General features: G+C 35.3%; 4 long non-coding RNA genes and 1 pseudogene across 8 annotated transcripts, besides 9 other annotated features; 2 read left to right on the top strand and 3 right to left on the bottom strand.

Moving 5' to 3' along the window:
• Positions 71,792-71,961: an enhancer, noted in NCBI's record as "experimental_52999 CRE fragment used in MPRA reporter constructs". NCBI's record gives its function as "activates a minimal promoter by MPRAs in K562 erythroleukemia cells, with activity observed for the introgressed 2:14163050 variant allele {active_cell/tissue: K562}" and the evidence as "EXISTENCE:reporter gene assay evidence [ECO:0000049][PMID:34662402]".
• Positions 76,710-76,879: an enhancer, noted in NCBI's record as "experimental_52989 CRE fragment used in MPRA reporter constructs". NCBI's record gives its function as "activates a minimal promoter by MPRAs in K562 erythroleukemia cells, with activity observed for both the introgressed and non-introgressed 2:14158132 variant alleles {active_cell/tissue: K562}" and the evidence as "EXISTENCE:reporter gene assay evidence [ECO:0000049][PMID:34662402]".
• Positions 108,624-108,793: an enhancer, noted in NCBI's record as "experimental_52953 CRE fragment used in MPRA reporter constructs". NCBI's record gives its function as "activates a minimal promoter by MPRAs in K562 erythroleukemia cells, with activity observed for both the introgressed and non-introgressed 2:14126218 variant alleles {active_cell/tissue: K562}" and the evidence as "EXISTENCE:reporter gene assay evidence [ECO:0000049][PMID:34662402]".
• Positions 127,426-127,595: an enhancer, noted in NCBI's record as "experimental_52900 CRE fragment used in MPRA reporter constructs". NCBI's record gives its function as "activates a minimal promoter by MPRAs in K562 erythroleukemia cells, with activity observed for both the introgressed and non-introgressed 2:14107416 variant alleles {active_cell/tissue: K562}" and the evidence as "EXISTENCE:reporter gene assay evidence [ECO:0000049][PMID:34662402]".
• Positions 185,100-256,939, bottom strand: LOC107985854 (uncharacterized). The gene is made up of 3 exons (XR_001739296.1): positions 256,845-256,939; positions 202,454-202,534; positions 185,100-186,565 (listed from the first exon to the last, which is right to left on the bottom strand). It is a non-coding gene; the product is annotated as an uncharacterized LOC107985854 (long non-coding RNA).
• Positions 271,687-272,569: an enhancer, noted in NCBI's record as "OCT4-NANOG hESC enhancer chr2:13962357-13963239 (GRCh37/hg19 assembly coordinates)". NCBI's record gives its function as "activates a minimal SCP1, AML or CMV promoter by ChIP-STARR-seq in naive H9 embryonic stem cells {active_cell/tissue: H9 hESC(naive)}" and the evidence as "EXISTENCE:reporter gene assay evidence [ECO:0000049][PMID:30033119]".
• On the bottom strand, positions 336,405-556,887 carry LOC105373438 (uncharacterized). 5 transcript variants are annotated; one of them, NR_188380.1, is made up of 5 exons: positions 556,788-556,887; positions 485,640-485,745; positions 371,609-371,751; positions 367,875-367,967; positions 336,405-337,242 (listed from the first exon to the last, which is right to left on the bottom strand). It is a non-coding gene; the product is annotated as an uncharacterized LOC105373438 (long non-coding RNA). The 5 variants fall into 5 exon arrangements; NR_188383.1 differs by having other exon boundaries at positions 371,609-371,699; NR_188384.1 differs by lacking the exon at positions 367,875-367,967.
• Positions 417,719-418,627: an enhancer, noted in NCBI's record as "OCT4-NANOG hESC enhancer chr2:13816299-13817207 (GRCh37/hg19 assembly coordinates)". NCBI's record gives its function as "activates a minimal SCP1, AML or CMV promoter by ChIP-STARR-seq in naive H9 embryonic stem cells {active_cell/tissue: H9 hESC(naive)}" and the evidence as "EXISTENCE:reporter gene assay evidence [ECO:0000049][PMID:30033119]".
• LOC124907736 (uncharacterized) lies at positions 448,918-453,459 on the top strand. The gene is made up of 2 exons (XR_007086223.1): positions 448,918-449,038; positions 451,494-453,459. It is a non-coding gene; the product is annotated as an uncharacterized LOC124907736 (long non-coding RNA).
• Positions 510,507-511,113, bottom strand: NACAP9 (NACA pseudogene 9; annotated as a pseudogene).
• Positions 555,155-555,656: an enhancer, noted in NCBI's record as "NANOG hESC enhancer chr2:13679270-13679771 (GRCh37/hg19 assembly coordinates)". NCBI's record gives its function as "activates a minimal SCP1, AML or CMV promoter by ChIP-STARR-seq in primed H9 embryonic stem cells {active_cell/tissue: H9 hESC(primed)}" and the evidence as "EXISTENCE:reporter gene assay evidence [ECO:0000049][PMID:30033119]".
• A 4,707-nt stretch (positions 556,888-561,594) lies between the features above and the next one.
• LOC105373485 (uncharacterized) lies at positions 561,595-575,304 on the top strand. Its single transcript, XR_922814.3, has 2 exons — positions 561,595-561,970; positions 571,446-575,304. It is a non-coding gene; the product is annotated as an uncharacterized LOC105373485 (long non-coding RNA).
• Positions 571,019-572,218: an enhancer, noted in NCBI's record as "CDK7 strongly-dependent group 2 enhancer chr2:13662708-13663907 (GRCh37/hg19 assembly coordinates)". NCBI's record gives its function as "activates an origin of replication core promoter dependent on BRD2, BRD4, P300/CBP, MED14 and CDK7 cofactors, with strong dependence on CDK7, by STARR-seq in HCT116 cells {active_cell/tissue: HCT116}" and the evidence as "EXISTENCE:reporter gene assay evidence [ECO:0000049][PMID:35650434]".
• Positions 571,270-571,639: an enhancer, noted in NCBI's record as "active region_15343". NCBI's record gives its function as "activates an Ori minimal core promoter by ATAC-STARR-seq in GM12878 lymphoblastoid cells {active_cell/tissue: GM12878}" and the evidence as "EXISTENCE:reporter gene assay evidence [ECO:0000049][PMID:35858748]".
• Positions 575,305-576,716: the final 1,412 nt, after the last annotated feature.

Here is a 576,716-nt window from a genome sequence, read left to right as displayed (position 1 = left end):
TTTTTATTTTTATTTGTTTGCTGTAGCTACAGCAACATCTTAAACAGGAAAGTGACTCAATCAGATTCAATTTCATACTTTGCTATCTGAGAGGGAATGAAATTCAGTTGTGCAGTTTAAGAAAAGGAGACATTTAAAAATATGAAAATGTCTAGACCAGATGATGAACGCATGTTTTAGAGCAATGTTAATAGAAAAGGAAAGGATGAATTTCTTTTTTAAATATTGAAGATTCAGAAATTGGCAAAAGTTAATGATTCTTTGAATGGGAATGTGAGAAGGTAGTTTCTACTGTTATTCTCATGTTTGTTTGAAGCTCAGGGGAGAGGTCTGGAGTGAAAATATGCAATAATGAGTTAACAGTTAATGTCAGGGATATATGTGATTTTAGACGATGCATAATCAGATAAAATGGGTTATAAGGATCACAGCAATTCATGTGATGGACAAAGGAAGAGTATCTTTCAAAGATGCACAAATAGTGTGAGATAGGTAGGGAGAACTAAAAGTGTGTTATGCTATAATCTAACAGAGTTAGCAATTTAAGTAAAAAGAGAGTGGCCGGCCGGGAGCGATGGCTGACGCCTGTAATCCCAGCACTTTGGGAGGCTGAGGTGGGCGGATCACGAGGTCAGGAGTTCAAGACCATCCCGGCTAACACGGTGAAACCCCATCTCTACTAAAAATACAAAAAAATCAGCTGGGCATGGTGGTGGGCTCCTGTAGTCCCAGCTACTCGGGAGGCTGAGGCAGGAGAATGGTGTGAACCGGGGAGGCGGAGCTTGCAGTGAGCCAAGATAGCGCCACTGCACTCCGGCCTGGGCGGAAAAGCAAGACTCCGTCTCAAAAAATAAATAAATAAATAAATAAATAAATAAATAAAGTGGCCACATTGTCAAAAGCTACAGAGAGCTATGAAAAATGAAAACATAAATTAAGCATTAACTGGTATCTTTAGTGAACGTAGCTTAAATAAGGTGCTGAAGGTAAGTCAGATGGCAGAGAATTTCATCAGAATGTGAGTTGAGACAGTGCAAACATTGCTGAAGAATACACAGGTAGGAAGGTTGAACAAAAAGAGAAAGTTAATTTCACTGGTGGCTAGAATTCGACTTTTGAATGAAAGATATTGAGCAAATTTAGGGTAACTTCAAGAAATTTGAAGACAAAAATAAGTTCTAGTGAAAAATATTTATTGATTTTATTATGTAATAAATATTTTTCTAAACACTTTAAATGAATGGATTCTATTGTCTCTATTTTTCAGATGAAAAAATTGAGGCATTGAAGGAAAAATAATTTTCCCCAGGTTACTCTTTTAATACATGGTAGAGTGAGGGTTTGAACACAAGCAGTTGGGCCTCCTCAGTCAATAGTACTTTAAAGTACTAAACTAAGGAGGCCATGGAAGTGATAGTGTTGGAAATAAAGGGGAAAATAAAGAAGTAAGACTGAGAAATGATGGGGTGAAGTATGCAAACAAAGTTTTTGCTTGTGTGGATGAGGAGAAATAATTCAACTGAGCCTTGAAGGAAAATAAAAATGGGTGAGATTCAAGAAACATTTATGCTAGAAACTGGAAGTTAAGCCATATGAAGCTTGAAGGCCTCATACTTTTGGAGAAAAAAGAAGTTGATTTAATGTACCCTTATCTATTCATTGCATTCTAAAAATGAACAAACAAACAAAAAACAAAAATAAATAACAGAAATAAACCCTTCCTTCCACCTTTAGCTAAAACTTCTTATTCCTTAAATTTAATTAACTTCCATTCTTTCAGAGACTTGAACTCCTACTCCTATATCTTCAACTTCTCCTAAAAGATTTGAAACTTGTTTTCCATGAAGCTTCCAGTTAATATTCTTTCATGTCAGTATTTTTGGGGATAAGTATTCATCCGTGGAACCATCAACGCAATGTATGCCATAAACCTATTCATCACCTCCAAGATTTTTACCGCCCCCTCTCTTCTATTCCTCCCTTCCTCCCTCCCTCCCTTCCTTCCTTTCTTCTTTCTTCTCTTTTCCTTCCTTCTTTCTCCCTCCATCTCTCTTTCTCTCCTTCCTTCCTTCTTTCCTTCTTTTTTCCTTCCTTCTTTCTCCAACCATTTCTCTCTTTCTCCCCTTCCTTCCTTCTTTCCTTTCTTCCTTCTGTCCTTCCTGTCTTTCTTCCTTCCCTCCCTCTTTTCCTTTTTTCTTTTTCCTTCCATTTCTTCTTCTCCTTTTTCTTCCGTCTCCCTAATCCCTTCCTTCTTTTTTCTTCTTCTTCCATCTTCCCTCTTTTCTTCCCGTATTTTTTTAAGTCAGGAACTTGCTTGGTCACCCAGACTGGAATGCATTGGCATGATCATAGTTCATGCCAGCCTCCAATTACTGGGCTAAAGCTATCCTCCAATTTCAGCCTCCTGAGTAGCTACAACTACAGGTATGTGCCATTATGCCTAGCTAATTTTTTTGTAGCCATGGGGTCTCAATATTTTGGCTTCTTATTCTTGTTTGTAATAAGAATACAATATAATATCCACTCTCTTAGCAAACATGTATACCGTATAATATTGTTAACTATAGGCACTATACCATGTATGTGATCTCTAGGACTTATTCATCTCATGAAACTAAAACTTTTTACCCCCTAACTAATGTTTCTTTATTTTCTCCTCTCCCCCAGGCCCTGACAACCACTATTCCTCTGTCTGCTTCTATGAGTCCGTCTGTTTTAAATTTGTCAAATAAGTGTTAATAGTGTCGTGTAGTATGTGTCCTTCTGTATCTAGCTTATTTCTCTTAGTATAATGTCTTCCAGGCTTATTCATGCAGTCACATATAGCAGGATTTACCTCTTTTTAAAAGATGAATAATATTCCATTTTATGTGCATACCATATTTTCTTTACATATTTGTCTATCAATGGACATTTAATTGCTTCCATATCTTGACTATTGTAAATAATGATGCAATGCACATGGGAGTGCAGATGTGTCTTTGAAATCCTGATTCTAGTTCCTGTGGATGTATCCCCAAAAGTAGAAAGCCAGAAAAAACTAATGATAAATAAGAAGAATGGATCAGTAATCAAAAATCTTCTAACAAAGAAAAGTCCAAGACCAGATGGCTTCACAGGCGAATTCTCCCAAAGATTGAAAGAACGAATACCAATGCAAAATATACTCTTCAAAAAAATATAAGCGGGAACACTTCTGAACTCTTTTTATGAGGCCAGCATCACCCTGATACCAAAGCCATACAAAGACACCATAAGAAAAGAAAAACACAGATCAATATCCCTGATAATCATAGCTGCAATAATTCTTCAGAAAATATTAGCAAACTGAATTCAACAGCATATTAAAAGATCATAATCATAACGAAGTAGGGTCTATCCATATGATTCAAGGATGTTTCAACCTACACACATCAATCAGTGTCATACACAACGTTAGGAAAATGCAAGGCAAAAACCATAAGATCATATTAATTGATGTAGGAGAAAGCATTTGAGAAATTCAGCATCCTGTAGTAGTAACATCTTCAAGGAAATTTTTTTTCAAACACTTCTGTGGCAAGACAAAATATTTCTTTAATTTTCAGTTGAATTATTACTGGTTCATGAGAATCATCATGTTTTGTTTTCCTGTATCATCCACTATTTCTCCGTTGTAACACATTTTATATTTTAATTACACATTGAGTATATTTTTTCTCCCATATTATGTACATTTCTTGAAAGGATCATTTCTTTTAAATCAGGGTATTGAGCACAGACTTGAGTATCTAATGGAGACTCAATAAATTTTGTTTTATGAACACATGATAAATTAATGAATGAAAGGTTGAAGGTGTGACTGCTTTGTACTGAATCTATATGTTATTTTCACGATTGTTGCTTAAGTAATTTAATGTTAGAAAAATGTCTTAAAAAACTTGAATATAAAATCTTTTTAAGGGATTTTTTTAGTGTGAATCCCATATCTAATGTCATTTTTATCAATAGATTATGTCACAACTCCTATTACATTTATATCAAAGTTTAAAATTTTTGTATGGGTGATAAGGCCCTCATAGTTTATCCTTAGCCTACTTCTGCAACTCCATCTCCTAATATTCTTCCCTGTAGTCACCTTGCTCTAGGCATACTGGCTTGATTCTTGCTTCTTAAACATACCAAAATCTTTTCTGTTTCTGGCCTTTTGCACTTCACATTCAATTTTACTGTATCCTACTTTTATTTAGAAGATCACTTGATATGCTCCTTTATATCAGTTCAGTCTCTTTCTAATTCCTTAGGGTAAAAGATAGAGTTCTTGGATGGGTGCTGTGGCTCATGCCTGTAATTCCAGCACTTTGGGAGGCTGAGGTGGGTGGATCATGAGGTCAGGAGATCGAGACCATCCTGGCCTACATGGTGAAACCTTGTCTCTACTGAAAATACAAAAATTTGCTGGGCGTGGTGGAGTGCGCCTGTAGTCCAAGCTACTCAGGAGGCTGAGGCAGGAGAATCGCTTGAACCCAGGAGGTGGAGGTTGCAGTGGGTGGATATCGTGCCACTGCACTCCAGCCTGAGCAAAAGAGTGAAACCCTGTCTCAATTAAAAAAAAAAAAAAAAAAAAAAAGATTGAGTTCGAGATTTTAGGATCTTCCTCAATTTTTGTATGTAGGTATATGCAGCTACAAATATCCCTCTAAGGAGTATTTTCATAGCATCTTATAATTTTTGGTATTTTTCTAATCTATTCTTATTTATCTCAAAGTATTTTCTAATTTTTCTTGTGATTTCTTCTTTGAGCCATTGGATGTTTAAAAAGTATCATTTAATTTCCACATATTGTTAAAATTTTCCAAATGTGCTTCTTTTTTTTCTAATTTATTTCTATTATTTCCCGGAAATATACCTTATATGAATTCAGTATTTTTAAATATATTGAATTTTTTTATGGCATAACATGTGATCTATTCTGGAGCATGTTCCATGTGCTCTTGAGAAAGGATCCTCATTCTGCTGTTGTTTTTATAGTTTTCATATATCTCTGTCTATCTATCTGTCTATCATTTATTTATCTATATATCTATCTGTCTAGACATACACACACACATACACACACAGAATATTTGGCTTATGTTATTGTGAAGCCTTTTATTTTTTGCTAATATTCTATCCAGTTATTTTATTATTGGAAGTGGGGTTTCACATTTTTAAACTTTTCTTTTTGAATTATCTATTTTTCCCTTCGCTTCTGCCCACTTTCTCTTATATATGTAGTGACACTCTTGTTGGGTTAATATATGTTTATAATTGTTCTATCTTTTTGAAGAATTTACCTTTTACCATTATATGTGATCTGTTTTTGTCTCATTTAAAAATTTTGTTTTAAAATTTATTTGCTCTGTTATTAGTATAGCTACTTCAGTTCTTTTCGGTGGCCGTTTGCAATAATTGCATTTTCAACCATTCAATCTATTTGTGTGTTTGGATTTTAAATGAGCCTCTTAAAGACAGTGTGTGAAATCATTTAAAAAATACATTCTGCTCATCTCTGCATTTTAATTGGAGAATTTAATCTGTTACAATATAGTGTTATTGCTGGTAAAAGAGAATTGATTTTGGTCATTCTATTACTTTTATATATATATATATTATGGGTTTTTCTTCTTTCTTAACTCCATTCTGCATCCTCTTTTTAAAAAATGGCAAATAATTTATTTCTAAATATTTTTGACATATATTTCCCCAACTTTTTGAGGAATAATGGGCAAATAAAAATCATATATATTTAAGGTGTACAACATGATAATTTGATAAATGTTTTATAAAATGTATCATTGTGAAATGTACATGTATTGTGAAATGAAACTATTGTGAAATGGTTACTATTATCAAGCTAATTAACCTATCCACCACCTCACATAGTTACCTTTTTTGTACGTGGTGAGAACATTTAAATCTATTCTTGTAGAAAATTTCAAGTATATAATACATATTATTAGTTATAGTCACCCTACTATACATTCAATATGTGGAGCTTATTTATCCTTCATGATAGCCTTCCTTATCAGGCCTGCTGTTGAACCCCTCCAGTAATTTTTAAATTTCAGGTATTGTGCTCTTCAACCTCAGAACTTCTATTTGTTTATTTTTGTAATTTCTATCTCTTTACGGACGTTTTTTATTAGGTGAAGTACTGTTCTGCTTTCCTTTAGTTGTTTGAACATAGATAAAGTAGTTGATTTTAAGTCTTTCTAGTAAATCACAATTCATTCTCTGGGACAGTTTCTATCTATTTTATATTTCCCTTTTTCTGGGACTTGCTTTCTTGTTTCTTTATATTCCTCATGTTTTTTGTTGAAACCTGGAAATTTTGAAAGGTATAATGTGGCTGTCTCAGAGATTAGATTATCTCTATTCCCAAATAATTTTACTTTTCTTGTTATTGTTATTGTTTAGTGACTTTTCTAAAATAATTTTGTAAAGTCTGTATTCTTTGTCATATATGGCCACTGATACCTTTGTTCCCTTAGCTTGGTGGTCAGCTGGTGATATGAGAAGAATTCCTAAATTCCATCCTATCAGATTTTGTTTCATGTATTTTGGGGCTCTGTTTTTAGGTGAATATATATTTATAATTGTTATATTATATTGATGATTTGATCCCTTTGCCATCATATAATGTTCTTCTTGGTATCTTCTAACAATTTTTGCTTAACAATTTCAGTATTTTTTGATACTGCTATAGCCACTTCAATTTTTATCTGGTTACTGCATGCATAGAACACATTTATCCATCTTTTCACCTTTAATCTATTTTTGTCTTTGGATCTCAAGTGAATCTCCTATAGACAGTATATAGTTGGATTATTATTTTTAAATTCATTCTGCAAATCTCTGCCATTTAATTAAAGAGTACAACTCACTTAATTTTATAAAATAATCTAACTATCCAGTCTTTCCTCCCAAATGTTTTCGTTAGTCTACTGTCTGTTATAACTACTATTTCCTACTCTACAGGGTAACAACTAATACATTTGCCTTTGAATATTTTATTTTTTATTTAATAATTTTTTCTTTATTATACTTTAAATACTGGGACACATGTGCAGAACGTGCGGGTTTTTTACATAGGTATACACTTGCCATGGTGGTTTGCTGCGCCCATCAACCCATCACCTGCATTAGGTATTGCTCCTAATGGTATGCCTCCCCTAGCCGTCCATCCCTGACAGGTCCCGGTGTGTGATGTTTCCCTCCCTGTGTCCATGTGTTCTCATTGTTCACCTCCCACTTATGAGTGAGAACATGCGATGTCTGGTTTTCTGTTCCTGTGTTAGTTTGCTGAGAATGATGGTTTCCAGCTTCATCCATGTCCCTGCAAAGGACATGAACCCATCCTTTTTATGGCTGCATAGTATTCCATGGTGTATACGTGCCACATTTTCTTTATCCAGTCTATCATTGATGGGCATTTGGGTTGGTTCCAAGTCTTTGTTATTGTGAATAGTGTTGGAATAAACATACATGTGCATGTGTCTTTATAGTAGCATGATTCATAATCCTTTGGGTATATACCCAGTAATGGGATTGCTGGGTCAAATGGTATTTCTGGTTCTAGATCCCTGAGGAATCGCCACACTGTCTTCCACAATGGTTGAACTAATTTACACTCCCATCAAAAGTGTAAAGGCATTCGTATTTCTCCACATTCTCTCCAGCATCTGTTGTTTCCTGACTTTTTAATGTTCACCATTCTAACTGTGAGGAGATGGTATCTCATTGAGGTTTGATTTGCATTTCTCTAATGACCAGTAATTATGAGCTTTTTTCATATGCTTGTTGGCCACATAAATGTCTTCTTTTGAGAAGTGTCTGTTCATATCCTTTGCCCACTTTTTGATGGGGTTGTTTGTTCTTTTCTTGTAAATTTGTTTAAGTTCCTTTTAGATTCTGGATATTAACCCTTTGTCAGATGGATAGATTGCAAAAATATTCTCCTATTGTGTAGGTTCCCTGTTCACTCTGATGATAGTTTCTTTTGCTGTGCAGAAGCTCTTTAGTTTAATTAGATCCCATTTGTCAATTGTGGCTTTTGTTGCCATTGCTTTTGGTGTTTTAGTCATGAAGTCATTTCCCATGCCTATGTCCTGAATGGTATTGCCTAGGTTTTCTTCTAGGGCTTTTATGGTTTTAAGTCTTAACGTTTAAGTCTTTAATGTATCTTGAGTTAACTTTTGTATAAAGTGTAAGGAAGGGGTTCAGTTTCAACTTTCTGCATATAGCTAGCCAGTTTTCCCAACACTATTTATTAAATAGGCAATCCTTTCCCCATTGCTTGTTTTTGTCAGGTTTGTAAAAGATCAGATGGTTGTAGATGTGTGGTGTTATTTCTGAGGCCTCTGTTTTGTTACATTGGTCTATATATCTATTTTGTTACCAGTAACATGCTGTTTTGGTTACTGTAGCCTTGTAGCATAGTTTAAGTTCAGGTGGCATGATGCCTCTACCTTTGTTCCTTTTGCTTAGGATTGTCTTGGCTATATGGGCTCTTTTTTTGGTTCCATATGAAATTTAAAGTAATTTTTTTCAATTCTGTGAAGAAAGTCAGTGGTAGCTTGCTGGGGTTACCATTGAATCTATAAATTACTTTGGGCAGTATGGCCACTTTCACGATATTGATTCTTCCTATCCATTAGCATGGAATGTTTTTCCATTTGTTTGTGTCCTCTCTTATTTCCTTGAGCAGTGGTTTGTAGTTTTCCTTGAAGTGGTCCTTCACATCCCTTGTAAGTTGTATTCGTAGGTGTTTTATTCTCTTTGTAGCAATTGTGAATGGGAGTTCACTCATGATTTGGCTCTCTGTTTGTCTATTATTGGTATATAAGAATGCTTATGATTTTTGTACGTTAGTTTTGTATCCTGAGACTTTGCTGAAGTTGCTTATCAGCTTAAGGAGATTTGGGACTGAGACAATGGGGTTTTCTAAATATACAATCATGTCATCTCCAAACAGATAATTTGCCTTCCTCTCTTCCTATTTGAATACCTTTATTTCATTCTCTTGCTTGATTACCCTAGCCAGAACTTTTAATACTATGTTGAATAGGAATGTTAAGAGAAGACATCCTTGTTTGCCCATTCGGTATGATATTGGTTGTAGGTTTGTCATAAATAGCTCTTATTATTTTGAGATAAGTTCCATCAATACCTAGTTTATTGAGAGTTTTTAGCATGAAAGGATGTTGAATTTTATCAAAGGCCTTTTCTGCATCTATTGAGATAATCATGTGGTTTTTGTCATTGGTTCTGTTTATGTGATGGATTACGTTTATTGATTTGCATATGTTGAACCAGACTTGCATCCCAGGGATGTAGCCAACTTGATCATAGTGGATAAGCTTTTTGATGTGCTGCTGGATTCGGTTTGCCAGCATTTTATTGAGGATTTTCACATTGATGTTCTTCAGGGATATTGGCCTGAATTTGTGTGTGTGTGTGTGTGTGTGTGTGTGTGTGTGTGTGTCTGTCAGGTTTTGGTATCAGGATGATGCTTGCCTCATAAAATGAGTTAGGAAGGAGTCTCTCTTTTTCTTGTCTTCTGTTAGCTTTTGAAATTGTTTACTCTTGCTTCTCTAGTTCTTTTAATAGTGATGTTAGGGTGTCAATTTTAGATATTTCATGCTTTCTCTTGTGGGCATTTAGTGCAATAAATTTCCCTCTAAACACTGCTTTAAATGTGTCTCAGAGATTATGGTACGCTGTGCCTTTGTTCTTATTGGTTTAAAAGTACTTATTTGTTTCTGCCTTAATTTATTTATTTACCCAGTAGTCATTCAGGAACAGGTTGTTCAGTTTCTATGTAGTTGTGTGGTTTTGAGTGAGTTTCTTAATCCTGAGTTCTAATTTGATTGCACCATGGTCTGAGAGACTGTTTGTTATGACTTCTGTTCTTTTGCATTTGCTAAGGAGGGTTTAACTTTTATACAATTATGTGGTCAATTTTAGAATAAGTGTGATATATTGCTGAGAAGAATGTATATTCTGTTGATTTTGGGGGTAGAGTTCTGTAGATGTCTATTAGGTCCACTTGGTCAAGAGCTGAGTTCAAGTCCGGAATATCCTTTTTAGTTTTCTGTCTCATTGATCTGTCTAATATTGACAGTGGGGTGTTAAAGTCTACCACTATTATTGTGTGGGAGTCTAAGTCTTTTTGTAGGTCTATAAGAACTTGCTTTATGAAACTGGGTGCTCCTGTATTGGGTGCATATCTATTTAGGATAGTTAGCTCTTCTTGTTGCATTGATCCCTTCACCATTATGTAATGCCCTTCTGTGTCTCTTTTGATCTTTCTTGGTTTAAAGTCTGTTTTATCAGAGATAAGGATTGCAACCCCTGCTTTTTTTTTTTTCTTTTTTTGCTTTCCATTTGTTGGTAAATATTCCTCCATCCCTTTATTTTAAGCCTATATGTCTTTGCACATGAGATGGATCTGCTGAATACAGCACATTGAAGGATCTTGACTCTATCCAATTTGCCAGTCTGTGTCTTTTAATTGGGACATTTAGCCCATTTGCATTTAAGGTTAATGTTGTTATGTGTGAATTTGATCCTGTCATTATGATGCTAGCTGGTTATTTTGGCCGTTAGTTAATGCAGTTTCTTCATGTCAATGGTCTTTACAATTTGGTATGTTTTTGCAGTGGCTGGTATTGGTTGTTCCTTTCCATGTTTAGTACTTCCTTTAGGAACTCTTGTAAGGCAGGCCTAGTGGTAACAAAATCGCTCAGCATTTGCTTGTCTGTAAAAAAATTTTATTTTTCCTTCACTTATGAAGCTTAGTTTGGCTGGATTTGAAATTCTGGGTTGAAAATTATTTTCTTTAAGAATGTTGAATATTGGCCTCCACTCTCTTCTGGCTTGTAAGGTTTCTGCCAAGAGATCCGCTGATAGTCTGATGGGCTTCCCTTTGTAAGTAACCCAACCTTTCTTGCTGCCCTTAACATTTTTTCCATCATTTCAACCTTGGTGAATCTGACGTTTATGTGTCTTGGGGTTACTCTTCTTGAGGAGTATCTTTGTGGTGTTCTCTGTATTTTCTGAATTTGAATGTTGGCCTATCTTGCTAGGTTGGAAAAGTTCTCCTGGATAATATCCTGAAGAGTGTTTTCTAACTTGGTTCTAATCTCCCTGTCACTTTCAGGTACACCAAACAAATATAGGTTTGGTCTCTTTGCATAGTCCCATATTTCTTGGAAGCTTTGTTCATTCCTTTTCCTTTTTTTCTCTCTAATCTTGTCTTCACGCTTTACTGCAGTAAGTTGATCTTCAATCTCTGATATCCTTTCTTCTGCTTGATTGATTCAGCTATTGATACTTGTGTATGCTTCACGAAGTTCTCGTGCTGTGTTTTTATCCCATCATGTCATTTATGTTCTTCTCTAAACTGCCTTATTCTAGTTACCAATTCCTCTAACCTTTTTTCAAGGTTCTTAGCTTCCTTGCATTGGGTTAGAACATACTCCTTTAGCTCTAAGGAGTTTGTTATTACCTACCTTCTGAAGCCTACTTCTGTCAATGAATCAAACTCATTCTCCATCCAGTTTTGTTCCCTTGCTGGCGAGGAGTTGTGATCCTTTGGAAGAGAAGAGGCATTCTGGCTTTTGAAATTTTCAGCCTTTTTTGCACTGGTTTTTCCTCATCTTCATGGATTTATCTATCTTTGGTCTTTGATGCTGATGACCTTTGGATGGGGTTTCTGTGTGGACTTCCTTTTTGTTGATGTTGATGGTATTCCTCTCTGTTTGTTAGTTTTCCTCCTAACAGTCAGGCCTCTCTGCTGCAGGTCTGCTGGAGTTTGCTGGAGGTCCACTCCAGACCGTGTTTGCCTGGCTATCACCAGTGGAGGCTGCCGAACAGCAAAGATTGCTGCCTGTTCCTCCTTTGGAAGCTTCGTCCCAGAGGGGAACCAGCAGATGGCAGCCAGAGCTCTCCTGTATGAGGTGTCTGTCAACACCTGCTAGGAGTTGTCTTCCAGTCAGGAGGCACAGGGGTCATGGACCCACTTGAGGAGGCAGTCTATCCCTTAGCAGAGCTTGAGCTCTGTGCCGGGAGATCCGCTGCTCTCTTCAGAGCTGGCAGGCTGCCCCTTCCCCAAGGTGCTTTGTCCCAGGTAGATGAGAGTTTTATCTATAAGCCCCTGACGGGGGCTGCTACCTTTCTTTCAGAGATGCTCTGCCCAGAGAGGAAGAATCTAGACAGGCAGTCTGGCTACCACAGCTTTGCTGAGCTGCAGTGGGCATTGCCCAGTTGGAACTTCCTGGTGGCTTTGTTTGCACTGTGAGGGGAAAACTGGCTGCTCAAGCCTCAGTAATAGTGGATGCCCCTCCCCACACCAAGCTCAAATGTCCCAGGTCAACTTCAGACTGCTGCCCTGGCAGCGAGAATTTCAAGCCAGTGGATCTTTGCTTGCTGGGCTCTGTGGGGGTGGGATCTGCTGAGCTGGACCACTTGACTCCCTGGCTTCAGCCCCCTTTCCCAGGGAGTGAATGGTTCTGTCTAGTTGCCATTCCAGGCACCACCGGGGTATGAAAAAAACTCCTACAGCTAGCTCGGTGTCTGCCCTAAAGGCTGCCCAGTTTTCTGCTTGAAACCCAGGGCTCTGGTGGTGTAGGCACCCAAGGGAATCTCCTGGTCTGTAGGTTGTGGTTGTGAAGACCGTGGGAAAAGTGTAGTATCTAGGCCAGAGTGCACAGTTCCTCAGGCAGTCCCTCATGGCTTCCCTTGGCTAGGGGAGGGGGTTCCCCAACCCCTTGTGCTTCCTGGGTAAGGCAACTTCCCACTCTGCTTTGGCTCGCCCTCCATGGGCTGCACCCACTGTCTAACCAGTCCCAATGAGATGAGCCTAGTACTTCAATTGGAAATGCAGAAATCACCCACCTTCTGCGTTGACCTTGCTGGGAGCTGCAGACTGGAGCTGTTCTTACTTGGCCATCTTGCCCACCCTGCTGCCTTTGAATATTTTAAACAAATCCTTCTTGGAAAGCTGCCTCAACCCTGGGAGAATCCTGAGGTATGGAAGAAAATGGCAAGGCTTTTGTATGAGTCATTCAGAAATCTACCAAACAGGAAAAACAAAAAAACTCAATTTTTTTAAAGTAAGCTGTGTCTTGCTCACTCTAGTATCAGGTACCTTTACTGGGTGTATGGACTATTGTCTTCAAGTCCTCTTCAGAGGGATTCAGAAAAGGTATGAGGATAAGTTAAAATGCTACACAGCTATTTTACCAATTGTTTTTCTATATTAAGTATTCCCTTGGTTTGCTGAAGCTTTTCATTAGTTTTCAGAGTTCTGAAAAAGTTGATTCTAATAGTTTTTACCACTTTATTTATTGTTTTCTTAGGAAAAATATATGTTCAATGTTCGCTATACTGCCATAGTCACTGGGTGTGGCCTCTTAAAAAGAATTGTAAACAAATTATAAACCACTGGGATAAAATTGTTTGCTAATGTCAAATGGCAAGTTAAAGTCAAAGCTAAAACTAAAACTCAGCTTCTTAGTCTATTGCCCTTCAGCCACAGTCAGCTGCCTTTCAAAGAATGATCCCTAAATAAATGACCTTAATAATCATCATAATTACACTCTATGGAAATTCAACAATCCATAAAATCACTCCCATCTAAAACTTTACTGGCCAATAGAGTTGCAACTAATCACATGTGGATATGTAAATTTATATTAGTTTAATTTAAAAGAAATTTAAAATACAAGCCTTCACTTATACTAACCACATTACAAATGCTCAAGGGCTATCTAAGATAGTGAATATCTTACTGGACAGCCCAGATATTGAACATTTACTTTATTACAAAAATTTATTTTAGAGAGCACTAATCTAGAATATTTATTTCTAAGTCACTGTTCTGCTTCACAGGTTGAGAAATATAAAGTAAGAAGACACTTAGAGGTCAATTCTTTCATTTTAAAAAGGTAAAACCGGAGTGAATAAAATGACTTCCCCAGACCACATAGTATTTCAGTGCTAGAGCCAGGATAGAATATATTTCTTCAGGAAGTATGCATTGCATGTCAACTTCTGAAGATTCTTTGTCTGCATAAACAATTGTATTGTTTCTTTGCAAAAATATAATAGTATTTTGCTTAATGCCTTTTTTTGGCCTTGCCAGTTAGCTTTTCCTGTGATTTAGGAGATGATGAAATGAATAGACTGCTAAATCAATATTAGTCACATTCTGATATATTAATAGGAGTAGTATGTTTCCTGCTGCATGTAGGACTGCCCATTGGTGAAGAGTCACAGAAGCGAGAACAGCTCTTTTGATTGATGAAAAGTTTGAGATCTCTAAGTCAGTTACTTATTATTTTATATTTAGTTACCCTCTAGGAATTCAAAAATTCTTACTGACAACATGAACACTGATGTTTCAAACATTATTTTACAACTTCCAGGAGCAGGTTTTAATTTATCAAGATGTGATCATTTAATACTATATAGAAACAACAAATAACAATAATACACTTCACTATGATGCCTGTGGAGACTTCTGCATTTGTGTATTCAGATAAAGCTATAAATGTAATTGAATTGAAGAGATAAAGCAATACTCATCAGAGGTTGGTAGCAGATTTGTCTCCTTCCTATAAGTGATTAGGAGGGGAAATATTTTCCCCCAGTGGGGAAGCTTGTTAATTTGTATAACAAAGGATAGCCTTTGGAATCAGATACTGGCTTAAATCTTTGCTTTGCCTTTTACCATCAGCCTAACCTAGAACAAGCTAGCTGTTTTCTCTGTGTATTAAATGAGATAATGTTTTTTAAAGTTTATCAGAACAAGTTAGGACATTAGAATTTTCAAGAGTGTATGCAAAGGACATATAATTTTTAGGACATTCTTTTTCTACAGAATTATTTAAATTGTGGACACTTTTATTTTCTGGAATTCTTATCTAATTTCTGATACATATTTAAGTGTATTTGATAATATGCTTCCTATTTACACGAAAAGAGGAACTGGGTAGTCAGAGAGCTACAGAAAGATGGGTGATATTATGTTTACTTATTTCTACCCTGAATTTATCAACCATCACTAAACCACATGAAGATTTCCTAATATGCTGGAATTCTGAATTGATTCATTCACACATATCTAATTCTATTTTTACCCACGCATTCATTCATTCATTGATAATGGGCACTTCATTTCCTTCCCTCCTCGATTGACACTGGTAATGTTACTATTCCATTTCTTCCTCCACATCTTTAAGTCAGACATAAGAATTTTGATAAATTGTATATTAAATGCACTATTTTTAAAAGAAGATATGTTATGCTACTAGTTGAAATTTAAAGAATATATGACTTGGCTCCTACAAACGTGAAATATATGACAACAGGAAGGAAACAATGCTAAAAGGAATCTCATAGATCAGTTTTGCTCTTGACAATCAGTTAAAAATGATGATAATCCACTAATCTTCACACTGGTTGTCATAAGAACTTGTGACATATTTAACACATATCACAAAGATGGTACATAATGTACTAGAATGTAAAGTCTTAATGATATGCATTCACTTTCTTTCTGGAATAAACTCATATATATTCCAAAGTTACTGGTAGACAAAAATTATAAAAAGACACAGAGAGGGCTTCTATTTCTGGTTTCATAGATCAAGAACTACAGACCTGGAATAACCCTGAAAGTGTAGTTGCTTTAAGAAAGATTTTGGCTGCGAGTTAAGAAGAAATAGGCATGTATCATAGGTTTTATTGGAAAATTAATTAATTTGCCTTTTCAGTAATTTTAAAACTATTATTAATCATGAGGTTCTTCATTGTCTCAGGATTATCTCAGAGAAGAATTTACTCAAAAATAGTGAAGGAAATATCAAGTAGTATTATTTAAATTTTCACTTCTTGGATCTGTTTTTAAGAGTTCTTCCCCCCAACCCTTTTTGCTTGTTTTTCTTTGATTAGGAAAAGTAAGTCAGAATCCAGAACCATAACTCATCAGTCAAAATAGCGATTTACTCCAATATTTCTTTACATTGTAGCTTCAGTCTTGAAATTTCCTTTATTAATCGTCTCAGCATCTCTAAATTCAAATTTTTAAGGCCCAGTACAAAAGCCACATATTTCATTGACCTGAAAACATTTTACCTAAGCACATCAAAATAATTCCTTCCTTTAAAGCTCCCCCCACCACACACACACACACACACACACATTCACACACACATACATATGTTTATATTAATATCTCAATCATGTTTTCACCATTATTATACTCACCTCCGTCTTATATAGATTGAATCATTCTTGAAGAAAAGTAGTAGCATTTTTTTCTTTATCTCTGAATAATTTTCTAGGACCTTGCAACTGGAAAATGCTCAATAATTATTTATTGATTGAAATATTTGAATTGGAAGGACCATGTTGCTTTTTTGGATTTGTAGCAATTAAACTAGTTTGTCTCAATTAACTTCATGGTTATCCTGCTCACTAGTGACTCTTTTTCATCAGATATATGAAGACATTCTTCTCCAAAAATGTATGTAGATAGCTAAAGCACAGAACTAAAAATGTCCCTGGGAAAGTTATTAGCCAGCCTAAGCATTTAATATATTTGCAGTGATTATTAGGCATGGAATTATTGTGAATCAGTAATTGATTAGACTTTGATGAAAGTTGTCCATCAGCTGTAAAATTATTTGGCAACCAGAAGCTTTCGTATTCATCTGTTTAACAAGTATTTGTTGTACAAATATTATGTGGCAGATTCTCTGCTAAATCTTTGATATACAAAGGTGAGCAAGCATGCCAGCCTAGGTGACATAATGAGACCCCATTTCTACAAAAGTTTAAAAAAGTAGCCAGGTGCAGTGGCACATGCCTGTAGTCCCAGCTACTCAGGAGGCTGAGGTGGGTGGATTGCTTGAGTCTGGGGGGTTGAGGCTGCAGTGAGCTATGATCGTACCACTGCACTCCCAGCCTGGGCAACATAGCCAGACCCTGACTCAAAAAAAAAAAAACAAAAACAAAAACAAGGTGAATCAGGGTGTAGTGTGTGTTTTGTGCCTTCATGAGCCTACATTCAAGTGAAGTGACAGACCATAAGTAAGTAAAACAAATCAACAACCGAATTATATATATTTTCATGAAGATAGGATTGTGCTACAGATAAACAAGTGAAGGGATGAAATAGGTGGGTTGATCCAGGGCCAAACTAGTATATTTCTGAGGGGTGGAAAGGCAGCTACCATTGCATCTGAATATACATGGAAAAGTCTCTGGGGTCTGAGAGTCCAAAAGGAATTCAGGAAAGCTAGAGGGTGGTGAACAAGAGAGAGAATTAACCTCCATTATGTGAGTGGGCCTCATATCATCATCTGAAGGCCTGAATAAAACAAAAGGTGAACCCTCCCCGGAATAAAATAGCATTCTCCTGGAGGATGGCTTTTGAACTTGAACTTTGACTCTCCTTTGTTATCTAGCCTTCAGACTCAAGCTGGGACACCAGCTCCTCTTTGTTCTATAAGTGCCTGACAGCCTTTGAATTCTAACTGGTAAATACAATGCAGATACTGGACTTGCCAGAGTCCATAATTGTGTGAAAGAGATAGAAAATATTTATATACATACTTTTTATATATATCTTTCATAATGTGTGTGTGTGTACACACATATATGTGTTATTGGTTCTGTTTCTCTGAAGAACCTTGACTTATTCATCCATCAACACTTCTCCACACCAAAGTACAGCTTATTTGGTGGTTTGTTTGGTTAAACCACCATCTGGGCCCATTCAAAGGCAATTTCTATTGTCTATTTAATTTACTCTGTGTATGGGTTGCAGTTGCCTGTCTGTTTTGTTTACTCTCTCATTTTTTAAAAACTGGACATTTTAGATACTGAATTATCCTTTTATTTCTGTCTTGTTCTCTGTCTTTAGTTTCCATTCCTGAAACATACTCTCTGCCTGATATATTATCTTGTGACAAGAATGTTAAAATTAACAAAAAAGTGTCCCTAATTTCATTATACATGTATTGAATAACAATGTTATAATTATTTCTGTGTATTTTGTGTAAAATACTCTGATATAGATGCATAATGTATATATTGTATGAGATCAAGCATACCAGTTAGGTACTAAAATATCCCCTGAAGGATATGGCACATATAAATATATATATATAATATGTATATAAAATCTATATAAAATATGACTTACTACAAATATTTACCATATATATATTTGGTAATTTTATACATATGTATTTGGTAAATGTAAATATATATAAATATATACTTTATATTAAATATATAATATATGATATTAAATATATGTTATATAATATATGATATAAATATACCAAATATATAAATAAGTATATATAGTTGATAAGTATATATGATAAATGTAATAAGTCATATTTAAATATAGATATATAGATAGATATAAATATATATGTATTTGATACATATTTGTAGTAATATTTATATATGTAGATTTTGAAACAACAGTTTACTGAACCACAGCTATTAATCAATGAGAATTATATTCAACTTCATATTTCTTGATTTTTGAAAAAATCTAATTCACTCCATCAGCAGTTTATACTTTAAGAAATAGAATAATAAAATAGTTACATTAATGCCCTTCTATGTCTTTTTTCTAAATTTCTGCTTTTCTTGAGAAGGATCTAAATCTGAAAGTCCAACATTCCAGTATTTTTATTATACAATATTTTCATATGGCCAAGAAAAGTGACCATGTGGTACAAGGCATAAAATGCAATAAAATGAAATAGGGGCCCTAAATAATTGAGATCAGAACTACATAAACAGCCTTTCTATTAGAAACTAGAGATTTTCATATGGTTTTCCCAAAAGAAGGTCAACAACAGACTCAGAAAGTACAATTATTCTCTGTTACTCAGTTTTTCTAAGCTAAACACTTATTCTCACAGATAAATTTAACACCTTTTTACGGTATAAAATGTGACATTCTTTTAATGCACTAGCTATGCGTGGCTCTTCCAAATTTAAATAATGTTTTGCTTTGGACTAAGGAACTGATTAAACTAGCAGTTAGTTGGTGACATAAATACAGCCTTACTTTCTTATCTTTTCATATATGCGACTTAAATTTTCATCCAATCAAAATAATTGTGCTTCTCTACTCTCATCCTGCCGCTTCTGTATCTAGGTCTACATATGATTTCACTATCAACCTATAATGTTTTGCTATTACTCTATTGTTATTTTTATAAATATCTTCATCTTTTCTGAAGGTCGATATAAAATGGGATTTCTGCTAAGTCTTCCCTGGCCTACTCCTTGACAAAGTTTATTTTCCCAATTGTAGCCCTCTTACGGTACTTTGTAACACTTCAGGTTAGTAAGAATGGAGCTATTGGTGTCAAGAAAGACCTGGCTGACTTATTAGTCTGTATTTCAAAGAAGATCTCTTGGAGAGGTCATTTTATGGAAGAAAATGTTTGATATATTTGTCCTGAAGTAAACAGGCTCAGAATGCTTTAAGAAAATGAAATGCTATCACTAAAAAATAATTTATTAGTATAGAGTGGAAGTTAAACATTTTTGGCCAACAGAACTCTAACTTTGCCTCTGAAAAGCATTCAGAATTAGCATCCAAGAATGGTTTGGTAAAAGCTAACTAGCAATACTATCTAGAAGCATGCAATTAGAAGAAGGAAAGTAGCAAAGATGAAAAGCAAAAACAAAATTAAATTTTTCAAGAAAGCTCTTGATATGAATTAAAGACCACATGAGTTCACCACACTAGAGACAGGGCTTTTAGACATGAGGAAACATGATTACAAACGAAGCTGAATGGAAACAAAGACCTTCTTTCATTTGATTTGCTGTCATTTGACTACTTTATCTCTCTTTGTCTCTTACTTTTTTTTCCTGAAAAATATGGCTGATACAGTACAAGTAGGTCAATGACATGTTGTCAAAAGAAAACACCCTTGTTTGTTGAAGAAACTAGGGATTCAATGATTGAAAGAGTAACAAGAGGAGAGTGAACTAAACAATCTTTATTATTATGCTGCAGGTGGAAGGGTATCTTTCATTTTCTGTTTAACTTATTTCTCTTATCTTTGAAGACGGAAGACAGAAAGTTAAGAATCAGCCTTTAGGGAAAGGGAAAGTTTTCCAAAAACCAATGACTTAACTCTCCTCATTAGGCCAAAAGCTTCTTGGCCAACGCATGACAGAAATAGACCAGGTCAGGATTAGTAGCTACAGCACATTTAATAAAGAAATTTATATTAACAACAACAACAACAAAAATCTGTGCCTTGGTCATAGGAATCACTTAATAAATATTTGTGAAAGTTAATCTGTCTGAATTTTCATTTTCATAAAACATGGCAATCTAGTGCGACAATCAGCTGTGTAATTATTTGGATATTTGAGATATTTCCAGTGGAAAATATTATTAATATAGGAAGTCTTCATATAAATTTGTAGTGATACTTTTATAAGATAATTTATGTAACTGTATTGAATACAGAATCAAAGGTCCCAGAAAGTAGAAATTCAGGTAGCAGAATGGCCAATCTTATACCACAGATATTCACAGAAGCTGCTATCCATATAATAGAGTTAAGGATGAAGAAGCCAGGACGAATTTTGAATCTTTCAGAGGGTCCTATTATGTATCTGCCATTATAGAACTCTCCTAATCTTCTTATACACATCTACGAGTACATAGCATGTGGCTGTTCTAATGCCACATTTAAAGAAATAATATTTACAGTAAGCTAAAGAGTGGAAAAGACCGAGCATCAAAAGAAAAAGGGTTTTGTTTTGTTTTGTTTTGTTTTCAGACAATTTACAAACTATTTTCAAGTATTGATTGGATCAACTGAGGTCAGGAGTTCAAGACCAGCCTGGCCAATATGGCAAAACTCCATCTATACTAAAAATACAAAAATTAGCCGGGCGTCATGGCAGACGCCTGTAATCCCAGCTACTCGGGAGGCTGAGGCAGGAGAATCGCTTGAACCTTGGAGGCAGAGGTGGCAGTGAGCCGAGATCACGCCATTGCACTCCTGCCTGGATGACAGAGGGAGAATCCATCTCAAAAAAAAAAAAAAAGAAGAAAAAAAGAAAAAAAAGCACAAATATATAACATAAACACAAAAATACATATAAATGCATCCTTGAATGAAAAATAATTTAAAAAATAAACCCTTTCTATCACCTAAAATACAATTAAATGATAAATTGTAGCAGCAGATACATCTTTAAGTAACTCACAAATAATAAGATATTCACTAAAGAAAACCAGCAAGTAAGGTATACATTGAAATATGGGAGGAAGATTAAAACTATGCAAGTAACTTTAAAAAGATAATATAAAAATTATAAAAGTTGACAATGTGAAGTGAAAATGATGAAAAAGCATTTATATGAACTTTTGAAATTCCTTCCATTATATTTTAGTTTTTCTTCTTATGGGTAAATTCAAATAAATTCAAAACGTAATTATTTTAATTAAAATAGTATATATAATAAAATGCAATTTAAAATATCTTCAATTTCTTCATTTTTTCTTTCTATCAATTACTTCATTTTTATATTTCTACATTTAATTATACATAGTGAGTGCTTGGTATAAAATTATAAAATTCACCAAATGTTAATGATAGTTGCTCCTTCCTGGTGTAAGGTTATCTGTTACATTTTCCTTTTTCTTTTTATGAACATGTTTCATTTGAACAGCAGATATATCTATTTCTCTATTTCCCATTAAATAAATGTTTTTAAAGTGAAAGTTTACTGTTTTTTTGATATGACATTGAAACTTGTTTTAGGTAATTCCTCTACTTCATATTAGACTAATTGATCTTCTTAATTAATTCTCCTATTAATAGAATTTGAAACATGTTCAAAACCATTTTATAAGACATTGTAAAGTCACTAACTTATGAAACACTTACGATGCCAAGTTCCTGGAGAGAATAGAAGCCTCAAGAAATAAGAATTACTTTTGCCATCACTTTTATTCTAGAGGCATTTGCCAACTAAAAAGGAGTTAGTCAAACAGAATATAATATCCATACTGAAGCATAGAGTCATTACTGTTGCAAAGGCAGAAAAAATTATTAAGATATTTGTGAAACAACTGAAAGGTGAAGTTTGTACATATTGCATTTCCTGGACGGAAAGGGGAGAGGAGAATGAGGAAGAAATATTTGATGACATAATGCCTGAGAATTCCCTCATGCTTATGAAAGTCATAAAATTACAGTTGCAAATGATGCAATGAACCACAAGCCACATAAATGCAAATAAAAACATACTAAGACAGACATAGAATGGGAAAACAGCTGAAAAAAAGAGAGCACATCTTAAAATATATTTAAATATCCTATTTTTTCTACAAAGAATAAATTGCTTGGCAACTGACTTCTCAGTAGAATCAATGGGATCCTTTTAAAAAAATTCCAGGAAGTTATAGGAGAATACTTTTCAACCAATGATTTTATAGAAAGTTAAATTATACTGCAGGAATGAATACATTTTCAGAAACCAAAGAAACACACCTCAAACAGACTTTATCACCAATAAACTATCACTGAAGTATGATCTCAGACAGAAAGTTAATGCCAAAAGGAAGAGAGGCATGTAAGAAAAATTGAAGAGCAAAAGAAGGATGAATAAATGCGCTGGCTTCTCCCAAATATTGATTTTTAAGAGACAAGAACAGAAGCTGTACAGCTTTGATATCCTAGATTCTGAAGTATCTTCTGCCACTTTCTGTTAATTAAACAAGTCAGTAAGGCCAGCCCAGATTCAAGAAGAGAAGAAAAACTCTACCTGTCAGTGAGGGAATGGCATCGATATATTGGCAGGAAAAACATTAAAAAGATGGCTGTCATCTTTCAGAGGAGTTGTCACATGCTCTGTAGCCAAACTTATTCATTTCCAAGTCTTCAGTTATCAGTGAAAGTATCACCATTTCCTTATTTGAATATCATTGTAAGCAAATTAAGTATTATTATATCTCCAAGACTTAATGCTGCCTTGATCCTAGCACTGGAGATTAAGATTTGCCATTATAAGGGCTGGGCGCGGTGGCTCACGCCTGTAATCCCAGCACTTTGGGAGGCTGAGGTAGGCAGATCACCAGGTCAGGAGATCAAGACCATCCTGGATAACATGGTGAAACCCCGTCTCTACTAAAATTACAAAAAATTAGCCGGGCATGGTGGTGCACGCCTGTAGTCCCAGCTACTCGGGACGCTGAGGCAGGAGAATGGCGTGAACGTGGGAGGCGGATCTTGCAGTGAGCTGACATCGCGCCACTGCACTCCAGCCTGGGCGACAGAGCGAGACTCCGTCTCAAAAAAAAAAAAAAAAAAAAAAAACAGATTTGCCATTATGGACATGAGAAGTGTCTTTAGTTTATAAAATCTTACTAACATCCATATATCCAACTGAAGTAAAAAACCAGTATGTACATTTGTCTGTTGGAAATTGTCTACTGAAAGTCAACAACCCCTGAATCAGTATAATATGTAGCACAGGTTCTAAAGTTATACTGTGTTTCAATTCCTGTTCTGCCGCTTACTAACTCTTGATATTGGGTGAATTAGTAAACCCCTAAGTGCTCAATTTCTTTACTGATATCCTAGAAATATAGTACATAGTATTATACATAGTACTTACATCATAGGACAGATATAGGTCGTTTAATACATGTTAAGAGCTTAGAAAGGTAATAAGTATACAATAAACCCCTCCATAAATGTTAATAACTATTATTATGCACAAAACTGAAATTTTCATCTTTCATTTTCCTCAATGTCATTACCATTAATTCTTTTGCTCCTGCTAAAGACTTGAAATCTCTTGTGTGATCCCTGAAATCCAAATTGTCCATATTAGTGATTCCTTTTCAGAATTGCTTCTGAAATCTGCTGTTTTTTTTTCAGCTCCTTCAGACTCAATTCTGGTCCAAAAGTGGTTCATAGTATACAAAGATTATTACAATACATCTCCCTTCCTATCTTGTTATTACCATAACAGTCATTCCAGAGAACAAATATAATCACACCATGCCTTGATTAAACCATGTTTTTGAAAAAAAAATTTACTGAATACGTTTCATGCTTTATGATAACTAAGACTCTTCGTTGATTTGAGCCCAACCAGCTGCAGAATCTGATTACATGTCACTCTTTCCCATACAATTTTCAACTGAGATTACTAGCTCAAAATATGACTATGACTAATGATTAGAATCCAGTGCTCAGGATCGTTTCTTTAATCCCTTCTCTTCTCATATTATTTATTTTCTTTTCATTATTATTATTGTTGTTAATATTATTTTTGAGATGGAGTTTCACTCTTGTCACCCAGGCTAGAGTGCAGTGATGCGATCTCAGCTCACTGCAACCTCTGCCTTCTGGATTCAAGCAATCCTCCTGTCTCATCCTCCCGGGTAGCTGGGATTACAGGCGTTCCTACCAAAAACATACTGAATCACTGAATTAGGATCTCCAGAAAGAGTCTGAAAAATACCTTGGCATTTCTAATGGTCAACCAGTTTGGGGAACAACAATTCCTATGTACTAGTTCCTAAAACATACCTAAGAACTCTTCTTTTGTCAGGTATTAACAGAGACAATGAGGTAAAACAATGCTGTTGCTAAGTAAGTCTGGGAACTCCTCTTCCAGCCACATAGAATTACAGGGCATCTGTCTTCCCATTTCTCAATAGCAGAATACAGTCTTTAATTTTCTTTGTTCTTAGACTATCATGTGTATGCCCTTATACTTTCAAGTCAGTTTCCGTTATATGTAGTTTTTCCACGGTGAGCAGACATACACAACACTACCCTCAAAGGCTGAGAGAGTTGAGAGGCCTAAGAAAGAGGCTGACAAATCCCGTTTCTCAGAAAGAAACATTTAATAGAGATTTAGGAACAGAAGCTATGTCCTGGCAGCCTCGAGAGGAGGTGGTGGATCCTAGCACTGTTATCCTCCAGACCCAAAGCTTATTCCTTCCACAGGGAAGGAATGTGTGGGACAGTCGACTCTTCAGGGAAAGGCAAGGATTTACCTACAGACGGGATTTATGGTAAGTACAGGAAAGTAGAAATCTTAAAGCCATTCCCGAAGCTGAGGTTAATCAGAAGTCAACATGGCAGATAGGCATCCAAGATAGAGGTGCTTTCTCCTCTACAGTAGTTATTTATTATAACTCCCTGTTATTCCTGGTATACTGTGAGCATGAGGGGAAAAAACCGCATGCAGCAATACTTGTCCACCACCCACATCCACAGCATTTCCTAGTATGATGCTGTTGAATAAATGCTCAGGAAGTGAATTTTTTGAAAATTTGTAGTCAAGACTCTTAAGGAGCGGAAGAAACTGAAGATCATTCTCTATGGCAGAGATACAACTTCCAGTGAGTCTCCATTTGTCCCTGTTAAAATCTTGAAGTATTACTCCTTTCTGTTGAACCTCCATTTGGTTTAAAGACAAAACATCTTAATGGGTATTAATGGCATCTGCACCTCACCCTGGTCTGCATGTTCATGAATACACCTAACGAGTACATTTGATATCTGAAATGTATCATCTGGATACAACACCTTCAATTAAATAAATTAATCCGATCTCCTTATGTCAGAATTTCTAACTCATTTCAGTGGGGACTTGGAGATTTTCATACTTTAATTTTTACTGTTTTCCCTTCTTTTTAAAGGAAAAACTAGCATTATATTAAATTTAATTTAAACTTACTGTAGGAGAGGTGGAATAAATATAAATTAATAAAAAAAATTTTAGGAAACTTTCTTCAAGATTAAAGTTTTGTATTGAGTGTAAATTTTTTAGTTATATGAGGCAAGATTTTCTCCAACATTTAATTTTAAAAACATTTCAATTAAAAAATAATCTTAAACATCATCTGAACTTTATATAAGAATAATTTTTTGTGGGGGTTGTGATAAATTTAAGGAATCATTTTAATATTGTAATACTGCTCTCTTTCTCCTGTTTTCCAAGTTGTTTTTTTCGTTTGCAACATTATCTGTAAAATTTCCATTAGTCTTGAGAGTCTTATGACTCATCTTAATATAGTTTAATGACTATGTACTTTGTAGCAAATTAAACCTGATTAAATGAGAATTTTAGGATGAAAATAATACTTCCATTTAAATTTAGCACATCTGATTTTTACATATCCTTTAATTTCATTTTAAAAGCTTCATATTTTAGTTCATTGTATCCCATTTAAATGTGGAACTGTGCATATTAAAAATAGAAGTATCATTTCAGAAACTAAAAAAATAGATATGTGAATTTAGCAGGCACAAATATTTTTGGCATTTATTGTGCACTGTTGGACTGCATCAATGACTCATTAAAGTTCATTAAAATAATGCTGGATGTGTAATGGACTATTTGAATGTTCCTATTTGAGACAGAATAAAAATATACAAATTTTCTTCTCTTCTTTCTGAGAAATTATGTACAAGTGAGATTTTTTCCTTGACATTTATAAGTCTTTATTAGTTAGTAATAAAATCTCAGTTTTTGCTTATGCTGATTAATCAAATAAACGGAAAAAATATTTTAGAATCCGCTATAAATATCTAACTGTTTAAAACTCAAAATGCAGGAGTTTTGTACTACTTTAATCTATAGAATTCTTATTTTTGTTGATTGATAAATAGAAACAGAATTTTTAATAAAGGAAATATGAAATGTATTCTATAATTTCCAAATCTCTTGTATATTTTAAAACATATTTTACAAAATAACTTTGAAAAATGCATTAATATAGAATGACTTTTTAAAAATTATAAAATAGAGAAAATTATAATAAACTAAAAATTGCTCATGTTGGAACTGAAATCTAATATAAAAGATGGAGATACTTTATAGATTTATTTTGAATTACTTCTATGTGTTTTTTATGTCTTCATTTATTATGTCTACTTTTTATTTAGCAATTTACTTATTAATGCTTTGTTTATGTTTTATGGAGTATTCTTCATTTTTTTGTTTGAAAAGATTGGTTGCATTGGTATTGATTAACATAGTGCCAAAATGATTTCCATACTTTTTATACATAGTACTTAGGTATAACAAAGTATACATAATCTATACAGATTAGACTTGTATTTGTCTTCTCCTTACTTTGGGATCATAAGAATCATCAGGTACTGAGGACAGGTTCTATACAAAGAACAGATGCGGTTATGATGCATTTTACACTGATGAGTATACATGTACTTAACAAATTATTATATTTTGAAATGAAACACATTGGTTCTTATTTCATTCTGAAGTTTACTTAAAGCAGATTGCATCTTGATTCCTGGTATCATTGCTTGAGGAAGAGGCCTATACAATTTCTTATTTGTCTTTTTAATAAAAATTTCTTCCTTTAGATAACTGCTTCTAATAAAACAAATTGTAACATCAGGAATTGTCTAGGATTGTCTGTATATTCACTATGTAATTAAATAGTGAAGAAGAGGGAGAGGAAAAGGAGGAGGAAGAAGAGAACGAGGAAAAGAGGAGAAGTCAGTCTTGATGCTTAATCCCACTTGTGAAATGAAGGTGAAGAGAGTGAGAGGTCCACCTCTAATGCAAACGTCTTCGTATTTATTTATTTATTTATTTATTTATTTATTTATTTTTTGAGACGTAGCCTCGCCCTGTTGCCCAGGCTGGAGTGCAGTGGTGCAATCTGAGCTCACTGCAACTTCCACCTCCTGGGTTCAAGCGATTCTCCCGCCTCAGCCTCCCAAGTAGCTGGGACTACAGGCACCCACCACTATGCTCGGCCAATTTTTGTACTTTTAGTGGAGATGGGGTTTCACTGTGTTAGCCAGGATGGTCTCGAACTCCTGACCTTGTGACCCACCCACCTTGTCCTCCCTAAGTGCTGGGATTACAAGCGTGAGCCACCGCTCCCGGACAGTATTTTTTTTCTTTTTTCAGATTGTGTTTCCTTGTTGACATGGATTCTTCACCAGAGCTCCTTGACTGCAGTCAGAGGCTGGAGATCTTGCTAGGATGAACAATGATCAAAAGTGGAAGTAACTAAGCTATGTATTAATTAAAATATAAGAGCCTTGAAACATAATGAGATAGCTACTGCTGATTGTTTTCCAGGAGACACAGGACATTCTGTAATGGGGGTGCTGGTTGTGTCTTACTCTTCAGAAGCCAGCTCAGAAACATAAAGGAATCATTTGCAGTTTCTTTTATATGGTTTCAGGATAGATCTGAGAAGTCAGGGGAGTAAAGCTGAAGTTACAACTGCCTGGCCACTGGCTTCAAAGTCACCCAGTGCTATTTTTCACTCCAGTTGTGTCACTTACTAGTTGGGTGAATTTAGGCCATCTGCTTCGTACTTATAATTGAGTTTAATTTTCTTCATCTGTGAAATGCAGATTGAATTCTTCATATCAGATGTTGTTTCAAGCCACTTTATATATTATCACATTTAAGCAACCTAATGAGATAAATAGACTTGCCCAATTTTATAGTCAGAATATAATTTGGACCTAATTAAATGTTTTCAGAGCCTCGATATTTAGATACTAAGTTACATTAAATTTTAAATGATGACTTACACAAATGCCCTGGTATATCATACTCGTTCCTTAGAGTAGGATTTTTTTGGGAGGGGAAAAATTACCATGACCATTTAAGAATAAAATCCCATTTTCAAGTTATTTCATCAAAAATAAAACATATGAAATGTGTTTTCACCAACTATCTAACCTCTGCTTAACATGAAAGCCTTTTTTCCTGATAAATCAGGAAAATTAAATTTATTTTCACAACTACAGAATACATGAGAACTGAGCTGAAAGAAGTATTTAGGCCTAAGTACTCTAACAAATGGAACTAACATGAAAACATTTTCTATTTCCTCTTTCTGTCATTTTTATGGACATTTGACATCTTTCCTAAGTAAGGGAAAGGTCTGAATTATTGTCAAAATAAGTCAAGTCTTTTCTACTAATCTTTCAAATTATACAGTAAAATTGACTTTCAGTGTACAGTTCTATGAATTCTAACACATGTAGAGATTTATAAAACCACCACCATCATCATGGTCCAGAAAAATTCCATCACACCAAAAACTCTCCTATGCTTTTATATTTTTGTTGGCTTTTCGTCTTCTGCACATACACAACCACACAAATACACACAGCTACATACAGGCATATGTACACTCATACCTATTCATATGCATACACAAAACATCCCTATAGCTTTCTTATTCTTATAGATTTAGCATTTTTAAAATATCATATAAACAAAATGGAATAGTACGTAATTCAATAAATTTTTTAGAAGAATAATTTAAAAATTTTTAAAAATAGCTCCTGATTCAGTATCCGTACACATATGTAACTAAAATAATGGAATATTTTATCTACCCTTCTAATTGCTTCTATATCACTAGGAAAATTTTCTTAAGAAAACAAGCAGTTGTCATGACCTTCGAAATTGAATTTGTTACCCACTAATGAATCAAAGTCTGACAATTAATAATACTATTTTCAAAGTTTTCTGATATTTCGTATATCCTCTGATGGGAAATTGAAGAGACCTTGACTCTCACCCAATGTAAAATCAAATACTAGAATATTTTTCTGAATCTGGTAACAGAAAACTTTGGCTATTGTGAATCATAACATGTTTGATATCACAATACATCAAGGGCTTGTTTTTGTTGATGAAATATATTGTTTCAATACATATGGTCTATTAAGTGCTGTGTGAATTGGGTCTCATTCTGGCAATCACAAAGGCAAGTCAAGTAGTCTAAGTATTATGATGTAGAAGAAAACCATGGAGCCCAGAATCTGAGAATCAAAACATATGAGTTTTACTCTAGATTTGACATTGTCAGGAACTAGAGACTCCTCTTAATGTAAGTGAAAGAAAACAAAGAGAAAGTTCCTTAGACAACATGGAAGAAATTAATAGTTCTCACATTTGATATTTACAGTCTAATGATAGACTGGCTCCCTGCAAAGTTTATTGAGGTGCTCAAGTAATGCCACAGGATTTACTTGGGCCAACTTTTTCTGGTTTGGCTTCGTTCTCAGGCAGGCTCTGCCTATGTTGTGACAGAAATGACCACTAACATTGTTAGTCTTATAAAATCTTAGCAGCTTAGAAAACATTATGTAAACATGTATTAGGTTGGTGGGAAAGTAATGGCAAAACCGCAATTACTTTTGCACCAATCTAGTATCCATTTCCTTAAAAAGTGCAACAAGTTTCTGAGCATGGCATTGGTATAATAATTTGACCATTTGAATGTTTTTGATGTATTCACTATGAATCTAATTAGCCATACCTGGGTTCAGCAGCTGACATTATCTCAAGCAGAAATACATAGAGAGAAATTTGTGGTTCCTCAAAGAAAAATCAGAGTGCTCTGATTAAAAGGATTAATAAATGATGGGCAGGAAAAAAACAACAGATACCCTTTGTAGATGCAAACTAGATATGTAAATTTAGGTTATTCACCTTCTACTATTTAGAGTAAAAGTGTATCTTTTCTAAAGAAAGTTAAAGATCTAAAATTCGAAGTCCAAATTAGTAAAATTATTTAGACATTATTAGGGCAGTATTTTAGCTCTCAATGGCTTTGTGACACATTCTATAATATGCATGATCAGTTTGGCCTATTTTAGTTAAAAAAAATCACTAATATACTGAATACTTATTTTATTACTTACATAGTATTTTGATGGGGCTTCCAGAAGACCCGTTTGCTATTCTTACTGAAACTTGCAACACACATGCCGTCTGACTTAAGTAAAATATTTTAATAAATAATTGCATTACTTTAAGATTTTCTTTATTTAGAAAAAATATAGAACTGTATCACTCTAGAGTTAACAGAAACCCTGAAATCCTGCTGTCCACATTCTTAAAAGGTTAATAGCAATGTTCCACATTGCGTAAGTATTATATCTGCAGTTAGTTTGATTTTTACTTTATAGCCAAAAAAGTATGACCAACACAAATGTCCATCAGATGATGAATGGATAAATAATGCATGATATATCTATCTGATAGAACATAATTTGCCAGTGAAAAGATATAAAGTGATACACAGTACAATATAGATTAAACTTGAACATGTTATGGTAAATGAAAAAATCCAGACACAAAAGACTATGTATTGTATGATACTATTTATATGAAATGTCCAGAATAGGCAAATCTATAAAGCCAAAATTAGATCAGGTTTTACTGTGGCTTTGGTTTTTGAATGATTGTAAATCAATATAACTATAAAGCTATAAGTAATATGGATCTTAGGGAATAATGTAAAACCAAGACAATTTGGGGGAGAAGTTGACTGTAAGAGAAAATCATTTGGGCATGAGGGTCTAAAGTCACTTAATATCTCTCAGAATAAGAATATGAAGACTGAAAAGGTGCAGGGAAGAAAATTTTGGTTATATTCTTCAATTAGGCATAGACCATCTTTTCTTATATATGTCAATGTTCTTTTTCCTCCATTTTAATTTGGAAAGCCAATTTGAAATATTCTGCTCATTTTCACATGAACAACTAGCACATACAAATACTTAAAGGAAATCTTTCATTCACATCCAAACATTTAAGGGAAAAGGTATAGATTTTCTTGTATTTTAAACCACTTCCTCCTATTAATAGTATTCACTTCACATCCAGAAAACTGAGGATTCCATGTGTATAAGACTTATGTATTCAGCTCTAATTTTCTCCAAGTTTAAAATGAATGTTATTAACAGATCCAATTAAAAATGATAAAGTTCACCAATGTTTAAATTAGAGCTAGCTGAATAAATATTCCCTTCAGCATTTCATCAAAGTTTCAGGTAAACAGGCAGACTCCAAGGAGAGATTATAATTAAAATATCTATTTTTCCTACATGGATATATATTAGGTTTCTTTTTCTGTAATACATGTTTAAACATACTGATATTTTTTAAAACATTATGGTAGCATGTAGCATAAACCCCACCTAAAGGACACTGAAAGTGATGTGGCATCAGAATGAGGTTCACTGTCTACTTTCAGGAAGAGATAAACTCTGCTTCTTCATCTAGACTTCTACAGCAACAGTGTGTAAAACACTACTTGAATCCTTTAACTGGATTGTCATCCTTTTTCTTTAAGCTAATGGAAACATAAACTTTTGGATTCTTATGCCTTAAGATTAAATTTTATTACTAAACTCTTTACTCTCTTTTTAAAAACTTTCTTCTTATTTAAACCCTTTAGTCAACTCCCCAGAACTTATAATACTTTTATCTTTATACACACCACTGTAACTTTTGGGGTTTCCCCGTGACTCAATGTCACCATTAATTGGGAACCAGTATACCCAACTACTTCACAGATTCTTTGCATATAAGGGGATTTATTGGATTTATTAATCAATTTCATAGGGAATGGAATAAACTAGAAAACACATGTACATTTTTAGCATTTGCAAATGGGAAAATGTTTCAGAATGCACTACTTTAGATTACGGTGTCCGCTGTGTAGTTCTGACTTCCTACGAGAGACTGAGGTTTCAGTGAGCTTCTACCAACCTATTTCACTGCTAAGAAAAGGACACGTTGATCCTTTGTCCACCTGGATCCACGGCTAGAAGCTAACCTAATGACATGTCTTCTATCGTTAAGTTTCCTTCCCCCAGATAGGAAACCTAGCAAACCAGAGCAGAGCAATTAGTGGTCCTTTATCTCAAAAGGATAGCATGAATATTCAGGAATCGTGATATACAGTGAATCTGATGAGGCTTCTCTGCATAAATATGCTTCCATTAGGTAATAATTTATCTTTTCCTGTGAATATACCAGCCACACTGATTTTTAAAGATTATTATTTGTGTTACTTTCTTCATGCTTTTTGCCTTTTGTATACTTATTTCTATCTAGTTATTTTCCAACACAAGAGTCTCATAAAATTTTCCCATTCAATGTGATTAGAAATTAATCTTCTTTCTTCTGAGCTATTTGTTTATTCTTTGCACAGCAATTGTTGAACATAATTTATTTTGTCCCATTTGCTTTGTTGTCTATTCTTTTAGAAAACGATATGTTCCTTGGAAACAGGAACTACATGTTATTTATTTTTATATCTCAAAAAGCTAGCAAAGTTCCTAGAATACAATAGATGGTTTAAAAATGATTGCTGAATCAATATAACTGCTAACTCAAGTAAATACATGAGAAACTGACGAACATCTTACTCATTTTTGGAGCAGATTTCCATCATTGAAAAAAAAACCCTGAAAAAACAAACCAAAAAAAAAAACTAAAATGGATTAAAGTGTGGCTAAGATTGTAAATGGAAACTTTACACATTGCTGTGTGAAACACAAATGGTAAAATTACATGGAGAAGCAGCCTAGGTTCTTATAAAGTTAAACAACACTATCTATACAACCCAAATATCTAACTCAGATATTTATATAGGAGAAATGAAAACAAATACCCACACAACAACCTTTACATGAATGTTCATGAAATATTTTTATAAGAGCTGTATTGAGATGGAAATATCTCGTACATATGAGATATGCTGGGATTACAGGCATGAGCCACCATGCCTGGCTCTGTTTCAAATGTTTTATTGTGATAAATAATGTAACTCTGAATATTCATATACAAGTTTTTGCGTGTGAAAATATTTTATCTTGAATATAAATTTAGGAGTGGAATTGCTGGATATATATATATATATATAACAACACAACTCACCTATTACACAATTCAATGATATTATATTCACAGTTATGCAACCACCACCACAATAAATTTTAGTTCATTTTTACTTCCCCAAAAAGGAGCTCTGTACACTTTAGAAGTCACCCTCTACCTCTCAATACTTCCCTCCCTACCACCCAAGCTGTGGATAACAGTTAATATATTTTCTGTGTCAATAGATGTGGCTACACTGGACATTTCATGTGAATGGAACAATATCATATATGGTTCTTTGTGATGGTTATGTTGCACATAGCATATTTTCAAGGTTCACGCATACTGTCACACGTATCAGTATCTTATTCATTTCAGAATAATATTCCACTTTGCTGATATAACACACTTCACTTCTGTTCTTCAGTTGATGAATATTTGGGTTGTTTCATTTATTTATTTATGTATTTATGTATGTATGTATTTATTTATTTAGTGAGACAAGGTCTTGCCTAGTCACCCAGGCTGGAATGCAGTGGCTGGATCAAGGCTCACTGCAGCCTCCACCTCCCAGTGCAAGTGATCCTCCTGCCTCAGCCCCCACCAAGGAGCTGGGGACATAGGCACGAGCCACCACGCCCTGCTAATTTTTCTATCTTTAGTAGAGATGGGGTTTTGCCATGTTGCCCAGGTTGGTTTTGAAATCCTGAGCTCGAGCAATCTGCCCACCTCGGCCACTGTAAGTGCTGGGATTACAGGCATGAGCCACCATGTCTGACTCTTTTTCAAATGTTTTAATGTGGTAATGTCACTCTGAATATTCATGTACAAGTTTTTGTGTGTGCAAGTGTTTTATCTTGAATATAAATTTAGGAGTGGAATTGCTGGATCATATGGTAACTATTTGCTTAAACTTTTGAGAGATTTTCAGACGTTTTCTCAATGTAGCTGCACAATTTTACATTTACACCAGAAATGTATGAGGGCTCTAATTTCTCGGAACTATTGCAAATTCATGTTATTGTCTATAATTTTTATCATAACCGTCCTATAGGTATAAAGTAGAATCTCATTGTAGTTTTGACTTATATTCTGCAATGGATAACGATTATCTTTTCATTTGCTTATTGGTCATTTGCATATCTTGTTGGGAGAAATGCCTATTCAGATCTTTTGCCTATTTTTTAATTGTGTTATCTGACCTCTATTATTGAGTCATAAGAGATGTTTTTAATATCCTAGACAAGTCTTTTATGAAACATAGGATTTGAAAACAATTTCTTCCTTTCAGTGACTTCCTTTTTCATTGTCTTGATTGTGTCCTTTGAGGCAGAAAATCTTTAAATGTTGATGAAGTCCAATTAATCTTTTCTCATATATATGTGTGTATATGACCAAAAATATTAGCCACATGTATGGCTTTATAGATATATAGATATATAGATATAGATCAATTGGACTTATATAAGCCATATATGGGGCTTGTTTTTATATATAAACCATATATAAATACATACAGTATTCAGATATATAGTATATATAGTATACAGTATAAAAACTATAGTAATAAATATATATTTATACATATACCAGCCTATTCCAAGTCATAAATATTTATTACTAAGAATTGTATAGCTTTAGCTCTAACGAGGTATTTGACTATTTGAGCTAATTTTTTACATGATGTAAGGTAGGCATTCCACTTCACTCTTTGCATGTAGATATCAAGCTGCCACAGAACAATTTTTTGAGAAGGGTTTTGTTTCCCTATCGAATTTTCTTGGCACATTTGTTGAAGTCAGTTGGCCACTGATGTATGGGACCATTTCTGTACTATCAACTCTATCCCATTGATCTATATAAATATAATTATGTAACTACCACGTTGTATTTATCACTGTGTATTTGTAGCAAGTTTTTAGAATGGGGCAATATGAGTCCTCCAACTGTTCTCTTTAAAGATAGTTTTGTTTACTCTGAGTCCCTGAGTTTCCATATGAATTTTAAGATCAGTGTGTTAATTTCTGCAGTACTTGATTTAGGATTTTGACAGAGATTTCATTAAGCCCATAGATCTATTTTAGGAGTATTGCCATCTTAATAAATTAAGTCCTCTAATTGATGATCATGGATGTCTTTCAACTTATTTATGTTTATTAAAATTGCTTTTGAGACGGTTTTTCTACTGTGAACTGCATGGAGTTGGCTTTTGTTTATTACTTCAGTGTGAAAATCTCTGTTTTTCATTGTTAAATCAAGTCGCATTCTATGCTATTTTCCATATTGTTGGGTGTGTGTGTGTATATGTGTGTATGTGTGTGTGTATACATATATATATATATATATGTATACACACACTTTTGTTTTCTTTGTGTCTCATGTCCTTTTGCTCCTCTATGCCTCCTTCCCTGATTTCTTCCACAATAAGTAAATATTTTCTAATGTAACATATTTTTTTTTATTTTTTCACACAATTGCTGGGTTTTTTTTTTATAGTTGTTTTAGGGCTTACCCTATATAAATTAACTTATCCAGAATGCCCTTTAAATGTACAGATTTATTTCCAGTGAAATGTAAACACCTATTTCTGTATAGTTGTGGTTCCTTCCTCCCTATTTTTTTGCTATAATTTAAAAATATACTTTATACATATTAAATTTAAAAATATACTTTATACATATTAAATCTAATACCTTATAATAAATATATAGTTTTATATCTTTTAAAGAAGTTGAGAGAAAATCAAAGATATATTTCCTATTTATAAAATTTGTTATATTAATTATATTCACATTTCTGGTTCTTCATTTATTTCTGTTAGTTTGAGTTACCATCACTTCCTTGCTCCACTGCGTTTCCTTTTATTTTTCCAATGACATTTTTCGTCTTCACTGTAGCTCTACTTCCATTCACTTCCCTGTGCTGTTGCTGTCAAATTTATTACATTTCTATATGTTATAGTCACAACAATAAATTGTGCACATATTATTTTACATCGTTACTTTTTAAATCAGTTAAAAAGGGAGAGGAAATATGCATTTAGACTGTCATTTCTAATTACATCATTAACATTATCAGTGTTTTGTGTTTTTTCATGTGTGTTGACTTGCCGTAATTACTGTTTGAGGTCATAAGCTTTCTCCTTAAAGAGATTCTTCAGTATTTCTTTTAAGAGTGGTCCACTAGCAATGGATTATCTCATTTTCATTTGTGAATTAAAATTTTTATTTGGTCTTCTTTTGGGAAGTTAGTTTTGCTGGATATGAGAATACTTGGCTGACAATTCTGACAGTTTTTATTTTTTATTTTTTCCAGCACTTTGAATATGTCATACTAGTGTTTTCTGGCCTGCATTTGTTTCTTTCTTTTCTTTTTTCAATTCCAGGGTACATGTGAAGGATATGCAGGTATGTTACAAAGGTAAATATGTGCCCTGGGAGTTTGCTGCACCTATCAACCCATCACCTAGGTATTAAACCCGGTATGCATTAGCTCTTTTCCCTAATGCTCTCTCCAACCCCGTCCTCCCCTGACAGGCCCCAATGTGTGTTGTTCCCTTCCCTGTGTCCATGTGTTCTCATTGTTTCTCACTTATAAGTGAGGTCATGTGGTATTTGGTTTTCTGTTTCTACATTAGGTTGGTGAGGGTAATGGCTTCCAGCTCCATCCATGACCCTGCAAAGGACGTGATCTAATTCCTTTCTGTTGCTGCATAGTATTCCATGGTGTATATGTACCACATTTTCTTTATCTAGTCTATCATTGATGGGTATTTGGGTTGATTCCATGCCTTTGCTATTGTGAATAGTGCTTCAATGAACATACACATGCATGTGTCTTTATAATAGAATGATTTATATTCCTTTGGGTATATACCCAGTAATGCTATTACTGGGTCAAATGGTATTTCCAGTTCTAAATCTTTGAGGAATCACCATGCCGTCTTCCACAATGGTTGAACTAATTTGCATTCCCACCAACAGTATAAAAGTATTTCTGTTTTTCCACAACCTCTCATTTCTCTAACGACAAGTGATGTTGAGCTTTTTTTTCATACGTTTGTTGGTTGCATAAATGTCTTCTTTCGAGAAGTGTCTGTTCATGTCCTTTGCTCACTTTTTAATTAGGTTGTTTGTTTTTTTTCTTGTAAATTTGCTTGTTTCTTATAGATTCTGGATATTAGATCTTTGTCAGATAGACAGATTGCAAAAAAATTCTCCCATTCTGTAGGTTGTCTGTTTGCTTTGATGATAGTTTCTTTTGCTGTGCAGAAGCTGTTTAGCTTAATTAGATCCTATTTTTCAATATTTGCTTTTGTTGCATTTGCTTTAGGCGATTTCATCACAATATCTTTGCCCATGACTATGTCCTGAATGGTATTGCCTAGATTTTCTTCTAGGGTTTTTATAGTTTTGGGTTTTAAATTTAAGTCTTTAATCATCTTGAGTTAATTTCTGTATAAGTTGTAAGGAAGCGTTCTAGTTTCAACTTTCTGCATATTGTTAGCCAGTTCTCTCAGCACAATTTGTTAAACAGGGAATCCTTTCCCCATTGCTTGTTTTTGTCAGGTTGTCAAAGATCAGATGGTTGTAGATGTGCAGTTTTATTTCTGAGCTCTCTACTTTGTTCCATTGGTCCATGTGCCTGTTTTTGTACCAGTACCATGCTGTTTTGGTTACTGTAGCCTTGTAGTACCATTTGAAGTATCAGTTTCCCACACGAGGTGCACAAGTGAGTGTTAAGTACAGACATATACACACACATATACACATGCACATACTCCTTTGAAAACGTGATCAAATAACTGATACTCCTATTACATTTTAAGGAGACTGCTAGACACTTCTGACACAAATGAAATATGAATTAGGTCTGACATTTTAGATGTATTAAAATAACATCTTCATAGGATAGAAAATGGATTTTATTCACCTTGTCTCTAGGAAATTTATCACAAATAATTCCTAGGGTTTTTTGCAAAAATACAATAATTATTTCTTTTTGTTTCTTACATATACTAGTTGAATACAAAAATATGCAATTTTTCAGATACATAATTTCAGGATGATTTATAAATCTCTTTTTCTCAACTTTCTTTTTCCTGGGCTCTAATATTTTCTGCATTTTTAGTGACCAAAATTCTGATCACTCAACCCAAGTTAGGTGACAATAGCCATAAGCTAGGTTTTCTGTCAGGGTATTTTTCCAAAGTAGCTGGAAATGAATTCTAAAGTTGAGGATAAAGCTATGTCAGGCTAGACCAGACTGAAGACAATAAACTAAGTTTGATACAGATCAGATTATAACATGTCGATTAGAGGTCACACATTCAGCCAACGTGAACAAGCATACAATATAATGCTTATTCTACTCAGCTTTTTAGTTTGTGCTTTGTTATCAACTCCTCTGGGAAATCTTACCGAACACTTCCTAGACTAGCCTGATTTATACTCTTACTTTCTGTTATATGTGCTGTGGTTTGGTTGTTTGTCCTCTTCAAACCTTAAGTTGAAATTCAGTCTCTAGTGTAGCAGTGGAAAGTGGAGGCTGGTGGGAGGTGTTTGGGTCCTTGGGGCAAATCCCTCATAAATAGGTGAAAGCCCTCCATCAGGGGGAGTTCTCACTCTATTAGTTTGACACCCCACCCCCTCAAGTGTAATTTCCGCACACAGTGCTGCCTCTTTTTCCACTTTCCACCATCAATTGGAGCAGCCCCGGAGGTCCTCACCAGATGGAGATGCACAGTTTTTAACTTTACAGCACCAGAATTGTGAACCTTATAAACCTGTTTTCTTTATAAACTACCCCATCTCAGGTATTCTGTTATAGCAACACTAAATGGAGTAAGATACTGTGCTGGCTTCTGACATTTCTTCTATCACAACCTTTATCATTGTGTATATATATAGTATATATATAATATATATATAATATATATTTAATATATTATATATTATATATAATATATTTTATATAATATATAATATATTTCATATATTATATATTATATATATTTTATATAATATATAATATATTTTATATATAATATATAATATATATTTTATATATAATATATATTATATATATAATATATATTATATATTATATATATTATATATTATATAATATATATAATATATAATATATATTATATATATAATATATATTATAATATATATAATATATATTATATATTATATATATATTTAGTATTTTCTTTTAAATATTATCTCTGTGAGGTGTGACCAGTGCATTTTCCAAAGATAGATTAGTGTTTGCCACCTAGAGAGCATTTATTAATGCATTGTAGTCAACAGATTTTTATTGAATACTTGCTCTATGTTAGTCACTTTCTTAGGCATTGTGGAAACAAAATTCAATAAAACTTTCTCTTAAGGATGTGACAGAAAGGTGTGTGTGAGTATTTGTGTGTTTTTAAAAATAGACTCTTGAGTGTGTTATCATAATAACTCTTGGAAAATTTAGTTAAATTGAGTACAATTGTGAAGTGAGCTATGGCTGATTGTCTGCAAAGGTGGAAGCCAACAATTCCCCTCATCCCTCTAACTCTTCTCCTAAAAAGTTGAATCTATTCCTCCACCACTTTGATCTGGTCTTACAGTGTATAACCAATAGAATGAGGCAGACTAGACTTAGTATAAGTTCTAGGCCTAGCCTGGCAGAATCCTGGAGACTTCCACTTTTGTTCCTTACCTAAATCACCAAAGAAAATCTGACTACGTGGAGAGAGAGGTCTAGCCACTCTGAGGCATTTACTTCACCCGAGCTGAGGGGCCAATGAAGGGAGTAACGACATGTTGGATCCTTTAGCTATAGCCAGACTTCCCTAAGTAACACTGGGGAATTGACCAGAAATAATTTTTCCCCTTTGAGACTGGCCCAATATGCTATCATGAGTAAATAAGTGGTTATTGTTTTATATCTGTAAGTTTTGTAGTGATTTCTTACACAGCAATAGGTTTCTGAACCAGAAACTCAGAGAAAGGAGGGATTAGTCCTGTGGGGAGGTGTAAATGCAGAGAAAAGAAGGCAGGATTAAGAGAAGTGTAGAAGATAAAATCAACAATGAGGTGACAAAAATGACAAAAATGGGAAAATCCAATAACTTACTGATTTCACATAATTAAATGAATGGTAATTGCATTAGCTGAGATGTAAAAGAAGTGTTTAAAATCATTTAATTATCAACAATATACTTTCCAAACAGGTTTGTTAAAATGTACTTCATTTAAAATGAATTTCATTCATTTAAATTGTACAATACCGTTTTTCTACTATATTCGCAGAGTTGTGCAACTATCACCATAATCAAAGTTTATAACATTTTCATCACCCCCAGGAGAAACCCTGTACCATTTGTAGTCACCTTCTAATCACACACATCAAATCTCATGCAGCCAATAATCTGTTTCTATCAATTTTCCTATTCTGAGCATTTCATATAAATGAAATTATACAATATGTGCTTTTCTGCAAGTGGTCCCTTTCATTAGCCTAGTGTTTAGGAGGCTGATCCATGTTGTAGCATCAATTAGTACTACATTCATTTTCATCGCTGAATAATATATGATTGTTTGGATGTACTACATTTTATTTGTCCATCTATCAGGTGATAGATCATTAGGTTGAGTTTTTGGCTGTTATAAGTAATGCTGCTAGGAACATTATTGTTTATGTCTTCGTGGGTATATATGTTTCTCTTGGGTATATACCTAAGAGTGGATTTGCTGATACAGCATAAAGTTTTACTGTTATCACTATTTAATTAGAACATTTGAATGGAATAATATCCACCAATCTTGAAATGCCACAAACAAATTCAGATAAAGTCAATTAGACATTTACATGCTAGATACGTAAACGCTGGATCCAAAGACTTGATGCAACTCTTGTATACAAAAGAAAAACAAAGGAACAACATCAAATTTTTCATGGAAATTTTACATCATTTTATCAGCTATATTGTAATCTATTTCTGCAAAGTAATTATAATATTAGTATCCAATTATAAGTGAGATATTGAAAACATATTTTGTAGTATTTCTATTTAAACAAAAATACATCTCAATTAAGGCATATTATATTTGATACATACATGACAGATATCATGGTGAGGAGGGATTGACTCATATGAAAAATAATGCATTTATGCATTTTTAATATAAAAGGTGCTCTGGATCACCAAAATTATGGACTCTAATGGTAACAAATAATACAATGACACCTTTTCAACAAAAAGATAAAATATGTTAATATCACTCTCTGCATTTCACACATGGCTGATGTGTTTTGAACGTTCATGTTTACCAAGTCATTTCAATACCTATCGTACAGCAACAGTATGATATCTGTGCTATTATTACTATGACCATTTTACAGATTAAAAACATAAAAACATGAGATTAAATAATTTGTTCAACATACTGTTATTAACTACTAGAAACCAAATTCAAACCCAGGACGCAGAGCTTCAGAACCTGCACTGTTTATCCCTGTGTGATACTGCATATTTCTCATAGAATCAGGTCTCAGCTATCGGTTAATTTCTTTCTTTGTACTGCCTTTCTCGGGGCATTGTCCAGATATAAGCTTTTTACATTCTGTTAAGAATGATTGGAAATTCCCGCCTGCTGTCATGTCACCGTCATTGATATATATGTTTTTATTTCTATATTTTTTCTGACTCATTTCAATACACCAGATGCTTTTGCATATATTGAATGGAGGTGCTCAAAGATTGGTGTAAGTTGGAGAACTTGTTGCCTCTCCAGGTGATTCCACTACACAGCCACGGTTGAGGCATAATAGTCTAGAAGAGAGGAGAATATTGCTTTGCAAAATGATGTAAAACACAAACCTCTGAAACTGTATTAACTTTGAAATTTACAATCTGAAAAGCGCTATTGTTTCATAAACAACTGAAATATACCATAAATAAACATAAGTATTAGACCGTATCACCAGGTATTAACTCACTTGAATTGCATGAAACAGTAAAATTTCATGTGAAAAATTCTAAGATACATGATATTTTCTTTTTATTATTAAATTATTTATTTATTTATTTATTTTGAGACAGTCTCTCTCTGTCACCCAGGCTGGAGTGCAGTGGTGCTATTTCGACTGATTGCAACCTCTACCTCCCGGGTTCAAGCATTTCTATTACCTCAACCTCCCAAGTTTCTGGGATTACATGTGTGCAGCATCACACCTGGCTAATTTTCGTGTTTTTTGTAGAGACAGGGTTTCACCATGTTGGCCAGGCTGATCTCGAACTCCTTACCTCAAGTGATCCACCTGCCTCAGCCTCTCAAAGTGCTGTGATTACAGGTGTGAGCCACTGCACCTGGCATTTTTCTTTTTAGTGTTTCAGACCTCTTCTCTGATGACTGATCCCTTTGATGTCTGGACTTCTGCCCCACTTACAGGAGAGAGGGCCTTTTTTATTAATGCCAGGACCCAAATCAGTAGGCTGAAGATGTGTCAGATGTAATAGATCAAAGCGGAGAAAAGATCATCAGGCTTCATCACTAAAGAAACACTGAGTATTAGAATGAGTACTGAGGGTTAAATATTAAACCAATGTTTTTAAATTTTCAGGTATGTAAGACTCTGCTGATTCCTTTTTAAAAATTTATTTTTTGGAAGTATATCCTTATTAATAATGGCCAGGGTTGAGACATTTCCCAGGTTAATAGTCTCTTCCTGGGCTCAAAGGTTTAAGTGACCTTAAAAAGTATAATTCAATGGATTGACTAGTAGGTGAGAGTGTTTTGTCAGGCAAGGGAAACTATTCATCTCTTCTAAAATATCAGCAGGTAGGCAGTATTCTACTGTATCTGTGTATGAGGCAGTCCTTGAAAACAATCCCAATTACTGTAATAACATGTTTTTCCACCCATGTACTCACCCTTTTCCTTAAAGCAGAGTTCTATTTGGATAAACATATTAGAAAAACAACTGTTTGAAAAAGTCAGGCGAGACTGTGTTTATTTCAGTCCAAATATTTTATCATAAAACTTTGTTGACATTGCATAGTAAGTAAACTTGTTGTGCTGAAGACAACAAGGATGTTATTAGGTTTGTGGACAACTCATGGCTCAGTCCTCTAGATTCTACTGACAGTGACAGCCTTGGGGAAAGAAGATCAGGGAACTACTTGGCTTGCTAGAGAGAGAGTGATCCTCTTCTCTGTCCAACACTGTAGATGGATGGAGAAAAAATAGGTATCAAAAATTCGTAATGCCAATATTTCCATATGATTATATATTGTTTTTCTTTTTAAAATTAATATCTTAATTAAATCATAATTATATACATTTATGGGTATAATGTGATGTTTTGACATATGTATACAATGTGGAATGATTTTAATCTAATTAATATATCCATAATTTCATCTACTTATCATTTTTTTCTGGTAAGACATTAAGGAATCTAAAAATGTAGAACTCATGTAAGTAGAGAGTAGAATGATGATTATCAGGGGTTGGGTGTTGGAGGAGAGAGAATGGGGGGATGTGGTCAAAGGGTACAAGTATCAGTTAGACAGGAAGAATACATTTTTGAGATCGATTATACAACATGGAGAATATTGCTAATAAAAATATACCATATATTATTCTTTGTATATGTACAGATCATGTAGTTTTGTGATACTGTATGAAGGGACTTCAAAAACTTCATAGAAAATTGATTTTGAAAATATAAATATTATTTCTCAATATAAGCTCCATCAAGTTCAAGACACTTGTAAATGATGATGCCAGCCATTTAGTCCGTTGCTAAAGAACTTAGGGTTCTGGGAATTAAACCAAGTCAATGCAATCTGTTTTACATTGTTAATTAAAGAAAAATCGCTTCCCTTTAACAAATTTTTTAAGATTAGGAAACAAAAATAAGTCACAAGGAGCCAAATCAAGATTGTAAGCTGGATGTCTAATGATTTCTCATCAAAACTCTCACAAAACTGCTTTTGTTTGATGAGAGGAATGAGCAAAAGCACTGTCGTGGTGGAGAAAGACTATATAGTGAAGCATTCCTGGGTGTTTTTCTGCTAAAGCTGGGGCTAACTTTCTCAACACACTCTCATAATAATCAGATGTTAACATTATTTGGCCCACCAGCTGCTCAACACCCAAACGCCTGGGACATCCCAAAAAACTGTTGCTATGCCCTGTGCTCTTGGCTGGTCTGCTTTTGCTTTGATTGGACAACCTTCGCCACTTGGTAGCCATTGCTTCGCCTGTGCATTGTTTTCAGGGTCCTGCTGGTAGAGCCACATTTCACCTCCTGTTATAATTCTTTGAAGACATGCGTTAGGACACAAGGAAGGGAACAATAGACATGGGCCTTGAGGGCAGAGGGTGGGAGGAGGGTGAAGACAAAAAAACTACCTCTCTGGTACCATGCTTATTACCTGGGTGACAAAATAATCTGTACACCAAACCCCTGCAACATGAAATTTACCCTTGTAACAAACCTGCTCATGTACCCCTTGAACCTAAAATTAAGTTGGAAATTTAAAAAAAAAAGCTTCAGGATCTTGATTTCACTTATCTAAAATTTTCACTAAAAGCTCTACTCTCATCTGAAGCTAATCTGGACGCAATAGTTTTGGAACCCATTGAATGGGAAGTGTGCTCCACTTCAATTTTGTAGTCAGAACTGTGTAAGCTGAACCAATTCAGATGTCTACAGTGTTGGCCATTGTTTCTGCTATTAATTGTCAATCCTCTTCATTTGGGGCACACACAAGATTAATTTTTTCTTTGCAAATCGATGTGAATGATCTGTCATTTCAGGCTTTATCTTTAAAATTGTCTTGTTCCTTATTAGAACAAGTTATCCATGTAACAAAACTGCTGATTTATTTGGGGCATCAGCCTCATAAACTTTTCATAGAGCATCAATAATTTTAACCCTCTTTCACCCACGTCTGCCCACGAATTTGATATTTGTTCTCATGTCAATGTTAGCAGAATTCATGTTGGTTTTTTAGGGGCTCTTTTCAAACTTATATCTTATCCTTCTTAATGCCTCAAACTAGATCCTTCAGACATGTTTTAACAAGTCAGTATGAGTTTATAATGGTGCAAAAATATTAAAATCCATGCATAGTTGTTATGATAATATGTGTTTCCCACGAACTTTTTGAAGATCCCTCCTTTGTATTTATATGTATGTACAAATGTGAGAATAAACTATCCAGGGCCAGAAGATAAACCACAGCAGAGGAATAGGTCGAAAAATTTAAAATTCCTGGAACTTAAGCAAGGCTGGAATATTTTACCAAGGGAAGAAAATGCTCTCTATCGGCCGGGGTAGAAAGATCTTGAAATCTTCAAAACATTGAGTGGAATCCTCAGAGACTGCCTATGTTAGTAGGTCAGCACTAAAGGTCACTCTGGACCAGCCAAGAGAAAGCTTAAAAGCAGACTTCAAAAGGAGCCAATTGGTTAAAAGTAATTTATTTGTGCATCCAAACAAAATACAAATTTATTTTTTAAAAAAACACAACAATACTTAACGTCCATAAATAAATACAATACACACAATTAAAAGAGATGGCATGCAATAAATGATCAGATATGCAAAGTAGCAGGAGAATATGCCCCATATCCAGAACAAAATAACAACCAACAGAAAAGTCACTGGAATAACAGAGTTTATAGAACTAGTAGATAGGAACTTTAAGAACAGTCATTATGAAGATACTTCACATGTTTAAGACTATAGGAAAAAATTAAGCACATTGAAGAAAGGAAATAAAGACATTAACAATAAAACAGAACTTTGCGATATAAAAATACATTATCTAAAATGGAAAATATACTGGATGAAATTAGTAGCAAATTGCACATTGCAGAAGAAAGTATTCAGCACACTTGAAGGCAGAAATAGTACTATTAAAAATGAATCATAGAGAGACAAATGACCTAAAATAAATGAACATAACATCAGTGAGCTTTGGGACAGTACCTAACAATCTAAATTGTGAAACTGTAGTCTGAGAATGAATGGAGAGATGAAGATAAGGTAAGACAATAAAAACAGTTAAAGAAGTAATAGTGGAGACTTTTCAGAATTTGATGGCAAACATAAACCAACATATCCAAGAAGGTCCATAAAACATGAGTACAATTAAATTAAAGAAAACCATGCTAAGGCACATTAAAATCAAATTGCTAAAATCGGTGATTTAAAAAAAAGGGGGGGGTGGTAAAAGCAGCCAGCAATGGAAAGAATAATTACATAGAAAGGAACAAGATTCAAGTTAGAGCAGTATTTAAGTCAAAAATGATGAAAGCCAGAAGAAAATAGAGTACTAAAAGGCACCAGAGTGGGGGGTGGGCAATGGAAATTATCAACCTAAACACAAATAGGTTAAAAGTAAAGATGGATGGAAAAAGCTATACTCTGCAAACGCTACTGAAATGAACAGTAGACTGGCTATGTTGATAACAGAGAAAGTGCATTTTAGAACCTGAGATAAAATTTCATAATGAAAAGGCATGAGTTCATTGAGAGGACATAACAACATTAAATGTGAAAGAATAAATGTTTTTTCTAAGATTGAAAACAGGACAAATATGTTCATGCCCACAAGTTTTGTGCAATATTTTTCTGGAGATTCAACTCAGCACAATAAGGTAATAAAAAAAGTACACATTAGGGAAACAAGGCATGAAACTGAATTTATTTTCAGATGACATGGCTATGTTTCCAGAAAATCTGAAGGTATCATCTAATAAATGAGTTTAGTAATGTTGCAGAATACAAGCTCAATATACAAAAATCTGTTGTGCTACTACATATAACAACAAACAGTTGAAAATTGAAATTAAAATGAAAACAATGCCTTTTTCAGTAGTAACAAGATATTTTTGAGTAAAACTTACGGCATGCTGACTAAAGAGTAATTCCCAAATAGATATCAACCCTATAAAATTCAAACGTTAAATGAAAGGTAACCACTTGAAGTCACTTGGAGAAAACAGAAGGTGTCAGATTCCAGTGAGATGAGGGATATGGGAATAAAATACTTCCCCAGCTGCACAGATTTAGGCCAGAGGATAAGTGCCAGCCACATGCCCTGCCCAGAAATGTAGGAGGCATCAGTGTGAAAAGGCACAATCTTTTGGATGAGAAGAATTAGAAACCTAAGGCCAGGGGGAACCATTAGTAACATGAATGGGGGAATCTTAAAAAGGAAAGAGCCAGTGAAAATTCTTCCATGCTGTCTACTGACATTTCTGACTAATCTTTGAACCATGTGTTTGCAGAATGGACTTATTCTGCTAAATAACACATATCAAAGATGAGAGTTGCTGCCTATGCTGTAAGGTTTGCATTTTAAATACAGCAAGAAAATTACCTGCTAAAAAAATACTCATCAGAGAAAAAAAAATGAGCATCATTCTAAATATTTACAATATAACTTATATACTGTCAAACATAAAATCAAAATTCATCAAAACACAAAACATTAAAAAAACTCAAGGGGAAATAAAATCAAGTCACTCTGACCCTGAGATGAATGAAACATAAAAACTACCAGACAAGAATTTTAAAATGGCTGTTAAAATTACCTTTAAAAAAGGAAAGCAAAATATGTTTTTAATGTAATAAAAGTTAGAAAATATCAGCATATAAATAGAAAAAGGGACAAAACAGAAATTCTAGAATTGGAAAACACTGTGGCTAAAATTCAAACAATAATAATATAATGGATTTTTCATTTGACTGGAGATGATGGAAAAAAGATTAAATAAACTTGATGTTGTCAATAAGAAATTTTCCAAAATAAAGAATAGACAAAAAAGACTGAAAAATAAAATAAAATAAAGAACAAACCCTCAAATGCCTATTATATCATTTCAAATGGCCCTACATACATATATGTGAAACTCCAAAGCAGCAGTTAGGAAGAATTGGGTTTAAAAATTATTTTTAAAAAAAGTAAAAAAAAATTCTATATTTTAAGAGAGACATTTTAAGAGTCATTTATAGATATAATACATGCTTAATGGATACTAAGAAAAATAAATATAAATAATCATACAACATACAAATAAAAATTTAGTTAATCACAGAAAATAAAAACGTAACAGCATAGTTAAATTTTTGAGAGTAAAATATAAAGAGCAAATGTTGAAAGCAGCAAGAAAAAAATTATGTATGAAACAGAAAGGAACGACAATATATTTATATGCTGGCATCTCGGTAGAAATCATGAAAATTAAAAGAGAATGTAACTGCACTTTAAAAGGGCTAAAAGATGAAAATATAAACTATTAATTCAGAATTCTACATCTAGTAAAAATATTCTTTAGAAATGAGAAAAACAGATATACAAAATAAAATGAAATGAATTTCTACTAAGTGGTCATGCATTATAAAAAATTGTAAAGAAAATTCTTTAGCTTTAAGGATTAGTGTATCAGATGGAATCTCAGACCATACAAAGAAAAAAGAGTATCAAAAATGGTAAATATCTCAGTAAATGCAAACAGTTATTTTTTCTTTATATTTTGTTTTTATATTAATTTCTTCTTAAGCAAACTGCTTGTAGCAAAAATGACAACATTATTCTGAAGGATTTAAAAGACATGTTTATTAAGTATTAACTAGTATGATCAAAAGGTTCCACAATAGGCCTTCTGTAGGCTGAGGAGCAAGGAGAGCCAGTCCAAGTTCCAAAATCTGAAGAACCTGGAGTCTGATATTCGAGGGCAGGAAGCAACCAGCACGGGAGAAAGATGTTGGCTGGGAGGCTAGGCAGTCTCTCTTTTCATATTTTTCTGCCTGCTTATATTCTAGCCCTGCTGGCAGCTGATTAGATGGTGCTCACCCAGATTAAGTGTGGGTCTGCCTTTCCTAGTCCACTGACTCAAATGTTAATCTCCTCTGGCAACACCCTCACAGACACACCCAGGATCAGTACTTTGTATCCTTCAATTCAATCAAGTTGACACTCAGTATTAACCATTATAAAATACAAACCTAAATGAATCAGTATAATACTAATTCTAAGGAGGTAGTGGAAAATTAATAACATTGTAATCTTTACGATAACCATTAAAATCATGGCTAGAAAATCAAATTGAGATGGATTCTGGGAAAGAAAGTTAAACATTTAAAAGCCAATTAATGCAGTTTGCGATATTAAGAGAATAAAGAAGCAAAAGTGGATGATCATTTCCGTAAGTGTAGAAAATCTTTGAAAAAAATCTATCACCCATTTAGGCTTAAAAAAAGAAAATAAATACTATCAACAAACTAGGGATAGGATAGATACTTCTTGTCCTGATAAAGGGCAAACATCTACATTAATACACTTATTTTTTTAAAGGCTGAATGATTTCTCCCTGAGATTGGAGAACCATGATGTCCACTATCAGTGCTTCTATTTAACATTGTACGATCATTAAAAAGTCAGGAAACAACAGGTGCTGGAGAGGATGTGGAGAAATAGGAACACTTTTACACTGTTGGTGGGACTGTAAATTAGTTAAACCATTGTGGAAGTCAGTGTGGTGATTCCTCGGGGATCTAGAACTAGAAATACCATTTGACCCATCCATCCCATTACTGGGTATATACCCAAAGGACTATAAATCATGCTGCTATAAAGACACATGCACACGTATGTTTATTGCAGCACTATTCACAATAGCAAAGACTTGGAACCAACCCAAATGTCCAACAATGATGGACTGGGTTAAGAAAATGTGGCACATATACACCATGGAATACTATGCAGCCATAAAAAATGATGAGTTCATATCCTTTGTAGGGACATGGATGAAATTGGAAATCATCATTCTCAGTAAACTATCACAAGGACAAAAAACCAAACACCACATGTTCTCACTCATAGGTGGGAATTGAACGATGAGAACACATGGACACAGGAAGGGGAACATCACACTCTGGGGACTGTTGTGGGGTGGGGGGAGGGGGGAGGGATAGCATTAGGAGATATACCTAATGCTAAATGACGAGTTAATGGGTGCAGCACACGAGCATGCCACATGTATACATATGTAACTAACCTGCACATTGTGCACATGTACCCTAAAACTTAAAGTATAATAAAAATAAAATATTAAAAAATTAAAAAAAGAAGAAAATATGCAACAAATTTTTAAGAACTTAAAAGCAAAGAAAAAATTGTATTGGAGCTTCTAACTCTTGCAATAAAACAAGAAAAAGAAGTATAATGCATAAACATTCGAAAGAAATAAATGAAACCATATTTCCTTGCATAAGATATGATTGTGTATGAATAGCAACAAAAGGAATCTATAGAATATTTACTAATTGCATATTAAAAATCAATATTAAATTGACATTCTATATCTAAAATGAACAATTGGAAAAATAAACTTTAGAAAAATTAAAATAGCATTTAAAACACTTAAGAAACACTTTAAAAATAGATGTGCAAATGTAATGGATGTGCTAATTAGTTTGACAATGAAAATCATTTTCCAATGTATATAAATATCAAAACAAATTGTACACCTTGAATATATGCAGTATTACTTGTCAAATTAAAAAATATATATACAAGACTTTTCACTTAAAAGTCCAAAATATTGCAAAGGAAAATTAAAGAGTTCAAAATAAATTGAGAGTTACGTCTTGTTGAATTGCAGGACTAAATATTGATAATATAGTATTCTTTCCAAATGTATCTATAGATTTGATGCAATCTTCCCCCAATCCCAGGAAACTTAAGCAACCTTTCTTTAAAAAATTAGCAAGCTGGCGGACGGGCACAGTGGCTCACGCCTGTAATCCCAGCACTTTGGGAGGCCGAGGCAGGCAGATCACCTGAGGTCAGAAGTTCGAAACCAGCCTGGCCAACGTGGTGAAACCCCATCTCTACTAAAAATACAAAAGTTAGGTGGGCAGGGTGGCGGGCAACTGTAATCCCAGCTACCTAGGGACGCTGAGGCATGAGAATCTCTTGAACCCGGGAAGGAGGGGTTGCAGTGAGCTGAGATTGCACCACTGCGCTCCAGCCTGGGCGACAGAGGGAGACTTCATCTCAAAAAATAAATAAATAATAAAAAAATTGCAAGCTGGTTTCAAACTTAACTATAATAAAAACATATCTAAAATAGCAGAAACAATCTTTAAAAAAGAACAGTGAGGATTTGTATTATTTGATTTTAAGATATGTTCTAATACTCTAATATTTCAAAGGTTTAAATCTAAGAGCTAAGACCAAAGCATTTCTAGAAGAAAATCTAGGAGTAAAGCTTTGTGACATTGTGTTCAGCAATAGTTTGCTAAAATACACAAATATGATAAAGTATAAAAGAAACAATTAGGCACATTGAACTTTACCAAATTTTTTTTTAAATCATCGAAATCAATACTAAAAAATTAAAAGGAAAACAGCAAACATGGAGAAAATATTTTCAAAATATTTATCTGACAAAGGCTTATAACTAGATTATTTGAAGGACTTTAGCAATTTAAAATCAAGCAGTAAAAACTAACTAAATAAATAAATGATAGAAGGAGCAAAATACTTGAACATTTATTTCACCAAAGAAAATATATAAATGAAAATATTCACATAAAATAGATGCTTAATATTATTCATCGTTATACATAAATTAAAACCAAAATAACATACCAATACACACCCACAGGAATTGCTATAATTAAAGACTGCCAATTTCAAGTGCTGACAAGAATAAGTAGCAACTGAAACCATCATGCAGGAATGGTACCATCCCTTTGAAAAACAGTTGAGCCATTTTGAGAAGTTAAGTATATCATCACTGTACATCCCAGAAATATTACTTCTAGGTTTTTGCCAAAAGAATTAAAGAGATATATATTCATAAAGACATGTATTTGAATTTGCATATGAACTTTTTTTCATAAAAGTGAAAAATTTGAATCAACCCAAACTTCTAGTATGTAATGGATGAAGAAACAAACTGTGGTATACTCTAACTCTATCATATTAGTCAGCAATAAAAATTAACAAAACTTATGTGTCCAAGAACGATGTCCCAGTGAGGGACATTTTAATAAAAACTTGAAAAATCACTAGAGGTTTGGTTGGCAAATAGACGGAAATACTTTTCTAGAGTGACTAAGGAGGAAAATGGTATGGTTTGGAATGGGTTTGGAAGCATGACAAAGAACAGTAATTTTATTTTGAGTGCTGTTAGGAAGTCACTGGAATGAGGGAAAATGACATTATTATATCAACTAAGATAGAGTGAGACTATGGGGTTTTTGCCATATTGTCGAGATGAAGAAAATAATATTTCAAAATAGAATGGCTATGGAATATTAGTGAAAGAACAATCATCAAAAGTCTGGGGCTTGAGCAAAGGGAAGCGTGCTGGTGCCACTGGCAAGGCTGGAGAAGGAACACATTTCAGGTGGAGAGAATTGAGAGCTCTGGTTTAGACATGTTAACTGAGAGGTTCTGAAACACCTAGATACGCAGTGTGACAAGTCAACTGGAGAAAAGGGAAAGTTTAAGGCTTGAGATATAATTTGTGTCACAGGTCTTAATTAACTGACCTAGCGAGAGTACATATAATAAGAGAAGGGGAAGGGATTGTTCCTCTACTGAATTCTTGGAGACTGGATGGAACAGCTTGAAAAGATTATAATACAATTAAAAAATGGTAGCATCATACAAGCTGGGAAAATAAAATAAAATCCAGAAGAAATTGGTCTTCAGTTTGAATGCTGCAAGATCTTTATGAGAACGGAGAAGCTATCATTGAATTTGGAGAGCTGGAATGATGAGTGACCTTGCCAGCAAACATTTCAGTGACGGAATAGAAGTCCAATTACAGGATATTGAGAAAGAATGGGAGTAGGGAAGTGGAAACAATACCTGGAGGCAATGCCTCCGGTAAATTATAAAAGGACCTATGTTTCAGGAGGATTTCTATTTTCCTCACTAATGGGAGGGATATCTGTGGGCCTTGGTAGTAGATTCCCTCTCACTCAAAGCTCCCTAATTTGGAGTGCACGGATTGTATCCCAATCAGCCTGCCACTCACCTGTTCCATCCCTGAAGAGCCTGTCCTCCTACCCCAGACACTAAGTGGACTCTAGGGCCCTCACAGGTTTAGCTTGGTGTTCCTCAGAGGCCACTGCCATAAATTCTTTGTGAGGACCTAAGATCCTGTACAAGGCACAGTTCCTCAAGCTGTACAAGGCACTGTTTCTCAGGAGCTACCTCTACAAGTATTAAGTGCCACAGCTCCTTTAGTAAAAGCTTTCTGTGGAATTGTGGCTCCAACCTGTCCTCGTACTTGGGAAATACTTTTAAGTTGTAATTATATAAAACGGAGGGGACTTTTATTTCTTCCATCAACTGAATGCTAGGGTCCTTTGTGCCAGATAGGTTCAATGGAAACAAAAACAAATTTCCAAAGTCAAAATACTGAGTCCTCATTTCCACACCCTATGTTAAATATCTCCCCGTTTTTTTCTAAATACCACAAAGTTACTTAATCTGACAACTACTCCAACACGCGGTAGTCAAAACCACATTGCCATAACAATCCCCTTTGTTCTTTTAGCCCTTCATCCCAATATCTTAATCCTACTGTTCCTCTGGACACCTTTTGCTCCTTTATGATAGTCACTGGAATCGTGATCTGCATTTCACTTAGCCAGATTCTCCTGTTTTCAATCAATCCAACTCACGTCCTTGTACAGAGGGCAGCACTGAAAGCTGCAGCCGTCAATTTCCACCCTTGTCATTTGGAAGCAAAGAGTGGGCTTATGGGAAATACTCCCTAAGCGTCTTCTATCATCATCAAAGCCATACATTGATGGCTAGGATCACAGTGGTTATCCACAAGTAGCGTCCAAGAGTCTAGATATACAAAATCTCATTTTCCTCGTACAACCTAGTGAGGAAAATGTGAACATTCTTATTTAGAGATAAGAGAATTGACTCAATTATTTTATCTAATAAGACCAAAGTTAACAAGCTTGTAAGTGGTAGGACAAGAGTTGAAATTCATGTTCATCTGACTATATACACTGTTGAAGTTCCACTACTGAAATACTGCTTTTCGGAAATAGTCACCAGAATGTTACTTTATGTAGGTAGCTTAGTCAATTGTTCTTTTCACCTGTCTGGGTCTTGGCATTTGCTGTTGTTTCTCTCACTTCTGTACATTTCTTAACCTTCAGTTCAGGCAAATTTCCTCCTCTAAACATTTTCTGACACCCACCCCCTAGGCTACAACTCATATGTGTTCCCTCAACAGCGTATCTATTCTTACTGAGATGTACAGTATTTGTCTGTCTTCCATAACAGTGTCACAGCATATGTTTATGAATGAATGGATTAATACCTAAACAAATGAATACATTAATACCTAAACAAATGAATACATACGTGGATCTGTTTTTAAAATCTCAGCATGGATCATGCATATCAATTCTGGAATCTCCACACATTTGGCAAAGGCATACTCTACTAAAGATCCTTAATAGAGGCATTTTTCTCTAACCCTGAACCAGAGGTAGCAGCTGTCCTCTAGCCTGGGATATTTTTACATTACACTGTGCCTGTCAAACGGGAGCGAGTGGAATTTTCCTCCTAGTGTTTTCCACCTGCAACCCCTCCTCTGAGCTGTGCCATTTCTGCCTGTTTGGTCCCATCCCTACCTCTCCACTAGCAATTGAGAAATCTTTCTGTCTCTTAAAATGAGTACTGTCAATTTTTCTCAGATGCCATTTGCTCCTTGTCTCAAGACCTCTGCTCTCTTATTAACCACTCTTTTCTTTGATGCTTGAAGCTCCCTGGCTTCTTAATATCTGCCACTTTCCCCTTTTAAAGAAACATCTCAGCCCTGTCACTTGCACTAAGTACCAGCTCATCTTTAGCCTTCTTTTCTTCAGGACTTGAAACTCTCTGAGTGCCTCTCTCATAACAGTATCTGTAATTGATTTCAGTCTGGGCCTGGCTCTGGTGAAGCTGGGTCAGTCCAGGCTAGAAAACAACTGTCTGGAGGTTGATAGCCAGGCATCTTCCTGTCACAATTTACTCCTGACTTGAGGCAAAAGGTCACTTTTATAGTTAAGGAAGTTACAGTTCTGAGTTGCACTTAAAGAAGTTACAGTTCTGAGTTCTTTGCACTTTGCTTTTGCCAAATCACTCACTAATTGGCAAGTAGTAATAGGGTCAAAAATTTCCTGCAGTGTGCAGAAGCCTAGGCTTGGGTTTCAGACAGTTGTGGAACTTCCACCCTACCCTTTGGTTTTTGCCATTACTCTGAGAAACATGGCTTCTATTGGTATACTGTAAGCATTTCTGTTTTAAGAGTATCACATTGTATAAGGATCATCTATAATCAAGTGAGATAGTACATTCTTGGATTGTTTCTAGATTTGTAAACCTTATCTACTTTTAAATGTCTCAGTGACTCTGTGGATGTGAACATCCAACACTTAATAATTGTAATCCCTCTCCTTATCCTTGTTAAGTTTGCTCATCGTAACCTCGGCCTCCAGGGTTGAAGAGTGTCTCCTGCCTCAGCCTCCCGAGTAGCTGGGATTATAGGTGTCAGCCACCACACCCGGCTAATTTTTGCATATTTAGTAGAGAAGGGGTTCCACCATATTGGCCAGGCTGGTCTCGAACTCCTGAGCTCAGACGATCCACCTGCCTTGGCTTCCTGAAGTGCTGGGATGACAGGCATGAGCCACTGCGCCCAGCCTCTGAACTGTATTTTTACCTGCAAATAACCCTTTCATATTTTTGTAATGCACCTTATCCAATCAAATGGACTGTCCTATGGTTTTGTCTGCTAAATATCTTCTTAAAATTTATCCACTTTTCTCTATGTTCACTTCCATTATTTCAGTTTTTCTCTTCTATTAGTGCAACCTCATCCTGATTGCTCTCCTAGATTCTAGGGTTTTTTCTTCCAGTCTGTTTCTTTCATTGTACATAAAGAAATCCATCCATAATAAAAATATAGTTTTGACTACTGCAGCCTGTCTTTATCTCTGAATAAAGACAACTAGAGGAACAGTTTTAATAAAAAGAACATTATGGTGGCCCATAAGAAGCCAGTCTTTTCCTTTGGACCCAGTGTTTCTAGTCTGAATATGAGGGTCATTCCTGAACTGACCCTATCCTCCAGTTTTGACTGCTCATATCTTGAAAAATAAAACTCCTCATTATTCTAAGAATAAGGGACATAATTTTTAATGTAGACAAAAGCATTTGTATGCTAGACCCTTGCCTTCTTCCATAGTAATTCTCACAATTTTGTTTTCAGATCTCTAGTTTTCCTGGAATTTAATTTATTGGAAAGCTCAATGTACTCTTCCACATCAGAGTGTTTGTACATCCCCTTTCTGCCTGCAATGCTATTTCCTTCTCAAATTGCCTCCTTCAAACCTCAGCTCAATTGTTAATATCTCAGAGTGATATTCAGAGCTAGCAATGTTGCATCTCTTTGACCCTTCTTCTGCCTTTAAATGTCTCTCTGATTGCAACCAAGAAAAGTTCTGTGCATGTAAGGATTTTGTAATTACAGTGGGCATTGGGGTCATGTAAAATCCAGTGAAATCTTCCCATTTTGAGATCTATAATCTTAATATATCTGAGTATATATACATATATATATCATATATATACACATATATACACAATACATATACATATATATGTATAATATATACACATATATACACTATATATCATATATATCATATATATGATATATATATCATATATATCATATATATGATATATATATCATATATATCATATATATGATATATATATCATATATATATGATATATATATACATATATATTATAAGGGATATATATATATCCCTTATGTCCTTTAAGGTAATATATTCACAGATTCCAGTGATTAGAGAATAGGCATCTTGACACAGGAAGAGGTGATTCTATTCTGCTTATCACATTCTTCTCTGCTTTCCTACAACACTTCATCTGAACTATTCTGTTTGTGTGAGACAGGGTCTTGCTATGTTGCTCAGGCTAGCCTCAAACTCCTAGGCCCAAATGATTCTTCTGCCTCAGCTTCCTGAGTAGCTGGGACCACAGGCATGTGTCACTGAGCTCAGCTCATCTGAACTATTCTTTTTACACTTAAATCTATCTATCTATATACCTACCTACCTACTTATCATCTATATCAAAGCATATTTCTTCCCTGTTGTATTAAACTGAAAACTATTTGAAAACAAAATGTGCATGTAATTTACTTTTCTTTCTCTATACCATCCCAATCATATCTGCATGGACTTAGAAAAAATATCTAATAAATAGCAGGCTTCATTTCACATTTACTAAAATATTAAATACATATGAAGTCTTTTCCAACACCTGAAATAGAAAAATGTGTCTTTCCCTAAGGACATATTTTCCTGACAAAATATTAACAGATCTGTTTTGACAGGCATCATTGCTCCTACAGAGCAAGACCAAAAAAAAAGATATCAATTTAAGTTCAGAAGGGTTTTTAAATGTCCTCAGAGAATGACTAAGAGTCTACTAAAATGACCCCTCTGCAGATCTTGAAATACAGAAAGCAGCTACCTGAATAATAAAGAGAAGCAGTTATAATCTGACACAGAGTCCTCTTGTGAGCAGAAATACTTTCAGGACTAAGTTGTCTGTTTTTGTCTCTTCCATTTGGGAGACAGAATAAGTTACCACTCACGGAACCATGGGGTTTCCTCATGAAGAATGTGTTCTTCAGGGAAGTTATGGAAGTTTTGAAAGAGATGGGGGATTTCAGAAGTAAATTAGCCAGAGAGGGATTCCCCAAATTCTGTCTTTCACATTCCTGACTGATGTCAGATCAAGGCACATATGGAGCAGACCCAGCTGCTCAGTTAAAGACAAAAGATTGAACTGTGTTTGCCACCCAAGAAATAGTTTGTAGTCTGGGTCCAACCAAGCCAATTATTTATAAAACAAAAGCAGCATACTCACAACAGAAAAATAACAGAATCTACATTTTTGATTTCCAGGATACAATCCAAAATTATCTGATATGTGAAGTAAAAGGAAAACATGAACCTCTCAAAATAAAAGATAAGAAACTGAGACCAATCCAGATGACCCAGCTGTTACAGTTGGCAAACAAGAATGTTAAGTCAGCTCTCATACTTTCCCTGAATTATGTAAGGTGTACGTCCCCTGCATAAACATCAACATAGGAAACTGAGGCAGAGAACATAAGATTATTATTGCTATTTAGGGTCCTTTGCAGTTCCATATGAGTTTTAGAATTGTTTTCTCCTATTTCTGAAAAAAAAATGGCACTGGGACTTTGATAGGGCTTGCATTGAATCTGTAGGCCACTTTTGGTAGCTTAATACATTTTAAAGCACTGAAACTCCTATCTCAACTAGTCCGTTCTGTTCATGAATCCATAAATTCATCTTCCTTTAGGAAATCTAGATCTCTCTCTCAACAGAAACTACAGTTTTTCTCATCAGGATTAAGTGGGAAAGGTATACTACTATATAAAGCTGCTATTTGCTTTGAAAAAGATAAGTGAATAAAGAGTACTTTTCTTCATAGAAATAAGTGTAATCTCAGGCTTGAATAAAAGGAGTAGGAAGGAAGGTCTAGGGAATACAAAATTTCATTCATAGTAAAGCAAGCATGAATAAAAAGACTCAAATTATTAAATAAGATGAGAATTTCAGTGTCAGGGTTGAGATAATTTCACACACTGATGGTGCTAAGATGGAGTTGGACATGAGACAGGAATGGAGAAGCCTGCTTTCAAGTATAGACTATAAAAGAAGCAATTCACAAAACAGCAACAATTATTTTCTGTTTTCTGTAATTTAGGTTCAAATGTCTATTTTTCTATGCGATTTCACTTGACTATTGATGTATGCTATTCCTGCATTCTGTAGCATTTCGCTTTTTCCTTTATGTATCTCTTATTCCATTCGGTTTTATCCTTAATTATTTTCATGCCTACCTCTAACTGGATTACAGGTGCCTTGGGGACAGCAGATAATCAAATTCATATCTATATCTCTGTTTCCTCATATTGTATATAAAGGATATTTTCAAGAGGCATCTGTGAAATACATGTTAACTTCCTGTTGAGCATCCTAAAAAAAGATCACATCTTCAAAACTTTGAAATATTTTCTTGTGAACAAAAATTGTTTAAATATGTATTTTGTTCCTGTGACAATCACAGAATTTTGCCTGTCTTTTTGGTTTTAAACTTTGTTTGGTAGACACACTTTTCAAAATTCCATTGTTAAATTCACATGTTTAATGCTTGCTTATCCTCATAAATATTTATCTGACATAATAATGAAATAACAATATTCTATCAATTCTAGCAAGGTCTCCTTCATAAATGCCCAAGAGATTTCCTATTTCTCATATCCATATGGTTAAGGTTTTCAAGATTAATTCATTATTCCCATATTGACAACAAATATAACCGTATCATAAATATTAATTACAAGGATCAGTGTCATTCCTTTCACCTCATCCCTTATAATGTCATTACATTGTTTATGAAACTAATTTCTCACCTTCTTTTTCTCAGTGCTACAATTTTAGAACATATAAACACTTTGAGTTTCAACTTTTCAATAGGTGTTCATTTTTGGAAGGCAACGACTATCAGAATTTATTTTAGAATTTACAAAAACAAGTATGCATAAAAACTCTTGTTTGCCCTTCACCTCCATTTTTAATTTACATAGTGGTTATTTTAATTAAGGTTTAGAATTTTGGGAGTATTAATTTACCAAGCTTTCCATCATATTGATTTTGATGTTCAGAGTTATCTTCAGAAGTCTGTGAAGAATGCTTACTGTGCAAGAATAAAGGGGCGTTTTATTAAACCCAACTGGCTAAAAAAGATAAAGGGGCTTAAACATGAAGTCAAATCACGATATATCTTACATTGTTAAAAATTAAAGGAACACTTAAAAAATTAAATAAAGCACAGGAGGTAAAGTAAGTGTTCACTGTTAGGTACATCCCAGTGAAGAGGCATGGCACGGTCAGTGGCTTCCATTCCACCATCTCCACTCTACCTCTTTCCCTCTCCAGGATGTTACACTCTAATTCCCAAATACTTTTGCAGGAAGCTGGTCTTAGAGGCAAAAGTGCAGATTAGAAAAAAATGCTGCTGCGTTTTCTCTAATATTCTCTTTTACTCCAGCCTGAAAAATATATCCTTTTCATAGCACAGATTAAACTACCCTGATCTGGAAGAGCTTACTATAAGTACTTAATACATTGCAATATTTGGTATCATCTTGCCTTTGCTTATGAGAGGAAATGAAGGGAACAACAAATTTGTTTATTGTCAGTAACTATTCTTTAAAAAAAAAAAGTAAATATAATTGTCTTGATCTGCTCAGCCAAAACTGACTATAAGATTGCTTTAGTTTGTAGATTTTGTCAACTGCATTTAACCAAGGGTAAGAAAACAGAAATCTAAAGAATTCTCATCACCCACTTTATAAAATTAACTTGAATACCCTTCCCTCCCCCTTCCCTTTCCTGGTTTTCCATAATAATCTATGCAAGATGTAATATTTTTCAAAGATTTTAGAAACTGGTTAATTCTTTTTATTCCATTTTTTCCTTGTAATCATAATATACAACCACAATATTTACATGAATGCTGCATTCATTTTCTATTCTTGTATAACAACAATAGAAATTGTTTCTATTGTTGTTCCAAAATTTTGTGGCATAATATGACAATAAACATACATTATCTCTTACATTCCCTGTGGGTCAGAAATTAGGGAGGAACTTGGTTGTGTGGTTCTGGCTTGAGGGCTCTCATCAATTTCAGTCAGATGTCAATTGGGTCTGCAGTCATTTGAAGGCTTGACAGGGGCTGGAGGAATCTACTTCCAAAGGGGCTCTCTCATATGACTGGCAAGTTCCTTCCTGCGTTTGTCAGGAGATGTCAGTTTCTCACCACAGACCTCTCCAGGGAGCTGCTGGATTGTTTACATGGCAAGTGGCTAACTTAAGTTAGTCAAAATAAATTATAAAAAATAGGCAAAACCTGAAAAATCACACACTATCACTTCCTCAATATTCACTTGGTCATGCAGATAGGCCATGATTCAATATGGGAGGTGTATTAATCTTTTTGCATGCCTGTCTTCTTCTGAGCCCTCCAAACTGTTCCAAAGTCACTGCCACATTTTCAGGCATCTTTTCAGCAGCACCTAACTCTACTGATGCCAATTTACTGTATTACTGTATTGTTGTTAGTTTTCATGCTGCTGATAAAGACATACCTGAGACTGGGCAATTTACAAAAGAAAGAGGTTTAATTGGACTTACAGTTCCATGCAGCTGGGGAGGCCTCACAGTCACCGCAGAAGGCAAGGAGAGCAAGTCACATCTTACGTGTATGGCGGCAGGCCAAAAAAGGAGCACTTGTTCAGGGAAACTCCCCTTTCTATAACCATCAGATATTGTGAGACTTGCTCACTATTATGAGAACAGCACGGGAAAGACCTGCCCCCATGATGCAATTACCTCCTACCAGGTCCCTCCCACAATATGTGGGAATTCAAGATGAGATTTGAGCGGGGACACAGCCAAACCATATGAGGAGGAAAGTACACAAGGTTGTAAAAACCAGAAATCAAGAATCATCAGGATCCATCGTCATGGCTGTTTATCTACTACAAATAATTCTTCCAATTTCCTGGCCATCTTCAGTGGATTTCTTTACTTCAAGTTAGCACCCACTCGCAGGTTACATTCTAAAAATCTGAAAAAACTCCAACTATAAGATCACCAATTCACTTAATCAGCTGTCTAATTCAACCAGTTCTCCTTAAATTTTACTTAATCAACTCCTCATATTAAGAAGTGTACATTTGCTCAATCAAAATCACAATGAGATACCATCTCACACCAGTTAGAATGGCGATCATTAAAAAGTCAGGAAACAGCAGATGCTGGAGAGGATGTGGAGAAATAGGAACACTTTTACACTATTGGGAGTGTAAATTAGTTCAACCATTGTGGAAGACAGTGTGGCAATTCCTCAAGGATCTAGAACTAGAAATACCATTTGGCCCAGCAATCCCATTACTGGGTATATAACCAAAGGATTATAAATCATTCTACTATAAAGGCACGTGCACACATATGTTTATTGCAGCACTGTTCACAATAGCAAAGTCTTGGAACCAAACCCAGATGCCCATCAATGATAGACTGGATAAAGAAAATGTGCCACATATACACCATGGAATACTATGCAGCCATAAAAAAGGATGAGTTCATGTCCCTTGCAGGGACATGGATAAAACTGGAAACCATCGTTCTTAGCAAAGTAACACAAGAAGGGAAAACCAAACACTGCATGTTCTCACTCATAAGTGGGAGTTGAACAATGAGAACACATGGAAACAGGGAGTTGAGCATCACACACAGGGGCCTGTCAGAGGGTGGGCGCTGGGGGAGGGATAGCATTAGGAGAAATACCTGATGTAAATGATGAGTTGATGGGTGCAGCAAACCAACACGGCACATGTATACCTATGTAACGAAGCTGCACCTTGTGCACGTGTACCCCAGAAATTATAATAAAAAAAGAAATGTACATTTGCTCAATTTCCAGCACTATTTACTTTTAATTATTTTCTTATTCAACTTAAATTTTAGAGTCTATCATTCCACTATTGCTCTTGGACATACCTTCTTATCATTGACATTTGAATTTTACAGTAACAGATAATAGTGTCTATTTTCCCATTTTCAAATTAACTTCTTAACAGTACTGGAAAAGTTCACACACACAACAGTGTATCACTATTATTTAATGATTGCAAACCTCAAACAGGACCTCAGTTTCCCAGGAAACTATAATAGTTGAGTCAACTCATTCTCTGAATGAAACATTTTTTTTCCTCCTTGAAATGTGACCAACTCATTTCCTCTTTCAATATTACTGATATTTCCTTCTTAACTAAGAACATGTAAGCTGTCAGATGGGAAATCTCTTTACTTCCATTCAGCAAACACATAAACCTTGGTTACGTCACACTCATCCTTTCATTTTTCTGTTTTGTTGCAATAGATCAGTAAGTCTCAAACTTTAGCATGTATCAGAATTACCTGGAGAGTTTGTTAAATTATTGATTTTTGGTCCCTACTTTGACTTTTAAGGCATTCCAAAGTGATGCTGTTGTTGCTGGTCTGAAAACTATTTTGAGGATTACTGTGATACAGAACATATTACTGATTGGTGTAGTAAAAATCCCTCCCCTTGTGCCCTGGACTCCAACCCTTTCCCATTATTAGGATTATCAGGATATTTATTACTCTTCTTTTTTCCAACCCCATAAACATACATATATATGGACATTTGAAACAAACTTTTCTGTGAACCAATACCCTTCATAAATCTCCCTTTGACAAGTAATTTTTTTGAAATAATTTTCCAATTTATTGTCCACATTCATTCATTTCCCTCTAACCCCTCATCTCTTTCCAGTGTGGCTATTTCCCTGATCCACCCAACTGAAACACATTTTGATAAATTCTTGAAATACCTCCAGCTTGCTAAATCCAAAGGACATCTTTTTTATTCCACATATTGATTTTTCTATTTCGTCTTTCTCTAAACACACCTGGTTTCAATTACACCATGCACTCCAGGCTTAACCAGAATGAAAATGTCACTGTTTTATCCATCTCTGTTGGTTCCCATTTTATGATTATCTTTATAGGCTTCTCCAACATTTAGCCATTAGATTTTAGAGTCCCTTAACATTTTTCCCCAGACCTTCAACTTTCCTTCTCTATAATCTGTTTCCAGACAATTTTATGCTTTCCCAACATTTTAATCACCACCTTGATGCTGATTACTCTCAAATATAAATCCACACTTAAGAGCTTCCTTTGATTATCCCTTACCTGTCTAGCTACCTGACTGCTTGATTTCTCAATTTGAATAAACATAAGTACCTCAAAGACAACATTTCTCGACCCCTATTTATTTGCTTTCTTCTCCTGCTTTGCATGCCAGATTGGATTCCTTCCCATTGTTTCTCATGTCATAGCGTAGCTTCCACATCCAGTAGGTGAAGCAAGTTACAAACCTAACTGCCACCATTGGTACCTCAGTCTTTCTAACACTCCATGTTCAAATCATCATATAGTCAGGTGCACTTCACATTTTAAAATAGCTCTAAAATTCATGCATTTTCAATGTCTATACTGATAGAATTTTAGTTGCTATTCCTCCAAGGTTTATTTTCTTATGTTCTATAGCCTGAGAGTAAACTTCTTATTTATGAATTTCTTTCTATTTATCTTGTTAAAGTTGACTAAACTGTGAATTTCAGGGTTGCTTATTATTATCAATTCTGGAATATAGTCAATTTCTATTTATTGCCTCTGTATTTGCTTTCTCTCTGGATTCTACTTAATTATATCCTGAAGACTCTTACTTAATTGTCCATTTGTTTGATGTTTTTCATAATTTCTGTTTATTGCTTCTTTCTGCTACATTCTAAAATACTTTTTCTGCTCTAATCTATTTTTCATATATGTTTAATTTGCTCATTTAATGAATCCAATGACTGTATTATGTCAAATATTAAATTTTTAATTTCTAGAAATTCTTTTTAACTTTTAAAATATACCTGAACTCTTCTGATAATTCTCTGCTCTATCATCATCCTTTTATTGCTTATGTAATTTTAAACATATTTTGAAATATTAATATTTTATGTCTGAGAACTCTGATAAGTACAGGCTTTTGAGATTTATCTTGCAGTTTGTTTGTTTACTATCATTCATGGGATTGAGGAAATTCTACCTTGAGAGCCTACCTAGCATTTTTTAAAATTATGAAATTATGAGCTTATATTTAATAGAACTTTATTTTTAGACCCAGTATTCAATGTTTGCCTTTAGATAAAAAATGCACTTGATTACTTTGATACAACTAGTTTGAGACTTTTTCTAAACTTAATTTTCCATTTTTATGCATGAGAGTAAGAGCATATGGGTAATGTGAATTCAATCATAAAACTCAACTTGAGGCCGGGTGCGGTGGCTTGCACCTGTAACCCCAGCACTTTCGGAGGCCAAGGCGGGTGAATCACGAGGTCAGGAGTTCGAGACCAGACTGGCCAACATGGTGAAACCCCGTCTCTACTAAAAATACAAAAAATCAGCTGGGCGTAGTGGCAGGTGCCTGTAATCCCAGCTACTCGGGAGGCTGAGGCAGGAGAATCACCTGAACCCGGGAGGCAGAGGTTGCAGTGAGCTGGGATTGCACCACTGCATTCCAGCCCTGGCGACAGAGTAAGACTGTGTCTCAGAAAAAAAAAAAAAAAAGAAAACTCAACTTGAGTACGTGTTTAAGAATTCTCAGGGTGGACATTTTTTTCTTCCTCTTTATAGATATTGAGACCTGTGCATATCTCCTCTGTCTGTGCCTGAGGTATAGAAATTTTTAAGGTATTTTTCTTATTGATGTATTCCCAATGTGTAAGACAATCTTTGACACTGATTAAGTATTTATTAAATACTTGAGGAATGAATGTTTAATATTGAGTAGTTACAATTGATACAAAGAAATCATGTCCTGATGTCCATGCAGAAAAATGTACTGATGCAAGGGACACAGAGACCTCATGAAACATCTATGAGAGCAGTTTTGCAGGCATCAAATAACTTACAGGCTTTTTACCATCTTAAACATGTGTGAATGAATTTTACAGAATATAAGCTTACAGAGAAAAGCTATTATAAATAAAAAAGAACAAATATGCATTTTAACTAGAAGAAATTAATACATCTATTTCAATCTTTCTGAGGTTAAAAATGATCAATATTAGGATATCTACTAATAGAAATTATCAAGTTATATAGGTAGAAGTCAAACATGAAGAGGGTAACTTTTTGTCTACCAAGTGCTTCATAAATAAGGTGCCCAAACTGACACTCATATTTATGCATCTTTGACTCCAAACCTATATTCTTAAACTATAATTTATGTTGAAAATTGGCAGGTGGGTGGCAGGACAGAAATTTTTCAGAATCCTAGAGTATAAAATAAAACTTTATTGCAAAAGAGTAAGTTGTTTGACATACATAATCAAAAGAAATCGGTTTCTATTATATATATAAATATATATATAATACACATATTTCTCATATATATATATATATATATATATATATATATATATATAAGGATATACAACAATAAGGAAAATGCTTTAAAAAAATTTCTGTATCTCAGACATAGACAGATGAGATGTGGACCTGTCTCAATAGTCTATCCAGAGGAAGAAAAATAAGTCTACTCTGAGAATTCTGAACACACACACACATATGTATATATAATAGCTAGTTATAACAGCTAATGAGAAGACAACCATCTACAATAACCATATATACACAGAGATGAGAACAACATGCAGTTCTGATGGAAGAAATACTCCAAAATCTTATTGAGAAACAATGGATTGTTAAATATAATAGTGTCTTTAATGACGCCATTTTTGAACTTATATCAGTAAACAGATCACCCCAAATTAACAAGTGTAATTTTGTTTCTATATAAGCAGGGGCACAATCAAACAGAATTAACTCTGAGTATTTAAAAAGGAGGAATTCAATGCACTGGATGAATTACACAGAAGTTGAAAGAGTTTGAAACAGCAGATCTTAAGCTAACAAGAGATTAACAATAGCAGAAGACAGTATTACCCTTAGATTGGAGGGATATAGGGAAGGGGGAGATTTTATTGGAGCCCAGAACCCTGGCATAACCAGAATTTGAAGAGGAGATTTACTGGCAACTTGAGATGCTGTGCAAGACAGAAAAGGAAGGGAAGAAATAACTTTGGCCTTACCTCCCTTCCCACCTTCCAATTTCCCACCAGTACATCCCATTGGCCAAACCCATTTGGAAGCCTTTAAAATTAATCTGTAATGACAGACTCCCTCCCCCAGTACACTGAGGTATAAGCAAACCAGGAAGGGTTGACAAGCTGATAGGTGGGCAAAACCTTACTTTTCTTCTATGTGCTTAATATGAATATGCGAACATTTTTCATTGTAAGCATTTAGTGTATATACTTGAAGGCTCTTTGTATCTTAAAATTGTTGAAAGCATTCTTCTCTACCATAATTTCTGGGTTTTTTTGAAAAAAATATTTTAATGACTGTCTTTTCTCAATGTATTACCTTAAAAATCAAATTTTTTTGAGATTATATTATTTCTAATTGTTAAGGTGGTAGAAATCGTATATGAGCATGTACTTTATACTTATATTTTATTTTTCCTTAGAATAAATTCCTGTAAACTGACTTGATGGGTCAAAATTAGTAAAGTTATTAAGTTTCTTGACTAACAAAATCCTATTTGTATGTTTATATATATGAAAAATTTACAACTATTCATAATCCTATAGTATAGATTTTAACTAAAATTATATTCCTGCATTTGTGTATATATATATATGAGAGAGAGAGTATGTATATATATATATTGAGAGAGAGAGTGTATATATATATAGAGAGTGTATATATATATATATATATAGTGTATCTATATATATGTGAAAATTTAAAATTATTCATAATCCTATAGTACAGATTTATCACTCTTAAACATTTGGAAGACAAATATTTTTTCTACTAGCGAACAGACTATATTATTTATAATTCAATTTTTCTAGCTTTTATTTTTTAATAACCTTTATTATTATAGGACAGTTTTAGATTCACAGAATTCTTGTGAAGATAGTACAGAATTTCCATATATGCAGTTTCTCCTATTAGTAACTTCTGATACTATTAAGGTACATATGTCACATTTAGTTAACCAATATTGAATTATTATTACTATTAACCAACATCCATTTTTTATTTTAACTTCCTTAAACCTTACTTCATGTCTTTTTATTGTTCTATGACCTCATCTAGAATGCTACATTACATTTAGTATGTAATGTTTTATATAGTATTTAGTATTTAGGCTCTTATTCGGAGCCTAAACAGACTCTAATTAATTAGAGCCTAACAGTCCTCTGATTAAAAGGACTAATAATTGTGACCGTTTCTCAGACTTTCCATGTTTTTGATGAACTTGACAATGTTGAGCAGCACTAGTCAGATATTTTGTAAAATGTCCCTGAATTGAAATGAGTCTGATAATTTTCTTATTATTAGACTTGAGTAATGGGCTTTTGGGAGGAAGACCACAGAGGTAAAGTGTCATTCCATCACATCATATCAAGGGTCTATACTATTACCATGACTTGTCACTGACGATGCTAACTTTGATCATTGCTCCCAAGATAGTTTCTGAGGTAAAAAATTATTTGGAATGATTCTACATGGGAAATTTGTTTATCCTCCCCTATGTATATGTTTATTCAAGTATTTATTTATCTCAGTTTAAATGTACGGATATTTATGTTACACTCTAAGTTATAACATTTATATTTTAAATTTTATAATAATTTTATTTAGTTACATTGAAGTGAATCTGTGCATAAAACCTTGATTATTTTCTTAGTGATTGACAAAATTTTCTTGGGTTAAAGGTAATACATTCTTGAAGGCTTCTGATATAATTTGCCATAATGCCTGTCCTAAATGTTATAAAAATGTCCACTTTACTTTGCCTCCTAACTACTTTATAAAGGGCAAAGAAAGTACCTACTCTTTCTATATCCCCCAACAGACATATTGTAGAGCTTTTTACATCAAGGAGGCATGGCTTGTGAATTACTCTCTCATCCACTGCATCTACTGTATGTTTTGTTTTTGTCTTCAGCAAGACCTCTAACTACACCTGTTTCAGGAATGACATGTAAACCTCATCATTTGGAGACAACACTTAATGAAAATAATCCCCTCTGGGTTAAATTAATATTTTGCTCTCCTTTTTCACTTCCTTATAAAAGATATGTGGGTTGGATAGAGACAGTCATGGGCGTTTGTGTCAATTTTACACTTAGTTCATGAGAGTGCTGGTTATGTTGCATTTGTCACGACAACACTCTACGCGTAAATGGGACTGTTTATGTTTAGAAGGTGAGGAAACAGATTCCAAAAGGTCAAGGTGCCCAAGATTGTATACGCAGTACAGTGTTAATATTAATGTTGTGTGAATACTTTATACCAAGCATGTTTAATCTTCCACAACACTGCAGAATGTTATTCTCATTTTACAGACATTAAAACAGGAGTTTAAAGATGTTGAGCCTGAGGTAAGCAAAGCAAAAAAGCAGTAAGGTGTTTTCCCCATTTGCATCATTTTTCTTCAAATCCATGCTGCTTCATGTAGTGTGGATAATAGTCACAGATAAAGGTGGATTTGCATATAAAATTTATGATATTTATATTTGGTTGCTACACTGTGCAATCCTGTTTGGAGGAAAAGATATAGTAGGAAGCAGAGAAGAGTACTATAAAATAAATAAGTAGATAAGCTAGAGTTCAAAGTAAGAAATTTTAAATTTGATGTCACTGTGTTACCAGCATTACTTTAATTCTAAATATTTTCTTCTTAATCTTATTAAGCTTGAAATTTAAGTCCCACCATGAATGCAAGTTTAGAGATGCTGAGCTAGACGGCATTATCTGTGAGGTTAGGACATTTCCCATTGCCAATGTTCATGCCAAAAAGTTTAGTAAGAACCCTAGTCTTGTCACATGCTGGTATATAAGATTTTTTCCCTTGGCGAAAGACTGGGTTATTTTCTTTCTAATAAAAAATATTATGGATCCAGACAGACAAGTTTTTAATTCTCAGCTGCTGTGTGCATTTAGTCAAACTATTTAATCTCACTAAGCCTCTGTTCTTATTTAAAATATCATGTAGTTAAAGCCAGCAGAATAAATCCACTATTACCCTATATAGTTAAAACACACAGAAAACAGAACTAGAGAAAAAATAGAATAATTTAAAAGAAAATTTCTTAAACGCATTCCACAAATCATGAGTAACACCTGCATATTCTTATAATGATTTCAACATGAGAAGCCTGCTGAGAAACAACGAACAATTCTCAGACCTCCAATAGAATACGGATGTTGTCAAAGTATCTCCAACAGGAAATTTGCTTCAGTAATACTGAGACTAGAACAAGAATTTCCGAGACTCAACAAAACACGCAAAAACAGCAGAATACGGCTAAAGCAATCCAGTGGCAGAAGTGGGATAGTGTGATTGAAACAATGGAAGCAATGTTGCCATTCAATCTGGGTTTCATTCAAGCTGCTTCCATAAACTTTGAATCCCAACACTCTGGTTACTGTGATGCTAATCCAACCTTACATTCTTCTCGCCTTCATCAAATGCCTTTGGAGTCCATTCTAATACATATTTCCCAGTTTTCTACATATGTGAGTTGGTAAATTTTGCAATATTTTTGTATGTATGGCAACGCTTCTCAGACTTTGTGTTTATACTCTTCGGTATCTACTCAGATTTGGATCTCAACATAGGTTTTGAAAAGTGAGAGGGATACAGTGAGTGTTAAGGAGATTCAACTTGCCTGTGCAAGGCAGCTGCCTCTGGGAGATTTATTATTAAGCTTTTTGGTCTTGGGGAAGCAAATCTCCTCCTATGGGGAGAAAAGATTTCTTCCTTCACCACTGGGATTTTGGGATTTAAGATCTCAATACCAATTATTAGAGTCACATTTATTTCTGATCTGAACATAAGAGACCTAAAGAGGCTATAAATTCAATTAACATTGTAATTCAGACACTTGATGAGTACAACTTAGAATTTGGTTTCATGAAATCCTATGTCGATATAACAGAGCTGTCATAGAAAATGTCTATTTTCTATATATGTCTTGGACTGAAACTATAAACACCCAAGTTTGCCATTTTTGTTCTCCAAGATCTTCAGCATATTCACAAGCAGCTACCTATCTCAGAAAACCAGTACAATGTATTTCTGCCATAACTCTCTACTGCCAAAGCTACGTGGTATCCCCAAACATCATATTTTGTAGACATTCAACTCTAGGCAGCTTGAAATAACATGTTAAGAATTTTTAACTGATGATTCTCTCTGAATGGAAGGCCCTTAAATGGTTCTTAAGCTTTTCCCTAGTCCTATAATAGAAAAAACAAATATTCCTTTTATACAACAGAATTTTAAAAAACTTAGCAAAGTATGCATTTAAATTCATGCTTAACGAACAGGAATGATCACAGAACTATCTCCTGTCCCAACCTCACTCTGCCCAATAAATGTCATCTAGCAAATAAGTGGCACTACTTTTTCAAATGACTGTGTGTTTATATTCTGTGCCATCACAGCAGAGAAATATTATCTATAAGGGAAGGGAGTTAATTTGCCTTGTTTACTAAGATGCTTTTCTTATTCTTTGTGGAATGAATGAATATTATTTCTGTATTATTTCTCTACCACAACAGAGCTAATTTTTTATGTTTCTTAAATAATTTTCTTAATATTGGGCAAGTTATTCTATTTTCTCTTGCTTAGACTCCTTGTCCATGAAATGGAAATTTTAATATATGACACTTAACAGATATAACTGATAAAGAATTACTGTGTGAACATGAAGAAATATACATGTTGTTCATTTCATCTTCACTCATAGTTGGTTGTTCCCTCTAAGCCTTGAGGCCTGAAGCTGGCTTCTTGGGTCATATTATAATCATTCCAATCTGGTCCAATTATGTACTGGCCCAGTTCTATACCTTCATTTGTTTGTGGCCTGTTATTTTCAGTTATTTCCAGGCTGCCATCTGTTCTACTTTGACCTCTTTAAAAGTTTTGAGCATGTATAACTCAGCAGCTGAGAGAACCATGGACACATCTCTTTCTGCATTTTGCATTTATTAAGTATTTACTATGAGTCAGAACTATTTAAAAATGGGGAAATATATATATAATATATATTATTATAGATATACGTATATATCTATAATAACAGAGTTCCATGGGTAAGTGTTCAGTATGCAGAAAAGTTGAAGAGCTGGATTTTGAACTCACAAAAGTTGAAGGGCTGGATTTTGAACTCACAGTTATTTTTCTGCCTATTTTCTTAACCACTGTGTATACTTTTCTTTTTCATATATTAAACTAGAAATTTTCTCTGCACAATTTGATTTAAACAACTTTTATCTTTATACAAAGGCTACTCCTCTTCACTTGGTCTTATTTTTAGAGGTAATTTTTTTACTCATTTCCCTGATTCTGACCTTGAATTTGCCCAGAATGTTGTTTTCCTAAATCCCCATCTGCTCCACAAGTTTAAATCATAGACAAGAGGCACATTTTTCAGTGACCCAGTCCACCTCTTGTCCTTGCTGGTCAGAGGAGGAATCTCAGACTTCATTCTCAGGCCCTCCTAGGCTGTCTTAGAATCCTCACAGTAGGGTCTTGGTGTTCTCTGGCCTGGTCTAATGCCCTTGTTCTCTGACACACTCAGCTATTCCAACATATCTAGTCACCTACTTCTCTCAGTAAATAAATTTAAGGAGATCGATTCCTAGTAAAACAGGTTAATAATTTATTTATCCAGGTGATCATTATTACTTCTCATCGAGAAAACAATTGCCATTTGAAACAGGCCTCACAATGTAGAAAAGCTGTACAGGATGCCTAACGATGATCAAATGGTTATTGGATGATCCCTGAAATGAATCAAGAAGTGTCAAATGGAAGAGATGAATAGCTAGTGACATACCAGTAAAATAACCTGATGCATCTATGCCTAGAATCAAAATCAACAACCATATAAAACAAATAACAAAAGTAAGAGCTGTTCCATTAACAGTCCAGCATGCCTAACACTACTGCTTTTTATGTTATGTGCTGAAAGATCTCTCTTTTTTAGATATATTATCTGTATAGTTGTCTCAAAACTGATTTACGATATACATAAGGTTTTGTGTTCCTACCTTTGCTTTGGGATTGCGATAATGTGTATCTCTAAGAGAGCTTTTGTAGCTCTAGGGTCTCATTCACCATGTCGTGGATGAATCCATTGGCACATTAACTCTCAGAGTTCTGGTAGTGCTTCATTGTCACTTACAAAATGCCACTTACATATCTACTTGTACATTTGGTCATTCTTTTCATATCACACAATCTGAAAAGAAAAGATACATTGAAACACAACAAAATCCGTGCAACGTTGCTTTGGCTTGGGTAAGCATATTGATTTTCGAGCCTTCGCTTTGGCCCCAGTTTGATGAGAGCCTTCTGACTAACTACAGCTATTTCTGGGGTTTAGTTTTCTCCATGGGGGAAAGGAAAGCTCAACGAAATAACTACTAATTTTATTTTCATATTGACTTGTATAACTCAGCTTGATATCTTTGACCCTTTAAGGCACCAGATTCAACATGACAATTTAATAATAATTTTAAAAAGAATTGCTAATAATGTGCCTGTTAGCCAGGCAGCCTACATGTAGAATCTTTATTAAATAAATAAGGAAACCAATGCTAATGTAGAGCAAGTGATTTTCCGAACGTGACGTTGTTTTCTTTTTCCTTTTTCTTTTCCTTTTTTTTTTTTGAGACAAGAGTCTCCCTCTGTTGCCCATCCTGGAGTGCAGTGGTGTGATCTCAGCTCACTGCAAACTCTGCCTCCCAGGTTCAAGAGATTCCCTCTGCCTCAGCCTCCTGTTACAAGCATGTGCCATCATGTCTGGCTAATTTTTTTTGTATTTTTAGTACAGAAAGGGTTTCACCATGTTGACTAGGCTGGTCTCAAACTGACCTCAGGTGATTCACCCACCTCAGCCTCCCAAAGTGCTGGGATTACAGGTGTGAGCCACTGCACCTGGGGCTATTTTCAAGAGGGGCAGCCAGAATACAAATTGTCTGAACATAAGGCCCTTGTTCTCACCATCACATGCTAAACAGTTTCTCCTTCTATCAAATGGACTACTTTAGATACACAGATGACTGCAGCACTGGCCTTATCTACCTGCTTACATCAATAATTGATATTTAAGTAGGGCAATTTCTTTCAAAGGAGAATACAATTTGAATGCTCCAAAACAAAAACAAAGGAAGAAAAAAAAACTTACAAAGAAACAAAACAAAAAATATTTAACTCCCCCATAAAGGTTTGAAAGAATATGTGTTTTTGCTGGAAAGAAATTCAGTGAATTCAAAGAAGTTCCTATTAAGTCTGTTCTTAGAGAAAGGCGCTGTCCATTGACAAGGTGAGACCAATCAGACAGTATCCGTCAGAACAGTGTCAGAGGACAAATTGATTTTGCTGTCTTAAGGGCGTGTAATCAAATAATTTGTAGAAATAGAGAAGTCACCATTCAACTGTTGATGTCAATAATTCAGTTACTTTGAATGTTAACAATTTGAAGAGAGTCAAATTACATGTATTCCAGGTTTTAGAGACTGGCAAATCTTTTTTTTATTTAAATATTAATATTTTTCAAAATTAGATTCAAAGTAAATCAGATACTGACTGTTGTCACTTACTTTTTTTTTTAATAAAAATGCATCCCTAAAAGTTTGTAGTTGTATTTTACAGAAATAAAAGGTCAGATTTTGTGTTTCCAACTACAAATTGTTTGCCTGCAAACGAGCACATTTTTGGGAAAAAAAAAAAAAAGATGTGCTAATAATGCTACATAAAGTTTATAAAAGTGCTCAACATGCTTTGTTTACATTCTAATAATTGGTCTTGGAGTAAATATATTAGGTAGGTAAGAAAAAGAAAAATATTTTCATTACAGATTAAAGGAAGTTTTCTGTGTTGTTCTGCACTGTGACTTTGCCCTTAAATCAGAGACATCCTCAGCCCCCAGTCAGCCCACTAAATTCTTAGTTACAATTCCAGGTCCAAATTGTAGTTAAACCTTTGTCAAGTCGTCTTTAGAGTCACCAGAAAATTCATTACATCCATCTTCTTCATCTATTTGTCATCCATTATCATTTATGAACATTTAGTTTACTGTTAATATATTACACTGTAATCATTATAGTCATACTAGTATCTATTCATTGATCACACCTCTTCTCCACAAAATAATTGTCAGCTTATGAAAATACATTAAATATAAAAAAAATCTCAAATCCGTAAAAAATTGAAGCGGCAAAAAGAAAGGGGGAGTGATGGAAAATAAGTCACAAAAATAAAAATAGAAACCTTGGTGTAATGATCTAATATATTTGCTGACATGGCATCACGAACCATGCTCAAGCAATCACTGAGAGGAATTTTTAAAGTCAATTTAATAATTCACGATGTTCAAAATTACAGGAAAAAAAATGCTCAGAAAAAAATCAAAATAGTTTTTGTAGGAGTTTGACACCAAAATTTCTCCCAAATCTCTGGTAACTTGTTTTGGTTTTATGTCTCACTCACACCAGACTAGACCATGAGTTCCTTGAGGGCTGGGGTGACTCCCATTCACCTGTCAGAGGGAGATTTGTGTCATAGTGTCCTCCTTCATGCAGTCAAGGCAATAGGTACCCTATGAGAAGCCCACAGCTAAATGTTAGCTAAGCTGGAAGTCTCCTCAGGCTCTCTGGAGTCATGCCTGGCTCATAACATGAGTTAAATAAATTACTCTCAATTTTTATTGTCCATAACACATTGCATAAAACAAAGGAAATCTGCTTTTTAAATAATTATTTAAACTCACCTTCAAAAAAAGAGCATTTAAAATAGGTTAAAATCAAGGTACATGAATTTGCATTGATCTAAATAAATAAATAATTGGGTAAATAAATAAATGAGTCGGAAAAATCAGTTCATCCTTAAAAAATGAAAGAGGAGGATTAAAAATCAACACTAGAACATTACAGTAGCAATTGTTTCAAGACGGATCCACCGATGAAACCTATAATTAGTGGGTATAATTTTGAGGTGTAACTCCTGTTGTAGTCTGCAATTACCCATGATATTTATTAATTACAAAGGAAAAATAATAACTCTACATCAGAGAAAACCAACATTCCCAGCCTTAGATAAGTGATCAAGCTTAATATCACCAGCATTAAGCTGGGTTGCCACCACATACCTCCTTACATGAGCCACTGAGAAAAGTACATCACTCTTTGGGTATTCCTTGCCACAACTGCATGAGTCCAGCCTAATTGTGAGAAACAGCAAATAAATCGAAGCTGAGGGATATTTTTTTTAAAGACCCGACCAGTATTCTTCAAAAGTGTCGAGGTCAGGAAAAACACAGAATAACTGAGGAATGTTTATAGATTAGAGGACAGTAAGAAGGCATAATAAATGTGGGATACAAAAGTAGTTTGGTGAGGACCAGGCGCAGTGGCTCACTCCTGTAATCCCAGCATTTTGGGAGGCTGAGGCAGGCGGATCACCTGAGGTCAGGAGTTCAAGACCAGCCTGGCTAACATGGTGAAACCCCATCTGTACTACAAATACAAAAAAAAAAAAAGAAATTAGCTGAGTGTGGCAGCAGGCACCTGTAATCCCAGCTTCTTGGGAGGCTGAGGTGGGAGAATTGCTTGAACCCGGGAGGCGGAGATTGCAGTGAGCCGAGATCACGCCACTCACTGCACTTCAGCCTGGGGGACAGAGTGGGACTCTGTCTCCAAAAAAAAGGAGAAAAAAAAAAAAGTAGATTGGTGGAAAACCCAGCAAAATTGATCTGAATAAAATCTGCTGGTGTGTTAGTAGTGTTGTCCTAGTATTAACACCTTGTGACAAGTACATATGATTATGCAAGATGTGAGTAGTAGAGCAAGCAGAGAAAATATACACATAAACTCTGTATTATTTTTGCAACTTTCCTGTAAATTTGAATTATTTTAAATGGAAACTTTTTTTTTTCCTAGCGTCTTTGGGAAGGAAGAATTTTAGTTACCAGTACAACTTCTTTTGTTTTTGTTTTTTTTTAAACTTCTTTTGTTAACATGATTTTATTTAGAGGTAATTTCAATCTTACAGAAGATTGCAAGAATAGTACAAAGAACCTCCGCATATCCTTTGTCCAGATTCACCACCTGTAATTTGTTGCATTTATATTTCCTTGTTATCTGTCTGTCTCTCTCTCTCTCTCCCTCTCTCTCATTAATATTAATGACTAGTTTCCTTCTTTAATGTATCACTTCCTTTATAGAGGGCTCTTAAAAATCTCCCATTATCTTTATATAATTGCTTAAATAAATGTATTAAGTATGCTTAAATCTTTGCCAGAACTCAGTCTCATGGCCACACTTCTCTGGAAGAGAGCCTGGAAAATGTGGTTTACTTTATGGGTGGCAAAGTGCCCAGCTAAACTTGTGATTGTGGAAGGAGAAAGGAGGTGTAGAGTGGGTGGGTAGCCTGCTCTGGAATACAGGTCTGCTGTAAGAAGCTTCTCCTACTTTGATTCATCTTCATTTTCCCTATTCCCACCTCCCTCTAAGTTAACTTCCCTTCCCATGTTTGCAGTTGCCACTACCTGATCCCTTATGATCTCAAAGCAGAAGAAAGTCACACAAAATGTTCTTCCAGTGCTCCTGGGTTCAGCAAATTTGAAACTTGCCCAGATCTAATCAGCAAACAACAGGGATGTTTGATTCAATTTCTGGTCACTGTGTGACTTTTAACATGGCTATTATACTATCAGAAAAGCTAAATACATTGTGAGGACTGCTAAGTTTAATTTTGTTTTGTGCTGGAACCAGCTGCCTAAAATAAGCCCAAATTTAACATAACCATGTCTTTAACATAACCATTTTTTAGTACTTATGACTAAGAAATATAATCTTTTGTGTTTATCTAATGTCATCAGCTAAACATAGCAATAAATAAATATTAATTTATAATTATTAAATATGATGTATGCATTAAAATATTTATTTTAATACAAGTAGAATTCAGAATCCTGATCATGTTAACAAGTTACAAACATAATTTTGGCATTTTTAAAATATTTTAACCAGTTATCTTTAATATATTTAGTATATATCTGTAAATATTCTCCTTTAATAAATTAGTTCCTTCTATTTATTCAAGATTGCATGATATTTAACAAGAGTACAAAGCCAGTTCCCTAAGGAAAAAATAATCTTTTCAACAAACAGTCCTGAGACAACTAGATATTCACATGTGAAAGAATAAAGTCAAAATACCTTTCCCATACTATACACAAAAAGTAATTCAAAATACATAATAGACTTAAATGTAAGAGCTAAAACAACTAAAAATTCACAATAACAAGCCGTAATAGTAAATACTTGTGACTTCAGGTTAGCCAAAGCTTTCTTAGATATGCTACCAAAAGTGAAATTGAGAAAATAAAAAAAGAATAAAGTGTGCTTTATCTAAATTAAAAACCATCATGCTATAAATAGTACCATTGAGAAAGTAGAAACAGTGCAGCGAAAGAATGAGACAAAATATTTGCAAATCATATATCTGTTAAGGTACTTAGATTCAGGATATATAAAGAACTCTACTCTTAGAACTCAACTCAAGAAAAGACGAATAACCCAATTTAAAAATGGGCAAAGGAGCAGAATAAACATTTTTCCATAAAAGGTATACAAATGGCCATTAGGCAAATTAACATATGCTCAGCATCATCAGCCAAGAAAGAAATGCAAAGCAAAATCACATGAAATACTACTGCACTCACACTAGAACTGTTGTAACAAACGGAACAGAGTATCAATTACTGGGAAGGATGTGGAGAAACTGAAACCCTCATAAATTTTTGATTGGAATGTAAAGTGCTGCTTTGCAAAACAGTCTGTCGTTCCTCAAATGTTTAAACATAGAGTTACCATATGACAGCAATTCAACTCCTAGGTATATATCCAAGAAAAACAAAAAACTATCCACCGCAAACTTGTGCATAAATGTCTATAACATTATTCATAATAGTCAAAAAGTGAAAAACTACCCAAATGTCTATAAACAGAAAAATAAAATTGGGTACATCCATATAATAGAATATTATTCTGCAATAATAAAGTACTGATTCATGGTACAATATGAATGAAACTTGAAAACATTATGCTAACTGAAAGAAATAACTCACAAAAGAAAACATATTATATGATTTATTTTGCATGAAATATCCCGAATAGGCAGATTTGTAGAAAAGTAAGTAGATTAGTGCTTACTTAGGGCCAGGTAGGTAGGAGGAGTAATAGGAGTGACTGCTAATGTATAAAGAGTTTTTTGGGGGGTGATAAAAATGTTCCAAAATTGATTGTGGTTATGACTGCATAACTCAATGTATATACTAAAAACCATTGAATTGTACACTTTAAATAGACGTATTTTATGGGATGTATATAATATTTCAATAAATCTGTTGTGCATAGATTTAGATACATATCTATTTCTTTCTCTCTCATCTCTTCAGAGTGTACGTTAGAGGAAATGAACGATTTTTGGTCAGAAAAAAAAAACATGTTTCACAAGAAACAGTATTAATCACATTATTGACATTCTCTTAGCATCATCTTGTTACCTGCTTTAAGTCTTTCTTGAACTCTTAACTGTTGTTGATTCTTATTATTTTTCAGCAAACATTGCAAAATCATATAATTGTCATTTATGGGAGGAAAAAGTTGAGATAAACAGCTTGCCCTGTAAGGACATGTATCTTCAGTTGTCTAAGTATTGACTTAAGAATCATAATCTTAACATAAAAACTTCAAAAAAGGAAAAGAAAACCCACAAAATCATGAAATAATTTGATGAGTCAAGGTCAAAGCTGAGGAAAAAATACATTAGAGAAACTTATCTAAATTATATTTGGACAATGGGTCAAGAAAGTTCAATATCTATGTATTGCATATTACACACTACTTATTACATAACAGTAGATAGCAGCTGATTGGAGCTAGGTATGAGACATATGATGTCTAAAATTCAGTACTGAATTGCACAAAAAAGGCTAGTCAAAACAAGTGAACCATTTGAGATGAAACTTACAGTTTGGGGGAAACAAAAGATTACAACCTAAAGTGTTTTTTAGAGACAGGTAGAATTGGTTTCAACTACTTGATCTTCTCCTACTTAGCTCTGTAAAAATTGTCAATATATTAACCTGAGTCAGTCTCTGTTCTATAAAATTAGTCAGTAAAAATAAATTATCTCTAACATTCTACTATTTTGTGCTAGAGGTAGAGCCTCAAGATAAATATATCTGGGGAAAACCCCCAACTTGTCAGTATGAATTTAACTCGGTAAATATCTACCACCCCATCACTGAAGATACATTATTGGTGTCCTGCATACATATAATGCTCCCTAGGTATAGACAAAACACAAAACCCCTATGTGGTATGATTTCTTCTCACTTAAACACCATTTGATGTATTGCAATGCAATTTAACAAATGTTGGTTGAGTATATCCATTCCCACTGTTCTAGATAATTAGGATAAAACAACCCAGTCCCAAGGGATCTCACATTCTGTTATTTACAAACTGGATCACCTACAAATAACTCACAATACAAATTAATAAATTAAAGTTAGTGGTATGCCCCTGGTGCAGGGCACACGATGGAGGGAATGATATACTACATCTAAGGAGATCGGAGGTGATTTCCAAGAATAGTTTACTCGTGAACTGGAGCTTGAGGGGTAAATGGGTTTGTCAGATAAAAGCCAAAGAAGGTGAGGAATACAGGCTGTTCTGATTAGAGAGGAGGCAAGTAACAATGTCCAAAGACATGGTATCATCATGGGCTATCAAGGGAAATTCTTATGAAGAGTTTCATATGAAATGGTTTTATATAAAGTTGGTTTGGGTTTGTTTTGTTCTATTTCTCTCCCTTCACCACCCCCCACTCCCCAACTATCCATGTATCATAGGTAGGAGCTTAATAGGGATGAAGAGTGAGGCCAGCATTTTGTGCTGCTGTCTTCTTTTTCATTATGTCCTTCAAATAGATCTATTATCTTTCCAAAAGCTTGGTAATTAAATGAATATTCTGGTATTGAACACTCAATTCAATTGAATCATATGGCTAAATTTCAGAAAGTATTTAACAATATCTTACCTCCAATTTTAAATGATCAAACCAAATAAGAAAAGGCTATTCACAATGATGATAATAAAACTAAAAACAAAATAATGACTTACATTTACATAACTTAGTATGTGCTAAGGTTTGTTTCAAGTCCATTTGCCTAGGTTGATTAATCTTCACAAAACTTATAAGCATATTTAAACCACAACAGATATAGTGCTTCCAGCCCAAGCACTCTATCTGGCTCTAGAGCCTGAGCTCTGAACCATTAAGCAACACAGCCACAGAAAGTCAGTGTGGAAGGGTTGGCCAGGATATCAGATTGAGGGTAGACAGGGGCCAGATTATAATGAGTCTTTATATTCCACTGAGCTTCTTTTTTATTTTCTTGAGATTGAGAGTCAATAAAGGGTTTATTTTCAAGACATTTTGTGATACATTCTGCGTTAGTGAAGAATCACAGTACTGGGGATAACTGAGATGGGAGAGTCTCCTTGACCCTTTTGTAGGCAAGAACTGAAGTGCACCAGCTCTGGGTCCAGCCAGCCATTTCAACACTGGCGGGGACAAACTTCACTCACTCAAACCCACTGTGCTCAACCCCTCACGGGAGGCAGCACACAGTTGAGTGGGTGCCGGGGCGGGGTGAGCTTTTTTGGCCTCCAGTCCCATGGCAGTGTGTAGGGATGTGTTACAATTAATGCTCTTTTAGCTTTGCTCTCAGCTGATGGCTTCAGTGTTAAACAGCTCAGTGAAGAATCAGTGTGACAGCCTTCTGCACCTGCCCTTTTGACACCTGAGTTCTTGCTCGGCATTCAGGAAGAATCAGGTCTCATGAACGATTCGAAAGGTGATGAATGCAGAGGATTTTATTAAACAGTGGAAATGGCTCTCAGCCGAAGGGGAGCTGGAAAGGAGATGGTGCAGGAAGAAGGGGATCTTCCTCTAAAGCCCGGCCAGCTCCAGCTGGGCTCCACTCTGAAGTCATGTCCTCTGAAGTTGAGCCGCATCTCTCTGTAGTCTCTGACACTCAGTTGCTCCTTCCCCTCTCGACATTCAGCCACTTATCTCTCTGCCAGCTGAGGTCTGGGGCTTATATGGGCACAGAATACAGGAGTGGGGTGGGTCAAAAAGGCAACATTTGGGTGGGAAAACAGGGATAACTGTTCTTACTTAGGGCTGTGGTTTCCAGGCTTGAGAGTGGGACCTTTGCTGGGGAACCACCCTCTTTTACCCAGTGTTTTCCTGCCTCCTGTCCATATCATAACCACATGGACGTTGACACATTAAACTTGACATTTCATGATATTTTAATTTTTATTGTCAAACAAAAATGAATCCGAAAAAATAATGGTTCTGGCAGAAGTGTGGAGCACAGACAGAAACAGAGGAAGACTAACTTCAGTTGTATCAACAGTCCAGACAAGAAATCAATGGAGAAAAATTTTCTAGTCAAGTGGGAAAGAGCTCAGGGAGTATAAATGACAAAAGTAAATCAGGAAGTGGTGGCAAATTGAAAGACTGCATAAATGTTAAGTAATCTGCTCTAGGTCATACACAATAGTGTGCTGGTAAGCCAGCTCTCTGAAGGCAGTGGGGGAACCATGATTTGTAGTCTTTGTGGACTGCCGTAGTGTAAATACCCTCACCGTGGCTAATTTAAAGATAACAACCTGATGTAATAGATGCACAAAATGGGATCTCAGGAGAGAGCTGGCTGGGGTTGAATGCAAGCTGTTTGCAAGCCACGGTAATAGTGAAGATGCAATGCTCTTCAGCACTATAGTACATGCACGGCATTTCATGCAGACCTGGATTTGAAATAAATTGCTGCCACATTTAGTAGCTGTATGAGTGAGCTCAAGTTCTCATCCTTTCTAAGCTTCAATTTCTTCATTTTAAACTGGGACTAATACTACTTAAGAGAGTTGTTTTGAAAACTAAAAGATAAAATATGAAAAGCATGTTCCATTGCTTTTTGCATAATGACCCCTCCATGAATAAATAAATAGTATTAATGTTACTCTTTATAAATCTGCAAGAAATTTTCCTGTGCTAAAGAACATTGTTCTAGTGGTCTGGCTTGTAAATTAGAGTTAGGAATTTGACCCATAGCTCCTATTGTTAGGAAGTTCAGAAAGAATGTGTTTTTTTCTTGTAGCCTTAGGAATTTAGGAAGCTACCATACCAGCCAGGCCCCAAACCCTGAACCCTTAGGCTACTTTTGTTTCCTTATCTTAGGGACTATCTTAGTTGATGAAGGGGGCATATGTTTTGGTCTCTCATGTTGCGGGACATCAGGGACCCCAAATGGAGGGACCGGCTGAGGCCGTGGCAGAAGAACATAAATTGTGAAGATTTCATGGAAATTTATTAGTTCCCAAAATTAATACTTTTATAATTTCTTACGCCTGTCTTAACCGCAATCTCTGAACATAAATTGTGAAGATTTCATGGACATTTATCACTTCCCCAGTAAATACTCTTATAATTTCCTTTGCCTGTTTTTACTTTAATCTCTTAATCCTGTCACATTTGTAAGCTGAGGATGTATGTCTCCTCAGGACCCTGTCATGATTGTGTTAACTGTACAAATTGTTTGTAAAACATGTGTGCTTGAACAATATGAAATCAGTGCAACCTGAAAAAGGAAAGAATAACAGCAATTTTCAGGGAACAAGGGAGATAACCATAAGGTTTGACTGCCTGCGGGGTCGGGCAGAATAGAGCCATATTTTTCTTCTTGCAGGGAGCATATAGATGGATGTGTGAGTAGGCAAAATATTGCTGAATTCTTTTCCCAGCAAGGAATATTAATAATTGATAACTCTGGGGAAGGAATGCATTACCAGGGGTAGGTCTATACATGGCTGCTCTGGGAATGTCTGTCTTATGTGGTTGAGATAAGGGATGAAATAAGCCCTGGTCTCCTGCAGTGCCCTCAGGCTTACTAGGCTTGGGAAGTTCCAGCCTGGTAAATTCTAGTCAGACTGGTTGTCTGCTCTCAAACCCTGTTTCCTGTTAAGATGTTTATCAAGACAATGAGTGCCCAGTGAGACATGGACCTTCATCAATAATTCTAATTTCGCCCTTGCCTTGTGATCTTGCTCTACCCTCTGCTTTGTGATCTTTTATTGCCCTTTGAAGCATGTGATCCTTGTGACCTACTCCCTGTTCATACATACCCTCCCCTTCTAAAATCCCTAATAAAAACTTGCTGGTTTTGCAGCTCAAGTGGGCATCATGGAACCTGCTGATATGTGATGTCATCCCCAGCAGCCCAGCTGTAAAATTCTTCTCTTTGTACTCTTTCTCTTTATTTCTGAGACTGGCTGACACTTAGGGAAAATAGAAAAGAACCTACATTGAAATATTGGGGGCTGGTTCCCCCGATACTCTCAGATCAAATAAATAAACATTTTTTAGAAAGAGAAACATTTTTAGTACCTTCAACTAGTAGTGTACCCAGGTAAACAAGGGCCTGGATTCTGGAGCTAAAGCGTTTGGGTTTAAATTCTGGTTAGACCACTTGCTAATCTGGTAAAATGGCAATTTATTAACCTCTATCTCACTCAAATTCATCTACAAGATGGAGTTAATAATCATACTCACCTCATCAAATCATCGTGAAGTTAAAATGAGTTAAGGTATGTAATGCACTTAAAATGGTGCTTGTTATTATTGTTACTTTTCATACAACAGAGTTTCCCTTTAAGAAACAATTCCAGGTCTATAGAACACTATAATTTATTCCTCCTACCTGGCTATAATTTTGTCTGATGGATATGCATGTTTACATGTATCCAGATATCACTCTGTATCCCATAAATATGTGTAATTATTACATTTCAACTAAAAATTAAAGGGAAAAAATAAAATTATAATTTTAGCTCAGCAGCTTTAAAGCATTTTTATTGTTACTTAAAATATGAAAATGCACAGCATTAGGACTTCATGAGTGGTTACTATGTTAATTTTAATTAGAAATCAACGACAAACATTGATTTTCCTTAACATAACCTTCTCAAGACAGGGCTTCAACCTCCAGCTCACCAACAGTAACTAAAAACATAACAACGGCATCCCCAGATGTAGAGCTAAGCTAAAAAATGAGACGTGTTAAAGACAGAAAAAAATAATACTTTCACATTTTTTAACAGAATGTAAAAAATGGAAATTTGAACAAGAGATCAAATAGAATAGATGTGAAGTTTGTAAACCAAAATACATTTTAGAAGTAATTCCACAACTCTTGTACCTCAAGACAGATTAAGGATATTAAAAAAAAAAAGGGTGAAGAGAAAAAAGTATTTAGACTCATATAAGAATCTTTTTGGAGAAGGCTGTAGCCAGACTGTGTGGCTCTTTCACTGCCCAAAAGGAAGGAGTGGGTGGGTACAGGGTTAGCTACGTAATTCTCAGGGCCTAATACAAAATGAATATGCAGGGATCTTGTTTAAGAAGCAAAAAAAAAAAAAGTGGTTTTGTTCTTTTTACTTTCTTCTTTTTGATGCATCATAGAGTATTTTATCTGCTGTTTAATATTGCATTCTCTCAGGTATAGCAATATCACTGAGTAAGAACAGGTGATGACTGTTCTTGGGATGCCTGTGTCAACCTGACCCTCCCTGTACCTGTTCAGGCCCCTGCTGGAGTTGAAGGACCCATGCCAAGGAGGTCGGAAGGTGGAGGAGGCAGGGACATAGGAACTTACTTGAGGCTCCAATCTCTTCGTATAAATGCACCTACGAAAAAGTCAGTTTCCAACATCTGCCTTCAATCTCCCAGCACATATTCTATTGTCCCATTTGACTTCACTTGCAAAACACAAATTACAAACAAAACTATCAAACATTTCAAATGGTGAACATAGAGAATTAAATCCTGGTTTGAAACCCTTCCTGAGCATTGTGTCCTGTACAACTGCACTGGCCACAGCCCATTAAGCTGACCTCAGGGGTGGAAGGGTGTGGGGGTGAGAGGAGAGGTCTACCTTCTTCAGATCAAGCCTCGTATGCACAAATGTGCATGCTTGGTGGGGGTGGAGGGGCTGAAATCTACCTACCTCACAGAAAATCTTGTGAGGAGGCTTTATTGGGATCATTCAGAATTTAAATATGCCTCCTTCTTTGAAAAAAACGGAGAGCTAGCACTGACTCCTGACTAATAATGCTAAAACAGACTGTGGAAGCAGGGGATGGGGGCTCCCCTAGAGCAGGTCAGGGCATGAGGGGCAGAGATGCATGCATGTTTCACAGGATCATCCTGTCTCAGAGAGGCAGAGGTAGCAGTCATCCAGAAACTTAGCGAGAATGCCCTAGGAGATGAAAAGTCATTTCGAGCAGATTTCTGGGAAATGGATAAGTGAAAATCTGCAAATGGAAACTTCAAAATTATGGAAAAGCACCTACAAGAAAGTCAGTTTTCAACATCTGCTAGCATTAGCAAACCTAAAGCTCTGCAGTGTATGACGCACAGCAAAAGCATGGACTCCTGGGTCAGATTCTCTGGGATCAAATACTGGCTATTTGATTTTGTTCAAAAACCAAGGAAAAGCTGAGTGACTCTTGAAAATGATTTAATCTGTAATCCTTTATGCCTTCAGTTTCTCCTTCCAAGAAATGGTTATAATAAAAGTTCCAGTGATTAATACATGGTAAGAAATCAATAATATCATCATAATATCAGTCCAATTCAGACTTTTCTAAGCCCCAAACTCCTACCTAACCTATTTCTGAAAGCTTTGAAAATATTTTAATAGGAATTATCTCTCAGAATTACTATGAAGATACTAGTTCAGTTAAGAAGTTTAACATATATTCTTCTTTCACTTTTTTTTTAAAATCTGGAGGATGTAATTTCCCGGGCAGAAGAAAAGGAATAATTCAACCATATCTCTATGTTCTATGCTCAAATTCTAACTATGATAAGGGGATGGGAGAGAGGGTAAATATTTTACTTTAAATCGAGTTCAGAACATTGATGGGTGTCTTTGATTGACACAGTCATTTCTCAACCATGTTTTTGTGTGTGTATGTGTGTAAGTCAAGTTTAGTGATAGTTTACATATAGGAAAATTAAAATTTTTAGGTGTATAGTTCTATAAATGTTGTAAAATGCATACATTCCTGTACCACAAACAAAATCGGAATAAGAACATTTTCATCTCCTTGAAAGTTTTCTCCCGCCCCTTTATGGCAATCCCCCATCTCCCCATCACCTGGCCACTGGAAACTACTGATCTTATTTCTGTTTCCCCTTCATTTTCTTTTTCCAGAAGGTAGTATAAATGAACTGTCTTAGTCCACTTAGGCTTCTATAACAAAATCTAACCCACTGGGTAGCTTATAAGCAACCAAAATGTATTTATCATAGTTTTGGAGGCTGGGAAGTCCAAGATCAAGCCACTGACAGATTCAAAGTCTATTGAGTGTCCCACTTCCTGGTTCATAGATGGCACCCTCTGACTTTGCTCTCACATAGTGAAAGGGGCTGTCTATCTACCTTGGATCTCTTTAATAAAAGCACTAATTCCATTCATTAGGGGGGTGCCCTTAGGACCTAATTACTTCTCAAAGGCCCTATCTTCTAATGCTGTCCCACAATGTATACCTTTGGTGGGGAACATACAGATTCAATAAGTAGCCTTTTTGTATCTGGCTTCCTTCCCATAATGTGAGATGCATCCGTATTGTTGCACATATCACCAGTCTGTTTCTTTATATTACTGAGCAATATTCCATCATATGGACCATCTCTCTGTAAGTTCTATGATAATGTGGTCACAAGACTCTCTATTATCTAACATTGTGCAGAACATTTATAGTGTCTACCTACCTTTCTATCTAGGGGCAAGGTGAAATGACCTCTATTGAAAGCAGAGAGATAAAAAAAAAAAAAGACTTGCTTTATGATATTCTGAGGGTCATGCTCATTCTGTGTTATTTTAAGATCATATGATATAATATTCTATGATTATACCATTTGCATAACATCGTTTCATATTATACTACTTTCTGTGTTCCTTTCTAAGTCATGTCCATTGGGAATTATAAATTATGAAAGGAAAAGCACAGGTTGACAACCACATTTACAAAGATGAAGACTGTAAAACTGAAAGAGGTGAAGACATTCTGGAATTTATGCTTTTAAAAATAATTAAAATAACAATGATAATAGCGTACCTTTAATGAGTGTCTATTGCGTGGCACATATTTTTCAAAGGCTTTTTTCCTGTTTTGTACCATTTAATTCTTATACAAATATTATTCATAGACTTGTTTAATATATTATCATTTTACAGATGGAAAAATTGAGAGGTGGAAGGTTAAAGTTGCATTGCTAATATGGCCTGGATTTCAACAAGAATCTTTTTCACTCAGAACATTAACCCTAAAGCCCTTTTCCAATCTACCATTCGATTGTTAAATAAAGACTGGGACTGAACTTTCATATCATTGCTTTTTCCATAGTGTCCTTTTGCTTTATATGGCAAATGGTAAGGCCCAGCCTGTGCTGCAGAAGAAACCAAAGAGAGAAGCATGCAGTGGCTATACACACACAAACATACACATGCATATACATATGTACATATGTATATACAAATAAGTACATATGTATATGCATATGTATGTTCATGTATGATCATACATATATATGTGTATGATCATATGATTTGTATTCTATATATTTTACTTTTGTATCAAAATATTTTTTCTAAGAATTAGAGACAAATACTTAGTATATTTATAATTGGGTATACATAAAAGAATTAAAAACTCTCAATCTTTCACGGGAACTGACAGAATATCTAGAATGGTTCATTTCACACCCTTCCTCTCGCTGGCTATGTTACTATTTATTCTAACAATAAGAAATTTGTCTTAAAGTCGTAATAAATAGACAGTGTTCACCATCCTGTGACCTGAACATTAATTGGAATGCTACCTTTAACTTTGTGTCTTGTACAATACTAAAAACTTCAGATGGCAGTGGGATTTTTGTGTATTTCCAACTTGTTCTCACTTACAACACCCATTATTCCTTGAAGGAGCCAAGTTTCCTTTCTAAGAGAATTTAACACCATTTTAAAATTGTTAACACTGGTTTGTGGTCTGCAGTGTTTGATCACGTTTTTATTTTTATTAGGTTACTCCAATTCAATACCTCCTTCCAAATATTTATGTTCCCTATACAGCATAGAGATGAAAAGGAATATTTTCTTTTATTAAACACATTATTTGTGAATATCCTTGCTACAATTCATGGAGGATAAGTCATAAAGTATAAACAACACGCTCTGTGGAATTTATACTGTTTTCACTATATTTGTCTACCGGTAGGTTTTGTGCACATTTAAAATATAAAATAAAAGGTATATACTGACACAAAGATTCCTATTTGCCTTCTTAAGAGCCGTTAGGATAGTTTAAATTATGTGACAAATTTTCCTGTTTATTTTCTGATTCCAAATACTCACAGAGACTGAAAGCTCCTAGTTCTCTAAGTTTAATTCCTTAAGTATTCATTTGTATCATGTTAGAAATTTTCTAAATGGAAAATGTGTACAAATTACACTTCACTTTCAATAGAGTTAAGTCATTTATTTAAAATGCTAGGCAAGATTTAGCAAAAGCTTCTCCTAAAGATGTAGCTCAAGGAAGTTAGAGAGACAGAAAAGTTGCCTTTAAATGTATTTCTTGTCTTTGAAGAAAAAAAAAAAAAAACCTTGATTCAGCTAGCTCTGTGTAAGGTGACTGATACCCAATTTGTAGGGGACAAAATAACTTGACCAGGAGCTCAAGTTCCTGCTCCAGCACTTACTCGTAAATTTGAGTTTGGGGAACATCTCTAACTACTGAAAGGTAGTTTGTTGATCTGAATTGTAAGTATGATTTTCCTCCTGTGTCATGTATAGGGAAGGTTTGAGGCCACCTTTTTAAGAATTAAGAACTCTAAGAAATTTTTAAAAAACTATAAGAGAATGTTAATATTAACGAATGGGTTAATGGCATTATTATTTTACTGGTTTTTGTTTTGCATTTAATCAGGAGGCATGGGGAGTTTTTCCTGTTCAGGTGTATTTTTAAACTTTGTCTGGGTGGAGTGTCTATGAAAAAGAATTGGTATCTCCATTGGGAAAACATTCTTTGATCTTCACTGGTTGGTTTCACATCCTTGTGAAAATCTCTTCACCACCTAAACCCCACATTTCTTCTCCAGTAAAGCACAGGGTTGCATTATACACTTGGGTCTGTCTCATCTGCATTGAAGAGTCTTTGACTCTATTCATGAACAATGCCACCATCCCTTTAAATTAGTTGGTATTCACAAGTGGAAAGTTGTAATAATGTCTTGGGCTAAATTTAGTGGGGAAGAGTGGTGGAGAATTGGAATAGGACCTAATGTTTTTTTAATTGTGATACTGATGCTTTATTCAGATCGCTTATTCAATCTGACAATTCATAACAGGTGTTATCTCAACTTAGGAAAAAACTAAGACTCAAGTTGTTGAAGGACCTTGTTCGAGGTCACACTGCTAGGGAGTAAGTGGTAGGGAGTGAATTAAAACCAATGACTCTGGTTCACAGTTTATCATTTTCCTCTTTTGTCTTGTTCCATCTGGCTGCTTCTTTGCCACCCTCTGTTGTAGATCCTCATCCTTTTTGGAATTTACCACTACTTGCAGATAGTAATTTGCTTTTTCTACTTGCATACCTTATATAAACATTGTTTCTAATTATCCTAACAATTCTGCAAGACAAATATGCCATTTTCCAGCTTTACTGAGGTATAATTGATTGATACAAATTGTATACATCTAAAGTATGCAACATGATGTCTTCATGTATCTATACATTTTGAGAATTTTATCAAAATCAAGCTAATTTACATAAGTATCACCTCACATACTTTTATTTTTGTGGTGAGAATACTTAATACCTACCCTTTAACAAACCTGAAATATATATATATGTATATATATATATACACATACATATGTATATATACACATATATATGTGTGTATATATACATATGTATGTGTATATATATATATACATATATATATATATAATACATTACTAACTATCATGACCATACTGTTCATTTGGTTGCCAGAACTTACTCATCTTATAACTAAAAGTTTGTATCCTTTAACCAAATTCTCCCCATTTTCCCCACCATTTGAGCCCTGGTAACCGCCCTCTGCCTTCTACTCTATACTATGAGTCTGACTTATTAAATTTTACTGTGAATGAGATCATTGAATATTTGTCTTTGTGTGTCTCTATTTCACTTAGCATGATGTTCTCCAAGATTATCTACATTGTGGCAAATGGCAGGATTTTCTTCTTTCTTAAGGCTAAATAACATTCCACTCTGTGTATGTACACATATGTTTAATATTTGCTATATTGATTTCATTTCCTTTGCATATATACCAAAAAAGACAATTGGTAGATTATACGGTAGTTCTCTTTTTAATTTTATAAGGAATCTTCACACTGTTTCTCATGTTTGTACCAATTTACATTCCACCAACAATGTATAAGGGTCCCTTCTCCCCACATCCTCTCCAACACTTGATATCTTTTGACAATAGCCATCCTAGTAGTTGTAAGGTTATACATCATAGGGGCTTTGATTTGCATTTCCTTGATGATTAGCAATATTGAGCACCTTTGCATATACCTGTTGGCTATTTTTATGTCTTCTTAGAAAAAAATCAATTTACATCCTTGCCCACTTTTTAATTGGGTTTTTTGTTTTATTGCTATTGAGTTTATGAGTCATTTAAATATTGTGGCTATTAAAACCATAATGGAGTATATGGTTTGCAAATATTTTCCCCCATTTCATAGGTTGTGCTTGTACTCTGTTGTTTCCCTTGCTGCTGCAAAGCTTTGCAGTTTAATATAGTCCCACTTGTTTATTTTTGCTTTTATTGCTTGTGTTATATTCAAAAAACAATTGCCAGGACCATTGTCATAGAGCTCTTACCCTAAGTTTACTTCAAGAAGTATTATGAATTCAGAAATTACATTTAAGTCATTAACCCATCTTGAGTTCATTTTCTTGTATAGTGTGAGATAAGAATGCAATTTTCTTTTTATGTGAATATCTAGATTTCTAACACCATTTATTAAAGAAACTGTTTTTCCCCATTGTGTTTTCTGAGTGCCCCTGTTGACAATTTATTGGCCATATATGCTTGGGTTTATCTATGAGTTTTCCGTTCTGTTCCATTGGATTATATCTCTGTTTTTATGACAGTACTGTACTCTTTTAATTATTGTAGCTTTGTAATATAATTTAAAATCAATACATTTTATTTTCCCAACTTTGTTCTTCTTGCTCAAGATTGCTTTAGCTGTGCAAGATCTTTTCTGGTTCCATAGCAATTTTAGAATTTTTTTTTCCTAGTTCTGTGTAAAATACCATTGAAATATTGTAAGGGTTTTATTGCATCTGTAGATTGCTTTCATTAATGTTTACATATTAACAATAAAGAAACATAGAGTATCTTTCCATTTACTTAAATCTTCTTTAATTTCTTTCACCAATGTTTTATAGGTTTCAGTGTATAGATTTTTTCACCAGTGTTTTATAGTTTTCAGTGTATAGATTTTTCACCAATGTTTTATATTGTTTAGGGTATAGATTTTTCACCTATTTGAGTTATTCTTAAGTAGTTCAAGTATTTTGATGCAATTGTGAATGGAGTTGTTTTCTTAATTTCTTTTCCAGATAGTTAATTGATAGTGTATGGAAACTCTACTAATTTTTGTATGTTAAATTTGTATCTTGCAACTTTACTTAATTTGTTTATTAATTCTAACTGTTTTTGGTGGAGTCTTTAGAATATTCTACACACAGAGTTCCATCATCTATAGACATAACTTTTTATTTTCTCATTTTAATGCTTTTCTTTTTCCTGCCTAATCATTAGGCTAGGACTGCCTGCACTATGTTGAATGTAAGTGGGGAGAGTGGATAACTTTGTCTTGTTCTTGATATTAAAGGAAAAGCTTTCAGCTTTCACCATTGAGTAAAATGTTAGCTGTGGGCTTGTCATATATGACCTTTATTGTGTGGAGGTACATTTCCTCTATAATTAATTTTTGGAGTATTTATCATATAAAGATGTTAAGTTTTGTCAAATGATTTTTCTGTATCTTTTGACATCATCATGTGATTTCATTCCATTAATGTACTTTATTACATTTATCACTTTGTATATTTTGAGCCATCCTTGCATCCCTAAAACAAATCCCATTTGATCATAGTGTATGAACCTAATTACTTTCCAAAGGCCTTATCTTGTAATGCAATCACACAGGGGATAACATTAGATCACACTAAGGATAACATTAATTTGTTATTGAATGTGTTTTGCTAGTATCTTGTTGAGTATTAAGCATCTATGTTCATTAGGTATATTGGCTTGTAGTTTTCTTTTCTTATAACATCTTTGTCTAGCTTTGGTATTTGTGTAATGCTAACTTTCTACAATAAGTTTAAAAGGGTTTTCTTCTCTTCCTTTTTTGGAAAAGTTTGAGAGAGTAATATTATTTCTTATTTCAATATTTGTTAGAATTCACTAGGGAAGTCATTAGTTCCTAATCTTTTTTCATGGGGGATGTTTTATTACTGATTCAATCTGATATTTGTTATTAGCCTGTCCATATTTCATATTTCTATATTATTCAGTTGTGATAAGTTTTATATTTCTAGAAGTTTATCAGCTTTTTCCAAGTTAACCCACTTTTTGGCATAAAATTGTTTATACCAATCTCTCATGATCCCTTATATTTCTGTGGTATCAGTTGTAATGTCTCCTATTTTGTGTCTCTTATTTATTTGAGTTTTCTTTCTTTTTTAGTGGAGAAAAAAAGGTTTGCCAAAGCTATAGGTTTGTCAACTTCATCTTTTCAAGAAAAACAACTCTTAGTTTCATTGATCTTTCCTATTATTATTTTTTAGTCTCTATTTCATTTATTTTTGCTCTGATCTTTATTTCCTTCCTCCTACCTACAAATTTTGGGCTTATTTTTTAAAGTTCTTTGAAGAGTAAATTGTTTATTGGTGATTCTCCCTTTTTATTAAAGTAGGCATTAATTGATATAAAATTCCTTATTAGAACTGCTTTGGTTTCAACCCATAGGTTTTGGTATGTTGGGTTTCTATTTTCATTTGTTTTAATATGTTTTTTTATTTCCCTCATTATTTCTTCTTTGACTAATTGGTTGAGAGTATGTTGTTTAATTTTCTAGTGTTTTTGAATTTTCCAACTTTCCACCTGTTATTGATTTCTAGTTTCATACCTCTGTGGTCAGAGAATACACTTCATGCAATTTCAATATTTTAAAATTTGTTAAAACTTATTTTGTGACCAAACACGATTTATCTTGGGGAATGTTCTCTGTGTACTTAAGAATCACATGTATTCTGCTGGTATTGGATGGTATATTCTGTATATGCCTATTATGTTTATTTGGTCTAGAGTGTAGTTCAAATCCAATATTTCCTTAGTAATATTGTCTGGGTGATCAATCTATTTTTAAAAGTGAGGTCTGGGTGATCAATCTATTTTTAAAAGTGAGGTACTGAATTTCCCTATTATTATTGTATTTTTGTCTATTTCTCCCATCAGATTTGTTTATAGTTGCTTTATATCTTAGCTACTCTTATGTTAGGTGCATGTATATATATAATGACTATATATTCTTTTTTTCATTTAAGAATTAATAACCATTTTTATTAAGGGGTCAAATTTAATGATAAACCCAGAGGCATAGAATTCTCTGATTGCCTTGGGAACTCTATGTATTTTAGGGGGAGGCATTGTTCTGTCTGCTTACTCTATTTTTCAACAATCTTCTTTCAGCTCCCAAAAGTGACCCATGAAAACTTCAAGTGTACAATGCAACATCTAACAGCTTGACTGTTAAGTGGGATCCTGCTAGTGGTCATGTGCGGAAATATAGGATCGCTTATCAGCCTTCCACTGGGGAAGGCAATGAGCAAATGGCAACTTTTAAATAAAAATTATAACTTGAATAAATTCTACCCATTTCTCTTCAAACTCTTTTTCCCCTCAGTGTTTAGTTAGTCATAATTACTTTTTATTTATTATTATACTTTAAGTTCTGGGATACATGTGTAGAATGTGCAGGTTTGTTACATAGGTATATACGTGCCATGGTGATTTGTTGCACCCATCAACCCATCATCTACATTAGGTATTTCTCCTAATGCTATCTCCCCCCAGCCCCCCACTCCCCGACAGGCCCCGGTGTGTGATGTTCCCCTGCTTATGTCCATGTGTTCTCATTGTTCAACTCCCACTTATAAATGAGAATATGCAGTGTTTGGTTTTCTCTTCCAGTGTTAGTTTGCTGAGAATGATGGCTTCCATCTCCATTCATGTTCCTGCAAAGGACATGAGCTCATCTTTTTTATGGCTGCATAGTATTCCATGGTGTATATGTGCCACATTTTCTTTATCCAGTCTATCATTGATGGGCATTTGGGTTGGTTTGAAGTCTTTGCTATTGTGAATAGTGCTGCAATACATGTGCATGTGTCTTTATAGTAGAATGATTTATAATCCTTTTGGTATATTCTCAGTAATAGGGTTGCTGGGTCAAATGGTATTTCTGTTTCTATATCCTTGAGGAATTGCCACACTGTCTTCCACAATGGTTGAACTAATTTACAGAGATATTCTTAATGAGTTGATTTTTATCCTTATATAATGACTTTATTTGACTCTTACAATATTTTACCTAGAGTCTAGTGTATCTTACATAAGTGTAGCTAACTCTGCACCATTTGTTTCTATTAGCATAGGTAATCTCTTCCCAATCCCTTCATTTTCAACGTGTGTTCTTAAAGCTGAAATGTGTCTCTTGTAAGCAGCATATAGTTGGTTTTTTAAAAAATTCATTCACCCAGTCTTTTGGTGAATTTAATTACTATACATTTAAAGTAATTATCGATAGGTAAAGACTTACTGTTGTCATTTTGGTTATTGTTTTCTCTCTGTTTTGTAGATTATTTGTTCCTTTCTCCCTCCATTTTCCCTTGTGCTTTCATAATTTTCTGTTGTGGTATACTTTATTTCCTTTTAAAAGAAATTGTATATATACTATAAACTTTTGCTTTGTGGTTACCATGGGAGTTACACAAAACATTTTATAGTTATAACAATCTATTTAAGCTGATAACAATTTATTTTCAATTGCCCATAAAAATCCTACACTTTTACTTACCTCAGCCTCCATATTTTGTTTTAGTTTACACAATTTACATTTTATATATAGTTTGTCCCATTACAAATTATTGTAGCTGTAGTTATTTTACTGTTTTTGTCTTTAATATTTTGCTGAAGTTGTGATTTATGCACCACCGTTATAGAATTATAGTGTTCTGAATTTGATTATGTTCTTGTCTTTGCCAGTGAGTTTTATATTTTCATATGATTTTGTGTTACTAATTAACATCTTTTTGCTTCTGCTTGAATGATTCCCTTTAGCATTTTTTTGTTCAGCAGATATAATGATAATAAACTCCTAAGCTTTTCTTTTTCTGTAAAATCAAGAAGTCTTTATCTCTCTGTCATTGCTTATTGATATATAATAGCTGCATATATTTATGGGGCACATGAGTTTTTTTTATATATGCATGCAATGTGTAATTATCCAATCAAGATAAATGGAATATCCATCACCCCAAATATTCATCACATCTTTGTGTTTCAAACATTCATAATCCTCTCTCTAGCTTTTTCAAAATATATAATGAATTCATATTAACTATAGTTGCCCTATTGTCCTGTCTCTTCATTTTTGAAGAAAAGCTTTTCCAGGTAAAATTTGTTTGACAGGCATTTTTTTTTTTTTTGTCACAGCACTTTCAATATGTCACCCTACTCTCTCCTGACTTGCAAGGCTTCTGCTAAAATATCTAATAACCTATGGCCATTTTTGTATTTCTTGTATTCCTTTTTGCCTTGCTGGATTTAAATATCTCTCTTTGTCTTTGATATTTGAAAGTTTGATTTTTTGTATGGACATCACTAGTTTATTACTGATTTATAAAGTAATATTTATATTCTTTTTTTCTAAATTTTTTTATTTCAGTAGGTTTTAGGGGAATAGGTCATGTTTGGTTACAAGAATAAGTTCTTTACTGGTGATTTCTGAGACTTTGATGCACTCATCACTCCAGCAGTGTACACTGTATGCAATGTGTAGTCTCTTATTCCTCACCACACCCAGCTCTTTACCCCTGAGCACCCAAAGTCCAATTTGCCATTGCATCCTCATAGCTTAGCTCCCAGATATGAGTCAGAATATACAATGTTTGGTGTTTCATTCCAGAGTTATTTCACTTAGAATAATAGTCTCCAGTTTCATCCAGGTTGCTGGAAATGCCATTATTTCAATTATTTTTTGGCTGAGTAGTATTCCATGGTGTATGTGTATATATATCTCACATTTTTCTTTATCCATTTGTTGATTGATGGGCATTTGGGCTGGTTCCATAATTTTGCAATTGCAAATTGTGCTGCTATAAACATGCATGTGCAAGTATCTTTTTCATGTAATGGCTTTTTTTCATCATGTAGGGATTGGGATTGCTGGATCAAATATATGTACTTTTAGTTTTTAAAGGAATCTCCACATTGTTTTCCATAGTGGTTGCACTAGTTTATATTTCCACCAACGATGTAAAATTATTCCCTTTTCACTACATGTCGGTCAACATCTATTTTTTTTATTATGGCCATTCTAGCAGGAGTGAGGTAGTGTTGCATTGTGGTTTTGATATCCATTTCCCTGATAATTAGTGATGTTGAGCGTTTTTTTTCCATATGCTTGTTGGCCATTTATATATCTCCTTTTAAGAATTGCCTATTCATGTCTTTAGCTCACTTTTTGATGGGTTAGTTTGTTTTTCTATCACTGATTTGTTTGAGTTCTTTGTAGATTTTGGATATTAGTCCTTTGTCAGATGTATAGATTGTGAAGATTTTTTTCCCACTCTGTGGGTTATCTGTTAACTCTGCTGGTTATTTCTTTTGCTGTGCAGAAGGTTTTAGTTTAATTAAGTCCCATCTATTTATTTTTTTGTTGTTGCTTTTGCTTTTGGGTTCTTGGTCTTGAAGTCTTTGCCTAACCCAATGTGTAGGAGGGTTTTTCTAATGGCATCCTCCAGAATCTTTACGGTTTCAGATTTTAGATTTAAGTTTTTGATCCATCATAAGTTGATTTTGGTATAAGGTGAGAGATGAAGATCCAGTTTTATTTTTCTACAGTGGCTTGCCAGTCATTCCAGTACCATTTGTTGAATAGGGTGTTCTTTCCCCACTTGAAGTTTTTGTTTGCTTTGTCAAAAATCAGTTGGCTGTAAGTATTTGGTTTTATTTCTGGGTTCTTGATTCTGTTCCATTGGTCTGTGTGCCTATTTTTATACCAGTACCATGCTGTTTTTGTTGTTATGGCCTTATAGTATAGGTTTGAAGTCAGGTAATGTAATGCCTCCAGAATTGTTCTTTTTGTTTAGCCTTGCTTTGGCTATGTGGGCTCTTTTTTGGTTCCATATGAATTTTAGGATTTTTTTTCTAGTTCTGTAAAGAATGATGGTGGTATTTTGATGGGAATTGCATCAAATATATATATTTCTTTTGGCAGTATGGTCAATTTTACAATATCAATTCTACCCATCTGTGAGCATGGGAGGCATTTCTGTATTAGTCCGTTCTCATTCTGCTATGAAGAAATACCTGAGATTGGGTTAATTATAAAGAAAAGAGCTTTAATTGACTCACAGTTCCACATGGCTGGGGAGGCTTCAGGAAACTTGGCAGAAGGCACCTCTTCTTGGGGTAGCAGGAGAGAAAATAAGTGCCACCAGGGGAAATGCCAGAAGCTTATAAAACCATCAGCTCTCATGAGAGAACTCACTCACTATCATGAGAACAGCATGGGGAAGGCCACTCCCATGATTCAATTACCTACCACTAATTCCCTCTTATGACACGTGGGATTATGGGGATTGCAATTCAAGATGAAGTTTGGGTGGGGACACAGCCAAACTATATCACTTTCTATTTATTTTTTGTCATCTATGATTTCAGCAGTTTTAGTATTCCTTGTAGAGGTCTTTTCTTGTAGCGGTCTTTCAGTAGTTTTAGTTTTTCTTGTAGAGGTCTTTCATGTCCTTGGTTAGGTATATTCCTATGTGGTTTTTTTATGGCAGCTATTAAAAAAGGGGTTGAGATATCAATTTGATTCTTAGCTTGGTCGCTCTTGGTATATAGCAGAGTGACTGATTTGTGTACATTAATTTTGTATCCTGAGGTCACACCTTAGGAAACTGGAAAAACAGGAACAATGAAAACCCAAACACAGTGGAAAAAAAGAAATAACAAAGATCAGAACAGAACTAAATGAAATTGAAAGAAAATAGACAATTCAAAATATAAATGAAACAAAACGCTGGTTCCTTCAAAAGATAAATAAAATTGATAGATCATTAAGAAAATTAACCAAGAAAAGAAGACAGAAGATCCAAATAAGCTCAATTAGAAACAAAACAGGAGATAATACTACAGATACCACAGAAATACAAAAGTTTATTCAGGACCACTGTGAACACCTTTATGTGCATAAACTAGAAAACCTAGAGGAGATGGATAAATTCCTGGAAACATACAAACCTCCTATATTAAACCAGGAAGATATGGAATGTCTGAACAGACCAATAACAAGCAGCGAGATTGAAATGATAATAAAAAATTATCAACAAAACAAGTCTAGTAACGGACTGATTCACGGCTGAATTCTATCAGATATTCAAAGAAGAATTAGTACCAATCCTATTGGCACTATTTCAAAAGATAGAGAAAGAAGGAATCCTCCCTGAATCATTCTATGAAGCCAATATCACCCTAATATCAATACAATGATATAACAACAAACAAACAACAACAAAAACTACAGACCATTATCTCTGATGAACATAGATGCTAAAATCCTCAACAAAATACTAGCAAATTGAATCCAACAGCATTTAAGAAAAAGATAATCCACCATGATCAAGTGGGTTTCATATAAGGGACACAGGGATGGTTTAACACACTCAATAAATGTAATATACCACATAAACAGAATTAAAAACAAAAATCTCATGATTATCTCAAAGATGGAGAAAAAGCATTTGACAAAATCCAGCAGCACTTTATGGTTAAAACCCTCAGCAAAATCAACATAGAAGGGACATACCTTAAGATAATAAGAGCCATCTATGACAAACCCACAGTAAACATTAAACTGAATGAGAAAAAGTTGAAAGCATTCCCCCTGAGAACTAGAACAAGACAAAGATGCTCACTTTCACCACTTCTATTTAACACAGAACTGGAAGTCCTATCCAGAGCAGTCAGACAAGAGAAAGAAATAAAGGGCATCCAAATAGGTAAACAGGAAGTCAAACTGTCACTGTTTGCTGATGATATGATTGTATACCTAGAAAACTCTAAAGACTCATCCAAAAAGGTCCTAGAATGGACAGTTGGATTATAATATGTCTTGGTAAAGTCTTCTTTGGATTGAATCTGTTTGGAAACTTTTCAGCTTCATGTACCTAAATGTCCATATCTCTTCCAGGAAGAGAAGGAAGTTTTCGGCCATTAAAATAAGCTTGCTGCTCCTTAAAATAAACTTATTCTCCTTTTTTCTTTTCTTTTTTCTTAATTTCCTAATTCAGATGTGATATGGTTTCACTGTGTCTCCACCCAAATCTCATCTTGAATTATAGCTCCCATAATTCCCATGTGTTGTGGGAGGAACCTGGTGGAAGGTAATTGAATCATGAGGGCAGGTCTTTTCCTGCTGTCCTCTTGGTAGTGTGTGAGTCTCATGAGCTGATAATTTTATAATGGGGAGTTCCCCTACACACACTGTCTTTTGCCTGCCGCCATGTAAGATGTCCTGTTGCTCGGTCTTCTGCCATGATTGTGAGGCTTCCCTAGCCATGTGGAACTGTAAGTCAATTAAACCTCTTTCCTATATAAATCGCCCAGTCTCAGGTATGCCTTTATTAGCAGCATGAGAACAGATTAATAAAGTAAATTGGTACTGGGTAGTAGGTGCTGATGTAAACATACCAAAAATGTGGAAGTGACTTTGGAACTGGGTAATAGTTTAGAGGTTGGAACAGTTTGGAGGGCTCAGAAAAATACGGGAAAATATGGGAACGTTTGGAGTTTCCTGGAGCCTTGTTGAATGGTTTTGACCAAAATGCTGATAGTGATATGGACAATGAAGTCCAGGTGGAGGTGGTCTCAGATGGAGAAGAGGAACTTGTTGGGAACTGGAGTAAAGGTTACACTCACTATGCAAAGGGACTGGTGGCATTTTACCCCTGCCCTAGAGGTCTGTGGAACTTTGAACTTGTGAGAGGTAATATAGGGTATCTGGCAGAAGAAATTTCTAAGCTGCAAAGTGTTCAAGAGGAAGTAGAGCATAAAAGTTCAGAGAATGTGCAGCCTGATGATGCGATAGAAAAGAAAACCCCATTTTCTGGGAAGAAATTCAAACTGGCTGCAGAAAGTTGCATAAGTAAAGAGGAACCAAATGTTAATCACCGAGACAATGGGGAAAATGTCTCCAGGGCATGCCAGAGACCTTCACAGCAGCCCCTCTCACCACAGGCCCAGAGGCCTAAAAGCAAAAAATGGTTTAGTTGACCAGGTCCAGGCCCCCCCTCTGCTTTGTGCAGCATAGGGACTTGATATCCTGCATCTCAGCTGCTTCAACTCTAGCCATGGCTAAAACAGGCCAATGTATGGCTCAGGCTGTTGCTTCAGAGGGTGCACAGAAGTCAAGAATTGAGGTTTGGGAACCTCTGCCTAGATTTCAGAGGATGTATGGAAATGGCTGGATGTCCAGGCAGAGTTGTGCTGCAGGGTCAGAGCCCTCATGGTGAACCTCTGCTAGGGCAGTGAGGAAGGGAAATGTGAGGTCAGAGCCCCCACACAGAGTCTCCGCTGGGGCACTGCCTGTTGGAGCTGTGAGAAGAGGGCCACAATCCTCCAGGTCCCAGAATGGTAGATCCACTGACAGCTTGAACTGTGCACTGGGAAAAGCCACAGACACTCAGTGCCAGCCTATGAAAGCAGCTGGGGGTCGGAGGGACATACCCTGCAGACCCACAGGGGCAGAGCTCCCCAAGGCCATGGGAGCCCACCTCTTGCATCAGCATGACCTGGATGTGAGACATGGAGTCAAGGGAGATTATTTTGGAACTTTAAGGTTTTATGACTGCCCTATTGGATTTTGGAATTTCCTGGGGCCTGTAGCCCTTTTGTTTTGAACAATTTCTCTGATTTGGAATGAGTGTATTTACTCAATGCCTGTACCCCCATTGTATCTAGGAAGTAACTAACTTGCTTTTGATTTTACAGGCTCGTAGCTGGAAAGGAATTACCTTGTGTCAGATGAGACGTTGAATTGTGGACTTTGAGTTAATGCTGAAATGAATTAAGACTTTGGGGGGCTGTTGGGAGGGCATGATTGGTATTGAAATGTGAGAACATGATATTTGTGAAGGACCAGGGGCAGAATATTGTGGTTTGGATGTGTCTCCACCCAAATTTATCTTGAATTTTAGCTCCCATAATTTCTACATGTTGTAGGAGAGACCTGATGGGAGGTAACTGAATCAGGGGGCAGGTCTTCCTGTGCTGTTCTCATGAGAGTGAATAAGTCTCATGAGATCTGATGGTTTTATAAATGGGAGTTCCCCTGCACACATTCTCTTTTCCTGCCATGTAAGATGTCATCTTGTTCTTACTTCGTCCCCCACCACGATTGTGAGGCCTCCCCAGCCATGTGGAACTGTAAGTCAATTAAACCTTTTTCCTTTATAAATTACCCAATCTCAGGTATGTTTTTATGAGCAGTGTGAGAGAAGACTAATACAAGATATTAGCTCTTTAGATGGTGTTCTGTAAATCCCATGGGTGGTCTTCATTTCTTTTTATATTTGTATTCTTTTTCTGCTCTGACTGAATATTATAAAATGACCTTTGTTTACTCCACATGTTGTGTTTTGTTATTGCTCCCCAGAGTGAAGTAGAGTGGCACAGGAATCATCATAATACGCTTCAGCTTTTAACTCCTGGCCTCCTCCCGTTTCAACCTCCCAAGTAATTTGGATTACAGTTACAGATTACCACTGCATCCAGCTTAAATTGACATATTTTTTCATCTGCTTAATCAAGTCTACTGTTGATGCTCCCTGTGACATTTTTCATTTCACTCATTGTATTCTTCCACTCCAGAGTTCTATTTTGTACTTTTTAAAAAATTTCTTCCTTTTAATAAACTTCTAGTTTTGATCATGCAATTTTTATGTCACTTTGTTGCATGATATCTGTGTTTTCTTGTAGCTTGCAGAGCTTCCTTACAACAATTATTTTAAATTCTGTTTTGGCAATTAGTCGATCTGCATTTCTGTGAGGTCAGTTACTAGAATGTTTTTGTGTCCCCTTGGTGGTGTCATGCTTCCTTTATGTTCTTCATTTTCTTGAACTCTTGCATTGTTGTCTTCACATTTGAAGAATCACTTGCCGCTTCCACTCTTTACTGACTGGGTTTGAGAGAGACATGCCTTTACTACTCAGTCCAATTTTGGAAACTGAGGCTATAGGAGACCTTTCCTTTGAATGTTCTCACACCTGGTACTCCTTGGAAGTAACAATAATAATTATTATTATTATTGAGAGAAGAGCCTTTGTCTTCTCTTAATCTTAGAAATTCAGGACAGATGCTAAGAGCCTCCCGCTTGTTTTTCCTAAAGCAGTGCTCTGAAGTGCTGAAATTTCTGTGCCTTCTCCCAATCCTGCAGAGTCAAGCCAGCCATCCACTTGGGAGGCTTGCACTCTCTGCAAAAATGCATTTGAAGAGCTTGCCTGTGGGATGAGGAGTGAGACACAGTGAGCATTTGGGGTGCCTGTGATCCAGCTGTGGGAAGGTCCACAGGTGAAGTATCCCAAAATTTCTGATTAAGTCCATGGAGTAGGTAATAGGGTCCATTTCCTCTCTCTCTCTCTCTCTCTCTCTGTTTTTATTTTTTTCTCCCAGCCTTTCTCAACCTCTCAGCTGTGCTAATTATCTCAATATTCTGGATGGATTAAGAAATACATGAACCTTTTGGAAAGTTACCTTATGGCTAGGGGTCTGGGCATTTATTCAACACAATCTCATTTATTATTTTCTGTAGAAGAATCATTGAGTGAGGGTTTTCTCTGTGTAGTGAACTGTGCCACCTTAGAGGAAGAGTGGCATGGGTAAAGTTAAGGTTGTTCTTTTACTCTCTTCAGTGTATCTATTTTTATAATTTCCCCCTATTTGTGAGCTAGAATTTCTCAGCTGGATTTCCACACTCCTACAAAAGTATTCTTGTCTGTGAGTGGTTGTCAAAATTAATGCTTCTGCATGGGAATAAAAATAAAAAGCTGCTTTTTCTGCCATCTTTCTGATATCTTATAACCCATCTTTAATATGAAGTCCCTAAAATTCTGCTAAATTAAGAAATTGCTCCAAATCACAGAATAATTAAGTGGTGAGTCAAAATTTTAGCACAGATTTATCTGACTAGAAAGCCCCTGTTTATCAGCCAAGCCATGCTGTCCTTCACAAACCTGGTTGCTGTGCCCATTGGCCAGTTGTCCTGCATTCACATGAGCCTCCTCTGCTTTGCTGTCACACAACTTGGCTCCATTACATTTCCTCATCTTTAGTATCAGGAAAATAATAGCATCTGTGGGATTTCTGAGAGGATTAAATGAGTTAAATACTTGTACAACCTTAGATCAGTGTCTGTCACATAGTAGGCACTCAATAAATGATAGTTGTTGTTATTGCTATTTTTATTAATTTTTTTGCAGAACAAGTGGCAATGGTAATGGCATATGTGCATTTAGAGATAGTTGTCTGTTCTTTGATTATATCTACAAATTAAGAACTGTAGTAGTTATTTTCTATTATAAACATTTTTTAAAAGTTTGCTCTTTTTATAATTTCTTGCATTTCAAACTGGATTATATTTCCAATTTGAACAGTTACCTTCACTGATACCATTAAAAATTAAATATATTTTGCAAACAAATATGTGCCTTTGTACAATATTCTTGATCATAAAACATTCATTTTGTAAAAAATAACATTAAGAATTAACATTTTCAGTAGTCAATATTTAATATATGTGCATACTACCTAAACATGAGATGATATTTTTGAAATATTTATGACATCTTTAACCTGTTCTGTGTAAACTACACTAGAGTCCTGGAAATTCAAGTTGTCATCTATTTCCACAATGCTTGTGTAGGCATAATATAATTATATCACAATCATTCTGCACTCCAATTTATTCAAATTCCACTATGTGGCTGTAAACATTACTGATTCTTTACCCTTGTAGAGGTTTCTTGTATTCATCTAGCGAAATTAGCATGCACTTTTTTTAACATTTTAACTTCTCTAAACTTGGGATGTGTCTTTTAGACAATGTCATCTTATAGTTGCTGTAAATTAGACATCAGCCATAATATAGGCGTTATGGCATATGCGTGCACAAACATTAAATGCAGCAATATAAGAATTCAAAAGAAATTTCCAGAAACAAAGGGGGAAAATACTTTTAATTCCTACTATCAAATTGACTGCAGAGGGGATAAGGGAGATGACAAATCAGAAGTTGTGGGCAACATTCAAAAAACAAGAACACACTACAAATTTTCCTGAATAGCTATTATTTTTTGTGATTTTAAAAAAGCAAATTTAGCAACATCAATAACTCTGTTGAGCACAAATAATTATATTTCATGGATAAAACGTAAGACTGACAACTCTGAGTTGAAAAGTGTTCAAAAGAAGCAAACTTCAAGTGTGCAGAAATTTTAAGAATAATCTTACCAGTTTATTTTTTTTACTAAGTCTCAAAGAGCTTTTTCTGCAACGTATCAGGCTGAGTTTATTGCATCTTTTTTTTTATGTTTGGGCTTATTCACGATATGAATGGACAGTGTGAACAGAACTTCAGAGGCATTCTCTTTAGAAACTGTAAGACTTCCTGGGAAGGTTGACTGAGAAAGTGAATAAGAATTCTATATCATAAGAATAATATGTCAGAGTTGCATTTGCAGTACTCCATATTTCTTAGCAGCATATAATATAATGGTACATTTTACAATCAATGATGTTCTAGATACACTGAAGTAAGGTCTTTAAATGTCTGCTACCCCATAGGAGCATGACTTCCTCCAGGTCACGCACCAGGTGCTACTCATTTTTGCATATTTTTATAAAGTGCAACATTTGGTATAAAGAGAAAGAGAGTAAATAAATATGTGAATAAATAAATTAAAGATTCATTTTTGTATGTATACTTTATGTCTTTCAATTATGAGAAAAACTCTTGATTTATCCTTTGATTTATACATTGGGGAACTATTGAGTTGCTATTATATAAGGCAGGGGTTCCCAAACCCTAGGCCAGTCCTGGTCCCTGGCCTGTTAGGAATTCGACTGTACAACAGGAGGTGAGCATGAGGAGGGCATTAGCACCTAAGCTCTGCCTCCTGTTAGATCAGTGGTGGCATTAGATTCTCATAGGAACCAGAACCATTACTGTTAACTGCACATACAAGGGATGTGGATTGCACGCTCCTTATGAGAATCTAGCTAATTACTGATGATCTGAGGTGGAAGAGTTTCATCCCAAAACCATCACCTGCCCCCTCACCCCTCGTTCATGGAAAAATTGTCTTCCATGAAACTGGTCCCTGGTGCCAAAAAGGTTGGGAACATTAGGAATTGGGGATTGCCAAAAAGGTCGGGGACATTAGGGATTGGTTGGGTCTAAAATGTAGAAAAAAATTCACATTTCCTGCTTTCAAGGAGCTCATGGTGTAGTGAATAAATACTTATATAGAGAGAAGCTACATATAGCCTGGCTTGAATGTTGTAATAGAAGTGTGTTTGAGATGAAATGCAAACAAAAATGATGCAATAAATTCAGCCTGGTATTTTGTGAAATATTTTCTAGGAAAAGAGGATATTAAACTGAGACTTGTATGGAAAGATGAGTTTTCAAGATAAATTGAGTGGCTTTTCTAGGTACAGAGATAAGTCTCTATAAAGCAAGTGGAGGAAGGAACAGTCCAGAGTCCAGCATGACAAAGAATCAAGTACATTTGTATAGGAAATAAGAGGTAGTGGGGCATGTAGTGAAAAAAAAAAGTGCTAGCTTGTAGAGACTTTTAAGCCATGATAAATCTGATAAATTTGCAATTCATAAAAAATACCCTATAAAAGCAAAAACTTGCACAACGTGACTCCCAATGAATCATGGAAGGATCCCACAGACTTATTCATGGTACAAGCGGACAGTGGGAAGTAAACTTCAAAGGCATTCTCTTACTGTAAGACTTCCTAGGAAGGTTGAGAAGATGAGAAGGGAGAAAAATCGAGTCTATCTCTAATCAGCACTAATGCATTGTACATTTCCCCAGAGCCCATTTCAATTTACTAGTTTATCCATTTGTTATTTTCAGTAAATTAATATCATTGCTCATCTCAAAGACATGAGTGTTTGACCCTGGAAAGAACAGGTAATTTATTTGAATAGAAGATTACGGAAGGGATTTTGTAATGTTGACATGTGTGTGCTGATAAACGTGTCGGTAAACGGAGAAGTTCATTACCAGAATATGACCCTTGAAAGTGTCACATTGACAATGCCAAAGATAATTGCCGCCATAAGCATGGACCAGGAGACAATCAAGCTAGGCTATTTAAATCCCAGAAGAAGTCACAGGTCTTTCCACATTCATTTTCATTTATCCTCCCTGTGTTATTTCCTTCGGAATTCATAATGCAGCCTGTTCTTTACCCGTTAGTTTCCACATTAGAAAACAAGTCCCCTGAGCTGTGCCTCAGTTGTTAATCATTTGTGTACTTATCCTCCACGTCCATGTAGACAATACTAAGGTAATAACTTTTGAAATTAATTGAATTTGTTATAGTCTTCTTGTAGTTTTACCACTTTAAATTTTCTAAGTATAAAAACCGAAATATGCAGTGAGCCAAGATAGGGCCACTGCACTCCAGCCGGGGTTACAGAGCAAAAGCCTATCTCAAAATAAATAAACAAATAAAATACCCAGATAAAAGATTATTATGCTTGGTGTTTTTTTTTAACCTGTCCCTTGTTCTAAAAGGACTTTTTAAGCTACTTTAATTATCTGCCACGATTTACAGATAATTTAAAGTACTTTATTATTTTAATGTCATGTAATGTGCCATACATATTCTTATAGTGTTTTTTGTATTTTATCATGTGCCAGACAGAGGCCACTTGCTGTTCAACAATTCCTGTTGAGGGGATGGTGAAGGGAGGGTTGTTATTGTTAGTTTGTTTTTTTTTTGTTTTGTTTTCTTTTGTTATGTTTTGTTTCATTTTCTGGTCACTCACAGAGCCTACATTTGCCAGCTTCTTTAACCATGAGGGGTTGTTATAGACAATTTAATATAGGTACACACAACTTCCAGGCTTTGCCTATTAAAATTTTCCTGACGTATTTTGATGCAGACGAGTAGAGTGACCTTAGAAGCCAGATTCTGAAGAAGATAGTTTGGCTGTCTCAATGTGTTATGGGAAGCAGTGCACTGTGTACACACACCTGCTGACCAGGAACACACACATTAGACTGTTATGTATGAGAATCTTACGTATATTATCTGAAATCACTTAAATGATGGGCATGGTTTGTTAGAGTAATAAGGGTGTGCTTAACACATCTTAAAGGCATGTTAGGAGATCATGATGGATATTAAAAGGCCAAAGAGACCCACAAGAATAATCACGAAACTTCCCAGGAAGACAGATCAGCCCATCAAATGAGGAGGCACAAGTTTAAATCACAAATGCACAGCCTATAGGCAAGTTTGATGCCTATAACCTGCTGTGTTGATAATGGTGTAGGATTAAGAGGATACATAGTTCCAGGGCATCTAGAAAGCAACTGCTTCTTTCCATTGGTGGCTAATTCCTAGTTCAAGCCCAGCAATGTGGAACAATTTGCAATTATAAAAACAAATCCCAGTTTAAACCTTGGGACGAGGGAATGTTTAACAGTAATTTAGGGAATCAAGTATCCAATACACTGATCTGGGACTTACAATGGCATCCAGTTCCAATGAGAAATTGTAACAAAACCTGAAATTAGGAGAGAAGCCCAAGCAGGCTACATTGCTGGAATACAAGATGGAGAGGGAAGCATGATGCATGAGGCTCTCGGGGTTCTGGTAGCTTCATGCACACTGGCCTTGGGAATGTGGTAAGAGACCATTTCTAGACCTCACCAAGGCATAGTGACCACTGAGTTCTTGCTAGCCATAAACTGGAAAGATCAGAGCCCAGAAGCACTGGCCTTTAAAAACCCTCGGATGGGCAAGACCAAATAGACAGGGACTGACATTGTCACAGCACACGGTTGGAATTTTATTCAATAAAGTAGGAAATATCCCCAACTTTTGTATTGATGAACCTTATAGTATTTGTGATATACCATTACACTAATCATTTGAAGATTAACTTGTAACGTTACACATATTTAAATAAAATCAAAACCTGTCAGATAGTAAAGTCACATAATGCACCATTCTATTAATCAAAGATTACAAGGCAATTACTTTTATAACATTGGCAACATTAGGACAATGGGAGAGAAATAGACGATAATGTGAAAGTCACTGCTAAATTAAAGATTTAGAAATGCAATCATAAGAATGCTAAATGAAGTGAGGACAAAACAGACCAGGAACAAAATTAGTTTCTTGTTTGTTAGAAATGAAGGGGTAACATAAAGTCACTGTAGTAAGTGTAAAGCCAAACATCTTCATGTCGGCAGAGGAAGGCATTACAGGAAACCCCTTCCTAATATATTTAACTTTTCTCTTTAATATTGCTGAGTTGAGTACTGTAAAATGATATGTTCATTATTGAATAACTTTGACTTCTAAAAATTAAAAAGTAACTTTTTAGAAAAATAAGATTATGAATGAACTGCCCCAAACCAATACATCTTTATGAAAAACATCCAGTAATACAATATAATATCAATACCAGCGTGGTTAAAAAAAAAAAAAAAAAGTCTGTTACCTGCCAAATGAAAAACAAATTACTAGGTAATATATTGGACTTCACCACTAAAATCAAAGTTAATGTTCTCAATGCCAGAGGATACAAGCAAGTTTGAAGCTACTAAGTTACAGAGACAAGGACAAAATGCAAAATGCTCATAGATTAAGGGGAACCATGCAGAAAGCACTTTCAAGACAGGAAAGGGGACATGTCCACACTGTGCCAAGACAAATAAAGAAATGAGGTAGATAAACATCATGTACTTTAATCCATATCTCTATGACATGTGTTCAGCTGTCTTAGTAAACTTTGCATTCAATTGCTCTTACTTGAATGGCATGAAAGTGTTAGTGTAATAAAAAAATATAAATGAACCAACTAGACTTTTGTGTTACATTGATATCAACCCCTTCCATACTAATTAAATATGAGTTAATTTGAATCATGTATTGGAGAAGAACAGACTTTACTAAAGGCCATTATTAAATGCCTACGCATTGCAAGTACCTAGCATTTTTACATTTTAGAGAGTAGTTCATATGCACTCATGCACATATATATGAACTATAATTTTCAAATATTTTAAATACATTGAAATCCACTACAACATAAACTACACATATGAGTAGTCTAGGCTGACAGAATAGCATACGCAATCACATGAAAGCTGAAAAACCAAGGCATAGTTGACACTACTGAGTTCAAATTTACAATATGGGATGTAGTGGGAACGGAAATGGGAAGATTTGGGTCCATACAAAATTGGTACAGGTACATTCTATAGCCACCACAAAGTCTCGGGAAATTCCTGCAATATGAAATGATGTAATTGTCCCAGTGAAGCTAATTTAGGAAGCTAATTGTCATGGCAGAGTAGATTTCTTACAGGCGTAAGAACAGTTAGGCAGTTATTGCTATTGTTTAGAGAAATAGTTATAATGAGTGTAAAACAGAGCAGTCTCAGGAGAGATGGAAAGTTAGGAACAGACAGGAAAGATATTGTAGAAACTAGAAATTACAATTTAGGTTGCGTTCTTTGGAGCTTCCTGATCTATTCATGATGACACAAAAATTCTGTGTTTTTTGAAGTAGAAATCTGGCTGGAGAAAGGAACAAAACACAGATCAACTATGCAGAGATATTTGAACAACCACCACAGCAAACTCCTAGAAAGTACTCTGGATTCACAACGCCGAGTTCCAATTTCCTCAGTTATTAACACTATAATCCTAGAATACATATACATTACAAATATGCAGAAAACTCTTAATTTTCTCCAGAATGTTTTGGAAAGGTAGCAGCCATTGATTAATGCTTGGCCCATTGCAGGTAGCTAGATGGTGATATGCCATCATTCCTTCTTCACTTAGCTACAATAGAAGAAACTTCCTGTTATCAATTATACGGTTACTCTCTTGTACAGTTTATATAGCAAAGGCATTATATATTATTTTTTCTGTTCCTTTATCGTTTTAAAAATGCTGAATTCAATTTTAGCATGCTTAGAAGTTGACCAATTATATTTTTACTATTATTACAGATTTGTCTAAAATTATGTATTATATTTTATTTTTAAAAACATTTTAAGAGAGTTTCGCTCTTGTTGCCCAGGCTGGATTGCAATGGCAGGAACTCGGCTCACTGCAACTTCCGCCTCCCAGATTCAAACGATTCTCCGGCCTCAGCCTCCCAAGTAGCTGGGATTACAGGCACCCACCACCACTCCCAGCGAATGTTTTTTTGTGTATTTTTAGTACAGACGGGGTTTCACCATGTTGGTCAGGGTCGTCTCGAACTCCTGACCTCAGGTGATCTACCTGCCTCGGCTTCCCAAAGTGCTGGGGTTACAGGCGCAAGTCACCATGCCCGGCCAGCTCCTAAGTTCTTCTGACACGACCTTTTTACTCTTGGATAGCTCCCTTTCCTTCTAGAATGAAAAGATGTTTTAGGCTTATCCTATGTTTAGCTCACTCTAAGCAGGAGTCCTTGTTTCTTTTAGAGGAAAATGGCATTTTAGAGTCCACGATATAGGCACTAGTAGATAAAGTCCTAATTAAAATTAAATAAATAAAAACCTCATTTGAATGGTTTTTTAGCTCTGTCGAAGTTTCCTGACTTATACAAATTTATATTCGGAATCTTTTGTTTGATCATGATGCAAGAACAATTGGTAGGACAGTATTTCTTGGAAAAAAAGGTGAATTGAGTTATGGAATTGTGCTTTAATTTTTTTATTATTTTGGGGGCCAAATCTCACTTCATTATTGAGAAATAATGAGTTACAATTACCGTTACCACCTTCCTCCCTAGCACTTTTGATCCAACATTTGTTTATAATGGTAGACTCAATACCAAATATGAGGAAAATAAGAAAGTTTCAATTTTTTTTCTTTCAAAAAATATTATTTAAAAGCTAAAATATTTTTGGTAGCACATTTCCCCTGTAACTGGTAATTTATCCATGTAAAGACATCCCTAGAGAAAGAGCATATACTTGCTGAGTAAAAGTATTATGGGATGGGTCTATGCAGTTATTTTTTATTAAATTTCCATTAGTGTTAAAACGGATGATAATAAGATACTAATATGCTTATATTTCAATTCACCAAACTAAGAAATTATCAAGTTTCTTTTAGCCTCTGCTAATTGTACAAATATAATGCAGATAGATTTTTGTGAAATAATATTTGTGTTCTGTTATGAAACCCAATTATAAATGTGGACATATGAACAAGTAATTACGCTCCCTTGTTATGAATGGGAATAATTTGTCATGGAACTTAGTATTCCTCCAGGCATTCTCAGAATATATTTCCAGGTAATAAAAATAGTGCAAGAATATACAGAAGTGAAAATTAGTCTCAAGTGAAGGCCTCCCCAGAGAAGCAGTGGGGTCTTTCCTAGCTCAAGTGCATGGCCAGAGGCTAGTAGTACACAAATAATGGACAGTAACCAGTTGGATTTTTCAAAAGGAAATATTTTTCTGGGATGGCACAGTAGATAGGCGTGTTTTATGATTGAGGCATGAATAGAATAGGCTTGAGATCCAGCTTGTGGGTTGTTACATTGAGACTCTACAGGTAGCTGTAGGATATTAATGTGAAACCTTAAGATAATGAAGGAAAAATCATGGAGTATTTAGAATTCAATTATCATAAACTCAGAATCTCAATTTCTACCCCTTTTCTAAAATGAGAAGTGATTTTTAATATTACCAAATTTGCATGTGATTCCGCACTAAGAATGAAAACCCATATAAGAGTGTCAGACCATCAATAATTCAAGCAGCATTTTATCGGGTAGAAATTTTCATTTTTTTTCTTGCATTCCCTAAACACATATTAAGGGAAGTGACTTTATTCTGGCTTAGCTATTTAGGAACCTGGCAGTGTTCTCAAAATGACTTTTGGATTAAAATGCTCTAGCTATTCTGGTTAAAAGACAAGTTTCTTCCTCCTAACTAAACTCACTGTAGCATTTATTTAAAATAAAATTGAGTTGAGTTCATTTTACTTGCTCCTCCATTACCAGTTGTAAAGAGTGTGCATTCAAAACAAATCGAGGCATTTTAGTTGAGTGGGCAGAGAAAAGCTCAGCGTCTGCTTTTGCAGGTGCACTGATTTAATAGTCCCGGCAAGGCACAGCTTATTGTTAGTAGGTAACAGGAAATGGAGGGAGCAGGCAGCCCTATTTAGAGTTATAGATGCAAAAGTGGCATCAAAACTTTTACCTTTGATTTCCATTTGTACTTTTTGCTAGATTGGTTTTCTGGGAAAGTTTAACTTCTTTGAGTCTGTTGCCTCATCTTTGAAACATGCATAAAAGTATTTCCCATTTGAAATGTTGGTGGCTTTTAAACATTGGACTGACTAGCAATGCACTTTACAAAGAGACTCCTTTCATCTTCTTTCTGCATTCTTTTAGGATTCAGATCAAGCATTCATCTCCTTCCAAAATGTTTCCCTGGCCAATAAAAGTAATAATAATAATAACAGTTAACATTCCTCAAATATTTACTCTGTGCCCAACAGATTCAAGAGTTTTGCACAAATTATCTCATACATTCATCACAAACCACTCTCTGTGGTTGTATTACTGTCTTCATTTTACAGATTTTACAGATCAAAAAAGCTGAGACATAGGAGGTGTAAGTAACATGTTCAAGATTCCATTGTGGTAAATGGGAGAGCAGAGGCTTGGACCTTAAGAGTCTGAGACAGAGCCCTTGCTGTCAACTATTGCAGAGTTCTGCTCACACTGTGTGGTGTTTATGGCCCCCTACCCTAGACTCTTTCACAGTATTTACTGCACTTCATTGTAGTTTTCAGTTGGTGTGTTTTCACCTCTAGATCATCAGCTTCTCGAGAGAATTAACTCCTTCATACTCAAGTACAAGATGTAGCATACAGAGTATTTAAGAAAATAAATAGTGCATATGAACATTTAGCATAAAACGTAATTTGATGAGAAAGAGTTGAACAGAAACATCCAGTAGATTGTCTCATGGGTGGGAGGGTGGCTGTGATACTTGCTGTGGGGAATAATTGACAATACTACTCAGAAAGTAACCACTAAGAAATGCTTTCAGAGCAATCAACCTTTTATGTTTCTGTGTCTTCATTAGATTAAAACCTTAAGAGAGCAGGGAGGTTTTCTTATTTAATTTATTTTTTAGCCTTCATTCCTAATATAGTACTTGGTACAAAGTAGTAATTTAGGTAATGCTTGTTGGATTCATCTCAAATTTTAATTAGTTCTTTCTTTTTGCCAAAAATGGAATCAGCCTGTTATGCTACCCATTCTACTCAGAAATTCAAATATGTGTAGATCTTGAGAAGGTGATCTTAAAATGCACATGAAATCATAAGTGTTCAAGAGGAGTCAGGGTAATTTTGAGAAAGAAGAATAGACAGTAGGCTTGTCTTATTAATTATAGATTATATATTAAAATGCTATGAATTTGATTGTAATATGGTACAGATTTTAATAAAAAATTTGGGATAAAAATTTTAATTAAAAAATTGAGAATTAGGCTCATGCATGTATAAAATTCATATATAGTATGTATGTAGTAAGTAATATGTATGAAATAAGCAATATTTCAACTAAGCAGAAAAAGATCGATTATGGAATCAATGACGTTGGGTTAGTTAAGTATCCATTAAGGAGGGGAGAAAAATCAAGTCAGACTGTTTCTATCAGTTCTAGATAGATGACAAATAAAGTTTTCAAAACAAGACTAAACAACAACAAAAAAAACAATAAATATAAACCTGGAAAATGTGAGAATACATTAATGCGGTCATGACTTTAGACTTATCATACTATCACAAGTAAGCTTCTGAATTGTATGCATTCTATTATTGTTGTATGCCTCACATAGCACGTGGCACACTAAACTGAACATCAAAGAGATCTCCTTAAGTCATTATTAATTTTAGTATTCTCTGCGTGAAGTAGGTTGGAAAAAAGCATAGTTTCTTGAAACTTCTATTTTTAAAGGAGCTAATCCAAATTTATATTTGGCTATGAATTTTACAGCTCTATCTAGATCTGATGAAGATAGATCTGTTAGCTTCTGGGGGCCTGTTTTAAGGTCTTAGATGTTCTTGTCTCATCTTATTTTGACCTTGGTGATGGGGCAGTGTACTTTAGGATATTAGCACAAATTAAGAAAAGATAAGCATTTGAGGCTATGGATAGCCTAATAACCCCAATTTGATCCCATTGATCATTACACATTTTATACAGGTACCCCAAACATATGTACAACTAAGATATATCAATAAAAATACAAAAAATGGTGGAGTTTATGTTTCCAACAGCCTAAGAGGGCATAGAAAAGTTCAGTTTCAGTGTTGATTTTTCTATCAACTGGTGACTAAAATACTAGTAGTAATTTCATCTTCTATGAAAGAGAGTAGAATGTAGTCAAATCTTGTAACAGAATGACACATAAAATATTTTCTTTTACTTCTTCAATTAACTTGAATAGGATGGAAAGGTCAACATGCTTATTCCTATGTATGACATGAATATATGGCATTATTTAAAAAACATGGACATTTCACAACAAAAAATTAAGCAGCATTTAATTAAACATAAATAAAAATCATCTTGCATTTTGAAGGATAAGAAGCAAGAAGCATTTGGATCAGGTTTTTTTTTTTTTTTTTTTTTTTTTTTTTTAGACTGAGTTTCACTCTTGTTGCCCAGGCTGGAGTGCAGTGGCACGATCTCGGCTCACTGCAACCTCTGCCTCCTGGGTTCAAGTGATTCTCCTGCTTCAGCCTTCCTGAGTAGCTGGCATTACAGGCATGCACCACCACGCCTGGCTAATTTTGTATTTTTAGTAGAGAAGGGCTTTCCCCATGTTGGTCTGGCTGGTCTCGAACTCCCGACCTCAGATGATCCACCCGCCTCCGTCTCCCAAAGTGCTGGGATTACAGGCATGAGCCACCATGCCCAGCCGCATCTATGTCAGTTTTAAAGTAAAGACATTGATGGATATACTGATCTGGAATGTCTGGAATACAGTTTTATAGTCTGAATTTTAAATTGAAGTTTTGCATGCCATATTATCTCTGCTTCCCTAAAGGTCTGGATGATATCTATTTATTTCTGAAGATTTTCCTCAGACATCCAGCGTTCGTCTTCACTGAGTAACTACAATACCCCTGCAATTATTCCATCTCTCTCATGCATCATCAATTTATTTTTCTGTATAGGATCTGTCCTAACAGCTTATAAACACATGTAAATATATTCCTTAGTTGACTTCAGATGCACATTTTTTTTACTTGTTTACATGGAAAAATAATGAATAAAGTGCTTCTAAATGTCCTCATTTTCTAATGTCTAAAGTTCTCTTCTCCACTGGGTCCCCACGACTATACAGCTATTGTTCACAGCATTGTTATCAATAACCTACTCCTTGATATATCAAATAGCCACTTACTTTACTTGGCTTCTCAGAAAAAAATGGACAAATATTGTCTACTTGCGGTTGGCTTCTGGATTACATAATTGCCCTAGCGTCTCATTAGTTTCCTGGCAATTTCTCACGAGATTTTTTTTCTGGCTTTGCCTCCTTGCTTAACATCTATTGAAATATCTGAGGACATAGTAGGGATCCTTCTTCCTTATTTATCTACATAAGTAACCTCATTCAGTCTGTGGCTCTAAGATATTTATTTCCAGTCCCACTCTTTACTTGTAGGTCCAGACTTACATTTGTGCATCTCCCTGTGGATCTTTTTTCCTTTCTTCAAAAGCTTCTTCAAATCAGTTGCTGAAGTGAAAAACTAGGTGTCTTTCTTTTCTTCTTCCTACACCCAGTCCATTAGGAATTGCTATGAACTTTATCTTGAAATATATGCAGAAGTAAACCCCTTCACTCCAATTCCACTGCACACATGCTGGTCAAAGCAGCCACCATTTTTCATCAGGACTCATTCAATAGTCTCCTGATCTTGTTTTGGCCTCATCCTTACAATTCACTTTTCACTCAGCAACCAGATTTCTAATTATTTTTTTATAAAGATTATAACACTCATTCTTTAATGTCTCTAATGGCTTCAAATTTTAGTAAAAATCCTGACACTTTATTTTTTGGGGAGTAAAAAGCCTTTTATAATTCAGCCCTTGACTATCTCTTCAATTTCTCTTTATGTAACTCTCCTCTTCATCTTTTATTCCCTATATTCTTGACTCACTAGTATTTTTCCTGTTTCTCAAAAATTCTAAGCTTATTTGAACATTAAGCCTTGCTCTAATGTTATATATTTCCCTGAAGTGTTCTTACCTTTCAACTTTATCACCAGATCTCAGTTTGAGTACCATATTCTCACAGGGGCTTCTGTTGTCAATCTAATGTCTGACTTGTTCACTTGCTATTGCTCTATCCTATTTTAATTCCCTAAGAACATTCTTTACTTTTTGTTTGTTTGCTTGCTTGTTGCTCACTTGTTCTCTCTTCTCACACAGGCATGCAATTCCATAAGAGCAAAACCTTTCCTCTCTTGTTCTCCTTGTATTTCCATTGGCCAGAAAGGCATATGATATATAACAGTTGCTCAAAAAATATCACTTGAAAGAATCGGTAAATTGATAATTTACTATTTATTTGTCATCTGTCTGAGACTCATGACTGGCATGATTCATTCTTTGTATCTTCAGTAACCCCATGATAGCAAGAAAATCTATATATGAAAAAATGCCGAAATAAATGTAAGATTCATTAACAATGCTCCCATCATTGGATCTCTCAAAAGTCCTAAATAGTAATCTTCAATTGCAAAGTAACCTAGTTTTATTGTACATGATTGAAAGAAAAAGAGAATTCAGAACTTGTAGAAAAGGTGACTCTATGACCTTCCCAGACCTGTAAGAGGGTGCACCTGAAGGTGATGCAAACCTCAGACACTGTGTCACCCCTGCCACCCCAGAGAAAGACAGGTGCTATAAAGCCCAGCCCAGCCACCCTAGCTATGCCCTTTCCAAATGGCTGATTGGAAAATCTTTGAGCGTAATAAAATTATTTTTGTTTTTTATGCCACTAAGTTGGCAGTGGTTTATCACACAACCATAGCATGGATGAAAGTCATTAGTAAAAGCATCTGTGTTTTGTGGATCAAGAGGGTATGTGGAGCTACAGGGTCCCCAGGTACCTAGACCATCTCAGACCAGGTGGGAACGAAAGCTGTTCGCAGACACTAATATCTCTATGTGGAATCCTTATGTTGTCCTCCTTCTAGAGATCATACAGTCTTGGGATTTATTCTGGCCATTGGATGACAGAAAGTACAGAACTCATACTCACTGCGGATGTGAATTAGCACAGGTCAGGCCCTGCCGTGGAAAAATTTTGAATACAGTATGAGAAAAAAGTCAATTGCATGGAGGCCAAAATGTTACATCAAACACAAAATAAGAAACTTAAATATAGTATATGATTTTAAATCAATTGTTATAAAATACTTTCAGCTTTAGAGAGTTTCTCAGGGAATGTCTGAAAGAGGGCTGTTACAAACACATCTAGAAAACTAACTAGTACATTTTCTAATGAATATTATCTATAGATGACATTACCAATTAAAAAAATACTTTATCCAGTGAGCTGTAACTTGTAGTCCTAGAAAAATGTATTCTTTGATGAAAAACAAAAAATCTTTCTGATTTTTTTTTTCACTTACGAAATAGATTCAAGAGGAGGAGGTGAGGACAAACCAATGAAATTCCTCATTGCCCACAGGAAACTTTCCCAAACCAACTTAGCCCAAGTTATCTGCTTGTCCATGTTTTCATTGTGAGGTCAGTGGCCTCCCCTGATATTTAGCAGGCATACACTTTCATTCCCTGCCTTTTGATATTTCCATCTTCTCCTCTACTGCACTGTCAATGCAAATTATTTAGCTCACTGCTCAATGCTGAGTTGACAGGATTGGTTCAGCTGTGGTAGTCTTGGTAGGAGTCCTGTGAGGGTCTCTGGTTATCCCAGAGTAAATGGGTAGAAAGTAATATATAATTCAAAATGTTAGGAAAGCATCATCACATAGGAGAGAGCTAGTTCCCAGGTGAGGGATTTCCGTTTGGCCAAATTGTAGCCACGTTAGAATTTAGTGGAGGTTCCTTGAAACAACATTGTAAGGATATGTGGAAATAGGGCATTTTTAAAATAAACAACAGCACATATTGGATGAAAAATGTATTAAATGGACAATTAAAATAGTTTCTTGACACCTCCCTGCTTCCACCCTGTTCACGGATTGTACACAGTCTATTCTGTACATAACAGAGTGATTTTTTAAAAATACATCAGATGATGCTAGCCATCTGCTCAGAACCTTCCTGCAGTTGCTATTTCATGAAGGATAAAGTACAAAGTCAATGGCCTACAAGGCTGAATACATCATGGCCTGGGCTTATTTCCTGCTGTATCTCCTAACACTCTGTTTTGTTTATCCCAGCCTGGCCACATTCGTGTTCTCTTCCTCAGGACCTTTGCATGTCCCATTCATGGTGCCTGGAGTATTCTTTTCCCCAGCACTCCCTGGAGCTCCCTCTATCCTTTCACTTAGGTTGCTTCTAATTTCTCACTTTTTTGGGCTGCAGGCTATGGCTCACGCCCAGCACTTTGGGAGGCCGAGGCAGGCGGATCACCTGAGGTCAGGAGTATCCAGACCAACCTGGCCAACACGGCGAAACCCCGTCTCTACTAAAAATACAAAAATTAGTCGGGCGTGGTGGCGGGTACGGGTAATTCCAGCTAATCAGGAGGCTGAGGCAGGAGAATGGCGTGAACCTGGGAGGCGGAAGTCGTAGTGGGTAGAGATTGCGCCACTGCACTCCAGCCTGAGCGACAGAGCCAGACTCCATCTCAAAAAAAAAAAAATTTTTTTGCTTTCTTAGATATTTCCTTTGACTTCCCTACATAAAACTCTCTCCAAGTATGTCAGTCACTCACTAGCCACACGCTATTTCATTTAGTTCACAGTATTTATCACTATGTGATATACATATGTGTATATATATGTATATATGTGTATATATATGTGTATATATGTATATATGTGTATATATGTATATATATGTATATATATGTGTATATATGTATATATATGTGTGTATATATGTATATATATGTGTATATATATATGTGTATATATTTATGTGTATATATATTTTCTTTTTATTATCTGTTTTTCTTATTAGGATTCAGGTTTCTTTAGGGCAGGTGTTTTGTTGGGTTCCCCACCTAACCTCCAGGTTGTAGTATGTAGTAAGTGTTCAATAAATACTTGTTGAATTATATTTACTATTGCATTATATAAATATTTGTTGAATTTGAATATCAAATGATATTGGACAAATTAAATGCAGTATTTACATGTACCCGAAAATTCACCTGTATATGCTCACCAAACAATTCTTAATTAGCTTAATTGGACCTGGAGTTATGAGTACTTTAGAGACCATTTAGCCCAATATCACCACATTAATGCACTAAGAACAGGGAAGTAAATAAGGTAATCACATCAATATTATCATTTAGTTGGTAAGCATAATACTATGTGTGTATAATACACATTTTTAGTAACTATAATATTCTTAATAATCTTTTTTTTTTTTTTTTGAGACGGAGTCTCGCTCTGTCACCCAGGCTGGAGTGCAGTGGCGCCATCTCGGCTCACTGCAAGCTCCACCTCCCAGGTTCACGCCATTCTCCTGCCTCAGCCTCCCGAGTAGCTGGGACTACAGGCGCCCGCCACCACACCCGGCTAATTTTTTGTATTTTTAGTAGAGATGGGGTTTCACCGTGTTAGCCAGGATTGTCTCGATCTCCTGACCTCGTGATCTGCCAGCCTCGGCCTCCCAAAGTGCTGGGATTACAGGCGTGAGCCACCGCGCCCAGCCAATAATCTTACAAATTTCTCATATTTACACTTATTGAGTGATGATGTGAAAACTTATCATCTGAGAGCTGAGTAAATAGAGGAACCTAGAATTAGAACTCAGGTCTGTCTGATTTTCGAGCATGTGTTCCTTCCATTCTACTGCCTAACCTCTTTCAGTTTCCCCCTAGTAATTTCACTTACCGGGAATTAGGTTGGTCTTGGTGCAGTCCTGTTTTATTACTGGTCTCTAGGAGTGGGCAGTGACCCTGGTTTTGAGTCCGGAACCCATTCTAATTGCTTTTTATTTTGACAGTCATTTGCCATCATAAGTTCTCAGTTCTTTTTTTTTTTTTCCTACTCTAAAGTAGTCATAATACTATCCATTTTATCTACCATCTTCAAAAGGCTCGAGTACATGTGAAATTATTTTGCTAATTTTTAATTGGGTTATGCAAATAAGAGGAATTCTTACAGCTGTCAATAACAAATATTTAGCAGCTTTCATAGACGGTTTCGATTATAGTAGTGCCAAGTTTTGCAGCTTGCTTCTATTATTGCTAATTCTTTCGGATTCCAACCTCACATTATCACATACATTTGTAGATATCAGACTCAAAACAAAGGCAAAGTTAAGAAAATCTAAAAGAATACACAATTTTCATATCTTCCAAATTTTCAAGACCATTCTCTGGCTAGGACTGACTCAAATGTGCTTTATAGTTTTGGAGACCCATTTTTTTTTTCCTGTGGGAAGAAATAATTTATCTAAGAATATACAGGGGGCGTATTTGGAAGATATTTTATGTTGCTGGATTTTGTAAGATTTGGGCTATGCTCTTATCTGAATACATGCATAATACCCGTTTGTTGAGCCCGTTTTGGTAAAATGACTGAGTTAGATAACATCAAGTTAAGAAATGGGTAAGGGGCCGGGCGCGGTGGCTCACGCCTGTAATCCCAGCACTTTGGGAGGCCGAGACGGGCCGATCATGAAGTCAGGAGATCGAGACCATCCTGGCTAACACAGTGAAACCCTGTCTCTACTAAATATCCAAAAAAATAGCCAGGCACGGTGGCCAGCACCTGTAGTACCAGCTACTCGGGAGGCTGAGGCAGGAGAATGGCGTGAACCCGGGAGGCGGAGCTTGCAGTGAGCCGAGATCGCACCACTGCACTCCAGCCTGGGCGACAGAGCAAGACTCCGTCTCAAAAACAAACAAACAAAAAAAGAAATGGGTAAGAAGAAGAGTCCTTATCTCAGTGTATAAGGTGGCTTTGGGGAAACTGTAATTGAAGTAATATGTTGAGATGATTTTTGGAGGTAACATTAAATATAAATTTACAGGAAGTCATGAGCTTTAGTCTGTCATTAGTCTCAAGAAGTTACCAAAGGCTAACTGCAATTCTGAAAATGTGAACCTTAAAAGGTAAATTTTTTAAATCTCTACTGAAGTTCTCCTACCAGAGTTTTATTTATAGTTCTCACTGACAGTGGAACTGACTGTTCAACTCTTTAAATCAGCAAAAGAACAAAATATAAGGAATTGTAACAATTGACACAGACAGGAAACGTCCAGGAATCTCCCCTCCATTATTACAACTCCCCCAAGAAGAGCTTCTCTTTTGGCCAAAGACTGACTTGGGCCATAGTATTAGGAGTTGGAGCTTTCAGATGAGTGATAAAAGGTTCAAAAGCTTCCTTTGTCTTGAGACTTTCTCCATTTTTCCTTTGTTTTTGGGTTGATGTCAACCTGCTCCTCTCTTTCATTTTCTGTCTTTGGGAATGCTTAGCTAAAAAGCTAGTGAAAATTAAAGTAAGGTTGAGAAAACACAAAGTTTGAAGGGTTATGTCAAAGTAGCTCTAAGAGTCTGGGGCCTATACCTCAGCAGGCAATAATGTATTCCAATATCTCCTTTCATACTTTTCCCAAGTAGAGGACTGTGAAGTCAAGCATAGAGAATGGTACTGCAATATTAAACAGATAATTTTGTATTTATGTTTCTACTTCACTCATTTTTGAGAAGATGGTTAATTAAAGTAAATATATAAATATTACCAATACCTAATATATACTATTCTTATCTTTTATAAAATGCTTCCTCATTTATTTTTTATAGCTGATATAGGCAAATCCTATGAGTTATGCTATTTTCATTTTACAGTTGAGAAGAATGTATTGAGAAAATTTAATAAACATGGCCAAGGTCAGTAAATTGAGCCCGGTCACAAATCTAGCTTTTAACTCCTTTATTTTGTATGCTTTGCTTCTTGGAGAAGTGAAAGGCCAACGTGGAAAATATACAAAAATGTCAAATATGATAGTTTATATTTAAAATAGAGAGTTGATAAAAATTACTTTTCTGGCAAACTGATAACTAATACCTTGGAAGACAACCCTGTATTTTAAACCAACCAACTATTAGAATTCCTAAAACAGAAATAAGTTTCCTTACATAGGCTCTGTCTCATAAAAAGGCTGATTGTGTTTTATTAATGAGGTTTCCTAGGTTAAGCTAATCATATTTATGTATTAAAATTTTCAAAGTTCTCAAATTGCCCACAAGTAATTTAAAACATCTGACTCAAATGACTGTAAGCAGTGCCAACATTCATTTATGAACTTGCATTATCATCTAGAATATAATGTTGCATAGAACTAATATAAATGTTGACTTTTTTCTTTTTAACCTTCCTTCTGAATGTCAAGCAGATGGTTTGATTTAGGTATCAATAAAGGCCCTTAAAGTGTGAGTGAACAATACCCTAAAGGGCTTCTAGTAACTGCTGCTTCAAAGCATAGAACATAATAAAAATAAATAAATAAAAATAATCAGTTTTATTAAAGAAGAAGGGATAGAGTGAAGAATCAGAAAATAAAAAAGAAAAATTTTATGATTTCAAGTTCTCCTGAGTAGACAATCTATTCCAGTTTTGCAGTTTATCAATTATAAATTTAAAACTCAATTAACAAATACTCTTTTTAAAGTTTAATCATGACACTGATGTCTGTACCTACCCCTTTGCTTTGAGACATTTTTAACTTCCTAGCAAAGAAGAGGTATCCAGAGTCCCACAGTTTTGCTAAATTAAGGAGCAAGAGATAAGAATTTATAGAAATTAAGAGTGTTAGAATTTATGGATCCCAGGAATGGAAAGGAGAAAATTATTCAGAGAAAGAATAAAAGAAATCTACAAAATGGTTTCCTTGGGTCTTTGATTGAAATTCCCCAAGGATGATCACAGCACAATTGCAGAAAACAAAAACAAAAAAAACATTGTATGGCAACATAAAGGTGAAAAATTTCTAGAGTTCACACAGAAAAGGGGATTGTTTCAGTTTCTAGCAGTCAGTGTGCAGAGACTTTATTGGATGCTTGTGCCCTCAGTAGAGGCCCAAGGAAAGCCTTAGAAGTGAAACTAAACTACCCTGGAGTAAGACTGCTCTCGACTTGCCCTAAGAAACTTTAGAAACAAGTCTCAGAGACTGCTAGAACACACACCAACACCCTCCGACTATTACAACCAACTATAACACTCAAAAATACAGAATTCCAAAAATCTGGAATTCAATAAAATATGATGCATATGCATGAGAAAACCCAGTCAGCTGAAACAGACCAAAATAACAGAGATGATGAAATTAACAAGTACTTTAAAACAGATAAAAAATAGGTCCAAGGATGTAAAGAAAATCCTAAGCAAATTGAGAAGAAAAATAAAATACATAAAAGGAGCAAATACAATTTCTAGATTTGAAAATATAATATCTAATATGAAAATTTTACTGGCCCGGCGCTGTGGCTCACGCCTGTAATCCCAGCACTTTGGGAGATGGAAGCGGGCAGATCACCTGAGGTAAGGAGTTCGAGACCAGCGTGGCCAACGTGGTGAAATCCCGTCTATACTAAAAATACAAAAATTAGCCGGGCGTGGTGGTGGGCGCCTGTAATCCCAATTACTCGGGAGGCTGAGGCAGGAGAATCACTTGAACCCAGGTGGCAGAGATTGCAGTGAGCCAAGATTGTGCCATTGCACTCCATCCTGGGCGACAGAATAAGACTCTGTCTCAAAAAAAAAAAAAGAAAGAAAAATTTACTGACAGTTTGAATAAGGTAATCACTGAAGAAGAGTAATTAATTTGAAAGCAAAGCAATACAAGTTAATAACTGAAGAACAACAGGAAAAGAATGAATGGGAGATAAGTGGAGCTTCAGTGACCTGGGAAATAATGTTAGATGGTCTCATATTTGAGCAATTTTGAGCCACAAGGGGAAAAAGGAAGCGCAGAAAACATTTTCAAGAATAATGGCTACAACATTTTTTAAAAAATGATAAAACTATAAATGCACACATACATAATGTTAAATAAAATGAAAAGAATAAACTCCAAAAAAGTCACAAAACACCCACTTCATATTAAAAATGTTTAAACAATAGAGATGAAGGTTAAAATCTGAAAAGCAGCCTGATTTTTAAAAGACAAATTATTTAGAGAGGAAGAAAATTGCAAATTTCCACAGATTTCTTGTCAAAAATTCTGCAAGCCAGAAGACAAAGACATATTTAAAGTGCTGGGGGAAGGGGGAAACTCTGCCAAACTAGAATTTCTCACCAGTGAAAACTTATACTAAAACTGAAGAAAAATGAGCATTTTTTTTCAGACACATGAATTCACTGTTGATAGACCCGCTATATTAAAAAAAATGTTAAAGATAGTTCAGGTAGAACATTGGAACTAAACAGGGAAATAACTACAGGAAAGAATGAGGAGCACTGGAAATGGCAAATATATGATAGAAATTAATTTTTTTAATCTTTTAATTAAAAAATTGACTTTTGTCCAGTTTTATTGAAGTGCAGTTGACAACTAAAAATTATATATATTTAAGGTTCACAATTTGGTGACTTGATGTATCTTTACGTTGGGAAATGTTTACCACAATCAAGCTAATTAACATATCTGTAATTTCATGTCTCACATAGTTACTATATTCTGTGCATGTTTGTGTGAATGTGTGTGTTATGAACACATAAGATGTACTGGCTTAGCAAATTTCAAATATACAATACAATATCGTTAACTGTAGTAATATTGTTTTACAATTAGATATCTAGAACTTCTTCATTTTGCAAAACCGAAACTTTGTACACCTCACCTTGACCAACATCTTTGTCCCACCTTGAAGCGACCATTTGTCCCTTCCTTCAGCTTCTGGTAACCGCCATTCTACTATGTTTCTATGAATTTAATTATTTTAGATTGCACATATAAGTGAGATCATGCAGTATTTGTCTTTCTACATTTATCTTATTTCACTTAGCATAATGTCTGCCAGCTCAGAAGACTTACCATAACATCTTCCACAAGGATTTATTGTGCAGATGGGATGATTTCCTTCATTTTTTAAAGGCCCATTAATCTTATTTCATGTGTCTGTGTGTGTGTGTGTGTGTGTGTGTGTGTGTGTATACACAATGGAATGCTAATATATATGCCCAGTTTTCTTCATATATTTATTTATCCATTGTTGAGCATTTAGGTTTTTTAATTTCTTGGCTACTATGAATAATACTAAAATGAACATGAGGATGTGGATGTCTCTTACATCTTGATCATATTTTCTTTGGAAATATACCCTAATTATAGTTGTTAGATTATAACGTGTTTCTATTTTAAATTTTTTTAGAAACTTCCATACTGTTTTGTATACTGGCTGAACCATTTTGAATGCCCAGCAATAGTGTACAAGGATTCCTCTTACTGCATATCCTTGCCAACACTTATCTTTCATCTTTCTGTTAGTAGCCACTCGAACAGGTGTGAATTGATATTTCATTGTGATTTTGATTTGCAGTTCCTTGATGATTAGTGATAGCGAGCACCTTTCATCTACCTGTTGGTCATAAATATTTCTTCTAAAAATTTCTATCTAGACATTTGCCTATTTTACAACCAGACTATTATTATCATTCTGTTGATATTTAGTTGTAGGAGTTCCTTACATATTTTGAATAGTAACCCCTTATGAGATATGTGGCTTGCAAATATTTTCTCTCATTCTGCAGGTTGACTCTCTTTATTTTTTCCTTTGATGCGCAGAAACTTTTTAGCTTGATCCAATCCAGTGTCCATTTTTGCCTTTGTTTCCTGAGTGTTTGGTGTACTATATAGAAATTATTGCCCAGATCAATGCTAGGAAATTTCTTCTTTATGTTTTTTCCCACAGATTTTACAGTTTCAGGTCTTACATTTATATCTTGAATTCATCTTGAATTCATTTTTGTATAAAATGTGAAATAAGCGTTTGATTTCGTTTTTACATGCAAATGTTTGTTTTCCCAGCACCACTTACTGACGACACTATTTTTTCCCATTGTGTTTTTTCCCTTCTAAAGTTTAACAAATAAAAATGGAAACATAGCATACCCAAATGTTAGTGATTCAGCAAAAGCAATATGAAGAGTAAAAGTTGTAGTGAGAAATGCCTCCTTAAAAAAAAATCTCAAATAAGCAATCTAACTTTATAGCTCACGGAACTAGAAAAAGAAGGACAAATGAAGCCTGAAGTGAGGATAAGGAAGGGAATTATAAATACTAGAGGAGAAGTAAATAAAATAAAGAATAAAGTGTTAAAAAAACAAGTAAATTAATAGTTTATTTAATAAACAAAATAAGTCAACACTTAGGCTAAATAAGAAAAAAACATAGAAGACTCAAATAAATAAAATTCTAAATAAAAGAAGCAAAGAGGAGGCATTACAATGTATCCCTTGAAAATAAAAAAGGATCATATGGGACTATTATGAAAAAAGAAAATATTTGAAGGTATAAAGCCTACTGGTAAACTTAAGAACACAGGAAAACCCAGAATACTCTAGTAGTATAATTGTGGCCTGCAATCTGCTCATAACTCTGGAAATAAGCCCACAAGACAAGTCTATCAAAAACAACAATAGCTACAGCAATCAGTTAAGAGATAGGCAATATACAAATACATAAAATTAGGCAACATAAAAAGTCTAAATGTGAGGGGATATGAGTTACAGTGCAGATTTTTTTCTTCAATTTGTCCATTGTTTTTATCCTTTTCTTGGTAATCTAAGTTTTCATTTCTTTAATATAATGTGTTATAGCTATAAGATGAATTTTATAAGCCTCATGGTAACAACAACGCAAAAACTATAGTAGATTCACTGAAAATAAAAAGCGACAAAATAAAATGTACTACCAGAGAAATCACCTAACCACAAAGGATGAATAATCGAGTAGAGAAGAGTTACAAACAACCAGAAAACAAGAAACAAAAAAGCAGTAGAAAGTCCTCATTTATTAATAATAACACTGAATATAAATTGACTCAGTTCTCTAATTAAAAGGCATAGAGTGGCCAAATAAAGAAACAGGATCCAACTATATGCTACCTATAAGGAGCTTATTTCACCTGTAGTGACACACAGAGACTGAAAATGCAGGGGTGAGAAAAAATGCTTTATGCAACTGGAAACCAAAAAAGAGAAGGAGTAGCTGTACTTATAACAGATAAAATGGGACACAAATCAAATACTGTAAAAAGAGACAAAGAATATCAGTATATTATAATAATAAAGGAGTCAATATTTGGTAGATAAGCTAAGAAAAAAAAAAGAGAGAAAACCAAAATAAATAACATCAGATTGAAAAAGGAGACACAGAAAACAAGACGACAAAAATACAAAGAATCACTAGAGACTATTAAAAACAACTGTATATCAACAAATTTGAAAACCTAGGAGAAATTTATGAAATCCTAAACACATACAACTTACCAAGATTAAACTGTAAAGAAATAGAAGACCTAAACAAACCTCAAAAATAATGAGTAACAAGATCAAAACTGTAATAAAATGTCTCCCAGCAAGGAAAAGCTCACAATCTAATGTCTTCACTGCTGAATTCTACTATATATTAAAATAACGAATACAAATTCAACTCAAACTCTTCAAGAAAACAATGAGGAGGAGGGAATACTTCCAAACTTGTTTTAGTAGGTCAGTATTACCCTGATACCAAAACCAAATAAGGATACAACAAAAAATGAAAACTACAAGTCAATATCACTGATTGAACATAGATGTAAATATCCTCAACAAAATACTATCAAACTGAATTCAACAAAACACTAAAAAAATCACTTACCATGATCAAATCGAATTCATCTTAGGGATGCAAGGATGGTGCATATGCAGACTAATAAACTTGATACATTATGGTAACAAAACCAATAACAAACCCATATGTTTATTTCAATAGATGCTGAAAAAGCATTCAATAAAATTCAACATCACTTAATGATAAAAATCCTCAACAAACAGGGTAGAGAAGGAACAAATCTCAAAATAATAAATAACATATTGACAAACTCGCAACTATACCAACATGTCAGGTGGGGTAAAATTGAAAGCCTTTCTTCTAAGATCTGGAACAAGACAAGGATGCTCACTTTCACCACTTTTATTTAACATATTACTAGAAGTCTGGCCAGAGCGATTAGAAAAGAGAAAGAAATAAAGAGCATCCAAATTGTAAAGGAAAAAGTCAAATTAGCCTTGTTTGGATGACATGATCTTATACTTAGAAAAAGCTCCAGCAAAAACTCTTAGAAATGATATAGAAATTCAATAAAGTTACAGAATTAAAAATCAACGTACAAAAATCAATACCATTTATATACATCAACAGCAAACAATCTGAAAAAGAAATCATAAAAACAATCTTATTTACAACAGCTACAAATAGTATAAAATACCTAGGGATCAATTTAATCAAAGAAGTGAAATGTCTGTACAAGCAAAACTATAAAACATCAACGAAAGAAATTAAGCAGGACATGCAAAAAATGATAAGATATTCTATGTTCATGAATTAGAAGAATTAATACAGTTATTATGATAACACAATTCAAAGCAACTTACAGATTCCATGAAATTTCTATCAAAATACCAATGACTTTCTTCACAGAAATAGGAAAAACAATTTTTAAATTTATATGGAAAAGAACCCATAATAGCCAAATCAGCATGGTACTGGACTAAGCACAGATACATAGGCCGCAGGAAAATAATAAAAAGTTCAGAAACAAATCCACAAACTTACAGCCAACTGATATTTGACAAAGGCATCACAAACATACAATAGAATGGAAATATCTCTTTAATAAATGGTACTGCGAAACTGGATAACTATATGCAGAAGACTGAAACTAGACTCTTATATCTCACTATATGCAAAAATCAAACCACAATGGATTAAATAACTTAATGTTACACCCCTATTTATGAAACTTCTAGAAGAAAACATAGGGGAAACACTTCAGGCCACTGGTCTAGGCAAAGATTTTATGGATAAACTGCAAAAGCACAGTCAACAAAAATAAATATAGGCAAATGAAATTATATCCCAAAAAATTTTGCACAGCAAAGGAAACAATCATCAGATGAAGAAACATCCTACAAAATGGGAGAAAATATTTGCAAACTATTCATCTGACAAGGGATTAATAACCAAAATATGTAAGGAACTCAGACAACTCAATAGCAAAACCCAAATAATTTGATAACTTAATGAAAAAATGATCTGAATAAATATTTTGCAAAAGAAGACATATAAATAGCTGATAGGTATATGAAAAATGCTCAACATCACTAATCATCAGAGAAATGTAAATCAAAACCACAATGAGATATCATCTCATCTCAGTTAAAATGGTTTCTATTAAAAAGACAGGAGCTAGCAGATGCTGGCGAGGATGTGATAAAAGGGGAACACTCATACACTTTTGGTGGAAATGTAAATTATTATGGCCACTGTGGAAAACTGTATGGAGCTTTCTTTAAATATTAAGAATAAAGCTACCATATGATCCAGCAATTCCACTATTACATAAGTATCTAAAAGGAACAAAATCAATATGTTGAAGAAATTATCTGCACTCCCATGTTTATTGCAGCACTATTCACAATAACCAAAATATGAAATCAGCCTACATGTTCATCAATGGGTGAATGCATAAAAAATATGTAATATATATATATACACACACATATATACAAAATATATATAAATATATATACATATATATGTATATATATATACAAAATATTATTCAGTCATAAAAAGAATGAAATCCTATCATTTTCAGCAATATAAAAGAACTAGAAGTTGTTATAAATAAACTAAGCAAAGAAAGAAACATTGCATGCTCTCACTCATATGTGGGAGCTAAAAAAGTGGATCTCATGAAGGTAGAGAGTAGACTGGTAGTTACTAGAGGTTAGAAAGATTGGGGGGAGACGCAGATGAAGAGAGGTTGTCTAATGGGTAAACAAATATAGTTTGACAGAAAAAATAAGACCTAGTATTGGATAAATCAGTAGGGTGACTATATTTTACAATAATCTATTGCATATTTTAGAATAGCTAGAAGAGAATAATTTGAAGGTTTCTAGCATAAAGAAAATACAAATATTTATAATTATATGAATGCATTCAATTATCACATGTATCCCCAAATATGTAACATCTATTATATGTCAATAAAAATGAGGTAAAATTTTAAGTTGCCAGCATATGTATCCATGTCACATACTGAAGACATATAATACCCAAAATTTCAAGTTATTTAAATTTAAGTACCTTTCATATTTACTTCTTATGACTAATTACCTCAATCAAGTAATACTACCAACAAAAAGCTACCTTTGCCAATGATGGTTTAGATTAGACCCTATTTTGGCATAACTATTCATTTTCACTATGGCCAGTTTCTTGGTATTTGGCTTTAATGAAGAATTACAGGTGAAATCCAACTCCATGACTTAGTAGATGTGGAAATTGAAACCTATGAGTAGAGTTAAGTAAACTAGTCAAGGTCACATAACTGAAAAATGGCAAATCAAGCTTTTCTTTGTCCAATATAGTATATTTTTATTATATCACATAAAATTATGAATCAACTATACGTATAGAAAGTAATACCATAAAAGCTAGTCTCTTTGCTTTAAGTGAACTGTGCACTGGTGTAGTGTTTTCAGTTTATACATAGAGTCATCATTAATGTTGCTGATTGTAACGATACTGCAGTGACACTGTTGAGGACATTGCTAATTACATAACAGTAGCAAAATGAAACCCTTAGAAAAACACATTTTCTATGTGTTGCTTTATAATGTGATAGATTGCATACAGTAAATATTTACATTCAATCCAATAAACACTAATTTTACATATAACACAGAGTCTCCCATAAAGAGGAAATTGCTCTTATCCTGCTTTACCTTCTCCTTCTTTGCCTCTCCTAATGTTAAGTAAAGTGGTAAACTAGAAGGTAAGTTTATTATCAAAGGATATATGGTTTTTAGCTTAATGTCAAGTAAGATCTTTGAATCAAAATACAATTTTTTGGTACATTTGGAGAGGCAAAATAAAATAGTTTGTTATATTACTTATAAAATTAGTTTTATTAACTTAATAAAATGTATAAATTATGAAAACAATGAAACAATTTAAAAAGCCCATAAATCATGAGATTCCATTACTTATAAGGACAGCTGTATGCCAAAAGTTTTAATCAGTTAACAAATGTTATGAACCTATAAAACTCACAGCACATAAAACTTGCTAAACTTAGATTTGACTACAGAATCTCTTTCAGAGAAAGCCTCACCAGGGACTGGTGTTTCCAGAAAAACACTTTGAGAAATACGTTATTAGATATCATTCAGAGGATTATAGCTATGCAAAGTAAGATTACAATCAATTTGTATTTGAACTCAATAACTAGATACAGAGACAAGATATATACACATTAAATAAAATAATATTAGACAATCATACAAAATATGTCAAGGCATTTATACTATATTTCATATAAATCATAAAATTAAAAATGCTAGGAGCTCAAAACTGAGAAAAAGTAGTCAAAGAAAATTTTGTGATAGTCTTAATAATAGTTTAGAAACTAAAATGATGAGCATTTTATTTTAGGCATTGTGTCTATAATTTTAGTACCTGTCATTGGGTGAATAAAAATCATACCAGCTTAATAAAATGCTTAAAAAAATTAGCTGGCCATGATGGCAAGCTCCTGTACTCCCAGCTATTCGGGAGGCTGAGGCAGGAGAATCACTTGAACCCAGGAGGCAGAGGTTGCAGGGAGCCGAGATTGTGCCATTGCACTCCAACCCAGGTGACAAGAGTGAAACTCTATCTCAAAATAATAATAATAACAATAATAATAATAAATAAAATGCTAAAGATTTGACATATTTTCTTTTTATTCTCCCACAACTCTATGATACATATGTTGTTTTCTCCATTTTATAAACTTAAGTCCCAGCAGTTAAAACATTCCTACCTATGTACTTAATACCACTGAACTACAAACTTGAAAATAGTTAAGACAGTAAATATGATGTGTATTTCCCCACAATAAAGAAATGAAAGGAACAAACAATGCTTTTTCAAGCAAAATCAATTACAATGCACTGTAGCTTTTATATAATATATAGAAGTAAAATAAATGTATCAATGACTCAAACAAGGTGAAAGAGGTTGTAATAATAGCGTTGTAAGTTTTTCTATTATGCCTGAAATCCTAAAGTTACATAATGTTATTTAAGTTAAACTATGATAAGACATAATATATTAAATGCTAGAAAAATATAAAATTATAGTTAATAAGATAATATACAAAATGAAATATAGATATATACTCAGCCCCAAAGAAAGCAATACGAGAAGGGTAAAGGAACAAAATGAGATTGGGCCCAAAAAATAAATAAATAAATAAATAATAATGGAAAGATGGTAAATTTATGCTCAATAAATAAGTAATGAAATAATTTAAGCTTTCTATTATAAAGCAGAGATTGTCAGACTGTATTATCCGTAAAATAATTCTACTTTATACATAAAGGTGTAGATAGATTATAAATGAAAATATGAAAATAAAACCACTATAGAAACACTAATCAAACTACATTGGGATGGCTATATTAAGATTAGAAGAAAATATATTTCAGAAAAGGAAATATCACCAATGATTAAAAGAACATTTTACAATGACAAAGTAAAGGTATAATCATTCTAACTCTACATGTACTTACTGACATAGATTTAAAATACTTGAAGCAAGAAATGATGCAAATAAAAGGAAAAAATAAGGAAACCCAGAATTATAGTTGAAGGTTTCAAGATTCCTTGACAGGACAATAGACAAAATCAATAACAATAGCAAAGACATAAGCCATAGTATCAATCAACTTAAAATAATTGACATTTATAAATATTTCACTTAACAACAAAGAATATACATTTTTACATGCATATAGAATATACAAAAATACAGATAACTTGTTGGTCTGTAAAACAAAATACATTTAACATAATTGGTATTATTTTCAGTATGTTCTCTGAATACACTTAAACTATCAGTTAGTAAGAGAAAGAAAATTCTGTAACATGAAATAAAACCATATATTTTAAACAACTCATGTTGAAAATAAATCACAAGGGAAATAAGAAAATAAGATCAGCTATAATAAATAAAAATGCAACAAAACAAAAATTGTTAAATGAAGCTAAAACAGTTCATTGAGATATATTTATAGCATTATAAATATTATTTAAGTGTTTTTTTTTTGAGACAGAGTCTCATTCTGTCACCCAGGCTAGAGTGCAGTGGTGCTATCTCGGCTCACTGCAACCTCTGTCTCCTGGATTCAGGCGATTTTCCTGCGTCAGCCTCCGTAGAAGCTGGGATTACAGGTGTGCACCACCATGCCCAGCTCATTTTTGTATTTTTAGTGGAGATGGGGTTTCACCGTGTTGGCCAGGCTGATCTTTAACTCCTGACCTCAGGTGATCCGCCCGACTTGGCCTCTCAAAGTGCTGGGATTACAGGCGTGAGCCACCACGACCGGCCCTATTTAATTTTGTATTTGTTGAAATTAAAGGGGCCAAGGGCAATTTTCTTACATGGATATAGTGCATAGTGGTGAAGTCCAGGCTTTAGCCTAATGTTATTTGAATAAAGTACACTGTACCCATTAAATAATTTTCCATCCCCTCCCACTCTTCCACCCTTCTGAGTCTCCAGTGTCTATTATTCCACTCTCTGTGTCCATGTGTACACATTATTTATCTCCTACTTACAAGTGTGAGAAAACATCTTATTTGACGTTCTGTTTTTGAGTTGTTACACTTAAGATAATGGCCTCCATTTCCATCCATATTGCAGCAAAATATATGTTTTTATTCTTTTTTATGGCTGAATAGTATTCCATTGTACACATATATACATGTATATCATTTTCTTTATACAGTCATACATTGATGGACATTTAGATTGATTCCCCATCTTGTTATTGTGGATTATGCTGTGATAAACATGCAAGTGCAGTTATTTTTATTTTTATTTTTTCTTCAGACGGAGTCTCACTCTGTCACCCAGGCTGGAGTGCAGTGATGCCACCTTGGCTCACTGCAACCTCCGCCTCCCGGGTTCAAGCGATTCTCCTACCTCAGCCTTCTGAGTAGCCGGGATTATTGGCGCGCCCCACCACGCCCGGCTAATCTTTTTATTTTTAGTAGAGACTTGGTTTCACCATGTTGGTCAGGCTGGTCTCATACTCCTGACCTCGTGATCCACCTGCTTCAGCCTCCCAAAGTGCTGGGATTACGGGCATAAGCTCCGCGCCCGGCCACAGTTATCTTCTTGATATAATGATTTCTTTTCCTTTGGATAGATACCCAGTGATGGGATTGCTGAATCAAATGGTGGTTCAATTTTTAGTTCTTTGAGAAATATTCACACTGTTTTCCACAGAGGTTGTACTATTTTACATTCCCAATGTTTACGATGTATAAACATTCTCTTTTCTCTGCACCCTCACCAACACGTATTACTTTTTGACCTTTGAAAAATGGCCAGTCTGACTGCTATAAGATGATATCTCATTGTGGTTTTAATTTGCATTTTTTCTTATGATTACTGATGTTAAGTATTTTTTCATATGCTTCTTGGCCATTAGTAAACGAGATAGCATAAAATATTACTCTTAGAAAGAGAGATGATACAGATAAAGATGGAGATAAAGATGTGTGGGTGGGGGGGACAGAGAGAGAGAGAGAGAATAGAGATATTGATCTCTAATAGATAGAGATGTGTGTGTGTGAGAGAAGCACAGGCAGAGAGAGGAGAGATTGGTCTGGATTAAGATCCTACACTCTCTACCTCTGCGTGATCTTATATAAATCAAATCCCCTCTCCGAGCATGTTTGCTTGTTAATGACAATGACCTCACATATTTATCAGGACAAATTAATGAAAATGTAATTATGCTTTGTAAAGTTCTAGGTACATGCAGATTATTACTATCATGAGCACGTATTGATCAGAACAGTAATTTTATAATGATAGGGAAGTATGCTGCTCATTTACGAGTTTGCTCACAGATCTATTTTTTGCCTTTCCTTTCTCCATTCCGCTCCATTCTGCTCTTCAGGGGACTGCTGACCCCTAAAACTTATTTTTTTCCAAATTTATTTGCCAGCTGCACTGGTATGGGACTAGAGATCAATAGGAATGAAGACCTTCACCACCCCCTGGCGTGCTTTCTTTCTTTCAAGTGGCTTCTCTAGAGTTGCTGCATCTCACCTGTGTGTACAGCATGGTCCAGCAGGTTCGCAGGTGAAGGCTGGGCTTTGACTGACACAGCCAGAGAATATATGGCCACAAGAAGACTAAGAAAAAATTTATTTTTCCAAAAATAAAGTAAACCCAGTAAGGCTTTTAACTGGAATTTTATTCTTGTTACATATTATTTTGTATTATTTTAAACGTATTATTTCTTTTTACATATTACTTTCAAATGTGATTTTAGTGCAGAGACTTTCAAAGAAAAATGCAAATATAATCAAAGCTTTCATATTATCTCCACCATTAATGTTTAAGCTTGAAAACTTTGCCTTCCCCAGTATGTTTTATTAAAATTATTATTATACAGAAAAATTATTTCCACTCTAGGTAATCCCCAACAGGCATGTTGTTTAGATGCTGAATTTATAATTTGTTTTAATCTCATCAAAGTTTGAAATGCGGTTCCCATTGTTTTTAATATCTTAAGCATATTATTCTGAAGCTTTATAAAATGCTTGGTTTTCACTTTTTCTTCTGTAAGCAATAATTCCACAGTTTTTAAAAAAAAAATGTTTTTGTGCCTAATGTAGTTTTGCCCTTCTGGAAAATAAAAAAAGCCAGAATGGCTCTTAATTTGGATTGTTTCTGAAAAAAAAAAGAAAAAACATAGCAAATGCAAATAAATTACTTTAAAATGCAAAGACACACTGGAAACTGTTAAAATATGAGATGCAACATGAAAATAAACAAAAACAACCTCTATATCAAATGGAACAGGATCTAAAACAATAGCAACCAATTCCAGTCTCCCCAATTAAAAGTTGGTGACTTTGAGTAATTCCTGAGTTTCTCTGCCTCTCTTTAGGTCACCTGTTCTTTATAGTGGTCAGTCTTGAGTCCCTCATAGAGTTGTTAATTACCTTATGAGATGAGCTGTACCTAAGCCAACGTTGGCTCACATAAGAGCTTAGAATCTATCAGTCTAATTTTCTTTCTTAACTAAAAACTTAAAGGCAACTTAATTGGTCTTTTCTTTACATTAATAAAGAAAAATTTTTGGTGTGACTTTTACACATTAATGTGGGTAATATGAAACAATTATAACATACTTAAACAGATGTAGAAATTAATGAGGACAGGCACAGTGGTGCATGCCTGTAATCCCAGTACTTTAGAAAGCAGAGGTGGGAGGGTTGCTTAAGTCCAGGAGTTTGAGACCAGCCTGGGCAATATAGCAAGACCCTATATCTACAAAATAATCATAAAATTAGCTGGGCATTGTGGTGTGTGCTTGTAGTCTCAGCTACTAGCTAGGCCAAGGTGGGAGGATTGCTTGAGATCAGGAAGTTGAATCTACAGTGAGCTGTAATTGCATCACTGTACTCCATCCTAGGTGAAAGAGGGAGACCCTGTATCAAAAAAAAAAAAGTGTAAGGAAATTAAACATGTTCACTACTGTAAGCCTTATCTAGCCTTTTATGTACTAATGGACACATCTGAAGAGACATAGGACATACAGTGTGTAATCTTCTTCAACATTACTTGATTTTGCTAAACCCAATTCTTTGCAGGATGGGTAAGAAACAATTCACTATACTACACTAACCTTTTTATCATCCTAGTAATGTAGTTACTTAGAATGTTATCACTTAAAAGGGACTCAGTATTTTCTAAAGAAATTATCATTCCATGGCATATAAAAATGAGACACGAATAAGGGAAAACTGCTTAATTAATTAGTTAATTTGTTCACTTTTTATATACTTACGTATAGCTACTGAGGATGGATGATATTTCAAGCACAGTATTAATCTGTCCAGAGAAAAAAGATGAATGATAAAGGCCTATACCAAGTTCTATATTACAGGAGAAAAATGATAAAATTTGCCCAGAGAAATCTTTAGGAAAAAAAGGGACACTTAAGTTTGACCTTTAAGAATAGAAAAAGTTTCCCAAATAATGAAAAATATCTTGGGCACAGGAAGAAGGCAGAGAAGCGTAGAAATAGGTTAAATATTTTGAGAATGGCAAGTTCTATGGATGATAAACAAAGGATTTAAAATATCCTTTACCCACTCGGTAACATTGAGAATATTGAAGCAAGAGAGAATTGCAGAAATAATTATAGAAAGAACATGCTGATAGCCAAATAGAAGACACAGTTAAAGAGAGAATCATGGGACACAACTATAATACAGGTTGAGTATCTCTTATCTGAAAAAGCTTAGGAACAGAACTGTTTTGGATTTTATATTTCTTTGAATGTTTGGAATGTTTGGATATATGTAATGAAATATCTTGGGGGTGGGACCCAAGTTTAAATACAAAACTTATTTATGTTTCAGATACACCTTATACACGTAGCTTGAAGGTAATTCTAAATAATATGTTTAATAATTTTGTTCATGAAACAAAGATTTGGCTGCATTTTGACTAAGACCTGTCACATGAGGTCAGATGTGGAATTTTCCACTTGTGTTGCCATGTCAGCACTCAAAAATTTTCGGATTGTGGAGCATTTTGGATTTCAGATTTGTGGATTAGACACTCAACCTATAGCATAAGGCAGAGATTAAACATACTTTAAATCTTTGCATATGTATATGGATATTGATATATGCCCAAAGTAGAGATAAGTAAGGGAGCAAACCCTCACTGAACTTTAAAACATGCTGGTGTCCACGCCCCTGTTAAGCATTTGAATCAGAATAGATTTAAATTGTATACCTTTCCCTCATAGTTCTCTATCACGTTTTGCTCTCTGTTTTAACAATCAAAGAATGACTATTTATTCAGTACCTTTTTCTTATCAGATTTTGTTAGCTGTTTGGAAATATGGCATAACCTAGGGATTTGTTATCTAGATGGAGAAAAGATATATATACAAAACATAATTAAAGCTAAGAAACAATATTTGGAACAGAACTAAATTTTCTTTTTAAAATTGTTTGTTCAGATATTCAATGAAGTATTGTGATCTGGGACTTTGGTTTGAACATCCTGATGGAGATGAGATGAAAAAGAACCTTGAAGGCTAAATAGACACAAGTAGCACAGCATATGTAACCCAATGTTACACTCCATGAGCTTTTGTCTCTTTATTTATAAAGAAGATAATACTTACCTTCCCTACAATACCTATAGCATAGCATACAGCATAGTGTTGCTATATTGCTTAAAATTAAATCTGGTAATTGACATACAAAGGGTTTTTAAAAGATCTTTTTACACAGATGTTATTTTGGGATATTTCTGATATTACAAGCAGAAAGGAAAGAGAAATTTGGGGAAAACAAATGGCAATTTGGGCATCAAAACTAAAGTATTTTCTTCTTAAATTTCTTCTTTCCTCTCTCCATATTCTCATTTTTGCATTTTTCTCTTACTTTCTTTTCTTCTTCTCACTCTCCTTTTTCTCTATTCATTGTGCACTATTTTATGCCAGGCCTGAAGTTAAGTGGTTCCTACCATTGAGAAGACCACAGAATGTGTACTAGAAAATAAAGCCAGTTGAACATATATAAGTACTTCAGTAGGGTAACTGAGGGAGAATTTACTTTTCCGAAGGGAGGATTTGAAAGACCTCAAACATGCTTTCTCCATGAGAACAAGAATATTTTCTTGGTCTGCAGGGGCATTTCCCACTACCAAGCAGGTGTTTGTGATTCTGTGGCTCTTAATCTGCTTGGCATCTTGAGAATGGGATAACAGGCAGAGCAGAGAGCCCTGCTGTTGGGGAATGACATGAAACTAACATGGGTTTACTACAGAGTTATAAAAGCTATTGGTACTGCAGGACTTTAGAATTCGCTGAATGCATTTTTTCATGTGTTTTTTGGCTGCATAAATGTCTTCTTTTGAGAAGTGTCTGTTCATATCCTTCGCCCACTTTTTGATGGGGTTGTTTGTTTTTTTTCTTGTAAATTTGTTGGAGTTCATTGTAGATTCTGGATATTAGCCCTTTGTCAGATGAGTAGATTGCAAAAATTTTCTCCCATTCTGTAGGTTGCCTGTTCACTCTGATGGTAGTTTCTTTTGCTGTGCAGAAGCTCTTTAGTTTAATTAGATCCCATTTGTCAATGTTGGCTTTTGTTGCCATTGCTTTTGGTGTTTTAGACATGAAGTCCTTGCCCAGGCCTATGTCCTGAATGGTATTGCCTAGGTTTTCTTCTAGGATTTTTATGGTTTTAGGTCTAACATGTAAGTCTTTAATCCATCTTGAATTAATTTTTGTATAAGATGTAAGGAAGGGATCCAGCTTCAGCTTTCTACATATGGCTAGCCAGTTTTCCCAGCACCGTTTATTAAATAGGGAATCCTTTCCCCATTGCTTGTTTTTCTCAGGTTTGTCAAAGATCAGATAGTTGTAGATATGCGGCATTATTTCTGAGGGCTCTGTTCTGTTCCACTGGTCTATACCTCTGGTTTGGTACCAGTACCATGCTGTTTTGGTTACTGTAGCCTTGCAGTATAGTTGGAAGTCAGGTAGCGTGATGCCTCCAGCTTTGAAAAAATGCTCATCATCACTGGCCATCAGAGAAATGCAAATCAAAACCACAATGAGATACCATCTCACACCAGTTAGAATGGCGATCATTAAAAAGTCAGGAAACAACAGGTGCTGGAGAGGATGTGGAGAAATAGGAACACTTTTACACTGTTAGTGGGACTGTAAACTAGTTCAACCATTGTGGAAGTCAGTGTGGCGATTCCTCAGGGATCTAGAACTAGAAATACCATTTGACCGAGCCATCTCATTACTGGGTATGTACCCAAAGGATTATAAACCATGCTGCTATAAAGACACATGCACACGTATGTTTATTGCGGCACTATTCACAATAGCAAAGACTTGGAACCAACCCAAATGTCCAACAATGATAGACTGGATTAAGAAAATGTGGCACATATACACCATGGAATACTATGCAGCCATAAAAAAGGATGAGTTCACGTCCTTTGTAGGGACATGGATGAAGCTGGAAACCATCATTCTCAGCAAACTATCACAAGGACAAAAAACCAAACACCACATGTTCTCACTCGTAGGTGGGAATTGAACAATGAGAACACATGGACACAGGAAGGGGAACATCACACACCGGGGTCTGTTGTGGGGTGGGGGGAGGGGGGAGGGATAGCATTAGGAGATATACCTAATGTTAAATGACGAGTTAATGGGTGCAGCACACCAACATGGCACATGTATACCTATGTAACAAACCTGCACGTTGTACACATGTACCCTAAAACTTAAAGTATAATAATAATAACATAAAATATATTTAAAAAAGAATTCGCTGAATGCTGTCTTCCTACCTATTGTTCCTAGGTTGCAAATGCCCAGGTATAACAACCTAGTTACAGTACTGATTACAGCGCATTCTCAGAGCCAACCATGTAAGACAGAGCGAATGTTGAATCTAGGGTGACTTGGCCTACTTACTGATAGAGTTGTTAAGTGTTTTGCACAAAGTCACAGGTGATAAAGGATCATATTTGCCACCCACTCCTCTCCTGGTTTACTTCCCTTGCAGCCAAGCTGTCCAACTAGAATATTGCCTTGTACAACCATCTTCATTAGAACATCCAATTTCCATACAAATTTGCAATAAAAATTTCAAAATATATTCTCTGTTTATATCTCATCTATAAACTGGGAACTGTGGTTGTTAATTCAGTCTTACAAAGGGTATTTTTAGTAAAAATCATTTTAGAATATGTTATTGGTACACACTCATCACACTTCTATCTGCGCCATCTGATTCCAACACTGGCAATCAGTGCGTCTTGAATGAAGGCAGGTTTTAAGTGTGGTAACACCTCCAAAATTAGCAGGGAGAAGAAACTCACAATATTCAGGAGGAATTTTCTCTTCACATGTCACTTTATATTTTTAGAGGTACATATTTCCTTTTTGACACAAACTAGACATCATGTTTCTTTATAATCCATATTGCATTATAAATGATTTAGCTGTTCTCAAAAGATACAAAAATATTCATTGCTTTGTTTTGGGGAAGGGTATTTAATCACATCTTATTTTGGGTATAGGAAAGGAGTGGATGAGTTTAAGAATTAATTTGTAATGATAACAGTAAGAACACACACAGCTTTAATATTCGAAGGAACATTTTATCATCTCGATTTCTAACTTCCAAATACTTATTATCTTCAAGCTTTTCTTTTCTCTTGATTTTTATGTTTTGAGACAGGGTCATGCTCTGTCATCTGGGCTAGAGTACAGTGGTGCCATCGTGGCTTACTGCAGCCTTGACCTCCGGGGCTTAAGCAATTCCCCGAACTCAGCTACCTGAGTAGCTGGGACAGGTGCATACCATCATGCCCAGATAATGTTTTTATTTTTTGTAGAGCCAGGGTTTCACCATGTTGCCCTGGTGGGTCTTCAACTCCTGGGCTCAAGCGATCCACCCTCCTTGGTCTCCCAAAGTGCTGGGATTACAGGCATAAGTGACCATGCCCGGCTAGTTCGTTTTTTGGTGTGTGTGTGTGTGTGTGTGTGTGTGTGTGTGTGTGTGTGTGTTTAATACAAGAGTAATATCATTTCAATTATAGTCTTTAAGAGAAGGAGGTGATCTTCCAGATTATGATTTAAAGCTCAGAAAGCTTAAATAACTGCTCAAGATCACACCATCAGTTTCTAAAGCCAATGACTCTCAATACAATGATGATTCTGTCCACGCTACATCAACAACTTTGCAATATATTTCAGAAAACTTTTTAATTCTTGGAAATCTCAAGTACCAAAATATTTCATCTTTCACAAACATGCCATTTCTGTTACAAACCACAGTGGTCTTACAATTATACATAGCTGTCACTAAGACAACTGTCTAGCAACAATGCTTAAGGGTGGTCAGGATCACTTGCCTGGAATGGGAAGATCAGTGTGTCTGTTTCTTCCTGTTCCTTTGTTGTTTTAATGCGACTAGACCCAGGTTTGTCTTAAGCCAAATTTGATTCCTGCAGGTCCCAATCCCTGGTTTGTAGGCTAATTTTAAGCAATGGATTTAAGGTCCTTAAATGAGTTGGCAGTTCTTTAGAGAAAATATTACATCCTCCACAAGTAAATAAATAATGAGCTTGAGACTTGATGCTTGCAGGGATTTTCTCGCATAATAAAATTGTTTTCGTCTCTGTGATTTTTATACAATGACATCTAGAAAACCCTAGATGACAATTCTAAGAAAAAAGCATAGTTAATAATAGAGTACAAATTAACCAAAGTTCACATTCAGTTGGGAACATATTTTAAATAAATAAAAAAAATTTATTGAAGCATTTAAACCTTTACATAAATGCTTCAATTACCTTCCCCATTGGTATTTATACCTGCAGTGACTGGCTCATCCATTCACACTGAGTAAGCATTCAATGGATTGTTGTGGTTTTCAGCTATTATGTATTTTTGTCATGTATCCATTTGTTCAGTTAGCAAGTATTGAATGTTTACTGTGTGTCAGATCCCTTGCTAATCTGAGAAACAAACGAATAAAGTAATCTTAGCCTTTTTAGCACTCAGATATTATTGAAAGAAACAGAAACCTAAGCAGATACAACTCAGTATAATTTAGCAAATACAGTAACAAAATTATTCACGGAATGTGTTTAAAGAGCTAACATGAGGATGCAAAATCTGGAGTAAAGGAAGAGTTTAAAGAGGTCACCTATCTTAAGACCCTTGAAAAATGAGTTTATTTGATTGGGTGTAGAGAGATGATGGACAAGGAAATACATCTGAGGCAAATACTCTTCAAAGAGTGGTATTGAATTAGTGCAAGGAGAAAAAAGTCAAGAAGGGAAGTTGAAGAGAAAAGTAGGTATCAGATCATGAAAAGCCACCTAAGACAAGATAAAGAGTGTGTGTGTGTATGTGTGTGTGTGTGTGTGTTTGTGTGGTATGTATGTGTGTGTTTGTGTGTCTGTGTGTGTGTATATATGTGCGTGTGTATACATATGTGTGCATATATTTAATTTGCAGAAGTGAGTGCAAAATCAAACTTTTTATAAGAAAGACAAATGTGGTACCACTTTGCAGAATACCTAGGAAGTGATAATACTGGAAGCAGGTAGGTCAGTTTGGAAAAATTTTAATGTAGGTTATATATCATAAACTGATGACTAACCTAATATGCACCAAGGAAAAGTTGAAAGCTGTCCTTCTAAGATCTGGAACAAGACAAGGAAGTCTCCTCTTGCTATTTCTGTTAAACACATTCTGGAAGTCTTAGAGCAATTAGGCAAGAGGAAAATAAAAGGCATCCAAATTGGAAAGGAAAAAGTTGAATTTAACTGTCTGAAGACCACATTATCTTAAATATAGACAGTCCACTCCACCAAAAAACTATACAAAGCAATACACGAATACAGTCAAGTTATAGGATACAAATTCAAGATACAAAAGTCAGCAGCATTTCTATGTGTTAACAGCAAACGATCTGAAAAACAAAGAAAATTATTTCATTTAAAATAGCTATGAAAAATGCTTTAAAATAAATTCAACCATGAAATGAAACACTGTATACTGAAAACTATAAAACATCAATGAAATAAATTGAGGAAGATGGATTGGATGTGGTGGGTCACACCTGTTATCCCAGCATTTTGTGAGACTGAGGCGGACAGATGACTTGAAGCCAGGAGGTCAAGACCAGCCTAGCCAACATGGCAAACCCCCATCTCTACTAAAAATACAAAAAGTTAGCTGGGCGTGGTGGTGCACGCCTGTAATCACAGCTACTTGGGATGCTGAAGCGTAAGAATGGCTTGAACCCTGGAGGTGGAGGTTGCAGTGAGCAGAGATCATGCCATTGCAATACAGCCTGGGCTACAGAGCAAGACTCTGTCAAAAAAAAAAAAAAAAAGAAAGAAAAAGAAAGAAAGAGAGAAAGGGAGAAAAGAAAACATCTTGAGGAAGATGAAATAAATGGGAATATATCTCATGTTCATGGTTTGGAAGAATTAATGTAATTAAAATTTCTATACTATGCAAGTGATATACACATTTGATAATATTCTATCAAAATTTAGATAGCATTTTTAATAGAAAGAATAAACAATTCTAAAGTTCATTTGGAATCACAAAATTATACCAATTAGCCAAAGCAATCTTGAACATAAAAAATAAAGTTGGAGGCATTACACTACCTCACTTTAAAATATACTGCAAAACTGTCTAAAACACCAAAAGCAATGGCAACAAAAGCCAAAATTGACAAATGGGATCTAATTACACTAACGAGCTTCTGCACAGCAAAAGAAACTACCATCAGAGTGAACAGGCAACCTACATAATGGGAGAAAATTTTTGCAACCCACTCATCTGACAAAGGGCTAATATCTAGAATCTACAATGAACTCAAACAAATTTAGAAGAAAAAAACAAACAACCCCATCAAAAAGTGGGCGAAGGATATGAACAGACACTTCTCAAAAGAAGACATTTATGCAGCCAAAAGACACATGAAAAAATGCTCATCATCACTGGCCATCACAGAAATGCAAATCAAAACCACAATGAGATACCATCTCACACCAGTTAGAATGGCAATCATTAAAAAGTCAGGAAACAACAGATGCTGGAGAGGATGTGGAGAAATAGGAACACTTTTACACTGTTGGTGGGACTGTAAACTAGTTCAACCATTGTGGAATTCAGTGTGGCGATTCCTCAGGGATCTAGAACTAGAAATACCATTTGACCCAGCCATCCCATTACTGGGTATATACCCAAAGGACTATAAATCATGCTGCTATAAAGACACATGCACACGTATGTTTATTGCGGCACTATTCACAATAGCAAAGACTTGGAACCAACCCAAATGTCCAACAATGATAGACTGGATTAAGAAAATGTGGCACATATACACCATGGAATACTATGCAGCCATAAAAAATGATGAGTTCATGTCCTTTGTAGGGACATGGATGAAACTGGAAATCATCATTCTCAGTAAACTATCGCAAGGACAAAAACCCAAACACCGCATGTTCTCACTCATAGGTGGGAATTGAACGATGAGAACACATGGGCACAGGAAGGGGAACATCACACTCTGGGGACTGTTGTGGGGTTGGGGGAGGGTGGAGGGATAGCATTAGGAGATATACCTAATGCGAAATGACGAGTTAATGGGTGTGGCACACCAGCTTGGCACATGTATACATATGTAACTATCCTGCACATTGTGCACATGTAACCTAAAACTTAAAGTATAATAATAATAAAATAAAATAAAATAAAAATTAATCAACATAATAAAAAAAAAACTATAGTAACCAAAGCAAAACAACATGGTAATGGCATTAAAACAGACACATAAACTAATGGAACAGGATAGAGAGTTCAGAAATAAATCCACAAATTGGCAGCCAATTGATTTTCAACAAAAGAACCAAGAACACACTATTAGAAAAAGATATTCTATTTTAGAAAAAGATATTCTATTTAATAAATTATGTTAGTAAAACTGGATATACACATACAAAAGAATGAAATTAACCCCTATCTCACACCTTAACTAAAAATGGATTAAAAATTTAAATATAAGACCAAATTTTATGAAACTTCTAGAACAAAATATAGGAAAAAATCTCTATGATATTGGTCTGGGCAGTTATTTTATCTTTTTTTTTTGATATGACTCCATTATTGAATGCATATTCTTATCCACAAAGTCTTCAGGCCACTTACTTTTCATGGTTTCTAACTGAAAGAGTTCCATCTTTCTGATGTCACAAGTCTTATTCTTTGTGCAATTTCACTTAAAGTAACTCCATGAATAAGCTTTTTCTTTTGTATATCTGAGATCTTTGTCAAGATGCTTCTTCAAATGAATGTATTTCTTTCTAGGATGATATAAATCTTCTTTATGCCTGCACTTTTTGCTCCCTAATTATATCTGTAGTTCACCTGAAATAATTACTTGGCTTTTCAGCAGTTTGAAACCCTCAGGAGGTAGGAGTTGGCCTGTGTATGCAGTCCACTTTGTCAGCTCCTGCTGCCATAGCTCCCTGCCTAAGGCAGTCACTTGTGCAGCACTTAGTCAATGCCAAACCCATTTTGTCCTTAGAGTGATCTCTTTAGATCAGCCATTCTAGTTTGTGAGCCAGGTTGTCTTATGCCTTTACTTTAATGTTTTCCAAGAGGACTGATCCAAGTGATCACATTAGGAAGTATGAGGGGACAATTTTCATGAAGACTGTGGGGTGTGAGAGGAGTTACCAGTTGTGTCTACGGACCTCCAGGAGCTGGGTGCCGGCTCTGCAGCCGCCTAGATGCCAGCGCTTAGATGAGCATGTATCCTTTCTTGCCTCCATTTCCACATTCATTAATGGAGATAATAAAATCTCTGAAGAGCCCAATGTCATGTTGTTTTCATTCAGTTTTTATCTTCAATAAAGTGGAAAGACCATATATATATATGTGTGTGTGTGTGTGTGTGTGCATATATACATATACATATACATATTTAAATGTATATATGTATATGTGTGTGTAACCTCAAAAATTTACAATGTAAACTAAATTCATATGCATGAATAAATGTGTATTTATATTTATATATAAATTTGGCACAGCACATAGCACAGGATAGCCATTTTAATTATAATTATATTAATAGTAGTGATTTTCATGTTATACTGGCATTTAAATGACATATTTAAATGCCATTAAGACAGAAAGAGATGTCTGTTAATTCTGGTTATTATTAATGATTTTCACTGTTCCAAAAATGCACACTTCAAACTGATTTTTAAAATTAGTTATATTGCCAGGGAATTTTATCACCATACCTCGCTCCTAAGAGCACTAGGACCAAGGGGTCATGCGGAGTGACAGTGGTGCTGCAACTTGACATCCAGACCACGCATTTCCAAATATAAATAGTGCAGAAAATTCTGTTGCTTTTTGGCCACATTTTGCTGTTGCACCTTTTCCTTGGAAAGGTTTTTGAATGTATTGCACATATTTATGTTTTTAAATGTGCAAAGGTAATCCAAAAGGATGGGGAGTTTATAAAATGAAGTGCCCAAATGGCAATCCCTTTTTTTCTGGCTTCTTGGTAGGTGGATGCACAGGTGGAAGGAGAAACATGACCACTTAGACCCTTGAAGAAGAGCATGACATGTGAAATCAGGTGCATGTGAAATCAGGTACTGCACCATTTCTCGTGTGAAAGCTCTAGGTTGGCAGCATATTAGCTGCAAATTATAATTAATCTCTTATGAATAGTTGGCCATGAAGTTAGTCCATTTGTAACACGTATTTGATGCCTCTACCCTTTTTAAAAGTAGTTAAAATTCAACTCAGTAGCCTCACAAGTAAAATTTGTAGAACTAGTTTCCACTGGCTTTGTAGTGACCTGGAAATTCTAAACCAAATAAAGCAAAGTGGAGCATGAAGAATGGGTCTGACATGTTGATATGAATTTTCAGTTCTAGCAAATTTAAGCAAAGTCTTAAAAAATACTTTCCATGAAGTAATTCTACAAGCCTTTTAACTGCATGACAGTGAGAAACACTTAGAAAATACATCTCTCAAAAAATAAAACAAATATGGATATTTATTTTGCCTGTTTGAGTCATTAGCACAAAAGGCAGCTATGTTGGAATCTGACAAGGAAACAATTATTCACAGCAGAACAAGGGAAAAAAAGCACTATTTATAAACACATAGAATACATGTTATATAAATAGATGTAAGCAGTCAAGTATCTTCGCTTCAAAAGGTACACGTGCAAATATATATTTGTGTGTCTTAAAATTTCATGTACAGTTACAAAAGAACAGCGAACACAGCCATGAACTCCAAATCCATCTGCACCTCCTTGGAGCTGCAGGGCTCTTGAGCAGTGACTGACAGTTCCTGTCAAGATTATCCTACTTAGGACAGAGAGCACAATATGCAAACTAGATGAAAAGGAAGTGCAAGCTGAAGACGATAGCACATAAAGACCTGATGAAGAAGAGAGAGAAGAAACAGAGAACAACCTGAGGGGGAAGATACATTTTCATAAAGGAGGTCTTGACATGTCACAAAAGCGTAATGGTCAGCAGATCCTTCATCTGTTGCTCCCTCTGGAAGGTTAGCCAACAGGAAAGCCAACACTCCACCACGCTGGACCCCAGTGATACCAGTGATCCCCAGTGATCTATACTGGGGCAACTGGCTTTGCCTTCTAATCCTATCATTATGTGCAGAAGCAATACATGAATACGTATTTCTAGCCTATTGGGCTGTTTTGAAATATAGGTGGGCTACCTTTGTTTTCAGTCAAAACTCACATTTGTATTTTTACATGTTATGCTTAGAAATCGCAGTGAGCAGGCTGGGCGTGGTGGCTCACGCCTATAATCCCAGCACTTTGGGAGGCCGAGGCGGGCGGATCACGAGGTCAGGAGATCGAGACCATCCTGGCTAACACGGTGACACCCTGTCTCTACTAAAAATGCAAAAAAAAAAAAAAAAAAAAAAAATTAGCCGGACGTGGTGGCGGGTGCCTGTAGTCCCAGCTACTCGGCAGGCTGAGGCAGGAGAATGGCGTGAACCTGGGAGGCAGAGCTTGCAGTGAGCTGAGATTGCGCCACTGTACTCCAGCCTGGGCGACAGAGGGAGACTCTGTCTCAAAAAAAAAAAAAAGAAAGAAAGAAATCTTAGTGAGCAAAGGGCTGGTGGGATTCATACCACAGTCTGGACTACCTGATCTTGATTCTATATGATTAAGTCAGGTATGGAAACTAGAGGTCTTCATCTTTTGGGGGTGGCGGGGTGGATAGCCACTTATCAGGAATCAGGACCAGAGGAGAGCATTTCCTTCTCCTCCTGTCTTCCCAGGAAAGAGCATTTTACAAATCCGTTACCAGTAATTCCTCTTCTACAACTAGTCTATTCTCCCAAATACGTACAATAATCTAACACAGTAGCCCAATTTTTGTGTTTGTAAAACATTATAATAATAATTATAGCCGATAAAAAGACCCAGCAAGAAACTTCTGTCTCAGTATGTTTAAGAGTTCTCCAACATTCAGAGCAATTAAAAGCTGGAAATGATTTGGTTGGACAGATATCACCACTACATAATTAAAGGTATTTGTGAAGAAGCCTGATTGGCAGGAGTTAATTAATTAATTAGGAAAATATTATCTTCATTGTTCTTATTTCTATTAGCATTCTGAATTATTCTAACTACACTGTTAATGTTAACCCTTGCAAAAAACTTTTTTTCAGCTGTTTGAACTGAGTGTAATGACTTTTCTCCAGTCTCCATTCCATTCATGCAATCCCAGGGAGCCCTCCCACCTATATGGTGACAGGTGAACACAATTAGGCTGAAAGATGTGCTTGTCATCTTCTGAAGATTAGAGCAGATGAATTTAGATGACAAGCTCCCATGTGTTTTTGACAATAAAAGTATACCATGTTCTTGTCGGTTGACAGCTCTTCCCATTTCTAGCCTGAACTCCATGGAACATTCTCTCACCTACTTGGTTTCTGTTCCTCTCTTCGATAGCACCTTTCCCATTGTCTCTCTCTTCTCTAGCTCTGGATAGACTCTCTGCTCTTAAATTCAGGAAACTGGATACACTGTAAAGATATCCAATAAAGCATTTGAAATTTGGCTATGAACAAAAGTCTCTAGGGAAGTTTTTCTAAAGAAGAAATGAGCTAATGCCATCTGCTTATGCCCTCACGGCGACTACTCTGACATCCCAAGATGCTTCCCTGTGGCACCTTTTCTCTTCCTGAAGTTAGAATTTTGTCTGAGTCTTTATCTTATTGACCTGGGAACTGAAATCTAAGTTTCCAAGCTCTTCTTACCTTTCCTATCACTAAAGTCATAAGCCAGAAAGAGGCCTGATGGTCCACCAGATGGTCCTCAATATTTGGGGTGAGACTCTACATTAAAGCATTCCCATGACATTGCTATAACTTCCCCTTGTTCAATTGTATAACTTCCACTTGTAAAGATAATCTCATCAATTTTTTCTTTCCTAAACTTTGCTCAGTACCATGCCTCAGTGCATTCGTGACTCTTCGTTCCAGCTTCCCAATCTTCAAACTATGTTTTATGTGAGTGCATTTCCATATCGTACATTCAGAAAAAAATATTTAAATTGCCTTGGACTGTCAGAAAAATTAAATATTGATTTTTCTACTTATCTGTTAACCTTCTATTAGAAAATGTGCCCCCAAAATAACAGCTGACCATTAACTTTGTAATGTCTTTCATTACAAAAACCTTTGGTCTGGGTGAATTCAAATAGGAGATTAAGTTTAATGTCATTATAGTAGAATGAATCTCTTATTTCAATATTGGTCTCATTTTCAAAATGGTCAGTGGTTTTATCTATGAACACTTTAGAAAAATTCTCCTAGTTTCATGAGAAAGACTAAAGAACTTATGTTTATTCTTAGTTTTATCAACAGTATGGATTTAATATGAGAGGCTGATTTAATGAGAACGTCCCCAAAACTGAGAGTAAAAGAGCCTAAGAAACACAGATATGGATATATCTAATAAAATGAAAGATAAAAGCATTGATGCATTCTGATCGTCTAGTATTGTAAAAAAAAAATACTTTAAGGGGCACATTTATTTATTTTTGAAAAATACATATATTAGAACTTCAGACACATTAAAGTAAACTTACAAAGGCCAGTGAGTAAATGCATTAGGTGGCATTACTAGATTACATTATTAGATTTGTATATCTAGCTATTATTTAATTTATATTCTTATTAATTCCATTACATAGTATTGTGGAGATAAACTCTGAAATACTAAATCCATAAGAGGTTATTCAAAATAAATTCTATTAATAAATATACTTTTGAGGAAAGTTTTTTGATTAGTAAATATTCTTTTAATTTTTATCTAAACATACAATTAGATATTATAAATTAGAAAATATCTTTTAAAATAAGAAACAAAGTTCAGGTGGTAATTGTGCATAAGGGAGAAAGGATGTTGCTGTTCACCTATCAGAATACTTACAAAAATATTAGAAATTATAGTAGCAAAGGCTTTTATTTCAGTGTATTTAATATGATAAAACTTAACTTTAACAGAAAATAAAGAAAATTGTTATGTATTTTAAATAAGGCAGATATATTAGCTATATAAGTCTCTCAACTTTATATATAAACAAGAGCTGTGTATAAGATTATGTGAAATACAGAACATGCAAGTTCTCAAGGTCACTGGAGTAATTCAGTGCTATATGGGATTTGTCTTTTTAAGAAGGCATTTTACAGCTCCTAAGAGCCTCAGAGCTCACTAATCCCAACTTTGAATGCTCTCATTTCACTTGTTTTCAGACATAATAATAGACTCTAAGTTGGAAATAGGCTGTTTACAGTAAAATATCAATACAAAAGTGTACCAATGTGTTGTAAATTATGAATGTATTGTACAGGCATAAATTGCTTTAAGTTTTGATAAGGAACATAATGTAAAGCAGTATTTGTATATGGTTATCCAAAAAGAAGTCATTTTATGGAAAGGAAGAGAAGTTATTTTCTAAACAAAGGTCAATTATGAGTCTATTCTTCTTTGGTTAGGCAATAAATATACCTGTCACTCCTTTGCCTGAATAAAAAGCTGCTCTGAGTCGAAGTTAGTTTTAGTCATTTTTATCTGATTTCCCATCTTGGTTGGCAGACGTTGAAGAAAGCTAAATCAAGACTTTGGGAAGAATTTCCAACTTCTTATTACCAATAAATTTCTTCATTCTTATTTCCTCCAACTCTGCTTTCCTTTATATATACCATACTTGTAAGGCTCTCTGTATAGCAAACATCTGTGGGGAGCTAATGGCATGCTGTTATGGAATTAGTCTGGCCTTTAAAATGTGTTGGAGGTGAACTTGACTTCTCGCTTGAACTTTTGATGGCTTGGTGACTTTAATCAATTTAATTAATCTAATGAATCTTCAGATCCATCCACTGCTGCTTTGTAAGCTTATGGTGAGAAATGTAGTAGAGGAAATGATGGTCTCAAAATTAGATAGGAGATGGCTGCTATAGTGAGCTGCCAACTTTTATTGTTTGCTTTCCTCCTTTAAATTTACATATTTAAGCAAACCTAAAATTCTATTTAGTATATTTCTAGTGTTAATGGTAATTTTATTCCATTCCGGAAACAGCAAAGAAGTTGCATATATTAATTACATCTGGTTGTCTTACCACAGAAAAACCTTCCTATTTCAGTTGTTTGTAAATTATTGTTACAAATGTTTCAAATACAAATTTTTTATAAATACAAGTTTTGCTAGTAGTAGTTAAAAAACTCCTATACATATATAATGTTCACTCACATGCCAGGTTCAAGGTAAGCCTTCAGGAAGTGCATGGCCATTTTCTCGCTACCTTTAACAAATCTATAGAACCTAAATTGGAGACTCATATCCTAGACGAAATGACATCTTTTAGTGCATGTAGTACATATATGTAGTCTCTTTGCTGGTTATCTGAGCTTTGTATTTTCCTCAGAATCTAAGTATGAGAAGAGTTCTGACCACCTTCATTTTCACCCTACTCTCTTCAGAAAGGACAGTAAATGAAAAAGGAAGAAAAAGGGAAAAAAGCAGGCAAACAGAAACAAAAAAAAGAAGAAAGGTGTTATTCTCTTGATGTAGAAAGTAGAAGAAAAAATGAAAACAGCCTCAGAGACCCTCTGTTATTACTGCATTTAATTCCAAAGAGAGATTGGTATTTGCTTTGAAAACATACTTATTTTACTTACAGGTATTAATGATGCAGAAGTCATAGCATCAAAATATATTAAAATTATTGGATTCTGTATAAATATTAACCAAATTATACTGCTATGACAACCAAAAATATAGCATTGCCTAATGTATCTTAATATTATTGCTTATATAATGCTGAAGTATTCATCTGGTTTTATACTACAACATATAACAGCATTTTAGATAAGTGCACAGCTATCCTTTAGTGTCAATTATTAGATATTATATTTGATTGAGAATTCAACTTTTATTTCATGCATTAAGTAAACTCTAATAAAATACATACAAAATTTATATTCCATAAACTACAAAACACTGATGGAAAAAAATCAAAGGTACTTAAATTGCTAGACATATTATATTTATATTCATGATTGGTAGATATAGTAATTATGCCAATTCTCCCCAACATGATCTATAGACATAATGCAAAATAATCAAGACTTTTTTTTAGATAGAAGCAAGCTGATTCTAAAATTTGTATATGTGGTAGGCTAAAAAATGGTCCCTCAGCAAATATCCACAGCCTAATTTCTGGAATGTAGAAATGTTACCATATGTAGAAAAAAAATGGAGGAATGTCATCCTACAAATGAAATTAAATTAAGAATTTTGAGATGGAGAGATTATTCTGGATTACCCAGGTGGTTCCTAAATGCAATCATAGGTGTCCTGATAAATGGGAACAAACAGATATTTGACACTGACCTACAGAGAAAAAGATGATGTCAGAGAGATTTGATGGTGTTGGCCTTCAACATGGCAGTGATACAGCCAACCAAAGAAGGACAGCATCCACCAGCAGCTGGAGGAAGGGAAGAGTTGATTCTCCTCTACAGCCCTGGATGGAGTATAACCCTGCCCACAACTTGATTTTGGACAACAATTCTGATTTCAGATTTCTGGCTTCCAGAATTGTAGAATAAATTTAAGCTATTTTAAGCCACTCAATTTGTGATATTTTGTATGACAGTCCCAGAAAACTAATAGAATATATAAATGCAAAGGAACTGGATAGCCAACACAAGTATGAAAAAGAAGAAAAATGTTGTATGTTTAATAACTTCTCTTCTTTAAATAACATTGCTAAAATAGGAGCTATTATGAAAAAATATTTACAAAACACATACTTGACACAGCACTTGTATCCAGATTGTGTGAAAAACTTTCAAAACTAAATAATGAGAAGATAACCCCTTTGAATGGTAAAAATATATAAATAGACAGTCTACCAAAGAATTATGTAGATTTTGTATAAGCACAGCAAAAACATGCTCAATTTCTCAGGGTTGTGACATAAATTAGTCTTGATTCTAGTTTATGAAAAATATCTTCTTGCTTCATTTTTATTATATAATAATGCTATTTGATATGGAATAATTATCCATTATAAGATCATTAGGCATCATAACTATGATGAGATATCAGACCCAAACCATAGTACAGCTAAAATACTGACAGTACTAAGTGGAGATGAGGATACAGAGAAACTGAATCTCTCATTCACTGGTTCTCGGAATGGGAAATAATACAACCACGTTAGAAAGTGTTTGGATAGATTCTAATAAAGTTAAACATGTACCATAAAACTCAGTCCCACTTATATATATTTATGCAAGAGAATGAAAAATATATGTCCATAAAAAGATCTCTACGTGAATATTGACAGGGGCTTTAGTTAGTGTCACACAAACACCCCCCAACCCCTACTACACACACACACACACACACACACACACCACGAACTGGAAACTATCTTCATATCTATCATGGTTTGAAGGAAGTAATTCAACGCCTCCATACTTACTTGGCAATGAAAAGAGGTTTATTACTGACACATGTACAACATTAATTTTCAAGACCTGGATACTAAGTGAAAGAAGCCAGAAACAAAATATAAAAAATGACAAACTCTGTGATTCAATGTATATGGAATTCTGGAATAGGCATAACTGTTAGGATCAAAATCAGTTTAGCTATACTCAGGGAATGGGAGATGATGTAATGGTTGTCTATAAAGGAACAAAAGGGAAGTTTTTGAGGTACTAATAAAAATACTCAATTTCTTGATTGTGAGGGTGTTTTCATTGCTATATACATTTGTCACAATTCATAGAACTAACCCTAAAAGAATGCATTTTTGTGTATGTAAATCTTATAAACCTGACAAAAAATACCTTGAAATTCACACAAATATTTACATAATAAGGGACAAATACCGGGTTTTAAAAGATGTGTACATTAATAGGTGTATTCATGTGTTTGATGTCTATCTGACTGACAGTAATATATTTTCTATTTGTAAACACAAACAAGGTAGAGAAAAAGTGCCTTATTTTAGGCAATATGCTAAGCTGGTATTTGGCAGCAGTACCACACAAAGTTGGCATGCCTTTGCCTAGGCATTTCACATTGTGAATATTTAGTACCTTAGTTGTTATTGATGTTTTCTTAATACCTAAATTATTTCATGGCATAAACTGAATGTATATTTGAAAGAAGACTTCATCTTCTAAGAATTCTAGTTGCCTCCTGATCCCAATCCACTAGGATTTATTGAGGTTTAGTAACTTGGACAACATCATAGAACTTCAAATAGGTGGTACAAGGAATCAAACTAACTACTTTGCTCTTAAGTCTGGAGCTGTTATGATTATGTCAGGACTTCCTCTTGCCTATATTGTATGGTCTGATGTTGGCTGTCTGTAGTAAGTTGATTTAGGATGACTGGGGCTAAAATTTCTCAGGCTTGTGACACAAATAAGTCTCAATTCTAGTTTATGAACAATATCTTCTTGCTTAATTTTTATTATATAATAATGCTAATTGATATGGAATAATTATCAATTATAATGAAGCTCAAAGAAAAATGCAGCTCATATCCCACTCTCCAAAAGTTCATTTATTAATGATTTGGAGTTCATTTGTTCGTACTCTTAAATTTGTATGTTTTTAGAAATTGGAAGTTTATTAAAGCTGTTTATTACTATTTTTATTGAACAATTACCATGACCTTACTTTCCACGTTAATAAATATGGATTTTTAAAATAAATTTAGGGGGTACAAGTGCAGATTTGTTACATGGACATATTTCAGAAGTCTGGGTTTTTGACAATACATGCTTGCCAAATGTAGTGTGTCCATGAGGAAATGTATGATTCCATAAATATTTTCAGAGGGCAGATAGATTTTTCCTTAACATCATAAACAATTCAATGAACAACTAGAATTCAAAATAGTAATAAATCACATATGCTAGAATAAAAAACAATGAAGTACAATGTAAATGACATATCTGTGGAAAGCTAGAATAAAACATAATGAAGTACAATGTAAATGACATATCTGTGGAAAGCTAGAATAAAACATAATGAAGTACAATGTAAATGACATATCTGTGGAAAACTGATGGAAGAAATCAAATACCTAAATTATAAGAGAGATGCTCCATACTCATATGTTAGAAGGCTCAGCATTATTTAAACTTCACTTTTTTACAACTTGAGGTGTTTGTTGAATGTAATCCCCATTAAAGTCCAATTTATGTTGTAGTTATCAATAAACTGAATCTAAAATTAAATGGAGCAACAAGAACTTAAAAATATTTGACATAATATTGAAGAAGAACCAAGCAAAAGGATTCACATGATCTTATTTTAAGATTTGCTGTAAAACTATTGTAATCAAGACAGCATAGTGTTGCAGAAATAATACATACACAAATAATGAACACATAAATGGACCAGAATAGACAGCCCAGAAATAGACCCACACAAATATAGTCAACTATCTTAGACCAAGAACCAAGGCAATTCAATGGAAAAATGAGAATCTTTTTAACAAATGAAGATGGAATGATTGGAGGTCTGCTTGCTTAAGAATGCAAAAAAAAAAACACTCTCAAACCAGACATCATAGATTTCTCAAAATTGCCTCAAAATGAATCATCTTACAGTGGAAAAATACTACTACCTAATCTACATTATCGAGATCAATATCAATAGCGATAAATCATGTTGATAATACATATGTATCTAATAACAATCTAAATCATGAGGAAAACATCAGACAAATCCAAATTTAGATAAATTGTACAAAATACTTGACTTGGCACTCTTCAAAACCATCAGGTTCATGTAAACAAGGAAATATAGGAAACTCTTACAGCTAAGGAACTCCTAAGGACATGATGACTAAATGTAATATGGTATATTGGATGGAATCCTGTAAGAAAAAGAAAAATTAGATAAAACCCAAGAGAATCTGAATAAAGTATGGATTTCAGTTAATAATAATGTATCAATATTTGTTCCTTAATTGAGACAAATATACCATACCAATGCGAGATGTTAAGCCTTGCAACAGATGTTAGGAAAGCAGATGTCAAATGTATGCAAACCCTTTACAATATCTTCACAATTTTCTTGCAAATCTAATAGCATCCCCAAATAAAATAAGTAATGCAAAACAAGGCAGGAATGAAACAATAAAGGAATAAGGCACACATGGCACAAATAGAAAACAAATAGTAAAATATGAGAATAAAACTGACTCAATCTTTAATTACATTTAATTTAAATTACATCTTGGCTTAATCCATACCATTCTTCTAAAACTGTTTTTGTCTGTATTTTGCAATTGTCAACTAAAATTGTCATCTAAGAATCCAGTGGGCTATTCTGTGTTTATATTATTGAGTGTGTTTTAACAATATTTGACTGAGTTGACCTTCTTCTCCTTGAAAAACACATCTTTATTAATTTTTGTAACTCTGCTTTCTTTTTTATTATTATTATTATACTTTAAGTTTTAGGGTACATGTGCACAATGTGCAGGTTAGTTACATATGTATACATGTGCCATGCTGGTGTGCTGCACCCATTAACTCGTCATTTAGCATTAGGTATATCTCCTAATGCTATCCCTCCCCCCCTCCCCCCACCCCACAACAGTCCCCAGAGTGTGATGTTCCCCTTCCTGTGTCCATGTGTTCTCATTGTTCAATTCCCATCTATGAGTGAGAACACGTGGTGTTTGGTTTTTTGTCCTTGGCGATAGTTTACTGAGAATGATGATTTCCAATTTCATCCATGTCCCTGCAAAGGACATGAACTCATCATTTTTTATGGCTGCATAGTATTCCATGGTGTATATGTGCCACATTTTCTTAATCCAGTCTATCATTGTTGGACATTTGGGTTGGTTCCAAGTCTCTGCTATTGTGAATAGTGCCGCAATAAACATACATGTGCATGTGTCTTTATAGCAGCATGATTTCTAGTCCTTTGGGTATATACCCAGTAATGGGATGGCTGGGTCAAATGGTATTTCTAGTTCTAGATCCCTGAGGAATCGCCACACTGACTTCCTATTTAGGGATCATTTTCCTTTTTTATTACTCCTTTACCCACGGTGCAATTATTGAATAGTCCAGGCTGGCCTGAGCTTTATCCTCTTCTTACAAGATAATGTCCATTCCTATAACTTTCAATGTCATGCAAAATATACTCAAATTTATGCCACAAATGCACATTTCAGCTCTGAGCTAACTTATCTAGTTGTTTAGTTGATATCTCCATTTGAATGTCATCCACATATTTCTGGCTTCACATAGATAAAATCGACATTCTTATCCACTCCATTAGTCCTCAATCATGTTATTCCCTCAGATTCTTCTATCTTGGTAAATACAATCAACATTAATTCAGCTATGCCAGGCAGAAATCTAGATGTTATTCTTAATCCCTCTTTCTTTTTTTACTTTTCATTTACAACTTATAAATAAGTCTTTAATTTTGCCAGACACACAAAAAAAGCTCACACCATTTTCTTTTTGTTTCTGCACTAATATCATGCTAAATCAAGTCACTGTCATCCTCCCATGGACCACCACAGTAACCTCTTAACTGTTCCAATTTTTTCCACTTTTGTTCACATCATCTTAATTATTTAAAGACAAGCCAAAAGTATCTCTTTAAATATAAATCAGATTATGTTAATCTCCTGCTTAAATCCCTTCATTGACTTCCCATTCATTCAAATAAAGTTCAAACTTGACAAGGCCCTATATTATCTAGATAATTCTGTATTATCATATATCTACTTTTTTTCTTCCTACTGTTCCTCTTTCATTCACTTATTTTCCCACAAAATAAATATTAACTACAGGGCCTTGGAATTCATCAGTACACCAAATAGATGGTCATAGTTTTCTTTTCGTACCTTACTTACATTATAGAGAGACAAAAGGCACAACAAAAGAACAAGAAAAACACAAGTATACTATAGGCAGAATTGCTTTTCCTGATAGTGCCAACTCCCCTTCCTCCTTACAAGAAAAAAGCCCCAATAATTAATATAAAAAATATTATTATTCAGTTACCTTTAAAAATTTTGTCTAAACATTAAAAACTGTCTTACTGCCCACCTTAAATGTGTAGGAAAATAAAAAGTATAAAATGTAACACCTAGTATGCTATAAAATATTAAAAACATTGAGAATTAATGTGTTTTGCTTTTTAAAAAACTTACCAGAATTAGTTTTGAACAGTGTTCTTTTCTTCAAGTTGTATAATTTACAAAATGGAGTGAACATGTTTCTACACCTTGAAAAATTACCATGTTTCTTTCTAAGTTTGCATCATTTTCCATCAAGCTATCCTTTGTGTTTTCCATAATGTGAAGTGTCTCTGAAATTCCTTTAATGCAAAGTTTCAACTTTTTTTTCTTTTCCTGGCACCACTTCCTTTGGGACATCTTTATTCTTTTTGTCATAGCCACTTTTCTCACTTATGCCAATAAATTTGCCTTCACTAGATTCCTCTCGCTGTGTGTTTAGGGTCCCTGAAACAACTCAGTATCAATATTTCCATGGTCAGCTATTTCTTCTACAAATCTGTTTTATTCTATTTCAATGTCACTGATTTTGTGATTTATGCAATGAAGAGGTAGTGGTGAAGTTTTTATTTACGTAATTATTCTCAGTGACTATCCCATGAAAACTGAAATTTGGTCAATGTAGTTGGGGGACTCCTGCTATCTAACTAAACTGTAGTAAGAAAAATCCATGCATATGAGAGCCACACGAAGTGAAGCCTATCTTATTATAATGCTATTAGTCTATGAGTACTAGGAAGAAAACAGTGGAGCAAAGCAAGAAGAAAGGAAGAAAAGAGGTGCTACTTTTGATAGAGAATCAAGCAATTTCTTTGTTAGCAGGTGACATTTGAGTGAAGCGTGGTTATTCTGGAAAAGCGCATTTAATTATATTTAATCATCCTGCCTTCTATGAACTTCCTTGGCGTTTCCAAGCCTTTTTTCTACTGGTGAGGATTCGTGCTTATTTTGTCTTTGAAAGAATTCTTTTTCAGCTGATTTCTTCTCACCTGCAATTTTTGGAGAAATGACATTTAAGTCCAAAGAGTGTGATTCTAGGACTAGTTTTGTTGTTGTGGTCGTGGTGTTTTGTTTTGTTTTGTTTTGTTTGAGACAGAGTCTCTGTTGCCCAGGCTAGAGTGCAGTGGCGCGATCTCGGCTCACTGCAAGCTCCACCTCCCGGGTTCACGCCATTCTGCCTCAGCCTCCGGAGGAGCTGGGATTACAGGCGCCTGCCACCATGCCCGGCTAATTTTTTTTTTTTTTTTTTTTTTTTTTTTTTTTTTTTTTGTATTTTTAGTAGAGACGGGGTTTCCCCGTGTTAGCCAGGACGGTCTAGATCTCCTGACCTCGGGATCCGCCCGCCTCGGCCTCCCAAAGTGCTGGGATTACAGGCGTGAGCCACCGTGCCTGGCCGATTCTAGGACTATTAAGTCTTGGATATAATATTTGTATCAAACATATCACTAAAGTGTGTAATATGTGCATAAATAATAAAAGTACATTAAGTCAACAAATCCGTGTAACACCACAAATGAAGTAGGAAATTATCAGCACCCCAGAGGCTGTCTTCAATCCCCACCTATACTACTCCTTTCTGTCAAAAGAAAACCACCACCTTGACTTCTAACATCATAGTGTAGTTTTGGATTTTTAAATTTTCTATGTGGTAAATTGCATAGAATGTTTTTCTTCTAGAAGATTTCTTTTATTCATTCTATACTGTTGTGTGCATTAATAGTTTGTTCATCTCCATGGCTGTAGAATATTCCATCATATATATATTCCACAATCTATTCATTCCACTCCCTATTGATTGATATGTGAGTTGAGACTATTATCATTAATAGTGTTAGAAACATCCTTTTACACACTTTTGGAATATATATACACTCATTGTGGGGAGTATATATGTAGGACTAAAGTTTCTGGATGAATTATATGTATGTGGACATGCAAAATGGTAGACAACACCAACATTTCAAAGTGGTACAAATATACACTCTCAACAGTAGTATATTACACTTTCAAAGGTTCTCCATCCTCACAATCACATGATATTGCCAGACTATTTTTAATTTTAGAAAATTTGATGGATATGTAGTGGTATTTTATTGTAGTTTTAATTTACATTTTCTTGTTGACTAATACGATTAAGCATCTTCTTGTATACTTATTGGCAATTTGATGTTACTTCTTTGTGTGACATGAGGGGATGTTTTTGTTTAAATTTTGGTTGGACTCTTTTCTTTATTATATTTTAAAAATTCTCTAAATATTCTGAATATGAGTTTTCACGTGTTATAAATATTATAAATATATTTCACAAAGTTTTCTTTCACCCTCTTAAGGTTGTTTTTTGGTAAATAAAATCTTTTAATGTTAACATAGTCCAGTCAACCAGTATTTTTCTCTATGATTAGCATTCTTTGTAGCTGAGAAATCTTTGCCTACCCAAATATCATTAATTTCCATTATAAGTCCCATAAGTTTCTTGGTTTACCTTTCACAGTTAAAATAAATAATCACCTTTCCCTGTGTTTCTGAAAAGCTCTCCGTATGTTATCTTTCTGAGTTAAAGTGGCCGAAGAGTTGTTTATGAGATTTGGAAGGTGTAAATAGAGTATCAGTCATCACGCTCAGAGAAACATAATTCATTAGAGATAGTAAGAAAGGGACAAAGATCCTCTGCCTGGCCCCTGTATGTTTGCTCCATTGGCTACATATCGAGCTCTCTGTCTGAGGGCTGATATTCCTAAGCAGGTGTCTCCAGGCCCGCCCTGATTTTTCACCCTGAACGTCAGCCACAAAGAGCCATTCCATCAGCTCCCCGTGATGATGCTGACCTGGTGGCTGGAACTGCCTATCTTCCAGATTTCTCTGTCATCTCCAACTCGTTCATATGAGGGAATGAATTTTCTATGGCCCTTCAATTCTCCTTTCATACCTAACTTCCCCACTTCCTCCTACGTAGTGAGAGGTTTATAGTAGTTTAGCTTTCCTAATCTGAGACTGGTAAACCAAAAAAGTGATTTTTATGTGCAGTTTCAAACTGGGATTACTGTTGTGCACAACCATGCCCAGCTCATTGTTTTATTTTACTTTTGTAGAAGCACGGTATCTCTATGTTGCCCTGGCTGGTCTTGTACTCCTGGCCTTAATGACTCTCCCTTCTCAGCCTCCCAAAGTGCTGGGATTACAAGTGTGAGCTACGACACCCATCCTATTTTAACTTTAATTTTTATTTTTAAAAATTGTTTATTTTTTAAAGGAACAAATATATATCATTAAAAAAAAGAAACTAGCCATTAAGTTATTAAAAGAAAAAATCCTCTCAGTTCGAGTCATATATTCTTGGTGACCTCTCCCTTTACTATCCTAACAAGGAAACTAAGCTCTCTATTTTTTCCTGAAGCTCTTGATGAAAGAAAAACTTCAGCCAAATTAAATTTAAAGGAGCTTAATTGAGCAATGAACGATTCATGAATCGGCAACCCCCAGAATCACAGCAGATTCACAGAGACTCCAGCGCAGCCACATGGTGGAAGAAGATTTATAGACAAAACAAAAAGCGGGGGAGGAAATGACAAACAGAAATTGGAAGTGAGGTACAGAATGGCTGGATTGGTTACAGCTCAGTGTATGCCTTATTTGGACACAGTTTGAACATTCAGCAGTGTATGAATGGTTGAAGTATGGCCGCTGGGATTGGCCAAGGCTTAGCTGTTGCTACAGGTGCATACAGGTTAGGTTTTCAATTTTGTCTGCCTATTAAGCTAGGTTTACAGTTCATCCACAAGGACTCAAAAATAGGAGTACGGAATCCTTCTCAGGCCATATTTAGTTTGCTTTAACAATTCCCCACTTTTGGTCATTTTCTCAATTTTCAGAGATTGACCAAAACCTTAGTCATTGATGTCACTAACTCCATCGCAAATGTACTTACATGGTCTTGAAACCCACTGGGACTCAGTAGAACAGTGGGTTTTGTAAGGAGGGAAAAAGGACTAAGTAGAGGATATCTCTTCATGCTGGAATGTTCTGTTTATGGGAGAAAACCAAAACCTGATCTGTCCCAGAATCTATGTGTTTCCTTAAAGTCTTAGTTTGATTATGTCACATTTAGCACAAGTGACTCCATTTTGTTTGGTTTGATCTGTTGGAGCCTAGGGTATGAACTCAGTCCAAAACAATGGCCTCCCAGAATTTTGTTTTTAAAAAATCCTTCCTTTTCGGCAAGGGTCATACTTAGGTGAGAATGTGACCTTAGGGCCTTAGCGCTACCCTGAGTTACCATCATTTTGGGTTTCCAGTCTCAGCATGTCATTCATATGTTATGGTGTCCTCATGGTCACAAATTTCTTTTAGCTTTTGTCATTCCAGTTGAAGAGAGACCATTTGACATTTTAGAGAGGGCTGCATGCAAACATTTAAAACCTTTGAGAGAATACAGCATGCAAGGGAGACTATTATTATGACTATGGGGAGGAAAATACCAAGAGTTTGGAGTATGCTCCTTACACAGGGCCCCCGTAAACCAAACCACCCAAAAATAAATAGATTAAAGAATGAGCTGGATGAAGAGTTTACTCGCTTGACTAAGTAGTGTTTTCATTAATCACCTACAACTGAATTTTTATAATTTACATTTGATGTATTTCTTCATAGGCCACAAGGGCCAGCGGCTGTTCAGGTACTTTTCTGTTTAGCTAATTCTATTATTCAGCATAACTTTCACGAGGGAATTTAAAGTCTGTTGTATAACCGTAGGCTTTATAGTAGAATTTGCTATAGAGCCTATTATGAGGGATTCATTTCTAATTATTGTCTCTTTTATTCTAAACGATGGAAAAAGGACCTAACAAATGATGTCCATCTAGAAGAGTGAAGGCCACCTGGCAATGTTCTCTTTAACCCATGATGTGGGTTAAGAGGAGTTTTGACTGATTATGAGGCAACATAAGTACCACTAAAGTTTCTCACTTACATTGGGCCTTCATCTTTTATCTATTAAAGTATAAGTTCATTCATGTTTAAGGCTGGCTGCAAATTCCTTTACAAATAAAAGTGTGTCCCATAAGTGTTCCATTTCTATTGTTCGTAGGGGAATAAGGAAGAAAAAAATATTCAAAGTTAAGAGGTCTCATAGTAATAGAAAAGTCTTGATCCGTGATCTTGGGAAAAGCTGTTCACATCAAGGATGCCATCTTCTCCTGGGGAAGTTTTACCTTCCCTGGTTAGTTTTAGCTTAAGGTTCCAATGGGTGTAGAGTTCCAAGAGTGTGGAGGGACCCTTCTTCGTTGTGAGATTATGAACCCAAAGTTCAAGTTTCCAAAGTTGTGCTGCAATGTGGATGGTGAGGACAGTCTCTCTCTGACGTTCTCAGAAGATACGATCTTCAGCTTCCAGACTGTGAAGGGGTTGTCCTCAGTAAACCATAGAAAGCTTTATTTACCTGGTGAAAATACACTGTAGCATAATAATCTACTGTTACAACATCAGCCCTCTTGCATAGGAGAGCTTTTATACAACCAGAAAACATGCAATGAAAATGAAAATCGAATGAAATCCCTTTATAAATGTTTAAATGGCCCATTCAGTAGCCAAATGTACCTGAAGCTTTGATTGTCTTCCCAGGAATATGGAATCAAACGTTGCTTTTAGACTATTTCTGCAATGTATAAGTCACTACATCAATATATTTAATTTGGATTATTTTATCTTTTCCATGATGACTCATGGAATGCAGACCTTTAATAACAAAAGCTTTAAGAACTCAAGAAGGACAAGGTGGCCGCCCTGGTTCTCCATGAGTCCATACTTAACATCGGACTTACGTCCTCTTGAGCGACAGTTGTTTCTCCAATTTAGGTGCATAGCACTAATAACTGATGTATTATCATAGGTAATTTGACTTAGACCTTGGAGTTTAATCAAATTGTATATCTAAACAATTTTAGTATTGGCTAATTTAACATGATAATCTGGCAAAGTATTTTCTTGGTACATAATTAATTTTGTTTCTCTTGGGTTAGCAGTTTTATAAACCAGTCAGTATTCTTATTAAAATTTCAGGAATTCTTACCCAGTCCAATTCTAGAGGAATTGGGGAATTCATGGGGAATTCTTACCCATAATAGGATAAGAGTGCTTTTCAGGTTCCTTTACATCCTTTCATGAACGTTCTTTGTTTATCTTTTGTTTTTTTGTTTTGTTTGTTTGTTTTTGTCCCAGATGGAGCATCGCTCTGTCACCCAGGCTGGAGTACAGTGGCGCGATCTCAGCTCGCTGCAACCTCTGCCTCCCGGGTTCAAGCGATTCTCCTGCCTCAGCCCCCCAAGTAGCTGGGACTACAGGCGCCCGCCACTGTGCTCGGCTAATTTTTGTATTTTTAGTAGAGATGGGTTTTCACCATGTTGGCCAGGCTGGTCTCGAACTCCTGACCTCGTGATCTGCCCACCTTGGCCTCCCAAAGTGCTGGGATTACAGGCATGAGCCCAGCCTCGTGAACCTTTTAAAAGACGCCATATTCTAGGATTTTGTTTGCTTGTGAAGTTTTCAGAAACTGCATCAGCATTAAGCAATTAACTGTGGAAATCACTTTAAATAATTATAGTTAAAAACACAATAAACTAGGAAATTTGATTATTTCTATGGTCTAAAATAACTTAACATAATAAAATAATTATAGTTAAAAACACAATAAACTAGGAAATTTGATTATTTCTATGGTCTAAAATAACTTAACATAATAATCTTACTTATGACCGATAGCACATACTCAGACATATTAGAATTTTAGAAATCTCATATAATTTGGAACATATATTAATATCATTCACTAAAATATAACCTGAATATTGAACATTATTTTTATTTTGACAATGCTTCTCACGATTTTTATACCAAATAAGCCAATGTCACTGTTGCATTAGTGCATTATTGATGTTAAACCCAATTCTTAATGAAACATTACAGACGAATGTATTCAATCTTAATCAGTTTGACCATAAGGTAAGAATTTTATAAACCTTTTATAACTCCTTACAATTTTTGTTAAAGAACAGAATAGTGCTTTAAGAAAATCTGCTGTGCTTTTATTTCAATGCTCAATTTACAGAGAAACCAAATAATACCCCCTTAAATTAGTCAATATTTTCACACATAGAATTTTTTACAAGGTTAATTTTTATAAATTCTTCCACAACTTGTTTAAACTTTAGCTTTATTTAATTTAATACAATCCTTTAACCTTTTAATCTAGGCAGAAAAAAAAATTCACATTCCCATGATTTCTTATAATGTTTACCAAAAACACATTTCACTTTTCTTACACACCTTGCATGTAAAACCGTTTCTTCGGTAGTCTCGATTACATGTTACAATGCTAACTTTTAGCAACTTTTGGTGAAAACCTTGGGAAGTTCAGAATTTTAACTGTGTACTAGTGTGGAGCCTAGGACCCAGACACAAATGCAGATTAGGTCTGACCCTTTCCGGCATCTCACTCCACGTGTCTCAGGCCTTACCTAACTTTGTAAAGCAGGCACATTGTACAGTTAAGAGTCACAGTGGCATTTTATGAAGCATTTAGGAGGCCTAATCACCTTTAAGTTATTCAACATTTTTTGCATAAATTTCCTTTCATAAATTCTTTCTTGACTATACAGATCATCTAAGACACTCTTGGACTTTCTGACTTGCCCTAAATATCCCTCTTTTTAAACAATCAGTCATTTTACTTTAGGACAAGAATTAACCATACAAGATTCTTTCTTATGTACAATTTCTTTCTTTCTAGCCTTCTTTGTATAGCTAGGGGACATGGCTAATTCCACATGTCCCCAGGTCTTATCTAGAATCTAATGGCTCTGTGAGACCAGATGTCTAAATTTTGAAGACTTTTTAAAAATGTTACCAACAGTTTTTAAAACTATCTTTATTTGCAAAAAATTGCTAGCGTCACGTGAACTGAAAGGCATTCGGGTTTTTTTTTTGACAAAATAATTTGATTTAAGTGCTTATTTTTATTTAAGCCAATTAGAGCTCGTTTATATAAACATTACACGCAACACATATGTATAATTACACAGACAGATGGAAGATTAGTACAGTAGTTGTAAGAGTTTTCATTTGCCAATTTTTAAGTTTCCTAATTGGTTATTGGTTTTAGGGTGGAGTCCTTGGAATAACAGGGGCAGGGAAAGTTCTCTGGTGCCTCTTGTTTTTCCCAAGGAGTACAGGCTGTTAGAGCTTGAATATCCACTTTTAATTAAGCTGATTTTTAACCATAGCACTCTTTAATAAAGTCCTTTTAAAATTTCTTATTACCTGACTTTAGCCAGGCCAAATGGCCAATATTTCTGGCTTTTGAAATTTACTGAAGGTAACCTCCCAGGTGCAGAGAACGAAAAATTTAAGATAGTCTGCTGAGGAGAAGAGAATAGAAAAGGTTATCCAGATATTAAACCAAAAAAGTCTTACTTCCTGTGCCGGGAATCGAACCCAGACTGCCCCTGTGATACGGCAAAAACCGTAACTACTGAGCCATAGCATAGGGCAATTGCCATCATACTTCCCAGAAGGAGTCTAGAATAGTTAATTTTGAGCATTCAAAGACTTTTAACTACTCAAGATAATTTTTAGAGATAACTAATACCTGAATCCTAAAATTCCTGTTCCCTGGAAGGCAGAGACCAACAGAAAGTATCTCCACATGGTTATAAGGTCGGACTCCCAAGGACATAAAACAAGATGGAGACATCATTCAGTTTTTTGTTTGTTTCAGGGACCTGCAGCAAAGTTTGTTACTGACCAGATTGCTGGACCATCTTGAGCAGAGATCTTATGGGGCCCTAAGTGCATGTTTTATCGTAAGGGCATGTTTTATCCTAAGGTATCCCTCCACACAGAAAAACAAATTCATAGCACAAAATACACCAGATTCACAAAAGCTTGAGACTAGCCTCAGAATTCTTTTTCACATTAACTAAAACTTTACAGAGAAAGTACACAGTGACTTTTGCCATTTATTCAATGAGTTTGCACAGAGAGAGAGAATCCAGAAATCTGACTGGTAAGAAATTCTTACCCTTTTGCCTGCATGCTACCTGGAACTTCCAGGTTCCCTTTCCCTGAGCGGCCTGGTGACCCAGCTTGCTGCATCATCGCCCTGGGGTCACACTGCATCATAAAGGAAAGGATCTTTTTTTGTTCTGGCCAAAGCAAAATACATGCAATAAAGCATAGACATTAGCCACTCTGCTTAGCACTCAATATCAAACTGGCAAGGTTTAGATTTACCCTCAGATGGGCCCTGTCATCTTTAACCCAACCTCTGACTAGGAGTTTTAACACATGGCTTTTGGGCAAGATGGCCACCCTGAGTAACAGAAAAGATAGAAAAGGAAAAGAAGAAAAAGGAAAGTATTGCCTGTGGCAGGATGCAGAAGGTGAAGAGCTCAGGGAGATCAAAGCAAGATCCATTCATTTCAGCAACACTGAAAAGTTCAGGTGGCCACTTGTTACTAGTGAAGGGATCCTTTCCTGCAGTCCCATCAGCTCTCAAGTTTTCCCACTTAGGGAGAAAAAATCTCCCCATGTCCCACGATCCTATATATGTCTAATTCTGTCACCCACAGCTGTCAGCAAAGAGTGCAAGGCAGATTATTTCAAAGAGAATAGCAGTTAACATCCCATAGTACCAAATCCCTTTTTAGCCAAAAAGGTCTTTACTGAGAGTCTTCATTTAAAAATGTACTTCAGTGGTGCATTGTTCATTTGGAACACTCCACTGTGAGTTATTTTTAGTAAGATGTCGCCATTTCTTTAGACATCACTGCCTCCCAGGTCTAATGTATAAGCTGGAAAGAGCTCAGTTTTCCAGAAATTAAGGATCCTATTTTTACCTAAAATATTGGCTTTACTCTTAGATTCTCTTAATTAACTTAGCCAGTGATTTTTTTTTCCTACCTAGCTGCACAATAAAATGAAACAAAGGGGTAGAACACAAAAATCCCTGTGAATTTTCAAAAGCCAAATTTTATAACCCCTGCCATATTACTGCTTACTACCAGTTCCTTTCTGACCCAGTCAGATGTAAGAGGCCTCTAACTGGATCCAAGCCAGTTAATTCCCAAAACAAATCCATTCCTAGACCCTGTCCAGTTTCTGTCATGACTCCAAACCCAGTTTGGATCAGAAATTTGCTCAAAGAAACTTGGAGAGCTCAAAACACAAATCTGTGGAACTCTGAAATCCAAGAGGGAGCTTACCCACAATCCCCAGCAGCTCTGAAATCAATGGACCTAAGTGGGTCCTGCAGCTACCTTGCATGTTCACTCTGCACACCTGGGGGTTGCTGGAAGCTCCACTTTGGATCCCACTTCTGACACCATCTAATAAAAGAAAAACTTCAGCCAAATTAAATTTAAGGAGTTTAATTGAGCAATGAATGATTCATAAATCAGGCAGCCTCAGAATCAGAGCAGATTCGCAGAGACTCCAGCACAGCTACATAGTGGAAGAAGATTTATAGACAAAAAAAAACAAAAAGGGAAATGATTTACAGAAATTGGAAGCAAGGTACAGAATGGCTGGATTGGTTACAGCTTGTCATATGCCTTATTTGAACACAGTTTGAACACTCAGTAGTGTATGAATGGTTGAAGTATGGCTGCTTGGATTGGCCGAGACCTAGCTATTGTTACGGGTGCATACTACTAAGTTAGGTTTTCAATCTTGTCTGCCTATTAAGCTAGGTTACTTACAGTTCATCCACAAGGGCTCAAAAATAGGAGTATGCAATCCTTCTTAGGCCATATTTAGTTTGCTTTAACACTCTCTATACATACATTTATTGGCATATGCATGAAAATATTTAGTGCTTGATTTCCGTATGCTTTCTCCCCAACTATATGATGAAGCTGTCCATAAATAAATAAAGTGACATTTCAGAGTGTGAAGACTTAGGGATTTTCAGAATCCCGAATATTTTAACACTTGTTGAAATGGCATGCAACTTAAAGGGGGAGGCTGATGCTTTCAAAATTGGGTACAGCTTAAAATCAGCTAAAAAAGTATTAAACAGCCCAATGTCCAGGACATGTACTAGGCTGACAGAACAAGAAATTCTGGATGATGAAAAAACAACATCAGCATTTTTGAAGCTGTCAAAGTGAATCCAATGTGAAAGCAAGGATGAAAACCACTGAAGAAGACAGAATCTCTACTAAAATATATGGTACAATATTTATCTAGAGTTGTTCTCTCTTCCAGAAACTTCTGTTAACGTTTTGAAAAATGATAATTTTTTGGTCTGTAAATCACCTCTTGCCCCATACATAATACAAAGTAGACACAAATAACCTTTTTAACATAAAATTTTACATGTTATTTACTTTTACAGGAACAATGTAATAGACTCAGGAAGTGAACAAAAGATTTAAGTTTTTGAAAGTTATTGCCATGCTTGCAGAAGTTATTTGAACTTGGCCTAGGTCAGTTCCTTGTTAATGCCTTGTTTTCAGAATTTAGGAAATAAATCCATGCTAACTAAAATTTGTATAAATCTAAGTAAATACCTTAATACTACTTCAAAAATGTACCTTAAGGATATTTAGAAGGAATGGAAAGAACAATAATAACAGGCATGTACTAAAGATAAAAGGCATGTACAAAAACAATAGCAGGTGTATTCTAAAGAAGAGGAAGCAGGTCCAGACAAAATATTGTGTCATATATCAACTAAAAGATTTAAACACAATTTAATTCTTACAAAGCCATTTTTGTCCATATTTATGAAGTACATGTGATATTTTGATACAAGCGTACGATGTGTAATGATCAAATCGAAGCAACTGGGGTATCCATCACCTGAAACATTTATCATTTATTTGTGTTAGGAGCATTCTAATAACACTCTTTAGTTGTTTTGAAATATACAATAAGTTATCGTTAACTATAGTCTCCTTATTGTACTACCAAGTGCTAGATCTCATTCTTTCCGCCAAACTCTATTTTTGTACCATTAACCATTTCTTATTTCCTCCCTTCCCACTACCCTTCCAGCTTCTGGTAACCATCATTCTACTCTCTATCTCAATGAGTTCAAATTTTTTTTTTTTGCCACTTACAAAACCTTTTGAAGCAAATAATATGTTGTTGTTTTTACAGAAAATCAAATTGAAGTTCATCATGTTTAAGTAACTTAGGATTATGCAACTTGTAGTTGTTAAAGAAAGAATTTGAACATTCATCTGTCTGTGATTAGAGTTTATCTTAAATCACTGCATTCCTTTCCCTCTGAAGTCACTTGTGATGGTGCATTATAACACAAATGAATGGATGATTCATTTATCTTGACAAAGCAATTTAATAAATAAAATACATACTTTTCTCCTATGAGCCCTTGTATGAGGAACTAGATTCGAATCACAGGGTAAGATTAAACTCTTACACGTGTGAATCCCAAATATCTGAGACAGGTCTCCATCAGTTTACGACGGTTTATTTTGCCATGGTTGAGGACACATTTATGACACAGCCTGAGTAAGTTCTGAGACATGTGCCCAAGGTGATCAGGGGGTGGAGTTTGCTTTTATACATTTTAGAGAGATATGAGACATCCATCAACATGTGTAAGATGTACATTGGTTCAGTCTGGTAAGACCAGGACAACTGGAAGTAGGGGCTTCCAGTTTAGAAGTAGAGACAAAAGGAGATAAGTAGATAAGAGACAAAACATTTCATTCTTTGGTTGCATTCTTTGGTAGATTCCTTCGTCAGCCTTGCACTGAATACACAATTTAGCCTGGCTCAATGAATCTGTATTTTTAAATAAACAACAGGAGAGAGGAAGCAATCAGATATGCATTTGTCTCAGGTGAACCTCAGAAGGGTGACTTTGAATAGAAAGGGAGGCAAGTTTGCCCTAAGCCGTTCCCAGCTTGACTTTTCCCTTTAGCTTAGCGATTTTGAGGTCCCAAGATTTATTTTCCTTTCACACAAGCATGTTAGAAGAATAATTAAATATATTTAAATTATTGTTGATTTTTTAAAGGTGTCTCTTTCAGCAAAGCTATAGAGCTTATAGAGCCATGTGCAGCTTAAATAGTAAAAAATTCCACAAGGCTCACTGAGAAAAACAGCCATTCTTTCCACCATTCCACTTCCCTCTTGATTCCTACTAGAAAGGACTTGGGGAACCCTTTGGTTGTACAGAAGTATGCCTCAGGCAGGCTTAAATCTTGAGTCTGATATGAGATGAGTTCTGAGAAACTGGTCAATGGTTCATCACGTCTTGCCACAAATCTTAGAATTGGGTAGTGGCTATTTATGCAAGTGTTACTTGTGGCTGCCGGTGAAGGAAGGGGCCTGGCCAGAGACTCTATCTAGTATAGTCAGACAAGAAGACAATACATACAGCTGTAAAATCTTCCTTGAGAAGGTTAAAAGAAGCTTCTCATGAGTGATAGAACTCCCATTTACACGGTTGATGTCATTCAGAGGTGCATTTCTTTCAGTTTTTAGTCTGAACAAAACAATTAATATTGACATTAAGTCTATAACAATTATTTTCCTAAGTTTTGATAGTTTTCCAATATCTTTTCATCTGAATATAAAAATATATTTTAATTAGTCAGGAAGCATGTCTTATTTATTTTTGGCATTATCACCGTGTTTGTTCATAGTAAGAACTCAATAAATATTATATTTACTGGAATTTTATTGCTTAAAATTAATTTTCTTAGTTTGCATTAAAGCCTGGAGCTGTTTCATTTGTTAATAATTTTATGTGTGGATTGATTAATAAGAGGAAATGTACAAAGACCATGCTTAATGAATGGAATATAATAACTATCACTTTTTTTTTTAAGTTTCTGTTCTTTGGCTCTACTTTCCAAAATAAAATATGTTGGTAAAATAATTACACATATGAGTAGTTCATAAATGAAAAAAGACATTTTATATATTTGGGTTTTTTTTTTAATGTTTCCTGGATTACTTTAAATGTTTAGGGATACTTCTACATAATTTCCTTTGGTATTTTTACTTCAAATATACGATTTACTGAAAAATACAGTATAATAATGGAGTGGGATTTCATAATCATCAGAGAGGCACTTTTTTCATTTAAATAAATTATACAATAAAGAAGAAAATTTAATTAAATATTATCAATAATAACCATTTATTATGAACACTGTCAGATATTTCATCTCTAGTGAACTTGCATAGAGAAGCATCTATGCAAATTTCTTTGAGACAACGTAGTAAATACCTAGCCTCACCTAAACAGACTCAGAGGCATGAATTAAGACAGAGATTATAATGGTGGCTATGATTTTCAGTGGGGTGAGATTTTGCCTCTTAAGGAGTGTTGGAAGCTTTACAAGCTTATCTGAGTTTTTCAGAGCAGTGGGAGGAGACTGCCAATTAGAATGCAGAGCATAGATAGCCATAGCTCCCTCCTCTGTGTACTCTCTCAAGTCTCTTGTCTCTAGCCTTGGACTGTTCTGCCTTCAAAACTTATACTTCAGTGGAAATTTTAGCTTATTGTTTTGTTGTTGTTATAAATTAGTAGTCCTTTCTATCTGAAGATCACTTTGTTTATTTACTTACTTGTTTTGGGGCTTGAGCGGGTGAGCATTTTACCAGATCCTTGAGGGATATTATTAGGTTTCGCCAATCGTAGTGACTCATCACCAAATCAACACTGGTAAACTCTTGTAAGGATTATGTGTCTCTAAAATCAGACTTTAAGTTACAGAATATGCGAATGGAGACTGCCAGTTTACTCAATTCGCATAGATGGTTCAGAAGTGACACAAATCCAAGTCAATATTTCTATCATTTGCAGTTCATATAAATATAACTCTTGGATCTAGAAGTTTTGTATCTTTGTACCAGGTTTGAGACACAGGATATATAAAAAATATTTTTCTAATCATTATTCTTATTTTTGGCTATCAGAATGTAGTCAGTAGGATTGAAATGTCTGAAAGTTTTTATATTAAAGTTATTGATTGCTTTGCCATTAAATACATTTCCTGCATTATCATAAAGGTTGTTTAAACAAAATAGTGCCCATCTGATTATCACAAAATTTCACTTCTTTGCATAATAAGCTTCCTCTTTGGAGCTCAAAATACAAAACAAATGCATTGTATATTTGGAGTGAGGGTGAAGAGAGGGAGAGAAGTGAATAAATTAGGAAAAATATGAATCGAGTGACTATAATTTACCAGGTGCTTTGCGTAAACCGTAACATTTTTCTACGTTGGAAATGATTATCTTCATTTCCAAAGATATACTTCAAAAAATGTAAAAGTACATATTAATGAGCAGAGAAAGTATGCAATTTACTCAGGGTCATATGATGAATAAACTAGTGTTTTAACAGGTAACTGTTCAGTTTAAATCCCTGATTGGAAACATAAAGATAAATAATTTACTTAGTGTTGGGCATAAATGCCATCATGATCAAGTTAGATATGGGATATAGAACTGATAAATACTAAAATAAAACAAAGGGGTTTTATTTTTGTTATTTTTCCTTTTCGACAGTGCAATCTTGTTTAGATCATTCATATGTTAAATATTCTTTCTTCAAGTGAAAATTGATTTTTCTTTTATAAAGTATGTCTTCTCTCGTAGATAAAGCACAGATCTATTTCATAGAAATACAATATTCTAATACTATATAAACGTAATGTTATATTTGACATCTTTTGTAAGTAATTGCTATTTTTAAACAATAAAGGGAAATGAGTTTTGTCCACCTCACTGATTTGTTGGGAGGGGCTCACTAGATAGTGCATGTAAGAGATGATATTTAATGCAATTTAATGGATTATTAAACTGTAAGTCTCGTCAAAGAAAGAGATATAGTATTTAAGTTTGTTTATTTATTTATTTTCAGGGCTGTTCACTACACTGAAATTGACTAGTAAAGTTAGTTCAGACGAATTTACTAAATGAATTCTGAGGTAACAAATATAAGCACTGTATCATTTCAGGAAGAATGTAACATTCAGAATCTAATTTATCTATAATCCTCATCATTACCTTATGAGGTAGTTATTATCCATTCACTAAAATATGTATGAAGAAAGTCACTGAAGAATCCAGTATCAATATTAATATTTAAGCAACAATCCAAAGTACAAAAATGCAGTAATTGTCTCACAAAAGAGAGGAAAGAACAAACACTTCTGTATGCAATAAAACTTTACAGAAAAGAATATCGATTCTGTAGCCAACCAATATGAGACCTGCCAGGATGTCTTCTTGCATCTGGTCTCTCGGCTGTAGCAGAATCCAGCTGCAGAGTAGTCTTTGGCAAAATCAGAGATTAAGTTCTGAGATTTGCAAGAGCCAAAATGACAAAGAGGATTGTAAGCCAAGATTAGGAAATGTCACTTTAGATGGTGTTGGAATGATATTAAAGCTTAGAAGCTCTTTAAATCACTGAAGTGAAGGAATTTGGTAGAAAGATTCCTCAGGCAATTTTCATTTTAAGTATTTCTGCTTAGCATATCATATAAAATGGTCTATTATTGTGTCTTTTACTGTGCTGTAGTCTAGTGGAAGTAAAGATGAGTGGGAAACATTCAGGGTTTTTTATCTGTTTATATTCTAATTGGTTTATACCATAATTCAAAAATAGTACAGCCTAGTTAGGTGAAATCTGGATATTAGGAGAGATACCTATACTAACACTAAAATTTGGAGGTGGACAGTCTAAACCTGATATTTACTGACATGAGACTAGGTGAAATCACCCAGGGAGAAAATATTTCACTCAACTCAGTGACATCTACCCATTTGGAATGAGTAGTCCAATAACTTTCATTTGTAACTTTTAGTTTGAGATTTTAATGTTATAAATGACATTGATTTGGAAAAGTTGGAGTCCCAATGAAGATTGCAAGTTTCAACCATTAAAACTCTTAAAATCCTGAAAAGATACCCTTTGTTATTTAGAAAGTTTCTGAATACATGCCAGTCATGAGTCCAAAGGTAAATAAATATTTCTTCAGAAGAAAAAATACTGGGAAATCATAGAAATCAACGAAGGAATATTGTCTCCTATAAATTCTTTATTTTAAAATAACTTTGTACACTTCTCAATGTCTCTTCTGCAGGAAGACTTAAGTGTGCACATATATAGAAAGATGTCTACATATATTATAACTGCAAAAATTGGAGGTGTATATAAAAAAAGTATTATATTTTAGAGTGAATTTGGCCAGAGCGGGGTGATTGGATCAGAAGATAAATAATCTGTTATTATTTTTTGATAACAATTTTATTGATATACAATTTACATACCATAAAATTCACTGTTATGATTGAGAATGTATTGGGTATAACTATATTCACAGAATTATGCCAACCTCACTGATATTTAAATTGAGAATGTTTTCATTACTTCGAACGGATACCCCATACCCATTAGCAGTAACTCCCCATTCCCTCTTCCCCATGGCCCTTGGAAACCACTAATATATTTTCAGTCATTATGAATTTTCCTATTCTGGACATTTTATATAAATGGACTCATACAATGAGTGGCCTTTTGTGACTGGCTTCTTTCATGTAGTATAATGTTTTTATATGTGTTGTAATTGTATCAGTACTTCATTTTTATGCTTAATCTTATTAAATTAATAAACCCAATTTTGTTTAGTTTAAATTTATAAATTTGGGTTGTTGGCACTTTTTGGCTTTTATGAATAATGTTGCTGTGCACATTTGTGTAGAAAAACTTTGTGGGCATAAAGTTGACTTCCTTTAGGGGCTATACTGAGATATGAAACTGATTTATTATATGACAACTCTGTTTATTCTAATGAGGAATTGCCAAACTGTGTTTCAAAGTGACTGTTCCATTTTACATTCAGACCAGCAGCATATGGGGAATTTACTTTTTAACATTCTTCCCAGGACTTGTTAATGCTTTCTTTTTAATTACTTAGTGGTGTGTGAAGTAGTAATTTATAGTAGTTTTGATTTGAGTTTTTAATAGCTAATAATGTTGAGCATCTTTTCATGTGCATATTGGCCATTTGTGTATCTTTTTTGGTGAATTATCTCTTCAAAGTATTTGCTCATTTTTTGATTGAGTTTTTTTCTTATTGTTTAATGGAAGAGTTTTTTATATATTCTGGATACTAAATTTTACTATCAAATATATGATTTTTAAATTTAATTTTTAAATTAAATTTAAAACTTTTAAATTTAATTTTTAAATTAAATTTAAAACTTTTAAATTTAATTTTTAAATTAAATTTAAAACTTTTAAATTTAATTTAAAATTAATTTGCTTCTAAATTAAAGTTAATTTTTGTCTGAGGAATGAAGTGAGGGGTCCAACTTAATTAATTTATTTTTTTATATGTGGATATCCAGATATACCTGCAACAGTTGTTGAGATGATTTTTCTTCCCCCATTGAATGGTCTTGGAACCCTTGTTATAAATTAATTTATCAAAAATGTAAAGATTTTTATCTGACTACTTAATTCTATTTCTTTATTCTGTATTTTTATCCATATGCCAATATGTCACTATCTTAATTGCCACAGCTTTGTAGTAAGTTTTGAAACTTGGAGATATGACTTCTCCAACTCTATCCTTTGTCAAAATTACTTTGGCCATTCTGTGCTCCTTAAGTTTTGACATGAATTTTAGAGACAGCTATCAAATTTCTGCAAAAATTTCACCTGGGATTTTATCAGAGATTGTGATGAATTTGTATTAACTTTGGCAGTATTGTTATCTTAATAATATTTGTTTCTGAATAATGAAAATGGGATGCCTTTCTATTTCATAGGTTCTTAATTTATTTTGATGATTATTATAGTTTTCTATGCACAAGAACTAAACTTATTTTGTTAAGATTATTCACAAATATGTAAATCTCTTGAAGGCATTAAAAGGAAATTGTTTTCTTAATTTTATCTTAAGTTGTTAATTGATTAATATATAGAAACACAATTGATGTTTGTATATGTATCTTGTATATTACAATTTTGTGGACATAATTTATTCTAATATGTCTAATAGTATTACTTCTAAAACTCTTTTTGTGGGTTTTTTAGGATTTTCTATGTATAAAATCATGTCATCTGCAAACAGTTTTACTTCTTCCATTCCAATATAGACGTATTTTATTTCCTTTTTTTTCTAATTGTTATATTAGTTGTCATATAATGGTTAGACAATAACGTTTTTAAATTTCTTGACCGAGTAAGTCACTAGCCCTTGTTAAGGGGCTCTGTGTGGATGCTGGGGCATGCCTTCAGTGCTCCAGCAGTTTGCAATTCTTTAACCTTAATTTCTTGTGTGAAACTCCTCAAGTCAGCCCATGGTGAGAGATTACAGCCTCCTAAGGTCTTTCCAGGACACGCATACACCTGTGCACTTGTGAGTAGTCTTCTATAGTCTCGGGAATATGTCAGAGTTATCCAAAGCCCTCCGTGGACACCTCATTCTTCAAGTTTGAGTTTGAAGTTTTATGGCCAATGTTTCATCTGCCCCAAGTGGTTGCCATTTCATTAAGTTACAGTATTAAACAATTGCCACTGATTTTTTTCAACAAATTTCCTGGGAATAAGACTGTTTGCACTGGGCAAGCACAGAGTTAAGATAAATAGAGACAAGTCTTATGAATGTCATTGTTACAGGAAGACTCCAGAAAGGATTAATAATCACTATTCGTTAGTGTTTTGGCTTTTGGAGAAGGTTCATATGAATTCTAGTTCCTCCTCTGGCTTCTAGTTTGCTCTTTTTGCAAGCACTATGGTTGCAAAGTTGTTGGCTTCCAAAACTACCCCAAAGCTGAGGAGAAGGAGCTGGCATCAGGACAAGTTAAAACACTAAAAAGCAAACTGTTTCGACTGAAGTTCAGCCATCTTTCTTAAATGAAGGCTCACCAGACTATTGCAAATCTTTGTTAATTTACAGAGTTCTGAAGGTTAATTTTGACAATTTTTGCTAGTGTTCTCATTGCTTGTAAGTCAATTGCCCTTACTATATTATTCTGGAAGTGCTTCTAATCCATTACTTTTAAGATAAGCATGCATCACAACCTTAATTAACTTTATTTTTAAATGTTAAAGTATATGGAGAGCATAATTATAGCATTAAGTAGTATTACTAGAATGTTTAGGTGTTTGGAAGCAGAAAAAAAATATCAGCTTGAAATGTAGAGGAGGCATAAAGATTACTTGGATGTGAAAGTAACTGAAGGGTGTGAGATGCAATGTGCATATTTGGGGTTGAAGAAATTATATGAACAATTGCAAATAGATGAGCTACTATAAGATATGTTAAGAAAAGTAATGTGAGAACAAATATGTAGTGGGATCAATTATTTTTACTTTGCCAGAGTATTAGTCCATTCTTACTTTGCCAGTGTATTAATCCATTCTTGCTTTGCTATAAAGAATTACCTGAGACTGGATAATTTATTAAAAAAAGGTATAACTGGCTCATAGCTCTGCAGGCTGTACAGGAAGCATAGCTGGGGATGCCTCAGGAAACTTACACCATGGCAGAAGGTGAAGGGAAGCAGGCATGTCTTTTTTTTTCTTTTTCTTTTTTCTATTTTATTTTATTATTATTACATTTTAAGTTTTAGGGTACATGTGCACAATGTGCAGGTTAGTTACATATGTATACATGTGCCATGCTGGTGTGCTGCACCCATTAACTCATCATTTACCTCCCCCCACTCCACAACAGACCCCAGAGTGTGATGTTCCCCTTCCTGTGTCCATGTGTTCTCATTCTTCAATTCCCACCTATGAGTGAGAACATGCAGTGTTTGGTTTTTTTGTCCTTGTGATAGTTTACTGAGAATGATGATTTCCAATTTCATCCATGTCCCTACAAAGGACATGAACTCATCATTTTTTATGGCTGCATAGTATTCCATGGTGTATATGGGCCACATTTTCTTAATCCAGACTATCATTGTTGGACATTTGGGTTGGTTCCAAGTCTTTGCTATTGTGAATAGTGCCGCAATAACCATACGTGTGCATGTGTCTTTATAGCAGCATGATTTCTAGTCCTTTGGGTATATACCCAGTAATGGGATGGCTGGGTCAAATGGTATTTCTAGTTCTAGATCCCTGAGGAATCGCCACACTGACTTCCAAAATGGTTGAACTAGTTTACAGTCCCACCAACAGTGTGAAAGTGTTCCTATTTCTCCACATCCTCTCCAGCACCTGTTGTTTCCTGACTTTTTAATGATTGCCATTCTAACTGGTGTGAGATGGTATCTTATTGTGGTTTTGATTTGCATTTTTCTGATGGCCAGTGATGGTGAGCATTTTTTCATGTGTTTTTTGGCTGCATAAATGCCTTCTTTTGAGAAGTGTCTGTTCATGTCCTTGGCCCACTTTTTGATGGGGTTGTTTGTTTTTTTCTTGTAAATTTGCTTGTGTTCATTGTGGATTCTGGATATTATCCCTTTGTCAGATGAGTAGGTTGCGAAAATTTTCTCCCATTTTGTAGGTTGCCTGTTCACTCTGATGGTAGTTTCTTTTGCTGTGCAGAAGCTCTTTAATTAGATCCCATTTGTCAATTTTGGCTTTTGTTGCCATTGCTTTTGGTGTTTTAGACATGAAGTCCTTGTCCATGCCTATGTACTGAATGGTAATGCCTAGGTTTTCTTCTAGGGTTTTTATGGTTTTAGGTCTAATGTTTAAGTCTTTAATCCATCTTGAATTAATTTTTGTATAAGGTGTAAGGAGGGGATCCAGTTTCAGCTTTCTACATATGGCTAGCCAGTTTTCCCAGCACCATTTATTAAATAGGGAATCCTTTCCCCATTGCTTGTTTTTCTCAGGTTTGTCAAAGATCAGATAGTTGTAGATATGTGGCGTTATTTCTGAGGACTCTGTTCTGTTCCATTGATGTATATCTCTGTTTTGGTACCAGTACCATGCTGTTTTGGTTACTGTAGCCTTGTAGTATAGTTTGAAGTCAGGTAGTGTGATGCCTCCAGCTTTGTTCTTTTGGCTTAGGATTGACTTGGCGGTGCGGGCTCTTTTTTGGTTCCATATGAACTTTAAAGTAGTTTTTTCCAATTCTGTGAAGAAAGTCATTGGTAGTTTGATGGGGATGGCATTGAATCTATAAATTACCTTGGGCAGTATGGCCATTTTCACGATATTGATTCTTCCCACCCATGAGCATGGAATGTTCTTCCATTTCTTTGTATTCTCTTTTATTTCATTGAGCAGTGGTTTGTAGTTCTCCTTGAAGAGGTCCTTTACGTCCCTTGTAAGTTGGATTCCTAAGTATTTTATTCTCTTTGAAGCAATTGTGAATGGGAGTTCACTCATGATTTGGCTCTCTGTTTGTCTGTTATTGGTGTATAAGAATGCTTGTAATTTTTGTACATTGATTTTGTATCCTGAGACTTTGCCGAAGTTGCTTATCAGCTTAAGGAGATTTTGGGCTGAGACAATGGGGTTTTCTAGATATACAATCATGTCATCTGCAAACAGGGACAATTTGACTTCCTCTTTTCCTAATTGAATACCCTTTCTTTCCTTCTCCTGCCTAATTGCCCTGGCCAGAACTTCCAACACTATGTTGAATAGGAGTGGTGAGAGAGGGCATAGCAGGCATGTCTTACATGACTGGAGATAGAGGAAGAGAGAAAAAGGGGAGGTGCTATGTACTTTTAAACAACTAGATGTCATGAGAACTCACTCACTGTCATGAGAAGAGCAAGGGGGAAATCCTCCTCCATGATCCAATCACTTCCCACCAGGTACCTCTCTAAAACTGGGGATCACAATTCAACATGAGATTTGGGCAGGGACACAAATCCAATCCATATTAGCAAGACATTTTTGTTTTAACATTATCATTATAAAATATATTTTTCTTCTTGCTATAACAGAAAACAAGCTCAGAGAAGCTTACTATTGTCCATGGTCACAAAGCTATTCATAGACCCAGTACTCAATCCCAGGATTGTCTACCTATTTGAGGGCTCATGTCACAATGCTACCTACGATGTTAACTGTACTAGATTGGTATATATTGAATGCAGTGGTATATATAATAGAGTTGGGAAGTTGATATTAATATTCTTGTTTAGAATCTAAAATTCAGATCCAATGCTGTACTAGGTAGTCCTAATTATGTCAGATAAATATAATCCCTCTTTTTACTCAACGGGATTAAAATCTAACTAGGGAGGAGTTGGTATAAAACTTAAGTCATGAAATAAGTAAATGAAGACATAAGATGGAATGTACTTATGTAACTAAGTGTTCGTAACAGGCTGTGATATAGTTGGGAAATCCAAAACAAAATACATTTGAGACAGTCAGTATGTTGGGATGACTTTCTATATCCTGTATAACATAAGCAGAACCTTAAAGGACTCAAGTGATTATAATTGAAGCAGCCTTACCCACACATTTTCTTAATGCATGTTTGTTAAATCATAGGATGATAAAAAGTATGGCTGGTAAAACACATTAACAATTATAAAATGTATTTAGTTCTTACTACATGACAAACACTTTGCATTCATTTTCACTAATACTCAAATCTACCCTGTTGGAAACTGCAAAAAAAAAAAAAAAAAAAGTGAAGAGTTTGTGACCACAAACTTTTTGAGGCTGCTCCTGTGAAGAAAATGAGTTTATTTTCCCACCTCATTTCTGCTTGGTCCTATGACTTACTTCAGCCTACGGGATTTTAGCAACCCTAATGGAAGCAGGTTGCTAAGAAGTGCTTGCACATTAAGGCTGACTCGCTTTTGCTTCTGGGAACTTTTCTATCATAAGTATAACCTTAAGCTAACTCCCGGAGTGACAGCCCATGAAAACAAGGAGTTCAGCTTTCCCAGACACCCCAGCAGAGGCCAGAGATGTGTGACTGAGAACATTCTAAGTCATCCAAGCCCAAACTAACTAACCCAGACTAGAGAAACCACACGGTTTACCCACAGAGAAAAAGTGTATTAAATAATCGTTGTTTTAAGCCATTAACTTATAGAATGATTTTCTTTGCAGCAATATTAACTGATAAATTAATTGTAATCCTAGTTGTACACTATGAATTATCCTAATTCACCAGATAAAGCAGCTGGATTCCATGTTATTGCAGTGACTTGCTCAATGTTTCTCAGCTAGAAAGAAGAAACCACTGAATTTCAAAATCACAGTTGTTTCCAGAGAAAAGTTTTTCTCAGTTGTTTACACATCGTTGACTACACTCTGGTCCTTCTAGTGATCCAAAGTGTAGCATAGAAGATTCAGCCTTTGTGACATCTTCAGTTAGTCAGTTGCATCTGGAGCTCTCCCATTCTACTCGGGGGCCTACCAAACAATGAAGGGAAGGGTATTTAGATTAAAAATTACCGTAATAGATTTATTTAGTGTGTTGGTTTTCTCAAATGCTGGTTATGCTAGCAGTGAAGTTGTCAAAAAATACACAATAATGTAAGTGCTTTAATATAATCATTCACAATGTGCTTTGTTAAAATCTAGTGAAATTCAATAAATAATTTTAAAGCCCAGTAGAAATTATTTCATCTAAAATGCTTTTATTAACACACAAAATTGATCTTTGAATGATGCATTGTAAGAAAATAGAAAAGAAAAAAAATTGACTCCTAGAGATGTTTAAAAGCAGAGTAAAGACAGCACTTTAGCATTTTTAAATATTGATGTAAACAGTCAGTGGTTATATTCCCCTTCTTTCCTACTGAGTAGTAAGTAAAGCTCAAACTTAGAATTGACAGAGATTTGTTGTTCTTATTGATGGAAGGTCCAATGTTAGATTTATTAATTTATAAGTTCAAAACACACCAGAGATCTAAACTTCAGTAATTTCGATAAAAATATATGGCTATGGATAAGAGTACTGTGAGCCTTCTTAATGGGCCCACCACTACTAAATCTGTATGCTTTCTTAGACTGTCATTACATTTTCTGAACATCAGTTTCTTTTTTTTTGTATTTAATACATTGTCAATAAGTCTTAAAAAAGCTGTAAGTGCAAACATTTGTACTTTTCCATTAAAATATAATAGATTAATATTTAAATGTTGTTTTGCTTCTAAACGCCACTGTCCTTGTGTGGTCACAGTTCTGCATCCCGCAGACACTTCCTGTGAAATGGCCACTGCTAACACATCTGCATGACTCAGAGGGGGAAAACTGCATTCTCTAATAGTCAAAAGTTTGAATGAAAATATGATGTAGGCATACAAATCTAATAAATGCTTTCATATACTCCTAGAAATGGTCACTCTTGAAGCCCGTTTGTGTAATTTGTGATCTGGAGATCACAGAATCTCTAGCTCCTTCTCTGTCTCTTGATGTTACCAATTTGAAAAGACCTACCTCCAGGCATACTCCTGACATCTCCATATTGCTAGGAAGGAGTCTAAGCCTTATAGATGTATAGTTGACAGGGAGAGAAAAATAAATCTTTTTCTTCTTTTGCCCTACCTCACTATGAACTTCTTCACAGAGTGATTGCTAGTTGAAGTCTTGTTGCTAGGAAAAACCTTATCATGTCTTAGGGTGCATGTGCCAGCCTCACAGATACTAAGACAATTTCAACATGTGACAGTACACTTTCCGTGGCTGGTCTTCAATTTAAGGCACTACCCCATGTTTAGTAGCAAAACTTGTTTAACGTTATGCTGCATAAGGGAGAGTACTTTTTTTATAGTCTGTCTTTCAGTATATGTACGGAAAGGCCCTCCTGTCAAAATCCGATAACCTGAGAGCAACAGCTTGAGCAAAACACAAACACATAGACACGAACACACACACACACACACACCATATGATCACAATACATATACCAAGTTTCCCAATGTAAACAGTAATCTTCAGGATTAGAAATATTGTCATCATTTTCATTTAGCAATGTATCTGCTTCTCTAGGGCATTATTCTCTTTGTATCTCCTTTTCATATGGAGACAGTAAGTGAAGACAGTAAGTGCCATATTGCCCAGGAAGAAATCTTTATTCTATGATTTATTCATTATATGAATTTGGATGTATTACTTAAACTTTTGTGCCTCATTATATAACTTATAGTTTTGTAATGAGGACTAAATGAAATAAGGCACACGGAAAATGAAATGTCAATGCCTCACAGAGTGACTGTTAACTTTTAAACAAATTAAGTAAAATAAATATTAATTCACATTTGTTTAAATTAATGATTACCTATGTAAAAGACAGCATTAGTTTGTGCTCATTAAATAAATTTATGCATGTTTATTCAACATTTACTATGAGACAGAGTTGCTTCTTTTATTTTTGATGACATTTGAAATTTGAGTATGAGAATGCACAGTAATGTTTTCCTCTCACATTTGTAATTCTTCAAGATGAATTCGAGGGACAAAAATACTTACTTAAATTTTACTTCTCTGTTCAGTAACTGAATAATTTAGTTTCTGATGTGTCTTGCACTTTAGTCACATCTGATCACTTTCCTCAAAAATATGTTCTTACTGTTGTTGGCTGCAGATTCTAAGACAGCTGTGGCCAACTCACTTGTCAACACAATTTTAAGCTAAGTTTATATTTCAAGTGTTTAATTGCTTATGATGTTAGGAGGTGCCAAGAGAACACTATTGATTTCCAGATTGCAGACTGTAAGTGATAAAATTTGCGCCTCAAAAAAAAAATCATCTGACTCTAAATTATGTAAATGTAGTAGGAAACCTGTAACAGAAAATCAGAATTTTAAAAATATCATTATCATTATACTTGTAATCTTCACTATATTTTCAAAGCATATTTAAAATAAAATTTCATGAATATTCTGTGGTACTGTGCCCACATCTTTATTAAACTCAGGGTGCTCACTGTGTGTCACACATTCTTATGTTATAAATTGACAGTTAGTTACACAACAGATATTAGACATGGAGTTATGGCAATGGAGACCTCTACCTCAGTGACTTCAGGTGTCATTGGATCTGAATAATCACTTAAGAAGGTTATTATAACAAATTTTACCAAGTCTTATCCAAATACACTTGATGTGTATTTCAAAATTCATATTGTGACAAGATAAATCTATTGGGACTTTGGAGAAAAAAGGCATGACTAAAGTGTATTAACTTTCTTGATTTGCAAATTATATAACACAATTCACATTTGGTAGTTACTGGTCACTTAGTATAAATGTAGGGAACAAAATTTTTCATAAATAAATAAACTAACATTTAAAGAAATAATCTTTATGCATCATCTTGTTAATTTTCACAACAGTTCTATTTGGTTTATATTGCTATCTCAATATTACAGATTGAGAAACAGTGGCTCAAAATAAAAACTAACTTTCCTAATATCTCTCACACACAGAATTTCTATGTCTGGCAAAATCATTGACAAAATAACTTGAAAACCCCTGCTGCAAATACCTAGAAACACTAGATAAAATGCAAAGAACAATCTTTTAAAAATATAGATAATTTCACAACAATTTCACAAAAGGGTGTGAAACAAAGAGAATGTTGTAATTTTTAAAAAAGATACCACAGCTTTCCAAGGAGAGCAAAACACATATGTATATTTCCAGGTTGCAGATTGGAAGTGATGCATACACACACACACACATACACACAAACATATAGCTGGGACTATAGCTGAGGTGCATAAGGTCTCCTCCGCATGGTTTCTCTTTATAAATAGCTTGAGTATTCTTACAAACTGGCAGTCTCAAGGCAATGGTCCTAAAGTAAGCATTTGAAGACCATCAACATGCATTCAAAAATCTTTTAAAACATACCTTCAAAAGCCTGAAATTATGAATTCTGCCAATTTCAGTAGTCAAACCAAGTCACAGATCCAATTCAAACATAAGCAGATGAAAAATAGGATCTACTTTTTAATGGGAAAAGTAATAAGGCTTTATTTTTAAACAATTACAGTTAAGCTCTCAATACATTACACTCTTCTGATTTCTCTCCTTCATTGGCCGTTCATTCTTAGACATTTTTGCTGGTTCATTTGACCTCCTTGACATTTTAATGTTGATTTGTTATAGGAATGAATGCTTGAAAAAATTTCTTTTCTGTCTACACGTACTATTTTAAAATCATATTTATTCTATTGACTTTAATTAATATTTTATGCTGGTGACTTTCAAATTTATATCTCAGTTAAGACAGCTCATGTACACAATAAATTTATGAACCTAGCTTTTCACCTGATATCTTACTTGGATTTTCAGTAGCAAAATAAACAAATTAGATACTAATATAGCAAATTAAAATTTGTGGCATGAAGCTAAGAAAGTGTTTAGCAGGAAATCTGTAGCCTTGAATAATACAGACTAAAAATCAATTACTTAACTATATGTCGAAAATCTAAAAAAAACCAACAATAAATCAAATGTTAAGACTAGAAAGAAACAATAAATCAGATGATAGTAGAAATCAATAAAATAGAAAACCAAAATTTAACTGAGGAAGCAACACAGTCAAAAGTTAATTATTTGAAAAATTAATAAAAGTATAACCCTCAAGCAACACTAATGGATAAAAAGGAAAAAAAGAAAAAAGAGAGAAAAAAGAAAAAGAAAAAAGTTTCTATAAGAAAAGAAAAAGTGACATTATTACAAATCATACAGACGTGAGAAAGAGGATACTGTAAAACAAACAAGGTAGCTAAAAGTATCTAAACAATTTAGGTGTGTTTAGCAAGGTCACAGAAAATAAAGTCAATATACAAAATCCAGCTATATCCTTATATGCCAGAAATAAAAATAGATAATTAAAAATAATATACCATTTACAATGACATTAAAACCTATGGAATACTTTATTTGTATAATGCTAACAAAATATGTCTAAACATTTTTGGCATAAAGTAACATAACATTAATAAAAGAAATCAGTGAAGATCTAAATAAATGGAGATACATATCATGTTCATGGATTGGAAGACAACATAGTATGTCAGTTTTTCTCATTTATTCTATAGATTCTGTGAAATCATATTCAAAATTACAGAACACTTTTTTTTAGTTATAAAAATTTTGATTTTAAAATGTACATGGAATAGCATCAGTAGTGGAATAGCCAAAATAATTCTTAGGAGTAAGATTTTAGAGACTCACATTATCTGATTTAATAAATGACTGCAAAGCTAAAACAGTCAAGACAGTGATATTGGACAAATGAGAGACATATAGAGCAAAGAATAGTGATAGAGAACCCAGAAATAGGTAAACAAACAAGACAAAGAATTTTCCAAATGTATAAGAGCAATTGAATAGAGGAAGAATTCTTTCAGCAAGAGGTATAGAAACAATTTGATAATTTTTTTTTAAAAAAGGGAAACAAAGAAACTCCACACATAACCTACATCTTAGTGTTGAAAAAAAGTGATTCATAAAACTAAGTATAATTGATGCTGGTGTAAAAGGGTGAGTTCTGCCTCTCTTACCTTCTCCAGTCCTTTTGCTGTCTGGCACGTGAGGGACTGTGTTCTCCCTGCTGAAGGATGCAGTGCTCAAGGCACCATCTCAGAAGTTGGAACAAGCCGTTACCAGACACCAAACCTGTCGGTGCCTTAATATTGGTTTTTGAAGCCAACAAAACTATAGGAAATAAATCTGTTCTTTATAAACTACCCAAATGTTCAGTATTCTATTATAGCAGCACAAAAATGAAGACACCCACTGAGACAAAGGCAGAAAGTTTATGCTTCATAGAAAATTGTTCAAAGTTGCCAAGTTTAGGGAGAGGGTACTATTTCAATACTGAAGATTAAGTAAAAGTGAATATACTGTGCAAAGAGCTTGAGATCCCCAGAAACAGACACTGGAATGAGAGTAACATCAGAGTTTCGGTGAGTAAAACTTTAAGGAGATCACCTATTAGCAGAGACCAGAGGGAAGACAAAGACACACCAGAACTTCCATTTAACTTTCAGAAATCCCGCCTTGCATATGAGGAAATAGCGAAAGATTATCAAGTTCTAATAAAAAATGACATAAAACACACCCAAACCACAATAAAATAAAAAATAAAATCTCATTGAAATAATGAGTTACCATTAAAAAACACAATTTAAAAATATGCAGTTTACATAGAGCAAAGGGTTTAAGTAAAAAATAACGAGAAAGAATTATTTTAATTTAAGAATGTATAACAGACAGGAAAAATTCAAGAACAGCCAGTTTTGACTAAAGACAATGAGAAGGCTCTAGTCGGAAGATAAAATTAATAGAACACGTAATGGGATTGGAAGAGTAGAGAGAGATTTACATAATTGGAGTTCAATTTAAAGTAAATATAGGATGACTGCTAAAGCTAAGAAAATAAAAAAACAATATCAGCAAAAGCTATCACAACTAAGAATCAGCATAAAATTGTGGTTAAGCACACAAGTGGATTCTGGAGCTGAATTCTTGTGTTCCAATACCGTTATACCATTTTCTAGCTGTGTGATTTTGGACAATTAATAAAGACTTATTTTCTTCATCTATGAGGTACACATAAAAATATAACAATACCACCTCATATAATTGTTATGAGGGTTAAATGAATAATTATATATTCAGCTACTAAAAGTGCTAGGGGAAAACTAAAAGTTTGAAAAAATAGTAAGCAAAATACAATGTACCTAATAGAGTAATAAGAATTCAATATAGTTTTAAATATATGTTATAACTACATTTGAAAGTTGAACTGGAGTGTCTGTTTGTCTGTGTAATTGTCTGAGACAGAGAATAACATTAGGTAAGAAAACATAAGTTCAGTTATCATCTTCTATGCTACAAAGTTCATAGATAAGGGCTAAAACTGAAAAATCAATAAGTGGTTATATAAGCACGCCATTTATCAAGATGGAGGTAACACTAACAGAATGAGTTCAAACAGTCAAATATATTTGATTCTGTACAGAGTTCAATGGTTAGGATCTGCAGTATTGTATTAGCTTTGCAGGATGAAATGACTCTTTAAACTTATGTGTTACTTTGATGGAAAGTTAAACCATATTTAAAAATTAGTATTGCCATGAATGTATGCATACATTCACATGCTTGCTAATGTTTTTATGTCTTTGCCTATTGCTTTTTCTCTACCTGTAATGTCCAATATCTGCTATGTTTTATCTGGCTTTTTTCATCAGTAAACATGGGTCAACTAATATTCTGGGGTAGGAGATCATTACTGACCTACTCACGTAGATTCGATCGCTCATTTATCTGTGTCTTCACTGAAGTGTGAGCATTCCTCCCTAGTACACTGCATTGAATATCAATTATGTGCCTGCTTTCATTTCTAGGCTGGATGCTCACAATAAGAACTGTTTTTTAATTGGCTCTGTATTTTAGACTTCAATACAAAACATAGCAAGTACCGAACAATTAGTTTTCAACCAAACTGAAGTGAGTTAATACCGTGGACTGAGGTCCTTGGAGAGGTATGGTGTCCAATGAAGGGTACGCCATACTATTTCCTGGTTCATTCCTTATAATGGATGTCTTAGTCTCCTCAGGCTGCTATGACAAAACACCACAAACTGGGCAGCTTAAGGCCTTACCTTAAAAAACCCTCACATTGGGGGCCATGGCTTCAGTGGATGCATTTGCAGGAGATACACAGATTCAGCCCTTAATGGGAAAAGGCGTTAACTTTGAATTAAAAGTCTGTATGTTATTAATTGGTTATGGGTATCTGGCGTACCCAATATGCCAGCATCTGCCACTAGTCATAGAATTCCTGAAAACTGCTCCACATTTTCCTGAGAGGTGAAATCTTTCTCCTCACTCTCATCTGCCTTTACAAGGGCACACACACACACAAGCGCACACAGACACACACACACACACACACACACACTATCTACATGGTTACCGTGAATGTTAGCGTGTTAAATTATGATAACTCATGTTCATGGCACAATATTGCCTTAGTTGAATGGTTCATAGACATAATTCTGACACAATAGGTATTCCTCCTTTGGAATTTTGGAACTTAAACTGAGGGAGGAGATTAGTTTTTCTAGGACTGCCTGAAGGTTATATTGCCTGAAATTCAGAAGTTTCTATCAGTCATGTTCCATACTGCCAGAGATAGAGAAGTGTAGAAAGTCCATTTTAAGATGGAGAATAAAGAACAAAACAGATGCATGAAGCAGAAAAATAAGGAGAACAGAGAAAAATTTCCGTTTCCATTTATTCCTAGAACTGTGTTCTCAGTCCTAGGTTTCTTCACACACCTTAGTGTGATTCCTTTTTTGATTTAAGTTGTTTTAAATTCGATTTATGGTATTTGTAACCAAAATACTACTAACAAATGCAAAATTACTGAAGAAAGAATTACACATGATAATTTGGAAAAGTATAACCAGATAAGTTATGTTAGAGATAAGGAATTTAGGAGCTGGCTTTTTAAAATAATTATATATTGCTTCTGAAGAACATTTGTATGCTAGTCTCTGTTGTTGTTGTTTTTTTTTTGCATCCATTTTCTGAAATTCATCAGAATACTTTTAACATATATTAACTTGGCCTAAGTTATAATAAAAGTTATTATGGATTAATCAGCTCTAAAATTTGGATTGAGTGGCAAAGGAAACATTTGAATGAGACACCAGAGTGTGTTGGCAGTGGTGATAAATAGTAGAAAAAATTATGATCAACTGTGGAACAATCACAAATAGATACCACCAGCTAAAGCATAATAAAATGGCCCGATGGGGAAGTTGTACCAGTGGATATTGAGGGACCTGAATATTCTTAAAAATATCTGAGGGAAAGTTTGGAATAAGCAAATGTCTGAGATTTGTCAGCTGAAATTATAGCTTTAAAATATGATTATTTTAGCCTTAGTATGGTACAGACTAATTTACTTCTAAGTATCTAAAATTATATATAAAATTTATTTGGGCAGGGTAGACACGAATATGTGCTCAGAATATGGTAACTAGCAGTAATTAAAGAGTGTAAACTGAAATAATATTGATGAGGAGATTTAAAGAAAACTGAGAAAAGTCAGCTGACTTGAATTAGTTTTCTATTGCTACTTAATAAATTACCATCAACTTATTGGTATAAAAGAGTAATTTATTATCTCACAGTTTCTGTTGGTCAGGATTCCAGGCATCGTTTGACTGGGTTCTCAGTGCAGATCTCCTAAAGTTGAAATCCAGGTGATAGTCACGGCTGTGGTTCTCATTTGGAACTTGAAGTCCTCATTAAAGTTCATTGTGGTTGTTGGCTGCATTCAGTTCCTTGTGCCTGTTTTTGTAGGACTAAGGTGGGTTTTGTTGTTGTTGTTATTCTTTTTTATTTTTAATGCCAGCTCTCAGTCATAGACTGCTCTCAGCTCCTTGAGTCCTCATAGTTTAAAACAGCATAGTTTGTTTCTTCATGGAGAATGGTCAGAGTGTGTTTCCCTGATGCTTCAACATTGTGATGCTCTTCACGTCCTTTGAACATTTATCATGTCACAAACAATGCTTACTTCCACTAATTGGCTAACAGGTTTCCGATAGAATGTAGTTTTGGCAGTAATAGTGTATGATTTATCTTTGTGTGTGCTTTGTTCATGAATATCTTAGACTTTAAGGACATTAATTAATATTTAGAAGAAAGGAGAGAAGGAATAAAAAAATTAAAGAAGGAGAGCCAGGATTTATTATGACATTAATAGTAATGTATTGAAGTTAATTATATATCTACACTAAATAACAAAGTAAGATATTCTTAGTGTTGTCCATAAGTAGTTATAGTACTGTATTAGTCTGTTCTCAAGCTGCTATAAAGAACTGCCCAAGACTGGATAGTTTATAAAGGGAAGAGGTTTAATTGACTCAGTTTCCCATGGCTGGAGAGGCCTCAGGAAACTTACAGTCATGGTGGAAGGGGAAGCAGTCACCTTCTTCACAAGGCAGCAGGAGAGAGTGTCAGCGTGGGAAGGAGGAACTTTCAAACATTTATAAAAACCATCAGATATCATAAGAACTCACTCACTATCAAGAGAACAGCACTGAGTAAACTATCCCTATGATACAATCACCTTTCTCCTTCAACACGTAGGGATTAAAGGTTCTCCCTCAACATGTGGAAATTACAATTAGAGATGAGATTTCAGTGGGACACAGAGCCAAACCATATCATTCCACCCCGGCCCCTCCCAAATCTTATCTTTTTACATTTCAAAACCAATCATGATATCCCAACAGTCCTCCAAAGTCTTAACTCATTTCAGCATTAGCTCAAAAGTCCACAGTGCAAAGACTCATTTGAGACAGTGCAAGTCGCTTCTGCCTATGAGCCTGTAAAATCAAAAGCAAGTTAGTTACTTCCTAGATACAATGGGGGTATAGGCATTGGGTAAATACAGCCAAGTGGGAGAAATTGGCCAAAACAAAGGGGATACAGACCCACACAGGCCTGAAATCCAGCAGGGCAGTCAAATCTTAAAGCTCCAAAATGATTTCCTTTGACTCCAGGTCTCACATCCATGTCACACTGATGCAAGAGGTGAGCTCCTATAGTCTTGGGCAGCTTTGCCCATGTGGCTTTTCAGGGTACAGCTTCCTCCCAGCTGTTTTCACAGGCTAGCATTGAGTGTCTGTGACTTTTCCAGGTGCATGGTGCAAGCTGTTGGTGGATCTGCCATTCTGGCATCTGCAGGAGGGTGGCCCTCTTCTCACAGCTCCACTGGGCAGGGCCTCAGTGGGGACTCTGTGTAGGGGCTCCAATCCTACATTTCCTTTCCACACTGCCCTAGCAGAGGTACTCCATGAAGGCCCCACCCCTGCAGCAGAATTCTGCCTGGACATCCAAGATGTTTCCATACATCCTCTGAAATCTAGGTGGAGGTTCCAAACCTTAATTCTTGAGTTCTGTGCACCCACAGGCCCAATACCACATGTAAGTTGCCAAAGCTTAGATCTTGCACCCTCTGAAGCAACGGCCTGAGCTGTACTTGGTCCCTTTTGGTATAGCTGGAGCAGCTGGGATACAGGGCACCAAGTCCCAAGGCTGCACACAGCAGGGAGGCCCTGGACCTCCAGTCCATAAAACCATTTTCCCTCCTAGGCTTCTGGAATTGTGATGGGAGGGGCTGCCTTGAATTTCTCTGACATGCCCTGGGGATATTTTCCCCATTGTCTTGGTGATTAACCTTTGGCTCCTAGTTACTTATGCAAATTTATTCAGCTGGCTTGAATTTCTCTCCAGAAAATGGGTTTTTCTTTTTTTTTGAGTTGGAGTCTCACTCTGTTGCCCAGGCTGGAGTGCAGTGGCATGATCTCAGCTCATTGCAACCTCCACCTCCTAGGTTCAAGCAATTTCCTGCCTCAGCCTCCCAAGTAGCTGGGATTACAGGTGCCTGCCACCACGCTTCGCTAATGTTTGTATTTTTAGTGGAGATAGGGTTTCACCGTCTTTGCCAGGCTGGTCTTGAACTCCTGACCCTGTGATCTGCCCTCCTCGGCTTCCCAAAGTGCTGGAATTACAGGCATGATCCACTGAGTCCGGCCGGGTTTTTCTTTTTTATCGTATGGTCAGGCTGGAAATTTTCCAAACTTTTATTTTCTGTCACCTCTTGAATGCTTTGCTGCTTAGAAATTTCTTCTGCCAGATACCCTTAATAATCTCTCTCATGTTCAAAGTTCCACAGATCTCTAGTGCAGGGGCAAAAAGCCACCAGTCTCTTTGCTAAAGCACAGCATGAGTGACATTTACTCCAGTTCGCAATTAGTTCCTCATCTCCATCTGGGACCATCTCCGCCTGGACATCATTATTCACATGGCTATCAGCATTTTGTTCAAAAACATCCAACAAGTGTCTAGGAAGCTCCAAATTTTCCCACATCTTCCTGTCTTCCTCTGAGCTTTTCAAACTATTCCAACCTCTGCCAGTTACCCAGTTCCAAAGCTGCTCCCACATTTTCAAGTAGCTTTATAGCAGTACTACACTGTCTGCAGTACCAATTTATTTGGAGTACCTACTATTTTTTCAGGTTTTAAGAATATTTGGTTGAACAAGACATATGTGGCACCTATACTGAAGCTTATATTTTTGATGAAACAAAATAAGCAAGTGCACAAATAAATTAACAATGTCCTTTTAGATATTTATTAATATCCTAAATAAACATAACAGAAAATATGATAAACAGTAATATGGCAGATGGTGGTGATGACTACTGTATTTAGCAGGAGAAGCATAAGAAGTTTTTTCTCAAAGTTTGTTATTCAATCTGAGACCTGGAGTGCAAGAAGTAATAACTATGAGAAGGTTTGAAAGAAGTGGGAAAAAGAAGTGCTAACAAGGTTGTTACATCTGAAAAATCTGGAGAAAGTGAAGTGTGGCTATATCTTATTAAGTAAGAAAAGAGTGGCAAGAAATTAGATGTGAAAGAAAGATAGAAACCAGATTCTGTGGGAAACTATAGGACACGGTAAGGAGGTATTTGTTATTGTGGGTGTTTATTCATTTGAGTGCTTATGATTTGAGGGGAGAGTCTAATGGGAAACTACGGATTGGAGAGAGGTAATTTATGTGATATAATTTACACATGAAAAAGGACAAGTTGTAGGAGAATTCCAATTAGAAGAATATTGGAGTGTTCCAAGTGGTATATAATGATGGCCTTAGTATAATAGAAGTAGTGGCAGTGACAATAAACAAACATGGAAAGAGAAGTAAGATACATGACTGTAGGAAAGTAAAGAAAAATAACAGTGACATCAGCAAGATGTCTGACTACAGGTGCTGGGTGCTTGCCCCACCCTTCACAGAAAAGGACAAAACAAAAATAAACTAAAACTTTACCAGATTGTTTGAGGAAGAGCACTGGAGTGCAACAAAGGAGTAGCAAGATTCCTATAAAACATGGATGCCCAGTACATCCCGGGCATCTGCCTCTTCATGTTTTCGCTGCACCCCATCTTCGCTGCTGAGACTGGCTCAGAGCTGGGAGACACTTCTTTTTGCAGGGAATAGGTAATCCGAAGGCCTCCAACAGCCTCCATTATTACCACAGATATTTGCAGTCCTTACCCCAAGAAAATCCCACCATCCTCACAAGTTATGAGCTGAGTTTGGGAGCCGCCTGGAATTTACGTTGCTGTGCCACTACAGAGTAGTAGCACATAATGGACACTCTCCAATGTCCACGGCTCAAGCTGCTGCAGCATGGTGCTATCTTAAAGCTGCAGCCACTGCTGGCGTGTACCCTTCTCTGAAAGCCAGGAGCCGCTGTGCCTCTTCAGCCTTGAGGATTTGCTGCTATACCACCACTCTCACAGGGGCAGCTATAATACCACAACCCTGGCTTCTCAGAGCCTAGGCCCAAGAACAGCCATGACCCTGGTATAGGTACTCCTATACACTCCTACACAGTGGAGTGTATAGGAGTATACCTATAGGTACTCCTATACATTTCTACACAGTGGAGAAGCCAACTCTGGGTGAGGTGAACTACTGCATGCCCATGTATCCGGCTAGAGAACCAACTTGGAAATTATATCCTCAGTGTATCCACCCTCCAACCACCATATACATATACAATTAGCTGAGGAAACAGCTTGGTGGACCAGTTCCCAGAAATGTCACACCACCATTGCCAAAAACTCCCACAGCTTAGGCCACCAAGGCACTCATACCTATCTCTAATTTGGAGTATGTCTGATGAATCAGCACAAAAATTAAATTACTGGGTCCACCCAGAACCAAAGCAAATGCACTCCACTCAACCAACACCATGGGACCCATTTATGGTAATAAGCCTCTCTTTTTAGGAAAGCTGCTCTTGTGTTTCTACATTTGCCCCCTGCACATGTGGTAGAAAAATTGCTTCTTCCAGTTTTAACACATGTGCAGGGGTAAATGTAGCAACAGAAAAAAACGTGGCAAAGGAAGAAAACATGACACTTCCAACAGAACGCAATAATTCTTCAGTAACAAACCACAAAGAAAAGAAATATATGAAATGCCAGAGAAGAAAGACAACAACTTAAGGAAACTCAACACAATTTAAGAAAATAAAAAGACAATTCAATAAAATCAAGAAAACAATTCCTGATAAGTGAAAAATTCAACAGAGATAAGTGATATAAAAAATAACCAAAGAGAGATCTTAGAATGGAGAATGAAGTGAAATAAAAACTACAGTTGAGAGCCTCAGTAGCAGACTAGAGAAAGCAGAATAATTTCTGAACTTGAAGGTAGGTTCTTGAAATGATCGAGGTAGCCAAAAAAAAAAAAAAAAAAGAATAAAGAATAAAAAAGGAAAAATAAATTCTTCTGGACTTATGGGAAACAAACAAACAAATTTTTGCATTATAGATGTTTCTGAAGGAGAAGAGATGAAAAATGCAGATTTCTAACCACAGATTTCTCATCAGAAATCTTACAGTCCAGGAGGGAATGGAAAGGTATATTTAAAATGCTAAAAGAAAAATCTGCTAGCCATGAACACTATACTCAGGAAAGCTATTCTTCAAAACTGAAAGAGAAATAAAGCCTTCCCAAGATAAGTAAAAACTGAGCAAATTCATCACCACTACACTGGCCTTACAATAAATGCTTAAGGCAGTCCTATATCTGGAAGTAGAAAGATAATAACTACCATCATAAAATTACACAAAAATATAAAACTCACTGGTAGAGCAGATACACAAATGAGAAAAGAATCAATCTTTATCACTAAAGAAATGCAACTAACCGCAAAGATAAAAAAAAAGAAAGAAAAAGCAAGATAAGAAGAAAACAGCAAAATGACAGGAGTGATTTTTCATCTATCAATAATAACCTTGAATGTGAAATCCCCAAAAAAAGAAAAAAAAGAAAACACTAAATGCTGCTACAAGTAATTTACTTCACCTGTAAAGAAACAAATAGGACTAAAAGTGAATTGATAAAAAAATATATTCTATGCAAACAGAAACCAAAAGTGAGCATAAATCAGCTAGCTATACTTATATAAAACAGAGTTTGAGTCAATAACTATAGGAAAAGACACAGAAGGTCACTATATAATAATGAAACCATTAGTTCAGTAAGAAAATTTAAAATTGTAAATAAACATGCACCCAAAACAGAAGCACCCAGATATATAAAGCAAATATTATTAGATCTAAAGGGAGAGATAGAGTCTAGTATAATAGTGGTTGATGACTTCAATAATCCACTCTTAGTAGTGTAGAAATCATTTAGACAGAAAATCAACAAATAATATTGGATTCAAACTGCACTGACCAAATAGATCTAACAGACTTTCACAGAATATTTTATCCAAAAGCTGCAATAATATACAATTTTTTATCATAAGCACATGAAACATTCTCCAGGATTAACCACGTTAAGCCATAAAACGAGTCTCAATAAATTTAAAAATTCAAAATTTTATCAAATTTTTTTCTGACCACATAAAACTATAAATAAATAACAACAGAAACTTTGGAAACTGTACAAATACATAACAATTAAACAATGTAATCCTGAATGACCAATGAGCAAAAAAAAATTTTTTTTAATTAAAAATAGTTATTGAAACAAAAGGAAATAGAAACACAACATACTGAAACCTATGGGATACAGCAAAATAAGTAATAAGAGAGTTCATAACAATAAACACATACATCAAAACATAGAAATACTTGAAATAATAATCTAGTGATACGCTTCAAAAAAGAAGAAAGGCAAAAAAAAAATAGAAGGCAATAACTAAGAAACATCAAAGCAGATGTTTAGTTATTTATTGCCTTCCTCTAATTTTCTACTAAAACAATATCACAGAAGAGCAATGAAACAGAAAGTTGGTTCTTTGAAAAGATAAACTTGATTAACTATTGGCTAGACTAACAAAAAATGATATAAAATAAAAGCCCCAAATAAATAAAATCAGCAATGAACAGGAGACATTAAAACTGATACCACAGGAATAAAAAGGATCATTAGTATCTATTGTGAAAAACTATATACCAACAAATTAGAAAACTTGAAGGGAATTAATAAATTCCTGGACACATACAACCTACCAAGACTGAACGAAGAAAAACTGAAAGGCTAACAGATCAATAATGTGTAACAGGAGTAAAGTTTCCCATCAGTAAAAAAGAAACCAAAAAAATGTCCAGGACTAGATGGATTCACTGATGAATTCTACCAACTTTTTAAAAAGTACTAATACCAATTCTTATCAAATTATTCAAAAAACTGAAGTGAACGAAACTCATTTTATGAAGGCATCCTTACCCTGAATGAGCGAGTGAGGCTGTATCAAACTGAAAAGCTTCTGAACAGCAAAATACACAATCAGCAGAGTGAAGAGACAACCTGTAGAATGGGAGAAAATATTTGCAAACTATTCATCTGACAAAGGACTAATTAATATGCAGAATACACAAAGAGGGTAGAAGAGTGGTTACTAGAGGCTAGGAAGGGTAGGATGGAGGGAGGATAGGAAGAGGTTGGTTAACAGGTACCATAGTATAACTAGACAGGAGGATTAAATTCTAGTGTCCTAGAGCACTGTATAGTGACTATAGTTAAAAACAACTTACTGTATGTTTTCAAATAGCTAGAAGAGCAGTTTTTGAATGCTCCCATCACAAATAAATGGTAAATGTTTGAGGTTATATATATTCTAGTTACCCTGATTTGATAATGACACATTGTATACGTGTATCTAAATATCACACTGTACCCCATAAATAAGTACAATTATTTCACATCAATTAAAAATAATAATAATACTTTGGGAGACTGAGGTTGGCAGATCACTTGATGCCAGGAGTTTGAGACGAGCCTGGCCAACACAGTAAAACCCCGTCTCTACCAAAAAAATGCAAAAATTAGCTGAGCATGGTGGTGTGCACCTGTAGTCCCAGCTACTCAGGAGGCTAAGGCAGGAGAATCTCTTGAACCCGGGAAGCAGAGGTTGCAGTGAGTCGAGGTCATGCACCGCCCTCCAGCCTGGGTGACAGAGGGAGACCCTGTCGCAAAAAAAAAAAAAAAAAAAAAAAAGAGAGAGAGAGAGAGAGGTAATAATAATTTTTAAAAGACTCCTTGGTTTTTGGCTTAGGCAACTAAGTAAATATAGACGTCATTTACTGAGATGAAAAAATGTTGATTTTTGAGGGTGATAATTAATCAGAGCTCCTCAATGTCCTAAAAGTTCAAGACAAACTGATAAATAAACAGGTGTCAGACAGGCGGAAAGCATTATTACTGATAAGCTGAATTACAGAATAGAGCTTGGATCACAACTGATTTGTTAACACCACCATGAATTAAATACATTAATTGGATAAGGGCTATAAAATTTAACTGTAGAGTAGTTCCATTGGAGCAGGCCATTTGCCATGTTTCAGAGTGAAAAAGAAAAAACATCTATATGCTGACATTGTGATAATCAAAAATAACAAGGGAGGGAGGGAAAGACAGAGAGAGAAAGAGAGAGAATGCAAGAGAGAAATTGATTAGATTTATAATTCACCAAATATAAGATTTATCTTCTTTTACTGGGGAGGAGTGCATAAGTGGTGGAATCATTGTTCAGAAACATTATTTGGCAAAATAATATATACGGTAACTTGAAGAATAAAGAAAAATAATAATTTGGGGTGGAGTTAGATGCCTCCACAACACACACACAAAAGTTCTGCTTTTGTTAAGTTTGAAATGGGTATGACACATCCAAAAAGAAATGTCAAATAGTCAAATACACAAGTTTAAAGAGTGGATATATCACATATATAGATAGGAAAGCAGATGTCAATGGTGTGCGAAACTATGTGGATATGCAAAGAGCAGTTTAGAAAAAGGAGATAATATAGAGCCAAATAGAGAATTGTAGGGCCCTACAATATTTAGATGTTGAACAGAAGATGGATCTAGAACAAAGGGGACTGAGAAGATAGAACTAAAACCAAGAAATTGTGATATCATGGAATCTGAGAAAAATCATTACAGAAAAGAGATGTACATGCACAGAATGTTCCTGAGAAGTGACTACAGAATGTAATAACATGCAGGCCTTGATATGTCTTTGATAAGTTTCAACACAGCAATAGTGATGGAACATGCTTCAAGGTGGATGAATATAAAATGAGAGGTGAAGATATAGAAACAAAGTGTAAGCGACTCTTTCAAAAATGTGTAAATGTGTATGTGTGAGTGTGTAGATTCCTAACACTTTAACTGCAGGGGGATATGAGTAATGGAGGCTAATTTTATTAGTAGTTTGTTGGTTTGTTTTTCAGAGGGACTTGGAATGTAGTGGCCATATTCTGCTACATCACCTACTGATTTTTTTAATTTTTAATTTTGATGGGTAGATAGTAGGTGTATATTGATTGGATACAAACATATTTTGATACAGGCGTACAACGTGTGATAATAGTATCAAGGTAAATGGGGTATCCATCACCTCAAGCATTCATCACTTCTCCATGTTACGAACATTTCAATTTTACTGGCTCATTGACTTGAAATTGTACAACAAATTGTTGCTGACCACAGTCACGTTGATGTGCTATAAAATACTGGATCTTAGTCATTGTATCTAACTATACATTTGTACCCACTAAAACCATGTCCCTCCCCTCCACCATCCAACTACCCTTCCCAGCCTCTGGCAACGATCATTATACTCTCTGTGTCCATGAGTTCAGTTATTTTAATTTTTAGCTCAAACAAGTGAGAGCATGTGAAGTCTGTCTTTCTGTGCCAGGCTTATTTCACTTAAGGTATATAATATCCTCCAATTTTATCAACGTTGTTGCAAAGAACAGGATCTCCTTCTTTTTATGACTGAATAAACTCTATTGTGTATATATTCCACATTTATTTTATCTATTTGTCTGATAATGGAAACCTAGGTTGATTTCAGATATTGGGTAATAAACATGGAAGTGAGGGTATTTCTTCAATATACTGATTTCCTTTCTTTTGGTTATTTATCTAGCAGTGAGATTGGTGGTTTATATGGAAATTCTACTTTTAGTTTTTGAGGAAATTCCACACCATTCTCCCTAGGGGTTGTACTAATTTATATTCCCATCAAGAATGTATGAAAGTTCCCCTTTCTCCACTTCTTCACCAGCATTGGTTATTGCCTGTCTTTTGGAGAAAAACCATTTTAATTGGGGTGAGATTATATCTCATTGTAGTTTTAATTAGCATCTCTCTGATGATCAATGATGTTGAGCACTTTTTCATATACCTGTTTGCTGTTTGTATGTTTTGAGAAATGTCTATTCAGATCTTTTGCCCACTTTTTAATCAGATTATTGGATTTTTTCATACTGTTTGAGCTCCCTATATATTCTGGTTATTAATCCTTGCCAGGTGGAGAGTTTGCAAATATTGTATTCTATTCTGTGTGTTGTCTCTTCACTTTGTTGATTGTTTCCTTTGCTGTGCAGAAACTTTTATTAATAACTTGATGTGATTCAATTTATCCATTTTTGCTTCAGTAGCCTAAGCTTTTGGGGTGTTACTAAAGAAATCTAGAGTCAGACAATGATCTACAGAGTTTCCCCAAAGTTTTCTTTTAGTAGTTCCATAGTTTGAGGTCTTAGATTTAAATATTTAATCCACTTTGATTTGATTTTTGTATATAGCAAGAGATAAGGGTCTAGTTTCATCCTTCTGCATATGGATATCTAGTTTTCACAACACCAGGTATTGAAGAAACTGTCCTTACCCCCAGTGTGTGTTCTTGGTACCTTTGCTGAAACTGAATTCATTGTAGATGTATGAATTTATTTTTAGGTTCTTTATTCTGTTACATTGATCTATGTGTCTTTTATGCAAATACCATGCTGTTTTTGTTACTGTAGTTCTGCAGAATAAATCGAAATAAGGTAATGTGATTCCTCCAAATGTGATTTATTTTGTTCATTTTGCTCAGGATAGATTTGACTATTCTAGGTCTTTTGGGGTTAGGTATAAGTTGTAGAATATTTATTTTCTTTTCTGTGAAGAATGTCATTGATATTTTCATAGGAATTGCATTGAACTTGTAGATTGCTTTGGCTAGTAAGAACATTTTGATATTGATTCTTACTATCCATGAACATGGAATATCTTTCTATTTTTTGTGTCCTCTTCAATTTCTTGCATCATTGTGAAGATCTTTCACTTCTTTCATTAAGTTAATTTATTGGTATTTTATTTTATTTGTAGCTATGGTAAATGGGGTTACTTTCTTGATTTCTTTTTTACATTGTTCACTGTTGGCATACAGAAATACAACTGATTGTTTATGTTGATTTTGTATCCTGCAACTTTACTGAATTTATCAGTTTGAATAGTTTTCTTGTGGAGTCTTCAGGTTTTTCCAAATATAAGATCATATCATCTGCAAACAAGGATAATTTAACTTATTCATTTTTAATTTGAATAGCTTTTATATCTTCCTATCATTTGATGCTGTAGCTAGGACTTCCAGGGCTATGTTAAATAACAGTGATGAAAGTGGGCATCCTGTCTGATTCCAGATCTTAGAGGAAAGTCTTTCAGTTTTTCCCTGCTCAGTGTGATACTAGCTGTGAGACTGTCATATATGGCTTTTATTGTATTGAGGTATGTTGCTTCTATACCCATTTTTTAAATCATGAAATGATGTTGAATTTTATCAAATGTTTTTTCAGCATCAATTGAAATGACTGTATGGTTTTTGACCTTCATTCTGTTGATGTGATGTATCACATTGATTAATTTGCCTATGTTGAAACATACTTGCATCCCAGGGATGAATTCCACTTTTTTATGATAAATGAACTTTTTAATGTATTGTTGAATTTGGTTTGCTAGTACTGTGTTAAGCATTTTCACATCAGAGTTCATTGGAAATATTGGCCTGTAGTTTTCTTTTTTTGACGTGTCTTCATCTGGTTTTGGTATCACAGTAATACTACCTTCTTAAATGAGTTTGGAATTATTCCTTCCTCTATTTTTTTCAAATAGTTTGAGACAGATTGGTATTCGTTCTTTTTAAATAAAACTAATTGGTAATTGGTTGGTAAAATTCAGCAGTGAAGCTTTTGGGTCCCAGGCTTTTCTTTGCTGGGAGACTTTTTATTACAGCTTTGCTCTCATTAGTTGTTATTAGTCTATTCAAGTTTTGGATTCCTTAATGGTTTAATCTTGGCAGGTTGTATATGTCTACAAATTTATCCATTTTTTGTAGGTTTTCCAATTTATTGGCATATAGTTGCTCATAGTAGACTCTAATGATCCTTTGAATTTCTGTGAAATCAATTGTAATCTCCCCTTTACCATTTTTGATTTTATTTATTTGGGTTTCCTCTATTTTATTCCTTAGTTAGCCTGGCTAAAGGTTTGTCAATTTTGTTTATCTTTCCAAAAAAACTTTTAATTTAGTTAATATTTTGTATTTTTATTTCAATTTTGATCATTATTGTTTCTTTTTTCCTACTAATATTGTGTTTAGTTTGCACTTGCTTTTCTAGCTCTTTAAGATATATCATTAGGTGGTTTATTTGAACTTTTTGTACTTTTTTGCTATGGGCACTACTGCTGTAGACATTTCTCTTATTACTATTTTTGCTGTATTCTGTAAGTTTTGGTATGCTGTGCATCCCTTTTCATTTGTTTCCCTAAATTTTTAAATTTTCCTCTTAATTTTTTCATTGACCAACTGGTCATTTTGGAGCATATTTTTAAATTTCCATGTATTTGTATGGTGTCCAAAATTCATCTTGTGATAGATTTCTAGTTTTCTTTCATTGTGGTCAGAGAAGATACATGATATAATTTCCACTTTTTTGAAATTTTTAGGACTTATTCTGTGGCCTGACATATGACCTATCTTTGAGAATAATTCCTGTTCTAAGGGGAAAGCTGTTGGATGACATGTTCTATAACATTGTTACATTCTCTTGCTGAATTGATAGCTTTATCATCATATAATGACTTTATTTGTCTCTTTTTCTAGTTTTTATGTTGAAATCTATTTTTTCCTGGAACAAGTATAGCTCCTCCATCTCCTTTTTGGCTTCCATTTGTGTGGAATATCTTTTTCCAAGCCTTTATTTTCAGTGTGTGTATCTTTATAAGTGAATTGTGTTTATTATAGGAAACAGATCATTGGGTTTTGTTTTTTAAAATCTATTCAGCCACTCTATGTCTTTTGATTGGAAAGTTTAGTCCATTTACATTCAATATCATTATTGCTAAGTAATAACCTACTCCTGCCATTTTGTTATTGTTTTCTAGTTGTTTCATGGTCTTCTCTTCCTGCCTTCCTTCCTGTCTTTCTTTTAGAGAAGATGATTTTCTATGGTGGTAGATATTAATTACTTGATTGTTACTTCTTATGTATCTTTTGTACTTTTGCTAAGATTACCATGGGGCTTTGAAATAACATCTTATAAAAATCCATTACAACTTAATTCTTATTGCAAAAACAATCTAAAAAGCAAAGAAAAAGCTATTACAAACTCTACACTTTAACTTCGTTCTCTTCACTTTTTGCTATTTTGTTGTTTCTATATACTTCCTATTATACTGCCTATGTCATAAAACATTGTTGTAGCTATTATTTTGATAAGTTCATCTTTCAGTCTTCCTACTGAAGAAGTTATTAGTATATATATATATAATACATATACTATATATTAGTAGTTTACATACAGCTATGACAGTATTAGAATTTTGTTTATTTTTCTGTGTACTTATTGTTACCAATGAATTTTATATTTTCTGATGATTTCTTATTGCTCATTAACATCCTTTTCTTTCAGAATGAAGAACTCCCTTTAGCATTTTTTTGTAGGACAGGTCTGGTATTGACGAAATCTCTTAGCTTTTGGGGGGTGAGGGTGGACTAGGGTCTGGAAAAGTCATTTCTCCTTAGTGTTTGAAGGATAATTTCACTAGATATATTATTCTAAGATAAAAGTTTTTTCCTTCAGCACTTAAATATATCATGCCACCCTCTCCTGCCTGTAATATTTCCACTGGAACTTTGCTGCCAGACATTTTGGAGCTCCTTTATATGTTATTTGGTTCTTTTATCTTGCTGCTTTTAGTATCCATTTTTTTATCCTTGGCCATTGGGAGTTTGATTATTATAGGTCTTGAGGTAGTTTTGTTTGTGTTAAATCTTCTTGGTGTTCTATACCTTTCTTATACTTGAATACTGATATCATTCTGTGGGGTTGGAAAATTCTCCGTTATTATCGCTTCAAATAAACTTTCTACCTTGATTTCTCTAACTCCTCTTTAAGGCCGATATCTTCTAGAGTTACATTTTTGAGGTTACTTTCTGGATCCTTTTTTGTGTTCTGTTCTTCTTTATTCTTTTGACTTCTCTGTCTATTTTCAAATAGTCTGCTGTTAAACTCACTTATTTTTTTTCTGCTTGATAAATTCTGCTGTTAAGAGACTCTGATGCATTCTTCAGTTTGATTCTTTTTAATTATTTCAATCTTTTTGTTAAATTTATCTGATAGGATTCTGGATTCCTTCTCTGTATTGTCTTGGATTTTGTTGAGCATGATTAAAAGAGCTATTTTTAATTGTCTGTCTGAAAATCCACATATATCTGTCACTCTGGAATTGCTCACTGGTGCCCTATTTTGTTGTTGGTGAAGTCATGTTTTCCTGGATGGTCTTGATTATTGTGGCTATTCATCAGTCTGGGCATTGAAGAGTTAGTATTTACTTTAATCTTCTTAGTCTGGGCTTGTTTGTATCCACCCCTCTTGAGAAGGCTTTCCAAGTATTTGAAGGAAATTGAATTTTGTGATCTAAGTCTTTGGTCAATGCAGCTATATGTGCATTAGGGGTCACCCCAATCTCAGTAATGTTGTGACTTTTGTAGATTCATAGAGGTACCACCTTGGTAGTCTTGGGAAAAATCTGGGAAATTTCGCTGGATTACCAGTAGTGTCTCTTGTTCCTTTCCCATACTTTTCCCCAGACAAGCGGAGTCTCTCTCTATCCTTGCTGAGCTCCCTGGAGTTGGGGGATAGGTGATACAAGCACTGCTGTGGCCACCACTGCCGTGACTATGCTGGGTCACACCCTAAGTGAACAAAGTATTTGGTCTTGCCCAAGGCCTGTGGAAACTATTTTCTGGTGACTGCTGATGTTTATTCAAAGCCCAAGGATTCTTTAGTCAGTAGGTTATGAATCCTGCTAGGACTGGATCTTTCCCTTCAGTACAACAGTTTCCATTCTGGCCCAGGGTGAGTCTATAAATGCTGTCCAGGAACTGGGGCCTAGGATTGGCAGCTTTAGGAATCTGCATGGTGCTTTATTTTACTGGGGCTGAGCTAGTAACCAGATTGCAAGACAAAGTCCTCTTTATTTTTCCTCTCCTTTCCTCAAGCAGAAGAAGTCTCTGTCCATGGCTAACACCAACCCAGGCACATGGTGACTAGAGACCACAGCCTGGCTACTGCTCATGTTTATTCAAGGCCCACAAGCTCTTTAGTTAGCACGCTGTGAGTCTGGTCAGGCCTGGGTCTCTCCCTTCAGGGCAGTAGTTTCTCTCCTGGCTTAGGGTGGATCTAGAAATGCCCTCCAGCATCTAAGATCTGGAATCAGGGACTTTAGTAGTGGGCTTGATGCTTTATTTTATTTTGGCTGGCCTGGTAACCAAGTTGCAAGACAAAGTCCCTTTTGCTCTTTATCCTCCTTTCCTCAAGTAGAAAAAGTCTCTCCCCAAAGCCACCACAATTTGAAATGTACTGGGTCACACCTGGAGCCAGCACAATATTGGGTGATGACTGCTGCCTGGCCACCACTGATGTTTATTCAAGGCCCAAGGGCTCTTTAGTCAGCAAGTCGTGAATTCTGCCAGGAATGGCTACTTCCCTTCAGGTGCCCCAGCTGGTGTCTCACCAGGTCATGTGTACCCCAAGTCCACTGGCTCCAACTCCAGCACAGCACCAGGGCTTGCCCAGTGATTGCAGTTCTTCTGTCCTAGAACACCTTTCAAATTAATTTAGAACCCCAGAGCGCTTTATCCTGTGGTGGTAGGGTTAGCATGAATTCAGGTTCTGACCACATAGATGGAGGATTCCCCTAGGGCTAGGGCCGGTCTAAAAGCTACCATCATGGGTTCCAGCTGAAATCTGCCTTGTATTGCTTTCTGCTGTGACAGGGGAGCACTGAGTTCCAATGCAAAGACCCGCAATCACTGTGCTCTCCCTCCCACTGTGCACAGATTCTCTCTCTGTGCCACACTGCACTACCAGGGAATTGGGAAGGGGGTGTCAGTGAATCAAGACTATTTTTCTTACCTTATTTGGTGCCTCTTTCCTTGACATGATCTTTTTCTTTTTTTTTTCACTTTGATTCTTTTTTTTTTAATTTATTTTTTTATTATTATACTTTAAGTTTTAGGGTACATGTGCACATTGTGCAGGTTAGTTACATACGTATACATGTGCCATGCTGGTGTGCTGCACCCACTAACTCGTCATCTAGCATTAGGTATATCTCCCAATGCTATCCCTCCCCACTCCCCCCACCCCACAACAGTCCCCAGAGTGTGATGTTCCCCTTCCTGTGTCCATGTGATCTCATTGTTCAATTCCCACCTATGAGTGAGAATATGCGGTGTTTGGTTTTTTGTTCTTGCGATAGTTTACTGAGAATGATGGTTTCCAGTTTCATCCATGTCCCTATAAAGGACATGAACTCATCATTTTTTATGGCTGCATAGTATTCCATGGTGTATATGTGCCACATTTTCTTAATCCAGTCTATCATTGTTGGACATTTGGGTTGGTTCCAAGTCTTTGCTATTGTGAATAGTGCCGCAATAAACATACGTGTGCATGTGTCTTTATAGCAGCATGATTTCTAGTCCTTTGGGTATATACCCAGTAATGGGATGGCTGGGTCAAATGGTATTTCTAGTTCTAGATCCCTGAGGAATCACCACACTGACTTCCACAATGGTTGAACTAGTTTACAGTCCCACCAACAGTGTAAAAGTGTTCCTATTTCTCCACATCCTCTCCAGCACCTGTTGGTTCCTGACATGGTCTTAAAACCAGGTACTGTCATCGCTCACCTGATTTTTGGTTCTTATGAAGATGTTTTTTGTGCGGATAGATGTTCAATTTGGTATTTTTGCTGGGGGATGATCGCTGGTGGGCTCTATTTGGCCAGCTTGCTCTGTCTTGCCACATTACTCATTAATTGAGAATACATACACGTTTTTCTAATGCTCTGTGACCAGTTTGTTCAGACATAAAATAGAAATATTACAACTATCATGGCTTGTTGTGAGAAGTAAAAGTATTAACACATATAAATCACTTAGAATTTCTAAGATATTAAAAGGACCCATTTATTCTTAACTACTGTTATTTTTATTGATTACTATTATCTTAATATGCCTTTACACATTTCAGTATCAACAGGAAATAGATCCTCTAAAAGTACTGTTAATTAATAAGTAAATGACTGATGGAGTATTTTTCTGCCTCTAGAGCCAGTTTACAAAAGGTCAGAGGAATCAGCTTGATCTAAATTCAAAGCTATGGTACTCTGGAAATTTACTAGATATCATTCAATTGTAGACATAAAAGAAATTATTTATGGTACGTAAAATATACTTAAATTAAGCTGTTAAAAATCAGCTTAAATGAGCAAGACCTATTTCCTATGCAGCTATAACTCTAATCACGGAGCTAGTAAAGCAGAGTAAGGGGTGTCCTTGTTTCCAGATTCCAAGCAAGCAATACTGTTGGAAGATAAATGATTCTTAAAACACTTATTTGCCTGGCATACAATTCAGTATTTTAAAAGGTTCTTCTTCTTCTTCTTCTTTTTATTTATTTATTTATTTTGAGACAGAGTCTCGCTCAGTCGCTCAGGCTGGAGTGCAATGGCGCAATCTCCACTCGCTGCAACCTCCGCCCCCCGGGTTCAAGCAATTTTCCTTCCTTAGACTCCCACATAGCTGGAATTACAGGCGCCTGCCACCATGCCTAGCTAATTTTTCGTACTTTTTTTAAGTAGAGATGGGGTTTCACCATGTTGGCCAGACTGGTATCAAACTCCTGACCTCAGGTGATCCACCTGCCTCGGCCTCCCAAAGTGCTGGGATTACAGGCTTGAGCCACTGCATCCAGCCCTGAGTAGAATCATTAATGGTTGGTAGTTCTTATAGATTACTGATGTCTACATTTCAGTAAGTAGATTCTATAAATTTATGAAATCACAAAATGTTATTTAAGATATAGTATAATATGCCCAAGCTCAACTCATTCATAATTTTAAAATAAAATATAATGAAAAATATCAAACTTACATGTATAAATAATAATTGTGATAATATTTTTATAGGCTTATGTGGTCTTAAAATTGGCAAAGTCCTTCATGTTAGTCTGGGAAGCTTAGAGGTTTTACAGTTTTCTTTTTATATCATTTTTACTTAACCCTATCGTTGATGAAATTCTCTGGGCTACATATCAAGTAAAGATTTATTTGGAGCTCACTTGATTCCAAGAAGGATATAAAATGGTTTCACCTGAATTATTGAGCCATAAATTCTGTTTCTAAATGACATGTTATTGAACCATTCTATACGAATGCCATTTCTGAATGAAATTTCAATCATATCAAAAGCTTAAAATAATTTCTGAAGGAATGTACTTATTTGACAGAGTAAACTTTTTTTGGCTATAGTAGACATTCCTGATGTATAATTTTATAACCTTTTCTGTAAAAAAAAAAGCCAGATTCCATACAGTTACAGCTAGACAGGAGAAATATTAATAGTTCTTATGATCTATACAACTGTAGGATGACCATAATTAACAATATTATGTTATATCATTTCACATGGCAAGAAGGAGGATATTGAACCTTCCCAACATAAAGAATGATAAATATTTGAGATGATGAATATAGTAATTACTCTGATCTGATCACTATACATATGTGTATTGAAACATCACTATGTACCCCAAGGATAGGTACAATTATTTGTCAGTTAAAAAAAATGAAAAGACAAACTCCAGCCATTTATTTCTCAAAAATTACATGACACATGTGTTTTGTTCAAAAGTAGGAGATACAGAATAGTAAATTAGCATGGGAAGCTACACTTTAGATATCCAGTTTTGAGATCAGAGCCAATTCCATTTACAAGCTCCAGTGCACCATTAATTAGCTCTGTAAGGCTGGACAAGTTATTGATTTTTTTTTTAGTCTCTTTGTACTATGCTGCTTTTAGGGCCTATAAAACCTAAATCATATGATTATAATAAAGATTAATTGAGAAGCATACTATAACACACTATACAGAGTAAAGTACAAAATAAGTGCTCAAGATTATTTTTGATAATGATGACAACGATTAAGAAATGAGTAAAACAACACTGTTTTCAACCTAGTAATGTGGAAAAATTATATTCAAGTGATTACAGAATTAATTATCTATTTCTGTATAAGCTCATCGGTAATTAAAATTTCAACAGAAATAACTTGAGTATTTGGTAACATTCTGAATATTGAAAAGACATGGAAGACTAATCCCAGACCTATTACAGAATTTACACTGGGCATTTTCACCAGATGATATCTTTCAATTTCTCAGTCAAAGCTTTTCATATAAGAAGATAAAAAGACCAATAGGGTAACAGCAGTGGTCTACAGAATAATACACTGTTACTCTGTTTTTTGTCATAATATGGCAATAAAAGAGAGAAATGGAGGAGAATAATGGGATAAGGTGGCATGTTATCATCATCTTTAATCTTTTGTCCGCTCCAACCCATTCAGTTGTAATGTTCCAATTTGCATGTTAAGAGACAACCAATTTAATTTGTGGTATTATCAAACCAATTATAAACTATCAGATTAATCTTTTTCTTGGATTTGAAAATTAATTTAATTTAGCATGATCTTTATGACTGGTATAAAAAAATAAATCTGAGGACAAAAATAATATTTGCCACATGAAAATCATAAACACATATGCACAAACAGATCCAACTATGCTGTAGTGATTAGATAAATTTAGCTACATGGGGAAAAGTTTGGGGCTTTTTAATTTGTGAAAGAATTATCTGCTCTAGCTTTTCTACATGCATGTGAGGTGATCAAGTAAAAATAGAACTAAATTCACATTCCTTTTTAAAGTCATATTAGAATTAATTATTTCTTTCTTCCTTGATTATGCCAGTCAAGTGTGCTATTTTTATTCTAACAAGAGAAAGAGTAAGAACCTTGAGAATATGAGAAGGTATGGGATCCAATTAATAAGTAGAGTTATGGGCCATTGATAGAGGAGAGAGACAGACTTCACTTAGAGGAGACGAAAATTTGAGTCAAAAATAGAAACATTAGTATATTTGGTGGTTAGGAACTTCTTACCTGATCTTTTTTTTTCCCGCTGAAATTGTATCTTAGTATCATGACATCACAAAATCATATATCTAAAGAAAATTTATTTTTGATTTGTTACATTTGCTTACTCATTCTGCAAATATTTATTAAGTTTTACTAGTATATGCCAGGTGCCATGGAAATTGCTGGAGTTAGGGGAATGTAAAATAGGAACTTACAGCCTAATAGGGTATACTGACATTAAATAAACCATCAAACAAATAAATGCATAATTAAAATTTTATCTCTTTAAAATAGGGCCCTTGCAAGAATTATTTGAGCAAGTAGAACTTCAGATGACACATAAAAATTTTAGGTGTAGTCACCAGTCAAAAAGTAGGCAAACAGTGGTCTAGCCAAGGCAATCACATGTGAAGATTTTAGGTGCAACAGTTTATGACGAACTTAATGCAGGGAAAGACACCAACCTGAGAGGTGACCGGAGCATGTTTAGTGGATAAAGGCCCAGATGGTGTTTCTAGACCAGGGATAGACCTCAAAGCAATATTAGAGGTTTGAATTTTATACCAAGGGCATGGGAAGCAATTTAGGGATTTATTTGTTTAACATAACATTAAGTGGTAGACATGGGTAGTAGCAACACAATAATGACATTAATGATCCAGTCTTTTTTGTTTTCCATTCAGCCATCTTGAGTATATGTATTTTGCCTTCACATCTCATGGTTGAGTTTGGGTTCTCCACTTCAGTACTTACACCTTCCATCCAGGCAGCTCAAAGACAGGGGGGAATTGGTCAAAGGAACCCTGAGGTTCTCTCATGAACTCAAGAAAAAATCCTTTCTCAGTAATTTCATTTTCAACACATTAATCAGAAATGGTGACAAGAGAGGTTGGGAAATTAATAATTGATGACTTTAGCCTTTCTGGTAGGACAGACCAAGGGATAAGAATATATATGAGAGGCTTTGTATAGCAGATCACATTATCTGCCACTATCATTCCTTTAACTACCCAATATTCCTTCTTTCAAAGGTAACAATTTATGTGGAATGCCATCATCACCTCACTAAGAGAAGTAGCTCCAAGTTCTCAGGATCGCATTCAGCTCAAAATCTAGGATTCTTTTATATGATGTATGGTTTTCTATTTCGTGGTAAGACCCTGATCAAAAAGGATCCCTTGGTCTTTTAAGTTCAATAAACTCATCAGATAATTGAGGCTACGCAGGTCAAGTTGTTTTCAGGATGACCACCTGTGGAGAGATGGCAAGATGATGATCTCTTAGAAAGAGTCTGTTCTTGCATGATAGTATTCCTTCGGACCAGTGATTTACAGCATCCACCTACAGCAGTATTTTATCAATCTGCCTTCTGAAACCAGAAATGATTTTAGAAACCATTTCCATATCATACTTTTCATACCTCCTCCTCCCTATGTAGACAGCTCAAATGGCATTCAGTTACTCGCCTTCCATATGTCTATGATTTAATTATAATTCACACTGCCAGAGAGGGATGCTAAATCACAGAAATCTGCCAGAGCATGCTGGCACAGCATGGGCATTTTCCATGTGCATCTTTTTTCTGACTTAAAATTTATACTAATAGCCATCATTCTTCAGGAAGCTCTTCTAAGAAGTACTGACCACCAAGAAGGAAAGAGAAATAAACTATATATTGCCTCAAGCAGAAAAGGACGGCTGCTAAACGGCCTGAATACAAACTTAAGATGCTCAGTTAAAGCCTCATATGACAAGATCTTTTCCATTTCATCAATGAATCACATATGTCTTGTCCAACTTATCCTGTGTGGTAAGAAGGTGTTAGCTATTCAAACACAAAGGAAAAAAAAATCAGAACTAAAACAAATTCATGTGAGACAAATTAACTAAGAATAAATGGATAAAGCCACCAAGAATAGACATTTTAAGGTCTAGAGATTTCTTTGAGGTGAATTATATGGAATAGACCATAAGATAAGGTACTCGTTTAGGTAAAATAGAAGGTGTAGCACATTTAAATAGAAAAAAAAAATTCTCAACACAGCATTCTCTAAGAGGTTTCAGTTACATGATTTCTCTGACTTTCAAAATAAGATTCTTGATCTAATCCAAATAATCAGGTTTAATCTACTTGTTCAGGATTTCAGGAATAGATTAAAGAGATTAGCTAGATGGAAATAAATTCAGACCATATAATGGGGATGATATAAAGATTTATATTTATCCATCCATGTTTACACATACAAACACATTGAACCATTAGACTCTACACGAACTCTAAAGTCACTAGACGAGCTGTGAGATCTTCTGTTCAATATGACCATAAGAACATCCTTGATTATTTTCTGGCCCGGATTTCTTTTCCTCCATATTCTACTGACCCTATTGTGACCCTACTGATTTCCGCCCTAAAAAATCAACTCCATTGTTGTTTGTGTGTTTCCTGTCCCTAAATGTCAGTTTGTACGTAAGAATGTTCTCAAGTTTTACCAACACTGTTTTGTTATAAGAGGTTATTTGCCGGCAGCACTTCATAATCTGACAGTTTCTTCCGAGCACTGCAGGTTTCTCTCTCACCCGCCCCCATCCCACCCACCCCCTCCAAACAGCCTGTCTATTTCTGTGTAGTGAGTTTTCTGCTGTGCTATGATAAGGGAAGGAACTTAATTCCTTTAGTGGGAAAGAACAGTTCTAATTCGGATCAAATTCGAAAGTGGTTTTCCCATTAAACAGACAGGTATATTATGAATCTTTCTGTGAAAAGCCCATTAAACATCTATACCCACGATTTTGGAACGTTTTTAGAAATGTTTTCTTTTTATTTTTAAATCACCAAATGTTTCTTAACAATTGTTCTCAGGTACTAAGACAAAGATGCATTACACGTTACTCATGAGCAGAGTCACTAAAATATTTATCATATGCCACTTCTAGAGCCTTATTTGGGCCTTGTCACTAATGTTTATTAACTTGAATTAAGAAAATATGACAAATTGGTTTGACATAAAAATAAAAGAATGTGCATTCAATTTCCTTTACAGCATGAAAGTTGAATTTTGTGGGGAGAAGCCTAAATATTCCAAATAATTGACACATGGCTTAAGTTAAATTAGGTTTCTCATATTCCCAGTAACAACAACAAAATTGGGGTTTTAAATATATATGTTTATTCTTAAAATATAGGGTTTTTTTGTTTGTTGTTGTTGTTTTGAGACAGTCTTACTCTGTCACCCAGGCTGGAGTGCAGTGGTGTGATCTCAGCTCCCTGCAACTTCCGCCTCCCTGATTCAAGAGATTTTCCTGCCTCAGCTTCCCGAGTAGCTGGGATTACAGGTATGCACCACCACACCAAGCTAATTTTTGTATTTTTAGTAAAGGCGGGGTTTTGCCATGTTGGCCAGGCTGGTCTCGAACTCCTGACCTCAAGTGATCCTCTCACTTCAGCCTCCCAGTGCTGGGATTACAAGTGTGAGCCACTGTGCCTTACCTAAAATATAGATTTTATAATCAGGGATTTTTGATCACTTATATTCCAAATAGAGACACAATTATTAGCTAAGTTTAAATAGCAAATATTGAAATTTCTGGGACTTAATGATCTAGAATAACAATTCTAAAGTTTCTCTATTGAGTTATTTGTGAAGATAATAAAACCATACCCCGTAGCTTCTTGGTCACAGCCAGTCACTGGCATCACTTGTGTTTACTACTTCAATTGTGTGTTAAAATTTCATAAACATTTGGATTTTTCAATGTTATATTTATATTTGTTTTAATAGCTAAATTATTTTATATCAGGCAAAGCTAAGAACAAACAAACAAAAAACTAAATAAAATTTATATTTGCCATGTTAATTAATGGGCGACCTCTTTGTATACCTAATCTATCAATTTCAGAAGACTTCAAGTACATGTTTTGGGTGGGAGACATCTGGCATGACACATAAACTTCAGGTTCCAAGTAGTTTTCTTCATTTATCTGTAACATACTTTTATATAATCTCAAGAGTTCCTAAATGAGGAACTAGATTGGAATTGGAAATAGAGAGAAATGTTTCATCTAGCTGACTTTCCAACTAATGTCTGAGGAAGAGTTGATCAGAAATATTAGTGAGAGAAAGGCATTCTGGGTTGTGAAAACACTGAGATGTGTGACAACAGGGTGGAAATCACATATTGACTAGAAAGAGACAAGACGACTACTTGGGTGGAAGCCACATTATAGGAGGATTCATGCACCCCACATAAGTCTTTAGGTTTTATGATTTAGACTGTGCAGAGGCATTGAAAATTTCAAGAAGAGATGTCCATGATATTATTACAGTTTGGGATCATCTCTCTGGTAGCAGTATACATGGTGTATTTGAGGCAGTTGAGCCTGGGATAGGCAAATAGGTACAGAGACAATTGAAACATCAAATGAGAAGTAATAGCACAGTGACAAGTTATAGAATTCACGATTATTTCAGAATATGGACTTAACAGTTGGGTGGATTTTCTTGAGTATTTGAATGAGAGAGAGAATGGAATCTAGGATGATTGCTATATTTTTGCTTGGTGTACAGTATAATTACTAAGGAGGGTAAGACATTTTGGGACTGGGATAGAAGGCAAATTCAACAAGGCTATACACTCCAAGTGTTCTGAAACCAAATAACCACTCTGAGTTAGTGGCACAGGTCTGAGGATGTAAAATGTCTTACTACATTGGTAAACATCTTTTCTCTTATACTATGTTATGCTTATGAGACAGCAGTGGATAATAATGAATTAAAGAATAATCGTGAGATGATGTTATATTGAAAAAAAATGACTGGTCTTCATATTTGAATCTTAAACGCATAACCTACTCTGCAACTCTGGAAAAGAGGTATACAGCTCAATCAGAATTTAATTTCCTGGTTTTGAAAATGTCAATAAAATAATAGCAATCTTATGACACTGATGTAAATATGAAGTAGGAAAATATAAGTGAAATTGCACAAACCAGTATTGTCCACAAACATCAATTAACCTTAATTTGCCTAATTAAACATAGGAATACATATATGAGGGATGTTAGCCTTTCTTTTCCATGAGTTTTAGTATAGGTAGAAATAATCAGAACAATTTCCATTTATTGGATGTGATGGTTAATACTGTCAACTTAATTGGGTTGAAAGATACAAAGTGTTGATCCTGGGTGTGTCTATGAGGGTCTTGCCAAAGGAGATTAACGTTTGAGTCAGTGGGCTGGCAAAGTCAGTCCCACCCTTAATCTGGGTGGGCACAATTTAATCAGCTGCCAGCAGGACTAGACTAGAATATAAACAGGCAGAAAAATGTGAAAAAAGAGACTGGCCTAGCCTCCCAGCCTACATCTTTCTCCCGTGCTGGATGCTTCCTGCCCTCAAACATAGGACTCCAAGTTCTTCAGTTTTTTGAAATCAGACGGGCTCTCCTTGCTCCTCAGCCTACAGACGGCCTATTTTAGGACCTTGCGATTCTGTGAGTTAATATTTAATAAACTCCCATATATATTCATATATATATATATATATATATATTCCATTAGTTCTGTCCCTCTGGAGAACTCTGACTAATACACTGGGTGATTAGAGTAGGCCAGTAATTCTAATGAATTATGGGTATTTTAGACCTTAATTCATATAATCCTCACAAAGACCCTGTTGAGATAAATACCATCACTCCCATTTTGCTAATTATTCAGATTATGAATACATTAAATACTAGCACCAGGAAAATAACCCAGACGTGCCTGACTCTAGACGTAACCTGCTAATTATGTCTTGTCGAAAGTAAGGTTATGACTTTTATATCCTGAGTATCTATGCTGAGAAAAAAAGAACCAACAATCCTGGGTATAGAACCATGGAAACTGCAAAATATCTTTACATCAAAAGCCCTATGCTACTAATGTCACTTTATTTTTGAAGTCACCAGCTGTAAATGGCATCCAAAAATAAACAAACCAAAACAAGCAAAAAACTCTTATTTTTTTTGTCACTATGTAACAGACTTCTAAAACTTAACATTTACTTGGATATCTTTTGAATTTTACTAAATGCCACCTCTTTTTTCCCCCTTCACTACTGTGTCCCTCTCATCTATGTTTCATCATTAATAGCATCATTTTCAATGATACTTATTATATGTGCTTACTATATTTAATATTTTTTTATTCTCTGCTATACCATATAATTATTTTTGATACCATACAGAAGCCATTGAAATGATATTTTCAATGATATTTATTATATGTGCTTACTGTATTTAATCTTTTTTTATTCTCTGCTATACCATATAATTATTTTTGATACCATACAGAAGCCATTGAAAGTATATGAGACAGAAAGAATCTAAGAAACTCCAGGTTGTTTTCTGTGGTGCCTTTCTATACAGATAAAACCAAAGAACTGAATAGAATTCACAGAAAACTCACATAGGAAAGATAAGAAGCATCTGCTTTTAGGTGAAAATGTGTAAAGATAACAGCTCAGTATCAGCACCATAATCCAATGTTGAAAGGACATTGGATTTGGTGTTCTATATGTACGATTTACTGTGTGTAGTATTTTGGGTTATTTACCTAGTCTCTTCAAGTGTTATCTTCCTCACCTGCAAAATAAAACACCTCAAAACAAAACAACAACAGCAAAAGGATCTGAAGTACTATCTCAAAAGATCACTGTGATTATTACATGAGATAATGTATACAAATCCCTTGACATAGCCATTGAAGTTCTTTCCATTGAAAATTAATTCTTTTATTTAAATGAAAGAAGTAAAACATTTTTTATATGTGCTGACTTAAATGAAGAAAGCATCTTTGTTTCCCTAAGGTAATTAAAATATATCGTCATTGTGATAGAATTTAAATTGTACCGTAGTCTCTCTCTCAGGCTGCATCACAATAAAATATAAATAAGTTGTTAAAATATGCCTGATTTAGTTGAATTGATCGCTGGATTTCTATGCAAAAAAGGTTTATTTATTTTGTTGAATTCAGTTGGTGTGGGTTTAGAGTCTGGTTCTTAGACCCGTATAGACAAAAGCTTAATCAGTAAAGCTCATTCATCTATCCCCTCTTCTTGGAAGCAAAATATCCAAGCTGATACACTCATTTCAGGCAGGTGCCATATATCCAGCTACAAAAGGTTGACTCCTCCAACAGTTCCAAGAAGGCCAAAGTACTTATGATCAGAAAGTCTCTGCAGCCTGGCCTCTGCCTCGCTACTCAGCATGATAACTATGGGCTTCCCTTCCCACCACTTTCCTCAGATACCCCGTGTTCTAACACCACTAAAGTACTTCGTACTTCCAAATGATTCTTTCCCTTGTCTTTCCTCTCATTGAGAAGTCCAGTTCTAGGCCAAAATCCTTCTTTTGACCCTTCAGGCCCGACTGTAGGAAATTACAAGGCTTGCCCTGGCAGGCATCATAGGAAAAGTTGTTCTCCCACCCTAGACGTGGTGTGCATTGCAGTTCCTGGAGAAAGTTTCAGACAAGGACCCACTTTCTCTGGGCCGGTTCATGCACATATCTGTATTCCTAGCCCAAGTGTCTCCATTCTGGAGGAGACGCTTGGCTGAGGTACTTTGCAGGCACCTCTGTTAGAGTCTCTTTCTAAGGGAGTCCTGACTAAAGCACTCTTCTCCTCTCCAAGTCAGTATTTTTGTACTCTTAGTTTTTTGACGGACCCACGGAACCTTTTTTTTACTGCTCCTCAGGGGTGAAATAATTACCTCGCCTGCACTGCTGTATCATCTGAGTGAACCTCATCAGATGTGCTGTTCTGTGGGGGAAAAATGGAACACTAGGGTTTCTGCCTCTTGCGTATAATTTTTCAGTACCTGAATAAAGGCTTGATTGTTATTTATTTAACTTCATTGACTTAATTGACCGACTTGGCAATGAAGTTGATCAATTAAGTCAATGAAGTTAAATAAACAAAGGACTTTTCTAGACATACGAGGAGTGCCATAACTGGCAGCTATGATACTCTTCATATGTCTAGAAAAGTCCTTTACATGCTGCCAGGCACAGCAAAATATTCTCAGAATCTTCTGTTCTCTGACCCATAAGAGGTTGAACTAATCTCTATAAATGGTTTATCTTCAGCCTACGTATACCTCTACACTTATATTACTCTCATTTTTATGTGGCTTTACATTTTTCTGCTCTGTTCGCTTTTGTTCCTAAGAGACCATGAGGCTTTTGAGGAGACACTGTGGCATATTCATTTTTTCCCTATATGAACTATGACAATATGTGACACATCCCAGGTGCATATTAAAAATGTTCAATGAATCAATCTTATCAAAATTTAGCGACTGTTTCAACATTAGCTTCTCATAAAGACATATATAGTTTTTTGGCTTTATACAATCTTCAAAAGAGATTTACAATATAAAAACAACATAATGTAAAACCTAATATCTTCCATTGTCAGAAAATGAGATGTTAAAATAATTTCCCAAGTATCTAAGGCCTGCATCATTAAATGCCATTTCCCTTTATTAGTTGTAAGCATTTTTGCAGTGAGTGCCATTCACATTGTATTCCCTAATTCCCCATTTTTTACCTCACTGCTATATATGTAGATAACTATCAATTTACATTCACATTTACCTTCTCACATAATTACAGTGAAATAATGTTCTGTAGAGTTTAAAATATCTCCAATTCTGAACTGTTCATAAATATTCCAATTGCTGCTATGGTTATAAAAGACTGGTTATTAAAATTAAAATATAATCTTTAAGCTATGAGGATACAAAATGAAATGGAAATAATTTACTCATTATAGTCATATAAGAATACTGTTTGAAAACATTCTTCCAAGTATTAAAATACTGCACTTAAATTTTTGCAAATCTATAGTCACATAAAAGCACTACTTTAATCTAATAAAGGTAGTTAAAAAATATTTTAAGGCATACCAAAATTGGCTCAAAATTCTTGGTGTGACTGGATATTCAGCAAAATCCCTTTTTTATTGTTGAATTACTTCTAAAGACTCTTCCCTTCTATTCTTAGTATGTGGACAACTGGATAATTATCCAAGCCTGGAAGAGTAAAACCCTTGGTAAATAGGTAAAAAGTGGTAGGCTAAGTAACCCCCCAGATGGACTCTCTGAAGAATGTGCATCTACACCAGGTTCCTGGAAGAAGTTCTTTTCACAAACAGTCCCCTTGTAGTCATTGTAAGTGAAGGAGCTCAGATTGAATAATAATAATAAAAAAGAAATGAAATATTGTAGCACTGGCTACAATATTAATCCAGAGGAAACGTAAGTTCTTTTTTAGAGGTGACTAACCCATTGGCAAGGGAATATGTGGGAAGCCCTTGAGCAAATGGTCTGCTGTAAAAACCATCTTATTTGATGGATTGGTTTATTCTTCTAATGACTGTATTCTTCATATGTTGTTATCCATCAACTTGTTTTGAGCACTTTCCTTCTTTAGTTTATATTGTATTGCGTTGTCTTTTAAAATAAAGTTTACAGATTACGGTCATTGTTTTTATTTTGGTGACAAAATAATTACAGGGATATTTTAGTGTAATCTAAAAATTTAAAAATGCCTGGTCTCAGTTGCTTCTGAGTAGGATGTAGTAGGATTTAGTGGATGCAAGCTACTATCTACTAAAAACGGGCAATGTGAAATATTTAAATGGAAAGAATATTGTGACCTATTGTTTAAAAACATTAAATGGCTACAAAGAAGTAATGGATACAAAGAAGTGTAGACAAGTTAAAAATTTTGCAGAGTGAAGAGCATTTTCTAGGTGAGGTGAAATGGTTAGCGATTTCTTTCCTTGGACACCTTCTCTAAGTCTGTTACTGGTGGATAACTTGTCTCTCTTGCCATTGTCAGAAGTTTCTAATACAGAAAATAGAAAAGAGTGGAGTTTGGGGTATAGCTTAAGGAGTTGTAACCAGAAGAACACAGAAATTACAGCTAGTTTTCCCCACTAACCTTTACCAAATGTTAGAGGCGTGCATGAATATGGGAAATTGAAACAGCAGAATAAAATATTCTACAGTGTTGTGATGCTTAAGAAGCAAAGCTCCACTAACAAAATGTTTACTGCTCATATCATGTATGATATTTTAACCTGAATAAGTTAAAGAGATAAGCTAAGTTCAAAACATCTGAAAGGACAAATTTTCAGGCTTGCCATATGAGAAAGAAACACACACACAGAGAAATGCTTCAAGAGGGAACTATATATGAGAGAGAGAGAGAGAGATAAAGACAGAGATTGATATACAGTCTCACAGAGACAGAGAGAGAGAGAGAGAGAGAGAGAAAGAGATCGACCTAGGTTCTCAGAGTACTAGAAATAATGCTTTTGTTTCCTTAGGTTTCCATTAAATTGGAAACTTTTTCAGCCATTATTTATTCAAATGATTTTATGTCCACCTCCATTTGCAGGTTTCCGTTATGTATGGTAGATAAAGTGATATTTTTCACATGCCACTATCTCTCTATTTTCTTTTCAGTTTTCTATTTTTCTGTGCTTCAGTTGCCAGTTTCTACTGTTATGAATTCAAGCATACTGTTTACATTTGTTGTTTTCTGTAGCATCAAATCAATTCTTGAGCCTATCTGTAGAATTTAGGTCAGAGGTTTTATTTTTTAACTCAAAATGTTCTATTTCATTATTTCATATATCTTCTATTGCTTTACCTATGTATATTCATATGAGTTCACATGCATATATAATGTTATTTAATAAATTTTTGATAGATTAAAATTCTTTATTTATTTTTTTATTTTTATTTATTTTTTTATTTAAATTTTTTTATTATTATTATACTTTAAGTTTTAGGGTACATGTGCACAATGTGCAGGTTTGTTACATATGTATACATGTGCCATGCTGGTGTGCTGCACCCATTAACTCATCATTTAGCATTAGGTATATCTCCTAATGCTATCCCTCCCCCCTCCCCCCACCCCACAACAGTTCCCAGAGTGTGATGTTCCCCTTCTTGCATCCATGTGTTCTCATTGTTCAATTCCCATCTATGAGTGAGAACACGTGGTGTTTGGTTTTTTGTCCTTGCGATAGTTTACTGAGAATGATGATTTCCAATTTCATCCATGTCCCTACAAAGGACATGAACTCATCATTTTTTATGGCTGCATAGTATTCCATGGTGTATATGTGCCACATTTTCTTAATCCAGTCTATCATTGTTGGACATTTGGGTGGGTTCCAAGTCTTTGCTATTGTGAATAGTGCCGCAATGAACATACGTGTGCATGTGTCTTTATAGCAGCATGATTTCTAGTCCTTTGGGTATATACCCAGTAATGGGATGTCTGGGTCAAATGGTATTTCTAGTTCTAGATCCCTGAGGAATCGCCACACTGACTTCCACAATGGTTGAACTAGTTTACAGTCCCACCAACAGTGTAAAAGTGTTCCTATTTCTCCACATCCTCTCCAGCACCTGTTGTTTCCTGACTTTTTAATGATTGCCATTCTAACTGGTGTGAGATGGTATCTCATTGTGGTTTTGATTTGCATTTCTCTGATGGCCAGTGATGATCAGCATTTTTTCATGTGTCTTTTGGCTGTATAAATGTCTTCTTTTGAGAAGGGTCTGTTCATATCCTTTGCCCACTTTTTGATGGGGTTGTTTGTTTTTTTCTTCTAAATTTGTTTGAGTTCATTGTAGATTCTGGATATTAGCCCTTTGTCAGATAAGTAGGTTGCAAAAATGTTCTCCCATTTAGTAGGTTGCCTGTTCACTCTGATGGTAGTTTCTTCTGCTGTGCAGAAGCTCTCTAGTTTAATTAGATCCCATTTGTCAATTTTGGCTTTTGTTGCCATTGCTTTTGGTGTTTTAGACATGAAGTCCTTGCCCATGCCTATGTCCTGAATGGTAATGCCTAGGTTTTCCTCTAGGGTTTTTATGGTTTTAGGTCTAACACTTAAGTCTTTAATCCATCTTGAATTAATTTTTGTATAAGGTGTAAGGAAGGGATCCAGTTTCAGCTTTCTACATATGGCTAACCAGTTTTCCCAGCACCATTTATTAAATAGGGAATCCTTTCCCCATTGCTTGTTTAAAAAAAAATAGATTAAAATTCTTACCTGCTAATCCCAATATCTCCTTTAATTATGGGCCCACTTCTTTTGTCTGACATTTCTTATCTGCTATTGAATCATAACTTTTTGCTTCACCATAGTTCTACTAATTTTTGATTAAATGCTTGACATTGTGACTCTGAGTTGTTCAGTGATAATTTTTGTGTTTTTTTTTCTTTGAATATTGCCACACTTGGTTTGCCAGCAGTTAATTATTTGTAGGTGGCTTGATTATCATAGCTCTCTTAAAGCTTTGTAGAACTCTTTCCTGAGCCACTGTAGCCCTACTATTAAGGCAGGGTTCTTCTGGAGGAATCTCATGACTCAACCTGGTATTTAATAAAACCTCTTTACTCTTCCCATTTAGAACACAATTATTTTTTAGTAGTGTGCCAACTTCTAAAGATGGTTTAGTTTACAATTCACCAGTACTTCTTTGTCTGGTCTTGTGGAATTGCAGCTTTTATATAAGCAGTTTGGTGTTCAACAATAGCATCAAGGAACCTAAATAATATGTATAATTTTTTCTCATACAGCTCCATTATCTCTTCATTTTACTCCACAGAATCAAGTTACTTCTTCCTTCACCAAATCCAACCTCTTTTGTCCTCCACCAAAATGTGTTTCTATATTTTCAATTAAAAATGTATGCTTTTTAACTGAGCTTGTAGCAGCATTGACAATAAAGTCAACTATTTTGTTTTAGAAAGACAAAAATTCTAAAAGTGATAGTTGGATTCCATGAGTCATTAGGAAAAAAAAATTATTAGAATTAACTATTTACTTTATTTGAACCATTCAATGACAATGGTATTATTTAGCTGTTTGTAAAGTTCCTCTTCTGCTAAAAGATGCAAAATTTAACACTTATGATATCTACTTGAGACAGCTTGAAATTTAAAATGAAAAAAAGCTTAAAAATGCATATACTTGATTTAAATGAAAAGACATGCTTCATAGAATAAAATGTCAATGCGCTTCTGAAGTACTTACATGTTAAATCATCATTTTTCATATAATCTTGCTAAAACTACTAATTTTGAAGTAGATGCTAATGCTTTTTCAGCAGAGCTGTGTCTGAGGAGATTCATTTGATCCATTTTGTTATTGTAACCCCACGATGGAAAGTACACATTTTGTGCAAATTATATATTCATTATCTGCTTTCTTGAGGAATGAACATTTATATGTAATTTTCATTAAACATTAACTGTTCTGATCATTGCTGCTGAAAGTGTTCATTGCAAAATACATAGGCAACTCATAAACGAATAAAAATATACTGCCAAATAAAATGTATTACATAAACTTCCAGACTACTCTGTGTAGGTTATGGCTGTATTGCTCAGAATACTTGCCGCACATTTCCTATATTTGAAATCTCTAATTTTCTACATTTCCCACTGAGCCCACTGACTTGAAGTCTTAGCTTTGCATGAAGGCTGTGCCATAAGCTATGGTAAACTTAGCTGATACATCTAGTGTCTGGTAGGCAGGCAGTGCTATTGAATACTTCCTTGTATTACTTCCCAAGACTAGAAGGAATAGCTGTCTGTAATAATGAGTGTCTAAGCACTCTTCACATGTTTTTGCTTTAAATTCTGCATGCCGTCTAGAAGAAAATGTATAGTAGGTTATATTTCATATGAAAGTGTTAATGAAAACAGAGATCAGTTACCACTGGTCATAATTCAGATTAAACCATGTGTTACAAAGAGTCAACCTGCTTTAATGAACAAGGATTTCATAAGTAAATATATGACAGAAACTACAAGTACAAAGGGAACCCTCCAAATCGACCTGCCTTACTTGAATGAAACTTTTAATTATAATGTGTTATTGTTAACATTACAACTCTGGAACAAATTTCAGCACAGATGGAATTCCAGTACAACATGCCTATCTTGGGACTTCCTTAAGCAAAGAAGACACATAGTCACCCTGTCTTACAGAGGTGCCCCTCTCTAATAATAGAACTCCCTAGTTCTAGCATTTAATTTTTGTATACCTTCTCCACCAGACAATGAAAGCAGAGACTGTTATTCATTGTGTATTGCTAACAATGGACAGTATACTGAGTTACTCTAAAATTTTAATAAATATTTGTTGAATGGGGGACACTTCCAATAAAATTTACATAGTCTCATGATTTATGAGAACTATATGAAGTTCTGGAAAATTATTTGGTTAGCAGTATCAACCTTACAGTACAATTTACAGTTCAAACAAATTCTGAAGAATACAAAGGCAAATTAAAAAATTAATACAACGAAGTAGTTGTGTGTATATAGATTTGTATTAGGTGAAATGGGAATAAAATATGATAAAATATACAGCTCTTAACAGTAAGGATTGTATGATGAAACATATTTTGATTAACATCAAGTGGCATGCAAATAGGAGTCATGTATTTGTAAAAAAGGATTCACAGTGGACACTAGAGATGCATTAAAGTGATTTTATAAAGACATTAGTGAGATCTTCCTACATGGAAACGTGTGCTAGAATTTGAAAGAAGAAACTCTTTTAAGGAGATATTTTATATAAGAAGATCATGTACAAAATGTTGAGATGGGACTATGTCTGACATACATGGAGACTGTTAGGAACAGTTGAGATGAGGCAATTTTTTTTCTTTGAGACCGGGTCTTGTTCTGTTGCCCAGCTGGAATGCAGTGACGTGATCTTGGCTCACTTCAACCCCCACCTCCCAGGTTCAAGCCATTCTCCTGCCTCAGCCTCCAGAGTAGCTGGGATTACAGGTGCCCGCCACCATGCCTGACTAATTTTTGTATTTTTAGTAGAGACAGGGTTTCACCGTGTTGGCCAGGCTGGTCTCTGACTCCTGACCTCAGGTGATCTGCCCACCTCGGCCTCCCAAAATGCTGGGATTACAGGCATGAGCCACCACACCTGGCCGAGACAAATCTTTTCTATAAAAGAGCAGGGGATGGATAACTAACTAGAGTCAAGTTGTAAGTTGTCTTATAAACGTTCTTGGAAGGAAAGTTTCTAATTCTATACCCCAATTTCGTTGAAAGCCATGAAAATAATAGAAAAAGACAATTTAGAAAATCCTTAAAGGGCTTTCAAAATAAATTTTTGGAGAGGGTTATTTATCAAATTTGAGCTGGGTCAAGCCACTAGAATTCTTTCAGTTGCAAATGTCAGAAAATCAAAATCAAACTGGATTAAAGAATAAGTTGATTTATTACATTATTGTAAACAAAAAGTCCAGAGGCAAGACTTCCTTCAGGCATGGCTTCATAAAGAAATTAACTCCAATTTTGTAATATTCTATGTCCTGTTGCCTTGGCTTGATCTTTTAATGTGTGTAGCTTTCTTGATGGTTATAGCACAGCTACTGTTAGCAACTGGGGACATGCAGTTCCTTGTTTATATTCAAATATTAAACTTTGCACTAATTGGTCTAACCTGGACCAGTAGCTATAGAAAGAAATTCTATGATTAGCTTAATATTAAGTTATTGGCTGTCCTTAAACACATTTTTGGCTAAAGGATGTGATTTCAATTGTGAGCTTACAAAAATCAGAATCCCCTTACATACCACAAAACTATACTCTAAAAGTAAACCTGGGTATCAATATTAAAAATACACTAGAAAAATGTGGGCAATTACTGACATCCATCCTTTGAGTATGTAGTGAGAAGCAGGATAAATTCTATTTTTTTCTATATTTTCTTGTGCTAGCAATTAAAGTTTAACAGTCACATACAGTCAGCCCTCTGTATCCATGGGTTGTGCGTCATGGATTCAATCAACTGTGGATTTTAAATGTTTGGGGGAAAAAAAAAGGATCATTGCCTTCAGTACTGAGCACATACAAATTTTGTTTCCTGTTATTATTCCCTAAACAATGTAATGTAACAATTATTCACATAGCATTTATATACTATTAGATATTATAATTAATCTAGAGATGATTTAATGTATATGGGAGGATATCTGTATGTAAAATACAATTACTACATCATTTTATGTAAGGGATTTGAGGATTTGTGAATTTTGGTAGCAGTGGGGTTGGGGCAGTCCTGGAACTGATTCTCCATGGATACTGAGAAACAATTTACATTAAGTTGTTAAAATTCCTAGAAATAAATGTACTCATAACTACCTTTTAGTTTTATAACTATAATATAAGACTTCATGATAAAGATGAACAAAAACAAAATTAATCTTAGTTTCTGGACTTTTGTACCTATGTATAAGATTAGCTATTTTCTGACCTAAGACCACAAATTTTGATTAAATTACAGTAAAATAAACAGACAAATGAAATCTTTGGCATATGCACTAAAACACTAAAGTGTGCCTTTCCCCAGGATGACCAAGAGTGCACTAGCAGGGCATTGCTTTCTAGTAGCAGAAGAGCAGATCTCTTAAAACTTCTTTGCTCATTTGCTTTATTCATTTATATACAAAAAATAAAATGATAAAGAACTATGGAAGTAGTGACCACTATTTGATAGGCATGCTCATGTGTGATCTCATTTAATTCACCAAACAAGCATGCAGGTTGTTACAAAGGGGATAACTAAAGCTCAAAGAGAAGCTAAATACTTTGTCACATTTGCACAAATTAGCAAGTAGAAGAGCCTGGATATTAGGTCAAATGGGATACTTGAGAAGGCAATTCCTACCTTACTTTTTACTTTGACATATTAACTTCTAGGATTTTCCAGCAGATATATTCAAAGTTAATTGAATTTAGCCTAGTTAATTTCCTAATGAAGGAAGTCCAGATGATTGCCTTTCAGATCTACTTCTTTGTACATGTCTTCCCGTAAATAGAATTGATATGTATTGCCTGCATTCTCTTTACAGTAGTGTGACCAAATCTCTGTCTTTGTTGACCAGATCTGCTTTTCCCATTTAAAAAAAAAAAAAACTGTCTTAAAATTATTATATCTAGGAATTGATATTTTCACACTATCTCGCCATTCTTCTAATGGATTCTAGTGGTCAATTGAGTTCTTTATTCCACAATTAAGAAATATTAAAATGTCAACATTTGCTAAGAGCAATGAGAGCTTGGTTTATATTCATAATAAGGATTGCTATATTTTTTTCCTGAAACACTATTTAGACAGGTTGTGTGAATCAAAGAGTGGTAGTAAATTAGGGGAAAAAAATATGAGAATGATAAAGTTTACTACAGAAGAAGGAAATTCTCAAAGAAAGACAGGAAATAGTAAGATATTCTTCCCTCTTGCCTCTAATTATCCTTTATGCTGGAAGCACAATTGGGAGGAAAATGCCAGGATTCTCTGCTTCTTATATCTAATTGCCAAAGTCATACTACAGGAATTACGTTCTTAATTCAGGGTTTTGTCTCCCTTTCTATTATGTATATATCGTTTAAACCTATAAAGTCTATTTGTCATGCCTCTTTTTTAAAAATAAATTTTCATACAATGCTATTTCATAATAATTTCTGTTTCAAAATTATTGGTTTTAGTATTTTTCAAGAAATTATGAGTTTAAATAAATTATTTTTTTCTTTTCTTAAATACCTGTTTTTGGGGAATGCAGAGCTATGTGTGCCCAAGTGTTTCTCTTTAGAGAATATAGTGCCCATGACTGTTATGTTTTCAGTTGTGAAGAAAAAATGCTAAAAGTTTCTCTGACTAACAAGGTCACCTAATCATCCCTAGGAATCAAAGTATCTGTAAATGTCACCTCACTTGTTCACAAATTTCCAGCTGCTAAGACAACTATGAAGACTTTGCTGGAGTGTTCTGTTTTTCTTTTGTCTGACCTCTAATACGTGTTTGAAGGCCACTAGACAACTAAAAGCTGAAATTTTCACCAGGAAAGTGGCCTAATCAAACTCATTCAATCTGTTCATATCTATATAAACAGTTGAATGTCATGCTGTGTTACTTTTAAAATACATTTTTCTTAAAGTATTTTATTTTTCTTTGAAGTTGGTTGAGTTCTTGCCAACTGGAGTAGGAAATCACAGGATCTGCTTCCTAATTACACGACAACATTCAAGTAAGGTTTTTTCCAGCAAGGATATATTAAATTCAACACTTTCGATATACCACATTGGCCTAACATATGTGGTTTTTCAGGTATCTTGAGGCATCCACACTTAGGTTAATCAGATTTCTATTGTCGCAAAGACCTCATGAGTCTCATGAAAGGCACAAGATAGGCACAGCCTGATATGTTTGACCAAGCATACAAATAGTTTGTATACAATGGTCAGCCACAAGCTTTCATACCGTGGTGTTAGATGTGCAAATAAGTCATATTAAGAGAAAAGAGACTCAAGAAACACAACTTTGGTTTGTTCGGTGAAGAGAAATAATCTTGGTGTCTTATTATGTGATGTCGCTAAAGTTGACCTTTGTCTTAGTTTCTGGGAAACCTACACTAGTGTCACATAGTGAACTAAAAAAATTAATGATTGAGTAAAATGTTTAGACTTACATTGGTATGTAATCATAGTGATGGTGACCTTATAAGGTTTCATTCAACTGAAAGCATACATGATAGGAAAAGAAGGCCATATTAAAAAATACTATTTGGAAAACAGGCATAAAACAGAATATTCTAATCTATCCGAGTTAGATTCACCCTAAAATAGGTAAGATTAACAGAGATGAGAAAAGATTCAGTTTATGCTGAGCATCATTCTTAGAATAAATCTCCTTCCACACACCTACACACTTGAAGGTGACTACTTAGAAGCACATATATGCATACAGCAATTGGAGAACAAGCAACTAGAAAGTCCCATATAGAGTGACAACACTAACTGAAGGAATCTGATCCCACATTGCAGAAAGAGAGAACACACTGGGTAATTTATAAACAATTGTTTATTCAGGCATGGTTTATTTCTTATTTATATTTGAATTAGTACGGCACCTGGTGTAAACTTTGGTCATGTTGGACTCAAAGTGCACGTTCATTTTAAAAGTGTATATTATCTAAATATCCACATTAGCTCTTGGGGGAAAAGTGATAAAGACTACTTGACGTGAGGGACAGTGGGTCATTGGCTACATTGGTTATGGAGACTTAAGTGAGGAAAAACAAACTGATGCTATTTGTTAATTTGATTCTATTATGTTATCTTCTCCTTTTACTTTGTGTCATGGGTGGCAGTTTCAAAGGTAGTAATGTTTGTTCTTGTGCAATATAAGTGACACCATTATTATTGCAACCAAACCATCGTACTTACATCCACCCTGCACCCTAAGAACTGAAACCACATTTCACTGTCTACTTTAACATGATTTCTCTATTCCTCTGATTTCATTAGCATGACTTCATTGTTCTGGCAGTTTAGATCAGTACGAAAACTTCCCAGAAGATCAATCAACTTTGCAATGAAAAACTTCATTAGTTTGCTGTGCTATAAGATTCACTGAATCCTTTGTGTCAAAATCCTTACCTTAGTGTTCCCAACAATTGTGTACTATTGTGTCTTGATTTGAATCCACCTTAAATCAAACTTCCAATATCTCCATCTGATCTACTGCCAGATGAAACACCAACCTTATATCAAACTTCCAATATCTCCATCTGATATACTGCCAAACTTTATGAGGTAACGTTCCCCATGACCTAGGTCTATAATACATGCAACTTTGACTTTTCAACAGATTGTGTTGGTAACATTTGGGGAGTCAATTTCTGACAAATTTTGAGGCCAATTTTTTTACAATTATTTACCACAACAAGCAATTCCACTTGTGTTTCTTATTAACAATGTCACCTTTCCTTATCTTACCTGGAAACACTTGGCATTATTCTCTTTCATAGGACTAAAGTTTCCTGGTTCATATCATGTAGAGGAGACACCTTTTCTTTTTTTTTTCTCTCGGGAAAGAAGACAAACTTTTGAAAACGTAAATTTTGACAGTTAATCTTTTTTTCTCATGAGTTACAAAGGAGATATTACTGTTTGTCTGAAAAGTTAATTTCAGAACTTCTGGTTCCAAAATGGCAAAGTCCCTCTTGGATCTTCCCTCCCAGAGAGAAATATTGTAAACTTTGGGGAAAAATAAAAGAATGCAAGTAAATCTGGAAGGAAACAAGCATTTATAAGAAGGGAAAGGCACAAGGTGAGTTTCTAGAACTAATAGCTTAAGACTTAGAAGTGACCAAATTTAGTGCCACACTGCGTGGTTAGAATTTGAAAGAAAACACACAGTCTTTCTACCATGAAGAAATATAAGTGTTTCAGGCAACCAACACCACTTAAAAGTGAAAGGGAATCTAGTAAAGGAGAAATCCAGAGCAGAAAGCACCACATGCTGCGTATGTAGATTCTCTGCCAACACCTCTGACTGGCTCCTGAATCACTGCATACGTGCGTGGTCCAGATTTTAAGAAATGTGCTGAAACTCGAACTGCTCTCCAAGAGAAAGGGCTTACATTTGAGTCGATCTAAGTTAATTGCCTACTAAAACAAATAAACAAACAACAATACAAATACTTTTCAGAGGACTACAACATAACCTGACTTCCATAACAAAATTTTCACAATCAACTGGATAAAATTCACAATTATCCAACAATAAAAAACGAAACAGAAAAACATGAACCATTTTCAAAAGAAAGTAAATGGGAAGTTTGTAAATTTATGACTATTTGAGGCTTAAAATATCTTTAAACTCTCAAAATTCTACAGGGATGAGAAGACTGAAGAAGCCACTCTGACACCAAAAAAGGGCAAATTATTTAATAGCCACATGTGATGAAACCAAGGAGGTAAAAACCTTACAAAGACACAGAGCTTTGTGTTTGATATTATAACTGGCTAGGAATTTTGAGTCCTTACTCTTGTGGAATGACATATACTCTATTTTTATTTAGAAAAACAAGTGAGCTAAATATTAGTAACCGAAAGAGTGAAATACAGTTTACTAATTATTTCCAGCTCTCTATTTTCTGAAGACATAATACAATTTCACCTCCTGGAACATTTTGTGGTTGGGTGGGACCATACGCTGAATTAGTAAATGAGTGGTAGACAAATTAGTAGCATGTCACTGAAGAGACATATTATTCACATATATATTGGCTAGCCCATTTAAATGCAACGTGAGATTAACCAAGCAGATTTTTAGTTTTCTCTCTAGCATAGAAACTAGGAGCATCAAAATGAGTGGTTACTGTTTACTAGGTTTCTAAAGGATTACAACAGAGCAGAAGCCTTCCTGTAAACCAAATGGCTAAGAATTTATAGTGAGAAATGAATCTTTGTTGCTTAAGAATATAAAGTTTTTATAAAAATATCACACAGTATGTTTTTGAGGTTGCTGGTTATTTTAGAGAAACATGGATGGCCTATGCTGACCACTGAGGAAAGTCAACTAACTACTTTAGTTTTCCCTGTTGGCTATGATGAGTCATTCAGCCAGGAGGCCTCTGGTGGGTGTGATGTACTTGATCTTCCATAGCTTTTACTACAACTTTGAACATCCTGCCAGTTCTCTGTCCTGCCTCATTTGCTACAGATAACCCCATCTCTATCATGACTGTCTATCAGATTTTCTTTTCCACTTTTAGTTTTTCTCATTCTAAATTTAAGAATCTACTGTCTAGATTTTCTCTCAGTATTTCTAGCTGTGACAAATTTTCTTCATCTCTAAATAAGGGTAATAACCGGTCATACATTAGGGAGTTGTTAGAGGGATTTAAAAAATAGATGTTAAGAATGTAGACATCTCTGTTGGCATTATGATCACCATCATCATCCCGTCACTACCAGCATCTTTATCTCTGTGATCTTACGGCAGACATGGGGATGGTTAAAATGATTTCCTATATAATGTTAAGAACCGTTGAATCACCTCAGCATTATTTCCTTAAGTATCTCGCTCAGATATTGGGATTACTCTACCCTAATTTTATCAATTTTTCATTATCTGCAGGTCTTACATTATAAACAAGGCACAAACCTTATCTGTTCAAAGATACCTTCATACTTACCTATGCATTTTCATTCACACTCCTGCTGATCTTTCTTTGTATTTGACCCAAATGAATCAAAGTAGGAAATTGTAACTGTAGAGACTCAACATTTCTACATTTTAGTCAAGGCCCATTTGAATTTTACTCCTGTGATACATGCTTGGTGATAAAACTCTTTTCTCCTTTGGATGAGAAGAAGATATTTAGCATTATCATGCATTCTCAGATTTACAGTTTGAGGACTGTAAACTCTGAGGCCTTCTGACTTTCATTCTAATAAGTGATGCTCTGCTTTTTGAACTAAAATAAAATATCAGTTATCCACCATAAATAAAGTTCTAGAGATCTGCTATACAACACTGTACCTATAGATGTTAATACTTTATTGTACACTTAAAAATTTGTTAAGAATGCACTTATCTCATGTTGAGTGTTCTTACCACAATAACAATACTTTATCATAAATTTAAAAATCTGTAGAGGATAGATTCTCATGCTAAGCGTTCTTACTACAATAAAATTTTAAAAATGCAACAAATAACAACAGCATTTTAACAATACTCCTGCAAAAGGCTTAAAAATATGCATTGAGATTCACAACTCATTTTTTGTTTTAATCTGACTAGATTGTCTCTTTCTCTGGGGCAGTAGATGTACTGGTTTGTTAGGAGAGAGACCATGGAAAAGGAAGGATCAGTGTGAACAAGCAAAATTTCAGTTTCAAATCTTCACGTTATGTTTTGCAACACTAACAATATAATAAGGCTGAAATTTTTGGCTAAATAAAATATTCAGTAATTTCAATTAACACTGCATTTGACATTGCTAATTGGAAAACTTATGTGCTGATAAAAGCACTCTGTCCCCTACTCTTTGTATTTCTAACACACAGTGGTTCTATCACTTAAGCTCCACACATATCAGCTACAGACCAAATCATTTTTTCTTTTTTGAGACAGAGTCTTGCTCTGTCGCCCAGGCTGGAGTGCAGTGGCATGATCTCCGCTCACTGCAAGCTCCGCCTCCTGGGTTCACACCATTCTCCTGACTCAGCCTCCCGAGTAGCTGGGACTACAGGCGCCCACCACCACGCAGGCTAATTTTTTTTTTTTTTTTTTAAGTAGATATGGGGTTTCACCATGTTAGCCAGGATGGTCTCAATCTCCTGACCTCGTGATCGGCCTTCCTCGGCCTCCCAAAATGCTGGGATTACAGACGTGAGCCACTGCACCCGGCCAGGCCAAAGCATTTCTGACACGCATAGACTCCCTTCCTTGTATTCCAGCCCCTTTCTCCCTTTTCTGAAAGAGAAAGGACATGCAGTTCTAAAGCTTCAAGTTTTGTTTTTCTTTCTTTGTCTCAATTTACCTTTTTGGTTTTTTAATGACTACTGATATACTCTGGCTATGACCAACAATATTCTTCACCTCTGCTGTGTTTTTTTGCACTGATGTATGATTATTCTTTTTTTCTTTTTTCACATTTAAAATAACCTATATTTTAAATGTGATTCAAGTTATATACCTTAAATATCATATTTATCAGTAAATTACTTATGGAACTCTTTACTTAGTATCCTTGAATGTAGAGATGGTGTCATGTAAGTTGGTAGCCCAAAAAGTGCCCAGATTCCTAAATTGACATAAAAGTGTTCAAAAACATTTATCATAAGAATTTTTCAATCAACTTTAGTGAAAATGTTTAGAATATGTTAAATACCAATAGAAAGCTACTAACAAGAAGACTTCTTCTTCCTCACTCCTTTATGGTATAATATGAATATATTTTAAAAAACATATAAAAAATTCACACTTTTGTGTTTATCCTTTTGAGAATTTACAATTTTCATATTATGGGTTTTCAAATTTCTTGATTCCCTTCAGCCAGTCCTCATACGTAAATGCAGGATTTCCATAGATAGCTCCTATTACAACTAATGATAGCTATATAAATTAATCTGGAAACTGCTTCTGTTGGCCTATCTATTACAAGCCTTCCTTTTTAATGATAACACATTTTTTTCCTAATGGGAAACATGACAACAAAATGGCTTTGACAATATACCTGTAGATTTTCCCCTCCAATGGCAATTTGTATAGTTTTAAGATTATAAGCAGAAGTAAGAGAAAAAAAATGGTATGCCAATGACTCAGTAGCTTTTTGTTTCATAAAAATGGATTGTGTGTGCTTCAGTATACATTAAAACAATAGCCCAGCTGTTATTTACACACATTTCAAAAATGGTGACAGGAAGTTTTAAAAATGTATAATTACCTGAGAGTTAAGAACAACCTTGTGAATCGACGATGAATAACAAGAAGTGTTTGGCAGGCCATCTAGAGTTTGCAAGAGTCATTCAACCAAGATAAAAAATGTACATCTATTATGGGGAAAAAATACAAGCTGATGAAAACAGCTTGTGTATTTTTTTGCTAATAAACTAAATATTGCTTTAAGGAAAAAAGTGATCTTGTTCTTTATTTTGTGATAGATATTCCAAAAAGTGGTCATTTCTTACTTATTTAAGATATCCTTTTTTTGTTTTTGTTGTTGTTGTTTTGAGATGGCGTCTCCTCTGCTGCACAGGCTGGAGTGCAAGTGGTGCAATCTTGGCTCACTGTAACCTCTGCCTCCTGGGTTCAAACAATTCTCTTGCCTTAGTCTCCCGAGTAGCTGAGATTGCAGGTGCACACAACCACCCCTGGTTATTTTTTGTATTTTTAGTAAAGACAGGTTTGTGCCATGTTTGTCAGGCTGGAATCGAACTCGTGACCTCAAGTGATCTGCCTGCCTCAGCCTCCCAAAGTGCAGGGATTACAGGTGTGAGCCACCGCACCTGGCCATATGAATGATACCCTTTGATCAGCCTTCTCATAGAGCTCTTAGCAGGTCATGGACATGGATCAGAATCCCTGGTTATGGGAACATATTTTGATGTCTCTTCAGCTAAACAGAGAAGCCACCTTTACATAGAACATGAATCTTTTATTTAGAGATCACCATGAAACTCTTAATTCCACAAACACACAATTAATTATTTCTAGTCTCCTCTTATTTGCATTAGTGTTTCAGAGTTGCCACTTGGAGCAAGTGAGGCAGAGTGGTAGGCTATGGGTCACACACCTGTTCCCTATTGAAGAGAACATTGGAAAAGCAAGAACAAGCTTTCTCATTTTCTATCAAGGATGAAAAGGGAAAGGGTCTACTTCCACCAAAGTCTGTAATAATGTAGATTTTCCATATATCAAGAGTTCAGATAGTCAATATAGCCCTTTACCAAAATGTCAAATATCAAGTATAGACATTAAGAAAATAAACAATGAATTTAATTAAACTTGGTTTCAAATCCCAGCTATGCCACCACTTCTGTGTTATTCTGGGAAGATTATGTGCCTTCCATGAGCATCTGTTTCAACTGTAAATATGGAGAAAAACATCTGCCCTAACTTATGAAATTATTTTTGAGATTAAAATAATGTAAATAAGGTGCATAACACAGTATCTGACACAATTCATACTCAAATGTTAATGTTAATTATGATACGTGAGGCTGTACGTTTCTCTGAAGATTTGAGGGAGGATATTGGGTATTGTGATGAAGGGTAACAGAACACTTGGTGGCCAAGTTGCTAAAAGAAGCACAAGTCATACCTTCAGATTTCATATGACCCAGCAATCTCACTTCCGGGTACATATCTGATATGGTTTGACTGTGTCTCCACGCAAATATCATCTTGAATTATAGCTCCCATAATTCCAGTGTGTTGTGGGAGGGAACTGGTGGGAGATAATTGAATCATGGAGGTGGTTTCCCCCCTACTGTTCTCTTGGTAGTGAATGTATCTCAAGAGGTCTGATGATTTTATAAGGGGAAACCTCTTTCCCTTGGTTCTCATTCTGTCTTTGTCTGATGCCATGTAAGGCATGCCTTTGTTCTTCCCTCACCTTCCACCATGATTGTGAGGCCTCCCCAGCCACGTGAACCTGTGAGTCCACTAAGCCTCTTTTTCTTTATAAATTACCCAGTCTCGGGTATGTCTTTATTAGCTGCATGAAAATGGACTAATACAATATCAAAAAAAAAAAAAAAACAGAAAATCAATATATCAAAGAGATATTTGCACTCCCATATTTATTATGACACTATTCACAATAACTAAGATATGAAATCAACATAAGTGTCCATCAATGGATGAATGGATTAAAAAATGTGGTACATATACACCACAGAATATTATTAACCCATGTGTTTGCAAGTGACAGGATCACAATCATTTTTATGGGCAAATAGTACTCAATTGTGTATATGTACCACATTTCCTTTAATACATTCATCTGCTGATGGACACTTAGGTAGCTTCCAAATCTTGGCTACTGTGAAGAGTGCCATAATAAACATGGGAGTGTAGATATCTCTTTGATATACTGATTTCCCTTTTTTAGGGTATATATCTTGCAGTGGGATTGCTGAATCATGTGAAAGTTCTATTTTTAGTTTTTGAGGAACATCTAAACAGTTCTCTACACTGGCTGTAATAATTTACATTATCACCAACAGTGTACTTGGGTTCCCTATTCTCCATATCCTCACCAACATTTATTTTTTCCTCCAGCAAATTAAATAGGTCATGCCACTCTCTCCTGGCCTATAAGGTTTCCACAGAGAATGCTGCCAGATATATTAGAGACTAATTGTTATATAACATATTGTACTTATATTTTTCCTGATGCTTTTAAAATATTTTCCTTATCCTTGACCTTTGGGAGTTGATTATTAAATGTCTTCTGGTATTCTTACTTGGGCAAAATCTCCTTAGTGTTATACGACTTTTTGGAACTTGAATATTGATACCATTGTCTTGCTTTGGGATGTTCTCTGTTACAATCCCTTTTAATAAAATTTCTATCCCTCTCTCTCTACTTCTTCTTTAAGACCAATAACTCTTAGATTTGCCCTTTTGAGGCTGTGTTCTAGATTTTGTAGGCATGCTTCTTTCTCTTTTATTTCTTTTTCTTTTGTCTCATTTGTGTATTTTCAAATAGCCTGTCTTCAAGCTCAATAATTATTTCTTCTGCCTGATGAATCTGCGGTTAAGAAACTCTTATACATTCTTCAGTATTTTAGTTGTGTTTTCAACTCCGGAATTTCTTTTTAATTATTTTAATCTCTTTGTTAAATTTCTCTGATAAGATTCTGAATGCCTTCTCTGTATCATCTTGAATTCTTTTGAGATTCCTCAAAATAGCTCTTTTGAATTTTCTGTCCAAGAAGTCACATATCTCTGTCTCTCCAATTGGTCACTCCAATCTTGGACACTCTTGAACAACCGCAAGCATCAAGACTATCCAGGAAAACATGGCTTCACCAAATGGACTAGTTTTCCTGGATGGTCTTGATGCTTGTGGATGTTCAAGAGTGTCTGGGCATTTAAGAGTTTGGTATTATTTTAGTCTTTGCTGCCTGGCCTTGGTTGTACCCATCCTTCTTGGGAAAGCTTTCCAGGTCTTCAAAAGGAATTGGGTGTTGTAATCTACATCTTTGGTCACTGCAGCCATATCTACTGCTACACAGCCAGTAGTGTTGTGGCTATTGCATATTTGTAGAGGTACCACCTTGGTGATCTTGAATAAGATCCAGGAGAATTCTCTGGATTACCAGGCAGAGACTCTTGTTCTCTTCCCTTACTTTCTCCCAAACCAACTCTCTCTCTGTCTCTGTCTCTGTCTCTCTCTCTCTCTCTCTCTCTTTCCTGATCTTGCTGGAGCTGGGGGATGAGTGACAGAAGCACCCTTGTGGCCACCACCCCTGCGACTGTGCTGGGTCAGATCTAAACCATCACAGCACTCGGTCTCACCCAAGGCTTGTGATAACCACTGCTTTGGTACTGCCTGTGTTCACTCAAGGCCTCAGAGCCCTACAATCAGCAGTTGGCAAAGCCAGCCAGGATCATGTCCTTTTCTTCAGGGCAATGAGTTCTCTCCAGTTCCTGGTGGTCTCCAAGATGCCATCCGGAGCCAGGGCCTGAAGTCACAAACCTTAGGAATCTACCTGATGCTCTGTTTTACTGTGGCTGAGCTGGCACCCAAACCATGAGACAAAATCCTTCCCACTCTTCCTTCCCCTTTATACAAGTAGAATAGTCTCTCCCTGTGGCCACCACCACCCCAGGCTCATGGTGACTACTTCCTGCCTACAACTTGTATTCATTCCCTGGACCTTCCCAGTTGGTGTCTCACTGGATTGCATGCCCCACAAGTCCATGGGTCCAAGCCCAGAACAACTCCAGGCCTTGTCTGAGATTGCAATTCTGTGGCCTAGACTGCCTCTCAAGTTTATTCAGGAACCCAGAGCCCTTTATCTCATGGTAGTGGGGCTAGCTAGAACTCAGGTCCCAACTGCTGAGATGAGTGATTGCCCCGTGGATAGGGCTGGTCTAATTCTCCCTCTGTGGGTGTCAGCTGAGTTCTGCTTGGTGTTGCTTTCCCCTGTTACAGGGCAACACGGGGTTCCAATGCAAAGTCCCACAATTACTGTGCTCTCTCTTCTCAAAGCACTTAGATTCTCTCTCTGAGTAGCGTGGCCACTGCAAAAAGATGAGGGTGGAGTGATGCCAGCAATTCACACTGTCTTTTCTACCCTCTTCAGTGCCTTTCCTTGATATGATATTAAAACCAGGTACTATGATAGCTAACCTGATTTTTGGTTATTATGAAGGTGCTTTGTTGTGTGGATTGTAGTTCAGTTTGGTATTCCTGCCAGGAGGACAATCTGTGGAGGCTTTTATTCACTCATGCTCTGCCTCCTCCGGGATTTTATTTTTTTTAATTTTACTTTAAGTTCTGGGATACATGTGCAGAATGTGCAGGTTAGTTACATAGGTATACATGTGCCATGGTGGTTTGCTTCAACCCATCATCTAGGTTTTAAGCCCCGCATACATTAGGTATTTGTCCTAATGCTCTCCCTCCTCTTGCCCCTAACCCCCAAACAGGCCCTGATGTGTGATGTTCCCCTCCCTGCGTCCATGTGTTCTCGTTGTTCAACTCCCACATGCGAGCGAGAACATGCGGTGTTTGGCTTTCTGCTCCTTTGTTAGTTTGCTGAGAATGATGGTTTCCAGCGTCATCCATGTCCCTGCAAAGGACATGAACTCATCCTTTTTCATGGCTGCATAGTATTGCATGGTGTATATGTGCCACATTTTCTTTATCCAGTCTATCATTAATGGGCATTGGGTTGGTTCCAAGACTTTGCTATTGTAAATAGTGCTGCAATAAACATATGTGTGCATGTGTCTTTATAGTAGAATGATTTATAATCCTTTGGGTATATACCCAGTAATGGGATTGCTGGGTCAAATGGTATTTCTGTTTCTACATCCTTGAGGAATCGCCACATTGTCTTCCACAATGGTTGAACTAATTTACACTCACACCAACAGTGTAAAAGCGTTCCTATTTCTCCACAGCCTTGCAATCTACCCATCTGACAAAAGTCTAATATCCAGAATCTACAAGGAACTTGAACAAATTTACAAGAAAAAAACCAAACAACCCCATCAAAAAGTGAGAAAAGAATATGAACAGACACTTCTCAAAAGAAGACATTTATGCTGCCAACAAACATATGAAAAAAAGCCCATCATCACTGGTCATTAGAGAAATGCAAATCAAAACCAAAATGGGAATATTCTTAACACGAAGAAATGATAAATGTTTAAGGTGATGCCTGCCCCAATTACCCTGATTTGATCATTATACATTGCATGCTTGCATCAAAATATCATATGTATCCCATTAATATGTATCACTATTATGCAGCCATAATAATTAAAATTAAAAATTAAAAAATGCTCATAATTTGGGAAAATCTTTCTCTAAACCAGGTTCCTTTCTCAATAATCATACTGTAATGAAACAAAAAGGCTATTCTATGCAAAGAGTTAGAAAATCCCTTAGAGTTAAGAATAATTTTATCACATTCCCACAAGATAAGTTCCAGCCCTTAAACTGAGAGCAAAACCAACTCCCCTGGTGCTGGAATGGTTTGTATTGTACCATAGCATATTATGTGGCTTATTTCTAAAATAGTTAGAATTTAAATGAATCATGAAAATGCAATTAAAACACACTATGGTTACAAAGATTTTTTTAAATCTAAAACTTGGATCTTATATTTAATTGATGATTTGTCATTCTGTAATTTTTATATTCCTTGGCAAATTATTATAGATTTTCAAAAATTTAAGTTATCCACAATTTGAAATTTAGGAAATACATTTTATTATAAAGATATATTTTCTTAGGTTGCCAGTGTTTTAAAAAACTGTCACATGTTTACCATAATTGTAGCTCAATTATACATCTCTAATGACCAATATTGAGCCCGCAGCGCCCATGACTTTCTCAATAGGCACTACCATTTAACTTTAGTTTGAAAGCCAAGAATGTTGTCTGCATGCTATTAGTTTCAAATTTTACAGGACAAAATGCAATATCGGCTGTCTCACTGAGATTAGTTTGCACATCTCATTAGCATTGTATCTCCACAGTATACACTCTTAGTAAGGTGTAAAACAATGTATTCTATTATTTTCATTAAGTTATTAGTATTATGTCAATTTTATTCAACTTTATTTGGCAAAGTTTGCTCTGACCTGGCAAAAGCAAATTTTGTCAGTATCTTCAAATACTTCATAAACTTCATGATTTCCAAATAGCTGTAATTTGAATTATTAGAGTCAGTTTATTTTCAGCAGGGAGATAATAGTATCACTAAATCCATTAATCAATACAAATCAAAATCTGTTTCACTTCATTGTTTTCAGAGCCTTTATTTGCACTTTCCATATTTGTTTCTCTGTCCTTTCTCTCTACCCATATACATATTAAGTGTGTATATAACTACATCTGTGCAGGTATGCCATACCTATTTATATACTAAAACACACACACACACAACTATGTGTAGGTGCACACAACTTACACATTATATACATGCACACGCTTACAATCGTGATCATCATTATCAGATGGGAATTGCAAATTGTTCAATAGGTATAGCTTTGTTATCTTAAAAGCAACACATCCTCTTGAACATTTTTGTTGTAACTGTTAGTCTCTAAGCTACGTACGATGCATTTCAGCTTCATGTGAATTCAGATAAGTTCCTTAACCTCTCATGACCTCAGTTTGATCATCTGTAAAAAGGCCATAATTAAAATTTATGCCTCACATTCTTGTGAAAATTAAGGTAATTATCTTGCATAAACTACTTAGTTCCTTACTTGCCCCTTGCTTGGCAAATAACATGTACTCAGTAAATACTATCAGTCATTTTCAAACTCTATGTTTCATAAATTTTATGACAGCAAATTCTTCATTTTCTCTCTGATTTATGTATCAATTCTTAATTATTTTTCCCCATGGATAGCAGCCTCAAAAATAACAGGCCCCCCTGCCACTCCATCTACCAAGGTAGTAGTTATCATATTTTTAGATTCCATGAACAGTAAGTTAAAAATGAGAACTGTGGCATATTTTCCATATCTATGACTTTTTCAATTAGCATATTTTCCACATGTGCACATAAATGTACATATTTAAACTCCTGCTTCATCCCTGATGTTGAAAATAAGGATCAAGGAATAAAGGAAATCAATTTAATTTCTGTCCATGTATGCAGCATATGTTGTAGGTACATATAAAATGTTTTATGTTTCCAGTTCTCTGGAGTGAAACTATCATTTTTATAAATATAATGGTGGGTTCAATGCAAAAGAGACAATGGGTAGAATAGAGTACGGTGTCCTTGAATTAACTGGAAAAAATAACAAATTAGTGATAGACATTCATATTGAAGATGGTCTGTCATACTCAAGATTTGTTGAGTTTCATCCAGAAGGACTGCATGGTTACCCAGATGATAGCAGTCTTGTAGGAAGAAAAAGCACACAGCCTGCTTATTTGACTTTCTTTGTTTTCTTTTTTACAAAATTAAATTCAAAGTTCTGATTGGCAAACCTCTGAAAAAATGAAAATAAAAAAAGAAATAAATAAGAGTAAAGAAAAGAGCACCTGAAATTTTAGTAAATGCATTACATTTTGTGTCACTGGAAAATAAGTCAATATAGCTTCTCAATAAAATAACTGAAAATTGTCTGTAAACACTCTGGAAATCCATTAAAAATTTTATTGTTAAACAAAGTCTACTTATACTGGTAAAATAATATTAAAAACACCCCCTAAAATATTAAATTCTGGTATGACCACATAAGGAACTCTGCATACCCATTCCCCAGTGAAACTGGCAAAAACTATCCATATTTCTTTATAGAGTCTCTTAAAATCTTTGCCCATTTTGTATATTGTTTTTATGTTATCATATTAAAAGAGGGCTTTATATATTTAGGATACAAGTCCTCTTAAATAGGTGTTGCAAATATTTTATCCAAGTCTCTAGCTTGCCTTTTCATTTTTAATAGTGATTTTCAAAGAGCAAATCTTTTTCATTTGAAAAAATTTCAATGCATCTTTTTTATTTCAATATAAGCTTATTTTTGCGAAAACTTTTTTTATACTTTACAACTGCAATAATTTTCACTGCATTTCCTTCTAGTCTATTAGTTTTTCTTTTACATTTGTTGATGTGGTCACAACTGTAGCCACTAAATATAAATAATAGTAATTGTTACTATTGACTATTTGTCTGCTAGATACTAGCACTGTGCGAAAGTACGTAAGGTGCTAAAATACTATAGAGAAACCAATAAAATACATTTAAATGCTCAGAGATTTCTTCACTAGAAGGTAACATCTAAGCTGAGTAATTAGGGAAGAATGAAATTTAACCAGGCAAAAATGAATAGGAGAAGTTTAAATATTCAGCATAGCAAATGCCAAATGCATAAGCCAAGAGGTAACAGAGGATGATAAGTGTTGGGAAGAGCAGGTTTAGCTTGATTGAAACTTTGCATGTGAGGGAATACAAGCTGACGGACAGATCTGAAATAATTAGGAAAGGTTAGATCATAAATGTCTTACACATCCTGTGCTATGGAGTAGAATTCACAATGAACACAATGGGAAACTACTGAAACGTTTTAATCAAGACAGGGATCTAACACATTTTAACTTTGGGGGGAAAAATGCAACACAAGCTGTCATGTTCCAAATGGACTTGAGACAGAATAATATAAAGAGTTATTTTAATATTCAATTATAGAAAACATGGGAGTCTATAGATAATTTGAGGAGATGGGGTATTGAGATAATTGGGAGAGATATTTGAGAACACCAAATTAACTGGATTTGGTCACTGACTCATTATTAGGCAAAGGGATGAATAAAGGTTGACCTGAGCAAATGTGTGAATACTTCTAACATTCACCAATATAAAAAATACATAATGAAACACAGATTTGAGAGGAAAAACATCATTGATTTATCATGTCTGAGCTAACCAATAAAATATCTTCATGGTGGTGTATTCAGCAGGTAGCTGATAGCATAGGTATGAATCATACAGTAATACACTTATGTGTACATATAAATTTAGGAAGTATCAAACGTATCAATGGTGTTTGATTATTTGGGAGAAGACTATCAGTATCCCTTTTCTTGAGTGCCAGAAAAATCTGCACTTACATGGATTACATTAATACGGTGATAAGTACATGTCTGTTCAGAGCTATTTTAACTGCATCAGGCCAATCTGCTACAACTTTTACATTACAAAGTTATGAGTTGTTTTATAGTTGCCATGGACTCTCAGGTTGAAAGTCATGCAACCTGAGCACGCCCAGATGTAGCAAGTGTACAGCCACAGGGGGACCCTAAGTGCTCAGTCTGAGGAGCGCGGACTGAATTTAGAAATGGACACCCCATGGGAGCATCCAGGATTCAGTCAGATCAAGCTCTGGTGTAATCTCATGGCAGGACCAGTCAGATCATGCCCCTCAGCACCACCTCATTATAAGATCCAATCAGATTACATTTCACTATCCTATGTTTATAAAAGCTGACCCAAACTCGAGCTTAGGGAGACAGATTTGAGCATATCCTCTTGTCTGCTTGCCAGTTGACTAGAAATAAAGCTTTTCCTTGGTTGAAAGCCCATACCATGGTATTCGCCTCTATGCACATCAGGCAAAGAGCGTGTTGATTGCTTGGTAATATTACGGCTCTTTCAACATCACAAAATGTAACAGATATTTGTTTGTGTTTGCTGCACAAATAAATTAGTGAGTGAATGAATACATAAATAAATGAGACATAAAGAGTCAAAATGCCCGTTTTATGATATAGCCTCAAAGTCTCACAGCATGACTTTAACTGCAATCTATAAGTTCCTAACAGCCCAAATTCAAGGGGAGAATTAGACTCCACATTTTTATTCGAAGAGCCACGTATATGTACATGGAAGGACAGCTGATATCAACCAACTATGATATAATATATTATACTAGTTTACTGTGGGTCCACAAAATATAGGTCTTAAATAAATAGAAAAAAGGAAAAGACACTTGTTGATATGCATTTCAGTAATCACTGAAAGTTGGTTCCTGGTCTCCTTGGCAGCTGATTCAGGAAGATAAGTATGCTCGGCCATTATTCAACAATGCACACTTTCAAAGTGATTACTTCAACTGAAGAGAAATACTACAATGCATTTTTAAAATTCACTGTATCTTTGATCATTGATTTTATGTTACATGATAAATATACAATGTGGAGAGGTCTGAGGTCAATTGCTTTAGAATTAAATTTATACGCTAAAAATAAGTCTACAAAAGAAGATACTTCATTCAGAATTGATGCCTAAGAAAAGGATCCAGTACAGAGAATGTATTATAATTAGAGGTTAATACATTTCTTTAAAATTAATAAACGAAAAATAAAAAAATTGCATGTTTGAAGAAATCACATATATAATAGCTGGGACAGATCAGACCATACCAATAAAATAGTGGATAACTCTCCTTTAAATATTTTGTATGCAAGTAACAAAAACGTGTATACTAAGCTTATAAGATTTTTAACAATTCAATTTAATGTATGGTCTAACTTTCACTACCAATCATGCCTAAAATTACTTACGGTAGTTTGCGGAAAGTCTTAATCTATGCTACTTGAAGGGCAGTTGATGGGCTATGCCAGCCTAGGAAAGGGTAGTTTTCAGTCTACAGAGATGTTTAGAAACTTTTATAGCAATTGACATTCTCATGGTAATAAAAGATGTAATCAGTTATTCATTTTAATCAAATTTTATAAAAGGGCTGGCCTGCCAACTTTTAAAATTAAAAAATAAAATATGTGTCTTCATTAAAGACTATTTTGAAAAGCATTACATCTTGTCTACATTTTATACATTAAATACACTCATACCTTTTTACTTTACATTAGTGGAACTTACTGTATTTATTGCTATGAAACAACTCCTACACTCAATAATTAACCTTTTTATTCCATAAGTTATTGGGCTTCAGGTGGTATTTGGCTACATGAGTAAGTTCTTTAGTGGTGATTTGTGAGATTTTTGTGCACCCATCACCCAAGTAGGATACACTGCACCATATTTGTAGTCTTTTATCTCTCACCTCCCTACTCTTACCCCAAGTCCCCACAGTCCATTGTATTATTCTGATGCCTTTGCGTCCTCATAGCTGAGCTCCGACATATCAATGAGAACATACTAAGTTTGGTTTTCATTCCTGAGTTACTTCACTTAGGATAATAGTCTCCAATCTCATCCAGGTCACTGAAAATGCCTTTAATTCATTCCTTTTTATGGCTGAGTAATATTCCATCATATCAATATACTGCAGTTTCTTTATCCGCTCATTGATTAATGGGCATTTTGGTTGGTTCCATGATTTTGTAATTGCAAATTGTGCTACTGTACACATGCGTGTTCAAATATCTTTTTGGTATAATGACTTTTTTTTTCCTCTGGCTAGATACCCAGAAGTGGAATTGCTGAATCAAATGGTAGTTTTACTTTTAGTTCTTCAAGGAAACTCCACGCTGTTTTCCATTGTGGTTGTACTAGTTTACATCCCCACCAGCAGTGTAGAAGCATTCCCTGATCACCATATCCACGCCAACATCTAGTGTTTTTTGAGTTTTCAATTATTGCCATTCTTGTAGAAGTAAGGTGGTATCACATTGTGATTTTGATTTGTATTTCCCTGATCATCAGTGATGTTGAGCATTTTTTCATGTTTGTTGGCCATTTGTATATCTTCTTTCGAGAATTGTCTTTTCAGGTCCTTAACCCACTTTTTGGTGGGATTGTTTGTTTTTTTCTTACTGATTTGCTTGAGTTTGTTATAGATTTTGGATATTAGTCCTTCGTCAGATGTATAGCTTGTGACGATTTTCTTCCACTCTGTGGGTTGTCCCTGTACTCTGCTGACTGTTCCTTTTGCCGTGCAAAAGCTCTTGAGTTTAATTAAGTCCCAACTATTTATCTTTGTTTTTGTTGCATTTCCTTTTGGCTTCTTGGTCATGTAATTCTTGCCTAAGCCAATGTTTAGAATGGTTTTTCCAATGTTATCTTCTAGAATTTTTATAGTTTCAGTTCTTAGATTTAAGTCTTTAACCCATCTTGAGTTGATTTTCATATAAGGTAAGAAATAAGGATCCCTTTATGATTTGTCAATGTTAATATAATGTAATTTTATTTCCATTCTTTATAATTGATGCATAATATTCCATTGAATAAATATACTATCATGTATATAATACAACTCTTCTATTGAAATAATTTAAATATTTTCTAATTTTTTTATTGTGGAAAAATACAGTAAAACCTTTCCACATATGTTTTCATACATATATGTGACTTGTGTTTAGGACAAATTTTAGAAGTGTATGTACTAGCTTAATATATGCACATAATTAAAAGTCAGTCAGATAATGACCAATTTCCTTCTAAAAATTGTTTATCTTTCAATTCTGACTATGATTAACTAGTTTGCAGCACAGCAAACTTCACATCAGGAAGAACTAGAAAACTAGATACGATTTTAAAAATCTATTTAAAGGCATTGGAGAGAAGTCAAGGTGGCCAGAGAATGTGGCAGTTTCTTCCTCCCTCTGGGAACACCCAGAGGATAGAATATTCATTGAAGTGATTTCCTGAATTCTACAATTGTGTTTTCTTTTGAAGCATTATCTTATTCATAAACAAAAGCAAGTATAATATAATGTACTTTACTCTTATTCTTTTCTATTGATTATTATTTTAAGTCAAAATAAGGGCCATGTCTACTCATAGCCCATTAGAGAAGAGAATGTTGTGTGACTCCAGGGTCTGACACTTATTAGTTCTTGAAAAATTGGTCAATTTCCTTCAACTCCAGGAGCCTCGCCTTTTTCACTTGTAAAATGAGGATAATAAAATGTAACTCACAAAATTGTTAGGAGGAAATGCAGTATGAAATGTAAAGTTATAGAAGTTCTTAACTCACGAATAAGGGTCACTCAGATAACATTAACTTACTTCCTTGTCAATTTTTGGATTTCCTTTGACTTTGTTCAAACTGATTTTAGGTCTTCTTCCTCTCTGCAGGACAGTGAGCTGGACAACATTGCTTCATTATTTCAGCTGCTTGTGAAGGAGGTAAGTTAAAAGCCTTCCAGGCTTGGTTGCTTTCTCTACAAGGAGCCTGCTTACTCCTTCTTAGTGGGAAGTCTGTTTCGTGGGTCAATAATGGATTCTGTTTTCCTGGAGTTTAGTCAATTGCCACAGGTGCGGGCAGTTTGGACCTTGATGTCAGTGCTTTTATGCTCTGATTCTAGCTGGTGAGCTTGCCTGTTTCTTACTTTGTAATCTTAGATTGTGGAGTTAAGAGATACACATATATCTAGGAGGCTCATGAAAACACTCATGCTTATTTGTGACCAGTTGGTAGTACACGACAGACATTTCTCCAGCCCCCACAAGTATCAAGACACTAGGGAGCTGCATGGGTCCTTACAAAATCTTCTTACCCAGCTCGACCCAGAAAAGCATGTTGCTTACTTGTCTTGCCGCTCTACGTCTTCTGCTAAACCCTCTAAGTAGCCAGTGGTTTGCTAGTTTCATGCAGCAGCGTTCATGTGTTCTCAAGGAATCTGAGAGTCCACGATCAATGCCACTAGCCCAACCCCAGGTAAGATATTGTCTATTGACTTTCCAGTCCCATTTCAAAAAACACATGTATGGTTGTCCTTTGTGCAGAACCTTGTTGGGGAGTACTGGAATTATTCACTAATTGGAAGAGTCAATGAAATTGTCCCAAGGAATGAAATTAATTAGGGTCATTTTTAGTTACTGCATTTCTGAAGTATATCATCTTCTTTAATATGAAGGAGGTGAAATGTGATATGATGTCACATTCTTTAATATATCCCCATGACATAATTTCTCCAAGCCTTAATTCTGCACTGTCAGCTGGCTCTTGCAATGTGTGTGGCTTTTCCAGCATTCACCTCCTGCAGCACCCATGGCTTCCTCAGTGCCCAGTGTCTGCAACATGGGCAAAGTTCTAGTGCCAGGCTCTCGTAGTGTGTGCAGTTTCTCCAGTGCTCAGCATCTGCAGTGCTCAGCAGCCACAAGCTCCTAGTGGCCAGAAGCTGTTATCAGAAATCCAGATGACCAACCATACTGGTTTGCTCAAGACTGCGGGTGTTTGTGGCATATGGGACTTTATACTTTAAAAATAGGCATTTTTGGACAAGCCAGGACAAGTTAGTCACCCTATGGAAAACACTCCTGCCCTTGGTAGTTTAGTAGCTTGTGGTGAGACAGGGATACCCCGTCCCCCACACCATGAAACCTTCCCTAGAACCCTAGAAAACATGTTTAATTTCTGCTAGCACAGTGACTTTTCTACTATATAGTGGGCCTTGTTTATGACCTCCAGACTTTGGGGTTGGGGGCGCAGCCTCCTCCTTGGGCACACTATCTCAGCCCAAGATATAGTGATGGCTTCTTATGTCTGCTAGCCCCACACTGCTTAGGGTTCTCCTTACTTCTTCTAGCCAATACCTCATTACTCCAGTTTCCTATTACGGTTAAAAACACTTTGTATGAAATCTTCTCTGTTCAAACTTCTGTTTCGTTTCTGTTCACTGTTTGTGCCCTGACTGATACAGATAGTATATTCATTTTTCCCTTGCTGTATTGAAGAATACTTGGCAAATAAAAATTGTATATATTTAATGTATACAATGTTTTGCTATTTTATATATAAATATATTATTAAATGATTATAACAATCAAGCTAATTAACATATTCATTCACCTCATATAGTTAGGAATTTGGGTGCATCAAAATCACTTTTTAACTAGCACTGAGAACATTTCCTGGCACATAAGAGGTGCCAAATACACATTTCTAACTAAATATATTAACCTGTATAAGATGTTTGTATCAAGTTTACCCATACATCTCACATAATTGGACAATAAGAATACATTTAAAAAATTGCATGAAAATACAGAACTTTTTGTAATCAGATGATATTACACTAAACAGAAGAATATAAAAAAACAAGAATCGTGCATTATTTTTTTCCATCTTGTTACATTTCAGGTGATAAAATTTTTGTCAGAATCTGAGACAATAAAATATCCTGCTTAAATATTGCGGGGTGGGGGGGAATAAAGACTTTTAAAAATGTACAGTTGTTGACCTAATACGTTGGGCGATAAAATGAAGTATAAGTTTCCTAACTGTTAGACCTTATAGCCTTCTTGATGTAGATCAGGTTCACAAGAGCTTAAATAGGACTTGGCATTTATCAAACCTTAAGACTTAAATTTAGGACTTGGAGCATCATCAGAGTGAGGACTAATAACAATATCACCTCATGGTCGTCAGAATAGGAAACATCGCTCTAACAGTTTAAGTCTTAGAATATTGTCACAGAAATAGGTTATACTGCTCAAGGAAATTTAATGTTCCCATTGAAGTATTAAGTTGGTGCAAAAGTTATTGTGGTTCTTGCCATTAAAAGTAATGTCAAAAATCACAATTATGTTTGCACCAACCTAATATTTGCTACATGGAGAATACAGTAACTCCTTCAGCACTCATATAGACCTTGCATTCCTTAACAGGGTAATACATTGATTTGTCCTCAGGATTTATGATAGAGGATACCCTTTTTTAAGATATTGTAAAAGTGTGCTGTTTATTTGAGAACCTCTTTTGGTTTACAACCATATTCATGTTCTCTCTTCTTGTATTTTAGTCTGTGCTTCTTTTCTCATCATCTATTTCCTGTCTCAGATGTTGCCATCTTTTGTTGCCTGATGGCTTGAAACCATTGTTTCCTTAGTTTTGTCCAGTTTTTTTTTTCTTTTTTGTATCAAGTAGGAAGGTAAATCTGATCTCTGTTCTTCAACCTTATCCAGAAGCTACTCAAAACTTTGTTTATTATTATATTATTGGGGGAACTGAACTAGGGGTGTGATTTTTAATTTATTAAAATGTGTTCATTTTAAGCCACACTTTCACAGATATGTAGCAATGCAGTACAACACACATGGCTAGTGACCCAGGATGCAAATCAGTTACAAGGTTTGGTTAGTGAAAGATTTTTCCAAGTTAGTTTAAAAAGACTGTACTGGTGCTAAATATGTGCGTAGTTAAATATGCACTGAAGTTTCGAATGCCCAGCTCAAGAGGGCCTTGCAGTCCCTATTAGATGAGTAAACAACTCAGCTCAGCCTTGAGACTTGTGAAGCTCAGCATCATGTTTTCAGAAGTTTCTTGTTTGGTATGAATCAGACTTTCTTGTCCTATCTTAGAAATCAAAGAAAGTCGGGTGTTGCGGGGAGGAACCTGCTTGTCTTCCTGTGTTCTTTATTTGTCAGGAATTGTATGGACAGTGTAATGTTGATAGAAAATTAGTTATAGCGACAGTATTGAGATAAGACTAAACAGCTAAAAAAAAAAACAGCAAGCTCTCTAGTGGCTTGAAAGATTTAAAGAAGTTTTGCTTTATTATTTTAATATTGAGGACTCACTGAAATCATCTGAAGACAGTAATTAAAACATCTGACTTGTATTTTGAAAGATAAATTTGGCAACAATCTTTTTAAGCATAGCACTTTTCCAAGAGAAAATGAAACATGTTGAAGTTACTTTTATTCTGTGTATTAGTCCGTTTTCACACTGCTAATAAAGACATACCAGAGACTGGGCAATTTACAAAAGAAAGAAGTTTATTGGACTTACTGTTCCACGTTGCTGGGGAAGCTTCACAATCACGGCAGAAGGCAATGAGCAGCAAGTCACGTCTTACATGGGTGGCAGCAGGCAAAGAGAGCTTGTGCAGGAAAATTCCCCCTTGTAAAAACCATCAGATTTCTTGAGACTTACTCACTATCATGAGCACAGGAAAGACCTGCCCCCATGATTCAGTTACCTCCCATCAGGTCCCTTTCACAGCACATAGGAACTCAAGGTGAGATTTAGGTGGGGACACAGCCAAACCGTATCATTCTGGAAAAAAAAAACAAAAAACAAAAATAAAAACATCATAAGTCTTAGCAAACCAATCTTTGTAAAGAAAGACATTTGAGGTTAGGTGCAGTGGCTCACGTCTGCAATCCCAGTGTTTTGGGAGGCCAAGGTGGGATGGGAAGATCATTTGAGGCCAGGAGTTCAAGACCAGCCTGGCAGTAAAGTGAGACCTTCATCTATTAAAAAAAAAAAAGCATTTGATAAATACTTCCGCTCATGTGTTTAGAAATGTTTTTCACTGTATAGGTATGTTTTTTTAGAAATGTCACAAATGGCACGCACTGCAAGACAGTATTCTCCTTCTGGCCTGAATTCTTCCCAAGTTCACAGCTATAGTATGGCATTTGATTTGCAGCGTTTTCAAATGTGCTTTCCTAAGTGTGGCTAATTTTCAAGTGGCAAACAAACATGAGTGAAGCAACAGCAATAATAATAATAACAACAACAATAGATTTTGAGAATTCAAAGTTGTATTTTTTAAATTTCGCTATGAAAAAATGAATTGGTAGAAGGTTATTAGGGAGTGAGTACTAAGAACTATATTATCGAGGCCTAAGTTAATTCCATTTAAAATGTTATACTTTCTAAGAGACAGGATGTTTCTGAGAAATAATTTGTATGTATATAAATGGTGTTGAACTCATAAATCATTTGACTTTAATTTCAGTTCATGAAATGTGATAGAATCCTTAGTCTACCCGGTATATGGCTGTGCTTATCGTATCCATATGTTTGGGGAACATTCTGTATTCATCATATATTACCACACAGGATTCTTCCAGGGAAGATTGATTCATGCATAAGAAATAATGTTATAGCTATTTCCACAGGGGAAGGGAAAATTTGGCAAACTAAACCAAGATACTGCATTCAGACTTATATTCTTTCTAATCAACTTTGAAACAGGAAATTTTATTCTTTTACTTTTTCACCTTTACTTTCTGGATCTCCTTTAGGAAAGATGAAAGTGGACATACAGGACTTAGCATCTGATAATTTTGGAATTAGATTTCTACTCTGTAACCTTGACAAGTCACTTAATCTAATTTTATATAATCATTTTTGTACAAATTAAGAATCATAATTATCAGCAATAGCTGTTTTGTGAAGTAAAGCAGATAATAATATAACAATTGCCTAACATGTCTTATAATAGATTTTAAAATATGTGGTTGGATTATATTCCTCTTGAATCTTAGATATAATTAGGTCTAAAATATTAGTTTTACAAACTGTTAATTTTTTAAATTTAGATTTCTGAGGTATTTTGCTCCTCAGTAACAATAGGACAGAATAATGGGTGTGAAAATGATTTGAGGAAACCTATACATAACATATATCGTACATACCACATTATACTAGGTGTGTTTTAAGCTCCACACTTATAATTACTAAAATAAAATGATAAGAAAAACTATAACAATATAGTAATAATTGTTTTACAAGAATTTAGGGAGAGAATTCAGGCATGAATGCACACATTTTTATACCAGTTTTCCTAGGAGGAAATATGGGTTGGTTCTTTGGCAAATAATAGTAATAATGCTTTACATTCTTAGAGCTCCCACTGTCTTAAGAGCTTCCTGCACTGTGCTGAAGAAAGATCAAGAGATGTCATCTGAGGTGAAGTTTTTGAAGGAAGAATGGTTTTTCAATTATGAAAGGGGAGAGCTACAAAAGGTCACAGAACACAACAAGCAAGGATAGATGTAAAGCTGTGAGAGATAATGACATTTTAGGAAAACTGTAATCAGTTTTACAGCATTGTTTTCATTCAAAAAATACTCTTCAAATTATTCTATAATCTAGGCATTCCAGTAGGCAACATCATAGGACGTCATAGTTAATGCGTGGTTAAGAACTAAAGCATAAAAGTTGTTACCCACCCCCTAACAAACTGAAGTGTCTGTAACTGTATCTATATTGATCCAGATATTTTAAAATTAATTTCACTTCATCTTTCTTTCTCTAGTAATTGCAACTATTTGTAAAAATTGCTACTTTGATAAAGGATGTGGTCACAGGTATTTTTCTTATTAAAATGAGACCTTTTTTTGTCAGTTCTCACAATGGAAGTAGTATGCACGTATAATCCACAAGTTTTCGTGTAATATTTTTATTATTGTTCAGTTCAAAACATTTTTCAATTTACATTTTGATTTCTTATTTTACCAATCAGAAGTTCATTCCCTTATTTCCCAGTGGCTAGACATTTTATAGTTATCTTTGTATTATTGATTTCTAGTTTATTTTGGACTGATCAGAAAATACATTTTCCTGGATAAAAATATATGGTATTTATCGTTTAAAATAGGTTAAGTCTTTATAGCCTGGCATATAGTTAATTTTGGTAAATTTTAATGAATGTCTTTAAATAATAAGCATTCTATAGTTATTGGGTACAGTGTTCTCTATGTGGCAATTAGGATAAGTATCTTAATCTTTTATTGTTCAGATAATATATAACTTTTTTAATTCATATCTTAAATCTTTTACTGTTCAGATAATATATAACTTTTTTTTAATTCAATATGCCCAGAAGTTCTTTTGCATGCCATCTTTCCTTTATTTCCTAAAGGACTTGAAAGAAATTTTGTAACCATTTACCTATATTAAAATTCTTTTTTCTAATACTTAGCATTACTTCAGTTGTCAGACTAGCCCTGACTGGTATGACAATAAGGTAATAACAGTGGAACATTTCTATATGTGTTCAAGAGTAGATGTAAACTGAAGGAAGTTTGTCAGGACAGAAAGAGATTTATGCTGAATACCCCTTTCATAATTTTATTATCTTTTTAAATATAAATAAATTACAATTTTGAATACAGTAAGCCTAAATTATAATATCTATATATTTAATAAAACCACCTTAGTTAAAATGAAAAACTAGGTTGTAAGAAAAAGATAGATTTCTGGCAATGTGAGTTATTATTAGCATTTATCATAATTTCTAATAAGATGGCAAACTGCTTTCAATAAATAAAGTAAGAGATAAATTTCTATAGAAATGTATATGTCCAACAACATTACACACAATGTTACAGGCTGTTGAAATTGCATGAATGTAATCATTCTGACAAATTTTTAGTTGAATATTACACTATCAAATGTAGTACTGTGATATTTTTATGTATTTGTTCACAAACTATTTACTTTGTGATTTGCCTGAGCATATACATTATAGTAAAGTAAAAATTCAATATTTGCCTTTCAGATTATATATTATTTAAGGGTAAAATTATATGATGTCTGTATGTTATGCATTTTAGCGAATTAAAAATAGGTAAAGCAAATATTTTTTAAAATATTAATTGGCCAATCTAAGTGACAAGCATATGAGTATGCAAAACACTACTCTTTTATTTCTACATGATAAACATTTTTCAAAATACAAAGAAAGAAAAAAGTAATTAATTTTATTTTAAAGTACCCATCACAATTATCACAATTTTTAAATTGCAATTCCTCATTAGATATTTTAAAACGTGTAAAATCATTCATGTTTACTCTTCAAGTGATGTAGAAAGTTGCAATAATTTATCTTGAGATTTTGAAAACAAAGACAATAAAACCCGAGAGTCTTGTTGGGGTTTTATAAAACCAGGTGTTTTAATTGATTATTTTATTACTAGTCAAAGACCTGACTACATATATATAGAACACTGTAACTAGTCATATGAGCTACCATTTATTAGTAATTTTTCTGTGCCAAACACTATTCTTAGGTATACTACAAGTATCAAATTGTTTAGTATTCACAGCTAGGTCTTGAGGAAAAACGGTATCATTACCTCCGTCTTACAGATGACACAACTGAGGATCAGAGAGTTTAGGCTGTTTCTTGGAGATTGTGTGCACAATAACGGCAGAGTACCCTTACCTGCCACACTGCTACCAAAACAGTAAACAAAATATTATTCTAATATGCACATCCTTGCTAACAATATGGAACAATGTGAGAAAACTCTGTCTAAATATAATAATTATTGGTCCCATTTTAATTGTACCTTGATATAATTATGTATTCAATGACTCAAATATACATTTCAGACATATTTAAATAAATTGTTTTACTTTTTGCTACAAATACAGCAGTAATATTGTAAATGAAGATTTTTCCAAATGATGCTTTAGTTAAAACCCTGTTGCCAATGCATCTTTCAAAAATGGAGCATAGAAACAATACTGACCATCACAGAAATATTCCATTAACCATATAGGATTAAGGAATCTATAAAGAACTTCTTTTTAAATGACAAATAACACTAGAATTTTACTTTAGTTATAGCTGTACTCGTAAATGCTATCTCTAATAAAATTTGTTTTAGTTAACCATTTAATAAAATTTATGTCATTTATTTTGGATTTATTTTCAGTTCTTCACAATTGATATTTTAATACCTTAAACATCCTATTAAAGAAATTTATAAATAACAGATTACAAATTTATGGTCTTAATGCAGAATCTGTCGAGCAGATACGTAGTATTGGCCTATATAGGTTTTTTATTTTTTTTTACTTCAACTTTTATTTTAAATTCCAGAGTACATGTGCAGGAAGCGCAGGTTTGTTACACAGGTGAAGGTGTACCCTGGTGGTTTGCTGCACAGATCAACCCATCACCTGGGTATTAAGCCCAGCATCCATCAGCTATTCTTCCTCATTCTCTCCCTCCCCCCACCCCTGCCCCAGCAGGCCCCACTGTGTGTTTTTCCCTGCCATGTGTCCAAGTGTTCTCATGGTTCAACTCCCACTTATAAGTAAGAACATATGGTGTTTGGTTTTCTGTTCTTGCATTAGTTTGCTGAGGATAATGGCTTCCAGCTCCATCCATATCCCTGCCAAAAACATGATCTCATTCCTTTTCATGGCTGCATAGTATTCCATGGTGCATATGTAACATATTTTCTTTATCTATTCTATCATTGATGTGCATTTGGGTTGATTCCGTGTCTTAGCTATTGTAAATAGTGCTGCAATGAACATATATGTGCATGTATCTTTGTAATAGAATGATTTATATTCGTTTGGGTATATACCCAATAATGGGATTACTGGTTCAAATGGTATTTCTTTTTCTAGGTCTTTGAGGAATCGCCACACTGTCTTCCACAATGGTTGAACTAATTTATGCTCCCATCAACAGTGTAAAAGCGTTCCTTTTTCTCCACAACCTTGCCAGCATCTGTTGTTTCTAGAATTTTTAGTAATCACCATTCTGACCGGCATGAGATGGTATCTCATTAGTGGTTTTGATTTGCATTTCCCTAATGATTAGTGATGTTTAGCTTTTGAGAAGTATCTGTTCATGTCCTTTGCTGACTTTTTAATGGGGTTGTGTGTTTTTTTCCTGTAAATTTGTTTAAGTATACTCTGAATATTAGATCTTTGTCAGATGAATAGATTGCTAAAATTTTCCCTCATTCTGTAGGTTGTCCGTTCACTCTGAGGATAGCTTATTTTGCTGTGCAGAAGCTCTTTTGTTTAATTAGATCCCATTTGTCAATTTTTTCTTTTGTCACAATTACTTTTGATGTTTTTGTTATGAAATCTTTGCCCATGTCTATGTCCTGAATAATATTGCCTAGATTTTCTTATAGGGTTTTTATAGTTTTGGGTTTTACATTTAAGTCTTTAATCTATCTTGAGTTAATTTCTGTATAAGGTGTAAGGAAGAGTTCTAGTTTCATTGTTCTGCATATGACTAGCCAGTTATCCCAACACTGTTTATTAAATAGGGAATCCTTTTCCCACTGCTTGTTTTTGTCAGTTTTGTTGAAAATCAGATTGTTGTAGGTGTGCAGTCTTATTTCTGAGTTCTTATTCTGTTCCATTGGTCTATGTGTCTGTTTTTGTACCAGTACCATGCTGTTTTGGTTACTGTATCCTTGTAGCATAGTTTGAAGTCAGGTAGCATGATACCTCCAGCTTTGTACTTTTGCTTAGCATTTTCTTGGCTATTCTGGCTCTTTTTGGGTTCCATATGAATTTTAAAATAATTTCTTCTAGTTCTGCAAAAATGTCAATGGTAGTTTAATGGAAAAAGCAATGAATCTATAAATTACTTTGGGTAGTATGGCCATTTCCACAATATTGATGCTTCCTATCCATGAGCATGGAATATTTTTCCATTTTTTGTGTCCTCTCTGACTTCCTTGAGCAGTAGCTTGTAATTCTCTTTGAAGAGTTTCTTCACTTCCCTTGTTGGCCATATTTTTAAGTATTTTATTCTTTTTGTAGCAATGGGAGCTCATTCATGATTTGGCTCTCTGCCTGCCTGTTGTTGGTGTATAGAAATGCTGGAGATTTTTGCACATTGATTTTGTATCCTGAGACTGCTGAAGTTGCTTATTAGCTTAAGAAGCTTTTGGGCTGAGACAATGGGGTTTTCTAGATACAGGATCATGTCACCTGCTAACAAAGATATTTTGTCTTCCTTTCTCTGTATTTGAATATCCTTTATTTATTTATCTTGTCTGATTGCCCTGGCCAGAAGTTGCAATATTGTGTTGAGCAGGAGTGCTGAGAGAGGGCATCCTTGTCTTGTGTCAGTTTTCAAAGGGACTCCTTCCAGCTTTTGCCCATTCAGTATGATATTGGCTGTGGGTTTGTCATACATGGCTCTTACTATTTTGAGGTATGTTCCTCCAGTACCTAGTTTACTGAGAGTTTTTAACATGAGGCAATGTTGAATTTTATCCAAGGCATTTTCTACATCTATTGAGATAATTATGTGGTTTTTATCTTTAGTTCTGTTTATGTGATGACTTGCGTTTATTGATTTGCATATGTTGAACCAACCTTGCATCCTGGGGATGAAGCCAACTCAATCATGACGGATAAGCTTTTTGATGTGCTGCTGGATTCGGTTTGCCGGTATTTTATTGAGGATTTCTGCACTGAAGTTCATTGGGGATATTGGCCTGAAGTTTTCTTTTTGTTGTATGTCTGCCAGGTTTTGGTATCAGGGCGATGCTGGCCTAATACAGTGAGTTAGCAAAGAGATCTTCCTTTTCCATTTTTTGGAGCAGTTTCAGTAGAAATGGTAACAGCTCTTCTTCATACCTCTGGTAGAATTGAGCTGTACATCTATCTAGTCCTGGGCTTTTTTTCAGTTGGTAGGCTATTCATTATTACCTCAGTTTCCTAACTCATTATTGGTCCATTTGGAGATTCAATTTCTTCCTGGTTAAGTCTTGGGAAGGTGTATGTGTCCAGGAATTTACAAACAACCATCAGAGAATACTATAAACACCTTATGCGTATAAACTAGAAAATCTAGAAGAAATGGCCTGCATAGTTTTTATACTTGCTTGAGTTTTGTTGGAGTTTTAAAATAGAAAGATATTCCATCAAAATAAAAATGTCTTCATCTCTATGAGAAAAATAAAATGTAAGGACTGATAATGATGCAACAGAGCTTTAGACAGAAGCCGATTGGTGTCGTCTGCACAGAAAATATAAAATTTCCAGTTGTCACTAATTTCCAATATCACTTTTCCAAAACCAGGCTCAATATTTTTCCTCATTTTACTATTGGGTTTTCTGTGTTTTATGTATATGGATTATTTATATATTTTTGTATGTACATAACTTTATATAAATTTGTATGAAATATATATGTAATATACTTTTTGCAAATATTATCTATACAGGACTGCCTTTTCATTATTCTTATTTTTATAAACTAAAGATTATCATTTTAATGTATTCTAATTTATCAATGAGATATATTCCTATTTAGAGATGTCAAGAAATATTTGCTTTAAGAAAATGTAATTAAAATATAACACAAATAGAGACTTACGCACACATCGCAAATGAAGTTCAATGGCTCTTCACCAGGTGAGCAATGTGGAATGGCCAGTACCAAGGTCAAGGACTAGGACATTACCTGTACCCATGAGCCCCTTGTGCCTTTTTGTCATTACCTCTTGTTCCCCAAACTAGCACTATCCTGACCTGTAACACCAGAAATTAGTTTTATTATGTTTTTGAACTATATATATAGATATATGTACTCACACAAATGTATATATAACTATATATACATATATATGTAATAAATATTTTGCAAATATTTTCCTTACTGGATTTCCTGTTCATTCTCATTTTTGTGAAAAAATATCGTTTTAATATATTCCAATTTACCCATATTTTCCTTTATTGTTAGTGCTTTCTATGTTCTATATAAAAATTTTACTTACACCAAGTTATAAAGATATTCTTCATGGTATTTTCAAAAGTTAATTATCTTGTTTTTTAAAATTGAATAAAAAATCTTTTGGATTTGATTCTGTGTAATATGTCAGGTATAAATCCAAGTAATTTTTTATTTTTTGCTAGTGGGTGTTATCTAATTGTTTCCATACATTATACTTTAATATGAAATATTTTATTCCACTTATTTCTCACCATGATCCTATATAAGAATGTTCTAGTTTCTATTATGTTGGTGCAAAATTTATTGCCGTTTTGGCAAAAACGGCAATAAATTTTGCACCAACCTATTTATTGGATATACAAGGACTCAATGGATAAGTGCAGCTTAATGTTATACCCATCTAAAGTTAAATGACGAGTAAGTGAATTTGTTAAAATTTCATTGGTGTGTGCATTTCTTCATAGTTATAAATATTCAGAAAGAAATCATGTAGTAATCATGAAGAAAATAGAACACGAAGAAAAATTCTCCCATGATAATTCTAAATAGCCAACTGACTCTCACATGTGTTTGAGACCAGAATGTATAAAATCTGCTTGGAATTAATTACACTTAAGAATAATCTTCTAGCAGAATCTAGCTAAACTCATGTTGAAGGATTCTGGCAAGTAAATCTCCAAGAATTATGAACTATAAATGGATGAACAGTACAATAAAAACCTCCATAAAATGACAGGTAGGCCCACCCATATAGCAGATATGGGAATTACTAAATAAAATATTAAAATTTATTAGGTTGCTATTATTTAATGAAATAAAATAGAGTATTAAAATGTAAAACCAAGGAATGAGAGTCCACCAAGAAAGATCAGAGAGACTGGTAAATAAATATTAAGGTAGCAAGTAACACTCTAAGAAAAAATATATATATATATACTTGTGTATGTATGAGTATGTGTGTGTGTGTATATATGTATTTAATCATTGACATAAATATAATAAAATTACTCAGAATAAAAAATAGAGGGAAAAGAGATTAATAATAAGGAAAGGCAGCACAATTAATAGAATGAGTTGTCATTAAATATCTAAATAAAATAATAAATGAACAGTGCAGAAAAATTGGATTGAAAAATATTTAAAGATATATTGACACAATATTTTCTAGCATTAATAGATAACATATATCTTCAGATTCTAAAATTTCAAGGACCCACAAATTACATAATTCGTAAACAAAGATCCCTGAATGCTTAATAATAAAAAATGCGAAGTACCAAAGCAAATAGATTTTTAAAATACAGATAAAGAACAATAAGCTAGCTACCAAAAAAACAATAATAAGACTGACAGAATAGGTCTCATAATTAACAATATAAAACAGCTTACACTGGTATAATATGTTCAAAGGGATGATCAAAAATGTATCATCCTAAAATTCCATACTGCATGATGGTAAAAACAAATCAATGTCCAAAAAATATAAAACTTAAGAGAGGCCGGGTGCTATGGCTCACACCTGTAATCCCAGACCTTTAGGAAGCTGAGACAGGAGAATCGCTTGAAGCCAAGAGTTTGAGACCAGTCTGGACAAAAGAGACCCTGTCTCTACAAAAAATAAAATACGTATGTAAAACATATTAGATGAGGAATGACAGGGTGCACCTTTAGTCCTAGCTACTCAGGAAGCTCAGGTGGGAAGATTGCTTGAGCCAGGAGTTTGAGGCTGCAGTGAGCTATGGTTGTGCCACTGCACTCCAGCCTGGGCATCAGATTGAGACCTTGTCTCTTAATTAAAACAAAAACAAAAACAAGGTTAAGAGAATATTTTATCAATAAACACTCATAAAATAACTCCTAAAGGATTTAATTCAAGAAAGAGTTGAAAAGATTCCAAAAATAAATAGTACTACTATTAATAAATAATATCAGTTACAAATGGGTAATTGAAATTAAAGATGCTTAAATTCCTTAAATTGAAATGCAGAGGATTTATAATATTGATTAGTTTAGGTATTATTATTTATTATGTAAGTATTATGTGAACACATGCAAATGTTAGAATATTTGTGCTAAGCACTGAAATACCAGATATGAGTGTACAATTTTCTATCTAGTACAAAGAAAAATGTAATAAATACACTAAAAAGTAAAAATTAAAATAATAAAAAATACAAAACGCAAGAACTAGCCAAATATTAAACACATCAAAATTATTCTTGAGTTAAACATGCCTATTTCAGAGGAAGTGTTGTAATATTGACTTCATTTAATCTAGTTGCTGAGTTTATAAAATTTTGGAAAATATTAAAAATAGTCCTAGTAGTTCGGAGAATTATTTGTCTTTAAAATTTCACACTCAAGTTAAAATTTTCCCTTTACCTTAGTAATTAGGCATGCACACAATAATTACTCCAAGTCTGCTCAGGGAAATCTATCTATCTCTTTTTGTATATTCTATGTATTTATTACATAGCAGGAAATAGATATTCTCTCAGATTTCCCTTTACCTAAAATCTTGAATGAAATATTTATTTCATAAGATTACTCAGTTCTACTTTTTAACCCAGTTATTTTTTATTTTATATCTCTCCTTTTATTTTGGGGAAGAGACATCTTGATATTGGTTGCTTTCAATCTGTATTAACACAAGGTCAAATAAAATGCACAAGATGGCATTTAGTGCCTTGAATTTATAGTAAAATCCAACAAGAATCCATCACTTAAAGCCTAAGAGAGTGACAAAATTTATTATCACTCTCTCTCAAACTCCAGCCTTATTTATTTTGTGAGCAGTCTAAAGAAAATAGCACAGTTAATGGGCAATTCGGTGAAGAATCACTTTTCAATTATTCAGGAAACAATTTGTTAGTGTCAGAATCTGGAAGTAGAGCAAGTGCGGTCTGTTCTAAACAATCACTTTCAAAAATTAGATGATGAAAAATTATCGTGGTTGCTATTTTAAAATCTTAGCTTACCATATGCCCATTGAGGCTGCACTAGTTTCAGAAGCCAGGGGTGCTGGTTCACGTAACAGAATATAGTCACAAAGAAACACGATGTACCAGATACAACAATCATTCCACTAATAGGTGCTTCACATGCATTCTATCATTTAATCTTCATTTTGAAGATGAAATATTCACAATTGCACCCATTTTTATATACACAGGGAGTAGGAGTCCAAATCAACTTTCATAGTCGAAAAAAACTCAAGTGATGGAGCTAGAATTCAGAAAATCTTTACCTGACTCACAGATTATACCAATGATAGTAAATCATCCTGAGTCTCTGTCTTCAAGGAAGTTGCAATTTAACAGAAGAGATAAAATGAAGATAAGAAGCTTTGCCTAACACAGCTATTGTATTATATACAAATTCAGAAACCATTAAAATATTTTGAATTAACCAGTGAGTTTTTAAAATTTCTTTATTAGGTACAGGAGTACATGTGCCGGTTTATTATATAGGTAATCTCATATCATGGGGAATTGTACAGATTGTCACCTGGGTACTAAACTTAGTACCCAGCAGTTATTTTTTCCGATTGTCTCCCACCTCCCACCTTCCACCCTCCAGTAGGCCTCAGTGTCTGTTGTTCCCCTTTCTGTGTCCATATGTTCTCATCATTTAGCTCTCATTTATAAATAAGAACATGCAGTATTTAGTTTTCCGTTCATGTGTTAGTTTGCTAAGGATAATGGCCACCATCTCCATTCATTTTCCTGAAAAAGATGTGATCTCATTCTTTTTTATGGCTGCATAGTATACCATGGTGTTTGTGTACCACATTTTCTTTATCCATTCTACCATTAATATGCATTTAGATTGATTCCATGTCTTTGCCATAGTGACTAGTGCTGCAATGAACACACATGTGCATATGTCTTTATGGTAGCACAATTTATATTCCTTTGGGTACATACCCAGTAATGGATTGTTGAGTGGCACGGTATTTTTGTCTTTAGCTGTATGAAGAATCGTCACACTGCTTTCCACAATGGTTGAACTAATTTACACTTACACCAGAAGTGCTCCCTTTTCTCTAACCAGTGAATTTTTGTACAGATGGATTTGGGAATCTGATGTATTTGTTTTCTATTGTTGCCGTAACAAATCTCCACAAATTCAGTTGTTTAAAACAACACAAGTTTATTATATGACAATTCTGCAAGTTGAAATTCAAATATGCACAAGATGGCATTTAGTGCCTTGAATTTATAGTAAAATCCAACAAGAATCCATCACCTAAATCATTGAGCCTTAACTTCCTCATCTGTGAAATGAGAATAACACAGTTGCTCAACTACATTGCCATGTGAGTTAAATAAAATCATGTATGTGAAATCATCTGGCACAAAACACTACCAGGGGCTTACCAGGTTAAAATCAAGGTGTTAGCAGAACTTGTTACTAATGGGAGGCTCTGGGGGAATAACCTGCTTCTAAGATCATTCAGATTGTTGGCATTTGTAGGACAGAGTTTTCTCACTGGCTGTCAACCAGAAATCCCTCTTTGCTTCTAAAAACTGCATGCATTTCTTCTCATATTGTGCATTAGCTCCAATAGGCTTCTCTCTGATCTTTATACAGTGACCCTAAATCTCAAAGCAGTAACAGTTTGTCCAACCCACTACATGCTTGAAATCCCTCTGACTTCCTTTCCTCTATCATCTCTCTTGCCATTCTCTTTTGCAGCGTCTTTCTCCAGGCAGCCTGAGAAAATATACTTTAAGTGGCTCATGTAATTAGATCAGGTGTGCCTAGATAAGCTAGGGTTATCTTATTTTAAGGTCTGTCACCTTAGTTACATCTGCAAAGTCCCTCTTGCCATGTAACATAACACATTCACATGTTCCAAGATTGGGACTGAGGGACTGAGAATTTGAGGAATAATCAGCCACATGTGCTTAAGACAGCAAATATATATATATATATATATATATATATATATATATATATATATATATATATATATATGGCAGTGAGCATTGGACGATGTAGGTGATCAAAGACAACTTCTCAGAAAGAATGCCCACTGGATGACATGACTTTGAAATCCAGCCAGTGTACTCATCAACCTCTTTTGTTTACTAATCTTCCTGTTTTTGAAGATGTTTTTCATGACGTAGTGGGCTGGCTGACGATACCTTGGAATTCATCTGGTTTGGGCCCCTTTGTTTTTGAAGGAGAAAACTTTTCACAGAAGAGTAATGAGTTATTCAAGTTTAAACAAACACTGAATAACTGGCAGATGACTTAATTAAAAAGATTAAAAAATAATACAAAAATTAACGGACACAACATTACAAAAAGGACAGCTGAGCTTCTCTTTGGTCTAGTGTGTTCTAGGAAAGGCCTACACTCTTCCTGAGTCCTCCCTCTTCCTCACATGGTATGGGAGCCTGAGACTTTACAAATTCCTACTGTTGAATCTCTTCTCCCTCCATTTCTCCAAGATGTGAACTTTCCCCCAACTGAGTCCCAAATTGCCTATTGTCTAATCCAATACTGTAGCATCCTTTACTTGGTTACTTCATGGTGATCTTGATGTTTGTTTGTTTGTTTGTTTTAGAATTATACTACTTGTTTCAAAATGGAATGGCAAACAATTTCAGGGCCTAGGAAATGGTCTTTCTATATTTTGTCATCTGTTTCCTTTACAGAAATGTAAATACCTCCTAACTCCCACAAACAAAGATTATATTACCTTTTTCAGTGAGATTCCTGACCCATCAGATGAGGAGATATTTATTTTGATTTTTATGTGGAATTTTATGGTCCATTTTTTAACTATTGTCTATGTCAAGTAGAAATGTATTAAATATGATTTTCCAAAATTAATCACAAAGCACCCTTCCAAGCCTATCTTTTATTGACAAGGATAAATACATGAAAGTTACAGCCACAGCCCAGAGGCAGGAATTTAATTCTTTGTTCATTCACTAGATCAGTGAATTTGGTTAGGTTATTTAATATCATTGAGCCTTAACTTCCTCATCTGTGAAATGAGAATAGCACAGTTACTCAACTACATTGCCATGTGAATTAAATAAAATCATGTATGTGAAAGCATCTGGCACAAAACACTAGCTCAGAGTTCTGGTTCTCTATCCCAGTGCTTCTATTTTAATTCTGTTATGTGTTTTCTAGGAATCTCTGTTGCTGAATTTAAAAGACAAAATGGAAGGCAAACTCTAGATTCTAATTCACAGAGAAAGTGTTAAGAACAATTTATTAATGAAGTTTTGAGAACAATGGTGTAAAGAAAATATTAGGGTAAATTTCAAAACCTTCTTGCAATTTCCCATGTTGTCTTTGTAATTAGATGTGTTCTCAGAATGCAGTTATACATTTTGTAAATGACTTGTGAATGTCAGCTAATCTTGTTTTAATTAGAGCAAATAAGCCTGATGTGAAGGAAAGTTTTAAACTTTAATGTTGAATTCCTTTCAAGTGTAAAGTGCAGTGAAAAAGTTCCTTTTTTACGTGAGAAAGAAGACAGTATAATGAATCACGGACCTCAAGAGGAAAAAAGCATTTCTTTTATGAAGCAGAAGAAAAATAAATATTTTAAATAGTAAAAAAATTTTTCTTTGAGAAACTGTATAAAGCCAAATTCCAAATTTAAAAGCTTGATGTACAAATCATGATGATTACACTAATTATAAGAGCTAAAATGTACTGAAGATGTTCTGTGTTCTTGACATTGACCAAGAAGGCCTTAATGTTTTCCCTCAGCTTGGACTAAACTTCAGACAGGATTGTAAGCCCTAACCTTTCTTTCCTTAGAGCATTTACTTTAGAAAACCTGTAATTGCAAATTCCTTCTCTGCCCCTTTGAGATGTAAATCTTTTTTTTAAAAGCCTCTTCCCAGTTTTACAATTCAGCACTGCCTTTCTCAAGGACCTAGGAGCCTTACCTTTGAAATGCAACTGTCAAGGAAGATAACATAACACCCCTATCTCCTCTTCCTATGGCAGCGTAGGAACCTAACTTCAGCTGGCACCTTGTTTCAAGTTGGATAATCACCTCCTTTCACAAAGACTTGAGAAAGTTCACTTCTTTTCCTTTTAGTAAGGACAATTAGCAAGGGTAGATGGTCTGTATCCTCCAATCCAAGCTCTTAAAACGCTCCCGCCTTTTGTTTCAGCAGAGGTGAGCTCAGACTGAATTCTGGAGTCTCTTCCTTACGTGTTGAACTATGTCCAGTTCAACTTTTGCTTTGAAAAGATCTATTCTTTGTAATTGGCTAAGGGGGCATATAGCACATTCTCTCCCTCAAAAATGTAATAGTAATAACAGTAATATACCTATACCTGGTGCAGGCAGCATTGTATGTGAGAACTGCAATATAATAATAATAATAATAATAATAATAATAATAATACATATACCTGGTGCAGGCAGCATTTTATATGAGAACTGCTCTGGACCCTGATCACTAGAATCCTGGCTTGTATAATCAGGTGGTGCCATGTGATCCATCAATTTAGCCTCAACAATCTAAGAGAACCTTAGACTCAGTATTTTGTGATGATGAAAAATAAATGTGTTGACAATGACTGAAACCTCTTCTTGAAAAAAAAAATACAATTAAACATACACATGCATATAAAAATAAACATTAAGGATTTGTAGCGGGTAAGAATGACTCCTCAGACTTTCCTCTGAATTGCTCTCTTGAAGCACCTGGTCAGATGTCTCTGTTTAGTCCAAAGAGTCCCTGTGGGTGCCCAGCTGTCCATCTTGTTCAAGCCTATCACAATCAGAGAAAATCTTGGATTTCACAACTTCTGAAAGAATTGTCCTGAAGGGCAACGTTCTATCAAATGATTTCTAGGATGTGATGGTCATCATCCAAATAAGCCTTCAGTGTGTGGGCCAGCCTGTGAAGGGCAGCACCTCTCTGTGTCACCCACCTGGATGTGTTACGTGCATATATGCCTGCTCTTGGTGTATGTACTCTGTGAGAGCCCTTCACTCTTAAGATGATGTGAGGAATACTTTGAACTCTTTCGTAAAAAGACTCATTTCCTGCTTAGCACAGACTTGGAAAACAACCCACATTTCTTGCACAGAGTTGTCATGACATTTTCTAGATAGTGATATGAGGTATCCCTCATGAATGTGAAGTGACTCAAGAGTGGTTCAGATGTGTTTGTGATTATCCCAGGCCAAGCTGCCTGCAGAACCACACTTTATTGGCAAAATAAAACAGTGAGGCTAAAGAATTTATAAATAAATGTTTTTTTATAGATGAGAAAAGTAATAGGTAAAAAACTGATTAGAGACACATGACCGATAAATTAACAACCCTGAATTCAAACTATGTTTTTGAATCTAAATCATGCCTTTCTTCCACTTAAATTTGCTCTTTCATAGCTGTAAGAGATGTCAATTCCCCACAGCACATAAATTACAGATGAGCTGCTTCCTCACTTTACCGCTGAGAGCCAAAGAGGTTGATGGATTTTGCCCAAGGTCTTCCAGTTACTGAATGGCAGAACTTAAACAAGAACCCAGGTCTTCTGACTCTAAGCTGGGATTTACATCATAATTAATAGAGGGATCGAAATGTATAAAAATAGAGGTGTTCCTAGGGAGGGCAGGGGTTGGGGTGTCATTAGGGGGTTAATTGCTTTCTTTGAAAAAGTAATTCCTAATAAAAAGTACCCTATACTAACCATCAGCACTTCTATGAGTGTAACTTGTGACGCTTACTTAGTTATACATAGACTTTATATATGGACAAAAGAAGGACAGCCAAAGGAAAAAAATCTATCATTTAAAAAAATATATTAATTTAGCATTGTATTAATCACGGTTATTCAGAGAAAAAGAACCAACAGGATGAGTGTGTCTGTGTCTGTGTGTGTGAGATTAAGATTAAGATTTTAAATTATTGGCTTAAGCAATTGTGGAGACTGACAAGTTCAAAATTTATAAGATAGATAGGCAATAGGCCATCAGGCTGGAGACCAATGGTTAGCTGATATTGCAGTTTGAGTCCACTGCAGTCTGTTGGCAGAATTATTTCTTCTTTGGGCAGATCCATCTATTTTTTTTCTTCAATTGATTGGACGAAACTGGCCCACATTTTGTAAGAAAATCTGCTTTTCTCAAAGTCTACTGATTTAAATCTTAACCTTATCTCTAAAATACATACAAAGAAACATCTAAAAATATGTTTGGGAAAAAGCTAGTACTGTGTCCCAGTCAAGTTGACCATACAATTAACAATCACAAACATGTGTCATGAGTCACTCTTTGCATTGTTGCTGAATATTTAAAGATGAAAATAATAAAACAAAACATAGGCTTACATAGCCTAGTATAGAAACAAACAACAAATGATTTCAACATACAATTTTTGTGCTAATGGAGATATTTGCAAGGAAGAGAGCAGGAAAGGGATTCACTTAATTGTTACTTAGGAGATAAGCAGGGAAGCTTTCCTAATAGGCAGAGAGTTTAGCTTGGAACTTCAAAGATGGGTGGGGACTTCCCAAGCAAACAAACAGAAAACAGGACTTCCCAGTCAGAGGAAATGTTTGTGGAGAAAAAGAGATTTGACGGAATGCTTCCTACTGGGGAAGCTACGGATAATTTTATATATATATATATAATATATATATAATATATATTATATATATAATATATATAATATATATTATATATATAATATATATTAAATATATAATATATATAATATTTATAATATATAATATACAATATAATATATATGATATATATAATATAATATATAATATATTATATATAATATAATATATTATATATTTAATAAATGGCTCTGGGAAGCCTGGAAGGAACTTAACATGGAAGGCTTCCTGGAAGACGTAACACTTCCCCTAAGAGTTTACTGATAGGAAGACTTAACCCACCAGTCTTCACTTCCCCATAGCTATATATTTATATATATATATATATATTTATATTCTCTGAGAATGTAAAGTACTTTGTTGACCTTGAAGAATATGAAGGGCTTCTGTGACTAGGAGAATAGTGGTGGGAAAGTAGCCAAATTTCTTCCACCCTGTGAGAGTGTGTGAGTGGGACATGAGGACCGATTCACACAGTACTCAGGAGAGAGAGACAGCACCCTGACAAGTCTGAAGAAAGAGATGCTTTATATATATATATAAATATATATATGAATATATATATAAATATATATATATAAATATATATATAAATATATATATATAAATATATATATAAATATATATATATAAATATATATATAAATATATATATATAAATATATATATAAATATATATATAAATATATATAAATATATATAAATATATATATAAATATATATATAAATATATATGAATATATATATAAATATATATGAATATATATATAAATATATATGAATATATATATAAATATATATATAAATATATATATAAATATATATAAATATATATAAATATATATATATAAATATATATAAATATATATATATAAATATATATAAATATATATAAATATATATATAAATATAAATATATATAAATATATAAATATATATATAAATATATAAAAATATATATATATAAATATATAAATATATATATAAATATATATATAAATATATATATAAATATATATAAATATATATATAAATATATATATAAATATATATAAATATATATATAAATATATATATATAAATATATATATAGTGGAGAGGGCAAAAGACAGGAGATGGAGATCAAAGGCCAGGTGGGACCTAGATTGTGGAGGGCTTTGTGAGCCATGCAGTAGCTTCTGCACCATATCCTGTAGTCCCTGGGAGAAATGGAAGAATTTGATGCAAGTCTTCTCATGGCCAGATATTTGTTTTAGAATTCACAAGATGGGAAAACCAAAGACAAGTGAAAAACCTGGATACACATAGCCATTAGAATCAGACTGGTATGATGGGATTATTACAGACACAGCACAACTTCATTAGGTAATTGTCCAACATTTGCCAGCCACACAGATATTTTCTAATATTAAAGATCTCAATAGCAGGCTGATCCCCAAAATATTCTTCTCTTCTTTCTTTGAAGTTAGCGTTGTTCAGATACTTCTCTCTCCTTTGGACCTGACTGTTTTCCTGAAGTTCTTATGAGCTGAGGTCAAATGACCAAAACTAACAGTGCCAAGGAATTCAGATAACCCTCAGGGGCTGTTGGGGTGAGGTGGGACAGGTTTTCGTCTCAACGTGTCCCGGTTCCTTTCAGGGTCAGAAGCCATTTAGAAATCATATTGGACTGTATAGGTTTGAGTTGCTTTGACACTTCAGAACCTTGAGCAAGTCACTTTAGATCTTAGGTTTCAGTTTTCTCACCTTTAACGTGGAGATAGAACTCTCCACCTGGTATATTACTGTGGGAAATAAAAAGAATTTATAAAAAGTGCTTAGCCTTGTGTTTGTTGAATAATACTTGACCTAAAAGTTCCTCCTGTTTGGCCAGGTTTCTGACAGCCTGTCTATGCTTACCCTCTCTGACCCGAGAGAGTGTTTCCTTCCTAAATATTGAACTATTTGCTACTCTGAGTTCAGCCTAATATTTTATCCTTTAATTCTTCTGCCTGGAATATCTATCTGTTTTCTGCTGTCTGGTGGGTTAAGTCTTCCTATCAGTAAACTCTTAGGGGAAGTGTTACGTCTTCCAGGAAGCCTTCCATGTTAAGTTCCTTCCAGGCTTCCCAGAGCCACTTCTTCACTTCCCCATAGCTATTAGCCCTACACCAGTGGGGGCTGTGAGCTTTAAAACTATGTATTCACTTTTATTTCCCCAGAAATTTCTGAAGAACAGCACAAGTAGTGGAAAATAAATATTTATATTAAAAGAAACAAAACAAAGAGCTGAAATAGCAAATCAAATATCCACCCACTGCATGAGGGAAATATTTCCTACAAAAATTATGTTTCATGTTGCTTAAATATGCTTTCCCCTTCCACATTTTTCAGTGAATTTTGGCACAATGTTTCTCTTTCCTGGTGTCCATGTCCTTGTCTGTAGCAAAAGACTGAAGTTTCTGAATTACTGGATAAGGCTCCCTGTAGTTTGGAATCTGTGTTTCTTCAAAACAACCCAATAGTAACAAGTAAATATTTTCTTATAAAAAAATGCCTGGCATTTTAAAGGAGTCAGAAAACAACTGTACACATTGAAATCCAAGTCCTAGCTAGATCACACTCATGTGTACTTGTGCTTCTGGCTGTGACAATTTTACAGAGCATCTCTTTCTTCAAACTTCTCAGGGTGCTGTCTCCCTCTCCTGAGTACTGTGTGAATCAGTCCTCATGTCCCACTCACACACTCTCAGAGGGTGGCAGCAATTTGGCTGTTTTCCCACCACTATTCTCCTAGTCCCAGGAGCCCTTCATATTCTTCAAGGGCAGCAAAGTACTTTATATTCTTAGAGAAAAAGAGCTATTATAATGCAGTATGCTATCTTTTTTTCAAAATAGAGGAAATCTCTGACTTTAAAAATGTTCTCTTATATAGGATCTGCACATTTAGACAACATATACATGATTAACCTGATGTATTTTATATCAATCTTTAATAGCTGCATATTTAATAATTCTTCATAGCAATATAACCTCATATTCCCACCACCAAAAAAATGACTAATTTAGTTTGCCTAAACTATCCAAAGTTTATGTTTTCCACACACACTTGGTATCCATATAGGCATCAATGTGTTTGATTTTGAGTATAGTAAACATAATTTTGCATAGTTTTTTTAACTAATAACAATCCATTTTTCTCATAGATTTTCCAAATTGTTTACGTTTTAACTGATTGCGTCAATGGCCTCTTAAACTTCTTTTGTGATTTAGTGTAAAAAATTTTTTTGTGATTTAGTGTAAAAAGCAAAATGTTTGTAATTACACAGATGTGAATTAGAATTCAAGCTCTGATACCAGCATGTTGGGTTTCCTCAGACACCTTTTTATTTATTTATTTATTTATTTATTTGAGATGGAGTCTCTCTGTGTCACCCAGGCTGAAGTGCAATGGCGCGATCTTGGCTCGCTGCAACCTCTGCCTCCCAAATTCAAGCAATTCTCCTGCCTCAGCCTCCTGAGTAGCTGGGATTACCTGGTGAGACACCATGCCTGAGTAATTTTTGTATTTTTAGTAGAAACGCGGTTTCATCATGTCGACCAGGGTGGTCTTGAACTCCTGACCTTGTGATCTGCCCATCTTGGCCTCCCAACGTGCTGGGATTACAGGGTGAGCCACCGTGCCTGGCCCGACACCTTATTATTAATAATAATGGTGAGCCATGTTTATCTTAATTATAAAATAGAGAAAATAATTCATCAATGTTAGGGTGCTTATGAAAATTAAATGTGTTAACACACGTGAGAATGTCAAATATGTTGTCGAGCACATACTGAATGTTTGAGATATTGTTTTCTTTCCTTCTTTTAGAAAGTTGAAATTATTTTTTTCTTTTTGTTAGTGCTCATGCTGTTACAAATAATGCTGTAAATATAAGGTTATCCTCTATTCTCATACAGATATGGGCATAGAAAATTACACATAAAATGTTTCTAATTATATGTATTCCTAGGTAAACGTATGTGTAGTGCAAGAATTGTCTAATTAATCCCTGTATATCTGAAGTCAATGGTTCCCACCTGGGGATAATTTTGTCCCCCTGGGGACATGTGACAATGTTTGCAGACATTTTTGATTGTCACAACTGGAGGATAGGGTGAAACTGCCATTACCCATTTAGTGGGTAAAGATCATGGATGATGATAGACATTCTACAATGGACGGGACAACCACCCATAACCAAGAACTACTTGGCCCAAAATTCTAATAGTGCTAAGGTTGAGAAAACACACCCTAAATCTACCATAGTACCTGGCATATCATACATGGCTAATAAATATTTCCTGACTGTATGGGAAATTCTCGGGTCCTCGCTGAAAGTAAACAGCTGGGTGCGTGAATTCACAATGTCTAGTATGCTATTTTTCATATTATAAAGAAAGAGCAATGGATGCCAAAAATATTACAATGTCAAGAGGATTTATTCTGAAAACATGTTTACTTATGTGAAAATAAAGTGGTTTCTCCAAATAGCACATTGTCCTCACGAAGGCACTTTTTTTTAGATACAAAATAGATAAGCATCCACTCTTGCCCACTTTATCAAAAGCTGTAAAGCAGTTAAAATTAATAGAAGGGAATGACCTCCATTATAAATGTCGCTCATTACCTGTCAGATCAATGAGTATTTAGATAGGCTGAACAAAATAACACTCTCAGATCAAAAGCCCACTAACGGCTGAAATATACTTCAGATTAAGTTAATTGCAACCCAAGAGGGATAACGTTAGCCAGTATTGTTCTGTGCAGTCTAATTAAAGAAAGCCAGGTAAAATCAAGAGCTTTTGGGGAGCTTTATCAGGTTTTACCAAGTCACAGACTCAACATATTTGATGACAGAATGTGTTTACAAAGAACGATAGCAGTAACAAAAAAGCCGTATGAAATAAAATGAAGGAAACGTGTATCTTCCTAGAGAGATAGGATATAAAGACCTGAATTGCAATCCTGGATTTATTATCATGTTCGTCAAAGAAACTATTAATTTCTCTGTGCTTTTATTTTCTACACCTATGCAATAAAGATTGTTGAAAGATTTTATTACTATTATTTCTTGGAAAAATAATTAAATAAAATGAAATAAGATGAATAAAAGAAGGAACAGTAACGATATGGTATGTCTTATTCTAATAAATAAAATGTATAGCTAAACTTTCACATACCAAGTACAGATTGTGTTAAAACTCGATTTTCATCTTCTCATTCAACTGTTGGAACATATGATGAGGGACATATTATTATTAGAATTTTATAGATAAAGAAACCAAGGAACATACAGGTTAACTGGATGGGCTAAGATCATGCAGATGGTAACAGAGATGAGATTCAGGTTTCTAAACCCCACATTATACAACTTCTCAAAGCTGGTAAGGAGAATAACTGTGTTTAACACCAAATCTTCTGATACCAAAGGCCTTTTCTTTGTACCCCAGTTAGTTGAAGCCTGGAGATTAAACAATGATAACAAGTTCAAAAACTTCTCAGAAAGGAAAGTACTGCCTAACTTTAGTAGGAATCTGATATTAGCACCTGTGTCTTTAGTCAAATTTCCTTGAAATATTATGAGATATTTAATCATGTGTAGAAAAAGTTCATGAGTAAGTTTACATCATGGAAATACGGTAGTTGGAATTTGGGTGCTCATGGAGAGTAAAGAAGGTGTAGAGTATCATTACGAATAGTGCTTTTGGGTGCAAGCTTTGCTTTATTGACTCTGAGAAATCATATAGCCTGCTCTCATGGCCTTTTGAGGTCAAATGGCAAAAAACAAAACAAAACAAAACAAAACTCTGAATTGATATACCACTTCTTTAAGGTAACATCTTCACTCTGTTAGCCCAAGTAGTCATACAGGTAGAATAAAACTTACTTTTTATTTATTTATTTGACAAATACTTACTAGTCTATTTCTATGTTCGAGGAAAAATATGCTAGTGGGTGAAGATAAGATTAAACATGCAGATAAAATTCTTGCTCTCATTAAGCTTCTATTAAAGTCAGAGAGACAGAAAATAGATAGATAAACAATAAATTAGTAGCATAACTGGAGATAGTGGCAGGTACAAGTTGGGGAATAAAATAGAGTAATGGATGAGAGAATGAACTGGAAGAAGCTGCTTTCATCCAGAAAGTCCCATCTGTGGGGTAAGGATTAAATTAAATTAAAATATATCTTCTATGATAACTAGCACATGGTAGGGACTTAGAGCAGGGAATAAATTATTAACATTTACTTTAAAATCGTTAAAAGTCTTCAGGAAACATTCCTTCAACTTTGGTAGATGAGACTGACCATGTGTAATAATTAATTAAAACCACAAAATTCAAAGGTGGTAGTTACACATACAGTCATCCAACTCTATTCCCTATGGTAATAAGCTGGAGAAGAATGTGGGAGGGGTTAAAACTTGGGAACCGGCCAGTTCTGAGTTTGAATCTAGCATGTTATTTACCGGCTGTAAAGTCATGAATAATTTAAATAAATTCTGAGTTTCTGCTTCTTTGTTGAAATGATTGGCAAGCACTACATAGTCATCAGTTTCCTTTCCATTCTACCCATTTAAATACGAAGAAATTGACTGGAAGAGAAAGGAAGGGGCTTGCCCATGATGACATAGCTATTTGACATAGTTATTTATTAGGTAAACCTGAAGAAATACCTACTATATTAGTCTGTTTTCACACTGTTATAAAGAACTACCTGAGACTGGGTAATGTATAAAGAAAAGAGGTTTAATTGACTCACAGGTCCACATGTTGTTAAAAAAAAATGGTTGGGAGGCCTCAGGAAACTTGCAATTATGGCAGAAGGTAAAGGGGAAGCAAGCACGTCTTACCATGGTGGAACAAGAGAGAGAAAGAAGGGGGAAGTGTTATACACTTTTAGACCATGGGATCTCATGAGAACGCACCCACAATCACGAGAGCAGCAAGGAGGTAATCCGTCCCATGATCCAGTCGTCTCTCACCAGGCCCCTCCTCCAATTTGACGTGAAATTTGGGTGGGGACATAAATCCAAACCATATCACCTACTCTCCATTTTATAGTCTTTCCTGAACTCCATTTTGCTATTCCCATGCTAAATTTAATTGGTAATGTGCAAAATGACATCAAAGAAGGGAGATATTTAGAAGGACAGGAAAAAATAATGAGAAAAATATCTTTGTGAAAAAAGTGGGTTAGAGGGTCTTGAGAGTGGTCCCAGGAACAGCAGCAATATCATCTCTTGGGAACTTGTTAGAAATGCAAATTATTGAGCCCCACCCTAGACCTACTAAGTTAAAAACTCTGGGGGAGGTCCTAGAAATCTGTGCTTTAACAAGCTTTTTAAGTGATTCTTATGCACATCACAGTTTGAGAGCCAGCCACTGTTTTAGATCAGTTTTAGGAAAAGGAAAGGTATCTACTATAAAGGAAGTGAGCTTCTTTGCAACATAATACTGCAAGAATGAAATTGCCACCTTAACTGATGTTTTGTGAATGGAAAATTAAGTATAAATTGATAGATTAGATAGATTAGATAAACAGAAAGATAGGTGGATAGATATGACAGATATGCATATAAATATAGATTTTATTCATCCTACTGTATCACCAATCACTTTCACATTCTACCTGACTCTGCCTGAATCTACTCATTTGGCAATATTCTATTTAGTAAAGAATTGGTAATACTAATCATATTGGTTTTTTATTCACTTTCAATTTACCTAATTGCAGAAAAATAAACTAACAGATTTTATCTATAGCATAATTTATAGATGTTAATGCAATGCCCTCAGACCTTGCCCAAAGTTATTGCATTATGCTGAGTGATGTTATCCAAGGTCTGAAGTTTCCCTGGTGGGTGATACCTTAATTTTGGCTCAGCTATCATCAACTTCCACCCATTTGGATTCTTTGTAAAATGTAAAATACTTCTCAAATATTGATTATTGATCTTTTGGCAGGAGACTCTTACATGTGCTCAAATTATTTCAGATAGATTCTTAGGTCTAATTTACATTACAATGATTTTACGCTACATTTGTACGTAAAATATGTGCTATTTTGCTCAGAATTGGAGTAGTATCCCAGAGAGTCAGCATTACAGGTCAATAAGAAAAGGGATAGAATGTGCCTCAAGTGGTGGATCAGTCAAGAATAAAAAGAACCGTTTACTGAATTCCATATGTGGATATTGCTGTTGTGGATTTACAGACATTCTATGGACTCCTCACAACTTTAAGGCTAGTATCATTTTGCCATTTTAGGTAAAAAAAAAATTGAGGCTTCAGGTTAGATTAAGTTCAATCTAAATCTAAATTTCTTAAAATTAAGAAACCAGTGATTGAGACCCAAATTCTGGTTGACTAACAGCTCTTATTTTCAACTCTCAATTGCGGACCAGTCAAGCATAAAAAAGGACCATTTACTGAGTTCCATATGTGGATATTGCTGTTGTGGATTTACACACATTCTATGGACTCCTCACAACTCTAAGACTCATATCATTATGCCATTTTATATCAAAGAAATTGAGGTCTGAGCTTAAATTAAATACAATACATTAAAATTAAGAAACCAGTGATTGAGACCCAAATTCTAGTTGACTAAAAGGTTTTATTTTCAACTCTCTGGGGCCACATTTCCGGAACCATGAAAACAGTTTAGCATTAACTTATCAAACACTCGCTGCGCACCTACCATGCCATACAATGCTTTGTAGAGGATTAGAATGAACAATGGGCATGTCTATCCTACTTGCCAACCTGTTGCAGCTTCCATGTCACCTTAGAGAAGCCTAAGTTCACCCATTCCATGGGGTGAACCCATTCTTGTTTCTTTTCTCATCTATAAAACAGAGTGAAAGTGCATAATTTCTAAAGATTAAAATGTATTCAAAGAAAGATCTAATTAGTAAAACAATAGGTGATTTTTAAAGGCCCGGTCATGTCCCAATGTTTCTTAATGAGTATATATTATTTAAATCCTGGTAAGTAAATTTATTGTCTAAAGAGAGGTATTTCCACTACTGTTCTGGAAAATGTATTCAGTGCCTACTGATCTAAAGAATTCCTATTTTGCTCCCCACTGAAATTGTAGGTTGCTGTTCTATACTGGATCAGACAGAGGCAGGAATGAAACGGCAGGGAATAAATATTTTGTTTCTCAAGTCTTAAAATGACTAAAACATTAGAGAGAGAAAAAAAAGTATATGCAAATGAACCTTCCCTATCAAGTTTGGAATCTGAGTCCCTTGACAGGTTTCTTTGACAAATTTTTATAGAACACTGACTTGGAATTTTGTATATACCTATATTGTCAATCCCTGTAGAAATATTCTCAAACTATCAACACCTATGCATATGCAAATCTCACCTTTCCTTCAAACTACAGCATAAAAGCCATTAAGCCTCCCTTTGTTCTTTGAAGCTGGAAATTCTAAATAACTTGTCTAAACTCAGTGGGTTCTTCATCTGTGTGTCTCCCAGGAGCACATGCCTAAGAAAATGTTGGCAAGAAGAAAAGAGACATTATTATACCATTAAAACAGAGTATAGGGAAGAAAGATAAAATTACCTATATGCTTGTCCTAAAACATTAGCTGTTAATATTTTGGTTTATTCTCTTCACTATGTTTTCAATGTTTCAAAGATATATATTATTTTACACAATTAAAATTAACTTGTAAAAATATAAGATCAATTTTTTAAAAATCATATAATTTTTCATATTAAATGTGACATTACAGTATCAGAGTTTACCTAGCTGCTAAAGATTTTATTATTATTATTATTATTATAATACTTTAAGTTTTAGGGTACATGTGCACAATGTGCAGGTTAGTTACATATGTATACATGTGCCATGCTGGTGTGCTGCACCCATTAACTCCTCATTTAGCATTAGGTATATCTCCTAATGTCATCCCTCCCCCTTCCCCCCACCCCACAACAGTCCCCAGAGTGTGATGTTCCCCTTCCTGTGTCCATGTGTTCCCATTGTTCAATTCCCACCTATGAGTGAGAACATGCAGTGTTTGGATTTTTGTCCTTGTGATAGTTTACTGAGAATGATGATTTCCAATTTCATCCATGTCCCTACAAAGAACATGAACTCATCATTTTTTATGGCTGCATAGTATTCCATGGTGTATATGGGCCACATTTTCTTAATCCAGTCTATCATTGTTGGACATTTGGATTGGTTCCAAGTCTTTGCTATTGTGAATAGTGCTGCAATAAACATACGTGTGCATGTGTCTTTATAGCAGCATGATTTCTAGTCCTTTGGTTATATACCCAGTAATGGGATGGCTGGGTCAGATGGTATTTCTAGTTCTAGATCCCTGAGGAATCGCCACATTGACTTCCACAATGGTTGAACTAGTTTACAGTCCCACCAACCGTGTAAAAGTGTTCCTATTTCTCCACATCCTCTCCAGCACCTGTTGTTTCCTGACTTTTTAATGATTGCCATTCTAACTGGTGTGAGATGGTATCTCATTGTGGTTTTGATTTGCATTTCTCTGATAGCCAGTGATGGTGATCATTTTTTCATGTGTTTTTTGGCTGCATAAATGTCTTCTTGTGAGAAGTGTCTGTTCATGTCCTTGGCCCACTTTTTGATGGGGTTGTTTGTTTTTTTCTTGTAAATTTGTTTGAATTCATTGTAGATTCTGGATATTAGCCCTTTGTCAGATGAGTAAGTTGCGAAAATTTTCTCCCATTTTGTAGGTTGCCTGTTCACTCTGATGGTAGTTTCTTTTGCTGTGCAGAAGCTCTTTAGTTTAATTAGATCCCATTTGTCAATTTTGGCTTCTGTTGCCATTGCTTTTGGTGTTTTAGACATGAAGTCCTTGCCCATGCCTATGTCCTGAATGGTATTGCCTAGGTTTTCTTCTAGGGTTTTTATGGTTTTAGGTCTAACGTTTAAGTCTTTAATCCATCTTGAATTGATTTTTGTATAAGGTGTAAGAAAGGGATCCAGTTTCAGCTTTCTACATATGGCTAGCCAGTTTTCCCAGCACCATTTATTAAATAGGGAATCCTTTCCCCATTGCTTGTTTTTCTCAGGTTTGTCAAAGATCAGATAGTTGTAGATATGTGGCGTTATTTCTGAGGGCTCTGTTCTGTTCCATTGATCTATATCTCTGTTTTGGTACCAGTACCATGCTGTTTTGGTTACTGTAGCCTTGTAGTATAGTTTGAAGTCAGGTAGTGTGATGCCTCCAGCTTTGTTCTTTTGGCTTAGGATTGACTTGACGATGCGGGCTCTTTTTTGGTTCCATATGAACTTTAAAGTAGTTTTTTTCCAATTCTGTGAAGAAAGTCATTGGTAGCTTGATGGGGATGGTACTGAATCTATAAATTACCTTGGGCAGTATGGCCATTTTCACGATATTGATTCTTCCTACCCATGAGCATGGAATGTTCTTCCATTTCTTTGTATCCTCTTTTATTTCATTGAGCAATGGTTTGTAGTTCTCCCTGAAGAGGTCCTTCACATCCATTGTAAGTTGGATTCCTAGGTATTTTATTCTCTTTGAAGCAATTGTGAATGGGAGTTCACTCATGATTTGGCTGTTTGTCTGTTATTGGTGTATAAGAATGCTTGTAATTTTTGTACATTGATTTTGTATCCTGAGACTTTGCTGAAGTTGCTTATCAGCTTAAGGAGATTTTGGGCTGAGACAATGGGGTTTTCTAGACATACAAAATCAGAGCAGAACTGAAGGAAATAGAGACACAAAAAACCCTTCAAAAAATTAATGAATCCAGGAGCTGGTTTTTTGAAAGGATCAACAAAATTGATAGACCACTAGCAAGACTAATAAAGAAAAAAAGAGAGAAGAATCAAATAGACGCAATAAAAAATGATAAAGGGGATATCACCACTGATCCCACAGAAATACAAACTACCATCAGAGAATACTACAAACACCTCTACGCAAATAAACTAGAAAATCTAGAAGAAATGGATAAATTCCTCGACACATGCACTCTCCCAAGACTAAACCAGGAAGAAGTTGACTCTCTGAATAGACCAATAACAGACTCTGAAATTGTGGCAATAATCAATAGCTTACCAACCAAAAAGAGTCCAGGACCAGATGGATTCACAGCCAAATTCTACCAGAGGTACAAGGAGGAACTGATACCATTCCTTCTGAAACTATTCCAATCAATAGAAAAAGAGGGAATCCTCCCTAACTCATTTTATGAGGCCAGCATCATCCTGATACCAAAGCCTGGCAGAGACACAACCAAAAAAGAAAATTTTAGACCAATATCCTTGATGAACATTGATGCAAAAATCCTCAATAAAATACTGGCAAACTGAATCCAGCAGCACATCAAAAAGCTTATCCACCATGATCAAGTGGGCTTCATCCCTGGGATGCAAGGCTGGTTCAATATATGCAAATCAATAAATGTAATCCAGCATATAAACAGAACCAAAGACAAAAACCACATGATTATCTCAATAGATGCAGAAAAGGCCTTTAACAAAATTCAACAACCTTCATGCTAAAAACTCTCAATAAATTAGGTATTGATGGGACATATCTCAAAATAATAAGAGCTATCTATGACAAACCCACAGCCAATATCATGCTGAATGGGCAAAAACTGGAAGCATTCCCTTTGAAAACCGGCACAAGACAGGGATGCCCTCTCTCACCACTCCCATTCAACATAGTGTTGGAAGTTCTGGCCAGGGCAATTAGGCAGGAGAAGGAAATAAAGGGTATTCAGTTAGGAAAAGAGGAAGTCGAATTGTCCCTGTTTGCAGATGACATGATTGTATATGCTAAAGATTTTTTAGGATATATTGCTTTCTAACATGAAGTCTAAGTTTTCATTGACTATTTCCTATTACACTAGACTGCAAACTGGATGACACTATAAATTGTATCTGAATTGTGTGTTTCCCCCAGGGTCTTACTCAGAGTAGATACGCAACAAATATTTGTATACTGAATAGCTTTCGCTGTATTGCATTTGGAATCCATGAAATACATTTTATCATTTAACAATGTCTGCTCCTCAGGAAAGACTAGACCTTTTTACTTATTTCATGGGTAATTTAACTCCGAGGAGTGAGAGGTCAAATAGACGTGACCATCCATCCTGAGCCTTTTGTCTCAGGGCTGGTGTTCCTTCTACCATAGCCAGCTGCCTTAAGTTTAAAAAATGAATGGATTCTAGGATGATCTTTTAACTTGAATTTATACGATGGGCAACAAACTCTTCCCAGTAATATTCAGGATATGAATACTCAGACAGATTTGAGGTATTTCTAATAAATTGGTCTTCAAATCTTCAGAGCACATATAATGCCAAAAACATTATTTTGATGAATAGGCCCTAAACTTTTAAAAAATGATGCTGTGATGGCAAATATCAAATCTTTTAAACAAAATCAAATTCAGGAGTTCAGTTTAAATCTTGGCAAAGCCCCAGCACATTAAAAGAGAATTAAGTCAGTTTTAGGAAGCAGAACATTCATATTTTACCTTTATTTTTAAACAACTGTTAAAACCTCTACCTTTTTATTTCTTTACCTCAGAGAAAGAATGGCCCTGAAGCAGCAACAACTTGTCTAACCCTGGATACCATAATTGAAATAAATGGAGGAAAAAGATGTTTTTATTTTAAAAGCTCTTTCAGTATTACTGTGAAGAAGCAATTAGAACAATTTACAATTGTATTTTTTAATGTATTTTCATTTTTATAAATTTAGCCATGTACAATCCTACTCCAAACAGGAATTTAAAGAATAATAATGTCTACTATTTTTAAGCACCTACTATGTGACAGGTATTGTCCTAGGCTTTTTACTACATTACATCACCAATCTTTCAAGACAGTTGTTAGTATGTCTGTTATTACAGATGGGAACATTGTTCCTGAAACTGTAAGAAATCTTTCCATATTTGCATGCCTATTATCTGATGGATTGAGGTTGTTGACTTCAAAATTCCTTTTCTCTGCGTACTACCCAGCTATTACAAAAATCCATAAGCCATTGTGCTTAAAGATGAATAAAACATTTTTGAACATGCCTAATAGATTTGTACCATGTTCTTTATCTGCTAAGCAAGGCACTAGAGCCTTTTGCTGACGTGGAATTTATATAATTATTTAAAATTTCATGTAGGTAGAATTTGTGAATACAAATTTAATATAAACCAGTAACAATTCTGATAATTTTGCAAAAGGAATTTGGAATGGCAGAAGACAGAAAATAATAGCGGTTAGTAGTAAGAGTACCTAAAAATGGTTGGGCTGGGGTCAAGCACCACCCAAGGAAGCCTAGACAGATAGAAGCAGAAAAGTTCTTTAAAATCTAATAGTTACATGTATATAATTATATATGTATGTGATTTTATGTATTTATATATAATTTCTGCTATAGTATACAATGTGGCCATTTATTTTAATGTAAAGGTAATATTGTATATTGCCTACTTTGAAGAAAAATTGAAACTCTAAGAAGAAATGACATATTTTCCCTTGAGCATTCTATGCACCAGATATACAACTGTGGACCCCAGGAGTACATGCACCAAGTTTGAGAAGAATTATTAAATGTTTTACCATGTATTTGACGTTTATTGTAAGAAATGATTATATATACATGATTTTTAAGGACTTTAAGTATAAGATTTTATTTAATCCTCACCAAAATCACTGAGACATAATTCTTTAGTTTGTATTTATATAAAATATCCTATGGCTTATCATTTAACATCATCATCAGTTCCCCTTCAACTGAAGTGTTTGATAAGTCACATCAAGTTTGAAATGTTCAAAGCTACAGATAGTGTTTAATTGATTTCTTTGTTTTCCTAAATTTTAGAAGTAGTGGCAGAGGGAAAAATAAGGGATGAGTAGTTACAGGCAATGGGTGGGAGCCCAGAACTTTTTTGAGGAAGATCATGCTTTTACGTGATTCTGTAAACACTATGTTCATCAGATTAAATTACTTTTCATAGAACTTGTAAACTTCCTGCTAGGTTAAATTTTTGTGAAACCCATCCTATCATTAAACAGTTAACTCAAGTAATAGGCTAAATTTATACATGGGAGTATCTGCAAAAAATTAATGGGAACACTGTGTAGTTAACTGGCTGTATTAGCTTAGAAAAAAATACAATGTTTTTCCATTTAGGCCACATTTTTTTTTTCACTATCCTTAAGTGAAAGGTGTCCCACACCTTAAGATTTCTTTGCAATTATTAAATACACAGATTCCATTCTGTTTACACAGAAAAACACCTGGAAGGTGCTTCTTACTACCAAGGGATGTGCACAGCAATCCTGGGAGAAAGGGAGGTCAGTTCTTAGCATCTCCATCCTCCCAAGGTAAACACTGTGGTCCTGAGGGCTTTAAGGCTATTTTTTAGGTCAAAAATTAAATGGCAGACATTGTGCTTAAATAATTTGACCTTTAAGGATTTCAGTTCCCTAAGGAACTTAGAAGTCTCCGTTTCAAAATTAACACAACAGATGTGTTAATTTTATAAGTGGGCATAGATTAAGGCATTCAGGAACACATTGCAATTGTAGCTGGAAAAAAGACACAGATGCGATCAGGGAAACTAGTCTCTAACGACTATTATTATTCTGAGGCTAATTGGTGAACTTCTGGACCTTGTATAGCTATGCCTTGTTTCAGGGAAGCTTGACTGTAAATAGGGACAAGTTACAGGAAATGAAGATCATTTTTGTTCAAAAGTATTCTACATAACATTGCCTTCTACAGCCAGCTTCCTAGTAATGTTTTCAAATCTATTTTTAAATGGCTTAATTTATTTTTGTTTATTACTCAGTTGATCAAAGACTATTTTCCAGGTGCTGTGCTAGGTGCTTGTCTCATGGGGTCACAGTTTCTTTCTTCATCAAACAAATATATTAATGAAAAAATATTCAAATGATAGATCAATGTTTGATTACAAAATAAGTTCCTCTATCAAAACAGTTAAGAAAGTAATCTAGATCTTTCTGAAGAGGTGACATTGAAGGTGACATCTGCTGGAGTCCAAGAGTGAGAGAGGAGCATGTGGGATAGAGTGGGCAGCCAAAGTATCCTGAGGTGGACAATGGCCTCAAATAAAGCCACCATAGCTAAAGCCAATGGAGAGAAGGAGAGGAATGCAAGGTAAGGTTTGAAAAGGAAGGCTGAAACTCAGTTTTGAAGAATCCTAAGCCATTGTATAGTATTAGCTTTCCTGGATTTCCCATAAAAAAACTGGATGGTTTTTGAGAATTATTTTCTTATAATCCTGGAGGCCAGAAGTCCAAAATCAGGGTGTCATCGGTGGTGGTCCCTTCTGAAGGCTCTGAGGGAGAATCTGTTCCTTAACTTTCTCCAGCTGTCAATACTGGGTATTCCTTGGCTTGCAGATATAATCGACCTTCTATATCCAAGGGTTCCGCATCTTCAGAGACATTATTTCCTTAGCATTTATACTGTATTGGGTATTATTTGTCATCTAGAGATGATTTTAAATATATAGCAGGGCCAGGCGCAGTGGCTCAGGGCCATAATCCTAGAATTTGGGAGGTCAAGGCAGGCGGATAACCTGAGCTCAGGAGTTTGAGACCAGCTGGGGCAACATGGTGAAACCCTGTCTCTACTAAAAATACAAAAAATTAGCAGGGCGTGGTGGCACGTGCCTGTAATCCAAGCTACTCCGGAGGCTGAGGCACACGAATTGCTTAAGCCTGGGAGGTGGAGGTTGCAGTGAGCCGATATTGCATCACTGCACACTGCACTCCAGCCTGGGTGACAGAGTGAGAATCTGTCTCAAAAAACAAAAAAATTAATAAATAAATAATAAATAAATATATATATGTAAATTGTATGCAAATACTATGCCGTTTTATATAAGGAACTTGAGCAGATTTTGGTACCACGAGAGGTCCTGAAATGAATCCTCTGAGGATACTGAGGGTAAACAGTACATTTTTACAAGCTCTGTGCATGGCATTCTCCTCTGTGTGATTTTGTCTCTTCACATGGCCATCTTTTCATAAAGACATCAGTCATATTGGATTAGGAGCCCATCCTACTCCAGTCTGACCTCAACTAATTACATTTGTAATGATTCTATTTCTAAATATGGTTACACTTTTAGGTACTGAGGATTTGGACTTTAACATATCTTCTTTTGGGGGACACAATGCAAACCTTAAGTCATATTAAGAGATTTTTATTTCTCTTAAGATCAAACAGAAATCACTGAACAAGTTTATACCTCCTTCTGACAGTTCTTTGAAGAAAATAAAAGGGCAGGAGGAGAAAAAGCTAGTGAATTAGCCAGCTCCTGCAAATGCATTAGGATGGTAAGAAGTAATCGTGGCTTAAACTAAGATGCCAGCACTAAAGGTAGAGAGAAATGACACATTTGGCAAAATGTCATAAGAAGAAGTTGATTTGAGAATACCAGCAAATCAATAAATCATTATGGACTTGTTGAGTTTGGCATGCCACCGAGACACTAAGGAAAAATGAAAGGAGGAAATTGGCCACATAGGAGTACCATTCAAAAGAGAGGCTGGAGTTACAATTTTAGGACTCATAAACACACAGATGGCTCTAAAGACAGGAGTGTGGATGTCTCATAGAAAGAACATAAGGAGAATAGAATAGGAGAATAGGGCTCTGGACTAAGCCCGGTCCAGGTAGAGAGTAAGAAAAGAAGACTGAGCAGTATGGGCCTGAGAGGCAAAAAGAAAAACAAACAGACAGATAATAACAAAAGGCCATAAATAAAGCCTTTAGAATGAGCCTGAAGAATGAGGTCACATAAATCAAGAGAAGAAAATGTTTCCAGAAAGGAGAATTGAATAGTATTCAGTGCTGCTGAGTTTAATGAAAAATGAAGGACCCAAATAGCAAAAAGGGATAATACAAATGCCATTTTTGATTACATAAGAGAAAGTCACATTTCCCAGAATGATTTTGAGAGGTGAGGCCAGCTGGACTTCCTGGGTCAAGTGAGGACTTGAGGAACTTTCCTGTCTTACAAGAGGATTGCAAAATGCACCAATCAGTGCTCTGTAAAACACACCTATCAGCACTCTGTAAAATGCACCAATCAGCAGGATTCTAAAAGTAGCCAATCGTGGGTAGGATTGAAAAAAGGGCCCTCTGATAGGACAGAAATGGAACATGCGCAGGGACAATAAGGGAATAAAAGCTGGCCACCCCAGCCAGCAGTGGCAACCCACTTGGGTCCCCTTCCACATTATGGAAGCTTTGTCCATTAGCTCTTCACAATAAACCTTGCTACCTCTCACTCTCTGGGTCTGTGCCATCTTTAAGAGCTGTAACACTCAGCGTGAAGGTCTGTGGCTTCATTCTTGAAGTCAGCAAGACCATGAACCCACTGGTAGGAACCAACTCCAGACACAATTTTAAATATAAGATATAGTATACCTGTGTAGGGGAAGTTTTACAACGTTGACCGACAACCTTTGACTTATTCTATTCTTGGCACAAACAACTGTCAAAATCATAAATTGATAGGGTAAAAATAATATAGACTTGAATAGATTCCAATCTCTTTTTAAAAACTTTTTTGAATGATATTAAATCAATGAGTCCTGAAAATTTACAATCATGTTTTACAGAATAATTGAGGTCAGTTACTTTGTATACTTTTGGACAGAAACTACTGATATGTTTCCCAATTTTAGGAATCATCAGGTAATCCTTACATAGTGCCACCTTTAAATTTTAATAACGCAGTCTCCATATTGTAATATTCAAATTATATTACAGGGACTTTTTATTACTTTATTTATCATACAATTCCCCCTCCTCTTCCTCTCTTAGTGGAGACTCTACAAAAGAGTCAAGAAGGCTAGGTGTAAAAAAGTAGTCAATCATGTGACTATAACCAGCAACAAAGTGCCATACCTGAAAATCATTTATGTTCATTTTCTGAAACAGTTTGGAGACCCTCAAACCAAAACAAAACAAACAAGAAATGCTTCCCCAATGTCTTGGTGTTATATCTTTATAATTTGAAGTTATATTTTCAAAACAGCAGGCATATAAAAGTCTAAAAAATGCAAGAAACTTGAATGAGCTTTTGAGTATTCCATAGAGTCTTAATTCTTTCTACACTTCAATTTATTGAATTAACCTGGCAGTACAACATTTTCCCCTCCTTCCATAGACTTGTCTACCTGCTGATAAGAATTGGACAAGATTTACTGATCTGGCTACCTACTGGTGTGGTATCTTTAAGTGGTGAATATAAATCTTTAAATCACAGTGCTTACAATGACTTCACTTCCTCCTAGTATTTCATCCACAAATAAGAAAAAAAAAAGCAATGGAGAACATATTACTGACATTTGCAACACCATTTTTTCCTCTTTAAATTTATTTTTAACACCTCCGGGGAAGATGTAACTTTTTTTTCTATTAGACCTTAAGAAGAAAATATCTACTCTGCAATATGTACATAAATGCTAAAGGGAATGCTAAAATACAAGGATGAAAAGTTTGGGACAGGACATCTGGCAACCCAGACTCTCTTTCAATCCCTGGTAAACAGACGTAATTTAAATCAGTGTTTTTTTTTGTTTGTTTTTGTTTGTTTAACCTAACTTCATTGTTCAGGTTTGTTACTGTGTGAAATGAGTCACTAAGAGTTTGGTATTGCTAAAGCTTCTGAAAAATTACTCGAATAGCTATCCTAAAGACTAACTTTTTAAAATACACTTAATTTTTCCCGCCTTAAACGTACCACCCCACTTCCCTCTCCCAACTCCTCTACTCTCCAATCACACTTACTCTTTGACTCTGCTATAAATTTTTTGATGAGGATAATTTATCATAACTTAATTTGTGGTTGAACATGTATCACTTTTGCCTGATTATGAAGTATATATTGCTTAGTTTTAGTGTTATTTTTTCAGATTCAATGATTTCAAAAATACTAAGAAAAAATAAATGTCATATCTCTCTCTTTGTGTCTTATTTATTTATTTATTTTTTTGAGACAGAGTCTTGCTTTGTCGCCTAGGCTGGAGTGCAGTGGCACGATCTCAGCTCACTGCAACCTCCACCTCCCAGGTTCAAGCAATTCTCCTGCCCCAGTGTCTCGAGTAGCAATAAATCTCTCTCTCTTCCTTTTTTTTTGAGATGCAGTTTTGCTCTTTTTGCCCAGGCTGGAGTGCAATGGCGTGATCTGGGCTCACCACAAGCTCCACCTCCCAGGTTCAAGCGATTCTCAGGCCTCAGCCTCCCAAGCAGCTGGGATTACAGGCGCATGCCACCACACTCAGCTAATTTTTTATATTTGTAGTAGACGCAGGGTTTCACCATGTTTGCTAGGCTGGTCTTGAACTTCTGACTTTAGGTGATCCACCGGCCTCTGCCTCCCAAAGTGCTGGAATCACAGTTGTGAGCCACTGTGACCAGCAATATCTCTTTTTAATAGTGGAGTATCAATGGGTACTAAGAGTGTGGTGGAGTACTGGAGATACTGAGTTATAAGAGCTTGGGTATACAAATTTGGAAATTGAATCCTGTTTTTGCCTTTTACTAGCTTTATGTTTATGAAGTCAATAACCTATTTTCTCAGAATGTCATTTTACCTACCTATAAAAATAGACACTTAGAGCTTTCAAAACTCTGTCAACAGTAGTTGGAAGAATTAAAAGAAATAGTGTGGGTGTGGGTGAGTGTGCCTAGAAATTAGTAAGTGGTTACTTAACTTTAGGTCTTCCCCTTCTATATCAAAAAAGATCTTCAGTAAGACCTAACGCTATTATAATAATTTTATGCAACAAAAACCCTTCTTGAGAAGAAAATAAACCTCTCATTCATAAATAATGTAATTATTATACTGTTGCTGATTTCTTTTGTTATGTTAATGTCATTGCATCATTAGTGAAAATTCTGCCCAATGCTAGGATAACTCTGTTATTCTTGAGACAGTTTGGAAATTTGCTTTCCAGAGGATTGCATTAACTGAAAATGCCACCAGTAAGCAGATTAGCAAACCCATGCACTATCTTTTTGCTATTATTTACTTATTGCTATTTTACCATTTTAAATGAAATATAATATTTATAACTTTAAAATTAAAAAAAGGACACAAGGTTGCCATCAGAGCAAATGCTATATTCATTTACCTCATTTTTTTTTGTATACACATAGAAAAGGTTGTTTTCCCGCATAAATCTTCCATGAAATCTAGGGGAAGATACAGTCGTAATGGTGGCAGCCACAGGGGTCCTTGTGTCATTTCACCCCCAGCTTTAGATGTTTCAGAATGGAGAGAGATTTTGTTTGTTTGGGAGAAAGTAAGATAATAGAATAAGAGTCTCTGCCTGATAATCCAGAGAATTCCCCTGGAGCATGTCCAAAACCATCGAGGCAGTACCGCTGAGTCTGCAAGAACCATGGCATTACTGGGTTTGAGATTCCCCCTACTAGAGTTACAGTTTAGAGCACAGAAACAAGTCTTTTCAAATATCTGGAAAGCTGTTCCAAGAAGGATGGCTACAAATAATCCCAGACAGTGAAGACTAAAATAAATACCTAATTCTAAATTCCCAGACACCAAAGAGTATCTATTAGCATCAACACCATCCAGGAAAACATGACCTCACCAAATGAACTAAATAAGCCCCCAAGGATCAATCCTGGAGAAACAGAGCTGTGTGACCTTTCAGACAGAGAATTCAAAATAACTGTGGGAAAAAAAAACTCAGAATTTCAAGACAACAGAGAGAAAGAATTCAGACTTCTATCAGAGAAATTTAACAAAGAGATTGAAGTAATTAAAAAGAATCAAGAAGAAATTCTGGAGCTGAAAAATGCAATTGGCATACTGAAGAATGCAGCAGAGTTCTTTAACAGCATAATCAAGCAGAATAAAGAATTAGTGAGTTTGATGATAGGTTAGTTGAAAATACACAGTCTGTGGGCAGAAAAAAAAGAATAAAAAAATGAAATACACCTACAGGATCTAAAAAATAGCCTCACAAGGGCAAATCTAAGCATTATTGGCTTTAAAGAGGAGGTAGAAAAAGAGGTAGGGTTAGAAAGCATATTTAAAGGGATAATAACAGACAATTTTCCAAACCAAGAGAAAGATATCAATATCCAAGTACAAGAAGGTTATACAACACCAAGCAGATTTAACCCAAAGAAAGGCATTGAATAATCGGACTCCCCAAGTCAAGGATAAAGAAAGGATCCCAAAAGCAGCAAGAGAAAAGAAACAAATAACATACAATGGAGCTCCAATATGGTCAATGGCAGACTTTTTAGTGGAAATCTTATAGGTCAGGAGAAAGTGGCATGACATACTTAAAGTGCTGAAGGGAAAAAACATTCACCCTAGAATAGTATGTCCAGTGAAAATATCCTTCAAACTGGAGGGAGAAATAAAGACTTTCCTAAGACAAACAAAAGCTGAGAAATTTCATCAACACCAGGCCTGTCCTACAAGAAATGCTAAAGGGAGTACTTCAGTCAGAAAGAAAAGGACATTAATGAGCAAAAAGTAATTGCCTGAAGGTAGAAAACTCACTAATAATAGTAAGTATACAAACTAACTCAGAATCTTATAATACTGAAACTGTGGTGTGTAAGCTACTCTTGTCCTGACTAGAAAGACTAAATGATGACCAATCAAAAGTAATAACTACAACAATTTTTCAAGACATAGTCAGTGCAGTAAGATATAAATTGAAACAACAAAAAGTTAAAAAGAATGAAGTTAAGACATAGAGTTTTTACTAGTTTTCTTTGTGCTTCTTTGTTTATGAGAACAGTGCTAAGTTTTTATCCAGTGAAAATAATGGGTTACAAGATAGTATTTGTAAGCCTTATGGTAACCTCAAACCAAAAAACATACAAGGGATACACAAAAAAATAAAAAGCAGAAAGCTAAATCATATCACCAGAGAAAATCACCTTTACTAAAGAAAGACAAGAAGAAAAGAAAGAAGTGAAGACCACGAAACAACCAGAATACAAATAACAAAATGGCAGAAGTAAGCACTTACTTATTAATTAACATTAAATATAAGTGGACTGACCTCTCCAATCAAAAGACATGGACTGACTGAATGGATGAAAAAACAAGACCCTTTGATCTGTTGCCCAGAAGAAACACACTTCACTTATAAAGACACACATAGACTGAAAATGAAGGAATGAAAAAAAAATACTCTATACCAATGGAAACAAAAAAAGAGCAGGAGTCATTATACTTACAACAGACAAATAGATTTTATGACAAAAACTAATAAGAAGAGACTAAGAATGTCAGTATAAAATGATAAAGGTGTCAATTAAGCAAGAGACATAACAATTTTAAATGTATATGCATCCAACATTGGAGCACCCAGATATATAAAGCAATTATTATTTGAGCTAAAGAGAGAGATATGTCCTAACACAATAATAACTGAAAACTTCAACACCCCACTTTCAGCATTAGACAGATCTTCCAGATAGAAAATCAACAAAGAATCATCAGACTTAATCTACACTGTAGAACAAATGGATCTAATACATATTTACAGAAAATTTTATCCCATGGCTGCAGAATATTAATTGTTTTCCTCAGCACATGGATCATTCTCAAGGATAGACCATATGTTTGTTCACAAAACAAATCTTAAAACGTTAAAAAATGTAAAGTAATATCAAGCATCTTGTCTGACCATGATGAAATAGAAATTAATAACAAAAGGAATTTTGGAAACTATACAAATATATGGAAATTAAGCAATATGCTCCTGAATGACCAATATAGGTCAATGAAGAAATTAAGAAGGAAACTGAAAAATTGGTTTCATTATATTGAAACAAATGATAATGGAAACACAACATACAAAGACCTGTAAGATACAGCAAATCATTACTAAGAGGGAAGATTATAGCTGTAAGTGCCTGTATCAAAAGAAGAGGAAAAATTTCAAATAAACCATCTAGTGATGCATCTTAAAGAACTAGAAAAGCAAGAGCAAATCAAACCCCCAATTAGTAGAAGAAAAGAAATAATAAAGATCAGACAAGAAATAAATAAAACTATATTTTATTTATATAAAAAATAAAGAAATACAAAATATAAATGAAGCAAAAGTGCTTTTCTTAAAAAAAAAAAGATAAATGAAATTGACAAACCTTTAGCCACACTAAGGAAAAAAGAGAGAGGCTGGGGGCTGTGGCTCACACCTGTAACCCCAGAACTTTGGGAGGCCAAGGCAGGTGGACCATGAGGTCAAGAGATTGAGACCATCCTGGCCAACATGGTGAAACCCCGCCTCAACTAAAAATACAAAAATTAGCTGGGCATGGTGGTGTGCGCCTGTAGTCCCAGCTACCCTGGAGGCTGAGGCAGGAGAATGGATTGAACCTGGAAGGCAGAGGTTGCAGTGAGCCAAGATTGCACCACTGCACTCCAGCCTGGCAACAGAGCGAGACTCTGAATCCAAAAAAATAAATAAGTAAATGAAATAAAGAATAATGAATAAGGAAAAAAGAGAGAAGATCCAAGTACATAAAATCAAAAATGAAAAAGTAGACATTATTACAACTGATACTGCAGAAATTCAAAGGATCATTAGCAGCTACCATGAGCAACTATATGCCAATAAATTGGAAATTCTAGAAGAAATGGACAAATTCCTAGACACATACAACCTACCAAGATTGAACCATGAAGAAATCCAAAACCTGAATTGACCAATAACAAGGAATGAGGATTGAAGCTGTAATAAAAAGTCTCAAAAGTGACCAAAGTGTTTGAAGATACTTAACCATGTTCATTTATTGGAAGTCTCAACATAGTGAAGATGGCAAGTAGTTATGGATAGCTAATAGGGATCGGCGGAGGGGGTAGCATGCGAATGTGGCTATACATGGGTGACAAGAGAGAGCCTTGAAGTGATGGCACAGTTCTGTATGTCAATTGTGGTTGTTGTCATTACATGAAGCTGCATATGTGATAGAACTTTATAGAATTATACACACACATAAAGAGGTGCTTGTGAAAATGGTAAGATCTGAATAAACTTTGTGAATTGTACTATGTCAATTTCCTGGCATTAATATTTTACGATCATTATACAAGATGTTACCATTGTGAGTGCTGTTGAAGGGTGATTGTGGAATCTCCTTGCAACTTCCTACAATGTTCTTATTATCTGAAAATAAGCTTAAAATTGTAATTAATTCTATCACACTTTTACAATAACAAATAAATAATTTCATATTACACATAAAACTAATTCTTAGCAGTTTTCTCAAAAGTTACTCCAGTTATCTATCTCATTTACTTTTAAATATTTTATGGTGTCATAAGTCTAGCTATTATCACCAGCTGTCTGATGGCTTCCCCAAACTCACAGATGGATAAAGTTACTAGTGAACCCTGAATAGGACATAAGAGAAACAATTAATGCATGTGGAAGTGTTGTTGTAAACCTTGAACTATAGTAAAATGACTAAATATCACTTAACTTATGCTTTCTGATTTCTATCCTGATATTCTATTATATTTTTGATGGTGGCCTTAACTTTAACTTTCAGACAAAGAGAATTATTATCTGTCCTGTCATTGAACCTACATACTTAATCTCGAAAAACCTTCACCCAAGGGATTTTTTTTAAATTCAATATGGAAGCTTAACTATCGCCTAACATAACCTTTCTGAAGAAAGATTTTTCTCCGCAATTTGTTCCTTTTAATATTTTCAAACCTTCCTTTAGGTTCATTTTACATTATTTTCTGTAAGTTAAAGAGAAATTTTGTTTCATTTGGTCCCAGAAAAATGTGCCTTCAATCTTATTTTCATAAATAAGCTCTTATCTCTCCATTTAAATTACTCTGAGGTACATGAAGAGTTTCAGTCTTGCAAGAGTAGCATAGTTGCTGAAAGTAACCATGTTGTCATAAAATACATTCACCGTGCTTTAGTGAACTTGAAAGTATTATATTGTTAGATGACAAAAATGATGAAAGAACATGTAGAGAGTTCATGCAGAAAATAATCTTTGCTGATAAAATAAACATGAAGCAAATCTAACATGCTAGGTAAATACCTAACCATGGCTGAGTAAGCCTGGCTCTGGGAGTGGGCATAGTGCGGCAAATTAATTTTGCTGATTCAGTGGACAAATGTGAGCCAGGGCCAAATGAGAGTCACTTAGTGTAGATCTATGATTGTTTTCCAGGCAAAAGTTACCGAAGATTTTTAATTTTCTCTTTCTACTTACTCCAGAACAAAGCAAAACAAAACAAACAAAAAAATTTCAAAGACAAATTTTATAAAGCCTCTAATATATAGAAAAAATAGTTTATTTTTACAAAATTAGAGTTGAGTTGAAAATTTTAAATTTAAAGATATAGAAGTCAAATATCTAGGGTCTTAAAGGCATCTTGATCTTTTACATCTATCTAAAGAGAGTTATAGTAACAGTATGGCTTATGGAAAATAAATGTTAGTTTTGACTATCTCATTGGAGATCCCCATGGTTTACAAAGAGGGTAACCTTTAATATTTTATCTCTCTTCTGTATAATTTTTACTTCTCAGGATTTTGGTTTTAAAAAAATTGAATGGTATCCAAATAAATAATTGTGTGATTTCCAATTTACACAATGTAAAATTACACCTACTTTATTATTTTGTCTTAATCTGAGGTAGGTGTTCTATGAGACCATTATTCTCATCACCATTTCAAAAATAGTAAAATTAAGAGCCACCAAAAGAAATATGTCCTATGTCCCTTCACTAATATAGGACAGAGTTGAAGTTCTAACTCTTAGACTTGTCTGAAACCATAGCCCATGCTGTTTCTCTTCTATTCTGCTGCATAAATGAACACTGTATTCCTTGTAACAGAAATGTCTCTGAGTACACCAGGGAGAAGTTTCTCTCTACCTAGAAGCCCTAAAAAGTCCTTGAAAGCCGTTTTTTCCTTTATCTAATTAATCTCAGTAGTCTAGGAAGAGGACTAAATATAAAAAGAAGAATTGGAAATTAAATAAATCTTTCAAAATCTAGGAATGCAGTGTATTGCTTCTCCTCTACCACTGATACTTACTTTAAACAGCGTTGTTATGCCATACTAAGTAGGTATAAAAAATCAGAAGGCTTATTAAAAAGTAAACCAGGGATTTCTGTCATGGATTTTACATGACATAAAGTATCACTGTATTGGAAGGGAGGATAGAAGCTTGATTCATCTGGCTTAGCTTCTCAGTCAATACTTGCCCTTAATAACAACACTGACTTCCAATGAAGTGCATGATATTTAGCTTTTACATTATTTAATTTTTGGAAACAAAATAAATAATATAGTTTGGTTATTATCCATACTTTAAGAGGTATCATTATCCATACTTTTAGATAAGGACCCTCAAACTCTGAAAGGTTAAGCAATTTAACCAACAGCATCAGCTTGGAGTTGATAATGCTAAGATTTATATTCAGGTTTCTCTAATTCTAAGCCTAGGTTCTAAAAAATCATGCTTAGATGCCCAGTTTACCTCTTGGGTGGTGGTTTAAGGTTTTAACTCAAGGAGTTAAGGCTCAGAGGGCACAAACCAGTGGGTGAGACCGCCTCCTCCTTATTCCAGTGAGCTAGGCTCAAGGCCAAGGGTTCAGGGTGCCCTGGGTTGAGGAAATGGGCTTCTACCACGGTCTGCCTGGAAGGCAGGGCTACCACCCTGGTGAATGTGAAGGACAGATAATCCAGCCAAAGGGGGATTGTTCTCGAGCTTTAAAATATAATGGAATTTGACCTGCTAGGTTTTGGACTTGTTGGGAACCTTGACCCCTTTCTTAGTCCTCATTTCTCTCTTTTGGAATGGCAATGATTATGTCTATCCTATGCCTGTCCCACCATTGCATGAAACAGATAACTTGTCTGCTTTTATAGATTCACAGCTGAAGGGGCCTTTTGCCTCAGTATGACTCATACCTCCAGCTCCACCCATATTGCATTAGATGATATTTAGGTGACATTTTGGACTTAGAGTTTGTATGGGAACGGGTTAAGACTTTGGGGACAGTTGGGATGGGGTTAATGTATTTTTTATATGAGAAAGACAGGAATTTGGGAGAACCAGACAGTGGAGTGTTATGGGCTGAATTGTGTTCCCCTGTAAATTTGTATGTTGAAGTCTTATCCTCCCAGTGTTTCATAATGTGGCCGCATTTAAAGATAGAGTCTTTATAAAGACAACTGAATTAAAATGAGGTGATATAGGTGGGCCCTGATCCAATACTACTGGTGTCCTTGTAAGAAAAAGAAATTTGGACACAGATACAGAGAGGACTCATGGAGAATAACACCATCTAGAAGCCAAAATAAGAAGACTGGAACAAATCTTTTCTTTGTGGCTCTCAGAAACAACCAACTCCGCTGACAACTTGATCTTGCACTCCCAGCTTCCAACACTGTGAGACCACAAATTTCTATTGTTTAAGCCACCCAGTCTGTGGTACTTTGTCACGACAGCCCTAACTAACTAACACACCACTCAAAATGATAAATCTTCTCTGCACCTGATTTCACACAAGATGCATGAGGTTAAAAATAGTCTCAAACACGTGATTATCTGTCCATTTCTGAGAACATGCAGTTATGTTAGTGTTCCTTTTCAAAGCCAATAAAATGTCAAAATGACTTTAGTTGTATACTTTTCTTTTTTAGAGTGTCTCTGAAAGTTAAGCAGAAACAATTATAAAGGCATGCATAATATGGGTAATGAAAAAAAAACTATCTGCCTTTGAAGCTGGTGGATCAGAATTATAGATTTTTAGATCTAGAAAACATTTGAGAATTTCATTCCAAGCTGATATTATACAATGTTCTTGGCTCAAACCTTTACTTTAGTAACAAGTAAATGTTAATTTCTGCTATTATAAAAATAAAATACTACTTATAACTTTATTCCATTTTTCATCATTAAAAACCCTCTTCCTAAATTCCATTCAGTAAATGCTTCTTGTTCATCAATAAGATAGAAATAAATCTCTTCAAAATACAATACGCTAAACATGAGTGCATCATGAGGAAGCTTTTTTGGGTGAAAGGGTAGGTAGCCACAAAAGAGTTCATAATTCCAGAACTTTATGAGGGAACCAAACTACTTTTTAAAGGATAACTCACCATATAGAAAAAATTTCTACACTTTCTATTATTTGGTTATTTGAAGCATAATCATTTATGGTAAACTCAATTGGTACAAAGTGTTTTAACTTTAAAAATAATACAACTTTTTTAACTAAGGAACTGAAAAACATCTTTAGGATGGACAAGTTAACAGAATAGTTTCTGTACAGAATAAGCTACACTTGAAAATGAAAAATCCTCCACCTTGGTGCAGTATGTCCTGCAGGCACACTTCTGGAGGGTGGAACGTTACAGGGCTCCTAAGCATACTCACTCTGCACCCAGAACCTTTGGTGATGTGAAAAATCTGCCTACTGTGGATAGCGGCCCTCTTTTTGAATTGCTTAATTCTAGATTCCTGTACATTTTGAAATGTACAAGATCTGTTGCTCCCAAATTGTGCATCTTGTGGTACTTTTTCTCCACACTGTCTACTTTTAAATTTAGAGTAGTTATCATGAGTCGGCTCTCTCTAAAACTCTGCCCTAGCCCTCTCCCTTGGTTTCTATACCCATGTGTTCTGTAACCCACTTGATATTTCTATTTGAGTATGTAATATATAGCTATGTTAATGCAATATGTCAAAAATTGAACTTTACTATTCCCCCATAACTCCTGTTTCCCTATTCAAAAAAAAATATTCTACTCCTACTCCCCTAGTGTTTTATATACCAGGGAATATCATTGTAACTCAGGAAGCTTTTCATACTGTAAACATGTATATCACCTAATTTCCCCTGCTCTCTACTCCCATATCCATCCATCTCCATTTTTATTATATTACCAAAATATTGAAGAGGATTTTTTTCCTTTTTTTTCCTTCTCAAATTCCACCTCCACAGTTTCGGTCATTAGCATCTATTCCCAGAATTATTGTGATATCTTTGAAAGTGTGTTCTAGCTTTTCATTTTGGTTTCCTTCCTTCTATTTTTCATATCGAATTCATGCTGATATTCCCAAATAGAAAATCTGCTTTGTAAAAATGTCTTTGCTTCAAGTCCTTGAACTTGCTATCCTCAACATGAGTTCCAATGCTCTGAATGAACACAACACAGTCATTCATTATTTGCCCCTACCCTTTCTTTCATTTTTTACTACTTCCTGTCAAGTAAAGGTAACTGAAGCTATTAGATTTTTGTACACACTTGTGTATCTTTAAAAGACTTCATGTTTTCTCTCTCCTCAATACTTACTACTTCTCTAGAACATTTTCCTCTCTTCTCCCTCATCAGCAGCAACTTAATCTGAATAACTTTTACATAGCCTTTGGAAATCATATTTGAAGTGTGATTAGAAATAAAATTTTTCCTGATTCTCTAACTCAGAATTTAGTATACCAGCAAGGTGCTCCACTAAGGACCTTGTAGTTACTTCAAATACAACACTTGTGAAATATATTGCTATTTTTGGTTTACTTCTATAAGGTCTTGGCTGGAAAAGAATATTATTTTGCTTAATTCATATATTCAGAAACTGTTGTGCTCCTTGGCACCTAGTAGATACTCAAAAATATTTGTTAAAAGCTTAGAAAATAATTGTCCTTTATCTAGCTTAAATCCCTTCCAGTTCACTTGACCTTAATCTAGTCTTCAGCATTAGATAAAATATTTTCTTGGAGCTTTTGGAATTGTTTGCTAATATATTACAACAAACATGAATGCCTGAAAAGCTGTGACCTAGGAATTCAGATATCCTAGTATTCACAGTGTATATGTATTTATTCATTCAATTGTCAGATATCATTGAACTTTAATATGTACAAAATCTAAGTTGGGAGTAGACATACAGGGTAATACAGATAAAACTGGATCAATTATCAAAGTGTATATAGCAGCTTCAGTCTAGATATTAATGTAGATGACTCAATTAATAAATACTGAAAAATATTTGATATATTTATCTGAATTATATTGTTGATGGTTGCTAAAATTGCTGATTACTTTTTGTTCTAAACATAATACTTTTAATGGTTTCAAGCTAATGTAGTGCCTGTAAATTTGAGAACTGTTATAAAATATTTGTCTACATATGTTCCTCTGTAAATAAATTTCAGAATATATGTTAGCATAAGTAGAAGTAAGGAATCATAATTTTCCCTCAGGTTATTATCATATATATATACATATGCAAGTAAGTGAACATTTATCACATAACATGTGCTTGCCACATAGATAAAATACATGAATTTATGAATTTCACCTGTCATCTTCAGTGCAAATATATTTATGAAAATATACAAACTCAAACAACATGCTTGTATTTGTACTTTATTTTAGTCACAGATTAGCTGTATTATTTTGGATAGTAACCTTAAAAGCTTATTTCAAATACTCAATTCATGCACACATAGAAATTCCTTTCATCCATCACTCAACCAGGATCTGCAGGACAGACCCAGCACTGTCATTACATTCTTCTTGCATGACATATTTGTCCCACTCTTTGCCCCAGCATAGGTAAAACTTTGTAACCAGGGCATTGAAAATTTTTCTCAGTCCAAATCAATATTGAGATGTTATCTCAGAAAATAATTTAAAAACGAATTACTTCCTTAAAAACTATGTTATTTTATAAACTCAATTCCAGATGCCATGCTCATTTCGCAGCGGCTCATCTCAGACTCTGATGCCTGAGCTTCAAGTAATGGTCAATTCCATTTTCTCCTTATTTTTTGCTAGTAACTGGAGGAGCACATTTCACACAACTTATGACAAGCAAGTCATCAAATGGCAACTTTCCTGTTCCAGAGGAACAATACAACTGATCTAAATAGAGAGGCTAGAGCTGTCCTGGACTACAGCGCTGGGGTTCACCTCACTATCACAACATACAGAACAGGATGCCAGGCCTCAAATACCTATGCAATAATTTAAGCAGGAGAGGGCTTTAATGAGACCCAATAATTCATCACAACCTTCAGATGTACAAACCAGCATCCAGACATATAGACTATGGCCGTCCTATGTTCACAATTGTCATTGTAATTAGAAGTAGTACAATTTGGCCAGGCGCGGTGGCTCACGCCTGTAATCTCAGCACTTTGGGAGTCCGAGGCAGGCGAATCAAGAGGTCAGGAGATCGAGACCATCCTGGTTAACATGGTGAAACCCTGTCTCTACTAAAAATACAAAAAAAAAAAAAAATTAGCCGGGTGTGGTGGCAGGCGCCTGTAGTCCCACCTACTCGGGAGGCTGAGGCAGGAGAATGGCGTGAACCCCGGAGGCAGAGCTTGCAGTGAGCTGAGATGGCGCCACTGCACTCCAGCCAGGGCGACAGAGCGAGACTCCTTCCCCCCCCCAAAAAAAAGAAGTAGTACAATTTGTTTTGTGAAAGTGAAAAATGGTTCCAATTTTCACCACTGTTTTGCCAAACCTTTAATGTATAAATCATCTGAAGCGTCAAACATATACATATTGGAAAATCTCTTTAAAAACCAGAAGACTTTTTATATTTAAAAAGAAGATCAAGATATATACCAAGTTGCAAGGATTAGATACAATATATAAAAAGTGTTCAGCACTGTCCAGATTAATGGTAGATTGGTTTCCTATGTTGCATTGAATGTGTAAAAACAAAACAGAACAAAACAAGAAAGTGTTTTTCTGATACACTTTTATTGATTTTTCTCTTAGTGTGCTATTTGTATTGCCTATTCCTTTCCTTTTCTGTGTATATTTTTTAGTTATCTTCTTTGTGGCCACCATGGAGTTTATGGTCATAATAAATTTAGAACAACCATGCATAAATTGATACCGATTTAGCCTCAATAGCATACATTAATTCTGCTCATTATAAAAGCATCTTCCTCCCTCTTTATGGTTGTTATTTTTCAAACAAAATATTTATATATTGTATGCCTGTCAACATAGATTATAATTATTTATGAATCAGTTGTTAAAAATATGTAGGAAACAAAATGAAGAATAATAGACAAAAAGAAGAAGAATAATAGTTTTTATATTTATCTAGGTTGTTACACTTACCAGTGATCTTTATCTCTTTGTATGGCTTTGAGTCAATGTTTGGTGTCATATTTTTTCAGACTGACAGATTCCCTTTAGCTGTTATTATAGGGCGGGTCAATTAGTTAGGCACATCTTTAACTTTTGTTTATCTGGGTATGTCTCAGTATCTTCTTCATTCTTGAAATAGAGTTTTTCCAAACATAGAATTTTTGGATAAATTTCATTTACCTTTCAGCACTTTAGAAGCATCATCTCACTGCTTTCTTGTCCACGTGGTTTGTAATGTTTCTTAGTGTAGATATTGTTTTTAGTTTATCCTATGTGAGATTTATTGAGCTTCTTGAATGTCTAGAGTCATATTTTTTATCAAAGTTTTATCAAGATATTTTTGGAATTATTTATTCAATTATTTTTTTCTGTCCCTTTCTTTTTTGCTCTTCTTCTGGAACTCCATTAATATTAGTACTAATTTAGTATGCTGGATGATGCATCATAGGTCCCTTAGGCTCTCTTCATGTCGTGTATCTTTATTGTTTTTCATCCTGCTTCTCAGACTGATAATATAAATTGCACTAATTTCAAGTTTGCTGATTCTTTCTTTGCCTGCTCAAATCTGTCATTGAAACTCTCTAATGGTTTTCCTTTTTGATTTCAGCTAACTTACTTTCAACTCCTAAATTTCTCTTTTGTTCACTTTATAATTTCTGTCTCTTTTTTTTTGGTATTCTATGTTCATACGTTTTTCTGCTGATATTCTTTAATTCTTTGTGCATTACTTCTTTCACCTGTTTGAACATTTTTAAGACAGCTTTCAAGTTTTAAGAAAACTTACAGTTTTCATCTAGTAGGTTCAAGGTATGGGCTTCTTAAAGGATGGTTTCTATCAAATTCTTGTTTTCCTTAAAATGAGCCATTATATACTCTTTTTTTGTATTATTTATAAATTTTTGTAAAGAACTGAAAATTTTGGGTATTGTAATTGTTAACTCTGGAAATCATATATTCTCCTTTCCTCAAGGACTGTTATTGTTTCCTGATTAATATTACAGTTGTCTGTTGAATGTCTTTACAAAATGATTTTTGCAAAGACTATATTTCTTGCTATGTGTGGTTACCGAAGTCTCTGTTCCATTTCTCCATGGTCAGGCCAGTGACTTGGCTGAGATTTACTTAAATTCATAAACTCAATTAAAAAAAAAAAGAAAAAGAAAGAAAAACAAATAAGAGCATTCTGTCTTTTAAATTCCTTTAATCAATCCTGCAAGGAAAGTCACTTTCTGATAGTTGAATCAATGATCAGCTTCTATGTCATCCCCTCAGCAAAGCACCATATCCATCAAAACTCAAAACCCCAGTTTATGGAGGGCAAGCTCCCCATTGTTCACTCTGGTACAAGCGAGCCTCACCAAGAATGTAGGGTACCATTCCTTTATATTTCTACTGTAGAGTTGGGAGCTAGGAAACTGTACCTACTACACAAAATGCTAAAATTCACAATTTTTTTTCTTCTTTTCTTCATCAAGCAGACATTTTGATGTTACAAGTGTTCAACAAGACTTCAGAGGCCTCAAAATAGTTGATTCAGACAATTGTTGTGCTAAATAGTTGCTTTAGGAGAGGGATGGATTCCTAGAACTTCCTACTCTATCTTCTGCAAAGTCAAAGATGCGAATTTTTATGCCTCTTATTTTCTTTTATTCTTCGCATTATTTATTTATTTGTTTTGATAAGCTTTCTTTTTAGGGTAGTATTAGCTTCATAACATACAGAGAATTTCCATACCTCCTTCCCCCATAAATGCATACCTTCACCACTACTGACGTTCTACACTGCAGTAGTACACTGGTTACAACTGGAGAAACTACACTAACACATCATCACCCCAAATCCATTGTATTAGGGTTCATTCTTGGTATTCTACATTCTATGAGTTTTGACAACTGTACAATTATGTGACTCACACATAATAGTTTTCACTGTCCTAAAAATCCTCAGCGTTCTGCCTATTATCCTTCCCTCTTTCCAAATGCCTGGCAAACACTAATCTTTTTACTGTGCTCATAGTAAGCCATGCCCATGGCTTAATAGCATATTTTTTTTAGTGTTGAATAATATTCCACTGTCTGGATGCACCAGTTTCTTTATTCATTCACTTAATGAAGAACATAGTGATTACTTTCATGTTTTGAAAGTTATGAACAAAGCTGCCATGAACATCTGTGAGCAGTTTTTGTGTGGATATTACTTTTTAATTCATTTGGGTAAATACCAATGAGCAGAATTGCTATATGTAGGGTAAAAGTCTATTTAATTTCATGAGAAACTGACAAACTGCCTTCCAAAAGGCCACACCATATGCCTTCACACCAGCAATGAATGAGAGGCCCTATTGCTCCACATGCACATCAATATTTGGTGTTGTCAAGGTTTTGGGTTTTGGCCATTCTCATGAGTGTATAGTGGTGTCTCGTTGTTTTAATTTGTATTTACCTGCAGCATATGATGTTAAACATCTTTTGTATGTTTATTCACCCTCTGTCTACCTTCTTTGATGAAGTTTTGCTCATTGGATTGTTGGCTTTCTAGTTAACAAATTTTAATATTTCTTTGTATGTTTTGGATGGCAGTCCTGTATCAGATGTGTCTTTTGCAAAATTGTTCTCCTAGTCTGTGGCTTATTCTCTTGACAGTGCCTCTCAAAGGGGAGAAGCTTTTTTTTAATGTAGTTTTGCTTATTATATCTAAAAATTGATTGCCATATCAAAAATTAGGTAGATATTTTCTTATGTTATCTTCTAGGAGTCTTATCATTTTGCATTTTTCTTGTTTTTTTTTGAGATGAAGTCTCACTCTGTCCCCCAGGCTGGAGTGCAGTGGCGCGAACTCGGCTCACTGCAAACTCTGACACCCGGGTTCATGCCATTCTCTTGCCTTAGCCTCCGGAGTAGCTGGGACTACAGGGGCCCACCACCACGCCCAGATAATTTTTTGTATTTTTATTAGAGACGGGTTTTCACCATGTTAGCTAGGATGGTCTCGATCTCCTGACCTCGTGATCCGCCCACCTCGGCCTGCCAAAGTGTTGGGATTACAGGCGTGAGCCACAACGCCTGGCCCCATTTTGCATTTTTCAATATGGCCTATGTTCTATTTTGAGTTAATTTGTGTGACCTTATTCATTTTTTATGTGGATTCGCAGGTTTTCCAGTATTATTTGTTGAAAAGACAATTTTTTCTCCATTATATTATTTTTGCTCCTTTGCCAAACATAATTTAATTGTATTTATGTAGATCTGTCTTGGGATCTCTATTCTGTTCCATTAATCTATTTGTCTGTTAATTCACCAATACCACACTCTCTTCATTCCTGAAGCTTTATAGTCAGCTCTTGAAGTCTGGTGTTGTCTGGCCTCCAGCTCTGTTGTTCTCAACACACAACAATGTTGTGTTGGTTATGCTGGATATTTTGCCTCTTTATATAAATTTTAGGATCTTTTTTTGATATTCATAAAATTACTCAATGAAAGTTTTATTGGAATAAATTGAATCACTAGATTCATTTGGGGAAAACTATTTCTTGACAATATTGAGTCTTCATATCCATGAACACAACTACCTCTTCAGGCTTTTAGTTTTTCTTTTATTACTTTTTCAACTTTTATTACTTTTTAAACACATTTTGTGCATTTTAGAAATTGGTCTGTGAGTTCATGTTTTTAATACCTGAATCTCCTTCCTGTGGATCATGAGCCGCCTTTGCCAAGTCTCCTATAAATAGTAGCTAAAAATTGCATTGATTTTTTTTAAGTATATGTTATGTTTGAATTTATCTCACTTTTATTTATAATTACTTGTATTTTAGGAATTACGAAACTATTTTTGTACTGTCTTATACTTTTTCATCCTAGTTGTTCCTTTCTTATATTTAATGACAGATACATATTTATATTTCCTAACTTCAAATGACACTGCTTAGGTGATTAAAATAAACATATATTTATAACATAATGTGGGAGAATTACAAAAACCAACAAAGGAGAATTAAAAAACAAATTCCCATATATAGATATACTATATATGGTATTTTAATATTTATAATATCATACATTTTTATAAAAATAAAATTTGTATAGATATGCATAGATTTTATTTTTATGTTAATTTACTGAAGTTTTTTTCTATGCACACAATTCTTTCTCCTGTATGTTCTCTACGTAAATAAACCCTTATGTATTTGTTCCCATAACAATATATATCATTTTTTTCCTGAATTTCGTCTCATTATTTCATGAGCATTTCCACATTATTTGAAAATTCTTTCAGAATATATAATCCCCTTAAATAATCTCATAGATAATTACGGCTTTGACAGTAATATATGTGTAGATACTTAACAAATGCTCACCTTTCTTGAAACTCTAAACCTATGTATCACACTCCCTACTCAAACTATACTTGGATTCTCAAAAGTTTTCTAAAACCCTTAAGTAAAAATTCTAACTTATTAAGCTATGATCGTGCCACTCTACTCTAGTCTGAGTGACAGAATGAGACCCTGTTTCAAATTTTAAAAAAATCTAACTTATACTGTGTTATTCCAAATGTATTCATATTGAAGTTTCCCATGTATCTTTGTTTGATGTAACCATCATTCATTATCTGAGCCATAGACTTTGAAATAATCTTTATAAACTCAAACTTATAACATTATAATCTATTGAGAATATATTTCATTCTTTGAAAACATATTTTAAATCAAAAACATGCTGTTAAATAAATTCTAATAGGCTTTCATGAATAACCAATATGAAGTGTAGATATTTCTACACAAATAGTATTTATAATTATGAAAAATAGAAACTGTATAAATATCCAATCATAGGAAACATGGCTAAGCAAATTAGAGTGAAATTATAATTTAAGTGATTTATTGCAACATTTCCATGGGCAGAGGATAATGATAAACTGAATTAAAGTGGTATAAATTAAAATAGGAAATAGAGGTATAAGAGAGTCTTAAAGTGGCAAATTCTAGGTCTCAGAAATAAGTTGAATGCATAAATACTTGAATGGGGTGAAAGTGGTATTTGAAAGAGAATCAAGATGATCCCTAGACTTACAAATTGGGTAACAGTAATGAGGTATCTCACACATATACATACACAGGGAGAGAAAGGGGAGGCAGGGAGATTTAGTCATGCTTAAGGGAAAGCTGATGAAGTAAGAACTGAAAATTTTGCATATGACAAGATTTATGAGACATCTAGGAAGAAAGATAGAGATAATCATTGCAACTACAGTTTGTCATCAAGTGAGACATTGTGGTATCTAGGAAACTATCTTTAGGTACTCCTAAGCATAATGACTTATAAAAAGCTCAATTAATACCTCAAATACAGAAATTGGAAAGATATGTATGGAGATTATGAAGACAGTGGCAATATTAATAAGAAAATAACATTATGCCTAAAAACTTTCGTTTCCTTGATTTCTTTTCCAGACTTTTCTTGGTATTCAGAGCTTGGAACATATACATACATTTCAGCATGTAGGGAAAAAATGACTTCATAGACATGCTTTTACTAATTAATATTAGAAACAGAAGCGACCTGGCACAGTAGTTTTTAAAACTGTGTTCTCTAGAATCTCAAGGGCCACCAAAGGAACAAGAAAGAGCCAGGATATAAGATTTGAGTAAATTTTCTTCACACCACCAGAGCAATTTGTCCTTATTTCTTTTGCCTGTTGACATCTTGCATATCTTTTATTCTACACAGATAAAGAATTAAACTACTAAAATAGATTTGAAAGTTTTCCATTTACTCAATTTCACTTTTTTCAGACAAGAAAATGGCGTATGAATAGAAAGTGAATTGTTCATCATCATACTTAAAGTAAGTCACTAATAGACAAATAACTAATGTTTTCTAATTTTCAAACTAGGGTTCTTTACATATGACCTAAAATAGTTTTTTCTTAAATGTGTAAATTTACTGTTATTACATTAAATTGTTATTATCATTTTCATCATGTTTTTCCAAACAAAATGAGTCATCCAGTAAAGATAGTGTAAACAAAATGCCACAAATTATAAGTAAAATGTATCTTGGAGAATTATTAAAACATTGATTGGGTTTCGTGTTGTCAAATACTTTCCATAATAAACCAGTGAACTGCTGATTTAGTCATGTCATAAGTATTAGCTTACACTCTTCTAGCCAAGGAACTAATTACTATAATTTTATTTAATTTCCTCAATTTATTCCAAAACTTGCAGTTCTCTATTAGACCTAGCTTGCATACTGTCTTCATCACAATGTCTGTCACTCTTTTTCATTTAAAGCTGGTATTTTTTGAGTTGGCATTTAAAACTAGCTCTCAACAATGGAAATAGGGAGAAAATAATATCCAAGCCAACTTGCAAATACAGTATGACTGGGAATATGAAAACTATGAAATTCCCTACATGGTGGGATGATCACATTAGAAGTCTCAGTGCCAGGACGGTCAGGTTATAATCCTGGTATTTATAATCACCAGCTGAGCAAACATAAAGAAAACAATTAACCTCACTGGTTGCCAGAACCCCATTCTCAGTGTAACAGGATGATCACTCTCTAAAATTATATTTTGCTCAAAATGAACCAGTCTGTGCCTAGACACTTTCATTCTAGATTTCTCTTTAGTACTTAGTTTGCATGACTGTTAAGGACCTCTAGCATTCCAGGCCATTTTAGCTCATCAAGTATTTATGAATTTCCTAAGACTAACACAACTCTTCCAGTATATAATATCCCCACATTTTTCGTTCTGTAAGCATGGATTATTTGGCAAAACAAAATAAAACAACAAAAGCAGACTGTCTGTCTATGGTTCAATGCCATGTACTGTTTGGCATGGCACAGGTTTCTGTGGATCAAACTCCTTTCATGAGACTTTATTTAATCTCATTTATTTAAATATCAACTTGAATTTTATTATTTATTCCACACCATGGAAATACATTGTTTGAGTTAAAATGTTAGATTTTTTTAATACAAAACTTTTAAATTTATTTTACCACAGAACAAAATTAGATTAGATAGCCTAATAAAAAATTATTATAGAAATAATATTGCTCACTGTATACTCTTTCTATAAAATATTCATAGTTATGTGTTTGGTTGTGTCATACACAAGGTTAGAGGTCATAGATTTAAATAGATAACACAGTCATGTGGTGCCTAATATTTTAGTCAATGACAGACAAATTATGCAATGGTGGTCCCATAAGACTAAAACAGAGCTAAAAAATTTCTGTTACCTAGTGACATCATAGATTTCCCAGTGGGACAAGATGTGGAGGTAGAAAAGAATAGGATTGATAATGTTGATCTCATGTAGGCCTAAGATAATGTGCATATTTAGGTCTTAGTTTTCAACAAAAAATTTTGAATCGTAGAGAAAAATTAAAAATAGAAAAAAGTTTAAATAATAAGGGTATAATGAAAGAAAATAATTTTTACAGCTGTACCACGTGTTTTTTGTTTTAAGCTAAGTGTTATGAGTCGTAAAGTTTTTTAAAAGTTCATAAAATAAAAATGTTACAGTAAGCTAAGGTTAATTTATTATTAAAGAAAGAAAAATATTATTAATTTAATATAGCTTAAGATGCCAGTGTTTATAAAGTCCTTAGTTGTGTACATCATACCCTAGGCCTTCACATTCACTCACCACTCACTCATTTATTCACTCAGAGCAATTTCCAGTACTACAAGCTCCATTCATGGTAAATGCCCTATAAAGGTGTACCATTTTTTCATTCATACCATATTTTTACTGTGCTTTTTCCATGTTTAGATATGTTTAAATGCACAAATGCTAACCACATGTTACAGTTGCCTACAGTATTTAGTACAGTGACATACTGTACAGGTTTTCAGCCTAGGAACAACACACCACACCACATAGCCTAGGTGCATAGTAGGCTATACCATCTAGGATGTTTATGTAAGCACATTCTGTGATGTTCAGACAACAAAGAAATCTTTTATTGATGCATTTCTCAGAATGTATACTCTTCATTAAGTGATAAATGACTGCATTTTAGAACCTGTGAACCTCGGGGTGCATATCTGCCTTAATATCTGGGAAATTAAAGTTTACTGCTTAATTTAGTCAATCTCAAAAAAACATTAAAGCAGCAATTATTTTACACAAGTTGTCATTTTCTGTTCTAACACTCTAACATGATATATTTTGACCAACCTATCTTCTAGAAAGAATGTGAGTATAAAACCTGGTTATTCAATGAAAGTGCCGATAATTTTCACAAATCATTCTGTTGAGACATTACATTGCTCAATTATGAACTTACTATGGGCACTTACTACATGAACATTCTTTCTAATTCAATGCATTATGCAATTTATACAATATAAGAAGAGTAAGATTAACAGCACAAGAAAGAAAATAGTCATTCAATAAAATAAAATAATTTGGAATCAGAACTGAGACTATTCAAGGAACTCCTACTGACCAAATATTGATGATAGTAAGCACTACTTTTAAAATTATGGTTTGTCCTAGGGTCATTTGGACAAAATTAAAATATTAAGAACACTTTGCAACATTTTAATCACATAATCCTGTCAATAAATAAGCACCCACACACTTCTATTTACCAACTCATACTGGCCCCATTAGAAACACTTTTCAGTAGAAGATTTAGGACCAGGTTAAAATTATAAATTAAAATAGCACAGGGAATGGAAATAGATTGTGCAGCCAAACATAAAGATAAATTTTCTCATTATTTGCTTCCCAATGTACATGTGCATGCATTCCTTTAAGAGTCTGAATAGCTTGTAATTTAACATCTATGAACATTTATAAATGCTGTTAGACTATAATGACACCTTTCACTCTGAATTATAGCCAATTTATGTATCTGAAATTAAAGAAGCTCAGCTTAAAAAAGAAATAATCTCTTGAGTGTTGCAGAGTATATAATAGCTTTTCCAAACATAAAATGAAACAAAGCAAACACACTTACTACAGGAAAATATAATCAAAACTGTTACATGACATCCAGAATTTTGATTCTATGGCTATTGATCATTGAAAAGCCTGGAATATAACCTTTTTTGGCAACAAAATTTAACTAATTTGTTTTCCAGAAATATCACAAGTTTGAAACCCCACGGTTTAATAATTTAATAGTATTTTGTTTGTTTGTTTGTCTGTTTTTGTTTTGTCTCAGCAAAGATAGCCTTCAGGCCACCAGATGGTATTCAATTAAAATAAATTGTTTCTTAGCTTTTATTTTAATTAACTTCAATTAATATTATTGAGCACATTTTTTGAATACTCACCAAATCCAGGAGTTTCAAAGAAGAGTTTTGTATGATCTTTTCCCTTTGTGATATAAAGCAGAACATTTCCATACAATATGGTAAATGCCATGATGAATGTATGCACAAGGAGAAAACACCAAGGAGGGATTGCTTCACCGAATTAGGAGGTTTAGGAAACAATTTTTGGAAAGGATATTTAGTTGAATCTTGAGAAATGACTAGGCTTCCCATGTTAAAAAAGAGATCGGGTCCAGCCCGGTGGCTCACACCTGTAATCGCAGCACTTTGAGAGGCCGAGGCGGGGATATTACTTGAGGTCAGGAGTTCGAGATGAGCCTGACCAACATGGAGAAATCCCGTTTGTACTAATAATACAAAAATTAGCCGGGCGTGACGGCATATGCCTGTAATCCCAGCTACTCGGGAGGCTGAGGCAGGAGAATCGCTTGAACCTGGGAGACGGAGGTTGCGGTGATCCAAGATCCCGCCATTGCACTCCAGCGTGGGCAATAAGAAGGAAACTCTGTCTCAAAAAAAAAAAAAAAAAAATAGAGAGATAAGAGAGATAGAGATCGGAAAAGTAGAGCATTTCAGAAAAGGAGAACTGAACAGTTAGAGACTCTCATACATTGAGTAGGACTGCAAAATGTTTTGGTTTACTGGAGAATAAAGTTGAAAATGCAGATTGTTGAGAGACAAAACCGGATAGAAAGGTAGAAGCCAGACTGTGAAAGCCTTGCACGCCATGTTTAAGCTTGGGCTTTATCTTGAAGTGAATGGAAGATATAAAAGAAATTAAACCCTGGCGATACTAGGAAGATTGTCCTTGAAGCAAGGCAGTTCTATGATAAAGAAGTGGTTTGGGGACAAAAATCAACAGTAAAGAAAATTAGTTTCTGTCAAGCATGTGGTTAAAAAATCTATTAATTCTATAAATCTACTGATGCTAAAATTAAAAAGTCTGAAAACTAATTGTAGTGGCCATACGATCTAATTCTACTTGTTATATAATGATAAAGTTTGCCTCTGTGGTTCACATTCATATAGAATGGCATTTTGACTTCACCGAACCCACTTGAATAGTTCACCAATGACGGCCAAGATTTAGCATGAATAGACCTTGTATAAAGAGGTTCATCATTATACTCTGCAGGCTAAAATGAGAGGCCCTTATTCTAAAATTTATGGCTGGCTCATATATTTTATGGAGTTAGTCTTGCTCAGCCTCATGAAATCTGGGCTGTGTTTGAACACTACAGATTCTTAGCAGTGAAACTGTTTTCTGAAAAGTTCAAATTATTGCTAGGCTAGCTGTGTCATCTTGCATAAAGAGAAATCATCAGGAACAGTTCTCTAAATAGCAAAGTGTCTCAGGTGTTTGAGTGTTTTCTTGTTCTCACTGAATCTGGAGGCTTAAAATGATTACAATAATTTAGTCTTTCATTTATTTAATCATCCATCCATTAATTAATTTATTCATTTCACAAATGTAGAACCTTTCTCTGTTAGACATTTTTCTAGGCACCTAGAATGTAGAGTTGAAAATTCAAAACTATCTTTAAAGTTTCAGCAACTCATTAATAAAATTCTGAACTTTCTTTGCCATTGTTGATGCTCAAAGCAGAAAAAAAAACTGAAAAATTTCCCAAATATACACAACACGTGGCTATAAGAAAAATCATTAAATTTATAATCTCTCCTTAATAATTTTTAGTGATCCTCCTTTTTATTGTCTTTTCTTGACTCTATATTCCAATCTTGCTAGCCCTGCAAAAATGAGCCACTGTTACGGTGTCCAGGTTTTAGCCACTAGTTTAATACTTCTATTCTGGTACACTGAGATCTCATTTTTGATTCACACTGTGAGTGAAGAAGGTTGAAAAACATCTACATAAGCAGAAGATAGAAAAATGCCTGCTATATGCTCAGTATATTACAAAATATATTCACCTATGATATTAAGCTTTATATCCATAATCTAATGGGTGTGGATTATCATCCAAGCTGATAGATGAAAACAATGAATTTATCTAAGATTAAACCTAAGATTTGTCTAAGATCACCCATATTGAAAATGTCAGACCTTGTATTAAACATGGGTCTTTGTGTTATGGAAGTTTGCTGCTGATGTCAATGACTTCAGTTATTCATTCAAGTTTTTTACAGTTTTTAATTTTGATTTGTACACAAATTCCTGAATCCCGATTTGTCATTCCGTTAATGTTCACCCCATAGGCACTGAAAATGGACACTGACCTGAAGTTTTTCTAATTATGTTCAGCAGTTATCTGGAGCCATACAAGTATAAAAGATTGGGGCTTGATAGAACCTGTTGTCAAAATAGTGATATTATGGTTGGAAAATGTAAATTTTTAGGAAGCATGTGGAAGAATTGCAATGCAAACTTACTTTTTTATTAAATACACATGCATATAAAGGATAACTGCATGAAATACTATACAACTAAGAATACAAACAGAATTTGTATTCTGTGGAAGGTATCAGACAGGTACATTTATAATTATATATTTGATAAACATTATCCTCAATCTTCATTTCAGTGCTCTTTCCAGGCTGCCACTGCAATATTCATTTTATCGTCCAATTTTTCTTTGTTTATTTATTCATTTGAGACAGGGCCTTGCTCTGTTGCCTAGGCTGGAGTGCAGTGGTGTGATCTTTGCTCACTGCAGCCTCGACCTCCTGGGCTCAAGAAATCCTGCCATTTCAGCCTCCCCAGTAGCTGGGACTACAGGCGTATGCCACTATGCCTGTCTAATTTTCTCTTTGTTTTTTTTTTGTTGTTGTTTGTTTTTTTTTTGGTAGAGACGGGGTTTTGCCATATGGCCCAGACTGGTCTCTAACTCCTGAACCCATGAAATCTGCCTGCCTCGGCCTCCCAAAGTGCTGGGATTACAGGTGTGAGCCACCACGCCTGGCTCTTTCAATGTACAGAGAATAAGAAAGAAGTTGGCTGGGCACAGTGGCTCACACCTGTAATCCCAGCACTTTGGGAGGATGAGACAGGCAGATCATGAGGTCAGGAGTTCGAGACCAGCCTGGCCAACACAGTGAAACCCCGTATCTACTAAAAATACAAAAATTAGCTGGGCCTGGTGGCAGGCACCTATAATCCCAGCTACTTGGGAGGATGAGGCAGGAGAATTGCTTGAACCCAGGAGGCAGAGGTTGCAGTGAGCCAAGATCACACCACTGCACTCTACAGCCTGGGTGACAGAGTAGACTCCACATCAAAAAAAAAAAAAAAAAAAAAAAGGTTAAGATGTCTAGTCTGAGTTGAGATGTTTCCATGCATTCCAGGAAAATACTTCTTAAAAAGAGTAAAGCTCCAAATTCTGGAAAAATGGCAAAGTAGAAAGCACCAGTAATCTGTTGCTCCATCTAGAACACAATTATATGGCTGAATTTGTCTGATGTAACTAATTTTGGAACTCTAGAGTCTGTTGAAGGTTGCAAATTCCTGGGGAAGACGTATCCAATCAATTGTGGTTAATTTTGGTCAATTTCAGATCTTGCACAGTAGCAGTTACTCATTCCTCATACCCAGGCCCTGGGCAGTCAGTCATGCACTCGTTCTAGGATCAGCTTGTATGCAACCACAGGATCCACAGTAAGCAAAAACAACCCTGTCCTCCAAATACAGGGGATCTGTGCTCTAACCTCTAATTGCCACTTCTAGTCACAGAGATGCAGACAAAAAGCTGGACATTGTTGAAACTCCTTTTTTCTTGGAGGCCTTTCCCTTGACTGAAGTGGCGGCTTCCTTTGGATTTAAAAGGACAACATGTATTTCCCTTCTTTTTTTACCCTTCCTGGAGCCAGACATTAAAGACAAGAATATTCAAAAACAACAGCATATATGGGAGAAATTAGAAAGTGATCACTTATACCCAGGGTCAGAAAAAGTGCTGGCTCAGAAAAGAAGATCTGAGAAGATGTGAAAAGACCTTAAGTTTACACTTCAGCTTGATTCTTAGCACAGAGATAACCTACAACAATTAAAAAAGCAATAAACAATTAAAAAAAAAAAAACAGAAAACCTGGGGAAAGTGGAAAAATCTGATTTCAAGATTTGCCACCCATTAGACTCAAATGCACAGTTTTTTAAAAGAAAAACAAAAGGCGTGAAAGAAACAGGAAAGTAGGGCTCATAAAAGGAAAAAATCAATAAAAACTATTTCTGGAAAAAGATCTGATGACAGGCCTACTAGAGAAAGACTTTCAACAACTTTCTAAAAGATGCTGAAATAACTAAAGAAAGATGTGGAGACAGTCAAGAAAATGATATACGAATAAAATGGAAATTCTAATAAAAAGATAGAAAACCTAAAAAAATGAAAACAGAAACTCTGGAGCTAAAAATCACAATAAATGAAATAAAATGAAAAAATGTACTAGGCATATTTGAGCAGGCAGAAGAGAGAATCGATTAACCTGAAGGTTGATAATATATTATTTAATATAATATTGAAATCCAAGGAACAGAAGGGGAAAAAATGAAGGAAAGTGAGCAGAGCCTAAGAAACCTATGGAATACGATCGTGAGAACCAACATACTCATTGTCTCATTGTAGGAATTTCAGAAGAGAGAAAAAAAGAGAAAAATTAATAGCTGAAAATCTTCCAAATTTCACTATAAATATCCAAAGAGCTCAATGAACTTCCAATAAGGTGAATTTTCAAAGACACAAACTGAGATACAGTGTAATCAAGCTTTCGAAAGACAAAGAGAATCTTGAAAGCAGCAATAGAAAAGTGATTCATCACATACAAAAGATCATTAGTAACATTATTATTGATTAGTCGATCTCCTAATAGAAAATTTGGAGGTTAGGAGGCAGTGGGCCAATGTGATCAAAGTGCTAAAAGAAAAAATTCACCCAAGATTCTTATATGTAAAAAAACTGTCCTTCAAAAGTAAGAGAAAACTTAAGACCATTTTAAAAGGTGAGTAAGTTTGTTATCCCAAGAAAGGTTCAAAGATGTTCTCTGCAAGGTAAAATGAGAAGACATTAGACATAGTGTTATAATAACCCTCGGCCACGTGAAAAAATAAAGATCTTAATAATGATAAATACATGGGCAATTATAAAAGGTAGCATTATTACAACAATACTTTGTAACTCTATTTTTTGTTTTCTACATGATTTAAAGGACTAATTCATTAAAAAATCTAAAAGCGAGTATTATTATAACTTTAATTTGTAACTCTATTTTGTTTGTTACATAATTGAAGAGGCTAATGAATTTAAAATCGTTATTGGGGTTATTTTGGCACATAATTTACAAAGATATAAATTTGTGATATTAGCAACCAAAAAGAGTAGAAATAGAGCTGTAAAGGAGAATTTTGTATTTTATTAGAGTTAAGCTTTTATAAACTTAAAGTGTTATAACTTTAGGGTATCAAATGTAAGCTCCATGATAAACACAAGAAAATAATTGTAAAATAAGTACAAATGAAATTAAGAAATGAATTTATACATTTCACTACAAAAAAAAATCAACTAAACACACACATACACACAAAAACAATGCAGAAAATGAGGGACAAAAAGAGCTATGAAGGCCGGGCGTGGTGGCTCATGCCTGTAATCTCAGCACTTTGGGAGGCCGCTCACACCTGTAATCTCAGCACTTTGGGAGGCCAAGGTGGGCCGATCACGTGAGGTCAGGAGTTTGAGACCAGCCTGGCCAACATGGTGAAACCCCATCTCTACTAAAAATGCAAAAATTAGCTGAGTGTGGTGGCAGGTGCCTGTACTCCCAGCTACTTGGGAGGCTGAGGCAGGCAGAGGTTGCAGTGAGCTGAGATCGGACAACTGCTCTTCAGACTGGGCAACAGAGGGAAACTCCGTCTCAGAAAAAAAAAAAAAAAGTATGAGTCATATAGGAAACTAGTAGCAAAATTAAAAATGTAAGTAAGTCCCTCCTTGTCAATAATTACTTCAAATGCAAATGAATTAAACTCTCTAGTTAAAAAACAGAAATTCGTAGAAAGGGTTAACAAAACAAAAACAAAAACATGATCCAACTATATGGTATGTATAGCAGGTTTTACTTTAGTTATGTAGTTAGATAGTTAAGGTGTTACTATTTTTTCAATTCTTTTTATTTGCTTTTCCTTCTTTTCTTTTCTTTCTACCTCTTTCTACCTTTGTTTTCTTTTGGATGTCTGTTGTTAGTGTTTTGGAATTACTGACTTCTTCAGCTTCAAGTTTAGGTATATAAATTAGAAAGAAAACCTGGAGAACTCACCATTTTATTCCTTGGGTAACCCTGCAATCCCTAGCTAATTTACTTTCTTCTCTCCACATTTCAAAAATCCTGTGTTTGCTTTATGTATGATGCTCAGGTCTTTAGTTGTAAAATTTGTTTGGAAAATATTTTGGATAGATTTACTTTTGCCATTATTTGACTTATAATTAAATTTGTAGATATGTTATTAGAAATTACCACTGGACTGGTTTTCATATTTTTAAATATTATACAGTGGACATACTCAGATAAATTTCAATTCCAAGATCATATACAATCAACATTTTGTGGGGGAACGTCATCAGAATGGGCCTGCAGATTAGTACATGCATTCAATAGTTCATTCAACACAAAAGTGCTGAGCACCCCTTCTGTTCTGGAAGAGGAAAGGATGAAGGTTCAGAGATAAAAGAAAACACTGGAAGTGTAGGCGTGTAGACATGGATATTTTCAATGCAATGCATTCATTGGTATCATAGGGGTAAATACAAGGTATTCTTAGAGTTTGTAGGTTCTGTACATAACTATGATGTAGAAGTGACAGTTATTGAGAAAGAAAAGAGTATGTTTCTTCCAAACAAGGCATCTAAACTCAACTTGAAACGTGAATTATTGAAGCATAAAGGAGAATTCAAGTGAGGAGACCACAGAAACAAAGAAGTAACATGAGCATAGGTATGAAATATCAATTAATCTAGAAATTGAAGCTGTTTGGCAGGAATGAAACTTAGGTTGGAAGTGGTAAGTAAAAAATGAATGCTATTATATACAATGTTAACAAATTAAGATCAATAATTAAAAGCAATAGGTAGACTTTTGAAATTATTCTGTTCAAAACCATTTCTACCCATATTTTCATAGAATAGTTCATACTATGAAACGATTCATAAAATGGTTCATACATATTATAGCTCATAATTACTAGGAGATTACTAAGTCAATTTAATGAGCCTAAATCAGTATCAGTATGTACGGGAATACTGGAAATCCACATGCAAAAAAAAAAAAAGAAGAAGAAAGAAGAAAGAAGGGGAAGGAGGAGAAGGAGAAGGAGGAGGGGGAGGAGGAGGAGGAGGAGGAGGAGGAGAAGAAGAAGAAACCTTACACACATACAAAAATTAACTCAAAATCAAATACCTACATGCAAATGCTAAAATTATAAAACTCTTAGAAGAAAATATGGGGTAAAATATTCCTGGCATTGGAGTTAGCAATGATTCCTTAGATATGACAACAAATGCAGAGGCAACAGAACTTATTATCTCTGGCTCTAAGAAGATGAAAGAAGAAAAAAAGAAAAAAATAGATTAGGTAGACTATGTCAAAATATAAAACTTCTGTGCCTCAAAGATTACAGAGTGAAAAAGCAACTCAGGAAACAAAAGAAAATAATTGCCAATTACATAAGTGGAAAGGGTTTAATATTCTATATAAAGAAATATATATATGTGAATTTTTCTTTTATCGACAATCCTGTCCTTTTTAGAACAACAATTCGACTTTGCATTGGGAAAACTACACACCCTATTAATTGTGTTCTTATTGGGAATATTAAATGTGGTGCTCCAACTTGTAATTAAGAGGTTAAAGCCTATGTGTCAGTGATCTCCGTCACCACCCTCAGGTTGGATGATTTTCTAGAAAGACTCACAGAACTCAGTAAAGCTTTTATACACATAGATATGATTTATCACAGTGAAAGGATATAGATTAAATGAGAGAAGGTAATAGGTGCATAAAACAGTACAAGAAGGTCCAAGCACAGGGTTATAATTGAGGGTCAATCACATAGGCATGGGGCATCTTGTGTAACCGACCTTAGCTATTAAGTCTACAGCCATCCTCCAGAGGTCAAAATGATGTAGCATGGTCCAGGAGCCCCAGATGAATATCTGAATAGATATTCAGCATGTGTGACATTGTTAGCACAAACTATCTGGTGTGACCCAATGTCTTATGTATACAAAAACACTTTTATCAAATAGGCCATTCATTCCAAGGGCTCAATGTTTATCTAAAAGGAGCTAGTTGAGAGGAAGACCTTTCTTTCAAATGCACAAAATTTGAACACTTCATGTTTGCTGATGTAAAATTGTACTACATAGCTAGCTACATATATTGCAGGACTCAATGCAAAGTGAAAATGTGGGACCCCTTCATCAAGAAGCAGGAAATCATTGCCATTAAAGGAAGTAAATATAAATCTTTTTCTTTTCTCTACTGTCTCACATAATGTTATGGTGTCTCATATTTGCTATATGACATCATTCCAATTAAAGAAGAATTAAAACTTTTATTAGCAAAAATGTCACTATTTATCTTTATATAATAGAATTCTAGTTTTAAATGCAAATGCAATGTCATTTAACTTACATGTTGAATAATCAAACTGCACAATTTGTATTTTATAGCACGTAAGTGCATATGCATTTTGTTCTTATAAGAATTGTGAAAAAATACACAAAACTAACTCAAATGTTTTACACTACGTGCCATGCACATCTTCTACCAACATGCTCTGCCTATTCATCAGTATACAGAAGGACTGAAACAAAGAATTCTCTTTGTTTATCTTTGTGGTCCTAACTTTCTGTTTCTTTTACATCATAATTTTCAATGTTGAACATTACAGTGAAATAGCATGAATTAGAAAACATATGACTGGTTTCTTTGGTTATTCGTCTTTTTGAGAGCACCACAGTCTTCTTTTTGAAGAGTGTGGACTCTCAGCAGCACCCCTGCCTCCACACTCCCCTTGAACTTGCCTTGAGTGTCACTGAACTCTCATGTATTGTTCATGCACAGGAGTTTTATGTGCATGTGGTATTAAAAACACTATGCAATTAAGCCAGCAAGAAACTGTGTCAAATAAACCTGATGGGCATATTTCATCTGCTCTCTTTTATACTTCATTGTCTCATTGACTTCACTTATAAAAAACAAGTTCAAAGGAAATTTTTAAAAATTTTAGATGGTAACAGCAAGGCACTTAACTAAGTCTGAGGCTTTTCTGACTACATGGTTTTGTTCAATTTTTAACATCAAAAAATTGGAATGAGCTACATGTTAATATAGGGTCTATTAACTAGGGATAGAATGATAAATATATCACATTATTTTCAGTGAACTTGAAATTCATTTGAGGGTCTAGGCAATTAAGCTATCATTAGAATATAACATGAAAAATATCAATACTGGAATTGTTCAGGGTGAATTAGTTGTGGACAACTAATTCAATTTGAGTTTCAGGAAAGATTTTTTTTGAAACAAGTAATATTTAAATGACAGTCAAGGCTTGAGTAGAAATAAATTTAAAGAACATGGGTAAGGGAAAAAGAATATTTTGGGGGAGAGTGAATAGCATGGATGAATGATCTCCTCCTATTATCCTTTCCTCATACACAATCAATAGATTTCCCTCTTAAAAAAATAAAAGATACTTTACTTTTTCCAGGCTTTTAAAGATGTCTCTAGATTTGTTCATTAGTAATTAGGGTGCCATAAAACCAAGGGAAAGACATACATAGTTTGAATGGAATTTCAGAGTAAGGACTGACAGACAAACATGTTAGTTGCAATTTCAAAGCAAAACACTTTTGAATGGACCTGCTTAAAGTTTCTGAGCTTCACTCAGAAATTACTCTACTTATATATCAGACAGAAATGGAAGCTGATTTTATTCTTTTCCATATAAGTTTTTCAAAAGGAAATGGACCATAGGATTAGCCAATTTATATCTTAAGGATAATGATACCCACATATGCTGTTTATCTGGGCTCTTGGGAAAATTGTGGGTTTATTCATTTTTTAGATCTCTTTCTCACTTTTAGAAATTATTAACATTAAAGAGTTAACAGAGTTGAACACATAGACATGAATTTTTATTTATCTTTGTACATATATGTCTTAGACCCTAAAGAAAAATAAGTAAGCAAGTAGGTGACACATCTCTATTAAATACACCCTTCATTCATAAATCTAATATTACCCTTGCCAGTTGTTTTCAGCATAATTGTTGCTAGTATTAGGAAGTAAAAAATTCTAGACATTGACGTGGAACTAAGTTGAGGCCTAGTGCTTCTGTTCTGTCATCTTGGTCCTTTATATACACCCCAAAAGATATACTTCACGCAAATCACAATCTTACTGCCATTTATCTTAGAGCTGGAGATAACAAGTTAATCCATTATGAATCTCAACTGAGTTGAAAGCTTGAGAAAACAACCTAATAGGTGCTATAACAAGTACACCACAGTTTCTGAAATGAAAAATTGTATAAAGTAATCCGGCGGTGATGAAATGACCAGACAAACAGAATTGAGGTGCTGGGTTAGGGCCTAGAGTGATTAATTAAGTGCCATCACTTGAGGAAAATCACTGTTGCTTGCAGCAGTGTTATTTGCCTTTGCAGTAAATTGTGGAAAGTTGAGGTACGCTGAGAGGAAGGATCATGGGCCAATGCCTATTTTAAGTAGAGGATCTGTAGACACATAAACACTATGTGATATCATCATGGGGAGATTCAAAAATGAGAATCATGACTGTCAAATAATAATTTGGAAACAGGGAAATGTGACCAGAGAGAAAGTTTAATAATCCACCAGCTACCTTGGGAACAGAATCTAAGTTTCTCTACTCTCTGCCATCTATGACCCCCTTACATTATTCTCTCTGGCCTGTATTCTCTTTGAATTCATTTTTCCCAGTTCTCGATATGCTCAGGGACCACAAATTTGTTTTTCAAAAGGAAATGGACCATAGGATTAGCCAATTTATATCTTATAGATAATCATATCTAGAGCAATATCAAATTTGTCTTACCTGTGTGGCATTCTCCTAGGACACTGACCTACCTTTATAAACTAATAGAAGCAATTTAACTTTGACATTCACTCCTTTAATCAATCATCCACTTCCAAAATATTTACTAAACACCTTCTTTATGTAAAATCTATTTTAAAAACTGGAAACATGGAAGAGATAACACAGATTTAGATACTTGTTGTAGAGATTTCATGTGTACATAGACAAGTATCTGTAATCCCAGTTAAACATAATATATGCTTTATGAAAGTATTATAATGGGAAAGTGGAAAGGTTTCCCAGAAAAGATCATATTTAAATTAGTTCATGAGAATGTGTATAATTTGAATACATAAAACTGTGGGAAATTTTTTTAAAACCGTTGAAGAATATGAGCAAGGAATGCTAAGGACGTATGGGTGTTTGGATAAGTAAAGAATAGTTTGCATCAGGGAAATGTGACATACCAGATACATTAATGGAGAGTTTATTATTTTTGGAAAGACTTGGTTCTCAAAAGAGTTGAGTATTAGAATTTAAGACCAGAATGTCTTGGACTAAAAATGTGGATAAAAGAATTTAGGGAGGTAATGATAATTTGAGGAGTACTAAAAGTCACTTTTTCATTCATTCCTGTTTTTATCAACTGAGGAATTATTTATATACAGCAAAATCCACCACCAATTTTAAGTGTACAGTTTGATGAATTAAGTAACTCTATACAATCATTAAGAAATAACAGAAATCAGATTAGAAAACAGGTTTCTCACCTTTAAATGATTGCTTCTCTGGAATCAAGCCCCACACCTTATGCCAGCTCAAGGAAACCACTGTTCTGATCTGTCATTAGAGTTTTGCAGTTTCTAGGTATTCTAATAAATTGTATCATAAAATATGTAGGGTTTTGTGTTTGACTTACTTTACTTTGCTTAATATGTTTGCGATTCATTCGTATGTGTTATTGTGCACCAAAATTGTGGTCTTTTTTAAATTGCTGAGTAGTATTTAATAGTACAGATATACCGCAAGTTGTTCATACACTTATCAGTTGATATGAATTGGACTTGCTCCCTGGTTTTGGTGTTTTACAAACAATGCTGTCATGTGTATTTAGTTGCACATCTTTGAGTGGACATACTTTTCCATTTTTGTCAAGAAAACACTCAGGGATGAATTACTGAGTCAGACTATTTACCATTACAAGAAGTGGTGGGGCTACTTTTGCCTGCTTACCAGAAATATATGAAAGGTTGCTCTGCCCTTCAACCAAGCCAATCGTTTGTATCTCAGATACAATGCTGAACAAGAGTGGTGAGAGCAGACATTCTTACATTGCTTTTCATTTTATGGGAAAAGCATTCAGTTTTCCATCATTTAAACTAGACATTTTATATAGATGTCCCTTACTAGATGGAAGAAATTCCCTTCTATTCCCAGTTTGCTAAGATGTTACAAGTGGGCATTTCATTTTTCTACATTTATTGAAATGATTATATGGCTTCTCTTTCTTTAGCCTGTTCATATGGTGAATTACACTGATTTAACTTTGAGTGCTGAATCAACCTTGCTTAACTAGACACAGCTTAGTCATGGAATATTATTGTCTTTATATATGTTATTCTCTTCTCCATTATACTCTCAAAGAGTTTCTGTAGAATTGATATAACTTTTGTCTTATTTGCTAAAATTAACCATTGAAGCCTTTGGAATTAGAGATCTCATTAAGGAATTAAAAAATAATAATCAAATTTCTGTAATAAATAGAGACTTCAGATATTGCAGTTTTCTCTAAGTGAGGTTTCGTAGTTTGTGTCTTTTCAAGAATTTTTTTTCAACACTATCTAAGATGTCAAAAGTACACGTACAGCTAAGAGTACTTTAATTTCTTTTTCCTATTTGTGGAATCTATAGTAGTCTCCCCTCTTTTATTTCTAATACATGTAACTCTTCTCTTTTCCTTGGCAGCCATGCTAGAGGTTTATTGTTGGTGGTGGTGTCATTGTTATTGTTATCTTCTAATTTTTTCAGAGAAAAAGCTTTATATTTATTAATTTACATTTTTTTCATTTTTAATTTTATTAATTTTGGTACTTATATTCACTATTTTCTTCTTTTGGATTGCTTCATGTTTATTTTGTTATTCCTTTACTAGTTTCTTAAGGTAGAAGTTGAGATCATTCACTTGAGACCATCCTGCTTTTCTAATGTAACTATTTAATAGCATAGGTTCTTTTCAAAGCAAAGCTTAAGCAGCCTCCAGAATTTTTGATATATTTAAAAATTTTTCACTTAATTAAAAACATTTTTTTTCTCTTGTGACTTCCTCCTGGACCATGCAACATTTAGAAGTGTATAATTTAATATACAAATATTCCTCTGTTATTATGTGTGTTTTATTGTTTAACAATTACTCCTAGTTAGTGTTTTATCAGGATTTTTAATCTTTTCAAATAAGTTTTTGACTTATTGATTTTTTGTCTTTATTTTTGTTTTTCTATTTTAATAATTTCCCATCTTTATTACTTTCTAATGTTTACTTTGCTTTTAATTTACTCAATTTCTAGTTTATTAAGGTGAAAGAAAACCTATGAAATTGATTTTTTTCCTTTTATATGTGTTTATTGATATCAGCTTATTCTAAGCAATGCTTTAGCTTTGGTTCACATTTTAAATCAAAATACTTTCTACTTTTATTTTCATTTTTTGTTGATTTCTTGATTTTATTTAGAAGTGCATTAGTTGGATTTCAAATATTGGAAGATTTTCCAGGTATATATCTACTGATTTCTAAGTTAGTAATTGTATTTAGAAAACATATATTGAATGGTTTGAATATTTTTAATTTATTGAGACTTGTTTTATAACATAATTGATCTCAGTATATATTTCATGTGCACTTAAAAATAGTGTGTATTTTTCTGTTTACCAATGATGTGTTCTCTAAATGTCAGTTAGTTCAAGTTGGCCATTTATTTACTTTATTTTGTGAAGTGTTTGTATGCTTTTGCTCTTTAAATTGGGGATGTTGTATTACTTCAATACACCTTGCTTTCCCAGCATAAACTCCACTTGGTCTTTGTGCATTACCATTTGTGTATATTGTTGACTTAATTTTTTAATATATTACTAAGAATTTTTGCCTCATAGCTCATAAGGGGTATTGGTCTGCTATTTTCTTTTTTTTATTATGACTTTATCCAGTTTTAGATTGATATTAATGCTAGTTGCATAAAATGAAATGGGAAGTATTTTCCCCCTATTTGGTGAAAGAGCTTGTAGAGAATTTGTTTCCTCTTTTTCTTAAACGTAGATGGCATTCAACAGTGAAGCCATTTGAGACTGGAGTTTTCTTTGTAGAAAGATTTTAAATTATGGATTCAATTTTTTAAATTGATACATAGGTATTCAGGCTTTCCACTTCTTCTTAAATCAGTTTTGGTAACTTGTTTCTTTCAATAAATTATCTGTTTCATCTAGTTGTCAGTTTCATTTGCATGAACTCGTGCATGTATTTCACATATTATCTTCTATGATACCTTTTTTATTTCAGATAGATATAATTTGGTCTTCTCTTTTTATTGTCATATTCATCTCTCTGGCTGGGTAGTTATTAAATTTCATGTTTTCCACTGTATTCTTCTTATGTTTACTTATTTCATGGATATCTTACTCTATCAATTTGCTTTCCAGTTATTATTCTCAATATTAAAGTACATTTCTTATTAACAGTAACTTTCTGTGAATTCTGACAATCTCTGTTTACATATTTGGGTTTGGCTACAGCTTTTTTTTATTTTTTTATATTTTATTTTATTTATTTATTTATTTTGAGACAGAGTCTCACTCTGTCGCCCAGGCTGGAGTGCAATGGCGCGATCTCGCCTCACTGCAACCTCCTTCTCCTGGGTTCAAGTGATTCTCCAGCCTCAGTCTCCAGAGTAGCTGGGATTACAGGCGTGTGCCATTGCGTCCAACTAATTTTTGTATTTTTAGTAGAGGCCGGGTTTCACCATGTTGGCCAGGCTGGTCTCTGAGGTCAGGAGACCTCAGGTGATCCGCCTGCCTCTGTCTCTCAAAGTGCTGGGATTACAGGCGTGAGCCACCATGCCTGGCCACTGATTATAGCATTTTTAAAATCTTGATTCCCAGGGTTTCTGTATTTTGTACTTTTGATTCATCTCCACAACTTTCTGAATCTCCTCTTTCATTTTTTTTCTCATGATTTACTGTTTCCTTAATTTTATCAGATGGTGATAATGATGACGATAATGATGATGATGATTTGGGAGTACGTGCACTGGAAACTCTGCTTCATAAGCAGAATTCCTTTCATGAGGTCATATGTTTCGATCAACTGCTTTGAGTTTTTTCCGTATATATGTGGCTCAGGAATCAGTCAGAAATATCAGCAAACCAGTTTCGGGAATCCCTTCTCTGGTTCTTTCTATTCTGCTATTCTTTCACTCTCTGTAGTGTTCAGAGCTTCCTGCCTTCCCACTTCTGCCTCCTTTGATCAGAAAGATTACAGATTTTTCCATCTGCAATACAGCCATTATTGTGCAAGCTACATGCACTGCCATTAGCCCAAGATTATAAGCGGTGGAGATGAGATTTTACAGGTATAGCTCCTTGTCTCACTTTTTCCAAGAGAGGTTGTGATGCTTTCTCCACCCGAATTTGCCTATTTTGTCCATTCTCATGTGCTTTCAGCATTTAGTTTTTGTAGTATGTCATATGTTATATTTGTTTTCTGCAGAGGGTAGACATCCAGTATAGTTTTATTCTCTCATATCTCTTAGTTGTCTTAATTAAGACTAATTTGGGACAACAGTATTAAAACTTTGGCTGGGCAGGGTGGCTCACACCAGTAATCCCAACACTTTGGGAGGCCGAGGTGGGCAGATCACGAGGTCAGGAGATCGAGACCATCCTGCCTAACACCGTGAAACCCTGTCGTCTCTACTGAAAATACAAAAAATTAGCCCGGTGAGGTGGTGGGTGCCTGTAGTCCCAGCTACTCGGGAGGCTGAGACAGGAGAATGGCGTGAACCCGGGCGACGGAGCTTGTGGTGAGCCGAGATCGCGCCACTGCACTCCAGCCTGGGCGACAGAGCGAGACTCCGTCTCAAAAATAAAGCAAAAACAAAAACAAAACAAAAAACTTCAAAATGTTCATTTGTTCAGATTATTTTATCTCTTTCCATTTGGCTTGCAGGGGGTGGGGTACATCTTCAATGTGGTTAGGAAGAAGTAACAAAACTAAATGGCTTTTAACACCCCCTCTTGGGCCCAGAATTTCTAAAATGACTTCCCAAAGATGCTCTACACAATCACTAGAATCTGTGAATATGAAGAGGTATATTCATATATATGATACTACATGACAAAAGGGATTTTAAAAGGAGAGAGGGAAAAGAAAGGAGAGGTAAGTAAGTGAGTCTTGTATACTGTGTAACAGAGGGCAATGCCGTTCTTTCTTTGACAGATGAACCAAGGAGGAAAACATCCTTCACACTAAACATGCTCTTCTCTCTCTAATGAGCTGATATTTTCTCTTTAATGAGTTCAGTGTTTTCTATCTCACGGCATCTCTGATTCTCTCTGTATCTGCTCTCATCTTTCTATTTTACTTCTACTTGGTGGCTTTCTCATAATTTCTGCTCCCTCACTACTTTTCTTGCCAAATGTTCGACTTACAATGATACCCTTTACCCAGAATCTGCTTCAAGATATTCCTGAAAATAATTTGATCTCACTTCCAAACATGCTTTTCAGTTTCCTCATTTTAAATTCCAGAGCAATAAAACTATTTAGCTCTCCTTTAAGCATCAGGCCATAAATCACAAATTGCAAGTGTGGCGTGGCTGTCTGTCTCTGGTCCTGGCCAATTACTGTTTCAACCAATTATGAACAGGGAAGACATGTCTGAGGTAACATAGTGACACCCCGTGCTTCCTCAGGAGGTCTGAAACCACATCCATGTCTCTTAAAGGCTCAAGGAAACCTAAAGGAATCACCTGGATTTCTCTAATACAACCCTTTCTGACTGTACTCACTAGGAACTGAAGCCACACAGCTTAGTAATCAAGCTTGGCTATAAGAAAAGAAAGAAAAAGAAAACAAAAACAAAAATTAATTTACAGCTGTTTTTGCATGAGTATGACATTACTATTCTAGGAAATTCTTTCTCGGGAAGATGATGTTGGAAGTAACTTTATTATTTGTTTCAGAGGCTTCTTTTCAGAAAAACAGATTACTAAACTGGATTTATAAAATGACTATTTATTATAAAATATTCATTTTCAAATCATGCCTCATTGTATGCATTCATCCTAAATTATTATATCACAAACTTTACTTAATTATAATCAGGCCCTCCTATTAAAACCTTACTTTCAAAACAAATGTCCTATCCTTGACTTTTCTTTCCCAACAAAGGTCTTTCCCAAGTGGGCTCTTCACTGTGTTAAGCAGAAACTTTGGTTTGTGTGCTCAGCAGGTGATATTGGTTTTGTTTTATGGGATCATCAGTCAAAATCCCATTTTGATCCTGACTGCCACCCTATGAGGAAGACAAGGCAGGCAGAATTTTTAGAATGAGGAAACTAAGATGAGTATGGTGACATCACTTCCAGTCATTTGATTTTATTCTAGGAAAGTTTCCACTATATAAATCTACTGCCTCAACAATATTAAACATGTCAGGTTAAGTATGAATAATTTGTCACTGAAAGATCTGAAATTAACTATTATACATCCTCATGTATCAAGTACATACTTTAGAATTTAATCTTCTTTAACCTTTTTTAATCTTTCTAATATTACTTGTATGAGGCCACATTTCTGCTCAAACCTTCTCTAGTCCTGAAGTTCTCCTCAAGATAAATTGCATATTCTTATTTGACATTAAGAACTCTTCCTAATATGACCCCAAACTACCCTTTTGGCTTAGCACCAATGAGCCTTTCTTAGTCTTAACAACGCTTGCCCTCACCCATCTCTCAGTGCCAGCTACTTTTGGATTTCTATGCTTCTGTTCTCTTCTCTTTTTTAACGCATGACAAGGAAAATAATTTCTGCTTATGTTTCATCTCTAGCCTAGGCCTATTCACCCATATGAAACTAAGTACGGCCCTTTCAAAAATATATCTGATAAATCATAATTGTTCAATGAATGCATTATCAACTGCATATTGCTTCAGACTAATAAATTGCTCACTCCAATCCCAATGAAGAGGGTAAGGAGAGGAGGGTCAAGGGAAGCATAAAGCTATAACTATATGCCTTAATATGTTATTTCCAGGGAATTCATAAAGGTTAATTCTTCATATAGTCCTTGTGCTTAACACAATGGTAAAGTCAGGCTTCTAAAATAATGCAGCAGTAAATTCTGATGAAGTAAATCATTTTGTAGCAAAATCTAAACAATGGTGTTAGAAGACCAAACGGATTGTGCATAAGGAAAACCAACTCTCCTATTACTTTAATTATTCAGCCTATTAACTGTGACAGTATGGCTTTAAAATCTCTTCATTATTCACTGTAATTAAGTGGCACAGCAACCCACAGGATGTCAGAACTCACATTCAGAGAAGACAAGCTGTGAGTGATGGTGTACACACTATATACAGACAAAACATTTTAAAAAGAATAATTGCTCTCACATCACTTCCCAAGATGTCTCACCTGTCTTCTTTTGCATCTTTTTTTCAACGTGAATGCTTGCAAATGTACAACATCAATTTAGCACTTTCTAGTTTGCAACTTTGTAAACAGCAGCTTTCCCACTTGAGTAAGTGTGAAGAGGAAGTTCAGAATGGTTTGTGCCTAATTGTTGATGGCCAATCATAGAAAGTAAAACTAAACATAGGCAAAGTCAAGGGGAAGTAAGAAAGCAGATAATTGCTTTGAAATTTTTTATTATAAAAAAGAAGAAGAAATAAGATTGGGAAAACAAAAGAAGTAACAGTGTGCAAATTGGCAGGGGGTAGTTGTTTTATTTTGTCTTGTTTTAGTTGTTTAATGGGCTCTTGTGAGCTGCATTTCTTTCCCCTTCGGAGAAGGGTCTGTTGAGATGGACTAAAGAGGGCCCTTAAATAAAAGACTAGGATTATTTTTCTTGTTTATTACAGTTGATATTTTGACATTCTATAATAGCAGAATACCCGTTTTTCAAGCACCCCCCATCCCCCCCACAGAATACACACCAAGACAGATGACATACTAAGTCATAAAATCTCAACAAATTTAAAATAATTGAAATCACATAAGGAGTGTTCTCTGAGCACAATGGGGTCTATCTAGAAATCAGTAAGTTAAAGATAACAGAAAAAAAAAATCTTCAAACACTTGGAACTGAACAAGCCACTTTTAAAATAACCTATGGGTCCTAGAAGAAGACTCAAGAAATGTTATGGACTGAATGTGTTCCCCCCAAAATCATGTGTTAAAATCTATCCCCTAATGTGATTGATAATATTTGGAGGTAGAGTCTTTGGGAGACAATTATGTCATGAGAGTGAAGCCTCTGTATTGGGATTGGTGCCCTTATAAGAAAGGATCCAAGAGCTAGCTCAATCTCTTTCTGCCATGTGAACACATACAGAAAAGTTAGCAATCTACACCCAAAAGAGGGCCCTCACCACAACCTGACAACATGACACTTTGATTGTGGACTTCCAGCCTCCAGAACCGTAGGAAATAGAGTTGTTTGAAAGTTTATGGTGTTGTTACAGCATCCTGGATTAAGACAAAAGAAAAGGTTTTTAAAAATACATTGAACGTAATGAAATTAAAAATATAACATATCAAAAGTTGTGGGACTCAGCTAAAGCAGTGCTAACAGGAAAATGTAAAGAAATATATCTAGCATGAAGGAGTTCTTTGTGGTGATGAAATATCCCTGTATTTTGATTGCAATGCTGATATCATAGAATTAGACATGTGATTAAAAAACATATAATTACATACACACGCATGGTTCTGAGATCAAATTCCTGGTGACCATCATTATGTAAAATGTAACCACTGGGAGAAACTGGGTAAAAGACACATGTGATCTCATTATTCTTTTTAAGAGTTATCTTAGCAATTATTGTCGCTTTTTCTTCTACACATAGTTGTATGGAATGTTCTTTTTCCCTTTAAGATTTTCATTACATGGAAAAGTGACCTGTTTATGATAATGTTAACATATTTAAATGAGTAGAATAAAATATTTGAAAATACTTGATTCATTTAGGCCTCATGAATGTTTCTGTTTTAACTTTTATTTATTTGTTTCATATTTTGTGCTTAAAAAAAGATGTCCAATTAAAAAAAGGCTGTTGGAATCTTCTAAAAAGTATATCCAATGAAACCGCAAAATATATCTTAAAATTAACTATTTGGCTGATATCTGATGTTACCACCTTTGTCTAATCCATCCATGCTTCTATAATTGCCTCCCTATAATTTCCACATAAAAACTCAGGTAATTTTTATATATGACATCAGTTCATAGCCTCATATTTCTTTCTCTTCCTTCAACCTTAAACCCTGCCAAGTCTTCCCATTTATACAGAATAGTATTTAAACTCCTTACACTGGCATTATTGTCATTAAAATTTTAGCTTAATTGTCCCCTGCCCAGAGAAGCCTCCTCTAGTAAGAGTCAAAAATATATGACCATTCCCTCCCTACTACATGGCTGTGTAATTCTTAGCACAGCAGTTATTACTATTGCAAATGTTCTATTTGTTTACTTCATTACTCTTTCTCTTCTGTAGAGTGTAAGCTCCCTGAAAATAGATGTCTTTATTTTTCTTCACTACTGAACCATAATAATAAAAAATGCATTTATAAACACAAATTTACATTAACTAATTCAGCTCTCATAACAACAATATAAATACATATTATCACCATCATCACTATTTTACGGTTGAGAAACTGGACAGATAAGTTAGGTAAATTCCTCAAGATCTCACAATCTGGTACATTTAGGATACATAATTCAAACTCAGGCAGTCTGCCTCTAGTGTCTTTATTCTTAATCACTAAGTTACAATGCCTATAATTGTTTCCAGACCTTAGCAGGTTTTTAATTAATGTTCCTTGATCAGTGAAAATATTAAGTTGGTTCTCTGGAAGAGGTGGTTGTGCTTTGAGTTTATTATAGAGCTTGTTTTACTAGGTTAAACATTTTATATCTAGAAATAATTTTACATGTGAACTATTTTGGGGACTATAATCTACAAATTAAGACTATCATTTACTAATAGATGTTAATAGATTTGCTTAAATCATTCTTATGGAAAATGTATGAAATTATATCCTGAGCATAAGGAAAAGGAATTTTCCTAATCAGAGTACAAGTTAACTATCTATCATATCAGTGGTGTTTATTAAAACACATCAGTATTCATTTGTTTTAGATATTATACAAGTGATATACAAATATATTATTATTATTATAGAGTAGCTGAAAAAATGTCTACGGCAATTTACAGCGTCATAATTTAGCATATTCTTAATCTCTTTTTTAAAAACATATTTAATGCTGTGTTCAGCTCTTAGGGAAATCTAAAGATTAGGCAAAGCCAGGGCTCTGGAGCGCCTAGAGCCTGGGCTCGCTTTAAGGTACATCCTATAACCAGGACAGCTTAATGGCAAGTTATCTTCATTTTTTGAAACATCTTGGATATTGCTAATAGGTGCTATTCAGAATATATAATTGCCCTTTAAAAAGGATAACACTTTGGCATAAAGTAAATGCGTGCCCCCGAAATTCATATATTGAACCATACCCCACCATGTAATGTTATTAGAAAAGGCTTTTGGTATGTAATTAGGTTTAAACAGGTCATGAAGGTGGAAACTTTATATGACAAATAAGAGAGCAGAGCTCTCTTTCTATGCCATGTGAAGATATAACAAGGAGGCGGTCTTCTACAAACCAGAAAGAGTCTCTCACAAAGAGCCAAGTCTCCTGGCATTTTGATTTTGGACTTTTTATCATCTACAACTGTGAGAAATAAGTATCTGTTGCTTAATCCATCCAGTCTCTGGTAATTTGTTATAGCAGTCCTAGCTAACTAAGTCAGTCTTCTTTCATGAAAGTAATGTTAGCAACTAAAGAAAAATAGAATTGCTCTTGTTTTATTCAATTGAGTCTTTTAGGTGTTTGGATCTGCAAAGTGGCCTAGAGCTTTAATTAGAAATATGACCATGAGAAAGGTACATTATTCTGCATTAGTAAGTAGAAAAAAAATGTTATTCCTAGAAGAGAAATGAAAATATTGACATGGATGAGGGAAGAGGGTGAGAGTTAAGGACAAATATAAAAATTACCAGAGGACTGAGCTTTCAATGGAGATGACTTAACAAAGAATTCCTGACTGTGGCCATAACAACCCTTGGAAATAGATATTTTATCATCTTAGGGGCTCATAGTAAACCTTGCTAATGCTTATACATACAGAAAGACCCTATCATGAAGAATGTTTTGTTTGTTCCCTATAAATTGTAAAGGTAGCTGCTTTTATTACTGTATCATAATGGTAAAGAATGCAGACAGAATGCAGGCGAGCAAGGAATCCTCTTAGTCAGAGTAGGAGTCTAATGCCAGAGATGAAAATGAGAATGCTAGCTACATAGGAATGTGCATGTACGTTGAGTAGATTACATATGGATAATGAGGTTTGAATATAGCTGATAGTGTTGATGATGATGATTATAATAGTAACTTATATTTAGTAATCACTTACTATGTATCAGGCCTGCATGAAGCCTAACATGGATTATTGTCTTACATTTCCTGAGAAATTCCATTCTATTTTCCCCTGCTTATTAATATGTATTTGGGATTCAGTGGGACTAAGTAACCTGTGCACATTCACATTTTTAGTAACTGATGATGATGGGACCGAATTATCAAATTACTGAACATGTTAAATGTGAATTAAGGTAATCATTATCTTACTTCACATCTTATTGCACTTGATGCTAAAGAATATGAGCGATGCTTCTTTCATGTCTCTGAGATTTTGTAGATATTACTGCTGTCTTGAATATACTTTCTTCCTTTTCTTTTGGGTTTGCAAGTTTCTAAATGTGATTGAACACAGATTTGAGAGAATAAAAGAACAGTTTAAACAAGATTTTTTGACACTTTACCTACAAAATAGTAATTTTTTCTCTATACCTTTATACATCTTTTTTGTGAATACTTCTTTTACTTATTGAAGCTAATCACAAGTGTCACCCTGACTTGTTTACTTGACTGAGCCCAATTTTGAACCATGAGTTCCTACAAGAATAAAGACTGAGTCATAATTTGAAGCACTAATTAGATATTTGTCAAGATAAAATTCAATTAGAGTGAGAAGGTGACCCTCAGATTCTATTCTAGTTTTATTTGTTAATTATGACCATGATAAAGTCTATCAACAAAAAGAGTAATCAACTCTGCTGCTAACTCCTTGCTACAAGTTCTAAGAAGAGATATATTATTTGGTGACTATTAAAGAGCTTTGAAACAGAAAGGAATTTACTTATTTGTAAAATCTCAGACTTTTTATTTTAGGAGATGCTGATGTTATAAACACTTGTATAAGCTATCAGTTGTCAAGACTGCTATAGTTTGTTGTCCAAGGTCATGGTTAAGATATCAAGACAATAAGGTTAAGAGAAGTATTTGCAAGTGTAAAGGAAAAGCATAATAATATTGTCTGGGATAGTCTTTCTTTCCTTCTTTCAGTAAGTAAGTTGGAAAATTTTTGAAGACTCAACTCAGTCAACATTTTTAAGAAGCTTTCACTGAATATCCAAGTGTGACACAACTTGACACTGAGAATCCAGAAAATCTGAGACAGGTCTCAGTTAATTTAGAAAGTTTATTTTGCCAAGGTTGAGGATGAACCTGTGACACAACCTCAGGATGTCCTGACAACATGTGCGCAAGGTGGTCAGGGCACAGCTTGGTTTTATACATTTTAAGGGAAACATGAGACATCAATTAATATGTAAGAAGTACATTGGTGCAGTCTGGAAAGGTGGGAAAACTTGAAGTAAAGTCAGGAAAACTGGAAACAGGAGGGAGCTTCCAGGTGGCAGATAGGTGAGACATTCTTTTGAGTTTCTGATTAGCCTTTCCAATGGAGGCAATCAGATATGCATCCATCTCAGTGAGGAGAGGGTTAACTTTGAATAGAATAGGAGTCAGGATTGCCTTAAGCAGTTTCTAGCTTGAGTTTTCCTTAGGGATTTTGAGGGCCCAAAATATTTTCTTTTCACATTTCCCCCCTTTTCTTTTTAAAAGTCTTTTGGAGAAAGCATTTTACAAAAAAATGAGTCTCTGGTCTCTGATCGCTCATGGCTAGGATGGCTTATTCCTAGATGGGTAGGTCCTGAAAGTTCATTTTTAGCAGGTTGTGAAGACTCACGTCCTGTGAAGAGAAAATAGTGGGGAGGAAGAGAGAAAGAAAAAAAAAAACAAAAACAAAAGAACAATCCTAGAAAAATCAATACAGGCCACATTACTCTGAAGCCTACACATTAGTTGGCAGTGATGAAAGTGGCTTAAATATGTAAATATGTTGCTGTTATTTTATTCTGAAGTTTAAGTTGTCTGGCTTCAGTTCATAAGGTTTAGGAAAGCACATCTTAGTTTTCAGTGATTCCAAATTAGGAAAAAGTGGGGGAAAAAAGAAGGAAAAAAAAATGGGAACATTATTTTGAAAACTTGTAGCCAAGAAAAATTAGAATTCAGTCCAAACTGTAGAAAATAAAAATTGAAGAAAAAAAAACATTAGGCAAGATTAGAATATAACAACAGGTTTACTATCATTTTGAAACAATATTTTTTTTTTACTCTCTCCAGTTTACCATTTTACTAAAGACAAATTATGATAGAATTGGTTTGCTTATTATACTTGGCCTAATTATTTGTGTACAGTGCAACAAGTATAATTATTTTTTTACATAGGCTTTAAAATGAGATTTTATGGAACTTTGTTCCATAGGAGGAATCTCAGATAAGACTTTTTTAAAGCAAATCCAGGCCATGGATTTGTGCCATGAAATACCTATGAGTTGGGTGAATTTCTTCTCCCCTTGAGGTTCCGAGATAAACCTGGGACTTCTGCACCTGTCAGAAAGTGGCATTTTTTACTTACCACAGGTCAGAAAACTTGTGTAGGAATGTGTACACAAAATATGAGGCCAGTTTTATCAAGAGCTTTATTGGCTTCATAAGCCAAGTTTGATTCCTTAAAGGAAAGCACACCATTCCAGTCAAAGCCTTGGTAAAATAAGGCACCCATAGTCAAAAGACACAATTGTCAAGGAAATTTGTTAACTCTGTGGCACGCAATAATTTTAACATAACAATTATCATTATTACTGATAGCGTACACTAAGTTATATCAGAATTACGTGAGTTTCCCAGAATTTTGGAACACATACCAATAATATATTTCTACAAATACGGTCCAAAGAAAACCAAACACAATTCCATATTTGACAGTACTTCCTGTGTAATTTTTATACCAAATTAGCCAAATTATGTTATTTTTGGACATTGGGGAAGCTACTGTCTTAAAGGATTAATTAGGTTAGAAAAGACATAGTTATTTGATTTTGGAAATTTTGTCAACTATAAAAGGTTTAAAACATTTGATGTTACAAAATAGGATTACAGTTCATTGTAAAGTCATTTATTTAACCAGAGTGATAATTCAAGGATTTGAATAAAAAGCAAAAATCTTTGTTCTTTGAGAGAGGAGACTTAATTAATTTTCTAAACAAGAAGCCCTAATAAAAACAGCATGAACCCAGTTACATTTGTTTTTCAGAATTTTGTAAACAATCTATACAATTTCATCTTGATTATAAAATATAACTTCCATAAGCCTTTTATAACCTTTATAGCCTTTATTAAGGAATTGGTTAATGATGCAAGAAAGCTTTGTTAATCTGACACAGGGGTTTATATACTGGTTTTGCATCAGTGTGCCTTTGACACTAATGATTAATTTATAGGGAAACCGAATTTATTTTATCTTTCAAAATTGGGCCTTACAATCTTTTGCATTCACCTCTTCCACAAGATTCCTAGGGCCTTGAAGAGCTGAATAGCTTTAATTTCTTGCCCTGTGTCTCAGGAATGCAGTTTATTTGTCTGGCATCTCTATGGGGCCTGAATATGATGATTTAATTGCTGTAAGTGTTTAAGATTTAGCAGGGCTTTGTATTCATTTTAGACCCAGGAGTTAAAGCCCTCTAACTAAATGTTACAAGGACTTTAAAAGCACATACAGGGAGGTACATGGATGTAATCAGCTTAATTTAAAAAATTATCAGTTTTTTTCCTAAGCAAACCACAACTTAATAATATGACAAATTGATTATATAAAAGTTTTTGTCATATATATGTCATATATATATACATATATATATAAAATCATCTTATTGAGACTTACACTGACCATTCATGACATGCCAAGACTTTCTGGTTTGTCCTGAACATCTGTCCTTTTTATTTTTTATTTATTTTGTATTTATTTATTTTAATTATTATTATGCTTTAAGTTTTAAGGTACATGTGCACAATGTGCAGGTTAGTTACATATGTAGACATGTGCCATGCTGGTGTGCTGCACCCATTAACTCGTCATTTAGCATTAGGTATATCTCCTAATGCTATCCCTCCCCCCTCCCCCACACCACAACAGTCCCCAGAGTGTGATGTTCCCCTTCCTGTGTCCATGTGTTCTCATTGTTCCGTTCCCATCTATGAGTGAGAACATGCGGTGTTTGGTTTTTTGTCCTTGAGATAGTTTACTGAGAATGATGATTTCCAATTTCATCCATGTGCCTACAAAGGACATGAACTCATCATTTTTTATGGCTGCATAGTATTCCATGGTGTATATGTGCCACATTTTCTTAATCCAGTCTATCGTTGTTGGACATTTGGGTTGGTTCCAAGTCTTTGCTATTGTGAATAGTGCCGCAATAAACATACGTGTGCATGTGTCTTTATAGCAGCATGATTTCTAGTCCTTTGGGTATATACCCAGTAATGGGATGGCTGGGTCAAATGGTATTTCCAGTTCTAGATCCCTGAGGAATCGCCACACTGACTTCCACAATGGTTGAACTAGTTTACAGTCCCACCAACAGTGTAAAAGTGTTCCTATTTCTCCACATCCTCTCCAGCACCTGTTGTTTCCTGACTTTTTAATGATTGCCATTCTAACTGGTGTGAGATGGTATCTCATTGTGGTTTTGATTTGCATTTCTCTGATGGCCAGTGATGATGAGCATTTTTTCATGTGTCTTTTGGCTGCATAAATGTCTTGTTTTGAGAAGTGTCTGTTCATATCCTTTGCCCACTTTTTGATGGGGTTGTTTGTTTTCTTCTTGTAAATTTGTAGCATGATGCCTCCAGCTTTGTTCTTTTTGCTTAGGATGGTCTTGGCTATGTGGGCTCTTTTTTGGTTCCATATGAAATTTAAAGTAGTTGTTTTTCTAATTCTGTGAAGAAAGTCAACAGCAGCTTCATGGGGATAGCATTAAATCTATAAATTCCTTTGGGAACTATGGCCATTTTCACAACATTGATTCTTCCTCTCCATGAGCATGGAATGTTTTTGCATTAGTGTGTGTCCTCTCTTATTTTTTGAGCAGGGTTTTGTAGTTCTCCTTGAAGAGGTCCTTCACATCTGTTATAAGTTGTATCCTAGGTATTGTATTCTCTTTGTAGTAATTGTGAATGGGAGTTCACTCATGATTTTGCTCTCTGTTTGTCTATTATTGGTGTATAGGAATGCCTGTGATTTTTGGACATTGATTTTGTATCCTGAGACTTTGCTGAAGTTGCTTATCAGCTTAAGGAGATTTTGGGCTGAGACAATTGAGATTTCTAAATATACAATCATTTCATATGCAAACAGAGATAATTTGACTTCCTGTCTTCCTATTTTAATACCTTTATTTTTTTCTTTTGCTGATTGTCCTCACCAGAACTTCCAATAGTATGTTGAATCAAAGTGGTAACATAGGGCATCCTTGTCTTATGCCAGTTTTCAAAGGGCATGCTTCCAGTTTTGGCTTATTCAGTATGATATTGGATGTGTGTTTTTCATAAGTAGCTCTTATTATTTTGAGACATGTTCCCTCAATACATAGTTTACTAAGAGTTTTTAGCATAAAGGGGTGTTGAATTTTATCGAAGGCATTTTCTGCATCTATTGAGATAATCACATGACTTTTGTCATTGGTTCTGTTTATGTGATGGATTGTGTTTACTGATTTGCATATGTTGAACCATCCTTGCATCCTAGGGATGAAGCCGACTTGATCATGGTGGATAAGCTTTTTGATGTGCTGCTGGATTCGGTTTGCCAGTATTTTATTGAGAATTTTCATACTGATGTTCACCAGGCATATTGGCCTGAAATTTTCTTTTTTTGTTGTGTCTCTGCCAGGTTTGGTATCAGGATGATGCTGTCCTCATAAAATAAGTTAGGGAGGAGTCCCTCTTTTTCTATTGTTTGGAATAGTTTCAGAAGGAATGGTACCAACTCCTCTTTGTATATCTGGCAGAATTTGGCTGTGAATCCATCCAGTCCTGGACTTTGGTTGGTAGGCTATTAATTACTGCCTCAATTATACATCTTGTTATTAGTCTATTCAGGGATTTGACTTCTTTCTGGTTTAATCTTGGGAGGGTGTATGTGTCCAGGAATTTATCCATTTCTTCTACATTTTCTAGTTTATTTGCATAGAGGGTTTTATAGTATTGTCTCATGGTAGTTTGTATTTCTGTGGGATCAGTGGTGATATTCCCTTTATCAATCATTTTTATTGCATCTATTTGATTCTTCTCTCTTTTCTTCTTTATTAGTCTGGCTAGAGGTCTATCCATTTTGTTGATCTTTAAAAAAAACCAGCTCCTCACTTCATTGATTTTTTGAAGGGGTTTTTATGTCTCTATTTCCTTCAGTTCTGCTCTGATCTTAGTTAGTTCTTGTCTTCTGCTATCTTTTGAATTTGTTTGCTCTTGCTTCTCTAGTTCTTTTAATTGTGATGTTAAGGTGTCGATTTTAGACCTTTCCTGTTTTGTCTTGTTGGCACTTAGTACTATAACTTTCCCTCTAAACACTGCTTTAGCTGTGTCCCAGAGATTCTGATATGTGGTGTCTTTGTTCTCATTGGTTTTAAAGAACTTATTTATTTCTTCCTTCATTTTGTTAATCCCCCAGTAGTCATTCAGGAGCAGGTTGTTCTGTTTCCATGTAGTTGTGCAGTTTTGCATGAGTTTCTTAATCCTCAGTTCTAATTTGATCACAGTGTGGTCTGAGAGACTGTTTGTTATTATTTCAGTTCTTTTGCAGTTGCTGAGGAGTGCTTTACTTCCTTAGAATAAGTGTGATGTGGTGCTGAGAAGAATGTGTATTTTGTTGACTTGGGGTGAAGAGTTCTGTAGACGTCTATAGGTCTGCTTGATCCACAGCTGAGTTCAAGAACTGAATATCCTTGTTGATTTTCTGTTTCATTGTTCTGTCTAGTATTGACAGTGCAGTGTTAAAGTCTCCCACTGTTATTGTGTAGGAGTCTAAGTCTCTTTGTAGGTCTCCAAGAACTTGCTTTATGAATCTGGGTGCTCCTGTATTGGGTACATATATATTTAGGTTAGTTAGCTTTTCTTGTTGCATTGATCACTTTATTATTATGTAATGCTCTTCTTTGTCTCTTTTGATCTTTGTTGGTTTAAAGTCTGTCTTATCAGAGACTGGGATTGCAACTCCTGCTTTTTTTTTTTTTTCTTTCTATTTACTTGGGAAATTTATTCCTCCATCCCTTTATTTTGAGCCTATGTGTGTCTTTGCATGTGAGATGGGTCTCCTGAATACAGCACACTGATGGGTTTTGACTCTTTATCCAATTTGCCAGTCTTTGTCTTTTAACTGGGGCATTTAGCCCATTTACACTTAATGTTAATATTATTATCTTGGAATTTGATCCTGTCATTATGTTGTTATCTGGTTATCTTGCCTGTTAGTTGATGTAGTTTCTTCATAGTGTTGATGGTCTTTACAATTTGGTATGTTTTTGCAGTGGCTGTTACTGGATGTCCCTTTCCATATTTAGTGCTTCCTTAAGGAGCTCTTGTAAGGCAGGCCTGCTGGTGACAAAATCTCTCAGCATTTGCTTGTCTGTAAAGGATTTTATTTCTCCTTCATTTATGAAGCTTAGTTTGGCTGGATATGAAATTCTGGGTTGAAAATTCTTTTCTTTAAGAATGTTGCATATTGGTCCCCACTCTCTTCTGGCTTGTAGGGTTTCTTCAGAGAGATCCGCCATCTGATGGGCTTCTCTTTGTGGGTAACCTGTCCTTTCTCTCTGGCTGCCCTTAACACTTTTTGCTTTATTTCAACCTTGGTGAATCTGATGATTATGTGTCTTGGGGTTGGTCTTCTTGGGGAGTATCTTTGTACTGTTCTCTGTATTTCCTGAATTTGAATGTTGGTCTGTCTTGCTAGGTTGGGGAAGTTCTCCTGGATGACATCCTGAAGAGTGTTTTCCAAATTGGTTCCATTCTCCCCCTCACTTTCAGTACACCAATCAAAATTAGGTTTGGTCTTTTCACATAGTCCCATATTTCTTGGAGGCTTTATTTGTCCTTTTTCGTTCTTTTTTCTCTAAATCTTGTCTTCACATTTTATTTCATTAAGTTGATCTTCAATCTCTGACATCCTTTCTTCCACTTGATTGATTCAGCTATTGATACTTGTGTATGCTTTACGAAGTCCTTGTGCTGTGTTTTTTCAGTTCTATCAGGTCATTTACGTTCTTCTCTAAACTGGTTATTCTAGTTAGCAATTCCTCTAACCGTTTTTCAAGGTTCTTAGCTTTCTTGCATTGGGTTAAAACATGCTCCTTTAGTTCAGAGCAGTTTATTATTACCCACCTTCTGAAGCCTATTTCTGTCAATTCATCAAACTCGTTCTCTGTTCAGTTTTGTTCCCTTGCTGGAAAGCAGTTGTGATCCTTTGGAGGAGAAGAGGCCTTCTGCTTTTGGATTTTTCAGCCTTTCTGCTCTGTTTTCTCCCCGTCTTCATGGATTTATCTACCTTTGAACTTTGATGTTGGCGACCTTCAGATGGGGTTTCTGCATGGACGTCTTTTTTGTTGATGTTGATGCTCTTCCTTTCTGTTTGTTAGTTTTTCTTCTAAGAGTCAGGCCCCTCTGCTGCAGGTCTGTTGGAGTTTGCTGGAGGTCCACTCCAGACCCTGTTTGCCTGGGTATTACCAGCAGAGGCTGCAGAACAGCAAATGTTGCTGCCTGTTCTTTTCTCTGGAAGCTTCATCCCAGAGGGGCACCCGCCAGATGCCAGCTGGCACTCTCCTGTATGAGGTGTCTTCCCCTTCCCCATCAGGCAGCACAGGGGTCAGGGACCCACTTGAGGAGGCAGTCTGTCCCTTAGCAGAGCTGCAGCACTGTGCTGGGAGAACTGCTGCTCTCTTCAGAGTTGACAGCCAGGAACTTTTAAGTCTGCTGAAGCTGTGCCCACAGCAGCCCCTTTCCCCAGGTGCACTATCCCAGGGAAATGGAGGTTTTATCCATAAGCCCCTGACTGGAGCTGCTGTCTTTTCTTCAGAGATGCCCTGCCCAGAGAGGAGGAATCTAGAGAGGTAGTCTGGCTGCAATGGCTTTGCTGAGCTGCAGAGGGCCCCGCCCAGTTGGAACTTTCCTAAGGCTTTGTTTACACTGTGAGGGGAAAACCGCCTGCTCAGGCCTCGGTAATGGTGGACACCCCTCCCCCATCAAGCTCTAGTGTCCCAGGTCAACTTTAAACTGCTGTGCTCATAGCAAGAATTTCAAGCCAGTGGATCTCAGCTTTCTGGGCTCTGTGGGGGTGGGATCTGCTGAGCTAGATCACTTGGCTCCCTGGCTACAGACTTCTTTCCAGGGAAGTGAACGGTTCTGTCTTGCTGGTGTTCTAGGTGCCACTGGTGTATGGAAAAAAAATTTCTGCAGCTAGTTAGGTGTCTGCCCAAACAGCCACCTAGTTTTGTGCTTGAAACCCAGGGCCTTGGTGAAGTAGGCACACAAGGGAATCTCCTGGTCTGTGGGTTGTGAAGACCATGGGAAAAGCATAGTATCCGGGCCAGAGTGCACCATTCTTCTCCGCATAGACAATCACAGCTTCCGTTGGCTAGGGGAGGGAGTACCCCGAACGCCTGCCTTTCCCAGGTGAGGCAACGCCCCACCCTGCTTCATCTTGCCCTTCGTGGGCTGCTCCCACTGTCTAACCAGTCCCAATTAGACGAGCTGGGTACCTCAGTTGGAAATGCAGAAATCACCCACCTTCTGCATTCATCTCCCTGGGAGCTGCAGACAGAAGCTGTTCCTATTCAGCCACCTTGGTAAGTCCCAACAATCTTTTTTTAGCAAGAATGTTTTCCTATAATATATATTAAATGGAGAATACACAGATGATGAAATATCTATTATTTAATTTAATAGAACTTTATATTCTAAATTATGACCCATTTGTTTATAAGTATTTACCCCATTACATTTACCTAATTATTTTATTTTAATCTTTTACCTAGGTTATTTATGAAAACTGTGATAGCTATGATTTAATGTTATAAAACCAGCACTGCAAAATGATAACAGAGACAGTGAAAAAAGATTTGACCTAACTGATTTCATCTTGCTCTTAACCTACAACCTGTCCTTGGTCATTCCTGGGCATAGGGAGAACTAACTTTGAGAGAAACTTACTTTATAGTTTAGCTTTGAAACAAAGACAATAACAGTTCTTTCCCAAAACAAGGCTCCTTGTTGTCTGTGGACTAGAATGCCTAAAGCCACAGGATTAGAAGTTATGATAATCTTATTACATTCAAGATGCAGCTATTTTCATTAAACCCATATCAATGCCTTATTTATTAAAAATTAAACAAGAAAAGATCATTCTCTTTGGGACTGGGTTTATAGTTTTGTAACCCCTACGTCAAATTTTGACACCCTATAGTATTTGACATTGATAAGTACGAAATTGCTTAATTAATAAATGCAAACAAAAATGTAGGCTGGCAATTCTTAAGACATTTCTAATATTATTTTACCAAAAATTTTAAAGCTAGCTTACTTTTTAAAGATTTTACTTAACTTACATAAACTTGAAAAAGCATTTGACTAGTCTTTTCTTTGTTAGTACCTGATATGAGTGCTTTTATTTTTTAAGCCAATTAATTAGAGCTCTTTTATATATTTTTTGTAGTGAATCATTGTGTACACAAGACATAAATATATAAAAAGCTGTATTAGGCATGCCAATAGAAGTACATTGTATAGATTTATAAAGATCCCCCCTGCCACTTTTTTTCCCTATCTTAGACTTTCAGCTTCTTGATAACCTGTTTTATAAACCTTGGCAATTCTCAGCTAAATAGCCTTAAATTTTCACATTAAAGGAAACAACTAAGATGAAAATCAAACAGCAAAATTTATATCATAAGGTACAGAGAGAAAAAGTTTCATGGTGCTAGAAAGAGATGCTTTAATTTTTAGGGGGCCAAAACATAAAATTAAACTATACTCTTCCTTAAAAACCCAAGAGTAGCCTCTGTTTCAATAACTATTTTAGTCAAAAAATCAGGTGAAAACAGAATTCAGTCAACTGAGAAGAAGAAGAAAAAAACTATTGCTCAAAAAAAGACACGGTATTAGGAAAGAAAAACAAACAAAAAAACAAAAACACGAAGGCCTTTCAAATACAAACATACACACATGCATACACACACATCTTGCATGTTAGACTTTTAATTAAGCTAACTCTTAACCACTGAGCACCACATTTAAGCTAAGACAAAATGCTGCTATTTCAGAAGTACGGCCATTGCTCTTTCAGTTTGGTCTTGCTGGCAAAAATGTCGCCTTGTTATGTAAATAAAGCCCCTTTGGTAGTTAATATTAAAAATCAATTGTTTTCCTTTTGTTGGCCATTTTCCTCCCACTTCAGAGGCCTTGTTTCCCATAATTTAGGGTTCCCCTTCAGATTTGATCAGGGCAGAAATAAACAACAAAACAGTTAAGCAAAACTAACAACGATCACACAAATTATACAATTTCTGAGCATTCTAAATGTAATCAGAAATTAACACCAGCTGGTTGTTAAATGCTAACTTCAGTCATTTGGAAATAATTTGCAAGACAGTATGCCACACCAGTTTGTTACCTAGTGATGGGTCTCATGCTGTAGACTGCTCTCTACCATCCTAGAAGCAGGGAAAAAAAAAATCTCATCTTTCCTGTTGGAAGCAAGCTCAAACTCCATAAAGGAATTTCCTGCCGTCCGTCCTCATGGAAACAGGAAAACTTGCCTTCCTTGTTGAGGCAATTAAAACTCCAAAAAAACCAAAAAACCAGTTGTACAGCAAAATAAAATTTAGATCTCGACCAAATTTGGGGAGATAAAGGATCTCTGGAGGGGATGCTCTCAGCCCTTAGCAATTTGTACTATTGGTTTGAGCCATAAAGTTAGCTCATGCTGGTAACAAGCACTGATAGAAGATTTGTCAAAGGTCAGGGGCATTTCCATTCAGAATCCCTCCATGGTTACCAAATTTTGAACTCAACAACTCTGAGACAGGTCTCAGTCAATTTAGAAAGTTTATTTTGCCAAGGTTGAGGACGTACCCGTGACACAGCCCCAGGAAGTCCTGACGACATGTGCCAAAGGTGGTCAGGGCACAGCTTGGTTTTATACATTTTAAGGGAGACATGAGACATGTATCAATATGTGTAAGAATACATTGGTTCTGCCTGGAAAGGCGGGACAACTTGAAGCAAAGGCAGGAAGACTTGAAGCGGAAGGGAGCTTCCAGGTCACGGATAGGTGAGACACAAAAGGTTGCATTGCATTCTTTTGGGTTTCTGATTAGCCTTTCGAAAGGAGGGAATCAGATATGCATCCATCTCAGTGAGCAGAGGGATAACTTTGAATAGAATGGAATGCAGTTTTGCCTTAAGCAGTTTCCAGCTTGAGTTTTCCTTAGTGGTGTTGGGGGCCCAAAATATTTTCTTTCACAACATAACATTTCTGTTTATTTTTGATCACTGTATTGGTCCATTTTCACACTGCTGATAAAGACATGCCTGGAATGGGGCAATTTAAAAAACAAAGATGTTTATGGACTTAGAGTTCCATATGGATACGGAGGCCTAACAATCACGGTGGAAGATGAAAGGCACCTCTTACATGGTGGCAGAAAGAGAGACAATGAAAGCCAAGCAAAACGAGTTTCCCCGTATGAAACCATCAGATCTCATGAGAGTTATTCACTACCATGAGAACAGTATGGGGGAAACCTCAGCCATGATTCAGTTATCTCCCACCAGGTCCCTCCCACATGTGGGAATTACGGGAGTACAACTCAAGATGAGATTTGGTTGGGGATACTGAGCTAAACCATACCATTCTGCCTCTGACTGCTCCCAAATCTCATGTTCTCAACTTTCCAAACCAATCATGCCTTCCCAACAGTCCTCCAAAGTCTTAACACATTTCAGCATTAACTCAAAAGTCCACAATCCAAAGTCTCATCTGAGACAAGGCAAGTCCCTTCTGCCTATAAGCCTGTAAATTCAAAAGCTAGTTAGTTACTTCCTAGATCAATGGGTGTGCGGGCATTCAGTAAATACAGCCATCCCAAATGAGAAGAATAGGCTGAACCAAAGGGGCTACAGGACCCATGCATGTCCAAAATCCAGCAGGGCAGTCAAAACTTAAAGCTCCAAAATGATCTCCCTTGACTCCATGTCTCATATCCAGGTCACACTGATGCAAGAGGTGGGTTCCCATGGTCTTAGGCAGCTCTGCTTCTGTGGCTTTGCAGTGTACAGCCTCCTTCCTGACTTCTTCCATGGGCTGGTATTGAGTGTCTGTGGCTTTTCTAAGAGAATGGTGCAAGCTGTTGGTGTATCTACCATTCTAAGGTCTGGAAGATGGTGGCCCTCTTCTCATAGCTTCACTAGGTGGTGCCCCAGTAGGGACTCTGTGTAGGGGCTCTGACTCCACATTTTCCTTCTGTGCTGCCCTAGCAGAGCTTCTCCAGGAGGACCCCATCCCTGTAGCAAACTTCTGCCTGGTCATCCAGGCATTTCCATACATCTTCTGAAATTTAAGCAGAGGTTCCCAATTCTTGACTTCTGTGCACCCACAGACTCAACACCATGTGGAAGGTGTCAAGACATGGAGTTTCCATCCTTTGAAGCAACAGCTCAACCTGTACCTTGGCCCCTTTCGGCCAAGAGAAGATGGGATGGAGGGCACCAAGTCCCTAGACTGCATGCAGCACAGGAACCATGGGGCCAGCCCATGAAACCCATTTTTCCTTCTAGGCCTCCAGGCCTGTGATGGGAGGGGCTGTCATGAAGACCTCTGACATGCCCTGGAGACATTTTCCCCATTGTCTTGGGGATTAACATTCAGCTCCCCATTGCTCATGCAAATTTCTGTAGATGGCTTGAATTGTTCCTCGGAAAATGGGATTTTCTTTTCTATTGCATTGTCAGGCTGGTAATTTTATGAACTTTATGCCATGCTTCCCTTATAAAACTGAATGCGTTTAACAGCACCCAAGTCACTTCTTGAATGTTTTGCTGCTTAGAATTTTTTTCCTCCAGATACCCTAAATCATCTCTTCCAAGTTCAATATTCCATAAATTTCTAGGGTAGGGGCAAAATGCTGCCAGTCTCTTTGCTAAAACATAACAGGACTCACTTTTGCTCCAGTTCCGAACAAGTTCCTCATTTCCATCTGAGACCAACTCAGCCTGGAGTTTATTGTCCATATCACTATCAACATTTTTGGCAAAGCCATTCAACAAGTCTCTAGGAAGTTCCAAACTTTCCTATATTTTCCTGTCTTCTTCTGAACCCTCCAAACTGTTCCAACCTCTGCCTGTTACCCCGTTCCAAAGTCACTTCCACATTTTCAGGTATCTTTTCTGTAGCACCTCACTTCTGGTACCAATTTACTGTATTAGTCCATTTTCATGCTGCTGATAAAGACATACTTGAGACTGGGCAATTTACACAAGAAAGAGGTTTAATGGACTTACAGTTCCATGTGGCTAGGAAGGCCTCAAAATCATGGCAGAAGGCAAAAGGCACTTTTTACATGGCAGTGGCAAGAGAAAGAATGAAAGCTAAATGAAACGGCTTTCTACTTATCAAACCATCAGATTTCGTAAGACATATTAACTACCAAGAGAACAGTATGGGAGAAACCTCAGCCATGATTCGATTATCTCCCATTGGGTCCCGCCCACAACACATGGGAATTATGGGAGTACAATTCAAGATGAGATGTGGTGGGGACATAGAGCCAAACCATATCAGTCTTCTTCACTGAATTTCAGCTGCGTGAAGAACTTTTTATGGCTTGAATATAATTGTTTCTCTATCACTTAGAATATTTGCTGGCAAATACTAGGTATTCGTGAAATCTTTTTGAATAAATAATTAGAGGTTAATATATATTTGTATTCTAGATAGTATATATGATTTATATATTATCTATGTATTAAATATTATACATAATATATAATATATATTACATATACATTATATAATGTATGTGTATATTTTATACATACATGAGTGTATACACACACTTCCACATAAATTTGAAAATTACATTAGAACAGTGATGGTAGGTGTTTTAGTTTTATGCTCCCTTAACCTAGTACAATATCTGATTCTTGGTAAATAGTAGTTGAATACAATGAAACATCAGTGGCATCCTATTCATAAGATTAATCAGTTCGTTATATCATTGTTTATAAATCTAGTGTGAAATGTAGTAAATATCTACTAGCTCAAAATATTTAAATTACTGAAACTGGATATAATAAAAATATTAAAGCCACTTAAAACTTTAAAATAAACTATATTATGCATTCGTAGTTCTATTTATATGTCCATTTTTCATAATTTTCTTCTAGGGGGGAGGGGCCAAGATGGCCGAATAGAAACAGCTCTGGTCTACAGCTCCCAGCGTGAGCAACTCAGAAGATGGGTGATTTCTGCATTTGCAACTGAGGTACCGGGTTCATCTCACTAGGGAGTGCCAGACAGTGGGCGCAGGTCACTGGGTGCGCGTACCGTGTGCGAGCCGAAGCAGGGCGAGGCATTGCCTCACTTGGGAAGCACAAAGGGTCAGGGAGTTCCCTTTCTGAGTCAAAGAAAGGGGTGACGGAGGGCACCTGGAAAATCGGGTCACTCCCACCCGAATACTGCGCTTTTCCGACGGGCTTAAAAAACGGCGCACCACGAGATTATATCCCGCACCTGGCACGGAGGGTCCTACGCCCACGGAGTCTTGCTGATTGCTAGCACAGCAGTCTGAGATCAAACTGCAAGGTGGCAGCGAGGCTGGGGGAGGGGCGCCCGCCATCGCCCAGGCTTGATTAGGTAAACAAAGCAGCCGGGAAGCTCCAACTGGGTGGAGCACACCACAGCTCAAGGAGGCCTGCCTCTGTAGGCTCCACCTCTGGGGGCAGGGCACAGACAAACAAAAAGACAGCAGTAACCTCTGCAGACTTAAATGTCCCTGTCTGACAGCTTTGAAGAGAGCAGTGGTTCTCCCAGCACCCAGCTGGAGATCTGAGAACGGGCAGACTGCCTCCTCAAGTGGGTCCCTGACCCCTGACCCCTGAGCAGCCTAACTGGGAGGCACCCCCCAGCAGGAGCACACTGACACCTCACACGGCAGGATATTCCAACAGACCTGCAGCTGAGGGTCCTGTCTGTTAGAAGGAAAACTAACTAACAGAAAGGACATCCACACCAAAAGCCCACCTGTACATCACCATCATCAAAGACCAAAAGTAGATAAAACCACAAAGATGGGGAAAAAACAGAACAGAAAAACTGGAAACTCTAAAAAGCAGAGCGCCTCTCCTCCTCCAAAGGAACGCAGTTCCTCACCAGCAACGGAACAAAGCTGGATGGAGAATGACTTTGACGAGCTGAGAGAAGAAGGCTTCAGACGATCATATTACTCTGAGCTACGGGAGGACATTCAAACCAAAGGCAAAGAAGTTGAAAACTTTGAAAAAAATTTAGAAGAATGTATAACTAGAATAACCAATACAGAGAAGTGCTTACAGGAGCTGATGGAGCTGAAAACCAAGGCTCAAGAACTACGTGAAGAATGCAGAAGCCTCAGGAGCCGATGCAATCAACTGGAAGAAAGGGTATCAGCAATGGAAGATGAAATGAATGAAATGAAGCGAGAAGGGAAGTTTAGAGAAAAAAGAATAAAAAGAAATGAGCAAAGCCTCCAAGAAATATGGGACTATGTGGAAAGATCAAATCTATGTCTGATTGGTGTACCTGAAAGTGATGGGGAGAATGGAACCAAGTTGGAAAACACTCTGCAGGATATTATCCAGGAGAACTTCCCAATCTAGCAAGGCAGGCCAACGTTCAGATTCAGGAAATACAGAGAACGCCACAAAGATACTCCTCGAGAAGAGCAACTCCAAGACACATAATTGTCAGATTCACCAAAGTTGAAATGAAGGAAAAAATGTTAAGGGCAGCCAGAGAGAAAGGTCGGGTTACCCTCAAAGGGAAGCCCATCAGACTAACAGCAGATCTCTCGGCAGAAATCCTACAAGCCAGAAGAGAGTGGGGGCCAATATTCAACATTCTTAAAGAAAAGAATTTTCAACCCAGAATTTCATATCCAGCCAAACTAAGCTTCGTAAGTGAGGGAGAAATAAAATACTTTACAGACAAGCAAATGCTGAGAGATTTTGTCACCACCAGGCCTGCCCTAAAAGAGCTCCTGAAGGAAGCGCTGAACATGGAAAGGAACAACCAGTACCAGCCGCTGCAAAATCATGCCAAAATGTAAAGGTCATCAAGACTAGGTAGAAACTGCATCAACTAATGAGCAAAATAACCAGCTAACATCATAATGACAGGATCAAATTCACACATAACACTATTAACTTTAAATGTAAATGGACTAAATGCTCCAATTAAAAGACACAGACTGGCAAATTGGATAAAGAGTCAAGACCCATCAGTGTGCTGTATTCAGGAAACCCATCTCACATGCAGAGACACACATAGGCTCAAAATAAAAGGATGGAGGAAGATCTACCAAGCAAATGGAAAACAAAAAAAGGCAGGGGTTGCAATCCTAGTCTCTGATAAAACAGAGTTTAAACCAACAAAGATCAAAAGAGACAAAGAAGGCCATTACATAATGGTAAAGGGATCAATTCAGCAAGAAGAGCTAACTATCCTAAATATATATGCACCCAATACAGGAGCACCAAGATTCATAAAGCAAGTCCTGAGTGACCTACAAAGAGACTTAGACTCCCACACATTAATAATGGGAGACTTTAACACCCCACTGTCTACATTAGACAGATCAATGAGACAGAAAGTCAACAAGGATACCCAGGAATTGAACTCAGCTCTGCACCAAGCGGACCTAATAAACATCTACAGAACTCTCCCCCCCAAATCAACAGAATATACATTTTTTTCAGCACACCACACCTATTCCAAAATTGACCACATACTTGGAAGTAAAGCTCTCCTCAGCAAATGTAAAAGAACACAAATTATAACAAACTATCTCTCAGACCACAGTGCAATCAAACTAGAACTCAGGATTAAGAATCTCACTCAAAACCACTCAACTACATGGAAACTGAACAACCTGCTCCTGAATGACTACTGGGTACATAACAAAATGAAGGCAGAAATAAAGATGTTCTTTGAAACCAACGAGAACAAAGACACAACATACCAGAATCTCTGGGACGCATTCAAAGCAGTGTGTAGAGGGAAATTTATTGCACTAAATGCCCACAAGAGAAAGCAGGAAAGATCCAAAATTGACACCCTAACATCACAATTAAAAGAACTAGAAAAGCAAGAGCAAACACATTCAAGAGCTAGCAGAAGGCAAGAAATAACTAAAATCAGAGCAGAACTGAAGGAAATAGAGACACTAAAAACCCTTCAAAAAATTAATGAATCCAGGAGCTGGTTTTTTGAAAGGATCAACAAAATTGATAGACTGCTAGCAAGACTAATAAAGAAGAAAAGAGAGAGGAATCAAATAGATGCAATAAAAAATGATAAGGGGGATATCACCACCGATCCCACAGAAATACAAACTACCATCAGAGAATACTACAAACACCTCTACTCAAATAAACTGGAAAATCTAGAAGAAATGGATAAATTCCTTGACACAAACACTCTCCCAAGACTAAACCAGGAAGAAATTGAATCTCTGAATAGACCAATAACAGGATCTGAAATTGTGGCAATAATCAATAGCTTACCAACCAAAAAGAGTCCAGGACCAGATGGATTCACAGCCAAATTCTACCAGAGCTACAAGGAGGAACTGGTACCATTCCTTCTGAAACTATTCCAATCAATAGAAAAAGAGGGAATCCTCCCTAACTCATTTTATGAGGCCATCATCATTCTGATACCAAAGCCAGGCAGAGACACAACCAAAAAAGAGAATTTTAGACCAATATCCTTGATGAACATTGATGCAAAAATCCTCAATAAAATACTGGCAAACCGAATCCAGCAGCACATCAAAAAGCTTATCCACCATGATCAAGTGGGCTTCATCCCTGGGATGCAAGGCTGGTTCAATATATGCAAATCAATAAATGTAATCCAGCATATAAACAGAGCCAAAGACAAAAACCACATGATTATCTCAATAGATGCAGAAAAAGCCTTTGACAAAATTCAACAACCCTTCATGGTAAAAACTCTCAATAAATTAGGTACTGATGGGACGTATTTCAAAATAATAAGAGCTATCTATGACAGACCCACAGCCAATATCATACTGAATGGGCAAAAACTGGAAGCATTCCCTTTGAAAACTGGCACAAGACAGGGATGCCCTCTCTCACCACTCCTAGTCAACATAGTGTTGGAAGTTCTGGCCAGGGCAATTAGGCAGGAGAAGGAAACAAAGGGTATTCAATTAGGAAAAGAGGAAGTCAAATTGTCCCTGTTTGCAGATGACATGATTGTATATCTAGAAAACCCCATTGTCTCAGCCCAAAATCTCCTTAAGCTGATAAGCAACTTCAGCAAAGTCTCAGGATACAAAATCAATGTACAAAAATCAGAAACATTCTTATACACCAATAACAGACAAACAGAGAGCCAAATCATGAGTGAACTCCCATTCACAATTGCTTCAAAGAGAATAAAATACCTAGGAATCCAACTTACAAGGGACGTGAAGAACCTCTTCCAGGAGAACTACAAACCACTGCTCAAGGAAATAAAAGAGGATACAAACAAATGGAAGAACATTCCATGCTCATGGGTAGGAAGAATCAGTATCATGAAAATGGCCATACTGCCCAAGGTAATTTACAGATTCAATGCCATCCCCATCAAGCTACCAATGACTTTCTTCACAGAATTGGAAAAAACTACTTTAAAGTTCATATGGAACCAAAAAAGAGCCCGCATCGCCAAGTCAATCCTAAGCCAAAAGAACAAAGCTGGAGGCATCACACTACCTGACTTCAAACTATACTACAAGGCTACAGTAACCAAAACAGCATGGTACTGGTACCAAAACAGAGATATAGATCAATGGAACAGAACAGAGCCCTCAGAAATAACGCCGCATATCTACAACTATCTGATCTTTGACAAACCTGAGAAAAACAAGCAATGGGGAAAGGATTCCCTATTTAATAAATGGTGCTGGGAAAACTGGCTAGCCATATGTAGAAAGCTGAAACTGGATCCCTTCCTTACACCTTATACAAAAATCAATTCAAGATGGATTAAAGACTTAAACGTTAGACCTAAAACCATAAAAACCCTAGAAGAAAACCTAGGCATTACCATTCAGGACATAGGCATGGGCAAGGACTTCATGTCTAAAACACCAAAAGCAATGGCAACAGAAGCCGAAATTGACAAGTGGGATCTAATTAAACTAAAGAGCTTCTTCACAGCAAAAGAAACTACCATCAGAGTGAACAGGCAACCTACAAAATGGGAGAAAATTTTTGCAACCTACTCATCTGACAAAGGACTAATATCCAGAATCTACAAAGAACTCAAACAAATTTACAAGAAAAAAAAAACAACCCCATCAAAAAGTGGGCCAAGGACATGAACAGACACTTCTCAAAAGAAGACATTAATGCAGCCAAAAGACACATGAAAAAATGCTCATCATCACTGGCCATCAGAGAAATGCAAATCAAAACCACAATGAGATACCATCTCACACCAGTTAGAATGGCAATCATTAAAAAGCCAGGAAACAACAGATGCTGGAGAGGATGTGGAGAAATAGGAACACTTTTACACTGTTGGTGGGACTGTAAACTAGTTCAACCATTGTGGAAGTCAGTGTGGCGATTCCTCAGGGATCTAGAACTGGAAATACCATTTGACCCAGCCATCCCATTACTGGGTATATACCGAAAGGACTAGAAATCATGCTGCTATAGACACATATGTTTATTGCGGCACTATTCACAATAGCAAAGACTTGGAACCAACCCAAATGTCCAACAATGATAGACTGGATTAAGAAAATGTGGCACATAGACACCATGGAATACTATGCAGCCATAAAAAATGATGAGTTCATGTCCTTTGTAGGGACATGGATGAAATTGGAAATCATCATTCTCAGTAAACTATCGCAAGAACAAAAAACCAAACACCGCATATTCTCACTCATAGGTGGGAATTGAACAATGAGAACACATGGACACAGGAAGGGGAACATCACACTCTGGGGACTGTTGTGGGGTGGGGGGAGGCGGGAGGGATAGCATAGGGAGATATACCTAATGCTAGATGACGAGTTAGTGGGCGCAGCGCACCAGCATGGCACATGTATACATATGTAACTAACCTGCGCAATGTGCACATGTACCCTAAAACTTAAAGTATAATAATAAAAAAAAAATTTTTCTTCTAAAAGTATTTGTGTACTGATACACAAAACAAAAGCTCTAAACTTAATTCAACAATTGCCTTTTGCATGAACTTTTTTCATATTATTTACATTTAAATAAGTATAATTAGATTTTTATCAAAATGTATTGTTATAAACCCATTGTACTGTTTTAAAACTCCAACACCAAGTAAGGGTTTGTTTACCAAACAAGTGTTATTGATTTCTTGCTGAAACCACCTTTGCAAAAATTATGTCAGATAATCATGGTGGTTGAGGAGATCTGATCTAGCCAGCCACCATCTTGCCTTTCGCCTTCAAACTGCTTTAAGTAATCATGGGCTTAGGCCAGCTAACTTTGGGAGACATTTAGTTTATAGTTTAAATGACAGTAGCCATTTCCCAAAACTCAGCTGCCTTTGTAAAGCTAATGAGAGATCACAAAGCTAGGGTTAGGAGAGAAGCCTGAATTATGCTAAGGAGTAGACCCAGAAACCATTGTTAGGCATTATCCTGGAGGTCATAAGATATGCAACTTCCCCAATTTCCCTTGCAGATAACATCACTATTGTAGAACCTAAGATTGGCCTTTCAAGATATTTTTTCTGTTTTTTTTTTTTTTTCATGTCTGATCACTGATGGCTCCACCTTCACCTGCCAATCACTCCTGTGGTCCCACCCAGAAGTGACTCAGCCAAAGAGGCCAGCTTCGACTTCCCTATGATTCCATCTTTGACCCAATCAGAACCGCCATTACCCTAGCTCCCTGCCCACCAAGCTGTCTTTGAAAAACTCCTACCCTCAAAACCTCTAGGTGACTTATTTGAGCAATAACTCTATCTCCCATTTGACATGATTAGCCTTGCATCAGTTAAACTCTTTTTTACTGCAATGCCATGGTATTTGTGCAGTGGACAGAGAGAACCCATCAGGCAGTTACATTGCATTATTATACTTTTTTAGGAGCATAGAAATAATTCAAGCACACAGTTGAGATTGGTTTAATGAATCTAATGCTAATGAACAAAGGTTATTTTTAAAAAAACAGTTTTTGTGATATTAAACCATGAGATGATAAGTAAATATCAAAACACACATATTTTTAATAAATTAAGAGATACCCAAAATTCAAGAGATAAAAGCAAGCATTCGTCAATCCAGCTCAGTGATTGAGAATAATTATTTTTTTCAAATTATATATCATAATCTGTTTTTTTATTTTAACAAGCAATTACTATGCAAAAATAAAAATGGAATTTTAGCATTAATACAGCCTTTGAATTCCCCTGAGGACTGAAGGGTTTAGTAATAATACAAAGTGCTTAGCATTTATGAAAGAGATTAAAGCTGTGATGAAATTAATGTAGAAATGGTCAATGGCCAGGTCATGTAGGACAGCAGAATTCTAATCCACCATGTCTGCAGCAACCTGGCCAGGAAGCCAAACCCCAACTACAGCAATTGGCCCCAAAGCATCCAAACTGGATCAATGATTGCTACTTCTCTTTACCTCAGTTTCAAGACAGCACCAACTACAGAAAGCCAAATATGTTTTCCAAAGCAATCACCTGTCAATGAAGAGTCAAACTCTGTAAAATATCTGAAGACATTTATTGTGAGCCAAATATGAGTGTCCATGGTCCGTGACACAGCACTCAGGAGATTGTGAGAACATGTACTCAAGGTGGTCAGGGCACAACTTGGTTTTATACATTTTAGGGAGATATAAGGCATCAATTAATACTTGTAAGATGTATATTGGTTCAGTTAGGAAAGTTGGAAAAACTCTAAGTGGGAGCTTCCAAGTCACAGGCAGCTTCAAAGATTTTCTGATTGGCAATTGGTTGAAAGAGCTATTATCAATAGAAAGGTATGTCTGGGTTATACTAAGGATTTGTGGACACCAAGGTTTTATCTTCCAGATGTAGTGTCCATGTAGCAGGTTTCAGAGAGAGTAGATTAAAAATGATTTTTATCAGACTTAAAGATTCTCTTCTATCAGTGACTCCAAAAGGGAGAAGGGTATATATAAATGAGGCATCTCTATTCCCCTCCACGTTGTGGCCTGAACTATTTTTTCATGTTAACTTAGGAATGCCCTTGCTGAGAGGAGAGATCCATTCAGATGGTTGCAGGGGCTCAGAATTTTGTTTTTGGTTTACATGCCTAAGATGTTCTGCTGCTCATTTCCAGCTTTTCCATGACAAGAATCTCGAGTGAAAGCATACCTGGAATCGTCCCTTTTTCTCTACAGAGCTCCCTCACTCCCCTGTCTCCTTTGAGTCTGTAGCAAATGCAAGTGAGAATGGTGGCAACTCTTCTAAATTTGATTTCTGAATCTTCTGTTTGTTTTCATTTTAGTCATCTTTGTTTATTTTTTACCAAACTCATAAGTAGAGACTTTTAAATCAACTACATCTAAAAAACAAAATGTGTCAGTTTAAAATATTATTTTTAGTATTTTTATTGTAGGTTACATGACTGTGCTTAGTGTATTTAAAAAAGAATTAAATATTTCTTGTCGAACACAAAAGAATTTTTCAAATATACCAAATAAAATTAGTAAAATGAAATCTTTTAGGTTTTCTCAAAATATAAATGTCATAAAACATTGTTTTTCATTAAAAATAAAAATCTGATTTTGTTGGTACTCAACTCAAAATCTTCACATGGCTTTTTTTAGAACTTTATTAAAATATTTATTTTTCCCATCTGTGGCTGGAGATAGATATATACACATCTGGTGAGAATAAAAGGAATTCTGATAATACTAGCCTGAAGTATAAAGTATATCAAGTTTTTCTCCAGTCTCATCTCATATAGCTTTCTGCTTATTAAATATTGTATTCTGTAGTCATATTGAAGTATTCACAATTTTTGGCATATCTATTTTGATTCCTGTAATTCAATTTAATTCAATAAATAAGTCCTTAATTGATAACACGCCCAGTGCCAAAATCCAAAGACAATATCCCTTTTGTGGAATTGACATCCTGATGGAGTGGACATTTTCTCTGACTGGGTTACTCTCCCTAACTGAAAAATCCCTGTATTATTATGTTTTTACTCCAGTTCCTCTCCTCAACTAAGGCTTTCTTAAAACATCCAGGCAACAGTAATTGTTTCCTGTTCTGAGTTTCCAGAACTACATCTATATATCTCTTCTATAGCCATCAGTTTGCATTATACACTGTCCTATCACTGTTTATGGTAATTTTTGCTAACATCTATTAAGTTCTTTCAGTGGACAATACATCATGCTGCACTTTACGCTCATTATCTTAACAAATTCCATCCCTAATTTATAGTGTGCATTCTTATTATCACCATTTATACAAGAGTAAATTGAGGAATACAGAGGTTTATTAATTTGGCCAAAAAAAAGTGTGTCTCCCAAAAATTTGTATGTTGAAATGCTAACCTCCAAAGTAATAATAATAGGAGATGGACCTTTTTGGGAGGTGACTGGGTCATGAGGACAGAGGTCTCATGAATGGGATTAGTGCCCTTATTAAAGAATCTGATAAAAACCTATAGCCCTTCTACCATGAAAGAACATAAAAGAAGGCACCCTCTATGAACACCTATGAAATTGACTTTCACTAGACCTTAAACCTACCTGTGCCTTGATCTCGGACTTCTTTTCATTCACCAGAACTGTGATAAATAAATTTCTGCTGTTTATAAGCCACCCAATTTATGATATTTTGTCATAGCAGCCCAATGGAACTAGAGCACCAACTATTTTGACCTTTAGCAACACACATTTGAAAAATAAAGACATTTCTTTCATTTTGGTTTGGCACTGGTTTGGTTGTTAAAAATGTGTCCAAAACCATCTTGTAGTTGGATGTCATTGTATCTGTTATCTTCATTTCCTTTTTCATAATGAAAAGATTATCTGTTTTTCATTATTTTGATTGAGTTATCAAAATCTATATTGCATTGGCTAATTCAGATTTTAGATCAGTTTCTGATTTCATTTTGGAGCATTAGACAACAAAATTTTTTACCTTCTTTTTGCATTTTTTTTTTGGCGTATTTACAAAAAAATGATATTGATAGCAAATTTGAAGAAACCCACTGAAAAATGTCAGAACATTTTTGAGTGGCTGGATGACATTTAATTGGGTAGCATATAAACAACTTAACATTCACAATTTCTAGCACAGTTAACAACACCTCACAAAATCATTTGTCAAAATTGCCAATTTAAAGACTGGGTGACAGAGCCAGACTCCATCTCAAAAAAGAAATTTAACAGATTCTAAAGATTATGATAAAATAGGCCAAATTATAGGCACCCATCTAATCAACTGGTAACTTCCACAACCCTCTAGTTCCACATCATAGTTTTAGGGAGAAGGAATTACCCAAATATCAAAGCTTAGGGAATTCTTAAATAAAAATGACCTATCATATTTTTTTCCCTGATAATTACATCTACATGTATTAAACATTATTAAAAATGATATGCATTGTTTGTGATGGCCGTTTTGTGTTTCCATTTTTATTTTCAGAATTGAATTGCTGCCAGCTCTGTGTCCCATTCAGATCTTGTTACCCATATAACATCTGAGCAGTGACATTGTGCCTCCACAAGGTATCACAGGAAGAGATAGTGACTAGAATTACGTAGGACTAGTCTCATGGGAAGATACTGTGCTTGAAAAAAGAAGTGTTCATATTCTCTATATTTTGATATATTAAATCTTATTGAAAATTTATAGGCAAACTCTAATCATGTATATTGATTATAACAAAGCTATCATAAACAAAAGCAATGACTTCAAAGTATTTGAATTAAAGCAGCAGGAGGATAGCATCCAAAAATTTCCAAAGGAAAATGAATTAAGAAAATTATTCTGGTGTGTCATGTGCCACTGTATTGGATATAAGCAGCCATATCTTGTCATCTTCTTGGGAACACAATTTGAGTCTTAAAGTCCTAGGCTTCTGGAGGTTTTTTATTAAATGGTGTTAATTTGAGCTCACTCATGAGTGTAAAATTCCACTGGTGTACAGGTTAGTAGTATGCCTGCACTGTTTTGAATCTTGACTGCTATTGCTATGCTCAGAAGGATATAAAATGTTCTCTTCAAGCAAGGATAAACAACTTTTGTATTACTATTAGTCTCTCTTCCAGTAGATCCAGTTTCCATGCTGGAAATCATGCAATGTTTGGAAGGTGGCTTGTACTTGCTAAATCTAATTATAAGTATAACAAGTAAGTCCTTGACTGCATTTAGCTACATCTATGTGTAACATGAAGCCAGTTACTGGTAAAATTTTTCTAAATATTACAAATTCCGTGAAATGTTTTGATACGATCTCACAGGGAGAAAGTTGCTTTGTACTCTGAGATTTTTTCCATGACCACTAATGTTAGTGAAAAAATTTTAGGCCAAGACAGAGAAGCAAATTCTTATAGTTTGGACGATTTTAACTTTAGCATCATGTTTACTGTTACTAATTTTCCTAATAACTGGGGGTGATATAAACAGTGAACTAATTTCTTCAGTAAGAGAAGAAGGTTGATGGGCTCTTTCTGTGTAGGGAATAAAGAGTGTAGTATTTAGTTTGGTGCAAAATTGATTGCAGTCTTTGACATTACTTTTGCACCAACCTAAATAGTATTTTTGTCACTTCATCAACTATAGCCCTCTATCAATGAAAATATCATAGCTAACCAGAAACTTTATAAACAAGAACTTTATAAAATATACTCATAAATATTTGGGCTGTTGCATGAAATTCATTTGTAAATAAATGCTTGATAAGACTTTGAGGAGGAAGCCCTGAACAATTTTTCATCTTTACATAGTCTCAGGATTTTGCTGCTTATAGATGAGCCATGTAGAAACTATCTTTTTAATTATATAAAGAGCAATAAAGAAGCAATTTGACCTGGAAATGTAATGTTTCTAGGAAGCCAGGATAAAATCACCAGTATCCATCATTAAAGACGGAGAAGTCCTCTGATAGTGGATATATATTTTTTCAGAATTTTGAGCTGATTGCTTTGAGTCAATCACAATTTTATCAATTTATTAGCACTTAATATATTGGGTGGGTAAATGCCACATTTACCAACGGAATAAGACAAGCCATTGCCCTTAGCTTCAGGAGTGGTCTCTAATATGGAGTACTAGTTTATTTACAGATAGCACTTTGCTGCATTGAATAGCTTTTTAAACTGCACTGTTATTTACCATTTTCAATAGACCTGTGTATTTCAGCCATATATTGTCAAATAGCACAAAACTCGGAAAGCACATCTACTATTTGCATAAGGGTTTACTTTTTAAGCTTTTTCCAGAGTTCATGCTCAAATTGGAGATGTTGAGTTTAGTTACCTGAGCAGATTAAGGGTTAAGAATAGAACTTCTTTGATAACTTCAAGTTCAGTGGTAACAGCATATCCCACATAACGAACGCCTTCACCATTTCTAAGATAAGAGCCATATCAAACAATATTAATTTAGTATTGAATAAGAGGGATCTGTACAATCATAATTGAACATTCTTAATTCTTGAGTTACTACTAAATAGACATTTGGTTCTCCACGTAGAAGAAGTAAACTCGCAGGATTAAGATTTTAACAAAGTTTAATGGTAGTACAAACAATAAAAACTTTTCATGAGTCTTCATGTGGTAAATTAAGAATTAACCAGAGTTATCTGCATGTGGAACCTGTCAAGTTAGCACAGAGCAGTTTGGCCGCCACTGATACTTCACACAAGCAGAAATCTATGCTTTACCCTTTTGAGTGGAGGGTTAGGCTAAAAGCATGGGTCTGGTATAAAACTACTTTACCATGTTAGTAGTCCTAATTCACAATCTCCTCTTTCATAAACAAAAAGACAGAAGGACTTAGCATAATTAGGGATACCCAAAGTTGGAGGCTGCTGCAGACAGGTCCTTAAAGAAAAGGAACTGTTTTCCTTTCCTATCCCATGGGAGATACCAGTATTAGTAAACACATGTGAAGGCTGATGTATTTTAGGGGAAAAGGCATTATTGCCTACATAAAGCAGTCAATCCTAAAATATAAAATGAAAAAGCTTTTAGTTGTTTTTAATTTGGAGTCAATGTAGTCAAATAAGCTTATTCTCACAGAGTAGAATACATGTCTGATGAGATCACAACCTAAATATTGCATAATTTCTTCACAGATTTGCAAGTTTTCTCTAGGTGCTTTCTGTTCCTCTTCAGTTAATCTTCTTGAGCGATATATGGAGTTCTCCTGTGGACTCCTTCAAGGAGCACAGCACTAAATCATCTACATTTCATTCCAGGGTGTATTTTCAAGCAAGAGTCAAATCTGTGATTATTATTTAGACATCGGGAGAAATATAAGGGTGTTTTCATAAATACCAGAGGCATAACCAACTAGGGAGATTGCTGATTGTCCCAGAAAAGAGTAAATAAATACTGACTGCCCTTACCTACTAGTTCCTAAATAAGACTGCAAATAAATCTGCCATCTTAAAGTGTTTACTTGGTAGTTAGAAGCTTCGGGAAATCTAGGGATCACAGTTCTATTGATTGCCCTGAGGCCTTGTACACATAAGTAGCCTTTTACACTAAGCTGCTTAACTGGCAATATGGGAGTACCGCAAGGACTGATGCCTGACACAGTGAGTCCTCAATAATAGGTCTTCTTCCTGAGGTTGCTTGAGGTCTCAAAACACACTGAAATATAATTCGGCTAAGGGCTTATACGGAATAATTTTAATTTTAATAAAGTAAGCTCCATGTATTCTGCTCAGTTTAATAAAATCTTTGGCCCAAAGAGTAGAGGGTAACTAATCTAATATTTGATTTGTAGAGGTCATTGGGTGCACAGAAACTGGGGTATACATGAGTGCTATAAATTGGTTTACGCAGCCTATTCCTTTGGGATCTCTAGATATCTACCAGCTTAAAAAGATTTAATTTGACAGTTTTGACCTAATAAATTTTGTTGGAGCAGTGTTGCAAAATAGAAAGTCATGTTCTTCCTCCAATTATTTGCTTCAAATTGTTAAGGTTGTGAGGCTGCTAGGATCATAGGTTCATTTGAGATGTCCACTGCCTCTACTCTATTTGTATCTTAAAGGAATATTTTGGCATAAGTCACAAAATTTATTCTGAAAGAGAAGCCACTGTATCTGTTAGAAATGTGCCAGCCTTTCCTGAGCAATCATATTAATTTCATTTTAATTGTCTAGAAAAATCAGTAAATATATTAATTTGATCCGGATCCATATAGATGGGGCATTGTTGAATCTCTAAGTTGGCTCATTAGACCCCCTTTTTAGTTTCTGAGGAGCAGTAAATTTTTTAGTGTTCATATTTTCCACTCAAGTTCTCCATACCAGTCTACTTCTGGTCTTTGCTTTGTTAATATAAATTATGCCAAATATTTTGGCCAAATCTACTTTCATAAAGAAGACATTTAGGATGCCCTGAGGCTAACCTATTTCTTTAGTGTTCTACACATTTTCTTCTGACTTGTGACACGCTAATATTCTTCAATTGAGTTTCAGTTTGCTCTTTGGAACCATCTGTAACCTTCTGATGGTGAGACTATTATATTTATAGGTGGATAAAACTCTAACAGAACTGGACTTTAGCAGTAGAAAATATTTTAATTCCAGGAAATGTGCTGGGTCTCATAGGCTTGAAGAATCATTTTACTGTAACATGGAGCTTCACTTGTGACCAATTTTCAAAAACAATGGCATAAACTTTCCCTGGAGGGTGGGAATAAAATCTTAGTGGGGATTGTGAGATAATTTTTCCTTTACTGAGATTAAGCTCAACAATGAGGAAGAATATGGGGCTAACAGACACAATGAAAGGAGGAGTTTGGAAAACCCCATGAGGATGATATTGGGAGAATATTGCAAAGTTTAGTCTTCTAAACAGTCAGAATATTATAACTTTGCAGGATATAGTGGAAGTAGACTGTAAGGTCTAGGAAGACAGAAATGGAGAGAGGGAGAGAAAAATAAGTGGTACAGTCATAAATGGTTAACTTGATAATTAGCTAGCCTTTTGCTTAGTATTTACTACAGGATTCTTTGAAAAAGTTAATTTTGAGTTATGAAAACACTTAAATCCTTTGACCCACACTCAAATAAAGAGCTCATGAAAGATAGAGGCTTACTTTCTTTTTGTCCTAAGATGCAAGAGAAGTGTAAGACCTTGTGGAAAAATGAACATTATTCAAAATTCAATTCTAAACATTTTTAGATGTATGTGTGCGATTTTATTAGCTATGTACATGAATCTGACATGCAGCAAACATAAGACATAGGGATCCTGGTGTGTGGTAGGGTTTGATTTTTTGAATTGACAGAATGTTATTATAAACAACAAAAAGGAGATTACATCAATTGTTGCTAGACACCTGTAAACAAGGCACTCTCCTCACTCCACAGTTTGGGTTGGGCTACTGGTCTGATTTACAAGATGCTGATTCCAAGTAATGGAATAGCTTATATTCCAAACAATGAGCTATCTGAGAAACTCCTTGACAATACACAGATCCACTAACAGAACAGATCAGACATTGCAGAGATTCCCTCTCTTTGTGGCATTCAAAGGAGAAACTATTACTTCTCTGTATTCAAGCATGAAGAGACCAGAAGGCTGTGAATCAAAATGAACAGAAACTCGTAAGAAAGAACAAGAAAAAACTCAGTGAGAGCCAAAATTAATGTAGTAACTATAATGTACTCAGTCAAACAAGCCAATAAAAAGTTGAAATCAAGATTCGATGGGCCTATGAGGTATTTCGTTCAAGAGTCACTGGTTAATTTACTTCAAGAGGTATTGTGATCAAGTAATTTTGGTGGCATTTCTAGAATGTTAAAGAGTATGAAGACTAAAAGCATTGCTACCAACAATATAAGCTGATACAACAGAGAGTCTAGGTACGTTCTCAGGAATAAGATAAGTAAAGTAAAAGAGAAGTTGATCTTCAAAAGCCAAAGACTCATATTAAGAAGTATACTGATTGGTCCGCAAAATCTAGATTTGTTGGTTGTGAGAGCACTGCACTGGTAGAAAGTGTTCTGTCTGTCTCAAGATTATAAATACCTTTGCTGGATACTGAAGTTTCCATCTTGAGATCATGGCTTTCAGCTTTCTCTTCACATGCCCAGTTCACAGTTATTTCACCCAGTTGAATCTGCATCAATGTAAACAGGGTATGTGGCCAGATCAAGAATTTTCAATCAGGTCTACAACGGTATCAGACAGCCCGATGGTCAGTTTGAGGACTCAGTCAAGACACTTTTATACTCACTTAACAAAAATCTTTACTTAGTATTATTATAAACAATGACGTATAATATAATTGGAAGTCTAGGAGTAGGTCTGATTCCAGGGATGTCTGAGCAGTAGCTTAATAATGTCATCTAAGACTGAAGCCCTTCTAGTCTATGTGTTCTCTGATAGCATTATCACACAGGGGTTAAGAGAATAGGTTCACAAGTACAACTGCTTGCCTTGCTTGAACTCTCTTACTAATATACCATACAGAGCCCAGTACCTACTGCTAGTAAAACACACACACACACACACACACACCCCATAGAAAAGTACCTTAAACTAAATATTAGTTGTTATTCCATCTTATTTGCTTTAACATTTTGTTGTAGTAAGATGAATACCGATGCCATATACAATTTGTTCGTCCTATTCATCATTCCATATGTACATAGTGTGACTCTGTGCTAAGTCCTGTTCCATGCCACAGAAGGAAAGAAACACTTCATCATAGAAAATGAATTATTGGTCTTTCCATTTAATTAAGTAAAGTAGATGAATATGCAATGAAAGAAAGAAACCTGAACAAGAGAGGCATTCTAGTAGGAGAGAGAAAGGTAGAAAAGAAGGTTGGGAAGGCAAAACATATTCACCACACATATAAAAATTAACACATAAGTTACAAGGATATAAAAATAAAATCAGAAGTTACACTATGCCATTAATATATCTAACATCTGTAAAAGTGAAATGGGAGAGGTCCCTGATCCCCCTCGCAGGACATGTGACAAGGGTGTGGCTCATCTGTTTGCCTGCCATGCCCTCAAACCCCTTACAGGAGGGGGAGCATGCAGACAGGCAGGTGTAGGAGTAAGGGTGAGCACTTTTGGCTCCGGCCCCACGGTAGCATCTAGGGGTGGGTGACTGCAACTCCCAAAGCCCTAGTGTGCACATTACAGTGCTCTTGTAGCTCTGCCATCTGCAGATGGCTTAAGTGTTAACCAGCTCAATGCCCCCCTGCCAGGTTCTTGTCCGGCATCCAGGAAGAATCAGGTCACAGGGACAAATTGAAAGATGGTAAATGCGGGGGTTTTATTGCTGGATGGAGGTGGCTCTCAGTGGGATGGATGGGGAGCTGGAGGGGGATGGAGTAGGAAGATAATCTTCCCCTGGAGTTTGGCCATCCCATGGCTGATCTCCTCCCTGACTGTCCCCAGATGAACTTTCGACGTTCACATGTTCCTTCTCTTCTCTCCTCTGCCACACAGCTCTTCTGCTACTCTGCTCATCTGCTCATGGAGCCTGTGGTTTGGATTTATATGATGATATGGTTTGGTTGTGTCCCCACCCAAATCTCATCTTGAATTGTGGCTCCCGTAATTCCCAGGTGTTGTGGGTCGGGGGGACCTGGTGGGAGATAATTAAATCATGGGGGTGGTTTTCCCTACACTGTTCTCATGGTAGTGAATTAGTCTCACAAGATCTGATGGTTTCATAAGGGAAAGCCCTTTTGCTTGGCTGTCATTCTATCTCTGCTGGTCATCATTTAAGATGTGTCTTTTGCCTTCCACCATGATTGTGACGCCTCCATAGCCAAGTGGAACTGTGAGTCCATTAAACCTCTTTCCTTTATAAATTACCCAATATCAGGTATCTCTTTATCAGCAGTGTGAAAAGAAACTAATACACCTGGGTACAGGATGCGGGGGGTGTGTTGGGCCAAAAGGCAACATTTGGGTGCAAAAACAGGAATGTACATTTTCATTTAGGGCTGTAGGTTTCCAGGCTTGATGGTGGGGCATTTGCTGAGGAATCACTCTCTTCTACCCAGAATCTACGTGCCTCTTGTCTGTATCAAAAGGTTACTATGTTCTAAAAGTTCAGTTAGTCATCATTATTTCATTTGATGTTTAATCACTTTTCAGAGATACTCTAATAAATATTTTTACCTGAGAAAATTAAAACAAAAAGAATTTCATAATTTACAAAAACAGCTTATAAAAGGTAAAGCTAGTAAGAAAACCTAAATCTTGGACTGAGACAATGGGGTTTTCTAGATATACAATCATGTCATCTGCAAACAGGCACAATTTGACTTCCTCTTTTCCTAATTGAATACCCTTTGTTTCCTTCTCCTGCCTAATTGCCCTGGCCAGAACTTCCAACACTATGTTGAATAGGAGTGGTGAGAGAGGGCATCCCTGTCTTGTGCCAGTTTTCAAAGGGAATGCTTCCAGTTTTTGCCCATTCAGTAAGATATTGGCTGTGGGTATGTCATAGACAGCTCTTATTATTTTGAGATACGTCCCATCAATACCTAATTCATTGAGAGTTTTTAGGATGAAGGGTTGTTGAATTTTGTCAAAGGCTTTTTCTGCATCTATTGAGATAATCATGTGGTTTTTGTCTTTGGTTCTGTTTATATGCTGGATTACATTTATTGATTTGCATATGTTGAACCAGCCTTGCATCCCAGGGATGAAGCCCACTTGATCATGGTGGATAAGCTTTTTGATGTGCTGCTGGATTCGGTTTGCCAGTATTTTATTGAGGATTTTTGCATCAATGTTCATCAAGGATATTGGTCTAAAATTCTCTTTTTTGGTTGTGTCTCTGCCCGGCTTTGGTATAAGGATGATGCTGGCATCATAAAATGAGTTAGGGAGGATTCCCTCTTTTTCTATTGATTGGAATAGTTTCAGAAGGAATAGTACCAGCTCCTCCTTGTACCTCTGGTAGAAGTACCATCTGGTCCTGGACTTTTTTTGGTTGGTAAGCTATTGATTATTGCCACAATTTCAGAGCCTGTTATTGGTCTATTCAGAGAGTCAACTTCTTCCTGGTTTACTCTTGGGAGGGTGTATGTGTTGAAGAATTTATCAATTTTTTCTAGATTTTCTAGCTTATTTGCATAGAGGTGTTTGTAGTTTTCTCTGATGGTAGTTTGTATTTCAGTGGGATCGGTGGTGATATCCCCTTTATCATTTTTTATTGCATCTATTTGATTCTTCTCTCTTTTCTTCTTTATTAGTCTTGCTAACGGTCTATCAATTTTGTTGATCTTTTCAAAAAACCAGCTCCTGGATTCATTAATTTTTGAAGGGTTTTTTTGTGTCTCTATTTCCTTCAGTTCTGCTCTGATTTTAGTTATTTCTTGCCTTCTGCTAGCTTTTGAATGTGTTTGCTCTTGCTTTTCTAGTTCTATTAATTGTGATGTTAGGGTGTCAATTTTGGATCTTTCCTGCTTTCTCTTGTGGGCATTTGGTGCTATAAATTTCCCCCTACACACTGCTTTGAATGCGTCCCAGAGATTCTGGTATGTTGTGCCTTTGTTCTCATTGGTTAGAAAGCTGAAACTGGACCCCTTCCTTACACCTTACACAAAAATTAATTCAAGATGGATTAAAGACTTACATGTTAGACCTAAAACCATAAAAACCCTAGAAGAAAACCTAGGCATTACCATTCAGGACATAGGCATGGGCAAGGACTTCATGTCTAAAACACCAAAAGCAATGGCAAGAAAAGCCAAAATTGACAAATGGGATCTACTTAAACTAAAGAGCTTCTGCACAGCAAAAGAAACTACCATCAGAGTGAACAGGCAACCTACAAAATGGGAGAAAATTTTCGCAACCTACTCATCTGACAAAGGGCTAATATCCAGAATCTACAATGAACTCAAACAAATTTACAAGAAAAAAAAAACAACCCCATCAAAAAGTGGGCGAAGGACATGAACAGACACTTCTCAAAAGAAGACATTAATGCAGCCAAAAAACACATGAAAAAATGCTCATCTTCACTGGCCATCAGAGAAATGCAAATCAAAACCACAATGAGATACCATCTCACACCAGTTAGAATGGCAATCATTAAAAAGTCAGGAAACAACAGGTGCTGGAGAGGATGTGGAGAAATAGGAACACTTTTACACTGTTGGTGGGACTGTAAACTAGTTCAACCATTGTGGAAGTCAGTGTGGCGATTCCTCAGGGATCTAGACCTAGAAATACCATCTGACCCAGCCATCCCATTACTGGGTATATACCCCAAGGATTATAAATCATGCTGCTATAAAGACACATGCACATGTATGTTTACTGCGGCACTATTCGCAATAGCAAAGACTTGGAACCAACCCAAATTCCAACAATGATAGACTGGATTAAGAAAATGTGGCCCATATACACCATGGAATACTATGCATCCATAAAAAATGATGAGTTCATGTCCTTTGTAGGGACATGGATGAAGCTGGAAACCATCATTCTCAGCGAACTATCGCAAGGACAAAAAACCAAACACTGGATGTTTTCACTCATAGGTGGGAATTGAACAATGAGAACACATGGACACAGGAAGGGGAACATCACACTCCGGGGACCGTCGTGGGGTGGGGGGAGCGGGGAGGGATAGCATTAGGAGGTATATCTAATGCTAAATGACGAGTTAATGGGTGCAGCATACCAACATGGCACATGTATACATATGTAACAAACCTGCAGATTGTGCACATGTACCCTAAAATTTAAAGTATAATAATAATAATAAAAAGAAAAAAAAAAGAAAACCTAAATTCAACTGATCGTAGATCTTAAGCTCATAAACCCTATTCTACCTTTGATTACTTGAATTTTCATTATACATAAGCAAAGTAGAGTGTTACTATAAGTCATTGGAAAAATAATTATTCAAGAAAAAACTCTGGAACAATGAGATTAGTGCACAAAAACATTTCGCTAACCAAATACATAGTCATACAATACAAGCATGCTGAAGAATTAAATTTATAAATAAAGCTGTCAATCAACTGTCAACAAGAAAAGAAAGCAAATAGATTATCAGCTAAGGTATAAGGTTATCATTTTTAACATAAAAGTTTCAAAAATTTGTTATACAAATTTGAATAACTTTTTATTTATATCATTTTAAAACTAAATATTTTAAAGCAAAAATACAGAATGGCACAAATTAGAAAACATTTTGGTATACAATATATAAAAGTCTTATTAAAATCAATAACAGAAATACACCTTAATAAAAAGTAGTGAACATGACAAGAGAGCTTACTAAAGAAATACAAATACAAATACCTTTAGCAATGAAAAATTTTATTTGTTTGCTTTGAAAGAATAAAGAAATGCCATTTTATTCGGTTAAAAGTATACCATCTTGAAATAAAAACAAAGATACCTTATTTGGATAGGGTGGGCATAATAATCACTCCATTATAATTCTTCTTGGAAAGTTCATTTTTGCAATCTTTCTAAAAATACTTAAGGTAGGGATCTACCAGTCACCAGTGCTTTCTTACATAAGAACTTAAATGAGGATAATCAGAGATTAATATTGTATGTCCCTATCAGATTATAAACTAGTGAGTAGCTTCTTTTTTATTTTATTCCTCAAAGATTTAGGACACTTTAGACTCTGACTAGACCATGAATACCCTCACCCAATGAGATCCTGAGAGAAGTATATTTAGAAGGTAAAATAGCAATAAATAAATACTAACATTTGAGTTAGCTCATATGTGTAGAATAGAAAATAGAAAACAATTTATATGTCAAAATAGGATAATAAATATATGTTATATTTTAAAAATATTTTATCCAGCTATTTTAAAATTATATGTTATGAATATTCCTAGTATTTGGGTAGAAATGATTAAAATTATATTTAAATTTAATTAAATATATTCTACATATGAAAGCATGATTCCAATTTTTAAAAACATAAATATAAATGCTACTTTGATGATGTGCTTTTGAGTTCTGGTTCTGTTTATCTAACCCAGTGTACATGAAAAGATAAAGATGGTAATGGTTTCTGTATCGCAAATCTTCCTCTATGGAAGATTATTCCGTTTAAAACAGAAGTAAAGAGTTATACAGTTGGCCTTTCATATCCATGGGTTCAACATTCACAGAAAAAACCAACCATGGATAGAAAGTATTTTTAAAAACCTAAAAAATAACAATACAGTAAAAAATAACCCAAATAAAAAATATGGTTTAACAATTATGTACAGAGCATTTACATTGTATTGGGTATTTTAACTAATCTAGAGATGATTTAAATTATACAGAGGATTTGCATAGTTTACATGTAAATACTACACACCACTCTATATAAGGGGCTTGAGCATCCGCAGATTTGGTATCTGAGGAAGTCCCAGAACCCATCCCTTGCAGAAGCCAAGAGCTGACACTGCATTGATACATTTGGTGTCCTTGGGCTTAACATACATCTTGAATCAGTAATAATTTAGTCTGATTAACAACATTTGACTGGGAGAATGAAACAACTTATTAAAATCATCTTTCTCCGGTAAACTAAGTGGGTGAATAAATGTTAATTAGTATCCGAGGGTTAAATGAGCTCGTCACAGATAAGATGTCAATTTCAGAGAAAATATGGCATGGTGATGAGGTACACGGTTGCACAGCACACAAAAAAAGCTAAGCCTTGGTTCTGGGGCAGCTGTCACTACACCCACCTCACTTGTTTATATCATGCTTGGAGGATCAACTGATCACTTAAATCTTCTACACAGAGAAATATAATTTCTGTAAAGTGGATCTCCAGCACATCCAATTTTAGTGCCAGGGGAAAAGAAATTAAATTCTGGAGTCATACCAACATTTACTTCTCTACATTAAAAGTCAGTGTGGGGAACTTTGTATAGGTACCAGCAAGGATGTTTTGGTGCCATTACTATCTTTTCTTTACGAATCCATTGTATCCCGTTGACACAGGTGGACTAGATAGGATTCAAGTAAACTTTATGCATATAATTTAATTTATTGTAGAATTCATTCCGCTAAAGTCAATATCTCCATTCATATTAAAGTCAATATTTCCATTCATATTAAAATATTAAAGCAGGAATCTGCAAACTGTGGTCTGGGCCAATCCAACCTATTGCCTGATTTTGTACAGTCTATAAGCTAAGAAACATTTTTACTTTTCTAAACGGTTGAACAAAATTAAAAGATTAATAATATATTATGACATGTAAAATTATATGACATTCAAATGTTAGTGTCCGTAACTAAAGTTTTATTGGAACATACCTATGCTCATGTATCTGCACGTTGTCTCTGCCTGCTTTCATACCACAATGGCAGAGTTGAGTAGTTGTGTTAGAGACTGTTTGAACCAGAAAGCCTAAAATATTTACTCTCTGGCCCTTTACAGAAAAGCTTGCTGACCCCTGTATTAAAGTAACCCAAGATGCTAACTCTTACATATTTTTGAGTTTGATAGTATTTTGGAATATAATCTGTATACTAAAAAGGAAAAATATGTACATTATAATGAAAATGGAGAACTTGGGCCAAATGCAGTGGCTCATGCCTGTAATCCCAACACTTTGGGAGGCCGAGATGGGAGGATTGCTTGAGGCCAGGAATTTGAGACCAGCCTGGTCAACGTAGCGAGATCCCATCACTGAAAAAAAAGAAAATGGGGAACTCAAGATGTAGATTTACCAGAAATTTGTTGCTTTGAATAGGGTATGTAATTTGGAATTAGGTTAATGTCAACTACCATTCAACTATGTGTTTGTGTAAATATAGTAATAATTTTATACCTCAGTAATGTATAAGTAAAATGTTGGTTTGATCGAAGGAAGTGGTTACTAAATAACTGTATTTAGCAAAATAAGGGAAAATGCATAGATTATTATTTCAAAATAAAATTTTAATTTAACTTGGTCTACCTTCCTTTTATAAAGCCATTTTATTTCTGTGATATTAAATATCTTTTTTATGAAGATTCCATGACAGTAAATAGAATTTGGTATTGTCATTTTTATTTTTCATTTACAAAAGGCAAATTAAAAACAGGAACCCATTTACACAGACATGCAAACTCACACATGCACACACATACACACACAGATATGTACACTCATACACAGAAATATATGTATATGTAAACATAGACATAAATGAACATGTATACATACCTGTGCATATATTTACATGCTAAATATTTTTAAGTGTTCTGAATAATTTGGCTGGCTGTCACTTATGTTATATCCATCTTTAAAGTACATTTATGCTTTATGCCTGTGAGTTTTCAAATAAAGACTAACTTAGCATAATTTTTGAGAAAATGTCTAACCCTGCTAGAACATTAGGGGAAATTTAAATGACTACTGCAATATTGTGTATTCAGTGGCACAATGGTTACTTAACTGTCATGCCGTCTAAAATATTGACTTCGGTCACATGAGCTAAATCATTTCTCCTATTTTTTTCTAAGAAAAAAATTACACCAAGGTTTTAGAATTCATTGTGATTCATAGCTTCTGTGTCTACAGAAGTATTTCAAGTGCATTCTTCTCTAACACGATCACCTTTTGAATTGATTTGCTATATTACATGTTAGAACAAATGACCAGCTGCTCTAAGAAAACAGAGCAATTCCCATCATAGCCTCCACTCTAAACTTTTTATCTTTGTGGGCAATTTGAAGAACCTGACTAAGGAATTATATCTATTCTTTTCTGACAGTATGTGCCCAATTACTTAAATATCTAACTTGTATCTATTGATCTCTATTGAATTTCCTTTGTCCTCAAAAGCCTTTGAGGAATTCTCTAAATTCAAACAAGTATATTTTCCTGAAAGGTAAAAATGGAAACCCTAGGGGCCTGATATTTGCAAGAATAATTCTGAAATGTTCTATTCATTGCGTCTATATCATCTCATGAATTGCTTTTCTTCATGTTCACAATTTTATGTCTTGTTATAAACCTCTTGGTGAAGTTGATTTTAGTTATGTTCATGATTGATGTATAAAATTATGTGAATTATACACATCACACAGAAAAGCCCAAGTCATTAAAAAGTATAAATTGTTAAAAAAATAAAAACAACCTGGCTGGGTGCGGTGGCTCATGCTTGTAATCCCAGCACTTTGGGAGGCCGAGGAGGGCAAATCACGAGGTCAGGAGATCGAGACCATCTTGGCTAACACGACAAAACCCCGTCTCTACTAAAAAATACAAAAAAATTAGCTAGGCGTGGTGGCGGGCACCTGTAGTCCCAGCTACTCGGGAGGCTGAGGCAGGAGAATGGCGTGAACCCGGGAGGCAGAACTAGCAGTGAGCCAAGGTCGCGCCACTGCACTCCAGCCTGGGCAACGAGCGAGAGTCTGTCTCAATAAATAAGTAAGTAAGTAAGTAAATAAATAAATAAATAAATAAATAAATATAAAAAATAAAAACAACCTTTTGACCTGCATCAGATGTTATCAATATAGGTAGCTGGAAAATAGGCATACCTGACTCAAAGTACAATTAACTCTCTTTAAAGGACAATGAATAATGGGAAAAACCATGAAAATAATAAAAAGGAGAAAATACTGTCCTTTTAAAAATATATGGGTGAGGGACATTCTGTAAACCTCTAGACTTACCTTCACCTTGATGCAAGATACATTTTAAATTAAATTATTGTAAAAGAGCTTATTATATTACTTAGAAAGAGAATAGTTTGTGTCTAACAAGCAACATTATTTTAATAGGTTAAATTCATATGAGACAATTGTCTTTCTCTCCCTTGATGAGGTAACTGACTTTGTAAAGCATAATTGGAGAAAATATGATTACAGGAGAACCATCGTGAAGCTGACTTCAACTTGTTGATTACTCAGTAGGATAAACTGATGTGACGTGGCTGTCAGCTAAAAGCTCTTCACTTGCGTATGAAATTTTAGCTTACATTATTGTAAGCAAAAATAACTTTTCAAATGAGAGGAATATAAAAAATAGAATTTAGGGTGGAACAAGCTCTCCATATTATGAAGCAATTATCGAGACTCTTAGCAATTCATTGCATATTTCAGTTTTTGAAAAGATCCAGAGTGTAAATAGTACTTCATTTTGGATGAAAGATATTACAGAGCAGGAGTTGCAGTCCGGTTTATGGTCTTTCTTCACAATTCCTTGTGTTGTGTTCTCTAATTCTAAAAAGTATTCATTCAACCTTATGTTCCTGACACATAGTCGTAGTTGCTTTATTTTATACCTAGAAGGGCAAAGCATATCTTCAAGTTGCCTTGAAAGTGCTCAAAGATAATATCGGCAGATAATTAATTTTAAAATATAAAAAGAAACTATAATAAATTATGTTAAGTTTCCAAGGAAAAATAAAACCCAGTCATAGGGTTGGTTGGCTGGTACAAGAGATTGGGTCAGAGGAGAAATAGATGGCTCTACTCAATTAAGGTTTGGTGGGGCCAGTAAGTCCTGAACTAAACTGTTTCTGCAAAGACGGGTTTGATTTGGGAGGTGGAGAGTCATAATAGTAAAGTGTGGGATGATGTCACCTGTATCTTTGCTTCACTACAGTGGAGGGGCCATAGATTTATAATTCTCATGAAAATGAAATCCGAAGAAATGGCTAAAGAGTTGACTATGGCCTAAATAGTTGACTAACAAAACAATGTTGACTATAGAGATTGCTGTTCTTGAATTCACTCATGAAATTAGTAGTTTTTCCACCAGGTATGTTTTGAAGGCTGGCTACTCTAGTCTTTCCAAGACTTTAAGTGTAGATACATCACAACAAAATGATCACTGAAAAGCCTTTGATTCTTCAGGAATTAAGGAACCATATGCACAATTTATTTTGCAAACCATTCTGTTTAATCTCTGTCATTCTCTCTAGTTGCCAGCCACAACTCTCACCACATTTTCTTCACAGTAAGGTTTACTTGTAATCATATTTCCTTCAGTAATGCTTTAAGCCGGCAACCTCATCAAAGGAGACATAAAGTCTGTAAGACTTAAGACTTATAGATCTGCTTGAAAAATCTGAAGGCATTCTGTTTTGTCTCATTTGCTGTATTATATACACTTGTGTTCTGTTGTAGGAAAGGTCTGTATCCACGCTCTGCCTGGCTAATTTCTCATCTTGTAAGATTTGGTTCAGTTGCAATGCTCACAAGGATGCTTCCTCTGATTATCCAACAGTTGGAGTTTAGCTCTTTTCCTGTGGAGCCCCTTCCCATGTTTTCTACTTTCATAATGCTTACTAAAGTCTTCTAAAACATTAGGTTTATTTGCCTATTATTAGAGTAGACTAACCTATTTCAGGGTGGCAACCACGGTTTCTAAATGTTTCCATCTTTTGCAATAATATAATACCTGAAAGGACATAGCTAATTAACGAATACTATTAATAGTTAAATGAATAAAAGAGTGAGTTAACCCGCATAAACACAACACACACTCACATCCACCTAATACACAAACAGGAAATTGCCCAAAGCCATGCTTAGAGCAACATGACCCTCAAGGTGCATAGCCTTCCAAGTCCTCTTTAGATGTCAATGTTATCTGAGGTAAATATAATTCTGAAGGGTATGTTGGTGTGGAATGATGAATAATAAAGAACATCTCTAAACTCTTGCAGCCAGAGGGTATGTTTAATGATGCTATATATGAAGAAGAAAAAAAGTCTACATTTCTGCATAACAAGGGAACCCATTTTCAGCTCAATCATCTACAAGAAAGTTACTTGCATCAAAAGGAACAAATTATTGTAGTACTTTTTCTGCAGAAGCATGTAGCAGAATGCAAAACACAGGGGCAGAACACAAAATTATCAAGTCAGAGAACACAGAGTCCTTGAATTGGAAAGAAGCGAGATAGAAAGTTGCAGGGCAACACGGAGAGGCCAAACACATGACAATTATTAACTCATGAACTAATGGGTGGCCTTTTTAAAAACACATTTAAAGGACAAAGACTGATTACTGCAAGTGAACCTGAAAAGTTTAATAAAAAATTCAGAAAATCATTTAAAATTGAGCCAAAGATGAAAATTATTAGGCATACCAAAAAGAAAAAAAATATGGCAATGATTCAGGCAATTTAAATAAATGCCTCAGAAGGCAGAATTGTTTTTTGGAGTAGTGACAATAATTGTAAAATTCATCTTAGGAGGAAAAAAGCATGAGAACAATAAAATTTTTGAAAAATAAAGAATATTAACATAATCTGTCTACAAAAGTACAACAATGATTATATGTTATTTCAAATGGGTAATATTGACACCTAAAAAGAAAAATTAATAGAGCAGATTAGGATCACTATTTATATAATTTTGATATACTATAAAGGTAGAGTATTTCACAAAATTCTTATCTCATTTTCCTAGTTACTTTGGTTGTGGCATTATAATTTTAATTCAGTTGATAATCTAGAGTATCAATACTTTCAGCATTTCCTGCATAATGTTTTTTAACCACATCCTTTATCTTTCTTTCTCTCTCTGAAAGGTCATGAGGATGGAGTTCTCATGAATGAGATGACTGCCCTTGTAGAACAGACTCAAGAGAGACTCTTGCTCCTTACATCATGTGAAGACACAGAAAGAAGGTATCATCTATGAATCAGGAAACCGTTCCTTGATCTTGGACTTCCCAGTCTCCAGAACTGTGAGAAATAAATGTCTCTGGTTTATAAGCCACTTCATTTATGGTATTTTCTTATAGCAACCTGAACAGACTAAGACAAAGGATAACTTGCTTTACTCAAAGTCTGCCTATGTAAATGTTAGTCTTATCTAAAAAATATCTTCACGGCAACATCTAGACTGGTATTTGACCAAATATCTGGATATCATGGCTTTGCCAAGTTGACATATAAATTTAACTATCACAAGTCCACCCTTTGTCAACTTGGCATTGGTATACATATCCTTAAACTTTACATACTTAATCTCCAAATAGAAATAAATAACAATGTCGTATTTCCTCCTAACATGATACAACCATCCTGCATACAACCTGAAATGCATAACCTTTTTTTCCAGAAAAGGATACAGAGTGCTTGGGTGATGTTCACTCTTCTCCTTAATATCTTGTAACTTAAATATTATAATATTAAGCTAGCAATACTTAAAACTATGATGTAAAGTCAATACATATTATAAGGGGATACAAGAATGAAGAAAATATTTTATATATGTGATATATATATAATATCATATATATAAAATATTCACACACAAACATAACAAAATAAGGAAGAAATACTCATGGCAATTAGTCTTCTTTTCTGTAAATGTTCATGTGGTCATAGCTAGTATTCATAATTACCCTCTACCACTACACATTTCATTTTCCCTCTTTCCTCAACAAGCACCTCAGCTGGTTGTGATTATTTACCAAACTTTCATTCCTGAAGTATCTGGACCATTAGTAGTCCTGCCTGAAGGGGGTTCTTGTAGTTTTCCATTGACCTTGATCACAGGATATGGGAATATGAAGAGATGCCCTAAGGGAGCTGCTATATTTCAGACACACCCTTTCTTACTTCCGTTGTGGATTACTAGTTCAATTTTCCCTTGGTAATCAGGATCAATCACCCCAGCCAGCACAGTGACTCCCTATTTTGCCTGTTGATTTGGAGACATGAGAAGCCCAAGTGGTCTGAAGGCAGTCTTCACTTCCAGTTCTATTACATCATTGTGTGTCTCCCGCTGGAAGCATTTCTCCCTTTGGAACTAAGACCTCAAGGTCAGCAGAGCATAATCTATCAGGAAGCAAAAATTTTACTAGTGGATCACTAGGGGTAATGGTAAGTGGTAACTCTTCCATTTCCACCTCTTTGATCCTGAACACAAGAATCCCGGCTACGGAAGAAACAGCACCATATACTGGATGCTGATTCAGAACATACACAGTCATACATTAGTGTAAGCATGGATTCATAACAATAAAGTTGGCATTATCCAAATTTATGTTGATTCCATCATTATTCCACATCCTTAATATTCATTCTCATACATGCTCTCTAGATTTCTGTCCATATAAATTCGAGATATCATGTAGTTCTTTTGGAGTATAGCACATTTCTTCATTGGTTACACTTTGTACATCACTTTTAGTGGGTGGCTGAGACATGAGTCTAGTTATAGGTCTAGAAGCAAAAAGAAGCAGGCAAGAGTTGATCTTGAGGTTCAAGTCCCAAGGCAGACTGTGACAGAATTCTCTCTTGAAGGATCTCTGTCCTTTTCCCTTACGTCCTTCAACTGACTAGATGAGGCTTACCACCTTAGGAAGAGTCACTATTTAAATGATAATCTCATTTTAACAGCATCATTTGGACTGGTATTTGACCAGATATCTGGGTCCTGTAGACTAGCCAAGTTGACACATAAGATTAGTTATCACAACAATCATTCTTCTTCACTTATTTGCCTCCTCTTCTTGCCTTCTTTCACAGTTCCAACAAGAGGCCCAGTATTTGAGTGAATCATTTCTGCACTCTACCTGCAGTTTGCAGTGCCCTTTCTTTTTTTTTTTTTGGCTATGGCTGGAAAGTGGAGTTATCTTTTCAACAGTACCAAGAGCTTTAGTAATGATAAATCATGGTATCCTATATTCATGGCCCTTGCCATCCCTTGAAAAACACTTCCTCCACCTCTTAGGATACCTTGGGCTTACCTGCTGGTGTTTCATAGAATTATGGTCACTTTCTAACTGGAAAACACTTAGCTTGTTATTAGTTTCAGGAGATCTAAAATCCTTATGAGTAATTATGACTAATTCACAAAAAAAGTTCCAAAAATGTCCTATGGCTATAGACTAAACTGTGTTGATTACTAGTTAATAGATAAACAGGTGACCAAACTTGATAAATCTAAGCAAGTCTTTCAACCAACTGTTTCCATCAAATCTTAAAACATAAACTGTTGGGCAAATCTCACAAGAAAAATAGAAGTCTTTACAATTTCTCTGGTGCATCAAAGGCAAGAAAACAAAGATGGTGACATGATACAAATATATGTTTTTAATTTTTTAAGTTGTTGTCTATGTAACAAGTGCCTCCAACTTACAAGTTGCTATCTTAGATATTTTAAAATATATAGTATCACTTAATTGTCACAGAATTATGAATTGATTAGTATACCCATTTCAAAGATATATAAATCAAGCCTTGAAAAGGTTAAGGAAATAGTTCAATAGGTATTGTTTGTATTAGAGCACCCAGTATGAACCCCTATGCTTTTTTCTAGATCATGTATTCTCTCTTGACCTACATCTAGTCCAAAATTAAAGTGATATGACATTTGGATCTCAACTGACATATTCTTATTTCTTAGATTTCTACTAGAAATAGTTTGAAAACTGCCTTGCCCACATTTTTGTCTTTGCCTTATTTATTGAAACCAATGAACATAAACAAAATTGTTTTTTATTTGTATCCATTATTTAATGAGTTTGAGGATTATTCTAGGTATAACTTTTTTGTTTTTACTAATGAAAGCATTATCTTGTATATTTATTATGTTAATGTGAAAATTAGCCTTCTATTTTATCTACAGGCATTATTTGAAATATTTAACTTCTGATGGAAATTTTTCCTGAAAAAAATTTTTTCTTTGTTTCTTTCAGGTTCCTGCAATCACTATAGATCTATGAGTTAGGATTTTAAACTGTGTTTGCTACCTGCATCATTTTGGGTCATCCAGGTAGTTTGCTAGAGATATCTATCTACCTCAGGACTAGTGCATGGTCACAAAATTTCAGGAAAAAGAAATGCATTTTTTCTTTTAATCTCTGCTCAGGGCCAAATTTTCTGAACAGATGTTCTCTTATCAAGGTGATAAGACAGTTATTGCTAGTTTTCTATCCAGAGTAATTTTTACTGCTGTGTCAGGGATGTATTAAAGACGTTTGTTTGTTTTATAACAGCATTTTGATTATTGTCAGCAGAAGTACCAGTGTAGTCAACTGGGTATGGCAAGAATTGTAAGTTCTTTCTTTCAGTATGATTTGCAGTTTATCATATTTTGCCCTTAATTTCAAAACCACTACTACATCAGAAAAGTTTTTATTTATTTTATTTAATTTCTTGTGAAATTTCTTGGTTTGAATTTATACTGCCAGAGGCTTTTCTGTTTGGTTAACCACTAAACACAAAATCTTTTGGGTATTTTGAACATATGAGTGTGTGTGTGTATGTGTGGGTAGATACATATATTATTATATGTGTTACATTTATATAATATATATAGTATTCTGTAGTCTATATTCTATGTTATGTATTATATATTATTATGTATATATAATTAGTTCCATTAATTGTTAGTCATAGTATTTGCTCCCTGAAATGCTAAAAAGTGTTGAGTTCAGACTAAACATGAAGTTCAAATGAAATATGATCTATGAAGTCAATCTGGAGAGCCAGAAAATAAACATATTTTAGTCACCTGAAAAGGCACCCTGGAGTAGATAGACTGGGGATTGAAGTTTGAATGAATAGTTTGTAGGGAAAGTGGAGAGCTGAGACAAGAGAGAGCATTGCATATGTTGTCTCCTGTAATTCTCACACATGTGTGCATGTTCAAGTAGTGACTATCTCCATTACTTAGAGAAGGATAATGAGGTTCAGAATGATTAACTAGGTTTAAGGTTTTACAATTTGTAAGTCATAGGTAGCTGGATCAAAAGATTTGGGGTTTTGTTTTGCTTTTGTTATTTTAACTTCATGATCTTACTTATTAGTTTCTTACGTCTTATACTCTTCTTAACCCATATGTCTAGTGTTCCATTATTGGAATGCTAAGCATGTAGGAATTATTTATATCCTACTGCTCAAGGTCATCACAAAGCTCTGATTGCAAGAATTCAAAAAACTGCAACCTCAGGCATAATTGGGTTAAGGCTGAGAGGAGAACATGTACAGGATCAGAGGCAGGGTGAGCCTATCACGCCAGGGCACTCACTTCACCAGAGAAGCAGGAGGTAAAGCATGATATGTTCGGTTTTGCTTGTTTTTACCCTATGTGACACAATAGAGGTAGATTGATGATAGAAAATAGATAGCTAGACAGATAGTGAAGCCTTAACAAAATACCACAGAGCAGGATGCTTAAACAACAGAAATGTATGTTCTCATAGTTCTAGAGGCTGGAGCCATTGACAGGATCGGTTTATTCTAAGTTCTTTCTCCTTGTCTCACAGGTGGCCCTCTTCTCCTTGTATTCTCACTTGGTCTTTCCTTGGTCTCAGGAAGCAGGGAGAGAGATATAAGGTCACCAGTCTCACCAGATTAAGACCCCACCGTTATGACTATATTCAACCTTAACTGCCTCCTAAAATATCTGTTTCCAAACACTGTCACATTGCAGGTTAGGGCTTGAAGATTTAAGTTGGGGGGAGCTACAACTCAGTCCACAGCAGACAGACAGTTGGGTCAACAGATAGAAAAATAGTGTATCAAGAAATGACAAGACCCACTCACATTTTTCAAGAAAAAACAAAATCTGGAATCATTAATTAATAGTTGGTGTTATTTTAGCCAAAAACATATGAATAAAAAGAAATTGGAAATGCTGGATTCCAACAGATTCTGGCAAGAATGCTGCTGAAGAACTACACTAGTGACTTTCTCCTGTTTTGCATCTTTGGGCCAGGTTCATGCTGTATGTTAAATAATGGCTTGCATGTCCCATGAAGAGCATTCCGAAGGAATTTAATTTATTTTGACTTGAGGGTAATGAGATGTTTCCTACACATTGGCATGGATCCCCTGATACACATACTATGCATACCACCTCCCAACCTCTTTTCAAGTAACACTGGCTTTGGAATTTTCAAAACAGAACCTTAACATTTAATGCTTTTTTTAATGATCTCTCACTTCTTTCACCCCAGTCCCATGATTTAATGGGCAACCTAACATCTAATTATATTAAGGTGAAATGTATCAAATTTCTGATATTTAATTATATCTGACCTACAAAAAGAAAAAATTCACCTAGGTTTAATGTAATACCCAATATTACACTGAGTGTGGTATACACATAGAGACATTAGAAATGATTTAATGTAAATTATTTTAAAACTGAAAAATATTCAGCTACTCGGGAGGCTGGGACAGGAGAATTGCTTGAACCTGGGAGGTGTAGGTTGCAGTGAGCCAAGACTGTGACACCGCACTCCAGCCTGGTGACAGAGAGAGACTTCGGGGAAAAAAAAATATATATATATATATATAAACATTGACTTTTTCTACATTTAATGGATTCTAGCATGAACAAATGCTTACTTGGCTCTCTAATATTTGCCTCACTGCCACTCTTACTGCTGAACATTCTGATTCTAGTCACCCTCATCACCTTTTTGACAGTCGTAATAACTTTGATTGTGTCCTTCCTGACCATTTCTTATTTTCTGCCACTCCTTTTCAGTTATCTTTATAAAATTATTTCTGAGCCTGTCATTTTCATGCTCAATCATTTTAGAGATTTTTTCTGACCTACAGAAAAAAATCTGATAGTTTTATCACATCATTCTATATTCCTAACAATGCCCAACTTACTTACATTTCTGCTCTCTGTGTCTGTCTCTCTCTCTCTCCCCTGCCACCCCCAACAATTGTGCTACAGCTGATCAGCTTATACAGCTAATGTCTCACTGTTGTCCAAGTATCACTACAAAATCTTAGGCCTCTACTCTTTCCCAAATAGTATCTACTGGGCTTGAACCAACCACTCCATTCTTTTCCAATTGGTAAAAGGCTGATTATATTCCATTATTTAACTGATTGTCACCTCTGTTCTTATTTTCTCCCCAGAAGGATCATATTCTATCCCTAGTACAATAAGAAAGAACTCCCTCTTCTGTCTGTCCTCAGAACTTTCCCATATACCTAACTTATCATATTGTGTTATGGTTATTGCATAGGTACCTATTTTCTCTCCTGGATTGTGACGTCTTTCATGGAGAATTAATGTACCAAAATTTCAAGCATAGAAAGGAACTTGAACTCTCCATAGGCAGATATTCAATTTAATTAAGTTAATTTGGGATTGGTACTTAAATATTACACACACACACACATGCGTCTATTTTATTCTTAGAACTCTGAATATTATCTATGGAGTGATTCCAGTGTCACGGTTCATTATTTGTTTTTTCTGACTCCATGCAATTGCAATTTAGGTAATTATTTAAAAATGTTGGAAATTGTGGCCTCCAGGCTTGCCTCACATGTAAGGCCTTTCTCCTTGAAATCTATGATGCAGAGTTAAAAGCTGGGAACAAACGTAAAAAAACAAATTTATAGTTTTGGATGAAGTCGATCAACCTACAGATTTCAGAGTAATATAGAAATCTCTACAAGAGGAATATCTGCAGTTTTACTTGGTAACATGGATTGTTTGTTTCCCAAACTGCAGCACAAATTTCTTTTCTAGGCTTACCCTAAATTTTTCTAGCTAAAATTCTAACTCATTCTCTCAGTTAACAGAAAAGGCCACTGCTCATTGTTCCATAAGCAATATTTCTTTTCCTTGAAGATTAGGTCTCCATTCAACCTTCTCCCTTTCCATAGATAATGAACATCTTTCTTCTCTCTCTCTCTCCTGCGGGGCCAATTCCATGACTTTTCATCATTCTACTTGCTCCTCTGTGGTTTCTTGCTCAAACCCCTGTAATCACCTCCTTGCTTCTTGCCAGGCTCTCTGTCTCATCCAAAAGCTGCCCTGGGTCCGTCCTATCTTTTTCATCCCTAGGTGACACACATGACAATCAAGTATGCAAAAGTCTGTGCTCCCATATAGATTTCTCCAAGGAAGCAAAATGACTTCTCACTCTCGCACAGTGAACACGGTAGGTTTCATAGGTTTTATCTAATCCACAAGACTTCTGCGGATAGGCCCTTAGATAAACAGTTTATCACATCTGCTTGGCGCCTCATAATGTAAAAACACAGTGGTTTTCAGTGACAGTTTTTTGTGGTTTCCTAAAACTGGGCCTTCTCTAAATATTTTATTTCTTTTTAGAAAATGCAGAGATGTTGTTAAACCTAACTCAATACTTTTAAAACTTTAGGGTCTTTGGCTTGTCAGCAGAACAAATAGACATGGCTCCAATGAGCCCTGCATATGAAATCACTAGCAGAATAATCCTACAGGATGTCAGCTTCTATGCTCCAATGACAAAGCACTTCAATAATAGTTTTCTACAGAGGTATATTTTACAATCCAATGAGCTAACAAATTCTAATCCACCGAGCTTAAAACAAGATGAAATAAAATAAAACATAAAACGTTCTTGTTCTGCAGAACTGGGCATAACAATTTTTTGTAGCTTTTTTTAAAAATTGAATTTCAAATGGCTTTTCTCATATGTTTGGGTAAAAATAATTTCATACAAAGAATATGTATTAATAGATGTGTGTTATTAAAAGGCAGTCCATGTTATTCTTTTCCCCTCATGGTATGAGAAGATTTTATTTAAAGCCTGCAGTAGGACTATTTAATGTTCAGTTCATCCCTTCGATGTCTTCACTTGTTTATTAATTAGCACGATCTTCTAACGTTTAGTAAGACAAACCCTGCTGAACACTGGGGAGATACATTTGGAAAAAACATGTAATAGCTGGTGAATATGCTACCTCATAGCCAGCCTTCTCACTTTATCACTTTGAATCAAGACAGGTTTGGGTATAAACCGTCATCACTTGATATTTATAAGCAATGCTTCCTCATTAATGACTATAGAGAGACTGAGGATATGGCTGATTAAGCTGTTTGTCCCACGTTGTGGCATCTTGGAGTAACATAGAAAGTGAGACATTTGAAGTTATATCAGAGAAAAATTATTTAACACTTGGGTCACCATGGCAAGGCAAGCAAGTTATATGACCTGACACAGTTGTCCTTCTCAGAGGCTGTCCTGGACTTATTCAATTCCCATGTATACGGTACTCCTATCATATGTTAATCACTGGATGTAAAACAGATGTACACTTTGTTGTCTCCTCCAAGACTTGTCTGTCAGGGCATATAAACACTAGTTAAATAATCATGTGATGAATATTAAATTAAAATCTGTGAGACTTATTTTAAACAACCACAGCATAGCAACAACAAAAGGAATCTGGGAAAAGCTTCCCTGAGATAATGCTTACTCTAAATATCTAACAAGGTGAAGACAAGTGAGAATAGTTTTGGTTTTGTTTGTTAGTATGCTTGTTTATTATTACACGATTATTTGATGAAGCTATTTTCAAATAGTGTTCTATATTCACAGAAAATATGCTTACATTTCTTCACAGCTTTTTAATAGATAAGATTTACTATAAAATTAACTTTTTTGGCAATCATTTATAAGAATTACATCAAGTTTTGTAACTGCAAAGTAATTTTTTATGCTTGTGGGTGTATAGATTTCCAGACTTCATGACAACATAAATATTTGCAATAAGAATTTAAGTACACACACACACACACACACACACACACACACAAATACACACATCTCATTTATCCATACTGAAATTTCTCATTAAATGTACAAATACTAGAAAGCAAAGAGAGGAAAAGGACCAAATGATGTCTCAGAAGGCCAGGCGTGTGTCACTAATCTAAAATAGGCTTGGATTCAAAAGCATATCTGTCATCCCAACCTGTACTCAAGTGACCCAGTGCCGTTATCTTAATGGGGGTTATGAAGTATAATGTTCCTAGATAATAAAGTATGTGACATTAATTCTTAATGTGTATTAGATTATTGGTTCAAAGGCCTTATAAATTCAGAAAGAAGAGCAATGTGACCTGTTATTCAATATTTAATTTTCCTCAAATAATATGCTAGGCTTACTTTTGCTAATTTTGGAACTAGTAGCCCTGGGTGGTTTGCAGGGATGCCTCCGTGCTCCTGCACCTCCTCCGGCACCTCATCCCTCTTCATTTGTCTCATTTCTCTTTTTCATCGCTTTTTCTTTTCTTCCTTTTTATTTTCTTCGTATGCTATGTCCTTCCCCTTGTTAGAAGTTATACAACTTGTTCTATAAAGCTAAATCTATTAACTTGATTCTAACAAACATAATAATTTCTTGGAACTTAAAGAAGAAAGAAATTTACTTCTATCACTCCATGTTTTCAAATACATTTTTCATAAATTATAGAATTTACATTCATTTCTTCTTACTACTTTATTTTTGGTCATCGTATTGCTATGTTTCAAAAATTAAAAAGCCCAGTATTTCTTATTAAAGCACTAGTTCCAAACATATATTTAATGAAATGCAGTTATAAATCTTCATAAAATCTTGAATATCTGCCTGCTCAGTTCTTTGAAAATCCAAATGCCTAATACATTTTGAAAGTGAATATAAAAATTGAAATAAGGGTTTGCTAATACAGCTCAAGCAGTGGTGATTATTTAACAATAGATAAGTTCCATCTGCTTTTAAAGTTAAAATGTTTGTTGATACTTTGACATTAACCCAAAGCAAAAAAGGAATTTCCATTTTAAAAAAATTAAAGTCAAAGAAATAGATTATTAAATTGAATAAATATGCAAAAGTGACTAATGTTTCAGATGGTAATTAGAAGAAATATCTGAAAATTAATTACCTAATAAAAATAATTAATAAAGAATAAATGAATTCCTCGAATGTATTTTATAGAATTTGAAACATCAGAGTGAAAACAAGAAATGAAGGGATGGTAAAAATTAGTGGAATTAAATGGAGGATAAGCACATAGGAATATGTGAGATCAGAGAGACTGGTTTACATATCAGTTGGTTAGAAAATAAATTTAGACCCAGGCTCTCTTGAGGTGGGAAGGAGCCAGCCACGTCAAGTAGTTTGGCCAGGTCCTCTCTAGTCTCATTTGTTAAATCACTCTTCCTTTTCCTCTGTATTAGTCCATTTTCACACTGCTATAAAGAAATACCTGAGACTGGGTAATTTATAAAGGAAAGAGGTTCAATTGACTCACAGTTCCACACGGCTGGGGAGGCCCCAAGAAACTTACAATCATGGTGGAAAGTGAAAGGGGAAGCAAGCACTTTCTTCCCAAGGTGGAAGGAGAAAGGAGTGCAAGCAGCGGAAATGCCAGGTGCTTAGAAAATCATCACATCTTGTGAGAACTCACTCACTATCATGAGAACAGCAGAGAAAAAACTTCCCCCATGATCCAATCACCTCCCTCCCTCGACACATGGGGATTACAGGTCCCTCCCATGACACATGAGGATTACAATTCAAGATGAGATTTGGGTGGGGACACAGAGTCAAACCGTATCACCCTCCTTCTCTAGAGAGCTGAGCAGAGTTTGCTCACATTCTTATTGTCCCTGGACCACAGTATTATTGACATTTTAAACTCAAGAATCAATTGTCATAGGGGGCTGTCTTGTGCATTGCACAATGTATGGCAGAGTCCTGACCACTACCACTAGATGCCAATGGCACTCCTGCCCCATGAGTTATTATAATAAAAAATGTCTCCAGACATTGGCAAACATTAGCTGAGAATAAAAATTGTCCCCTACTTGCAAACCACTGGCTTAGATGTAATCACCAGGTTGGGGCAGTCCTCAGGCTGTCAGAGAGTGGCCAAGGTAGTGCTTCTTTTCATGTTCTTGGAGGCAACATACTAAACTTTGGAAGTGACACATACGAGTGAGAGATCCTCAAGCTTAATCTTCATGGTAAATTTGCTTGTCAGTCCATACTGCCTATACATCTGTAGTACAGTATGTTTAATAGTTTGAACACTTTAAGGATTTGTTTGTATATCTGTAGGCTGACCACCAGCACTCTGAATCCAGGGAATGTCTCTTTGCTTATCTCTTTTTGCTCAGTACTTCCAAAATGCCTGGCAAATGTATGACCCTTGATAGGCATTAACGATAAAATCACAAAGCAATTCCACTGACTTTCTAAATTAATTAGCAATAGCATAATATGTTCTTCTAAAAAGAAAAGCATAGCTGATGAATTTTATCAAGGTAGAAGTCTACCCCTCAATGAATATGGTGAGAAATTTAAAAAATAATAAAGAATCCTGTGGAAGAATTTTTCTCATACTAATTCCATCATGTGTAGGTCTCCTTTCTCCTCTCACAGTTAGGGACTCACAACTTAGAACAAAATTTTGCTTGTCATGTCCTGTTACCTCATAGACTCCCAGTAGTGTGGCTTATCTCCACAACCCCAGTGCTGCAGCCACAACAAAGTCATCACCAAAGGTTTCCCTCTGTGCTCAGTACAGACACAGAATGAATGCTCAGCAAAATCTTAAATCATTTGATTGAAAATTTTTTAGTAGTTTGTTAAAGTAAATATGAGCTAGTTTATACAAAAATCCAAACTGTTTAGACTTTAGATTTACTCGAATTACTCTGCCACAGTCCATGTAGTAATTTAAAATCTGAAAGAACTGAAGACAGATATATGTCATTATGCCAAAGTTTAGTTACTCCTGTTCACTCATTCTTTCATTTATTAACAAAGACAATCTGTTATTTAATGCAAAACTCATAATCTAGTCATCAAGGTTGCCATGGAAACACACAGATGTTATAAAACACATAAATGTTATGATAAAAGTAAATGGACAAATTCAGTACAGAGTAATGGATAACAACATAGATTCTGTAGTCATGCTGTGTGGGTTCATACAGCAGCCCTGATACTTACTACTAATGTGACTTTGGAAAACTGACTTATTCTCACTGGTGCCTCAATTTCTTCATCTGTAAAATGTCGATAATGATAATGACAATCTCTAACCTCAGAGTTGTCACAATACAGATTTCTACATTGTTTATTTTTCTTTCAATATTTAAAACGTTTTTCCTCCACCCCCTCTTTGCTTGCATGGTTTATCATGAGAAGTCGGCTGTAATTCCAATGCTGGCTTCTCTACAAACAAGAAGTGTTTTATGCCCTCTGGATTCTTTCAAGACGTCTTCCTTTGTCTTTGGGCTGCAGCTGGTTGAAGATGATTGTGCGTGAGTGTTTGTGTGTGTGTGTTTCTCCTCAGTTTTCTAATGGGCCCTGGAAAAGCCATTCATTTTCTCTTTGTGTAGCTTTTCCTTGTAACTATGGAAATTCCAATTTCTACACTTTTTACAGGTCAAGACTGAAACTGGAAGTTAGTAACAGGTTTGAAAGGAGATCTTCTAGACTTCTCTTCATAATCCTTTTCCATAGAAAAGAAAAGAGGAATGTTTTCAGTTTCCCCTGTCATATTTCAAAAAACAAACAATACAAAAACATGTCATAAAGAAAACATAAAATTCACATCTAGAACATAAGTCACTGCTATCTGCATTTTTCTTTTCTCTCTTTTTTTTTTTTTTTTTTTTGAGACAGACGGAGTCTTGCTCTGTCGCCCAGACTGGAGTGCAGTGGTGTGATCTCGGCTCACTGCAAGCTCTGCCTCCCGGTTTCATGCATTCTCCTGCCTCAGCCTCCTGAGTAGCTGGGACTACAGGTGCCCGCCACCACGCCTGCCTAATTTTTTCTATTTTTAGTAGAGATGGGGTTTCACTGTATTAGCCAGGATGGTCTCGATCCCCTGACCTCGTGATCCGCCCGCCTCAGCCTCCCAAAGTGCTGGGATTCCAGGCGTGAGCCACCACACCCGGACAACCTGCATTATTCTTTTAGACTCATTATTTGAAGATGTTCCTTTTTTATCACTCAAAATTGTATAAGTAAAATACCTCCTTTTTAAAAAATTTACAGTTGAATGGTAGTTTAGATTTTCTATATTACCTTTATTTCCTATAGAATACGTAATTCTCTCTCTCATTCTCTGTGTGTGTATGTGTGTGTGTGTGAGTGTGTGTGTGTGTGTGTGTAACTTTACTAGTAAGTTCTTTGGAAGCAAATGTATTAACTCTTTCACCTTTAAAACAAAGTGTCTAACAGTGAGTTGGCTATAAATGGGGCTTAGCAAAATTATTTGGAATAAAAAAATGAATGAAGCATTAGCGTTATTTCCTTTTTAGTATCCATACACACAAGGCCAATCTTGAAACAAATGTGAATTTGTGTATTAAATATCCACCTATTAATTTACCTGTTTACACAGAAATACTCTCCTCTGGGTGCTTTTTGTGTCATTCTCTTACCTTTTCCTTCTACTCAAATTTATTTGATCTAGGTTTCAATTCTTATGGTCCAATAAGTGATTCCAATATCCTGATATAGTCCCCTTTAGATTAAATTGTTCATCCATAAAATAATATATTTGGAACTAACTACTGTCTTTAAAAAAATATGCGCCTATTTGCAGGTAGTCTACGCATCTCTGCATGTCAAGACATGCCCTTTGTTGTCAAGTTCAAATGCTCACATTGGCATATTTGAGAATGTACTCGTAATCGTATAAATGCCAGAAGGAAGTAAAAGATTAAGCCTACTAAAAGGTACTTGTGAGAGAGATAGTAAAACCTTAAAAATTTGAAAGTCTGAGGCAAGTAGATAGAGCAGTTATCTCCCTATGCAATGGGGACTTCTGTCTCATAGAATTTATGTTCATCTATGACCATTCAAGCACATTTTAGAGAAAAGCGTATAAAAATCATCAATAGTAACCAAAAGAATGTTTATATGTTAGAAAATATTCTATAGACAGATGTTCCCATTTTCAGAACTTTAATACTAAGAAAGCAATCAGGATTAATTCACATTTATATGTAATTAAAGTCTTACTTCGACCAAATTGTTTTTTAATATACATAATTGGTCTTTGTGAATGGACATAGTTCAAGTTGCCATGTAAAAATAATTCTGTATATCTTCAGATGATATTCCTGAGCATTTGAGGTTATTCAATTTTTAATCTGTAGAAATTGTGAGCTAGTGCTTTAAGGATGCAATTTCTATTGTCCAAGTAAAACACGAGAACAAATTTAGTAAGAATCAGAAATCTCTTTCTTGCTCTTAATGAATTACGATTACAAAATACACTCACTATGGTAGAGTGCCACAAATGGCAATGAACAATGAAATTATTTTTTTTCCATCTTCATTGTTTTGTGCAACAGGATTCAGTATATTCGTATATATTTCAATATACAAAAAAGGTACAATTTCAAAAGCATAAAATTTTAAAATCATGAATATTTCCAGCAGCAAATTCAGACATTATGCATTCCTGCTGCATTTTAATTAGCAAAAAAGGTTGCAATTAAGGCCACACATCTTATTAATTCTGTAAAGAAATGAAGTGCTCCTTTTTGATATCTCTCACAAGGAAGATTTGGAAATGTCAGGGACTGAGTTATAGGAAAAAGAACATTTCATGGCCTACTAATTCAGGCAATACATGCCAAACAATCAGAAGGGGAGAAAGATAATTGAAGTAGGGAGGGTAGAGGAAAGATTGCAAGATAAACATTATGTATGGAGGCATACTCCTCAGGTAATGAGGTGATAGATCTAATCTTTTGTAAAATGTAATATACAAATAGCTGTTTTCTAGAAATAGACAATACTTGCAGCTATAAAAGAAAAAGTAATCAAGCATTTATTATTCTTCAGCTCAAACAAGAAGCAGAAAATTATGAGGGTGAAAGAAATTTTTTTAGATTAAGAAAATGGTTCAATATAGGCTTTCTCACACTGCAAGTCAGCTCTCAATTATATGCACTGATGGAAGAGGAGACCTGATCCAGGCTATTGGAAATGGCAAGTATAAAAAAAAGGAAAATTACGGATGATCTGGTAATGGAGGTAAGCCCTAAAAACAATAAAGAGCCAATATCTGCTGACAATTGTGTCATGAAAACCCACAATCTGGGTGCACTGTGTACTAATAGTTGCACACAATACACATCTTCTGTTAGGATGTGTGCTGTTGGTATGAGATTTGGAATTATTAGGCAAGGTAAGAAACTCTTTTACTTTCTGATCATTATTGTTTCCATCAGTAAAATTGTCTCAATATTTACAACACCCACCTCACGTGCTTACTATCAAGATTCAATGAAATATGTTGTGTGAACACATTAGGGATCTATTTAAATTACAGGTTTTAAAACTGTACCACAAAGACAGATTGCTTGTTTGTTTTTTAAACATTCTCATTCTTTCCCAGTACGTGGCCCAGTAATTGGGAAACAGGTGGACACTAAATATTTTTTGAACAAACAAATAAATAAATTCTCATTAGTATTATTATAAACTATAAGATAAACAAGTTTCTGATGACCCCTTGAAAAGGAGGTATTTTTTCTTATGACAATAGTAGAGAAAATAATTTTTGAGAAATCATGTAGAAATATAATTAGCAAAATCTAAAACTATAAATTTTAGTTTATCAACTCTCCTTCAGACTTGTCAGTGATCCACTTTGCTTGGTCAGCAGTATACTAATATGATATGATGGTTAATGCTTTGAAAATGTCCTATATTATAGCTAAAATGCTCCTATTTAGTGAAATCTAATACTATTTGAGTACACAATATTTATATAGAATCATATTTATCATTTAAACCTCAGATAATCTGATAGATAGATATAAAGTATTATTATGCTCAGTGAACAGATGAAGAAACACAACTGAGATGAAGCAAGTTTTAAAACTTGTCTAAACATAGAACTAACAAGGAGTCCATCTGCGATTTATATTCTGCTGTGTGACTCTGTCTTGACTTTTCCCTTAAAAATACTTAGTCTTTGGGTAAATTGAATACTTGATTATTGATTTCAGCATAAGAACAAGATATAAAATATAATATTTATTATATATAGGTATAAAATATATTATCTCATTTTATGTAAAATATAATACTTATATAATACATGAATAAGTATATATAATATATGAAATATTATATTTATACATATATAATACTTATCTGTACTAATTTATAAGTTTATATTTATACTTATATATAATATATGAAATAAGTTTTATATAAAATATTATATTTATGTATAAAATAAAATGTATAAAATAGCATTGTATATTATAATTATTATATAGTATTTATATATTTAGTAGTATATATTATTAAATATATTTATTCTTTATAAAATAATGTTATATTTTATATAAAATAAGACATATTTATTTATAAATAAAATTAATAAAATAATATGTTTATTATACATATTTATTATAATTATTAGATAGTATTATATATTTATTATTATATATCATTAAAAATATATGTATAATATATTTATTATTTACAAAATAATACATATGTATATTTTATATAAATATTATATTTTATGATTATATTTTATATAAAATAAGATATATAATATACATTTAAGACATATAATATGTTATATATACATTATATGAAGATAGATACATTATATATAATAATGTATTATATAATAAGTATTATATTTTATATGAAATAAGATATATTTTATATCTATATAAAATAAATATATTTTATACTTGGTTCTTATGCTAAAATCAGTAGTCAAGTATTCAATTTACCAAAAGATTAAGTATTGTCAAGGATAAAGGCAGTCACACAGCAGAATATGAATCCCAGATGGACTCCTTATTAGTTCTACGCTTGGACAAGTTTTAAAACTTTACTTATTTAATACTTATTATATATTATATTAATATGTATACATATCATATATATATTCTCAAGTGTATGTACATTCAGCCTTGATAGGCAGAATGTCTTAAGATTCCTGTTTTACAAAATCATCCATTATAAACCCTAAGGACTTCACCTTTTTGTCAATTTCCATCCTTTTATTTATGAAGCAAAATTAAGGGTAAGAACAAGATATGCGGATTGCTAATAAACATTTACAGCCACCTCACCCTCGATAGTCTATACTACTTAGGGTTTTAATATTCTTACTTGTAAAATATCCAATGTTCAAAGCATATTTGGGAATTAATTTTATATTGGGTAGAAAACAACAGACAATTTTTAGAGTTTAAAAATTAGGAATGTGAAATGCACCCATGCTTGTCTCATGTTTACCTTTATTCCCAAAATCTACAGCAGTCTCCATATATGAATATTTGATCAAAACATTTTTATCATATAATTAAATGAGAAAATTTGAAATACAATGTTCCTGAAGCATAGTAGAGATACAGAATACAATCCCCTTTCTCACCAACTTAATTTTGTTCAGTATTTGTGAAATTGTCTATAAAAATGTGTAATATTAGTCAATGGGATGGATATAAAATATAATAAAATCACTTACATAATTAGTATAGCCGGGGATTCAAACTGCATTTGTAGATATGTTTGCCTTCTAACATTACCTTGTTATTTTCATTTCAATAGGTAGAAATTGTGCTACACTAATCACTGTTAAAGCTGAGTTTGTACATGGCAAATAAATTAGAATATATGTAAAGTCCAAAACCAAATTAGCAGGGAAGTAATATAGCAGTACATAGCCCATCGAGAAAAGCAAATAAAATCATTGGACAAGAGCCTTCTAGGAAAAATCAGAGTGATTACATGAATAGCAGATGAGGATGACAATGGTGATTAACCTGATAACTGTGTAGATAAGAGGAGGATAATATTACATAATAAAATAAGCTATACTTTCACCTCTTTCCTATCTTTGGTTTCTGAAGTGAAGTTGGTGAATTTCCTAACAACCAAAGAGCAAACTTAGGACTGACAACATACTGGGAATGTAGTGGTTGGGAATGAGGATTGAGGGAAGGGATGCATTTGAGAGATGCTTTGATGAAAACCTTGCCTACTTCTTCAGTCATCAACCAGCCAAGTTCCTGTGCACTCATGTATCAATCCATTATCACACTGCTATAAGGACATACCTGATACTGGATAATTTATAAAGGAAAGAGGTTTAATGGACTTACAGTTCTACGTGGCTTGGGAGGCCTCACAATCATGGCAGAAGGTGAAGGAGGGGCAAAGACATGTCTTACATGGTGGCAGACAAGAGAGCATGTGCAGGGGAACAGTCTTTTGTAAAACCGTCAGATCTCGTGAGACTTATTCACTATCATGAAAACAGCACAGGAAAAACCCACCCCCATGATACAATTTCCTCCCACCAGGTTTCTCCCATGACACATGGGGATTATGGTAGCTACAATTTAAGATGAGATTTGGGTGGGGACACAGCCAAACCATATCAACTCACAAATTGGGATTTTAGCAACATAAGCCCTCACATCTCTCAACATTCTTTAAAAGCTAACTGCTTTATACATATTGATCACATTAAACCTCAGAACACTACTTGATAGGTAGCAGTAGTATTTCTGTTTTACAAAGCAAGTCATAAGAATAATAATAAGTGGATTAAGAAAGCATAGGTTACTTTTCCTAGGTTTCAGAGCCTTCACTAGAATAAAGCTTCATGAGTAAAGTCATGTACTTAGTCATGATAAAATAGTGACTCTCATCTACCAACTTGGCATGTAGTGTATGCCGATATCTGTTAGTGACTTCTCTGTTTAAGTTGTGTCTCATTTGATGTGTGATTAAAAGTATAGACACAGAGACTTCTTCACATTTCACGTATCCTATGGAGTGCTGGCAGAAATGGAACATATGTTGGTACTTAGCAAAGAGAAGTGTATTAAAAGAGGCAATACCTTAAAACGGTGACCACTTAGTAAAAACATGAAAGACTGTGTCATTCCAGTCATTACCTATTCATTAGAAAAATAAATATTAACATTAATATAAACAACTTATTAATGATAATACAAAAACCTTAACCCCATTAGAAAAGAAATATATGATACTCAAGCTCTTATGGACTAGGAACTGGATAAAGTGCTTTATAAACATTATTTCATTTAGTCATGGCAATAAGCAGAATCACCTTTACCTCTGCTAAGATGCTATCTTTGTGAATACCTGAGGTATTTTCTTTCAGTGCCTTTGAAGTCCAAAAAAGATGATTTTAGCATTCTGTGGAAAGTGAAAGTGGAGTCTCTCCTCTTCCTGGATAATGCTCACAAACTGTTTGATATCGCTGCTGTACTGTCAAGAGATAACTCCTCCTTATTGTACAGGAGGTCAGACTGAAGTGGCTGGAATGCAGAGTAATGAGACTAACATTCCAAGGTCACTGTCCAGCTGCCTAATTCTTAAAACTTCTCCAGAAACCAGATGCAATTTCATGGCATTGATAAATAAATAAATCATGGGTAAAATTATTTTATTTTATATCTCTTAAAAAGTATAATAAAGAGCCATTGCCATTGCTTTTCTTAAGTAATAACAGTTAAGATGCTTTCATGTATCAACAAGTCTACCCTATGACTTAGAATTTCTATTTAAATTTTGATCTTCCTTTCCTTAAAATTATCTGCATAAAAATTAGCTGTCAGATTTCTTTTTTCCAGATGCATACAGTGATCCTCAAAGTTATGTAGAGCCTCATCAGTATGTGGTTTGCAAAGAGCAGTCACGGTTTCTACCATTTCCTTATACTTAGTGGGATTTGTGGGCTTTGAATGGTCACAATAATCAAATGAAGTTCTTAACTGCCAGAAAGAAAGCATACGGGTCCAGAAAATTCCTCTGCAAGGATTACACATGAAGACCATCTCTTTCACCAAAGCCTGTAAAGCACATAAGTGAATGCATATTAATGCAATGGTTTTCCTATTTCCTGATGGCACCAAAATTACATGGGTACATCTGCCATGTTTCCAAACTAATGACCAGGAACATCAATTAAATAAATAGACCAATGAGATAGGATGTTTCAGCCAACCCTGTTAATGTTATGGATAGGAAGTGAAGGCTACTTACTTAAAAACCATTGAGATGGCCAGGCCTGGTGGCTCATGCTTATAATCCCAGCATTTTGGGAGGCCAAGGTGGGCAGATCACCTGAGATCAGGAGTTTGAGACCAGCCTAGCCAACATGGTGAAACCCTGTCTCTGCTAAAAATACGAAAAAAAAAAATTAGCCAGGCATGGTGGTGCACACCTGTAATCCCAGCTACTCAGGATGCTGAGGCAGGAGAATTGCTTGAGCCTAGGAGGTGGAGGTTGCAGTGAGCCAAGATTGTGCCACTGCACTCTAGCATGGGTGAGAAAGCAAGACTCCATCTTAAAAAAAAATCATTGAGATGACTGGACTAGGAAAATAGTGTTCTCTAAAACTGCATCTCACACAAATTTTAGGGGCAGGAAGCTAAACGATGGTCCTCCAACTGCTAGCATTGAGTGAGGGACCCCTGCGATGCTTAAAAAAAATGTTGTCAGTACTAAATCTCACAATGCTGTAACTAGGGCAGGTGTTGCTTTGGAAGAACAAATAAAGAAAGTGTCACCAAAATCTCAACATGCCAAAGCGACGAATAAGTTTAGGCTTATTTATCAAGGTTGAAAAGCTGGTAGCAGTAGCATTGGGAAAACATGGTTAGCACAAGGGAATGGTTCTTGGGTAATCAAATCACCACCCGAGAAAATTGCAGTGCTCCTTTACTTATCATTTGGCCTAGGGTTTCTAACAGGGTTGTTACACACAAAATCAAGGAGTAATATTTATTGGTTTAAATGCTGTTTAATTACATATTTCTCAAAAATGTATAATAATTGAAAAGAAGATATTATTAGCTAAATCATGTATACGTTATGTTCATAATTTAATCATTGTAAAAATAACTTCTACTTTCACCATTAGTGCACTAGAGCATGCAAATTCTAGCTAGTTCTTGTAAATTTCACAGCATATTAAACAGGTAATATATATTGTCTTAGAAATATGAAAAAAAGAAACTCAAAATTCTAACATGTATGCTATTGCAAAACATAACAATACAGAATCTATTTTTGCTAATATTTCTATAAAATATATTCAAACTATTCCATTGCTGCGCTCTGAAGATTTCAAGTCGTGTATCATTGAGCTTTGAAAATAACAAATATTGGCTCACCTTCTGATTTTTCTCTAACAAGTTGTATATGCTGCAGCATTTTAATTAGATTCTTTGAACCTGGTTTTCCATTTAAAAATGTAAATAATATTGCTTACTTTAAAAGGTTGATTTGAGAATAAATAAGAAAATGTACACTGAGGTTACAGCACAGTGCCTGGCACTGAATAGATGCTTTAGTAGTGCTAGTAATTTCTCTCTCCATTCTTTTTAAAAAAGGTTGAACAGGTGGGTGTATTATAGTATACAAATGAAAAATTTCAAATAATTTAACATAAAAAACTCACATAACATATAATAAAGTAGCATGATATCATATAAAAATTATACTTTGTTTGCAATAATGGTGAAAACTAACTCTACAAACTGAAAGGGAAGACTTTAAATGAAAACAATCATATGACATAACCATTAAACCAAGAAAGCTAGAGACATACAACTGGGCTCAGAAAGATTGAATTCAGTTCTGGCTACTTCTCTATAAGAAGAATATTAAAGGATGAATTTAAATGTGTAAAAGATGGCAAGAAATTTACCTCCAGACAACGAGTGTGAGTGGCACCAAAATATCTTAGAAAACAACCAATAAAAATATCAACTCATTGGATATTTTAACACCTCCATCTCAGCCCCGACCAGAACACATGTGCACACATGCACGCATACACACACATACACACACACACACACACACACACACACATGCAGATGTGAAATGGAAATTTAGATGAGGCTGAAAGTGAAGGTAAGGGATAGGGTTTGGTGGGGAAGGGAAATTAGGATTCTTCATCCAATCTATGTCTATCCCAAGAGTGTGGAAAGACCCTTCTCAGTTGCAAGATTATGAACCCAAAGTTCCATTTCTCAAAGTTTTGTTGTATTGTGTATGTCAAGGACAGTCTTTCTCTGATGTACTCAGAAGATCTAAATCATAAAAAGCTATTTATCTAGTGAAAATACACTGTAGTATAATAATCTGTTATAACATCAACCCTCTTGCATGGGAAAGCTTTTATACAATCAGAAAACATGCATTGAAAATAACCATTGAATGAAATTCCTTTATAAAATGTTTAAATGTCCCACCAGGTAACCAAATGTACCTGAAGCTTTAACTGTTTTCCCAGGAATATGGGGCCAACCATTGGTTATAAACTATTTTAGTAATTTGTAAGTTACCACACCAATATATTCTATTTGGATTACTTTATCTTCTCCATGATGAGTCATGGAATGCAGAACTTTTAATAATAAAAGTTTCAGGACTCAGGAAAAACAAGGTAGTCATCCTGGTTTTCCATGAGCCCATGCTTAATTAACATTAGACTTATATCCTCTTGAATACCAGTTGTTTTTCCAAATTAAGTGCATAGCACTGATAAACAATGGGTTATCATAGGCAATTTGACTTAGACCGTGGAATTTATTCAAATTGTATATTTAAACAATTTCAGTATCAGCTGGTTTAACATAAAAATCTGACAAACTATTTTTTGGTATTTAATTTTTTATTCTACTTGGTTAGCAGCTTTATACAAGGTAATTTGGTTATTCTGTGGTTTATAATAACATAATAACCATAATTACACCACATAATTAGACATTAGAATTTTAGAAATCCCATACCATTTTGGAACATATATTAATATTATTCACAATAATATAACCTAAAGAAGATTGAATATCATTTGGCAATCCCACGTAGCTAAACATGTTGAATAATTCAGTTTACCTCTTTTCTAGATGTTTTTTGGGGGCCTTCTGATTCATCCAAGGAGCCAGGCATTAGGAAAGACAATTTTGAAACCGATGTTTGATTTTTGGAAACCTGCTAACTATGTTAGAGGCTTAAAACACTCGATGTTATGAAATAGAATTCCAGATTACTATAAATTACTTATTTTGCCAAAATGATGACTCAAAAGGCAAAAACCTTTCATTAGCTTTTACTATTACATGAAAATCCTGATCAAAGCCAAATTTTACCCTTGAATTAGTTTAACAATATTGTTTTCTTTCTCTCTTTTTCTTTTTCTTTTTTTTTCTTTTTTGAGATGGAGCTTCTCTCTTGTTGCCCATCCTAGAGTGCAATGGCATGACCTCTGCTCACCACAACTTCCACCTCCTGGGTTCAAACAATTCTCCTACCTCAGCCTCCTGAGTAGCTGGGATTAGAGGCATGCACCACCATGCCCAGCTTATTTTGTGTTTTTAGTAAAGATGGGGTTTCTCCATGTTGGTCAGGCTGGTCTCAAACTCCCAACCTCAGATGATCCACCTGCCTCAGCCTCCCAAAGTGCTGGGATTACAGGCATGAGCCACTGCACCAGGCCTAGTTTATTAATGTTAACCCCAATTTTTAAAATAAAACCTTATAGAGGATTCCATCTAATCTTAACCAATTTAACTTTGATGTGAAGTCTTTACAAACCTTTTATAACCTTTTTGCTAAAGGACAGAAGAGTGTCTTAAGACAACCTTGCTGTGTGTTTATTTCAATGCTCAATTTATGAAAAGATCCTATAATACCCTTTTGAATTTAGTTAATGTTTACACATGGGAGTTTTGCAAGATTAATTTTTACAGTCTTTCTATAACTTTCTTAAACCTTCATCTTTCTTGTCTAATTTAAGACAATCCTTCATGACTAGGCAAAATTTACATTTTACATTTCCTTGGCTTATAATATTTTACTAGAACACATTCTATTGTTTTTACACATCATACATGTAAATTTACTTTTAATAGTTTAAATTACATGTTATGATGGTAACTTTTATAAATTTTTAACTTTAGTGTGAAACCTAGTAACTTATTTTGATTACATATTAGGCATAGAGAAAGTCTATTTCCAGCCTATTTAGGGATGTGGTTAATTTCATATGTCCCTGGGCCTTACCAAGTTGTAAAGCATGCAGTTTACAGCCTTGAAACACTTAGCAAACCTAGTGTCTGACTTATATGACTTAGACCACCTATTTACATTTTGATGATATATGTGTTTTACCAACGATCTCTTAAGACTTTTTTTGAATGATTAAAGTCACATAACATAAAAGGCATTACAGCTTTTATCTTTCCTTTAAAAAATATTTGATTTAAGCACTTATTTTTATTTATTTATTTATTTGTTTTTGAGATGGAGTCACCCAGGCTGGAGTGCAGTGGCGTGATCTTGGATCACTCCAACCTCCACCTCCCAGGTTCAAGCAATTCTCCTGCCTCAACCTCCTGAGTAGCTGGGATTACACATGCACATCACCACCTGGCTAATTTTTTGTATTTTAGTAGAGACAGGGTTTCACTGTGTTGCCCAGGCTGGTCTCAAACTACTGAGCTCAGGCAATTCACCCGCCTCGGCCTCCCAAAGTGCTAGGATTACAGGTGTGAGCCACCTAAGTGCTTATTTTTTAAGCCAATTAATTATAGCTTCGTTTTTATAGACATTACACACTATATATATATAGAGAGAGAGAGAGAGACAGAGAGAGAGACAGACAGACAGTCTGAAGATTTAGTGTTTGTAAGATTTTTTATTTCTAGTTTCTTAATTGGATTACTGGCTTCAGGGTGGAGCCTTTGGAGGAACAGGGCCAGGAAAGCATGCATCTTTAGGGCTTAATAAGCAGGCACAGTGAAGCAAAGGCAGATCGCCAAAATTAAGTGTGCTATTTTATATTGGATCTTGGGTTCCCAAAAGGAGGGAGATAGTAAGGGAGAAGACAGTGCATTGCTTCTACCATTCATTTCATTGCAAGGCAACCCAAAGCCAATCAATCAATTTTGTAATTAGCCCATCTGTCATGGAAGTCTCATCTCTTAATAGGTGGTGGGGATGTTTCCATATATTTCAGGTGGCCAAAACCATGCTTCTTCAATTCAAATGTGCAAAGAGTTAAGTATCCCTTCATAGTTACTATTAGCCAACACTTAAAGTATATTTTCTACCTAGTTATTACACACCAAAGTTCTCTCATAATGCAAAGTAATTTCTGATGCCCCAAAACCTTAAAACCATCAGATAACACAATACAAAACAGAACAGAGCCTTTGATATTGAGAGGGATCTATTCACTTTTAATTCTTGAGGTTTCATGAGGAAGACAGAGTTTTTTTTTTCCCAAATTGGGATCTGTGGCACCTCCTCTGTTTTTCCCAAGGAGTCCCTGGCTACCAGAAGTTACCTTGGGGCCTTTCATTTGCATTAAGAATGGCAAGAAATAACTCAGTCGACTGAGAAGAAAAAAAAAAAACTTTTTTTCCAGAAAAACAAGATTCAAGAAGAGAAAAACATAAAAAGTCCTTTTAAATATACCTATAACAGATATCCACTTTTAATTATGCTGAGCACTCTTTAAAAAAATCATTTAAAATCCCTTGTTACTTGACTTAAGCCACACCAACCAGTTAAGATTTTTGGCTTTTGAACTTTACAAAAAGTACCCTTATAGGTGAAACCAACAAGCATTAATTAGATTATGACTTACTTGCGAGTGTACAAGGTATTTTCAAAGGAGAGGGTAAGCAGGTTTTGAAAACATCATTGCAAAATTGTGACTGAGACAGTGAAAGAGATCCAACCCAACAAACTCCATCATGCTTCCTGCCCTCAAGATGTCCTTGCCTATCCCTGGGCGTAGGCTGAACTAACTCTGGGAGGAGCCTGGTTTACAGTTTACAGTCCAAAACAAAGATGATAATAGCCCCTTCCTAAAATATACTTCCCTCTTGCCTGGGGAACAGATAATGAAACTAGTCACAAGATTAGAGACCATGGCTTAGGAGTCACACAGATGAAGGCTATAAGATTTTGACCCTCCCTAAACTACTCTCAAGATCTGTGCTTAAGATATCTTGTAAACCTTATACTTAATGGATCAGCTGGGACCACCCAGATTGATAAACTGGCTTATCTGATTTTGTAGCCCCCTCCCAGGAACTGACTAAGCACCAGAAGACAGCCGCCATTGTAAAATGGTTGAGACTAAAAGTATTTCCATGTGATTACAGGTCATGTTCCCAAGGACATGATACCAGATGGAGGCCTGTGGCCAAATTTGTTACTGACCACTTTGTTGGATTGGCTTGAACAGCAAACATATGGGGTCCTAGGCCTGCATTCTATCCTGAGGTACCCTTTCTTTTGACAGAACTGTACAGAAAGACACACAAAGCACACCAGATTGGCTATAGCTTAAGAACAACCTCACAAATACTTTTTCATTAATTAAAACTTTACAGAGGAGATAAACAGTGACTTTTACTTTTCATTTAACCAGTCTGCACAGAGAGAAAGAGGCCAGAGACTGGTAAGAATTTTTCACCCTTTTGCCAGCATGTCAGGTTTCTGGGTTCTCTCCCTAAGTGGCCCTAGTGACCCTGCTGGACTGTATGCAAACAAACACATTGCCATGAATTAAAAATATTTACAAACAGTTTACAAATTTTGGAGAAATTAGGCAAAGAGAGAGAAATATGACTTAAATTCTATTTTTAAATTCTATTTATGAGAGTATACTGAACACATTTAAAGTATCAGGAAGCCTAAATCCAAATAGTTAGTTTAAGGTTAAAAGGCTAGTGTGCTCCATTAATTCCTCTGGCCCCAACAAATGTAGCTTAGGAATTCCAGATAAATGGAAGAAATAATGACTTCACTAAGGGATTTAAGTATGAAAAAGTTAATTAGCCAAATGTCTCCAATTCCCTATTAGATTTTAAAGAATGTTTTATCATCCAAAATTTTCCTCATCTTTCTCCTTTAATAGTTCCTTACTACACTGTTCCATAAATAACATTTTAAAATCTGTAATTTGAACTAACTATTGGATAACTTCCAAATTAGACAAAATTAATTTTTCTCTGTAATAATATAACCCTTTTTGGCACATTTTGTATACAGAATTACATGTTAACTAGAATTCTTATCCTAAAACTTTAGTTAAACCTGAAAAAGCAAGAAGTCTTGAGATAACATTTTCACAATTTTAGAAGCATATTTCCCCATATTCCAAACCTTTCCTAATCAGAAATGACCCAGATATTAAATGAATGTCAAAAATAACTTTAACATTTTAATTTATACAAAAGTTTACCTAAAACATTTATTGTTGGAGGCTGAAAGAATGAGGGTCGTGGCCAACTCAGTATACCACTGGAGGCTATATGAGCAAACAGCAAACTGTTCCCATGAATGCAGGATGTTGGCAAGCTGACAACTGCGTCTGCTGCCAGAAGGAATGCTGAAGGCATTCACGCCCCAGGGGCAGTGTTCCTTGTGGTTATCTATAGGAACATCTGGGGCCTGTTGTATAAATAAAACAATTATGAAAGCCTTTGATAAATCAAGCAGCTGACCAACCATTACCTCTTCCTCTCTGTTGATTCTACCTAATAAATATGAAGGGCTGTAGAAGCTCAGGGCCCCTGTTCCCTAGAAGCAAGGAGCCCCTGACTCCTTCTTTAAAACAGATCCTTTTGTCTTTGTCTTCATTTCTACCTTTGTCCTCCTTTGTTCAGTCCCAAACTGACAGCCAGAATTTATCCCATTCATTGTACTAAATTCTTCCACTTTTAATGAGGGAGACACCAGACATCAATCAACATATGTAAAATGAACACTGGTTCTGTCTGAAAAGGGGAAACAACTCGAAGAGGGGAGGGAGCTTGGGGGCTTCCAGGTCATAGGCAGGTGGAAGAAAAATGGTTGCATTCTTTTGAGTTTCTGATTAACCTTTCCAAAGGAGGCAATCAGATATGCATTTATTTCAGTGAGCAGAGGATTGACTTTGAATAGAATGGAAAGCAGGTGTTAGAAATGCTTGTTTCCTGGTGCCACAGAGAAATAGCACTCAAACATAAATTTATTTCTCTCAGCAAGGCCATTTTTACTTTCTGCAAAAAGGGTGCTCATGGCAGATGGAACAATGGTGAGAGCCCGCTTGAACAAAGGAAAAGCAGACATATTTATCCCTTACACATTTGGGTTGTCCTTACTGCTGTGTCCTACATCCATTGGCTGGTGCTGGACCTCACAGTCTTAAACTGATAGCTGATTTGCTAATAACCTAAAATTTTCCTAAACAGGTAAGTGCAAGGGAGAATAAAGCAGGAGAGGAAGTTGCTTATGAAAGGCTTAAGGAAGCAATAACATTTCCAAATAAGGAAGGGGCATAAGCTATGAGCTAAGACTTGCCTGGGCCTGCCAAGACATGCCTGACTAAGACAAAGCAACTAACTGGGCCAAAGTGTAAGAACTAATAGTTGATAGGAGGCTTTAGAGTAAGAAGCTATTATTTCTAGTGTCTGTTATTTTATTTTTAAACAAAGACAAGCTTTGAAGAGGAACTTTTCTACTTTCTACAATTTCCTCTTATTTTACTTCATAGTTCCTCTTCAAACTTGTTTAACATGTCTTGGCTTAGTTGTTTTGATTAACTCCTGGATGTACAGTACAACATAACACCTAAGAAGAAGGAGTATACTTATAGTTGTTATAGAGGTAAGAATTGAGGCTATGCTTTTTTTTTTTTTTCTTTTTCTGGTTGATGAAATGCCAGGGTAGAAGGGATAGCCAATTGAACTAGGGCATAAGTACTGCTCTAATTATTTGGCAGAGTGTCTAGTAAAGATCCTCCATAATACCACCATACATCCTTTTGGGGATGAATAAGAACGGACTGATAGGTCAGCTCTTGGAAGTGCCTAACTTCACTGCATCCTGTTAAGTCTCCAAGGAATGCCAAAATTTTCCCCTTGTCATTGGAGACACGAGGTAAAATTGGTCTTGGAAGATGGAGGCTGGATGGCCCTCGGGGGCTGACCCGCAGGGTGTTGAACTTCAGGAAATAGCAGAGAAAGAGCTTGGCACAATTTGTTATTCCAGGCAGTGGAATCTTGAAAAAGAGCTACCGTGCAATCCATGTCTGCTTGGTTTGAGGACCATCCCAGTGGAAAAGGGACAATCTGGGCCTCTGGTCTACTGTGTGCACAAGTGTAACAGTTGCTTTTATTTGGAGTGCAGATGGAATATTTAATCCATTTTAGCCAGGCATTTACATCCTGATACCCTGTCTTAATTGTTATTGTTTGCTTTAGGTATTTTACTTTTGCTATAGAGACTTTGGTCTTGTCAATCTCCGTAAGGTATAAGGAAATAGGCATTAAAAGTAATAACTTGAGATGAGTTAGATCTAGTTATATTAATAATAATAAGATGGGAAGTAGTTAAAAGGAAGAAAAGATAGCTAGATTATGTTTTCTTAGCTTTAACTTGGTAGAGCTTGACCCTGGAACAATGGCCCATGACTCTGATGGTGATGACACTTTATTGACTCGGGTATGATGTGTCCATCCTTTTCTGCTGTGCGAACGGCAGTCTTGGTGGTTAGCAGCACAAGGTAGGGTTCTTCCCAGGCTGGCTTGAGTTTCCCCAGTTTCCACCCTTTTCATGATGATGTGGTTCTTAGGCTGGTGCTGGTTTACTGGAAATTCTAGGGGTGGTACCTGTGCTAAAAGACTTTTGGTTTTGAGGGAAGGGAAAGTGGAAGAGAGACCAAGTATACAATTTTTAGTAAATTGATCCTTTGTTTTAAATACGGGGACATTAGCAGTGGACTTTATACTCCCCAGTGCCTTCTTGCTGAGACATTTCCTTTTCCTTAGTTTTACTTATGTCGTCTCTGAGGGACCCTTTGGGGCTCCTTGATGTAGCTGGAACAAGATTTCCTTTATAAGGGGTTTGGATAACATTTTTCAACCTTTTAATGTAGGTAAAAATCCACATTCTTATGCCTCCTTAAAATCCTTTTACCAAAAGTATATTTTACTTTCCTTACACACCTTGCATATAAACTGTTTTTTCAATAGTTTTACATTCAGGAGGCCTAATTTCTTTTAAATTGTACAACATTTCTTGCATAAATTCCCTTTTATAACTTTTCATGACTTTCACAGACAATCTTTGACATGTCTCAACTTTCTGACTTGTAAACATCCCTTTCTTTAGACAACCAGTTAATTTATTTTAAGACAAGAATTTACCATATGACATTCTTTTTACATAAATTCTCCCCCCACCCTTTTTTTTTTAAGATGATAGCCATCCTTTTCCAAAGCGAACTTCCTTCATGTTTGTGGACTAGACTGCCTAAGGCCATAAAATTAGAAGTTAGGATGAATACATATTACACTGTTAACTTTTAGCAAATTTTACTTTTGTTGAAAACTTTGTGTTTGGGATTTTAATTATCCTTCGCAATTAATAAGACATCATTTAGTCCAAATTAACTTAGAATTGGTATAGATGGTTCCTTCCTGGTTCTGTAAGTACTTTAAGGCTTGGCTGAGTACAAACAGCTCACACATTTGAGCAGACCAATTATTAGGCAATTTTCCTAACTTCATTTCTACAAGAGTTTGTTTCCCTATCAGTTACTGGATACCCATAGTGTCTTCTTCCCTCAGTCACCCAGGAGAAACCGTCTATCATCCTGCCCTGAAGGGAGTTCCTCCTAGGTCTGGTCAGACCTCTGTATGGTCATTAATTAAGGTTTAGATCTCCTGTTAGAAGACCTGCTGAGTTAAGGGAATTATCAGTGGTTAATGTTAAATCATCTTTTTCTAACAGAATAGCCTCATACTTTAAGGTTCTTGAGTCAGTAAGCTACTTTTTCGCTTTTGTTGACTTAGGATAGTTCTGACCTGGTGAGGTGTGCTCATAATGGGGTTTCCTTTAAAAGTTATTTTTCTACTTTCTTCTGTTGGCAAAGCAGTTGCCACTACAGACTGAATGCATTTGGGCCATCCGTGGGTTACTGGGTTAAGAATTTTTGATAGGAAGGTTATCACAGAATTTTTGATTGTCTGTGGCCTCCATGCTTTCAGGCTACACCCTTGTTTATACTGACAACAAGGTGGAATGGCTGCTTAAGGAGGGTAAAACTAGGACAGGGGCAGTTCAAACTAATAGATGTTTTAACCTTTCCACCTGTTGGATTTCTGGTAATCACCAAATGAGGAGGGGGTTTTTCCAGTCTTGCATGAGCTTCTTGTATAAGGGTTTTGTTTTTAGGGCATAAGAATCTATCCATAGATGACAGTATCTGACTAATCTTAAAATTTCCTAAGTTCTTGTTTAGTCCACGGCAGAGGAAAGGATATGATGCCTTTAATCCGTTCAAGCTCAATTAGCCATTTACCTTTGCTAATTAAATGACTTGTTCTAATATTTGACTAAATAAATTTGAAGACTCCATAAACCCTTGGGGTCAGAATGTCTATCAGTATTGCTATTTTTGACTGGAGTGAGGGTCTTCACACTCAAAGGCAAATAGGTCCCAGTTGTTCTCTGCTAACGGACAAGCCCAGAAGGCATCTTTTAAGTCTATTACTATAATGACAGGGCGGGTAGTTTGGACTATCTGATTAATAGCTCGAAGGTCTTGCACTCACCGGTGTGACCCGTCTGGCTTCTTTACAGGCAGTATTGGAGTGTTATAGGGTCACAGAGAAGACTTTCAATTATCAATTATAGGTTTTAAATTTACCCTGGCTTTTAAAGGAATAGGGTACATTGCTTTCTCTTTACTACTTCTGTCTGTCTCTTTTTCTCTCTCTCTCTTTGACTCTCTGTCTCTGTCTCTTTGACTCCCTCTTTGTCTCTCTGTCTCTTTTTCTCTCTTCTAAGATTTTTTTTTTCTTCCTATGGGTCTCCTGGCTTTACTCTTTCACCCTTTATATTGCCTGGAGAGTTGGGTTCTGTGTTCTTTATAGGTTTTGGCCCCCTCGGTACTTAGGCTGGTAGTGAGTGAGCTTTTGGGATGATTCCCAAGAGGCAGGGTTATAAAGAGGAGGACAACAGGGATAGGAGAAGGGTCTGGGACAGCAGCTGCTTTTTCTTGATTTTGGTCCTTTCATTATCCTTCTAATATATTAACATACACCCTGAAGGACTACTAGAAGAAATCTGATCACCTTCACCTTTCCCTGAGTCATCTTTACTCCCTGTCCTTGTTTTACTAGAAACATTTCCCATGTTGGGTACTTGTCAGGTTCAATCTCCTGAAATTACTGGAAGGCTCAACCCCTCAAACCAGGGATGTCTTGCCTTGCCTGCCCCAGAAGACTCAACCCCTTAAACCAGGGATGTCTTGCTTTGCCTGCCCTGGGAGGTTGAACTGTTTCCTCACTTTCCCCCTCTGAAGGTCCCTCGCACACTTCTCAGTCATGTTATCCTCTCTGGCCACTCCCCAGAGGGAGAATTAGGCCCCTCTTAGCATTGGCACGCTGGTATAAATCCCACAGCAGGATCCACCCTAAGCCATATGAGGTAGCTAAGAAACTGCAGAGAGGACCTACTCACTCTGTCCAGCAGTAGGACTTGTCACCATCCACACAAACAACACCACAAGCAGGGTTGTCTGTGATTATTCATGCACACACACATTCAGCCCTCCAGAATCTGACCGCCAGGGAAGTACTTTACTGGCTCCTGTGGCTTTTGCTTCCTTGCTCTGTACACAGAGTTGTTGCCGCGGTATGTGAGAATCCTTTACCCCAGGTTGCTGGCCGGTTTCTTTCCACATTGCTGAGAGTCTGGGTTTATTTGTCACACTGGGTGGGTCTTGATTCCTCACCCCTGAGGCCACCGAAACAAGGTGACGGGACACCTCCTCATGAGAGAGGACTAGAGACCACTGCCAGAGGAGAACGGGTCCCCATACGGATTGACACCAAAATTGTCAAAATTGTTCCATCTGCGGGGAGCACCCTTTCGGCAGAAAATAAAAAGGGCCTTGTGGAGAAATCCTTTGTCTCCATGCTGACTTTTCTTCATGGCACCGATTATCTATTTCTAACAGCAGGTTTGTCTAAGCATTCCCAGCTTGAATTTTCCCTTCAGCTTCGTGATTTTAGAGGCCCAAAATATTTTTCTTTCATAAATTACTCTCATTCATCCAAACAAAACACACAAACAAAGATCATTTTGTTTTCGCTGGATGTATAGTTTTACAACCTTCTCTGCCAAACACTGAAATGTTAAAATATCTAGCAAAGACAAACATAAAATTCAGACAAAATGTGTGCTGACAATTCTGAAGGCATTTCTATTTTTATTCTACCAATAACCGTAAAGCCAGCTTGTTTAGTAAAGTTATACTTAAGTCAGGTGAACTTGCAAATTGCTTAGACTTATTTTTTTTTGCACTCTTTTACTTATAAACCAGTTTGTGCTCACAACACATAACAATAAGTGTACATACAAACAAACACATTTAGACATGTATATACACTCATAAACAAAGACCCAATAGCTTGGAACCTTAGCCATGGGATAGCAACACAAGCTTGCAGATTTTACCTTGTTTGTGCCAATAGATAATCCAATGAGGCTGTGAACCAAAATTACAGGTAAAGCAGCCTCCATGGCAGTTTGATTTTTAAAGGCCAAACCTCCCTTTTAAAGGCCACCTATGAAGGGGAAAATTTACATCTCAAAGTTACAGAACTTAGATCTAAACAAAAGCATGGTTTGTTACATAAACTTTAAGCCATTGTCTTCCCCGTAGAGTTCCTAGTGGTTTCAGTGCAGAGACAGAAATGCCCTTACAAATGGGAGATTTTCTTTAAAGATGTAAATTTCTTTTACAAACAATTTAAAAGAGTGATTTAGTTTGATAGGTAGTCTTTTAACTTGGCTTGTTCCTTAATTAGATTACTAGCTTTAGGGTAGAGCCCTTTAAGGAACAACATCAGGAAAGTTTTAGGGCCAAAACATGCAAAGAGCCAAGTAGTTCCCTATAGTAATAACCACTTACAAACAACACTGCTGTCTGCTATGACTAACACTGTAGCTCACATGACTAAAAGCCACTATACACCAGAGTCCAGTCCTCCCACAATACCAAGCATTTTCTCATAGCTCTGAAAAGCCAAAGCAATCAAGTAACATAATAACAAAGACCAAAAGACCGCAGAGCCTTAGACCTAAGGGGAATTTGTCTGCTTACAGTGCTTGGGATTCCCTGAGGAAAAACACGTTCCTCCAAACAACAGAGTCTTTGGCACCTTTCTGTTTTTCCTAAGGGATCCCAGGCTGTCAGAAATTTCATTTTTTAAGGTTCGTCTGTCCTTTGGCATCAAGGTGTTACAGGTAGTTAGACACACATGAGCAGGGCAGGAGAGGGCTCTTCCCCCACCCACTAGGAATGTCAAACGATCATTGGGTATGGTTCGACAGTTATCACACTGCCTCCCTAAAAATGATAATTTGGCAGCTGGCGCCAGGGAGAGACAATCTCCTGATGGTCCACAGCTGCCACATTAAAGTGTTAATTAAATGTAGGCACCAGAGAGAGGCAACTTCCTGGGCATGTGCATTAAGAGACAAAATGGCAAGAGTAGGACCTTCGGGGGGTATACCACTGGAAAGGGAAGAAAGTCTCACATGGGCATGCATACAATTTCCAAAACACACTGCCCATGCTCACGCCCAAAGCCTAAGAAGGGCACTGTGCATGCCGGCAGCCCACCCAAGCAAAGAATCATGGGAAAGCGGTGCAAGATGCCAGGAGAGGGTCAGCATATAAAGTCATAGGATGAAGGTTAAATGCTGCACTTGATGTTCACAATGCTCGCTTGGGTGCCTTCCAAGTGCACCTTCCTTTCTTTCATGTTCTAAAGCTTTTTAATAAATGTTTACTCCTACTCTGAAACTTGCCTCAGTCTCTGTGTTTTTCTGCCTCATGCCCCTCACTCAAATTCTTTTTTCTGAGCAAGCAAGAATTGAGGTTGCTGCAGACACATATGGATTCACCACCAGTAACTTGGTGACCTTCCATCCCTAACAAAGGGTTGTAAGAGGAAGGAGAGGCAGATAGAAGCAAATGGAGAAGCAGATAAGATTCAGTTGACTGAGATGTTTTACAGAGAAAGAAAAAGGGTATTAAAAGAATACCTATGTATACATGAATAGCCCAAATGTCAGTTTTAACAAAGTCGACTTTTGTCTATAGAGTTTTTTAAGAATAACGTTTTTCTAGTTGTAATTCCTACTGAAGCAATTTTATTCTGCTTCTGCTGCTACCTGGGCTCCAGCACCAACCAAGCAGCCCACAGAAGCAACCATCCACTGCAGTAGCCGCTGGCTGCCCTTCTTACTGCATGTGCTGTCTCTCAGCTAACAATCACTGAGAACAGGAGTACAGATGACTCTAAACACTTCACATTTTCAGGGCATCTCCATACTCACCTACAAGCATTCGAAAGGTGAGCCATGCCACTCAACATCGAAGTGGCTGCCACCTGAGATTTTGCCTAAAAATGCCTCAGGTTGTTGTGCATTTCTTGGTCTCTCAGTTCCTGGCTAGTGCTTGCCACATGTTTCACAGTTGGTGGGTCTATGGAATTGAGCTTCAGGGCCCAAGGAAGCTGAGAGGGCAAAGAAAGAGGGTGATAAATCCAGTTTCTTAGTAAGGAACATTTAATAGAGACTTATGAAGCGATGTGTATTTTGGTCAGTGATGAGATGAGATGGTGGATCCCTGCCTTTTTCTTATTATTTTTCATGTTGGAAGCTTTATGTAGTGAATTGAGATCTTTCATGTTTCATAATGTAGGCATTTAATTTTATAAAAATCTCACTAATCACTACTTTAGTTGCATCCCATACATGTGGCTGTGTTGTGTTTTTTCTTTTCCACTAAGTACAAAATAAAATGAATTTCCTGGGCAATTTCATCCTTGATCTAGTTTTTAGAAGTATATTGCTTAATTTACAAGTACTCAGGAAATTTCCAGATAGCTCTTCATTATGGTTTCTAATTTAACTCCATGTGAACACAGTATAAATTCAATTATTAAAAACTTGTTGCATCAGGCGTGGTGGCTGACATGGTTTGATTGTGACCCCATGGAAATCTCATCTTGAATTGTAACTCCCACAATTCCCAGCTGTGATGGAAAGAACCTGGTGGGTGGTAATTAAATCTTGGGGGTGGGTCTTTCCTGTGCTGTTCTCATGATAGTGAATAAGTCTCACAAGATCTGATGGTTTTAAAAATGGGAGTTTCCCTGAACAGGCTCTCTCTTTGCCTGCTGCCATTCATGAAAGACATGACTTGCTCCTCCTCACCTTCTGCCATGATTGTGAGGCTTCCCCAGCCACATGGAACTGTTAAGTCCATTAAACCTTTTTTTTTTTTTTTTTTTGGTAAATTGCCTGGGTATATCTTTATCAGCAGGATGAAAATGGACTAATACAGTAAATTGGCACCAGTAGAGTGGGGTGCTGCTGAAAAGCAGCTTTGGAATGTGAAAGCAGCTTTGGAATTGGGTAACAGGCAGAGGTTGGAATAGTTTGGAAGGCCCAGGAGAAGACAGGAAAATGCAGAACATTTGGAACTTCCTAGAGACTTGTTGAATGGCTTTGAACAAAATGCTGATAGTAATATGCACAAGGAAATCCAGGCTGAGGTGGTCTTAGATGGAGATGAGGAACTTGTTGGGAATTGGAGTAAAGTGACTCTTGCTGCGTTTTAGCAAAGAGACTGGCAGCATTTTTCCCCTGCCCTAGAGATTTGTGGAACTTTGAACTTCCAAGAGATGATTATCTGGTGGAAGAAATTTCTAAGCAGCAAACCATTCAAGATGTGACTTGGGTCCTGTTAAAGGCATAAGGAAAACAGAGCATAAAAGTTTGAAAACTTTGCAGCCTGACAATGCACTGGAAAAGAAAATTCCATTTTCTGAGAAGGAATCCAAGCCCACTGAAGAAATCTGCATAAGTAATGAGGACCCAACTGTTATTCCCCAAGACAATGGGGAAAATTTCTACAGGGCATGTCAGAGGTCTTCACAGCAGCCCCTCCCATCAAAGGCCTGGAGGTCTAGGAGAAAAAAAGTGTTTTTTGTGAGCTGGGCCCAGAGTCCCAGTGCTATGTGCAGCCTACGGATATGGTGCCCTGTTTCCCAGCCACTCCAACCGTGGCTGAAACAGGCCAAAGTAGACCTTGGCCGTGGCTTCAGAGGGTGCAAGCATCAAGCCTTGGCAGCTTCCATGTGGTTTTGAGCCTGCCAGAGCATAGAAGCCAAGAATTGGGGTTTGGGAACCTCTACCTAGATCTCACAGGATGAATGGAAGCACGTGGATGTGCAGGCAGAAGTTTGCTGCAGGGGCAGGGCTCTCATGGAAAACATCTGCCAGGGCAGTGTGGATGACAACTTGCACCATGTACCTGGAAAAGCCACAGAAACTCAATGCCAGCACATGAAGGCAGCCAGGAGAGAGGCTATACCCTAGAAAACCCATGTTAACCCACCTCTTGTATCAGCATGACCTGGGTGTGAGACATGGAGTCAAAGGAGATCATTTTTGAGCTTTAAATTTGACTGCTTCATTTGGATATTGGACTTGCATGGGACCTGTAGCCCCTTTGTTTTGGCCAATTTCTTTCATTTGGAATGGCTATATTTACCTGATGCCTGTACCCCCATTGTATCTAGGAAGTAACTAACTTGCTTTTGATTTTACAGGCTCATTGGTGGAAGGGACTTGCCTTGTCTCAGATGAGTCTTTGGACTGTGGACTTTTGAGTTAATGCTGAAATGTGTTGAGACTTTGGGGACTATTGGGAGGGCATGATTCGTTTTGAAACGTGAGGACATGAGATTTGGGAGGGGCCGGGGATGAAATTATATGGTTTGGCTGGGTTCTAACCCAAATCTCATCTTGAATTGTAACTCCCACAATTCTCGTACATTGTGGGAAGAACCTGGTGGGAGGTAATTGAATCATGGAGGCAGGTCTTTCTCATGCTGTTCTCATGATAGTGAACAAATTTCATGAGATCTGATGGTTTTAAAAATGGGAGTTTCCCTACACAAGCTCTCTCTTTGCCAGCTGCCATCCATGAAGACGTGACTTGCTTCTTCTTGCCTTCCACCATGATTGTGAGGCTTCTCCGGCTATGTGGAACTGTTAAGTCCATTAAACCTCTTTCTTTTATAAATTGCCCAGTATCAAGTATGTCTTTATCAGCAGTGTGAAAATGGACTAATACAGTGGCTCAAGCCTGTAATCCCAGCACTTTTGGAAGCTGAGGCAGGAGGATTGCTTGAGCCCAGTAGTTCAAGACCAGGTTGGGTAACATAGTGGAACCCCATCTCTACAAAAAATATAAAAATTGGCCAGGCATGGTAGTGCATACCTGTAGTTCCAGCAACTCAAGAAGCTGAAAGAGGGGAATTGCTTAAGCCCAGGAGGTGAAAGCTGTAGTGGGCCCTAATTGCACCACTGCACTCCATCCTGGGTGACAGTAAAGCCATGTCTTAAAAAAATCCAAAAACAAAAACTTGTTGAGTGTTTTTAATCCGCTACAATATTAGTGAATATTCAATGTACATGTGAAAAGAAAGTATCTTTCTTTTTTACTGTTTTTCTATCTTACTTTTTTCAGGATAAAGTGTCTTAAAAATGTCAAATGGGTAAAGTTATCTATTAGCATATGAAATCCTATATGTCCTATATATTCTTACTCATTTATCTGTTTACTTTTTCTATTAAACACTGAAAAAAGTGTAGTGAATTCTCAAAAAGTAATTGTGAATTTTTCTAATAATTCTTTTATTTTATGATTTTTTAATTCATGAATTTTAAAGTTTTGTTGTGTGACATATACATACTTTACATTATATTTGTATTGACTATTAATATTTTAATATTGATATGGTTGTATTTTTATCTACCATTGCTAGTTGATTTCTATTTGTCTTTCTTGCCTCTTTTAATCTGCACTCTTTGCCATTTTGGATTGTGGTTTTTTAATGAATTCATTCTATCTCCAATGTTAAGTTATTATTAGTTTTTATTAATATATTTTTATATATTTAAAGATAAATGTATTTAACTTACTATAAAGAACTATCAAATGATATTATACCACTTCTTGCAGATTGTATGAATCTTGTAATATAGTAATTTTCTTTCTATCCTGTAAGCTATTTCTAATACAATTTAATGCTGTATGTGTAATACAAAACTCAGTACATAGTTACTCTCTTCGCTTTAGACAGCTCATTATTCTTGAAATCAATTAAAAATAAGGAGAATATGTGTTTAATATGTGCCTTCATCTTTACCCTATCCACGTCTCTTTATTGCTTTTGTAGGTTCAAATTCACAACTGGTATCATATTCCTTCTGCCAAAATAAATTCTCACTTCGCTGATCATATGATTATTTACCTAGAAAACCCTAAAGACTCGCCAAAAGGATCCAACTGATAAATGATGTCAGTGAAATTTTAAATTGAATGTACAAATATCAGTAGCATTCCTATAAACCAATAATGTTCAAACTGAGAGCCAAATCAAGACTGCAATCCCATTTACAAGAGACATACACACACACGCACACACACACGGAATACATCTAACCAAGGAGGTGACAGATCTCCACAGGAAGAGAAGCAAAACACAGTTGAGAGAAATCAGAGATGACACAAATAAATGGGAAAATATTTCATGCTTATGAACAAGAATCAATATCATTAAAATAACCATACTGCCCAAAGCAATCAACAGATTCAATGCTATTCCTAACAAACCACCAATGTCATTTTCACAGAATTAGAACAATTATTTTAAATTTATGTGAAACCAGAAAGGAGCCTGAATAGCTAAATCAATCCTAGGCAAAATGTACAAAGCTAGAGGCATCCCACTACCTAACTTCAAACTATACTACAAGGCGACAGTAACCAAACAGCTTGGTACTGATACAAAAACAGACATGTAGGCCAATGGAACAGAACAGAGAACCTAGAAATAAAGCCACACACGTACAACCATCTCATCTTCAACAAAGTTGACAAAAACAAGCAACTGGGAAATGGCTCCCTATTCAACAAATGAATGATGCTGGGATAATTGTGTAGTCATATGCAGAAGATTGAAACTGGACTCCTACCTTTCACAATATACAAAAATCAAAGTCAAAAAAGTCAAGGTCAACAAAAGTAAACAATGGGAAAAGTACACTCTATTCAATAAATGATGCTGGAATAACTAACTAACCCTATGCAGAAGGATGAAACTAGACCCCTATTCATCACCATACACAAAAATTAACTCAAGATGAATTAAAGACTTAAATGAAAGATCTCAAACAATAAAAATTCTATAAAAGTCTGGGAAATACCCTTCTGGACACTGATCTTGGCAAAGAATTTATTACTAAGACCTCAAAAGCAATTTGCAATGAAAAAAAATTGACAAGGAGAACCTAATTAAACTAAAGAGCTTCTGCACAGCAAAAGAAGCTATCAACAGACTAAGCAGGCAACCTATGAAGTGGGAAAAAACGTTTGTGAACTATGCATCTGACAAAGGTCTAATACCCAGAATTTAGAAGAAACATAAACAACTCAACAAGAAAAAAACAAATAACGCCATTGCAAAGTGGGCAAGGGATGTGAACAGACACTTCTTAAAAGAAGACAGTCACGTGGCCAACAAATATATGAAAAATTACTCATCATCACTAATCATCAGAGAAATGCAAACAAAAACCACAATGAGTTATCATCTCACACCAGTCAGAGTGGCTATTATCAAAAAGTCACAAACAACAGATGCTACTAAGGCTATGGAGAAAGGTGAAAGCTTATACATTGTTGATGCTAAAATATTAATAAATCTGTTCAGTCACTGTGGAAAGCAGTTTGAAGATTTATCAAAGAACTTAAAACAGAACTACCACTCAATGCAGAATCCCATTGGCTATATACCCATAGGAAAATAAATAATTTTACCAAAAATACACACACACTTACATGTTCATGACAGCACTATTCACAATAGCAAAGAAATGGAATCAACCTAGGCAACAGTCAATTGGAGTAAAAAAAGTGGTACATAGACATCATGGAATACTGTGGAGCAATAAGAAAGAATGAAATCCTGTCTTTTGTGGCAACGTGGTTGCAGATGTAGGCCATTATCCTAAGTAAATTAACAAAGAAACAGAATACCAAGTATAACATATACTCACTTATCACTGGAAGCTGAACACTGGGTACACATGGACATACAGATGGGGACAATAAACTCTAGGGACTACAAGAAGTGGGAGGAATGGGTTGAAAAACTACCTATTGGGTACTATGCTTACTACCAGGACAAGATCAACTGTACTCCAAAGCTCAGCATCACACCATATACCTTTGTAACAAATCTGCACGTATATTTCCTGAATCTAAAATAAAAGTTAAAAGAAAAAGACATTCTTTAACATTTGCCATAATTAGGACTATTAGCAACAAATTTTCTCAGCTTTTGAGAAAATCTTTATTTCACTTTCATTTTTCAAAGATATTTTTCACTACGTACAGAATTCTACATCTGTAAGTCCTTTTAGTATTTTAAAGGTGCCCCACTGTAAGTCTTATTTTTACTCTTCTGTGTATAATGTTTCCATCTTCCCTTTGATTTGCCTTCAAAGTGTTCTTAATATTTGCTTTTGTGAAATTAGACTATAGTTCCTATCTGTTCTAATTAAAAATATTTTTCTAGCTTTTTGAATCTATGTTTGGTTAAGTTTTCTTTATTCTCAAAAAAAATTTAACTATTAAATTTTGAAATTTTTTTACTATTTTCACTTTCTGAGATACCAATCACATATAGACTTAGATAGATAGATAGATAGATAGATAGATAGATAGATAGGTAGATAGATGTTTTGATATTGGCCTATATCTCTTAAATCTTTGTTCTGGATTTTTATTCTTTTTTGTGTGACTTAATTTAAATAATTTCTAAAATCCCCCTCTGGTTGATTGATTCTTCCCTCAGTCATGTCCATTTTGCTGATAAACCCATTGAAGAAATGTTTTATATAAGATATTGTATTTTTTCCAGGAGTTCTAAATGACTTTTTAAACGTATTTTTTCATGTCTCTGCTGAAATTCCCCAGTCTTCCTTCTAGCCTTCCATGTTTTCCACCATTGATAGTATGTGTTCGTTTCCTAAGGTTGCTGTAACAAATCAACACAAACTAGGTAGCTTAAAACAATAGAAATTTAGTCTCTTACCGTTCGGGAGACTGGAAGTCTGAGATCAAGGTGCCAGCAAGGACACACTTCCTCCAAAGGCTCTAGGGAAAATCCTTTCTTGTGTCTTCTAACTTCTGGTAGTTGCCAATAATCCTAGGTATCTTCTGGCATAGAGATGCATCCCTCCAATTTCTGCCTCCATTTTCACATAACCTTCTCCATTGTCCATCTGTATCTGCGTGTTTCTGTCTTCTGGTTTTCTTTTAAGAATGCCAGCCATATTGGATTTAGTGCCAACCCTAATCCAGTATGATATCATTTTACCTTAACTAAATATGTTTGAAAAACCCTATTTCTGAATAAGGATGTAGTCACAAGTACCTGGGGTCAGAACTCCAATGTATACTTTGGGAGGACACATTTCAACCCATAACACACTACAAACTTTAACCTAGGAATCATAGTTATTTCAAAGTCTTTGTAGAGTAATTCCAACTGTGTCATCTTTGAGTTTATGTCTTGAAAATACATCATTTTTGTGCTTGTTTACATACATTGTCATTTTTAGTTAGGTAAAAGGTTTTGTATAAAAAAGAACAGTAGATACAGAGACATATCCAACTGCAAATGGGCACTTTTCTTTGTCATCCAGTCATTAGTGTATGTATAGTATTGGGTCATTCTAGTCACCCGTTGAGTTGGGTCTGGGTTTTTTGTTTTTGCTATTGCAATTTATTTTCCCACACATTTCACACTTCTAAAGTGGTAGACTTTTGCTGCTTGTTATTCAGTGCTAGGCTTATGGTGCAGGCAAGAAAGATTTCTCAATCTTCTTGGTATACCCTCTGTTTGAGGTAAGACCTGAGCTTGCTGGGTTCAAGATTGAGCCTTTTCAACTCCTTCATCCATTTTCTCATTATGGCCAATACAATCTCATGTCTGTGGGAGATCTTGAGCATGAGAAATTTTCCCACTCATCTCCCAGTTACAGGTGGCTTTCACTTTTACCCTTCTTCCAAAAAATATAATGATCACTAACAACAACAATAACCCTGTTCTTCACTTGGTTCCTTGAGATAAAGAGAGATTTTTCTAACCTTGGGAAGGCAGAATTTCTGCTTTTACTTCTCCACAAGTGACCTTAGATATCAAAAGTTTCGATGCCCTTTCTTTTGTGGTTGAAAGTCTTTTTAATGTGTGAGAGAAGAGTTTTAGGAAGTGGGTGGTGTTTGGGTATCTCTTGCATCAGCAGCTGACACGTCTCATAAAACTGTGCCATTGAGAACAGCTCCTTTGGGCCTTGGTCTAACCCCTATGCTTTCTTGTGAGTACCCAAAGGGAAACTTCTGAGGAAGTGTGTGCTCTGATTTCTGGACTTGTCATTATGTTAAATTGGTGTGCTATTCCACACTTGGCCTTTAGAAATTTGTAATAAATTCAGCTGATTTATTGTTACCCTCTTCTATGGGGGCTGCTTCTTCCTCCCATGCTTGATAAAGGTGAAACAGTTCATATGTCTGCTCTCCATGGAGGCACGTGTTACTCTTTGAAATTCAGCCCCCTTTGTCTTGTGACCTCAGCTCTTGAATAGGGTCAAAGAAATTTTTGATTTTGTAGATTATCTGGCTTTTCTCATTCTTAGCATGAAAGCAACATTCTTTTGCATCTTTCTACATCCTAATCACATATAGAACTCTCAGTCATTTTAAGTCTATGTTGCAATTCAAAGCAAAAGACAAATCTCGTACTTGATTCTTTATTTTTCTTATTGTTTGTTTCACCCCACTGGAATAAAAATGCTTTGAAAGCAGGGGTTTGTGTCTCTTTTATTTACTACTATAGTTCTTAGAACACTTAGAGGGGTGTCTGCCACGAAGTCTGCTTCTCAATAAATGTTATTGAATGAATGAATATTTAATAACATACAGTTGAAAACATAAGTATGTTTTCACAGTTTGTACTCAAAAAATATTTAATGTAAGTAATATTATTCCCATATTTTAGAAGAAAAAATGATTTCCAAAGATATTAAATTCATTGACCTGCATAACGTAATTTTACTTGGCAAAGAGAGAGGCAAAGTATTGTCATGGGAGAACAAGAATATTTGTGGAAGCAAAAATAGGCTTAACTCCTGATTTTTCCATGGACTATATTTGAGCAAATCACCTGAGTTTTCTCATCTTCAGTACTTTTCCCTTCTACTGAGGTTAATACTTTCTCATTTAAAACGTCATATTAAACAATTAATGGAGTCATTATTTAAAGCAAGTGCCACATGGTAGGCACTAAATAAACGTTTTTATTTCAATTACTCTTAATATTAGAATTATTTTTGTATTACTTTTCTTATTATCTGGATCTTGATTTCATTTTTCTCTGATGCAAAATTTTGGGCAGGTTTTATTTTATTATGCTGCATCTATCGAGAAAATCATGACATTTTTGTTTTTAGTTTTGTTTATGTGATGAATCACATTAATTAATTTGCATAGCTTGAACCAACCTTGCATCCCAGAGATAAAGCCTACTTGATTATGGTCAAATAGCTTTTTGATGTGCTGCTGAATTCAGTTTGCTAGATTGTTGTTGAGAATTTTTGCATCAATGTTCATCAAGGATATTGGTCTGAAGTTTTCTATTTTTGTTGCATCTCTGCCAGGTTTTGGTATCAGGATGATGCTGGCCTCATAGAATAAGTTACAGAGGAGCCTGTCCTCCTCAATATTTAAAATAGTTTTGGCAGGAATGGTACTATCTCTTTTTTTTACATCTGGTAGAATTCAGCTCTGAATCCATCTGGTCCTGAGCTTTTTTTGGTTGATAGTCTTTATATGATGATTCAGTTTTGGAACTCATTATTAGTCTGTTCTGGGATTCAATTTCTTCCTGGTTCAGTCTTGGAAGGTTATAGGAGTCCAGGAATTTATTAATTTCTTCTAGATTTTCTAGTTTGCGTGCATAGAGATGTTCATAGTAGTCTCTAGGGAGTATTTGTCTTTCTATGGGATCAGTGGTAACATCCCCTTTGTCATTTCTACTTATGTTTATTTGGATCTTCTCTATTTTTTCTCCATTGGCATTGATGCTATCTTTCTGGCATTTTGTTGGAATTAGAATACATGTATTTTAAATTTTTATTGTAACCTGCCCATCACTTTCCAAATGAAAAAGTGGTTGAAATTCAAAATTTTAAATGTGAGAGACTTGTGAAAAACAAAATAAGCAATTATAGAAGGCTTTTAGTTTAACATTCAATAAATAATTTTGAGACAAAAGTTTTGAAATAGAAGTTTTTATTAAAAATAGTCAATAAAACATAAATACCATTGAGGAGAGTGTCAGGGATTATAATGATAATGTTACAATAAATGAATCAGGATGAATCTTCTAGGCTATATTACTTGGGACTTTATTACCAAGAATAGGAGTGGGGAAATGATTTAAACAGAATAGTAGATTTATGTATTTTAAATTTATTTCTCACAGTGGAATGGAGTGGTGTAAGAGTAGAGTCATAAATACTTCATTCAAATTCAAATGTCCTATTATTGTATGTTGTTTGAGACACAGTGCTTGTGTATGTCCAGGGAGTAGCATGACAGCCAAAGGGGGTTGATGGGAACAAAAGCACCATCATGAAAGTTGCAATCGCAACTCAGCTACTAATGCAATAATGATCATACTGACTCAAGAATGAAACCAACTTTCTGTGTCAAGTGTAAGTTCTGGATTCTGTAAGCAAACTGTTCAACATGTATCATTTTACCCAGTTTTGAAAGAAATGGTAGATATTTTTGTGTCAGTTTAAGAAAACAAATTATTTTTCTCTCAGTGCAAATTTCATGATAAAGACAAGAAATTTTGAATGAACACATCTTGATGATAAAATACATTTTTCTTTTAAGAAATAGAATTCTGTAGGGCTTTACTTTGTATGTTTAAGAAACCATCCTGAAGCATTATGTTCTAACACACTGGTTAACATCTATTTTTCAAAGTCCATCAATCAAAGAAATTTCAGGCTGAAAATGAGTGTTTTCTTTCCTTTTTTTTGAAAAAATTAGAGATCATTGGGCTATTTTGAAGGCTAGAAAGACATAGCTGGAAATAATCTCAATATCATGAAGAAAAACATTTATTTCATATTTGAGAAATCTAAGGCCTAAGTTAAAAAAAGCCATAACCAAAGTCTCATAATGATTACCTTCATTGGCTAAGTTTTATCGTATTGTCTTGACTGCTAATTAATTGTGCTTTAAATTGCAGCTCAAAAACTTTTCAGTGAATTTTTCACAAATGATATTGCTACATTGATTATGTAGCAATAAAAACATTATTTCATCTGGTAATTTAGAATTTCAACTAATTACTTTTTGTGTTTTTAGATAACTTAATGACTTACATGTTATTTTTTCAGAAGGAAACAAAGTTTACGTGCAGAACAAATAACATTGACATTCAATGAAACCCAATTTTAGTAAGACATATATACTTTCCTCAATGAATTCATTATCTAGTAGTAAGGCAGACACTAAGAAATTGATTATATATATTTTTAATAATTGAAATAATAGAATGATAGAAATAAAAGGCTTTTTTGAGCAGCAATTTGATTGTGCAGCTGAAAAAAAACATGATATGTATGATATGTTTTAAAACTGTAGTATAAGATGCTTAACATAGGGCTTTCTGAAGAAATCCTGCAATTAGGGATTTTTTTAGTAACAAACTGTAAATAGAATAACATCGTTATTACAGAGAATATCTACTATCAGTTTGGACCCTAATTTAGAAATGACTTTTACTCCAAATGGTTTGAATACAAGTCTTTCCAATGAAGAGGCAATATGAATGTAAAATATTTAAAGAACTCTCAAAACTCAGGAGTACAAAACGATTTGGCAATTGCTCTCATAAAAAGATGTTCAATATTATCAACAATGATAAAAATGAAAAATAAAACTGCAATGGAAATTCACTGCATATCTATTAGAACTGCTAAAATGGTGGGGAAGGGGTCCTGTCAAAGCCCTCCTTTGGGCTATGGAAATGCAGACATGGCACCATTAACTGAAGCAGTCCATGGAATCGACTAGTGAAGGAGTCATCTCTTGCCCCCATCTCCCCTCCCCAGGGCACTGCTGCATATGCTCTGTAATACAAAAGAGGCATGCCCTGAGTAACAGTCTATCTGCCAAACCCTACTCTTAAAGACCATCTACTGGATTGCAGCCTGAATTATACCACCAAACAAAAATAAATTCCTTCAACACACAAAGCCCATGAAACCCAATGCAGGAAATTATCTACAACTAAGGAACCCATACGGAGTCTTGGCCCTCTGAAAGCACACAGAAACAGACAATCTACTATACACACCATACACCATGGTTAAATTCTCAAGGGGAAAACAAACAAACAAACAAACAAACAAAACAAGAAGCCAATTTAAACAAAAGCAATTTACAGAAAAGAAAAGAAACACCAGTGCCCTCCGATGAAACAGAATCACTGCAAGAACTTCAGCAATTCAAAAAGTCAGAGTGCTTCTTTATCTTCAAATGATTGCACTAATCTCACAGCTATGGATTCTAACCAGATTGAAAAGTCTGAAATGACAGACATACAATTCAGAATCTGGGTGGCAGGAAACAATGAAATTCAAGAGAAAATAGAAATCCAATCCAAGGGAGACAGAAAGATGCTCCAAGACATGAAAGATGACACTGTCATATTAAAAGAAAAAACAAACTGAACTTACAGGATTAAAAAATTCACTATAGAAATTTCAAAATACAATTGAAAGTCTTAACAGCAATAGACTAGATCAAGCTGAGGAAAGAATTTCAGAGCTTAAAGACTGGTGTTTTGAATCAACCCAGTTAGACAAAAAAAAAAAAATTGAAAAAAAATCAATACTCTATGAATCATATAAAAATCTATGAATCATTGACATTTTTGAGAGAAGAGTAAGCAAATTGAAAAACATATGTGAAGATATAATCCACAAAATATTTCCTAATCTCTCTAGAGCAGTTGATGCAGAAATTCAAGAAATTCAGAGAACTGCTGTGTGATACTATGCAAGATGACTGTTACCAAAATACACAGTCATCAGACTTTCTAAGGTCGATGAAAAAGAAAATATCTTAAAGTCAGCTGGACATAAGGGTCATATCACTTACACATGGATTTATATCAGGCAAACAGTGAACTTATCAGCAGAAATTTTACAAGTCAGAATAGCTTGGGACCTATTTTTAGCACTCTAAAAGAAAATAAATTCTAACCAAGAATTTCATATCCCACTAAACTAAGCTTCATAAGGGAAACAGCAATAAACTATTTTCTGGGCACACAATTGCTAAGTTTTTTTTGACAATAGACTAACCTTACAAGATATGATTAAGGGAGTTCTGAACATGAAAACCAAAGAACAATAACTTCTATTATAAAAACACACATAAGTACATAGGCCCAGGCCATATAAAGCAACTACACATTTAAGACTACAAAGCAACTAGCTAACAATCCCACAAAAGACTCAAAACTTCATATATCAGTATTAACCTTGAAGGTAAACAGTCTAAACACCCCACTTAACAGGCATAGAATGGCAAGTTGGATAAAAAACAAGACCCCAAATTCTGCTGTCCTCAATGACTCATGTCACATGTAATGACACACATAAGCTCAAGGTACAGAATGGAGTAAGATCTATCAGGCAAATGGAAAACAATAAAGAGCAAGGATAGTTATTCTTGTATCAGATAAAACACACTTTAAACCAACAAGAGTAAAAATGGACAAAGAAGGGCATTACATGATAAAAGTTTCAAATCATTAAGAAGACTTAACAATCCTACATATATATGCACCCAACATTGCAGCAACCAGATTCATAAAATAAGTATTTCTATACCTATGAAAAGACTTTGAAAGCCACACAATAGCTGTGGGGGACTTCACAATCTTATTGAAGGTGTTAGACAGATCATCAGAGCAGAAACCTAACCAAAAATTCTAGACTCAAAGTTGTCACTTGACCTATTAGATCTAATAGACATCTACAGAATAAACTATCCAACAATCACAGCAAATATGTTCTCACATGCACACAGAACACACTCTAAGATTGACCAAATGCATGGCCATAAAGCAAGTCTCAATAAATTAAAAAATATCAAAATCATACCAAGCATATTCATAGACCAAAGTGAAATAAAAATAGAAATCAATAACAAGAGTATGTCTCAAAACCACACAATTACATGAAAAGTAAACAACTTGGTCCTGAATGACTTTTAGAAAAACAACTAAATTAACTCAGAAATCAAAACAACATTCTTTGAAATAAATAAAAAAAGGAGCAAAACATAACAAAATCCCTGGAATGCAAGAAAAGCAGTGTTAAGAGGAAAGTTTATAGTGCTAAACACCTACATCAAGAAGATAGATCTCAAATAAAGAATCTAACATTGCACCTAGAGGAACTAGAAAAATAAGAACACAATAATTCCAAAGCTAGCACAATAAATGACAAATAAAATCAGAGCAGAACTGAGTGAAATTAAGACCCACAAATCCATACAAAGAATCAATGAAACCCAAAGCTGGTTATTTGAAAGGATAACAAAGAGCAACAAATTGCTAGCTAAATCAATAAAGAAAAAAAGATGATCCAAATAAATACAACCAGAAATGACAAAGATATTCTAATTAATTCTACGGAAATACAGAATATCCTCAGACACTATTATGAACACTTTTATAAACACGAACTAGAAAATCTAGAGGAAACAGATAAATTCCTGGAATTACACAATCTCCCAAGATTGAATCAGGAAGAAATTGAAACTCTGAACAGACCAACAATGAGTTCCAAAATTGAGTCAGTAATAAAAAACCCTACTAACCAAAAAAAAGCTCCATACCAGATGAATTCACAGCCAAATTCTACCAGACGTACAAAGAAGAGCTGGTACCAATTCTACTGAAACTGTTACAAAAAATTAAAGAGAGACTCTTCTCTAACATATTCTACAAAGCCAGCATCACCCTGATACCAAAACCTGGCAAAGATACAGTGACAAAAGAAAACTACAGAAAAATATTCCAGATAATCATAGACTCAAAAATTCTCAACAACATAGTAGCAAACTGAATCCAGCAGTATATAAAAAAGCTAATTGACCACAATCAAGTAGACCTTTTTCCTGGGACACAATGTTGGCTCAAAATATGCAAATCAATGGATGTAATTCACCACAAAAATAGAAATAAAAGGAAAAACCATATGATCATCTCAATAGACACAGGAAAATCTCTCAGTAAAATCCAGTATCCCTTCAAGATAAAAACCCTCAACGAACTAGGCATTGTAGTAACATACTTCAAAATAATAAAAGCCATCTATGGCAGACCCATGGCCAACATCATACTGAATGGGCAAAAGCTGGAAGCATTCCCCTTAAGAACTGGAAAAAGACAAGAATGCCTACTCTCACTGCTCCTATTCAAGATAGGACTGGAAGCCCAGAAATAAATGAAAGGCATTGAAGTAGAAAAAGAATAAGTCAAATTATCTCCCTTCATTGATGATATGATTCTGTTCCTAAAAACCTGCAATGACCTCATCAAAAGGCTTTTAGACCTGATAAACAATTTCAGTAAAGTTTCAGGACAAAAGCCAAATATAAAAATCAGTAGCTTTCCTATATATCAGTAACATTCAAGTTGAGAGCCAAATCAAGAACAGAATCCCATTTACAATAGCCACAACAGTAAAATATAACACCTAGGAATGTATCTAACCAAGGAGATGAAAGAGCTCTGCAAGTAGAACTACAAAACACGACTGAAAGATATCAGTGATGACACAAATGAAAAAAAATTCATCCTCATGGACTGTGAAAATCAATATCATTAAAATGTTCATACTGCCCAAAGCAATCTACATTTTCAATATTATTTCTACCAAACTACCAGTATCATTGTTGACAGAATTAGAAAAAAAGTATTCTAAAATTAATCTGAAGCCAAAAAAGGGCCCAAATAGCCAAAGCAATCCTAAGTAAAAAGAACAAAGTCCAAGTCATCAAGTTATTTTACTTGAAACTATACTACAACGCTGTAATAACCAAATAGCTTGGTACTAGTACAAAAACAGACACAAAGATCAATGTAACAGGATACAGAACCCAGAAATAAAGCCACACACCTACCACCAACTGATCTTCAAAAAGGTTGACAACAAAATCAACGTAGAAAGGATTTCCTATTTAATAAATGGTGCTGGAATAACTGGCTAACCATATGCAGAAGAATGAAAGCAGACCCCTACCCATCATCATAAACAAAATTAAATCAAGATGGATTAAAGAATTAAATGTAAGACCTCAAACTATAAAAATCCTAGAATAAAACCTAGGAAATACTCCTATGGACATCTGCCTTGACAAATAATTTATGACTAAGTTCTCAAAAGCAATTGCAAAAAAAAAAAAAAAAAAAAGAAAGTGGAACCTAATTAAACTAAAGAGATTCTGCACAGCAAAAGAAACTATCAACAGAGTAAATAGAAAAAAACACAGAATGGAAGAAATACTCACAAACTATGTATCTGATAAAGGTCTAATATCCAGAATCTATAAGGAACTTAACAAGCCAAAAACAAATAACCCTGTTAAACAGTGGGCAAAGGGCCTAAATAGACACTTCTCAAAAGAAGACATACAAGTGGCCAACAGACATATGAACAAATGCTCATCATCACTAATCATCAGAGAAATGCAAATCAAAACCAGAATGAGGCACCATCTCACATCCGTCAGAATAGCTATTACTAAAAAGCCTAAAAACAACAGATGTTGGCAAGGCTGGAGAGAAAATGGAACACTTATACACTGTTGGTAGTAGTGTAAATTAGCTCTGTCACTGTGGAAAGCAGTTTGGAAATTTTTTAAAGAATTAAAAATAGAACAACTATTTACCCAGCCACCCCATTATTTAGTGTATGTATACCTAAAGGAAAATAATTTTTTTTTACCAAAAAGACCCATAAATTCTCATGTTCATCCTGTCACTCTTCAAAATAGCAAAGACATGAATCAACCTAAATGGCCATGAACAGTGGATTGAATAAGGAAAATGTGGCACATATGAAATACTACACAGCCATAAAAAGAATGAAATCACATCCTTTGCAGTAACATTGATGCAACTGAAGGCCAAACATTATCCTAAGGGAGTGTTTGACTTCAAAAGGCAGCATGAGGGAACATTTTCTGCTGGTGTAATGCTTCTGTATCCTGATTGTAATGGTGGTTACAAAATCTATATATAACTTAGATTCATAGAACTATATACCCAAAATATCTATTTAATTGTATATAAATTTAATAGTAATAACAAGAAATGACATTATTGTAATAATACACCACTAATTCAATGACTATATTGGAAATACGTGGACTCCAAGTGCTGGAGAGAATGTACAGGAAGTGGAACTCTTCTATTTTCTGAGGTAAATCACTTTGGAAAAGAGTGTTACATCTTTTTTTTTTTTTTTTTTTTTTCAGACAGGGTCTTACTAGTCACTCAGGATGGAGTGCAGTGCTGCGATCATGATCACTGCTCACTGCAGTCTTCAGCTCCCCAGGCTTAGGCGATCCTCCCATCTGTCTCCTGAATAATAGGGACTACAGGTGTTAGGCACCACGCCTAGCTAATTTTTGTATTTTTTGTAGAGATGAAGTTTTGCCATGTTGCCCAGGCTGGTTTCAAACTTCTGGACTCAAGTGATTCGACTGCCTCAGCCTTCCAAATTGCTAGGATTACAGGATGAGGCACCACTTCCGGCCTTATATCCATTTATAGTAAACACAAGCCAACACTATGACCCAACATTTTACTCCTAGATTATATAGTTAAGAGTGTGTATGTCAATCAAAAGTATATGTTAGAGTGCTCATAGCAGCTTCTCATAATTCCAAAATGTGGAAACAACTTTAAAAACTAGTAACTAAAGAATGTTTAGGTGACGTGTAATAGATTTACATAATAGAGTTCTATATAAAAATAAAAATAAACAAGCTACTGATAACACACAACAACATTGCTGAATCTCACAGATACGTTGAATGAAACAACAGAAACACAAAGAGAATATTTATATAATTCACCATGTATCTCAATGACAGAAAACACTAATCTCTGATAATAAAAAATGAGAACAGGAATTACCTCTGGAATGTAGTGGGTGAGTTGGAACAGGAGGAGTCATTTTTTGTTGATGAAAACATTCTATATCTCAATGTGAGTAGTGGTTAAATGGTTACAAACATGTATAAACTTCATTGAGTTATATGTTTAAGATTTGTATACTACACATACACTATATTCAATTTTAAAAGAATACTTTTTAAAAAGGAGATAAAAAGAAAGAATTTTTTTAAAAGAAAAAAGGAAAAGGAAAAGAAAGGAGAAAAATTAAAAACTTTCAGGTATCCCTTCCTATAGAATTCTAATTATCTAAATGCTGATGCTAAAGTAGATAAACATGGTAAACCTCCTTCTGCTTTGAAAATATTCTTTTTCTGGCTTATCTTCATATGCTATTTATTCAACATAGGTATTTAATTATTCCACGACCTCAGTTATTAGTCACATGAATATATAAAAAAGCATGCCGATTGGACAATTTAGTACTAAGAAATCTTCCTGAGCAGCTAAAGTCCTGAACACAGTCTGCACCATCTCTGCATTACATCTGACAACCTGCAGAGTAATCAGATAGTTGCTTGTATAGCTCATGCATGTGCAACTCAAATAAACACTTTATAATTGTATTTTATTTCATCCTCTTGATTTATTCAACACAGCAATTCTAGCTATCTGGTAGTCATGGACCCAAAAGAGGAAAATAGAATGATTAAGGGAACATCTTTTTCTTTATCTTTATTCTGGTAAAGTCTGTGATTGTTAACTCACTATTGCCACGAGCTTCTTCTCAGATCTCTGTTGTATTGTAGGGTACAAGCCAGGGACAATATAAGCGTTTCTTTTTGCTTCCTCTTATGAGAGTCACTAAGGTGAGATTTGAAATTTGGAGAGAAGAAGACACCACAATTCTGTTGATTTATTTTCAGGCATATACATGATCAGAGGGCTCAGGCAGGGAGCTAAGTAGTTTCTAAAGCAATGCCTGAGAATCACCAATTTTGGTGCTTAATGGAACATAGACACTGGCATCTGTGACCTTTGCTCCCCTAGACTTCCCTAGAGCCAAAGTAGGAACACCTCACCTAAGTAAGGGAAGACTTCCTAGAAGAAAGGACATTTAAGTTGATAAATAGAATTGGCATTAGTTTAATAAAGTTGGAAACTGAAACATTACAGGGGTCCTCTAGAAGATAAATATATCTAATCTTTTCCCAAACAATACCAATTGATTAATTTAGAAATATCCTCAGAGATATGAGAAACATTCTGTAACAACACACAAGCCTGTATATTTGAAAAACAATTCTTTCACAAGGAAGAAATGTATTTAAGACTGGAGTCAATCTTGGATCCATTTGCACAATGCCCATATTGCACTAATATATTTAGACACGCTGACAGGTAAACTACCTCTTGGCCTTTCAACAGGACGTACTTTTAAACTCATCTGTATTGAAAGGTGCTAACAACTTATTTAGTTATTATTAGCTACTGTGGCTTGAGGATCAACTCCCTGCCTGGTACTTTGTTTGGCATTTTGTGTTTGTTATTGGATCTAATGTTCCCCTCAAAACAGTTCTATAATAAGGAACCTATTTCACCAAGAAACATAAAGGCTTGCTGAACTGCAAGGCTTTTCACTGCACTTATGTGTCTTTTACAGATTGCATTTGTCTCTATACAACTTGCCAGTGGGCATGCACCTAGTATGTGCCAAACAGGGGAATGATTCTACCTCTGAATGCAGGACTTGCATTATTTTCCCTACTATACAATGGCTCCAAAGACAAAGACATATTTCTCGATCTCCTATAACTGATGTGAATCAATTGTATTTATCTTTTGGAATCCTTGGAATTAGACTACATTTATTATTTTATAGGAAGTAATATTTGTTGAGGACATGTCACGTACTAGGTCTTTTGTTACTTGTTTTATAAATACTGTATCATTTTATTTTTAAGCCTTCTGAGTAAATATTTTACCTGTATTGCAGGAAATAATTAGAAACTCAAAGAGATAAAATTTCATGGAGTTAATAAAAGTGGGAATTTGGATTTGAACTTTGTCTGGTTTGGTATTAAACCTCTATGTTTTTTGCAACTGTCCAATAAGTGTGACCTCTAACAGAAAATTCTAAGAGATATATTAATAGTAATACATGTTTAAATAAAAGTAAATTTCTCAGTGACAGTAGATTTAATTCAATGTGTTAAAGAAACTGAAAATTCATTCTGGCAAGCTGCTGAGATAATACATCAGGTTGGGCTGTGAGATATAAATTAACATTCACTAGAAATTAAGTATAGGTGTTATAGCTGAGATAGGAAACTAGGTAAACAAACCTAGTTTGAGAGATGAATAGTTGGTGCCAAATAGGATGCTTATCTAGCTGAAATCTTTACAAGCAAGCTGCCTTAGTTTATGAGCCACTGTGTGGTTTTATGAAACAACAACAGATCTTTGGACTAGCTGGAAAAAAGTTATCCTGGTGTCTGGACATGAAGAGGAGGTTCCATTGTTGAAAGACAAAAACATCCTCATAGGTGGGAATTGAACAATGAGAACACATGGACACAGGAAGGGGAACATCACACACTGGGGCCTGTTGTGGGGTAGGTGGATGGGGGATGGATAGCATTAGGAGATATACCTAATGTTAAATGATGAGTTAATGGGTGCAGCACACCAACATGGCACATGTATACATATGTAACAAACCTGCACATTATGCACATGTACCCTGAAACTTAAAGTATAATTTTTTAAAAAAAGCAGTAAAAATAGAGGTTGTTTAAACAAAAATCTTTGTTTTCTATAAAAGAGGGAAATAATATAAAGAAAAAGGCATTTTTTTTGTACATAGACATTTTTCTAGCTGGAGACAACCGTAAAATCACCAAGATAATGTTATTGTATAGATGTACAAGTGGAGAGCAAGAGAAGATTTACATATCTAAGCCCACAGAGCTTATTAGGTGTAATAACTTAAGTTTCCTTTTCCGAGCCCAGGGGGTGAACCTAGATGATCCTCTTTCCAAGAAATAGTTATTGATTTTTTACACACAAAGGCATGGTGCTACACAATGAGAGTACATTTTCCATTCAGGCCACAGAAGAAGTGAGTCTCTCATTGGATAATATTTATAATTCTTTTCTTATTTCCACTGCTTGAGCAATATACTGATCATGACAGAGACAAATGCAATCTGTAAAAGACACATAAGTGCAGTGAAAAGCCTTGCAGTTCAGAGAGAAAGAGATTGATCAACAACTGCAGAGGCTATTGTTGGAAACTAAAGCATATTGTGGAATTCAATTAAGGGTTTTTGTTAATTAAAGATTGTTGCTGAAGCAAGTGAATAAACGAATACCAAAATATACTAAATAAGAGCACTAAAGAAAAAATGTCACATTCTCATCCACATGCTGAAGACTACGAACAGACAAAAATAAAATTTTGGGAATTTGAAAGACAAATTAACAGGGTTAGCCTGGAAGAAAATAATTCTTGCATAAATGTAATTACACATTTATTATCGAGTTAGGAAAAAAAAATATCAAAATGTGCTTGTCTTAATTTAGGGTTATCAAAAATGGACAGAAAAAAGAACTTGCATACATACAGATGTTTTTTGGGGAGATGATCTATGGAATAACAGATTTTAGAGCATGAGACAGGAAAAGAGGAAAAGCTAACTTAAGGTCTATTATTGTTATGTCATCTGTAGGCAGCATGAGACTTCTGACAATCATAGAGGATGCTTTTTAGATTGTTCACCTAAAAAGCTAATGCCTTTTCCCACTGTCTGCAGTAACTGTTAGTTAAAGGTTGCCTTGAGGATGATAAGCCCCTGCCCTTCCAGATGAAATTGCCACTGAAGAAGACCTGGCAACAGAATGCAGAAAGTTGGGCGGAGTTGACACTAGGTGAGTCATTGGCAGCAGGAAATGAGTCTGAGCTCCTCATAACAGTTCACAACAGCTGTGGCTGCATCTGAGGTGGGCTGAGGGGGCATGTCATAGGCACCAGAGGTATCTACTACAGCACTGTATTTCCTATATAATTTGTTGTAAACAATTTTTATTCAAGACACTCTTCTTTTTTATGCCTATAATTAAGAGAATGTACCCATCCAGGCTGTAGGTTCATTCCTATCTACCTATAAGTGGGTCCCATTTACACTTCATAAGAGGGTCTAATGGTCAGCCATGCCAAAGTCAGAAAAGCAGTTATCCCCTGCCATTTACTCCCTCATCTGCCTGATTATTTAATGCTTTCTGAATGCTTCCTGATTGATTCAATTTGTATTTTGCTTCATGTTGCACTTCTTCCACGTTTCCAACTATTTATTCCATGTGCTGATGGAGATGACTTATTCATGAGTCACACAATGATCATTTGATTATTTGTTTAAATTGTAATACTGAGCAAGACAATTTCAGTGATCATTTGCTTTAAAAATAAAAAGTATTCTAGCATATTATTAATGAACTTTTAGATAATGATAGTAAAAGGAAAAATGCATTTTATAATAAAGAGATAATGAGTTAGTTTTTGAATATGCTGTTAAACAGATAGCAGAAAAAATTAATATGCAAAATAAAACTATCTATAAAACTAGAGATCTAGATTTGGGAATTATTGATATTAGATGACTAGAAGATGAATTCCCATATGTAAAACTGAGAAATAAAACAGATGAAAATAGATTTCTTGCATGTGCATACAGAAGGCAGAAGAAGAGTAAGAGAGACAGGAAATAGGGTCAAGATTTTTTTTTTAATTTGCATGTATGTTTTAGGAAGAAGAGAAAAGAAAGATTTAATTAAAGTGTTGAGTATTAGTTGTAAATTTGAAATCAAGAAGTGACAAAGAACTCTATATTTAGTGATATGCCATTTTTCCTCTCATGAGTGCTTTTGGTGAACTGATGGCAAAGGTTTATTTGCTGCAGAAGGGCTAGAAAGGGAGTACAATCTGAGGACATGGTGAGAAGCCTGAAACTGAAACCCATAATTTTGAGTGTCTCCTATTATCATGAGTAGATTTTTAATTTAGCACAGTTTCATTTTCATAGAATTTTAAAGAACTTCTCTAGTGAGAAAGAAACAATGGGGACAGAGAAATTGAATCCATTACAGGAAGGCAATCATTGACACATAAATTGATGGAGGAGTTAATCACATAAAAGTAGCCATACAATGTTCCCTTTTCAAAAAGGTGTGAGACAGATACAGTGAAAATACAAACTATCCATAAATCAACTGAGGGGAAGCTGTAGATATGATTGATGATCCTAGTACTCACAGGTAGAACATAAAAAGCATAAGTTCATTTGTCAGGGGGAGGTGGTGTTTTGGTACTTGAGAAGAGTAAAATTAATAATGAAACTGTAAATGATAGTACATATTTATGAGATAACAGTAAGGTTCTGTTTATATGCCTGGTAGTAGACAAAAGGTTTAGGATTTCTGTGGATTATGAGTGTCTCAGAAAGTCAGGATTGGGTGCTAACCATTGCTTTGCCACTAGCTGAATAACCAACAAGTCACTTAACATCTCCCCATCTTAATGTACCTTTTTCTAATTTTTTTTTGATGCTGACAAAAAAGCTTTGTAGAAGCAAAAGTGATAATAATATGATGAAAATGAAAAGTGATGAATCCAATAAGATTTACAGAGGAATTAACCCTTGACAGCTGTGTGGGATGGCCTGTGAAATATAAACACCTACACACCAGGAAGGCCTGTCTCCCTTGAGACAAAAGAGTGGACAGAGAAGAGAGTCTTAATGGTCATAGTGGCAGGAAGCAGACAAATGCCTAGGCAGATATGGGCAGGTCTGCAATGAAACCCCACCACCTTCAAGCCAAAAACAGCCAGAAGGCTGAAACACCCAAGTGTTCATTCTGGATGAAAAATGTGACACAGAGTGAGAACTTCTTTTCCTGTTTTCTTGCCCTTTCCTGGTTGGTTCTTTCTGAATAATGCTTGATGAATCAAATGTTTCCTTTTCCCATATTACCTACAGCCCGCCCCTCCCCCATCCTGTGCCTATAAAAACCCCAGATTCAGCCACCCTGGGGGAGAAACCACCCAAGCATGGGAGTGGGGGACCATCCATTTCCCCTCTGCTGAAAGTTATTCTGTCAATCAATACAATTATTCTCTACCCTCCTGACTCTTTGAGTCAGAATATCCTCATTTTTCTTGGACATGAGACAAGAGCTTGGGACACACTGAATATGTGTATAGAAAAGGCTATAACATCGTGGCCCTCTGCCCTCTGCTGGAGGAGGGCAGACACACCATGTGACAGAAACACTGGCAGGGTTTTGCCTGCCTTGATGCCTTGGGCCGAGGTGCAGCAAGGGAGCATCTGGCCAGGTGTTTCTGGCTGGCAAAAGTGATGGAGAAGAATCCTGTGTCATTTTCTGGGGGATCATCTGGGATCCCTGAAGGGTGAGTAAATGTGGAACTACACTCTTCATTGTTTTCTAAGGCTTCTTGTCCTCAGACTTTTTACTAAAGACATATGAAGGACCAAATCTCTGATTAGCTAGTTAAGAGTGAATAGCACTACTACAGAGGACAGGATGCAGGAGAGGACACTGCCACCACCACCCTCTTGGCTCTCAGGGGTTGGGAATGTCAGTTTCAGTATAATCTAGTCTTTTTTATGGCATTTTCCTTCTTTATTTTAGGGCGTCATGGCACCTATCTTTTCTTTGACAATGTTGGGGTGTTGTTGCAAACTAGAGACATAACTGGATAGTTATATTTCTATAACTATCCAGTTATAGTCATCAAAATATGTAATTCAGAACAGTCATCAACAATTTAATTCAGAATAGTGCAGTTTTCATCTATTCTCAGAAGCAGGGAGGAGTCAGTGATTACAAGTTGTTTGTTTTTTTTTTTCCCTGTTGAAGGAACCAATTTGCATGAGAGCAAGAGACTTTTTCCCCAGGCATCTTCCCCTCCCTGCATTAAAAGAAGTTTTTACTTCTTTTCTCCACCATGCTAGGAGTTAACACAGCCCTGTGAATACAGAAAACTTTTCTACGTTTCTTTTTTTTTTTTTCTGGAAGACATGTTCCTAGGTCAGGTCCCAAATTCTAAGGGACTCCCTGTTCTCTCCCTTGTTTGAGGAGGATTCAGTTCCACAGTTTTCACCTTAGCTTTTGGCTTATGGTAAGAAAGCAGTGAAAGAGCAGCCCTCCTGGCTGTTGACTGCAGTCTGGCAAGGGCCACCTGGGACTTATCTTAATGAGTCCATGTACCCTCCTGAGGTTTTTTTTTTTTGTCCCAAACTCAATCCCAAGCTTCCAGTTGAAGCCCTAGAAAGGAAAACTGGATTTGAGGGATCCAGAGGCAGATGACAACAGAAGTCAAGGGGCACAGTACACGTGAGTATGACTAATTCCAGCTGATTAGTGCCCCCCCAGTCCCCCTGCCCCGTTTCGTGGATGGAGATCATGCTCGTATACATGGCATAGATGAGATCTAGGGAACTCAAACGTTACTGACAGCGGGGAGGATAGGCCAGTGCATAGGTGAGTGCAGATGAATCCTACCCTGTTGGTCTCCCTGTTATATGGGTGAAAACCACATTGGCACCCACAAGTGGTGCCCACCGAGGTTGCCAGGACTCAGAAATATAAGTGCGGAAGACAAAACGGGGACACTTTTTTGTCTCTCTCTCTCACACACTCTGTGTATTCACTGGGAAGAGAAACAAACTACAGAATATATTTTTCCCCTATTTCCAGATGGGTAACCAACCATCGTCGGTCTGTATTTCTCTTGAATGCATCCTGAATCATTGGGACTCCTGTGGAAAAAAATGCCCAATTTCTCCTGTTTCCTTCTCCATCCTCTCTTTGTGGATGAGTAATTGTGTGTCCATAACACAGGACCCTCCCCTGGGATGTATTCCCCAAACTGAGAAAAATTTAATTTCCCCAAACCTTAAACTGTTTGGTTTAAAAATGAATCAGGAAGAAATTACAGATCTAACTACACAAGTCTCTTGAGGAGGGACAACTTTTACAGTATGCAAATAAAACCTATTTGTCTATTCCCCCTTTACAGGACTCCAGGGTCAAAAGGGCTCCACAGCTCAGGGGAAGGAAACCCAGCAGCCTGACATGCTGACAAAAGAGTAAAAGCTCTTACCAGTCAGACTTCTGGCCTCTCTCTCTCTGTGCAAACTGGTTGTGGGAATGGTAAAAATCACTGTGTACATCCTCTGTAAAGTTTTGATTAATGGAAATAAGAATTTGTGAGGCTAGTCTTATGCTATAGCCAATCTGGTGCGCTTTGTGTGTCTTTCTTTATGGTTCTATCAGAAAGAGGGTTACCTTAGGATAGAATGCTGGCCTAGGACCCCATAAGCTCACTGTTCAAGCCAGCCTAGCAAACTGGTTAGTAACAACTTTTCTGCAGGTCTCTGAAGGAAAAAACAAACAAACTGGATGAGTTCTCCACCTTGTTTTACATCCTCGGGAGCTTGACCTTGTAACCATGTGGCAGTCCTTTCTTTTGATCTCTGCCATTTTACAATGACAGCCTGGGTTCAACCCAGGCTTAGGAAATGAGTACTTTCTGGTTAATATCTGTGTGACATTTGCTGATTCGCTTCCCTTCCATGAACGACTTCTAGAATCCTTTCTTAAATCTTTCTTTCTCTGAGCTACCATTGAAGATTCTAGATATTGTAAAAACTCCTTATCACCTCTTTGAAAATACCTCATACACTCGCAGTTAAGTCATAACCATAGTTAACGCTTATTGGTTTCATCTGTGAGGTTACTTTTGGTTAAGTTCAAAAGCCAGAAATATTGGCCACTTGGCGTGGCTAAAGTCGTGTAATAATGGATTTAAAATAATTTTTTAAAAGAGTGCTATGTTTAAAATTCAGCTTCATTAAATATGGATATCCAAGCTATAGATATATTTACAGGGCCTTTATGTCTTTTTTTTTTTAATCTTCTTGGATCTTGTTTTGCTGGAAAAAGGGTTTTTTCTTCTCAGTCAATTGAATTATCTTTATTCACTTTTAATGCACACACGAGAGGCCCTAAGGTAACTTCTGATAGCTTGGGACTCCTTGGGAGAAACAAAGAAGGCACCACATACCCAATTTTGGAAAAAAATATCTGTTTTCCTCATGGAACCCCAAGAATTAAAAGTGGATAGATCCCTCTAAAAATCTGTTTTTGTCTTCCAGCTATACCTGATTATTAAACCCTAAAAACTGAATGTTTTCCTAGTCCTATTTCTTGAAAGGCTTCACCATGAGGCCAATAATTCAATTAAGAGATTGGCAAGTAAAAATCTTACAATTACTGGATCTTCTTCTGCCTGTCTGCATATATGGTTTATGTGTGTGATGTTCATATACAAAAGAGCTCTAAGTAATTGGCATGCAGAAAAATAAGTGCTTAGCTCAAATATTTTTAAAGAAAAGGCAAGCTGTAATGTCTTTCAGTTCACATGACTTTACTATTTGAAAAATAAAAACAGTATTAAAGATTATTGGTAAAATACAAATGTTTTCAAAATGTAAAATTGTGGTCTAAATTATGTTCAGATATTAGGTTTGCTAAATGCTTTAAAGTCACAAACTGCTTCTTTGGCTTTTGAAAATTGTTCAATTTGCCTGCTTTACAGTTTGGTAAGGCCTGGAGACATATGAAACTAACCACGCCCCCAACTTTGCTGGAAAGAGTCAGACCTTATATGCACCTAGTACGTAATTAAAATAACTTACCAGGTTTTACATTAAAAGTAAAAATTGCTAAGAGTTACCATTATTACATGTAATTGTTATACTGAGACTACTGAAAATAGATTTACATTCAAGGTATGTAAGGAAAGTTAAATGTGATTTTACTAAAAGATTATAAAAAGACATGACAATGTAAATTTTTGCCTAGTTAGAGGGTTAAAGGATTGTCTTAAATTAGATAAGATAAAGCTGAATGTTTAAAAAATTTATGAAAGATTTGTAAAAATTAATCTTAGCAAATAAATTCTTTATGTGAACATATTGACAAGATTCAAAAGAGTATTATATGGTTTTTCTGTAAATTGAGCATTGAAATAAAAACACAAGGTTTTCTTAAGGCACTGATGTCCTTTTTAACAAAAATTTGCAAAGGATTATAAAAGGTTTATAGTAATCTCACCTCATGGTCAAACTGATTAAGATTGGATAGAATTATCTATAAGGTTTCATTTAAAAATTGGGGTTAAGATTGTTAGTAGACTAATGCAAGGGTGAAATTTGGCTTTCTCTCCCTTGAACAAGATTTTTATGTAATACTAAAGGATAATGAATGATTTTTGTTTGCCTTGTGAATGAACTACCAAAAAAGAAGATAACAAGAAACAAATTGTTTGGAAAGTTAAGTCTTCTGTCTTAATGAGTAAAGGTTTTTGCCTTGTTTTAAAATATTTGAGTCATATTTTGGCTAAATAAAAAACTTAAGGTAATCTGGAGTTCTATTTAATAATATGAAGTGTTTAAATCTCTAAAATATTTAACAGGCTTCTACAAATTAAACTTCAGCTTCAAAAGTTGTGTTTTTTCTGACCCCTAAACTTTTGAATGCTACAGAGGCCCCTGGAGCATCCAAAAGAGAGGTGAACAGGGCTATTTCACATGCTGAGTTACATGGGATTGCCAAAATAAAAATAAGGTTTAATCTTCTTCAAGTTATATTTTAGTGAGTATTAATATATGTTTCAAAATTTTATGGCATTTATAAAATTCTAATGTCTGTGTATATGCTACCAATCATAATAAAGGATATAATGTTAAGTTATTGTAAATCGCAGATACAACCTAATTTCTTTGTCAATCATGTTTTTGACTGTAACTCCTCTGGACATTTTGTAACTCACAGACAATTGCTGTCTTGCTTGATCCTTTACAAAAGATGGTTTATAATCAGCTCTAGGACTTCAGCAGGTGCTGTCAAATGCAGGTTTCTGATAACTTTGGATGTTGTGATAATGGCATAGAGGAAAAATGTACAGGACTCATGAAGAGCTGTGATGTTCATGAATATCAAGCAGAGCAAAAGTAAGTGGAATGAACTAAATAGAAAACTGAAGTAATCCTTTTTAACTTTTTGTTTAAAATATTGTTGAACCTTGTTTTATTTTTCAGAGTCAAGGAAAATTTGAGCTATCTGCAACTTTTAAAAATTGAGTAAAGTATATTCCTGTGAATAAAATTTGAAGGTAGTTGTTTCTCCTTACCTGGTTTCTCCAGAATTTGGAAACTATTTGTGAGTATTCTTAACTAATGGCAATATAGTTATTTGCATAAGTACAATAAGAATCCATTTTCTTTTGCAGCAGGACACAATTGGACAAAAAAAAATTGTTTTATCAAGGGTTTGACTAGAATGGTGTGCTCTCCTTCAGGGAATTAAGCTTAACTTACAGAACCAATATAAATCCCTTGGGAAAACTGGCCTCATGCATTGTCTACAAAGTCCCTGTATGGGGTTCTTGACCTGCGATGAGTAAAGAATGTCACATTCTAACAGGTCTAGGAACCTCAAGCTATCTTGGGACCTCAGGAAGAGAGGAATTTACCTGACTCACAGATATTTCAGCATACAAACCCATTGCTGGGCTTGGCTTTAAAAGGTCTTATCTGAGATTCATTGTGAAACAGAGTTCCCTCAAAGCCAATCTAGAAAAGCCTATGGGAAAATAATTATTCTTGCTGCACTTTATGCAATTAATCAGGCCAAGTATAAGACTAAACTTTATTTTGCAAACAACTCAGTTCTGTCATAATTTTTTTTTTTTAAAAAAATAAAGACTGGAGAGAGACAACTTGTGTTTCAAAACTTATAGACTAGTCATTAAATTCTAGTCTCATTAGTAGTTTAAGTTTTTATCTGTATTTTAGACTAACCCTGTGGATTAGTCTGTTCTCAAGATGTTAATAAAGCCATACCCAAGACTGGGTAGTTTATAAAGGAAGACGTTTAATTGATCCATAGTTCTGTATTGCTGGTGAGGCCTCAGGAAACTTACAATCATGGCAGAAGGCACTTCTTTACAGGGAAGCAGAAGAGAGAATGAGCACTGAGTGAAGGGGAAAGCTCCTTATAAAAGCCATCAGACCTCATAGAACTCACTCACTATCACGAGAATAACATGAGAGAAACTGCCCCCATGATTCAATTATCTCCACCTGGCCCCACCCTTGACACATAGGGATTATTACAATCCAAGGTGAGATTTAGGTGGGGACACAGAACCTAACAATATCATATCTTCCCCTGGCCCCTACCAAATCTCATGTCCTCCAATTCAAAACACAATCATGCCCTTCCAATAGTCTCCGAAAGACTCAACTCATTCCAGCATTAACCCAAAAGTCCAAGTCCAAGATCTTGTCTGAGACAAGGCAATTCCCTTCCACCATTGAGCCTGTAAAATCAAAAGCAAGTTAATTACTTTCTAGATACAGTGGAGGTGAAGGCATTGGGTAAATACACCTGTTTCAAATGGGAGAAATTTGCCAAAAAAGGGGCTACAGGCTCCATGCAAGTCAGAAATCCAGTAAGGCTTCCAAATCTTAAAGCTCCAAAATGATCTCCCTTTGACTCCATGTCACATATCCAGGTCACGATGATGCAAGAGGTGGGCTTCCACAGCCTTGGGCAGCCCCACTCCTGTGGCTTTGTAGGGTATAGCCCACTCTCTGCTGCTTTCATTGACTAGCATTGAGTGTCTGTAGCTTATCCATGGGCACGGTGCAAGTTGTCAGTGAATCTACCATTGTGGGGTATGGAGTATGGTGACCCCCTTCTCATAGCTCCAATAGGCAGTGCCCCAGTGGGGACTCTGAGTGGGGGCTCCAACACCACATTTCCCTTCTGCACTGCCTTAGCAGACGCTCTGCATGAAGGCTCTGTCACTGCAGCAAACTTCTTCCTGGACATCTAGGGGTTCCCACACATACTCTGAAATCTAAGAAAAGGTTTCCAGATCTCAATTCTTGACCTCAGTGTACCCATAGCCCCAACACCACATGAAGCCACCAGGGGTTTGGGCTTGCACCCTCTGAAGTAACAGCCTCAACTGTGTGTTGGCCCCTTTTAGCCACAGCTGGAGTTGAAGCAGCTGGGACAGAGGGCACCATGTCTCAAGGTTGCACAGAGCAGGAGGCTCTGGGCCCAGCCCACAAAACCATTTTGCTTTCCTAGGCCTCCAGGTCTGTGATAGTAGTGGCTGCTATGAAGATCTCTGATGTGCACTGGAGTCATTTTCCCCCTTGTCTTGGTGGTTAACATTTGGGTCCTTGTTACTTATGCAAATTTCTGCAGCCAGCTTGAATTCCTTCCCAGAAAATTGGTTTTTCTTTTCTACTGCTTTGTCAGGCTGCAAATTTTCAAAACTTTTATGCTCTGCTTCCTCTTGAACACTTTGCTGCTTAGAAATTTCTTCTGCCAGATAATCTAAATCATCTCTTTCAAGTTCAAAGTTTCACGGATCTGTAGAGCAGGAACAAAATGCCACCAGTCTCTTTGCGTATCACCTTTATTCCAGTTCCCAACAAGTGTCTTATCTTCACCTGAAACCACCTTTTAGCAGGCATAACTATATCCACCAGTTATCTGGGCATGTCAGCAGCCTTGGGAATTTTGAGCTGTCTTTACCCCCTTGTTTCATTTTGATACATGTCTTCTAATAATCTGGTTTGTCTCTTCTTGCCTTCAGGCCATCAAACTCCAAATGTTCATGCAACTGGAGCCTCATATTATGGCTGCCATTTACCAGAGACCCTTAGATAGGCATATGAGAGAGATCTGACTGCTCTCTTTCCAAAACAGCTTACCTGTCAGCAGAAAGCAGATAAGAGTGATCACCATCCTTTTCCTAAGGGCAGTGTACCTCTTGATAGGGGAAAATTAATAGTGGCAGGAGACAGACAAATGCCTAGGCAGATAGGGGCACTTCCCTGGTAAAACCCTACCTTCAAGCCAAAAACAGCCTGAAGACTGAAAAACCAGACTGCTGGTTCCTGATGAAAAACACAACCTGGAGTGAGAAATTCTGTTTCTGTTTTCCTGCCCTTTTCCATTTGGTTATTTCTGAATTATACTTTTTAATCAATTGAATGTTGCTTTTTCCAAGACTACCTATGGCCTGCCCCACCCCCATCCTGTGCCTACAAAAACTCCAGACTCAGCCATCCTGGGGGAGAAACGACCTGATTGCAGGAGTGGGGGACCACTCCTGTGTGCCCTCTCCCCGAGAGCTGTTCCGTTGCTCAATAAAATTATTATAGCATGGTACTGGTACCAAAATAGACATACAGATCAATGGAACAGAACTGAGCCCTCAGAAATAACGCCGCATATCTACAACTATCTGATCTTTGACAAACCTGAGAAAAACAAGCAATGGGGAAAGGATTCCCTATTTAATAAATGGTGCTGGGAAAACTGGCTAGCCATATGTAGAAAGCTGAAACTGGATCCCTTCCTTACACCTCATACAAAAATTAATTCAAGATGGATTAAAGACTTAAACATTAGACCTAAAACCATAAAAACCCTAGAAGAAAACCTAGGCATTACCATTCAGGACATAGGCATGGGCAAGGACTTCATGTCTAAAACACCAAAAGCAATGGCAACAAAAGATAAAATTGACAAATGGGATCTAATTAAACTAAAGAGCTTCTGCACAGCAAAAGAAACTACCATCAGAGTGAACAGGCAACCTACAAAATGGGAGAACATTTTTGCAAAAATATCCAGAATCTACAATGAACTCAAACAAATTTACAAGAAAAAAAACAAAGAACCCCATCAAAAAGTGGGCCAAGGACATGAACAGACACTTCTCAAAAGAAGACATTTATGCAGCCAAAAAACACATGAAAAAATGCTCATCATCACTGGCCATCAGAGAAATGCAAATCAAAACACAATGAGATACCATCTCACACCAGTTAGAATGGCAATCATTAAAAAGTCAGGAAACAACAGGTGCTGGAGAGGATGTGGAGAAATAGGAACACTTTTACACTGTTGGTGGGACTGTAAACTAGTTCAACCATTGTGGAAGTCAGTGTGGCGATTCCTCAGGGAATCTGGAGCTAGAAATACCATTTGACCCAGCCATCCCATTACTGGGTATATACCCAAAGGACTAGAAATCATGCTGCTATAAAGACACATGGACACATATGTTTATTGTGGCACTATTCACAATAGCAAAGACTTGGAACCCACCCAAATGTCCAACAATGATAGACTGGATTAAGAAAATGTGGCCCATATACACCATGGAATACTATGCAGCCATAAGAAATGATGAGTTCATGTCCTTTGTAGGGACATGGATGAAATTGGAAATCATCATTCTCAGTAAATTATCGCAAGGACAAAAAACCAAACACCACATGTTCTCACTCATAGGTGGGAACTGAACAATGAGAACACATGGACACAGGAAGGGGAACATCACCCTCCGGGGACTGGTGTGGGGTGGCAGGAGGGGGGACGGATAGCATTAGGAGATATACCTAATGCTAAATGACGAGTTCATGGGTGCAGCACACCAGCATGGCACATGTATACATATGTAACTAACCTGCACATTGTGCACATGTACCCTAAAACTTAAAGTATAATAATAATAAAATTAAAATAAAATAAAATAAAATTATTCTCCACCCTCCTCACTCTTTGATCATCAGCATATCCTCATTCTTCTTGGATGTGAGACAAGAGCTCAGGACCTACTGAACTTGTGTACAGAGAAGGCTGTAACATCATGCCCTCTGCCCTCCCCTGGCAGATGGTAGCCACCCCATGTGACAGAAATGTTGGCAGGGCTGAGCCAGCCCCAAAGCAGCAGGCCAAGGTGGGGCAAGGGTATTGTCAGCTGGGTGTTTCCAGCTGGTGAAAGTGATTAAGATAAGTCCTGCATCAATGGCAGATTAGATACTGTCTGTTCTATGTATCTCACATGCAAGGGGCCCTGTAAAATGAATTTTTATGTTATTGTCTACAGAAAAGCTACCCTCTACTGTGAATATACATAGGAAAATGTCCTCACTATGACCCATCATGGGTGGACTAGGAAATCATCATGTTTAATATGAAGATTGGAGTCTATAGATATGTAAGTTTACACATTTTGTTCCTGGTCAAATTAATCAGTCAAAAAGTTTGAAGATTGTGATATTCATATTTGAGATTTTACAATTAAAATCAGTGTATAATTTCCTAAGAGAAATAGTAAGATATGATGAAAAAAATGCAAAGATGTTTTGAGGAAAACCCCAGACAATATTAAATATCTAGGGTCTGTAATTTTTCCCTAGAAAAAGCATGTTATAAATTATCCATTCATATTATTAGTTTTAATCATTTCCTTTAGTTTAGATTGACAGCTTCCTTTTCTCACAACCCCAATCCTAATACTTTTGAATAGAGGCAATTTGTAAAGACATGCCCTGAGGAAAGTTATATTCATGCACCATGCTTTCCTAGTATTTAAATCAAAAAGAGCCTTCTATTATTTGACAGAAAAGTAATGAATAAAATAACAGCAGGATGAAAGAAACACTTTCTAGGAGGACATAGCTATTGATAACATAGAAATAACTTCCTATCTTTGACAGTCAAAATGGTTCACAGTTAAAAATCTTATAAATGTATTTTGTGGGATTAGAGATGAAAGAACTGATTCAGTTCCTACTTTGCTGAGCTGTTTTTGTTTTATTCAGCTTTATCGACTTCTTTTTCCTACACCTTCTCCCCTAGATTATTCTTTCAGCCGTCAAGAATCAGCTCCAGTGTCATTTTCATTCTGAAAGCTTTCTATTCCTCCCTAGGTTGTACCAGTTGGTTCCTCTTAAATTTGTGCTCTCACGTCACATAATATTTCCTGTATTGCATTTGTATTAGCCAATATCCAGTTAGGAAAATACACACAATGCTACTTCTTTCAAATGGGAAATTGAATACCAGGAACTGGTTTTAATGTGCTGGAAGAACTGGATGAGCAAAAGAAGGTTAAGTTATCTCACCAGTTGGTAGCTGATTCAAATCTAATGATTAACCAACCAACTGAATGGGAGATCAAGTGAAATGAGCCAAGAAAGTATTATCTCAAAAAAGATTGCCCAAAGCGACCAAACTAAGTTAAGGCAAAAATACCAATGGCTTCACTTTACAAAATGGAAACTCTACCCGTAGCACAGTAGTCATTAGCATACTTGAGTCTTCCTCCTCTGAGTGTTCCATCTCAGAGATATTAACATATTTAGACAGAATGTCCCACATAATTAACATAGAATAGAGCGGTGTGAGCTGTTAAGAAAATTATTCTAATGTGTATGAGCTTTGGAATTAGAAAGGTTGGTTGGTTTTCTCTATTCTTTAAACTCAAGTGAGGAAATACAATTTCTATCTCACAGAATTGCTGATAAGATTGGAGAACATAAATTCAAAAAGAATAGTACATAGTGTGTGCTCAATCACTGAAAGCTACTCTTTATATTACTATTTTTCATTAAAACTCTGTTTCCTTTTGCTCTGATTCTGTCTTTATAAATTCACCTTTAGGATGATTCATTTGCTTTCTGGATATGTTGATTCTGATCAACTATAGCCATATATGTAATTATTTTGACACACAGATTATCTTTTGATTTCTTATTTAGATCTCCTTCAAGCTATAACCAACATTTTAGAGTGAACTGAGAACCTACCCTACTTTTTGGGTGGCCCTGCTTGATGACCAAATCTAGGTTATGATGAATTCACCTAATTAACCTACCATGCACACAAATGGTGACAAATCTGCCTGCTTCTTTTTCTTTGCAGGCATCATCACCCCATTTATTCTTGACAAGTTGCTCCCTTTTGTTACATTCAAATTTCATCAGTATCTAAGATTTCTTTCACATGACTGTGATCGCCTATATGGTGATTAACATTGGCTTTGATTAAAAGAAATAGAGACATAAATTTTATTTTTAAAGAGTAAGTAGATTTTTACCAGTATAACAAAATGTATTTTTGCAAAATATCAATTATTTACCCACAATTAAAAATAAATAAAAATGCTTCAAAACAACCTGCACAAAAAGAGCATACACATTCTATTTACTTAATAACAATTTTAGATGTAAAATGCTTTTAAGAACTTACTACACTAAAATGTTCAAAACCAAAGGACAAAAACATTAATTGAAACACTCTTTGCAAAGATTATAACAGTGAAGAAATTATGACAGTGCAAGTGATCTGACCTAACTGACTTCAACTTGCCTTTAACTTCCAAGCTGCCCTTGTTCATTCTTGGGTGCAGGTTGAACTAACTTTGAGAAGAACTTAGTTTAGAGTTTAACATTGAAACAAAGATGACAACATCCCCTCCCCAAAACGAACCCCACTTTACTTGAGGACAAGATCATCTCTGTAAAATTAACAAATTATCCACAAGATTAGAAATTATGGCTCAGGAGTCATGCAGCCAGAGACCACAAGATTCCTCATCTCCCTAATTACTCCTGTGGCTAACATTGCTGTTGTAAAGCCTAGGATTTACCTTCAAGATATTTTTCAGAGCCTGTATTCCGATGAATCAGCCAGCACCACCCAGACTAATAAACTAGTTCATCTGGTCTTGTGGTCCCCACCCAGAAATTGACTCAGTGCACGAGAATAGCTTTGACTCCCTATGATTTCATCTCCAGCACAACTAACTGGCATTCCATGTTCCCTGGACCCTCTCCTGCCAAGCTATGTTAAAAAAAACCTACTCTCCAAGTTTTCAGAATGGCTGACTTGAGTAATAACAAAATCCTGGTCTCTCTTTTAGCCAGCTCTATGTGTATTAAACTCTGTCTCTATTGCAATTACCCTGTCTTGATAAATCAGCTCTATCTGGGCAGCAGACAAGGAGAACCCATTGGACAGTTACAAAACCACTTAATGGTGTATGACACCATAATTTTATTTCTGTAACACTGCAGGTGGATTTTTGTGCTAGGAAAAAATGAAAAATATAGATTAGAATGTAAATTAAAGGAATGGGTGTTCATCAATTTCTGGTTAACTAAAACTTTGTATGGACTGGATGCCTTTGAGCATCAATTGTGTTGAGAAAAACTTTCTTACATATTACTAATACTTTTTTTACTTTAGCAAAAATGCTTTTGATATTTCAGAATCCTGTTGTATATTTGTCAAATTTATAAGCACCTGATTAACTTTTTAAATTTAAGTATCAATGTCACCCTTCAGATGTGATTTCCATTACTATTCCTTATAACATTTTTTACCCTAATGAACCTAGGACTTAGAATAGGGAAGACACTAAAATCTACTTAGATAATTGGCCTTAAAGATACTTTATTCAGAAAGTGATTTTTGAATGCCTACTATATTCCTAGCTTTGTCTAGATAAAGCAAAACAGATACAACCCTCTCTTTGGGAGCTCATATTCTAGTAAAAAGCTTGACTACTGCTTCTGAATCACTTGTGAGCATTCATTTCATTTTACAATATGTGTATAGATGTCTATTTCCTCTATGAGAGTAAATAAAACCTTTCTTATGCACATCATTCTTTGGATTTTCATATGAAAAAATTTAATTTATTTTATTTTGAGATGGAGTCTCTCTCTGTTGCCCAGGCTGGAGTGCAGTGGCTCCATCTTGGTTCACTGCAACCTCTGCCTCCAGGGTTCAAGTGATTCTCCTGCCTCAGCCTCCAAGTAGCTGGGATTACAGGTGCCTGCCACCACGCCCAGCTAATTTTTATATTTTTAGTAGAGACAGGGTTTTGCCATGTTGGCCAGGCTGGTCTCGAACTCCTGACCTCAAGTGATCTGCCCACCTTGGCCTCCCAAAGTGCTGGGATTACAGGCCTGAGCCACGGTGCCCGGCCTAGAAAAATTTTAAAATGCATAATTTGACAAGGCCTAAATTCTTATTTATTTAGTTCCTATTTTCTATTATGACAATGTCAAGTATTCATTTTTGCCTCTCAGTTCTCTCAGTACACCTTCTGCAATTTTGTAATCTGGTTGGCTTTTTCTGTGACAGTTTGCTACAGTGTTCTGTTCCCCTTTACTGTTTTTTGTCCTTTGTTACTTCCTCCTTACTAAAAGGCTAATCATCAAGGACTTTCCTACCTTTCGTTTTCTGGTTTATATTTACTTTGATTGATTAATCTTAACACTACCTTAAACACTGAGTTTTTAATAAGTATCTTTTGCATTTATTTCAGTTTTGTTATGAAAATCAGATCTTCTTTGCAACAATATTATCTTATTGAATACCATATAGAACTCCTCAAAAAGCTGATGGTTTCTGTTTTAAAGGTGGTGATAAAATACACTGATAAATCCATACTTTCACCAAGAATGGATCTAATACGTTATCAATTATCACCACTAAAATCACTGAAATCTGTAAGATCATAGTTAAAACTATTTGATGTGGTGTGCCAATTTATAATCTAAGGATCAGACTAAAAAAACAATTTCTTGCATGTTGATCATAAATTAAAATTTTTATAAAAACATGGAGCTTGTAAATTTGTTTGAGTTCATTGTAGATTCTGGATATTAGCCCTTTGTCAGATGAGTAGGTTGCAAAAATTTTCTCCCACTCTGTAGGTTGCCTGTTCACTCTGATGGTAGTTTCTTTTGCTGTGCAGAAGCTCTTTAGTTTAATTAGATCCCATTTGTCAATTTTGGCTTTTGTTGCCATTGCTTTTGGTGTTTTAGACATGAAGTCCTTGCCCATGCCTATGTCCTGAATGGTATTGCCTAGGTTTTCTTCTAGGGTTTTTATGGTTTTAGGTCTAACATTTAAGTCTTTAATCCATCTTGAATTAATTTTTGTATAAAGTGTAAGGAAGGGATCCAGTTTCAGCTTTCTACATATGGCCAGCCAGTTTTCCCAGCACCATTTATTAAATAGGGAATCCTTTCCCCATTGCATGTTTTTGTCAGGTTTGTCAGAGATCAGATAGTTGTAGATATGTGGCATTATTTCTGAGGGCTCTGTTCTGTTCCATTGGTCTGTATCTCTGTTTTGGTAGTAGTACCATGCTGTTTTGGTTACTGTAGCCTTGTAGTATAGTTTGAAGTCAGGTAGCGTGATGCCTCCAGCTTTGTTCTTTTGGCTTAGTATTGACTTGGCAATGTGGGCTCTTTTTTGGTGCCATATGAACTTTAAAGTAGTTTTTTCCAATTCTGTGAAGAAAGTCATTGGTAGCTTGATGGGGATGGCATTGAATCTATAAATTACCTTGGGCAGTATGGCCATTTTCATGATATTGATTCTTCCTACCCATGAACATGGAATGTTCTTCCATTTGTTTGTATCCTCTTTTATTTCATTGAGCAGTGGTTTGTAGTTCTCCTGGAAGAGGTCCTTCACATCCCTTGTAAGTTGGATTCCTAGGTATTTTATTCTCTTTGAAGCAATTGTGAATGGGAGTTCACTCATGCTTTGGCTCTCTGTTTGTCTGTTATTGGTGTATAAGAATGCTTGTGATTTTTGTACATTGATTTTGTATCCTGAGATTTTGCTGAAGTTGCTTATCAGCTTGAGGAGATTTTGGGCTGAGATGATGGGGTTTTCTAGATATACAATCATGTCATCTGCAAACAGGGACAATTTGCCTTCCTCTTTTCCTAATTGAATGCCCTTTATTTCCTTCTCCTGCCTGATTGCCCTGGCCAGAACTTCCATCACTATGTTGAATAGGAGTGGTGAGAGAGGGCATCCCTGTCTTGTGCCAGTTTTCAAAGGGAATGCTTCCAGTTTTTGCCCATTCAGTATGATATTGGCTGGGGTTTGTCATAGATAGCTCTTCTTATTTTGAGATACGTCTCATCAATACCTAATTTATTGAGAGTTTTTAGCATGAAAGGTTGCTGAATTTTGTCAAAGGCATTTTCTGCATCTATTGAGATAATCATGTGGTTTTTGTCTTTGGTTCTGTTTATATGCTGGATTACGTTTATTGATTTGCATATGTTGAACCAGCCTTGCATCCCAGGGATGAAGCCCACTTGATCATGGTGGATAAGCTTTTCGATGTGCTGCTGCATTCGGTTTGCCAGTATTTTATTGAGGATTTTTGCATCAATGTTCATCAAGGATATTGGTCTAAAATTCTCTTTTTTGGTTGTGTCTCTGCCCGGCTTTGGTATCAGGATGATGCTGGCCTCAAAAAATGAGTTAGGGAGGAAAACAAACAACCCCATCAAAAAGTGGGCGAAGGATATGAACAGACACTTCTCAAAAGAAGACATTTATGCAGCCAAAAAACACAAGAAAAAATGCTCATCATCACTGGCCATCAGAGAAATGCAAATCAAAACCACAATGAGATACCATCTCACACCAGTTAGAATGGCGATCATTAAAAAGTCAGGAAACAACAGTTGCTGGAGAGGATGTGGAGAAATAGGAACACTTTTACACTGTTGGTGGAATTGTCAACTAGTTCAACCATTTTGAAAGTCAGTGTGGCGATTCCTCAGGGATCTAGAACTAGAAATACCATTTGACCCAGCCATCCCATTACTGGGTATATACCCAAAGGACTAGAAATCATGCTGCTATAAAAGACACATGCACACGTATGTTTATAGCGGCACTATTCACAATGGCAAAGACTTGGAACCAACCCAAATGTCCATCAATGATAGACTGGATTAAGAAAATGTGGCACATATACAGCATGGAATACTATGCAGCCATAAAAAATGATGAGTACATGTCCTTTGTAGGGACATGGATGAAGCTGGAAACCATCATTCTCAGCAAACTATTGCAAGGACAAAAAACCAAACACCGCATGTTCTCACTCATAGGTGGGAATTTAACAATGAGAACACATGGACACAGGAAGGGGAACATCACACACCGGGGACTGTTGTGGGTTGGGGAGAGGCGGGAGGGATAGCATTAGGAGATACACCTAATGCTAAATGATGAGTTAATGTGTGCAGCACACCAGCATGGCACATGTATACATATGTAACAAACCTGCACGTCGTGCACATGTACCCTAAAACTTAAAGTATAATAATAATAAATTAAAAAAAACATGGAGCTTATAATTAAAAAAAACTAAATAATAAAAAATTAAGATATTTAAGTATTCATTGACGTGTCCATTACCTTTAATATAAACTATATATAATTAAGAATTTACCTATTTATACATCTTGCAAATCAGATGCTATTAAAAAACTGCTATCTATAAACCACATTATTTTTAAATCAATAATAAGTTAATGATAAATAATTCAGGTTCCATAATTTTTTACTAAATAGATTATTTTTTAGAACGCTTTTAAGTTTGAAGAAAAATTGTACTGTCCGGTTATATGGATTTGACCAAATGCATAATGTCATATATCACCATTATATTATTATACAGAATAGTTTCGGTATTATTCTGAAATTCCCCGTGATGCACCTATGCATCCTTACTTCCCCTCTCTGTATCTTTGATAAGTATTGATCTTTTCATTTTTCCTATAGGTTTGTCTTTTCCAGAGTATTATACAGTTTGAATTGTATACCATGTAGCCACTTAGAACTGGATTCTTTCACTTAGCGATATGCATAAAAGGTTTCTCCATGTCTTTTGTGTTTTGATAGTTCATTTATTTTTAGCACTGAATAATATCCTATTGTATAGATGTACTATAGTTTATTTATTCAAGAACCTACAGAAAGATATCTTGGTTGCTTCCAAGTTTTGGTAATTGTGAACAAAGTTGCTAGAAATATTTACATGCAGGTTTTTGTGTAGACATAAGTTTTTAACTCATTTTGGTAAATGAGTTAAATACCAAGGAGTGCAATTAATAAATCATATAGTAAGAGAAGAAGGCATAAATCATATGCCTTCAAAGAGGCTGAATCATTTTGCATTCCCACCATCAGTGAATGAGAATTCAGGTTGGCCCACGTCCTTGACAGAATTGGTATTCTCAGTGTTTTGGATTTTAGCCATTCTAATAGTGGTGTGCTGGTATCTCATTGTTATTTAAATTTGTATTTATTTAATGATGCATGATGATGAACATCTTTTAATACACTTATTTGCCATTTGTATATCTTCTGTGGTATCCATTCAGATCCTTTGCCAATTTTTAAATTGGGTTGTTTGATCTCTTATTGTTTAGTTTTAAGGGTTGCTTGTACATATTGGATACAAGTCCTTTATCAAAAAGATGTTTTGTAAACTATTTTCTCCCAGTATGGGATTTGTCATTTCATTCTCTCAGCAGTGCCCTTCACAGAGGAGTAGCTTTTTAATTTTAATTGTCACACTTAACTTTTTTCTTTCATGGATCTTGCTTTTGGTGTTGTATTTACTAACTCACCATGACACTCCAAGCAGCTTAGATTTTCTTGTTTTCTTCTACAAATTTTCTGTTTGTGATTTTCCATTTGCGTATATGATCCATTTTGGCTTATAATGTCAGTGTCTAGACTCGTCATTTTGCATGTGAATGTCCAGTTTGCCTCAGCACCATTTATTGGAAAGACATGTCCTTACTCATTTGACAAAGATCAGTTGACTATAGTTCAGTAGGTTTGTTCACAGACTTTCCATTCTGTTTTCTTCCTCTGTTTGTCTATCCTTTCACCATTACCACACTGTCTTTATTCTTACAGCTTTATAATAAGACTTAAAGTCAGGTAGTGGCAATCCTTCAACTTTGTTCTTTAATACTGTGTTGACGATTTTGGATCTTTTGCCTTTCTCAATAAACTTTAGAATTAGTTTTTCAATATCCACAAAGTAACTTGCTAAGATTTAAATTGAGTAATTATTTTTCAATTATTTTCAAAATACATTTTCAGAAATATAATTATTATACAAAAGTAATCAGCTATAAATATATGGCATGTGTTGCTCAGAAAATCAAATTTACATACCATATAATGTAGCCAGATAAACTTTTTCCACCAATAAACAAACTTGTCATTAGGTAACAATGAAAGACAATAGGCTTTTCTGTGTTGGTGGCAGTCCCATTTTGGGCAGCATTCTCTTTTAATACTAATCGTATGAACAACAGAAAGGGATAAAAGAATTATCCTTCATTACTTACTGACTACTGTCACTTTCACAATATTTTAAATAGCCTGACATCGATGTTACAAAAACCAAACCAAACAAAATGAAACACAAAAACCAATATGTGTTCTGAAAGGTAATCAATTGTTCCTAATAACAGACATTAACAATTTCCAACACGATCTCTAGAAACAATTTGCAGTCTGAAACATACTTTTGAATACTATTTCTTGAAGTTTGTACAGGATTGATTTCTATCCCATCATTAATAATTATTACACTAATTATTTCAAGCACTTTCCGCTCTACAAACTTCGGTAAAATGTTAACCTTTCAGACACTGAGTATTTTGCACAGCAGACATGGTCCATCATCAGCATAATCTTGAAGGAAACATGTAACATGGTGGAGCCATTGTGGTCAGAGACCACGGGGTAACTGTGTAGTGTCCACATTTCCTCCCTTGTTCAGGAAGCACCCTACCCAATTCAGGAGTAAGTAGTCTTTGAAATACAGTTCTGCTTTTTTCTACCCAGAGATGTGTATGCTAACACTATATGCCAGAGAGGAATGGGCACCCAAGAAAGCACAGTCTTACAGCAAGTCTACAAAAATATTCCACTCTAAGAAAACAATGGAATATATATACGGGGGAAAAAAGCATGCACAGTTTTAGCTCTCATTTACCTCCAGTGATTCTGGACATACCACCTGGATTCAGTGAGCATCAATGTGTTTATCTGTTAAGCAAGGCTACTATCAGCTCATTTGCAGGGTTTCAAAGATGGCTAAATTCAACCACATATAAAACTACCTGGTACATATTAATACTCAGAACATGTTTCTTGAATTGAAGTTTATATGAGTTATTTAATAGCTCTCCATTCTGCGCTCAATTTTGTAAATGAGAAAACTTACCTCATCCGTCAGACAACTTCTTGCAAAAGGTTCATTTTCCTTCTCCAGTGCAGTTACACATAACCAAACCATTTCTTTTCTAAATCCCTATTTTCATTTCAACAAGATAATTTCTCATCTTCTGCCACTGTCATGGGGTATTTTCATAAAAATAAAAGTGAAAACTTACCCATGACCATAATGAGAAAGGGATTTTGGGGAGTTAAAGGCTGGATATCATGGGTTTATGATGTACACAAAAAAGGAATTCAGAGCTATGTAAGAAATATCATGTTTATCCATGATAGTTACATTCAATTGCTATAAATCAAATAATAAAAGGGAATCTATGTTATTATTATTATAGAATCCTGTCTGAGAAAAACAACAAAGAATGAATATATGCTGGGACATTCTCCACTTTCCTACTAACCGCAATATTAATAGAGAAAATAATTGGACAAAGAGGAAGAACATTAAGTATCAGCACATAGATTAGGTAGAGGAAAAAAATACATACAGTGCTTAGGAACTGATAATACAGTCAATTTATTTTACTCTCCAATTCATAATTAAATGAATAAAAAGAATGGTGCAATTCCATTGGGACATACTCTTTATCTCTTTAAGCCTAAATTAGAAAATCTTAAATAAAGCACAGTGTATATTTACACACACACACACAAAACACTTAAACAAAGATATATATAGAGAGGAATTTTCTGTCTATTGCATTTCAAATCTGGAACACTCCGTTTTCCAAATTCTACTATGATAAAATATATTTCTTGTTCTTTTTTATTTACTATCTAATTTTAAAATATTTTAACTAAGAACAGACTGCTGAGTGATGAAATTTTATAAGTAGCTTGGATTTCAGAGGTGGCAGAGATACAAAGGAATTAGTTGTTGCAAATTGTACACTGAAGGGAAATATACATTGTCCTGTACTTCATCCTGTTGAAGATAGTATCTTTTTAAAAATCAGGAGCACTGGAAGTACAAACAAAGACACATAAAGTCACATGTAAAAAACTAAAACGAAGAAAATGATTCAGAGCAAAATCTGCTGCAGAGAAGGTATAAAAGCAGCTTATCTGCTTGAAATTTGTATTCTGAGTTCTTACTGTGCTTTCAGTAGTCTTAAATTTGATTATAAATCTGTGTTGGGGGCAATTTTACAGGATAATACTGTTGTTTTCATTTTTTTAAGTTTATTTTCATTCTATTTTCCATAATAATGTCCCCTTAGCTTAGTCTAGATCCTATTCGCAGGACAGCTGTTTTGTGTAACTCCAGGGATGCCTATTACACATAATTCATATGAATGGGGTGCCATGGACTTTGGCAATCCTCAGCTTACATGGGCTTATATGGAGTCTCATCCATCCTATTGAAAAATAGTCATTTCAGCTCTGAATATTTTGAGATTTCTGTCTATTCTCAATTTTTTTCTCCTTTTTATTTAATCGAATTCCATGGCTTTAACTATCACTTTATGCTAATGAATCTAAATTAATAAAGATAAATATTGCTATCAGATATTACAAGCAGCCTCAAATCCCAGCGTCTTCACATAATAAATGTTGTTTTTTTTTTCTGACTCATGCCATAGTCCAATTCAATAAACCCTCTTCTGAGTATAAATCTAGAATTGCTAGACAATGTACAGAAACAAGAAGTCAAGTTATCTGCCTCCATCCCCCATATACAAATATAGTGCAGCAAAGCTGGGATAAACAGAGCTTCCACAATGCTGCAATATTGTGAGAGAGACGGTTATGGGTGTCATTGTCTATGGATGTGGGGGTACATTTCCTCATTATTCCTAATTTTGCTCCTGGAAAGAACTCCCTTGTCTCTTCTCTGATTCATGTCCCTGCCTTGTGCAACATTCTTCCTTGTCTATCCTCTCTTGCCATGTATGAAGTATAAGTTGGAGTATTTGTGAATCCAGAAGATCATAGAAATTTTGAAAATTGTTTTCTACTCAAAGAAAGTTGGTGGCTTAAGATTGTTTTACTTATTTTATGGTCAAAGACAATTTAATCTGGGCTTAAGGTTTTATGCTTTATTTAATTTTTTTTTTAGAAATACAATTCCTGCAAAAACACAGTTAACTTCTGATTTGTTTTGATTTAGTTCCATATTCCAATAGCCACATATAGAGCCATTTTCTACATATTTTACTCGTCAATTTTTTTTCTTTTTCACCACCGTGATTGCACTTACTGCCTCAATCTAATGGCGGCTACTTTGAGGGTCTCAAGCTTTAATGCTAAGGCCACACTCTTTACCTGATTTTTAACAAAAGCATCTTCTTAATGTGTTTCCACAGCTCAAGGACTTTTACAGTGCTACTTTTCAAATTCGGAGTAAACAGGTGTTATTAACTCCCCTTTGAAGTGGAAAAAAAAAAAAAAGGAAACAGTGCTGGACTTTCCATTTCCTTTCATTATACCCACAATCTGGCCAAGTTTCCTCTGAGTGCATCTCTTTCTTGTAATACCTTGTCAAACACAGCCAGTAGTAGCTAATACAGTGCATTCATACAGTGTATTCACTGTATTCCTTTTCTATTTCTGCTGTAACAAATTGCCACAAACTTAGTGGCTTAAAAAGCATATATTTATTATCTAACAGCCTGTAGACCATAAATCTAAAATGAGTCTCATTGGGCTAAAATTAAGTTGTCGGCAGGGTTGTATTCCCTTCTAGAGGCTCTGGGGAGAATTCATTTTCTTGACTTTTACAGCTTTTAGAAGGCTGCTCACTGACCTCAGCTCATGTATACTTTCATCAGTCTCTGAAGCCAGCAATGTTCAACTGAATTCTTCTCACAATGGCACCTTTTTGGTTCTCCTTTTCCACCTGCCTCTTTGACCTTTAAGGATCACTGTGGTTTTACTGGGCTTATTTGTATATTGTCCAATGTAATCTGCCTATTTTACCTATTAGGTGAGTGGATTAGTACTCCGATTGCATTCTGCAGTATTAATTCTTCTTTGCCTTGAAAGATAACACATTCACTGATTCCAGGGATTAGGATGTGAACATCTTTAAGGTGACCATCATTATGCCCAGGATTATATTAATCCTATATTTCCAGTTATTTCCTCTAGAACTGTCAGCCTCAAAGGCTCATAATCTGCTTTCCAAATTCTCAATGGCTAAAGTTTTATAAAATATTTTGACACAGCTTAAAATGATTATCCAATTTTCCAGACACTGATACCAATTTTCTCAACACCCACAACTTGATAAGCTAATGCAACATACATATAATATGTAATATATTACATATACATAATTTTTAAATAATTATAGATTTATAGGAAGTCACAAACAAATGTAAAATATAGAGAAGTTTTGTGTTCTCTTTACCCAGTTGCATTTTAGGTTACTATAATACAATATTAAAACTAAGGAATTGAGAATGACATTGGTACAATGTGTGTGTATAGTTCTATATCATTTTATTGCATGTAGTTTTGTGTAATCACCACCACAATAATGACAAGAAACTCTTCTATTACCACAATGATCTCCCTCATGCAACCTCTGTAAGTTCACATCCACCTCTTTCTCATACACAATCCCCAACCCCTGTCAAACAATAGTCTACCTTCTCTCTCAACAATTTTGACATCTTAAGAATGTTACATAAACAGAACTGCAAAATATGTGACATTTTGCAATAGCAAAGACTTGGAACCAACCCAAATGTCCAACAATGATAGACTGGATTAAGAAAATGTGGCACATATACACCATGGAATACTATGCAGCCATAAAAAATGATGAGTTCATGTCCTTTGTAGGGACATGGATGAAATTGGAAATCATCATTCTCAGTAAACTATCGCAAGAACAAAAAACCAAACACCGCATATTCTCACTCATAGATGGGAATTGAACAATGAGAACACATGGACACAGGAAGGGGAACATCACACTCTGGGGACTGTTGTGGGATGGAGGGAGGGGGGAGGGATAGCATTGGGAGATATACCTAATGCTAGATGATGAGTTAGTGGGTGCAGCGTGCACCAGCATGGCACATGTATACATATGTAACTAACCTGCACATTGTACACATGTACCCTAAAACTTAAAGTATACTCATAAATAAATAAATAAATAAATAAATACAAACATAAATAGAACTGCAAAATATGTGACATTTTGATGGTGGATTCTTCTTTTTCACTCAGCATAATTTCCTTGTGATCCATTCAAGTCATTAGATAGATCAATAGTTTCTTGTTTATTTAATTTTTATTATTGAGTAATTTTTCATGTTATGGTTCTATCACAGTTTGTTTATTCATTAGTCTATTATGAGAAATTTTATTCAGATTTTTTTCTAGTGTAAATAATGCTACTATGAACAATTTTGTACTAGAGTTTGTAAAGACACAAGTGTCCATTCCTTAAAAAAAAGTCCATAAGTGTGATTGCTGGATAATGTAATAAGCGTAAGTTTACATTAAAAGTAAAACAGCAAAACTATTTTTCTAGTATTGTTTTAGAAAGCCAGCAGCAACATACAAGGAATCTAGTTTCTCCGCATTCAAACCAACATCTGGTATCATGAGTGTTTTTTGTTTTGTTTTTCTTTTAGCTGTTCCAGTAGGTGTGTAGTGATATCTCACCATGGTCTTTCTTTATGCTGGCCTGATGGTCCAATAACGATGAATATGTTTTCATGTACCTTCTGGATATCACCTGTGGTAAAATATATGTTCATGCTTTTACCGATTTTATAACTGGCTCGTTTTTAGTTTTTGTTTTTCTTTACAGTTTTTTTTTTTTTACTGTTGAGTTTTGAGAGTTCTTTATATATTCCAGATATGAGTCCTTTAATAGTTATGTGGTTTTTCAAATACTTTGAGTTTGTAACTTGTCTTTTTATCCTCTTAACATGGTCTTTCACAAAGCAGAAGTTTCTAATTTTGACAAAGCATAATTTATCATCTTTTAAAGATTGCATGGATCATAATATTTGTGTCAGATCTAAATTTGCTCATCAAGCATGAGTTCCCCAAGAGTTTCTCCCATGGTTTCTTTCCAGATATTTTATAGTTTTACATTTTACATCTAATTCTATAATCCATCTTGCATTAATTTTTGTTTAATGTGTGAAGATTAGGTTGATGTTAATTCTTTTTGCCTAAGGATATATGTATTAGTCCTCTCAGACTGTTAGAATACTGTAGAATGAGTATCTTATAAACAACAGAAGTTTGTTTCTCAGAGTTGTGCAGGCAGAGAAGTCAAAAATTAAGACTTGTAGAATTAGTGGCTGAAGGCCTCCATCCATTTTCATAGATGGCCTTCTCACTGTATCCTCACATGGCAGAAAAGGTGAGGGGGCCCTCTGAAACCCTTTTATAAGTGCACTAATCCTGTGAATGAAGGTTCAGACCTCATGACCTAATTACCTTCCAAAGTCCCCACCTCCAAATACTATTACATTGTGGATTAGGTTTAAATATATCAGTGTGGTGAAGACATAAACATTAAATCTATAGAAATAGCCAATTGTCCCAGCACTATTTATAGAAAAGACTATTTCTCCTCCATTGAATTGTTTTTGTGGGTTTGTCAAAAAACAGTAAGTCACCCTTGCATGGGACCATTGCATGGTATTCTTCTATTCAGTTGACCTATGGTTCTATCTTTCCACCAATGCTACAGAGTCTAGATTACTGTATGTATATAATAAGTATTGTAATCAGGTAGAACAATTCCCTTTATTCTTCTTGTTCATGATTGAGATATTTGAGTATATTTTTTTTTCCATACACATTTTATAAAACGCTTGTCTATTTCTAAAAAATAAAATAAAATAAACCCTCCTAGAATTTAATTAAAATTGCACTGAACCTGAAGATCAATTTTGGGAAAATAGATATCTTTACAATGTTGAGTCTTTCAATCCACAAACATAGTATGTCTCTTTATTTACGTAGGTTGTGGATCTTTATTTTTTTCATGTGCATTTTGAAACTTATAGCTAGAGGTGCTGTTTAGGTTTTATAAAGTTTAACACATCAGCATTTCAGTTTTTCTGTAATTGTAAATGTTGTGTTTATCACTTGGGTTTCCAGATGCTCACTGTTAGTATATACCAATAAGACTGACTTTTCACATTTTTCTTGCATCCTGTAACCTTAATAAACTCATTTATTAATTCCAGATTTTATTTTCTTTCTGTTGGTTTTTCATAGGTTTTTACACATACCTTTTCCCATCTGCAGATAGAGACAGCTTTGTTTCTTTCAAATGTGTTAACAATTGATATCCATCGTATGCCTTATTACTCTTTCTAGAACCTCCATTGCTATGTTTAATAGCAACAGTGATGGTAAATACCCTTGTGTTGCTCTCAAACATTCAATCTTTTATTATTTAATGTAATAACTCGCTGTAGATCTTTCATAAATGATTTTTGCGAGGAAGCTAATCCTGTTATTTTTCAGAGTTTTATAATAAATGAGTGCTGAATCTTGGAAAACTTTTTATGCATCAAATGATATAATCATGAGATTTATCTTTTTTGACCTTTTCATATGGTGGATTACATTGATCTTTTAGTATTGAACCATCTTGGCAACCCTACAGTAAAACTCACTTGAAGATTGTATACAATTCTTTTTATATATTGCTGAATTCTATTTTATAATATTTTGTTAAGAATTTTTGCATTTATATTGATCCGTAGTTTTCTTTTTCATTGCTATTTTTGGTCATGGTATCAGGTAATATTAACTTTATAATAAGAGTTGGGAAGCCTTCTATTTTTTGAAAATTATTTGTGTAGATTATGTTAATTCTTCTCTGAATATTTGTAAGAAACCCTCAGTGAAAACTGAGCCTGGATATTATCTTTTTTAATTAGAAAAAATACATATATTTAATTTTGTTAATTACCTGTTCAGGACCATTCAAATTACCTATTCCATATTAGATGAGTCAGGATACATTTTGCTTTTCAAGAAATTGGTAAATTTCACCTAAGTTTTCAAATTTCATGTGTGTAAGTTTATCAGCAGTATTTTCTAATTGATCTTTGAATATCTGTGGAGTCCACAGTGATCTCCTCTGTTTCATTCTTAATGTTGATGATTTGTGTCTTCTCTCTTTGTTTTCTCATTTTGGTAGATCTTTGTCAATTTTATTGATAATTAAAGAGCCATATTTTCATTCATTTTAATTTATCTATTATTCTTTCTCTCTTCAATTTCATTGATTTATTCTCTCAGCTGATCTGGTAGCTAGGACTACAGGCACATGCCACTATAACTAGCTCTTCTGTTTGTGAATTCTAGTTTGATTCCATTGTAGAGGGAGACTATACTGTGTATGATTTTAATTCTTTGAAATGTGCTGAGGTTTCTTTTCTGGTCCAGGATGTAGTCTAATTTAGTATAATTTATATAGGCAGTTGAAAATACTGTGTATTATTCATTGTCTACTGTTGATTAGATCCTTTTGGTTAATCATGTGTTGAGTTTTTTATCATTGCAGATTTATGCCTAATTTCTATATCATTTGCTGAGAGAGAAATGTTAAAGTTTTCCACTGTAATAGTGTAATTTCCTATTTTTCTTTTCAGCTTTGTCAGTTTTTGCTTCATGTATTTTACAGCTCTATTGTTTGATTCATACATAATTAGAAGTGCTACTTTTCTTGGTGAATTGTACTTTTTATCATTAAATAATGTTTCACTCTATCCTGGTAATATTATTGTAATCACTCTTGATTAATTTCATTAATATTTATATGATATGTTTTTCCCCATTTTTTTACTTTTAACTTTCCTCATTATATTTGAAGGCTGTTTCTTATAAAAAGCATACCCTCGGGTCCTGTTTTTTAAATCTACACCATCAATTTCTTTAATTTAATTGTGCATTTAGACCATTTAAATTTAAATTATTTATACTGTAGAGCTTATGTATCATTTTAATTTTTTTCTCGTCTATTTTGTATCTCTTTTTTTCTGCTTTCTTCTATGTTATTTGAGATTTTAAAATTAATTTATATACTTTCTGTGAAGTATAATTATTAGTATTTTATTTTTAAATTTCAACTTTTATTTTAGATATATGGAGTACATGTGCAGATATGTTACATGGGAATGTTGCACGATGCTGAGGTTTGGAGTATGGATTCCATTACCTTGGTAATGAGCATAGCATTTGATTGGTGGTTTTTTAACCCACCTTCCCACTCCACTCACTGGCAGTCCACAGTATCTACTGTTCTCACATCTATGTCCATGTGTGCTCAATGTTTAGCTCTCATTAGTAATTGAGAACATGTGGTATTTGATTTTCTGTTCCTGCTTTAATTTGTATAGAATTATGGCTTCCAGCTCCATCCACGTTGCTGCAAGGGACATGATTTTATTCATTTTTATGGCTTGTGTCGTATTTCATGGTATATATGCATCAATTTTTCTTCATCCAATCTATCCTTGGTGAGCATGTAGGTTGATTCCATGTCTTTGCTATTGTGAAAAGAGCAGTGGTGAACATATGAGTGCATGTGTCTTTTGGTTTAATGACCTATATTCCTTTGGGTATATACCCAGTAATGAGACTGCTGGGTCGAATGGTAGCTCTGTTTTATGTTCAATGAGAAACCTTCAGACTGCTTTCCATAGTGGCTGGACTAATATACATTCCCACCGACAGTGTATAAGTGTTCTTTTTTCTCTGGAACCTCATCAAGATCTATTGTTTTTTGACTTTTTAATAACAGCTATTCTGTCTGGTGAGAGATGATATCTCATTGTGGTTTTGATTTGCATTTCTGTGGTGATTATTGCTGGGCATTTGTTCATACATTTGTTGGCTGCTTATATATCTTCTTTTTTCGTTTTTGTTTTTTTTTTTTTTTTTTTTGAGACGGAGTCTCGCTTCGCTTTGTCGCCCAGGCTGGAGTGCAGTGGCGGGATCTCGGCTCACTGCAAGCTCCACCTCCTGGGTTCACACAATTCTCCTGCCTCCGCCTCCCGAGTAGCTGGGATTACAAGCGCCCGCCACCAAGCCTGGCTAATTTTTTTGTATTTAGTAGAGATGGGATTTCACTGTGTTAGCCAGGATGGTCTCCATCTCCTGACCTCGTGATCCACGCACCTCGGCCTCCCAAAGTGCTGGCATTACAGGCATGAGCAACCGTGCCCGGCCGTCTATCTTCTTTTGAAAAGAGCCTGTTCATGTCTTTTGTCCATTTTTAATGGGGGTTATTATTATTATTATTATCGATTTCCTTACATTCCCTATAGATTTTGGATATTAGACCTTTGTTGGATCCATGGTTTGCAAATGTCTTCTCCCTTCTCCCATTCTGTAGTTTGTCTGTTTGCTCTGCTGATAGTTCTTTTGCTGTGCAGAAGCTCTTTAGTTTACTTAGGTCCCACATGTCTATTTTTGTTTTGGTTGTAATTGCTTTTGGGGACTTAGCCAAAAATTATTTGCCAAGGCCAATGTAGAAAAGTGTATTTCCTAGGTTGTCATCCAGAATTTTTATAGCTTGAGGTTTTACATTTAAATCTTTAATGTATCCTGGGTTAATTTTTGTATATGGTAAAAAGTAAGGGTCCAGCTTCTATCTTCTGCATATGGCTAGCCAGTTAGAGAACTACAAAACACAGTTGAAAGAAATCAGAGATGACACAAATAAATGGAAAAACATTCTATGCTCATAGATTGGAAAAATCAATATTGTGTAAATGGCCATACTTGTGAAAGCAACTTATAGATTCAATGTTATTCCCATCAAAATATCAATGTCATTCTTCACAGGATTAGAAAAAAACTATTCTAAAATTCATATGGAACCAAAATGAAGCCCAAATAGCAAAGCAGTCCTAAGCAAACAGAACAAAGATGGAGGCATCACACTACCCAACTTTAACTATACTATAAAGCCACAGTAACCAAAATGGCCTGTTGTTGGTAACAAAAAGAGATTCTCGAAAATATTTTAAATTTCTGTTTTATTTATCCATAGTGCTTTTGAGTGAATTTATATAGATTTTTTATGGTTGTTCTTGGTAAAACATTATATATACATAATTTGTCATGTCTACTAGAGCTAGCATTCTACCAATTTGAGTAAAATTTGGAAATTTTATATCCTGGTACCATCTTTTATCCTCCACCATTTATAATTGTTTCAAATACTGCTTCTAAATATATTTGAGTCAAATCATATAGTATCACACTTTTTTTAAGTACCTAACATTATTTAGAAAAATCAAAAGGATAATAAAATGTATGTATTTGATTGTATTTTTCCTTTTTCCACTTTTTATTTCTTCCTGATTTTCCAATGTTCCTCTTTTATTCATTCCTTTTTGTTTAGAAATCTGTCTGTAGCTATTTATTTAAGATTGTTCTGGCCGGGCATGGTGGCTCATGCCTGTAATCCCAGCACTTTGGGAGACCGAGGTGGGAGGATCACGAGGTCAGGAGATCGAGATCATCCTGGCTAACATGGTGAAACCCCGTCTCTACCAAAATTACACACACACACACACACACACACACACACACACACACACAAAATTAGCTGGGCATGGTGGTGGGCACCTGTAGTCCCAGCTACTCAGGAGGCTGAGGCAGGAGAATGGCCTGAACCCGAGAGGCAGAGCTTGCAGTGGTCAAGATCGCGCCACTGCACTCCAGCCTGGGTGACAGAGCAAGACTCCGTCTCACAAAAAAAAAAAAAAAAAAAAAAAAAAAAAAAAAAGAGAAAGAGAAAAAAAAAAGATTGTTCTAATGACAACAAATTCACTTAGTTTTTCTTAATCTGAGGATGTCTGGACTCTCCCTTTATTCCTGAAAGATAATTCTGCTAGTTATAGAATTATGGTTATCTTTAGCTTCAGACTTGAAAAATATCTCACTTCCTATTGGCCTCCATTGTTTTGGCTTATAAATCAGCTGTGTTTTGAATTATTTTCTTCTATATTTAAGTTCTCATTCTCTCTTGCTGTTTTCAAGGTTTTCTTTCAGTGTTTTTAGTTTTTAGAAATTTGATTATTATGTGTCTTAGTGTCCACTTCTTTCAGATTTTCCTGATTGGGGTTAATTCAGCTCTTCATACTATAGGTTTATATATTTCACCAAATTGGAATTTTTTTCAGTCATTATGACATTCAACTCTTTCTTCAGCCCCTCCTACCTATTTTTTTTTTCAGAACTTCAATAATACAAACGTTAGATCTTTTGTTATAGCTTCCACTTTTCTCTAAGGCTCTGTTCATTTTAATGTTTAGTTTATTTTCTCTTTCCATTTCAGTTTAGGTAATTTCTACTGTTTCATTTCAATTTCACTGATTATTTTCTCTGCTTTATTCATTTTACTGAGTTTCTTTTTTTTTCTTTTTTTATTATACTTGAAGTTCTGGGGAACATGTGCACAACCTGCAGGTTTGTTACATATGTACACATGTGCCATGTTGGTGTGCTGCATCCATTAACTTGTCATTTACATTAGGCATATCTCCTAATGATATCCCTCCCCCCTTCCCCCACCCCAGGACAGGCCTCAGTGTGTGATGTTCCCCTTCCTGTGTCCAAATGTTCTCATTGTTCAATTCCCACCTATGAGTGAGAACATGTGGTGTTTGGTTTTTTGTCCTTGCGATAGTTTGCTGAGAATAATGGTTTCTAGCTTCATCCATGTCCCTACAAAGGACATGAACTCATCCTTTTTCATGGCTGCATAGTATTCCATGGTGTATATGTGTCACATTTTCTTAACCCAGTCTATCATTGATAGACATTTGGGTGGGTTCCAAGTCTTTGCTATTGTGAGTAGTGCCACAATAAACATAAGTGTGCATGTGTCTTTACAGCAGCATGATTTTTTAATTTTATTTTTAAGTTCTACAATTTCCATTTAGTTTGTTTTTACATCTTCTATTTTTTTTTTGCTGAAACTTTCTATATTTTGGTTAAGATCTTCTATTTTTGAATATTTTTATCAAACATGTTTAAAATTGTTCATTGAAGCACTTTATAGTAATTGCTTTCAAATCTTTGTCAGATAATTCTATCATCACCATCATCTTGGTATTGGCATCTATTATCATCCTCTTTTAAGTACAGACTTTTCTGCTTCTTGGTATGATGGGTAATTTTTGATGGAAATCTTGTTTTCATAGTATGCTATAATTTTTCTCAATCTTATTTAAAACCTAGGTTTACCTTGACTTCTCTGTCACTACTCCATCAGAAAAAAGTGGGGTACTGCATCCTTATTGCTATGTAGGGTAGAAGACCACAAACCATAGTCAACATCCATTAATACCCAAGCAGTACAAATTCCCTATTTCTCCTCAAATGTGTAGGAGTTACAGTTGTCTACTAAGCCTCTACTATACTCACCTGGCTGGGAGGGAGAGGAATGCCTTTTTACCATCTCCCATGTGTCCTATATTGACACTGAGGGTGTCTGGCTTTGTTACTATTGGACACTGTTGAAATTCCTGATGCTGCATTAAGCCTCCTCTCACACCACTCCAGCTAGAAGACGGAGGAATGTCTCATTACCTCCATGTGGGAATGGAAGTCCAAGATCTCATGTACTCTCTCCTAACACAGTGGAGAAAGAGGTCACTCATTACTGCACAGCAGGTGTAAAAATCTCAACTTCCTCTTTAGCCTTTATGTTGTGCCATAAAATAAGTGTCAGTAAATTTTGAAATATCAAAATGTTAAACTTCATAGAGGAATTAAATCTAGTATCTGAATAAATCTACTGATATCTACTTCTTAAGGTTGGGGTTCATAGGTATTTCAAGCTAAAGCAACTATGCCTGTTGTTCTGAATTCAGTTATGAATTTCTTGCTTTGACCTTTAACAAGTCTCTAGAGATGTATAAAAACATGAAAACATTAATATGTTATTAACCTTGCTTGCATCTGCCAGTGAGAAACATCATTTTGTTTCAACATGCTATTCTCCTATCATGCTTGAATAGTTACAAAGATTATTTTATACTCCCTTGTATTTCTGAGTTATTTATCCCACAGCAGTTGCCTTAGATTAGCCGCACATCAACTACACTGTATACTTCTGGTCTCCAGATTTCCTACAACAATCCAAATACACCAAAAGTTAATTACTCCTGGACTCCTATAAATGCCACATAACACCCTCTATGATCATCCTTGCTCTTATTGCCTGTTCATCTCCTTACAAGCTCACCAGCCTCAAATATGTCATTCCCTCTGGTATCTTCATTCTGTCACAAATGGAGATTGTGGGGTATTTATTGAATCTCAGGTAGTGGGTATACACCATATGCTTTTCCTCTTGATTGGAAACCCCAGTCATACTAAACTTATTTTTAAGCCCTTGAGGACTCATCTCAAGAGTTCCATCTTATAATAAATTTTACGTAAATACCTTGCTACACTCTAAATTCTCTTACATCCAATATTAATTACTAACACAATATATTTTAAACTCTTTACTAATTGTCTTTAAAAATAAACTATTTTCAGATCCATAAAAATTGTGAAGGTAGTACAGAGTTCCCATACACCTATAGCCATTTTTTCCATTTTTGACATCTTGCATTAGTGTGGTACAGTAGTTATAATCAATGAACCAATATTAATACATTATTAACTAAGATCTGTACTTTATTCAAATATTTTTATTTTTATGTACTGCCTCTTTCTGTTTTATGATTCCATTCAGGATACCACATGACATTTCACTGCCATGTCTCCTTAAGCTCCTCTTGGTGATAATTTCTCAGCCTTTTCTTGGTTTGTTTTTGATGGTCCCAAGCATTTTGAGTACTGATCAGGTATTCTGTGGAATAGTATTGGCTTAGTCTGTGCTGCCATAACAAAATACTTGCGTCTGGGTGTATTAGTTCATTCTCACGCTGCTATAAAGAACTGCCTGAGATTGGGTAATTTCTAAAGGAAAGAGGTTTAAGTGACCCACAGTTCCACATTGCTGGGGAGGCTTCCAGAAAGTTATAGTCACAGTGGAAGGCAAAGGAGAAGCCGGCACCTTCTTCACAGGGCGGCGGGACAGAGAGAGTGCAAGCAGAGGAAATGCCAGATGCTTGTAAAACCATCTGGTCTCATGAGAACTCCCTCACTACCACCAGAACAGCTTGAGGGAAACAGCCCTCATGATCCAATTACCTCCACCTGCTCCTGCCCTTGACATATGGGGATTACAATTCAAAGTGAGATTTGGGTGGGGGACACAGAGCCAAACCATACTACTGAGTAATTTATAAAGAACAGAAATTATATCACACAGTTTTGGCGCTGGGAAGTCAAAGATTAAGGTGCTGGCAGGTTCTGTTATCTGGCAAAGGCTGCTCTCTACTTCCCAGATGGTGCCTTGTTGCTGCATCCTTCGGAAGGAAGGAGTGCTGTGTCCTCACAAGGCAGAAGGCAAGAGGGCTGAACATTAAGTGAAGCAATTTCTAAAAGGGGCTTAATCCCATCCCCAAGAGAAGTCCTGAAGGCTTAATCAACTCTGAAAGGCCCCATCTCTCTCTCTCTCTTTTTTTTTAATTCTCCAATTTAAAACTTTTAATTAAAAAGTAAGCTTTAATGTCGAAAATGCAAACTTGGGGAGGGCAGGAAGATCACACACAAGGCTGTCACTTCACACTTGGAGGGTTGCACAGCCGCCAGGCAGAGGCGCCCCTCACTTCCCAGATTGTGGGGCAGCCGGGCCGAGGCGCCCTCACTTCCCAGATGGTGGGGCAGCCGGGCAGAGGCGCCCCTCACTTCCCAGAGGGGGCGGCAGCAAGGCAGAGGCCCTCCTCACTACCCCGACCTGGTGGCGGCGGGCAGAGGCGCTCCTCCCTTCCCAGATGGTGGGGCGGCCGGGCAGAGGAACTCCTCACTTTGAAAGTCCCCATCTCTTAAAAACTGAATTCAATAACATTAAAAAGATCTTCATTGTGACCAAGTGGGTCACATCCTTGAATCTGAGGGATTCAAGCATGGTTTAACATATGCGAATCAATCAATGTGATACATCATAATAAGAGAATAAAGGACAAAAACCATATGATCATTTCAATTGATGCTGAAAAAGCATTTGATAAAATTCAACATTCTTTCATGATAAAAACCCTTAAAAACTGGGTACAGAAACAACATACGTCAACCCAATGAAAGCCATCAATGACAGATCCAAAGCTAGTATCATACTGAACATGGAAAAACTGAAAGTCTTTTTCCTCTAAGATCTGGAACAAGACAGGATGCCCTGTTGAATAACCACTGTTATTCAACATAGTACTGAAGGTCCTCACTAGAGCAATCAGACAAAAGAAAAAAATTAAGGGCATCCAAATTGGAAAGGAAGAATTCAAACTACCCTTGTTTGATATGATCTTACTTTTAGAAAATCCTAAATACTGTACCAAAGAACTATTAGAACTGATAAGCAAATTCAGTAAAGTTGCAGGATACAAAATCAACATACCAAAATCAGTAGCATTTCTATATGCAAACAGCAAACAATCTGAAAAAGTAATTCCATTTATAATAAAATATATTAATATCATATATAATAAATTACATATAATTATAACTTATTTTTAATTTATGATTTATTATATTAATGTATATTATAAATATTATATAATTATATTATATTCATTGTATAATACAATAATATACAATATTACAATATAATATGTATAATACAATTATACAATTATATATTTTTTGCATATTAAAATTGTATAATATATACGTATAATATACAATAAATATAATAAAATAAAATACCTAGGAATAAGCTTACCAAAGAAGTGAAAGATCTTTACAATGAAAACTCTAGTGTATTGATGAAAGAAGCTAAATAAGACACAAAAAATGGAAAGATATTCCATGTTTATTGGTTGAAAGAGCCAATATTGTTAAAATGTTCACACTATCCAAGGCAATGTATAGATTCAATGCAATCCCTATCAAAATACCAAAGACAGAAATAAGAAAAATAATTCTAAAATTTATATGAACCCACTAAAGAACCAGAATAGTGAAAGCCATCTTGAGGAAAAAGAACAAAGCTGCAGGCATCATCTGACTCTAAATTATACTACAAAGCTATAGTAACCAAAACAGCATGGTACTGGCATAAAACGGACATATAGACCAATGATAAATGGAACAGAATAAAAAACCTAGAAATAAATCCACATATTTATACTCAACTTATTTTTGACAAGGTGTCAAGAATATACACTGGGATAGGACAGCCTTTTTAACAAATGATGCTCAAAAACCTAGATAACTATATGCAGAAGAATGAAACTAGACCCTTATCTCTAAACATACACAATAATCAAATCTCAACAAAGTGAAGAGACAATACACAAATGACAGAAAATATTTGCAAACCACCCATCTGACAACAGAAAAACCAGAATAAATCAGGAGTTGAAACAACTCAGTGGGGAGGGGAGACAAATAATCTAATCAAAAAATAAACAAAAGGTTTGAATAGACAGTTCTCAAAAGAAGACATACAAATGGCCAAAAGCTTTATTTAAAAAAAAAAATTCTCAACAACATCACTAATCATCAGGGAAATGCAAATCAAAACCACAATGAGATATCAGCTCACCCCAGTAAAAGTGGCTTTTATTCAAAAGACAGGCAATAACAAGTTCTGGTGAAAATGTGAAGAAAGGGGCCCCTTATACACTGCTGGCAGAAATGTAAATTACTACAGCCACTATAGAGAATATTATGGAGTTTCCTCAAAAAACTAAAAATAGGACTTCCACATGGTTTAGCAAACCCACTGATGCATATATATCCAAATGAAAGAAAATCAGTATATCAAAGAGATATCTGCACTCCCATGTTTATTATAGTAGTATTCATTTTATTTATTTTTGAGACAGAGTCTCGCTCTGTCGCCGAGGCTGGAGTGCAGTGGTGCAATCTCGGCTCACTGCAAGCTCCACCTCCTGGGTTCACACCATTCTCCTACCTCAGCCCCCCAGTAGCTGGGACTACAGGTGCCCACAACCACGCCCAGCTAATTTTTTGTATTTTTAGTAGAGACGAGGTTTCACCGTGTTAGCCAGGATGGTCTTGATCTCCTGACCTCGTGATCTGCCCACCTCAGCCTCCCAAAGTGCTGGGATTACAGGCTATAGTAGTATTCAAAAGAGCTAAGATATGGAATCAACTTGCGTTCATCAACAGATTAATGGATTTAAAAATATAGTACATATACACAATGGAATGTTATTTAGCCATAAAAAAAGAATGAAATCCTGTCATTTGTAACAACATGGGTGAAACTGGAGGTCATTATAAGTGAAATAAACTAGACACTGAAAACAAATATTGCATGTTCTAAGTAATATTTGGGAGATAAAAAAGAATTGAACCCATAATGATAGAGAGCAGAATGTTTACCAGAGGCTGAAAAGAGTAGTGGGGAGGGGGTATAAAATAAGGATGGTTAATGGGTACAGAAATATGCAATTAGACAGAAGGAATAAGATCTAATATTTGGTAGCACAATAGGCTGACTATAGTTAACAATAATTTATTGTATATTTCAAATAACTTAATGAGCAGAATTAGAATGTTCCTAGCTCAAAGAAATGACAAATAATTGAGGTGATTTGTACCCCAATTATCCTGATTTGATCATTGCACATTGTAGGTTTGTGTCAAAATATCACATGTACCCTATACATATGTTTATTATTTATTCATAATCATTAAAAAATTAAAAATTAAAAAGTTTGTAGAGAAAAGTATAAGATTCCTTCTACCCACCTCCCAGCTTAAAGTATAAAAGTTTTACAAACACACTGAATGTCCTTATTCCTTTCACTCTTTCTTAGAAGATAACCACTCTCCAGAAATTTAAATACTTTATTTCCATGTATTCCTTTACATACCTATTACTTTTTATGTTTCCATGCAACAATATATACCTCAAGTGATCAGAAGCTACTTAACTAGACAGCATAGATTCAGATTGTTTCCAACCTTTGTTAGATCAGAGAATGACTGTTGCATGACTACTTTGTACCTGTGAGAGCTTTTCTTAGGTGCATTATCAAGGACTAGTATTGCTGAGCCACAGATCAGGCATATCCCAAAATTGTAACATAATTGCCACATTGTTTTCTAAAGTTATTGCCATAATTTTATACTCTTACTGGCAGTATATGAGAATTCCTGTTTTCCTGCATCCTATCTAACTCTTGATATTGTCAAATGATAAAAGTACCAACATTATGAATCCTAAAAGATTTTTTTGTTGTGCTTTTAATTTGTATTTACTTGACTACAAGAGAATCTGGGTATGTTACCATGTTAATTATTGCTCATTTAGAGTTCCGTTTCTCTTAAACAACTGCTGATTAAATTTGTTTACTTATTATATTGCTAAAAAAGTTTAAATGAAGAGAAACTTTCAGATGGGTATTATTATTACTAATGATTACTTTGAGACAGGGTCACACTCTGTCATCTAGGCTGGAGTGCAGTGACACGATCTCGGTTCACTGCAACCTCCCCCTGAGATAGGCATGAACCACTGTGCCCTGCTTCAGTTAGGTATTAATATTCCATTGTGTTCAAAAATAATCTGATGCAGAGGTAATCAGAGAATTGTGCAAAGCATAGCCATGCTAATGAGGAAGTATTTTTGTTTGTTTATGTGCTTGTTTGTTTGATACTAGCCTCTTTTCTTAGAATTTGGGATGTTGATGATTTTCTTGCTCATAGAGGCCAGGGAAGGATTAACCCTCATTGCTCCCTGTTGCTTCATATGACTTACCTGGTAGGAAAACTTAATGCAGAGTGACTGTCAAGTGCTCTGTGGCCCCGTGGAGCACAGCATGTGCTAACCACTGTGAAGAGGAAGAGCCTAGAGAAGCTCTCTGCTGGGATGCATCAAACATTCATTTTCTGAATTCTGCCCAGCATGGCCCTTTTCCTTTAGTTTCCTTTAGCTTGATGATCTTTTACTTTCAAACTCTCTCCAGGGCTCCCTGCCTTTAACACCTGCCCCAAAAACTCTTTCATTGCATCACCCCTTCCTGGTACACAACATACAAAAAACTAGTGTTTTGCTCTAGGCAATAATGGATTTATGAGGTAAAAAATTTGACATAGCTAAGATTTATTTTTCCCTCCCTGTAGAATGGGATCTCTCTGCCCTCTGTCAGGACATGAATACATAAATGCACATATCTATAAATATTTCTATATGCTACCATCTATACATATATTAAGCTAAACAGTAGTTCATAATCATGCTCAATCCTAATCTATCACCGTATAGATCATTCTCTTCTCTTCCAATTTTTATCTGTAACGTCCCACTCCAACAGCAAGAAACTTATGTCTCTTGATCTGCGACGCAAATACAATTGTTAAATTCAATTAAGCATATATACTAATTTCAGAATTGTAAACCTATACCTCTTCGGGACACAAACTTGTCAAATGACATATAGTGCATTTGTGCAGTACCTTTTGTTTATAGTCTTGCAGACCACTCATTTCCAAAGTTATTTAAGTCAGTACCATTTCCCCCACCTTTTTCAATAACACCATTTAATACATTTGGTAAACAGATTCTTTCATCACATTCTGCATTCCATTGTGGAATCTTCCAATCTCCTAAATGATTTTTGTTTAAATCTGCATACATTATTTCATTTGCTGAGCTATGAAGTTCTATGGGGTTTGATAAATGCAGTATCATGTATCACCTACTACAGTATCACACAGCATGGTTTATTGCCCTAAAAAAAAATTCTTTGTGCTTTATCTATTCAATCCTCCCACCACAACTTTCTTCCCTGCCACCTGGCAATCACTAATCTATTTATTGTCTCTATGGTTTTACCTTTCCAGAATGTTATACATATATTTGGAATCATATAGCTTATAATCTTTCCAGGCTTTCTTCTTTTACTTAGCAATATGTATTAAAGACTTATCCATATATTTTCTTTTTTTAAATTATTATACTTTAAGTTCTAAGGTACATGTGCATAACGTGCAGATTTGTTACATAGGTATACACGTGCCCTGTTGGTTTGCTGCACCCATCAACTCGTCATTTACATTAGGTGTTTCTCCTAATGCTATCCCTCCCCCAGACCTCCACCCCCTGACAGGCCCTGGTGTGTGATATTCCCCACCCTGTGTCCATGTGTTCTCATTGCTCAATTCCCACCAATGAGTGAGAACATGCGGCGTTTGGATTTCTGTCCTTGTAATAGTTTTCTGATAATGATGGTTTCCAGCTTCATCAATGTCCCTGCAAAGGACATGAACTCATCCTTTTTTATGGCTGCATAGTATTCCATGGTGTATATGTGCCATATTTTCTTAATCCAGTCTATCATTGATGGACATTTGGGTGGGTTCCAAGTCTTTGCTATTGTGAATAGTGCCACAATAAACATATGTGTGCATGTGCCTTTATAGTAGCATGATTTATAATCCTTTGGGTTCATAGCTTGATAACCCATTCATTTTTATTCTGAAGAGTGTTCTTTTATATGGATATTCCACCATGTCTCAAATCACCTACTGAAGGACATCTTGGTTCCTTCCAGTTTTGACTATTATGAATAAAACTGCGAAAAACAAATGGATACAATATTTTTCTATGGACATGATATTTTAAAATTATTAGAGCACTTAGAAGACTGACTGCTAAATTATATGTTAAAACTATCTTTAAGTTTGTAAGAAACTGCCAAAGGATATTCCAAAGTGGCTATACTATTTTACAATCACACCAGAAATTGTGAAAGTTACTGTTGCTCTGCATCTCGGCCAGCATTTGGTATTTTATATATATATATATATATATATATATATATATATATATATATATATTATATATGTAATATAGTATATGTATCATATATAATATATAGTATGTTATATAGTATATTATATAGTATAATATATAGTATATTATATAGTATAATATATAGCATATTATATAGTATATTATATAGTATAATATATAGCATATTATATAGTATAATATATAGCATATTATATAGTATAATATATAGCATATTATATAGTATAATATATAGCATATTATATAGTATAATATATAGCATATTATATAGTATATGTATCATATATAATATATAGTATATATAATAGTATAGTATGTAGTATATATTATATATTTATACATTATACATTATATATAATACATTACTATATAATATATACTATATATGATATACTATATTGTATATAATATACATGATATAATATATATTATATTGTAATGTATTATATATAATGTATATAGATATTAATGTCAAGATATTAATATCTGCAGCTGAGCAGAAACTAGGTTTGTGAGTTTTTTTGCCATTTTAATAGGTATATTGTAGTATCTTGTTTTAATTTACATTTGTTTAAGGACTGTGCATGTGATTATTTGTTATTTGTATGTCTTCTTTGTGTTTGCTGATATCTCTTTCATTTTTAATGTAGGTTGTTTCCTTTCTTACTGTTGAGTTTAAAGTGTTCCTTCTATGTTTTGGATACAAGTTCTTTATAACATATATGTTCTGCAAATATGATATTCAAGTCTGTGGTTTATATTTTTATTCTCTTAACAGTGTGCCTTCCTCTGTCCCCTCCCATTCCCCAGAGCCACAATGGAAGCTATAGGTTCTTCACCGTGAGAACAAGATAAGGTTCCTGGAGGTAAAGCCCAGAAAAGAGTGGCCCCTCCCTGAGACTGAGGCCCACAGGAGGTTTTCATTCACATCCTAGACTACCCTCAGCTTCCAGTAATTCTTCAAGATTACCACTTGAATATTCCTACCTGTTTGTGACACCCGCAGCCTTTAATCCAAGGAAGATCTCAGCTGTGACTCCCTAGACACTCCACATTTCCAGGAGGCAGGTTGCCCTCTGTTCCATGACGTATCCTAAAAAAAAACATCGATTTTTAGTTTGTCCAGCTTTTTGTTGTTGTTGCTGTTGTTCTAAGGAGTTTTTGTTGTTGTTGTTGTTTTTCTTTACTTACTCTATATTTGAATTTATATTATTTTCTTTTTTTGCATTTTGATGATTTTTTTTCTGGTTTTGTCAAATTTCTATTGATTCTATATTTCGCATTGACAACTTTGTAAATGTAGAATGCTTCTCCATTACATTAACCCATTAACTTTTTAAACCTGGAAATGATAAATTTGCTTTATAAATATTTATTTACTGTTCACGTTTCTGCCTGGCATGGGACTAAGACAAAGACTGAAATAGACAAAGTCCTTAACACAATACAGTTTATATTCTAATTATTCTAATACAAAAACCAACACTAACAAAGATGCACATAAATATATGATAAAATGTCAAGAAATAAGTGCTATGGAAAATAACAGTAAATCAGTTAATGGGTTGGAAATTGATAAGGTTGCCCAATTAGTCAATATGTTTTTGAAAACTCTCTCTGAGGAGGGTGCATAATTCTGATAATAAAACTCATATTTTTCTTGTTTAACATAATACTAAGTATTTTTCCACACAAATATGCTCTGATGCCATCATTTCCCATTACTCACCCTATATGATACCTTTAAAATGCTTGTTTTCTCTATCTTACTATTTTTCTGTCAGTGTCTACATAGATTTTTACTTAGTCTATTGTTAAAATTTCCCTTATAATCTCTCATCTATATAAATATATTTACATTAAATTATATTATATTGACAATTACACTATATAATAGTTGACAATTGTACATTTATTTTTTATGTGTATATATATATTTAGCTATAATGTACTGCTACATATTTTACATTTTTATTACTGATCATTTCTCTTAAAAAATTTTTTTCTCATTGTAGAGGGTTAAAAATATTTTGTAGAGTCCTTGCTCAAGTATTTGAATATTTCTTTGAACTCAAATTCATGGATAATAAACTCTTGAATATCCACAACATCCTTCTTTTTTCCTAGATACTGATAGTTTTGTTGGGTATGACATTTTGTATCACTGTGAATTTCTTTTGATGTCATTCTACCACTTTTAGCTTCTGATGTTGTAAATGAAAAAATACATACGGTACTACTCTAATTTTTTTCTTTGTAAGAAAATGTTTTCCCCATCTTAAAGTTTGTGATTTTTTCCTTATGCTTGAGTTAATTATATTTGGCTGCAAGAATTCTCCTATATGGTGTCACTTATCTTTATTTGCTCACTGGAGCCCAAGTCTTTAGTTGAAACACCTTGAGTCATGGCATTTCTGCAAGTGGTACAACCTAGAGATAGCTGGCCCTCTGTCAACAAGCAGGATGCAAATCCCCATGGAGGTATCAATGCTCTTGGCTTTCCTAGCCTCAGGAGTAGGAGTTAGACAGTTTTGGCTCCTTGGAGATGAGGCAGGTCAGGCAAACTCACATAGGACCGATGTGGTTTTTGCAATTCTGTAGGCCAGGCTCTTTCTAGGAGATGATAGTTATAGATGATATAGATATAGATACACATATACATATTACATTCTTTTCTTTACACTGGGTCCTTTTAGAATGGCCTCTAGTAGTCACACTAGACACTGGCCACAAGAGCCTTGTACCACTTCTGTTTTATTGGATTTCTCTAGAGCTGAACTTCTCCTTCCTAATCAGTTGCTCACAAGACTCAGGAACTGCTTGCCTCAAGACAGCCGGCTGATTTAGAGTTGAGTTGAAAGGCATGAAAGATGATTTTGAGTCATCATCTTCCTGGAATTAGTCCAGAAATTAGCTCTGGTTATTTATTGATTTTTTTGAGTTATAAGATATTACCGGGACCCTCAGAAAAATGCTTGGGCAAATTAGATGAAAATAACCACAGGAAATACAGTCAGAATGATTTATTACTTATCTTTAAAATATACCTAAATGTTGTAGAAATAAGTATGTACTTCTTTCTAGTAAAGCAAACGTATTTTCAATTTACTCCTATTTTGGCAAGATTTTAAATATTTATTATTTTACAAAATACGTTTGACAATTTCAAAGGAGGGTTTGAGCCAGATTCCTATATTTGATAAAAAATTATATTTATCCTTTAATATTCAGCTCCTTTATCCTTTGAAGTAATTGTTTAACCTCCTCAAAATAATTCACACTTCCCTCTAAACCAATTATTTTATGACTATTTGGATAGTATGAGTATTTGGATACTAATGTAATTAGTTGTTTGAATATTAATCTCTCTTTCTAAATATTTTCATCCATGAACACTTGGGCTGTAAATATTTTATTACTGAATATTGACCTTCATAACTGTTTAATAAATGTTGGCTTGAGTGTAATATTCAACTCGGTGGAGATATTTAGTCATTTGTTATATTAGAGAAAACTTTTAATAATTACTTTTGTTAAGAATCTGACAAGTGATTACTTGTCAGAAGGGTTATTGATTGTCAGATCCTTTACTAACCTAAAGACTAGAATAATGTTAACAAATTTCACATACTCCCAGAATAAATGATTCTAGTCATGCACCATATAGATTTTTTAATCAGCAACGGATCACATATGACAGTGATCCCATAAAATTATAATAGTGTATTTTTACTGTACCTTTTCTGTGTTTAGATGTGTTTGGATATACAAATGCCATTGTGTTACAATTACCTACAGTCTTTAGTACAATAACATGCTTTAGAGGTTTGTAGCCTAGGAGCAATAAGCTCTACCATATAGCCTAGGTGTGTAGTAGGCTAGACCCTCTAGGTTTGTATAAGTACATTATAATGTTTGCACAATGAAATTACCTAACTATGCATTTCTCAGAATATATCCCTGTCATTAAGCAATGTCTAACTGTATATTTTAAACTACATGCTTTTCCTAATAAATGGAAACTTATTCTTAGTTGTAATAACCCTGGAAAACTGTGCCCAAATTTCTTTCATTTAACACCTTTTATCACCAAAATATCACATAATTGTTACAAATTTACTCAATAGTAACTTACAATTTCTTTCAAAAAGTACATGCTAATTTGCCTTTAGCGATTAATGTTAGGTGGATCTATTGCTAACATAAACCTCTGGGACATTTTCTGGGACAGATAATTTTTTAATCAGGAAATTCTTTCTCCTATATAAGTCTGTATGAATGCACTTTAGAGAGATAATGGAAAATTATTAACTAACTAGAAATGCCCCCAAATGGAAGGGACACTGCTGTGTGGGGGCAGATGAAAAGTGGACACTGGAAAGTTTCCACACGGGCAGGGTATCTATGTGTTTTCATTAAAATATAAGCTTTTGCAGCCTTGAGCATGAAATTGGACCTGGTAATTTTCATCATTCATTTCAGTCATAAAAATTAAATGAGTCTGTAATCAACTTGCCTATAACACCAAGAAAAAAATTGTCCAAAATAAATATGACAATGATTGTTTTAAAATTACTTAGCAAATGTACAGGCATATACAGAAAACTATGTGATTCCGGTCATGTCTGCTGAGGTTTCTAAACCTAATACTGGGTTTATCCCAAGGGAGACAACACCATCTGTTAAATGCTATGCTTGCTATTTTTATCATTGCTTAACTCACTGGACTCTTCAAGAGGGTGAATAGATGATATCAGTCTTCCCTTATAAAAATAAAGAGCCTGGCGGGGTGCAGTAGCTCACACCTGTACTCCCAGCACTTTGGGAGGCCAAGACAGGTGGACCACCTGAGGTCAGGAGTTTGAGACCAGCCTGGCCAACATGGTGAAACCCTGTCTCTACATTTCTACTAAAAGTACAAAAATTAGCCAAGCGTGGTGGGGCACATCTGTAATCCCAGCTCTTGAAAGGCCGAGGCAGGAGAATCGCTTCAACCTAGGAGTCGGAGGTTGCAGTGAGCTGAGATCACAGCACTGCACTCCAGCCTGGGTAACAGAGTGAGAGTCTGTCAAAAAAAAGAAGAAAGGGAGGGGAGGGGACGGTAGGGGAAGCGAGGGGAAGGGACGGGGGAAGGGAGGGGAAGGGAAGGGAAGGGAAGGGAGAAGAAAGAAGGAAAGAAAACCTGATATGGGTACATATCTGGATTTTCAGAGATGTTATTAAGTATTATTTACTTTAGGCTTCAAATATATAGGCTTTAAAATATCTGTTTCATTCAAACTTATGTAGCAAATATTTCTAATACACTCCACACATAGTTAATAGTTATTTCATTTTTCTAATGTTGTCTACCCAAACTGAGACAGTACACCTCATTTATGTCAAGTAGCCCAATAACAAAATTTACAGATCCTGGCTTACAAAGTGATGACAGCCAAAGAGGACAAGAGCTTCTGTTATCACATGCTGTTTTAACTAGCTCTGGAAAGGCTTTAGCTCTCCTACAAGGCCTGGCAGTAGGACATACAAGCTAGACTGTATACCCTATCACCGCTTTGGAAGGAAGACAATAAGAAGCTTGGATGTCCAGCACTCAGTACGCATGTTGCCGTAGCTCAGGATACTCCATAACCAGCATCTGGATTTGACAAACTGCCTGATTGCAGTCTCATACAGGATTACTACCATAGCACATGCAATATCCTACAACTCAGGTCCTGCCACATATATGCCCCAGTGAGGGAGGGCTAGAGTGGACAGAGCCTCAACAGAGCCAGACTGAGTTATGCTTGCCTAGCCCTAAGGCCATCTCAATCAACAAGGGGCATTGCCTAATGAGAAGTAGAGAGCAGTCCAGGCCTACTGCCCAATTACTTGGCTTGTGTACTCATCTCAGGGCTGACATACTCAGCTGCAGATACTGAAGACTGTTTCTGCTAAGTAAGGAGCAGCACCTTGGGACGTTGCTGCCGGGCAGGACAGTAAGGGTTAGAATCATATCCCAAGGTTGTTGGAGGGCCCCCTCTGGCAACTTGGAACTCTCCCTGAACTTCATTTTCAAACTACGTTTGGGATTAGCACCCGATTAAGACCCAGGCCATCCTTTTAGAACCAGTACTTGTACTTGGCTAATACTAGAAAGCGAATTTGATTACTCACTTTTGGACTCTACGAAGAGTCCTTGCAAAGGTGACCTGGGTTATGATATAGAAAATATTTGCATTCCATGATTTCTGTTATATTCTGTGGACTGATAGGACCCAGCCTAGGAGTCACAAAATCAAGAGTGTGATTCAATGTAACATACTGGAGAAGGAAACAGTAATGTAAAACCAATGAAATAATGCAAATCACTAGAGATATATTGTCATGAAACAAGAAAATAACAGCAAAACACATCACCAAATATTTTTAAATGAGGAAATCATTACCGTTTTCATACAAGAGCTTTAATCTGGCATGCAAGAGTTCAAAAGAGATGATGAAGAAATAGGTAGAAATGAAAAATAGGCTGTTGGGACTAAGGAAACAAATAAATGAGAATAATTACACCAACACAGAAATGAAGTCAATAATGAAAAGAGCAGAGATAGAACAGACTCCACAGTCCACATGGTAAGGATCTGGAGGACAGCATTAGTGCTCCATGTAATGTATGTCAAGATGTTAATATCTGCAGCTGAGCAAAAACTAGGTTTGTGAGATAATTTTCCTAATACGTTTTATAGTTTTTACAAAGTTTTTAGACTTTAGACTTTATAGTGTAGGTTATTTTTAACCTACAGTATATTTCTGAATGTAATTATGTCAGAAAAGTTGGGGTCTGGAATTCAGCAGTGTGATGCTCTGTTTTTCAGATCTAATTAATAGAACCATGAAAACAGACCACAGAGGCAGGAGGGCTTATATAATACAAATTGATTTACAATACTACAAGAAAATCCAAGTCCACTCTGCTCAATTTCTCATGGGGGTATAAATCAGTTCCTACAACTTTGAATAAAAGAGATTTTAGGCATTTTGATAGGTATTTTTCATAACTTATTTTATTTCATCTTGCACCAAAGTGGTGAGGTAAGCATAATTGTTAAAATTTTAAAGAAACAAATTGAAAATTAGAACTACTGAGTTACCCGTTTTACAAAAGCAGGAAGTGCTTATTTTTCTCCAATCACACCATGATGACTTATTAAAGCTCTTCATAGTTTAAGACTTTTCTGGATTATTTTTACATTTTCATTGGTAACTGAAAATAAATCCTCAATATGTTTACCTGTTTTGTCTCAGGTTTGAAGAAGTCTAGATACAACATATTTTCTGTACTTTATTTAATAAATTTGTATAATATTTATAGAGAGAATGTTAAAATAGTAAATAAATATATGAATTAATAAAATAAAAGAACAGAAATACAGTGTGATTGAGGTATAAACATACTCATGTTAGAACTTAGAAGGGCAGCAGCTAGCATCTTACATTATGCCAGATAAAAAATGTATATATTTCTAAATTAGTCTTGCATTTTTGGCATTAATATTCCTGAATATCTGTCATAAAATTGAAATAAATGATCTGTGCGTCCAGTAAAATTACTGTTAGGCTTTGAAAATGGCTCAGTAAGAGTTATTTATAGACCCACAATATAACTTTTAAGTTAAATTGAAATGGAAAAAAACACAGCTTTTCTTTTTCTTTTACAAGTAAAAGTTATACTTACAGAATGTCCTTTTCTAGTTTAAAATAATGTATAGTTTTGAACATTATAAGAAATTGTACTATTATCCAATTATCCAACCAATCATATATGTATCAATCATATATTTATGATGCTATGATAATGCACTTTTGAAATTTTGCTGCAAGAATTTTTTAGTTTTATCTCATTGAGCGCCTCCATTAGTAAAGGAATTTCACAAGTTAATCAAATACGGACACATTTTAAATTTAATGAAGCAATGGTTTGAGGAAAAATAACCTACTTGATTTCTTGGACTCAAAAGTGATATCAATGGTCCCCATCAAAAACAGTATGCAGTTGAAGTCTTACATTTAATTTTTACCATGTCAGAAATCTCTAACAATAGATATTCTTTGTGATGTGTTTGCTAATATTGACCAAAATATAACTTTTTCACAGAAGAAACTATTGCTCTGTTCAAAAAGTGTAGAGTTATCACTATAGTTTTGCATTTCCAGTATCCTATAAATGGAATTAGATAATATAAAGGCTTTTATGTCTATTTCTCACACTTCACATAGTAATTTTAGTATTCATCCATGTTGTTGCATATATCAGTATTTGTTTTTATTGTATAGTAGGCCATTGAACAAATGTGTCGCAATTTGTCCATTTACCATCTGAAAGACAATAGTGTTGTTTTCAGTTTGGGGTGCTAATGATTAAAAAAAATACGCTGAGAATTCACCTGAAAGTCCTTGTGTGGACTTATATTTTCATTGTCAGTCAATAGGAGTGAAATTTCTGAGTTGTATGACACATGTATTTTTAGATTTATGACAAACTGCCAAACACTTTCCAAAGTGGCTATAACATGCTGTATTCACACTAGCAATGTATAACAGTTTCAGTTAGCCTCACTAGCACTTGTTATTTTTATTCATTGATATTTTGCCAACATAATTGCTTTGGAGAGGTATTCATTGAATTTTTAATTATGTTTCCTTAAATATGAAAAAGTAAGCTATTTGAGCATCATTTCTTATCTTATTGTCACTCAAACATCTTCTTTGGTGAAGTGTATACTCAAATCTTTTATCATGTTGAATCATTTTTGTCCTAATTATTGAATTAAAGTATTATACATTCAATATGTAAGTCCTTTTACCGAATATATGTTTATAAAATATTTTCTGCCAGTTGGAAGCCTGTCCTTTCATTTTCTTAAAAGCTTTTAGAAAAAGCAAAACATTTTTCACTTCAAAGAAGTAAAATTTATCATTTATTCTTTTATATTATTTGCCTTTTTGAGTTATAACAACCAAAAACATTTGCATAATTGAAGGTCAGACAGATTTTCTTTGATGTTTCCTATCACGCATTTCATACTTTTAACTTTTGTATTTAGTCCTGTAATAAAGTTTCACTAAATGTTGGTGTAGGGTACAAGAAAGGTTCACGTTCACATATGTATGCATGTATATTTACAACATTTCTGGTATCATTTGTTGAAAATACAATTTTTTCTCTATTAAATAACATTTGTATCCTAGCATCATTGTAAAATATAAAATGGCTACATAAAGTGCATCAATTTCTTGACACTTCTTTGAAATAAATGTCTGTCTCTATGCCAATATCACACTGCCTTGATAATTTTAGCTTTATAATAAGCCTTGAAGCCAGCTGGTATCAGCCCTCTTTTTTTTTTTTAACTTTTTAATTTTTTTAAGTATCTTATTATTCAATAACACTTTTATAATCAGTGTGACCATTTATAGCAAAACCTTTTTGGAATTTTTACTGCGTAGAATATTTTTCTCTGTATGTGTAGGGGTGTGTGTGTGTATGTGTGTGTGTTGTGTGCGTGTGTATGATGTTTGGGGAATATTGAAATCTTATCATTGAGTGTTCTGATTCATGGATATCATATATGTCTATATTTATTTAGGCCTTCAATTTTTTTCAAGAATTTTTGTGTAGTTCTTAATGTGTTTTGTGAAATTTATCTGTATTTCATGTTTTTCATGCTATTATAAATATTTTATCTCCAGTTATATCAGTATATACTTTGAAGCTCTTTTTTGAATGTGTTTTTACTTATTTAAGGCCGGGCACAGTGGCTCACGCCTGTAATCCCAGCACTTTGGGAGGCTGAGGTGGGCGGATCACGAGGTCAGGAGATAGAGACCAGCCTGGCTAACACGGTGAAACTCCGTCTCTACTAAAAACACAAAAAAATTAGCCGGGCTTGGTGGCGGGCGCCTGTAGTCCCAGCTACTCCGGAGGCTGAGGCAGGAGAATGGCATGAACCCGGGAGGCGGAGCTTGCATTGAGCCGACATGGCACCACTGCACTCCAGCCTGGGGGACAGAGAGACTCCATCTCAAAAAAAAAAAAAAAAAAGATTGTTATGTATTGATGAATTGACTTCTGTAACATATGCAAATTATTTTTCATCCCTAGTATTTTTTAAGTCCGCTTTGCCTTGTATTCATGTAGCCACTCAGGATTTGTCGATTTGTGTTTTCATGATGTAACATTTTATTATTTTATTATTAATCTAGCTTTTCTTCCGGTATTTGGAGTGGATTTCTTATATGTAGCATATACGTGGATCTTGCTATTTTATCCAATCTAGTTAATCTACATTTAACTAGAGTATTCGGAAGATGTATGTTTAATGTAATTATTGATACTTTTAGTTTTTAAACATACTCTAGCTATTTCTTTTCTATTTTACTCTGCTTTTCCTCTTTCTGCTATATTTGGAAAAATTGAAATTATTTTATTTCAATTTATTCTCACCATTAATTTTGTAGGCATATTTCTATGTTTTATTTCTTAATAGCTGTTCTCAGATTATAAAATGTACATTAATTTATTGGAAGTTGCTTTTGCATAATACCACCTCATGCAACATATAAGAATCTTAGCATAATAATTTTCCATTTTGCTCACTCTCATCCTTTATTATTTGATCTTTTCCTTTGCCACTTGGTATAAATCTCACAGTACACTTTTATCATGTACAATATTAAGTATAAGGAAAATATTTTGTGTATTTAATATCATTTTCACCATTTCTATATTTTTTTTGTACATTGAAATTTTTATTTGGTGTCATGTAGACTTTACCTGAAAAAAAAAAACCTTTAATATTACCTGTAAGGCAAGTCTGCTTTCAACAAATGCTCCAACATTTGTTTGCCTCCCATCAATGCCTAGTTTTGGATAAAAAGTCTGCTGTTATTATCATATATTTTCCTATATTCTACTTTCCTATCCCCCACTGCTGCATTCAATATATACTCTTTTTTTTTGTATTTCACAATTTAACTATAATGTGCCCTTGGAAATTTTCTTAGTATTTATCCTGCCTATGGTTAGCAGTACAGTCTTTTGATTCTACTGGTATAGGTTTTGATTAATTTAATGTAATCCTTGCCACTCTCTTTTCAACTATTCTTCTAACCTTTCTTTTCCATTTGTTTTTCTTTTAGGACACCAATTACATTTATGTTAAACATTCTGATAATAGTTTAATAACTCTTAGAACCTCTATTCTAAATTAAAAATATCTTTATATTTCTTTTAGATAATTTTTATTAGAATGTCTTCAAATTAACTTATTATGTCTTTTACAGTGCCCAGTCGATTTATTCAGCCTGTTACAGGACATCTACATGTCTGATACCATGTTTTGCATTTCTCCCATTTCCACTGGACACTTTATGGTTATCACTTTGTAGCTATCCATTTGTTCAAGCACGTTGTTACCTTTTCCACTATGTTCTTTAACTGATTATTCATAGTTTAAAATTCCTTTCCCGAAATTTTCAGTATCAAGGCCATTTCTGAGTATGGTTTTGTTGACTGCTTTTTCTCTTTAAAGCTCTTTCCGATCACTTTGTCTCAGAAGTAATCAAAGCTCTTTTGTCAGGCTGTCATTGTAGGGGGTTGAATTACTCTAATCATGAGTTGATGGCTTAGCGTTAATTGTTGCTGAATTGCCCTTCAGTGAACCACAGACTTCAAATTTCTTCATCAATGGTGGACTCCTACCTTTTGCTTATTTTATGGACTGTAGCACTGGAGTTTTTTCTCCACATCACTGCTCTGCTGTCAGCTTTTAAGGGGCCTTGCACACCAGAGACACAAAGTGACTTACTGTCTCTATTCATCCTTGGTTCTCCTTCTTCGGTCTCAGTTTTAGGTAGCCCATGTATATACGTGTTTCCAAGATAGTGTTTTTCCCCTTTTCTTTACCTACCTTATAGCAGCCAAACGCTACCTCATAACATTGAGGGGGAATGGGAGGAGAGTGATTTTTCAGCACTTTGTCTGCTTTATTCCAGTGCATGATACTTGGTGAGGCGGTGTTCTTACAGTTCTCTAAAAAAGATGGTTTGGCTTCTTCGCCTTTACTAACAGTGGCTAACCACTCTCTGGGCCTGGTGGTGGGAGATTTCTAGCTTGTCCTTAGCAGCAGACAGCTTTCTTTCATGTGAGACACGAGTTTGGGTTTTGTACCTGTTCTGTAGGAACAGCTTATCATGATATGCCTGCCTGTGTCACCGCAGAACCCCCTCAGATCTATGGCCTGCTCCATGTTTCTCCTGAGCATCCAAAGACAGCTTCTGCAATCAAGCCCTTAGAGGAGTGTCTGGGACATTCGGGTAGACTAAACTGTCACGTTCCCCTACATGGGATCCTTAAGAACTCATAAAAAATTCAGTTGTTTTCTTCTTTTCTGCTTTTCTGGTTGTTACCTTGTTTCATAAACTTTACCAAAGGTGAAACAGTTTATGTGGCCCACTGAGGAATTAGTTACCATTTTGAATTCAGTTCATCAAGTTATTTTGCAACGATTAGTTCTTTGATAGGCTCAAAAAAGGTATAATTTTGTAGATTACTTAGAATATTCTCATTGTTATCAACAGAGCAAAATTATTTGCGGCTTTTCTTATTCCTTGTGGAAGTAGTATTCTCTGAAGCCCCTTCTTGAACAGTCTTTAAATATAATAGAAAGATTATTCATATTCTCAAGGAAATACTGGAAAAATGTCAGAGTAATGAGCTGGCAGAGAAGAAAATATTTCTATGCTATTTCTACATGTTTTTTCATGACTAACACATGCATTTATTTATTCACCCATCCCGAAATATTTATAGTTTACCCAGAGCATTTTAACTATTTTGTTAGACTTTGGAAATAAATAATATATGATAGTCTATTTACTAAAAGATCCAGTTTTGTTTTTATTTCAATTTACACAAAATGACTCTATATCTGTACAGTTCACTGTTGGTAAAAAAAAAAAATCCTCAAAAGATAATGTATTTCTCATCAATCTCAATAAGCAGGCTTTACTTATTTAAGAAACAAAATTTGTATTTCTTCAAACTGACATGCTATGCAACAACAACAACAAAAAACACCTATAGCATGTATAAATGAAAGTACTGAAGCCATGTTTTTATCCTCATTCAAACAAATCAATCCCATCAGTACATGACGATATGTGGTGAAAGTATAGAGATTTGAGGAAACTGGAATTTGCAATGTTCACTAGTGCACAAGTGACTGAATGTTTTTTATGAGAGTTTACATAATTCAACATAAAGGGCTGAATTTATGTTCATATAAGCTAAAATGCAAGCCTGGAAAGTGTAATTTGAGACATTTTATGAACTACCACAAATATCTCTTTCCTAATCATGCAACACCACTTGTAGACAAAGAAGATGTCCTCTACCATGAGCCAGGCTCAGGATGCCTGACTTCTACTCAGATTTATGTTTTTGGATCTCTCCCTTTGAAGATCTGTTTGGCAGTGAACATCATCTTAGAAAGGATTATGTGCTAAACTAATATACACTGAGGTGTATATGCACTTAGTGACTCAATGGGAAGTTATTTAATTAAGGAGAATGGAGGCAGTAAAGAAAGAAGCAGTAAAGAACATTTTGGCAGACATAATAACTTAGGTCAAAGATTCTAATGTGAAGTTCTATGGACGTATTAGCACAGAGGATTCTTTGTTCGATTTGGCTGTACTGTGCGTTGTGTGAAGATTTGCAGCATTCTCAACCTCTATCCACTAATTGCAGGAGCAACCTTTCACTTGTGGCAACCAAAATTGTACCTAGATATTATCAAATGTCCTCTCAGTGGAGGGTAACGACCTCTGGTTGTGAATTACTGACTTAATCCAAGGCAACAAAGGATTGCCTGATTAATCTTATTAAATGGCTATGTATTTAGACACACACACACACACACACACACACACACACATATATATGTCTATATACACACACCTTTAAAAATAAAGAAGATAAAATATTTTAGATAAAAGCGACTATACTATGTGAAATTTTTCTTACAATTTCACTGAGTTGTAGGCATATTTTTGTTTTGTTTTGTTCCCAATTATTAAATATCTCCAAGTGACAGATGACTCATAGCTTTACTTAATGGGCAAGCCATCTAACTAAAATATGTAGACAAGGCATAAAAACAGATAGAAGATAAATAGTAGTGGTTTTATGATAGTCTGCACAGATCAATTTTTCTTGATAGATTTTAAGTGTCATTATTTTAACAGTTATATTCCAGAGAAAAAACTCTCTCTCTGTCGTGTGTGTGTGTGTGTGTGTGTGTGTGTGTGTGTGTGTGTAAATAACCAGCTTCAGAAAGGACACATCAGGGCTTTGACACTACTCACTGTGACTAAATAATACGTTCATAGTGTCACTTGATTAGTACACTGATGCTGTTTCTCTCCCTGCTTATTAATGATTTTTTTTCTGAAACTCCTGAAGCTAACCATAATGGGAATAATATTGAGCCTGGTTTTAAATCTCCCATGACATGCATCCAATCAAGGCATTCCCCTAGGGTTTCAGCAGAAGTAATCTTAAAGAATTGAGTAAATTGATATTAAAAAATAAAATAAAATAACTTCTACTACCTCATGATCATTATGGCTGGAACAGACTAGGAAAATTTTATTAATGACAAGTAAAAAACTGTACAATCCAGCTTCGACATGTGAAGAGCTCAGAGGTCATTATTTCCATCCTTTCATACAGAGAAGAGCTGAATGAACTCAAAATCAATGACTTTTCCTGGATCCAACAGAAAATTCAGGTCACAGTGCAAACTGCCACTCTGAAAACTGGAGAGACAGGAAAATACAGAAAAGTCCAGCCAAGATCAGGTTAACCAGAAGAGAAACCACTGGAACCAGAAACTGACAGGAGCATTTAAATGGCAATTTATGGGCTAACTTGAGAGTGCGAATCATGGGACCTGCAACCTTAGGAAATCCTTGTACTGTATAGTTTTTAATTCCAGGACTTTATCAGGTTTTTTAAGTAAAGGGCAAGAAAAATCAACCCATGTCTTTGGCAGGGGGAATGATGTGGTTTTGCTGTGTGCCCACCCAAATCTCATCTTGAATTGTAACTCCCACAATTCCCACATTTCATGGGAGGAACCCAGTGGGAGGTAATTGAATCATGGGGGCGGGTCTTTCCCTTGCTGTTCTTGTGATAGTGAGTAAGTCTCACAAGATCTGATGGTTTTAAAAATGGGAGTTTCTCTGCACAAGCCTTCTCTTTGCCTGCTGCCATCCATATAAGATGTGATTTGCTCCTCCTTGCCTTCTGCCATGGTTGTGAGGCCTCCCCAACCATGTAGAACTGTAAGTCCAATAAACCTCTTTGTTTCGTAAATTGCCCAGTCTCAGATATGTCTTTATCAGTTGCATGAAAACAGACTTATATAGGGAGTGAATGAGTAACCATCTGAAATATACTCTGTGTGTTCTCCTAATGAAGACCTGTGCTTGTAGCAAAAAAGTCTTTGCCAGAAGCCTCTCTGACACAGACTTAAGGAAAATTATCAAAAGTAGCTCCTTCTGGCATGTCTGTTGTCTAAATAAAGGGACAGTAAAAAAGACTGTAAACACTTTGAAAGTCACAGCCCATGAATACAGTCCCTTCGAAAGACAGATCTCATCATGTGATTACTGTTTTCTCTCTCCCACTTCTTACTACCATACAAACAGGGATTACAGCTGAAATAGTAGGAAGAAACATACTAAATTTTAAGAAGGAATTCTTAGGAAAACACAAAGAAAAAAGAGGATAGTAAAGGAAATACACTAAAGAAATTTGAAGCCTCCGATACCAACTATTGCAAAGAACATTAAACATAGCCCAATTCAGAGGCAAATCAACGTAAAATCTCCGACTAAAGTTTTATTTATCTCTGACCCTATTACATGATACATCATGCCCAGCTTTCAACAAAAATTACAAAGCATTAGTAAAGCCAAGTTGGAAGAAAAGTCTGAAGAGACAAGCAAGGATGAGAACCAGACTCAAACATAGCATAGATTTTGGAAATATCAGAAAATGAATTTAAAATAAATATAATTAATACACTATGTGCTTTAATGAAAAAAGTAGACAACATGAAAGAAAAGGTGTGTAATATAAGCAGGGAGATGGAAACTCTTAAAAATGTTAGAAATCAAAAATACTGTAACAGAAATGAATGCTTTTAAAGGCCTATTAATTGGTTGGACACAGATATAAGAGAATTAGTAACCTTAAACACAGGTTATTAAAAACTTCCTGAAATGAAATACAAAAAGAGAGAAGAAAGATGGAAAAGAGGACAGGATTTACAAGAACTGTGTGGTAATTCCAAAAGGTGCAACACGAATGTAATTGAAGTGTCATAAAGAAAAAAATGAGAGAAGAGATTTGAAAGGAATATTTGAAGAAATAATGACTATGAAGTTAAAAGAATATAATGACAGACAATGGACCACAAAACCTGGAAACAAAAATTACCATTAGACTTATTATATTAAAACTGTAGAAAGTCAAAGAAAAGTACAAAATCTTGAAAAAAGATGTAGGAAAGAACAAAACAAACTTTTTTTTTCCTATAGAAGGAAAAGAATAGATTACAGTAAACATCTTCTTAGAAACCATGCAAGGAAGCAGACAATGGAGTGAAATGTCCAAAGTATAAAAGAAAGAAAACACCAACGTAGGTTTTTATATTCAGAAAAAATATTCTTACAAAGTGAAGGAAAAATTAAGGCTTTCTCAGGAAACAAATAAAAAATGCTGACAGAATTCATATCTAGCAGATATTTCCTACAAAATGTATTCAAATAAATTATTCAGGAAGAAGGCAAACAACATAGTCCTCTATTCTGATCTACATTAAAAATGAGAATGCTGAGAGAAATTCCAAGATTGCCAACTAGATGCAGCCAGGAAGAACTTCTCCGACCGAGACAGACCAGAACATCAAGTAAACCAGCGTACTCCAAACAGACCATCTGAGAGAAGGCTCTGAGAATAGTTGAAGGGATGATCTAGATTCTGGGACTGAAGGGAGAGAAAGCTGGGAACCCCACGTGAGGTGGCCCAGTGTTGATGCCCTTTCCAAGCCCTGAATGGCTCTTAAAACAAAGTGTCTCTGCCCTGTGTAAGCTGTGGCCCTGGAGAGAATGGAAAGAGCAGAACTGTCCTTCCCCTGGGACAAGGGAAAGGCTGATCTGCCTGCTTTGCTGATTCCAGTCTTTCCTTCAGTCCCTGCCTGACCATGTCTGCAGATAGTGAGCCCCCACCCCCCCCGCCAATGGAGTGCCTTTGCTAATAACCTCCCACCAGAACATGTTAGCTTGAGACCCTGCAGCAGCCCTTTCGGAGCACTTCCTGCCGGTATCACCCTCACCAAATTGCTTTCCTCCCGTGGCACCCCCACTGAAACACTTCCTGCTCACTGTGCCTGTGCCCCCCCCCACCAGAGGGCCTAATACCCCTGTGGCACCTCATGCCAGAGCACCCTCACCCACAGCACCATCCCACCCCCTGCTGGAGTGCCTCCTGCCCGATTCCCCCATTGTTCCCACCAGAGCTTCTCCAGCCAGTGGCACCCTGCTGTCTCCTATTCAGTGCTATTGCCAGTGGTCTTTGAGAACCTTGGACTCTCTAGCCCAGCTGGGGCTTGACCTCGAGGAAGAAGGGGATGAAACCACTGACCCAGAACCAGTACTCCAGGGTTAGAGAACACAGTCCAGGAGTGTGAAACTGAACCTTGCCCAGTAAAAGCATCCAGAAATATAGTCTTTCAGCTATACCCATGTTGTGCCACAGCCAAATCCTCAAGGGCAATAATGACAATACAAACTAAAATCTCCATTTAAAAGATAGCAATTCCAAATAGATAAAGGATCATCACCCCTTGAAGATGAGAAAGACCCAGTGCAAGAACTCTGGCCACACTGAAAGCCAGAGTGTCTTCTTACCTCCAAACAATCACATTAGTGCCCCCGCAATGGAATCTAACCAGATTGAAATGGCTGAAACGTCAGACATAGAATTCAGAATCTGGATGGCAAGGAAGGTCATTGAGATACAAAAGAAGGTTGAAACCCAATACAAGGAAAATATGAAAATGATCCAGGAGTTGAAAAATGACATAATCATTTTAAGAAAGAACCAAGCTGAACTTTGGAAATACATTTACTACAGGAGTTTCAAAGTAAAATTTGAAGCATAACAACAGAATAGACGGAGATGCGGAAAGAACCTCAGAGTCTGAAGACCACTCCTTGAAAGCAATACAGGCAGAAAAAAATAAAGAAAAAATAATTTTAATAAATTAACAAAACTGCTGAGAAATACAGAATTATATAAAGAGCCCAAAGCTACCACTCATTGGCATTTCAGAAAGAGGAGAGAGACCAAGCAACATAAAATATATATTTGAAGATACAGTTCATGAAAAATTATCCAATCTCACTACAGAGGTTGACATGTAAATTCAAGAAATTTAGAGAACCCTTGTGAGATACTGTGCACAATGACCATCGGCAAGACACAGAGTCATCATATTCAACAAGGTCAATCTGAGGGAAAAAAAATTAAAGGCAGCTAGAGAGAAGGGGCAGGTCAATTAAAAAGCTAAGGGAATTTGTTACCACTAGATCTACCTTATGAGAGCTTCTAAAGGGAATGCAAAACATGGAAATGGAAAGACAGTACATGTCACCACAAAAACACACTTAAGACATACCTCACTGACACTATAGAGCAACTATACAATCAAATATACATAACTCTCTAACATCATGATGACAGGAACAAATCTTTACATATCAGTATTGACCCTGAATGTAAACAGGCTAAATGGTCCACTTAAAAAGCACAGATGAGCAAGTTGGATAAAGATGCAAGACCCAACTGTATCCTGTCTGTAAGAAACCCATTAATTGTATGCTCATATGTAAGAATACCCATAGGCTCAAACTAAAGGGATGGATAAATATATATCAAGCCAAAGGAAAACAAAGAAGAGCAGGGATAGCTATCCTTATATGAGATAAAAACAGTCTTTAAATTCATGATAATCAAAATGGACAAATAAATGCATCACATAATGATGAAGGGCTCAATCCAGCAAGACTTAATTGTCCTAAATATATACACGCAACATCGAAGCATCTAGATTCATAAAACAAATTATTAGACATCTACGGAGAGATTTAAACAACTGCACAATAATACTGCAAGACTTCAACACCCCACTGACAGCATTAGACAGATTATTGAGGCAGAAAACTAACAAAGAAATTATGGACATAAACTAGACATTTGACTAATTGGATGTAAGAGACATCTATGGAAAACTCCACCCAACGACAACAGAATATACACACTTCTCATCAACACATGACACATACTCTAAGACTGAACACACAGTCGTCCATAAAGCACACCTTAACAAATTAAAAAAAAAAATGAAATCATACTAACCACAGTCTCAAAGCACAGTGCAATAAAAGTAGAAACAACACCAAGATCTATCAAAATCGTAAAATTACATAAGAGTTAAACAACCTGCTCCTGGAGGGCTTTTGGGTAAAGAATGAAATTAAGGCAGAAATTTTTAGAAAAATCTTTTAAAGTAATGAAAACAGAGACACAATGTACCTGAATCTTTGGAACTCAGCTAAGGTAGTGCTAAGAGGAGAGTTTTCTTTTGCACTAAACACCTACATCAATAAGTTAGAAAGATCTCAAATTTGGAACCTAACATCACACCTACAGGAACTAGAGAAACAGGAACAAACCAACCCTAAAGCTAGCAGAAGAAAAGAAATAGCCAAAATCAGAGCTGGACTGAATAAAATTAAGACACAAAAAAAATTCAAAAGATCAACAAAATCAAAAGTTGGTTCTCTGAAAGAATAAATAAGATTGATAGACCACTAGCTAGACTAATAGAGAAAAAAAAGAGAGAAGATTCAAATAAACACAATTAGAAAGACAAAAGGGACATTATCACCAACCTCACAGAAATAATAATAAAATAAAAAGGCCAGGCACGGTGGCTAGTGCCTGTAATCCGAGCACTTTGGGAGGATGTGGCAGGTGGATCACGAGGTCAGGGGTTCAAGACCAGCGTGGCCAACATAGTGAAACCCCATCTCTACTAAAAATGCCAAAATTACCCAGGTATTGTGGCACACGCTTGTAGCCCCAGCTACTCGGGAGGCTGAGGTGGGAGAATCACTTGAACCCGGGAGGCAGAGGTTGCAGAGAGCGGAGACCACACCATTTCACTCCAGCCTGGGTGACAGAGTAAGACTCTGTCTCAAAAAATAAATAAATAAATAAAACAAAATAAACAAAGAAGAAGAAAAAAAAACCTTTCAGACTATTATGAACACCTCTACGCACACAAACTAGAAAACCTAGATGAAATGGATAAATTCTTGGAAAAATAAAACCTCTCAAGATTGAACCACCAAAGGTACCCATGCAAGGTGGATCCCCTGCTGGTGCTTTTGTCTGGGCCTCTGGTAGAAAGATATGAAATAAGAAACGGGTATTACATAATGATAAGGGAGTCAATTCCCCATGAAGATACCACAGTTCTTAACACGTATGTACCTAACAACATGGCATCAAAGTGCATGAGGCAAAATCTGATAGAACTGCAAACTGAAAATAACCTTTATTAGAACTGAAGAACATAACATACACATTCTTTATGTTTATAACATAATACACATTCTTTCCAAGCTCACATGAAACATTCAGAAAAGTAAACTATCGCCTGGATTCAAAAGCACATTTAAACAAATAAAACATATTTAAAATAAATTAAAAAGGATACAAATCATATAAAGTATGTTTTCAGACCACAATATAATACAATTAGAAATCAATAATGGAAAGATGACTTTAAAACATTCTAATATATATGGAGATGAAACAACATATTTGTAAATAAAATAATACCCGAACTCATGAAAAATAGTTAATCTGACTAGGCCTGTTGTTTATGAAAAAATAACTTACTAATAACCTTTCTACAAAAATGTCCCAAGGACCACTCTCAGAAGGTTATTAGTAAGTTATGGTATTAGGTTATTACTACATGAAGCATTCTACAAATGTCATATGATCAAGTCGACTGATAATATTGTTCAGATCAACTATATCATTACTGATTTTCAGCAAGTTAGGTTTATTAATTGCTGAAAATGAGATGTTGAATTCTTCAGTTATAATGAAGGTTTTATTTTTTTTCCGTTTGCAGTTCTAGGCTACACATGGTGACTTCCTTCCAAAGAAACACAGTATGGAAAGGAGAAATTTTAAATAAATAGACAGATTTTAGTTGATAATATTGCATCTATATTGACTCATTAATTGTAATAAACATACATACTAATGTAAAATGTTAAAAATAAAGGGAGCTGAGTGAGGGACATGGATGTAGAGACCATTTATACTATCTTTTTTAATCAATTTTTTAATCAATTTTACATAAATATAAAAATAAACACCAAACTACCCATTCTTCTAAATTTCTTTAGTTCATTATTCAAAAAATCTTTATTGCCAGCTCAATGAGAGAAAGGATAAGGAAAGAACATTGGTTTTTTTGGAGTTCATAGTAGAGGAAAATGGAGACAATAATCAAAATACAATGAAATAAAGGATATAAAAAACTTACACAAATATGAGAACAGTAGGTTTCTACCGTGAAAATAAGGAAATGTTTCAAAGGGACAATGACTGACATATGACAGGAGCATTTAAGGATGAAAGAGTTCCCCAAATAAAGAAAATAAAGGTGGGTATTTCATGCAAGTTGAGCAGTATATGTGAAGGAACAAGCATGAAACTGATAATGATCACATTATACTGTGTAAACAGCAAATAACTGTGTGGCATAAATGGTGGATATTTGGAGGGAACATGATGCTAGATCATGTAGATCATAAAAGGTAACTCTGAGGCCATATCATAAGTAACTTGCATGCAATATGAATGGGATTTTATTTTATTATGTGAAACATCAGGAAAATTTGGCATGTTTAAAACAGTTTTTTAATAATGAGATTGATGTTTCAGAAAGATGACTCAACACAGTAGATTGTTTAAGAGAGAATGAGAGCTAAAGTCTGGTTAAACTTAGATGTCAAAAGTTCTGTCATGTCACTCCTACATGAAAGCAATTTTTTTCAGTTCCAATAAAAAATCATGGCACTTTAGGTTTTTATGCTCCAACAGATGTATTTTGGACTTAGACTTTGTCAAGACAATTGCAACTGCCTTAACATAAGCTATTCACAGTTTGCAGGTGGAGAGATTACATTAAATGCCAAAAAGCCAAACTCTTAAAAATAACTATATCTAAAATAGGTGAAAACATTTTTATCATCCTAATTTTGTCAAAGTGTTGGCAGGCTTATTAAAAAACTTAATAATTTTAATATATTTTCCTAAGTAAATTGGATCTGCCCTCTGTGCATAATTTTAAAACATTATTTCAGTTTTCTCTTAACAGATTATCGTTAAGGTCTTTTTAGAAATGAAATATCAAAATTGTTTCTCTCCCTAAAATAGTAATTTGTTCTTGTCAGTGAGGACTCTTTATAATAAATGAGTTAGACATAGACATGGGAGAAGGGGAAAGATAATTATAATATTATATTATTGAAGGCTTTTATTCTGGAAGGATTAATAAATGCAAATACTACTTAAGTACTTGCCACAAATATACATGCTGTAAAAAATTAGTGTTGCCTCTTGAATTAGTGGTATTCTGGCTAGATAAGTCTTGAACTCATTGCTCAGCCAGGCATAAAGAGTTGGATCATGTTCAACACGGAGGGGATGAATGTTTAATGACTAGATTCTGTGCCATGGTATCTTTAACTTATATAAGAGATAAACATAATTTTATATTAAGTAATTATATAAACCCAGGCTTTGGGAAGGTATGCACTAAAATGATTTTGATGATCGTCAAAGTTTCAGGATTATAAAATGACTTCATGTGTTCAAAGTTTTATTCCTAATGTGTCTACAGATTTTTAAATCAGTAATAAACAAAACCAAATGTTAACAATGTACTGATTTATGAATCTATTTTGAGAGATGTGAATATATGCACATACTTTTGTGTGTGTGTGTAGCTATGTATGGAATCAGAAGTAATTTTTCTCTTCTGGGAACTATTATTTTCATTTACATTCATTTAATCAATAATTCATTTATTTAACTGATAAATAGAACTTTAACACATATTTTATACCAGGCATAATGTTGAAGCTTAAAAAAGATACAATGTTACTTTATTCTGCCATGACTTTTAAATAATTAAAGAAGATGACAAGGTCTGATGTTTAATTACTCATTGCATGAGATATAAGAATGTGCCACTGAAATATATTTAATAAGTTATTAATAAACTTGGTACTATTATTCAGGGGAGTTATCACAAAAAGACATATTTCTTTAGAAATGAAAGTATCATACTGCAAATGATTGGCTTGTGTAAGGTAGAAGACAGAAATATTGGAAGAAAATGATTCTGGGAGCTGAGAAGCCGCAGTTTTGGAAGAATTGTTTATGTATATGTTGAGATCAATAACCAAAACATGGGTCATTTTGTTAAGAATGACAGTGATCCAGAAGACAGAACTGTCCTAATAGTTGGTACAAATCAGCAGCAATGCAAGGCAATGGACAAGAAACTAATATCAGATTGAAGGTGAAGGGAGTGGGGGCTGGGAGCAAGGAAAGAAGCAGTGGTTTATAAACAGCTGGCATAAGAAGACAACTTTCAGGGAGAGAGATGATAGGGATGACAGGATGAGAGAGACTAAAAACAGCTGCCACTGTAGAGACTGGCAGGGCAATTATGGTCCTCAGGGAAAAGCCATCTTTCCCTTAGAACAAAAACTAAAGAATATTCCTAAAATGGATTGAAGTTAGAGGCCTTTTTTTTCTCATGATTAAGTAAAAAGAATTTTGAGGAAAGGTCTTGTGTCTTGGAAGAGGTAAGAAAAGAGAAGGGAATAAAGATGTACAGTACTTTATAGGGACTAGAATGTGGAAGTCTCAGGTGAGCTGGGTGTCTGCATGTTGCATTGGTGGCTCACTGAACAAGGTCAGATTGGAACTGTGGACTTCAAGGATGATGGTGGTGGTGAGGCTGAGAGTGATGGGGTAGGGAGCAGTGGGTTTCTCAGTTTCAATCTTTATCTCTGATGAATATAAACCATGAGTGCTAACTACTCTTCTCAACCAATCTTCCAAGAATAGTATCTCTCATTCTCAGAAGGTAAATTTTCATATTGGTGCAAGGAATGAGGTATATCAAGTGTGCCAAGTTCTTACAATTTTATCAAACATGGTGCCAGCTTCCTTGTTAATGTTTTTAAAGAACAAAGGAAGTGCTATCTATTGAAACACATGCGCACGCGCACACACACGTGACTGAAAGTCTCATAGAAAATAATATCACATAATTATCTAAACTAAACTTTCTAATATTAAAAATGTGGAATTGAAGTGACATAACCAATTTAAAAAAATAACTAATTTTTCAAGAACTTACAATTCAATAGAAGAATATATTTCTTCACTGGATTGTACCCAATTTTTGCATTCTGTGTGAAGCACCTGATATAATTATGTGGCTAGACGTTAGGTGCCTAGGTCTATAATTAAAAAGATACATTTTACATTTAAAAATCAAGGAACAAGCTATAAATTTCATGCTACTATTACTTCTAGTATAATTGTCAGACAATTTTCAGGCCATAAATAACCCTACAATTACTTAATGTTTTTTATGGTCAATAGTCTACATGGCAACAATTATATTATTACAGAATAATTACATGAATCACTTTATTTGTAATTGCCATAACGACATTATTTCACTATCTTATTCAAAGCACAAAGATTCGATACAATGTTGGTGATGCTGAGGATTTGATCCATTATTAGGGAATTAAATGATATTAAACCTTCACCTTTTATTATATATTTGAGGAAACACATATATGAGTCTCTGTGAGTCATTTGTTAAATATTGTTCTTTTAATGCCTTGAAACACACTTGGTAAAATAGAAAAACAGGGAAATTTCTTAATCCATTGTATTATAATTTTCTTGTGTGTGCCTCTTTGCAAAAAGGCTGTATCAAATCATAAAATGGTATGAATATGGTTTTAAGAACACAATAATTAGAGACTTTGTGTTTTAATGAATAGGCTTCAAACAGCTAAATAGAACTGCATTTAAAAGAATCATTCAATAAACTATTTTCACTGGAACCCAAGGATGCTTGATTAAAGCTGAAAATTACAATTTGGTATTAAATTCTACTAGAACAATTAGTTGAATTAATTTTCATGATTTTTTAGAAATTGATTGCCTCAATCAAGTTTGATGTATAATCAAATGACTAAGATGCAATTAGAAATGCTACCATTTTTACCTTTCCTGAGCAGCCAGATTCCAGGCATCTTAATTCTTTTTACCCAAAATACATTCATAGCAAAAAACACTGAAGAAATCATTCTGCTCAAACTTTCTGTTGACCAGATAATTTGGATATCCCTATGCATATAACTATGTGGTTAATGAGGAAATCCAGTGTGACTTATTTTTGTGGGTTTTTTTTTTTTTGGTTGGTTTCTGTTTTTTAATTTAAAAAAAAAGCTACAACTTCATAAATTGTTAGAAACACTATCACTTACTCTTTTGGGACCACAGTTACTCACTGGAGACTCCAAAGAGTCCAGATCTTCAAATGATACAATTGCTCATTGCCTAATAGCATTTACAATTATTTTGCTGTTGTTCTCCAGAGCCCAGATCACTTTCACTCTGTACACATTTTTGTATGCTGTGGTCAGTTTTATTTCCTTCCATTTCTAATTAACCTCTTTCTCTTCTCTCTGCTCTTGTGCAGTTGGAGTGTAAGTTTTTGCTTGAACGCTTATGACAAACTAATTCTGATATTTGATTTTTCTCAGAAGCTGCTAGTCGATTTTGGATTCTCCAAAAGCTATACAGGTATCTGAAGCTGGACTCCTGTAGACATACGGCTTTGTGAAAACAGAGTGGATTTTATCAGATTTCCAGAGAATGACTGTGCTGATTTTGAGTATAGCCTTTCAGGCTTTCTTTTCACCCTGTTTGGCTTTACTGGATATTCCTGGGTCTGCATTGAGTCAGCTGCTGCCACCAGCTCTGTTGGATCTATGGTAGCTGTGCATCCTGTTCCTAGAATTCCAGTGCTGACTCATCACTTTTAAATTCTGTTATTTCCAGGATAAGCATAGCATTTTTAAAACATTATATTGTAGACCCTATCTTAATTGAGGGCTGTGGAAATTCCTCTTCTGTGAGAGAAAGGGCTTCTGTGGCTATGTCTTGCAATAAAAAGGAGAATGCAGAGTCTATATGTTGGCAGAAAGCAGAGGTTTATTCTTCATAGAACATGCCTTTGAAGCAAGTCAAGTTCTTAGTAGATTACATTTTTTTTTCCTGAGATTTGGAGAAATTTTTATTTTATGACCTTATATCAGTCAGGGTTCTTCAGAGAAAAGAGAGCCAATAATACACTAGTACGCAATATGTGTCCCTATCTACCTCTATGTATCTATCATCTACCTGTCTATGTATCTATCATCTATCTATTTATGTATCTATCATCTATCGGTCTATTTATCTGTCATCTATCTTTCTATGTATCTACCATCTATCTTTCTATGTATCTACTATCTATCTATCTATCTACCATTTATCTATCTAGTCTATCTATCTGTATCTGAGAGAAATATATTGATTAATGTTAAGGAATTGTCCTTTCTGATTATGGATGCTGGCAAGTTCTGCAGAATGGTCCAGCAGGCTGGAGACTGAGAGACGAGCCGACGTTATAGTTCAAGTCCAAAGTCTCTCAGACTGGAGACGCAGGAGAGGGCCAATATTGTAGTTCTAGCCCAGGAGCTGTTGGCTGCAGAATTAATGCACATTATGGAGGGCAATCTGCTTTACTCATAGTCCCCTGATTGAAATGTTAATCTCATCCCAAAACACCCTCAAACATTCAGATTCATGTTTGACCACATATCTGGGCACCATGGCCCACATAAATGGACACATAAAATTAATCACCACAGATATTTAAATTAAACAAATATACACATACATTGTAGTAGAGATTAAAATTTTGTATTGATTTTTGATGTGGAACATAAACTTTCAAATAAATTTTATCCTTGTTGCAAACCACCATAATCTATGTCTTTAGGCCCCTAGCAATAGCATTTATTTTTTTCAGTATATAAATGGAAGATTTGGAAAATGACAGAGATAACAAGAATACCCTAAGTGTCAGGATACTTCGCTGTATCTTTTTTTTTTATACTTTAAGTTTTAGGGTACATGTGCACAACGTGCAGGTTAGTTACATATGTATACATGTGCCATGTTGGTGTGGTGCTGCACCCAGTAACTCGTCATTTAACATTAGGTATATCTCCAAATGCTATCCCTCCCCCCTTCCCCCACCCCACAACAACATGCAGTGTTTACATTGAGAATGCCATACTCCTATCTGATCCTCATGTCCTTCACCTGTAAAATATAGCATAGTTGCAAAATATTCCATATATTGTTACATATATGTACATAAATATTACATATATATTAATATAGCATAGCCGTGAAATATTACATGTAAAATATTTAATATTACCTGTAAAATGTAGCATAGCATAATTTCTCAACACATTTCCAGCTCTAACAGCCTCCGACTGTACTTATTTTACAGTGGCAACAAGAAACAGACAGGCTCACCAGAAAAAAAGAATCAGCCTTGTGACACCTGCAAGGCTACAGACAATTTCATGACTAGATAACTGTGATGTTTAACTTTCTGTGTTAAATTGACTGGGCCAAAATACTCATATAGTTGTTCAAACACTATTGTTAATGTTTTTGTAAGGGTGCTTTTGAATGAGATTCATATTTCAATTGGTGGACTTTGAGTAAAGCAGATTACCTTCCATGGTATAGATTGGCCTTATCCAATCAGGTGAAGGTCTGAATGGAACAAACGACTGACCTCCCCCAGCAAGAAATAATTCAGCTAGCTCTCTGACTTCATGGATAACATTGGAGCTGACTGAATCTCCAGCACGCCGGCCTCTCCCAAAGGCTTACATATGAAAATAAACCTTTCATATAGATATAGTTCATAAAATATATATGAAAAATATATATGAAAGGTTTATATTTCATGAAATATATCTATATCTATATGAAAGGTTTGGTTTTTTTTTTTTTGAGACGGAGTCTTGCTCTCTGTCGCTAAGACTGGAGTGCAATGGCGCCATCTAGGCTCACTGCAAACTCCGCATGCAAGCAGTTCTCCTGCCTTAGCCTCCCACGTAGCTAGGATTACAGACTCCCGCCACCACGCTCGGCTAATTTTTCTATCTGTAGTAGAGACGGGATTTCTCCATGTTGGCAAGGGTGGTCTCCAACTCCTGACCTCAGGTGATCCACCTGCCTCAGCCTCCCCAAGTGCAGGGATTACAGGCATGAGCCACCATGCCAGCCGAAAGGTTTAAAGAGCTTCTGCACAGCAAAAGAAACTACCATCAGAGTGAACAGGCAACCTACAAAATGGGAGAAAATTTTCGCAACCTACTCAACTGAGAAAGGGCTAATATCCAGAATCTATAATGAACTCAGACAGATTTACAAGAAAAAAACAACCCCATCAAAAAGTGGGCGAAGGATATGAGCAGACACTTCTCAAAAGAAGACATTTATGCAGCCAAAAGACACATGAAAAAATGCTCATCATCACTGGCCATCAGAGAAATGCAAATCAAAACCACAATGAGATACCATCTCACACCAGTTAGAATGGCAATCATTAAAAAGTCAGGAAACAACAGGTGCTGGAAAGGATGTGGAGAAACAGGAACACTTTTACACTGTTGGTGGGACTGTAAACTAGTTCAACCATTGTGGAAGTCAGTGTGGTGATTCCTCAGGGATCTAGAACTAGAAATACCATTTGACCCAGCCATCCCATTATTGGGTATATACCCAAAGGATTATAAATCATGCTGCTATAAAGACACATGCACACGTATGTTTATTGCGGCACTATTCACAATAGCAAAGACTTGGAACCAACCCAAATGTCCAACAACGATAGACTGGATAAAGAAAATGTGGCACATATACACCATGGAATACTATGCAGCCATAAAAAATGAAGAGTTCATATCCTTTGTAGGGACATGGATGAAACTGGAAACCGTCATTCTCAGCAAACTATCACAAGGAAAAAAAACCAAACACCGCATGTTCTCACCCATAGGTGGGAATTGAACAATGAGAACACATGGACACAGGAAGGGGAACATCACACTCCAGGGACTGTTGTGGGGTGGAGGGACGGGGGACGGATAGCATTAGGAGATATACCTAATGCTAAATGACGAGTTAATGGGTGCAGCACACCAACATGACACATGTATACATATGTAACAAACCTGCACGTCGTGCACATGTACCCTAAAACTTAAAGTATAATAATAATAAAATAAAAAAAGACATTTGTTTATGACATTGTGGAGGCTTGCTAAGTCCAAAAATTATACAAATATATATATGAACTATATACATATAGTTCATAAAATATATATATATGAAATATGTGAAAGGTTTATATTTTATAAAATATATATATACACACATACACTTTTTTGGCATAAGTCCAAAAATATATACATATATATAATAAAAATATATATGTACGTATATGATTTTTATATTACATAGATATATGTATATAAGACACATCTTATTGGTTTTGCTTCTCTAGAGAACCTTGACTAATACAATAATACAGTCTCAAAATTTAGTCAAAGTTGAGACCATGTGAAAGCTGTTCACTAGGCTGGGCTACATAAAAGATAATAGTGTCATGTGGAAACATGAGGTGACTTGGAAGAAATGCTGATGCCCCACGTCTAGTGAGGCCAAATGTCAATAAGGACATGAGTCTTTGGCTAAGTTTGCCCCACTCAAGTGCTGGGTCCTTTGCCTACAGATCCAGCCATACCTTAATCACTCCTAACTCTGACCAAGTCTAGACACTGAAGAGCTTGCCTAATCTGAATCTAACCATATGAAAACATCAAATCCACCCAAGGGACAGTCCATAAAACAATTGGTGTATATTCTTTAAAGTAATCAAGTTCCAGAAAAGCAAGAACAAACTGGAAAAAAGTGCCCAAAGAAACATAACAAAAATAAATATTAGGTTGGTACCAAAGTAATTGCAGTTTTTGCCATTGGAAGTAATGGCATTTACAGATAGCAACAGAAACATTGCTAAACATTGAAAGTAATGCCATTACTCTCAATGGCAAAACCACAATTACTTTTGCACCAACCTAATAAAATGAATATATAGTTGGAAGTTGGAAGTGAGCATATACAGTATGTGGTTACAGATCAATAAATAACACAGTTCCTTCCCTGTGGCACTCAACATTTGGTAAATTAGAGAAACATGCCAATAGGAAAGTACAGATTAAAATGAAAAGTGTGATAATGAAGATATGTAAAATATGCCAGGACAGCTGAAAGTAGGAACAAAAAGTCTGCCTTTTCAAAGAATGTAAAAGCTGGAGACATTTGAACTGGGTATTGAAAGAAAGTTAGACTGTGAATCATAGAGCCCTGGCTTTAAATTTTGCCACTGCACTTACTACTTGTCACCTTAGAAAAGTCATCATTTTATCTCACTAAAGCTAATCTAATCACCTGTAACACAAGGTTGAAAATCTATTAGAATTATTTTGAATATTTTCTGAAATCTAGCATATGAAAGTTCTCAACAATGTAGTCATGAAATAAACCATATCTTAATCTGAGGTACTTTTGAAAACAACATGAAGAAGCTTTTACAAAGTGTGAGGCTTGGGAAGGATATGGGAAAAGCCAAAAGCATCGCACAGCTCTTCCTAATGTAGTACAAATGGGAATATCTCTGTTGCTATCTGTAAATACCTATAGTTTTGGTCATGTGCCACATCCTTAGACATTGTATGTTTGAATCGTAAAATATACCACAGGTGATTCTGATGTACAGTTGTAATAAGAGCTACCCTTTTTGAAAACTTATTTTATCCTAGAGGCTTTGCATTTATTATTAATTCTTACATCCATCCTGTAAGATAGGAACCCTTATCTTTCTTTAAAACATGAGTAATAGATATGTGGTCTCTGACAGGTTAAGTACTTGCCCTCAGTCAGACAGATATTGAGAAGCTGAAGTTTCATTCAAGGTCTGTGTAACCACAAACGCTATGCCAATTTTAATTCCACCTATCCTTCTCTAGTGATTAAATTTACCACATAATTCACAGAGAGGATTATGAAGTTAACCAAAAGGAGAAGCAGAAAACAATGCACTTCAGTGAGTACAGAATATTATTAAAGATCTCATTCTGTGCTTTCAGATGAGCTATTTATTCCCACAGATGTTTCATCTTTACAAATTATATCAAAGAGGCTGAAGATAATATATGCTAATTTCTATAGTCCTTTGACTCACAATTTCTGAGGGTTAGCAGAATTCAGAATATTTTTATTTTTTACTATATGATTTAAGAAATTGTATTCATAATAAGATCTTGATGTTGTAAAAAGAAAGTCATACCTTATCATATGTTTTCAAAATTGTTTGCTTCTGCCAAAGTTTAATAATTTTTCATGACTCAATACTTCATACTTTTATTTTTTCGTTAAAGATGATAATACTAGTATTGTGAAAAATGTTTATATGAAATATGGGGAGATTTCTTTTCTAATTGTTCCCCATCATTGATATGCAATTGAATTTTCAAGTAGAATTTAAGAAATATTTAGTTTCTTTAAACAAATATTTTTTATATTGTACCATAATCTATTATTTTTACATTTTAAAAAATAATCAATTTTCTAAATTACTATGGTGTCCCCCCATTCCTTGTCACAACCAGAAAACATCCACATTAAAGTACAAACACCTACTAGTGTGCCATTACTACACCCAGTGGAGGACAATCACCTTAGAGGTGAACTGGTAAGGGGGTCAGTTACACTCCTACTTCAAGGGAACCTGCGGTCATTCTTATATCCTCATTCCTCATACCTTTGAAAATGCAAGTATTTTAGGTCCAAAGATGAAAATTCATCCTCAGGGCAGCCAAGCTAGCATCCACTCACCTCCTTGCATTCAGTTAATATTTTTAGGCCGGGGGATTTATTTTCCTTTCTTGAAAACTTAGTCATGCAGTGAAGAGAATGTTTTGTTGTTTATTCATCTTTTCAAATGTATTGCTCTGGAAGTGCCTACAGATGATCTAGTCTGTCTCCATGTTAAAATTAAGTACCCCTCTCAAAAGTAATCTTTTCTATACCTGTGTACTTCCTCTCAGGGCTACACTCCGTGTTCCCCAAAGGACTGTAATGTCCAGCCAAGCAGTGTCTACTCCATAGACACTCATTTAATCCCATACTTTGTATGATGTTTCAGAAAGGATGGGTCTAAAACCTGTTTGCATAGAAACAATGTATCACAATGAAAGAGTTTAAACTGAATGATAAACAAGCTGATCTTCTCTAATTCGGTTTTTGCTGATGTCTTGGGGTAGTTGTTAACTATATCACCTTTTAATTTTCAAATATATTTAAGTTTGGGTGATAAATTCTACAACCATCCTACCAAAAGAGGGCATTTTTTATTATAATTGCTTTTGTTGAATTCACTAACATACTTTATGGAAAAAATATTTATAAGGAGCTTGATGTTTTCACTTCTCTAAATAAATAGCTATTCTATAATCTCAGCGTTTGCTTATGCAATGCTTATTTCACTAGAATGAAAGACTGACAATTCAGTGTGTGAATAATGTAATTGATAATTATGCAAGAAATTATTATGGCAAAATATAACCAATTATACTTTATACTTTGTTATAAAGCAGCATATTTTTAAAAATACACTTGGGCACATTTTCAACCAAATTACACATTGGTCTGTTTTCATAAACGGATTATTTACAGATCTCTGTCCTTGGCTGCAAATTACTATAAGGAGCAGAGATAAGTCTGCACTCTGCAGAAGTCAAAGCTCAGCACAGAACTCAAAGCTCAGCTAGAGTAGACTCTAGGGGGCAAATTATGAGATGATGCAACTAAAAAAAATCCCCTGTAGTAAGACAGAGCTAGGTCATGATCAGATCTTTTGCAACTCTGGCGCTCATCATTCTAGAAATGAGATATATCAAGGTCAATAAAGAAAAGACATGTTTTTTCCCTAGCATTACATAGAAAATAATTCATCCAATACATCATATTGACATAGGACATCACAGGTCAGGAGAAGTGTGTCTCATGGAGGGAAATTGGGGAATAAATGTGTTCTATGCTCAGATGACCTTATTTGTTGATGACTTTATCTTATTCTTCAGTCAGCACAGTATTATGATACACTGACTTTGGAATACAAACATTTCATTTCATTAGCAATTTTAAGAGCAATGATATGCTGGAGACCAATACTGTGCTGAATAAGAACCTGCATCCTTCAAGTATATGGAAATGATCTCATACCTTCATTCCTTTATCAAGAATCACTGACTTTCTGCCACCTTCAGGTAAAGTGACATCTTTAGGGGTACTGGCTACTTGATATAAACCTAACTTAGACTTCTTATGAATCTTATACCAGAACCCCTTAGAGATAGAAGTATCATTATCATTATTTTATGAATGAATGAATTTAGCCTGAGGACAGGGGTGGTGGCTCACACATGTAATCCCAGCATTTTAGGAGGCCAAAGTGGGCAGATAGTTTCAGCCAAGGAGTTTGAGACCAGCCTGGGCAACATAATGAAATTCTGTCTCTGCAAAAAAAAAAAAAAAAAAGAAAAAAAAAAAGAAAAAAAGAAAATACAAAAATTAGCCATGTGTGCCTGTAGTCCCAGCTACTCAGGAGGCTGAGCTGGGAGCACAGGAGGTGGAGGCTGCAGTGAGCCACAATCATGCCACTGCACTCCAGCCTGGGCAACAGAGTGAGACTCCATCTAAAAATAAAATAAAATAATGAAGAAAAATAAATAAGGAAAGAAAGGAAAGAAAGAGAAAGAAGGAAAGAAGGAAAGGAAGGAGGGAAGGAAGGGAGGGAGGAAGGAAGGGAGGGAGGGAGGGAGGGAAGGGAACCTGAGAGGTGCAAAATACTTTTTCTGTTTATATACCCACTGAGGCAAAGCCAGTTTTCAAACCCATATTAATAAAAATCCTTTATTCATTAATTTATACCCTTTTGAATATTTTTGGGCAATGAGGAAAAGTGATTTGTAATCCCTCAAGAAAGCTATAAACAAAGTACCTCTGAGTGTGAATGTTCAGATCTGTGTTGCAATCTAGTCATCACCTGCAAGGATTGAGTCTGGAGTAGAAGAATGATAGTTTCCAATCTAGTTGGATGAGAACTGTAACAAGTGGGATTTTTGGAACTACTAAAAGATTATAAAAAAAGTGTAATTATTTGATACCTGCAACATATATGTGGTGATTTCTGTACTGAATTGATCTATTATTTTACGGCTGAGGAAGCTGAGGTACAGTGGTAATTCATTTCTTCAGAGGAAAATGTTAGTTGTTGTGTAAACTGAAATTTCAATCCCCATCTGACTGCCACAGAAGTCCTTGGATTTGTCACTGTTTATAAATGCAAAAAATATATTCTGAGCACTTATTCTGTATCTTGCTCTAAAAATGCAGCAATTAATGGATAAGAACCCTGGCCCAATATGGCTCCATTCCTTTAGGCAAAATTTGAAATATAAATAAATAAATACAATTGGCAGGAGATTGTAAATTTAAGAGCAGGGGTGGGGACAAACTCTGAGCAGAGACTGCAGTGAGTGCAGAGGCTTGAAGACTAGAGCATACCTGACATGTTTGAAAAATAGCAGGGAGGCTAGGGCTGTAGTGAGTGAGAGGTCAGAGAGGAAGCACCTGCCAATTCATGTAGAGACCCGCAGTCCGTTATGATGGCTTTGTGGTCTGGTCAAAAATGGGAGACCATTAGAAGGTTTGAGTTGACAGTGACAAGATATGACTTATATCTTGAAAGGAATACAGTGGAAGTTGTGTTGAGAAAAGGCTAAAGTGAAGAAAAAGCAGATAGATAAGAACAGTACGTTTTATTCCAGAAATCCTATTGAGAAAGGACAGTGACCTGGACCGAAGTGATAGATCACAGTGTGTGTCCACCATAAGAGTGTACCTCTGAGATCTCTTGACAGCCAGGAGTATTCTCAAATCCATCAGTGAGTCTCAGCTGAGGTCATGTGTCCCAAAAACTGCCTAGCCCATGACTGAACATGGTAGGGATACAAAGGCAGGCTCATTTCTGGAAGTTGAAGCAATTTTCTGATGAGTGACTGGACTTTGACTTGAGGACTCTCCAATGACCTTGCCAAACAAATCTTAGCCTTGCTCTGCAGTCAAAGTTACTTACACTCATGTTCATTGGGCAGTTGAAAATAAAGTCTGGAGTTTCAGGAAGGAATCCAGGTTGGAGACATAAATAGAGGATTTATCATGTAGAGGTGGTATTTAATGACATGATGCTGGATGAGATCACCACGAATTTGACTTATTGAGTGTGGAATAAAAAGAGATATGAGTTCCCAAAACTATGTACTAGAGCACTCCAAAAATTTATTATTCAAAAAGAACTAGCAAAGGAAATTAAAAGGAGTGACAATGAGACAGGAGAAAATCCAGAGAATACAGGGTACCTGGAAGCTATGAATTTATTTCCCAATTCAACATGCTGTATTGTAGAAATGTAAAATTTAGAAGATACTCCAAAACAATTTTTGGCTTTGAAAACTATGAATCTCTAACTGTATGTATCTAAATAATCTTCAATATTTAACTTTGCCTACAGACAAAGCATTTTTCCTCTCACTAAGCAAAGATTCAAATCATAGCAGTGATTTTTGCATGAGTGACAATCTCTCTGAGGTTTAGTCTCCTCATCTATATGACAGTGATAAATAATCACTACTGATTTTGGAGAGTTAGAAGAAAAAGTCAGCTCATGACTACACAGTACTTAGCTCAAAGGCAATTGTCCCAAAAGCAACACTGAATAGATATCATTAATCCTGTTTTTAGTATTCAAGTTGAGTAATTCCACAAGATAATAACATAAGAGGTGGGAGAGTTAGATTGAACCCAATGTCAATGGCCCATTTATTGATGAACTTACCACACACTCACACATGAAAGGACCTATTCTATGCCATGCAATAACTTTTGGGAAATGTTCTGTGTGCTGAATTTAGACAGTAGCTGACTTCCAGTATCGTTCCAGGAAGTCTGTAGCCTGACACTTCTCATATAAATAGGCACTCATCAGTTATACCGATTTCAAACTTGAACATAGGAGCCACTAAAAGATTGATTAAATATATATTTGGGAAATATTTTGGCATGAGACTATTTCTGTACTCTCTGAATGAGGATAAAAATCAAATGTCTTGCATTTCAATAAAAAGGAAGGATCAAATAAAATTCTAGGAAACCATCCTGAGAAGGTTTGATTATAACACAATTCTGACAGTGTGATAAATAGCGATCAACTCCTAGAAAACAGAATGGTAAAAGACTAACACACACATGCATCTAACATGCATGTCTGTGCCAACACAGGCGTCTCACATTTGTCCTTAGCAAATACATGTACCAAATACAGCATTTTGCTGTAAGCAGGAAGTCTGCAGCATACTGATGGGGATCTCACTTTGCCTTTTGGCAAATTTCTTTTAATGCAATAATATATTCCCCCTGGGGTTGTTCTCCATGGTTCTTGGTTATGCCCTTTAGCCTTGGTTCTGTTCTCTAGGTCATCCTTCCTTTCCCATAAGATAGGACATGTGTTGGTAGTGGATAGCCTTCCTGGACACCTTCCTGTGTAGAGACTAAGGTCTAAGGACCCTTTGTACACTTTATTGTCTCTATTTCTTTCAACTAATACTGTTGAGGTTTTCACTAGTACAATTTGCTTACAAACTTTGTGAAAATTTTTATAAATTTTATTAAAATTTACTCCTTTTAGACATAAAGCCACAGTGACAAATCTCTGAGAGATTCCTTTCTCTGTTGTGATCCCTTTAGATTCTTAGACTCTCTATTGTTTAAAAGGGATTGTCTGGGAGCCACATACACATGATCATTAGAAAAGCATTTTGTCTCTAAGAAAGGGCCCCATGAGTCACCATCTTAAAACTCCGAAGTTATATAAAGGGTCTTTATAGTCACATGTCAAAGCCTTAAAACAGCAATAATTTTATTTGCTTGTGTTTTGGCAGGTCAGGAATTCCAAAGAGCTTGGCTGGGCAGTTCTTACTTTGGAGCCTTTAACATCCCTCACTACCTAGCAGTTGATGCTGATCACCAGCTGAGAGCTCATCTGTGGTTCTCTGCCGGAGACCTGCACATGACTCTCCAGGACAGTGATTTCAGGTACTCAGACTTACTCACACTTCTTAAATAGCAGCTAGCTTCCTTCAGAGCATCCCATGTAACCAAAGAAATCATGAAGAAATGACATGGTCTAATCTGACCTGTACTCACAAGTTACACAGGTAACATTTACTTCATTCTACCAGTTACAACTGAGTCACTAAGGCTAGTCGAGGATCAATACCTCTCTAAAAAGGCGATGTTTTTGAAGAGATCTGAAAGAATAATGGCAAAATATAGGTCAATCTGGAGGAAAAGCAACTCAGAAAGAGAGAGAGGAAGAGAAAGACAGAACAGTACTTAGAATGTGTGTGTGCATAAGAGGACGTCAGAGTGCAGCAGGCGGCCCGGTCTTTTAAGGTTAGGTAAACTGTTGTAAACATTGTATATATTCCTGCAAGTAAGATGAAAATCAGAGGAATATTTGAGATGCAGGCATATTATGCCCAAGTTAATGTTTTAAATGTGTTGCTCTCCAGCAATGAGGAAACCAGGATATGGGGAAACAAGAGTATATTCAGGGAGATTTGTGGGAGTTTATTGTAATAATTCAGATGAGAAATGATGATGGCTTAAATAAATTGAGTATACAGAAGGTAACTAGAAAGATTTGCACTCAGAATACCCTTTGAATGTAGAGTTGCTAGAATTTGTTGATGAATTAAATATGAGGTATGAGAGAAAGAAAAGGGTTCAGAATTTTCAAAGAATTTTGGCCTAATTTCTACCTAAATGAAAAAAAGTTGGTACTTCTTCAAATAAATACTGTGGTTGGAAAAACTGTAGATAAAATTGAAGGAATTCTATGTTGAAGTTGTGGGCTAAAATGTGGATAATTCTAAGTGTATATTGTGTGATACACACACACACACACACACACACACACACACACCCCTAAACAATTAGAAATGCATTTAAAAGTGCAATGTTAACAATACTATTAAAAAATCATATATCTAGGGAAATTCTAACAAAATAAACAACACATTTGAAAATTACAAATTGCAAGATTCAATTCTGTAAAGATGTCACTTGCCTTTAATTTGATCTATACATTCAGTTTCAGCTTAATCTAAAGATGATTAAAGTGTGATAATAGCAAGTGAAATTAAGATTATCAAAACAATTTTTGGCTTTGAAAACTATGAATCTCTAACTGTATGTATCTAAATAATCTTCAATATTTAACTTTGCCTACAGACAAAGCATTTTTCCTCTCACTAAGCAAAGATTCAAATCAAAGCAGTGATTTTGCATGAGTGACTTAATCTCTCTGAGGTTTAGTCTCCTCATCTATATGACAGTGATAAACAATCACTACTGATTTTGGAGAGTTAGAAGAAAAAGTCAACTCATGACTACACAGTACTTAGCTCAAAGGCAATTGTCCCAAAAGCAACACTGAATAGATATCATTAATCCTGTTTTTAGTATTCAAGTTGAGTAATTCAACAAGATAATAACATAAAAGGTGGGAGAGTTAGATTGAACCCAATGTCAATGGCCCATTTATTGATGAACTTACCACAAACACACACACACACACATACACACATGAAAGGACCTATTCTATGCCATGCAATAACTTTTGGGAAATGTTCTGTGTGCTGAATTTAGACAGTAGCTGACTTCCAGTATAGTTCCAGGAAGTCTGTAGCCTGACACTTCTCATATAAATAGGCACTCATCAGTTATACTGATTTCGAACTTGAATGTAGGAGCCACTGTTCTAACTCTGAAATTGTTGAAATGAGACACATTAAGTCATTATTTCAATTACAGACCGTTGAGTGTTGAATTCTTTTATTTGCTGCCAAAAGCATCCTAAGTAATGTTTCTTTGCTTCTTCCTGAGAAAGGCAAAACTTTCTCAGGGATGACAAATGAATCTTTACTGATTCGACAATAGTTAATAGTTGCACTTTCTAGGTGGCTTATATACTTGGCTGAATAGATTCCCTGCCCAATAGCTAGGAAGATGAAATGACTTTCCTTGAGGCCAAAAAATGATATCAAAGACATTATCACCTACTATGACATTTTTTGTGGCCTTCGTTTTTCTCAGCAGCAAATGGTGAAAAATCTTTTCTGAAGGAGATAATCATGGTAAAAATGGATTGCAATTCCAGTGTTTAAAATGTCCAATGATTTGTACAAAAATGTTGCAGCAAATTGATCCCTCTCCTCTGTAGTTTCAGGAGGCCTAAGTTTCAAATAGCTCTGTTATGATGGGCTTAATACATATTTGATTCAGGGATCCTATGAGGAAAAAAAACACACTTTAAGTCAAATGTTTATATTAAGCCCCCGAAGAGTTCAATGTGCCTAAAAATATATTTTGCATAGTGATGTATTTTAAGATTACTGGCTTTTAGTCTAGTTTTTCCCACTTCATAGCAAGTAGTTATCCTTTTGATCCTTAGTACTTGCTTATATAATATGAGGACTTTTCTAATTCACCTGAGAGTTCTTCATGCCTTTCCAACAGAGTTGCATCATTTGACATTTTTCTGCTTTAATATACTGTAGCTATTTTTTAAATAACTACATCTTGCCAAATAATGTTTTCTATGTTAATACTTTTTAGAAATCTCCAAAAAATTTTAACATATGATTAAGAAGTTTTAATGGCAGCAAAATATAATTTGAAAAAGTCATTTTACATGCTTACAAAAATTTTTATGTAGCACAAAAATTCAGTTGGTATGTGATGGAGTATTGGTCCTTACAGATTTTTTTTTTTTCTTAAGAGATACTCTTCTTTACATTTCTTCTTTTCCTCTCTCCTGTTTTGTGCTATGGCACTTAGCTGCTCTCAGTTATTAATATTTATTGTTATAATTAACATGCATCAGTATGTTTTCAGCTGTTTCTCATTTCTATGAAATGAAAAAACAAGTAATGTGGCTAATTAAAAGCATGTAAAATTGTGTTTTTAAAAAACAGGCATTTCTTAAAAAGATAACAAAGTGCAGCAGAAGCTCTGTAGATGGCTCTTTGGCATGCTGCCTGCTGCTTGGCCTTATGGTCAGGTGTGTGATCTTAGGGTTAGTTTCTGGAGCTTTCTCTTACAAATCATTACGAGTTTGTGTTTGGGGGCTCAGCAAATATTTCTTGGAACAAGCTAGCAATAATGTTTCTCGACCTGTGCTATTTTTATTTTCATTTTAAAAAAATACATTAAGTTTGTCATTTAAAATATTTGTAAGTATACAATGCAGTACTGTTAAGTTACATACACCTTGATGTGCAACAGATCTCTAGAACTTTTTCATCTTGCAAAATTGAAATTCCATACCCATTGAAAAGCAACTCTCTATTTTCCCCATCCCCTGCCAACCACCATTCTAATCTGAGTTTGACTACTTCAAATACCTCATATAATTGGAATCATGCAGTATGATGACAGGCTTATTTTACTTAACATTTTTTCTGACTGCTTTATTTTACTTAACATTATGTCCTTAATGTTCATTCACATTGTGGTCTATAACAGGATTTTTTTCTTTATTTAAGGCTGAATAATATTCCACTGTATGGGTTCACCACATTTCTTTACCCATCTGTCACAGACATTCAGGTTCCACATCTTTGCTATTGTGGATAATGCTACAACGAACATTAGTACGCCAACATTTCTTAAAGATACTGTTTTCAATTCTATTGTATATATACCCAGAAATGGGATTGTTTTATCATATAGTAATTCTATTTTTACTTTTTTAAGGAACCTCCATAATGTTTTCCATACCTGTGTACCATTTTACATGCACACCAATGGTAAACAAGGGCTTCAATTTCTTGACATCCTTGTCAACACTTGTTATTATTATTATTTTTAATAGTAGCCATCCTAATGGGTGTGAGGTGTATATATTTAAGATGTTAATTCTTCTTTAAAAGTCGGGTAAAATTTTCCAGCAAAGCCACCTGGTACTGGGTTCTCCTTTGCTAGTAATTTTTTGATTAGCGATTCAATAAGCTTACTAGTTATAGGTCTACTCATATTTTCTTATTTCTTAAAAATTCAGTCTTAGTATGTTGTATGTTCCTAGGAACTTATCTATTTCTTTTTGTTCTCCAATTTCTTGATGTATAATTGCTCATAGAAGTTGCTTATAATGCTTTTCATTTATATGACATCGGGTGTGACATTTCCTCTTTCTTTTGTGTTTCTGTTCTTTTTTCTCTGTTCTTTTTCCTTTTTCAGTGTAGATTTTAAAGGTTAACCAATTTTGTTGATCTTTAAAATTTAACTCTTAATTTTGTTGTTTTTTTGCATTGATTTTCTATTCCTCATTTTACTTCATTTTAGTTTTAATCCTTACAATTATTTTCATCTGCTATTTTTGGTTTTAGTTTGTTTTACTTTTCCGGTTTCTTCATGTGCATAGATAGTTGACTTGAAATCTTTCTTTTTTTTTTTTATGTTCTAATTTTTTTTTTATTATACTTTAAGTTTTAGGGTACATGTGCATATTGTGCAGGTTAGTTACATATGTATACATGTGCCATGCTGGTGTGCTGCACCCACTAACTCGTCATCTAGCCTTAGGTATATCTCCCAATGCTATCCCTCCCCGCTCCCCCCACCCCACCACAGTCCCCAGAGTGTGATATTCCCCTTCATGTGTCCATGTGATCTCATTGTTCAATTCCCACCTATGAGTGAGAATATGCGGTGTTTGGTTTTTTGTTCTTGCGATAGTTTACTGAGAATGACGATTTCCAATTTCATCCATGTCCCTACAAAGGACATGAACTCATCCTTTTTTATGGCTGCATAGTATTCCATGGTGTATATGTGCCACATTTTCTTAATCCAGTCTATCATTGTTGGACATTTGGGTTGGTTCCAAGTCTTTGCTATTGTGAATAATGCCGCAATAAACATACGTGTGCATGTGTCTTTATAGCAGCATGATTTCTAGTCCTTTGGGTATATACCCAGTAATGGGATGGCTGGGTCAAATGGTATTTCTAGTTCTAGATCATCTGACAAAGGGCTAATATCCAGAATCTACAATGAACTCAAACAAATTTACAAGAAAAATACAAACAACCCCATCAAAAAGTGGGCGAAGGACATGAACAGACACTTCTCAAAAGAAGACATTTATGCAGCCAAAAAACACATGAAAAAATGCTCATCATCACTGGCCATCAGAGAAATGCAAGTCAAAACCACTATGAGATATCATCTCACACCAGTTAGAATGGCAATCATTAAAAAGTCAGGAAACAACAGGTGCTGGAGAGGATGTGGAGAAATAGGAACACTTTTACACTGTTGGTGGGACTGTAAACTAGTTCAACCATTGTGGAAGTCAGTGTGGCGATTCCTCAGGGATCTAGAACTAGAAATCTTTCTGCTTTTTTAGTGTAAGCATTACAGCTATAAACTTTCCTCTCACTATGGTTTTTGCTGCAGCCCATATGTTTTGGTATTTCCCTTTGTCTCAAAATATTTTCTAATTTTCATTATGACTTTATGTTTGACCCATATTTTTTCAAAAATGTGCTGTGGCTAAGCATTGTGGCTACTACCTGTAATCCCAACACTTCTGGAGGCCAAGGTGGAAGGATCACTTTAGGCCAAGAGTTCAAGACCAGCCTGCACAACAATGTGAGACCGTGAAGATTTCTCAAACCTTTCCTGGGTATGCATCTTCTCTGGGCTCACATGTGCAATTTCCCAGTTAGAGAAATTTGCCACTGTGTTTTTAAGAAGCTAATAATCGATTCCTCCCTATGGTGCCTGTCTGGGGTATTGCAGGTTCTCTGTTGTTGTAACAAACAAACTACCAAGCTCCCCTTTGTTCTAAGCAGCCCAAAGTATGCTGATTCTCCATCAATACTCTGAGTCATATAAGACAGAAACCAATTTCTCTGGCAGCCCTTCACAAATTGAGAATATTGGATGTACATTTCACTTTTCTCTTTCCCTTTCAAACAAGAAATCACAAGTTGAACATTTTCTCCCAATTACACTGAGCTGTGCCAGCTTTAGGGAAAGGTTATCATAGGTAAAAAGCAACGCCTTTCTTTAAGCTATTCCATTTTCTTTGTACTCATCTGGTATACTTTGAATTCTTGTCTAATTTTTGCAGTTCTCATTAAAGGATTTTTGGATCGTATATTATTTTTAGGTCAGTGTCTCTGTAAAAAATGATGTCTGGAGCTTCTTATTCCACCATCTTGCAGACATCATTCTGTCCTCAAGCAATATTCTCATCATTAGATACCCAATGCAGATAAGTCTATCCAAACGAAAAGTTAGCATAATTTCATTCTAAATTTTAATTTGTTCAGTTAATACTAATATTATCTGTTTGGGGATTTAAAGAAACAAGTAAATGGTACTTTTTGTTTCTACTTAAATTCAGAATTATTTGCAAGACATACAGTGCAGTCAAGCATATTGGAATATAACTTTAGATATAATAGAAAAGTAAGCTTTTCAAGTAATTCATTCTTAAAATGACTTGCTCACCCAGGTCGAGCTGGACAACAGAAGTTTTCTCAAAGGAGAAAAGTAATACGCAATTTATTGTGCAAACTAGAAAACATTTAAGAATGTAGAGAAATCAAAAAATATTTTAAAACTGTACGTGTTATTGATTTAATTATACTAGTGGATCTGCATAATAATTCCATTTAAAAGCCACTCTAAGAAGTAAAATATCATATAGAAAGATAAAGATATAGAAACAAGTATTACCTTAAATGAAAAAGTTTAAAATATCATAGTGAATATGTAAACATAAAAAAATCAAAATGAGCTGGGCACAGTGGTTCATGCCTATAATCCCCAGGACTTTGGGAGGCCAAGGTGGGTGGATCACCTGAGGTCAGCAATTTGAGACCAGCCTGGACAACATGGTGAAAACTTGTCAATACTAAAAATACAAAAATTAGCTGGGCATGGTGGTGGGCGCCTGTAATCCCAGATACTTGGGAGGCTGAGGCAGGAGAATCACTTGAACCCGGGAGGCAAAGGTTGCAGCGAGCCGAGATCTCGCCATAGCACTCCAGCCTGGGTGACAAGAGCAAAACTCTGTCTCAAAAAAATAAAAAATAAAATAATGCAATATATATTCATATACTTATAATCAATTTCTTATCTATATTTGTTTCTAATACCAAGTCATTGTTGCACTATTTTCTGAAAAACATGTTTTATCATGTTATTAATTTTAATGATTTTAAAAATAAACCAGAAATCTTCAGCAAGGTTTAATTTATGGTGACAGATTACTGAATTTTGTGCTATCTTCTACTGACTGCCTTATGTAGACCTCGATTAAAAAAATAATTTTATCTCTGCACTTGCTGAGATACCTGAAAAAATGAGGGCAAATTTTGATGAATGATGAGTACTTCCATTTCTACTTTTATTCATATAGGCATTTTATTAATAATAGTTTTATAAAGTATTTGTTTTCATTCTAAGACATTTTGCAAGAAAACCCTTATCAAATATGCTTTACTTGTGTATTATTCTATTTATAATCCATAACTCAATTTAAATGTTATAACATTGCAGGCCTTCCTAAATTATATCTAATTCTTATGCATAATATATATTTATCCAATTAAAATTAGAAGCTCATTCTAAGATCTTTTCTCCATGTTGTAATACTCAAAACCTCAAATATAGAAGTTCAAAATTAAATCTCATGCATTGACTGAGCTCTTATCTTTTAATTAGTGCTATAAATTTCCCTCTTAGATCCACTTTTGCTGAATCCCATAGGTTTTGGTATGCTGTGTTTCCATTTTTAATTGTCTCAAGAACTTTCAAAATTTACCATTTAGTTTCTTCATTGAATCATTTGTTATTCAAGAACACATTGCTTAATTTCCATGTATTTATGAATTTTCTGAAGTTCCTACTGTTAGTGATATTAGTTTTACACCATTATCATCAGAAAAGGTACTGAATATGATTTCAATTTTCTTAAATTTTTAAAGACTTGTTTTGTAACCTAAAGTATTTTCTATACTGGAGAAAATTTTATTTGCCATTGAGAAGAATGGGTAATTTGAATCAGTTGAATGGATTGTTCTGTAAGTATGTCTTATTTGACAATCCATTTGATTGAGCGTGTAGTTTAAGTATGATGTTTCCTTATTGATTTTCTGTCTGGATGATTTGTCTATTTCTGAAAATGTGTTGTTAATTTTTTTATTGTTACTGTATTGTAGTCTCACTTTAGATCTATTAATATTTGCATTATATATCTAGCTACTCCAGTGTTGGGCACATATATATGATTGTTATACCCTCTTACTGAATTGAGTACTTATTATATAATGATCTGTTTGTCTTCTTTTACAAACTTTGATTTAAAGTCTATTTTATCCTATTTAAATATAGCCACTCCTGCTCTCTTATGGTTTCTATTTGCATGGAATATCTTTTTTATGCCTTTGCTTTCAGTATGTGAGTTCTTTCAGGAGAAGTGCGTCTCTTGGAGCAGCTTATAGTTGGGTCTTGCTTTTTGTTTGTTTCCATTCAGGGATTCTATATTATTTTATTGGAGAATTTAGTTCATTTACATTCAAGGCAATTATTGATAGACCAGGGTTTATTACTGCCATTTTGTGGATTGTTTTCTACTTGTTTTGCAGATCTTTTGCTTATCTCTTCCTTTCTTGCTGTCTTCCTTTTTGGCTAATTATCACTGGTCATATGTTTTTATTGTTTCTTTTCTTTTTTGTGTGTGTCTATTTACTAAAGGTTTTTGCTTTGTGGTTGCCATGAAGCTTACAAAATATCTTATAGTTACAACAGGTATTTATTTATTATTTAAGACAGAGTCTCTCTCTGTCACCCAGGCTGGAGTGGAGTGGCATGATCTCGGGTCACTGCAGCCTCTGCCTCCCAGGTTCAAGCAATTCTCCTGCCTCAGCCTCCCAAGTATCTGGGACTACAGGTGCTCACTGCCATGCCAGGCTAATTTTTGTATTTTTAGTGAAGACTGGGTTTCACCATGTTGGCCAGGATGGTTTTGATCTCCTGACCTCATGATTCGCCCAGTCCGGCCTCCCAAAGTGCTGGGATTACAGGCGTAAGCCACAGCCCCCAGCCTATAACAGGTTATTTTAAGCTGATTGTAACAACTTTAGCCACATACATATACATACACACAAAACTCTACACTTTTATTCCAATTCATCCCACCCCACATTTCAAATTTTTGATGTCACAGTTTACATCATTTTATATTGCATATCCCTTAACAAATTATTCTTACATTCATACTAAAAATACAAGTAATTTGCACACATAATGGTATTCTAAATTAGACTCTATATGTACTTTTACTAGTGAGTTTTATACTTTTAGATGTGTTTGTCTTACTCATTAGCATTCTTTTCTTTCAGCTTGAAGAACTACCTTTAGTATTTCTTGTAGGCATATTTGGTGGTGATGTTCTTCACCTTTTGTTCGGAGAAGTCTTTGCCTCATTCCTGAATTTCTGAAGGACAGATTTGCTGGGTACAGTTTTCTTGGTTGGCTGTGTTTTTGTTTTATATTTTCACTTGGCATTTTAAATATCACACTTTCTCCACATGAAGGTTTCTGCCAAGAAGTCTGCTGCTATCTGTATAGGTAATTCTTTATACGTCATTTGCTTCTTTTTTCTTACTACTTTCAGGATTCTCTCTTCATTTGAATTTTGACAGTTTTATTATTGTTTGTTTGGGGATGGTCCTATTTAGATGGAATCTGGTGGGAACCTTTTGACTTTCATGTACTGGGATATCACTTTCTACCTTTCTCTTCTTTCAAATTCCTTTGATTCAAACAGTCCTTCTTTGGAGGCAGTCTCAAAAATCCTATATGTTTTCTTTATTCTTTTTCATTCTTTGTCTCTTTTTTCTCTTTTGAGTGTATATTTTCAAATAACCCATCTTTGAGTTCACAGATTCCTTCTTCTGCCTGATTATTTCTGCTACTGATGCTCTTCCTTGCTTTTTAAAATTTCATTCATTGTCAATTTTATCTCCAGAATTCCTGGGGTTTTTAATTATTATTTGAATTTCTGTATTAAATTTCATCTTCTGATTGATTTCTTAGTTCATTGAGTTTTTTCTTTGTATTTTCTTGAAGTTTACTTAGCTTCCTTAAAGTTATTTTGAATTATTTGTCAGGAAGTGCATACATCTTCATTTCTTTAGAATCAGTCACTGGCACCTTATTTTGTCCATTTGATGATGTAATATTTCCCTGATTATTCTTGATCTTTTTGGTAGTTCATCAATGTCTATGGATTTGAAAATGTAGATTTTCATTTTAGTCTTCACAGGCTGGCTTTCTCTGGAAAAGCCCTGCAGCAGACACAATTCTGTCATATGTCAGAAGTACAGAGCAGCTGTGGCCGGTATGGTGTTCCAGAAGCCTAGGCCTTGCTATGGTAAGTATGGAGCTGGGGCATACCATAAGTCTGGGACCTCTGAGGCCTGCCTGATAATGAGGGCTTTCTGGCTCCTGAGGCCACTCACGTCAGCCTAAAAGTGTTGTAGACCAGAAATTTAGTTCTCCCAGCAAGCATAATGCTTAGAGCTGTGTTATCCCACCAGCACCAGGGCAGGTATACAGGATCAGGCCACAGGTACCAGCCTAGAATATGGAGCTATGGGGATCTGTCCAGTGCTGAGTTTTACTGTGATGGGCCAAGTGTAATGATTTGAGGCAAAATCCTGTGATCATTTGTCTATCTTTTCTTTGAGCAGAGAGAATCTCTCTCCACACTGCACTGCCTCAGATTGTGGAGGGGTGATACAGGTAATGTAAAAATACTCTTCTTACCTTCTTCAGTGTGTCTTTTCTTACTGTTATGCAACAACCAGGTACTATGGTCTCTGACCTGGTTTCTTCAGGTCTTGTGAATGTATTCTTGTGCATGGACACTTCTTCTAATTGATGTTTCTGTGGGGGGATGATTGCAGGCGAGTCCTATTCTGCTGCCTTGCTCCCCACCTCTATATTTTAATTGGCAGTACATCACACCTTGCTTGGACACAATTGAGAATTTTATGTTTCCCAAAACCAAATTCAAATACATGTTTCCCAACAGAATTCTTAATTTAATGAAAATGGAATATTGGTTTTGCTATGATCTCCACCACCTCAAAACATGTATTTAAAATACTCTAAGCAAAAAAAAAAAAAAAAATTGGACTTTTAAGCAAGATATTCTATAACACTCACAATATTTCTGCTTGTTTCATGTTTAATAAAATTAGCTTCCAAAGATTTTGATTTCATGAATTGTATAAAATATCTGAACAATATTGGAATTAATCTGATTGTATATATTATTGATTACATGTTATAAATGAGCATTATTTATGAAGTTTTTCTTCTGCTAATAAAGCCAAAATTTTAACAGCTATTTGTTACCACTTCATATATGTGCAAAAATTGAATTAAAAATTAATTTGAAAATACACAACTCTCCTCTTGGCTATCTGCTTGCTCCTCTCTCACAGTAACTGCTATTGTGATTCGTATCTTCTGGGTTTACCACATTAGATGATAAATACTGATAGACATTTTGTGAAAATTACACACTAAGACTCCAATAAAAAAAATCAATACCAGTTATTTTAACTGAGAAAATAAACACAGACAGTTGGTTAGACAGGTTTTAGAGTACAGAAATAAAAAGAAAGGAATACTGACAGAAGGTGGCTTGTAACTTCAAAAAACTGCTATCATCCCTAATTTCTTGGGAAACAGAAGGAAGAAGTTGGGGTTATTAGAATTTAGAGTCTTACAGAAAGGATTGCACAGAATTGGAAAAAGGGTGTGGTACCCATATAATGTGGGGACCCAGAAAAAAACAACTTGTTGGAGGGTTCTCTCAGAAATGAAACTCAGGCCTCTGAAAATGGGTTGACACCTGGTGTTAGTTTCAGCCTAGAGGGTATGATGAACCTGGTTCTGAGACAGAAAAACATTAGAACAAAGAATAAAGAATTCCCCTTTTCTCTTCTCCTACCTGTTAGTCTCTCAGTAGGCCACCTATGTTCAGAAACTGACAGCAAGCCATGTGACAAAGAAGAAATATAGTTTATATAATCTCAGCCCCAGCATCCTAAAGCAAAGTATATAAATTAATTTTAGAGCTGAAAAACCAGAGCTTAGTCCACAGCACAATCAGCAATGTTTATAAATGTGGACTTTTAGTACTAAAGTTTTCATTAACTGTACATTTTTAAAAACTCATCAATGGTAGAATTTATTATTAAATTATCAAGTAATATAACAAAATGAATAATTGTGATTTACCTCTGTAGCAAAAGGATTGCCATCTTCTCTTTATCTATGGTTAGATTTCTCAGTTTCTATTTTCCACACTTATTCCATCTAAACTGTAAGTTTTTAAAATTTTCACTAAGGTATCCTGATGTAATTTGTACATCTCACAGCTTACTAGAAGTTCTGTGGCCCCATTTTCTGATACAAGAGGTAGCTTGTGGGGATAGCAGCATTAACTACTTCTCCCGTTATTCAAAGACTAGAAGGAATTGGCTGTCTGTAGCTGTTTATGTCTGAATATACTCCTGTGTGGTGTACTTTAAAGGGAGGCCAGAGGTACTGACATTGAGAAAGGCTACTCAAGAGAGAAGCTTGCTCACTGGTCAACTCTGATTTATCCATGTGCTAAATGAGAGCTCTGTTCACTTAGAATTTACTTCTGACACTAATAGGTAAGATTACGACAGAAGCTAGAAAAAAGACAAGTTTTGGTCTGTCAAACATATAGTCACTTATTTTCCTGAAGCTGTTAATAATACAACTTTATAAGAAAAAAAATCAGTACACATTCTAAATTGGATGAGGCTCCAGGAAAGGACAAACTTTGACTTATCTGGGCAAAGCAGAATGTGTGACCACCTTACTCATGGAAGCCTGTCTCTAGAAAAGTAGAAATTTCATACTTTTGGGGGTTAGGCAGAATCTAAGAATTAGCTTGGAAGGGTCTGAGCCAGGCATGTCCATCTGCTTCAATCACACTCAATAATCAAGAAGTCACCCTTTCTCACCTAGGAGTGCTGAAAAAGTGCCTGAGAGAGCACAGAAATGTCATTTTAATGGAGGACTTTCTGCTTCCGTTAAAATATCATGTTATCATCATGTTAATAGAGGAAACATAGGGAGTAGAATACAATTTTTCCTCCCCATTATCTTATATTGAGGACATTAGTAACCATGTTCTATCTATAGAGAATTGCAATGATAGAATATGTTTACATTTACACATAAATGAAATATATAACTTTTAAAAATCACATGTCAAGGTTATATATTTGGATGATGCGTTATTATTATTGATGCATATATATTGTGCATCTGATATAGTTTGTATATTTGTCTCTGCCCGAATCTCATGTTGAATCATAACTCCCAATGCTGGAGGTGGGGTCTGGGAGAAAGTGTTTGGATCATGGGGGTGGATCCTTCATGGCTTGGTACTGTCTTTGTAATAGAAAGTTCTCATAGGATCTGGTCATTTTAAAAGTGCGTGGCACCCACTCTCACCCCACTTTCTCTTGCTCCTGCTTTTGCCATGTGAAGTGCCTACTCCTGCTTTGCCTTCCACCATGATTGAAAACTCCCTGAGGCTTCACTAGAGCAAGCAGATGCCAGCACCAAGGATTCCTGTAAATCCTGCAGAACTGTGAGCCAGTTAAACTTCTTTTCTTTATAAATTACCCAGTCATGGGTAATTCTTTATAGCTACACAAGAACAGCTTAACACATCATCTGATCCTGTGTATTTATAGTAAGAAATTTGGACTCTAACTCCTGGGAGGTAACCTCTATAAGTTTGAATTTTCCTGAGTCATAAGAGTGTCTTTGTTACCCATGACGGGCCCCTTAACCACACCTCATAGTTTATGCTTAAAAAGTGACTCATTGAGTAAACCCCGGGACCACATGCAACAATCTTAGGGCTAGGAGGCTGGCTAGACCAGAAAGACTAACCAGGTGATTAAAGGTTGGGACTTTAGCCCACAAGGTATCAGCCCAACCTATGGCGAAGGGAGATGCTGAAGACTAAATTCAACCACATAAGCAATAATTAAAGTAATTGTGCTTACCTACATAATAGAGGCCCAGTAAAAGCTCTGAATACTGTAGCATGTGTGGGCTTCTCTGACTGGAAATAATCTCTGGATATTGTAACACATTGTGGCTGGGAGGCAGCAATGCCATCCACGACTCCACAGCGTGATGACAAGCAGAAACTCTGCTTTAGGCCCCTGCCATATTCTACCTTATGCCTTTCTTTCTAATGTGTGTCCTTTGCCTGAAGTAAATGTAACTGTGAGTGTTATAGCTTGCAGTGAGTTCTGTGAGTCTACTGAAATTTCTGCTGAATTATCAAAACTGAGAGTGGTTTTGGGAAAGCCTCCAGCTTGCCATTGGTGTCTTGGGAAGACCCGATCATCTGATATACTGTGCCCTTAGCCTCCAGTCTGGCTAACTTTGGGTAATGCACAATGGGTAAATTTATATTTTTGCATATTATACCCATTCATATAGTTGATAGGCCAGAGTGAACACTAGACAGGGGGCTCAGAAGATTTATATTCTGAGCCTTTTGTATAATTTCACAATTGTATGATCATTTGGCAAAATACTTCATTTACCTGACCTCATGGGCATTTTCTCCCATGTAAAATGGTTATAATGTTGGCAAAGAAGAGGTAGCTAGACTTAAGGATCTCATCAAATTTATCATTCTAAGATCACATAAAAATATATAAAAGACATGAAATTATGACATTTGATTTTGTTAGTATGACTTAGTCACACAAAAATGTATGAGGGTTTACTTCAAACATACACACATAAGAAAAGTATATTTCTTTTCATTGTATATGTTCAAGACTGTTGTTTCCTTAAAACCTATTTTTGTTAAATTAATAAGAATCAACATCTGGTTCATTGGCAACATATGCCTTCTGCAAATTAGCTTCTCTGATGTTGGCTGGGTTCCTTAGGAAACTGTCCACCTGCTATTAAAATAATGCAAAATGACAATATTTAACCCTGGAATAATAGAGGGGTGGGGAAGTCCCTGGTGAGATCTATGCTGGTTTTTGAACAACATTAAGGTATTTATGACACCAAGGAGATTTGGAAAAGAGTTTTCAAGGCTAATCAAAAGCAAGGTTGAGGCAGGTGTGGCACATGTGGGGAAATAGCAATAGTTCAGTTACAATTAAGCATCATATGCAGAATAGGGAGAAGGAGGAGCTCTAAGAAATAAAACAAAAAGGCTTCAATATTTGAAGAGCCATATATTCCATGCTAAGTTTTTGGACTTAACCCTGCAAGAAATGGGAAGCCATAGCTTATTTTAAGGTTAGTTTTACTTTCTTATTTTCAACAATATAGAGAAGCCGTCTCTCAAAATGTGTGTATCAATGTACATATGTACATGCACTAAGGATTTAGAATAATGTAAGAGGGAAATTAAAATAATAAGCATTAAGAATCAGATGTCTGGGTGCTCAAAACCTAGGCAGGCAGCCACAGGAACAGAGAACATTGACACTTAAGTTGTTGGTGACAGAAAAAAAATGCAGGCTATGACCCCCATTACACTAATTTCTTACAAGGTGCTCTGCCTCATTGTTGAACAAAAAATTCTGTTCTTTAAAATGCAGAGGAGCCTACATTATCAAGTGTTAGAAACCTTGAAGACAGAAAAAAGAGAAGATTTTTTGGCTTTTTATCAGACTCCCAAGGTTCCTCTTGAGAAATCTTAAATGCCACAGTGCTTTTAATTATTAACTCCATGAAAGATATTTTAAGATGTTTTTCCAATAATTTTTGCATGCTATAAATAATTTATTCTTGTCAGAACAGGTAGAAAACATTATATGTAATCACACATGCTTTATCCAATTTAACAGTGAAAAAAGTTGAGAATATTATTAAATGAGATAAGAATTTTGGTATCACAAGACTTCAGTGTGGTATAGTGGAAAGATAATGTGTTTGGAAGTCAGAGAGGCCTGGGTGTTAGATCCAGTGTGGCCAATTAGTAGCTGTGTCTCCCTTTGAAGCCACCAGTCTGCATATCTGTGAATATTTTCTACCAGGAAGGTTGTTGAAAAGTACATTTGTGATCACATGCTGTCAACAAGATGTTGAGCATAAAATAGATGCTCAACAAATTCTAGTTCATTTTACTCTTAATAAATGCAGCTCTACCATATTTACTTCGTTTTCTGTTTTTCCCCTCAAAATAATTCATCTCCATTTTCTTTTCTTTCTTGCTTTCATTATTATTGTGTATTAAGATGTTTTGAAATGATTACAATAGTCAAGTAATTTAACCTATCTATAACTCTCCAGTTACTTTTTTTGTAGAAAGAGCACCTAAAAGAGAATCTTTTGACAAATTTTTATGAATATTGCCTTTTAAATATTGACATTTCCTATTTTCACATTTGTTTATTTATTTTAAGTTGACAGGTCAAATTAAATGTATTTATTGTGTATAACTTGATATCTTGAAGTACACAGGCCAATCTTGTCTTACTGCACTTTGCTTTATTGTACTTTGCAGTTATTGCATTTTTTACAAAGTAAAGGTTTGTAGCAGCCCTGCATTGAGGTAGTCCATTGGCAGCATCATTTTTTCAACAGCATGTACTCATGTTGTATCTCTGCCACATTTTGGTAATTCTTACAATATTTCAAACTTTTTACCCATTATTATATCTGTTATGGTGATCTGTGATTGATCATCTTTCAGGTTACCATTGTAAATACTTTGGGGCACCAAAAGCTGCTCCCATTTAAGACAGCAAACAATCTATAAATGGTGTGTGTTCTGACCGCTCCACTCACTGGCCATTCCCCCATCTCTCTCCCTCTCCTTGTCATCCCTATTCGCTTAGATAGAAAAATATTAACTTTGGGCCAATTAATAACCCTACAATGGCCTATAAATGTTTAAGTGAGAAGAAGAATTGCATGTCTCCCACTTCTAGTCAAAAGCTAGAAATGATTAAGCTTACTGAGGAAGGCATGTTGAAAGCCAAGACAGGCCAAATGGTGGGCCTCTTGTACCAAACAGCCAAGTTGTGAATGCAAAGAAAAAGGTCTTGAAGGAAATTAAAAGAGCCACTCCCCTGAACACATGGATGACAAGAAAAGTAAAGAAACCTATTGCTTATATGGAGAATGCTTCAGTGGTACAGATAGAAGATCAAAGCACCCACAAGATTCGCTCAAGCCAAAGCCTAATTCAGGTCAAGACTCTAACTCTCTTCAATTCTGCGACGGCTGAGAGAGGTGAGGAAGCTGCAGAGAAAAATCTGAAGTTAGCAGAGGTGGGCTCATAACGCTTAAAGAAAGAGGCCAGGCGCGGTGGCTCATGCCTGTAATCCCAGCACTTAGGGAGGCCGAGGTGGGTGGATCACCTGAGGTTGGGAGTTCGAGGCCAGCCTAACCACCATGGAGAAATCCTGTCTCTACTAAAAATACAAAAAATTAGCCAGGCTTGATGGCTCATGCCTGTAATCCAAGCTACTCGGGAGGCTGAGGTAGGAGAATCGCTTGAACTCGGGAGGCGGAGGTTGTGGTGAGCCGAGATCACGCCATTGCACTCCAGCCTGGGCAACAAGAGCAAAACTCCATCTCTAAATAAATAAAAGAAAGAAAGAAAGAAAGAAGCTATATCATGAAACATAAAAGTGCAAGGTGAAACATGAAATGCTGATGTAGAAGTTGCAACAAGGTATCCAGAAGATCTAGCTAAGATAATTGATGACAGTAGCTACACTAAAGAACAGATTTTCAAAGTAGACAAAATAGCATTATAATGGCAGGAGATTCCATCTAAAATTTTCATACCTAGAAAGAAGTCAATGCCTGGCTTCAAAGCTTCAAATAACAGGCTAACTCTTATGTTAGGGGCTAATGCAACTAGTGAGAATGGCAGCCAATTCTGGTTTACCATTCTGAAATCCTAAGACCCTTAAGAATTATGCTAAATCTACTCTGCCTGTGCTCTGTAAATGAAACAACAAAGCCTGGATGACAGCACATCTGTTTACTGCATGGTTTACTGGACATTTTAAGCTCACTGTTGAGACTTACTGCTTTGAAAAAAAGCTTCCTTTCAAGGTAAAATCACTGACTGAGAATACACCTAGTCACCCAAGACCTCTGATAAAGATGTACAAGGAGATTAAGTTGTTTCTCTGTCTAATAACAAAATATCCATTCTGCAGCCCATGGATCAAGGAGTAACTTTCACTTTCAAGTCTTATTATTTGAGAAATATATTTTGTAAGGCTATAGCTGCCATAGATAGCGATTCCTCTAATGGCTCTGGGCAAAGAAAATTAAAAACCTCCTGGAAAGGATTTGCCATTGTAGATGCTATTGAGAACATTCATGATTCATGGGATAAGGCCAAAATACCAACATTAACAGATGTTTGGAAGAAGCTGATTCCAACTCTACTGAATGAATTTGAGGGGTTTAAAACTTCAGTGGGGGAAGTAACTTCAGATGTAGTAATAGCAAGAAAATTAGAATTAGAGGTAGAGCCTGAGAAGACTGAATTGCTGCAATTTCATGATAAAACTTCAATGGATAGTATAAGGAGTTTTTTCTTATGCATGAGCAAAGAGAATGGTTTCTTGGACTAGAATCTACTGCTGAAGATGCTGTGAACACTGTTTGAATGACAATAAAAGATATAGAAGGCCAGGTGTTGTGGCTCACTCCTGTAATCCCAACACTTTTGGAGGCCAAGGCAGAAGGATCACTTGAGCTCAGGAGTTTGAAACCAGCATGAGCAACAAAGGGAGGCCGGTCTCTACAAAAAATTAAAAAATTAGTCAAGCATGGTAACACAGGCCTGTAGTCCCAGCTACTCAGGAGGGTGAGGTGGAAGGATCACTTGAGCCAGGGAATTCAAGGCTGCAGTGAGCTTTGCTCACAGCACTGCACTTCCGCCTGGGTGACAGAACAAAACCTTTCCTCAAAGCAAAAACAAAAGGATTTAGAATATTACATAAGTTTAGCAGTGGCAGAGTTTGAGAGAATTGACTTCGATTTTTAAAGAAGCTCTACTTTGTGTAAAATGTTCTCAAACAGCCTAGTATGCCACATATAAATCTTTCATGGAAGACGAGTCAAATTCATGGAGCAAACTTTATTGTTGTCTTATTTTAAGAAACTGTCCCAGCCACACCAGCCTTCCCGCAACCACCACCCTGATTAGCCAACAGCCGACAACATCAAGACAAGGCCCTCCACCAGCAAAAAGATTACAGGTTGCTAAAGGCTCAGATAATCATTAGCACGTTTTTGGCAATAATGTACATTTCAGTGAAAGCACATATATTTTTTAATACCTAATGCTATTTCACACTCAGCAGGCTACAATATAGTATAAAATAACTTTCATATGTACTGGGGAACCAAACAATTTATGCAACTTGATTTATTTTGGTGTTCGCTTTATTTGCTTTAGGAACTAACCCTGCAATATCTCTGAGGTGTGCTTGCATATATGTCGTGGAATAGTTAATTCTAGCTAATTAAAATATGCACTACCATACATGGTCATCATTTTTGTAGTGAGAATATTTAAAATCCACTCTTTTAGAATTTTGTAAAGCATTTTTCAAGAATATAATGTATTTTTATTAACTGTAGTTGCTGTGCTGTATGATATGTCTTTCAAACTTATTCCTGTTATCTAACTGTAATTTTGTCTCCTTTGACTAAGATATCCTCTCCCCTCAACCAACCCAAACTCTGCTAACCACCATTCTACTCTATGTCTATGAGATCAACCTTTTTAGATATGAGTGAAAACAGACAGTATTTGTCTTTCTGTGCTTTATTTGACTCAACAGAATGATCGCCATTTCCATCCATATTGCTGCAAATGATAGGATATCGTTTTATGACTGAATAGTATTCCATTGTGCATATTTGCATTTTCTTTATCTATTGATGGGGACATAGATTGATTTTATAGCTTGGCTATGGTGAATAGTGCTGTAACAAACATGGGAATGAAGATATCTCTTTCACATACTGATATCATTTTCTTTGATAGATACACAATGGTTGGATTGCTGGATCATTTGGTAATTCTATTTTTAATATTTTGAGGAACCTCCATATTGTTTTCCATAATAGCTATACCAATTTACATTCTCATCAACAGTGTGCAAGGGGTCCCTTTTCTCCACATCCTCACCAACATTTGTTATCTTTTGTCTTTTTGATGATAGCCATTCTAACAGGAGCCAGACGATGTTTCATTGTGGTTTTAATTTACATTTCCCTAATGGTTAGTGATGTTGAGATTTTTTTTCATATCCCTATTGGCCATCGTGTCCTCTTTTGTAAAATGTCTATTCAGGTCCTTTGCCTGTTTTTAAATTGGATTGTTTTAATATTTACATTTCCAAAGATAAATCAAAAGATGTATGCTAGTAATAATCATCGTCTTATTTGTAATAGAGATGGACTGGAAACAATATTAAAATCATCTATGAGGAAATTGTTGCACAAATGATACCGTATTCACAGGCCGAAAATTAAAGTATATATTTAAAATAGTAATATTGATGAGTGAAGAGTATTTATGAAAACATTTTTCTAAGTAAAGACACAGGCTTGTACATATAAATTCATTACAGTCATGCATGGTAGGCATGGAAGATAAAGAAGGTAATACATTAAAATTATAACTAATTTTTCTCTTAGATTATTTCTCTGTGTACTCTCTGCTAGTGTATTTGTAAAATTCCTGAAATTTCTTTTTTTCTCCCATTTTGCTGGTGAGCTCATCTCTATTGATAACTATTTGGAAAACTTTTCTTTGTTCTTCTGTAAATAATCACTTATTTCTCCATGCTACTCTAGTACATTGTAACTATGTTAACTGTATTACTAAATGCATAGCTTTGTAGTTATTTTTATATGCTGCCTTCATTAGAATACTGGACTGTAATAGTCAGCCTCTGCTGCATGACAAAGAAACACACAATCTTGGTGGCAAAATAAAAAAATGTATTTTTATGCTTAGCGTCTAGCAGTTTAACTGGATTTCCCAATGCAGTCTGAGCTGTTATCCTCTGCTACAAGTTGAGGCTTCCACTACTCTGAGATCCTAGCTCTGGGTTGGGTTATGCTAACTTAATTTGTATTCACTTTGGGTCCTAGATGAAAGTAGTCACAACTATCTGGAGAAAGTTCTTCCCATAACTGGTCACTGGAGCCCTACAGTGAAAGTCCAAAAGTATAAGCAAATGTCAAGCCTCTGCTCTCATCATATGCACTACAACATCACATTGGCCAAAACAAGTCACCCAGCCAAGATCAAGATTAAGGACGTAGAAAGCATACTCTGCCCACAATTGAACTATAGCAAGCATGTGAATTCTTACCCTGTGTCAAGGGAGTGAGGAATTGCGAAAATAATTTGGTCAACCACAGTGATCCTTTACAGCTTATATTTATTTTTGTGACATCACTGCTCTGTATAACTCACATGTTATTATGTATGAAGTGCTTATAGAGTAATATGCTGAGGACTCCAGGGGACACTGAGAATGAAATAATACCTTCTTCTCTGCACAATGGATAATCCATTTCCATTTTCCTCTCTAAGCAGCAAGTGCTTGAATCTGCCCAAAGAGGTTTGAAACCTCTTCAGCAGCTGTCGGTGACTGTGCCTATTACTGTATAAGCACTTAAGATGTTTGTTATTGAAATGATCAAAATGGCTGTACCTGGAAGAATTTATATAGTTAAAACTGAAGGAAATAATCAGTTTTGTTGTTGTTTCAAATCAATGAGTATTATTTTGACAAATATGCAAATACTTCTTGGTTTGTTCAAAATAGATGCTGGGGTTTTTCTTCTGACTTAATTTTTTTCCCGAAAATGAAACTAATTAAGAAGTTTATTTATCAGAAACTCATAGAAGTTTTTCTAAAAGGATGAGGAACAGCATACAACCTAGAAGACAGAAGGCTTGTTTATTCTTTGTTTCCACTTTGGCTCTAGTCTCAAAATACGTAAGTGCTATGTTGAAAGAAATTTTAAAACCTTGTAATGCATTCCATATAAGAGGGGCTAATGACTGGCTATGAGCGATAGTTGAGAGTATACAGAATAAGCCTGGCATGGTTTACAAAACAATTTGTGTGTCCCATAGTATGTGGGAGACACACATTGCATGTCAGCCATTCTTCTTTTTTTTGCTTCTTTATCATAATTATTATTGCTACTATTTACATTTAAAAACATGACAGTGATAATTATCACAGAATACATACAGTGCTGCAGAATTAATATTCCCCCAACCCTTATCATATAGCTGGGCACACTGAGGAGGACAGAGTTCTCTGATCAAAGTCTTAAAGTGAGTTATTTGCAGCTCAGCAAATTGAAATCTGGCTATTTTCTAGTTTCTAGAATAAAATACAATACCCCATGTTTGATAATATTTCACAATAAAAAGTGAGAAAAGTAAGTACAATGGTAGGGAATAAGGGATGTTTTCAGAAGCAGTATGGAGGAAGATAAAAATAACCAAATACGAGCTACATTCTCGTTTGACAGGAAACAAATTGTTCAGATGTGATTGAAGTGGACGGAGTGGAATTAGAATAGCCTGATGTGTTCACCTGTGTTCTAGAGAGTGGATTTTGGATGAGTCTAAAATTTTAATCCCTATGTATTTGAACAAGGATAGAAGAGACTCACAACGCCCATGGAGAAATCCTCGTTTGCAATAGCAAGGAAATAATATGGACACATTCAGCTAGAACTGCTTCTAGAGCATGTAGCTAAATTATTTGGGGTCTCTAGTGCCACACACTTGTCAGGATGCAGACATAACACATATTTTTAAAAGACCTTTCCTTTACCCGATGAACATCTAGAAACAGAATTCTTACATTTAACATGCAATATTTATTTTGTGACCTTATGATTATAGTGAATAAATTCTAATCTCTGATGTTTTTTGTGTTTAAAGCTTTTTTTTTTTTTTTTTTTTTTTTTTTTTTTTTTTTTACTGATAGGCTTTATTAAAGTAGTTTTAAGTTTATGGGAAAATTAAGTAAAAAGTACAGAGGGTTCTCATATACTATCTTTTCTCTCTCATCCCAGCCACAATTTCCCTATTATTAGCATCTTCTTTGGCACATTTGTTAGAATTGGTGGACAAATATTGATATATAATTATTAACTAGAGACTACAGTTCACACTAGGGTTTATTCTGTGTTTTTTACAGTTCTATTGGTTTTGACAGATACATGATGCCATGTACCTACTATTACAGTACCATACCAAAATAGTTTTGTTATTCCACAAATCCCCTATTTTCCATCTGTTCATTTCTCCCTCCCTTCCCCCAAACCCCTACCAACCACTGAACATTTCGCTGTGTCCACAACTTTGCCTTTACCAGATTGTCACAGAGATAAAATCATACGGTATGTAGTCCTTTTAGCCATCTTAGGCTGGCTTCTTTTACTTAACCAGGACATCCTGTAGTGACTTTTAGGCTTGCTCGTTTCCACAGAGAGAAAGTTCCTAGCAGTGAGATCTGTTTGTTACTAATATGCACTGAAAGTTTTTCATGGTTTTCATGTCTTTGTTGCTTTTTTTTTTTTTTTTTTTAGATGGAGTCTTACTCTGTCACCTAGGCTGTAGTGCACTGGCGCTGTCTTGGCTCACTGCAACCTCAGCCTTTCAGGTTCAAGCAGTTCTCTGCCTCAGCCTCCTGAGTAGCTGGGATTACAGGTGTCTGCCACCACACCTGGCTCATTTTTGTATTTTTGGTAGAGACGGGGTTTCACTATCTTTGCTGGGCTGGTCTTGAACTCCTGACCTCAGGTGATCCACCTGCCTCGACCTCCCAAAGAGCTGGGATTACAGGCATGAGCCACCACGCCTGACCAGCTCATTTCTTTTTATCACCAAAAAAAATTCCATCGTATGCATGTACCACAGTTTGTTTATCCATCCACATATTGAAAGATATCTTGGTTGCTTCCAGTTTTTACCAATTATAAATAAAGCTGCTATAAACATCTGTGTTCAGGCTTTTATAAGGACATAAGGTTTTTATACGGACATTTTCAACTTACTTAAATACCTAGGAATGTGAATGCTGAATTTTATGGCATGAGTATGTTTAGCTTTGTAAGGAACTGCTAAACTGTCTTCCAAAGTGGTTGTATATTTTTCATTCCCAGCAGCAATTAACTGCCCTGGTTGCTCCATATTCTTATCAACATTTGGTGTTGTGTTTTAGATTTTAGCCATTCTAATAGATGTGTAGTATTTTATTGTTGTTTTCATTTGAAATTCCTGAATGACATATGATGTTCAGCATCTTTCCATATGTTTATTTTCCTTTTGCATATCTTCTTTGGTGAAATGCCTGTTCAGATCATTTGCCCATTTTTAAATTAAGCTTTTTGATTTTATTTTTGATGTTTAAGAGTTCCTTTTATATTTTGGAAACAAGTCCTTTATCAGCTATTTGTTTTGCAAGTATTTTCTCCCAGTTGTGGGTAGCCTTTTTATTTCCTTAACAATGTCTTTTGCAGAATGATCATTTTTTAATTTAATAAAGCCCTACTTATCAATTTATTCAGTCATGGATTGTATTTTTGGTGTTGTATCCAAAAAGTCAACACTAAACTCAAAGTCACCTAGATTTTCTCATGCTATTTCCTTGAAAGTTTATGGTTTTGCATTTTACATTTGGGCCTATGATCCATTTGGGGTTAACTTTTGTGAAAAGTGCAAGATGTGTGTATATAGATTTTCTGCAGAGGATATGGATGTCTAGTTGTCTACTTGTTCTAGCACTATTTGCTGAAAAGATTTTTTTTTCTCCATTGAATTTTTTTTTGCCTTTGTTACAGTCAGTTAATTGTATTTGTGTTGGTCTATTTCTGGGCTATTTTGTTCTGTTAATCTACTTGTGTATTCTTTTACTAGTACAAATTGCCTTAATTATTGTAGTTTCATAGTAAGTGCTAAAGTAACATAATTCAGTCCTCTGACTTGGTTCTTGTTCTCAATATCAAAATGGCTATTCTGGGCATTTTGCCTTTCCTATACTTTTAGAATCAATTTGTTGATATCCACAAACTAATTTGCTAGTGGTTTGATTTGTAGTGCATTGAAACTATAGATCAAGTTGGAAGAAAACTGACATCTTAATAGTACACAAGATGTTTACTGATCTTAATTGTACTTAGTACTAATCAGCAATTAAGATAAAGAATACATTTCCCTATCCATGAACACAAAATATTTCCGTATTTATTTCTGTAATTTTTTTTCATCAGAGCTTTGTAATCTTCCTCATACAGATCTTATACTTTCAATCCATACCTAAGTTTTCAAAATTTTGGTGTTCATGTAAATGGTTGTGTGTTTTTTATTTCAAATTCTAATTGTTCATTGTTTATATATAGGAAAGCAATTGAATTTAACTATTAATTTTGTGTTCTGCAGTCATGCCATAATCACTTGTTAGTGACAGTTCTTTGTTGATTCTTTGAGATTTTCTACATAGAAAAGCATGTTACTTTAGAATAAATATCCCAATTATTTTTTAATTTCCTTTCCTTGTTTTTCATTAGCTAGAATTTCCACTATGATGTTTAGTAAGAGTGATAAGATAGGACATCCTTGACTTGTTCCTGACTTTAGAGAAAAAGCATCCAGTTTCTCACCATTAAGAATAATGTTAACTGTACATTTTTGTAGATGTGCTTTATCAAGATAAGGAAGTTTCCCTCTATTCCTACTTTACTGAAAATGTTTGTCTTGAATAAGTGTTGAATTTTGTCAAGTGTTCTTTCTGCATCTGTTGATATGATCATGATTCTTCTTCTTTAGCCTGTTAAAACAGTGTATAATCTTAATTGTTTTTTGAATGTTGAACAAGCCTTGCATGTGTAGCATAAAACCCATTTGGGTGTAATGTCTTTTTAAATACATTGTTTAATTCTGTTCTCTGATATTTTGTTGAGGGTTAAGTTCATGAGATATACTGGCCTGGACTTTTACTTTCTTGTAATATCTTTGACTGGTTTTGATATTAAAGTAATGCTGACCTTGTATATTTTATTTTAAAATATTCCTTCTGCTTCTATTTTTTGGAAGAGTTTGCACTTAATTGTTATCATTTCTTTCTTAAATGTTTGGTAGAACTCACCACTGAAACTCTCTTGGCATGATTGTTTCCTCTTTTTATTACTCCATCTTATCGTTCCATGTTAGAGTGACTGTGATTTTTTTCATTTCCATTGACATTAAAGTCTACAATTAGATTTCAAAAGAACACTAATGGTGGATAAACGGTTTCATAAGAAATGCATTCTAAGCTGAGTTTCTGAGTATAATCTAAAAATCTTGGCCTCACCATTCTGTGAATACAGTATAAGGTCCTATGTCTTTCTATATTCATACTATGACTTCAAGCCCTCACTTGTCAAACTGAGGGTCCAATTTTTTAAACACCACCATTTTATGTACATTTATCTAGAACTTATTCCTTGTAACTCAAATAGGGCCACTTGAGGATTATCAGAAAATAGGATACCTTGAAGTAGATTCTGCAAATATTGGTCTCTGGAATTTATCTCCACAGCTAAAATTCTTTGTAGTTGTCACCTTGTTGTGATCTAGAGTAAACTAAAAATTTTCATGCAGAATTCTGGCAGTCTTAGCACAATAGGTTTGAATAGACTACAGATTCCTCCTAGCTCCACTGCTTATGCATTCTCATGACAATTGCAGGAATTGACTACAGGTGACATTCCTAGACCTCTGTGGCTCCTAAACTGTGAGGAATAACGATCTTTCTGTCACTGTCACATTGGGTCATGAGTGAGTCACAGAAACCTGCCCTGACCTCAGTGTCATATTTAGTGGTTAAGCTATATTATCTCCAACATAGATCTATCTTGAGTTCCAGAATGTCTGCACCTTAACCAGTGAAATCATCAGCAGAACATGTGTCCATAATTATGATTCCACTCCAGCTACATAACCATGGGTGTGAGCCCAAGTCTCGAGTTCAGAAATTATCATCTCTGATGATAGAGATCTACTGAGACAGCATGGTCAGTCTCTGCCAGTTGATCTTATGCTGGACCATGCCACATTAACAGATACATTTTTAATATTTTGAATATCAATCTAATGCTCTTTCTACAGTTTTCTAATTTCATGTGAGTCTTCTGTGATTCCATTGAAATACCTACGAGCAGTGAATGTTTAATGCTATATGTCAACTTGACTGGGCCATCGGGTATCCAGATATTTGGTTAAACATTATTACTGGATGTGTCTGTGAGGATATTTCTGGAAGAGATTAGCATTTAAGTTGGTAAAATAATGTGGGTGGAAATTATCCATTTAGGGCCTGAATAGAACAAGAGACAGGGAAATGGAGTTCATTCTCTCCACCTGATATGATTTGGCTCTGTATCCCCACCTGAATTTCACCTAGAATTGTAATCCCCATGTGTCATGGGAGGGAACTGGTGGGAGGTGATTGGATCATAGGGGTTGGTTTCCCCCATATTGTTCTCATGACAGTGAGTGAGATCTCACAAGATCTGACAGTTTAAAAGTGTTTGGCCGTTCTTCCCTGTATTATTCTGTTCTCACATTGCTACAAAGACATGCCTGAGACTGGATAATTTTTAAAGGAAAGAGGTTTAATTGACTCACAGGTCTACATGGTGGGGGAAGCCTCAGGAAACTTACAAATCATGGCAGAAGGCAAGAGAGAAGCAAAGGCACATCTTTTATGGTGGCAGGTGAGAGAGAGCACATGAGTGAAGGGGAAAGAGCCCCTTAAAAAACCATCAGATCTCAGCAAGGGGGAAACTTCTCCCATAATCCATTCACCTCTCACCCGGTCCCTCCCTGGACACATGGATTATGGAAATTACAATTCAAGATAAGACTTGGATGGGGACACAAAGCCTAACCATATCACCCCCACCGCTCTATCTCTCCTGCTGCCTTCTGAAGAAGGTGCTTGCTTCCCTTTTGCCTTTCACCGTGATGGTAAGTTTCCTGAGGCCTACTCAGCCATGTGGAACTGTAAGTCAATTAAGCCTCTTTTATTTATAAGTTACCCAGTCTCAGGTAGTATCATTACAGCAATGTGAAAACAAACTAATACACCACCTGACTGCTTAAGCAGGGACATGATTCTGGCTTCAAACTGGAACTTTATGAGCCACTCTACTGGTTATCAGGCCATTATATCAGGACTGGAATTCATACCACCAGCTTTTTTGGGTCTCTAGCTTGCTGATTGTAGATTGTGGGACTTCTAAGCCTCCCCAGTCATGGAACTATATATACATATAATATATACAAATATATACATATAATATATACATATATATAAGCAATGTCTATGCACTGCTCAGTAGCATTTGCAACCTATTTTTGAATGAATATATTTGGTGATGTCCTGAGAGATGCCCAACTTACTAGACAAAAGCCACTGGATCTGCCACTACCTAGTTGTATGACTTTGAATAAATACAGAAACTTGTCTGCTAATCAATTTGCCAATCTGCAAAGCAAGGGATATAGTCCCCACTCTTGGTCTCATATGGTATTGGAAGGAAACTAAAAAGACATGTGTGAAACCACAATGCAGGTTTCTCAACAGCAGTAGTAGTGTCACTTTAGGACATATAATTCTTTGTTGTGGGGGCTGCCCTGAGTAATCCAGGATATTTAGCAACATCTCTGGCCTCCACCAGCCAGGTGCCAATAGCACACTCCCGGAAGTGACAACAAAACCCTCTCCATGAAGTTGAATTTTGAGGAAAAGTGAAAAAAAAAAGAACTCCCTCTAGATATTGCCACATGGTCCCTGGAGGATAAAACTGCCCCTAGTTTAGAAGCACTGGTATAATAAGTGGCTTATTCAGACTAAAAGGAATTTTTAAAAATTATTTATTAGTGAATGCTCTATTAACTGGATCTCTAGGATCTTGATGTATGCTGCCAATTATGTCTCAATTCACTTTCCATACACCCAAGAATTAAAATATCTGAATGAGATTATGAACAAAAGACTAAAATATACATTTAAATATAAAAACATACATGATATATATAAACTAAAAGATACAAAATACATAATTTTCCAATTCCTCTTCACTACAGAACTGATACAATATTTAACATATTTAACCATGTTCTGCTTTGATTGAAACTACTCTTTCATGTACTACTCATTTGTGTGTGTGTGTGTGTGTATTACACATCAATTTTATCCAGACTATGTCAATAAATGGTGGCCCATATAACTCTACACAGTATCCCCATCTCCCGTGGAGTCCATGCAGGGGTACCATGAACCTAACTTGCCATTCTTTTGAAAATATAATTGGGCTAGACTCTCACTGTGCTATAACCTTGCCTGTAGCCTTCCCTATTTTGCCTGCAAACAAGTGCTCTAGAAAAGTGCCATTTAGCGAGGAGAAATTTGACATGTATATGTAAGTGCTATTATTTGAATGTCTTCTCCATATTTCCTATGTTGAGAATTTAATCCTCAGTGTGGCACTGTTGAAAGGTAGTGCCTTTAAGAGGTGACTGAATCATGACAGAGAGCCCTCATGGATGCATTAATCTATTCGTGGATTAATGGATTATCGTGGGAGTGAAACTGGTGGCTTTTTCAGAAGAGAGCTCTGGGCATGCACGTGAGTATGCTCAGTACGCTCACCATGTGATACCTTGTACCACCTCTGAACCTCTGAATGCTGCAAAGTCCTCACTAGCAAGTAGGCTCTCACCAGATACATACTGTTAACCATGGATTTCCCAGCCTTCATAACTATAAGAAATAGATTTATTTTCTTTATAAATTACTCTGTTGAAGGTTTTCTGTTATAAGCAACAGAAAACAAACTAATACAGTAAGATATTCCAACTGTCTGCATTTCTTATCTTGGTGAAAACTTGAAGATATACCTTCCTCGGCATTTTCAGATTCATTGATCTCAGAGCTGGACAAAATGTGAGAGTCAGTTTAGAGTTAAGCGAACAAGGTCCAGAAATGGGTAGAGATTTGCTTGAATCAAGTGAATGCTGGTGGTAGACGTAAGGCAGGAAGTCATTTCCACATTCAGCATTTTCTTTTTCTTTTTTGAGACAGAGTTTCATTCTTGTTGCCCAGGGTGGAGTGCAACGGCGCCGTCTTGGCTCACTGCAACCTCTGCCTCCAGAGATCAAGCAATTTTCCTGCTTCAGCCTCCCAAGTAGCTGGGATTACAGGCACCTGCCACCATGCCTGGCTAATGTTTTTTTTTTTTTTTTGTATTTTTAGTAGAGATGGGGTTTCACCATGTTGGTCAGGCTGGTCTCGAATATTCAGCTTTGCCCGTATATTACACACTTTTTATTGCTGGGAACAATACCATACTGTGCTGAACTGAAAATTTAACAGGCAGTATCTACCTACATTCTAACCTTTCCATGTTTAAGTTTCTATTGGTGAGTCTGCTTTTTGATTGATTAGTTCTCCAATTTGCTCAATAAGCCCCAGTGTTATTTTCAAGTACATTACAGAGGCTTGAGAGAATTTGTGTCAGCTCCTAGGTCTTTTCCCTTATTGTGGTATGTGCCAGGTAACAGTATTACCTCCTGGAGATGATCCTGTGTTTATTAATCCATTGTTCAAAACTACATTGTAAGCTATGCTTGCTTAAAAATTTTTCATTTTCCATGACACTGAGAATAAAAAAGGTTATCCGCAACTTAAAGGTCACTCACTCAGTTTCTAATCCCTCAGAACAAAACAAAACAAAAAGTATGTGCCAATAGATATTAAAATTCATTACAAAAATAATTGGACTTTCTTGTTTAGTTGTCATCTTCTGTCCATTAAATAGAAACATTATTAGCAGAAACAAGTCTATATTCTGAGGAAAATACTGATTCAGGAATACTATTTGCCAACAAAATGCTTATTGCCTGCAAAAACGAATTCATGTCTTTTCATTATGGCTTTAACTCTAAGGCTGACGTTAATTAAGAATCACAGGAAACCATAAAAGTTATCACCTGTTTTCTCTGTAAAGTTACTCAACGCAATTGTATAACTACAAAAGAAATTATTCATTTTCTATTCAAAGTCACTCCTTTTCCTTCAGAATTCCATTGTCTTTTCCATGGAAAAAAATAAGCAGCCCTAGGAAAAGTGGAATAATATCGGAAATAATATGGTTACATATTAGCTGTGATCATGTGGAATATTGTTCACAAATATTTGAAACTGCTTCCTGTGAAGCCAAGAATTGAACAAACTAAACTGCCTTGTGAAGTTGAACTTGGCCCTGTGACTGCCTTTGGCTGATGGACAGTTTTTTGGTGTTTGTTGTTGTCATTGTTATTTTTTATCCCAGGGATTTTGGAGCCAGTGCATGTTGGGCCACATTCTCTCTGTCTGTCTTCTCTGCCTCTTGGACTGCGGCAGTGGTCTCCAAATGAAGGCATGGAGAGCCTGGGTCCCTTTGTTAGAATGATGAGCAGTTTCTACTTGCCAAAAAGCAAAGGTTCACCCTGAGCTAAAGCATTTTGAAAAAGCTTCAAAGGTGATTCTGATGGACAAGATTGAGACCCCTATTAATTAATAAATGTTCAGTTCTCAGAGATTGCTTTGCTTTTTAGCCGTATATGTGTCTCCACCATAAGGCTATGACTGAACTCTCACCTGTCAAGGCCCTCCTTCCATAAGACTTTCAAAAGTTTTCCTAGAATCTATCACTTCTTCTCAGTTACATTTATACTTCCTGTCATTTATTAGAAACTACTCTTCATACATCCACTTTTTTCAGAAGATTAAGGAATAGTTGCCACAGCCTTTGCATATAAGAGTTCCAGACAATTAGGCATGTCATTTTTCTGATACAAAGTGGTATTTTGGGGTGGTTTGTTAACAAAAAAGAAATGGCTTTTATTTCTCATTCACACAAAAGCAGAATGGGAAACCTGTATAGGTGAAAAGAGAGTAGGCTTTGCAGTGAGATACACTTGACTTTCAATTTTTGCCCTGCTACTAGATATTCATTAATTTGCCTCTTAGACATTAATTGCTTTATATGTAAACCATGCTATTTCTTTGCATATGTATCATGTAAGAATGTTGGGAGATACATAACGGACAGATGGATGTGAAGGAATGGAAGCGAATGTCTTCTAAAACCTTTCAAAGTGCCAGGAAAAATAGAAGGTTTGATTTTGTCTTTTAAAAGACTTTTATGTTTTACAATTTTCAGTAAGAGGTAATATGATTAAAATAAGACTGTCCTATGCATAGTAATAGGTGGTCTACATGTATCAGCGCTAATGCTTACAACAACCCTGCTACATAGATATTACATCATTTTATGAATGTGAATCAAGTCCAGATCTCTCTTACTCCAAAGCTCATATTCTTTTTATTAAACCGTCTTCACTCCGTCAAGAAGCTTTCCTTAATTCTCATTGACATCCTCTGACATACGCATGACACATATCTGCAGTTCTAGAAATTGTGTCTAGAGTTTCACATAACCAACTTATCATCCAGACAGGATCAGTCCTATTTCCACTTTTATATAAGGGGAAACTGAGGCTCACATAGTTTACATGATATTCTAAGGCCACCCATGTAGTGAACAACAGAGGCAGAGTATATAGACTGAATACACACCCACTAAGTCATCTCTTGGTCTCTATTTTTTTTCTGTTTATATCCATTCACAATTTCCTTCCCTTGCTCCTTATTGTCCAACAGCAATTCCATTTTCCTTTGAGTCCACTCTCCTTTCAATTATTTCTCACAATGTCTTCCCTTCCCTTTGGGACAATAAGAGGTTAATGAGCTAGATCTGAGCAGAAACAGATTGCAGTGGTTGGCATGTACCTGCTGAGCACTAAATCACCAATGATCCCTCATCAGCCTGCTCTCAGCAGGCTCCACTTCAGCCTGCCTTGTGGATCCATTAAATGCAGGCAGCTGTATAAATTCTATTCTTTTAAGGGTAGAGAGCTGTTTCATGCACTCTTTAAACGGATCTTACAAATGTAGCATCCGAAGGCTTATCATAGCATAGACCTTCTTTTGCTTGAGGGCTAGATCTTTTTAGAAACTAAAGGTAAAAGAAGGATGGTTGGCACAGCAGGCACCCAGAGGTATCAAGATGAATTCCCAGACATTCACTAAATTAGGCCAATGAAAACAATGGAATTCGAATAGTCTTACTACTTTTTAGAAGACATACTTTATTAAGTACCAACTTGTATAGTTACCTATACACATGATTGTGGTATTTTATATTATCATATTTAATACAACACTGTGATTTTTTTAAATTATATTTCCCCTCTCACAAATGGGGAAATTAAGAATGAGATTGGCCATCTTACTGAACACACTAACAGGTCTTGTAACGGGTGACTTTCTGCATTCTGGAATGTTTAGGCATTACATGTTGTGGGAGAATAAAAGCACTAGATGTATGGAGGATTGAGAAAGGCCAATAGGTTCTAAAGTTCACTCTTTCTGACTCTTACCTACTAAACTGCATCTGCCTATCAAAAGTATAATACTATAAAATGATTCATGATTTCATGAATCGATGATTTTATGGATTTGGTTAAACTGACTAAAGTACTCTTACATTGACCTTTTTTCTCGGTAATCATCTGTCTCATTTTTACTCGAATACAAATGAAATAGCTACATTATCCACCTATTCCAAGATTGTCTTAGCCACTCAGATAAGTTTTACTCAAAGCTCCATGCTGTTAGGAAAGAAAATAAGCTAAGTGGAGTATGGCTTATAATTTTTCTTTAAGAAATGTGCTCTTGCTTTCGTTTTGATACATATTCACTTAAATGAGCTTTAAGGGTGATAATTTTCCTTCTCAAATGTCAGAATAGATTGAGGAAGATATTTATGTCCAACAGAAAACTGTTGCAGATGAAGCTGTATTGAAAGATATTGTTATACACTAGAATCCAACATCAGGATTCTGATGATTTTCCATCTGAAATGGGCTGGACATTTGCAGGGCAGTGGAGCTCAGTCCAGTTGAAATTTCCATGTGGGAACAAAGGCAGAGAAAAGATAATCTATGTTTTGTAGGCAGGGTGTGTTTTAAAGAGCATGCCAAGGAAATATTTCTTGCCTGCACATGTGGCTTTGCCTCTGATCCTGTTTGCTCAATGCATATTTTAGCTTACTAGATAAGAAGGCACACCAGTGCGAAAGAGAGGTCCACGGGACCTGGACCAAGCATGGCCAGTGGCCCCTTGTATTAGTTCGTTCTCACACTGCTATGAAGAAATACCCGAAACTGGGTAATTTATAAAGGAAAGAAGTATTAATTGACTCACAGTTCCACATTGCTGGGGAGGCCTCAGGAGACTCACACTCACGGCGGAAGGCAAAGAAGAAGCAGGCACCTTCCTCGCAGGGTGGCAGGATGGAGTGAGTGCAAGTAGGAGAAAAGCCAGACACTTATAGAATCATCAGATCCCATGAGACTCAATCATTATCACGAGAAGAGCATGGGGAAAACTGCCCCCATGATCCAATTGTCTCCACCTGGTCCCACTCTTGCCAGGTGAGAAATTACGGGGATTACAATTCAAGATGAGATTTGGGTGGTGACACAGAGTCAAATTATATCACCCCTTTTCTAATTTTCCCCCTTTCTGTGGGAGTTTTAGTGTGTAAGTGTGTGAAGACAGGTAGGATTTATATGCCTAATGTTGGGGACCATAAAAATGTTTATTGTAATGTGTGCCTGCTCTTTATCCACTGAATCCACTGAGAGGAACGAGGGAAGAGAAAACAAACTGTTTCCAATCCTCCTCCCCTCCTCAAACAACTGTCCTCCAGTTATATGAAAACTACGCTTGGAATGAATTTTTTAGATTAGAAGGAGATCGAAGGGGCTATCTCTTTATAATGTTCAACAGCCGTGGTGACTAAATTGTTCACTCTGTAGCCATTTGGACTGAGTTTGGAATCCAAAGTCCATTTATTTAATGGGGGTATGAGGAATGGCGTCAGGGTTAACATGTGCAGCGCAAAATAAAAATGTTTTTGTGAGTGTAAGGGGAAACAAACAACTTTATATAATCAGAACATCGTACTGATATTCTTCTATTCAGATGAAGAGCACCTGATGATGTTTGCTTCCTTATTTTCTCTCCAATGAATACCTCCCGTGATTCAGACTGTTGAGGCACAATGTGACTTTTTCTTTTATTTATTTACCGAGACCTTGGCCTTGGATGAATAGTTATTCTTGCCCTTGTGTGTCTAACTTCCAGTGTGTCACTTACCCTATATTGCACTTTAGGAGCAGCGTGAAATCATTGTAAGCCTGTGGGATTTGTAATTTTTAAAATCCTGAATTTAAGTAACATATATGAATATTTATTCTTAAGATATTAGAGACAAAGCTATAAATTCCTATTTAATTCAATTGGCATAGTGATCAAATTCAATGAGACCATGCCTTCAATATTTTTATCAGATTTATTGAGGATATATAACCCCATTATCAAGATATGCATCACTCCCAAAGATTCTCCCATGCCCTTTTTTTCCCCCATGTCCTTTTGTAGTTAACACTTACCCTCACACCATGTGTCTGGCAACTTAATAACCACTGAGATATTTTCATTTTCTTTAGTTCTGCCTTTTCCAAAAATTCATGTATGTGGAATCATCCAATGTGTGGTTTTCTGAGCCTAGCTTCCTTCATTTAGCACTATGTGTTTGAGATTTTTCTATGTGTTACATATACCACTAGTTTTTTTTATCGTTGAGAAGTATTCTGTTGTGTGATGCACTATGTGGTATATTACCAGTCTAAAAACATTTAGTTTATTTTCAGTTTGGAGTAATTAGGAACAAAGCCTTATTGTGAAATTTCAAATAACAGATTTTGTGTATATACAAATTTTTATTTTTTTCAGATAAATACCTTAAAAGTGGCATTGCTAGTGCAAATGTTAACTATATGTTTAACATCATAATAAATTATTTTCTGAAGTGACTGTAACATGTCCCATGTTCATGAATGATGCATAAACAATACAGTTTGTCTCTATCATCATCAGGACCCAATTGTGTCACACGCACAAGAAAACACAACACTTATTTTAACTATGTAGTGGGTTCAGTTACAATCCCCCAAAGCCACATGTCCCCAAGACTTCAGAATTAGAACTTATTTGGAATCAGGGTGCAGATGAAATTAACATAAGATTCTCAAGATGAGTTCAATTTGGAATAGGTTGGGTACTAAAATCTGACAAGCCCTAATACACGAAAATAAGGGGTAGTCGACAGAGACACACAGGGAGAGTGACCCTGTGTAGATGGAGGCAGAGATGGCACTAATGCATTTACAAGCCAAGGACACCAAGAATTGCCAAAACCACCTGAAGTCAGAAGGTGACATGACATGGATTCTACCTGAAAGCCTGCAGAGGGGAGTTTGCACTCTTGGCCTCCAGAACTCTGAAATAATACATTTCTGTTGTTTTAATCCATCCCATGTGAGGCCATTTGTTATGGCAGCCTTAGGAAACAAATACACTATTCAAACAGATGGGCAGTAGCATCGCTTTGTGATTTTAATTTACATTTTATGAAAGACTGATGTTAAGCATGTATTTATATACTTATTTTCTATATAAAATTTACATATATATGTATATATAGAGAGATGCTCTTCAAAGTTTTGCCCTTTTTTATTGTTGAGTTTTGAATATTATTTATACATTCCATATACATATCATTTATTGGTTATAGTTTTTAAATATTTTCCCCAGTGCATCACTCATCTTTTTATTTTCTTAAGACTGAATTTTTTGAATAGCAGAAGTTTTTAATGTGTTAAAGTCAAATTTGTCAATTCTTATTTGTGTGTGTTTGTGTGTGTGTGTGTGTGTTTATGTGTGTGATTTCTAAGAATTTTTTTGCCTAAACCAAGGTTAAAAAATTTCTTCTAGATATTACTCTGGAAAATTTATAGATTTAGGTAATGCATTTAGGTGTATGATCAATTTGAGCTAATTTTTATATATGCTGTGTGTGTGTGTGTGTCAAGGTTTATGTTCTGCATATAATTAGATGATTAAAGAATTACTCATTTATTATTATTTTTGGACTAAAACCTCTATTTTGCTACCTGTTTTCTGTTTGCTTCAAATGTCCTTTGACCACTTTGCACTCTGCCTGCATTTGGATTGAGTATATTTTACCCAATTATTAGCTTTCATTTATACTTTTTAAAATCACTTTCTTTATTACTGTCTTCTGTTTGGTTAGTTTGCTTTCTTTTGTTTTACCCTGGCTTTGTGGTTGCCCTAGGATTCACAATATAATTTTCGTATAAATCACTTTCTGTATTTTTGAAGAACAATGTACATGTTGGTAAAGTTTAAATGAGAACTAAGCAAAACTAAATTTATTTATTTATTATTATTTCTTCCTTTGCTTGCTTCCTTGTTTCACCACTCACTTTATGGGTCAGACTTTCAAAAACAGGTAGTCTTTTCAGTGTGCTTATTACCGGGCTAGGTAGTATGCTATTATAGATACAACCTTTTGAGGGAAAGCTTATATTTAATTAACTTGCTTTTATATCTTCAACACATAGGATATATTATGTGTCAGATAAATATATTTTTTAATTTTCTGCAATTTGACCAAAATAATTTAGATATAACATCTATTAAATATATATTTTATATATACATATAAAATAAAGTACACATACCAAAGTATACAGTTTTATGAGAGCTGTGATCTATTTACACCTGGAATATCAATACCAAAATTATCATAATGAACATATACATGATGCCCAATAGTTTCTTCATGTCCCTTTGCAGCTCATCCTCATTATTCCATCTTGTTATTACCAGAAAACTTCTAACCTACTTTAAGTATTGATTTGTTTGCAGCTTTTAAAGTTTTATATAAAGAATCATATATCATGTACTAATTATTTTTGGTGTGACTGCAAATATTTTTGGCCATTAAAAAAAGATTGTTTTATTATTTAGTTGTAAGAGTTCTTTATATATTGTAGATATAAAGCCTTTGTCAGATATATATTTCACATATTTTTCTCTCAGCCTGTGGTTTGCCTTTTCATTTTTATAGTACTGACATTTGAAGTGCAAAAGGTTTAATTTTGATGCAGCTTAATTTATAATTTATTATTTTATATTTCATCTTCTGATGTAGTATCCAACTGTTACCTAAGTCAATATCACAAAGATTTTCTTTTGCTTTTTCTTCTAGAAATGTTATACTTTTCCATTTTCCATTTACATTTTTAGGTTTTTTTGTGTGTGTGGAACAAGGCTTATTTCCTCATGTGTATTCTACCAGCACCATTGTTGAAACATATCAGATTCAATTGAATTGCCTTTGAAACAATTCAAATATAAATTGGCCGTATATTTGATGGGCTATTTTTGGACTCTCTATTTCCTTCAATTATTTAAATATTTATAATTATATTAAGCCCATATAGTCTTGAAGACTGTACCATTATACCGTATATGTAACTCCAAGCAGATTTCCTACTTGTTTCCTGGGAGCTGACTTGTGCAGCTGCAGTCAGATGGCAGCTCTGTTGAGGCAGTCTAGTGGGCCAGTCTAGCAGGGCTTTGCTCACATGTGTCATAAGTAGCAGGGTGTTGGCCAGGGTTCCCTGACTCTTTACATGGCTCTTCAATGGAAAGCCCATAGTTCATAAATGGTAGTAAGGGAGGAGACCACCCCTCACATTGTCTTATGCCCAATTTCTGCCTCCAAAGAAAGAAAAAGTAAAAACTAAAAGGCAGAAATGAAATCCACAAGCAGACAGCCCGGCGCCACACCCTGGGTCTGGTAGTTAAAGATCAACCCCTGACCTAATTGGTTATGTTATCTACAGATTACATTGTATAGAAAAGCACTGTGAACATCCCTATCCTGCTTTGTTCCAATCTAATTACCAGTGCATGCAGCCCCCAGTCACGTACCTCCTGCTTGCTCAATCGATGACCACCCTCTCACGCGCAGCCCCCAATCATGTACCTCCTGCTTGCTCAATCGATGACGACCCTCTCACGCGCACCCCCTTAGAGTTGTGAGCCTTTAAAAGGGACAGGAATTGCTCACTCAGGGAGCTTGGCTCTTGAGACAGGAGTCTTGCCGATGCCCCCAGCCAAATAAACCCCTTCCTTCTTTAACTGGGTGTCTGAGGAGTTTTGTCTGTGGCTCGTCCTGCTACATTTCTTGGTTCCCTGACTGGGAAGTGAGGTGATTGGTGGATGGTTGAGGCAGCTCCTTAGGCGGCTTAAGCCTGCCCTGTGGAACATGCCTGCTGGGGACTCCGACCAGCCTGAGAGACGCAGATCCTGAGAGCGCTCCCGGGTACGCATTTGCCCCGGTTGGACGCCTCGCCAGAGCAGTGTGTGGCAGGCTACCGTGGAGGATCAACACAGTGGCTGAACACCATGAAGGAGCAGGCACTTGGAGTCTGGACATCTAAAACTTGGTAAGACTAGTCTTTGAAACTTGCCCACTCCATTTGAGTGGAAGCATGGCCTGATCACCCACGACATGCCTTTATCGGCACTTTGGTTTTGGTTTTGACTTGGTTTGAATTACTTGACAGGACCGGTCTTGGGAACTTGCCCACTCCATTTGAGTGGAAGCGTGGCCTGATCACCCACGGTGTGCCTGTACCGGCCTTTGGTTTTTGTTTTTGACTTGACTTGGATTGCTTGATACTTTGGTTTTGGTTTTGACCTGGCTTGGATTTCCGGATACTCTGATTTTGGTTTTGATTTTGGTTTGGTGTAAACTACAAAAGTGCGTGTGTGCCCTTTTTACCCATTCTTTGTTTTGTGGTGCACGTGTGGTGTGAGCATGATGTTTTGTCTCGAGGAAACATGGGTGAGGTACAAAGTAAGCCCACCCCACTAGGAACTATGTTGAAAAATTTCAAAAAAAGGATTTAAAGGAGACTATGGAGTACTATGACACCAGGAACACTTAAAACTTTGTGTAAGACTGGCCAGCATTAGAGGTAGGTTGGCCATTAGAAGGAAGCCTGGACACGTCTCCTGTTTCAAAGGTATGGCAGAAGGTAACCGGTAAGCCAGGGCACCCAGACCAGCTCCCGTTCATAGACACTTGGTTACAGCTGGTTTTAGACCCCCCGCCCCCAACACACCGTGGTTGAGAGAACAGCAGAATAAGCGGCTGGCAGAGGCAAGGAAAGACCAGCAGAGAGAGAGAAAGGAAAGAGACAGAGAGGAAGAGACAGACAAAGAGGGAGTCAAGGAGAGAGAGAGAGAGAGAGAGAGAGAGGCAGAGAGAAAGAGAAAGAGACAGAGGCAAAAGGAAAGTGAGAGAGAGACAAAGTCAAAGAGAGAAAGAAAGAAAGAAAAATGATTTAACATTAACCACTGAAAATTCCCTTAACCCAGCAGGTTTCGTAACAGGGGATCTAAATCTTAATTACCATAAAAGGTCTTATCAGACCTAGGAGGAACTCCCTCCAGGACAGGATGATCGATGGTTCCTCCCGGGTAATTGAAAAAAAAAAAAGCCATGTATACCAATTCTAATTTGGACAAAACAAGGTCTTATTAATAGCAAAGGATAATTAAAATCCCAAACTTACAAGGTTTTCAATGAAAGTAAAGTTTGCTAAAAGTTAACAGTGTAACATGTATTATAGTAACTTCTATTCTTGCAGACTTAGACAGTCTAGTCCACAGACATAAAAAAAAAGGTTTGCTTTGGAAAAGAATGGTTATCATCTTCGAAAAAAAAAAAAAGAGAGAGAGAAAAAAAGGGGAGGGGGCAGAATTTATATAAAAAGAATGTTATATGGTAAATTCTTGTCCTGAAATAAATTAACTGGTTGTTTAAAGAAAGAAATGTATGTAATAAGTCAGAAAGTTAAGGCAGGTCGAAAAATTGCCTGTAAAAGTTGTGAAAGAAAAAAAAGGTTATTAAAAAAAGTGTGTTAAAAAAAGAATTTATGCAAAATACGTTGTGTAATTTAAAAGTAACTAGGCCTCCTAAATGTAAAACTATTGAAAAAAAAAACAACAGTTTATGTACAAGATGTATAAGGAAAGTAAAATATACCTTTGGTAAAAGGATTATAAGGAGGCATAAGATTGTACATTTTCACCTACATTAAAAAGTTAAAAAAAATATTGTTTTGAAGGTTTAAGCAAGTTTTAAAATGTTAATTGTAAAGAAAATTCTGTGTGTAAACATATTAGCTAAAGTTAAAGATGTATCATCCAGTTTTTCTGTGAACTGGACATTAAAGTAAAAGCATAACAGGTTTTTCTTAAAGCACCAACCTGCTCTTTAGCAAAAAGTATAAAAGGTTAAAAAGAGTCTATAAAATCTTACCTTATAGTCAAACATTAAAAATTAGATAAATATGTCTACAAGGTTTTATTAAAATTAGGTTTAACATTAATAACACACTAATATAAAGATAAAATTTAGCTTATCTGGTATAAAAATCATACAAAAAGCATTACTAAATATAAAATAGTGTTTAGCTTTCTTTGGTCTAAATACTAATAAAAATAGGTGCTAAAGGAAATTTATCAGTAAAAAGGCACTAAGGCCTATAAAGTCCACTGCCAAAGTCCCTACATTTAAAACAAAAGGTTAATTTCTTAGAAATCATATACTTGGTTTATCTTCCACTTTCCTTTCTCTCAAAAACTAAGTCTTTTAGCACATGTACCACCCCTAGAATTTCCAGTAAACCAGCACCAGCCTAAAGATCACGTTCCCATCAAAGGGTAGAAAGAAGAAAAACTCGAGCCAGCCTGGGAAGGACCCTACCCTGTGCTGCTAACCACCAAGACTGCTGTTCGTACAGCAAAAAAAAAAAAAAAAAAAAAAAAGATGGACTCATCACACCCAAGTCAAGAAAGTGCCACCCCCTCCAGAGTCGTGGGCCATAGTCCCAGGGGAAAACCCTACCAAACTAAAGCTAAGAAAAATGTAACTCTTTTCATCTATTCTATTACTCTTTCTTCTTTCCTCGTTCTATTGCTGACCATCTAGTTATTAACATAACCAAGTCAATTTTGCCTCAAACTACTGCATTTAATGATTGTCTTGTTATACCCTGTGGGGACTTGCCAAGTCAAAGACAGCTCTCTACTTCAGAAAAGTACTTCTGTCCCTCCTGACTCTCCTCAGACTGGGAATTGGTAAACTAGGACCATTGAATCCAGGGAGATTTCGATAAAGACCCCAGTGCCAACCAGGAGTCTTGCCCCCCAATGTAGTTGCCATAGTTGGTCCAACGTTCTGTGGACCACTAAAGAGCAAGGATGGACTGCCCCAGCCGGTTTTTGTAATTTCCTAAAAGCATACATTCATTTTACCAGAGGATCATAGAAGTTGAAGACTTAAAACAAACTTCAGCAATTAAGACAGGATACCAAGATGCAAATGCCTGGTTAAAATGGATCAAATAGTCCATCTGCATATTAAACAAAAGCAATTGTTATGCTTGTGCACATGGCAGGCCAGAGACCCTGATTGTCCCCCTTCCACTAAGGTGGTCCTCCAGTCGACCAGGTGTGGGCTGCATGGTAGCTCTTTTCCAGGATTCTACAGCCTGAAGTAATAAGTCATGCCAAGCTCTCTCTGCTGTATCCCAAAGTCCGACACCCTGCGGGTCAGCCCCAGAGGGCCATCCATCCTCCGTCTCCCAACACTAAGTTCACTTCGTGTCTCTCACGACAGGGAGGAAACAGCATTCCTTGGAGACCTGAAAGGATGCAGCGAGCTTAAGAATTTTCAAGAGCTTATCCATCAGTCAGCCCTAGTTCATCCCTGAGTGGATGTGTGGTGCTATTGGGGTGGACCTTTACTGGGCACTCTGCCGAATAACTGGAGTGGCACTTGTACTTTAATCCAATTGGCTATCCCTTTCGCCCTGGCATTTCATCAACCAGAAGAAAAAAAAAATAAGACATCATAAAGCGAGAGAAGCCCCTTAGGGGTCTTTTGACTCTCATGTCTATTTAGATGCAATTGGAGTCCCACAAGGAATACCAGATCAATTTAAAGCTTGAAATCAAATAGCTGCAGGATTTGAGTCAACATTTTGGTGGGTGACAGTTAATAAAAATGTAGATTAGATAAACTACATCTATTACAACCAAGAGCAACGAGCTTTTCATGAGTTAAAGGAAAAACTCTTGTCGGCCCCAGCCCTGAGGCTACCTGACCTGACAAAACTCTTTACACTCTATGTGTCAGAAAGAGGAAAAATGGCAGTTGGAGTTTTAACCCAGACTGTGGGGCCCTGGCCAAGGCCAGTGGCCTATCTCTCAAAACAACTAGACAGGGTTTCCAAAGGCTGGCCCCCAGGTCTAAAGGCCCTAGCAGCAACGGCCCTGTTAGCACAAGAAGCAGATAAACTAACCCTTAGGCAAAACCTGAATATAAAGGACCCCCATGCTGTGGTAACTTCAGTGACTACTAAAGGACATCATTGGTTAACAAATGCTAGATTAACCAAGTACCAAAGCTTGCTATGTGAAAATCCCCACATAACCACTGAAGTTTGCAACACCCTAAACCCCAGCACCTTGCTCCTGGGATCAGAGAGCCCAGTTAAACATAACTGTGTAGAGGTGTTGGACTCAGTTTATTCTAGCAGGCCCAACCTCCAAGACCATCCTTAAACATCAGTAGAATGTGAGCAGTACATGGATGGGAGCAGCTTTGCCAACCCCTGCAAAGTGACTCTGAAGAAGATGCCAAGCCCTACTCCAGTCACACCCGGAAGCTGACTGGTCCACGCAAGGCCAAAGCATGAGGAAACTCATCGCAGGACTCATTTTCCTTAAAATTTGGACTTTTACAGTAGGGACTTCAACTGACCTTCCTCAGACTGAGGACTGTTCCCAGTGTATACATCAAGTCAGTGAGGTAGGACAAAAGGTTGCTATGGTCCTAGTATTTTATGGTTATTGTAAGTGTACTGGAACTCTAAAAAGAACTTGTTTGTATAATGTTATTCTATACAAGGTAGGTAGCCCAGGAAATAACCAACCTGATGTGTGTTATGACCCATCTGAGCCTCCCATAACCACAGTTTTTAAAATAAGATTAAGGACTGAGGACTGATGGGGGCTCATAAACTATATGAGTAAAGTTTTAGCCAAAACAGAAGAAAAAAGGGTGCCCAAACAAGTCACCTTAAAATTTGATGCCTGTGCTGTCATTAATAGTAATAAGTTAGAAATAAGGTGTGGTTCTCTTAATTAGAAAAGAGGCTATATGGCAGAAAATAAATACATCTGTCATAAATTAGGACTGTGTGGAAATAAATGTAAATACTGGTCTTGTGTCATTTAGGCCACTTGGATTTAAAAAAAATGAAAAGGATCCAGTCCACCTTCAGAAAGGAAAAAAATGGCCCTTCCTCTACTAAGGGACAATGTAACCCCTTAGAGCTAGTAATAACCCATCCCCTTGAACCTCGCTGGGAAAAAGAGAAGCGTGTGATCTTAGGAATCGACGGGGCCAGACTGGATCCTCGAGTAAGTATCTTGGTTCGAGGAGAAGTTTACAAACGCTCTCCAGAGCCAACGTCTCAAACTTTCTATGATGAACTAAATGTGTCAGTACCAGAAATTCCAGGAAAAACAAGAAATTTGTTTTTGCAATTAGCCGAGCACGTAGCCCAGTCTCTCAATGTCACTTCACGTTATGTATGTGGAGGAACTGTAATAGGAGATCAATGGCCATGGGAAGCCCAAGAATTAGTACATACAGACCCAATTCCTGAGGGATTCCTGGCTCAAAAGAATCACCCTGATAATTTCTGGGTCCTAAAAGCCTCAATTATTGGACAATATTGCATAGCTAGAGAAGGAAAAGAATTCACTCACCCCATAGGATGACTTAGTTGTCTGAGACAGAAACTGTACAATGGTACCACAAAAACAATCACTTGGTGGAGTTTGAATCACACAGAGAGAAATCCATTTAGTAAATTCCCAAAGTTGCAAACCGTGTGGACCCACCCAGAGTCCCACCGGGACTGGACAGCCCCCACTGGATTATACTGGATATGTCAGCATAGAGCTTACACCAACTTACCTGACCAGTAGGCAGGTAGTTGTGTTACTGGCATGATTAAACCATCTTTCTTCCTACTGCCCATAAAAACAGGTGAACTCCTGGCTTCCCTGTCTATGCTTCCCGTGAATAGAGAAGCATAACTATAAAAAATTGAAAAAATGATAAATGGCCCCCTGAGAGAATCATACAATATTATGGGCCTGCTACTTGGGCACAAGACGGCTCGTGGGGATACCGGACCCCCATTTACATGATCAACCGAATCATATGGTTACAAGCTGTCTTAAAAATAATCACTAATAAAACGGGCAGAGCCTTGACTATTCTGGCCTGGCAAGAAACTCAGATGAGAAATGCTATCTATCAAAATAGATTAGTTCTTGACCACTTGCTAGCAGCTGAAGGAGAGGTCTGTAGGAAATTTGACCTTACTAATTGCTGCCTACACATAGATAATCAAGGGCAAGTAGTTGAAGACATAGTTAGAGATATGACAAAACTGGCACATTTGCCCGTGCAAGTGTGGCATGGATTTGATGCTGGGGCCGTGTTTAGAAAATGGTTCCCAGCGCTAAGAGGATTTAAAACTCTTATAATAAGAGTTATAATAGTAATAGGAAGCTACTTACTGCTCCCTTGTTTGCTACCTGTACTTCTTCAAATGATAAAAAGCTTCATTGCTACCTTAGTTCACCAAAATGCTTCAGCACAAGTGTACTATATGAATCACTATCGATCTGTCTTGCAAGAAGACATGGGTAGTAAATATGAAAGTGAGAACTCCCACTATTGAGTGAGAGTCTCAAATAGGGAGAATAAGGGAGGAGACCACCCCTCATATTGTCTTATGCCCAATTTCTGCCTCCAAAGAAAGAAAAAGTAAAAACTAAAAGGCAGAAATGAAATCCACAAGCAGACAGCCCAGCGCCACACCCTGGGCCTGGTAGTTAAAGATCGACCCCTGACCTAATCAGTTATGTTATCTACAGATTACAGACATTGTATAGAAAAGCACTGTGAAGATCCCTATCCTGTTTCGTTCCGATCTAATTACCGGTGCACGCAGCCCCCAGTCACGTACCCCCTGCTTGCTCAATGGAGCACGACCCTCTCACACGCACCCCCTGAGAGTTGTGAGCCCTTAAAAGGGACAAGAATTGCTCACTCAGGGAGCTCGGCTCTTGAGACAGGAGTCTTGCCGATGCCCCTGGCCAAATAAACCCCTTCCTTCTTTAACTCGGTGTCTGAGGAGTTTTCTCTGTGGCTCATCCTGCTACAGTAGTTCCTGGGTTCCCAGTAGGAAAAGAGGCCAACCCTCAGTAAGCAAACACTTTTCAAGTTTTTACTTGTATCATACTTGCTAATGCCCTCTGACCAAAGCAATTTGCAAGGCCATGCCGAGATTCTAAGGATGGAGAGAAAAACTTCACCTCTTTTTTGAGGAGTCGCAAAGTCACATTGGGAAGAACGTACCTACATGGATGGGAAAAAAATGTGGCCGTTTTTTCACTCTACCACAATTCCATTGATTTATATTCCATTCAATATCTACTATGTTGACCAATTTTGAACCATTCTTGTTTCCTACTTAATGTGAAAAAAAATACAGTATCATCTTTAAACCCTTCCTTTTTCTTTCACCCTGTCAATGTCTTCACTGTAAACCATGCTAGCACATACCAAATATATATATGTGTGTGTGTGTGTGTGTGTGTGTGTGTGTGTGTGTGTGTGTGAAATCATTTCAAATTCTTATTCTGCATACTGGGAGAAAATAAATTCTAGACTTATTTGGTACTGAAGTCATTAATACCAAAGAATTTCCATATTAATATTACTACTCATTGATTTACTGTGTCAGTATGACTCTGTTACACCTCGTATCTGCCAATAGTGATTAAGCGCTGAATGGCATTTACCTGTAACATTTGTCTACTATGAACTGTTTTCAGGAAGATTTAATTTACACATTTAAGGACAGTAGAGCCAATATAATGTTGTTTAAAAATAGCATTTCTTAACTGCTATAAGACATCTATGAGTCTTCAACCCTATTATTCTGTCTCTTCCTTTCGTTTTTATTAATGACATTGCAGCACAGCTGAAGGCATGTCACAATTTATCATTTATCTTGAATATAGAACATGGATTAAAACAATAAAATTAGTCACCTATATATTGGCTTTCTTTTTTTTAACTTTTCAATTAGATTGACATCATTAGGAAAGACATTGACTATGAAGTACATCAAAATGAAGAACAAGTGGATATATTTTCACATGAATCCAGTTTTGTAAGTGGCTTATTAGGAAAGTGAGGTGGGAAAAGCAGTGGGAACGCGGAGGGCTATATCCTTTCTCTAGCTTGGCTGCTAACTCATTATTTATCTCAACAGGGTTACATCTCTCTAAGCCATAATTTATTTCTCTATAAATCTATGAGTTGGGAGTAACAAGCTGGTTTTCCCCAGGTATTAACAGAGCTACTTCCAGGGTTCACCACAATTGTAACTTGGTTTCACTTCTGATTTTACATTTAACTTTAAAAAAGAAAACTGAAAATTTTCACGTGTGGATGCTTTATTCATCAACTTTTCATACTTTGTGTTTGTTGTGGAGTGAATGCTGGATTAATCCCTTTTTTGAGTGTAACAGATAGTCTCCTCTGCATTTTTTGCTTAATTAAAATTGCCACTCTACTATGGACTCAATTATGTCCACTAAAAATGTATATGTTGATGCTGTAATCCCCAAATGTGATAGTATTCAGAGATAGAGCCTTTGGTAGATGAGGTTGTAAGGGTGGGGCCCTAATGATGAGATTGTTGCCCTTATAAGAAGAGACACCAGAGAGCTTGATCACTGTCTCCACCATGTAAGGACAATGAAAAGGCAGCCAGATAGAATCCAGGAAGAGAATCTGATCCTGCTGGGCTTCTAACCTCCAGAGTTCATCTTGGACTTCTAACCTCCAGAACTGTGAGAAATGAAATTATTGTTGTTTAAACTACCCAGTCTATGGTATTTGATATAGCAGCCTGAGCTGCCTAAGACATCTTTTTCTGACTGTAACAGAATAAAATCTTTTCTGCATCCTTTGCTTCATTAAACATTTTTAATATATAGATTTTTAAATTTATGAGAGTTTTATGGATATTAGGCAACCAAAACAAAGCGACAAACTCATTAGGATGTTACAGGCTTTATAAGACCCCATGAATTCCCTCCCCCATCTCAAAGTCACTTATTTATTAAAATGACCTTAATTTTCCATATGATTTTTGTTAAATACATACTACCAGTTTCATTGTGTGTATTTTTTATTGTATTAAAAAGTTCCTTCGCCTATTCTGTATGTCCACATATAAAATAGCCTGTGACAAAAATATTCTACACTGAGAATGTGAAACTTGAGAAAAGGAAAATAGCTGAGAGCAGTCTGAGATCTGCAAAGTATGCAGACCCAGAGAGACGTGGGTATGGGATTCAGTCATGCTCACACCCCACACCCATGCCTAGGGGAAATTGTTTAAAGTCATTTTGTTCCTGACTGCCTCACTCAATACCTTCATGTTCTTAGAATTTATGATACAAAGAACAATGCTGAGCCAATCAATGGCTTATATTATTTTAATGTAAATCCTCGGTAAAAACCTCAGGAACTGACTCTTTCTTTCCCTTTAAAATCCACTTGTTACTGTTGCTAATCAGAGTGTATATTCAGGACAAATAGAATCTATGCTCTTGGGCTGCAGCCCTCAAACTTGGCCCAAGTAAACTCTGCTTAGTAATAGATTAATTTTAGCTCAGCAGGTTCCTTTGAGATAGGCATATCTGGCATCGTCAGCAGGATTCAGAGTGACTCATTCTCACCACCAGGTGCGGTGTTTCTGCCTGAAAGCAGTGCTTGATACCAGCACGAACTCTGCATCTTCAGAAGTCCCACTGGGTGTTCTGGGTAAGTTCTCCAGAATTAGGACCTCCCACTCCTTGGTTGAAATATAGACTTTATTTGGCTGTTTTTCAAACTGTCTCTTTTCTTTAAGAGAGGGCTTTGGTCTCTGTCTTTGGACACAAGCTCCAAGTAAAGAGCTCTGTAGAAAATGTCTTTTTGCTGCTGTGTCTCACAGGAGAGGTTCAGATCAAGGTTCTTCCACCTCTGCCTCAGGACTGGAGGCTTAGGTCAAGGTTTTTCTGCCTCTGTCTCACAGCAGAGGTTCAGGTCAAAGGATTGGCAGTTAGACACGGATGGTTTTGTTTTATATGGCCTACTTTTAAGATTAAAACTGTTTCTTCTGCTTAAAAATTCAGACCTATCCTTTTATTTGAGACCAATTCCTGTTAGTTTCTAACCGAAAAGTGTTCCCTCTTTTTGCTCTTCCAAACAGGTACACTATGAAAGTCTGGTCCTCATACACTGAGCACACTATTGCTCCCTGGAAGTTAGAGACAGTCTGAGATAAGTTACACTTTCACCCTAAATACATTCCCAGGCTTGACACTTTTGAAAAGTTCCTAAATTATGGGAAGTCAAGCATCAAAATTAGAGTATTCCTTTTAGAAACACCAGCTGGATTTATGTATAACACTCGTGGGGTATCCTCTTGTAAAGGCCTAGGAAAGTGGACCCACCTAACCTGGTGATACAGAAGGCAGAAATTATTTAGGCAGATAGTGAGGGCAACAGAGTTCTTGGCAGAGCTTCCCTTCTAACAAAAAGCAGCCCCCCAAATCATTGCTTTTCTAACAAAGAGCAGCCTGAAAAATAGAGCTGCAAACATAGATAATCAAGCAGGAAGCTTGCACGGGCGAATGCTGGCAGAGGCACCAATAGAAAAGGGCCACCTGGGGGCCAGGCATGTCCAACACGGAGGCTCCATCTTCCCTTTTCTTGTTACCATGTGTAGAGTAAAGAAACGGGCAACATGGCACAGCTCAGGCAGAAGACCCGCCTGCATAATAAAAGATTATGGTAGGGGTGGCCAGAAATTCATACCCTATGCACACGGCACATCTAGTCCCAACCAGTTTTTCATGACCTATGCAAGTGGCACACCTGGTCCAACCAATGTTTCACACCCTGTGTAAATCAAACACTGCCTCCTCACCAGGCATCTATAAAACCCCTTGCATTTCACCATGGATCCGGCAACCCATTTTTCTGGACCCCTGTCTGCAACAGAGAGCTCTTCTCTTTCTTTTGCCTATTAAACTTCCACTCTCAACCTGACACTTTATGCATCTGCATCCTAGATTTCTGTGTCTGTGAGACAACAGATCTTGGGTGTTACTCCACAATGAGGCCATTTCACTGGGACGATCATAAACAGCAGTAACCAAAATAAGAATCCTTTGCTATGTTGAAAATAATTCTTTGTGCACACAATTGGAAAAAAAAGCTGGTTTTTGCACCACACAAACTGAATCAGAGTAGTTTGTTTGTCTTGAATTAAATCTGGTAATAAGAAATTTAAAAAGATTCTTTCTTAGAGCTCTATGGTCAGAAGTCAGCTTAACTAAAAGCTGACATTTAGGCTATAATTTTAAAAATAAGAATAAAAGGGGCTTTCTGCATTTTCTTCTTTTGGATCCTGTTTTGGGGGATTTTTTTCCGTTGACTGAAACTCTTTTTAAATGTGTTTGATCCCTCTGGTTACTTCCTATCTTGTTGGCATAATTTTTGCTGAGAAAAATGTAAAACATCATTTGCCTTTTAGAAAGCTTAACATGCCCCCAAATTGGCTCTTATAAGACTTATTCTTTTGTTTCTTTTCACTTCTGATCCTTTTTTCACTATTTTTGATACCACAAATAATAGTAGTAATAATAATAATAAAATAATATAGTATATCTCTAGAGGAGATATATTGTATTATTGTCTTTCAAAATTGTATGATATTCCTAAAATTATGATGTGTTAACATATGTTGTCAGACACAAATATGGTTATTATGTTACACTGTCATTCGCCACAGAATTTCCTTGTCAATTGTGTTTTTAACCATGGTTAGTCTAAGTCTTTTGTCATTCATAGAAAATTATTGTTTTACTTGGATTCTTCTCAGAAAGTGGTTTACAATTGACAACAGTCCAAAATTTGCTTTTTTTTTTTTTAAGACAATTCATGAGAATGAACCCTGACAAGTACTCTTGAATACAGGTTTCTAATAACTTTGGAGATTGTATTATTAGACTAAGTAAAGACTTTAAGAACTCCCATAAACTGATGTGTTCATGAAGATTTCTAACTCAACATCAAGCAGAATGAGAATTTATTATGTGGGACTGAACTGATAGAAAAAGAAGACTGAAATGCTTTTTAGGACTTTGTGTTTAAAACATTGCTGATTCTTTTTATATTTGTTTTGCAGAGTAAATGAAACTTTTTTGAGCTGTTTATAGCTTACAGAATTGGGTGAAATATAACATTTGTGAACAACATTCTCTATACCTTATTTCTCCAAAATTTAAAATCCATTTATTAATAATCTTATTTTATGGTAACCATAAAATAAGATACACTGATTATTATACTAAGGCTATGACCAAAATGGCATATTTTTGGATATTATCAGACTGCTTTAAAAAATTAAGATTGACTTTATAGAGTCAATAAAAAGTCCTCAGAGAGATTGACCTGGTACTTTGTCTACATAGTTCCTTTCAAAAATTCTGACCTTGCAGTAAGTAAAGAATGTCAATATCCAACAGGCCCAGGAAACTCAAGATATCTTGGGGACCTTGAGAAGGGAGAAGTTTATTCAATTTGTACAGGTATTACAGGCACATTCTAATTGTGAATCTTTGACTTGGCTTCCTAGCCTGGAGACTTATAAAAGCCTAATCTGAAATTCCTTAAGAAAGTTTCAGCAAAGCCAATTTAAAAGAGCCTATATGGTAATCGCTATTCTTGTTGTGTTTTTTGAAAATAATCAGGCTCAGTACAACACTAAAACTTATTTTGGAAGTAAATTGGTCCTACTAAGATTTGTCTTAGGTGTAAATGGGAAACTGGAGAGAGAAAAATTATGGTTCAGAGAAAAATTATAGCATACCTGTTATTAGATTCCAGCCCTGACCACTGTTTTTGAGTTTTTGTCATTTTCCAATAATTTGGACTGAATCCCCAATGAAACAGGTTTTTTACTATGTATTTATCAGTTTTTCTTCTTCTGAGAAAACCAAAAGCATGAAATTCTGAAGACTGGAGATGACTTAACAAGAAATGACAGTTATAGAAATCAATGACTTGACTGAGGATTATCCAAGAATGAGCCTTCCCAGTGCCAAGGGATGAAGGCCTAAGAGATTGATCATCACTGCTTCCATGGGAAGATTTTTTATAAACAGGAGAAATGAGGAAAGGAAAATAGCTCCGAGCAGTCTGAAGTCTGCAAGGTGTGCAGGGCCAGAGAGACATGAGTATGTATATGATGCCACACTATGCCTAGGAAAAGTTTAGTCCTTGTGCCCCTGACTAGCTGCCTCGCCCATTATCTTCATGTTCCTAGAATTTGTAACACAAAGAACAATGTACAACCTATAAATAGCTTATGTTATTTTAATGTAAATTTTTGGTAAACAACTCAGGAACTGCCTCTTCTTTCCCTTTACTTCCCTAATTGTTTACAAGCAACACTTATTACGTTGCTGATTTGAGTGTATATTCAGGATAAATAGAATCTATGCTCCTGGGTTGCAGCCCTCAAGCTTGGTCCAAATAAACTCTCTACTTACATTGTTTGCCTCAGCTGCTTCCTTTTTTGTCAAAAAATCCACGGAATTAAATGCTCTCTTGAAATATTTTAAAGATTAATCTTGACTGGTTCCCATGTCAAGAGAAGGAAACTTAAAAAAAAAAAAACTGTATAGAGGTGCTATATTCTCACTGCTGAGTTGCTGGTAAGTTTTCATTTTTAATGAGGTCCGTGTCACACTGAAGGGTTGGAAGTTCTAGCTTGAAGATGTAGCATATGGTGGTTTTATTAAGGAGACTCAAGAAAAGCTTAAAGGGATAGGTAAGAACCCATGGTTAGCAGAGAATTTATTATGAATCTGAACATTTTTAACACAAAATATTAAAATTCAGAAATATGTGCCAAAGCTGTCAAGTTAGAATTAAGCCTTATGTGAGAATCCAAATGAGTAGGGTCAGAGGATCTTGGTACTGAAAGTATCATTACATGTTGGAGATCATGCAATAGTAAAGTCCAGAGACACAGATGAAGGAAATGAATTTTCCCAAGTATATACTCTAAGCCTCAGACATAGCTAGGTTCAAGCATGAAAGTGATCATACATATTATCACAGGGAAAGACAGTAGGGTTTTAGACCCTTTTCTCCTAAAATATTTCTAGAGTTTGCAAAACTTAGCTAACCTATGAACAACTGGTGCTCTGCATATCATTGAATAATTTTATCACCCCCCTATTTAGTTATTAAAAGCTTAATTGACAAAATGCCTATCTACTTCCTGTATTTCTACATTAGTTGCATTCCTATTTGCTTTATGTTTGTGTAACAAAAGAACCATTTTGAAGATTTTGCCAAAACAAAGAAAAGATTTCCTAAATATTTCCACTGAAAAGTGACATAAACCCATAAAAGGCAAACTTAATAATCAATTTAAAAGTTAACTAAAATAAATTGCCTTTCTTCTAGGAGTTCTACTGCACATAAGTTCTTATTTCGGTCTCTTAGTGCTTCCTACCTTAAGCTTGAACATAAAGAAAGGCTTAAGTATGGATTTGGCCTGACTTAATTAAAATTAATGTATAATGAAATATATTGATGAAATGAGCTACTTGGTCTTCTGGTAAATGAAGATATTTGTCAAAACATAATTTTCTAATTTATATATAGCGAGGTGAAGCATAAACTTTATGAAGAGAAATGTATTTAAGATAATTTTTCACAAATTACTTGTTTTATAAAATGTGTTTTTGTTCTGCCCTACTTTTTAACTTTCTCAGCATCACTAACCAGTGTCTTAGAACAATAGTAGGTGTATATGCAGTACCATTTATACTGAAAGGAGTAGAGTTGATATTAATGAAATATTTCACCCTGCCTCAATTTCAGGTGTGGTTTTGGGTGAATTCCCTAAAAGTCAGTTCAGAATTGTCATTAAGAATTGCAACCTTACTCTG

This window comes from Homo sapiens, chromosome 2 (genome assembly GCF_000001405.40).
Source record: "Homo sapiens chromosome 2, GRCh38.p14 Primary Assembly".
In the NCBI taxonomy this organism is placed as follows: domain Eukaryota; kingdom Metazoa; phylum Chordata; class Mammalia; order Primates; family Hominidae; genus Homo; species Homo sapiens.
This window is presented reverse-complemented; position numbering and strand designations above follow the sequence as displayed.